General features: G+C 37.0%; 1 protein-coding gene and 3 pseudogenes across 1 annotated transcript; 1 reads left to right on the top strand and 3 right to left on the bottom strand.

Annotated features, from left to right (window-relative positions):
* Positions 1 to 40,428: 40,428 nt before the first annotated feature.
* LOC102535314 (PC4 and SFRS1-interacting protein pseudogene) lies at positions 40,429 to 41,660 on the bottom strand (annotated as a pseudogene).
* A 49,620-nt stretch (positions 41,661 to 91,280) lies between these two features.
* On the top strand, positions 91,281 to 92,206 carry LOC102535067 (UDP-N-acetylglucosamine transporter-like; annotated as a pseudogene).
* A 98,431-nt stretch (positions 92,207 to 190,637) lies between these two features.
* GUCY1A2 (guanylate cyclase 1 soluble subunit alpha 2) lies at positions 190,638 to 443,248 on the bottom strand. Its single transcript, XM_072953952.1, has 8 exons — positions 442,597 to 443,248; positions 414,426 to 414,487; positions 405,027 to 405,148; positions 367,898 to 368,616; positions 309,108 to 309,593; positions 276,606 to 276,749; positions 219,552 to 219,706; positions 190,638 to 194,012 (listed from the first exon to the last, which is right to left on the bottom strand). The coding sequence occupies exons 1-8, from the start codon at positions 442,888 to 442,890 to the stop codon at positions 193,805 to 193,807; spliced, it is 2,190 nt and encodes a 729-aa protein (XP_072810053.1). The 5' UTR covers positions 442,891 to 443,248; the 3' UTR covers positions 190,638 to 193,804.
* LOC102535567 (HIG1 domain family member 1A, mitochondrial pseudogene) lies at positions 203,973 to 217,431 on the bottom strand (annotated as a pseudogene).
* Positions 443,249 to 576,716: the final 133,468 nt, after the last annotated feature.

Below are 576,716 nucleotides of genomic sequence, written 5' to 3'. Positions count from 1 at the left end.
ATTTGCACATAATTTCTCCCATTTTGTAGGCTGTCTTTTCATTTTGTTTACAGTTTCCTTTGCTGTGCAAAAGCTTATGAGTTTAGTTAGGTACGATTTGTTCACTTTTGCTTTTATTTCTATTGCCTTGGTAGACTGACTTAGGAGAACATTGCTAAGATTTATGTCAGAGGATGTTTTGTCTGTTTTCTTCTAGGAGGTTTATGCTGTCTTGTCTTATGTCTTTAAGCCATTTTGAGTTTATTTTTGTGTAGATGTGAGGGAGTGTGCTCACTTCGTTGATTTACATGCAGCTGTCCAGTTTTCCAAACACCACTTGCTGAATAGACTGTCTTTTCTCCATTGTATGTTCTTTCCTTCTATGTTCAAGATTGACTGCAGGTGTGTGAGTTTATTTCTGGGCCCTTTATTCTGTTCCATTGATGTATATGTCTTTTCTGCACCAATACCATGCAGTTTTGATTATTGTAGCTTTGTAATATTGTCTGATTCCTGGGAGGGTTATTCCTCCATCTACACTCTTTTCCTGTATTACTGATTTGGCAATTCTGGGTCTTTTGTGATTCCATATAAATTTTAGGATTATGTTCTAGTTCTGTGAAAAATGTCCTGGGTAATTTGCTAGAGATCACATTAAATCTGTAGACTGGTTTGGGTAGTATGGTCATATTAACCATATTATTACTTCCAATCCAACAGCATAGGATATTTTTTCATTTTTTAAACATTTTTTTATTGAGTTCTAGTCAGTTTACAATGTTGTGTGAAATTCCAGTGTAGAGCACAGTTTTACAATTATACATAAACATCCATATATTCATTGTCATGTTTTTTTCACTGTGAGCTACCACAAGATATTGTATATATTTCTCTGTGCTATACAGTATAATCTTGTTTATCTATTCTTTATATACCTGTCAGTATCTACAAATTTTGAAATCCCAGTCTGTCTCTTCCCACCTCCCACCCCCTTGGCAACCATAAGTTTGTATTCTATATCTATGAGTCTGCTTCTGTCTTGTATTTATGTTCATTTAAATTTTTTTTTTTAGATTCCACATATGAGAGATCTCATATGGTATTTTTCTTTCTCTTTCTGGCTTACTTAACTTAGAATGACATTCTCCAGGGACATCCATGTTGCTGCAAATGGCATTATGTTGTCATTTTTTATGGCTGAATAGTATTTCATTGTATAAATATACCACAAATTCTTTATCCATTCATCTATTGATGGACACTTAGGCTGTTTCCATGTCCTGGCTATTGTAAACAGTGCTGCTATGAACATTGGGGTGCAGGTGTCTTTTTGACGTAGGGTTCCTCCTGGATATATGCCCAGGAGCAGGATTCCTTGGTCTTATGGTAAGTCTATTCCTAGTCTTTTGAGGAATCTCCATACTATTTTCCACAGTGGCTGCACCACACTGCATTCCCACCAGCAGTGTAGGAGGGTTCCCTTTTCTCCACAGCCTCTCCAGCATTTGTCATCTGTGGGCCTTTGAATGATGGCCATTCTGGCTGATGTGAGATGATACCTCATCATAGTTTTGAATTGCATTTCTCTGATAATTAGTGGTATGGAGCATTTTTTTCATGTGCCTATTGATCATTTGTATTTTTTCCTTGGAGAATTGCTTGTTTAGGTCTTCTGCCCATTTTTGGATTGGCTTGTTTGTTTTTTTTCTTGTTATGCCATATGAGCTGCTTAAATCATCTTTAATTTTCTTTATCAATGTTTTATAATTCCCCTTGCCAAAGCCTATGTAATTTTTATTCACTACATCCTATTCCTTCCCAGAAAGACAATTTAGATGAATTATATCTATAGAATATGTTGCTGCATCCTCCTGAGCTATCTACTACTAAATAGGTTTTTTCAGAGATGGCTGAGCTGCTTCATGAGTAGTGTTCATACTTCCTATGTCAGGAGGAAAAGAAGTGCTCAAAAAGATGGAATAATCTCTACTGGGGTGAGCTTTCTGTTGGTAAACCTTAGGGATTAGTTGTCCTCTCTCTGAGAGCAAAACACAGCAAGCAGCCCTGCTAAGCATTTTAGGACCTTACTGATGGGAGTGAGGAGTAGCAACACAGCAGCCCAGTGTTTCAGACCAAGAACACTCAGAGTAACAGCAAGGATGAGGTAGAAGTACCGAGACATGGCAGAGGCCAAGACACATTTGAGAAAGAGAAGGAATGGTTGTGGGAAAACAAATTTAGCTAGGCTCAGCTGAATTTCAGAGGCAAATGCCCAGAGGCAAGGGGCGTCTTTGATACCAACATGTGATTAGCTGGATTTATCATTTTTTTAATTCAATTTACTTACACAAAAAACCAAAATAACAAAAGTAGTTCACAGATTTCCAGTCAATATGTCAGAGTAGTAAGACCATGAGCTTGCCTCCCCTCTCCCTAGCACAACAAAACCACAACTCACTGCTAAACAACCATTGATAAAACAAGATTGGAACCTACCAAAAAAGATCTTCTTCAACTGGAAACATAAAGAGGGAACCACAGTGGGACAGTAGGAGACACACACTTGTAATATCAGGTCCCATATGCCCCAGGTAGATGACCCACAAGCTGAAGGAAAATTATATTGCAGAAGCCCCCCCACAGGAGTGAGAGTTCTGAGCTGCCATCAGGCTCCCCAGCCTGGGGTTCCAGCATCATGAGGAGCGGGCCTGAGAACATTTGATTTTGAAGACCAGCAGGGCTTAATTGCAGGAGTGCCAAGGGACTGGAGGAAACAGATTTGATTCTCTTGGGAAGTGCACACAGAATCTTGCATACACCAGGGCCAAGAGCAGAGGCAATGATTTCATAGGAATCCAGGCCAGACCTGCCTGCTGGTTTTGGAAGGTCTCCTGGGGAAGGGGGGAGGCACAGCTGTGGTTCACACTGGGGGCATAAAATCTGGTGGCAGACTTTTGGGTAGTATTCATCTACATGAGATTTACTGAAGGTGACAACTGGCTTGGGTCATTAGCACCAAGACCTGGGCCTATCAAAGAGCCTGTAGACTTAAGTGCCGTGAGGCCTCAGGCCAAAAAAATTCTAAGTGGGAACACAGTCCACACGTCCGCAGACTCCTTGAGCACACAGCCACCTCTAGACATGCCTCTGGACACGGTCCTGCCCACTGAAGGGCCAGGACCCAGGTCCACCCACCAGTGGGCAGGCACTGACTCCTCCTGCCAGGAAACCTGCACAAACCTTTAGTCAGGCCTCACCCACCAGGTGGCAGACACCGGAAGTAAGAAAACAACAATCCCACAGCCTGTGAAAGGAGTCCACAAACAAGCCAGACACGACCCTAGGATCAGCTGGGCCTTGGTCCTTGGGAGATGAGAGGGGTTGCACTGTTGGGACACATAGGACATCCCATACAGATGGCCACTCTGCAAGGTTGAGAAAGGTATGTTACCTACATAAAAATACAAATATAAATTTAGACAAAATGAGGTGGCAGAGGAATATGTTCCACATAAAATCCCAGAAGAAGAAGTAAGTGATGAGGAGATAGACAAACTACTCAAGAACAAGTTCAGAGTAATGATTGTAAAGATGATCAGAGAACTTGGGAGAGTAGATACATAGAGCAAATTTTTTTTTATCAAAGAGAAAATATAAAGAATTACCAAACAGAGCTGAAGAACACAATTATTGAAATCAAAATACACTAGAAGAAATCAGGATTACACCAAATGAGGCAGAAAAACGGATCAGTGAGCTAGAAGAGAGTGTAGTGGAAACCACTACTGAAGAACAGAAAAAAGAAAAAAAAATGAGGATAGTTTAAGAAACCTCTAGGACAACATAAAATAACTAATATTTGCATTATAGTGGTCCCAGAAAGAGAAAAAGGAGAAAGGACCTGAGAAAATATTTGAAGGGTTAATAGCTGAAAGTTTCCTTCACTTGGGAAAGGAAACGGTCAACGCAAGTCCAGGAAGCACAGAGAGTTTCATACAGTATTAACACAAAGAGGAACATGCCAAGGCACAGAGTAGTCAAATTGACAAAAATTAAAGATAAGGAGAACATATTAAAGGCAGTAAGAGAAAAGCAACAAATAATATACAAGGAAACTCCCATAAGGTTGTCAGCTGATTTTTCAGCAGAAATTCTGCACATCTGAAGGGAGTGACATGATATATTTAAAGTGATGAAAGGGAAGATTCTGCAACCAAGAATACTCTACCCAGCTAAGCAATCCCTTAGATTTGATGGACAAATCACAAGATTTTTGATAAGCAAAAGTAAAATAATTCAGCACTGCCAAATCAGCTTTACAACAAATGTAAAAGAATTTCTCTAGGTAGAACAGGAAAGGACACAACTAGAAGCAATAAAATTACAAAATGGGAAATTTCTACAGTAAAGGCAAACATATAGTAAAGGTAGGAGATCATGCACACAAAACTAATAGGGACGTTAAAAGACAAAAGTAATAAAATCATTTGTATCCTCTATAAGCAGTTAAAGGACAGACAGAAAAATTAGATGTACAGTATGATTTCAAAATGAGTAATCATGAGGGGAGGAGACTACAAATACAGAGACTTCAAAATGCATTTGATATTAAGAGATCAGCAACTTAAAACAGTCATGTATATATACAGACTTCTATACTAAAACCTGATGGTGACCACTTGTTATTACAATGCCACAACAAGTAACAAGAAAATCATGAAAGGAAAAAATCTCATTGGTAAAGGCAAACATACAGTAAAGGTAGTGGATCAACCACTTATAAAACTAGTAAGAAGGTTATATGACAAAATTAGTGAAGTCATCTTTACCTACAATGAGGAATTAAGTAATGCATAAAACAGAAAGATGTAAAATACGACATCAAAAACATAAAATGTAGGCAGAGGTAGTAAAAATGTAAAACTGTAGAGTTGTTAGAATGAAATCAAACTTAAGTGATCATAAGCTTAAAATAGTCACCTGTAAGTTGTTACGTATATGAGCCTCATGGATGATGGTTACCAAACCAAAAATCTGTAATGAACACACAGTGGAGGAGAGGGAGAGAGCGGAATCCAAACATAACATGAAAAATAGTCATTAAATAACAAGGGAAATGAGCAAAAGAAGAAAAAAGGAACAAAAAGAACTAGAAAACAATTAGAAAACAATTAAAAAGTGGTATTAAGTTCATATCTATCAACAATTACTTTAAATGTAAATGGACTAAATGGTTTAATCAAAAGACACAGAGTGGTTGAATGAATAAAAAAACAAATCTCATACATATGGTGCCCACAGAAGACTTGCTTCAGAGCTAAAAATTCCCTGACTGAAGCTGAGGGAATGGAAATAGGTATTCCATGCAAATGAAAAAAAAAAAAAAGAAAGGAGAGAAATTTGGGTTAGCAATGCTCGTATCAGTCAAAACAGACTTTAAAATAGACTGTAACAAGAGACAAATATGGACATCACATAATGAGAAAGGAATCAATCCAACAAGAAAATGTAGTAATTATAAATACATATGGACCCAACATAGGAACACCTAAATACATAAAGCAAACATTAAGAAAAATAAAGGGAAATATTGACAGCAATACAATAATAGTAGGGGACTTTAACATCCTCCTTATATCAATGGATACTTTATCCAGACAAAAAATCAGTAAGGAAACATTGGCCTTAAATGACACATTATACCAGATTGACTTAATAGATATACACAAAACATTCAATCCCCAAACAGCAGGATATATGTACTTTTCGGGGCACATCAAACATTCTCTAGAATATATCACATGCTAGGCCACAAAACAAATCTCAATAGATATAAGAAAATTGGAACCATATCAAACACATTTTCCAACCACAATGCTATGAAACTAAATATCAACTACAAGAAAAATACTGCAAAAAAGCATAAACATGCAGAGTCTGAACAATGTGCTACTAAACAGTCAATGTGTCTCTTAAAAAACCAAAAAAGAAATCATGAATTACCCCATAAACAAATGAAAATGAAAACAAAAATTTAAATCTATGGGACACAGGAAAGGCAATTCTAAAGAGAAAAGTTTGTAGCAATGTAAGCCTACTTCAGGAAACAAACAAAAAAAGCAATCTGACCTTACATCTAATGGAACTAGAAAAAGAACAAAAAACAGAACCCAAAGCTAGCATAAGGAAGGGAATCATAAAGATCAGAGTGAAAATAAATGAAGCAGAGACAAAAAATCAATGAAACTAACAGCTGCTTTTTTGAAACAATAAATAAAGTTGATAAACCAGTAGCCACACTCATTAGGAGAGAAAGGGAAAGAGCCCAAATAAACAAAATCAGAAATGAAAGAGAAGTTATAACTAAGACCACAGAAATATGAAAATCATAAGATTACTATGAACAATTATACACCAATAAAACGGATAACCTGGAAGAAATGGACAAACTCTAAAAATGTACAGTCTCCCAAGCCTGAACCAGGAAAAATAATTTAATATATGAACAGATAAATAAACTGTAATGAAACTGAATCAGTAACTTAAAAATTCCCACAGAAACCACTAAAAAAATAAATAAATGAAAACTATAGTACAGTATCACTAATGAACACAGATGCAAACACACTCAACAAAATATTAGCAAATCAAATTTAACAAGACATTTAAAAAATCATACAACACCATTATCCCAGCGATGCAAGGACTATCCAGTATCTGGAAATCAATCCATGTGATATGCAACATTAACAAATTAAAGACTAAAAATGATGTGAGCATCTCAGTAGATGCAGAAAAGGCTTGTGACAAAATTCAATATTCACTTATGATAAAACTCTAAACAAAGTGATTATAAAGGGGACATACCTCAACATAATAAAAGCCATATATGACAAACCCACAGCCAACATCATACTCAATGATTAAACAATGAAAACGTTTTCTCTAAGATCAGGAACAGGGCAAGGATGCCGACTCTTGCCACTTTTATTTAACACAGTATTGGAAGTCTCAGTTACAGCAATCAGACAAAAAAAAAAAAAAAGAACGAATCCAAATTTGAAATGAAGAAGTACAACTGTTATTGTTTGCAGACAGCATGGTCTTACTTACAGAAAACTCTAAAGACACCACCAAAAAACTACCAGAAGTAATAAATTCAGTAAAGTTGCAGGATACAAAAGTAATATATAGATATCAGTTGCATTTTTATACACTAGGAACAAACTATCAGAAAGAGAAATTTTAGAATAATTTATAATTGCATCAAAAAGAATAAAATATCTAGGAATAAATCCAATCAAGGAGGTAAAAACCCATACTCTGAAAATTATAAAAACACTGATGAAAGAAATCGAAGACAACACAAACAAATGGAAAGGTATACCATGCTCACTGATTAGAAAAATTAATATTGCTAAAATAACTATACAACCCAAAGGAATCTATAGGTTCAATTCAATCCCTATCAAAATGCCAATATTCTTTACAGAACTGAAACAAATTATTCTAAAATTTGTATGGAAACATGAAAGACCCTGAATAGCCAAAGTAATCTTGAGGGGAAAAAAATCAAAGCTGGAGGTGTCATACGTTCTGATTTCAAACTATACTACAAAGTTACAGTAATCAAAACAGTATCATACTGGCCCCCAAACAGAAACATATCAGTGGAACATAATAGCCCAGAAATAAATGTATGCCTATTGGTCAATTAAGCTATGGAGCAGCCAAGAATATACAATGAGGAAAAGACAGGCTCACCAATAAGTTTTGAGAACTGTACAGCTATATGCAAAAGAATGAAACTGGACTGCTTTCTCATACCGTATACAAAATGAAATAAAACGAAATCAAATACTTAATGTGGGAACTAAAATTATAAAACTCCTAAAGGAAAAGCAGGCAGTAAGTTATTTGACATCAATCTTAACAGTATATTTTTGAATATTTAGCTTGAGGCAAGAGAGACAAAAGCAAAAATAAACACATGTGACTACATCAAACTGAAATGCTTTTGGACAGCACGGGAAATCATCAGCAAAATGAAAAGGCATCCTACTGAATGGGAGAAGATACTTGAAAACAATAAATAAGATACGGAGTTAAAGAATTTATATAATTCAACATTACAAAAAAAACCCTCCAAACCCACAAAACCCTGATTTAAAAAAGGGCAGAGGACTGAATAGATACTTTTCAGAGAAAACATACAGATGGCCAACAGACATGTGAAAAGATGCTCAACATCACTAATCATCAGGGAAATGCAAACCAAAACCACAATGAGATATTGCCTCACACCTGTCAGAATGGCCATCGTGAAAAACTCAGCAAAAAGTGTTGGAGAGGATGTGGAGAAAAGGGAACTTTTGGGCACTGTAGGTGAGAAGGTAAACTGATACAGCCACACAGGAAACAGTATAAAGGTTCCTCAAAAAATCAAAGATAAAACTACTACACTGTCCAGCAGTTCTGCATTTTGGTATTTTTCTGAAGTAAATGAAAATACTAATTTGAAAAGATTTATGTACCCCTATGTTCACTGCAGTATTAGTTACAATAGTCAAGATACGGTAGCAAACTAAATATCCATTGATGGATGGATGAGGAAAATATTTTATATATATATATACACATATATACTCTATATGCATTATATATATATTATATATATATATACTCTATATGCATTATATATATTATATATATGCATTATATATATATATGCATTATATATATTATATATATATACTCTATATGCATTATATATATATATATATATATATATATAATGGAATATTACTCAGCTTTCTTTTCCTTGTTCAGTTTTATTAGGTAGGATTACAGTTTGACTGCACATACATATTGTATTGCATGTAAATATATATATATACACAGTATACTGCACATTTTTTGTTAGTTTACATATGTGTACTGATCATTTCTAAGAACAGATTAGAGCTTTAGCTTTTAAACTTACATAGTTATCAAAGGAATAAAGCCAACCACAAAATAAGAATCAACAGAATGCGGTAATCCAATCATAAAGGACAGTCAAATACACTTACACGTACTTAAGAACTCAGTCATCTTAGTTATAAATAGTAAGTAGTTCATTAGTATTATTATTATTGTTATTATTTTTTAGATTCCTCATATAAGTGATGCCATATGGCATTTTTTTTCTTTTTCTGGCCCACTTCACTTAGAATGACAATCTTCAGGTCCATCCATATTGCTGCAAATGGCATTATTTTATTATTTTTTATGGCTCTCAGCCTTAAAATCAAATTAAATCTTGCCCTTTCCAACAACATGGATGGTATCTTGTTAAGTGAAATGTCAGAGAAAGACAAATACCATATAATCTCACTTATATGTGAAATCTGAAAAACAGACACAGACACACAACAAAACAAGAACTGATAGATTCAGAAATCAAATCGGTAGTCACCAGAGGGGAGGAGCTTTGTGGGTTGGGCAAAATAGGAGCTCAAGAGTTACAAACTTCCAGTTATAAAATAAATAAGCCATGGGGTTGTAATATGCAACATAAGGAAGACGTTCAATAATATTGTAATAACTGCATGAGGACAGATGGTTACTAGACTTACTGGGGTGATCACTTTGTAATGTATGTAAATGTTGAATTACTATGTAGTTCACCTGAAACTAACATAATATTTTATATCAACTATATTTCAATTTTTTAAAAAAAGAACTTATTGATATGCAACTCAAGTATCAGGAGATGCTTAAGCTATAATAAGGCAATGTTTTGATATTTTTTCTCATTTTTTAGAGCCCTAGTATAAATATAAACTAATATAAATATCTGAAACTTATCTATTGGGAAAATAAGAAAGCGTAAGAGAATAGAAGTTACAAATGACATTTCTATTTGATAATCAGTTTTAATCAGCAACCTAGTATAGAAAATAAGACTTCTAAGGTTTTTTAAATTCTCTAAAGTCTGGTACTGAATCCTATCTAAATAGGTACCCCATGGCCTATAAGACGAATTGATAAATAATTTAGACTTAAGGAGAAAAATGAGGAAATATTTAGACTTTAGCTTCCAGTAGACTGGAGATGTATTTATTTTTACATTGGTTAACCTTTAATAAACATTAAATTAGAAAATTAGATATACATTGTTAGACAACAAAAGAAAATCAACAAGACACCAAGAATGTAAATATGTAGAATTCAAGCAAAACTGTATCTAACTTTTATGCTGAAAAGTTAGTCACATGTTGATTAATTGTTTTATAAGAAATTGAAGAAACTTGTAATTTACTCAATATGCAGCATTGTTCAAAATGTCAAGCATTAAAAATTACTGTTGTAGTCTCTGTTTTGTTCCAAGAGAAGACAATTAAACAAGAGTGATGAAGTTTATAAATAGAACATTTTGAGGACAAATATTTTATAGTAAAATTAGTAAATGAAGTGAAGTGAAATACATCCCAGACTAGAAATTAAGAATAGAAGGATCTAAATACTAGCTGTTGTTTTTGGATCTCTAAGTTTACTCCAACAGACATTAAAAATGGAGATAATTATGTCTGTATACCCCCTGTTGCACCAAGGACAAGTTCTTCATGGTCCTCAGTGGAAAGGCAATGTAAGTTCACAGCATGCCTTTAAGCCCTAAGTCCAGGGTAAATGGAAACCCACCATATTTGGTTAACTAGGAGGCCTGGTATGGTGTTCTCTTGGAATTTCATTCAGGATTAAGAAAAATCACAGGCTTTGGACAAAAACGTGAAAATATTTATCATGAAAATGTTAGAAAAGCTTTTGCAAGGCTTGGAAATTTTCTCCAAGTTATGTAGCTACATGGGCAGCTAAAAGTAGGAAGTTATCTTTGTAACTGCCTCCTATCATTTGGTTACCATTTTGTGCCTGCAGCATTGTGACCCGGCATGGGTTCATTTCCTTACTATCTCTTATGAGCTCTCAGACTTCTAGCAGCCAGCAAGCAGGTCTGCAGGTAGTTAAGTAAATAAAGGTCGTATCTTAGGTATGATTTTCTCAACCCTGATGTGGGTCCATTATCAATAACCACGTGGAGAATGAAAATAGATGTTTATCTTCATTTCTTGAGGTCATTGAGAAGACATGAAGGCTGGAGAAAGAAAACAGTCTAACGAGTTATGAATGCTATGGGTGAAAGAACTTCCTCTCACGTCATTAGTCAGTTAAATTGTTACAATGCTTTCTGAAAGGAATTGTTTGCTCTGAATCAGAGACCACAGAAATGTTTCAATCCATTGATTTAGTCATCTCATTTACTCTAAAGAAACAGTTCAAAAGAAGGAAAATTCATATGGAAAAAGATGCTAAATTATATGCCTATTATAAATTTTTGTATGATAATAAACAAAGGGGAAATAAATTAGATGTCTAGAAATAGCAGTACCTTCACCCCATTCACCTGAGAAGAACCATAGCAGTCATTTAAATGTATCATTCTAAAGGGTTTGTGGTGATATGTGCTTATAATATTTAGTACAAAAATATAAAAATTATGTATTAGATAATTACAAATATATATAAAAACATATACGTAGAAGGAAAAAATAGAAAAGAAACATACACACAATGTACTGAATTTTGGCTTTGTTCCAGGTCCTGTTGTGGAAATTCGGAAAAAGTAGTAAAAAATACAGACAAGGACACTGTTCCCTTGACATTTACATCTAGTGGAAAGGAATAACAAGCAAACAAATAAATAAAAACATAGCAATAGTGACAAGTGAATGAAGAAAATTAATTGGATAGTGTCTAGGGAGGGAGTTGTTCAGATTAAAAAGTTGGGGGGATACTTCCCAGCTTGGCCTGTGCCCACGCCCAAGCTCAGGTGCAGGTGCAAAGCTGGATGCCTGTCCTGGAAGAGCCTCCCCCTGGAAAGGCGCCAGCGCCGCTCAGTGTCTGCACACAGGTGCCCCGAGGGTCCAGGGGGACCGGTGGTCTGCGGCGCTGGCCAAGCCAGGGCAGCAAGCAGAGGCCACCCGCTCGCAGCAGGCCTGTGTGAGCGCGCGCAGCCGGCCCAGGGCAAGCAGGGCTGGGTGGTGAGGAGGACAGCGCCGCAGCCCTGCAAACAGCCTTGCAGGCCTCCTTGGCCTCAGTCCCAGCCCTTAGAGGTGCTGGGGGCCAGTGAGGAGCTGCACTTGGTCATCAGGGATCCTGAGGCTCTGAGGTCTGGTCTTGGCTCTCTGAGTAGTAAGTCTTGTTACCTCTCACTCTTTCGTGGCCTCCTCAAGTTGTAAAATGGGAACAATTATCTAACCTACCTCTGAGAGGATATTTCTGAGAGCGATATCATTCTTGTGGTTCAGGGGATAAGGTTCTTGTGGGAACAGAGTGGCTAAAACTTTGGTTTGTTTGCTGGAGGTTCTGCCATTCCATGTTGTATTCCTTGGGAGCAGTTAACTGCCCGGTTAGATTTTGGAGGCCCATCCAAAGGGGGCTGTTGACCTGAATGCAAGTTCTTGTCTCCAGTTCCAATTAAAATCAGAACTAAATGCTAACCCTATATGGTGAACCCTCAACCTTGTACTGCATTTGGGATCACCTCCTTTCCCGCCTCTCTCTCTCCTGTTCTCTTAATGTTTCTCTCTCTGTCTTGTTTCTTCCAGTGGAGAGCTGGGGAATTCACACTTGAGGAATCCCTCACAGAGAATTCAAATGCTAAAACTAGCTGCCAGTCTCCCTTACTGGAAGACTGTGCAGTGCCTGGGGTGGGAGGTGGAGATTTGATGTAGTTTGCCTTGCTGAACCATCCTAGCAGGAAAAATAGAAAGTTTGTACAGTTTGGTTTGGTTTGGTTTTTAGTTTTTCCTAAGTTAAGCCTGGATCCCCCCGGCCTCACTTCCCCATAAACAGCAAATTTAGAGGCTACTGATCATAAAACTGTTGTAACTGCTAAAGTCAGGGAGTGAGACGGCCTTGATTTGGGCTCTTGTCCACAGTGTGGATGTGACAGCAGCCTAGATGTCTGTCTCTTATCAAACTCACAAACATTTCTGTCTTTATGACTGTAATGAGCCTGAAATTCTGCAAAAAGGGTGCTGATGAAGCAGTGGCTTCACAACCACCAACCAGACTGGGAATTCGCACAGAGCTGTGGGCTGAGTGGGTGGTGACTGGACTGTATTGCTGACTGCAGGCTCGATCCCTCATTTGCCTTGAGACACATATTACATTTAAAGAACATCTAACTTATGTTGGGGATGAGATATGGCACACCTGAGAAACCTGCAGTATTAAAATAAGGCTATTCTCCCCAACTGTCCCTGTCACACACAGGCTCTCTGTAGCCAAACCACGGGGTGTCTTAGCCACAGAGACAAACTGTTCTCAGTTTGCACAGAACTTGGGGTATGAGGGAATATGTGGGTAAGGACTGGAGTAGGGGAGGAATCATGGAAGCGTTGTCATTTGGTGGTCTTATGTTCTGGAGGAGGCGGATGGTCCTTACCAGTGAGGTCTGGAAGGATGGCTTGTGTAGGACTTTTCTGTTGATAAATTACTGATGCTCCAACTCCCCTCCCGGGTGTGTAATGTCTGAATGAATGTGTAATCAACTACATTCCATTGAAAGCCATAAAGCTAATTAGGTGCCCCTCCCACCCAATAGCATTTGTCACTCTCTAATCCTACCTCATCTTTAATAAAATAGTAACACTTTTACCAATAATCTCCATTTTTCTGGACTTTTTAATAGCTGTTTTTTAAAAGCTAATTTACTGTGGTAAATGAATAATTAGAAATGCCTTACACTTTCTGTGTGCAAAGAATCTGGCTCTTAAATTAGATTTGAGATGGGATCTGCTTGAATATATCCACCATTGGTAATTTCATTCATTATCTTGTTTTTTTCCCCTCCTTTTTCTTTGCTCTGGTATCTAGCTGTTTCCAAGACCATGCTTGTTTGTCTCACACCTGCTTGGTATTCCAGACCTGTCCTATCTTATCAGAATGTTAAAGCTGTGCTCACTGCAGCCTCAGGCCATGACTTTTAAATAACCTTATGGAATCGCTATAAGGAAAAATGCTATACTGTATTGTCCAAAAAAGTTCCCCATAGAAAATTCCCTTTTGGCATCTGGAGAGCCCTTTTAGTTTTAGTTTACTATGACTATAATGTAGTTTATAAATCCATAAGTCATTTCAGTCATTAGACAAGCTGTGTTTTTTAAAGTTATTGGCAAGGACCCTACATAATACATATTCAGTTATCTGGTCCACCATCTGTCACAAATATGTTATTTGGTTACCATTAAAGCTTTGATCCAGATTGACTCATAGGGTATTATAAGAATCACCTTGGAACAGAAGCTTAACATTAAAACTCTGTCTGATTTGTTCCAGCTTGTCTACAATAAAACTCAAGATACACAGATATGCTGCTTTTTTTCTAGGCTAAAAACATCAGCTTGGGAAAATACCACTATCATGGATTGTAATCTGGGTTGCTTGCATTGTATAAACCTAAACTGAGTAGTATCTCATTGAACTTGTTTAATCTATGTATGTACCGTCTCAGTCAGATTAGGTTTAATACCTCACCTCTTCCAAAAAAGTCTTCCATATACTTTACCTACTTCTAGTAATTTTTGGCTTTATATCAACAAGGTACTTTGTACATTGAATGCATATGATATTCACCAGACATCCCCTAACGGGAAGATTTGGGGGTTGGGCATTCTTAAATGGTCATATCTATAGCTTTTCTACCTACTAAAAGTGCGACCTTTTATGGGAATTTGAATCCAAACATGACCTCTTACAATTTTTTTCTGTATGTTCATGCTGATAATCATATTAAGAGGTAGAACCTATTTTCCTTCTTCCTAAATCTGGACTAGCCAACAGAAAGCAGGGGAAGTGGTGTGTGGGGACTAAACCTGGGCAGTAGAGGGCTGGGAGCTTCCTTTTGAAATGCTTGCTATCAGGACGATCCCTCTTAGAACCCAGCTTCCATGTTGTGAGAATCTCAAGCCACATGAATAAGCCACGTTACTCCAGATGACATCCCCAGGTGAACTCCTGCTGACAGTCAGCATCTATTGTCAGTCCACTTAACATGACAGCTGAATGAAGCCCCCAGAGGAGTATGCCATTGCCAAAAATCACAGGGACCACCTAGCTGAGTCTAGTCAACCCAAAGAACCATGAGAAATAACAAAATGGTTATTCTTTTGTTACTGAATTAGATGTGAGGCCCCCTATCGTGGGGCCCTAGATTAACAGAGGTCCCCCTGGCTCTGTCAGGAAGTTCTTTCCCGTTCAGGTTCATGCTGCTAATAATGAAACTGAGTTGGGCTTTTATTCAATGGCCAGAGAGTGGAGAAGGGGAGCTCATGCTCTAAAGATACCTTCTCCTTGAAAGGAGGGGAAATAGAGGAACTTTAAGGATTAGGAGGCAGACAGGTCATCAGGGCTCTAGGAGAGAGGCAGAGATTATCAAGGGTAGCTGGGGGCAGCTGGGACATGCACAGTTTTCCACACTCCTTTGCACATGGCACAAATTGTGGCTAGCAGAGTACAAATAGCCTCTTTGGGCAGAGATCTTAACATGGTAATGGAACAAAGGTAACTTTTGGACAACTCCAGGTTTCATCTGAGCAGGTGCATCCCTCTGGTCAAGTCAGAGCTGGTTTGGGGTGGTTGACCACAGTACACCTCTCAAAGCGTATGTCTCCCAAAGTACAGTTGCAAGGAATCTATGCCAAACACCAAGTACTTTTGAAACAAACTCAGAAAAATCAGATCAAGTGTCCTTCAGCTCTCAGCTCTCAAGGGCTGGTATGCAAACACAGAGATAAATCAAGGCAAGGGAAGTGGTGAGCTTTAAGCCTGTGTTGCCAGCTAGCTTGCATTTAGCCTGTTCAGTCAGGTTTTGTTGCAGGGCTTTGTGGCATCCTGTTGATAAAATACAACTAGCCTGCATAGTGAAAACAATGTCTGTGCCCCCGTCTTTGTATCCTGCTCCTCACTCTTGAGGGATGCTGAGGCAGGAAGCTCTATCTTCTGTGCCTTCTTCAAGCTGAGTCTGGGCATTGACATGGGGCCTATTACACGAGCATAACCATTCTCTAGCTAACATAAGGTATGTTTGATGGTCACCTGGCTGTAACCCAAGCTGTTCATAGCCCTGGAAAACCACCCTTTGGAGCTTAGGAGCCTCAGTTCTCAGATAGGTTGATGGTGAGGTGTCACAGTGGTGTCACTGATGTCCCTGGGGTTAACATTCGTCAATCCTCAGGTTCCAGCTGGTCTGGGGGCTACATACTCATAGTCATCATGCAGTTAGTTTCCTCCACCTGGCAGGGGCTTTAGTATCTGCATAACAACTCAGGAATGTGTATCTGACACTGTTATCCATGTCCTTCAGGGAGGAAATAAAGATTCTGTGACTCTACTGTATGGCTGATCCATTGTTTAAATTGTTACCAGTTCTCCTGGTCCAACTGCTGTCTTTGGTTACTACATGTTCACATTCTTCCAATCAATTCTCCAGCCAGCCTTCTGTGACTCAGAAAACACCTGGGAGACTAAAGTTTTTCTACAAACAAGAGGCAGGCAGAAGATGTTGGTGAGGGGAAGGTCTGTCCCAGGAAGGCCCACCCATAGGGTACTGTTCAGTTACACTTTTACACTATTAAGTTGGATGCTGAATAGCATTGGGTAAATAAAATGTCTTGTAAAGACCCTATGCCCCTCAAAAGACAGGGTCTCCAGTGGGCAGGTATCTTTTGAGGGGGAAAAATAATATTACAAGTCTTGAGAATAAACTTTACCAAGGGACTTCCCTAAGTTCCTCACTCTGAGATAGGGAAAAGCAAATGGAGATTTTATGAATATTGTGCTCTTATCAATATTATTCCTATATTTGTTGATATTTTTATGTTTGATTTGTAGCTTTTTGCATTTTCTTCCCTATTTGCATTATAAGCTATTAAGAGTAATGTGAACAAGTGGAGGCTTTTTCGCAGAGTATCATCTTGGCACTGTAGTTGGATCTCCCATAGCCTGTTTCTCTTCCTCTAAGATGGGGATAACTTGTGGGATACTTGTGGGATTATTATAAGAAATAAGTTTTTAAAAATTAAGTGTTTTCTGTAATATTTAAATACAATTCCAGGTTTATGTCTTATAGCGAAGGTTTTGCTATATTTGTTTTTTCTTTTTATCTGTCTTGTATATTACAGAGACTTGATGTGTTTAAATGATGAAAATGTTGATTTGGTTTGGAAACAATGTAATATTTATCTCCTTTTTTCCCCCCTGGAGTGTATTTTCTGGCAGTGAGTGTATAAATAGATACTTTGCTCATATGATAAATTGTAACACCACAACAAACTGAACAGTCCCAAGGCAAATCATTCCCTGAAGTAAATATGATTAAGCTCAGGGGGAGGGTGACAGATCACTGACTCTCATGAAAGCTGGGACACAACACTGCTGTTAGAAAGGCCTTCCTAGTCAGGCAAGGCTAAAGGGTTGCAAATCGTTCCAATATATAATTAATGAAACTAACCAGAGTGAGTCTCTTGAGGAAGCAGGTGTTTGAAATGGTACCTTTTTGTAACCAAGTACAGCACGGAGATATGAAGTTTGTAGTTGTCTCCTATTTTCTTATGATTTAGAAATGAAATCTATTTGAGTAAATAATTCAGATAATGGCATCTTGTGAACCTGAGTGTCGCACCTTTAAAACTAAATTTTGAGATACTAGTATTCTTTTGACTTACCATAGGATGCAGGACATCTGAGCTCTTTATTGTCCAAAATTACCTGTGAGGAGCTTATATTTTTGAACTTCTCAATTCCTTTAATGCTTCATGTCCCAGGAAACTGACTCTTCTGTAAGGAAAACTCTCTCCCAGAATGTTTTGACTTGCATGTCAATAAAAAATAAGACAGTCGTGCTCCTAAAGAATTTCACGACGCTTAAAGAAGCCTAATGCATGCAAATTTAACTAAACAGATACAGTACAGAGTTGTTTTAATATAGAAGAATTATTTGCTTTTTCTTTTATTCCTCTAAATGGCAAATTTCCTTGATCTGTTTGAAACTGAATTTAATTTGTGAAACATACAGGGGTCACCCAAGTTTTTCAGGCATGCCTGTGTATTTTATAGCTCAATTTGTGTGTACCTGCAAATAGCTGTATGCTATGTTGGTATTTTGAAAAGTGGATGAGCACTTGGTACTTTCTCAAGGAATACAATCTGGAGGCACAAAGGAAAATGAATTAGGGAGTAAGTCACTAGACTCACCCAGACTCACTATTCATCTCCAAAGTCTCAGAAACAACTTGCTTCCAAATTGCAAGGAGGAAAGATGCTTCTCTCTTGTCCTTCCCTGCAACCTGGACCAACACCGAGATGTGGAAAAAATTAAGATGCCCTTTTCTGCTTCAGGGCTCTTCCCTTGCTCTTCCATCTGTCTGGAATGATTTTTTTCTCTCTCATTTTTCTCATTCAGGTTCCTTTTCTAACATTTCAGCCTAAATGTCACCCTGTTACCAAGTCCAAATTCGTTCTGCTTGCCACATGACAGGCCAATAAACTGGGAGACAAGATGTTGGGGCAAGGAATAGTGACTTTATTCAGAAAGCCAGCAGACCGAGAGGATGGCAGACTAATGTCTTGGAGAACCATCTTACTCAAGTCAAAATTCAGGCTCCTTTTATACTAAAAGTGGAGGGTGTGTGGTTGGTTTGTGCAAACTTCTTGGTGGAGAAATTATTTGTTCTTGTAGCTGTCCACATGGTCAGGTCATGGTGCCCCCTGTAAAACCTCTAACAAAACAAATGTTATCCTGTAACTTGTTATCTTTATATAGGTACAAAAATGTTGATATCCTTAAAGGTCAAAGTCTTGAGAATAGGGTCTCCTGTATATTTCAGGCTAAAGACAACATTTTTTACAAAAGATGCAGAGCCAGCAAGACTAAGCCTAGAAAACAGGGCAAAGGGTTAAAGCCAAAAAAGCAGATCTAATATGGAGTCAGATTTGTTCTTTTCTGTTACAACCCTTTCAGAGAGTCCTTCCATCTGAAGAATATCCCTAACCCTATTCCGTATTGCAGCCTCTTTAGTTACCTCACAGCAGCTACTGCCATCTATAATTATTTATCGATAGCCCATCTTCCCCACTTGAATATGACCTTCCCAAGGCAAAAATTACCTCATTTATATATTTATGTCACCAGTTCAAACACAAGAGTATTTACATAAATATTTGTCAAATAAATCAGCGAATAATCCTTAGTTAGATTTATAAGTATGTAACTTCAGGATGTGTTAATAAAACTGTATTGTCTACAAAACCATGGGGAAAAGGAAGTTTGTGAATACACAGAGACCCTTTAGGGAGATGCGATTCATTTCTTAACTTTCACATGTGACTCCCAACTATGTAGATTTACCTGGGCTAGCTTTAGATTCCAGAACACCTCCTGTTGGAACATACAGCATCTCTTGATTGCTTTGCTTGGCTCTGATTTGATATGTGCTCTCTAAACACTCATCTTAATATCCGTTAAGCCAGTCATAATTGAGAAGGGAGATGAGCTGGTACTGGAGCAGATGCATGTATCCCCCAGATAAGCAAACAAGCAACATAATGAGCGGGGGAAACTTCGTGTATTACCATGGGGGGAAAATTAGGTCTTAGAAATGGAAGATAAGAGTTTCAGGACCTGCTCCACAACTCGTATTCCCTTAATTAAGTCATATGGCCTCACTGAGCCACAGTTTCCCAACTAGTATATGGGGATAGGAGAAACTGCTCCGTCTTGCTCTCAGAGTTTCTGTGAGAAATGCATGGCATGGAAAGCACTTGGGCAACTGTAAAGCCCACTATCCATAAAAGGAATTGTTTTTAGAATATAATTTATATATTAAGCTTTATAATATGTAAACAAAAGCCTATAAAGTGAGGACATAGCATCACACAAGTTCCATATTCTCAGATGGTCCTGGCCACTGGAGAAAGTCAATAGTATATGTATTAATATGTATTAAATATTTCTATGCTCCAGAATCTAAGGTTGGCACTAAGAGAATATGATAGACATAATATAATGTCTGTGCAGCTTGCAATCCAGTGGAGAAGATATGCTGGGAATAGCACAGCATGCAATAAGTGCTATGTCAAGGGCAGTGCCAGGGGAGGTACCAGCTACTTCAGGAGGGGCATGGGATTTTTTTTTTCTGAAGGAAATATGTATACTCCAAGACCTTTGACAGAAATAGGATAATGAAGTTAAAGGATTGAAAAAATAATGTTTTAAGAAGAGATGGCATTTAAAAGAAGTGAATTCCAGGACTGAATACAAGAGAAATCTTAGATATTTTGAGGAAAATAGGAATTGTAGGTATGGATGAAGCTCAGTGTGTGTGGAGTGGTAGGAAATGAGGTGGGGAAACTAGATTGGAGCCAAGAACTGAAGTTTAAACTTTATTGTGAGGTTTTGATAAAGGGATCTTGAAGGATTTCAAAGCACAGAGGTGACATGAGATTTTATTTTAAAAAGCTTACTGTGACTGTAGCATAGCAAATAACTGGGAAGAATGGGACCAGGAATATAAGTCAAGAGTTGATATAAACCACAATTTCTTTACCAGTCATCTGTCAATGGACATTTCGGTTGTTTCTATGCCTTGGCTATTGTAAACAGTGCTGCTATGAACACTGTCTTCAAAAAATACATGTGTCTTTTCAAATTACAGTTTTCTCTGGATATATGCCCAGGAGTGGGATTGCTGGGTCATACTGTAGGTCTATGTTTTATTTTGAAGGAATCTCCATGCTGCCCTGCACAGTGGCTGCACCAAATTACATTCCCACCAGCAGTGTAGAAGGGTTCCCTTGGCATTTATCATTTGTGGACTTTTAATGATGGCCACTCTGACCAATGTGAGGTGATACCTCATTGTAGTTTTGATTTGCACGTCTCTAATAACTAGTGATACTGAGCATTTTTTCATGTGCCTATTGGCCATTTGTATGTCCTCATTGAAGAATTGCTTGTTTAGATCTTCTGCCCATTTTTGAATTGGATTATTTTCTCATTATAAAATTATATGAGCTCTTTATGTATTCTAGAAATTAAGCCTTTGTCTGTTGCATCATTTGCAAGTATTTTTCTCCCATTTTCTAGGTTGTCTTTTTGTTTTGTTTATAATTTCCTTTGCTGTGCAAAAGCTTATAAGTTTGATTAGGTCCCATTTGTTGTTTTGCTTTTATTTCTATTGCCTGGGTAAACTGCCCTAGGAGAGCATTGCTGACAATTACATCAGAGAATGTTTTGCCTATTATTTCTTCTAGGAGGTTTATGCTGTCCTGTCTTACGTTTAAGTCTTCAAGCCATTTTGAATTTATTTTTGTGTAGGTGTGAGGGAGTGTGCTCACTTCATTGATTTACATATGATTGTTCAACACCACTTGCTAAAGAGACTGTCTTTTCTCTATTGAATATTCTTGCCTATTTTGTCAAAGATTAATTGACATAAGTGTGTGTGTTTATTTCTGGACTCTCTATTTCTGTATGTCTGTTTTTGTGCCAGTACCAAGCTGTTTTGATTACTGTAGCTTTGTAGTATTGTCTGAAGTCTGGGAGGGTTATGCCTCCAGCTTTGGCCTTTTCCTCAGGATTGCTCTGGCAATTCTGGGTCTTTTGTAATTCCATACAAATTTTAGGATTATTTGTTCTGATTCCATGAAAAATTTCCTGGCTAACTTGATAGGTATCACATTAAATATGTAGATTCCTCTGGGTAGCATGGCCATTTTTAACAGTATTAATTCTTCTAATCCAAGAGCATGGGATATATTTTTATTTCTTTAAATCATCTTTAGTTTCCTTAATCAGTGTTTTATAATTTGCTAAGTCTCTCACCTCCTTGGTCAGGTTTATTTCTAAGTATTTAATTTTTTGATGTGATTTTAGAAGGTTTTTTTTTAAATTTTCTGATATTTTATTGTTAGTGTAAGGAAATGCAATAGATTTTGGTATGTTACTCTTGTATCCTGCTACCTTGCTGAATTCTATTCAGCCATAAAAAAGAATGAAATAATGCTATTTGTAGCAACATGGATGGACCTGGGGATTGTCATACTAAGTAAAGTAAGCCAGAAAGAGAAAGAAAAATACCACGTGATATCACTTATGTATGGAATCTAAAAAATAAAGTTACAAATGAACTTATTTACAAAACAGAAACAGATTCACAGACATAGAAAACAAACGTATGGCTACCAGAGAGAAATAGGGTGGGAAGGGATAAATTGGGAGTTAGGGATTTGTAGAGACCAACTACTATATATAAACTAGATTAGCTACAAGGTCCTACTGTATAGCACAGGGACCTGTGAACAAAAAATACTGCAAACCGTATCAGTAAACAAAGAAAGCTGAAGCCATCAATTCATCAGCGGCTGCCGCCACCCCCAGTGAAGAGCAGCCTGCAGCCCAGCCTCTGCAGCCACTCACAATGGTGCACTGTGAGGGGACTCAGAATTAGAAAGGACAGGATACTGGCCCTAGACAGCTAGGTGCTTGTCAAAGGAATGAATTCAGTGAACCCAAATGTTTGCTTCCTCCCATACATAGAAAAGTACTAAATTCTTTAACTTGAGATACCTGGTTTTCTTCAGTTAACAAGTAAGCTTTTAATGTTCTGACTACCTGGTCTTTGTTGTAAAACTCTTATATATCCTAGCTCTTCCTCTACTTCTTTGGAGCAGTCCCTCAGAGTGATCCGAGAGGCTGTCAGCCCAGGTGCAAGTCCTCAGAAATGTCCACCAAATAAACATAACTCTCAACTTTTAGGCTCTGCATTTATTTCAGCTGACAGAACTATATTACAATCTTATAATGAAAAAATATACATATATAATATATATATCTGAATTACTATGCTGTACACCAGAAGCCACACAACATTGTAAACTGACTATTCTTCAGTTAAAATTTTTAAAAAAGAAAACTAAAAAATGAACTTGATTAAGGAGCCTAGGGAAGAGATGAAAAAGAGTGATGTCAGTGAGGGTAGAGGGAAATTTCGGTGCTTGGCTTACTGAGGGGAGTGAGTGAGACCACACAGTCTGAGTCTCCCTTGTTCCATCTTTGCGCTTATCTCTTTAATTCTAAGATTCGGCATCTTTAAATGCTGATTGCTCCTATGTCTTCAGACTTCCAACTGTTCCAAACTCTTAACCAGGAAATAGAAGAAAGCTTCAGAGTGATTTGACTACTTTCCTTGGATCGGTTCTTAAATATCCCTTTTGGCTTAAGAAGGAAAGAAATCTAATGCAGAAGAAATTTTGTACTGTGGCTTTTTCTTCGGAGAAACCTATGTAGAAAAACTGCTCTTTGTTATTAGAAATTAAATGTGTAAGTTTCTCTTTATAAGTTTTGGTGGCTGGGGAGCTCCACACACAGTTAATCAAATATTTAGCAATAGAGAAATATTAATTATTTTTCAAACCATTAGAACACAATAAATACATTTAATATTAAAATACTTAACATTATTTACTTTTATGGACTGATAGTCTAAAATATATTAAGACTTACAGAAGTAACAGTCATTATATAAACATTACTTCTTAAGATTGTGGACATCAAAAGAATTAAAGTTTGGAATGAGAGATTGGTAGTTACAATAATACCCACTTTGCAAGAAGCTTGCTTGAATAAATCCTTGCTATTACTCATCTTTTTTCATGAAAAAAATTTGTGAAATATGTAATGTTTAAAGACGTATCTCATTCTTTTCACTTTCTGGTTACTTAGATTCCAGCTAAGTATTTAGAAAATCCTAAAATGAAAAAAATTAAGATAGGGACTTAGATTATTACAGATGGTATAATAACAACAACAACATAGAATAATAATAATAGTTACTTTTTTTTGAGTGTTTACTACTTTTCAGGCATTGACCAGTAAGTGGTAAAACTGGGATTTGAACCCAGTTGTTACCTTAAAAGTCTCTCATAGTTTCCCTGAGTTTTCTTTTTTTCTTTAAATTCTTTTTAATGTTTTGAACAGTGACATTTATTTACTTAGGTTTTTTTTAGGGGGGTAACTAGGTTAACTGATTTATTTAATCTTAGAGGAAGTACTGGGGATTGAACCCAGGACCTCATAGATACTATGCATGTGCTCTACCATTTGAGCTATACCCTCCCCCTCTTTCCGGAGTTTTCAAATTGGCCTCCTGCAACTCTTATTTTGCTGGCCTAATGTGGGCCCACATAATGGTTTAAGTTTTTCAATTAGTTGCCAATATTTTAAAATCAAGTTACTTCACACACAGTCTTAAACTTCTAGCTTCTTTTAGACACTTGTGTGATCTGACCTAAGCTCCTTGCAGAAAAACAATTAGTTGAAGCTCAGCTTCATTATGGTATATTACGGTACACTATGGCAGACCACAGCACAGCACAGGGTGATATAAATCTTATACTCCGTTCTCTTAACTGTAGCTCTCACCACTGCTGTCACTGAAGCCAGTGTCAGGTGCCATTGGTGATGAACACTTGCCTTATAGTTATGCTTAGGATAGAAGTTATAAAATTATTAATTACTTATATATTCATATTTCTCTAATGTTAAAAAAACTAAATGGTAACCCAAGAGGCTGCATGTTTAAAGAAAAATGAGAGAAAATATACTTCTTTGGGGCTTTGAAAAATTCTGCTTATTGACATGAACTTCCTGGCCCATTGAATTTGATACCTGCCCAGTCTTCTTATTTTATTTATTACAAGTTCAAAACAGACGCCCTGAGAGTCCCAGAATGGATGCCTGAGTATCTTTAAAGCCTCCTAGGAACCTCAAAATAGGTTGAGAATCACTGGGTTACAACACAGCTGGTTAATGCTAGAGACTTATGGAATAAATGTGTGGGTGATTCATATCAGAGCAGAGACGCCTGCTGCCTACAAAGCCCGTCACAAAGCCCTCTGCTGAAGTGAAAAGAAAGGCTTTTTGTGTTTCCATTTCCTAAGTTTTACTTGTTTCTGTTTCTCTTTTTTGACAAATATTTTTTAAAAATCTTTCCAATTGAACATAGCCATTAGCCTACAACAAGACTGCAATTGGAAATAGCTGTGTCTAATACTGCGAAGTTATCATCCCCCTCCAGCAGGAAAGGCATAATTCACATAATTCACAGTGATGGAAAAGGGAGCAATTTTCTACTCAACCAGAAGTTCAGAAAGTTCCTGGGTCATTTCTTTTCCTGAAAATCAAATGGAAGTATACTAGAATAAATCTTCCAGGGCCCAGACAGTTGACAGCCAGGGGAAGCAAGAGCAAGAATATGTAAATTCTGAAACTGAGTGAAAAGCCCAACTTTCCTATAGGCAGCAAGTGCACAGGGCATAGCAGAGCCTTATGCTTCCTCAAGAATTTCACACATCAGTTTGGGAGACATACTGACAGCAAAGGGAATTAAGTGAGGAATCTGTCTTAAGGGTGTCTTATCTCAACAGACTTCTGATCTAACATTTCTCTATAAAACTGATCCCTTTGGGTTACTGACTGAGTGTATACAAGAGCTGAGAATTTATGTTCTAAAAAAAAGAGGCATATCAAATTAATACCTGTTTGAGTAAAATATTTAACAACTTGGAGGTAAAACCCTTGAACTTAGTTTCTAATTATCAGTTCACTTATGAGCAAATTATTAATCATTTCAGTGTCTTTTAGTATTGATTGATCACTCAATTTGGAGAAAAAACAGAATTAGGCACTCTGGGTTAGCTTCTGCTGGTAAATGCTTGAGCTGATGTCTGAAGATCCTTGAAATCTCAGAACGGTTTCCATTTTAGTGAAGTCTTAACTTGCTGGAGGGAGTGAGTAGAATTTGTGAACACACAGAGTAGAGATCATTATAACGTTAGTGAACTTATAACACTAAATCCCTGTTGTATGGTATACCTCGTATCTCCTGTGCTTTAAGGAGGGAGACAAGGTTTAGCAAGTGAAATGACTGCATCTTTCATTTTACTGGTTGTTACAAGGGGCTCTACTTAATTTATGTTTAATTTGTGGATTTAATTGATCCATATATAAGTAGTGATTTATTTGAGTATTCTTCTCTACATTTGTACCCATGCCAATTATATAATGATTAAGAGTCTGTTAAATTTGATCTGAATCTCTGCCCAAGTACATACAAGTTATATGACCCAGGACAGCTTGCTTGGTGTTTTGGTTTTCTCCTATGTAAAACTGAAATAATGGTAGTCTTCACTCCATAAAGCTATTGTGAACATTAAATGACATAATGTATGTTTAAAACAAACAAATGGATCACAATCAGCACTTAATGTCAGACATCATCATCATCATCATCATCAAATTTTCACCTACAAATACTATTTATGGATAAAAGTATAGCTTTTACAATTCTCCTCTTTGAACTTTCCAATCTTTGCAGTTAGAATTTGTGTTTCCTCAACTTTCCTTAGCACTTTGTTTAAATCTTCATTATTCTAAAACTAAATTAAAGTCTGGCTTGTAGCATAGAATTTATTTCTCTAATATACAGATTTCTTAAAAGCAGTTTCTATATCAGATTTATTTTTATTTCCCCAGGAGATATTAAAATGACTGATATCCAGAACATGTTTGTTGTATCAAGTACTTCTAGGTGACTAGTTACTGTTTCTAAATTGGTCTTGTAATAGAAAAGAACAAATCTGACTCCGTTTTAGATCTGTCCTTTTGGCTTTAACCCTGTGCCCTGTTTTCTAGGCTTAGTCTTGCTAGCTCTTCACCTTTTATAAAAGAAAGTTGTCTTTAGCCTGTCTGGTAAACAAGAGAGCCTATTCTCAAGGCCCTGACCTTTAAGAATAGTAACACTTTTGCACTCCTATAAAGATAACAAGTTGCAGAATAGAAAATAACATTTGTTTTGTTAGAGGTTTTACAGGGGCACCAAGACTTGACCCACTGGACAGCTACAAGAACCAAGAATTCCTGCACCAAAAAGTTTGCAACAACCAACCACACCCCTTCCCATATAAAACGAGCCTTAATTCTGACTTGGGTAAAATGGTTCTCCAAGACATTAGTCTGCCATCTTCTCGGTCTGCTGACTGTCCAAATAAAGTTGCTATTCTTTGCCCCAACATCTCATCTCCTGATTTATTGGCCTGTGGTTGGGTGAGCAGAATGAGTCTGGACTCAGTAACAGTCTCATTCTTTTAGTGCTTAGCAACAGTGTGATAAAGATAGCCATAATTTGATGAGGACACAGAATAAAACAAAATTAGGGAAAAGATAGAAAGGAACAACTAGAATATTTATGCATTTTAATAATTTTTCCTTGTTTTAAAAATATAGGAAGTCCCAGAAAATGTCAAGGAGTAGGAAAAATATTTACCAATGATTTCTTCAGTACAAGCCAATTACAACATATTTTGACATCTACATTTTTATTGTTTTAATATATTTTTAACAAAGGTAAAGTCTGTGTGCATACACACATAAGAAAATTATATTCTTCCCATTTCACTCAATGTTGTATTATTAAACCCTTCCAATAAAATTTAAAAACTCTTTGCAAACATTTATTTTTGTTTCCATAGACAATCATGTCATCTGTGCATAGGAACTGTTTTGTATCTTCTTTTCCGGTCTGTGTGTTTATTTCTTTTTTCTACCTCATTGTGCTGGCTAGAACTTCCAGTATTATGTGGAAAGTAGTAATAAGGGATATATCCTTTCTGGTTTTGATTTTAGGGTAAAAGCTTTGCATCTTCCCACCTTTAAGTATAATAGATGTTAGCTATAAGATATTTTAAAAAATCAGTTTGATGATGTTCTATTCCTAGTTTTCTGAGAGATTTTATCATGAACATATATTGAATTTTTTCAATGCTTTGTGTATGTGTGTTTGCATCTGTTGATATAATCATGATTTTCTTCTTTAGAAAGACTGAATTGATTTATTTTTAAATATTGAATAAGACTTGCATCTCTAGAATAAATCTAATTTGGTTATATACTGTGATTATGTTTATATATTAAGAAATTTCATTTGTCAATATTTTGTTAAGAATCGTTACATCTACATCCATGAGGATTATTGGTCTATAGCTTTGTGTGTGTGTATTGTCTTGTCTAGTTTTTAGTACCAGGGTAGTTCTAGCTTCATAAAATGAACTGGAAATTGTTGTCTCTTATTCAGTTTTCTTGTGATGATTGTATAGAACTGATGTTAATTCTTCTTTGAATGTTTGGTAGAATTCTACAGGGAAACCATCTCAGCCTGGAGATTTCGTTTGGAGATTTGGAGTTCTTAAATTGTGAATTCAATGTACTTAATAGTTATAAAGTTATTCAAAATATTTTTTTCATATTCTGTATTTTGTGCTTTTCAAAAAAATATGTGCATTTAATCTAAGTTGTCAGATTTAGTGTAGAGTTGTTTGTAATATTTCCATAACATCATTTGGATGTCTGCAAGGACTGTATTGATTTCCTTTGTCTTATTCCTAATGTTGCTAATATGTGTCTTTTCTCTTTTTTTTAATTGTTGGTCTTGCAAGAGGTTTGTCAATCTTACTGATCTTTTCAAAGCAGCAAATTTTTTATTCTCTGATTGTCCTCTATTATTTTTTCAGTTCTCTTTATTTTTGATTTTATATTTATTGTTTATTCTTCTGCTTCCTTCACATCAATTTACTCTTATTTTTCTATATTGTGAGTTGAGACTTTTCCCCCTTTTCTAGTGTCAAAATTAAGTGCTATTAATTTCTTTCTTAACATTGCTTAAGTTGGCCATATCAAACAAATTTTGATATGTTGTTTTTTAATTTTTATTTAATTAAATATTTTTCATAGTTCTCTTGAAAATTCTTCCTTCACCCATGGAGTAATTGGAATTGTGTTCACTATATTCCAAGTGTTTCATGATTTTCTTGTTATCTTTCTATTATTATATGTAATTTGATTCCACTGAGTCTGGAGAATGCACTCTATGATTTTTAAATTATTTTATATTTATTGAAGTTTGTTTTGTGGCCCAGGATACTACCTTTCTTAGTATGTGTCTGATACTTGAAAACAAAGTGTCTTCTTCCCTTGTTGTGTAAAGTTCTATAAATAATAATTAGACCCCATTTGGTTAATAGTGATGTTGCAGTATATATACTTGCTGATTGTCATACAAATTGTTGAGCTGTAGTACTGACGTCGTCACTCAAAACGTGGATTTATCTATTTCCCCATTCAGTTCCGTCAGTTTTTGTTTTACATATTTTACAGCTCTACTATTTGGTTTATATACACATAGCATGGCTTTGTCTTCTTAGTGGGTTGACCCTTTCATCATTATATAATGTCCCTCTCTATGTTTCTGGTAATTTTCTTCACTCTAAAGCTTACTTTACTTGGTATTAATATTGCTACTCCAGTTTTTCATTTTACTTTCTCTTTGTTTTCTTTTTCTCAACTTTCTGTGGATTATTACACATTTTAAAATTCCATTTGATTTGTCTATACTGATTTTGAGTTGTCTTTCTATAAAGCTTTTAGTGATTACTCTAGGTATTACAATGTTTATATATAATTTATTGCACACGGCTTGTGTCAACATTTACTACTTCAAATAAAGTGCAGAGATCTTACATCTCTGAGTGCCTTTACTCTCCAGTATTTATAAAATAATTGAACTAAATATTTCTTCTACATACATTTAGAGTTATATCAAATAATATTATAACTTTTGCTTCAACCGTCAACCATAATTTGAAAAACTCAAAAGGAGAAGGAAAATGTATATATGCCCATATTGTTATTGCATACCACATACTGGTTTTTCTCCCTTCCTGATGTGTATAGAACTTTCTGTGTAGAGCTTTGAGTAGAAGACTCTTTTATATAGAGAGCTTGCTTTAGCTATTACTTTATTGTAGATCTGCTGGCAGGAGAGCTGGGGGTACCTCTTTGCAGCCTGGTGAGTGTGAAAGTCTAAGCTTCAAACTTGGCTTCTATGGCATGGCTGGAAGTGAGACCAGTTTCCTACCACCCACTGTGGTGTTTAGTTGTAGCATAGCAGTTAGTATCTAAAAGTTTCCTGTCTTACCATGCTGCTTTTTTCCTGGTCCTTTAACTAGAGATAGCAAAGTTTATTTGTGCTTTTTTTTTTTTTTTTCCCTGAGCCCATTAGTGTTTCTGGTTTGCCAGCATCTTCAGCTTCAAGTCTAGATATATAAGGCAAAAAGAAAATCCAAGGAAGTCACCACTGTGTTGTTCTTTGGGTCCCAAATTGCCTAGCTTATCCACATTTTTCTCTCAACTTTGTGGAGTCTTTTTATGTTTATTTTATTCATAAAGCCCAAAGGTTTTAGTTGTGCTTAATGAGATAAATAGGAAAGGGCATATCAATCCACCTTCCCAGAAATGGACATCTTAACAAAATTATTTATAAGTGCAAAATCTATGCATTAACAACTACAAAACTTGAGTGAAAAAAGACTAATATCTTGTAAATGGATAAATATGGTGTTCATGGATTGGAAGACTTATTATTGCTAAAATCAATTCTCTACAACCAGATCTACAGATTCAGTGCAACCGCATTCAAAATCTTAGCAGAATTTTTAATATAAATAAATCATTTTCTGTAATTTATATAAAGAAGGATCTAGAATAGCCAAATACATTTAGTAAAAGAACAAATTTGAGGAATTTACACTAATGATTTCAGGTCTTGAGATAAAGCTATGATAATCAGGACAGTGTTGGCAAAAGGAAAGATACATACATAAATGGGAAATAATATGAAGTCTAGAAATAGAGTCACACATATATGGCCAATTGATTTTCATAATGGTTTACAAGAAAATTAATGCAGGAAGAATAATCTTTTCAACAACTAATGTTAAATCATATATATAAAAAAGTTAACCTCAATCCATACATCACATCATATACAAAAATTAATTCAGAATGTATCATATATCCAAATGCAAAAATCTAAAACTATAAAATGTATTAAAGAAAATATTGAGGGGAAAATGTGTCACCTTGGGTTAAGCAAAGTTATCCTAGGTAAAATACAAAATGCACAATAAAAATTGATAAAATTTAGATTTTTTCAAAATTAAAAACTTTTGCTTCTCAAAACATACTTAAGAGAATGGAAGAAAAATAACAAGCTGAGAGAAAATATTTGCAAAGCATATATCCAGTAAAGGTCTTATATCAAAAATATATGAAGAACTGTAAAAGCTCAATAACTAGAAATCAAATAAACCCACAAAATAGGCAAAAGATTTGAATGAACATTTCACCCAAAGAAGATATAAAGTTGACAACCAACCAAATAAACATAATCTTGGTATCATTAGACATTAAAAAATGCACATTAAAACCATAATGAAATACCATTAATAACTTAGATAACCTTAGAATGGTTTAAAACAGTTAGGTTATGGAGCAACTTGAACTCTCATACATTGGTTTGGAAATCAGTGTGACAGTTTATTATAAAGTAAAATATACATATACATATTACCCAGAGATCCCACCCCTGGGTATTTGCTCAAGTGTTCCATACAAAGGAACAAGATAAAATACCAGAAGAAGAACTAACTGAAGTGGAGATAGGCAATATACCTGAGAAAGAGTTCAGGGTGGTGATTGTAAAGATGACCAAAGAACTTGGGAGAAAAACGGAAGCACATAGTGAGAAGTTAGAAGTTTTTAACACAGAGAAAATATAAAGAGCAACCAAACAGAGATAAAGAATGCAGTAACTGAAATGAAAAACACACTAGATGGAATCAGCAGTAGACTGTGAAACAGAGGAATAGGTCAGCAAGCTGAAAGACGAAGTAGTGGAAATCACTGATGCTAAACAGAAAATGAAATATAAAGAAATGAAGACATTTAAGAGATCACTAGCACAACATCACTTGCACTAAAATTTATAATTCAGGGGCTACAGAAGGAGGAAAGAGAAAGGGGCTCATAATATATTTGAAGACATAATAGCTAGAAACTTCCCTACCCTGGGAAAGGAAACAGTCATCCAAATCCAGAAAGCATTTATGCAGAGAATTAACTCAAAGAGGAACTCTCTAAGTGAAAAAGAAAAAGCCACAGCTAGAAACAGAAAAATTACAGTATGAAAAAGCTCGTCAGTAAAAAGCAAGCATATAATAAAGACAGGAAATCATCCACACAAAACTGATAGAAATGTTAAAAGATGATTCACTTCAGATCTAAAGACACACACAGAATTAAAGTGAGGAAATGGAAAAAGGTATTCCCCATAAATGAACATCAAAAGAAAGGCAAGGAAGCAAAACTTTGACAAAATAGAGTTTGAAATAAAAATTATGACCAGAGACATAGAAAGACATTGCTTAAAGATAAAGGGATGAATCCAAGCAGAAAATATAACTCTTGTAAATATATACGCACCCAACATATAAGCACCTAAATACATAAAACAAGTATTAATGAATATGAAGGGAGAAATAGAAATAAATTGTAACACAATAAAGGTAGGGAAATTTAACACTCAACTTACATCAGTAGATCATCCCAACAACAACAACAACAACAACAAATCAATAAAGAAACACTGGCCTTAAATGATACATTATACAAAATGGCCTTTATATATAAAAATAACATTTATATATTAATTACATATATAATGTAAGTATACATTTGTAACTATTTAGATAGTTCCATCCAAAGCAGAAGTATGCACATTCTTCTCAAGTGCACATGAAACATTCTCTAGGATAGATCACATGCTAGGCCACAAAATATGTCTTGGTAAATTTGAGAAAAGTGAAATCATATCAAATGTCTCTTCTGACCACAGTGTTATGAGACTAGAAATCAACTACAAGAAAAAAAAAAACTACAAAAAAAAAAAGAAATACAAACACATGGAGGCTAAACAATATGCTGCTAAACAACTAGTGGATCATGGATAAAAATCAAAGAGGAAACTAGAAAAAGAATACCCAGGGAAAATGAAAAATAAAACACTACAGTATAAAATCTACAAGACACAGCAAAAGCAGTCCTAAGAGGGAAGTTATAGTGATACAAGCTTACCTCAGGAAACAAGAAAAGTCTCCAGTAAGCAATCTAATCTTACACCTAAAGCAACTAGACAAAGGAAAAATAAAAACAAAACCCCATGGTAGTAGAAGAAAATAAATCATGAATATTAGAGCAGAAATAAATGAAATAGACAGTTAAAAATAGAAAAGATAGATGAAACAAAGAGCTGGTTCTTTGAAAAGATAAACAAAATTGATGAACTCTTAGCCAGACTCATCAAGGGAAAAAGGAGAAGTTACAACTGACACCACAGAAATACAGGGGATCATAAAAGACTACTACAAACAACTATATGCCAATAAAATGGATAGCCTAGAAGAAATGGACAAAATCTTAGAAATGTACAATCTCCCAAGACTTAACCAGGAAAAAAATAGGAAACATGGGCACAGCAAATACTAGTAATGAAATTGAATCAGTAATTTTAAAACTCCAAACAAACAGAAGTCCTGGACCAGTTGGATTAGAAGTGAATTCTCCCAAACATTTAGAGAAGAGTTAACACCTGTCCTTCTGGCAACTATTCCAAATTTTGCAAAGGAAGAAAGACTTCCAAACTCAGTCTATGAGGCCAGGATCGCCCTAATACCAAAAACAGTCAAAGGTAATACAAAAAGAAATGAAGGTAGGAGGGAGGGAAGGAAGAAAAAAAAGAGAGAAAATTATAGGCCTGTATCACTGATGAAGATAGATGCAAAAATCTTCAATAAAATATTAGCAAACTGAACACAATAGTATAGTAAAAGGATCATACACTGTGGTCAAGTGGGATTGATCTCAGGGATGCAAGGATTTTTCAATATCTGAAAATCAATCAATGTAATACGCCATATTTACAAACTGAAGAATAATCATACGATCATCTCAATAGATACAGATAAAGCTTTTGATAAAGTTCATCCATTTAAAACTTTAAAAAGACAAAGTGAGTATAGAGGGAACATATCTCAACATGATATTTGACAAACCCACAGCTAACATCATACTCAACAGTGAAAAGCTTAAAAATTTTCCTCTAAGATCAGGAACAAGACATGGATGCCCACTCTTGCCACTTTTATTTATATGGTATTGGAAGTCATGGCCACAGCAATCAGATAAGAAAAAGAAAAATTTCAAGTTGAAAGGAAGTACAAGTCACTGTTTTCAGATAACATAATACTATCCATAAAAAAAATCCTAAAGTCACCACCAGAAAACTACTAGAACTCATCAATGAATTTGGTAAAGTTACAACATACAAAATTAATATACATGTTGCCTTTCTATACACTAACAACAAACTATCAGAAAGAAATTAAGGAAACAATCACATTTACAGTCACATCATAAAGAATAAAATACCTAGGATGATACTTACTTAAGGAGGTAGAAGACCCATACTTAGAAAACTAAAACCATGATGAAAAAAATTGAAAATGACACAAACAGATGGAAAGATATACAGTATTCTTGGACTGGATAAGTTAATATTATTAAAATTATCTTACTATGCAAGGCAAGTTACAGAGTCAATACAACCCCTATCAATATGCCAATGGCATTTACCAAGAAAATAAAATAAATAATTTTAGAATTTGTCTGGCAACACAAAAGATCCCAAATATCCAATGCAATCCTGAGAAAGAACAGAGCCAAAGAATCATGCTCCCTGACATCGGACAATACTACAAAGTTACAGTATGGTACTGGCATGAAAACAGACACATAGATCAATGGAACAGGATAAAAAGCCCGGAAGTAAAGCAATGAACTTATGGTCAATTAATCTATGGCAAGAATATAGAATAAAGAAAACATAGACTCTTCAATAAGTGGTGCTGGAAAAATTGGACAGCTAAGGGTAAAAGAATAAAATTAGGATATTCTCTAGCACTATAGACAAAAATAAAGTCAAATTGAATCACTGTATTTTACTCCTGTAATTTATATAATATGATACACAAACTACATACTTCAGTAAAGAAAAAACTGATGATGTTATTAAGCAATGTGACCTCTCATACATTAATTTGGAAGTGCAAAATGGTACAGCAACATTGAAAAATCAGTGTGACAGTTTCTTATAAATATGTACTTAGATATGACTGAGCAATCTCACCACTGGGTATACGCTCAAGTGAAATGAAACTGTGTGTTCATACAAAGGCCTAGGCACAAATGTTCATAGAAGCTTTATTCATGATGCCAAAAACTGAAAATAATCCAAATGTTTATCAACTAGTGAACAGATGATAAAACAATAGTACAACAGAATACTGCTTGGCAAGAAAAGAACTGAATTACTGACACACACAATGCAGATGAATTTTGAAAGCTTATTGCCAGGTCAAATGGACCCAACTCAAAACTTTATACACTATGTGATTCCATTCATGTTACATTGTGGAATAGACATATTTATAGAAAGAAAAAAAGAAACTGAGGGGTGGTTTCCAGGTGCTTGGATAGGGACAATAAAGAATTTTTTCTCAGTGGAAATGTTGAGTATCTTGATTGTGGTGGTAGTTCTTATGAGGCTGTATGTGACTATCAAAACTGTAATTGTTCACTTTTAAAAGACTGAATATCAAACATTAATAAAAATATCCTTTAGTAGACACCTGGATCTCAGTATTATTATAGGAAAACTGGATTTTACTGAATTAAAAAGAAATACGAAATCACAGAGTTGAAGCATGGTATGTGTAACCTGTAGGGTTCAATGCCTTGTAAATCTCTCCATAACTGTTTGTTGAAGTTTTAATTGCGACACAATTCCTGATTTTTTCATTTCAGAGCAGCATCTTATAAGCGAAAAATTGTGGTGTTGGGGCCCAGCACAGGTTCCCCAAAATGTGCCTCTATGTCATGCTGATTATTTTGAATTAAAGTTACATAAAAAACAGCCAAAGCAATAGGGGCACTCTGACACTCCTCTCTCTCTCCCTGAAGGCAGGAAATAAGCCCCTCATGTGAAATGTGCACTCCCTGAGTCTGGAGACAGAAGGACACCCTCACTGCAGGAGGGAGTGAAATCGGGCCAAGAAGCCTGTATGTGCAAACGTTTTATTTTTTAAATTCACTACCCCAAGCTCAAAGTCTGTTCAGATTCTTTACTAATTGAGCACCCAGAACCTAAGTTTCTTTGTCCTGTTAATTCCTCACACACATACTGTTTCTTTGTCTGAAAAATATCAAAGCTGCCTGCTTTGACCACTTCTTAGGTCTCATTTTTATGAGACCTCTGTGCACACTAATTAGAGCTTATTTATTTTTCTCCTGTTAATCTGCCTTGTGTTAAGACAAAAGAACTCAAGAGGAGTAGCGAGGGAAAATCCGCTCCCCCCAATAATGGTTAAACTGAACATGCAGATGCCTACTGGCAAAAATATTGTACCAAGTGGGAATTATTTTCAAAATGAAGCACTCTAAGACAGCATTATCATTATAAATTATGAATTTCTATTCATTGTTCACATTTTTTATTGATTGGGCATCTATATTAATTTCTTTTTTAATTACATATGTCAGAAATAATTTAAAAGTACAGAAGTAAATTTACCAATTGTCTTAAACAGTATCACCATCTATTAATAGGTAGCTTTTTAAACCCAAGATATTTTTAGTTCCACTGTAATTTTCATGAGTCATTTGGCATCGCTGAGCTGTATTTTATTTTATCATAGTGCCTTAGCACAAAAAAAATTAACACTGATAATGTAGAATATTGTATTAGGGTCTCCTTAGTTCGAGGAGACTTGAATAAATTTCGGATAGGCGAGTGCCCCTTTGCTATCCTTGGGACTGTCAATGAAGTGTCATATACATAACTATGGAACAGACAGTGATAGCTGTTAATAGGTTATTCAGTAGTTATTTAACAAATATTTACTGAGTTTGTTTGTAAATTCTGCAACATGGGCCCCTAAAGACATTGTCCCCATAGGCATAAATGTCTTCTTGAGCGGTCTACTGGAGTTGCACACTACCGTGTGTGACTCATCTGCCACTGCTTCTGCAAAGTCTGTTTCATTTTATGCCCTAGGAATGAAAAAGGATTAAAATATCAATTTCATCCCCACCAACATAAAAACCATTTGAATGTCCAGGAAATCCTGGAACCTGATCAAGGGAAGTATAATAATATCGTAAAAAGAAAGGGCTCTGGAATGAAATAAAATTGGACAAATTCCAAGCTATGTGACTCTTATTTTGCTTCTATAATTTTAGATTGCCTCATTTAGAGGGAGAGAGGAAATGATTATATTCTCTTTATAGTATTGTAAATGTCGTATGTAATTTTTGAAATGCATGGAAGTACAAAGCATAAGCAATACATTATAGTTCCACTTCCTGTTCTCCAGGCCTGATTCGTGAGTTGAGTAGATGCAGTTCCTATCTTTGTGGACCTTATGACTTGGGATCTAGAATAATCACGTGGTTATTGAAGAAGTCAGTATAGCCTATAGGAGCCTGTCTATAAGTTACCTCTTAAATTCTGGCACTTGCTTTAATCTTGCTTATGCATTTGATAAAATAAAATTTATTTTCATCTACCATCCTATATTTGTGAAGAGGAAGAGGGGACTTCCTTTCTCAACTCAGGCCACAGTAGTAAAATTCTCTGTGATAGACTCCGTAGATTCCCCACTGATGTCTCTAATTCTCTAGAGAAAAGTACAAATTAACTAAACTTTTGCTCAACTTTTTATTGAATAAAACTAACGTTGCTTAGTGCTACATAGTAAAGATGAACTGGGACAACTAAGACAACGTACATTGATGAAATATATGTTGCTTTTAGTATGGTAATCTGTTTAGACAGGAGGACATAACTTTCACTATGGCCTGATACACAAGATGGTCAGTTGAGTTCTGGCAGTAGATTGATTTCTGAATGGTCAAATGAATCAGTATTAGCAGCTAAATGTACAGGAATTTATGTGTTGCATTTGTTGTTAAGATAGTTTAATGAAATTCATATTGTGTGGCATGTTTTTTAACCTTAAGCTCAACATTAATTAATGGTGAAAAATAGTCTGGATGGATGCTAGGTAAGTTACTCATGACATGAAATGGATATGACCTATGAATAATAATGCTTAGTATAATCATTAAGATTGTAACTATTTTTATTGGGTTTTCTGTATTTTTCAACAAGTTCGTTATTGGTTGATCTATTCCTATGGAAATAATTTTTGTAGAAAACAATTACCATGAAATATCTCTTACACCTTACAAACAGTACACTCACTATGCTTTTCTGAAAAGGTTACCAAAGTGCTTCATAATCAGATATGCTATTATTAGCTCTCTAGTGCATGGGAGGAGTTAAGATTTAGTAACTAAATATGATTTTCAATTATGCATAGCAAATCAGTAGCCAAGAGAGAAAATGAATCCTTTTGGGGCCTCATTCTGGGCTCTGGCCTGACCACAACATGTCATCAGCGTAAATCTACTCAGGGCATTCAGGGCATTTATTAACGAGGTCACGTGGATGTGCCAGGAATAGAGTGATTTTACTGAGTACTGTAGAATCACAAACAGCAGCCCTGAGTTAAACAGACATGAAATTTCAAACCTTCACACTGATAAACACATGTTGCAAAAGTGAAAGAAGATGAAATGGGAAGGGCATTTTCTCCTCCTTCAAAACCCTTTATTCTGATTATTTTTAATTTCAGTTTGATCATAATGAAGGGAGCAAAAATACTGAAGTCATCACATACACTAAAGATATCAATTAGCAGATATTTTTACTATGTTCAACAAATGACTTTGGTAAAGTAGTGCTTTCGTTTGCAATTATGTTTGTCATCTTGATCCTAGGTTATTATCAATTGTTCTTTTATTAAACTATCAGATAACCTGGAAGAACATGAAGTTGGTATTTGAAATCTTATGTTTGATTCTTGGCTTTTCTCACCAGCTTTATATACTTTTGTGTAAGCCTTTGGACTAGAAATATGATATATTTTCATTTGGTCAAGTGTGTGCACCTGTAAAGAAGTTTAAAACCAAATATAGATTTGAGATTTGTGCATTTATCTATATGTATGGTATATTTTTTTGAAATATAAATTTCTCTGTACACATACAGAGAAAGTTGTAGAACAGATACCAAACTGAGGATTTGTGTGTTCTCTAGAGGAGTAGGTAGAAAAAAATGAGAATTTAAAGAAAATGTTTTATCACATATTAATCTATGTATATGTGCATGTGTGTACATCTATATGCAGATATATAAACATATATGTATATATGCAATGTGTGTATACATATAAACACATATATACATGTGTATGTAATATTTTTATAGATTGTCCCATATATTCCTGCAACTACTACTTGCTTCTATATTAAACATATGTGTTTGAGATGTCCTCATGTTAATGCATATAGATTTACCTCTTTTTTTGAGACTACTACAAAATGTCTATTAGAAGGAAGAATCATACTTTGACAAATCATTCATTGATGGATTTTGAAATTTTTCTAGGGTAGGTTTGAAAAATAGAGTTGATTATTAATAGGATATGAATATACTCCCCAAAGTGGCTGTACCAAATTACATGTGTACAAAAAATACATAACAATGTTTTTTCTCACTTCCTTGCAATAGTGATTTTATTACTTTTAATTTTTTTTGTCTGGAAGTTTTAAAATAATTTCAATTTCAATTTGCTTCTTTCTAAAACATCATTGCCTGTTTCTCCATCATACTTATTGAGGTTTGTCCACTTTTATAAATTACATCTTCATATTATTTTCACCTTTTTGTTGGACTGTTTATATTTTTCTTATTTGCCTAATATATTTATTTGCAAATAAATAATTTTCTATTATGTTCATTTGCAAATAAGTAATTTTCTGCTATCTTGGTGCCTGTGTTTCAACTCTGGTAATGTTTTTCCATCCTACAGAGGTTTTAAAATGTAATATAATCAAATAGCAATTTTCTTTTTTAAAGTTTACTTTACAATTTTGGTTACAGTTTCATTATTGTTTTCTTAACAAGTCTACTGTTTAATCTCTCAGGACTGAAAAAACCAGTTATTAATATGATAAAGAATTAACAACAAAGGAATATCAAGGGAAGGGCACCACTGCCCCATTCGCTAGGGTATAATAGCTATTCCAGTTTTATCACCGTGCTTCAAAACAAAATGAATTTTTATATTTTCTAAATGAAATCATGTACAACCACCATCTTCAGCTGAGCTTATCACTTTCAAACACAAAGTTTCATTTTAAGCTTGGTAAAAACTTTTAACAGGAATGATGGCTGACCTTAGTATGTAGTGTGTACCTTACAGGCAATGTTTTTAACAATCACAACACAGTTATAATGCCATTAATGAAGTCCTCAATTTAGAATCTGGAACATTCTTCCATGAAGGGGGGGAGGGGGAAATTCAGTCCAATGAGTCTGTCTCAAGATCTTCATCTCTTTTTTTTTTTTTTAATGTGCTTTCTAACTGCATTTTTTTTTTTTTTTAAGATCTTCATCTCTTGTTTGCTCCACTTGTATTCTCTTTTCAGTAACTGGATTAATGCTTTGAGCCCAAAATGAGATTTACTTTTTATTACTGTAGATTACATGTTGTTTGGTGCTCAGTTTCCATTTGTTCCTCTTGCCTGCGTGTTTTATCTGCTGCGTCTTTCTCATGTTGGCCTTTCACCATCTTCCTTCTATGAGTAGTCTGAAAGTTTCTTCCACCTTTTCTCTTTTCACCTTGATCATCGCCCTCCTCTTCAGAATCAGAGGTTGAAGTAACCCCTGTTTTAGCTAAATTCTTCCTTTTTGATTCAACTTCTTTCTTCCCCTCTTTCTTATCTGGCTCTTTTCTTGGCTTATCTTCTTCCTTCTGGCCCTCTTCATCCTTTTTAGGCTGCTTTTTAGGTTGTTTTTCCTCTTGCCCCTTTTTCTTACTTCTGTCGTCTTCAGTAACCATGTCACTCTCTGAAGGACAGGGCTGTTTTACCATTTTGGGTCGGTCTCTTGTTCTGGAATCTTGACTTCTGTAGCTGTTTTAGGACTCACTTTCAGATTAACAGATGCTGCTGTCGCCACTACTCTGGCCTCCTCGGTTTCTACCTATTTTTCTGCCTTTCTCTCTCTCCCTCTTCTGGCAGCTTTTGGAGTGGTTATGTCAATTGCTTTAGTCACGTCCTCTCGCTGGCTTTTCTTTATGATCGGTATCTTCCTTTGAAACACTAGTTTCCTTTTCTTCAATGTCAACATCACATGATGCATTTGATTGTTTAGTTGATGTCTGTTGACTTGAAAATTTCACTTTCAGATTGTTACCTATCTCCCATAAACCTTCATTAAAGCCTTTTCGTTTATTTGGTTTGCCGTACTTTTCTTTATTTTCTGAGTAAGGAAATATATCCTTTGGGCCTAAAAAAGCAGTCTCATGAGTTCCAAAAAAGAAAATTGTTTGTTTGTTGGTGGTTTTACAGCCCCCTCAGGAACTTAATCTACTTGAGCTTGCCAACGAGGATAACCTTTCATCTTGGCGAAAATTAGGTCCCCAGGTTTGAAATCGCGAGTCATGTTTTGGGGGCGAGGCCGGGGGTCCGAAGCCCAGGAAGGAGATGCGGGGGGCGGACGGCGAGGGGATGCAGGAGGGCGGACGGGAGCCCAGACGGGAGCCCAGACGGGAGCCCAGGTCCCCCGAGGGGCGGGAGGGGAAGGATGCCTTGCGGTGTCCCAACGCCCCTGCCGGGGCCGCGGGCGCGGAGGCTGCGGTGGCGGGCCAGCCGCCTCCGCCCGCGTCCACGCAAGCCACCTGTGCCACCAGCTGCCGCAGAGGCGTCTCAACGGCCCCTATTACAAGCGCCGCCGCCGCCGCCGCCGCCGCCGCCGCCGCCGCCGCCGCCGCCGCCGCCGCCGCCGCCGCCGCCGCCGCCGCCGCCGCCGCCGCCGCCGCCGCCGCCGCCGCCGCCGCCGCGCTCACAATTTGCTTTTTTCTAAATTAGTATTGTGCACATCAGTTAACAAGGTCTTTTAACCAATAAAATTTATTAAATTATTATTATATTTTCTTCTAATAGATCAATAACTTTATCTTTAATTTTGTATTAATTTGGTTTTTTTTTTACTTTCATGAATGATGTTAGACAGGTATCTAACATTTTATGCATTTATTTTTTTTCTGGACCTTAATTGACCAGAATTACATTAATTATAGTCCTTGGTTCATCACATCTTTAAACATTGGCCCAAGCATTTTATGTGTACGTTTATTGTCTTTTAGTAATACAGTTGACCCTAGAAAAACGTAGGTTTGAACTGCACAGGCCCACTTAGGCACAGGTCCACTTCTTTGCAGATTTTTTTTCAGTAAGTGGTACTACAGTCTGTAAGATCCAGGGTTTGTTGAACCTGTGGATGCAGAACTCCAGATACAGAGGGTCGGCTCTAAAGTTATATACAGATTTTTAGTAGCATGAGGGTCAGGCCGCTGACCCTCTCCGTGTTCAAACATGAGCACTTTCTGAATCAACTCCCTCAACAAAAAGGGGATCTTGAAAATAACCTGTATCTTACTGCATGCCTTCTCCCACCATCGTTTGCCATAAGACAAACATTATTCCGAATTCTGAGTTCATCATTCTTTTTTATTCTAGTATATTTTTAAAATTAATAAAGTATAAATTATAAACAATACAATCACACTTTTAAATGCACAAGCCAATGATTTTTGATAACTCATGTACTCAAATACTCATCTCCTCAATTAATCCAATTATAGACCATTTACAACTCTTCAGAGTTCCATAATGCCCTTTTGCAATTACACTCCCTCCTCACTGTCTGCTATAAGCAACCACTGATTTAATTGCTGTCAGATTATATTAGATGTGCATGCCCCCAAATATCACATAAATGGCTTCTTTCTCTCAGAGAACGTGAGATTCATCCATATTGTATGTAGCAGAAGTTTGTTCACTTATAATGCTGAATAATATTTTACTATATAAATATATATTTGAATAAATATTTTATTTAATATATATAGTATATGTTGTATAAATATATTATTTGTTGGACTTTTTTCCCATTTCAGGACTATTATGAATAAAACTGTTCTGAATAGTCACATACCAGTGTATTTGTGGATGTATGTTTTCATTTCTCTTATGTAAATTTCAAGATGTAGCATTGCAGGATTACACACCAAGGGTATTATTTAACTTCATAAGGAACTGTCAAATAGTTTTCCAAGGTTATTATACTGTTTACTCTTATTAGTAATATGTGAGAGTTCTAGTTATTCTAAATCCCTGCCAACTCCTGGAATTGTTCTTCTTTTAAATTTTAGTCGTTCTTGTGGGTCAAAAGTGGTGTCTCACAGCAATTTTGCTTTCATTTTCAGATTGCTAATGATATTGAGCAATTTTTGTGTATGAACTCATTAACCATTTGTATACTTTCATTGGTGAAATGTTCATTATCTTTTGCATTCTGAATATTGGGGTTGTGTGTGTTCTTATTGACTTACGAGAACTTTTTATATATATTTAGGTAAATGTGCAATGTCAGATTTTTAGGTTTCTATTTCCTCCTAGTCTTCAAGTTACGTTTTCACTTTCTTGAGAATGTCCTAAAAAGAGTATATGATTTGAATTTGATAAAGTACAGTTAATCAATTTTATCTTTTCTGTTTGATGCTTCAGGGAGGCTAGGAAATCTTTGCTTATCCCAAGCTATTGATTTTCTTCTTTGTTTTCTGTAAGTCTTCTATTTAGCTTTCATGTTTAGGTCAATAATTCATTTAAAATTTATTTTGCTTATTGTGAGGTAAATTATTTACAATAAGTATATCCAGTTGCTCCAACTCCACTTGAAAAAACTGAACTACATTTTTCTCCTATTGAATTACATTGTCTCCAATGTTGAAAATCAATCGGTCGTGTATTTGTGGACTCTATACTTTTCATGACTATTATTATTACAGTAATTTTTTTGATAACTGGGGCCTTTAAAATATGTCTTGGAAAAAAGTTAGTTTATGCTTTTCAACATTATTAATTTTTTTGAAAATTGTTTCAATCATTTGGGTACTTTGAATTTTTATACAAATTTTAGAATCCGCATACAGATTACACATAAATATTGCTGAGACATGTAACTGAGATAGCATTTTATTTATAGTTCAAGTGGATATTCATCTTAATCGTGGATATTCAAATCTATTAATTAATTATAAATTTCCACTTATTTGGATTTTTTAAAAATTACTTTCAGCAATGTTTTGTATTTTTCAGTATACAGGTCTTCCACATGGTTTGTGAGCTTCGTCCCTAAGTATTTTATGTTCTTAATTCTGTGTGTATGTAATTTTGCTTCAATGTCTGGTTCTTCAATGCATCTATATAGAAATATAATTGATTTTTATATATTGATCTCATTCCCTGTAGTCTTGTTAAACTCACTTATTATTTTGAAGTTTATTGATTTTCTACATATATGGTCATGTCATCTGCAAATAGAGTTTAATTCTTTCCAATCTGTATGCATTTAATTTCTTCTTGCCTTATTTTACTGGCTAGAACTGCTAGTTAAAGGCAGTGGTTGGGGGAAACATACTCTCATTCTTAATCTTAGGAGGAAAACATTCAGTAGTTCAAATTTAATTATATCATTAACTGAAGATTTTTTTATGAATGCCCTTTATCTGTTTTAGGAAATTGCTTTCTATTCCCAGTTTGTTGAATTTTTGTTTTATTCTCGGAAGAGGACTTGCATCTTGTTAAATGCATTCAGCTTCCACAGAAGATTATCACCAACTTTTTCTTTTTTAGTTTGTTATGATGAATTGCTTTGATTGATTTTTAAATTTTAAATTAACCTTGTACTAGCAAGAAAAAAACCTACTTAATCATGGTGTATAAACCTTTCTATATATTATATTGTTTAAACTTTTGCTTGAATTTTTGCATGTATGTTCATGAGGATTATTGGTCTGTAGATTTCTGTTCTTGTAATGCTTTTGGTCAGGTTTTGGTATCAGGGTAATGCTGGTTTTCTCAATTTTCTGGATGAGTTTCTTTAGAATTAGAATTTTTTAATGTCTACTAGAATTGACCAGAAAAACCATCACAGCCTGATGTCTTCTTTGTGGAAAAAAATTTAACTACAAATTCAATTCCTTTAGTAGATAATAAGATCATCTACTTCAGCAGGAACTCCAGTTTTTTTGTTTTTTTCTCTTCAAGAATTTATCCATTGCACCTAAATTTGTTTAAATTACCAACACGAAATTATTAATGACATTCCCTTCATATCTTGTTTGCATTTATAATAATGTCATTATGTTTTCCTGATGTTGGTAACATGCCTTCTCTCTCTTTTTTTTTTATCTATGTGGACAAAGTTTACCACATATTAATCTTCTTAAAGACATTGCATTTGTTGTCATTATTTTTTCTATTGTTTTTCTGTTTCATTGATTTCCAATTTGATCTTTACTGTTTTTTATCTTCTCCTTATTTTGTGTTTCATTTGCTCTGTCTTTTCTGGTTTCTTGAGTTACAAGCTAAGGTCCTTGATTTAGACTTTCTTTCCCAATATAAGCACTTAGTGCTCTAAATTTTCCACCAGTTTCTACTTTAAGTGCATTACAAAAATCTGGTTAAGTTGTGTTCTCATTTTTGCTCGAGTAAAATTAGTTTTTAATCTTATTTTAGATTAATTTGTTGACCTATGAGGCTTTAAAAAAAAAGTGTATTATTTAGTTCCTAGCTCTCTGGAAATTTTCCAAAGATCTTCCTATTATAGTTTTCTAATTTAATTCCCTTATAGTCAGAATATATTTTGTTTGATGTGAATCCTTTTTAACCCAGAATGTGGTTTATGTTGATAAATGTTCTGAATTAGGTGGATGAAATGTTCTATAAACATCATTTAGGTCGATTTTGTCATTTGTATTTTTCAAGTCCTCTATATTCTTATGATTTTCTGTCTACTTGATCTGTCAATTTTTGAGAAAAGGATATTGAAATCTCTGACTTATTATGGAGTTACCTGTTATTTCTTGTAGTTCTATTAGTTTCTGTTTAATGTATTTTGAAGCTTTGTTATTAGGTACACAGGTTTATAGGATTCTTTGTTCTCCTGATGAGCTGACCACTTTATTTTTATAAAATAGATTTCTTTATCCCTGCTAATATTCTTGTTTCTGAAATTCACTTTATCTACTAATATGTATAGCCACACCAGGTTTTTCCTAATGTGTTTTAATGTGGTGTGTTGGTTTCCTAAAAACTCTCTTACAAATTATTGCAAATGGTTTTAAACAACAGAAATTTTCTCCTTAACTGTTCTAGAGGTCAGAAGTCCAAAATCAAGGCATCAGCAGGCTTTGTTCATCTGGAAGCGCTGAGGGGGAATCCATTCCACATCTTTGTCCTTGCTTCTACTAGCTGTTGACAATTTTTAGCATTCCTTGGCTTGTAAACAAATCACTCTAATTTCTAAATCCCATCTTCACATGGTTTTTCCCTCTGTGTCTCTGTTTCTATGCTTATCTCTTATATTGGACTTATCGGATTTTAGTCTAAACTCAATCAAAGATGTTCTCATCTCAATATGCTTACCTTAATTTATCTTCAAAGACCCTTATTCCAAATAAGGTCACATTCTGAAGCTCCAGATGGACGTAGCTTTTGGGTGCCACAGTTCACCTCACTACACTTGATACATCTTTTGCCTTCCTCTGACTTGTAACCTATTTGTAGGCTGCCTTATATTTATAGTGGGTCTTTGGTAAGCATCATATAATTGGGTCTTTTTGTCTAGTTTCACAATATCTGTCTTTTATGTAGAGATTTAGCACATTTATATTTTATGTAATTATTGATATTGTTAGTTTTAAATCCGTCCTCTTGCTAGTTGTTTTCTATTTCCCCCATCTATTCTAGCTTCCCCTTTCTCTCATTTGCTTCCTTCTTTTGGAGTAATAAAATAAATTATTATTATATTTTTATCCTTTGATTTTGTTTGTAAGTTTAGTTTTGCTTTTTTACTGTGAGAATTCTAAGTGAATTGATTTTAAGTTTCTGATTATATATATATATATGATAATATATAGAACTGAATATAGAACTGAATAATACACCAGAATGGATTTCCTCAAAACCAAATAGTACTACACTAATTCTTAACATCTACCATGAGCAATGCACTGTTTTAGGTATTTTACTCATAACAACTCATTTAATAGAACAACTCTATTAAGCATATGCTATTTTATAGATAAGAACATTCAGATAAAAGACGTTTAACTACTCTTCTTAAAGTAGCAAGTAAATAGTAGTATCTGGGACACAGAACTAAATACTCAGTATCAAGAGATCATATTCTTAACCAGAATGCTAGTAAAGCTTCCCAGTGTTTGACTTTGTTGTTCTGTTGACTTCTACATGGGCCTTGCGTGACAGTGAGGGGTTTTTCTTTGTCTTCTCTTTCACTTTCTCTTTCCTTTCTTTTCCTTAATTTTCTCTCACATCTGTTGACTTCATGGATGCCTTTATTTAGATGCTGACCCTAGTCCAAAATTAGGTACGACATTGTTGTTTAGGAAGCTTTCCTCTTTTGGAATATTATAAATCCAAGTTCTCATTCTGCATCAGCTTGATGCAAGTCCTGGCTGAACAGCTGTCTTTCTTCCTTCTCGTAACTCGTACAGAATCTTGATTAGAGGTCGTAGCACCAAGAAAAAAAATTATACGCCAAACTAGGCACAAAATTCATGACCCTGTGAGGCTGGCTCTGTTTATTTGTTATCTGCAGGTCACTTGGGGTCCTGGTTCCCTGATTCCCTGCAGGAATTGAACTCTTGACAACTTCTCCTGAATTCTGGTTCAGAAGTCATGCATGTATTTGTTTCAGCACCTTTTTACCACTCTTTTTATTTGAAGGTTAGTTATTATCATATCCAATTTGGCAAATGTAGACACTGGGCCTCAAAATAGCTAAGCAGCTTTCCCAAGGTCTCCTCATTAGTGCTAGTCAGAACTAGGCATTAAATTCATAACAGAACAACTCAAGAGTCTGTGTTCTCTCACTCCACCATACATCCTTCTAAGACACAGATAATACACATTTATCCTGTGGGCCAGTCCTCTGGAATACCATGACTTAATCTAACCCTTCAAGTTCAAGCATAACCTCATGTACTACCTGTGGAAAGATTGCTTTCTTCATTTGCTTTCATCCACAAGGAGAGCAGCGGTAGGTAGGTCTTTCAAATGAGAAGTATCTTGACATGATATGATTCAAATCAGGGTCAAAAACTGACAGTGTTGTGTACACATACATTTAGTGAAGGCAATGTGAATTTATTAAGCATCTGCCTGTAGAACAAGTTAGAAAAGTTTCATTATATTGGTGGGATCATCTTAGCAATAATATATGAAAAATATGACCCAGCCTTGTTAGTCTCCATACTAGCCCAGCAGGGATGTATTAAGAAAAAAATGAACCATATGGAGCATCTGTTTGGCCAGGCATCTTTTAAAGACTTTAACATTTGTTAATTTGCCTTGTTTTCTTTTAAAAAATTATGAGTTGGGTATTCTACTACATAATAGTTATCATTGAGAGAATATAGGCTCAAAGAGATTAAGTAATTTGTTCACTAACACCTGTCAACTAAGTAGAAAGCCAGGTATCTGGTCCCATATTAGATGCGTCCTCTTTTCTAGCAGCTAGATTGCCTTTGTCTGACGTCTTACCAGCACTTGGTGAAAGACGTCCACTTCAGGAGCAAGTATTTTTAGACTTACAAGTGTTTCTTTTATCTTTAAAAAGGCCTACATTATTTACATTCGTATTAATATTCATTCTTCATTCTCGGACTAGGCACAAATAGAAGTTGCTCTGTAGCTGATAAGGTTTCTCTCAGTGACCTTTCCCATGTGACACTTCTGTGGCCAACTGACCTATGACTACCATCACAAAAATGGAACATGACCTAAGCTGGGCCAATTACAGGTCTCTTCCCCCTGGACACAGTGAGTGGCTCAAGGGATAGGTGGATATACAGGCCACAAGCTCCTCCTTAGATATAAGATAGAGAGAAGACCTGTATCTCCTGAACTCAGAGCAAATTAATATCATCTTATCAAGTGATGAAGAAAATTCACTTACAGTTGAAGAGAGCAAAGCTAGTAAGCTGAGAGGGGTATAAGTGTGTGATAAACAGTTTCCTAGTCTCTGGATCCAGACATTTCTAAAAACAAGCCTCCTCCTGCCTGTCCATTGTTGGGTTATACAAGTCAATAAAGTTTGCTAAAGCTCTTCTAAGTTGAATTTATGCTCTTTGCTACCTGCAGTATCTTGCCTGATACAGCTTCTTCCCAAAGAGAACAACTTACAAATGAGAAATCATGGATCTTTTGCCCATGGAATTTTATGGTATTGTTCCCCCTGCCACGATCACAACATCCCCCAAAGAGTAGCAATGATAGAAGACATGGAAGTACTGTTTCTACTATGACTGTCATAACTTCTACAGATTACATCAGAAAATACAAACTTCATACACTTGTCCTCTCTCCTCAAATTATACAAAGACTGAACTGCTTTGGAGTATGTGGGCATTTTCTAGATGGCACTGACAAAGACTGGGCAGAAATGAGAAGGAATAATGGATTTTCCCAGAATTAGCCATAGTGCCCTCACCAACATTTCTGGCTTAGGATGCTGGCATGGTTGGCAGGGGGACTTTTATCTGACTATTAAGAAATTCCATACATTAAAGTGCCAGAGACTGCTGATTGTGTTTTCCTTTTCCCCTTTAAAGAGAGATGCTTTTGATTTTATCTGCAAAAACTCATGAGGAACAACCCTAAGAGTGGAAGAGTTCTGCTTATGCCAAGACAGAAAACACCAAGTGCCTCTGTGGGGAAGACACCAGTGGTGAGCCTGAGGATGCGACAGTATCTCAGAGGTCATCCAAGGACTACCTTAAAGTGAGTAAAGGGGAAAATTCAGAATATAAAAAACCCAGAAGTGGCCTATATCAATCAAGTTGCCTTGTTTCTCAAAGAGAAGTGGCCTGTTTATTTTTATGGCACCTCTTTCTCCCTTGAGATACATCTACTTCATGTCTCATTCCTATCAAAGCTTTCTCTTTGAAATAGAAAGATTTTTCTTTTTGACATTTATTCAGTCTTAAATAATGTATTTATTATCAGCTTCCTCTCTGTCATGTACTGGCTATGCTTGGAATTGTCCATTCTTCCCTAGATTGGACAGGGAAGTTCACTCTTTAGCTCATTCTGTTCCCTGGACTCTTTCCCTTGCACTCCTGTAACCATCCTCACCGTCGTGGCCAAAGACTAGTTAATTGTCAAAGACAATGGACATTACTTACTATATCTTACTTAACATCACAGAGGAGATTAATCCCTCCCAAGAAATCTCTTTCTTGGCATCTGTGAATCTTCCTTGCTGTTGTATTTTGTAGTCATTCTTCAGACTTACCCCTTGGATTCTTAATTCTTTTCTAAACATTAATACTTTTCAAAAGTTTTTTTAGACTTTTTTCACATTAGTCTGTCCCTGAACTATTCTGTTCAGCTTAACTAAAAGCTGATGATTCCAAAATACTCATATGAGTACCAGATCCATGTATCCAGCTGCCTAATGAGTATTCTTAATTTAAGGTTTCCAGCAGGAAAAAAAAAAAACTCAGCTTGTTCAAATGTAAACTAAACATTTCTTGCACTACTACAAATTTCTTCTTTGTTCTATATTTCTTACTTAAATTAATTACTGTACAAAATAATGCAAGATTTTTAATTCTATTTTATTGAAGTATAATCGATTTGCAATGTTTTGTTAGTCTCAGGTATACAGCAAATCAATTTAGTTATACATATACATATATATTCTTTTTCAGATTATTTTTCATTATAGGTTATTACAAGATATTGAATATAGTTCCCTGTGCTGTACAGTAGGACCTTGTTGTTTATCTATTTTATATATAGAAATGTATATATGTTAATCCCAAACTCAGAATTTGTTCCTCTCTCCCCGTTTCCCTTTTGGTAACCATAAGTTTGTTTTCTATGTCTGTGACTCTATTTCTGGTTTGTAAGTAAGATAATTTATATCATTTTTTCAGATTCTACATATGAGATATTATATTTGTCTTTCTCTGTTTGACTTGCTTTACTTAATATGTAATGTCTGGGTTCATCTGTGTTGCTACAAAAGGCATTATTATATTCTTTTTTGTGGCTGGGTAATATCCTATTGTATATATATGTGTGTCTCTGTGTGTGTGTATGTGTATGTGTGTGTGCCACATTTTCTTTACCCATTCCTCTGTTGATGGACATTTAGCTGCTTCCATGCTTCTATGTCTTGGCTATTGTAAATAGTGATGGTATAAATGTTGGGGTGCATGTATCTTTTCAAATTAGAGTTTTCCCCAGATATATGCCCAGGAGTGGGATGCTGGATAAAGGATAACTCTATTTTTCATTTTTTAAGGAACCCCCATCTCATTGTGATTCCTTCTTTATATCTTTAGTTGTAGAAGATCTTTTCTGTAGGTTCCAGTCTTTTCCATCAATGGTTGTTCTGCAGTTAATTGTGACTTACGTCTTAGTGAGGGAAGGTGAGCTCTGGCTCCTTCTACTCTGCCATCTTGGCTGCTCTCCTTTTCATTCTCTATTATTTCCAACCTATTTATTCCTTTCAAGCTACTTTGTAAATAATCCTTGAATTGGTGCCCTCCTTTAAACTCCTGCTACTTTCCAGAACATATCTTCATTTCCATGCTTAATTACTGTTGTAGCTTAATCATTTCCTGCCTCTAAACTGTCTTCTATTTTACTGCCAAGGTAAGCTTTCAAAAATGGAAACTGAGTCAGATTCCATTCCTTCTGGAAGTCTTCAGTGGTTGCCATTGTCTTTGGTATAATTCAAACCCTATAGTGTACTATTGAACATGCTTTATTGTTCAGTCCCCATCCAACTAGCCAGCTCCACCTCCCATTCTATCACTGTACCTTACACTTTGACAGTTGATGTTCTGGGACATTTTCAGGATTCTGTCCTTGAAGAAGGGAAAGAACAGCTGTTGCTTCTCACTACACACAATTTTGTTTTAAAGTGAAGAGCTCGGTTTATTTTCTAGGTGTGTTTTTTTATGAATCAAAATATCTTCCAAAATGTAATGGGTATTGATTCTCAGAAATTCTCTGATTATCCAAATAGGTCTAGAAAAGTAATATCATAAACCAATACTATGTTATTCCAATTCTGTTGAAATGCATTAACAGGAAGTTAATGTGTATACTTTTAACAACATTTAGGCTATTTTAGTTGTATAAATTTACAAAATGTATTCTTCATCATCAACATCATCATGCACTTTAATAAAAGACAGAGATGAAATGCAATAGTTGGAGTAATAGGTCATGCTTATGGACACGTCTTGGTTAAATGTGTGTTGGGTTCATGGAAAAACTTACATGCAGAAGGGAACAATATGAAAACACATAGAGGTGCATATTTTATTTACAATTGTATAATTTTGAACTTAATAGTATAGTGTTTATATTTGAGAGTATCCTGAACTGGCTATTAGCAGCTAAAAATAAAGGCAAAGTACATTCATTATGTCATAAAAGCAAGTGAATTACACAAGATTTAAATGTTAAAAAATGATTTCTTGAATTTTAAACAAATGAGAATAACAGAATAAACAATATTATTATTAATAACAATACTCAAAATTAGGGAGCATTTCTCATATCCTAAGTACCTATATCCATTTAAATCTCAAAATTTTCATAGATTAGGAAATGGACTTTTAGATAAGTGAAATTATATTCCAAAGATCCATGTAACTATAAGTTGCAAACCCAGGTTTTCCTTGGCTTCCCTATCACTATTTATAAGATAACTTAATTTTTTATTATTCACCTCCTGATGAATGTTGGAAAACCTCTATGGGTAAGAACAGAACAGATAAATGTGAGAAGTGAAAGTCAAGAAAAACGTTCCCAGTAGTGAGTGTTGAACTGCATATGCTGAATCGGTATGTGATCATTTCTGATAAGCCACTTTGAAACAAGGACTATATCATCTGTAAGCAGAACCTATGTCATTTGCTTCTGTAGTTGTAAAGAAGTTTTAGCTGTGATGCAAATTATGTGTTAGAAGATAGAATACCTCAGTAACTAGATAAAAGCAGTTGTGCTAAAAAATACCCTTTTTTATAGCACAAATAATTGGTAGAGAAGTAGAAACTGATGAGAGATGGATCTCTGTTTCCCATGTCTTTAGGAAGAGAATACTGGTTTTCAATTTCACAACATTGGATTCAATTCCACAACATTGGATTCAATTCCTCCTTTCATATCTTCCCTGTATAAGCTCTGAATTCACTTAAGTAATTTTATCATAAACATTTTTTTCTGTGACTTTAAAAAACAAGATCAGTAATGAAGGTAAAAAGAGAAATTATCCTTTGCTTCCTTCTGAATCGAGGACAAAGAATTATTCTTGAAAATGCTACCATAGAATTGAATTCATTGTGCTGTGTGAATTGCACTTTTTAAGGTTGTAAAAGGTGTGACATTTTTATTTAGCAACAATTCAAAAGTGACCACAAAATAAATGAGCTTCCTGGTTTTGCAGCATTATGTCATTCCAATATAAAAGTTCTCAGAATTACTTCTAACTGAAGAGTTAGAAAGTAAATAAATGGGGCTTCATCTCTGGGTATTGAAGTTTTTTATTCATGCAACTCTCTTTTCAAACTCTTTTTTACACCTGCCCCCCCTCCCCGATTCTTCCAGAGGCAATACAAAGCAACACAGAAAGCAATTAAGACCTGTGCTCCCCTGACTGAACTGAAAGTGCCAGGTGTGAGTAAAAGAATACATTTTTCCCATTTGCAGTCCTCTAGCCCTTGTAGTGGTTTCCGAAGGAATTCAGCAGAACTCCTGGGTATCAAAGAGCACAGGTTACAAGACATTGGGCCTCAGAAACTAAGATAGAAGAGAATCTATAAGGCCGTCTAGCTAGTTTCTTCAAAGATCTATCATACTTTCTATAGCTTTCTTGATATGTGGTCAGCTAAATAACTGAGCATTTCCAGAGCCATCATGTTTTTCACCTAAGTTAACCTATGTGTTAACTCTGCTAGTGTATTATGATTATACTGAGCAGAAGCTGTTAGATGTATCTCATGGTACACGCTAATGTTACCAAGTCCAAACTCATTCTGCTCACCACACAACAGGCCAGTAAATTGGGAGACAAGGTGTCGGGGCAAGGAGTAGCAACTTTATTTGGAAAGCTGACAGACCAAAAAGATGATAGGCTAATGTCTTGGAAAATCATCTTACTCAAGTCAGAACTTACCAAAAAGGGGAGAGGGTGTGGTTGGTTGTTGCATACTTCTTTGTGCAGGAATTCTTGTAGCTGTCCACATGGATTAGAAAACAAATGCTATTTTCTGTTCTGCAACTTGTTATCTTTATAGGAGGGCAGAAGTGTTACTATCCTTAAAGGTCAGAGCCTTGAGAATAGGCTCTCCTGTATATTTCAGGCCAAAGGCAACATTCCTTTTAAAAAGGTGCAGAGCGAGCAAGACAGCCTAGAAAGTAAGACACAGGGTTAAAGCCAAAGAGATCTACAATGGAGTCACATTTGTTTTTTTCTTTTTCACTAAGTCTATTCCTTTTTCCATCATCTTTCTTGATATTATATTTCTCTTACATCATATTTATCAAAAACAAATGTCATTAATTATTTCAGTTGTTCCATAAAGATACTTAGTTTTGTAAACTTCTATTTTAGCAATTCTTCCCCAGAACTGCTTCTGTTGTCAATGCTATTTTTGAAACTATGCTTCCTAGAATAGAATATAAGACTCCAGATATGAACTGGCTAGGGTAAAATATACTAAGACATTTTTCTTGGTTTTAATGCTATATATTTATAAATTATGTCTAAGATTGGATTATTCTTTTAGGGAAAAAAAGTAAAATGTGAATTGGGAATAAGAAATTCTTGAGGAATTACTAAAGATTACTTAAAATTATTGTTTTTAGTCTGTGTGAATTTTTTATACTTCTGAGCCTTAAATTTTTACTGTAATTTTATTTTACTCATTTTGGCTCATTTAGGAGTTTTTATACTGAGACTTTCATTAGTGGTTTTTTTTTTTTTTTGCAGTTTGCCATCTTCACAAGTGATAATCTGCTCTCTATGTGACCACATAGTTTATTTGATTAAAATAATGAGGATTTCTGCTCTTTATCAAGATGGAGTAAAAGGGAACAGGTTTATCCTCCACCATAAAACTACTAAAAAAACAAACAAAATCTACGAGACAATGGCACTCAAGACATTGGGCATCAAGCAACATAAGATAGTAAACCCGTGAGATGGATGCAAAAAACAGGTGAGCCCTGCAATTGCCTAAGCTTACTTCTTGGTGGAAGTTTCCAGGCCACGAAACAGAGAGAGGAGCAGAGGCAGAGCCTGGGAGGTGTGTCCAGAAAAGCCACAGCAACTAGTTGTTACAATGTGAAGTCCCAGAAAGAAGGCAAAGAGAATTCTGAAGATCTGAAAAGTTTCCCTTCAGTATTCTGCTGAGTACAACTGTATATTGATGCATACACATGAGAAAATCACTCAAGGTGGGGAAAGAAACATTCAAAAAGGATTACAAAGAACAATACCTAGTGCCAACACAGAACCAGGACTAATACATGTTCTAAACAGCCAGAGTAGAGTATTTCATAATCCACAGTACATCAGATAGAGGACAAAGCACGATCACATTAGTACTGAGAAAACATTAACCTTGTTTAAACACAGGTCTGGCTGGTCTCCTCTAATAAAGTCAAAAGCAAGACCTATAAGGATCAAACTGTTTCCCTGTTTTTTTAAATCCTGTCTCAGGTTAAAGTTCAAGAATATGTATAGAAGTAATAAGACAAATCTAGCACCAAATATGGTCGAATTCAGTGTCTGACATTTGATCAAAGATTAACAGATATTCAAAGAATCAGGAAAATACAACCTATACATAAAAAGTTGATCAATTCAAACTGACACAGACATGACTTAGCTGATAAAATGAGTAGGCAATAACATTAAAAGTTTTTATGACTCTATTTTATATGTTTAAGAAGCTAAAGGAATGACTGAACACTTATAATATTGACATGGAGATATAAACATGACCCAACATAACTCTCTATAGAAATGGAAATTAAAATTAGATTAAAAATACACGGGATAGTGTTAATATCAGATTAGACACTGCAGAAAAATATGTAGCAATAGAAATTATCAAATGGAAACACAGAGATAAAATATTTGAGAAGTGATGGTCAGAAATAATTTTAAAAAATCAGTATCTAAAAATAGTCCAAATTTGTTTAAAACAATAAACTTAGAGATCTGAGAAGCTAAATAAAACCCAAGAAACATGGGTAAAAATATATATCAAGGCACAACTCAAATCAAAAACCAATCAATTTAGTACTATTTAAACAAAATTCTTTTTTCAAATGAAGGTGAAACAAAGACAGTTTCAGACATCCAGTAGTTGAAAGAATTCAACCACAAATCTGAATTTCAAGGAATGTTAAAGGAAGTCTTTTAAGCAAAGAAATGATACTAGATGGAAATCATTTTTGTACAAAGAAACATAGACCACCAAGAATGATAATTACTTGGGTAAATATAGACTGATTTTTAATTATTTTAATCTCCTTAAAAGAAAATTAACCTCTTTTTTTTTTAATTGAAGTCTCAGTTACAATGCATCAATTTCTGCTGCACAACATAATGCCCCAGTCAGGCATGTATATACATATATTCATTTTCATATTCTTTTTAATTAAAGGTTATTATATGATATTGAATATACTTCTCTGTTCTATACAGAAGAAACATGTTTTTTTAAATCTATTTTTACATATAACGATTATCATGTTCAAACCTCAAACTCCCAAATTTATCCCTTCTCACCTCCTTTCCCCCTGGTAACCATAAGGTTGTTTACTATGTCTGAGAGTCTGTTTCTGTTTTATAGATTAGTTCATTAGTGTCCCCCCTTTTTTTTCCCCTTAGATTCACATATGAGTGATATCATATGGTATTTTTCTCTTTCTGGCTTACTTCACCTAGAATCACGATTTCCAGATCCATCCATGTTGCTGCAAATGACATTATTTCATTATTTTTTATTGCTGAGTAATATTCCATTGTATGAATATGCAACAACTTCTTTATCCAGTCATCTTTGCATTTCTCTGATAATTAGCAATGTTGAGCACTTTTTTCATGTGCCTGTTGATGGTTTGTATGTCTTCTTTGGAGAATTGCTTGATTACATCCTCTGTCCATTTTTGGATTGAGTTGTTTGTCTGATTTTTGTTCTTAGGTTGCATGAGTTATTTATATATTCTGGAAATTAAGCCCTTGTGAATCATATCATTTGCAAATATTTTGTCCCATTTCGTAGCTTGTCATTTTGTTTTGCTTATGGTTTCCTTTGCTGTGCAAAAGCTATAAGTTTAATTGGGTCCCATTTGTTTATTTTTGCTTTTATTTCTTTTGCCTGAGTAGACTGCCTTAGGAGAATGTTGTTGAGATTTATGTCAGAGAATGTTTGCCTATGTTTTCTTCTGTGAGATTTATTGTGTCTTGCCTTATATTTGACCTTTTAAGCCGTTTTGAATTTATTTTTGTACATAGTGTGAGGGAGTATTCTAACTTCATTGATTTACATGCTGCTGTCCAGTTTTCCCAGCATCACTTGCTGAAGAGATTGTCATTTCTCCATTGTATATACTTGCCTCCTTTGTTGAAGATTAATTTACTGGAAGTCTCTGGGTTTATTTCTGGGCTCCCTATTTTGTTCCATTCATCCATATGTCTGTTTTTATGCCAGTATCAAGCTGTTTTGATTATTGTAGCTTTGCAGAGTTGTCTGAAGTCTGGGAAAGTTATTTCTCCAGCTTCATTCTTTTTATTCAGTATTCCTTTGACAATTCTGGGTCTTTTGTGATTCCATTTAAATTTTAGGATTATTAGTTTTAGTTCTGTGAAAAATGTCCTGGATAATTTGATAGAGGTTGCATTAAATCTGTAGATTGCTTTGGGCAGTATGGCCATTTTAACAATTTTGATTCTTCCAACCCAAGAACATGAAATGTTTTTCCATTTCTTTAAGCCATCTTTAATTTCCTTAGTTAATGTTTTGTAGTTCTCTGTGTATAAGTCTTTCACTTCCTTGGTCAAATTTATTCCCAAGTATTTTCTTTTTCTTTTTCTTTTTTTTTTTTTTTTGATGCAATTTTTAAAGGGTTTGTTTCTTTACCTTCCTTTTTTGATATTTCATTGTTAGTGTAAAGAAATGCCACTGATTTCTGTATGTTAATCTTGTATCCTGCTACCTTGCCAAATTCTTTTATCAGCTCTAGTAATTTTTGTGTGGAGCCTTTAGGGTTTTCTATATGTAGTATCACGTCATCCATATATAATGACAATTTTACCTCTTCTCTTCCAGTTTGGATCATTTTTATTTCCTTTTCTTGTCTAATTGCTATGGCTAGGGCTTCCAATACTGTATAGAGTAGAAGTGATGAGAGTGAGCATCCTTGTCTTGTTCCAAATTTTAGTGGGAAGGTTTTCAGCTTTTCACTGTTGAGTATTCTGCTGACTGTAAGTTTGTCATAAATAGCATTTATTATGTTGAGATAAGTCCTCTCTATACCCACTTTGGTAACAGTTCTCATCATAATAGGGTCAAATTTTATCAAATGCTTTTTCTGCATCTACTGAGATGATCATGTGATTTTTGTCCTTTCTCTTGTTGATGTGGTATATCATGTTGATCAATTTGCATATGTTGAAACATCCTTGTTTCTGTGGGATGAATCCAACTTGATCTTAATGTATAATCTTCTTTTTTGTGTGCTGTTGGATTCTTTTTGCTAATATTTTGTTGAGGATTTTTGCACCTATGTTCATCAGTAATATTAGCCTATAGTTTTCTTTTTTTGGGTAGTGTCATCATCTGTCTTTGGTATCAGGGTGATGGTGGTTTCATAGAATGAGTTTGGGAGTATCCCCCCCTTTCAATCTTTTGGTAGAGTTTGAGAAGGATTGGTATGAACTCTTCTTTGTATGTTTGATAGAATTCCCCAGTGAAGCCATCTGGTCCTGAACTTCTGTTTGCAAGTTGTTTTTTCTTTTGTTTTCTTTTGTTTTTTACTGATTCAATTTCACTTCTACTGATTGGTCTGTTCAAATAATCTATTTTTTCTTGAGTCAGTTTTGGTGGACTGTATGTTTCTAGAAACTTGTCAATTTCTTCTGAGTTGTTCAATTTATTGCCTTTTAGTTGTTCATATTATTTTCTCATGATTGTTTTATTTTGTGGTGTTGGTTATAATTTCTCCATTTTCATTTCTTATTTTATTCATTTATGTGCTCTCTCTTCTCTTCCTGGTGAGCCTGGCCAGAGGTTTGTCAGTTTTGTTTACTCTTTCAAAGAACCAGCTCTTGATTTGATTGATTTTTCTATTGTTTTTTTAATCTCTGTTTTATGTATTTCTTCCCTGATCTTTATTCTTTCTTTCTTTTTGCTGACTTTTGGTTTTATTTGTTTTTCTTTTTCTAATTCTTTTAGGTGGTAGGTTAGGTTGTTTTTGACATTGACATTTGACAAAAAAAAATTGACATTGTTTTTGCTTTTTGAGGAAGGCCTGTATTGCTCTGAACTTCCCTCTTAAGACTGCTTTTGCTGCATCACATAGATTTTGTGTGGTGGTGTTTTCATTGTCATTTGTCTCAAAGTATTTTTTAATTTCTTCTTTGATTTCATCATTGACCCACTTGTTTTTTAGTAGCATGTTGTTTAGTCTCCATGCTGTCGCTTTTTTCTCATTTTTTTTTTCTGTGATTGATTTCTAGTTTCATGTCTTTGTGATCAGAGTAGATGCTTGAAATAATTTCTGTTCTCTTAAATTTGTTGAGACTTTTTCTGTGCCTGAGTATGTGGTCTGTCCTAGAGAATGTTCCATGAGCACTTGGCAAGAATGTATATTCTGCTTTTTGGGGGAAAATACCAACCAGTTTCAACTGTTCTATTGTGTCATTTAGTATCTCTTTTGTCGCACTTATTTTCTGTCTGGAAGACATGTCCAATGATGTTAGTGGGGTTTTATAGTCTGCTACATTATTGTATTCCCATCAGTTTCTTTCTTTATGTTTGTTAGTACTTGTTTTATATATTTAGGTGCTCCTATATTGGGTGCACATATGGTAATGAGTGTACTATCCTTATCTTGTGTTGCTCCTTTGATCATTATATAGTGTCCCTCTTTATCTTTCTTTATGGCCTTTGTTTTAAAGTTTATTTTGTCTGATATGAGTATTGCTACTCCTGCTTTATTTTCATTCCATTTGCATGAGATAGCTTTTTCCATCCTCTCACTTTCAATCTATGTGTGTCCTTCACTCTAAAGTGGATATCTTGTAGGCAGCATATTGTAGGCTTTTGTTTTATTATCCAATCTGCCACTCTGTGTCTTTCGATTGGAGCATTTAGTCCATTGACACTTACAGTAATTATTGATAGATATGTGTTTGTTGCCATTTTGAACTTTGTTTTCCAGTAGATTTTGTATTTCTTTTTTATTCCTTTCTTTTCCTTTTTGTTTTTCTTTTTGTGGCTTGATAATTTTCTTTTGTATTGGCTTGGTTTCTTCTTGGTTTTTGTGATTCTATTGTATGCTTTTGAAGTGTGGTTGCCCTGTTTTTCAAATATGTTAATCCCTTTCTATAGACTGGTAGACCCTTGCTGTAGACTGGTAGTCATGTAGGTTCAAATACACTGAAGGAGGTTCAGTTTGAATGAACTACATTTAGTGAATTCATATTTAATCTTATTATCTTACATGGTTATTTTAGAACTTATTAGGCATCAATGAACATCAAATTCACTGGTGAAGAATAACCCATCTCTAGTCTCTGACTACTGTGTCATTTTTGGTGATTTCTCTAAGATGACTAAAATTGTTCTGCAATAGCAGTTCCAAAAATTTACAGTACCCTGGTGAAGGGTGACATGAAGAAATGAAGAGACTCTAGGGATCAGGCTTAGCAAGTTTCTTTATTATCCATAGTTTTGGTTTCCTAATTTGTAGGATTTTGGACCAGATAATCTCTAGATTCCTTTCTAATTTCAGATCTTATATTTTTGGTTAAAAAAGAGTGCTTTTCAATTGTGGTGCTTACATTTACTTATTTTTCCTCCCAGACAACATTAAATGCTGGTTTAAAGTCCCTGAAGACAAGAAGGCCATGTGGGCATAGTGAGTGAAATCAGCCACAGAGATGTAGTACTTTCAACTAACCACTTTTCCTGGGCTCTCTGTGTTGACCCAGTGATCATACTTGAAATTACAGGTAACTGTTAGTTGGTTTATCACCTGTTTATCATCTCCTCTTTCTTATTTCTTAAATTTTCTTTGCCTAATTTTTGCTTTGATAGAGAACATCTCAGTCCATTTACATTGCTAGTACCAAAGTAACTCCTTTTAGCACACCAATCCTTATGCACATACATTAAGCCTGTCAGTATTTATTTGCAGAGTACAATGTTCAAATGCATGTGTATAAACTCATCTGTTATACATTTCCCCTTTTGATTGCCCTGTGCATAAAACCCAGCCTCCTCTCTTCTTTATCACAAGTTCTTTAAGGACAGAGCAATCTGGAAATTCATTTTTCTTAATAGACCAGCTTTAACACAATGTTCACTTGAAAAGCATTTCTTCCTCCTTAGCTGATGATAAAAACATGAAAGTGGAAGCTAGACTTAACCCTCACCTTAGCCACTGCTTTTAACTTGCCAACACATGCAACCTCTGCAAGAACAGTTAACAAATGACAGGACTGAATTAGGTGTTCTCTCCTTTATGGAAATTTTAATGAGGTGAATAATAAACCAAAGGTAGAGAGAATCAGTCAAAAAGAGACTGTAAGTGGATGAATAGTTTGGAAAACATGTAATTCAGCAGAATAATGCCTGGACTAAATCATGAGTGTTCGTTGTATCTATAGGCAATGAATATTTTTAGTGGGGTCATTCTGACTCTTTTTAAAAGAAGGAACTCAGAGAAATAGTACCTCAAAATTTCATAAAACTGGTCTTTATTTAGGTCCTTATCTCTGTCAATACTTAATTTCCTTGAATCTTTGAATCTAATATTTTCCAAATGTTAGAATCCAGTGGCTATTAGGGTAAGCAGAAACTTAAAATTTTCAAGGATATCATTTTTGCTGCATTTAGATCCATTCATAATTTATCTGGATTGTTAACACAAACAAGAACCATATCAGTTTAGCAAATATAATCCTGATGTTGTGTGACAATAATTAAATTGTGGGTGACTAAAGGTAGAGGGAATATCAAAATAACAGCCTATTAGGGATTTTTTATTAACAGATTTTGTTTGTATTCTGCTCTTTTTAAATTGCTCCTTTTTTTGTTTTAGCTGGAAGAGTCAACTGAATTTATTCCTAGGGATCATGAAATTTTTATAGCATATAAAATTTTAACATATACACACATTAAAATTTCCATGATAACTATATAAATATTTATTAAATATATGTATATATATTTAAAATCATCTTGTTAACAAAGGAGGGAATTCAAATGTAATTTCAGTTTAACCTGATTTAGCATGTAGGCAATATGGTATGATAGAAAGATCACAGTCTTTTGCAATAAAACAGGCCTTAGTTTAAACCTAGTTCTGCTACTTATAAATTGTGTAACATTGAGCAAGTAACTAACAATCTTTCTAGAGTTGGTGTTCTCATTTACAAAGTGGGGTTAATCTCCCTTTACTTCTTTATATATTTTCAGAGATTAAATAACTAATATGGTAAAAATCTTGAATTTTTTTGAAAACCCATAAACTAGAGAGTAGAGACAGTAGGAAAAAAAATTGTTTTTAATTTCTGTAGAGGATAGTCCAAAGCCTTACTGGAAAGACAATGTGGGTAAATGATTTTCTAGTGGGAAAAAAAGTAACATTTCACAGAAACTAGATAGAACAATGAGGGAACACATTGATCATCTACATGTTTACTAGAAACACTATTCTGTCAAAAGTGGAGTTTCTAATCTTGTTTTATTTAGCTCTCAGAAGTGAGGTTTGTGAAATATAAGAGCAAGCTTTTCTGGTTTTCTTTCTGGTAAACAAGAAAGAACGAGTTAGTCAAGTGGAAGTGAAGGCAATACTGGGGGAAAAGTGGTCATCTAGTCTTTAATTTTAATAGCCAAAAAAAAGAAACCTGGGTCAGTCTGCTAAAAAAAAAAATTGCTGTACAAGAATCCTTTCAAGAGAAATTTTCAAAGAAGGGATTCCCTGATCCCATTCCTAGAAAGCCAGTGGGCTTGGATGGCCCAAGAGTCTGATAGTGAAAATTCTTCCAGGCCAATCTTGTGTTAGCTAGGATTTGAAAAAAATGTCCAAGACAACAGACTAACAAGTATTATGTTATATAAAAGCATACACCTTGAAAGAGAAAATAGATATAGAGAAATGGGGGATTCTTAAATTGGGTTCTGATAAGGAAGAAGATTTGTAAAGAAAATGTAAGTGGCACTCACACTTTCAAACGGCTTGTACATAATGTAGAAGAAAGCATATTTAACCTAGGGCACAGGGACAAAACTTTGAGGATAGCTAAAGATTGCATCAAGCAAATATACAGTGCTTGGGATAGATACAATAATGTTAAAGATCCAATTAAGTTAAAAAAAAAACAACCCTCTCAGCACCTGTTTTTCTCTCAGTTTCTATAATAGAGAATGATCTTTTTAATTGGACAGAGCAGGTTATTAGTAAATGTTACTGCATAACAGAAACTTAAAAATCTCAGTGGCATACACCAGTAAGCATATATTTCTTTTTCACATGTTAGCAGCTCATTTTCCTCTTGGAATCAGCAAAGTAGCCAGGACATGTTCTGGTGACAATAGCAGGTGCACAAAAAACCATGTCCAATTGTGCAAGCCAATGTCAATGCTTTGTTTGTATCACCTCTACTTACATTCAATTGGCCAAAGCTAGTCAGATGTCTGAGCCCAATGTCAAAGAATATTTGGAGGGGGAGAAGGGGAGAATTACAAAATTAAATAACAAAAGGAATAGATATAGGGAAGGGTGAAGAATTAGGGGCAATAATTTAATCTACCACAAATACTGATGAAATCCTATGATACTCTTGGGGCCCAAGGCAGCCTGGCCTAGATATGCCTTCATGGCCTATTGATTATTTTGAATAAAATTTACCTAAAAATGATCAGTGCAAGAGAAACATTTTGACTCTCCTTTCTGTCACCCCAAAGGCAGGAAATAAATCTCCCATGTGAAAGATTTACTCCCTGCCTTGGGAGGTAGAAAGATACCCTTATTGCCAGACACAGGCCAAGAAACCTATGTAAACAAATCTTGTAACTTCTTTACTACCCCAAGCCCAAACTCTGCTTAGCTTCTCCACTAAGTGAGCATCTAAACCCTAATTTTCTTTGTCCTGTCATTTTCTCACAAATGTGTTGTTTCTTCTTCTTTCTCTAAAAAGTATAAAAGCTACTTGCTTTGGCTACTTCTTAAGTCCCATTTCTATGAGACCTCTGTGTGCGTGATTAAAACGATACTTTTTCTCCAGTTAATCTATTTTGTGTCAATTTTATTAATAGTCCAGCCATAAAATCTCAAGAGGGATACAAGGAGAAACTTCCCTCTTCCTAAGAATACCTATTTTATTTTGTTATACCATATAATTTAACACTAAAGATTCTGCTTTGCACATGAGGAAGCTGATAAAAAAATGTGAAAACTATATCCTGAATATAAGCTTAATGCTCTGTCCAATGCAAAAATATTGCCTAAAGTACTCCAAAGGCATATTTACCATTGCTAAATATTGAAGTTTTTTTAATACTTTGAAATATATGTCTTCATTCAATATTAGCTAAACTCCTGCTATGAGAAGGTACAAGACACAACCCTGGAAATTTAATAGTAAACAAAATTGGGTTTTTGATATGAAGGACTATGGGGGGAAGGGTATAGCTCAGTAGTAGAGTGCATGCCTAGCATGCACAGGGTCCTGGGTTCAACCCCCAGTACCTCCATCAAACAAATAAATAACTAAATAAACTTAATTACCTCCCCCTATAAATACATAAATAAATAAATAATTTTAAAAGGACTTACAGGAACTAGTGATATTCATTTAAAAATGAAAGTCATATAAACATTTCCAAATGTTTTATTGAAATTTGTTTTACTTTTTTTTTTTTCATGAAAAAGAAGAACTAATAAAGATAGTAAATAAACACTTAAAAGACAGATATCTGAAAGTCAGCTGTAATGAGGGATTCAATGGTGTTATGGGGAGAAAACACTGGGTTAAAATCAGAGACTGTGCATTCCAGATCTGAATCTGTCCCTTACTAGCTGTGCTGATATTTAAAAAAAAAATTAATTCCTTTTAGCTTCAGTACTCATTTTAGTAAAATTGGGGTAATAGTATCTATTCTCCCTACCTCATATAATTGTTACATCTCAAACCCATTAAAACCATAAAGTGCTTTAAAATTCGGGCACTTTAAAAAGTAATTAAACAAGACTCAGAAAACAGATAAAATAATAGCTGAACATGCTGGCATAAATTTAATCTGACACTATTTTCTGCAACTCTGGGTTCCTTTTTCAAGCTCCAAGGCAGAAAGTTAAAGGAAGAACTATTTTAAAGGGCCTTTTAACTGCTATGACTCTACTGCTATAAACAATCATCAAAAACATCTTATTTTCTCTGGACCACTAGCGCTTGAATTTGTCACCATGTTGCAAAAGGCTGATTGAATATCAAACACCAACATATGCTCCTGTTTGAACATCACATATGGAGAAAAACAGCTGCCTTCACTGCTAGTTTTGATGATCATTTACTCTGGTGAAAGTAAATACTGTCCGCTCCTTTGAAAGCTGACTGAAGTTACTTTAAAACAGGATTCATTTTTGCCTATGGGTGAATTTTAATTTAGAATTAGCATTCCATTCAGGGTCAAGAACAAATATATGTATGTATGTGTATGGCTGAAACATTATACTGTACACCAGAAATTGACACATTGTAGACTGGCCATACAAAAAAAACAAAACAAAACAAAAAAAAAAAAAACAACTCACCTTAATAGAATTTTGTGTGCTTAAGACAGAGCTTCTCTGAGATTATTTTGCAGTGAAACAGAATGTCCCACAGCCTTCTCCACCATTACTTTTGATACCATTATTGACAGCTTTAATTCCATGCGCATTTAAAATTTTTTACTAGCCCCCTAGTTTTTCACTTTTCTTGTCTTCTGTCAGCTCCATGTAAGGCACCCCTCCCTGGTTCATATTCTTGATATTGTCATCCATAAACAAAATACCACCTCTGAAATACTGACTTCTCTGAATACCACTGCCTGTCCCTCAGCTTATCTAGTTTGGTGGTGCCATTTCAGCAGCTGTTCACTCTCAGGGTCTTTTTTCTTTCTGTATTTGTTTTACCATAAACATTTAACTTTTAAAATAGTTTAGATTTACAGAAAAATTGTGAAGAGAGTACAGCGTTCTTATATACCCCACACTTGGTTTTTTTCTAACTAACCTCTAATGTTAGTATAGTACACTTGTCACAATTAATGAACCAATACTGACACATTATTATTAAAAAAGTCTATACTTTATTCATATTTCCTTAGTTTTTCCCCTAATTTTTCCTCTGTTCCAGGATTCTATACAGGGATATTATATTTAGTCACCATGTCTCCTTAGGCTACTCTTACATCTGCTATGTAGGTAGTCTTGGCTGTGACAGTTTCTCAAACTTTCCTTGATAATTTTGAGTACTGATCTAGCATTTTTGTAGAATGTAATTTGTTTGATGTTTCCATCATGATTGAACTGAGGTTATGGGTTTTGTGGAGGAAGAGCACAGAGGTAAAATGCTATTCTTGTCACATCATATCAGTTCATATATATGTAACACGTATATATTATTAATATGACTTTGCTTAACCTTCTGGATAAAATAGTGTTTTTGAGTTTTCTTCAGTGTAAAATTACTTTTTCCCCTTTCCCATACTGTACATTTTGGAAGAGTGTTAGCTATGCCCGGCCCTTGCTTAAGGAGTAAGGAGTTATACTGTATCTCCTTGAATACGAAGTATCTGTATAAATTACGTGGAATTCTTTTGCACTGGAGATTGTCTCTTTTTCTTATTAATTAATTAATTTATTTATTTTTGTTTATTCAATCAATCATTTGTTTACATCAGTATAAAATCAGGGATACTTATTTTATACTTCACTATATAATTCAAAGCTATTATTTTATTTTGTTGCTCAAATCATTCCAGCTTTGGCCATTAAAATCTCTTTCATTTGGCTTATGTGTCCCTTTGACATGTCTCTCATCATTCTATTTTCTCTTCAAGCCCTTCCTCACTTTCTGATACTACAAGATGCTCCAGCCTCATCTTGTCTATTTCCTGCCCCAGTCCTAGAATTAACTATTTATCCAAGGTGGCCTGGTTCCTTTCATTGAAGAATGGAATTAGAAACCAAGGTCTAGGATCTGTCACAGAGACTTTTGATTTATTGATCCATTACTTTCTCAGCTTCTGTCTTTTACTCCTTTGTTCTAATTTCCATTCTTCAAATTTCACACTTATTTTTCTTCAAACTTTATCAACCTTAATCCTTCACTTTCACTTGATTGTCTTGCCTCACTTTATATTTTGTTGAGAAAATATATGCAAAAAGGAAATCCCTCATATTTTCACCACCAAAACTGCCAATCTGTTTATCTTTGCTCAGACTATTTCAACCCATCCAATACAGAGACTGAAATGTCTGCATTCTGGAATCTTAAGGAGTGAGGGAAACGTAAATTTATTGTTACTCTGTTTGTGAAATTTCACATAATCTTGTTTTCAAAATTATTTACAGCTATTTCCATGTTCAGTTTCCTGGAGTCAATTATTTCCCTGATTCACCTTCTCTAAGTAGTAAAAGTTGATCTTCTGCCAGGGTGGAGGTGAAGAATGATTGGTAGAAGGAAAAAAACAGACTTCCAACTGTTTCAGTCCACTTCAAACTCTAATCTTGAGAGAAACCTAAAGACAGTGCTTTCTGGGCCTTTCTAGGTTCTCTGGTTTGAATAAATCCCTTCAGGTTCCATTCTATCACCTTATCCCACTTTCCCCACCACAGTTTTCACCCTATCTCCAATAATTTAGGTTTTACTTTATTCGCCAAAATCAGTTACCATTCATAAATATGCTCCAAAAATTTTTACCCATTATTTTCTCCTGTCATTGATCTGTAGGATTTATAATTTTTATATTTATTTACTACCATTTCAGTGATTTTGGGGAAAATAAAATAACATACATGCTCAATCTGTTCTCTTACATCAAAATTCTCAAAAGGCAGAGATTTCAAAAATCCTGCCTTCTTAGATCAAGTTTTTAAATTACCCATTTTTTCCCCAAACTTCCAGATTTCATCATCATTGCTAGACATGAAAAACTAAAATCTGAAGTGAAAAGAACATTTGTCTTTGGAGCCAAAGACAGTTCGATTTGGATCTTAGTCATTCTGTGTACAGTTATATATCAAAATTAAAAGTTTAAGTTAAAAAAATAGAAATTCTTTATTTTACAGTTCTATAGGTGACAAATTCAATATCAACATAGTGGTAGGGTAACACTTCCAAAAGATCTATGGGATATTCCTTTCTTGACCTCTTTTAGCTTCATTTTTACTTGGCTGCATCATTCCAATCTCTGCCTCTGTCTTCACACGGTCAACTCTCCCATGTGTCACTTCCTTTGCCTTTCTCTTACAAGGACACTTCTTATCGCCTCATCTCAAAATCCTTAATTAATTGCATTGCAAAAAGCTTTTTTTTCCAAATAAGATAATATTTGCAAGTTTCAGGAATTAGAACTTGATCTTTGACTAGCCATTATTCAACCTACTACAATGTGTGTCAGTCAGGGCATTTGCTTGCAAGCAACAGGAATTGATCTTGTTGTCTTAGAAGAGCAGAAATCTATTGTAAGATGACATTGAAGACTCATAGTTGATGGAGACCTGAAGGTCAGTTTGGGTGATGGAAAAGAACAAAGAGGTGGGTGTCCAAAGGCCAATAAGTAGGTACATTCTTCCCCAGGACGATGTCATTGTGAATAAACTGTAACCAAATATTTTCCTTTGGGTTCCTTCATCAAGATGCGAAGTTTTTCTCCAAGGTGGCTGGTTAGCTTAAGCCTAAACCATACATTATCTCTGGTTCTCAAGGGCTGGGAGATGGGGCACTTCCTGCCACAAACAAGTATCCCCAAGTAGGAGAGCAGCTAGATGTTAAACAGTTTTAAAAAAGGAAAATATCCATTATAAAGAACTATTCCTCACGTTAGGAAGATGAAGAAACAGACACTGAAACCAGTAAGTGGGAAAACAGCCATAAAACCCCAGGGCTGTTAACTCCATAGTTTATACTCTTTTCAGGCAGTGATGTTGCCTTCTGCTATATTAAGATTCATGCTATTTACAGAATTTTGCATTGATGAAGTAATTAATTATAAGTAACCTATAGTGAAAAAGAATATGAAAACAAATATATGTATGACTGAAACATTATGCTGTACACCAGAAACTGACACACTGTAGACTGACTATACTTCAATAAAAATAATATAATTTAAATAAAGTAATTAATTATATATATTCTCCCTAATTCACAGGATAAATGAATGTCAAAAACTTTAGAAACTGATTTGAATGACATTTAAGCTCTCCACTTTATGGAACATTAAAACATTCAAACTTCAGTACCCTTTCAAATCTAATTCTGAAAATTCTATTTTTAAAATAATGCTATCATTACTCAAAGCAATTTTGGAACTCCTATTTTTAAAATTAGAACTGAAGTCCCTACATTGCAAGTTTGTATCTTAAAGACCAGTCCATGCATGTTTATATTATTGCTCCTACTAAAATATCTGTTTTAAATGAAATCGGAGGGGGGGAATATCCTTTTAAGAAACACTTTTGGCATAAATTTTAATGTAGTAAGCAACTGGTCAAAAATGCTGGTTGCTATAGAAACCACTAAATTTGGATTTTAAGTTCTATAAGAAGAAGACACCAATCTTTATAAAGATACTCATGACTTGTCAGCATTGAAAGAGAAAAGAAAAACTCTGTGGTTAAGGAAACTAAGAGTTCATATACCTATTTTAAGATCTTAGAGTTAGTACATAGAATTTTTATCCTGTACTAACACAAAACCCATGCAAATTTTAAACTTAAAAAAAATAAAGTGGAGTTATAGCTGTTTTCTTTTCAAAAAAGATGAGAGCTTTGGAAATAAGCTAAGAAGAAATATAGACTTTATTTTCCTTCTTTGTTTCTCTTGATGTAGAGTTGACAGCATTTCTAAGAAAGGGTGCTTGGAAAGAAGGACACAGATTTCAAGAGTAAGTAATTTCTTCCTTATTTACCAAGAAAAAACTAAGCAAGATTATGATTTAAACAAATACCAAGTAGAAGTACTGAATTGGGCAAGTTCATTCTTTCTATAACAAATATATCTTAGTAATTCTGTTTAGTTGTTTTACTAAATATTTCACATTGATTTATAGGAAAGAGAAAACACCCTTTTCTCTCTCTCTTATTCAGTTAACCATTAAATGACTTTTTAAAGACCAAATCAGAACATGTGTTTTAGGTTTCTCAGCATACAGTTTCAAATATTTGAAATTAAGGGTTTCTAAAACATTAAAAAATGTACTTAATGGCTTGTTACATAAATAACTCAGTATTTGCTACTCTTGCTGCCTAAATGTTCAGCTCATTTTTATCTGCTGGAACTACTCATTCCTCACATGTAGCTCACAAAGTACAGCTCTACGAAGCCTTGCTCAGCATTCCTAAACAGAGCATTCACATTATACTTTATAACATTGATGCTATCTGAGTCATGCTATAATTTTGTATAAGCCTGTCTCACACACATCTATGAGTACTTCAAGGATAGGAACCATGTATTATGAAGCTTTCTATTATGAATGCAAAGTAGAGCACCTGCTGCAACATACTAAAGTTATAAATATTTTTAAGTGGACATGGGATATGAAAGTGAATGAATGAGGGAGAAAACTGAGCAAAATTATATCTGATTTGGGATGAGTGACTAAATACACTGATTCAAGAAGTCAATTGTATTTTTTCTATTATTAACTCCAGCTTTTATTTTTTTACGTGACTTGTGTTAGTTTTTACAGCCAACTAAATACTTGAGTTTTAAAAAGACCTTACCTCTAGCTGGGGAGTCCAGGGCTTAGAGTCTGATATTCAAGTGGCAAACATAAGAGCATGTTTCAACTGTTAACAAACTGAAGCCATTCTTTTCTACTGGGAAGATTTTTCCCACCGTAACACAAGGGCTTTGGAAGCTGCAAAGGCCTAGGTCATTAGGACTAAAGATTTACTAGGGAAAGAATATTTTCTTGTTTTTCTAAATATTAAAAATCAATCACTCCTGAGAATTTTTATCTGAGGTTTTGGGCTTACTCTCAGAACTCCCGCTGAGACAGGTGGATTAAATTCCTGTCACTGTAATGATCATCAGAAGTGAAAAGCAGTTGTTTATTTTTCTAAGTAGATTGAGACCTCTGGCATGTGAACTGTCCATGTGAACTGGTAACTTCTTTGTAAATATTTATAAGTATTATAAAAATCATAAAGGAGGGGGTGAATATATACATTTTCTCACTGGATTAAAGAGAAGACTTTGTTACCTAGAAAAGGGCCTGCTGCCCAATACACAGGTGCCAACACCATGACAAGTGTTTTTGAGAAAAGAAAAATCTTTATTATGTGGTCAACCAGCAAGAAGACAGGTGGCAAGTTGACTCTTTCTCCCCAGTCTGGGTTTTGTAAAACTTTTACAGGTTAAGGGAAATGAGCTCATACACACAAGTACTGGCAGGGCAGGTTTGGAGGGCTTCGTAACTTGGCTCTATGGTAGGATATAGTAAAGGAACCCAGATCTTCCTGGACAATGGGTCCTTTGCTTCTGAAATTGTTCTGGCATTCAGGTTACAGTCATGTCCCAGTGTTTTGGTTTCACGTAAGGGAAAAACTTTGGTTCTGGGTATTATCTGAGGTCAAAATTTTCTCCTTTCTGTATGTTTTGGCTGCATGACTTGCAGTTTTGTTCTGCTGTCTTTGCAGAACAACTTACTACCGTGTTAGGAACAGGATCGGGCCAGTCTGGTCTGGCATGCAGTGCAAACCTTCCCTTTTCATGCCTTATTCTTGAGAGATATGGGGTAATGACCACTCTAGCTACTTCCTACTGATAAGGGGTGCAGGTCTGGGTTTGTGGGATGAAATTTTTTTTACATTTAACCATAAATATGCACAAAGATGAGGCCAAGGCTTTGGGTCTGGGCCTTTATGTTCAAAGACTGTCATGCAGGTTGGAGTTTTAGGACTTAAAAAATAAGATAAACAGTAAATATGGAGTTTGACAAGTAGGAATATAAATCTTAGCAAGCACAAATCAGTGACACCTAGTTTAGGTGATCCCTCAAATATAGACATTGTCCCCAGTGGGATCCATGAGAAGATATTTCCTAAGTGATCAAATCCAGGCTCTTGTGGTGACACTTCTTTGGAGCCAACTTACATGCTTTCTGATTTTATCTAAGTGGGTTTCAGCTTCTGATGAGCTATTAGTATATACACAACATGAGCTATGGATGACTACACATATGCCTCCTTTTCCTGCTAAAATATAATCTAAAGCAAGTCTATTGTCTAGCATTGTTTTGGCTAAAAAATCTGCAGCCCTCTTTTGGGAGGCTATGTCTTGCACTGAATCATTAGCTACCATTCCTAAAATAAGAGAAGATTTCACAGTCACAAGGGGGGAACTTGAGATCATAAGGTTGCAGCTGGCAGCTGTTAGCAGATATTGTTTTGTGAACTGCTGGTCCTTGGCCTGATACAGTTCAGAAAATTCAAGTTCTCCATATACAGAACATGTCTGAAACTACATTCACAATGGCAACCCAGCTCTGTTTTTAATGTCTGAATCACAGTTACTCCACTTTGATTTTTAAATGCATTCTTATTCTTCTCTTTAATGGTTAAAGCAGATGCACAGTGTATGTTTGACAGGCTGTTTTGGTTAGCATAACATGTAAAGTAAGTCAAGTAAATCATGTATAAGCCAGAATGGCTTCCCCATACCTCAGTATGTAAAAATTTCCCCTGTCACTTCCTACTTTTAATTGCAAATCTTTTGAGAGAAAGCACTGATGTTGAAAATATTTGTTCCTCAATACCAGAGTGTTGCTGACTTCCCTGTGTCCATGATGCCCCTAGGTGCTACACCTTTTTTTCTATTGGATAGATAGATAGATAGATAGATAGATAGATAGATAGATAGATTTGCCTAGTTTTCCACTTGGGGGAAAACTAATCAGACATAGTAAACAAGCACAGAGATAGACTGATGAAAAATACACTTCATAGATTATACATTTTATCAACTATAACAAATTGCCACACAAACATTCTATGTGTGTTTTTAGCAGTAGACTTAAAACAAGCAGTGATACAGGTCATAGTAGTTATGCTCAGTGACAATTTCACTAGAGAAATTTCTTTCTCTCCTGAACATTAGGGCAAAGTATAATTAGAAGTAATACAATGACTTTAAATTTTGATAGAGAGACAAATGTTTCACAAGTAGTTAAATTGAGTTAGTAGGCTGGCTTTTATAGGCTTGGTCCAGATTCTTGGGTGAGTGATCTACCAGTGATGCTGTCTTCTTCTTTTCCTGATTTGGGTATCATTTCTCTTCTATTTGTGTATTATTTTAAGATGAGTTTGAAGTCAACAGTCCTTTCTATATACCAGAGCAGGGGAGAGGCCCTTTTTAAGTGAAATATAACTTAAAGGGTAAATTCCCTTTAGTTCTCCTGTGCCTGACCTACTTAAGAATACCTGATAAAGATCTTTCAATCTATGTTGGAAAGACAGTCATTTGACTGATGTCTTTGACAGTACACATAATTTCCTTGATGCAAGTCATGGAGCATGTGACCTTTGTCCAAAGTTAGATTACTGTGGTAAGCTTCAGAGACTAACTTGGAATATTCTTTTAATAATTTAATGTAATTCTACAATAATGTAATATAGCAATGAGGAGATACATTGAAAATGAGCCTTAAATAGTAAAAAAAAAAAAAAAAAAACTTCAAATACAATTAATAACATGGGAACATAATATCCACAAAGAAATACTATTGAAACATGATTATTTTCTAAAATCATCCTCATTTCTGTCAAATTAATACTAATTTGCTTAAAAATAGGTCTGGTTTCTATAAATTTGGTTTAATTATTTACATAAGTGTAATTGAACATATAGGCTCTTCTAAATTTGGCTTTGCTGGATCTTATCAAAAGGGACCTCATATTGAGCTTATAAAATGGCTCTTAAGACCAGGAAAGCCATGTAAAGGGCCTGCTATCATATTCCACCCTCAATAGCTATAGATTTGGGTAAATTACCTTCTTTACAAGGTACCAAAATATCTTGAGATTCCTGCACCTGTCAAGAGGTGGTGTTCCTTATTCACCTGATAAGGCTACTGTGAACCTAACAGTTCCTAATTTCTGAAGGAATCAAGTAGAGAGAAAAGGTAAATGTTTCAATTCTACCTACAAAGGTATAATTTACCAAGCAGCTGTAAGTCAAAATTAGCTTAAGGGGAAGGTTTCCTTATATCCAGTTCAGCAGTATAATCTGAAAGTTATCAAAAACCTATACTTGTCAAAAAAATTGTTTTTAAGAATCTTTCTGAATATGAAGCAATTTTACAATAGCATCAGAGTACAACAATAGCTGTCTATAAATAACAAAAGACAAAAAGACACAAAGACCTGATACAATTTAATTGACAAAGAAATCAGGTTATTTTGTGACATATAATATTAAAATAATATAATATTATACCAGGACCTTATTCAAATTTTTGAAATGTTATATAATTTCTAGAACTTTTGTATTAATGACATTTATCCACAGAGGGTCCCCAAAAGAAGAACCCAATTAGACCTATACCAAGACATTATAATTAAGATGGCCAAGGCTAAAGATAAAGAAATGATTCTAAAGGTAGAAAAACCAAAGGGTTAGTTATAAGGGGATCCTCATAAAGCTTTCAGCTGATTTCTCTACACAATCATTTCAGGTCAGAAGGGAGTGGCAAGATATAAAGCTGCAACCTAGGACATACAATTCAGCAAGACTATCCTTTAGAATAGAAAGAAAGATAAAGAATTTCATGGACAAGCAAAAACTAAAAAAATTCAGCAATACTAAACCCATGCTAAAAGAAAAATTGAATGGTCTACTCTAAATAGAAAAGAAGCAGAATGCTATAGAAAGGAGAAAACCATAATTGGAAAGATGATAACTACAATGAGATGCAACAGAATAAACATGAAGATGTAAAAGAGGACATCAAAAATATTAAAGGTGGGAAAGGGGAGCAAAACTACAAACTTCTTTCTTTTGGTTCTTTTTAAGATGTGTTTGAGCTCATATGACTTTAAGTTTAAAGCAAACAGATATAGTATTGGGTTAATATACTTGAAAAACAGGCTAACCACAAATCAAAAGCATGCAACAGAGTCACAAGAACCAAAAGACACCAAGATAATACAAAAGAAAATTATCAAACCACAAAAGGAAAAACAAAAAGAAAGAAACAAAGGGGAAACACTAAAACAACTGGAAAACAAAGTTCAAAATGTCAATAAACACACATCTATCAATAATAACCATAAATGCCAATGGGCTAAATGCTCCAATCAAAAGACATAGAGTGCAGATTGGATATTAAAACAAAAACATACAATACGCTGCATACAAGAGATCCACATTAGGGTGAAGGTCACACATAGATTGAAAGTGAGAGGATGGAAAAGATATTTCATTTAAAAGGAAATGACAAGAAATCAGGAGTAGCAATACTCATATCAGACAAAATAGACTTTAAAACAAAGGCCATAAAGAAGGACACTATATAATGATCAAAGGAGCAATACAAGATGAGGATATTACACTCATTAACATATATGCACCCAATATAGGAGCACCTAAATACATAAAGCAAATACTAACAAGCATAAAGGGAGAAATCAATGGGAACACAATCATAGTAGGAGACTTTAACAACACATTAACATCATTGGACAGATCTTCCTGACAGAAAGTCAACAAGACAATGGACATACAAAATGCCACAAAAGAACAGTTGGATGTGGTTGATATTTTTATGACATTACATACCCAACAAACAGAATATATATTCTTTTCAAGCGTGCATGGAACATTCTCTAGGATAGACCACATACTCGGGCACAAATGAAGCCTCAACAAATTTGATAGAAATTATTTCAAGCATCTTTTCTGACTACAATGCCACAAAACTAGAAATCAACCATAGAAAAAAAAGGAGAAAAAAATGACAGCATGGAGATTAAATATGTTACCAAAAAAAAACAATTGGTCAACAATGAAGTCAAAGAAGAAATTAAAAAATATTTTGAGACAAATGACAATGAAAACACAATCACACAAAATCTATGCAATGCAGCAAAAGCAGTCCTAAAAGGGAAGTTCCTAGCAATACAGGCCTTCCACAAAAAATAAGAAAAATCTCAGATAAACAACCTAATTTACCACCTAAAGAATTAGAAAAACAAGAGCAAACAAAACCTAATGCCAGCAGAAGGAAATAAATAATAAAGATCAAGGAGGAAATAAAGTAGAGGTTTTAAAAAGTAGAAAAAATCAATCAAAGAGCTGGTTTTTTGAAGGGTAAACTAAATTGACAAATTTCTGGCCAGGATCACAAAAAATAAAAGAGAGAGAACACAAATAAACAAAATGAGAAAGGAAAATGGAGAAATTACAACCAATATACAGAAATACAAAAACAAAAACAAAAACCCCATAGGAGAATACTATGAACAGCTATATTGAAACAAATTGGACAACCTAGAAGAAATGGACAAATTTCTGGAAACACGCAGTCCACCAAAACTGAATCAAGAAGAAACAGATTACTCGAAGAGTCCAATCAATAGAGATTACATAGAATCAGAAACAAATCTCCCTACAACAAAATTCTATAGCCAGATGGCTTCACTGGGGAATTCAACCAAACATACAAAAAAGAACTCATACTGATCCTTGTCAAACTCTTCCAAAAGATTTAAAAGGAGAGAAAATTCCCAAACTCATTCTATGAAACCACCATTACTCTGATACTAAAACCAGAGAAAGACACTATCAAAAAAGAGAATTACAGGCCAATATCATTGATGAATATAGATGTAAAAACCCTCAACAATATATTAGCAAACAGAATCCAACAGCACATAAAAAGAATCATACACCCTGATCAATTTGGTTCCATCCTAGGGACACAAGGATGGTTCAACACGTGCAAAACAATCAGTGTGATACACCACATCAACAAAAGAAGGGACAAACATCACATGATCATCTCAATAGATGAAAAAGCATTTGACAAAATTCAGCACCCATTTATGATAAAAACTGTTACCAAAGTGGGTATAGAGGGAACATATATCAACATAACAAAAGCTATTCATGACAAGCCCACAGACAGCATAATATTCAATAGTGAAAAACTCAAAGCCTTCCCACTAAAATCTGGAGCACGACAAGGATACACCCTCTCACAAATTCTATTCAAGATAGTGTGGGAAGTCCTAGCCACAGCAGTCAGGCAAGAAAAAGAAATAAAAGGAATCCAAATTGGAAGAGAAGAGGTAAAATTGTCACTATGTGCAGATGACATGATACTATGTATAGAAAACCCTTAAAGCTCCACACAAAAACAACTAGAGATAATAAAAAAAATTCAGCAACGTAGCAGGAAAAAAGATTAACATGCAGAAGTCAGTTGCCTTTCTTTACACTAACAATGAAATAGCAGGAAAAGAAAGTAAAGAAACACTCTCCTTAAAAATTGCATCCAAAAAAATAAAATACTTAGGAATAAATCTGACCAAGGAGCTGAAAGATATATATATGGAGAACTACAGAACATTGATAAAGAAAATTAAAGATGACTTAAATAAATGGAAAAATTTACCATACTCTTGAATTAGAAGAATGAATATTGTTAAAATGGCCATACTGCCCTTGGCAATCTACAAATTCAATATGATCCCTAACAAATTACCTGTGACATTTGTCACAGAACTAGAACAAATAATCCTAAAATGTATATAGAATCACAAAGACCCAGAATTGCCAAAGCAATACTGAAGAAAAAGAACACAGCTGGAGGAATAACCCTCCCAGACTTCAGACAATACTACAGAGCTACAGTAATCAAAACAGCCTGGTATTGGAACAATAACAGACATATAGACCAATGAAACAGGATAGAGAGCCCAGAAATAAATCCACAGATCTACAGTCAATTAATCTTTGACAAAGGAGACAAGAATATACAATAGAGAAAAGACAGTTTCTTCAGCAAGTGGTGTTGGGAAAACCAGACAGCAGCATGTAAATCAGTGAAGTTAGAACACTCTCTCACACCATACACAAAAATAAACTCAAAATGGCTTAAAGATTTAAATACAAGACAAGGCACTCTAAACCTCTTAGAAGAAAACCTAGACAAAGTATTATATGACATAAATCTCAGCCTTGTTCTCCTAGGGCAGTCTACCCAGGCAATAGAAATAAAAGCAAAAATAAACAATGGGACCTAATTAAATTGATAAGGTTTTTCACAGCAAGGGAAATCATAAGCAAAACAAAATGACAACTTACAGAATGGGAGAAAGTATTGGCAAATTATGTGACTGACAAAGGCTTAATTCCCAGAATATATAAAGAGCTCATACAACTTAACAACAACAACCAGCAACCCAATCCAAAAATGGGCCGAAGACCTAAAAGAGCAATTCTCCAGTGAAGACGTAAATATAAATATATAAGTTGATCACACTTTTAGAGCCTCCATGTTTTTAAAATTTCCTTTCTCATGAGTACAGAAATTTAACTAGCTATTTTATCTAAAGTTGAAATGGGGCTTAGTTCGTGACTCCAAGTTTCCATTTTTCTCTCCATAAACTAAGGAGCTTTTTACTTAAACTCTTTTCTCCTGGGCTTCCATTTGAAAGAAGAATATTTTCAAATGGAGCGTGATGCTGATGGGACACAGAAACCATTCTGTTTTGTGAACTGGGACTTTAGCCTGGTCCTTTAAATAGCTTTACTTAAGAGTGAGTGGGTATGTATTTATATGCCTAAAACATTATGCTGTATACCAGAAATTTACACGACATTGTAAACTGACTATACTGCAATACAAAAGAACACAAGAAAAAAAAAGAGTAGCTGAAAAAGGACTGTTAATCTCATTTGTGATCAGTGGCACTACTTTATACAGTGGCTTGTTCTATCCCACTGCCATTCATTTGTTCATTCGTTTCCATCCATTCAGCATCGATTTACTTATTTATTTTAAAAGTGTTCATTGAATTCCTACTATATGCTAAGCAATGTGTTAGCAGTGGAGATACGAGGATAAACAAGAACAGGTCTGACCTCAAATTGCTTTGACTGTGGTGGAACAGAAAACAACAGAATTATAACAGTTGTTGTAAGAGCACATGGAAGGAATGATTTACTGTTCTGTGTGGTGTTGGAAAGTAGTTTCAGAAGGCTTACAAGAGCAACTGATACTAGGACAAAAGGAAAAGAGGAATGGAAAAAATGGACAAAAGGAAAAAGGAATTTAATATTTTAGGGCTATTCACTATGAGCCAAGCCCTATACAGGGCACCTTATGATCTTTTTCTTATTTATCTGATTAACCTTGCATGGTGCATTATCCCTATTTTATATATGAGAAAACAGAAGCTCAGATATATTGGTCAAGGTTATTATGGAAATAAGTAACAGAACTGAGATGGCTCTACATCAGGTTCTTCATAACCATGTTCCTTCCAATAAGCCTAAAAGAGGAAACAGGTTTAAATACTGAATGTGCAGTGTACTCACATTTTGCCAAGTATGCCAGACTTTTCTCTCATTTAGCCTGCTTTGCCTATAGCTCCTGAAACATTTGATTACTTCTCCAATGCCAACTATAACTAATCTGACCAACAGCAAACCTATCAACAGCCAGAGCTGACCTAATGAGATTATCTCTTAAGAATGTGAACAAAAAACTATGATCATGATGGTGTACATGGTTTGCTGGCCTGGTGGGTCACTTCATGGTGAGGCTGAAGCAGACTGGAGGTAATGAAGCAAACCAGTGTCATATGTGAGCCAACATACTGCAGGATCAGAAACCATGAGTAAGCAAAGAAAACTGTCAGAGGAAGAAGAGAGAAGCAGAAAGAGGCTTCTGGAAATTGGGAGACACTAAGACATGGCAGCTATAATTATTGAAAGAAAATTTCTGTTTCTTATTAAGACAGTCTGGCTGTATTTCTCAACTTTCCTATTACCCTTCTCCCCACTACCATTGTATATACAAACCTTTAACTGGAGCTAAATATTATTAGACTTATTTTGATAAAAATATTTTGAACGGGGCCAACACTAAGAGCATAAGAGACAACAGCTTAGAATCACTGGAGCAGAATGGCACCTTGTTTACACCAATGAGCTTTGAAGAGGAACGGGGTCAGGGTGAGAATATGAAGTGATTTTTATGTCAGGCCAAAGATTTGGACCCTAATATAAAAGGATAGGGGAGGATGTAAGAGCCTTTGAATGCTTTAAAGCACTTCTTTGAACTATCATAACTGGTTTATCTTTGTACCAGCAGTACCTGACTGAGAAGCTTGTGCACAATTTATGTTTGAAAAATATTTTTTGTAACAATTAAACAAATGAGAGAAAAAATAATCAGAGAATTCAGTTCTACAGCACAATTATAATAAGTAAAATTATGATTGAAATCTAATTATAAAGAGCTTTGAGGATGGATTGAGCATTAAAGGATCATGGGATGATGCCAACAGTGAAACATGGACATAATCCCACCAGCGATGACGTGGAAGCATAAGACAGCATTGTCTATGCTGAAGGTGATGAGTAGTGTGATATAATTTTGAAGAGAAAAGAAGGGATGGCAGAGGATGAAGTGTGAGAGATCAGTAGGGATTTGTTCAAGAAAGACTTTGTAATACCTACTAACAATCTGGAACATTCATGTTCTACAAGTTCACAAAGAATCACTGAAGGATTTTCTGTAGAGGAATTAATTCATTCACTCCCACAACAAATATTTATTGATTAAAAAAACTATGTTCCAGCTATCATTCTTTGTACTGTGAATGTACTGGTGAGCAAAATAGTAAAGAAAAAAAAACTTACATAATTTACATTTTATTGGAAACAGACTGACAATAAAATAATATAATCAAATGTACAAAGTTTACTAGAAGTAATATGTGATATGAAAAAGTAATTACATTGGGTAAGGAGAATTAGAAGTGACAGGCAGGAGGCTGCTGTTTTAACTGGGTGGTTGGTGGAGGCATCACTGAAAAGATGGTTTGAGCAAAGGTGTGAAGAAGATGAACGAATAAACCTTAGTGATGCCTGGTGGAAGGACATTGCAGGAACAGATTTTCTCCCACCACCATAAGTGGCCTGAGACAAAAGACTGGTCAGCCAGGGAAAGTCAGAACTATAGGGACCAGGTAGAATGTGTGAAATGGAGAGTAGGAGATAGGATCAGAGTAGGAATGTGAGGCCAGATTATGTAGTGCCTCATGAGCAGACATCATTTTGGTGTGGATATTCTGGCAGCTAAGCAGAGATATTTTTCTTTTCTTTTTTTTCTCACCTGATTGCTACTATTTATTGATTGATTGAAGTATAGTTGATTTACAAAGCTGTGTTAGTTTCTGGTGTACAGTACAGTGATTCAGTCCTATTTATGTATACATATTCTTTTTCATCATAGGTTATTACAAGGTAATGAATATAGTTCCCTGTGCTGTACCGTAAGACCTTGCTGTTTATCTATTTTATATGTCATAGTTTGTATCTGCTAATCCCAAACTCTTAATTTATCCCTCCCCCCTTTCCCCTTGGGTAATCATAAATTTGTTTTCCATGTACGTGAGTCTGTTTCTGTTTTGTAAATAAGTATACTTGTACCATTTTTTTTTTTAGATTCCACACATAAGTGATATTATGTGACATTGGCATTTCTCTGTTTGACTTACTTCACTTAGTGTGATAATCTCTAGGTCCACCCATGTTGCTGTAAATGACATTATATCATTCTTTTTATGGCTGAATAATATTCCATTATATATATATATATATATATATAACCACTTCTTTATTCAATCATCTGTCAATGGATATTTAGGTCACTTCCATGTCTTAGCTATTGTAAATAGTGCTGCTATGAACATTAGGAACCATGTATCTTTTTGAATTGGAGTTTTCTCCGATATATACCCAGGATGAGATTGCTGGATCATATAGTAGCTTTATTTTTAGTTTTTAAGGAATCTCCATACTGTTTTCTATAGTGGATGCACAAAAGTACATTATTACCAGCAGCATAGGAGGGTTCCCTTTTCTCTACATCTTCTCCAGCATTTATTATCTGTGGACTTTTTAATGATGACCATTCTGAGTGCTATGAGGTGATACTTCATTGTAGTTTTGATTTGCATTTCTCTGATAGTTAGTGATACTGAGCATCTTTTCATATGCCTATTGGTGATCTGCATGTCTTCACTGGAGAAATGTCTGTTTAGGTCCAGAAGATATATATTTAGGACAGTAAGACACTTAGGATAATTTTGGTTCTAAATAATGGAAATTACAATAAGGAAACTTATTTGGTCATATTATAGGATCTGAAGATAAGGAATTTACAATAGATTAGAGACTGCAGAAGAAAAAGATCAGTGAACTTGAGTATGTACTTACATTCTATCCAAAAAAAAGCACAAAGAGAAGAGAAAAAAAACCTGAAAAAAATTACCAGAGCAGCATTGACCTGTTACGTCTAAAATACGTGTAATTTGAATCCAAAAAATGTAGAACAGAAAGTAATTGAGAAAAAAAGACAAATTTTTTCTAAATTCAATAAAAACTAAATTCAAGACTCAAGAATTTCAGCTAACCTCTAGCCTTATAAAGAAAACCACACCAAAGTACACCAAAATCAAATGCTGAAAACCAAGGATAAAGGGAAAATCATGAAGGAGCCAGGAAAAAAGGACAGAATATGCATAAAGGAACAAAGTTAAAAATTACTGCAGCATTACTGTTAGAACCTATTTAAGCCTGAAAACAATGAAGGGATCTTAAAATGATAAAGGAGAAAAATAAAGTCAACCTAGATTTTTATCCTGTGCAAGAAATGCCTGTTACAAAAGAATATGAAATACTTTTTAAACAAGTGAGAGCTGAAAGAATTCATCTCTAGCAGACTGTAATTACAAACAAGTATAATGGAAGTTCCACAGGCAGAAAGACAATTCTACCAGAGAGAATTTCATAAATACACAAAGGAATTAAGATTGCCAAATGTGGTAAATTTGTGGATGAATATAAAAATCATCTCCCATCAAATATCAATCTAACATTACATCCTTACTACCATCCTGATAGGGTTCTGCACCAAGCCAACACCACCTAGTAATCTTTCAACTAGACATGCATTTTAATTGGTCTCCCTGGTTCAGCCCTTATTCCAATACATTGTATTCGCAACACAACAGACAGACTTTTAAAATATGCCTTGCAGATTATATCACCTTCTTGCTCACAATCCTCCAATAGCTTCTCAGCTTATTTATAGTAAAAGCCAAATCTTCATAATTATTACAAAACTCTATAACATTAGCTCTCCCTGTATCCTCCTCCTCTCTGAAACCTTATCTTAGAGAACCTTTCCCTTCATCCATTCTACTCAGCAACATTGACTTCTTTGCTAGTCTTTGAAGACAACAGGCATTTTCCTATCCCATAATTTTTGCTGTTAATTCTCTTCCCAACTAGAGCATACTTCCCCTGTATATCCCCAAAGCTCACTTCCTCATCTCCTTTTCCTTCTGTACAATGTCAACTCAGAAATGCCTTCTTTGTCACATCCACAGCCCCCAAATTTCCTCTCTTTCTTTCATTATTTTTAAAACTTTTATTATTTATAGCAGTTTTAGATTCTCAGCAAAATTGAGAGGAAGGCAGATTTCCCATATGCCCCCTATTTCCACATGTGCAGAGCCTCCGTCATTATCAACATCTCCCACAAGAGTGGTGCATTTGTTACAAATTTCCCATGCTTTTTTTCTTTTAACATAGTATTTATTACCATTTGACACACTCAGTATTTTTCTTATTTTATTTATGTCTCTTCTACTAAAATTCAAGTTCCAAGGTGACTCAAATGTATTCTGTATGAAATTTTTCTTTGCCTTTCCAGGATAGTCACAGTTTCCTCAGCTTCTCATTCATACCACACTGTATGCGAGTTCCAACTGGTTACGTTCTCATTAACACTTGATATTGTCAGTCTTTTTTTCCTTTGACCGTTCTGCTAAGGGAGGAGAATTTGCTCCCTGAAAGATGGGAGGTGTTGTTTCTGGAAGAAAGAATGTATACTACAAGACAAAAGCATCAAATACATACACAAATACAGGAAAAACATGACTATACTTGTAAAAATAAAAATGTGGAATAAGATCAATCCAATACAGACTTCTGTAGGCTAATTATGACAAGGGGATAAAAAGATAGAAATTTTTAATGGATTGGTGACATGTTCCAAATTATTTCTCTTATTCCTCAGTAGGCACTGACAGAAAATCCTTGTCAGCCATTTGGAGTGTGAGACAGATAGTTGTTAATTTCATGCTTTGGGAAAGTTTGAGAGATTTTCAAGTTCAATTATTTAAATTGCCATTAAATTCCCTACAGTAAATTTTAACCAGCAACCTGGCTGGAGAATCCCTTATGCATTTTTAAAAATATTATTGAAGTAAAATTTAAATATAGGAAATGATACAAATTATAAAGATACAGCTCAATTTTCACAAGTTGAATACACCAACGTAAACATTGCCCAGATCTAAAAACAAAATACTTCAAGCATTTAAAGAGTCTCCTTTATAGTCCCTTCTACTCACCATCTGTTTCAAGAATAACCATTATTCAGGCTTCCTCCTGATAACATTTTCCCATTCTTTACTTTGAAGTGGAATCAAATCACCCGCGATTTTAGTGTCAGACTTTTTTTTTCTTCAGTGTTAAGTCTGTGAGATGCAGCCGTATTGTTGACTGCAGCTGTAAACTGGGTATCCTCACTGCTGGACTTGACCATTCATTTACCTAATCTACTGTCAGTGGACATTTTTTTCAGTTTGGGGCAGTTGTGCTTCTATTAAGGTTCTAATGCATATCTTTTGGCAAATGTTACACACAGATACAGTTCTGTTGGATATGTACCGAAGAGTGGAAGTGCCGTCTTATGGGTTGGCCACATATCTGTTTTTAAACAATATCACCAGTGTTTTCATTTTACTTTGTATGGTAAATAGTGCACTTGATTACAGGCAGCAGAGTACTTTACTGTCTGGTGATTGCAAGCAGACAGGTAAGCTGCTGCTAAGTGTGTAATACATTTTGCAAGCATATACCAGAGCCAGGTCTCTTAGTTTCCTTTCTATCAGAGATTCAGAGATCATAATCTTATTCTACCTGTTGTTCAATATTTGTTTTATATATTGTCCCAAATTTTTCCAACTTTATTAAGAAATTACTGACAAATATAATTGTATATATTTTAAGTGTACAATGTGATTGTCACACACACACACACAGACACACAAATTGTGGAATGATCACCAACATTGAGATAATTAACATAGCCATCACCTCACATAGTTAACTGTGTGTGTGTGTATTGTGTGTGTGTCTGTGTGGTGAGAATGCCTAAGATCTTTTTTTATTTTTTTCTTTTTTTTCGTCGGGGGAGGTAACTAGGTTTATTTATTTTTAGAGAAGGTACTGGTGATTGAACTCAGGCCCTCATGCATGCTAAGCAAGCGCTCTACCACTTGAGCTATACCTTCCCCCCCAGGAATGCCTAATATCTACTCTCAGAACTTTCACGTATACAATACTGTTATAATTAACTATAGTCACCATGTTTTATGTTATATTCTTAGGGCTTATTTTTCATAAAAATGAAGTTTGTGCCTTTTGACCTACATTTCTCCATTTCTCCCTCCCTTAGATCCAGGCAATCCCATTTTATCCTGTTTCTATGAAATTATCTTTTTGGGAAATTTTCACATATATTTCCACTTTTCTGGCTACAGAAGGAGAGCAAATCAGTTAATGTTCACAGCTGGAAAGAAAGTCCTCTTTCTTTTACTTTATTTTTCTCTCAATTCATTTTGAAGTTTTCTATGTAAAGGTCATGCATGAAATGTATTTATTTCTAGATATTTAATACTTTTTAATACTATTATACACTGTAACTTTTATTCTATATTTTTGCTAGTATATAGAAATAACAATTTTTAAAACATTAACATGGTATCTAGCAATCATGCTAAGTTCAATAATTCTAATAACATACCTCTGGATTATTTTTTATTGTCTTAGTATACAATTAGTCTTTTTTTGGCATCTTCAGCTCCAACTATAGGTCAAAGAGAGGATTGGAGAAAGACTTCATACTGGTGGCTACAATCACACTTAACCCTGAGTGATGAGCCATAGTGCACCTGTTAGAAATGAAGTATTAGACATTTTAGGCAGAGGAAACTGTCTAATGACACAGACATGGGAATGATGGAACCTGAGATCATTAAAAGATACACAGGGGTAGATGAAACTAGAGAAATTAGTGGAAACCAAATGGTAAATGTTTCCGTATGTCAAATCAAGGAATTTGGAGGTTTTCCCACTCAACAAGAGTGTAAAGCAGTCAGTTTGAGATTTAAAGACCCCATTCCTGTGGCCAGTGCTGTTATGTATGACCACAGACATTGTATTTGTACAATTCCAGGGGATGCCATTTACCTCTGCTGCCATGTAAGCTGCACCCTTTGAAGTTGTGTAACAAGGCAACCCAGCTTGTGGGAGCATGGCGGAGAGATTGGAGAGGTGTTCTTAGAGACAGGGAAATCACTGTGAAATAAAAACAAATCCAAACTTCAGTAAGGAGAGACTTTACTAAAAGACTATTACAATAAGGAGAACACTGTGTAATATCTGTAAGTGTCTCAAATCTCAGATAGCAAAGGATCTTTCTTGGATAGAGAGGAGTCACAAACCTAGAAAACAAAAAACAAAAAACAAAAAACAAGATCAGCATTGGGACGGAGAATGTTTTTCCTGAGATCAGCAGATGATGCATGGAAGGGGTTCTAAGGAGGAGTAGTTCTGCACTGTAATGCGGGACCAGGCTTCCATCAAAGTTCAGAGTCCTGTGGGGAGGGGAGAAGCTTAAGTAAAGTTTGGTCAAGTCCAGTTAACAATCACTTTGTTCCAGTTGACTGATGGGGACAGACATTTCAGCTAATCACTGATAAGGCAGAAAATGGAAATTTGGAGGGTCTGTGTCTGGCCTTGTCCTCAGGTAAACAAGGGGGTTATTCTTCATGAGTTTTATCTAAGTCATGTAGGAATCTGGGATCTTTGCAGTAAGTCATTTCCTGGAACACAAGAGATGGAGGATTCCTTTAATGATTGATTGTTACCAAACCAAACTTGGGTCTGCTCGCCCATATGCCGTAAAGCCAGTCAACTGAGACTGGGCTGTGAGGAGCTTAGGGAAGTTAGTGCTCAAAACACAAGTCCCTGATGAGCGTCACAGAAGAATTTTTAAAAGGCAAGGTGAGGGAGGGGAATTGGAGGGTATGCAATTGGCAAGTGTGCAATTCTCTGATTGGCTGATGGTGAGGTAATAGGGAGGCATCACAGGGTTAATATTATCAATCCTTAGGTTTCAGTAGGTCTGAGGACTGTGTGCTCATGGTGATCAAGTAGTTAAAGTCTTCCACTTGGTGGGAGTTTCACGTCTGTAAAACACCTTAGGAAATGTGCATCTGATACTGTTATCAGGTCCTTCAGACAGGAGCTAAAGCAGAGGGTGTGGGGAGGAATCTGTCCCAGGAAGGCCCCATAGGGTCCTGCTCTGTTGCAGCTATTTTCTAGGATTATGTGGCTCAAGTAAACTTCAAAATGATCATTACATAGGTGTCTTCTGTAAGTACCCATGTGAAAAATGATTAAAAATTAAAATACCCAAAAATATTACCGGGGTCCACAACCCTACTGGTTTTTGAGCCACAATAAGTGCCAAGAAAGCAAAGTTTCTGTCTGGGAGAAGAAGACAGAAATTGATGTTTCCCTGGAGAAAATAAATGTCTCTACCTTCCACTGTTCCCACTGTGGTTTTATTCTTTTACCCAGGGAGCCTCCGATTCTCTTTACTCTCCACTACCTCATTATGGATTTTATAAGTACTAAAAATCGTAATTAGCATAAAACATTGATACAAAGCCTGGTACACCATGAGCTTTCAATAACTGTTCTCTGTTTTTGCTTTTCCTGATTCTTGTTTTTGCTACGGCTGAACAAGGACTATCTTGTCACTGAGTATACAAGCCAAGCCTATGGCCTTATTTAATTCATGGGTATAGAAGAAAAACTACAGCTAAAGCTAGACAAATTTGATTATTAATTACTGGTCAGATTCTTCAGAAACATACTGCAAATCCTCTGTACATAAATCACAATTCAAAATGCCAAGGATAAAAGACAGATTCCTGTTTGTACGCCACTCCCTCCCCCCACAATTTTCTGCAGTGGGAACTCTCAGGTGCAAATTATTTTCAAATTATACAATACAGCACCATGGATCGTTATAATTCATTGTTTGCAAGTTGCTGGGCAGTAACAGGAAAATTTTTTATTAACGCTATTGTACTACTACTTCCAGTAATCACCTCTAATTATGTCTCCAACTGAGACAATTAATAAATAATTACAAATTTCTTTTCTCATGGTTTCCACTGGTGCTATTTCAATTCTGAGAAGCTGTTAATTTTGGCAGCTTATAAGCAGTTTCTCGCTATTCCTCCCCTAAAAAATAGTTTACTGCTTTCAGAAGCTTGCATATTAATGAACTGTTTGCAACACGCAAGACTAACTTTCTAAAACAAAAATCAAACTTAGTGAAACCACCAACACCACGGGGTGGTAACCAGTTATCCCTGAATAAAGAAAGAAGCCTAAAATATTACATAAATATTTGTTTACATTCACAATAATTAAATTCATTAATTTGACAGGGTTATATTTTAACTATTCACATAGCTGTTGGTATTTTTCTTGAGACAAAATTTAAAAAAGAAAAAAGCAAAAAAGACATTTGCTCAACTGTCTGGCCTTGAGATACAGAATCGTACTGTTATATGTAATTTTAAATAACAATTTAATCTGCGGTCACAACACAATCACATCTTATCTGACAAAATTCCAGGACTGGGGTTTCCTGATTTAAGAGTCTTTACAGACTCAGTGATTTACTTCTGACCTTAATTTGAGAAATCACTGGTCTTCACTTTAGAAAAACAGACTTTGAAACAATAAAAATAATAGATTCCACGGTTCACATAGGCAAAGATTTAAAAGTAGGTTCAAATTTAGCTGTCTAAAGTCAATATTTTATAAATAGTTGCATACTAATCATCTTTTTGGAAGGAGAAGTAAATGAAGGAACCTTTGTTTTCTAAGTAGTGAGCAATCCAATATGCCCAATTTTAATAAACCATGTACAGAAGATGTTGTCTAAGAAAAAGTTCAGCAGAGTGACTCAACATCGTAAGAGTATGCTATGAGTGCTAAAACCTGGAATCCATTCACTTACGTATTCTTTACTTTTTCTCATGTATTTATTCCAACAAATACTGTGTTTTACTGAATGCATCCTAAGTGTGGGCCCCTGCACCAGACACTGAAAAAAGCGCTCATGTGAAAGTGTAAGTGCAGTGTACACACACTTTCTCACAGCTACATTCAGATCCATAAGATAGTCTAGATGCATTGACTGGACAAAGCTATAATTTTAACAAATGTCAGAGTAAACCTAGTGACTCAGTCCTTACCTTCTCTCTTCTCTGCCAGTAAGAACAACATCCTAACAGGAAAGGGTAGATCAAACACTGTATGAAGGGAATTAAATCTGAAAAGGAAGTAAGTTATTGAACGAACACTTAGTTATTGTATAGTGTCATGTCTGCAAAATTACCTGCCAATACATGGCAAAAACTTGCAGGTGTGTTCCCAGAAATATGGGAAGCATGGAGAATGTTACCATCATAGGCAATACTTGTCCTAGGGTTTTGATTTACAATACTTTGCCTTCTCCACTGCATCATACTACTACATTCATTCAGTATTCTTTATTGTCTCAGCAAACTTTTGTCACAAACACCACAAAACCGCTTTCAAACTGGTTGCACCAAAGCCACGATTAATTCAAAATTAAGGGACACCACTTGCGAGGTCTTAAATACGTTATTAATTATGGGTTACATTCAGAGCTATGTTGAAGCTAGCTCCTACTCACTCAAGCTATTGGATAGCTTGAAATGAGCCATGGTGGGAATATTTACACTATAGAAATCAGTAAATTTTACAAATTAGAATGCTTATTTTAAAAGCTGGTTTATCAACACATCATTTGACATCGCTGATGAAAGTGATCAAAACCAGTTTAAAAAAGATGCACTGCAGGGCAGCGACGGCGGTGGAAGCCGGCGGCGCTGCACATCAGGGGTCGCAAGGGACCCGCACGCGCGGCGGCCTGGGGCGCCCGGGGAGCTGAGCCCCGGCCCGAGTGCGCGCAGCTCGCGAGCCGTCCCGGAGGCAAATGAAGGTGAAACGATGTCAGCCAGCCCAGAATACCATTCCTTGGGAATTCTGGTCTTTCAGACCACCAGTTCGGTTCTAACGATGCGTTACTCTCGGGCTTTAAAAGAGGAGGGGCCTTGTTATCTATTCTGCTCCCGCTGTGCTTGTGCCGAACTTTTTAAGATAAGGGCCTGTATTTTGTTAGTCTACAAAGCCAGCAAATGTAGTCCAGGAGGACTGAATCGAATGCTATATCACGAAATTCTTAATAAACCAATGGAAACTCTTACACTTGCTATTCCGTCAGGGATACACACTCTTCAGAATAATTTACCCTATGTGGCACCGTCAGATCTAGATGCAGCTACTTAACCAGGTCACGTATCAGTTGAAAATTCTTACAATGGCATTATTTTCTGTATCTATGCTTAGTAAAAAAAAAAAATTAGGTGTGGACCAGTGGCTTTCCCTAGTAATTTTGATGACAGGATGTGCTTTTGTACAGTGGCCCTCAGATTCTCAAGAGCTTGGTTCTAAGGAACTTCCCGCTGGTGCTCAACTTTGTAGGCCTCACGGCAGTGCTCACAGCATGTTTTTCAAGTGGCTTTGCCGGGGTTTACTTTGAGAAAATCTTAAAAGAAACCAAACAATCAGTATGGATAACAAATATTCAACTTAGTTTCCTTGGGAGTATATTTGGATTAATGAGTGTATATATTCATGATGGAGAACAATATCAAAGAATGGTTTCCTTCAGGTATATAACTGGCTGACCTGAACAGATGTTAGTCTTCAGACACTGGGAGGCCTCGTAATAGCTCCTGTTATTAAGTATGTGGGTAATATTTTAAAAGGATTTGCAACCTCTTTGTCCATAATTTTATCAACACTGATATCCTATTTTGGGCTACAAGATTTTGTGCCAACCAGTGTCTTTTCCCTTGGAGCCATCCTTGTAATAACAGCTACTTTCCTATACGGTTATGATCCCAAACCTGCAGGAAATCCCACTAAAGTGTAATCCCAATACTACCTTTGGTTTTTCGCAATGGTGCCCTGGGAAGCTCAACGTTAATCTTGCGCAGAGGACTGCTACAGGTTCTAAGAAGAAATCATCATGTTGAACCTGATCTTATTGTTCAAATGGTTTGAAAATATCAACATTTAAGGATAAAATATATGTATATGCCTATTGCATCTAGAAATTAGAACTTGAAAGTATTTCCAGGGGTTAGAATAATTATCAGAAGAAATTTGAAATCTGAGTTTTTAAAACATTTTACTTTTTGATTGCTGCCAAAATACCCTATACACTCTTTGCAACAGCACACAATAAATGTCAGATATCAATTTTTGCAAATGTCACATATTTAATCTTATTAAATGTCTTTTCTCTTACTCTTTCTGAACACATGTATCAAATCACATGGAATATTCAACGTTTGAAAATTATAATTACCTATAAAGCTGTGAAGAAATAGAAGTATGATTTGAAAAACATTTTCATGTATCTGAGATTTTTATACTTATACAAAAGATTACTAAACAAAGGATTGCTGTATGTTGGAAAAATTCAACTGCATAAAAATTGGTAAAGTAACATTCTGGGTCTGATCTATCAGATAATAAAATTCATATTTAAATTTAATGTAAAGAAATATACACATTTCTCCATTTACATTTTAAGATGTTTTAGTGCTTCAAAAGTGCTGTAAGGAATCCAGTTGCTCCTCTGCTAGACAGTAGCCAATGACTTTTACACTAATGGAGTTTTGTCCTTAACCCCTTTATTGTGTTTCTTTTCTGTAAATCAGATAAATCCTTAATATTACTTTAAATTAAATTTTAGTGTGTGTTAATTTCCATTGAAGTTTTAAAATGTAATTTGAAGGGATTAAATAATCATTTAATAATTAAAAAAATTATTGTCTAATATCTCCATTTTGAGAATTTTGAATTATCAAAGCATATACTATACACATCTAGAATGTTTTAAAATGAATATTTTTCTCATTGATCTGTAAAAACTTCCTTTAATATACAACTCTTGACAAAACAACTACCAAAAAACTATTAGTACAGATGTCAGGGAATTGAGACCAAAATGACTTTTCTTGGAGGCATTCCAGATTGCCATGATATTACATTATTTTAAATGGAACTATAACTATAAATTCAAGGCTGCTCAGAAGAACTTTCTAGGTGTTTCATAAACTCAACATTCCTGGGAATACTCTGATCACATGTCTTGAAGAGGCAGCTGAATTCTGACCTCCCTTTCTGTGGCCCTACAAAAGCTGCCAGAAAGGAGCTTTAAAATAGTGGTTTCTTTTCCATTTTATCACTGAAATTGAGGTTGCAAATTACATGAGTTATTTAATAAATTCATTCAGGGAGAGAAAAGGTAACAGAAATGATCAAATGAATTGGTGGGCACAAATATTTTCTAAAATTGGTATACAGGTTTAATTATTGATTAGAGACAAAATTACTTACTGTGTATGAAGTATTTTACTTTACTTTTTAAATTCATACTTTATATATTTTTAAGTCTCCTGTTCTAATAATATCAAAACTGTAAAAATAAGTATTTTTATTTAGTTCTAACGGATTTTGTTAAAACAAAATTTGGCTCAAAAATACTATGTTACAAACTGTTGGGAACACTTGGCTAATTAGGCCCGGCTTTGTTACTTTGCTGATGCAAACCTAGTCTGTATGGACAGAGACCTAATCTATTCCACCTAGAGTTTTTAAAAGTGTTTAAAATTATGAAGTATTTTAAATTAATTTGCTGGTGATTCCAAATTGGCACCAAGCAAACTTTCTGCAACCCTGACTTAATAATTTTCAGTGACCACCTTTTAGAGTATGTGTTTAATAACTTTACCACGTTTTGAGAATGGTGTTTTTAGACTGTAACAACATTCAGACTTACATTTTATTACCTGCTGCTAAGTGAAATTGAAATACTGCAAATGCACAGACTTTAAATATAAAGATTTGTGTTCGGTTCACATTGAAGTACTGGTTGGGTATTTACGTATTAATTCCATAAGCATTCATAATTTTTCATTCAGGTTTAGCCTATCCCTATTTAAATACTTCAAAAAATGATATAACAAGATTACACTGTATAGCACAGGGAAATATGCACAAAATGTTATGATAAATCACAGAGAAAAAAATGTGACAATGAGTGTGTATATGTCCATGAATGACTGAAAAATTGTGCTGAACACTGGAATTTGACACAACACTGTAAAATGATTATGAATCAATAAAAAATGTAAAAAAAATTATGCTAAGTAAAAAAAATGATACAAGGAAATTATTGAACATCAGACATGTTAGTTATAATAATAACATTCTCAGCTGCCCAAGATAACAAAATTTTCAAGATTCCCAGTAAGTTTATAAAATGTAATCAAGAGTTCTAAGAAAGGGGGAAATAGTCTAAAGTATATTTTCTAAGTAAACTTTTATTATACAGGCATAATCTACATTTTGCTTTTCTAGTCAGTTTGAAAATGTTAGCGATTTGATTGTGTAGGTTATAATTTTTAATTTATAAGGAAATAATCATATTTGAGAAGGTAGACCTATATCTTAGATCATGTCATATACACAGATAATGCCATTTTCTGTGTTTTGATGACCTCCAGAAGCTTTATTGTATCAGCCTTTTATAACGATGATTCATTAATTATTTAAATTCTTACACTTTTTAAAGTTTACATGTTATCTCTCAACTACTTCGCTCATTATAAAAATGTGCTAACTCATGGGGGAAGAGTACCAACTGATAGTTCTATAAAAATTAAGAATATGGTATTTTGGAAGAAAAGTTCAAAATGCAACATGTAGATGTTTCAATGCAGTAATATCAATTCCTTAATAAGTGATTTTTATAGGTGTTATAGGCTACGTTCATGTGAAAAATGTAGTTTAGAGATGCAAAACTTAAATGTTTACATCAATTTATATTGAATGTCACCATTTCAGAGAAGAAAAGGTAGTTTGATATTTAGTCTATTTCTAAGGAGACAGAATCTGAGAGGAAACTGATTTTGTGCTCAGTAGATTTGGTGTAATACAGACTGTTCTTAAGAATTGATACATTTTTTCCTACATATCAAATTATTAGACTTTTAAAATGTCATATATAGTCATTCACCTGAGTTTTATTTTGTTTTGTTTTGTTTTTAAAAACCAGGTTTAGCATCGCTCATTTTATTTACACTTTCATTGTTACAATATTTAATTACATATAAATATATACTCTATATAAGAAAAAGTTTATAAAAGTTATTTATGCTATATTGAAAATCATCTTAAGAATATCCTGGATATGTTGCATATTTGAGGTAATTATAGGACCAAAGAAAAAACACCTTTATCAAAATTTAGTACTGTGTGCCTTGCTTTACCAAATATCTAACTTTTCTGGAGGATATTACCATAATTGACAACTATTGACACATAGGCAAAATTAGGATGTTTTGAGAATAATTGTAATTCAATTTTGTTGTTTCAACATTTGCTATTTAAATCCATTGGCTAACAGAATATTAAAATAGGTGTATTATTTTAAAAATGCACTGCAGAAAAAACAATTCCTAAAATTGTTTAATTTTCATGAGGTTTTCTTTTTTGTTTTGTTTTGCTTTCAATATCAACAGTCTTTCTTTTCCAACTACTATAATTCTAAAAGATATCTTTATAGATTTCCTGGATATTACAGTAGACCTCTAATTCTTGTAACTCTCTGGATTAATTATAGAATAAAATGTTTCTCAAAAGTTTATAAATGGACTAATTTTATGTCTGGCATCTTTTGTTCAATGCTACGCTATTGAGACTTGCTCATATTGCATTAAACTAAATTTTACTCATTATCATTGTATAACATACTCTATAATATACAACAATCTGGTTTTCAATCTATGTTGACTGACATTTGAACTGTATGCTGTTTGGTGCTATTATAACTGCACAAATACATGCATTTCTGTTGGATATAGCTAGGACTGAAATACATGAGTCAAAGGATATGCCCGCCTCCAACTTTAGCAAATATGCTAAAGAGTTTTCCAAAGTGCTGTAGCATTTTATATTCCCATCAGCAGTGTGTGAGAATTGAGTTACCCCATGTGCTCATAAATATTTGACATGGCAGTCTTTTAAGTTTTATTCATTCTGGTGGATGTGTGGTGGATTCGAATTGTGACTCTAATTTGCATTTCTTGATGAGCAACGAGCACCTTTTCAATGTTCATTGATCATGTGGATTTGCTAATTTTTGAAGTTCCTTTTCAAGGTTTCTGGGGTTTCTTTGCCAGTTTTTCATCTGATTGACTGTCTTTGTTATTGATTTATAGGAGTTCTTTGTATTTTTTAGAAATGAGTCCTTAATCAGATGTAAGTATTGAGTATGTATTCTAGCTTGTGGATTTGCCTTTTCGATCTCTTAGTGGAATCTTTTTACTAATGCAAATATATTAATTCCAATAATAGGCAGATTAATGCTTTTCATGTCAAGTTTAAAAGTAACAAATATAAAAGTTATATTGTATGTTTACATGTAATTTCATCTGGAGTTTATATTTAAGTATGAGCTAGAAGTCAGATTTCCACCACCCTCTTTCACTATAGATATTTAATTGCTCCAGCACTATTGTTTGAATTAACAATCTTTTCCTATAACCCTAAAGTATTTACATTTTCATGGTTCAGGTTTCCATATATATGGATCTGTTTCTAAAATCTTTATTCTAAATCATTGGTCTATTTTTCTATCCTTATACAAAAAGCATATGACTTAATATAGTTCATAACAAGTCTTGATATATGAAATAGTGTTTCTTCCATGTGTAGTCATCTTCATCAAGATTGTCTTTGTTACTATTAAACTTTTAGTTTATATATATATGTTATATATATTATATATATATATATATATATATTAGAAATAGCTTGCCAATTTACACACACATACAAACACCCCTGGGATTTTGAAAGAGATCACACTGACTCTATTATGTGTCCTTTTTTAATAATGTATTTGTAAGGTTTTGATATCGAGATTACAAACAGCTCAGAAAACATCTTTGTAAGTATTCATTCCTATTTATTCTCTAGAAAACTTTTTGTAAGATTAATGGCATCATTTCTTTAACCGTTAGCAATGACCGAACATTTGGTGTAAAACATCTGGGCATGGAATTTTCTTTTGAGGAAGGTTTTGAATAAGGAGTAGAACTTACTTCATAGATATAAGACGAATCTGATTTTCTCTTTCTTTTGTGGACAGACATGGTAAGTTGTATTTTTCTAGAATTTTGTTCTTTCCATCCATATATTTCTGTAAAATTTTTCACTTTACCCTGATAGTCTTATTTTAACTTGTATATTCCTATTTTCTTCTCTTCATTATTTTCTTCCTCCTATTTTGGGGGGTTAATTTTCTCTTCTGTTTCTAACTTCTTGATATGGATGCTTAGATAATTGATTGTAATTTATAATATACATATTTAAGTGTATAAATTTCTCTCTAGGCATGGATTTAGCTGTATCAGAAGTTTTCAGATGTGTTATTTTCATTATTATTCAGTTTAAAAATATTTTCTAATCTTCATTGTGGTTTATTGAACTATTTAAAAGTGTATTTCCTCAGAGGAAAAAATGTGACAATGAGTGTGTATATGTCCATGAATGACTGAAAAATTGTGCTGAACACTGGAATTTGACACAACACTGTAAAATGATTATGAATCAATAAAAAATGTAAAAATAAATAAATAAATAAAAGTGTATTTCCTAATTTCCAAATATAAGAGAATTTTCTAGGTAACTTTTTAATTATTTCTAACATCATTCTGCTCTAAATATCAGCAAACATGTTTGGTATGATTTGAATCCTCAATCTGTTGACTGCCTTATGAGCTTTCATACTTCAGTATATGTCCCATGTGCACTTAAAAAGAAAGTGTTGGAGAGCTTCATATACAGTCTTATATATACTTAGGTAGGTCAAATTTGTAAATATGGTGTTCAGGTGTTCTACAGTCTTGGTGAATTTTTTTGTCTTCTTGGTCTATTAGTTACTGAGAAAAAAATTACTGAAGTCTTCCAGTACGAATGTGGAGTGGTATATTTCTCCTTGTATCACTTAATTTTTCCTTGTATTACTAATTTATTTTATTATTATAAACCTCATGAAAGAATGGCAACTGGAATATAATATGTGAACATCAAATAGGTTTAAAGTGTATCTCTTCATTTCAATCTCTTATCAATAAAGCATATTTATATACTTACTTATAACTTGAATGATATAGTGTGATGGACAGAAGTGACCGGTTCTCTCCTCCTACTTACTGGAGGCTCAAAATTGTATTTAACAGACATTAAGTCAGAGATCTGTAAGCTAGAAGAGACTGAATTCAGGACCATTGCAGAGGGCTGGCACTGGTGAAGAGCAGGCAAGAGCTCAGACTGTTGTAACTCAGTTCACATACAGAAATTGTCATGGTACTGCCACTGACCCGTTGGCCATGTGTCAACTACGAGTAAAGTATCCAAGTGAAAATAATCAATTTCCTTAAGCTCCCGCTGCAATACTGAAAATATAGATTGACAACAAAACTTTCACAATTCTTGGTCATGAAGGAATGCTCACACATCAAGTACAATTAATTAAGCTCCTCAAAGACAGGGACTATGCCTTATGGATTATTTTAGTCTTACCACTGAGTCTTTTAACTTGGACTTTGGTGACAGTTGATAAATATTTGTTGAAGGAAACCCTTGAACCTGCTTGAACAGAGAGTAAATAATAGTAAGTAACATTTCAGTGAGCCTAGAAACTCCTCACAACACAGGTAGGTATTCAAGGTTTCGGTAATCTTAAAAAATATCACATTTGCCCTAACAGAATACAAAAGCCACAAGACAGGAAATGCTACCTACACCAGGATTACCTCTACTATGACTATTAACGTCCTATGTCATAGATCATAGCAAGAAAATATTATATTTTTCAGCCCTGGAAATGGGACCACCCAGCCTGAGCTAAATCTGGGAACCTTAATGATGCTTGCTTTCTCCTCCTCTTCTCCTAGTGTGCAAGCCTATCATGGCTCCCTGCTGCTGCTCTTCAGAGGCAGCCTCCATGTTACTGAGTCCAAACTTCTTCTGCTCGCTGCATGGCAGGCCAATAAATTGGGAGATGAGGTGTTGGGGCAAGAAAAAGCGACTTTATTTGAAAAGCCAGCAGACAGAGAATGGCCGACTAATGTCTTGGAGAACCATCCTGCTCCAGTCAGAATACAGGCTCCTTTTATACAAAAAAAAAACCCCAAAAAACCCCCCAAAAAACCCAAAACCAAAACCAAAACAAAAAACAAAAAACCAAGGGAGGAGGTGTGTTTCATTGTTGCAAACTTTTTCCTGCAGGAATTCTTTGTTCCTGCAGCTGTCCATGTGGGTCAGGCCACTCCATGGTGTCCCTGTAAACCTCCAACAAAACAAAGGTTATTTTCTATTTGGCAACTTGCCCTCTCTACAGAAGTGCTGACATTCTTAAAGGTCAGAGCCCTGAGAACAGGCTCTCCTGTACATTTCAGGCAAAAGGCAACACTGTTTCACACAAGGTGCAGAGCTAACAAGGCTAAGCCTGGAAAACTGCACCGTGGTTAAAGCCACAGGAACAGATTCAATACAGAGTCAGATTTGTTCTCCTGTATTACTTCTATTCTCAATAGTGACTAATGAAGTTTCAAAGAAATAGAGATATATTTAACTTAGAGCCCCGTGGATTAGTTTCCATTGCAGTGTATTTTCAGAGAGAATAATTTTTAAAGTAATATGCCCTTTAAACAGCATGGTTGGTTGGTCATGTAACATCAATCCTCAAAAAGAGAGTACAGTCTAAACACAAATGAGTTCCAGAATTCAGTTGCAGTGTACTTGTGCACTAGGCTGTTCACGTGAAATGTGTGAGATAGGCACATCTTATACTCCCATCTTCTGCTTCTGTCCTTTCCTCTTCCCTTCCTCTACTTTCCTCCTTCCCCTCTCTCTTCCCCTGTACCACTCTCCCTCCTCTCTGCATACTAAATTCTGAAACACCTGCTTTTCCACCCATCCCAACTCCTAATCCCCAATATAAACTACCCTCTGCTTCTTGACCTTGCTCCTTCCTTTGTAAAGGTAATTTGAAATAAAAATTTAAAACTACCTATTGCATTCTTTTCTTCCCTTTTTCAAGTCACATTTATGTTTTAACAATGATTTCTATTTGAATAAATCCAGAGTGGAAAATGCCTTTAATCTGGTAAGATATAGTTTTAAAAAAAAAACCCAAACCAAAAAAAAACCCTGCAGATAATGCTATAGTGACACGATTGAGCTTTTGTATGCGAGAGAGGGGAGAAATATATTTATCCAATTGCTATACACTAAGGAAATGAGTGGAGATAATAAATCCAAGTTGTTCTGTTTATATCATCTCAACTGTCTGTGTGACGGACCTCTATGGTATGATTTCCTCAGAAAGGCATAAAATCTCATGAAGTCAGCTTTCAATCAGATAATATTTTACTGTGTGCATGGAGCCAACAGATGCTTTTGAATCTTTGGCCACCATATATTTATGGCTTTGGACAAACTTCCAGTGCTGCCCAACTACAGAGACATGGAATCTGACAATGACTTACACTGGAAAACTTGCTTTCGAAGCTGAGTTGTTGCAAAGTAATATTCAGGTCCCTCTTAACTCTCTGCTGTGAGTCAAGAGCAATACAAAGCTAGTAGAGCCTTAGGACTCCACTGATTGGCAAGGTTCTCAAGGGTGAAACATCGTTCTTGCCTTCTTTCGCTCAAATCCCTTGTAATAATACACCCATTATTTGCATCTTCACTATCTCTGTACCAAGCATCATTTTTTTTCTCCTTTGGTCTATTTTATTGTCACCAACTGACCACCTGCTGTTTGCCCTTACCTCTTCAAGTCGTCTCCAGCACATAGTAACAAGAGTGATCTCTTAACACAAAAAAGGGATTGTATCTCGGTTTAACTTAATACCCTTTAATGACTGCTTTCATTTTAAGTCCATCCTTATTTTTATGTCTCACATCTTCTCCTTCACTGGAATCTAAGTTCCATGAGGGCAAAGACTATATCTATCCTGGCTCACAAATGAATTATAGAACCTCAAATGAATTAACGGGGTCAATCTAAATGGAATCCAGCCTTCTGTCAGCAGACTCACCACAGCATCAGTGGAGGAGACTCCTAACCCAATTCAGAAAAACCCTTTTTAGATAAGACCCTGAGGGCTGAGCGCAGAACAGTGATAGAATTGCCCCTGCCCCATTTTTACAGCGTGGAAGGAAATGAAAACAATGTCCAGAGGGAGCTCCAAAATGGCCCCAGCCTAATGAACTAACAGAGTAGGCAGCAAACTAAGCAAGCACAGGAAAAGAGCAGAAAGGAAGGGAGGAATTAAAACGAAGGACAAAGGAGAGCTGAACAACAACAACAAAAACTTTGAGTCAGATTCTGGAGAACAGAGACTTGAGAAATTCCTAGTTAACACTCACGGCATGACCCTGCTGGGAGTGAGAAGTGTCGGGAGCAGAGCGCACACAAGTTTCCAACCCTCACCATAATTTTAAAATGTACACAATTCGCTTCAAACTGTACCTACTCATTCCTTCACCCGCTTATTCATTCATTCATTTGTAACAGTCTTTATTGAGAATCTGTGACTATCTCTGGAAACATTAGAATACATTAAATGCAGCTTGTGGCTTCTGGAGCTTCTGGCTGTCCATCTGTCACGAGGCGGACTGATTTTCCCCCTGGAAATACTTTTCCTTCTCTCATTCATCAGTCAAGACTCAACCAAAATCCTTTTTGTTATCGTGGGTTTTTCACAATCCCCCTGGTTTTCCCTTATGTAAATTCCCTTTGCATGTTTAATTGCCTCGCATCTTTTAAGCCTTGAAGATTGCCTTTCTGTATTACTTAAGGATTGTATACTCCTTAAGAACTGACATACTTTATTTTATTTGTAGTATTTCTCCCATGGACTTACTTAGCCCAGCCCAGATACGGGCACTCAGTGCATGATGAGTGCTTGGTAAATACTTTAACTCTGTTGGCTGGTTAGTAGGGTCATTATCTCCAGATGGGAATTTTAGTTGAGTTATTTCTCTTATTTTCTTGTTAATTTGGATATATAAGAAGGCCTTTCCTAGCACTTTCAGACTGTTACTGATTCATGTCTGCTAACCAGAACCCATCCCCTGGTTCTCTTAACTGATTTCTATAATATCCTTTTGACACATTAAGTCGCTGTGGATTCTACTTAGACCACTTGGTTACTGGATGCCTTGAATCCTTTAATGTGGCCAATCTAAGAATTTGCAAACTTTAAAAGTAAATACATTTAAAATATACACTCATATATTCATTTACAGAACACTGATAAAGTAGCATTTTTTGAGTTTATGATACTTTGTTTTTATTTTAAAATTAAAAAGTTTTGACAGAGAAAATAAAATCCTTAAAATCTCAGCTTCACAATAAACTTTGCATCTGGAAATATGTTTGCATTTCTTTACATCTTTATCCATTCATTTTGCTGCCTGCCTTTTTCTTTTTTCACTTCACACTGAAATCCATCATGACACACTTACCAGTTGCTCCACATTCTTTGTTATCCTCTGTTTTGAGTCTGTGAAATTCCCTTCAGGGGACTAAATGAAAGAAAAGGGAAATGTAGTTTACTAAATATTTTATCAGAAACATTTTCCTGTGTTGTTGTATATCCTTCAAACAATTTTTTTAGTATTTATTTATAGTGTTTAATATTTATTTGGTATGTGAACTATATGTATACTTTAGCTGTAACCAATATTGTAGCCAGTAATTCATGTACAGAGACAGTGATGCAAACACTGGTTTATTTTATTTTGGCTTGTGTAAAGGGCCTCCTACCCCCAGATACACACAAACACCTGCAGGATGTGGCTCTGGAAGAGGTGTATCAATCCCAGGAAGCTAAAGTGAGGGAGGCTAGACAAAGCAGGATAAAAGAAATTCTCAAGTGGGGCCCTCTTTGAATTCAATTGCTATGGCAGCTTTTCTCACTCTGTGCAGAGTTGGAAGTGTGACATTTTGAAGTTAGTTTTTATAGAAACAAATGTCAGGAGGGGTGAGTCATACTAATATCTCCAAAAATAAATCCATCTTGTCAAAGAAATCAAAACTTTGCCCTCAAGCTTAGCCAGTGAGAAAGCAGGAGTCTTCCCACCCGTGGGCTGTGCGCTGCTTGAGGTAATCCCAGAATTTAAGGGAAGCATGGGGCTGAAAAGGCAGAAAATAAGAAGCAAAAAGAACTTGGGATTTTGATTTGATTTAACTGAAAACTGATCCTCGGGAAATGCACTATATTGAGAAGAGAAATGACTATTTCAAGTGAGAGTCAAGATAGGCCTCCTAAAGGAAGACCCTCCACTGTTCAGATTTGAGATGTAGCTTCAGCAGCAGCCTAGAGAGTTAGCATTTAATAATGAGCATCCATAGTGGTCAGAGCACAGAGGGAGAAAAACCTCCAGAGCCCTCAGTAGGATGTTTGGGATCCCAGGCTGTGCCCAAAAGCATGTCCTAATGTGGACACATCAATGTCCAGAGGGAATAAAGCTGAGTTCCAGCGTTAGAGATGATAAAGTCGTCTATATTTGGTTTCCCCCCACATTCCTTCTGATAGCTCTCTCTGATTTCAGTACTCATCCAGATAGCCAATAGCATTAAGCTTCCCTGCCCAGACCTGGACACCACTTCCCCCTGACTGCTCTCTTGCGAATACCAAATGGTCAAGTTTTGGCGAGGTCTGATTTGTCTGTTTGTTTGTTTTGATTGAAAACCTCCTTTCTTGTGCTAGAGACTGATGACACAATGGTGAGCCAGACGAAGTTCCTGCCATCATAGAATTTACATTATATTCTGAAAAACAGACAGTAAACATATTAACAAATAAATGTGTGTGTGTGTGTGTGTGTGTGTATACAGTATAACTTCATGCATCATAAAAATAGAGTAAGATAGAGTAACTGTGATTTATTGAGTATGAGTTAGGGTGGGGAAGTCTTAATTACAGATGTCCTTTCTTCCATTTTACATATATCAAATATGCATGTGGTATTTATTCAGAAATACAGGAAGCCTCTCTGTGCCACCCTTGTTTTCAGCCATACGTTACACCTCTAGAAGCCAACTGCAATTACTAGCTTCTAGGATATCCTTCTAAAAATATTTTATGCAAGTATAAGCATACATGCATATGCAAGTATAAATTAATTTATATAAACATACATATAGCATATTTCATTATGAAAACTTTCAAATATATAGTATTATTGAATAAATTTTATAGTAAACACTTATATATCCTCCACTTAGGTTCTACCATTACCACTTAATAGTACTTTTTTGGTCATTTATCTAACCATCTTATATTTCATGCATTTCAAAGCAAGGCAGATATTACTATACAACTCCTAAATGCTTCGGTGTGTATATCATTAACTAGAGCTCAGTAATTGTTTAGATTTTCTTTTGATGTAAGCCTGCAGTGCAAAGATTTATATCTTTCAATCCATAACCATTCTATAGCTCCACATTTATTTAGGACTTTTTTTTTCTCTCTCTCTCAGTAATGTTTTGTATCTTTTCATATAGAGATCTTACATATATTTCGTTAAATTGGTTTATGTGTTTTATGTTTTCTGATGCTGTTTATCTAATATCATACTCAATGGTGAAAGCCAGGAACAAGACAGTTCTGGAAATTACTAGTGTTGATAGCTGTACTTAATGTCACTGAATTGTACACATAAAAATAGTCAATTATGTGTTATATTTATTTTACCACAATTTAAAAAATAAATAAAATGTCTTAGTACAGGGCAGGGAAGGATATAGGATATCTCTGTATCTTTCTTCTAATTTTGCTGTGCAATTGAAACTGCTATAAAAAAAATCTTTAAAAAACATCATACTGGTTGGGTTTCTTCTAGGTTTCCCCTTATAAAGTACAAGGATTTGAGATGAATTACATAGAACATTTTGACCAGAGCCAACAATAGAAGAAAAGGCTTCAGTCCATGATATCCCCCTCATTCCCCTTGGAGGTGTGTGCTGGGGCCATTTTGCATTGACCGTACCATTTAGCATTCCCACCAGCAATGAATGAAAGTTCCTGTTGCTCCACAACCTCTCCAGCAATAAGTGTTGCCAGTGTTCCAGATTTTGGCCATTCTAATAGGTGTGCTGTGGCATCTCGTTGTTTTAATTTGCATTTCCATGATAGTATATGATGTAGAGCATATTTTCATGTGCTTATTTGCCTTCTGTATATCTTCTTTGGTGAGGTCTTTTTTTTTTTTTAAATCTGATTGGTTATTTTCTTGTTGTTGAGTTTTAAGAGTATTTTTTGTATATTTTGTATAACAGTTCTTTATCAGATATTTACAAATATTTTCTCCAGATTTGTGGCTTGTCTTTTCATTTTGATGACATTGTCTTTTGCAGGACAGAAGTTTTTAAATTATAACGAACTGCACTTTATCAATGTTTTCTTTTGTGGATCCTCTTTTGTACTGTATCTAAAAAATCACCCGTATTCTGAAGGCCATCTGGCTTTCTCCTATGTTACCTTCTAGGACTTTTATAGCTTTACATTTTGCATTTAAGACTGTGATTCATTTTGTTATTTTTTTTGCAAACGGTCTAAGTTCTGTGTCTAAATTAATATTTTTCATGCGGATGTCCAGTTGTTTCCACACCGTATGTTGAAGAAACTGTATTTGCTCCATTGTATTGTCTTTGCTCCTTTGTCAATGATGAATTAACTATACTTGTGTGGGTCTGCTTCCAAGCTGTCTACTCTGTTCCATTGATGTATTTTATGATTTCATCAATACCAAACTAATCTTGATTATTGTAGCTTTACAGTAAGTCTTGAAGGTGGGTAGGGCTAGTCCTACAACATTTTTCTTCTCCTTCCATGTCATATTGGTTATTCTAGATTTTTTGCCCCTCTGCATAAACTTTAGAGTCAGTTTTTCAATATCCACAAAATAACTTGCTGGGAGTTTGATCAAGATTGTATTGAATCTATAGATAATTTTGGGAAGAACTGACATCTTGACAATAGTGAGTCTTTCTCTCCATGACCGTGGCATATCTCCTCTTTTATTTAGTTCTTCTTTAGTTTCTTTTATCAAAGTTTTGTAGCTTTCTTTATTATACAAAAATTTTCCTTTTTTTTTTTTAGATTTATACCTAGGTATTTTATTCTTTTTCAGGGTGATAATATAAATAGTATTGTGCTTTTAATTTCAAGTTTCACTTGTTCATTACTGGCATATAGGAAAGTAATTGACTTTTGTATATTGACCTTGTTATCTTGCAAGCTTAATATAATTGCTTATTATGTTCAGCTTTTTCATTAATTCTTTCAGATTTTCTACATAGATAATTATGTCATTTGTGAACAGAGACAGTTTTCTTTCTCTTTTCCAATATGCATATCTTTTATTTCTTTTTTCCCCCCATATTGTGCAGCCCAGGCCCCATGTGCAAAAAAAAAAAAATTAACTATGCAGGCTAGAAATGATTTATCAACAAAATGCCACAAAGGCTGGTGACAAAGCCAGACTGAACCAGCTCTAAGTGGACCACAGGAATGCACCTGCACAAATAAAACCTGAAAGTATCCAAAAGCTACCTTTGCTTTATTACCCTGCTAAGATCTTTCTAAAGGGGAGAGTTGTACTCTGCTAGGCACAATTTGTGCAGTGTGCAAGGGAGCCTGGGGGATTGCACATATACTGGCTATTCCTGGAAATCCCCTCCTTTTCCCCCAGTTTCTGATGATGCACTTTCCTTACCCTTTATAAGTCCCCTATTTTTCTCCCTTCAGAGATAAGGTGCCTTTAGAGCAAAAGGTCCCTTTTTCCATTATCTGGCCATTGAATAAAAGGCTATCTTGCTTAGACCAAATTCACTTTTGTTATTGGCAGCACAAAACTGAGTAGGAAAGAACTCCCTAACTGAGCTGGGGTAGGGGTGAGGGGAATTCAGTTCAGCTAGGACCCAAGAGGGGATCTCATGCCTAATTCAGTAACACATTTTTTGTCTTAATTGCATTAGCTAGAACTTCCAGTATAATGTCAGAAAGGAGTGGTAAGAGGGGGACATTCTTGTCTTGTACCTGATCTTAGTGTATCAATCAAATCTTAGATTTGAATTTCTCACTACTAAATATAATAACTTTAGGTATTTTGGAGATTGTTTTATCAAGATGAGGAAGCTCCTCTCAATTCCAGTTTACTTTACAGAGACTTTTCACTATGAATGGATGCTAGATTTTGTCAAATGCTTTATCTGCATCCATTTGATAGAACCATGTGATTTTTTTATTTGAAGTGTGTTGATGTGTTGGATTACATTAATTGATTTTTAAATGTTGGACCAGTCTTGCATGCCTGGAATAAATCCCACTTAGTCATGGTGTATAACTCTTCACACTTTGTTGTATTCAGTTTGCTAATATTTGGGGCTTCTTGCATTTTGCATCACCAAAGAGAAGGAATCTGGGTCCATGCTAGAGATTTAAATTAGGAGTCAGACAGAAGAAATGTGATCCCGCCTTTGCAGACCAGTCCTCATTAACAAATCACCCCAGAGCTATGAAACACATAATTTCGTTTGAGAATTTTGAATGCTTTATCCTGTAGATGTGTGTTGATTAAATTAGTAGGGCTGTTTAAAAAAAAAGCCCTACATGTAATCTGCTACACATCAAATTGCTGTAAGGTAACAGAACTCACCAAGATCGTTGGGACAAACATGCTCAATATAGAAATCTATATCTTTATCTTGAGATAGAATGTGGATTATGGAGTGATCAGAAATAGGATAAGTTATTTTGAATTTAAGAGCCACCTGAAATAACAGGTTAAATACTAAATAAATACTCGCTTTTCTGAAAATTTGGCCTGATTTTTGGTTGATTTTAATTCTAACTCTTTTTTTAATATAATTACTTAAGATTTAAATGATAGAAGATTGATACTAAGTTGTCCTCTTGAAATACATTTAATTTATATGATATTTTTTCTGCTAAGATGCTTGAAATACTTTATAACATTATCAAAATGTTCCATTATATGCCATTTTGAAAGGAATAGGGAAATCTTGCAATGGGAAATAGATGAATAAAATAAAATCAAATCATCTTTACCAGATTATAAGACAAATTAGAAGTGGACACTTTAAAGGAAAAAAGATTATCACATTCTCAATTGGATTATGCTTTATGTGACTTAAAAACTGCTAAATAGCTCGCTCTGTTTCTAATTATTCTTTATTTCAGTTTTTTTACTCTACCTGAAACTCTGCCAATTAGAGATTCAGTTTTGATAATTAAGTATGAAATAAGAAATCATTCTGGGACTTTGAGGCTATTCATTGTTCACACATTTGTATGATTTAGTTGAATCAAATTTCTTTCTGTTTTTCTCCTGAACTGAACTGTATTAAAGAAAGTGATAGTGGGCGATGTGAGGGGAGTAGAGAGATGAGAGTTGGAAAAGACTGGGGCATTTACAATGTTATCATTCACCACCCTAAGACAGCCATCTGATTCCTGGCTTCATATTAAAACTACCAGGGGAGCTATTTTAAAATGAAACAAAACAAAAACAACAAAACAAAGATCAATGCCTAAGCTCTTTATCCCCCAAGGACAACCATAATATAATTATATAATTATAATCATTGTGGAGAACAGGTTTTTGTTTGTTTGTTTGTTTGCTTTGCTTTGCTTTTGCTTTTGCTTTTTAAGTCTCCCTGATGATTTTAACTTGATAACTGAGACTGAGAACCACTTTTCAGTCCTGATACCCAGATGACATCCCATGCCAACTAAATTAGAATATCTGGAGCAAGAGAATAGGGACTGGTATTTTTTTAAGATCCCAAAGTAATTCCAATGTGCAGCAAAATTTATGAACTACTGCACTTGAACTTACAGCTGAATAACCTAGAGGAGTAGTTAAAACAAAACTTGCTGGGCTCCATCTTCAGAGCTTCGGATTCAGCTGGCCTGCAGAAGAGCCTGAGAAGTTGAATTTCTACAAGTTCTCCAGTAGTGCTGATAATAGTATGAGGATATAGGAGCACTTTGGAAAACTGTTTAGTATTAACCACTAACTACTAATTTAACTAAAGGTAAAGTTATGCATAACTTACCCAGCAATTCCTTTTCTCAGTGTGTCCCCTACAGAAATTCATATTTTCATGCACCAGGGGACATCTACAAGAATTTTTCCTAGTACTGTTATTTTCAGTGACTAAAAACTAAACATAACTCAAATGTCTAGTGGTAATAGAATGAAAAAGCAATCAGTGGCATGGACAGACAATGAAATAACACACAGCAATGATAATGAACAAGCACATCTGCATACAACAATATGAATGATTCTTTAAAACAAAATATCTAACAGAAGAAGCCAAACCCATACACACATAGAACACAATTTCATTTATATAAATTTCAAACAAAATGGAGAAGAGTAAAAGGAATTCATAGGAATTCATACTTCAGGATTAAAATTATTTTAAAAATTAAGTAATTCTCTTAGTATGGATGGTGACTCCCTTTGGGGGTGTCAAAGTATTTTGGTCAGCAAGTGCCTTCTCAGGGTCTTCAGGACAATGGTACTTTTCCATCTCTTTAACTGGGAGATTGTTATATAGGTGTTTTCTTTATAATCATTTTAATACACTTTTGTTAATATACTTTTGTTAATATACTTCTGTTTTATGTGCTTTTCTATATATCTATGTATATATATATATAACATGTCACAATAAAAAGTCAAATATCAAATAATACAATTATGAAGCCAAGTAACCAGTAGAAGATAATTGCAGAGGCAACACTAACTTCAAAGCTGAAAGACAATAAATCTGAAATTGTGTGTAGCACGGATATCTTATCTTTAAAGTCAATTCTGTGAACTAAGTAAAGAATGTTTCAATTACTTTGGAAAGTTGGAAAAACTTATTTTCAATGATTTTGAACTTTTAGGAAAAAATGGTGACAACCTGGGTCTTTTTTTTGTGAGATACTCTAGTTTATGCCTGCTGTCCCAGTGTAATTATTCATAGTACATTTTTATTTGGACAATAAATTATGAGTATATGTCTATTTTTACCATTCTTTAGCTAGACACCTGAAATATTAAAAAAGAAATATGTCTTTCTAATGATGAATTTTAGTCTATGCAGTAAGAAATTTCAACTGGGTAAATATGGAATTGCTCATTCATATGTATATGGTTTTGAAAAAACATGCATTTCCAAAGCCAAAGCATTTCTTTTTGTTGCAAGTCTTTTCTTTCTCCACATCTAATAGGTTTTGCTTACTTTAATGGTTCCACTGAAATTAATCACTCTGAGTGCTTACACCCACCCTGCCAAAACATAAAAATAAAAAGCTGATTTCTTAAGGAAAACAATGGGGAAAAGGGCAAGATCCCAAAACTTAGTGAATAAATATTCAACATCTGCAAAGTCATGTGCTTTTAAATTTAAATGCCATTTTCAGAAGTTTTTCTGACAATCAGTGAAAATTTAAATCCTGCAAGGTAAGTGCGAGAAAGCTAAAATGGGGTTAGGCAGGGAGATGCAAGTCAAAGCACAAAAAGGAATAAAAATTTGTGCTAAGCTTTTTGTAACTTGAACTTCCAAAGTAACATCTTCAAGTAAAACACTGGGAACAACAAAGTGTTCCCACACAGTCACATCCTCCTCTTCTCCAACCCACCCTCAGGAAGGATAAAGCTAAAGTTTTTAGATCAGATTGAAATAACTCAGCAAAATTTATTAATACTTGACTAATTCTTAGGCCCTCAGGATAAACTCCCATTGACGTCAGCAGATTTCTTTTGCAGACAGTCTCAAAAGGTTTCCACTGTGTTATTTAGAGCACTGCCATTTTAGGACAGAGCTTCAAAGGCCTTACCTTCCACTGCTAGGAGATTGGCATTTAGAGCCCAAACCCCAGATGCAGTGATTCCCTCCTGGCCGTTTCTGAAGAATGCTGCCTGAACTTTATATCTGCATCTGAGAAGTAGGGCAGGAGACTGTATCGCCCCTAGAAGCTTCTTTTTTGTGGCCATTGTCAATTTGAAAGTGTAAGGACTGACCAATAGACATGATGTTGCTGACTAAGGAGTCGAGTCTAATTACACACATTCAAGCTGTGTCTACCCATGCAGACTAATCTGAGGAAGGGGACCTGGTTAACTAGAGTCATAAAGCTTTATGTAAAATAATATATCAGCCTAGGATCACTGGTTGTTCATTTAAGCCAGCTAAAGTTAAAAGAAATGTATTTTTAGGCTAAAACAGACAATCTCATATGCATTTAAGGCTAAGAAATGACATAGAGCCAAAGTATATGGGACAGACATTAGAACAGAAAAATTGGTTACATGATTATTCTGTTTCTAGAGCAAAGATTCCCCCTTATCTCTGATTTTTTTTTCTTCTGAGTTCCTATTCTTCTACTTGCCCTGACATTTCAACTCAATTATGCACTATCAGCTAAATAATAGTCCCTGTGTCTCCAAGTACAACTTCTCAAGAGAAAGAATCTAATTAGTTCAACCCACTCTATGCAGTGGTTTTTCTGGTGTTGGCCTCCAACCCTAGCCAAGTCAGGTGGTGGTGAGTCGTCCCTTCCTACAAAGGGAGCTGTGAATGGGGTACATTCTAGAAACAATAGAGTGGACTGGGCAGGCGTTCCCCAAATTTCTACTATGAGGAATTTATACAAATCATTTAAACTTATTATATCCTGGATGGACCTGTGTTTAGATGGACAAAATGCTGCCTCTTCTTCCTTTGCCTCCCAGATCTATATGAAATTCAGAAAATATATAACCAATGTTCAGATGACAATGTTGAAACCACAAGAGGGGTTTTCAGTCTTCTGCAATGGAAATGCATTAGTGAAAGTAGAATGGTGTCCCCAACATGTATGCCTTTCTTTATGCAAAAAACCTCTGTGGTTGGATTTCTCCCAATTCCCTAATGAGGTTTATACATTTCCAGCATGTTTCTGTTTAATACTCTTCCCCCAAATCTGAAGTGAAGAGTATTTTACATTAATAACAAAAATGCATTTGAATTTTGCCAGAAAATGCCAAAATTTTCAAAATATGATGCATTTTTGTCCAACTAAACCGCTTAGAATACATATTTTATGAGCCAGTGGAGTAATGGAAATTTTAATATTGCCCTGTTTCTTCTATATCTTTGATCACACCTCTTGGCTAACTTTTCCTCCAGAGTTAGAATATTCAGTTTATTTTCTTTTACTTGGGATAAAAATAAGTATTAGGGGTATTTTTTGAATCCCTTCAAAGTTAGTTTTTGCAAAAATTATATTCTAACCTGCATTTACTACTAGAAATTTACTAAGGGCATAGCTGATTCATTTCCAGGAAGAACAACCACTTTTCTTAATGAAGTCAAGGAAGATGAAGTCAACAATTCAATGGAAAAAAAGAATAGACTTCCTTCTTTTCATATGACATTGATTTTTTTTTTAATATTCAGGAGCTGAAATTTTTATCTTAATTTCTTAATATCTTACATTTTCTTAATGTGCACAATTCTCATTTTAAGATTTTCAGTTTTTCAAGGTTGAATGAACACCATTTAAAAATGCAGTGAAACTTTATTTACTGACTTACTTATTTTAAACCAGCCTGGCTTGTTCCTCAAAAACTCACGATCTGAGATGAGATGGGGAAAGTGGCAAGATCCCTCAGTTGCGTACTATCCAGTAAGGAGATGGTACCGGTGGTCACTGTTTGCTACCTCAACTCTGGGCACGGAAATAGCTTGCTCTCACAGGGGGGGTTCACCCACTGAGTGTCTCCCAGCCGTGTACTTCTATACCTGTCACTTGAGTATTTGTGACAGTTAATGCTGAACGAGATGTCAACTTCTAAACACAGGCTTGTTTGTTTGTTTGTTTGTTCATGTAAAGTGAGCTCGGGTTGATAGATGCAGCTTTATTCATTAACATTTATTCAGTCATTCATTCAATTAGGCAACAAATGCTTTTTTAACAAATATTAAAAAACACTTGGCAAGTGTTTATTGAACTCCTACTATGTACCAAGCACGGGTCTTGGATTGGGGTTACAGAAGTAAATAAAAATAATAAGGTTTCTACTCAGCTCAAGTGGGAAAGACTGTCACAAAGATCATTTTCCTGTGAAGAGTTTTGTGGAGCTGTGAGGGAGAAAGGAGGAAGGCATAACTGAGTTTGGGGATGAAATATGCATTTATGGGGAAATAACATGTAGGCAAATAATAAGGAAGATAAGTAGGAGTAAGTCAGGCAGGATGGTTATGAACTGGGAAGGAAAATTTTATGTTTGGGAAACTGAAAAGTCAGAGTAACTGGTCCATAGAAAGTACTGGGTAAAGTGGCTCAAAATGAGACTAGGACTATAGACAAGGGTCATGGTAACGTGGACTCATAATCCACTTTAACAGTTTGGGGCTTGGCCCTAAGTACAATGGAAAACAATTCATGTGTCTTAAGCCATAGATGACATGACCTCATTTATTTTAAAAATAACACTGGCTGGAATGGAATGACAAGGGCCGAAGTGCAAGTGCAGTAAAGTGAGTTTGAATTAGGTGGAGGCAGTGGGAATCAGGGAAGTCTATTGATTCAAGACATCCTGAGAAGACATATCCAATATGTCAGCAAATTCTGTTGTTTATAAGTATTGAGGTAACAGGAACAAACTCCATGATTTGGGTTTATGCAGTTGGGTGCATCGTAGTGCCATTTGCTGAGATGGGAAAGACTGAAGAAAGAAGGTGCTACGGTCTGGGTTGTGGCCCCTAATTTATATGTTGAAGCCCTACTCCCTCAATGTAAGTGTATTTGGAGATAGGGCTTTGTGAGCATAGGGGAATAAAATGTGCCACCCCAAAATGTCTCTTTGGCAAGCATGTTATTTCAAGCTGAAAAATGTCTAGGCCCAAAGGACTCAGGAAGAGACATTGACCCTCCTCCTCACTGCCTAAAAATTTTATAGTGGGCCCATTTCCAGAACAGAGCTGTCCCCAGAGATGTCTGTAAAAAGTGTGGGCTAATTGTGGGAGAAACTCAGCAGGACCTAGAGATCAGAGTCTATTCTGTATTCATTGCTTCTGCCTGGCCCAGCAAACATTTATTTACCAAATATTTGCTTTTTCAACTTCATGTGAATTGCTTTCCTTCCCTTTGAAATCCCAAGGCACTATCCACTTGTTTTTTTGCCTTGAGCTGAAGATGATATTTAAGGTGAAAGCTTTAGCCATTTTGGTGAGTCACTCAGCTTTTCTAGGTCTCTTCTGTGTATACCTGTAATTAAACTTTTGTTTGATTTTTTTCTCCTGTTAATCTGTCTTATGTCAACTTGATTCTTAGATCAGCCAGAAGAACCTGGAAGAGTGGAGGAAAATTCCTTCCTCCCCAACATGAGGATGTGGTAAAAGTTAAATGAGGTCATAAAGGAGGACCTTAATCTAAAGGACTAGTTTCCTTATAAGAAGAGAAAGAGACACCAAAATTCTGTCTTTCTCTGCCATCTGAGGACACAGAGGGGAGGTGGTCACTTGTAAGTCAGGAAGAGCAGTCTCATCAGAAATTGAATTGGCTGGAACTTGATCTTGGACTTCTAGCCTCCAGAACTGTGAGAAATAAATTTCTGTTGTGTAAGCCAGTCAGCTTGTGGTATTTTGTTATGGCATCCCAAGCTTACTAAGATGTGGGGACTTTGGAGGATGCTTGTAGATTGACATGGATGTAAGCTAATTCATACAAATGGTTTGGAGCTCAAAGTGAGGTCTAGGCCACAGATCAAAATCTAGACAGCGTTAGCATTTTAAAAATATTTGAAATAACAGATATGAACGAGATCCTCTAAAAGAAGTATATACATGAGAAAAGACAAAGAACTAAATTCTGAGTACTTCCTACATATAGAATTTGATTCAAGAAGACTACTCAGATAAATGTGTTGAGGAGTGGCCAGAAAAGGTGAGAGATTTGTCATCAGGACTTTGTGATGATGTTAGAGAAGCCAAGAGAAGAAAGTATTAAAGCAAAAGAGTGCAAGCCAGTAATACCAAATATTGCTGAAAGATTAAGAAGAGGAGGATGAAGGAGCTTCCATTAGATCTGGCAATATGAAAGTCATCGGTGGCCATTAGGAGGACAATTTTTGTGTGACGGTGTGGTAGAATCCATGTATGAGTAAATCAAAGACAAAGGAGTGGGAGCATCTTTCATACACTTCGTGTGTGTGTGTGTGTGTGTGTGTGTGATACTCGACTGTGACAGGAAGCACAGTACCAGGAGGGAAATTGAATCTAACGTGTGTTTATCACTCCCCTGGGGTGGATAAAGTCTAGGATGAGTCACACAGCTGCTTCTTAGGCAGTGAGTGTGCCTCTATACCTAGTATCCTAGAAATTATATAACACAATCTTTCACTATCATCTCTTATGAAAAAATTACTTTCGACATGGTTATTTTGGGTTAGGTTTTCAAGAATGCACCTCACTGCTGTGGCAAGGATTGCCTACCCTTACATCTCTTTGAAACTGGAACCCTTCTGTGCTGTCACCATAGTCCTTTCATAAAGTAGCTTTGTGTCCCTGAATTCCTGACTATTTTGGTTGGGGCTTTGTGACTGACTTCCAGGTCCTTAGAGCAGGCTACCTGTGTCTCTAGTCCTCTGCCTGTTTTCTGAAATCAGGATTCTTTACATGGATTTTGGCCCACCTTCAGTGAATTCTTTCTACGTTCTTCTAGACCTCCATGATGACAACTTGATTTCCTGGCTCATGTTTCATCACCTGGTGTTTGGACCTCCTTTGGTCACCTGTTCTGATTTCCCATTGTCAGTGCATCCAGGCTGCCTATGGGCTACACCCAGAATGGGTGGACATATTTATTCTCTAAGCCTAGGACCTTTCCCTGTAAAGACTGCTGTGAGTGCTAAATGAAATACTGTCTATAATGTCTGCCTAGAACAAAGAAAGATTTGAATTAATGGTGGCTATAATTATCATACCCAATATCCAATAGTAACCTAAATAAATCATTTAACTGCTTCATTTTTCTTCTCAGGTTTATGATTAAGCTTGTGATATTAAGCCTGCTGAAGTACAGATAATAAAGTGATTTAAATCTGTTTCACTTTATTTTACAAATTTTAATTTTAGGCAGTTTATGACAGTATTTAAAATGGTAGTCTGCTCTTATGATTATTTTGTGATTTAATTTTTTTTGGCTGATAGGAGGAAAAGTCATAAATGGCTCATTGTCCATTTAATGACATCTTAATTCTTGTGGAATTTCTGGACTCTAAGGGGGTCACTCTCTCTAAAGTATAAGGAGGAGCACTGGTAAGAGTAAGTGATGTGATCAAGGCCTCTCAGAAAGTCAGAAGCAAATGTCAAACCACTGCATTCTTCTCCCTATTCCTAGAGTGTACTTCACTCAGTACCAGTTAAATGTTAAGACAATCTAAGTCCAATAGAAAAATAATATAAGCCATATATGTAAATACATTTATTTTTAATTTCTTTTCACAAATGTAATTTTAATTTTTTAGCAGGCACATTTATCTTAATAATTCATTTTATTCATTTTATTAATTTATTTTATCATGTTTATCATATATAATTGACATATACAATTCACCTATTTAAAAATGTACAGTTCAATGAATTTTAGTATAATTCATAGAATTATGCAACAACTACCACAATCAACCTTAGAACATTTTCATCATCTCCAAAAGAAGCCTCATACCAATTAGAAGTTACTACCCATTCATTTACCCCCAAGCCCAGACCAGTATAAGTCAATTTTTTATCTCCATAAATGTGCTTACTCTGAACATTCTCTTTTGCTGTAAGTCACACTATGCAGCCTTTTGAATATGGCAGCTTTCATTTAGCACAATGCATTCATGATTCATAAGTATTGTAATGAGTATCAGTAGTTTATTTCTTTTTATTCCCTTATATGAATGCAATGTAGTTACTCATTTATCTATTGGTAAACATTTGCATTGTTTTCAGCTTGTGTGTGTAAGGGAGCAAAACTTGCCACCCCCAAATTTCTCTTTGACATGTGAATTATTTTAAGCTGAAAACAATAAAGGCTGAAAAGAGTCAGGGAGAAATTTTTTCCACCTGAACAGGTAATTATGAATAAATGCTACAGATTCTCATACAGGTTTTGATGTGAATTTGAACTTTAATTGTTCTGAGATAAATATCTAGAGGCAAGATTGGTGTCTCATAAGGAAAGTGTTCTTATTTAACTTCGCAAGAAATTGTCAAGCTTCTTATTTTCCCAAAATGGCTGCACAATATTACATTCTCACCAGAAGTGTATGCAAGTTTTGTTTGTTCTGCATTGTTTTTAGTGTTATTGGACCAAACCGGGCTCTGCTCCTTTGCACAGTAAATTCAATCTATTGACGCCAGATTGTGGTGAAGGAAAGTGCAATGTTTACTGTAGAGTGCCAAGCAAGGAGTCCAGGATAACTAATGCTCAAAACACCGAAACTCCTTACTTGGCACCTGCAATGACACTGTGCTTTGCTTCACGACAGCAGTGAAGTCAGTAGATTGGCTTTACCGTGAGTGGGTGAGCAGACCCACGTTTGGGTCAGTAACATATTCACAGCTAAAGTAGAGCTCGATCAAAACAAAGTTGTGTTTAACTGAAAATATTTTGTACTGCTTCATTTTTTTAATTTAAGTTGAAATATATTAAAACTAAATAAAATTAAAATTCAATTCCTCAGGTGTAGTAATCAGATTCCAAGTGCCCAACAGTTATATGTGACTAGTGACTACTGTACAGGAGAGCAGAAATGTTCCCACCCACAATGCTTCATGGTCTTCCCGATTTCTAAGCCATGGGGCGCTAAAGGAGTACAGGCTTACTCAAGACTAAACCATATTTAATACCTCCATGTGAAATGAAGTGCCCCTTTTTGGTGATCCTGTAGTAGTTAGTTCTTATATTTTTTGAAACATTTATCTCATTATACTCTTAATACTGGATTTAAATTTTACTCTCTTTGAGTCATTCCAGGTTCCTTTAAGGCACAAACTGTATGTCTTTACTTTGTCTATCAACAAATCCACTGTACCTAGAGTAGAGCCTGGCACACTATAGTAGGTATGTGAATAAAAGCACAAATTAATGTTAAAATATTATTGTACCGTTGAGATCACACTTGGCCAAAACAAGTGGCTCCTGTGTATATATAGCACTTAGTTTGACAGGACTCAGTTTGGGATGGCCTTATCTACACTCAACGGTGAAAGAAGCATCTAGATGGATTTTTCACTTTCTACTGAATTTTGTCAGTGTTAGGAAAATCCTATGTGTAGCAGCTACTTCCAGCCTATAGAATCCAGATAAGGATATGTTCTGAGGAGCCTTCTTGAAGGTGTTCCATCCTATCGTCTGAGAGCAGGGGTTGCATTTGTGCTGTAGGGTAGCAGAATTTGCCATCCCAAATTATCTCTTCGATATGTGGATTTTTCAAGCTAATGATAATCCAGGCCCAAAAGACTCAGAAACTTTGACCTTCTCTCAACTGCTTAATAGAACGTATACAGAGAATCTGTTTCAGGAAGGGAACTATTACCATAGGTAACTGTTGCATAAGTTAGGTGTGGTAGACGGGGAGAAAGCTATCATAGTCTGTTTGGTAAAATTTCTCTCTGTGTCCTGTTGTCTCTGCGTGGCCCAGCAAACATTTGTTTCCCAAACATTTGCTTTTCTATCTTTATGTCAATTACCTTTCTCCCCTTTGAGGTTCCAAACCAGTGCTCCCAACATCCTCTTTTGTGTTTAGCTAAAGATGGTGTTTCAGGTGAAGGTTTCAGCCATTTTGGTGAGCCCCTCCATTTTCCTGGGTTTCTCCTATGTATACAAGTTATTAAAATTTTATTTGATTTTCTTCTGTTAATCCGTCTCATGTCAATTGAATTCTTAGGTCAAGCAGAAGAACCTAGGAGGGTGAAGCAAGATTTCTTCCTCTAGGCTCAGTTTTACTGGTGAAAATAGGGAAAAAAGAAAGAAAGAAAGAAATCTTCAATGCAAAGGTCTAAGGTGGGCCCAGCATTCAGAGAAGAGAAAAATGGGCTGAGAGAGGAGAGCTGGGGTGGGAGACGTGGAAAGCTTCACTCAAAATTACAAAACAAGCTCCCAAAGAAAAAAAGGAGAAGGAGGTGGGAGAGAAGAAGGGATAAAAAGAAGAGGGAGAAGGAGAGAGGAGAAGAAGTCAGGGGGAGAGGAGGAGAGGAAAGAAAGAGAGGAAGAAAAAGAAAAACTCTCAGGTGACAAATTCAGCGGATGTATACTGCAAGCCAGAAGCACACATTTTAAAGAGATGTTGGGGATTATATGTTGAAAGAATCTGGAAAGAAGGCAGATTTCTTATCCCTCTCTTGGCTCTCAAAGACCCTCGTCACACGTTATTATAGCCAAGGTCTCTTACTGAGAAAGGCTTGAGAAAGAGAGAAAAGCCACATGAAGTCTCAAAACCAAAGTGCATAAGGGGTAAATATTGATTGGCAGTTTGACTGAAATCAACAGAACAGTCCATGCGTAGACAGCAGCATTAAATCTGCTTTAAAAGGCAATTTTTATAGACTTGAATGGTACACTTCATATTAAAGAGGCAGCTGTGTAGGGGTCACAATAATATTTCTGCTGTGGTTCAATTTAAAACTAGGGCAACCAAGGAGAGAGAGATATAGAGAAAGGCTTTTTGGAGAGAGAGGATGTTCAGAGTGACCATATTTATTGAGAATGCAAGGGGGTGCTAACAGAATGGGACACCAAATAATACAGATAATGGGGGACTAAGTCAACCAGGACATACCATTACCCTAGATGTGCCATCACTGTTGTAGGCTGAATTTGTTCCCTCAAAATGTGCACATTAAGGCCCAAACCTCTGAAATGACTATATTTGAAAAAAGAGACTTTAAGGAAGTAATTAAGGTTAAATGAGGATGTGAAGATGGGGTCCTGACGTAATAGGACTGGTGTTTTTATAAGAAGAGGAAGAGAAGCCAGATCTCGTTCTCTCTCTATGTGCACACAGAGGAAAGGCCTTGGGGAGACACAGGGAAAAGTCATCTGCCTAGCAGTCAGAAAGAGAGGCCTTACCAGAAACCAGCCCTGTTGACACCCTGATGCTCAACTTCTGGTCCCCAGAACTGTGAGAAAATAAATGTCCATTGTTTAAGCCACCCAGTCTATGGTATTTTGTTGTGGCAACCTGAGCTGATTAAAACAGTCAGTAAATTAAATTTTTATTTCCTTGACTAGAAACACAAATTGAGTAGAAAAAAAAAAAGTGGGTCAGGGCAACGTTGCTGGCTGCAGCCTGGCACATCCTAATTTCAAGGGGATAACGCTAACATGGTCCAAGGCGTGGAATCAAGGCATCCTGGAGTTCAGTTTCTGAATCAGGCATCCTGTTCTTGTCCAGATGGTGCTCTTCTTAAAGGAAAAAAGGGGGAAAAAAAAGTCTTAATTAGACATTCTAAGGATAAAGTCATATTTATTCAGTCCAAAATTATGTTCCAAAAAAAGTCAGAAATTGGAAGGCAGAGTAGAGAAAGCATGAGTGGCAAATTTCTGTGACTTTGTTTAAGCAAAAGGCCACCTCTTTTGGAAGGGGAAAATGCGTGTGTTTCTCTTTACATAATGGCATTTAATAGTTCTTTTAAGATTCATTATGTTTCCTTTGTATACCAAATACCAGACTAAGTGGAAGGGACACAAAATGAGTAAGATATATATGTTTTGTTCAAATAAATTAAGGTATGTATATGTAATAGAATATCACAGAGTTATTTAAAATAATATATTTATATGGGAAATGCTAATGATGGTGTTAAATATATTAAAAAGAAGGCCTCAGATGAATTTGTATACTATTTTAAACATATAAATACATACAGAAATCTAAATATTATAAATATAAATGCAGAATCATAAAAAATTTGGGGTGGAATATACATGAACTGTTATTGATTACATCTGGAGAGTAGAACTGAGGCTAGAGGTAGGGAAGAAAAAGATTTAATTTTACTAAATATGCTTTATAGTTGGTCCATGATAAGTTAATTAAATCCACAATCTATTTACAGAAGAAATGAGCAAGAATACAGGTAATAAAGCTTTCTAAGTGCTAAAGTAGAATTATGCGTAGGATAAGGCAAAGATGTAAAAAGTGACTGTTTAATTTTATATGAGATGGTCAGAAATGACTTTTTAAGGGGAAGTGATACATGAGGAAAGTTTTGAACACTGGAAGATTAAAAAAAAAAAGAAGAGCAGAACTCCCAGTCTATCCCTTCCCGCCCCCCACCCCCTTGGCAACCACAAGTTTGTATTCTATGTCTATGAGTCTGTTTCTGTTTTGTATTTATGTTCCTTCCTTCCTTCCTTCCTTCCTTTCTTCCTTTCTTCCTTTCTTTCTTTCTCTCTCACTCTCTCTTTCTTTCTCTCTCTCTTCCTTCCTTCCTTCCTCCATTTCTTTCTTTCTTTCTTTCTTTCTTTCTTTCTTTCTTTCTTTCTTTCTTTCTTTCTTTCTTTCTTTCTTTCTTTCTTTTTCTCTTTCTTTCTTTCTTTCTTTCTTTCTTTCTTTCTTTCTTTCTTTCTTTCTTTCTCTTTCTTTCTTTCTTTCTTTCTTTCTTTCTTTCTTTCTTTCTTTCTTTCTTTCTTTCTCTTTCACTCTCTCTTTCTTTCTTTCTCTCTCTCTTCCTTCCTTCCTTCCTCCATTTTTTTCTTTCTTTCTCTCTCACTCTCTCTTTCTCTCTCTCTTCCTTCCTTCCTCCATTTCTTTCTTTTTTTTTCTTTCTTTCTTTCTTTCTTTTTTCTTTCTTTCTTTCTTTCTTTCTTTCTTTCTTTCTTTCTTTCTTTCTTTCTTTCTTTCTTTCTTTCTTTCTCTCTTTCTTTCTCTCTTTCTTTCTTTCTTTCCTTCTTTCCTTCTTTCCTTTCTTTTCTTTCCTCTTTCTTCTTCCACATATGAAAAACCAAATGTCAGGGAGAGAGGACCAGAGCCATGAAATGGCATGCAATGTTTGAGAGTCTGCAAGTGGTCCTCTATACTCACTCCAGTTAGCCCAGTACACAGAGGCGAGGAGGAAAACATGAGCATGGATAAAATTAATGAGGAGGTAATGATAAGCAAATCTAAAAGTTAATGAACTATGTTAAGTGTTAAATGTTTACCATTACAGAGGGTGATGAGGAAATTGAGACAAGTTTTCAGGAAATGTTGAGTGGGCAACAATATCAAATAGTCCATAAAGGATCAGCCATGATAAGCCTGGAAAGTGTTCTTGACTATTATGAGGCCTTGACTTGACTATTATGAGGTCTTTCGCTACCTCTAGTACAGTGTTTAGTGAATTGAAGAATGACAGGCATTTTGGCCAGTGGTGGTACATGACAGGGCTGTGAGGTGGTTGACTACCCTGGGAGCTCAGGTCTCAGGTAGCTTGAGACACTAGGTGAAATAATTTGATTGCCTTTGCTCCACATGTTGACTGGAACTTGCTTAGTCATCATTTTCAGCCAGTGAAGAGAATGCTTCACAGAAGTTGCAGATAGAACTTCAGTTGAACATCTAAAGCGCAAGGTGACTAGGCATTTTACAGATTTATGATGTGTAGCCAAAGAGGCTTGGGGCAACTTAGGGAAAGGGCACATGGTTGGAAGTCCATAAGCAGCTTGGGTAAAATATTCCTGGAATAAAGTAGAGAGTTTTATAGGTAATTTAGAACTTCTCTCCTCTGAGGAGATTTCTATGGATGGACACCTAAATATATTCACGTCTGGTTCTATCCAGGTTACTGATATCCATAAATGGCTCTGTTTGCTTTAGTTCAAATGTTCCATTGAATTTACTTTCGCTTTAAAGGTTAAAAATGAGATTTTGATTGTTTCTTACCCTGACTTAACAACTTGAAAAACAATTTCTTAGCTAAACCTGTTAAAAGGACATTGTGATGAATATTAAAATATGTGAGCAGAATAAAAATTGTATGGAGAGTTTAAAAAAGAACTGCTATCAGACATTAGGCCCACTTGGACTCAAGTCCACTCAGACTTTGACACTTAGCTAATTTACTTGACGTCTTTAAGGCTCTACTGCTCTGCCCCAAATTGGAAAAAGTATGTGAACTACATCTTGAGTTTTGTTTGAAGGTTTAATTGAAATGGTGTATTTAATGCTTTAGCATAATATCACACAGAAAATAAGAACCTTAAAAATTTTTCTATTATTATTTTAAGAATTTATCACTTCATAATTTTATCTGATAACTTTTGCATTCAAATGAATGCACTATAATTTTTTCAAGTGCCCAGTTAAAGGTAATCCTAGGCTTTAATACACATTACTAATGGTAAACCATCTGAAATCCTTTTGACTTTAAGACATATTATGTTATTTTTTTAAAGATCTCATACCAAAGGTCTAACTGTATATAGAAAATCTACTTTCTGTGACTTTATACTCAAAATGTAGTGAATTTATGTATTACTTATTGCACCCCTAAATGTATTTAAAACATCAATTTGTGAAGATTTGCTAATATGATTAGAAAATATGATTTTCATTTTGAAATTAAATAGGACCACGTTTGATTCTTGAAACTGCTACTTATAATTCTATGGCCTTAATCAATAAACTTTAAAGTAATACAAGTTAAAACAGATTGAGCACTTGTTATATGTCAGTGCATTTCTAATTTTATTCTTATAATACATCCCTGAAATAAGTACAAATAATTCCACTTTCTGAATGAAGAAGGCGAGAGTGGCATTATATCATTTGCCTAACATCACAGGTAGAGAGAAGAGCTAAAATCTGAATGCAGGTCTATGAGATTAACAAACCCCACATTCTTTACCCAAACTATGTACTGTCCATAAAATGAGGCTAAAGAAACTTACTTTGCAGAGTTCTTATGAAGACTGATGATAATGTATGTCATTTCCTATAAACTCTGTAAATGTTACTGATTTTTAAATTCGCGTTTCTGTGAATCATAGTAATTTAAAATGAAAAAAGCTTGACATTTTGGGATTTATAATATACTCATAGATTTTTAAATATACCTGCAATGAAATGCATAATGTGAACAGAATCAGTACTAAGAATGTTATATGTACTGAAGCATTAGATTTTTAATAAAAGGAAAGAGGTGGGAGACCCATTTAGTTATTAACAAATAACAGTCAGAACCTAATGTTTAAACTCCTACCTGATGGCACATTTTACCCAATGCTCACTTTGTATAGAATGGAAAAGACCTCAACCTTCTATTAGAAATTTTAAACAGCTTAACAAGTAATTTCTGTATGTCCTTTTACAAATGCCCCTCTTATTCAAGAAAATCAAAGTACATTTACAATATTTTGTTAAACTTTTTGGTGGGAGGAAGAAATTTTCCTCTACCTTTCTAGATTCTTCTGGCTGGCCTATGAATTAAATTGGTATGAGACAGATTAACAGGAGAAAGTTAAATAAAAGTTTAATATTATGTATACGTGTGACAGATCTAGAAAAACTGAGTGACTTTCCAAAATGGCCAAAGTCCTCACCTTAAATACTACCCTCAGCTAAAGTCAAAAGAGCATGTTAAGGGTGGGGAGTCAGTTATGGGAGGTTATCAGCAAAAGCAGAGTATGCAAGGGTAAGGTGGTTTTGAAGATTTAAGTTGTTACCTTCTCCATTAATAAGTTTCTAGAGATCTGGTCTTCCTCCTCTTCCTGGTACAGTGAGGGAGATTCCCTTACAACTAGAAATTTCCCTTTAAGAAAATGTAAATATTTCTTACCAGTAGGTAACTCCAACTTGGTTTTCAGAGTTTTTTTCCAGGGCTGCTGTTTCTTAGAAAATAATCAACTTAAAACAATATGTCAAAGAGATCTACTTCAGGGTGGCAAATTCTAATTCCTTTCAAATCCTGTATACTCCCTGCATGGCCTCCCTTCATACTGTACATTTTATTCTTCATGTTTTCTGCTTTATCTTTATCTGTTCTGTTTTGGATAAACTTTATGAGCACTTTACATGAAAGCAAAAAAACAAAAACAAAACAAAAAACTGATAACACTTTAAAATATATCATATTATGTCAAATGAGATGTAATTTGCCATAAATATTTGAAATGTCAAGTGATGGAGCTAAGAGCAGGCAATCTTAAAATGTGCCACTCTGGCATGTGGATTATTGTGAGCTGAAAACAATCAAGTCCAAAATACTCAAGAAGAAACTATGACCTTCTCCCTTACTGCATAAAAATTTTTAAGATAGGAGGTTTCCACTTGGAAAACAAAAAGCACAATGTAACAGCTGTGAGTGGAGTTTATTCAGTGTCTTACTGAGGACTATAGCCCAGAAAACAGCCTCTCAATAGCTCTGAGAAACTGTTACAGAGACGTTAGGGAGGAGGTCAGCATATATGTGATTTTGGAGAATAATTTTGTGCAATCAAGTTGACAGTACCACCAAGAAAACCCAGAAGTACTGAGCATAGATAATTAGCCATAAAACCAATATTAGATTAATTTTTCAACTCTATGTAGGATTTGTGCCTATAATAGAAGAATATTTGATTTATGCAAAAGTCCAAAAAACCAGTAGAACACTCTACATAATCATTCAAGTCAGGTCTGGCATCTTGGGATAGCCGTCTACTTCTGATGTCATTTTCTTCTCATGCTAGTGTGAGTGTTATTTCTCCTCTGTTTGCACATTATTTTAAGCTGATTTTGAGGTCAGTAACCCTCTCTATAGACCAGCCAGGTACAGGGGCACCTTCTAAGTTGGAAATATGAATCCAAGATTCAATTGCCTTCAGTTTCACTATGCATAAGCTAGTTAAGAATACCCGGTAAGGGTTCTTTTATATAGGTTGGATGGTCTTTTAAATGGTGTCTTTTCCAGTATACATAATTTCCCAGTTGTAGGTCCTGGGCCATCAGCTCTTCATTCCAAAGTAGATTATTATAATAAACTTCAGAAGCAAACTTAGAATGTTCTTTTAATAATTCAATTAAACTTTACAATAATGTAACATAGCAACAAGGAGCCATCTTGGAAGTGAGTCTTGGCACAGAACCCTGAAGACAATTAACAACATGAGAACTTAATATCCACTGAAACAATTTTTCACTCTAAAATTACCTAATATATCCAAATTAAGAATAATTTGCTTGAAAAATAAGTCTTGGTTAAATGAACTTGGCCTGAATTTTTATATAAGTGTGATGGATCAGACAGGTTCTCTTAAATTGGCTTTGTTGGAATTCGTCATCAGAAATCTCATACTGAATTTTTAAAAGATCTCTAACTGCCAGGAAAGTCACATCAAAAATTTGCCATCAGATTCTGCCTACAATATAGATTTGGGTGAATCCCCCTTTTCTCAAGGTCCTCAAAATATCTTAAGATTCCTGCACTTGTCAGGAAGTGGTTGTCCTCATTTGCCTGATAGGTCTGCTGGGAACCTAAGAGCTTCCAATTTCTGGAGGGATCAGGTAGAGGTAAAAGCTTCAATTCTGCTTGCAAAGGTATAATTGACAAAATTGCTGTAATAATTAGCTTCAGAGGAAATGTTTCTGTATATCTGAAAAACAAAAATTAAACAGCCCCATATACCTAATTGTTGTGATATTTTTGTTAGCAGTTTATGAAGTCACTCCATCAGTGGGCCTAAGGATCTCTAGGAAGCATGTGATATGGAAACACAAATGAGATGGTTATTGGGAAATTTAAGCATTATGTTATAATGAAAGGTAACATTTGATCTGGGTTTGGAAGGATCAGTAGGGATCCTTCATAGACTGTCCTTAAAATATTGATATGCTCTGAAACTGTTGAAGTTCTACATGGCTAATGCACAATGTTATGTGAGGTAGAGTAAGGACAGATAAACCTAGGAGTTAGAAAGGAGTTAGATTTTGAAGAACCTCTTATGTCAATATAAAATTAAAGTTATGATTATATTTTCTTTTCAGTTATAAGACTCTGGCACCAATATGAACATGGATAGATAGAAAGTAGATGTCAGGGACAAGGATAGCAGATAAAAGCTTGGTGCAAAAGTCAAAATAAATGATAAAAGGGACCTTAACTATGGGTGACTAATAATTTTTCTAACATTTTACTATGAAAATTTTCAATCAAACAGAAAAGTTGAAAGAATTTTTAAGTCAGTACCCTTATATCTGGTGGCAGCTAGACATTACCATTAACATTTTACTAAACTTGCTTTGTTATATATCCATCCACTCATCCATTCATTCTCTATTCAACCATCACTCCACTTTAGTTTTTGATTTATTTCAAAGTAAATTTCAAACATTTACCTTCTCACTACATATATGAGCATGCATATTATTCATCAGAGTTCAATAATTGTTACATTTTTACCTTTTGAGGTAACTGTATGTACAATAAAATGCACAACTTAAATGTCCATCACCAGGTGAATGGATAGAGAAAATGTGATATATATAAACATATATACAGTGGAATATTACTCAGCCATTAAAAAGAATGAAATAATGCCATTTGCAGCAATATGCATGTGTCTAGAGATTATGACATTAAGTGAAGTAAGTCAAAGAAAGACAAATGTCATATGACATCATATATGTGGAATCTAAAAAAGATTAAAATTTTATTTGCAAACCAGAAATAGACTCACAGACATAGCAAACAAACTATGGTTACTTCAGGGGGAAGTGGGAAGAGGGATAAATTAAGAGTTTAGGATTAACAGATACACAGTACTAAATATAAAATAGATAAACAAGACCTTAGATACACAGTACTAAATATAAAATACATAAACAACAAGGACCTTACTGTATAGCTCAACGAACTATATTCAATTCCTTGTTATAAGCTATAATGCAAAAGAATCAGAAAATGTGTGTGTGTGTGTGTGTATATTCAGTTTTGTATATATACATATGTATGTGTATATGATATATATATCTGAATTGCTTTGCTGTATACCTGAAACTAATATAATAAATCAAATACATTTCAGTAAAAAATAAAATTTAAAAAGCATAAATCTTAAGTGTATGTTTGCTGAATTTTGACAAATGCCTATACTTATTTAACCTCTATCAAGATACAAATCACTACCCTCCCTGCAGAAAAATTATCTCATACCACTTCCCAGTCAATTTCTAGGCCCACTCCTAGAGGCAAACCCTGTGCTGATTTTCTTTTGACCACAGATTTGTTTTGGCACTTCTAGAATTTTATATAAATAAAATTATGCAAAATGTACTATTTTAAGTAAGGTTTGTTCCTCTCAGCATAATTTTTTGAGATTCATCCATGCTGTTGAGTGTATCATTAGCATATTCTTTTTTATTGCACAGTAATATTCCTCTATATGCATAGACATACCACAGTTTGTTTATTCTCCTAGAAGAAGAATTGATGGACACCTGAGTTATTTCCATAAGTTGGTTAATAATAATAAAACTGCTATGAACACTCTTGTACAAGTCTTTTTTTCTTTTGAGTAAATACCTAGTAGTGGAATTTTAGGACCATGAGGTGGATGCCTGTATAATTTTATGAAAAAGTGCAAAAATTGTTTTTTCAAACTGGTTGTGCTTCATTCATACTCCCACCAAACAATGTCTCAGTTACTCCATGTTCTCATTAGTTGTGCAGTTACCAGACTTTTACATTTTAAACATTCTGATGGATCTATAATCATATATATTTATGGGGTTTAGTTTGCATATTCCTGATAAGTAATGAGGTTGAACAGTTTTTTCATGTGCTTATTGGTCATTTGTATATTTGCCTTTGTGAAGTGTCTTTCAAAACCTTAACCCATTTTGATTGTCTTTTATCCTTAGCAGTAGGAGTTCTTTATATATACTGGACACTGGTCATTTTTCAAATATATGTTTTGTAATGCCCAATAATTTGAGAATCAGCATGTATAATAAAACTTTGTATTGGCTGCCTAAAGTATATTGAGATAAATTCTGAAATTGCAGACAGATTGAGCACAAAAGCACATATTGTCACTGTCATTTCCCAAAACCTGCCATGTGCACAGGAGAGAAAATTAATATTTTTTATATTATTTTCCTTGACTAACACAGCATCAGTGCGGATGGAATGTATTTTAGCCAGTTGAGACTGCTACCACAGAATATCATGGAGTAGGTGGTTTAAACAACAAACATTTATTTCTTACAATTCTGGAGACAGGAAGCCCAAGGTAAAATGCCAGCATCTGTATCTGGTGAGGGTTCACCTTCAGGTTCATAGATGGCCTCCTCCAGTTTTAACTTCATATAGTGAAAGGAGAAAGCCCGCTATCTTGGGTCTCTTTTATGTAAGCACCAATCCCACTTAGGAAGGCTTCATCCTCATGACCTAATCACCTCCCACAGGCCCCATCTCCTAATACCATCATATTAGGCACTAGGTTTCAAGACATGAATTTGAGGCACAAACATTCAGACTATAACAGGAGGATAACAGAATGAAAAATTTTTTCTGAGGTAAAATACAGAGAATATGATCACAGTATAGGTGATGGCACTGAAGAAGTTGGGATAGTTGCATATAATTCTAGATTGCTAGCTTATACTGTCAATTACAAGAACACAGAAGGCTGCAAATAAGCAGAGAGTTATTTAGAGTCTTAAGAATTGCAGTTCAGAAGACAGAGATTCAGGTAAATTCAAAACAGTGTTTCTGGGAAAAGAAAGAGTCAGGACTTACAAAGGCAAAAGCCATGAGGCTGTGCTGTGAAACAAACAAGGAAATATTTTTCCTTAAGTGATAGCTGTCACGAATTATTTTAGGGCAAGGGTTCGATGTGTATCTTAAGTTTCTGGCAGATGTTTTACTAGATGTCTTTGTTAGGAGAGTAAGTGGTCAAAAGGTCAGATTCCATTCAGGCTGAGATGTATATAAGCCACACTTCTCCAGGGAGCACCTAGCTCCATTTTAGGGAGCTCTCTTAGCAATATCGACTTTATTTTAATTTTTTCTCCACAATACAGCTGGGTGGGCTTAGTTATAACCATAAGAAATAAAGAGGAGGAGGGGAATATGAGTTTGATTTGGGGATTGTTATATTTTGAGATCAATTTGGACGTGAAAGTGTTGATGTCTAAGGGGGAGTTAGACATATGGGTCTAGAACTCTTTATGAATGAGTTATTTCATTCCTCATTTGACAGATGAAGAAACTAATGTCTTGAAGAGGAATAGTGACTTGATCAAAATCATATTGGCAGATCCAGGTCAAGAATTCAGGGCTCTGGCGATGTTTTTAAAATTGAGAAAACAATTATTTGGGTCATGAAAATATTTTTTTTAGCAACTGTATGGTTGAACAACAACAGTAAAACTTCAGAGCATACTATTAAAAACAGGTTTATGTTTAACATACAGAAAATTTATATTAGGTATATTTAATACATATTTTTGGCATAGTGTATTATGTTAAAAACTCTTAGATTTCACCTGTCTCACCACATTTTCAAAATAATGACACTCATTCAACATCCTGCCAGTTGAATTTATAGTCACAATTTCATTAAAAAAAAAAAGAGAGAGAGAGAATTCAGGGCTCTTGCTTCTCTGTTTTGCATTCTCCTTGTGGGCACTCAGTGATGGCATTCCCATGGAATATTAGTGCAGAAATAAAACTTTGTTTTATAAACATTTAAGTCTTTTCTCCAAACAGCTGCACACCAAAGGGAACTACCAGTTGCACTCCAGAGTTCACTGCTACCTTAATGCCAGTTGCTGATTTTGCTCACCTGTGGAGATTAGTGGTACAGATTGTTTCAGATGATGTCAAGTGTTGTTCAAAGTCTTCAGCTCTTCAATCTTTTGCTCTTTAAAAGGATTAAGTTTTGAATGCCAGTGTGGTCTAGCTTAATTGACTACCCAATATTAAACCAACTTGCCCAAAATGGCTGTCTGCTAAAACATGCAAAAGTGGAATAAACAGAATTATGGCTGTGCTCCTTTGTTGAAGCGTGTTGGCTCCCCACATGGAGACAGAGGAGACAAGTGAAGCACCATTCTATTCTATTTAAATGCCAACAGTTCTATACCTACTATTCTTATGGAACTCTTGAACTTCACCCTTCAATTCCTAAACAAATGACTTCTTAGTAGACAGACCAGAAATACAGACTCAGTTGACCAGTTTTACCAACCTGCAGATTCCAAGTGTTATTAAATGGATTTATTTCCATGAATCACTTTGTGAATTCTGAGGTTCAAAAAGAAAGTTTATGATTATGACTTTGTTTTAGGAAATACTATAAATTCCACCTAGATGATATCTCATATTTACAAATAAATCCAAAGTATAAGCATGGGAACTGGGGAAGGGTTGATGTTACGTGTGTGACAGGAGAAAATTAAACACTATGTCTATTTGCTTATTAATAAGATATCCCACCAGTGAATAGAAGAGTAGAGAACTCCCTTAAATTGAGATTTCAAATGAGAATTAAATAAGAATCTTAACCAAATCCTCTACAATCTCAGACCCTCTTCTGAATTCAGGCATTTCCCAGTTCAACCTATGGCTCACCAGGTCAGAAATGCCATCTCGGACATGACTCTTCTCCCTTCGCTTTTCCTCACCTCTAACTCAGATAGAAACAAATGCTCAAGTAGAAACAAACAATTTTACTTTTAAAATGATAACAACATATTTAGGAATTATTTCCCCTCATCACCTTATATCACCAAATGTCTGGATTTCATCACCTTGGCTGAGGGCTCACAGTCTTTAAGGTATTAGCCTGCCATGACTCCCTTCGCCTGGCAAAGCAATAAAAGTGTCCTTTTCTAATTCTCAAAAATAAAAATAAATAAATCTAGGTCCAAAGATTCATTTAACAAATACTTAAGTGCCAGCTATGGACCATACAATGTGCTAGGTGCTGGAGACACAGCAATTAACAAAATGGAAAGAAAAATCCCTGGTACCATGGGATTTGCATTCTACTGGATAAGAAATAATGTTCATATAGTGCCTTTTCTGTGCTAGTCATGTCCTGAGTGCTGAAATACACTGTATCAACTCATCTACTCTTGACCACACCCTAATGCCTCATTGTACTGACAAGGAAACTGAGACACAGAGAGGTTAAATAACACGTCCAGGACCAGAGAGCTAGTAAATAGTAGAGCTGGCACACAACTCAGAGCCTTGTTTTCCTTTTTACTCTACCCATGCTTATTTCCATGGGAATTTCATCCAGTCTTATATCTTTAAATAACATTTATACTGCAATGGCCCCCAAATTTATATATCACACTTTTTTTTCCCCCTGAATACTAAGCTATTTTAATAGGCAATATCCCATTGCCTAGCCAGTATCCTCTTTGGATTTCTAACAGATTTCAGTGTAAAGTACACCAGACTGTTCTCCTGATCTCCCCTGGACCCCAAGCTGTTCCACTTGTAGTTTTCTCCATCTCAGTTGATGATGACTTTATCTTTCTAGTTTCTCAGCCCCCAAATCTCTCGTTTTACCATATGCCACATACATCTTGGCTCTCCATTCAAAACATAAATTGGAAATGGAGTACTGATATAATAAAAACCTAAAATTGTGGCTTTGGCTTTAGGAATGAGCAGCATATTGAGGCCAGAAGGCTTCAAATTTACTGTCAGAAGAGGCAATAAGGAAGGCATTTTCAAGGGAGGCCACACTAATGGTGACCCACGTAATATAGTTTATCAGCACTGTCATCTGTAGAAACATGGAAAATGAAAAATACACCTAATAAAATTTGTACATTTGGCTAAGGAGATTTCCAGGCATAATGATGAGAGTGCCAATTATTCTTCTTTAGCTGCACCTAATGACATGTTTATGGAAAAAGATGAAATAAAGTAGGAAATGTTTAGTTTTCAAGCAGATCGAGGAAGATTTTCAAGTCAAGGCCTTCTGGGTTCCTGGCAAAAAGAAAAAAAAAAACTCTAAAAATAAGAAATGACCATAGAGAAAATATCAAATCTAGAGTTTTTGAGTTAAAAATGTGATCTTAGGGACAGATCTTGTTACTGAAAAATCAGCCTCTGTACCCCAAAAGATGAATTCAAAGACAGAGTTCTTGGGAGCAAAAGGGAAGCTTTATTGCTTTGCCAGGCAAAGGGGATCACAGTAGGTTAAGCTCAAAGACTGTGAACCCATGTTGGGTTGGGGCTTGGGGATTATATAGACAAATGGGTTGGAGCATAAAGATGATAACAACAAGGGTCTCTGATGAAACTTTCTCCTAAATCTTTGTGAGTCTCTCTGGCATCATGGGACCTTCTGCTGGTCTGGAGGGTCATCAGCTTGTGACCTTCTTTATCTGGCAAACTCATCTGGCACCATGGAGAAACTCTGGGGTGTCTGTGCCTTCTCCTGAGGTTATCGTTCATGACCCTTTCCCTGAAACATAGCTCCTGGGTTAAGGGACGAGTTATTAAGGGCAAGATGCCATGGGGTTGCTAAGCACAGAGGCAGTTAAGTAGATAAAAGAGTGACAGGACTATAGTGTAGCAAAAGGAAAAACAAGTTAGAACAAATCATGCAGACGGAACTGTTACGCAGTTTTAGCATTAGGGAGGCCATTTTGTCAGGTTTTTCACTCTTTCAGTTTCAAAGCCCTTTGCTAAGATATCAGAAAGAACTCAAGTGTTTTCTCATAGGCATTCTCAGCTAGATTTAAGGGCTTTTAAAATCTTTAAAATATTGTTTCATAGCACTCTAATGCTCAATCCAACATAGAGACAGACCTGTCTTAAAGAGATATATGGGTATGGCTTTTGCCTAACACAGCAAATTATAATTTGATCACAAGAAAACTGACGTTTTAAAATAAATTTTCCATTTTTGACTGAAAAGGTGAAAGGCCATTCAAAATTAAAAAAAAAAAAAGATACTTTGGGCCCCTAAATCCTTGTAGACAGAAAGCAGATTGAGAAAGCTATAAAATGGGTATTTCTTATGGGAAATGAAAAGTGATTTAGAGTCTGGGCCCAAAAGCTTTGTGGGATGAGCAGAGGGCATGGAGAAGGACTTCCGGGGAACAAGAAGGGACCTTTATCAGGGACTAGAAACACGTGCCTGCCTGTAGTTCAAATTTGTTAGGAATGACACGTGCCTCCCATTTTTTCCTTCTTCCTTTTGAGTGGAAATGGCCATTGTGGCCCTCTTGTCCCTGTCTCATCACAGTATGTGGGGCAATGGTTGGAAAAGGGGACAGATAACATCTCTTTAGTTCACAAGTTTTGGGATTGAGAAGACTCATAACCAAAGAGCTTTATCCATACCTCGATCGAAATTAGAAGACAAACTCCTAAAAGTTGAGCCTTAGCCCCATAGTGTATTAGAATTAAATTTTGAAACATGGGAAAGGGGGTTAGATTTTACATGTGAGAGGGACATGGCGCATTGGGAGTCCTATGGCAGGCTGGTAGCTAAACTCCAAAGACGGCTTCCAGGTGAGTGCTTTCTGGCATCCCCACTCTTGTGTACTACTTCTAAAAATCTCTTTCTCTGACTGTTCCTTTACTAGCAACCTGTTCTTGGTTTGTAGATGCAGTATCACCTTTAGTCTGTCTGAAGGTACTCATTTGAGGTCTGCTTAATTAAAGTGAAATCTCCCTTCCCCTCCCCTGAATTAAATCTTATTTTACTCATGATCATTTCTTTCTGTGTGTGTTATTTTTCTTTCATGTTGCAGTCTTTCCTCAAATAACATCTGATGTTAAGTGATTTTTAAGGATTAGAAAAAGACTGACTGGAAACAGATGGATCTTGGTAACTAGCAAGCCTTCCATCTTAAGATCAAAAGTTGTTCCCACCTCAAGACTTTTGTTCTTATTGCCCTTTGGGGGATATTTTCACACTTAGTTTCTTCTGGTCATACAGGTGTTCCTTCAAATGTCCCGTATTTGGTCATCCATTCCTTGGCAAAAGTAGTTAACGTCACCAACTACAATCAGTGCACATATACACAGTCTCTCCACATTTCATTCTTATTAAGTTTGGTTATTATTTTAAATGATCCTTTGGTTTGCTTATTTCTTTGGTTTTGTCTATTTCACAGGCTTATTTGTTTGACTGTCTCTGGCTCTGAAATGTCAAGCTGTGAGGACAGTGACCTCTCCCACCTTCCCCACCACCACACCCCCAGTACACAGGACAAGGCAACGCACAGTGTATGTCAGTCGTAAATATTTGTTGAGAGAATTAATAACCAAAGCTCCAGTCAGCCATATTGATCTCGAAGTCTCACATGAGTATCTTAACTCCTGTCCTATATTAATCCCTCTCAGCGTTGCTGGGGCCCAGGTGGCCACTCAAAAATGTGCCTCAATCACATATTGATTATTTTGAATTAAAATTAAGGAATGGCCGATGCAAGAGGGTCATTCTTGTTGCCAAAAGTTTGGCCCCCATCCCTGATGAGCCAAATAACTCTGAGACAAGGTCTTGGAGCTTAGCAGGAAAGAGGCAGCTTGATTGCTTTGCCAGGCAAAGGGGACTCACAGCAGGCTCGTGCCTTCAAAACTGTGAGCCCGTCTTAGGGTTGGGGCTTAGTGGTTATACAGTGAACAAGTTGACGTGTAAAAGGGGATAATAGTTAACAAAAGGCTCTGGTAAATCTTCCTCCGAAATCTTGGCATGTCCATCCAGTGACATGGGGCTGTCCAGTGGTCTGGAGGGTCATGAGCCTGTGACCTTCTCAATCTGATCAGACTCATCAGGCACCAGGAGGAACTTCAGAGGGTCTGGTTGTTCCCCTGAGGTTATCATCCCATGACTCCCTTCCTGGGGGAATGACTCAAAATCCAAACACGATTGTGAATTTCAGTTATCAGCGTAAGGTGAAGCAAACAGGAAATCAGTAGCTCCGACTCCAACAGTGGGCCTGGGGCTGGGAGCAGCATCCGGCCAGCCAGATCTGCTGATCATTCTAAAGCAACAGTATGTACAAGGCCAGGAATTAGTTAGCCTAAGTGTGGTCATTTTATTATTTCTCCTTCACTCTCACCCTCCTTTCCATCTTCTGATAGCAGCGAGTCAATCTCTCATGTGAAAGGCATACTCCATGCATCTAGGGGTAGAAAGACACCTTTATCACAGAGACAGGATGTTTGGGCCAAGAAGCCCGTATAAGCAAACTTCCTTACTTTAATTTACTACCCCAAGCTCAAACCCTGTTTAGATTTTTTTCACTAATTTAGCACCCAAAACCTGTTTCTTTGTTCTGTCAATTCCTCACAAATTTATTTTTCCCTTTGTCTAAAATGTATAAAAGCTGCCTGCTTTGACCACTTCTGAGGCCTCATTTCTATGATAGCTCTGTGCTCATGATTTAAAATTTTCTTTTTCTTCTGTCAATCTGTCTTGTGTCAATTTTATTATTAGTCTAGTGACAAGAACTCGTGGATGGTAGAAGGGGAAATTTTACCCTCCCAACAATGTCTTTACATAACTTTAAGAAAATGGCTATTAAATGTTATAATAAATACTGTTGACATCTGCTGGAAAATTGTCTCCTTATGGCACTACGTCTGGATCACAAAAATCCAGGCTGAGGAGACTATTTTCAGCAGCTTTTTTTTTTTTAAGGTGATTTTATGCTGTGATTGTTTCTCAGATAAAGCAGAAGGAGGCACGGAAGAGAAGGGCACTAAAATTAGGTCAGAACAGCTGGGTTTGAGTCGGGGCTCTGTCCGTTACTGGTTGTCTGACCTTATTCAAGTAGCTTAAATTCATGGAGCCGACATCTTTATGTGTAATTTGAGAACGATGCCCACACAGACAGTTGAAGTTCTGTATGAAAATACTCGCTTAGTGCCTGTCATGAAGTAGTGACTATAAATAATCACTTTCTGCTTATACTATATTTTACAATTGAAAGCACTTTTTTATGCATAATTTAAATCTCTTCTCTTCTTTATTCTCCATTGTGAATGTGGTAACAGAAACTAATCCATCAAATAAAATGCTTTTAATGTTTTACATTAGTTTTCTAATTGAGGGACCTTACCCTATTTTGTAAATAAAATCTTAGAGAAATACAGCCATGCCCACTCTTTTGTATGTTATCTATGGTGTGGCTGCTTTTATATTACAGCAGTAGAATTGAATAGTTGGGGGAGAGGTTGCTTGAAAGCTTAAAATGCTTCATTCTGGCTTTTTAGAGAAAAAATTAACTGATCCTGGTTTTATCCATCATTAAGACAGGAAGGGGGCAGGGCACAGCCATTCAAGGACTGCTACAGCAATTAACATCAAAATGGAGGAAGATTCAGCCCCCAGGAGGCCTTGAGGCTCAAGATGGAGGGGGATTTAACTTCTAGTAGACCTTGAGCTTCGTTAGACACCTATTGTAATATATTAGCATGATAAATAACATGCCCACAGGCACCATGGCAGTCCCAAGGCTGGCCACAAAAGGCCAAAGAGTGGGAAATGGCCAACTTCCCGGGAATCCCAGCCCCTTCCCCAGGCTACTTAGGCAGGTCCTTCCAATTATTAGCATATGAAGCCACCAAGCCCCCAAAAAACAACAAAACAGGATACCTCTCGACCTCCCCTCTCTCTCCCTCTTCGGAGATGGCCCGCACTCTGTCTGTGGAGTCCGTGCCTACTTTGAATCTGAGTGCCCAACCCCCACACCTGGTGGCCTTTCTCTTGTCTTTCAATGTATCTCTCTGAATAAGTCTACCTTTACTCAACTGTGGCTCATTCTTTTTTTTTTTTTTAAACATTTTTTATTGATTTATAATCATTTTACAATGTGTCAAATTCCAGTGTTCAGCATAATTTTTCAGTCATTCATGGACATATACACACTCATTGTCACATTTTTTTTTCTGTGAGTTATCATAACATTTTGTGTATATTTCCCTGTGCTATACAGTGTAATCTTGTTTATCTATTCTACAATTTTGAAATCCCAGTCTATCCCTTCCCACCCTCCACCCCACTGGCAACCACAAGTCTGTATTCTCTGTCTGTGAGTCTATTTCTGTCCTGTATTTATGCTTTGTTTTTGTTTGTTTGTTTTTGTTTTTGTTTTTTAGATTCCACATATGAGCGATCTCATATGGTATTTTTCTTTCTCTTTCTGGCTTACTTCACTTAGAATGACATTATCTAGGAGCATCCATGTTGCTGCAAATGGCATTATGTTGTCGGTTTTTATGGCTGAGTAGTATTCCATTGTATAAATATACCACTTCTTCTTTATCCAGTCACCTGTTGACGGACATTTAGGCTGTTTCCATGTTTTGGCTATTGTAAATAGTGCTTCTATGAACATTGGGGTGCACGTGTCATCCTGAAGTAGATTTCCTTCTGGATACAAGCCGAGGAGTGGGATTCCTGGGTCATATGGTAAGTCTATTCCTAGTCTTTTGAGGAATCTCCACACTGTTTTCCACAGTGGCTGCACCAAACTGCATTCCCACCAGCAGTGTAGGAGGGTTCCCCTTTCTCCACAGCCTCTCCAGCATTTGTCATTTGTGGATTTTTGAATGACGGCCATTCTGACTGGTGTGAGGTGATACCTCATTGTAGTTTTGATTTGCATTTCTCTGATAATTAGTGATATTGAGCATTTTTTTCATGTGCTTTTTGATCATTTGTATGTCTTCCTTGGAGAATTGCTTGTTTAGGTCTTCTGCCCATTTTTGGATTGGGTTGTTTATTTTTTTCTTATTGAGTCGTATGAGCTACTTATATATTCTGGAGATCAAGCCTTTGTCGGTTTCACTTGCAAAAATTTTCTCCCATTCCGTAGGTTTTCTTCTTGTTTTACTTCTGGTTTCCTTTGCTGTGCAGAAGCTTGTAAGTTTCATTAGGTCCCATTTGTTTATTGGCTCATTCTTGAATTCTTTCCTGTGCAAAACCAAGGACCCACACTTGGCGGGGCACATCCCAGGGGCTCAACTAAAGCCTGGGACACAGCCCCTTACGGCCCTTCTCAGGCCCACATCTGTTTTCCTGCATCATTATCAAATTAACTATTAAAATATATATAAAATGTAAAGCAATTTTTAAAAATGTAACTCATTATTAGAATAAAAAAGACAAAAATATGAAGTCTTAGGCCACTGGCATGCAGATAAAAAATTCTCATTAAAAAGTCAATTAAAAAAAATTCTTAAAACATTGTAGTTCTTCAGGGGAAGAAACCTTTTCTGTGTAGAGCAGTGATTCACGACTGGGAATAATTCTCTCCCATGGTGGGTATTTGGAAGTGTCTGCACACATTTTTGTTGTTGTCATAACTGGGGGTCAAGAGCTACTCAACACCTTACAATGCACAGAACATCCCTCCTATAATGAAGACTCATTCAGTCCCAAATGTTAAGTTGAGAAACTCTGATGCAAAATGAGCCATTTACACGATTAAACAGCTCCGTTCAAGTCTGTCATTGTTTCTAGCGTAAGTTCCAAAACTTGCTACATCCTGACTGGTTCTCCGAGGAGAATCCAGGACATTCATCCAAATAAGGCTGCCTTCTATTTATAACTTACTAGCATGTAAAAGCCATATAACTATTTTTTTCCACAGGGACACAAATGTTTTTATTTTTATTATATGCACATTTCCTTCCCAGTGTTACCCCAAAAGGTAAAGACCCAGGTTCTTGTCATACCCGAAAGGTAAGTGTACAGTTAGGAGATGATGCAGTGTGTAGCAAAAGATTTTAAAACATTTATTTAAAAAAAGGAAAAGTGCACCTCCAAGAACGGGAGGTGGGCTGATCCAAGGGAGGAAAAGCAGTAGTTTTTTTGTCTCCCCTTTCTCTTATCCCCTTGCTTAGAAGTGGCCTTTTGATTGACTGATGGCTCTCATCCCTGAAAGGCTTAGTCATGTTTGGCCCCATTTGCCCATGTCCTTTCCCATGGTGTACCCAGAAAAACCCATGGGGGAGCTCAGCCTCACTGTTAATTATAATACAATGAACACTGGGTCGTGTTGGGTTAAGTCCTTTCTGCTACTGTGCAGTTGGGGCTGTTTGGTTTCTGATTTCTTGCTTCCACTCATTTAGAAGAAATACAGTCCCTTTATGTTGGAAGTGGGCATACCATCATTTTCCAGACCTTCCTCCCTCTCCTCCACCTGCCTGCCTGGTGCCCCCACTTATCTAAGTTCCTAACACCAGGGTGCAGATGGTTGCACCTTCCCAGACACTCAGATGTCTGCCTGCACCTGAGCCCGGGAACAAACTTCTTCAGGTGATTAGCTTCTATCTGCTGTCCACTGGAAATGTCCAGATAAGATTTAGGTGCTGCTGCCCACTATTGGTAGCCATCATTTCCCTTACACTCCTCATTACAGGATGATTTTAAATATGGCCTAAAATCTTTGTTTCTTCTTCTAATGAGGCAGTAGAAGAAATAAGAATCAGTCAACATTCTCTATGGAAATCCACAACAGCATCTTGTCCCCAAAATAGCATTCAGACACCCAAAAACTTCTTCTGAGAGGACATAATAGTTATAATAAACATTCATTATATATCATTTTCTACCCACAGAAGAGCAAATTGACAAATGGACAGTTGGGGGCATTCTCAATAATTTTGCCATTAAAAAATGTTTTTATGCAAAGACCATGATAACAAAGGGTCTCTGAAACATGTCAGGTACACAGCATGCCTAAATCCCCTTCTTACACTGCCTGTGGCTGCATTTGGATTTGTGTGCTTCAGTATCAATCTTGATTCATTTCTAGATGAAACCTTCTATGGTTGTGGTAAAAAATAATATCTGAGTCTGTTGTCATCTTTAATGTCACAGATACTAATCAAAGAGAATGTTTAACAGCCCAAAGTTATATAAGCTCTTATGGCTGACTCTATACCTTCCTCCCTCTACCCAATCACATGCACAGACGAGAAATGCACTGGCACTTCTGGGTTTTATAAAGATCTGGGGCTGGTCTATTGTATTAGGGTTCGTCAGAGAAATAGAACTAATAATATAGGTTGATCTATGATAGGTGGGTAGATCTAAGTTAGGTATACAGATTGACAGATAGATCTATCTATGGAGAGAAAGACAGAAATGTTAATTATGGGGAGTTGACACACATGATTACGAAGGCTGAGAAGTCCCAAGATCTACAGTACAAAGGCTTGAGAATCAGGAGAGCTGACGGTATCTGTTCTAAATCGAGTGTGAAGACAAGAGGAGAGAGAGCTATGTCCTAGCTCAAGACTATCACGCAGAGAGACTGGATTCTTTCTTGTTCAGCCTTCTGTTCTATTCAGGTCTTTAATAGATAGAAGGAGTGCTACGCATATAGATAAGGGCAATCTGTTTGCTCAGTCTACCGATTCAAGTGTTAATCTCATGCCAAAACAGTCACAGACACACCCAGAATAATGTTTAACTAAACATAGGGGTACCCCGTGACCCAGTCAAGTTTATGCAGAAATTAACCATCATATTTATACTTCAGGATTAAAGTTAATGCTATTAAAAAACTATAGAATAGGTTTAATAAAATATAAATACAAATGTGTGTGTGTATGTGTGTGTGTACAAAATTTTAGCTGACTCTCATGTCGAAAAGTTAGGTGGGACAATAATCCTCTTAGAACAAGCACTGGAGAAAATGTCCAAAAATCTAATACAGGTGGTGAAGATTCTTGAGAATGACTTCTTTTCATTCACTGATGTTTTAGTTTTTCTTGGCTAAAACTTTTATAAACTGATTTAACCTAAAGAAATGATAATCTGAAAAATAATCAATGTTAGAATTTTGGATTATAAAATAATTGAGCTGAGGTTATCTGTTGGTTGTCTGCCCTGGCTGCTGATCAGGTCAGCATTAAGCTCTGACTTCTGTCTCTGTTTTTTTGTATCTCACATATCTTCTTAGTAATAAATGGAGCAGATAGAAATGAGGTTAGTTTGAAAAGCCACAGCTCTGGAGTGCCACATTCCATTAATTACTCAATTGTCCCCAATCCAAGGACTGGGTTTGACAGTTATTTCAGAAGGCAGAATGGAGAGAACATCAAGTTACTCAATACTTTATTTGTGAGCTGAGATTACAAAGAGCTACGGAAGTTCCAGTTCATTTTATTATGCAGGGACAGCAGCAGTAGTGCATAGTGAAGTCTAGAAAGCCTATTTAAACACAAATATTTGCCAAGAATATAAGAAAAATACCTTAGAGAGAGTTCAGTAAATATCAAAAAGACATGCCATTTAATACCCAAGTCAACTTCTGTGCATTAGGTAACAAAGCCTTTAACTCCACGGGGTCAGATGCCTCTAGTGGATGTTCAAATTGAAAGAACAGCTCACTGCAAATTCTTTTGGAAGAAAAATCTCTTATTTAATCCAATATGATTAAAATTTATTTTGGAAAAATTTGAAATGTGTCTAGTTGTAGCCAGTCACAAACACCTACTGTTTCCCCTTACAAAATGAGATTTGTGCAAATATCCCAAATCATGATGAAGGAGGGGCTAGGGTCCTCAAAGTGATGCCAATCTCATGGTTCAGACTGAGTCACCAAACATCTTCCTTAGCCCAGACAGGGTCAAGAATGGAGCTTGAGTTCACAGAGGTGTCTGCAGGGACCAGGCAGTAACATTCATGAAAGAAACAGTGTTGGTATCATACAATAGGAAGTGGGAAGTTCTGATGAATACACTGAACTGAACTTCACCATTTAAATACATTATGTGATTCAAAGAATGCGCTTTGGGCCAGTGAGTGAGGCATGAACATGCTAGTTGAAAGAAGTGTGTAGGGAATTTGTAAATACACTAACAACCATGTGGAAGTTAATCATCTTTACAATGAAAATCTTTAGGAATTATCCATAGAGCTGGTGGTCTGTTATTTCTTTTCTTCAAAAATCATTTCAAGAGAAGCAAATCTTTATAAGATTTTTTTTAATTTGAGCTCTATCTATTAAATAAGTAAAAATTATTAATATAAAATATACTCCCTTAGACACAGTGGTAAACTTTATAATGCAGAGATACAGACAGAAAAAAAACAGACAAATCTATCACTGATGACTTTAATAAACTTTTCTCAATCTTAAAACATTCAAGTGTGTAGCCAAATAGTAAACTGTATAGAAAGCTATAAAAGATTCATAAGGTTGCTCTTCTAGTTAAATACAAAATATGAAACAAATGTAATGGAGAATATGCTTTTTAATAGACATGAAATAGTTTTGAAAACTCACCATGTTTAGATACATGCACACCCACACATATACACCCACCTCACTAAGATCCAAGAACAAAGAAGAAATGCATAAAACATCCCCCACCCAATGTTATAAAATGAGAAATTTACAACAAATAAATGACAACAATAATGAAATAGTTTCTCCAACTGGAAATTTTAAACTCCTCTATGTGCAAGAAGAAATGTTTAATTACTAGAATTTTTAGAAATCTACTCAAAAAGCAAATGAGCCAATCCAAAAACGGGCAGAAGAATAATATGTCAGACTCTCAGTCTCAGCTCTGAAGTGTAAAGAACTTGAAGTTACCGTTCTCATCGTCACAGCAAGAATGAAATAACTGAACTGGAAGCTAACACATTTCTTGGATCCAGCAGAGAACTGAAGTTGTAGGCCAAGCCACCACCCCAAAATTTAGAGAGGCAGGTAAATACAGAGAATCACAGCCAAGATCAGCTCACCTGGAACAGAAGCCACTATAGACATAAACTATTGGAAACAACTGAATGATAATGTTTGACAAATTGTTGGGAAGTGAGCACCCAAAGAGATGAATTCTATCTCTAAGTCCCTGTGGAAGTACTGTCCAGGTACCCACTGGGTACCAACTGACAGGCAAATGAGTACTGGGACTGGGGACTAAGGGGTAGACAGAAGGAAGCACCTTTTAGATCTAAGGTAGTGTGCCACCGGGGTCCTGGAGGTGTGTCTCCCAGTAGCACATAGGGGTTTGAATCCTCTGGATGAAGAGGCACGAAGCCTCATTTATGATTTTCAAATCTTGGATGAGTCGATAGGGCTCATCCTTCTTAATGACTGTAAGGATAGGTGTGTTGTAAGATCTAGAGGAGAAGGGTCTAGAGAAGGAAGTTGGAAAAGAATAGGTGGCCCCAGCACCCGAAGGGAAAGTTGCTTGCCTACCGGCCACACCTATCTGTACCTGTGTCTGCAGCCCAGCAGTGAAGACCTCTTGCACTGGGGTCGACTGGATGGGCTTTTCTACTTGCAGACAACCATCTGTAGGTGGAGGGGCAGTTCTCCCCTGCAGGCTGTTCGGTTTGACGCACAGAGGGCCACCCAGTTTCCTTGCTTGTTGCACCAAAAGCAGGCAGAGATTTTTCCTCATGGGGACATTCCTTGGCCTGGTGACCAGGTTGGCAGCAGACTTTTCTATCAGCAGGCTTGCCTTGGGCTGCTGGGGGCAGGGGACTTAGGGAGAGTGGCTGCCCATGAGGGGCTGTAATGATTTGTGCAGCCTTGTCCTCCTGCACCTGATCTTAGTTACAAAAAATCAGGGCAGCAGTGGTCAGTGTTTTATCAAGGTTTACCCCGGGTTCCTGAACCACCTTTTGGAGTCTCCACCTAATATCAGGGGTGAATTGGGTGAGAAATCTATCCTTTAAGATGATTTGTCCCTCATGTGAACTAAGGTCCAAATTAGTATACTTTAGTGATTGCCTCGCCTCCTGGAGTTGCCCTGAAAAGGCGGTGGGGTTTCCCTGGGCTCCTGACTAACAGCCAGTACCTTAGAATAACTGATAGCCTGTTGCTGGGCTGTCGTGATGCTTGTCTTAACACAGATCCAAAAATGATCCCTTTCCCACTTTTGATTAGGGGCATTATAGTCCCATCCAGGGTCCACTGGAGGAATGGCTTTTTCTCCTGTAGGAAACTTGTCATTTGACAGATGTAGACTGTATATTTTTTGGCTTCTCTGAAGATCCTCTCCTCTTCTATGTCAGATGAGGTCTGGCCAAGGATAATATTAACATCCTTCCGGGTGAGATTGTGTGCCAGAGTGAAGTGCTGGTATGCCTCTCTACATTTATCTGGGTTGTCTGAATAGTTTTTCAAATCAGCCTTAATTTTCTTTAGTTCTACCAGAGAGAATGGATTATGTATGGGTTGCCAACCAAATTTTCCACCCATTTTCACCAGCGGGCAGGTCTTAGTTATTGAAGGTAATGGAGAACCTGAGGGCAGTGTCTTTCCTGGGTATGAGGGGAGGGAGGGGCATATGGTAAAGAGAGCAGAGGAGGGCATGGGTTTAAGGGAGTCCCCCTCTCTAAGAGGTGTTAGGGACAACAGGTTGCTGGTAGTAACCACAGCCAGGGTGGTTATTTTGCATTTCTTTAGGAGATTGTGACTGTCCCTCAACAAATATAAGATCTGGATATATGGTATTTTAGATCATTTGCCTTGTCTCTTGTAGAAGAGATTAAGCTGTAGCAAGGTGGTTGAATTGATGCTCCAATTTATGGGCCATGCTTTTGGCTAAGACATAGCCCAGGGAAGTCCCAGCAGGGATCAACTGTTGGCTTTCCATCTGAAGGGTAGGATATTGGGGGTGGGACGGGCTTTCAGAGCTCAGCATCCTGAGATGAAGCCCACAGGCTATAGCCTGATATCTCAATCTTCTGCCTGTAACTAGAAGTATCTCAAAACCATGGCCAAAGACGGCTTGGCATCTCAGGGTCATTGGTCTGGGAAGGAAGAGCCAGCTCCTACTCGCCTCCCTGGAAGGGAAAAGTAGGTGCTGTCTTACTATGAGAAGGAAATTTCTGCAGTCCAAAGAAACAGTTAGTTTTAACCCTGTGGGTGGTCGGTGATCCAGGAGCAGTGGAACTGCTCAACCAGGATAGCCAGAGAGAGGGGGAGAAAACAGAGGAGTGAGTTAGGGTGAGAGGGTCCGTATGGAAGCTCCCAAATGGGGACGATGGCAGAAGAGGACAACTTGTACTAGAACTCCAGCAGCTACATTTTCTAGGGCAGGGATGTTTCCTTGCACGAGCAAGCATCCCTGGAGAGCTATGAAGTCTGTAAGGAGTCAGAGACATTGCAGCCTGTGACTGTCATCCAAAGTGGTGCTTTCTTTAAAAGGTCTCCAGGGATGATGTCACCCGAGCTGTGTACAAAGGAGGTGGCCACACACTTGCAGGCCAGTGAGCGAGGCAAACAAGATATGGTCAGAGGAGCTCCTGGGACACCACGGGTTGAAATGCTGGCAGCAAAGGCATGGCCCCAGCTACATTACGAAACTGAGGGGAGCTTCCCAGGTTGACGATTCAGTTAAAAACAGCCCAGCAGAGGGGAACCCTTGTTGTCAGAACCATAAGACTTCATGGTGACCAGTAGGGAGAAGGCAGGTTAGGCTCTGAAGGCGAGCGTTTTTCCAGAGAGCTCTATATCAGAGGTCAGAAAGCCGAAGCAAGGATCCCCAGCAGGGGACACAGACCAGTAGGTAAAAGCCACAGAGTCTTGAGGCTGGGCCACTTGTTGCTCTGATTGAGTTTGAGCAACTTTAGAAGAAAATTTGTATTTATGGCCAGGTGAGGGGGTCCCACCTAGAATATTACAAGGGGCTTGAACAGAGCTATCATTTCTTTTTGGGGGAATAAACTTCCTGAAGGCCCACCAACTAGACCCTTAGAGTGGAGAAATCCACCAAGGTAACATAGAAGTACCAGACTCAGGTAGTTGACTATAAACCTAACAATTGGATTAAGCTTCACTCTGCGTAAGATTGTGAAATACATTTAGATCGTAAGCAAAGGTGTGAGTGATGATCAAAGTAATCGGTATACAGGTGTGGTCCAGTGTCTTGGGTCAGCTGTCTACCTCAGATGTCGTCTACTTCTCATCCTGGTCTGGTAGCTTTTCCTTTGTTTGAGCATTTTTTTTTTTAAGGTGGCCAGCAGTCTTCCCTATAGGCCAGTCAAGCGTAAGGGTGCTTTTTGAATTAAATTAATCCAAGAGTCAATTTCCTTCGATTTTACTCTGTATGAGGTAGTTAAGAGTACCTGATAAATGGTCCTTCCATCTAGGTTGGAGGTAGTCTTCTAAATCATGCTGTTTCCGCTAGGTATAATCTCCTGGGTGCAGGTCATGGGGCATCAGATCTTTATCCACAGACAGATTTCTGAGCTTTAGAAGCTAACCTAGAGATCTTTTAGTAATTTAATTAAACATTGTAACGTGTAACGTAACAGCATGGAATGGTCTGAGAAGTGAGTTTAGTAATTAATTAATCAATTTGCAAAACTAGAATTTAATATCCACTGAAACAGTCTTTTTCTTTAGAATTACCCTCATTTTTAATCAAATATAGCCAAATCAAGATTAATTTATCTGTAAAGCAAGTCTGATTAATTGATCATATAGACATTTTTAAATTGGCTGTTAGAATGTCTCAGATTGAGTCTCAGAATGAATTCCCCAAAGGCCTCTCTCCAGGTCAGGAAAGCCATGCTTTATAGATTTAGGTGAATTTTAAAACTGTGGGGAACCTAAAAGTTTTCAGTGTCTGGAGGGGTCAGATAGAGAGAAAAGATAAATGTTTTAATTTTGTTTTTGAAAGTATAGTTTACCAAGTTGCTGTAAGTCATAATTAGCTTGAGAAGGGTTTTTCTTAATATCTGGAAAACATAGATTAAAAGCCAGTAATATTTTAGACACAACCAAAATTATATTATTTATTAGTTTACTCAGTCCCATGTAACTAATCAGCTTTATGTAAGCAGAGTTTTTATTAGACTCTTGAATTGTTTACCTAGTTTAGCAGTATGATTTAAAAGTTACGAGAAACTTGTATTTGTCAAAAGTCCTTTCTTATAAGTCTTTCTAAAAAGAAAGCATTTTTAAAGGCATCAGAGTAAACCATAACTGTTTTTGAATGACAGAAGACATAAGAAGCGTGGTTAAACACCGGCCATTCTACAATCAACAAAGAAACCTGGTCACACCAACCAGAACCACACTGGCAACATTTTGGACACATCAGACTCCCAGAAATTCCACACAATCCCAAGGCTACCCATATGAACAATAATATCCTTCTCCGTGCAACACAACCCAAGAAGACTCACTGCTCAGTTGGCAATACTTCCCACGCAATCCAGCACATCAGATGCACACCACCAGCTTAACACCTCTCCTTGGGGTGCCTCAGGGGCCTTCTGAAGCATCTCAAACCAGAGAGTGGTCAAAAGAAATGCAATTAAAATTTGATATTTAGGAAGCCTGTATTATGTTTGTTTAACATTGATGACTCTAAAGGCACGTTTATATTAATCAAATTAGCGAACTTTAACTTTAATTCCAGGTATAAATCCAATACTGAACATTTCCCAGTTCACATGAACCTGAAAGTTACTTTGTTTAGCTTTTTTAGAGAAATATTTAGTTTGTAAGCTCTTGCTTTCAAGTCAGTTAAGTAGAGCTCTTTTAATAAATTTAATTTTGATAACATTTTTAAAGGTAGAGATATCTCAAATGTATAATGTGCACACATACACACATTTAGACACAGAGACCTTATAGTTTTCCTGCTTGAGTTTTTAAAACGCTCCATTAATACTTTTTCTTTGTTTGTTTGTGTCTTTGTTAATTAACCCAAGGCTGAAGTCTCCTGCATTTGTATTTCAAAGACATGATAAAGGTTAATATTTAGCTTTTTTTACCCCCCCAGGAATTTCTTGTTCTCTCAGGGTCAGGATTTTTTAAAAGTATTAAATTAGTTTTTTTTTTTTTCTTAACCAATTTTTGGAGTCTAGAGAATACTGTGGCCAAACAATGTTATAATACTTTACTTACTATCTTTTGTTAGTAGGCTCATAATTAAGATCTCTCCAGTTAGAACTTGCCCAAGGGGGCTCCATGGGGGATCTGAACAAGAATCTCCTATTTCCCAAGAGAGAATGATAATTACAAATCGTGAGACAGAAAATAAAGTTCAAAATACAAACATGCACATCCCTCACAGACTGACCAATATGAACACTAAGTTTTGAGAGACAGCCATAAAGGCAGAGTTCCATTAAAGGGCCAAGCTTCTTGATCTGGGAGTTGGTATTGTGGCAGGCAGTGTTACAGAAAAAAATAAAGCACTGTCTCTTTAAGGCGTGGGAATCGAACTTATGCCAGTTTTTCAGTGCAACCTAAGGGTGGCTCCCCAGGGGGAGGAAAAGAGGAAGAAAGTGCCCTTTGGGTCAGTTACACACAATCTATGAAGGGGAAAAGCATGGCCTACTGGGGGAGCGATCAGAAAATGTCCACGAAGGGACAGTCAGACTCTACTCCGGGGCTGTCCTCGGAAAGAGAAAGACCGGAATCCCAGCATTTCCTTACTCAGGGTGTCCCCAGAGAAAGGGGATGGTCACAGCACAAGGGTTGAAAAGGCAGCACAAGGGGCCAAGAGGCAAAGCACAGAAAGAGGGGACTCAGGGAACTTACTCGAAAAGGGGGGACACAGACCAAATGGCAGGAATAGGGCAGAGAGGAGGGGCAGAGGCCCAATGCAGGGAGCCACACACCATGTGAGCACCAGGGGTCCCTGGGTAGAGAAGGAAAAGTAGGCTGATAAGGGGTCACACTTCTTGGGGTGATGAGTGGCCTGGAGATCCACAAAGAAAGGTGAGAAAAGGCAGGGTTTTCCAGGGTCAGAATGTAACCTTTTGCTCATTATGCCCTCACTTCAATAAAATTAGCCTTGCCCATCAGAAGTGCCCATCAGAAGTACCCATCATGCACCGATGCCATGACATTTCCGACCCAGACTAAATAAGGACAAAAATCCCTCCTCCCTTTGGGAAGGTGGAGTTGGGATGATAATCAGGGAAAATGACCCCAAACCCTTCCCTCCCCAGTGAATACTCCACCCATTCATTTTCACACCCAGTGTAACTAACTTACAAAGAAACACAGGGCAGCTGCTCATCTGAGCCTGCCCGCTCTCCCCTTGAGAGTGTGCTATCCATCCTTTATTAAAGTCTCACTTTACTTTTTTTAACCACTACATCTTGTCTCTGAATTCTTTCTGGGATGGGACAAGAGCCTGGAACACTGGTTACATCCACTGGCAACAGCCCTACTTGCTCCACTTGGAGCTCCAGGGTGGTGGTCAGGGCTTGCTCAGTGCAACACCACTGGTGGCAGGCTCACAGGCCCCGCTGCTGTGGCACAGCTGGCACGGGGTAGGGGAGGAGGGGCAACTGCGCGCTCAGCTTAGGTTGGGGGAGTCCACATTATGGCCTCGGTATCCTCACTGGGGCATGGGGTCTCAGCTTAGCTACTTGTTGCCCACCTGGCCCAGGGGCAAGATACACTTACTGCAGCCTTGCATCCTCAAGGCAGCCAGCTGCAAGCTGAGGCAGATTACCAGCCTCAGGGACGGAGAGGGAGACAGGGAGGAGAGACTAGGTTAGAGTATGAAAAAGCAAGCTGAGAGAGATAATGGGGACCAGATCCAAGTCACAGCACCAAAACATGTTACCCCAAAAGGTAAAGACCCCAGTTCTTGTCATACCCAAAGACAAGTTTACAGTCCAGAGATGTTACAGTCCTGCGTTGCGTAGTGAAAGATTTTTAAAATTTTGTTTAAAAAAGGAGAAGTACACCTCCAGGAACGGAAGGCGGGCGGGTTCAAGAGAGGAAAAGCTCCAGGTTTTGTCTCCTCTTTCTCTTACATCCTCGCTTAGAGGTGGGCTTTTGATTGATGGATGGCTCTTGTCCCTGGAGTGCTTAGTCCCTCTGGCCCCTTTGTGCCTGTCCTTACTCATGGTGAATACAAAAAACCCATTGTGGGGGAGAGGGGTCCTAAACCTCAATGTTCATTATGGTACAACGAACACTGGATCATGTCCAGTCACGTTCTTTCTGCTGCCGCACAGTCATGGCTGTTGGATTCTAACTGGCTTCTTGCTGGTGCTCATTTAGAAGAAATGAAGTCTTTTTATACTGGAGATGGCATGACATCATCTTCTGGACCATCCTCCCTCTCCTTCACATATCTGCTAGGTGCCCCCACTTATCTAACCACCTAACATTTTCAATCCCCTTTTTTCTTTATTCCCCTGCCAGGACCCCTATTATATGTAGATTGACATGCTTTATATCATCTTCTAGATCCATTATATTGTTTTCATTTGCTTTTCTGTCTGCTGTTCTGATCGGGTGGTTTTCATCATCCTATCTTTAAAGCACTTGCTTGTTCTGCATTTTTCAGTCTGCTACTGGCTGCCTTTAGATCAGCTGTTACATCAGCAATTGAGTTTTCTGATTTTAATTTGCTCCTCTTTATATTTTTGATTCCTTTTTATAGTAGTCTGCATTTCTCTCAATAATCTCTCTTGTTGTCTTCAGTGCTTTTATCACCTCCTTTTTGAAGTCAGGATCTGGTAGTCTGTCAAGGTCTGTTTCACTGCCAAGGTCTGTTTCATTGTTTGCACTTTCAGGGGACTTCTCTCATTCATTTAATTGGGAGTGGTTCCTCAGTTTATTTATTTCACTTATATTTCTCTGATTTTATGAATTTAAAAGCAATAGTTATCTACTCTGGTCTTGAAGGACTGTTTTAATGTGGGAGGGTCCTCATGAAGACTTGGGTATCTAATATTTTTCTTGTGAGGGCTTTTATTTTTTTATTTTATTTTTGACAGGGAGAGAGAGGTAATTCAATTTATTTCCTTCCTTATTTATTTTTAGAGGAGGGACTGGGGATTGAGCCCAGGACCTTGTGCATGCTAAGTATGCGCTCTACCATTTGAGCTGTACGCTCCCCACTCATGATGGCTGTTTTCAGTATGGATGGTTGCCACGTCTTCCTCCACGTGTGCTGGCTGTTTTCCCCTTGACTGGGAACGTGATTCATCTTGAGCTGACTGGAGTCTGCCCTGGTTGTTGGAATAGGGGCTTCCAGACCCATCTGAGCTGAGCTGAGCTTTGCGGTAGGTGGGACTGGAGTGTTTCCACTGGAAGAGGAGCCACTGAGCATTCCTCCTGAGGAGATGCCCACTGGGAGGTGCCCTCTGGTGTCATCTGGCACTCACTGTGCAGATTCACAAAGTGAACTTTGTTCATGCTGTTCTCGTCCTCACCTCAGCTGTAGGAATGTCAGCAACATGCCCGGGTGTCCCCAGGTTCTGTGCCCACAGGGCCACCAGTTCTGATCCGCTGATGCTGAGCACGATGACCTGCTGTAGTATGCGTGAAATCACATACTTGGATTGACCGTGAGCCACAGTGTCAACCCAGACCCCAGCCTCACCCCCACATTTGCAGGGCCGCTGTTAACAGCAGACCCACCCCCTCCACACTCCAGAACTCTACTTGGTGATCACAGATGTGCTGGTACACAGAGGCTCCAGTAGAGCAAATCCACCATACCCACCTGGGGCTTGACTCAACCTCAGTTTCATCTGAAAAGTTACATGACATTTGTGAGTAGATTCAGATTTCAGGCCCATCCCCACCCAGGAGTTGCCCTCCAGAGCAAGCTGAGAGCACTATTATGTATGGACTCCACCCTTCTGCTCATGAGCCCACAGCAACAGCAATTATGCTGAGCAATGCCCTCAGCTAGTGGAGATGGTTGCTGTGGCTGGGCTGCACTGCACCCCTCCTGTGTGCACTAGCAGAGCAGATTTTTTATGGTGAACCCAGGTTGTTCTGCACACTCTCCCAGTCTCAGCCTGCACCACACTCCAGCCCCCTAAGGCTGCCTGTATGCATTCGGCCCCAGTCCTCTCCTTAGGTGCACCTCCAGCACTCAGTCCTGGCCAGCACCCAATCCTGGCCCGCACTTGCCAGCTCTCATCTCAAGCTAAGGACTGCATGGGCCCTCTGCTCTGGTTTCTCTCTATTTTGCCAAATATCTGATGCTTTCTTCTCCAAGCCTCTGAAGATCACCTTATGTCCCCCCTGGCCTCCCTGCTGGAGAGGGGTCTTCCTAGGGTGAGAACAATGTTCCTCCTCTTCTGCTCCCTCCTGGGGAACAAGTCCCTCCCTGCTTGCTTTTCCTTTTCTTTTATCTCACACCCAGTTTTGTGAGGATTTCCCTGTAGTTCCAATTGTAAGAGCTATTCTGGCAAAGTTCAGCTGGTATTCTGTGAGAACTGTTCCATGTGTAGATGTAGTTTTTGATGTATTTATGGGAGAGGGTGATCTCTGTGTCTTTCTCCTCTGTTATCTTGAAGCCCCACCAAATATGGTCTTAATAACACTTTGATTTCAAAATTCTTGCCATCATAACTGTGAGAGACTAAATTTCTGTTGTGTTAAGTCACTAAATTTATTGTAATTTTTTCAGCAGCCACAGGAAACTAATACAGCATGTTAAAAAAAAAAACAAGAAAAACTCTGAAGTAAAAAAATAAGCATCACAACTGACAAAGGTTTAATTTCCAGAGTATATAAACAGCTCATACAACTTCAACAACAACAACAATCCAAAAATGGGCAAAAGACCTAAACCAGCAATTCTCCAGTGAAGACATGCAAACGGTTAATAGACACATGAATAAATGCTCAGTATCGCTAATTATCAGAGAAATGCAAATCAAAACTGATTTGAAATATCACCTCACGACCCTGAGAATGGCCATAATTAAAAAGTCCACAAATGATAAATGCTGGAGAGGATGTGGAGAAGAGGGAACCCTCTTACACTGCTGGTGGGAATGTAGTTTGGCAAAGCTATTATAGAAAACAGTATGGACATTCCTCAAAAGACTACATATAGACTTACCATATGATCCAGCAATCCCACTCCTGGGCATATACCTGGAGGGAACTCTAAATCGAAAAGATACATGCACCCCAATGTTCATAGCAGCACCATTTACAATAGCCAAGACATGGAAGCAACCTAAATGTCCATTGACAGATGACTGGATCAAGAAGCTGTGATATATTCATACAATGGAATACTACTCAGCCATAGAAAAGAATAAAATAATGCCATTTGCAGCAACATGGATGGACCTGAAGACCATCATTCTAAGTGAAGTAAGCCAGAAAGGGAAAGAAAAATACTATATTATATCATTCATATGTGGAATCTAAAAAAGAAAAAGAGGACACTAATGAACTTATCTACAAAACAGAAACAGACTTGCAGACATAGTAAACAATCTTATAGTTACCTGGGGAAAGGGAGTGGGAAGGGATAAACATCAGAGTTTGAGATTTGCAAATGTTAACACTATATATAAAAATAGATCAAAAAAACAAATTTCTGTATAGCACAGGGAACTATATTCAATATCTTATAATAACCTTTAATGAAAAAGAATATGAAAATGAATATATGTATATATATGCATGACTGAGACATTGTGCTCTACACCAGAAATCAACACATTGTAACTGACTATATACTTCAATTTTTTAAAAAAAAGCATCAGAACCAGGATCAGATATGATACAGTCTTTGAAATTGTCATATAGGGAATAATTATAACTATGGTCAGTATGCTAAGGTATCTAATGGAAAAAGTAGACAACATGCAAAAATGGTTGGGCAATGTAAGCAGAGATAAATTCTAAGAAAAAAGCATATTAGAATGTTAGAAATTGAAATTATTGTAAGAAAATAAAGAATGCTTTTAATGGGCACATCAGTAGATTTGGACATAAGGAAAGATTCAGTAGGGCTGAGGATCTGTCAATAGACATTCCCTAACTAAAACTCAAAAAGAAAAGAGTAAAAAAAATTCAAGAACTGTGGGAAAATTTCAAAATAGAACACCAGAATGAAAGAAAAAAGAAAAAAACAGGAGAAATAATTGAATTAACAATGGATAAGAATTTTCCAGAATTAGGAAGACTGAAAAGACACCCTACCCTTAGAGCAGGGATAAAAATTTCACTGGACTTTGGAAATTTGGAAATCATGCCAGCAAGAAGAAAATGGAGTGAAATATTTAAAGTGATAAATGAAAAAAGTATTTCACCAATTCTATATCTAGTGAAACTGTCCTTCAAAAGTGGAGGAGATATAAAGGTTTTCTCAGGAAAAAAAAAAAAAGTTAAAGAAATTAATTGACAAAAGATCTATCCTACAAAAAAAATTAAAAGAAATTCTTCAGGCAGAAGGAAAATATAAAGACCTGACATTGAAATCTACATAAAGAAAAAAAGACCATTGGAAAAGGAATAATTGGAAAAGGAAAAGGAATAATTAATTGGAAAGGAAAAGGAATAATTGGAAAAGGAATTGGAAAAAGAATAATCTAATAGATAACTCTTTGTTCAAAGTAATAGTTAACAATGAATTGGGTGACTATTGTATACAGATTAATGAATGTAAGCAATGCTAGAAGGGATGAGAGGATGAGATTGGGAATACTCTTATAAGGTATCTGCCCTACCTGTGAAATAGTAGAGTGTTATATAAAAGTTGATGTTTATTAATTACGAATATATATTGTAAATGCTAGTATAACTAAGAAAAATATTAAGGAAATCATTATGTTTATAAAAAAGTAAACCATGAAAGGAAATAAATATAAAAATTGGCCCTCTGGGAAAAGGAACAATCTTATACAGAAAATGAAAAAGAAAAAATATTCCAAAAGGGGGAAATTATCAGGGGAAAATTTTTAAACATGGAAAAAGACCCTTAATTTTATAAGAAACTACTAAACTCAAAACTATTAGTAATTTATTTATCCAAATAGAAAACTAGGCATATACAGGGCAAGACTCCATGAGGCATGACTATGAAAAACTATCTGGGGTCTATAGAATAAATGGAAATTCTAGAGGTTTTAAAAGGGTTGGAAGACAATGGAGCCCCAATTATCCCACGTGGAGAAACCTTGGTGATAACAGGCATTTACTTGAAGCTACAGAAAGGCCAAACCTTAGAAAGAGGGCTATTTTAGCCCTAGAGTAAAGTTCATTCTAAGAAATCCAAATATCAAGGCTGGAAAATATGTGGACTAGAAAGTAAAATGAACTAGACTGTCAGGATAAAATACAACATTCTTTATAGAAAATTGAATTGACTTTCAACAGCAAGCATCTACAATGTCCAGCTTACAGTAGATAATTTTCAGGCAAAAACAAAAAGCAGTAAAATGTGAAGATGAAGATAATCAATAGAAACACTGTAGAGGTGATCATGACATTGATGTAGTAGACAAGGAGTGTTAAACTGCCCTCAAAACTATGTTCAAGGTTTAAAGAAAAAAAAGGTAGTTACCTTCCACAGAGGAATAAAAACTGTTAAAAAAAAATGCTAAATATAAATTATAGAATTTCAAAATAAATTTGGGTGAGTTTGACCTGTACGAACTACTGGATAAAGAAAAATACTAAGTACAATTAGAAAAATAAACAAAGTCACATTGGAAAATACAAATATAACTAACATACATGGACTTGGAGTTCCAAGAGGAAAAATGAGAGAATGTCTCAATTTTATGAAAAATATAAAGCCACAGACCAGTAAGAAAAATGAAGGCTAAGAGAGAATAATTCAAAGAAAAACTACAATAAAGCACATCATAGTTAAATTGTTAAAACCATGCCCCAACGAAACAAACAAACAAACAAAAAACAATTCACTGCACCTGGGGACCGACATACGCGTATCACTGACTTCTCATTAAAGAATGATGCAAAGCGAGAAGACGTAACATGGCATCTTTAAAATGCTGAAATAAAAATAAAACCTGCGAACCTAGATTCATTATCCAGGAAAGATATTCTTTAAAAATAAAGGTAAGATAATCTAAAAAATAAAAAAACTCACATAAATAATGCATTTCATTTACAAATTTATTTAAAAGATAATTGGCTACTTAAAGCAAAATAGGAACTACGTCTTGACAAGTTTATAACTAAAAGATTTCTAGACCCCATTGCAATGTGTGTGTGTGTGTGTGTGTGTGTGTGTGTTTGTGTGTGTGTAGGGGTGAGGGTGTTTCCTACACCATCAAGCACCAGGTAGGTGTCTGAGAATTTAACCCAATTCTGACACTATTTACCCAAAGGTAGCATTAGATTCCACAGATTAAGGGCGCAGTTTCACAAGGCTGCCCACCACTTCAGATACCAGTCAAAAGCCTGCGCTTCTGACTGGCCAGATGAACACTGGGGATTCCCACAGCTGACTCCTTGGGGTGCCTAATTTGTTAGAGTGGCTCACAGAACTTGGAAAACATACTTAGTCACACGATTACCAGTTTATTACAATGGTATTAAAGGGTACAAATCCTCTATCCAGACACTAATCCAGACATTAAAGGATACAGATCAACAGTCAGACGATGAGTTCTACGGGGTGAGCCCTCCACAGAAAGCTTCTCTCCCCGTGGAGTTCGAGCCCAGCACAGAGGGCTCCTGGAAGCGTTCTGATTCCCCAACCCGGAAGCTCTCTTGGGGTTTTATGGAGGCTCCTTAGGCATGATTGGCTTATTCACTGGTTATTGGTGATTAATTCAACCTCCATTCCCTCCACCCTCCCCAGAAATCAAAGGGTGGGACTGAAAGTATTCACAGTTGGCTCCCCTGGCAATCAGATCCCCACCTCAAGTACATTCCCAAAGTCATCTCATTAACATAAACCCAGTTATGGTGGAAAGAGGCTTATTATGCATAGCACTAAGACACACACTTTCACCTTTATGGCTCTGAAGCATTTTTAGGAAGTGAGGACCAGACACCAGACATAAACTATGCTCCCATTGCTATTTTTGCTCAGGAAGTTCTAAGGGTTTTGGAAGCTATAAACCAGGAACTGTGGATGAAGATCAAATATCTATGAGAAATATACATTGGTCATCTGAATGATCAAATATATATTTCCTATAAACCACAATGTTAGCATATATAAAAATAGAATGCATGATGACAAAAGCACAAAGGATGGATGAAAAGTAAGTAAAAATACGTTGTTATAAATCTCTTACATTTTGTGTGAAATGATGTGGTAGGCAAGTTACACTCCCCAAAGATATTCATGTCCTGATCCTCAGAACCTGCAGATATTTTACCATATGTGACAAAAAGGATTTTTCTGGTGTCTTAAGGGCCTTAAGATAGAGAGATTACTCTGGTGGTACAATCAGTTACATGAGCTCTTAAAACTGGAGAACTTTTTTGGCAGTTGTCAAAAAGAGGTCTGACCTTGAAAGAATCATCAGAGGAACACAATATTGCTGGCTCTGAAGATGGAGGAAGGTGACCATGAGCTAAAGAATTTGGGCAGCTTCTAAAAGTTGAAAAAGGCAAGGAAACGGATTCTTCTCTAGAGTTTTCAGAATTAAATACCGTTTTGCTGAAACCATGGTATTGGTTCAATTAGAGACCTGTGTCAGACTTCTAACCTACAGAACTGTAACATAATAAATCTGTGTTGTTTTAAACCACTAAATTTGTTATAATTTGTCACAGCAGCCATAGAAAACAAATACAAGTGGTATCAATTTATGACTGCTTGAAAATTAAAGATGCATAATATTATCTCCAGAGCAACCACTTAAAAAAAACTGTGCCTAATAAGCCATATAGAATACGTATTATTTAATTAGAACTTAATGTAGATAAAGAAAAGATGCAAAAAGAAACAGAGCAAATGCCAAAAACAGAAAATAGGTATAACTCATTTTTTGAGGTCACCATAATCCTGATATAAAATCCAGACAAAATGATTACAAGAAAACTACTTAGCCTTGGAAACATAGGCAAGAAAGCCTCTAACATAATATTACTAAATAACATATAGAATAACTATAAAAAGATAATTTAACATGGCCAGATGAGTTTTTCCCAGAAATGCAAGATTGGTTTAATAATTAAAAAGACATTTGACAAAGAATTTATATTCACCATATATAAAGAACTCTCACAACTCAATAAAAATTTTAAAAATTAAAAATTAAAAACACTTTCCAAATGTGTAGCAATACATGAAATAGCTTCTAACACCATTAGTTATCAAGAATATGCATATTGAAACCATAGTAAGATACCACTACACACCCACTAAAGTGGCTAATATTATAAAATTGACAACACTAAGTTCAGGGCAATCAGGACACTTATACACAGTCAGTGGGATGTAACATTGTAAAACCAACCTGGAAAACTTTTTAAATTTAAACATACATCCAACCTATAACGTGGGAATGACCCTTGTAGGTATTTACTCTAGAGATCTGAAAATATATGCATACAGAATGTTTATAGCCAAAAACAAAACAAACAAAAAAAGCTTTAACAGGAGAATGGATAAACTGATATGTACATTTAATGAATTTTTATTGAGTAATTAATACAAAGAAATGAATTAGTGATACATACTACACTACTGATAAATCTCAAAAACATTATTTTGAGCTAAAGAAGCCAGATAAATAAGGACAATTCCTGAATGTCTCAATTATATAAAATTCTAGAAGAGGTAAAATTAGTCTGTTGCAATGGAAATCAAAGAAGTGGTTGCCCATAGACTGTAAGAATTGATTAGAAGTGGACATAAGGGAGTTTCTGGGGTGATAGAAATCTATGTATTAATAAGTCTATGAATTCTATGGGTTAAGAATTCATCAAATTTCTTGGAATTTCACACTTAAGATCTATACATTTCAGGGGGGAGGGTATAGCTCAAGTGGTAGAGCACATGCTTAGCATGCAGGAAGTCCTGGACTCAATCCCCAGTACCTCCATTAAAAAATAAAATAGTAAATAAGTAAATAAACCTAATTACCTCCCCCACTTAAAAAAAAAAGATCTATACATTTCACTGTATATCAAATATATATATTTTAAAAATCAAATACCAATGCAAAATTATAGATGAAGCCAGTCTGGCAAAAACTTGTTGAATTTGGTTATCATATGGGTTTTCATTTTCCTATGTGGTTTGTTTTATATGATTGAAATGTTAAAAGAAGCATTTATAAAAGACCCAATCTCACTGTCACCTATTGTTACCTCATATATGCATAAAACACTTCTGAAGCAAAGTTTCAAAATAGAATATCATGTTATTCCTCATCTGCACTGAAAGAAGTTGAGCACCCTATATTCAAATGTCTGGACACCCAGGATTTAACTCCCCTCCACTTGTCTCCTGAGAATGCTAAGCTCTCAGACACTAATTCAACTTTTTGGGTTCTCTGATCATGGCAATGCCAGTAGACGGTTCATATTTATCAACATCACAATTTCCTCAAATAATGATATTGATAGTAAAAATGAAGATAAGAATAATGTTAAAAGAAGATACAGATTTCTACCTACGATGAAAGCAATGCATAAAAATGTGTACTTGCATACAAATGTTTCTTCAAAACAAATTTGTTAGCCCCTCCTTTCCAGATATTGCCAGTTCTGACCTCTCCTATTTGGTTCCAGAGCTGCTATGGAAGATAAAATATTCTGATTTATCTTTAGCCCTTGCCATCACTCAAATGCACAGTTCCAGTGCTGGATGGGGAAAAATGTGAAAAGAAATCATCCTTTCTGGCCAACTTGAGATATTTGATATATTCCAGTTGCTCTTTGTAATATCAGCATTTTACTGAAGTCAATAAAGCCTAGAAAATGTGATTTTGATGCATTTCTGTACTTAAATGATGTTTAGAGTCTGTACCCACGCTTCCTAAAAATATGTTTCTCTTTGCACACAGTGTCCTGGTGTGAGGGTGTTGAGATCTGGATTCATAAGGGAGTCATTTACACCAGAGTACAGAACATTTGCTTTGAACGGAAAAACCTCAGAGATCCCTTTGTCACAAAATATTTTTCAAACACTTTTCTCAGCAGAAGTGTTCCCAGTCTTCTGTATATAAAACTTTGGACATTTCCAGCCTCTTCCTTTAATCTCTCTCTGGAAAACTCTTGATCCTTTTGGTTCTTTGGAGACCTACAGATTAACCTGGTTGTAGGAATGTCAGATCCGTGTCTCAAACTAAGCTTTGTAGGGAAAGCTTTGTTTTTCTAGATTTCAGAGGAAAACTTACACTTCAGTTCAACTTTCTATCATTTAATTGAACAGACCTGACCCATTTTACTTTCCTTCACATATCAATATGTGGGCTTACCAAGAAGTTGTGAAAATTTAAATTAAAACACTTATGAGTTCAAGCAAAACTAGCAAGTTAAATCTTACTATTATTTTTATTTCTACTTCCATTTGTTTATATATACATACAGGATAAGATGTAGACAGTAAAAATTTAATGTCTCCAACAATGAACTCATCTTGCAATTAACTGAGACTCTTGTCAGTTAATACATTTCTGTTCAACCACGACACAGTGCTGTTGGAATTTCATTAAGCAACCCTGAAAGCACTTAAAAAAAATGGACTCACCAAAAAATTTCAAAAGTAAAATTTTCATTAATTTGGATAAAGTTTTAGTATGGAATATATTTCATTTGACCTATTTATAACCTGGCAATTGTTGAGTGGTATGCATAGAAATTTACTAACATGTTTGATTAAATCACACTACATCAAAACAGGAGTTGATAGCTAAAATATTGTAAAACAAGATAATTCAGTCTTAAGCAACCACATTGTGCCACACCGAGTTTCTGTGATACCAATTATTGGATTTTGACCTTAAACTTCTTTTAGCTTCATTAGTAGGCCACCTCTCTCATCACTATGCTTCTCATATTAAGCTCTACATATATTGCTTAATGACACTATGTTGACACATTTTGATGAAACCACTTCAGGATACTTCAAGACATTTTAGATCACAGAATTAATTATGTTCTGTGTACAACTACACCATCTGATCAACAAAATATATGTATGATTTATTAAATGACCTTTAAGTTTTGCTCTACCACTAATTTCCTGATTGAAAAAATGAATCCAAAGAAATTAATCAATGTGTCTAATATACTTGATATAGATCTAGGATCTTAAGGTGAACTTGGGTCTTAAAGTTCTATCATTTTTTTCATTATATTATGGAGAAGCCCCAGCATTTTCAACTTTATCAGCAATTGTTTATTGACTGTCTGCTTTGTGCCAGACACGAGGTGTTTGCCACTAGAAAAATTAAAATGAGGACAGAGCGCCCTCTGGAAGCTACTGTGCATTTTGCAAACAAATTATGCAATCATAGCGCAGTGTAATAAATACTATGTAGGTGCAGTTAAGATGTTTAATATTTCTAATGTGAGGCTGGGAGATAGGTCAAAGTGGGTGCGATACTTCAGGTGAATTTTGAGTATAAGTCAGGTTTCTCAAGTCAGGGAAATAAGGAAGCCAGGATGCCAGAATGGTATATGCTGCTCCCCACACCTAGAAATGGTATCCTACTCTTTCTATTCTCATTTTATTCTTACCCTTAATACATAATTATTATCACTATGTATTTTATATATATATATTAAGCAAAAAAGAATAATGTAATAAATATCATGTGTCCTCCCATTATTCAGCTTTATCAAATCTTCCCGTTTTTGCCATATTTGCTTCAAGATCACTCTTTTAAGAAATTGTATCTATGTATATTAATTATATATATATATATATTTTTTCCCTTAACAGAGGCACTGGGGATTAAACCCAGGATCTCATGCATGCCAAGCACATGTTCTACCACTAAGCCATACCCTCCACATCCTAAGAAATAAAATATTAAACCATATAGATAAAGTGACACCATCTGGGCACCTGTGCCTGACCATTTTCTTCACCAGACAGCCACTAGTCTAAATGTCAGGTTTAACCATATTGCTATGTGTAATTCTACTTCTAGAATGATGTTGTATAGAAATATTAAACTTTTTTTGTACATGTCTTGTTTTGCCTATATATGTGAATTTCTCCTGGATATAAACCTAGATTTGAATTTGCTGGACTTATGGAATGTGGGTGTCTGAAATTTAAAGTTACTTTTATATCCCTGTCAAATCTTAGTTGTGTGATACTTTTACAATTTTGCCACCGTCTGGATTTGAAATGGGATATCATTGCTGTCTTAATATGCATTTCATGATTAGTGGTGAACAGGGCATCCTCCATGTGCTTACAGACTATATTTCCATGCTTTTCCTTTGCTGTTTCAGTACCTAACTTCATATCTCTCTATCCATAAACATAATGTTTTTAGATTTATCTACTTTTGAACTTTATGTAACTAAAATCATACTATATGCTTTTTAAAAACCATGTCTCAGGTCAGCATTATGTTTTAGAGATTTATCAGTGTTGCACCACGTTTATTTCATTAATTTTACATACTTTGCTGTAGGTCACTTTAGGAATATACAATAACTGACAATCTTTCCATTGCTGATGAGCATTTGGATAGTTATAGTTTTTTGCTTTACGACAAGGCCTCAGTAAATAATCTTGAACCTGATTTCTAGTGCATATGGAAAAAGAATTTGTCTCAAGTATACACACAAGAGTGGAATTAGCAGGTCATAAGTTGTAAGCATGTTGTATATATTCAGCTTAATAAGTAATGCCAAACTAGTTTTCAAAATAATTGTACTGTTTTACATTCCCGTCAGAAGTAGAAGAGCATTTCCCTTCCTCCACACACTCTGCCCATCACTTCATATTGTTTGATTTTTAAACTTTGTCCATTTGAAGGGTGGAAATGGTGTTGCATTGGAGCTTTGATTTGCATATCTCTAATTACTCATGAGATTTAACATTCTTCATATGTTTAGGTGAACTGTACTCTCTTCTGTGAAATTTATTTTCCTTTTGTTTATTTACCTATTAATTACTACATTATTTCTCACTTATTTGTAAGAGTATTTTTAATATATTCCAGATATAATGCTTTATTGATTATGCAATGCAAATATGTTCTTTCAGTTTGAGCTAGCTTTTCTACTTTCTTTGTGGTTCTTAAAATGAACAGAATTTCATGTAGATAAACTTTTTTCCTGTATGACTTATACTTGTTGTGTATCATTAAAAAAGTCTTCCCTGGCTAAATGTCATAAAATTGCTCTATTTTTCTCTGAAAGTTTTATACTTTTATCTTGTACATTTAAATCTTTAAACCATCTAGGATGTATGCTGTATATTATGTAACAGAGGTTTGATTTAATTTTCCCAAAAGAATGTTATAAGGATCATTAGAAAAGGTTTAACAGTTTTGAAATCATGAAATTCAATGATCTATGGGTCAAACAACAAACCATAAGGGAACTTAACTAATGTTTGAAACTAGAAGATGATAATCCTTTAGAATTTGTTGAGACATGTTTTATGGCCCCACATGGTACAATTTCAAACTTATTTTGTGTACTTGAAAATGAAGCATACGCTACATCAATTTGGTAAAGTGTCACATGGTGTTAAATGTGTTGTTCAAAGGTTCCACGTCCTTAAGGATATTTTATCTTCTTGATCCATCAATTACTGAGTGAACTGTCTAAAACATATCTTTCCCTATGATTGTTGATTTTTATGATTTACTTCCTAGTTTTCCCAATTATATTAACATATATATATAATATAAAACTTCACATTTATTTTTGATTATATAATTATGTACAGTTGACCCTTGAACAGTGCAAGGGTTAGGGACACCAATCTCTTGTGCAATTGAAGATCTTCATAAGTTTACAGTTGGTCCTTTGCATCTGTAGTTCCACATCCACAGATTCAATCAACTACAGAACATGAAGTGCTGTAGTATTAGGTGGAAAAAGTCCATGTGCAAGTGAATCCATGCCATTCAGACCTGTGTTGTTCAAGGATCGTGTGTGTGTGTGTGTGTGTATACACATACCACATACAACATACATCCAAGGTGGTTTAAAGATTTAAATGTAGAAGATAAAACTATAAAACTTTTAGAGAAAAAAATAGAGAGGGAGAGACAAAAAAGCCACTACATAAGGATCAAGAGATCAACTCAAGAATAAGATATAACAATTGTAAATATATATCCACCCAATGTAGGAGTACTAAATATATAAAGGAAATATTAACAGACATAAAAGGAGAAATCAAAAGCCATACAATAAAAGTAGGGGATTTTAACACCTCATTTACCTAAATGGACAAAGATGTACCATGATCTTGGATTGGAAGAATCAGTATTGTTAAAATGATCATACTGAATGCAAGTTTACAATTTTATAATCACAAAGTGAGCTGAACATTTTATAATTATGAAAATGACTTTTCAACATCAAGTAATGCTTTTGCCTATATACTATTTTCCATAATATGAATATAGTTAAATTTCTGAGTGTAGCATTTATTCAATGTCTTTTTACCCATTTTTCTATCTTTCTGTATTTTTATATAATAAACATATTTCATGTAAATAATGTATAGATGGACATTTTCCCAGTCTTTTCTTTTCTTTTAACTTAAATTTAAATTCTTATCCCTTTATTGTAACTACTAACATATTTAGATTTATTTCTGACATTGTTTTGTGCTTTCTTTTGCCCACTTGTTTCTGTTTCTTTTTCTTTATTTTCTTGTCTTGTTCTGAATTAAGAGACTATTTCATCACATTTTTCTTTACTAATTTGTTTCTTTTATAATCCATTTCTATTATTTAAATGTTAACTTGTGCATTTAAAATATGCACACAAAACTTACAGAACCTCAGGTTAATCAATACCTTTATTTAACCTCTAGCTAGTAATACAAGGGTCTGTTCTTAGAACACATAAAGATATATAACTAAGAATAATAAGGATGTGCTCTATATTATCTCCAATCAACCTGTACCAATTTATATGCTATTGTTGTCAGATATTCTGGTTTTATCTTATGTTTAATAACCCCCCAAAATTGTTATGATTGCTTTATGTGGTAAATGTTAGTATTGATTTTTTTTGCTTTCTATTTTTTTCATTTTTTGTACAGTCTCAGATACTTTTTCTGGGTTTATTTTCCTTCCACCTGAAGTAGATCTTTTACATTTTTCTTTAATATATTTCTACCAGAGACAAATTTGGCCCATTTTTGTTGCCTTATAAAAAGCTTATTTTGGGAGAGGGATTCAAGATGATTGCATAGGAAGACCCTGAGCTCATCTCCCAAGGGACCCACAAAGTCTACACCTACATATAGAGAAATTCCTCTTGAAGGAGACCAGAGGGCTGATTGAAGAGCTGCTGTACATATAAGGGTAACGTAGAAATAAGTAGGAAGGATGGAGACACAGTATCCACAGGAACCCCACCGTAACGCAGTGACTTGCAGTAGAAGGGCCAGAGTGCAGACTCACCCACACACAGGTAGTAAAAACATCAACAACAAAAACCATTAGTTTAAAGGGTACTTAGACTATCTGGGAAGGAAATCTGTTTGCTAACCATAGAAATTCTGCCAAATGAGTCGGGAAATTTTGGAGCCCACTCCAGGGTTGGAAGCACCAGCAGACACCACTGCTTGGGTCCCCACAGCTCTGCACCTGGTGGGGGCCTGCTCCAACCCAAGCATCCCTGCGAAGTTGATCTCAGGTGCAACATTCCCCAGGAACTACCCCCCTCCTGGACCTGATCCAGGTTAAGTCACTAAAGAATAAAATTAAATGATCATCTCATAGATGCAGAAAACGCTTTTGACAAAATTCAGCATCCATTCGTGATTTAAAACACTCAGCAAAATACATATAGAAAGAAAATATCTCAACATAATAATAACAAACCCACAGCTGACATCATACTCAGTGGTGAAAATCTGAAAGCTTTTCCTCTAAGATCAGGAAGACAAGGATGCCTGCTCTTGCCACTTTCATTCAACATAGGAATTCCAGTTAGACCTACGTGAGCTCTTCTAACTATCATCCATGCTCTTTGATCTTTGTTTTATATTTTAATCTCTTTGTTTCTCTGATCTGCTTTCCCTTAATGTCTTTATTCTATCTTCCATTTTGCTGTTCTTTTTTTAGTTGTAACTACTCTGCTGGTAAACCTAAAGATTTTTTATGTTGCATTATTTTATTAGAAATTTCCATAAATTTTTCTTAGCTTTGTTCAAATTTTGCTTGCCATTTATTCTTATTGTAAAGCTTCTTTACATTTGTTGAAATATACTAAATATTCTCTTTTCATACTCTGCATTGTATTAATTCCTACATCTGAAAGGTTTTACTGTATTAGCTGTGCCACTTTTTCAGCTGCCTCTATCTCATAATGCCTTATTTCCTTGTGCATTTAGTTATTATTATTTGTTAAACATATATTTTCCTTGCAACATATGTGCTCAAATGTTTTTGTGGCCAAGGCAAAGATAAATTCCCCTAGAAAGGTTTTCTGTTGGCTTCTCAAGTGCTTGGGATGCAGGCAGACTGAGATGACTCGAAAAGAATTCTTACTTTAAGGTCATTTATCCAACCCAGGTAGTGTCAGTTTGGCTTGCATATCTGCTTTGGAATCATAATATAGTTATAATTGCTCAAGGGAGATTTTATTTCCTCCTCCAATCAAAACAAATGAATGAGATCGATTTTTTTTTGTTGTTATTTTCTAGGTAGTAGGATCCAACAGGGAGAAGAAACTATATTTAATTTACCCTTACATTAAAAGGTATGACTCTTTGTGGTTTGAGTTCCTGGAGCAAATCATAAGAATATGATTTTATTTCACGTATATGTATATATATAATAAAAATAATAAAGTACTATTTTTAAGTTTTCCAAAGAGGGCCCAGGTACCTAAACTATCATATTTCCAGACATTAAACAAAGCATTTTTCTTTAATATATAAAGTAAAAATTCTCAGTATTTGAGCTGGTAATATTGATTTGCATTATTGTCATTACTCCAATATTTAGATTTATATATACTCTACACTGTACTTTTTTTCTTGACTATGCTTTTTCATTCTATCTTCCTATTTCTTTGTATTGATTGATGTTTCTTTACTCCTGATCTCCTCTTTTTAATCTTTCTCTTTACAACTTATTTTAGTTTCTGTTGAGTTTACTCTTAAATTTTAACAGCCATACCTAATGTAGAAAGTCTAATGTCCATCAACACTTTATATTTTCCTCTCAAACAATATAGGGCTATTTACTCCCATCTTATGCCATTACTTTTTATATTACTTCCACCTTGATTTTTAAAAATCTCAGATTAGCTTTCTAGTTATTTATTTTCTTAGCCAAACTTGTTTAGATTTATCAATATATACATTGATGTCTTGGTTCTTTAGTCTTCTTGTATTGCAGAAAGTCTTTCCATTTCTTCTTACAGTATATTCTGAAGTAGCTCTTTTGATGCGTTCATCCTTAAACAAAAATGTCTTTATCTGCCCTAATTCTTGAATTCCAAATTTACCGTCTTCTCTCAGCACACTAAAGCATGCTAACTGCTTTCTGGCTTATATCATGATTACTGAGAAATGTGATGTTTGCCTATTATTCCACTGTAGGAAATCTATCTTTTTCCTTGGGTTGCTTTTAAGTTCTGCTCTTGTGTAACATTGTTCTATTATGTTTACTGAGATCAATAACCCCTCCGCTTTCCATGTTTTCCCCCTATTGTTTGTTTGTTTTTGCCTGGTGACAATTTCCCCCTCCTTTGATGGTTTAAAACTTTAGATTTGAGAATGTTTTATTGACAAGCATTAATTTATTCTGGATTTGTTATTGGATAGAGGGACCACTAACTTAGGAAGTCCACCAAAGCATGGGTGCTTGATGCCAGCTGTGAAAGAATCTGCAGCAGAGGCAGAGGGACAAAGGGAACAGCTCCTTTATTGCTCAGAAGAAGAGAAGGAAAGAAGGTGCGGGAGAAACGGCACTTGAGCAGGGAGCCCTCAGCCAAAATGGCCAGTGGAGACAGATCCAGCTACAGCTTGGGCCACATGGACTTTTACGGGGGGCTTCCCCCATCATATCCTCGTTCCAGGGTGTGCTGGAGCTAATCACCTTTCTTTTCTGTCCTTGTAGAGGCTTTTCTGGTTGTTGCCATGGCAATCATTGACTGTTATAACACTGATGAGTGTGTCACTTAGCATGCTAATGCATTACAGTGACTGTATAATGCGGCTCCAGGTCCACTGCAAGTCAAGTCCTCCACCATCTTGGGCTTCGTTGGTTCTAACCACTTCTTGTTCTATTTTCAGCTGCCTCCTGAGACTTAGATAAGAGAAGCTGGTTTCTACTTGAGGGAGGAGCAGGGTTATGATCCTGGGGGCAACAGCCTTTGTAACAAAAAGGAAAGTTGCTTTTAATTAGAATACCTTCAATCTGATGAACCTGGTGAACCCCATGTTCCCCCCAAAAAACCATCTCTGAAGATTCTACTGAGCCATAAACAAGAGGCAGTTGCTGAGGGGCCTTAGTTCCCTGCAGAAAAACTTACAGATATTGTTCTGTATATTCTTTGAGGAGGAACCTGATCCCTGCCCCAAGGCTCCTATGAACAAGAAACAGGGAACAAGGAAAGATTTGTACCAGGGAGGACCCCACAGCGTCCTGCTTGGCATCAGGTTGAAGTAGTGTCACTCCAGGGATGTTTTGCATTCTGTTTTGACAGGCATGCAAGGAATCTCACCAGTGCAGGAGTACAGGAAAAAATTTATAGTAGTTTAATTTTAAAATCCTGTGATCTGTGTTTATCAATTGTTGGGAAACATTTTTGTCCTGCCTGAACAGTACTTCCTCCAGAAGAAACAGAAAACCTCCTCCATGCAAATTTCAAGCAGAGGGTGGATTTCTTTTCCTAGTTCTTTTTTACTGACAGTGCAATCCCATGTGAGTTTGGCTTTATGCTTAGGTTATCCAGTTCCCTGAGACCTATCCTGTCAAAGTCCCTTGTTTAGTGAGACCCTCCTTGTTTAACCACATCCTTACTCCTCTTCCCCACACCACCATAAGGCTTCTGCAGCATGGTAGGCAGACGGGAGAGTGGTCTCCAGAGAAGAAGAACCAGATTTGGCTTCTCTTTTTTTGACTTAAAAGAAGCTAAAGCCTAAGCCATTTTGTGACCCAGGTGCAGGGCTAACTGGTGTCTGCTGAGGCCCTGCGACACCTCCTGATGCAAGAAAACAGATGTGGGGCATGAGCAGGGTGGTGTCTCAAGTCTCAGTTGAGCCCCTGGGACGCGCCCTGCCAGGTGTGGATTCTTGGCTTCATGCAGGAAGGAATTCAAGTTGAGCAAAGGTAGGCTTATTTAGAGAGATACATACTGCAGAGTGTAAGGCACGAGAAAGGCAAGGAAACAGGTGTGGGGACTGGGTGCTCAGGTTAAAGTAAAAGTAGGCACACACTCCACAGGCAGAGTGGGGGCTGTCTCCAAAGAAGAGGGAGCAAAAAAGGCCACTAGACGTGGTGTTGCCAGTTTTTATGGGCTCAGTAGCTTCACATGCTTACAGGTAGGACCATTCCAACTGCCCTGAGGAAGGGGCTGAGGATACCAGGAATTGGGCCACTGCTCATTCTTTGGCTTTTTACGGTTAGCCTTGGGACTGTCATGGCACCTGCAGGCATGTTATTTATCATGCTGTTACAATGAGCATATAATGAAGCTCAAGGTCTACTAGAAGTCAAACCTCTTAGTCCTCAAGGCCAACTAAGAGTTGAATCTTCTACCATTTTGGTGTTTAATTAGTCATTCCTTGAGTGGCTGTGCCCTGCCCCCTTCCCTCCTGTCTCACCCCCACCTAAACTTACAGCCCTTGGGCATCCACCTGTGTCCACCTGCTCCTCTTCAGAAGATAAACTCCTGATGGATGTTTGCCTTAGCAAAATTAACATCCTTGGGAAATGACCAGATTCACTGTAGCTCAGGCCAACTTGTCTCAACCCATGTTTCACCCTTATTGGAGTTATAAACTCCACTACCCTCCCATATCCCTTACCTCACTTATGGCCGATTGATACTTTGTTCCCCTATCCCTTTGTGTTCACAGTCCCTTCTTGAATAAAAGACCCTGCAGGTTCACACTCTGGGCTCACACAGGCACCTCTTGTTGGGGTGGTCCTCTGTTTCCTGTAGCAGCATATCTTTTAAAACCTTTCCTTTGTTCTTAAATTTATCTTGGTTTCTGGTAAATTCTTTTTACCAGCCCAGGTCACTGGCCCACCATGTGTCCCCCAGCACTAAGCTTGCCTCTGTGCTTGCCCTTGAACAGTTCTCAGTAATTAAAAATCTTAATGGAACAAAGGAATACAGGAACAGAGAAAAGGCAGTCAGTAATAGCGCAGTGAGAAAGCAGATTCCTAGTTCCTCTTGGAGGGGTACACACAATAATGTATGTTTGAGTTCTGTACGAAGTAGGGCCCCAACTCAGATGGAGGATGGAACGATGATGACCCCTCTGATGTCAACCAACTAAGACTTGGCCTCTGTTGATCTTTGCCCTAATTCTATGCTGAATTCTCTTCTGCTCAAGCCTCTTTATGAATATTCATGTACCTTTAGCTTAAAAGTTCCGCCATTTTGCTGTTTTTGGAAACACTGCTTTGGGAGTGATCCCTAGTGTGCTCCTTACTTGATGCAAGTAATACCAACGCCGTCCTTCTCCCAGTCTGTGGCTTGGTTATGTCTGTTGGCTCAACACCCACCAAGAGCTTAACTCAGCTTTCGGGTAACAGCATCAGCTCACATGTTCCTTTTCCTTCCTAGTTCATCTCAGTTTCTTCACTAAGCTATCAATTTTACTCTTCCTTTCTATTTTTTCAAAAAGGATATTTTCAGGTTTTCTCCTCTATCACAGTGCTGGAGATAGAGGTCTTCCCTTAATATTTTCTGTATAATTCCTAATCACCCTTCAGGTATCAGCTCCAAAGTTACATCCTCAGTGATGTATTTCTTTATTCCTACTTACACTATCACAGTAGCTTGTGAATTTTCCACTTCATGTTATTTGCAATTTGTTATTTTATATTATTGTGCAACTCTGATTAATTTCTCTTCCCTTACATTTATTCATCTCCACTGAGTGATGAGACATGTATATTTTGCTTACTCATGATGGTCCCAGAACCTAGCACAAATCCAGGCACAATGTTTATGCTCAGCACTTATTTGATAAATGAATGAACATGGAGAACCTAGAAAACGATGAAGAAGAATTAACATATAGCATTCAAGTGTTGGAATGTAGGCTCTGCAACGTAAGATGAAAAAAATTGACCAGATTTTTAAGATGAAGAAAAGTTCCAAAAGGAAAGACAATGCCCCTCTGCAGGCATTGGAGAAATACAAGGAAGAGCACTAATTTTATCATTAGCTCCCCAATTTACCAGGTGGTTTTGGAAATGTTACTCATTCTCTATGTTTTCTTAATGACAGATAGTAATGCTCAGCTGATAAGGTTGTTATGAGGACTGAGTAAAATAAAGACTATTAAAAATGAGACTGAGTACATAGTGTGGATTTACTAATAACCAAAGCCATTCTCCCCCTGAAAACTTTAAAAGATAATTCACTCAGATGCAAAAAATTAATAGACTCAACTTTAAGAAATTCCTCATATAAATATATGCAAAAATGGAGGCAGCAAGATTGAGGGTAATTTGTAGGCTTGTGCTGGACATCTGTGTATGGGGCCACTGTATTTATATGCAGTGGATTTGAGTCACCCTGTCTTGAGGTGGGGAGGGGGTGGATTAAGTAGCCATTGAGAGCTTTCCTACATACAAGTCTTGACCAATTGCACATAATCAGGGAGAATAGCAAAGGTTCTTTGAAGATTTATTTCTCTCTAAACTGCTGAATAGCTTGTTCTACATTTAAAAGTGTTACTCAATCAGTGTCAAGTATTTAAATCACTTCTCACTCTCTCATATTATCACTAATAGGTCCAGAGTTATATTATCTTAATGAAGCATCTTGATAATGAAGTGTTTACCTGTGACACTAGAAAAGAAAAATCAGCCTTCTGGCCACATAGGGACAGCTGTTTCCACAAGCTCAGAATTCCTATTGAACATAAACTTCCTTACAGAGGGAGCACAAAGGATTCCTTTCGTCTAAACGATGAAGAGGAGAAGGAAGGAAGAGAGGTGGTCCACAAGGAGGCTAATAATCCTGAAATATTTTGCACCATTATGGCTACCTCCTTAAATCCACTCCAACCATTCCTTACTGGATGATACCCTATCAAAAATTACATAGATGTTTCTGAGGACCACAAACTTACCACTCTTCATGACTACAACAAAACCACAGAGACATACCCAGAAAGATATTGCTAAGAGTATATATACTCTGATTCCTTCTAGTAGTTTTTTAGTTGCAGGTCTCACATTCAAGCCTTTAATCCACTTTGAGTTGATCTTTGTGTATTGCGTGACATAGTAGTTTAGTTTTATTTTATTTGCTTATGGCTGTCCAGTTTTCCCAACACCATTTATTAAAGAGACTATCATTTCTCCACACACACAGAAAGAATTACATAGATATTCTTGATTGCCGTGAGCTAACAATAAAATTTATTCCCTCTTTAAACCATGGTGGGTTTAAAAGCACAATGAGAGCCTAGTATTCCTTAAGTCAAATAATTACTTCAGATTTGTTTCAGGATTTACATCTGTAAAGAAAAACAATGTTGCTTGTCATTCCAGGTCTACCATCAAACCATTAGCCACTGAAATCACTGACTGACAGTGTGCCATTAGGGGAATTCAGGATGGAGAAAAGCAAGAAGCATTCTGTGCCTTGGATATACTGGCCCTGAGATGGTTAAGATACATATCTAAGGGAAAATTTCAATGACCCCAGATTCTTGCATCTTCCCATACATAGAAAAGCAGTAAAATAATTAATTGGAGATCTCTGTTTTTTGTGATTAGCAGTAATCTTCTTTGTTGTTGTTGTTTGACTTTTTTTCCAGTTTAGATATAGCTATAGATCTCTCTCTCTTTATATATATATATACATATATATATATATCTGTATATCTCCTGACTCCTCCTTTCCCTCTTCAGAACAGTTCCTCACAGTTATCTGAGAGGCTGTCCCCCAGCCTATCATCCTCAGTTAGGTCCCTGAATAAAACTTAACTCGCAACTTTTATGCTGTACATTTTTCTTTCTGGCAACACATTACACAGACCATTATCTAGAGGAAGAGAGCCTTCTCTAACTTCAGTGACTGAACAAAAGTACAACAAAGCCATTGGTTTCCACAAGGGAAGTCAACACACAAGGGTGAAATCACAGATAAATGCAGCTTGTGTTTACCACACCTGAAGCCTGAATTCTTAGTTTCATGAGCCAATATGGTTTCTTTACCTTTAAAGAAAACCCACTCAAGCTGAATTTTCTGTTATTTGCCCATCTAAAAACCAGAGCTTGTGTTTTAATGATTGGTTATCAATGAATAATGATTCTGTTCTCTTTTACATTCCGAAGGCTGGCATAACCTTATTCAATAGTACTCCACAGTGGCGGAAAAGTGTGTGGGTTAGCAGGGAGAAATTTTCATAAAGGAAGTAATTAGAGTGGTCACTCAGAAGAAAGAATAATATTCTCAAGGCAAGGGACAAGTATACTTGAAAATTTTTTAAGTTTAAAACTGAATAAAAGCCACCTACTGTCATTTCAGCACTACCCCTCAATACAGCTAAATCAGATTTTCTGTTAACCTGCAAATTTAAAAGTTTTTTTCAAATTGAATTGATTTAGCTTCATGGATTTTTTTCCCCTTTAAAAAAAAAGTTTTTATGAACGAAGAAAGGTTTTTACAGACAAGAGTTATACCAGGATCAGTTCTTATGAAGCTTTTGTCTAGATAAGAGATCACTGCGTGGGCAATATGCATAAGGGCAAGAACTAAGATGCTTCTGGTGAGGTTGGAGAAGTATCTAAAGCAGATAATTCAGGATCTGGACACATGTTATATGTTATATTAACTTATGTCACAGATTTATCTTATGTGACCTCATCCCTATAAACTCAGTGACATTTTAAAAATTTAAATCCTCTTTATAGGCCTTTAAGGGTAAAATGTGAGGTCATCCCTTCCCCCAATTCTGTGTCCAATTCATCAGCTGGGCCTGGGAGCAGCACTCCTTGTGGCCCAGCTATCACATGGGTCCTTAGTACAATAGCTCTTTCAGTTTTGGCTTTGGGGCTTCTTTATACAACCCCATACATATTCCCTGGGGCCAGACTGGGGAGTATATACCATATTGTTTTCTCATTTTCCAGTTTTCATCAGTCTTTCCGCTTGGAACCCATTTACATCTGCTCCTTCTCTTTAGCATATGAATTTTTTTTCATATAAATCAGCTCATGCAAATAGGCAGGCTCATTCATTCAAAGTCTTTTAAGCTTAGTTAAAACAATCTCTGGTGTATTTAATATAATTGAGGAACTAGACATTTAGCATTTATCCAGCAGAAATGCACTGATATAGTTGTGCATAGACTATAGTGAGATGATGTGCAGAATAATCCATTTAGTTACATTTTTATGAAGGTAGATCCAAACACCTGTGGGATAGACTAGTTAGGAGCCCTGACCTGCAGGTTTAATTGCATAGAGGTCACCATATAAATAAATCTTAGAGATTATAATTTACAGACAGCCAATACTGTAAACTTAGCCTCTGGAAGGAAGGCCTCGTAGTGCACAGTTCACTTTTTGTCATAGTAACTACAAGGAACTTAACGAGAAATCCTGAGATTGTGACCACCTGAATCACTAATGCTGTCAAAAGAGATTTACACAGAATTCACTTAAAATCAGCAAGTTCCTTCCTACCCATTTGTAATTTAAAACCTGAACATGTGATTTTAGGTTGACCTCTCAAGGATTCTGCGTTGAGACACAAAGGCTTATTAGTGATGGACAGATCATCAAAGAACATTTGAAAATATGAGCCATAACCTTCTTTGAAGCGAGAGCATCAGATAAATTGCATGCTAAGATAAGGAAATGTGTAATTTCTAAAAGAGCTTCATCTTGTCTTAAATGAGACTCATGCTTGTCTCCTCATGTTGGGGTTTAGCAAGAGGAACGGGAAATTTTTTTTTTCCTTCAGTGGAAATCTAGGCTTTTGTCAAATTGGATAGGAATATTTTCTTATTGTTTCCTAGCTAATAAATCACAGAGATGGGATTGGTGCAAGGTTTGTATAATTCCAAATACCACACACTGATAATAATAAAATAATAACTTTGTAATTTCTTCTTTGCACATGTTTCTGTAATCATAACCTTCAAATAAAAGGCGTACATTTAGATAAAAAATTAGTGAAGTGCTTCTATGTGGCTTCTGTATTTTGAAAGCTGGAATCTCATGGGCATTGCCTCTTCATAATGGAAAATGTCCCAGGCTTGAAGTCCAAGACTGAAAATCCCAAATTGTGGATAATGTGTACAGTACTGGGATGATTAGGGTTTTCTTACTACCATTGTTCTGTTTAGTGTAACTCTATTTAAATTAATGTGGGAACCCCTCCTTTGGCATTTTGCATATGCCAGTTCTTCCTTTCAACTAGATCATGAGTCCCTTGTTACATGCCTGGCACACGTACATTCCTCCTGAGGAATTTATGTCACCTTCCATCTTTTTATTAGATCATAATGAAGATGACACATTGCAGTGGAGTCCCTTCTTGATTACCAGAGCTCACTCAACAGGAACCTAGGAAACTTGTGAGAATCTGTGTTCTGGTCAGTATATTTTATTGAAGGATTTGTTTGCAGGTACTAATCATTAATTTGTTTAGGGCATCTCTGTCTGTGAGAATTAGAGAATCAAGACAATCTCACAGTTAATTACCAAAAGCATGGTTTCTAAGACTCCAGCTGTTTTAAATAGGGAAACACAGTCGTAAGCCTGAGACAGTTTTGTTTTCTTGAGAATAAAGTAATAGGTAATGTCAAGCTAAAAATATAACTGTAGCAGAAATGATTATCTATTCATCAAAACTTCCCTTTTTTGTGGATACACAGTTGGAGTGCATTTTCCATCCTGTCTTGCAGATGGGTGTAGCTGTGGGATTGAGTCTCCAGGCAGCACATGTGAATTAAATTGGTCTACTGTGTTACCAGGGCTAGCCTATAAGACCCTCCCAGGCAGAGTCACCAACAAACTAGGTCCCTGTGTAGCAACATGAAGCAGATTTACTATAACCTAGAACCCTTCTGTCCTGATATATGCAATATGCATTTATTGCTTGAGGTCTCTGGATTTTTTATAAGTGCAGCTTATCCTATCCTAACCAATGTGCAGAATATTAACATCTAAGATGATGTAACTGAAGCTTAACTTCTGTGGCTCTGACTTAAAGGCAGGGTGGGAGTTTGTGAAGTCAAAAAGAGGAGAATATATGCCAGGTGGTAGCAAAACACTGTAAAATTTTCAACCTTGGTTAACTTGGAAGGCAGAGTACCCTAAGAGCCTGCAGTTCTACAGGAAGTCATGGTGGGGAGCCAGAATGTAAGAGTGAGTTGGATTCCTCCTGTTGTATTTGGCAACATATCAAGAGAAGCAGCTGAGTTTAGGACAGAGCTGGGTGATTTGCACACAAAATCTGGAGAATGCTAATGATGAATGACTTCTGTATTCAAAAAAGGGGGGCGGATGGGCAGATAAGATTGAAAAAGAGTAAGAAAAAGACACGCTGAAGTGAGCTACAGAGATGACCCCAGAAGACTTCTCAATTTAACAAAGGGACTCAGCCCTGCGGGAAAGATCTGATTAAGCCTTTCCTCCAGTACTGTGTGGCAATGAGGTTACTGCTATTAAATTAACAGACAATCGTGGGGGAAAAGAAATAAGGCAAGAACAAGAAATTTATGTAGAAGAGAACCTTGGTTAGGATGTTGGTACATGGAACTGACTGGAAGCAAATCAATCAGAAACTTTCTAAGTTTTTAAGGGAATTATTCTGCCCAACAGCAAAGACAAGTATGCATCTATCCTGAAAAAGCCTGTGAGTCTAAATCAATGCTAATGTTAGGCAGTTAGAAATGAGCAGCAGGCAAAGGGAGAGGAAGGGGGAGGGAGCAATCCAGAAGGTAACAGTACACCTACACTCAGGATAAGGCGCTTCAAAGAGTTTTACTTTCTCAAAATGAGTGTCGACAAAAGGGCCAGTTAGAATTAAACGCTGCGGCTGTGCAGTAAAGAGAAAGACCTGGCTTAAGGTGCCCCAGTGCTCATTACAATGTAATGAGCACTGCGGTTTGGCCTCCCTCCCATAGGTTTTTCTGTGTGCATCATGGATAAGAGCATGTGCAGAAGAGACGGCATGCCTCAAGGAATGTAAGCTGTCAATCAACCATGAGAACACCCCTAAGCCAGGATGTGAGACAGGAGAAGCAAAGAAGCCCTGCCATTTTTCCCTCTCTTGGGTTTCCTGCCCTCAGTTCTCAGAGGTGTATTATATTTTACTAACTTTTGCTCTACGAATAAAATTTTCTATTTATATCATGCTTTGTTTCCCATTTAAATTATTTTTCTTGGGTAAGACAGAGAACTGAGGTCTCTCTTTCCCCTCCTGGCAGTAACGCTTCAACCTATAAACATGTAGAGCAGGGACCGGGCTGTGAAAGCTGTGAAGCTCCCAAGAAGGGTAGCGTTCCCAATGCTCGCTTCAGACGTAGCCAGAGCAAGGACTTCCTAGTATCTGCCACCATGCTGTGAGCCTGTGAACTGTAATGTGTCTTCTCTTTTTTCTATTTTCTGAATGAGAGATTTAATTGCAATTATGCAGTTATCTTGCCTCTGAGTATGTGAGAGAGAGAGAGAGTGTGTGTGTGTGTGTGTGTGTGTATACACATTTCCTCTCTTTTGCCTACTCAGCATCACTTCTTTTACGGTTAGGAAACCGGTACTTAGGAATGGCATCAATAGGAAGACAAAGGGGAAGGGTATGTTCAGTGGTGGAAGGTATGTTCAGCATGCAGGAGGTCCTGGGTTCAATCCCCAGTACCTCCTTTAGAAAATAAATAAATCTAATTTCCCTACTCCCTTCCCCTGCCCCCCCAAAAGAAGACAAGGGCACATGATGAGAACGCTGTTTGTGAACACAGAGTGGAAACTCCCTTGGAAACTTCTAGAAATAGCTAGAAATAGATCTGGCTGAGATCAAGTGGTTATAGAGAAGAGGACCAAGAAACTAAAAAGGATGGCTCAGTACTGTATGTATACACTGCTGACATATAGGAACCCTGGATCAGGTTGGTCTCCTTACAGGTATGTGCTGAATCTAATCTAACTGGTGGATGGGGCGCTGACAGGCACCCAGTGGGTATTCAATTGACATTTAATAGTAACAGTAAAATGATCCCTCATCTCTGTCTATCTTTTCAGGGGAGGAGCTGTCTGGCCATAAGACAGGCAAATCACGCCTTTCCTGTGTGACATATATTCAGAGAGCATACAACTACAGAAATTGTGATTCATGCTGTTTGGTTTTGTAAGCAAATTAAGGAGAGATTTCCAGCTATAAAAATAATTCAAAATTGGCCAGGCCTGGTGTTGTGTTAGTAGCATCATCTTCAGCCATAATAATAATGCACCGTGAGCACTCCATTCATTCATTTACTGGTTCCGCATTCTTTCATTTACGATTCATTCATACTCTAAGCCACGGTCATACATGCTGTGAAAAAATACACTAAAAGGAATCTATAGATTTGTCCTTTTTGGTATCATTTATTGATTTAAATATTTTATAAGTGACAGTTTGTCTTATAAGGTAAATAAATGTGTGGCTTAAACAGATAGTTTTGTAATGAATTATATAAATATAACACACAACTGTTATTTCCACTTTGTTTTATAAGAATCCCAAGTGTTTATCACTCATTTTTCATATACAAATTTACCATGTTCTGCAGTCTGTAAATACAAAGACATTTTGCGTAATGAAACATGCTATTTATATCATGCGTGATTTAGAATCATTACAAATAAGCACAATCAAATGAGCAAAAAGTGGTATTACATGAAAAGCAAAGAACATACAGTGGATGTTTATAAGCCTATAAATGCTTACATACTTTTACACATAATAGTATTCTTAAAATTCTAGTGAAATGAGGCATATTTTATCTTTTCAATCAGAAAAAAGTTTCTCTAAGCTTCTACTACAGGGTAAAGAAAAAAAATCTTAGAATATAATATGAAACACCCAATTAAACTTTTAAAATTAATGGTACAGGTTTAAGAGATGCATTCATCTTTAAAAAATGAAAAACAGCCTGACGTATCAAAATATATGCAATTTAACCATGCCCTACAGATGTATTAGTATATATCCTGGTGTTAATTGTTGACATTGTAATTTAACTTTGTGATAGCTGGATTTGGAAAACTAATGATCCACAAAGTATAATCGGAGCACAAAGTAGCAGGTGCACAATATATACACTGCAAGCCAAATCAAAAATTTGGACCCATGAAATTACAGCAAATGAATTAGACAAAACATTAAAATAATCCAGGCATCTGGTCAAGTAAAACCTATCCCATGCAGAGGAAGTGAATGAAGGCCTAGCACATTGTAACCATGTGTTTTTATTAAGTGGGTTGGGAAACCTGTTTATTACTACATACTGCGAGAGTGTTTGATGAAAATGCATTGGCTGTTTATCTTGTGCATTGAAATAAGCAGGCAAAGTTTTGTTGGTTTTTGTTTTTATCTAAAGTACTGTTAGGGAAATGAGGACCTTTGGTTTTGGAAAATGGCTAGTCACAGTTGAAAAGTCAGAATTCAGGTAGGTTGATTTTGAAATGAAGAGTGATATGTATTATTTCCGGAATGCACTTAATTGGTACATTTTAAAAGCATAATGAGACAACTTTGTCACTTGATTATCAAAGTTATAATGTAGTTACAGGCAGCTGTTATAAAATTTTATAGTTTTTCCAAGGCAAAATTTTCAGGAAGTTTTGTTTGTTTGTTTGTTTGTTTAAAGCTGTTAGTCCAACCTTAAATCAGAAAGTCTTCTTTCCAAGGACCATCTTTCTATTTGAACCTAACATGACTTCCCTACTAGCCATAAACTGCCATTATTATAGGAACCAATTTTCACATAGTTGGAGTAATTTTGCTTCCCTCCAAATTCTTAAAGGAGACAATGATTAGTAGTCTGTTATTTTTGCCAATCTGGGCCTTAGATATCAATTCAGTAAGAAGCCACAAAACAGAGGGAGAAAATGGGACTCTGGTTCACAGTTGCTCAAATTTCTCCTTAATTTCTTTTCTTTTCCTCAACTATCTTTCTTCTATTTTTACATTCTTTATCATTTCTCTCAACAAGCAAAAATGGTATAGGTATTGAAGGTCATATTTCTTTATTTGAATGAGTATCAGATTGTCTATCATTTCAAGACAAAGGCTTACTGAACACTGAAAATCACAGGAAGAAAGTAATTTATATTTTCATAGGTGCCAATTAAAGTGGGAGCTGCCTTTTTTCCCCCAACAATTTCAGAGTAAATGTCAGTGTGGAATAAAGATTGATTAGCATAGAAATTCTTCTCTTTTGAAATTTTAATTTTTCTGAATTTTCCATATCCCTTCCTTTGACTGACTACCTAATCTCGGTAGAAGACCCATCAGGGGTATAACAAAGATGTCCAAATGAGAAATGAGAACCAAAATTCAAAGGTACTCAACTTATTGAAGCAAATCATCTTTCCAGAGAGAAAAAAAGCTGTATTATTTCTACATAATTTTCTGTTAATGAGCACAAAGTTACATCATGACAACTTGTTAAGTAGTTTTAATGTAGCATTAATACACTAACATAAAAACATGAAAAGAGTACAATTTTCAGTTTTAGAGATAAAGATTCTCTAAATCTTATTTAAGACTTCTTTAAATTATTGTAATGTTAGGGGTAAAGGAAGAACATATTCTTTCATCTTCCTATTACTCGTTCAAATAATGGATTTCACTTCTTTTCCCTAATAAATCAAATACTCTGCCAGAAATGACTAAATTTTCCCTGAAAAAAAAATGGTTTTGAGTTGAGATTTGTAAATGATTGATTCCTCAGTACAGCTATCATAAAATGATACAGCCTGTGTTTTTGTACTTAAGAATGTGGTAATTTGCTAATTCTGGTGAATAAACCAAAACTGCGGTTATAAACAGCTATCTGAATATACGTTAAAATCTAAAGGCATAGAGGTAAGAAATATGGAATGCATTACATATTGCTTTTTCAATACAGTGGCCATAAAATTGACAGTAAATATTCTCAAACCCTGAAAAAAGAACCCAAATCACCACGCTATGACAAACTGAGTTACAGAAGGATATACAGGAAGCAAGACAGTGCATCGGTCATCTCTAGATAAAGAGCCAGTAAAATCAGGTAGCATTTAGTGTATTTGCCTTATTAGTAAGTAGTTTCTAGAAAACAGTTTTCCTACAAATGGTTTATTTTCCATTTCAATCTTTAGCTGTGTGGTACCTAAGGAAAACTTTACTATTTGAAAATAAGATGTCTTTTTGCAAATTAAGATGTTTGTAGGGGCAAAAAATAGGAGACTGTCCAAAAAAGCTGACCCTGATACTTCCTGAAAACATGTTTAAATTCAGTAAAAAAGAACAACATATTTTTTTTTAGACTAATGTTTCTCTTCACTGATGAAACCTTTATAGAAGCCAAAGTATTGATTGTCTCAGTCAGTCCTATCCCCAAATGATCTGTATCTGAAAGAAGAGAGGGAAGGAGAGATGGAGAGATAGAAAAAAGCTGAGGATGCTGACAAACCTAAGGGCCTAATTAGTTCACTGCACATAATACCCATACAGGTAGCCCATCCATTTAACATTCATCAATAATCTTACTCAGAAATAACATCAAACTCTGTTGATATTCAGATTACAGCCACCCTTGATATCTGGACTCTTGCATGGTTTCTCATCAGCATAAAGACTACGCTCATATTTAATCAGATCATAAAGCAAATATTGATTCAAGACATAGTACCAAATTTTCCCAACAGAAAGGAAAATCTGCACGGATGGACGTATGTAATGCAAGAAGTTCTTTTTGTCCCTTTAAATTTTTTTAATTCTGATTAGCATATTTCTTAAGCTTCTTGTTTGCTTTATCAAAGTTTTGACATTGAATTTTATGATATCATGTTACATATGAATACTTTTTCTTTGTTGCAGTCCAGCTGAATCTAGCTGAAGTAGTCCACATATGTTTATAAAATGAGATACTTCCTCTGGTCAGGTATCCATTTGCATCTTGTAGGAGAATTTTTTTTTACATAGAAAAAAGGTATTTTTAAGGATTAAAAGTGCCTTGTGACACACTTGAAGCAAATTTTAAAGATAAGAATAATAATTTTGGCTGCCATTCATTAATAATTATATTTGCACAGCAAAAGCAAAACTAAAGAATTTTTTTTAATTCCCTGAATTATTATAGCTAATTATACAGTTGTCTAGTTTATCTAGACCTTCTTGGCTAGAATGAGATCTAACAAAAGAATTTCTTCTTCTTAATAATATTTTCTAGTCAAATAATATAAAAACAATTCATCTGAGACTCCAAGCCAAGGTTAGGCTTGGATTTTAACCTGGTAATTTACACCAGTAAGATTCAGAGGGGAAGTTTCACGTTGTTGATAAACAACCTGGCCACTCTATCACGAAGTTTGTTTCACTTTAGCTATGGAGATATGAACTCAAAAAAAAGCTTTAAAAAAGGGGGAGTACTTCTAAGAGGTTATACACAAATATATTTATACAGATCATCCCAGTCTCAGAAGAGAGCCATGCTCTCCTGCCAGCCTTGGAAGTTAGTGATACTGACCGTAAAGGAATGCTTCTTGGGGGTCAATAAAAGTAGAATTGTCCCAGGAATTGAGGTGTCATTAAGTATGGAAACACATAATATCTTATTAGTCAGAAATTTATATTCATTTTTCAAAGAATTTGAACACAAATTGGCTTTCACTTAGATTTTATTCTGGTCAGTTTGAGATATTTGCTCTATATCCTAATCTAGACAAGTATGAATACAGGATATTTGAATGTTATCCTTAACCCTTATATTATTAAAAACAATAGTTTATTATTTTAAATAAAATAATACTGCCAATTTTGTAAACCATGGCATAAAGCCTAAAATTCATAACTTTGTCTTATTTATGACATCTTCTACATCTTTTCTGCAACAAAGGAGAAACATAGAGAAAAATAATTGAAATGTAATTCATAATTCTTTGCTGTCTTCACAAGATAAAACCTTTAGGAATCCATTAACAAAATTATTCTCCCTTCTCAGTGCTGAAGAACTTGATACATTTAGAAAACTTTCAAGTCTTCAGCAATCTGAATTTTGAATATAAGTAAATTGGCTTTCCAGACAGCAAATCTTTGTCCTAAATTATTTTTCTAACTGATAATTCTGATTAAAAATTGCATGCTAAATGCAATAAGCCACAAAGACAGAAAATACTGATATCACTTATATGTGGCATCTAAAAAAAAAAAGAAGAAGAAGAAGAAGAAACAAATGAACTTACTTACAAAACAGAAACAGAGTCACAGATGTAAGAAAGAGACTTGTGATTACCAGGGAGCAAAGGGGGTGGAAAGGGATAAATTGGGAGTTTAAGATTTGCAGATACTAACTATTATATATAAAATAAACAGCAAGTTTATACTGTACAGCACAGGGAAATATATTCAATATCCTCTAGTAACCTATAATGAAAAAGAATATGGAAAGGAATATACGTCTGATTGTGTATGACTAAAATATTATGTTATACACCAGAAATTGACACAACATTGTAAACTGACTAAACTTCCATTAAAAAAAAAAACTCTTAAAAAATTGTTCAGGTTTGTTGCCTCTTTAAAAATTTCTGTTCTAAACAAACTTTGTTTGAATTAACTAGCTACATGTACATGAGACATCTTTGAATGATGATTAGAGACGACTTAACCACTTAATTTTAAAAGACTGGGAGCGTATCTTCACCAACCCTACCATCAGATGCTGTGGGATGCCTCCCCAGCTCCGACTGTGGAGCAGCCCTGAGTAAGACGCATGGGCCTGGGCTCATAGGGCTTTTGTCTGCTCTAAAGTTGAGCGCTTGTTTTGCCAGCAATTTGGGAGCAATGTGAAGAATATGGAATACAGTGTAGTCCAAGGAATGAGTTTACAGATTTTAGGGCACAGGGCATTTTTTCATTCTTTGTGATTAATTTCCCAACTCAGGAAAGATGATTTTATAATGTCAGAACAAAAAAGAATATGTAAAATCAAACTGTATTCTTCTCATTGAATATTAGCTCAGCCAGGCATGTTATAAAAGGAAAAAAATGTTTTGTTTTAATATCACTTGAACAGCCATGGTCTGTTGGTGTGTGCTAATTTTAGCAGGCTTTTCTGTGACATATGGCAGAGCTGGTATTTGGCTTTCTTTGTTCCTTCAGTCCAGATGTTCTAACACTTGCATTTACTTTCATCACTGTAACCAAGACTAGTTTTATCTGCCACCTTCAGAGAGTTTCTATATATAGCTCTGTGGGTTTCTAATCCCAGTGTCACTGATGTGTGCCCCTGCTGAGAGGCTGCCCGCTGCTTCCCAAGAAAACTGAAAATAGCTTGTGAGGGATTTTTTTCTCTTTTCTTTTTCAAATACGAATGACCAAATAAATCATTTCTCTTTCACTAAACCACACGTGTGTATTATGAAGACTGCCTCCCCTTTAGGAGTATGTAAACCTTGATGAAGAAAAAACATCAAATCTCTTTGCTCAATCTCATCTAAAGCCCCTGTCCATCCCACCCCCTGCATCTGTCCCCCGTGCCCTGAGTCTGATGTGTAACTGCCAGGCAGCAGAATGGGAAGAACTGTCTTTAAAAAAGTGAGGTGGTGTGAAGAAGCAATTTTGCACATTTCTGATTTTACTCCAGTTAATACATTACTTACTGTTCTACTTACATTTAATTACACTTAATAGCCCACAGTAAAAATACATTTAGTAGAATCTCTTCTTCATCTCCAACTAGTAAAAAGGCCACAGAGGAAGATTAAATATAAACCAATTCCTTTATTTTTAAAAATATGTATCAGAAGAACTAGAAACCAGCCATTACTTAGGCTCGCCATTTAGTTTTTCTTGTCTCTTCTGCTTTCAAATAATAGACAGTATTACTTTCTAATATTAAGAATGGTCTGATCAGTGACTAGATGAATTAATGGAGAAAATAAGTTCACTGTAATTTAATGGATTCAAATTAATTGTTTTTATCATTTCATGTTTCATCAAAATCATGTTTATTAAGGGTTGAGCATCCAATGATATACAAAAAGATGATTGTCAAATGCCTTCTTGGCGGGGGAAAAAAACGTTCTCAGTGACTCAACAACCGTGTTTGACTTTCATAAGGGAATTGTATAAATTGGGAGTAGGAGGATGCTAACTTAAGGTTTGCTATTGGTAATAGGAGGTAAAGTGCTAGCAAACCCACTCATAACTTCAACTGCATTCAGATTCATGATTAGGAGGGAGTTTATCGAACGAGGCAGTAATAGGAGCTGTAATCTTATTTAGAGGCTTAGAAATGGATCCTTAGCTATATATGATTTTGCTAAATAATAATTGGGTGATTAGAAGTTCCTCAGTGTATCATAAATTTATCAATAACTTTTAACTGTAATTCTAATACATAATTCTAGATGGAGGAGTAACTTAATTATTTTAAAGGACTGATTATTATTGGCTGTGTCACATTTGATTAAAATTATGTTTTCGGAAAACTAAAAATCTGAATTACTCATTTTGAAACCTGGCTTCAGTGCAATCATCAAAATAGCTGAGGACAGGTTATTTTAAATATGACTGCATAATCATTTTCAGACCTTTATTAATTATACTACACATGAATTTCAACCAATCACATTCTGAAAGCCAAAATATTATTGTACATTCTAAAAATCTGTCGTCACAGAAAAACTGATAATGGCTCTTTTTTATCTTTAATCTTTCATCTCCTCAGACCTTATCAAAAGTAAAATTAACTTCTCCTACGTTGCATCTATATTTTTGCAAAGCCTACATTCCCAGTCAACACATCCAACCTATACTATACTTTTACTCATTTATCCATCCTTAAACACTCTTATTTACTATATTCTACAAAGATCTGAAAATCAGGGCAATATTACATACACATACAAATCTTTTGAGAGGAATGGAAATCATATCATGATAGGTATTATTAATTATACAACGGAAACAATCTGTTCAGAGTATGTTAATTATAGCATGGGTGCAAATGAAGAACTTGTAAGAGAGATTACGTATGTTACTTATATAATTTTTATCTAAGTCATCACTTGCTGCTTAGTTTGCTGTAGCAGAATGGTGAATATATTTTAAAAGTCCACATCAGCTATATTATTGCTTATACAGAACATGTCTCTAGTTCCCTAAGGGTTCTATGAAGTGCACAGAAGTGCAAGTTTCGTATGGCATCATCACGTGACATGGCTTAGATTATTGCTTGAAAAGTTGTTATAAGATATTGCTAGGAAATCATTTCTAGATGAATGTACAATTCGATGTGAAAAGTACACAGTGAGACTAAGTATCAAGTTGGTGAATTTTTATAAAGTAAAAACCAAAGCATTCAGAAATAATGCTGTCACTTGCTTCTCTGTCCAAAAGTTCATAGTTTCTGTCTCGGTGGTGAGGACCAGTACCGCCCAGCTCTGGCAGTAACTGAGAAAATTACACTGTACCTAGTATACCTAACAGCCCTATAGTGAGCAATATTCATCCCTCATGCTTATCAGTGTTGACTTTTGTCTCTAAAGAGTTTGAAGACTTACGCTCAAAATACAGACCACAAATTTGAAACCAAAGCTAAAATTCAAATTTGTGAACAAAATAATGCTACAAGGCTTGGAGTATTTAGCTTTCTAAAATAACTACCAACAAAGCAATATATTTCTGTCTCAGTCAATTTATGTTTATTCCCACTAGCTGGGATTACTTGAACATTATCCAATGATTCCCAAATCTGGCTGTATATCAGCATTTACCTAGAGTGACTTTCAAAATATAGATTCCCAGGCTCCTGCCTGAGACCTCATGAATCCCACCCTCTGAAGGTAAAGCCCAATAATTTGCATCCCTAAACGCTGCCTAGGTAATTCTTGTCCGGGCAGCCAGACACCGCCATGCTGATGAGTTGAACCCTTGAACAGGATCGTTTCTTAGTAAGGATGGGATTGGCACTGGGACACTTGACTGAAGCTGCGGTCTGGTCACAACACAATAGAATTAAAGACACAAACTTGACTTCTTTACATCTGAAGCCCTTCTAAAATGTCACCCCTTTTGATCATGTAATATGTACATTCAACACACACAGAGAACATTCACTGCTTAATAAAACTAAAACTATTCTACAACGTATGTAATCATTACGTATTACATGCTGATTACACTGTGATTCCTTCTGTGTGATGTCTGTCAATGACTTTTTTATGAAAGGAAGAAATAAGGAAAGAAGAAATGAAGGAAGGAAGGAAACAGAAAGGTGGCAAGAAAATAATATTTAGGTTTCAATTGTTTGAATCAAGTGTGAGGAAGGAATTTTGCACACTATCTTAAAATGCTTTGACAAGATTTATGCTAATTTATGGATAAAATCAGTGTCTTCCTCATTCACCACCATGAGGCTTCTGAAGTTGAGTCCACAGCTGGGGCCAATTTATCTATTTAACAATAAAATCCCTTCCATCATGTTAACACAATTTATGTGTATGCTACAGCAGCTGGTTGCAAATTACGTGTATTCATATCAAGAGCTACCCATAAGGAATCACCATTTGGACCATAATACGTTAAACTTTAATAACTCAGTCTCTTGTGCATTGTGTTTTTTAGGCTGTATCTAATAAGATACACTTGTGGAAGCCTCTAAAATGACTTAATTTTTATAGCTGAAGATCTATAAGCTAATGATAGAAATACCCAGGCTACAATATGGGGCTTGGTTCTTGGACTTGAGTTGCTAGGTATTGTTGGCTGAAAGTCATCTGGTGCCACCCAGAGCCCGTTCAGAGCCATGTGTGACGCCTTCTGAAGAACATTTAGGGAATTTGCTCCAAGTGCTTGGAGTCAGATCGTATCTTGAAGAGAGGAGGCGGAAAAGCTGCAGGTGTAAGCAGTGCCCCAGCACAACTGAGGATGGTGAGTTCATTTCGGAAGCGGATTGTCACTTGGGTCTGCAGTTGTGTGGGTCTTTCAGTCTGCTTGAAATTGGCATCAGCAACTCTTTCTATGGTCATGTTAGGCTCAGAGGTCCAGAAAGGAGAATGCTCGATGGAGCCAAGCTTGACAGGGTGAGATGGTTTCCAGTGAGAGAGGGTCTGGGTGTGGGTTAAGTTGTGCTTAAAATGCATGGCAGGACAGAAACCTACATGTAGAAGTTTTACCCTCTGCTCTGATGATCCACAAACCTGCCCTCAGCAAGTAAGGAACCCAAGGAGCCTTCAATAAATACATTTAATGATGGTCATAATCTTGAGCTCCCTTTTCATGCCTCAAAACCTCACATATACCATTTCAACTGGTAGCAGTATGATTCTGCAGGAAAACACAGCCTGGCATTTTCCAAATTCTCTGTGACTCTGCCTTCTCTATCTCTCAATTTAATTTTGCTTTATTGCTGTAACTCTTTGAAGGAATTTGCCAAATTAAAAGGCTTCCTGCACTTGGGAATGAGATTTTTTTGAGCTGTTGTCCTGTTTTGCTGTTTTTCCTGGAGAGACGCACAGTTTTGCACTTCCACAACAAAATATCATGCTTCTGAGACTATTGTCACTGGACAAGAACTTTGAGATGACAAAGTTCACATCTGAAGTGATGAGTCAACAGGCCCAATCTCCATGTCTCAGGCATCAGTGCCTGTCTTGGACTCACAATGGGTCATACGTAGCTGACTGGATTCCACACATATTCAAATATTAAAAGGGAAACCAAAAATAATGAAATATAAGAGAAGAGATGAATATTTTGAGGCAGATTTTAGACAGTTGAACCAAACTGTTACCCAAAAGCTGTCTCTTCTTTCCCTTCTCCAGCCAACACTACGCAGCCGAGAGACTCAATTACGTGCGTTCCTCAGGCATTCAGTATTATTCTTTTTGTTATGGCTAATGTTACGCATTTATTAAGGTTCACAAAGCACATACTGTGCGCTATGGTTTGGGTTACATGGGGGGGTTCTGATTTTGTTAGATAACAGATTTATTTGTAAACAATGACATTCTCTCCATCAAAATGATACTAATGCCAGTAGGAAGCTTTGGTACTGACGGCTAGTCATAAGGTAGCTTCTTGAAATCAGCTGCTTGAAGGAATACTTAAACACAGGAGATCCAGGTGCCAACTTGCGTCTTAAAGTATCCCTTTTAGAGTAGGTTAAAGCCATTTCCCCGACTTAGCACTGCTCAGTTTCTACAGGGATATCCATTTAAATTCCTTTTAATCTGCCACACAGAAATGCATGCTGTATATACCAGTTTGTGAGAATAGTGTACAGACAAAGTCAAATGAAAACTGCCGCACATGATGACAATCACAGTTCCTACTGGGGGATACATGTACTGTATTCTATCGGACAAATAAAAGTGCAATATTTTTCACAGCTTCTAAACTCTATGACTGCAGCCAGAATGAACTGACATTTTATATAATATCTTGCAAATACATATAGGAATAGCGTAGCTGTAATAGTCAACTGTACCAGGTTTGCAAAAATGGTAATAGATCAGACCATTGCCTCAGACTATAGCTTCAAAGATACATTTAGATTACATTGTATGAAAAATGCAGTTTACATCCCGTCTATGATATTTTGTAGATTTCTGGCATATTCTTCATGGTGACATTTGTGACAATGTAAATGGCTACTCTTCTCTAAGTAAAATCATATAAACTAAGACAGAGCTTGTCATTCTTCTGACAAAGTGAATGTATATACAGTGCTTATCCCAGGCCCTACCACCATACTAGAAAATGAAGTGGATTTTCAAGGATGCTTTTAAAAATATGCTTCCCACAGATATTTTTAGTATAGAGAGAATAACCATATGTTTAGAATAGTTGCTTAGACAAATCTTTACAAAAAGCAGAGTAATAGATTGGATTGGTTCCTGGAAGCCCCTTTCAGACTTATGGTTACAAGACACATTGTTGACCAACAAAACATTCATGATTTACTGTATCATAATATGCTTTACGGTGCTTTGCAGAATAAGCATAAATGACTTCAGTGAGTTGGGTCCTGTCTTCATGCTCCCACGCTCTAAGAAGGCCATCAGCATAGGGAGGCTATTTCCTGTTCTCAGCAGGAAGACTGAATTGCTCCCACGTCCTGTTCTATCCACACTGACTGTAAACTTGCCCTTTATTCCCTGTGAAGGAAGTAAATTAACCTCTCAATCCCTTAAAGAAATTCTTTTGTGAGTAATTATTCCTATGAGAGCATCTTGTCCTCAGCCTACCTCGCCTTGTGTAAACACCCTGGCCTTCTTGCCCACAGGTGGTTAAACACAAAGACTTGGACCCAGGGAAGGGAGGGACGGGCAAGGATTCAGAGAGCTCAGAGTCTAGGTCCCGTCTCCACATGAGATGTTGCATTAGTGTCTTCTTAAGCCCCAGAGAGAGAACATAGTTCAGTAATTGTAAAACTGATCACTTTTAGAACATAATTTGCATATCTAAAAATATTTTCTAGCTACACACTTCAGAGAACTTAAAAACACTAATCCTCACAGACTACATTGGACAACAGTCAGTATGCACCCTAGCCAAGTTATATCATGACCGAAAAATAATGCGGCCAAAGCCCCCAAGCAGAAAAGGAAATGCACTGAGTAGATAGATGCTACCAAGGAGCATGGCTGCTGGAGCAGGAAAATGGCCACCCCCAGGTTTCAAGGAAACAAATGCTTCTAGCTCATTAACCTCAAGAGAAACTTAGGTTTTATATTTGATGCAAAATAGGAAAACTCGGGATATACTGTGTTCCTAATTTCAGAGTGAGTCTGTAATAATATTTCATGCACTGTTAATTAATGCGAACAGGTCTTCCTTTTAGCAGAACGCGGGATAGATGTCTGTCTGTGACTATGCTGACCACTCGGTCTGAAGATCAGACATAATTCAGGGTTGTCGAAGGTGATTCACTGAATTTAGAAGTCACACCAAACAAACTGCAGAAGAACTTTTTTTAAATCTCAGAGCCATAATATACACTTTCCCCCCCTTGTTTTTATTATGTGAGAGGAAACAACATTCTTGGCAAAATACCCTACACCTTTTTCTCACTAACGCCAGGATCTAGGAATTTGCCCCCAAGAGTGGCAGTCAGCCCCTAGGAGGCATCCACTGAGGAAGGTGGGGGGGGTGGATGAATGTGTCATTTAGTAAGATGTCGCTTATTAGAATGCAGTTTAGTATGTTGTAAAAACTACCTGTATTTAGAAGCGTTAAGTTGAAAAGGGTCCAACGTAGCAAAGCATTTTATTTTCACGGATACTTGTTAGAAGATGGCAAAAAGACCTTTCTTTGATCTCGGTTACAGATACACACATTTGCTATTAGGAAATTCCATTTCCTCTGGATTCTATGCTACATTAATCAAATCTAAAAGATATATCTACGAAACAGATATATGATGCTTTCTCAGCATCTGAAATCCTAGGTTATATGTATTTTCAGTCCAAGCACTAATCTCTCTAAATAAGTGAAACTATATTCAACTAATAGGTTAGAGTCATATAATACATCAACTATACAGTATCAGATTCTGAAAATCTAACAATGCTGTGTGAGATGTAATTATCTAGAAGAAGAGATATGTATAAAAATAGCAATATCCCTAAAATATTCTGCTGAGTTACAGCTTTTCTTGCTGGAAAGGTGACCACACTGCCGTGAGATGTGTATGAAATGTCTGCTCGAAAAACAAAATTAGAAAATACTCTCTCATACCAACTCGCTAAATGTAGGACTACGTCATGAAAACTGCTCTCAGAAGGATACAAATATAGAGAGAAAGATATCTGTGTGTGTGACCAACAAGAAAACATGGAGTCTATTTATTGGTTAGTTTTGAAAGGGGGCCCACACTTGTAATTAATTAATAGATACGTATATATATGATCAAAAACACTCACGAGAACCGACACATCTTATTTCCCCACTGCCCTCCAGTTTTTTAATTGACAGTCATCACCCACCATTTTCTAAGATTATTGCCTGACAGAACAGAAATTCCACTGCGTGCTCTCGACAACGCAGCGAGAAAGAAACAGTCTCGTTAATTCTCCTGTCGTGACTCATGTGCTGGGCTTGTGCTTTTTGGAGGAGTCTTTGATCTGCCGCCGGTCTCAGAGGCTCGTCTCCCGGAGGAACATGGTACCGATGTTGTAGGAAACCTTTTTTATTCGCGATGAAGAAAGAGAAGGCTTTAGCTGCTTAGGACCAGTTCTTACCTCCAGGAAATAGCAGATCCCAGGGATTTCCTTTGGAAAGTTCTCTGGAAGCTCCTCACGGGACCGAGGAATAAATGCAAAACTTTCTTCTCTTTTTAATAATCTAAGAAGAAAACATATAATGTGAATCACATGGGCAGGAGAAATGAGAAACAGTGGACAGAAGTTTTAGAGCTAGGGGGCCTAGCAATGACTGAGCTCATGTTAAATGCCCTATTTCTTTGTATGGATATGGTTTTCATTAGATTCCAAATACTAGGAAATATTATTTCTCAGGGAAAAAAATATCTTCATGTTACAATAATAATTTTAAAAAGCAAAGTTGCCCCTGGTACTAACTGAAAATATTTGTTCAAATTTGATTTTTTTTTTCCCCTAAACAAAAGACTAAAGAAACTGCCTGCAAGTTTTTATTCTCACATGCAGCATTTATCCTTTCTGTTTTTAAAATCTGCTTAGATTCTGGAGCACTCCTGTAATGTTTCATAGACTCTCAATAAGCTTTAAATACTGTGTGTGATACACGTAAATCAAGGATTTCACTTTTGGAATGACATTCATAATTCCACGGATCTGTCATGTTTGCTTACTGATCTCTAGCAATACGCAGCTTCTAAACTCACAAGCATTTATTGGTCAAACAGTTTGACTCTTTCCTTCCAGTCATACTTAAAGACTCTTTAGTGCACTAATACTGCAGATTTATTCTTGTCCAGTTCCACGAAATGTTCCGTTAGATACTTAAACCGAAAAATGTGGCCCAGCAATTCAATTTAATTCAACCATTCTTATTCTGTAACTAACTTTGTGCCTCTTAATCTCCCTCACCTCTTTCTCCTCTGCCCAACACCCTCCTTCCTGGCAGCCACCTGTTTGTTTGCAGCATCTATAATGCTCTTACTTTTTGTTATGTTCAGTCATTTGTTTTTTAGATTCCACATAAAAATGAAATCACAAAGAATTTGTCTTTCTCTGTCCATCATACCCTCTAGGTCCATCCATGTTGTCCCAATGGCAAGATTTCATTATTTTTTATGGATGAGTACTATTCCATTGTATGCATATGCTGTATCTTCTTGCTGCTGCCATATTTTGACTATTATAATAATGCCACAATGAACATTCTATGCATATATCTTTTTTTTTCAAATTTTGTAATTTATTTTTTACTTCCCACATACATCTTTCCAAATCTGTATCTAGACGGTTAGATTAACAGTTCACCACTCTTTCTAAAGAACATCCAAAACACGTTATGTTTCGCTTCTGAGATGATTTTTAGTTTAAATCCCTATGTGAATTGAAATCACTCACATGTGGGTTCCTTTTTTGTTGCTGTTCTCATTATCATGATTATTATCAGCAATCATACTGTTATTTTTAATCAAATATAGATTAATTCTTTGCTTTCCAACTTCTTAAAGGAGTCCACAGCAACGTGTAGTTTGTCTCATAGTAGGGAGGGAAATGTTCGCTGTTTGAAGACCTGCACAGGCATCTGTCCATTCATCCAGGAAAAGGCATGTTATTGTTGCTCAATGTGCTTGCGTCAGAGAGATGGTCACTTCTCAAGGAAACCACTGATGACCTGAAGACCTCTCAAAGGTATATACACCGACTCCTGAGGTAGGTATTTTGGTGGGGGAGGGGGAAGGAACTATTTCAGCATTTCTGTACCCTATAAGATAACAGGATGCTTTTCACATCATAAATGCTCAATAAAAGCATTTTAAATTTTGCAAGACAATCTTAGAATACTGTCTTGAAGAAGATCTTAGGAGTCACGTAGTGGGAGAGCTCCTCACTCTATAGGTGACAAAAGTGAAGGGAAGTGAGGTCAGATTTCTCCTCTAGGTCTTGCGGCTAAGAACTGATAGAGTCCAGAGCGCAATCCGGAGGTCTTTTTTCTCAGTCACGTAACCTATTAAATTTGAGTTCTTTCCATGTGCTCAAAGGCACTCAGGAAAACACAAATGAAGTCTTTCCTCCGGTCAGTGCTTTTCATTAGTATTAACAATAAGCTCTGCAGCCTCTTGATCTGTATGTATGTAGCAGGACCTCTTTTTTTCTGAGTGACTCTATCTGATAATAAACCTTGAACATCCCTCTCTCTTCCAATAAATCACATCTACCCTCCAAAAAAAAGCCAAAAAATTTAACTCATATTAGCAGTGATCCCTCTAAAAGTTAGGAAATACTTAGCTTAATTTCGAATACTTTTTTCATCTTTATTCTGTATTTATCATTGTTTAGCATGGTGGCCAGACACATGCTAAAGTCCCTATTCATCAAATAAAAACACAGTTATAGTCACCACCCTGTCCTTAACTGAGCTGGGAATTTTGGTGCTAATACATTTTTAAAGAAAACTTTGAAACAAAGCTTTCCTACCTAATCAGAAATTCAATTTATCAAAATTCTCTATGTTTTGCTAGTTCAAGTTAAATATCTTTTCTTATTAGTATTTTGTTTTCCTCAGATAAATATCCGGGAGTGGAATTGCTGGGCGATACGGCAGTTCTACTTTTAATATATCTGAGGAATTTCTATACTGTTTTCCCGAATGGCTGAACTAATTTACACGCCCCCCCCAACAATGAATGAAGGTTCCATTTTCTCCACATCCTTGCAAGCACTTGTTATTTGTTGTCATTTGGATGATAGCCATTCTGACAGGTGTGAGGTGATATCTCATTGTGACTTTGTTTTTTATTTCCTTGATGATTAGTGATGTTGAGCATCTTTTCTTGTGCCTGTTGGTCATATGTGTATCTTCTTTAAAAAATATGTCTGTTTAGGTCCTCTCCCAGATTTTAAATTTGTCTGTCTGTTTTGTTGATGTTGAGTTGTAAGTGCTCTTTGTATATTTTGGATATTAACCCATTGTTGGATAAATAGTTTGCAAATATCTTCTCCCATTCCCAATATTTTTATTTTGTTGATAGTTTCCTGATAGTTTACTTTGCTGTGCAAAAAGTTTTTAGCTTGATGTAATCCCATTTGTTTATTTATTTGCTTTTGTTTCCCTCGCCTAAGGAGACATATTAAAAAAAGATATATATACAGCTAAGATTGATGACAAAGATCATACTGGCTATGTCCCCTCCTAAAACATTTATTACAATTTCAGGTCTTATACCTATGTCTTTAATCCACTTTGAATCTATTTTTTTATGGTGTGAAAATTAGTCTAATTTGATTCTTCTGCATGTAGCTGTCCAGTTTACCCAACACCGTTTATGTAAGGTGTTGTCGTTCCCACATTGCATGTTCATGCCTCCTTGCTGCAGATTAATTGACTATATGAGTGTGGGCTTAGTTCTGGGCTCTTTATTCTGTTCTATTGACCTTTTGGTCTGTTTTTGTGCCAGTACTATACTGTTTTGGTTATTGTTGCTTCATAGTATAATTTGAAATCAGAGAGTATGATACCGCCTTAAGATGATTTTGGCTACTCTGGGTCTTTTGTGTTTCCATACAAACTTTAGAATTACTTGTTCTAGTTCTGTGAAAAATGACATTGGTGTTTGACAGAAATTGCACTGAATCTGTAGATTGTCTAGAGTAGTATGATCATTTTAATAATATGAGTTCTTCCAACTCATAAGCATGGTGTATCTTTTCATTTGTTTCTTATAGTATTCTGAGTATGAGTCTTTTAGCTCCCTAGTTAGATTTATTCTTAGGTATTTTATTCTTTTTGATGCAATTGTAAAAATAAATTTCTTAATTTTTCTTTCTGACAGTTTGTTAGTGGTATAGAAATTCAACAGAATTCTGTATATTGATTTTGTGCCTTTCAACATCACCAAATTCATAGATAAGTTCTAATAGTTTTCTTTTGTGGCATCTCTAGTATTTCCTATGTTTATTATCATGTAAACAGCTCATACAACTTAATAACAAAGAAACAAGCAACCCAATCCAAATATGGGCAGAAGACCTAAACAAGCAATCCTCCACTGAAGAAATACAAATGGCCAACAGGCACATGAAAAAAGTGTTCAATGTTGCTAATTATCAGAGAAATGCAAATCAAAACTACAATGAGATATCACCTCACACCCCTCAGAATGGCCATCATTAGAAAGTCCACAAACAATAAATGCTGGAGAGGGTGTGGAGAAAAGGGAACCCTCCTAAACTGTTGATGGGAATGTAGCTTGATTCAGCCATTATGGAAAACAGTATGGACATTCCTTAAAAAACTAAAAATAGACTTACCCTGTGATCCAGCAATTCCACATCTGGGCATATATCCAGAGGCAACTTTAATTTGAAAAGATACATGCACCCCAATGTTCATAGTAACACCATATACAATAGCCAGGACATGGAAACAACCTAAATGTCCATTGACAGATCACTGGATCAAGAAGTTATGGTATATTTATACAATGGAATACTACTCAGCCATAAAAAAGAATAAAATAATGCCATTTGCAGCAACATGGATGAACCTAGAGATCGTCATTCTAAGTGAAGTAAGTCAGAAAGAGAAAGAAAAATACCATATGATGTCACTCATACACAGAATCTAAAAATAAAAGCAAAAAGAAAAGAAAAAGAAAGAGCACTATTGAACTCATCCACAAAACAGAAACAGACTTGCAGACATAGTAAACAATCTAATGATTACCAAGTAAAAGGAGGTGGGAATTTGGGAGTCTAGATTTTCAAATGTTAACCACTATATATAAAAATAGATAAAAAACAAAATTTTTTCTGTATAGCACAGGGAACTATATTCAATATCTTGAAACAACCTTTAATGAAAAAGAATATGAAGACAAATATATATGTGTGTGTGTTTATTTATATATATGCATGACTAGGACATTATGTTGTACACCAGAAATTGATACACTGTAACTGACTATACTTTAATAAAAATACATACATTTTAAAATTTAAAGTCATTTTGTCTGATATAAGTATCACTACCCTGGCTTTCTTTTCATTTCCATTTGCATGGAATACTTTTTCCCATGCCCTCACTTTCAGTCTGTTGTGTGTCTTCAGATCTGACAGTCTCTTATAGGCCACAAATAAAAGGATGGTGATTGTCTATACTTTCAGCCACTGTATGTCTTTTCATTGGAGCATTTAGTGCATTTACATTTAAAGTAATTATTGATAAGTGTATACTTATTGCTATTTCATTAAATATTTAGGGGTTGTTTTTGTAGTTCTTTTTCTTCCTTTTTTCCTCTTTGCTCTCTTTCCTTGTGTTTTGATGACTATAGTGTTACGTTTGGAATTTTTTCCCTTTTTTTGGTGTGCATCTGTATAGATTTTTGGTTTGTGATTCCCATGAGGCTAATATATAGCAAGCTATATATACATGATTATATTAGATCATTGATCTCTTAAGTTCAAACACACTTAACAACCCTGAATTTTTCTCCTCCCACCCACTATTTCGAGTATCATATTTTACATCATTTTGTCTTGTGTATCCTTTAACTACTTAGTAGGTATAGTTGGTTTTACTGCTTCTATTTTAACTTTCCTACTTACTTTATGTGTGACTGATTTACTAATTGACTATAAATTTCCCTTTCCAATGACATTTTTCTCTTTGTAATTTTCATATTTCTAGTTTTGACCCTTTCTTTTCTGTTTAGACAAGGCCCTTGAGCATTTCTTGTAAAATTGGTTTTGTGGTATTGAGCTCTTTCAGCCTTTTATTGTCCGTAAACCATTTTGTCTCTTCTACAGATCTGAACAAGACCTATGTAGCGTGTTCTTGGTTGCAGGTTTTTTCCTTTCATCACTTTGACTAGATCATGACACTCCTCTGAAAAGTCAGCTGGTAGCCCTATGGGAGTTCCCTTGTACATAACATGTTGCTTTTCCTTTTCTGCTCTTAATATCATTTCTTTAATTTTTGCCATTTTAATTACAATGTGTCTTGGTGTGATCCTCTTTGGGTTTATCTTGTTTGTGACTTTCTGTGTTGTCTGGACCTGGATGTATGTCACTCTTCCCAGGTTAGGGAAGTTTTCAGGCATTAGTTCTCCAAATATGTTCTCTGCCTCTTTCTCTCTCTTCCGCTACTTGGACTCCTATAATGCAAGTATCAGTATGCTTTATGTTGTCACTGAGGTCTCTAAAGCTCTCTTCTTTTTTTTAAAAAAAAATTATTTTTCTGTTGAGTGGGACTGATTTCCACAACTTTAAGTTTCCTTAAAGGCCCATTATCAACAAACAGGATTCCACATAAGCTACATTCCTCCCTCCCTATATAGTAAGCCCCCTAATTTCTCTGTCTTTACAGTTTGTCTACCTTACGAAGGTCTTTATATTTTGCTATAATTGAGGTTTTTCTGGCAGAGAAAAATGAAATTGGGGTTGTATCTATGAATGTGCATGTAACTGTCTGAAAGAAGGGTGCAGTAGCTGCTTTGGAAGCCAGGACATAAATAATTCACTGGACTTTGGCTGGGAGGAAACTTTTCAAAATGAATCAACTTCTTGACATTTTAAATACATCTAATATATACTAAAAAAAAAAAATCACACAGACAGCAGCTTTTATGGGGTTTTATTCTTTTATAAGTAATTGTTTTGGTACCAATAAATTTAATACAGTTTTAAATTTCAATTATAAAAATGAGAGCACATAAGGATAAATTGATCCAAACTCCTGTAATATCCAGGATTTAGCAGCTTTTGTATATGTGAACACTAACATGCAATATTCAGATGATTTCCAATAGGAAAATCTGAATGAGTTACTGACGGTCTGTGCAGGAGGCCAGGGGAACTATTTCACACAGCATGCCTGGTGATGATGAGTCACAGTGCTGAATAAATGATCAAATGTGTACAAAGGGATTAGGAATTTATACACTGATCACTCCAGACCTTCTGATCCCCTCGGAAATGCTTTAAGTCCAAGTGCCTGTGCTGGCTCTAAAGTTCTGCCTAATAATCCATTTTTCAGCAACTCAGGACTGATTATAAAATCTACATAAATCTAAATTAATCTCCAAGTGTAACCCTCAACTAGTTAATTACAACCTGGGAGTTTCAACATGTTTAATGAGTGTTTGGAAGCCAACAAATCCTAGTTTACTCGCTTGTCACCATTCCTCCTCTCAACAGAGTTTTTTTTCTACAAACTGATTTTCAAGATTCACCACTGCTTTGGATCATTGGATGGCCCTCAAGCACGTCCATGGAGGTCCATGGAGCTGCTCCCTCGCTGCTTTGTCATGAAGCTGGTCTCTGATTCCCTTGGCTCTTGTTTGAATGACCCTCTGTTTTTGCTAAGCTTTGTGCTATGCTATATTCTGTCTTAGAAAAGGACATGAAACTTAATCATACTGAGGTACAAAGAACCTAAATTTAATTTCCAATTGTAACACAAGACCCAGAGTTTTAAAAGAGTAATGGAATTGTAACAGTGATAGTTCAGACATCCCATTCTAGAATTTATTGTCTCTCCAGCTTATATTTCAACTGTCATACATAAGTACAGCTGGCATAAGTGTGGTCATGTACAAAGTCAAGGTCAAAATTTGACCTTTTACCCCTCTATGCCCTTTCCTCCAATTCTGTACTTTGATTTGATTGTTAATTATGGAGGTCTTTAGGGCTGATTGCTATGTATATTTCTTATACTTCTTCAAGACTGTAGAATTAGGAAAGACATTCAGTCATGCAATTCACAAGGCTTTACCTTCATGCAGTTTTCTGGTCAGTGAGTTCAGCAGTCAACCAGTCAACAGTTAGTTCCTAAATGCCTTCTAGCAGCTAAGTGCTGAGCCAATTCATTCCTAGTTTTGATCATAATAGTTATGGGGCAGGAGAGGACTGAGATGGAAAAAAGAAGAAATTTTGACTTGCTGAAAGTGTCTTTCTATAAAGTGTTTTTTCTTTGTTTTTTGCTTTTAGCTGAGCTGATGCCATGGGTAACTCTCTAGAACTAACCTTGCTGAAATTAATCGATCTAAGTTCCAGCCCTAAATAGTGACCAACCAGTATGTACAGTCCTCTAACACCTGCATGTTTAAAATCATCATGCAAGATTGGAAAATCTTTTGTTTGTGTCCACAAATGAAAAGGTCTATACAATATGCAAAGTTATGAGAGAGCAGCAACTCAGAATGCTATCCACCAGAGTAATCACAAATCACAAATCACAAATCTCCTCGTTACCATGCTACTGCTCACTAAAGAATGCATTAAGACCAAGGCAAGAGACAGTAATATATCATGCATGTTGCATGGCTGAGGTTTAGAAAGCATATGTGGATAGTGACCTTTTGAAGACTGAATATCTGAAACATCTTTACTTCACTCTCCTCTCAACTCGATTGGTTTGATCCATCATTAAATTCTTATTTGGAAATTAAAGTCAGATATTGGTTTCCTATTCCATCATCTTTCTGTCTTTGGTTTTATAAAAATTAGTGATAATGATGCTTCAATGCATCTTTTTTATTCATTAAAATAACCACTAGTGGAATCTTTTGATATAGAAAGTTTTATCTTTCAGTTCTGAGAATTTTTTTGTTATTTCTTTGATAATTTTTTATGTTTATTCTGTATTTTCTTCTGGATTTTTGCTTAGTTAGATATTGCACTTAGTAAATTGAGCCTCCAATTTGTTGCCTTTTCTCCCTGATTTACTTGCTCATTTTTCTATTCTATTTTCTGCAAGATTGCCTCCAATATTAACTTCTAATTCTTACATAGAATTTTGAAGCTTCAGATATCACGTTTTTAATTGTCAAGAGCTCATTCTTAATATATGATTGTTTCTTTTTTTAATGTGCTTTCTTGTTACTTACTATCTTAAATCTATGACACTATTAATCATCCTTTTAATGAGTTTTCTTTTGTTCTTTCTATTGCCTCTGTGTCCTCCAAATGCTCACTGACTAGTTGCTGTTGTTGGGGGCTGTTTTTGGCTGTGATTGTTTGCTTGTTTATTCTGGTCTTTCTCTCTCATGTTAAAGTCCTTCCCTTGGGCTAATTTGTCCAAGTAATAATGTTCCAGTTATATCCATGGCATTACACCTGGCTTCCAGCATTCTGGAAGCTGAATGGAGGAAATGAACTGGGAATCTCACTGTTCAGTATAAACTTTTACTTAATTGTCTGCCCAAATTTAGAGCCATTTTGATTCAATATCTCAAGAAAAATAAACATATACCTCTAGAGGTTTTTGTCTCCCCAAATCTACTCTTTCTAAATAATATAGTTTTAGATAGGCACATGGCTTAAATAAGCACCCAGCTAGAAAACACATTTTTCAAAATTCCTTGGAACTGAGTTTCTGAATGACTATTAGTTTCCTACAATGATTCACTTGCAAGCAAGTGCTCAAGATTTGAATGTCAGAAGTGAAGTAGATTCCATTTTCCTTTGGCAACTATTAACACTGGCTATCAAGATTATAATTTTTCAGAAGAAGGTTCCAGTTTGTAGCTTCCTGAGTGTCAGTAAAATGACCCTGTATTGGTGACTTTTTCAGCCAACCTCCTAATCACTGGACTACATATTTAGGCATCCCCTTCTCAGCTTCCTGACATTCAAAGTTAGTAGGGCTGTGGCCATGGCTCCAGACTTAAATCATTACAGCTCAGAGGTCTGACCGGCCATTTTATATTTTACAGAAATCATCTCAAGATACCCAGTTTAAGTCAACAGTGTCTGTGCTAGCATTGTAAAGTTTCAGCTAATCCTTACCTTCATAATTGTACTATTATGAATTGGTTTTTTATGCAATGATCATGTCTTTAAAACTAACATTTATTCTTATTTTTAAACTAAAGCACAAATCAAGAAAATAAAAAAAATTATCAATGATAATTTTTTAAAAAGATACCCAGTTTAGAATCTGCTCTTTTTAACCCTTTCATGATCCTGTAAGTATATCATTCATTGTATTAAATATCTTCCTTCTTAAAATACTTGGGATGGCTCTACTTCCTGTACTTCTTCTGGAGTTTCTCTCAGTTATATGTTGGGCTTTGTAAATTAATTCTCTGATTAGTTTTTCTCCCCCAACCCCCCTCTCTCTCTCTCTGTGACAGGCTGACATTTAGATTTAGAGTGCATATGCTTGACTCTTATCTGTGCCTTCCTCTGTAGGACCTGACACTTCAGCTTCTTCCTCTGTATTAAGCAAAATGCCATTCATGTGTTTACTTCCCATCTTGCTCTCTTCCACTGTTAAGTCTTTTTCCCTTTGTAAGTACATCTTAGGAGAGGGCTGTACTTCTTTTACATCTTTACTATCATTTAACTATTATTTCAGAAAAGATGAATGATAAACTGAGGTATTTAATCTGCTATATTAAATCTGAGCTTTCTGTTAATTGCCAATTATTTATCTGAATATGTTTTTGCTAGGGAATGCATTTGGACTATTATGAAGGCATGAGGCACTATGTCTTTGAGTGCTGGACAAGGATGACAGTTACAAGAAAGGAAAATGAAAAAAGATTTAAATTCTTTGTGGTTTTCTAAGTGTTTTGTAGTTTCCAGTTTTTTCCTGGTCCCCTTCTTCTGCCCATCTGAGTGGGAGAAAAGGGGTTCTGCTCTGTATTTCTGCTTTATGTGCCACTGCTCCAAAATCTGAAGCAGTTTGAAGCTAGGCCCAATGAAAGTACAGTTACTGAATCAGACAGTCTAAAAATCCCCTGAAATTCAATGATTCATTCCTTGGAAATAACAATCCCATCCAAATAAGGAAAGTCAGACTATGGCTCACTATGAAATGAAACAAAAGGATTTCACCACATCTGTATGCATTTTAAGATTACAACCATTTTAAGTTGCAGATTTGGGGGGCAATTTTATAGAGTTGTCAGTTTGTGGGTTTTAAAATTCAAGTAAATGGATAATTCTCATAAAAAGAGCGTATCCCTGTATGTTCCTGAAAAGTACAAGGTAGCCACAGAGGCTCTCGGGGACACCTGGGTGCATTTCTTTCTGTACCCATCTTGAGTTAACTACTGATAACACAGTTTGCTCACTATGGATTCTATGGTTTTGTGCCTGGTGCTTTCCAGAGAGCACATTTTGGCATGCGTTTCCTTTGTAGATGGCAAAACAAATGCTTCTTAAATTCTTAATTCCAGGATGCTAAATAGCGAAAGATGATTCTGCTCTATTGGTTCCTGTGAACATCGTCAGCTTTCACTTTGAGCAATCTAAAAGTCCCATTCAACTGACTAAATACCAAAGAGAGCTGAAATTCAAAGCACTCACTCAAAACTTTTACATGTCGGCAGGCAAAACCTTAAAAAGAGGTGGCAAATGAGTGATTAGAAAAGATAACTGTAATCTGTTCTTGTAAATTAAATAATTTCCTCACTTTATTTTTTTTTTTACTCCTCGACCGAACTGATTTCTTAGACAAATCCAACATCACATTAGTCTTTCTGTGTAAAAGACAAGGAAATGAGTGGAAAGAAAAACTATGCACATTTTTTTAAAGGACAATTTTCGTTGATTTCATTATTTAAAAATTAGAAGCAGAAACAATTTTAAAGAATTCTATGCTCTCTATTTTATATATTCCTGAACCAATCAGTAGAATTAGCCTAGATACATTGTAAGGAAAACATACAGAGTTATAATGATTACAGTCCCAAATAAAGCAAATTAGCCTGAAGAAAATATTTAGGAGCTAGAAAACAAAAAGCAAACATTTTTCTTTTCTTCAACAGTTTAACCTCCTCCTCTTCCTCCTTCTTCTTCCCTTTTTTAAAAAAAATACGTTCACTTACTTCAATTACAACTACTATCTTATCACCATGGAATACAATTTCAGGTTAGACCAGAGGATTTCACAAATGTGACAAAGCATTCTGCAGTATACCAAAGTTTGTATATAATGTCTGACCAAACCAGTTTGCTCATAAATCATTAACGACTTCCATTATAAGTAATTTATTTAGTTTAACATGTATGATTCTTAGAAAATAAACATACTACATACATTTAAAAAGTGTTTCTCGTTTACCTTTGCATTAGCACTTAACATACATATTTCTTTTTCAAGATAATGTTTAAAAATTATTCTAAAACAGCAGCAGCAAAATAGAATTCTGCAATAATAAAAGAGCAAAATCGGAGCCCATAATTAAGTTATTCTCATATTTACAAGTATAATTCTGATATAAATGCTACTTCTAAGTAGCTCTGTTATCAGCTTTTCAGGTTTGGTTTAAACACATATACACTGTCAGTTGCAGTGATGCTTATAATATTATATTCCATTTGTTGTTCTGGAAGGGTTTGTCAAGAACCAACCAGGCCTAAAAACTGAATGCCACAAGGCAAATAGAATTCCTACATAACATCGAAAGTATGTGATATTCTGCTGCAACTGGGGGTACTTCAAGATTGACTTGTATTCTTCTTTAGAATAATTTCATGAGAAGTGCTTAAGAAGGTGGGCATTCTACCATTACCATGTGCATTTAAAAGTGACATGTTTACAGTAGTTAATGATAGATGCATGTTTATTGCCATTTTGAACTTAGTTTTGCAGTTGATTTGGTATTTCCTCTTTGTTCCTTTCTGTTTCCTTTTGTGGTTTGATAATTTTCCTTTATATTATCTTGGATTTTTTTTTTTTTTTTTAGTTTTTGTGACTCTATTGTAAGTTTTTGACTTGTGGTTACCCTTTTTTGTACATATATTAACCCATTACTACAACTGTTTGTATTAAACATAGTAATATAAGCTCAAACTCATCCTATTGAGAACAAAAAATTTAAAAAAGAAAAAAAAACTATGTTTTCTTGCTCCCCTCTCCCACTTTTAATGATTTAGATGTCTTCCTTTACAATTTCATTTTTATTCTGTTATAATTCTGCCAGGGGGAGGATGGTGAAGGGACAGACTGGGAGTTCAAAATTTGTAGATACTGACAGGTATATAGATAAACAAGTTTATGCTGTATAGCACAGGCAAATATATATAAGATCTTGTGGTAGCTCATGGTGGAAAAGAATGTGAAAATGAATATATGTGTATTCATGTACGACTGAAAAATTGTGCTCTATACCAGAAATTGACACAGCATTGTACTGACTATAACTCAATAAAAAAATAAAAATAAAAAATAAAAGTGACATGTTTCTTACGTGCTAATTTGACTCCCTGAACGACCTGGTTAGTGAACTAGTCACCAGTAATTTAGTGACCGAGCAAATCAAGCCTGCAAGAAAGGAAGCCAGTTCCAAATTACCATGTTATTTTCTGTGAAATTCAATCTATTTTCAACATAAATATATAACCTCAGTATGAGATGTCTGACTAAAGCAAGCACCACCAACAAAACAAGACAGCATCTCCTCTAAGGTTTACATTTGCCCAGGATTCCTGATACATGGAATAGCCCATATCAAGTGTCACTGTTCCTACAACAAAGCCTTGGGCTGCCTTGCACATGTGAGTCAGGTGAATGGATACTTTAGTATTTCCCCTGCTCTTCCATTTATATAATCCATATACAACAATTGCTCTAAAACCTGCCATTCCAATGGGGACAAATGGTGTCCCTCTAGCTTTTCAGATACACTTAGATCCCTGGTCCTCACCATATGAAGGAAGAGAAACACCTGTGTTGGCTGACACAGTGTGTGAAGACCCTTCTGAGAGCTACACAACTTCTCACACTTCAATCCATTTCTTTCACCTACCTCTTCTTGAACAATATTTTACAGCAAACCTTCCTTGCAAATTCTGCTAAAGGGATGCTTTTCAGAAATAATAATTTTTGTGTAGAGAAACTATGGTAAGGTAGTAACTAGGAATGAGACAGGAGAAGTTGGCATAAACTCTGTAAATCTGATCCCTTACATTTTAGGTTTCCTCCCCTACAGGCAACATAGGAATAAATTAGCTAATAACACTGGTTAAGTCATTTAAATTCTCTGGATCTCAATTCCTTGTGGGAAAAGATTTTTATCTAATTTATTCCAAAGATTATTTATTACTCTAACATCTAGTGGAGGCTGAGAATTTATACACTACTCTAATTAGAGAGGGTCGTGGAAAGCAACATAACCGATGAGTTTTAGACTTGCAAATCTGAGGAAGCCTCAAGATCTCCAGAGAAAACATTGCTGTGTTGGCCAACACCATAAAAGCTGATTATGGAGCAATTTTTATTTAGTAATGGGTGACTAATGCATGAGAATCTTTGCACTTTAACCAGAGCCATGAAAATAATTCTTAGCATAGCATTTAGAGAAGAGACTTCTCACATTTCACAAAGTGTTACACAAAAAAGAACAGTGAGACTGATTACTGAAACACTGAGTCCTAATTAAGAACTATTTCAATTTTCTAGTTTAAAAACAACTTCTCTTAACACATTTCATTTTCTTTTTTTATTGAAGTATACTTGATTTATACTATTGTGTTAGTCACAGGTGTAAAGCAAAGCAGTTCAGATATATATATATTCTTTTTCAGTTTCTTTTCCATTATAGATTATTATAAGATATTGAATACAGTTCCCTGTGCTATATAGTAAGTCCTTGTTCTTTATGTGTTTTATACATTGTAGTGTGTATATGTTGATCCCAAACTCCTAATTTATCCCAACCCCCTACTTTTCTCTTTGACCATCAGCTTGTTTTCTATGTCTGTGAGTCTTTTTCTGCTTTGTTAATAAGTTCATTTGTATCATTTTTTTTAGATTCCACATATAAGTGATATTATATATTTGCCTTTTGCTACCACAACGTACTCTATTTTATTACATCTTAAAATGTATTCTCACAATATAATTCATGACTATATTTTTTTGAAAGTGGACTGCTTAGTTTTGAGGGAAATTGAAACATATCTATTTACTTAATATAACAATCTAACATACAAACAATCCAATATAGTACAATATAAAATTTTGCAGATTCCTTTAAAGAACAATGTGCATAAATGAGGAAAAAGGAGGAAGAGAAATCAATTTAGAAAAAGTTTGATTACAGGCTAAATCTTAAAGACTTTTTAAAGTAAAGTTCATCAGGCACTATTATTTTTGAAAGTGAGTGAAAAATGGCTTTCCAGTTCCAAGGCCCATGTTGACCACACAATACACAGAATAGTTGTTTGATTTTGCCTAGTCAGTCCTGTAATTATTTCCTTAAAGATGTTCATACCTTACATGCTTTCCTTCTATTTCCACAACCTTAGTCCTGGTTGGCATAGAAGTCCACTATTATCTAACTTCAAAATTAGACTTAATTTAGAATTAAATTCTCAGTCTCACTAGATGTTAGAACTATAATAATTTTTTAAATAAACATTTTATTTTGGAATAATTTTAGATTTATAGAAGTGTGGCAAAGACAGTACAGTGAGTTCCCCTATATTCTTTACTCAGTTTCCCCAATGTTAACATTCTACATAACTCTGGTATATTTGCCATAACTAAGAAATTAATAGTACTATGTTATGAACTAAATACTTTATTTAGATTTCACTACTTTTCTACTAGTGTCCTTTTTCTTTTCCAGGAGTTAGTGTGAAACTTTTGGAAATAATATAGACCTATTTGTTTTTCCCTGACTTGTAAGGAAACAGAAGAGAAGATTATTCATGTGACTAATAACTAGGATCATACACTAACTAGTGGCAGAACAGTAATGTGAATTTCAGTCTCCTGACATCTTTTATTTGGTCATTAATTTATTTAATCAGCCAGAAACAATTTTTTAAAATTTCCAAATTATGGGCCATTTTGGAAATCTAACGATTAGAAAAAACATCTTTCCAGGAAAGTGCACATGTGAGTATGCACAGAAAATATGCCAGGAAACTCATAAACACACTAACCTTGAGACTGACTTAAATGCTATCCCATCCCCCAATACCTCAATAATACTACATTTATCCATGTTCTACTTTGGATTTTAAAACCAGATTTTACCTAAATTGGTTAGCCAAAAAGATGTTTAAAAATTACATTTCTACTTGACTTCTTTAGTTGAAATGTAAACATCTAAAAAATTCAAAAAGTATCTTCTACCCTGTGCTAATTGTGAAATAAACATTGACCTCCCAGTCTCCTGTAATGGTGACATTTTTTAGGAAAGGAAAAGGACAATATGTGTTGGTTTCCCCTCTTGCCTCAGATTATGCTCAATTATTTTAGTAATTTCATTTTCACTTTACAGCGATCTAAATAATATAAATAATTCAGCTAAACTTGGTATTATTTGTATACATATTATTTATGGCCAATAAAATAGCTATTTTTTGTACTTCATAGAAATTCCTTTTAGTGTGTGTGAAATGAGTAGATGTCTGCCATATAAGAACTATTGACACAAACTAGATTAGTGTCTAATTTTTGAACCCTAAGTAGGTAATTAACTTGCAGCATTACTGCCACGGGAAAAGAGAAACACTCTTCATACAGAGTAAGGACCAGCAACAGATCTACATTCAAACTAGAGTTTAATCATATAGACCAAATCTATGCTGAACAGTGAATAAAACCACACACACAAAAAATCAAAATTGCCAGTCCCAGTCTTTCATTTCATAGCTAGGAAATAATAACTAGTATTACATAGTACTTCTGTATTTTTGCATTGATTCTGATAGTTCATTTAAGCAATTAGACCTATAGAAGTGAGCCAATAGTTAGTTATATACAACGTTTACTATAAAAATAACTGCAGCATTATACTCTGACCCTCAAAGACCTCACTATTATGATCGTAAATGTGATGGTAATTATATGGAATCTTGAGTGGGATATTCTAAATTGTCAAAAATCAGACCAGACTTATTTTTAAAAATTAGGAAGGCTTATGATTTCCAGTCCTCAGAATCATACTTTCTGGGAAAAAATGCTATTTTGATACAGGAGGGAGACAAGGGAAGAAAGAGCAAAATAAAAATATCTAAATAAGTAGAATATCTTATTCAGTTTTGCCATATGTGACTTTTATTGACCTTTTTAATAGGATAACATTAATATTGTTGTAACTAAAAAATATATAGAAATATAATTCTTGATGCACAGCTTAATTTTTTCCTTCTGTAAACACTATGAAGTCATTTGTCTTTATTAATTATTTTTCTTGAAATTATATAGTGAGTATCATTTTTGCTGCTTCTACAAAGAATAAGATGATCAAAAAAATCACTTAAAAAATTAATAGGACAGTAAAATGCCAGCCCAAATACTGAAAAATACATAAATAAAGTCACTAATGCAGATAAACATTTTGATTTTTTTAAAAACACGAGGCTACAAGGAAACTACTAGGCAGAGTTTCTTGAAGCTCTTTGGCTATATTTCCCCACATTAAGTACTATAGGAAGAAGAATAAATATTTACAATATAGTATTTTACTCTTGTAATAATAGTAATATTGAAAGATTTTCTAGCTAGTGTTTTTAGCTAGGTTAATAACTATTCACTTTTTCATGCAAAGAGAACTGTACCCAAGTAGCCACCTTTCTTCAATTATTCCATGCATCTCTCAATATGCTAGAAAGATGCATTCCTCTAAATTGTCTATGAAGTAAAATTCTAAACATTATGACTCTATTCATACTGTGACTTTGATTGTGTGCATTAGACACAAAATGTTTTAGCATCACAGACACAAAAGACGCTTTTCTGCTCAACATGGTGGGGAGGACTCTATTTGCCACAGCTTTGTCATATATATTCATGTTCAGATCCAGAGTAAGAGATACTGATATGGTTAGAAATACGGAGATGCCAAATGAATATTTTAGGAAGAACGCTCCTCTTCTTTATCACCTTGAGTATGAAAAGAACTCCAAGAAAGCAAAAGTATTAACATGGGCATATTAATATGTACATAATAGGAAAGGAACAGAATCTCCCTTGCTCTGATTACAGCTTGCTCCATATGGCTGTCTTTACCACTGTCTTGCAGAAGAAATTCTCTCATCCAGACAGAGCATAGTCAGAAATTATTGTTCCTTATCATTAGTAATTGACCAACAGAGACAGTTGAGCTGTGGATAAGAACTCAGGCTCTAGAGTAAGGCAGCTATGGATTTGGATGCTGACTCCCACAATTATTTAGCTACGTGTTCTTGGTGATTTATTTAAACTTTCAAAGGCTCAGTTCCTTCTCATCTGAAAAGTGAAGATAATAACAATGCTTAACTCACAAGCTCACTGTGAAGATCAAACGAGGTAACGTGGAAAAAGTGATTATGGAGAAAAAGTAATTCAATATATGTTTGTTGTTACCATCGTAACATTTTAGAGCTAAAAGATATTTTAGAGTTCATCTAGGTAACTTCCCTCATTGTAGCGATGAGGGACCAAGCCCAGAACCATTACCAGGCTTGTCAAAAGCTACACAAAAAGTTAATCTCTGAACCAAGGTGAGATTTCAGTTCTCCTAATTCTTAGGCTAGAAACCTATTATACTAAACTCTAACGTGAACAATGTGGCTTGTGGAGTTTTAAGTTTGATGTTAGTGGTCTAAAGAAGCCTGCAAGTTAAATACTACAACTTTTTGAGTTTCCAGCTTTTTTAGAGATTATATAGGCCTAGCTATATCTAAGGGAAGATTGAGAAGTAAGGATACTGCAGCCATCATAAAAATTCTGTGTTTCTCAAGACTACTCCTTAATTTCCTCCTCAAGCCAAACATTCTACCGCTTCTTAAATAACAACAACAACAAAAAAAAAACAGTCCTTGTTATGGACTTAATGTTGGTGTCCCCCCAGAATTAATTTCTTGAAACCCTACCCCTCAATGTGATGGTATTAGGAGGTGGGGCCTTTAAGAACAAGTTAGAATTAGATGAAGTTATGAAGTTAAGAATAAGTTAGAATTAGATAGAGGTCATGGAATTGAACAGGATTAATGCCCTTATAAGGGTCATCAGAGCTTGCTCCTCTCTTTTTCTGCTACATGAGGATAAAAGGAGAAGTCAGCCATCTGCAAGCCACAAGAGAGTTCTCACCAGAACCCAACCATGCTGGCACCATGATTTCTGACTTCCAGCCTCCACAACTGTGAGAAATATATTGCTATATTTTTGGTAGAACTTCTTTAGCACTCAAAGAACTCATCTTGCAAAAGTCCTTTTCTTTCCCAGATTTTTAACATAGTGATATATGTATATATTTAAAGTTCTAAAAGATGAGACAGTATAAGTAGAATTGGGGGTACAGTTCTAGGCAGGTTTTAGACTTTAGATTTTCCCCTTGTTGTAAACAAAAAAGTCCATGTCCTAATCCCTAGAACCTATGAATATGTTAAGTTACATGGCAAAGATGAATTAAGGTTACAGGTGGAATTAAGGCTGCTAATTCTCTGACTTTAAAATGGGGAAATTATCCTGGATTATCCAATGGATTCAATGTAACCACAAAGTTCCTTAAAAGTAGAAGAGGGAGGAAGAAGAGTCAGAAAGAGTTGCAACAGTGGGAGCAGCATCAGAAAGATGCAAGATCAAAAGAGTAAGAAACTAACAGAATGGCTTTCCCTGATGCTAGAGCTATTTGCTGATTCAATCTGACTTAAAATTCTTGCAACTTTTCCCTTTTCTCTGACAAATCCCCATCTCTGCTTCACTTGCTCAATTGCATTTGTGCTAAACAACCCCCAAACTTTTCATTATATTCTCCACTCCCTATACATTCTTTACCCAGAATAGCTTATCCTTTAACCCAAAAGCTGTATTCCAGGAGGATGGTCACAGGCTGATAGCCTCAGAAGAATGAAGAGACCCTCCAGAGTTTCTCCATGACACCAGGTGGATTCACCAAGATTAAGAATACAGCACCCCAGAAAATGCCCTGATTGTTGCTGCCTCTCTATTCTGTTTTTTCTATAAAACCTCAGGACCCCAGCCCCTAGATGGATTCACTGTCTCTAAGGCATTAGCCTGCCTGGTAAAGCAATAAAGCTGTGCTTTTCTAATTCTCCCAGAACTCTGCCTCTGAGTCTCAATTTGCCTACAGAGTCCAGTTTTTCAGCAACAATATTATTTGCTTTATGATGGAGGAAGGGAGCCATGAACCAAGGAATGCAGGTGGACTTTTGAAGCTGGAAAAAGTCACAAAAACAGATTTTCTCCTAGAGATTCCAGAGAGAATGCAGTTCTGATGACACCTTGATTTTAGACCAGTGAGACCCATATCAGGCTTCTATTCTACAGAACTGTAACATAATACATTTGTGTCATTTAAGCCACCTTTGTTGTAATTTAATCAACATATATGTAATTATGCACTATAAGGGAGAAAAACTCAACACCCCAAAATGTTTCTTTGGTGTTTGAATTATTTTGAGCTGGAAACAACCAAGGCTGCAACAGACTCAGGAAGAAACTTTCATCTTCCCCCTAACTGCTTAAAGGAATATAGATAGGAGGCATGTTTCAGGAAAGGAGCTGTCACCATACATAACTATAGTACGAACTAGGTGTGGTAGACAGGGAGGAACCCAGCAAAATCTAGTTGTTAAAATTCCTTTCTATGTTCCATTGTCTCTGCATGGCCTAGTAAACATTTGTTAACCAAATACCTGCTTTTCCATCTCCATATCAGTTGCCTCCCGGCCTTGAATTCCCAAACCATTATCCTCAACATGGTCTTTTGTCTTTAGCTAAAGATGGTATTTAAGGTGAGGGTTTTGGCCATTTTGGAGAGATACTTAGTTTTCCTGAATCTTTCTCATGTATACATGTTATTAGACTTTTGTTTAATTTTTTCCTGTTAATCTGCCCCATTTCAATTTAATTCTTAGAGCATCCAGAAGACCCTGGAAGGATAGAGGAAAATATTTCTCCCCAACAGCATCTCTGCTGAAATTTGTGGATTTGCCATCAAAATAGCCAGTTTTAATCACATGATTAAGACTTAGTCATCAATAATACACCTTTGCTAATAAAAACTTGTAGGAATAAGCTGATTACTAACTAGCTCAGTTCTGAGTCAGCTCAAAATGCCTTTGGCCAAATTACTGAACTGAGTATTTCTTTGGAATTGTCAGATGAGGCCTGTAATCCAACTATCACATATCACTCAACATGGATAAACATAAAATGTGAGAATCAAGTACAGAAATAAGATAGTCTATTCCTTTATGGAACAAACATGTTGAAACAGTAAATGAATGTCTATTATGTTTCAAGGATCAAGAGCTTTATAAACTTCATCTTTAATCCTAACAATAATTTTCTGAAATAGGTACCAATATAAAGATGAGAAATATGGGCCCAAAGAAATTAAGTTCCTAAATTTCACATAGACAATACATTTTAGAGTCTGGATTTCAGCCTAGGAACTCTGATTCTGGTTCACTTAATCACCTATCCTGCTCCACTGTACATCGCCTGATGTGATGAGCTGTTTATACAAACTGGTCAGAAGGCAACTTGGTTTTAACCAAAGAAGAGGCCTCTCATAGTGAATGAAAAATAGGCATCCTGAAAAGTCTAGAATAGATCAATTTTTAAATGAGAAAAGCAAAAATACTTAAAGGTTAAGGATAATTTTATTTATCAAAGTAGTCAGACTCTACATTTTTAGTTTGCACGTAGCAAGGAAATACAATTAATTCTGCTCAAGCAAGTCACTTGGTTATCCATGCCATTTCAAAATCTGCTGAAACTGTCCTTAATATAAGCAGTTATTTCAACTTCACAGATTAGTAGCATGATGTTAAAACACAGTTGTTTGTAACATGTGCATTATTTTAAAATTCGGATGAGTGGGAACAAAGATGGGTGCAAACATAACATTTATTAGAGAAAAGTAAAAACATCAAACATGAAAAATAAAAAATTCAATGAAAATTTTATTTTTGTCCAGAAATAAAACAAAATAAAGTGCTCTAGGTGAAGAGGAAATGGTCCTTTGGCATTATCACATGCAACAAGAAGACTAACATGATGTCCAAAAAAATGAAGATTATTATATAAAAGTTATGAAGTGGATTTGAATTGTATTCCTTACGTACAAAATGAATTTTGATATAAACAACATCTGATTATTCCAATTCTAGTAACCTTTAGGAAACTCAATTATTTAGTCACATGAAATGTAAAGTAGCTTAACTTATGTAATGACTGGTAAGTAATGTTCATAGAAACACACTTTGAAATAATTAAAAATTAGAAAAACAAAACTTCAGAGTTCATCAATAGAGGAACAGATGCACAAAAATTAGAATATGACCTAATCATGTACTGGAATGTGTACAGTAATTAAAATGGTGAGCTAGAGCTAAATGTTTCAACAGGATAGATCTTAAAACATGACATTTTTTAAAAGTTAAAGAAAAGCTCATACAATAAATGTCACTTAGGCAAATTAAAACAAGTAAAATTCTATTGTTTATGGATACATAGGAGATAGTTAATGGATAAAACACTGGACTTTGAAACACACCAAATTCTTTAGGGCATTTGTCCCAATGAAAGAAAGGAAAAATCCCAAAGGAAATGTCTTAGTTATTTTGATTAAATAATACCTGAAGCGAATATAAAGTCTTAAACCAGTGGTGGGATCATGGGTTTTACATTATTCCTTTTAAATTTTAGTATTTCAAGATATTTATCAAAAATTTTTTAAATCAAGTACTTAAATATTTCAGGCAAAATGCATTTGGAATGAATTATTCAAAAAATTTATTTCACTTTCTCATAACATCTAAATAATCCACTCTCACAAAGTTTGTGGTATTTATACAATCTTACTAAAAATGAATTGAATATAAAACTCTGAAGATTTCAAAATAACCAGACAATATTGGACATTCTACAGCATTTAATTCAGGAAAGAAAACTGGAAATTTCAAGCTCCCATGAGCTTAATATTCAGTTTTATTTCACAAATTCCTATTTAATCTAAGAAATTTCAAGTCTGTCTCCTTATAGATCATATCCCTGAGAAGTCAGCCTGGCGTTCCACTTTGAACATCCTGGCAAAGGGAAGCGTGCTCTACCCTTGTGGGTTCATAAATCGCCTGTGCTGTGTGGAATAGAACAATTATACACAGCGGAAGCCTATAGGTTGGGGTATAAAAAACCAACAGAAAGTACTTAGGCACAAACAGATACAGAATCTGAAAACCCAGTCACACTGAGATCACGTCCCTAAATTTAATTTCCTGGAAACTTATCAGGAACCAAGGTGCATTGTTTTTAAAGGTATATCTCAAGTAGAAATGAATATCAAAGGTCACTGAATGCAGTCACTCTTCTGAAGCACGGGAAGACAAGCTGAAATAGCCAAGGCGTGGGGTTCCGGGGTCTGAGTAATTAGCCACATTTCCATCAAGGTAATGGGAATAGGACCACCTGCCTTCAGTCACTGGGGGTAATCAATTGCTGCCCTTCCCACCTGCTAATCTGTTCTTCTTTCTACAATCTTGGAGACCTTTTTAAAGTACAAATCTGGTCAAGTTGCTCCTCTGCAGAAACCTCCTCAACATCTCTGATTGCCCTTAGGGTTAAGCGGACTTACATTACCTTAACATGACTTACCAGCTTCAGCTGTTCTGACCTCAGTTTCTCTCTTCATCCTCGTTTCAGCCCACTCTTCCGCTTGCTCTAACACTCTAACCAGATTTTCTTGACCTCAGCACTAGTCTATCGCAATAAATTGTTTGCTTGGTTACATCCACTATCTGGTCTGTGGTTTCCTCCATGAAGGCAGAGGTCGTATTTATGCTGTTTATTGTTGTAATTTAGTTAGTATCTATCAGAGTGCTTGGAACATAGTAGGTACTTGGCAAGTATTTGTTGAGAGAAGAGAAGGAAGGAGGAACAGACAAAGGAAAGGGGTTATTTTGAGAACAGAATATTTATAATAGTGTTTTTATAAAATATTAGTAGGAATTACATGATTTGGGAACAGTCACATAAAGTACCTTTTGCAGTCTACCCAGATAGCAGCTCAGTGTACCCATCTATTACTCCTTCTGTTTGTTTTTTTTTTTTGTGGGGCAGCGGGGAGTGGGGCAAATCATAACAGAACAAAATGTTTCAATGTTGTGGTGGTTGAAATGATTCAGTTTTTCAGAACTTCTTGATCACCAAGGTCATTACAAACTCAACTAATGTGAAGAAGGAAAGCTCAGACAGCGCCCAAATGCACAGACGCTGTGTGGCTTGGGGGGTATCCTTCATTGGTCACTTGTAAACAAAGCTAGCGATGGCCATGACCTTCAAGCCCAGCGTGTGAACTCCTCACACAGTTGATCATTCTTTACACGTCATTTTTTTTAAAAATGAAGTTTCTGAAAAACTGCACTTACTTACACAAATATTAAACATAAGTATTAGCACCATGATGGAGAAAGTCATCACCATTGTAAAAGGATATAAAAGAGATGGTTGACTTTTTAGGAGATTTTCCTTACCCTGTGATCTAGAGCACAAATTACACTGATCTAGAGACACTTCCAAAATTCCATTTAGTGTGGGAATCATGATCAGATCATCTGCACTATGCCCTGAATTGTGTTAGAAAAATTGGGAGAAATTTAAAAGAGGCAAAACCCTTACATAAAAACTCTAAAAATGACACGTAGCTCTTAAGCAACTTTCTCTTGATTTGATAATTGTAATTTCTTCCCCTTTCTCATGTGCTCCTCAGGAATCTGGAAACTTGTCCTTTATCTAAAAGACTTTAACTTCCCTCTATATAGATGTGGTATCAAAAGCTTCAAAAGTATCACCATTTTTGTTTTTATAAATCAATATTTATTATCTGTGTATTTAAATTGTCTATTTCAGGGTTTTTTTTTTTTGGTAACCATATTAAAAAACATCAATGGTTGATATTTCTATTTCTACTGAAGTTTTGCAATGTGATTTCTAAGTCATTTAAGTCATGGAACTAATGAAATAGCTTGTACACCAAAGCCTAGCATTAAGCCAAAGTCTACCAAGTAGGAGATACTCATACTGTTTTCTCAGTCTAGAGATGCTTATCTCACCAATACATTTATTCACTAATTCAACAAATATTTATAGCATGCTTATTATGTGCTAAACATTGTAAGTTCTGGGGCTGTAACAATGAACAAGAACAGACATGATCTCTGCCCACATGCAGCTTAATATCTAGTGGGTGAGAAGATATCTACCAGACACAAAGTAAGGATGACTTCAGCCATCAAAAATGTGTAGAGTTGTCAAATATGACCTTTAAGATAGTTTGAAGTTTTAGTCTGTACCCAGCATACATTTAACTTCAGAGAGTCCCAATTTATATTCATTATTCAAAAGAATAAAAACAAACACCTTTTCTATCTTATTCCTCTGATTTTTATAAGCATCGAGGAACATTCTGAAAATGTCAGGGCTTCTAGTGTGACACAGATCCTTAACATTTGCTCTCCTGTATTTTTTAAATAGGGATGCCTGAGAGGGGCAGAGGCTGTGGGAAATGACGCACCTATATTTACCTCTCAATCAAATCAGGTTTTCTGTGTGCTCTCTGAGGGTGCAAATTACATTTTGTGTCATAATTGCTGTCTTTCAAACTGGATGGATCTACTCATATGATCTAAGAGAATGACAGAATGAAGAAGAAGGATAGAGCCTCACTTTGACACTCTCTATACTATCTCAGGATATTAGCACAAGGTGATGCCAAAGACTGGGGAGGGGGGAGGGGAGCCAAAGAACACTTACTGGTAAGTTGTTGGGCTGACATTGATGCGCCGAGGGTGACTTCCTGATTCAAATTTGCTTGCCAGAGTGACGTTATTTCCAAACAGGCAATATCGTGGCATTCTTACTCCAACAACTCCAGCCAGCACAGAGCCTGAATGAATGCCTATCCTCATCTAAAAAGGAAAAGGAAAAAGAAAAGGATATATTTATGTTTTCATTTGGTATGCAATTATTTTCATGAGAGGTACTGCTGACTTCGGAAACCATTAAACTACTAGCTCCTCAAAGACAGTAACTGGGGTCCTGGTCATTTTTGTGAGCCCAATATATGGACTATTATAGTATCAGTGAACATGGATGATGTGGAATAAATGCATAAATAGATAAATTATAGGGAAAAAAACTATGTTTAACTTTCTATATAAATTCAGTTATGTTGCAAGCTAAATCAGGTTTTATTTGTACCTAATATGCTCTAATAAATGGAAAATATATTATTCCTCCACAAGTTATTCTCACATAAAATCCTATCTTTTTCTTCATAACATTAAACACAATTATAAATTAAATATTCATCTTTCTGTGTATTTTGTTTAAATATTGGATTTTCCCACACGAGAAGTATTTGTACCTATTTCCTTACTGTTGAATATTCAGCACTCAGTATTCTACCTGGAGCAAAGGAGGCACTCAGTCAGTGATAAATATTGAATTGCCTAAATTTCCCAACATAGTATTAAAATGGAGTTATGGAGAATTCAGCCTGTGAGTCAGTCAAGATTGAAAACCTTAAAGAGTAAGTTAAATGCTCTATATTTTACCTTCTGAGAATCTGGTAAATAGTCTGGTTCATGCCTTGAAGGAGCCCTCATTGTGCAGTTGATGTACACTTAAACGTGATTACAGTAATGAAGCTGTATCCACATCGTCTACACCAAAGTAACTAAAGCTAATGACCGAGTGAGAGATTAGTTCTAGGGGAATGTGGGTGCCTTTGGGAGAGGAGAAGGAGATCTGACCTCTAGATGTCCACTAGGCAGGCAAAGTGTCACCCCTTTGCTACCATGTCTGCTATTGCCACTATAGTTGCTAAGACAAAGAGCCACTTTGAGATTAATCTTTGTCACAAGACTGGAGATCTTTGCCTGTATCAACCCATAGTAAGACAGGTTAAAACTATTGTGATCTAGCTAAAGCTCCTAATAATCTCTTCACTTACTTTTAAAAACTGATTCTAAAGTTTATTTGGAAATTCAGTACGCTAGGAAGAGCCAAGATACATTTGAGGAAAAAGAAAAAAGTCGGAATATTTGTCCTATATGATTTTAAGCCTTAGTATAAACATAGCTAATTAGCTCATGGTACTTAGACAGGGAAACAGACTAAACAAGGAGATAGCCCAGAAAGACTTCTGTGCATCAATGGGTGACGATATGTGATAGAGTTGGCGTTTGAGATTAGTGAGAAAAAGATGGTATTTCCATTAGGATGCTCTGGGTCAACTGTTTTATGTGGGAAAAAAAAATTCCAAATAGACTGAAGACCTTAAAGTAGAAGACACAACTTTAACAGCTTTAAAAATAATGGTTTTAATTAAGGTAAAGGTCAATCTTCAGGGCCAGTAAAACCCTTAAATACAGACACTTAAGAAGTATAGACTTTTATTAACCTCTCCGTTACACTTTCTACATAAGTGGTCCAGCTTATCAGGCAGCTCTGTTCCCCTCCGTCAGTCAGGGACCAGGTCCTTATCATTGTGTTCCTCCTCATGCCTTGTCACATAGCCCTTGTTAGAAAACATGAGGTTGGATCAAGAGCATCCTCAAGTTTCAACTTATGATATGGCAAGACAGACACAGAAGTCCAAGGTAAGGATCACAAAGTCACCGAGGAAGTTACTCCTCTCTGTAGACCCAGGTTTACATCTGGTCTCATTTCCCTTCTACCTAAAGACTTCCTTGAACGTGTGTTTGTGTGTTTGTGTGTGTGTGTGTGTGTGTGTGTGTGTGTGTGTGTGTGACTTAGGTACACCGGTGATAAACTCTTTGTTTTGTATTTCTGGAAAGTCTTTCCGTGACTTCATGTGATATACCTTTCACTAGGTATGAAGTCCTAGTTTGATAGGTTTTGTTTCAGTGCTTTAGACAATGCTTCACTGTCTTCTCCTTTGCACCATTACCTTCTGCCCTCATGCTTATATTAATTCCTCTGTGTCGGCTATCTGTGTCTGACTTCTAGCTTCCTTGGTCTGCACGGACTCTAAGCTTCATCTCTTGTGAAGTTTGTTGGGTTCTTCCTGACCTGTCCTTCCCTGCACTACAACCCGAATGTCTCCCAGAGAGATGCCGGGGAACTCGTATATTTCAATTTGTTCCTTGTCTCTCAGGCATCACTGCCTTCCATTGCCTAATGTCCACGGAACTGTTCTTTTTTGCATATTTTGTCCATATTTTTAATTGTTGAAGATGGGAGTGTAACTCCAGTTCATATTTTCTTCATATTGACTGGCAGCAAAAATGGGATATACTGCTTTTTTTTTTAACAAAGCAAACTATTTGAAAATTTTAAGTCTATTTCTGAGGAGAGACTGTCTACTTGGATTTAAAGACAAAGAATGTAATGAATGGTAATATTCCTTTTAAACAAGCATAAAGCAACTTTCTCTAAAATTAGTGAAGCATTTTGCAAAATATTATTATATTTATTTGGGTTTCTGTTTGCTTTCAGAAGGCCTATTTACATTAAATTACCTTGTGCGATACCAGAGTGCCTAAAAACACCAAGACCTTAGATACTAAGATTGTCAGGCTGGACTTGTGAACCTTTTTAAGTAGGAAGAGAGACATGAACATCAAATTGACACATTTTACAGTCTCTATAGCCTGTAACTTTAGTTTGAGAAGGAGCATCCATACACCAACTATATAAAAGGCTTCTATGTTTCTGTCTCTGTCTCCTTTCAAAAGATCTGAGACGGTTTCCTTTTTTTAAACTAAATTTTCAGAATGAGAGTTATTATAACCTAAAATTGTTGAAGATAAAAACTCTCATTCTTGAGAGGGTTGATGGAGAAATAGTCTTAAAAAAAACCAAAACTTATCTCTTAGAAGACTACCTGAAGGCATGCACAAGAATATCGAAAAAAAAAAAAAAACCAACATAAAAATAGCAGAGTTGCTTTTACTGTCACTACTGTGCAATGGACCAGGACTCAGAAAATTATTTACTCTCGGATGTAAACAGACACCATTGAGAACTTACAAGGTGAATCATCAGACTTCAGTTTTATTTAATTTTTTTTTTATATTCCTTTTGACAACTTATTGAGATTTCCCAGGAATTGTTGCCTATATGAGGAAGTCACTGATTGCCACATTCGGAATCTTCCAAGAGTATCTAGCAGTTAGACAAAATAGAGAGATACTTTAAAGTGTCCATGAGGAATTTAGATTTCTTTTGGCAAGATTTAAACTATTTAATTGGTTAACCAAGCAGTCATGTTTGCATCCATCTGTTCAGCATACCCTAGTTAAGAGGATTGTTTTGTACTAAAATCAGTGGCTGTCAACTAGGGCCATTTGTGTCACTCAGTGGACATTTAGCAATGCCTTGAGACATCTTTAAAATTTTTTTACAACTCAGATGGAGAGCTGCTATTGGCATCGATTCAGCAGAACTAGAGGTTCCCAGGACAACATCCCCACAAAGAAGAATTTTCCAGTCCAAAATAGCAATAATGCAGAGGTTGAGAAACCCCGCACTAAACAGACCTCTGGCAACCTGTAAACACTTAGTAGAGCAACACACACACACACACACACATACACACAGAGTAAATGCTTTAATAAGATCAAATCTTTGATGAGTAACACTAGACTTCACTTTTTGGAGACAGTTCATGGAAAGAATGTGCTTGTCCTCGGGGTACATTGAAAACCACAGCAACTTTAGGATCTGGCTGGATGTTAGGACATCCATTACTCAGTCTGCCCTATCTATATGAAATGCCTAAAATAATGCAAATCTCTGAGACACACCAAATCCCCAATAATCAAAGGATTCAGTTATTCTTGTAATACTCAACTGATTATTTATTTGGCAAGGCACATAAAAAACTGCCTTTTTAGATAACATTCCTCTTACAACTCTTAAAAATAGAAGCCTTATATGGTTTGGCCTCAGATAGCCAAAACTCCTCTGATTTAGTTAAGGAGGAATGTGAGAGTTGGGAGGGTAGCACAGATCCATTCATCCAGCTCTCTCATTTTACAAATAAACTGGAGTCAAGAGGAGTACAATGAAAAGAACAAATTAGTGTTAGGGCCAGCTCTAGACCACAGGTCAGCTGGCTCTGGGTTCAGTGCTTTATGAAAAAAAACCCACCCAAATTAAAATGATCCTCAGGCTGTTTCTATAAGGTCCATCGGACTAAGGAAGACAGTAAGAAAAAAATCAGATTTAATCTGGTTTGCCTACCCTTATAGACACAGAAAGGCGGGCACTTTCCAGTGGAAACTCAGGGGAAAAAATGTTCTACATTTATTAAGCCCAACATTAGAAGTTTTCCATACCTCTTCCTTCTTATTGTTCATGCTTCTCCACACCAAATCTTTCTGACTTGCATATTCATTACACCCCCAGTGCCTAGTATATCTATGCCTCTGAGCTTTTTCTTGTTTTTTATTGAGGTACAGTTTACAATGTTGTGTCAATTTCTGGCGTACAGCACAATTCCTCCGTCACATATGAACACACATATATTCATTTTCTTATTCTTTTTCACCATGAGCTACTACAAGGTATGGAATATATTTCCCTGTGCTGCATAGTATAAACATGTTTATCTATTTTTCACATACGAGTCACCACTTAGTTTTCACTCGTGTTAACTGCCTCACCTAAAATACTGTCCATCCTCTCTTGCAGATGCTCAAGGTATAAAAGGAAACCAAAGATGTGTGTTCCCTGTCTTCTCGGAGTTTTCATTTGAAGTTGAAGATAAAATAGCTAATTGATTTTAGAATAAATGCTTAAAAATTAAAGTGTAAAAGAGAGCAGAATATAGGCAACGGGGGTGGGGACGCTGAGCAAGTTGGGACGTGAAGTCTCCCCTGAGAAAGTATCCTCTGAGCTCAGTGCTGAAGGAAGAATGACTTTGGCTACGTGGGGCACAGCTGTAGTTGGAGGAGTGGGACATAGAGTGACAATAACATGCAAAGATCCTAAAACCTAAAGTGCTTCGGTACATTTCAGCCCTGAAGGCAGGCAAGAGCAGGTGGCTTTTGCTTAAAGAAAAAGGAGAGAGGCAGGCCATGAAGCTGGAGTACGCCCGGCAGATCACACAGAAAAAGATTTTTCAATCTCAGTGCTTTTGATACTTGAAGTCAGGTAACTACTTTCTGGGAGAAGCTGTATTGTGCATTGTGGGATGTTTAGCATCCCTGGCCTCTATCAAATGCCACTTGCAGATTCAAAGCAGAGATTATGTTTGGGTAGTTTTGTTGCATAACTCAAGAGGTACAGACTTCATATGCCATCCTGGTTCTGCTGTCTACTTAATAGTGGTAGGCATTCTCCAGCCAACAGCACTGTGGTTTTCTTTAGGCAACTCACTTTCTCCTACTCTCAGGCTTGCAAGTTTTGTGGGACTGACTCCACCTCCAGGTCCAGGAGGAGGCCCAAAATGGTAAGGGTATGTCAGTCCTCCAGTGGTAGCAAGTAATTTAAAACTTCAAGTGATCAAATGTAGGCCAATGAGAGAGAAAATCTCAGAAATGATGTGAGAGCTACAAGAAAAGACTTTCTTTTTCCCAAGCTGGTGTGGTGCATGTTTGTGAACAGTGTACAGTGTTCCAGTGAACACCTGGTGCCATACTGGCACCATGACATGGAGGCTTGGAGCTGCAGGGAACCACTTTATGGAGCCTGAGGATGAAGCCAATGCTGGGTAGGCAAACCACAGAGAATAAACGTGAAGCCAAGGTCATGGTAACATCAATTATGTGGCTGTCTCTAACCTCATGTGAAGCTAGCCCTCCCTCTTGGCTTTTCAGTTATGTGAGTCAATGCATGCCGTAATTGTTTATGTCATCATGTTTATTCTGTCACTTGCAAGAAAAGGAATCTTAAGTATCTCTTTTCACTAGCTATGTGAATTTATTCAAGTTAACTAACCTCTCAAAAGTTATTTGTAAAATAATCATCATAATACCCTTTCAGAGGGGTCGAAGGCAAAATCAGATGAAATAACCTACAGGCCCACAGTAGGCACTGAAAACCCTTAGTTCCCTTCTCACACCCCATGGCGGCCATGGCGTTGCTTATGGTGTAAAGGACGATGCCACACACCCATTTATAATTCAGTACATAGATTTACTAATTACAGAAGGTTCAAATCAAGCTGAAACTGTGATTAGCATTCTGAGCCAACAAGTTAATACACAAATACCAATTTCTTTTGAAATACTCCTGTTTGAGCAAGGCAAAGAGCCCAAAGTAAGACAGAAAGCCTGTAGTCATTAAATGCTACAGGAGTGAACAGTGAACTGGCTTTTTCTGCTAGAAGTCTTTTTGCTTTTAAGTATTGCCCTTAGATTTATGTGCTTAAGCTCTGAAGAGTGGCCAAGATGGTAGAGCAGGAAGGCCCTGAGCTCACCTGTTCCCATGGGCACTCCAAAACTACAACTATTTACAGAGCAGCTATTGATGAGAAAGACCAGAAGTCTAGCAGAAAAGATCTTGTACAGCTAAAGTATAAAGAAGAAAACACAACAAGACAGGGAGGAAGGGTGGACACACAGTGCAGTCAAGGTGGATACCCCAAGAGAACAGCCCACGAATGGGAGGGTCGTCACACCTGGCTACCTGGCTACAAGTCTCCCCGAAGTGACAAGACTTCCTGAGACGTTATGGTGACACAGAGAGATGAAAGGGACGATGGCAATAAATAAAGGGGGCCCAGGGTTCCTGGCGGTCTTAGAGACCCCAGTAACTATAGCTTCTCAGGAGCCCTGGGTACAACTAACAGTGGGGTCTCAATCAGTGGATTTCTTAGTGGGCACTGGAGACACCTCCTCTATTGTGAGTTGTGAATTAACCTCTTCAATCGAGGCCATCATTCCTACAGCAGGGGTAACGGAGCAATCCCAGCACCAAGGACTCTTTAATGTGCACGACTTTGGCACCAGTGGGGCCTGGCTCTGCTGAATCCTGAGGCCCCTCTGATGAGGAAGGCAGAATCACAAAACCGAACGGCCTTAGATATTTTATCTGCCTCACAGGGGGAACTTGTGCTGTGATCCACACTCCCTGTTGTAGCTCTTATACCTGATGAATCTGGAAATGTAACCTCACTTTTAAATGATATGAGATCTCAAATTCAGGACTAAGGAAATGCAGAGCCCTGTGCATCAGAAGTGAATACCAAAGCCTCCAAATGGCTTTCAGGACTGTTTTCTTGGTCCCTCAAGGCCTCCAATCTAACTTTTTAGGAATCTTTCCATCCCTGATATATGTGTGTGTATATATATATGATATATACATATATATATATAGACACATACACACACACACACACACACACATATATATATATATATATATTTCAGGCTTATAATTTGTTACACACTTCACATCTCTGCAAAAGATCCATTAAAACTCTTTCAAACCTCCCCCCAGTAATTGACATGATCATGTCTGTTCCTTCCATTTAGAGGTGTCCCAGACAATGCCCCAGTTCAGCACGAAGCAGCCAGGGGACAATGACGCCCGCTTCCCAGCTTCCACAGAACTGCAGGAAATGAGCTAAGAGTGGGGATTTGAAGGAGTAGGAGACAAACTACCTGCGCTGATGCTAAAGCTGTGTGCCGGCTCTTTCTGACTGAGAAATCCTATCATTTGCTTTCTCTCCCTTACTCCTTTTGTGTTAAGAACCCTGAAACTTTTCCTTTACATTCTTTGCAGGAGGTAATGGGCCAACAATCTCAGAAGAATGGACAGACCCTCCAAAGTTCTTCCCCAACACCAGGAAGATCTCGGGGTTAAAAGGCATGTAGGACCCTGTAAACCATTCTGATTGTTACCACCTTTTCTGTTCCATCCAGTTTTTCTATAAAACTTCAAGACCCCAACCTGAACCCCAAGACGGATTCACAGTCTCTAAGGGACTAGCCTCCCCTTTGTCTGGCAAAACAATAAAGCTGCTCTTCACTAATTCTTCCAAAACTGCTTCCGAATCTCAATCTGTCTTTCAGGGTACAGAGGCCAGTTTTGTGGCAACAGAACTGCCCCCCCAAAAGACCATGGTTCAATGGAATAGAACAGAGAGACCAGACATGAACCCACACTTATATATTCAAGAGTATACAAAGAGAAAAAGACAGTCTTTCAATAATTGGTGTTGAAAAACTGGGCAGCTACACGAACAAGAAACAGACTGGAGTATCCTCCCACACCATGCAGATAAATCAACTCAAAACAGATTAAAGACTGAAATTTAAAAACTGAAACCATAAAACTTCTAGAAGAAGACAGGCAGTAAGCTCTTTAACATTAGTCTCAGTAATTTCCTTTTTGATATGTCTTCTCGGACAAGGCATAAATAAGCAAACTGTATCACATCAAACTGAAAAATATTTGCGCTGGGAAGGAAACTATCAACAAAAGGAAAAGGCCACCTACTCAATGGGTGAAGCTATTTGCTATATTCAGTGAGGTTAATATCCAAAATTTACAAAGAACTCATAAAACTCAACATTAAAACAACAACCACCACCTAATTAAAAAATGGGCAGAGGATCTGGATAGACAGTGATCAAGAAAGATATACAGATTTCCAAGAGACACACAAAAAAGATGCTAATCACCAGAGAAGTTCAAATTAAAACCACCGTGATGTATCACATCATACTTGTCAGAATAATTTTTATCAAAAAGACAACAAGTAATAATTATTGGCACAAATGTGGAGAAAAGCGAACTTCCATGCACTGTTTTTGGGAACGTATATTGGGACAGCTACTATGGAAAACAGAATGAAGATTTCACAAAAAATTAGAAACAGAACTACTACATGAAATTCCAGAAATTCAGAAATTCCACTCCTAGGTATTTATCTGGAGAACATGAAAACACTAATTAGAAAAAAAAATACGTATCCCATATGTTAATTGCAACATTATTTACAATAGCCAAGATATGGAAGCAACCCAAGGGTCCATCACCAGATGAATGGATAAAGAAGATGTGGAACAGATATGCAATGGAGTATTACTTAGCCATAAATAAAGTCTTGCCATTTGTAACAACATGGATGGACCTAGAGGGTATTATGCTAAGTGAAATAAATCCAACAGAGAAAGACAAATACTGTATGATTTCATTTATATGTGAAATCTAAAAATCGAAATACATGAACAAACAAAACAGAAACAGAGTTACAGATTCAGAGAGGAAGACAAATAAGAACTAGGGATATAATGAACCACATGATCAATAAAATTAACACTGCTGTATGTTATATGCAACGTTGTTAAGAGATTAAATCCTAAGTGTTCTCATCACAGGGAGAAAACTTTTTTTCTATTTTAAAAAATTTTGTATATATATATATGAGATTTCACCAAACAAAGAGAAACCTTTTCATCTTGGAATGTTGGTTATTGGAGTAGCCTTAGCAACGATGTGGCAGCTTGGGTGAAGAGCATTTTAGGCGTACAGATGCTGAAAGGGGTCATACGCTTCAGAATCTGACCCACCACTTATCTGCTGTATCATCCTGGGCAAATAAATTACTTCTCTAAAACTCATTATCTATAATATAGAGATAATAACAATGTGTATCAGCTTAGTCTGGTACATAATAAGCATTTATCCATATCTAATATAAAACATTATGATTATTAACTTTAACTGGAAAAAATAGCAGTCAATTTTGTTTATTTTCTTGTAGCATAAAGACCAGGCAATTTTCTAGTTCACATACTCCATTCCACGGATGTGGAAACTGAGAAACCAAGGGTAAATGGCCTGAGAAAGGACACAACCGTGAGGATTAAAGTATAAATGGAAACATTCTTATGGCTTCTACTGAATTCATCTTTTTATCATAACATTTTGTCAATTTTCTTTTTTAATCCCCTTTTTCTCATTGTTGAAGGTGAAAAATGCATAATGATAACTTATGTTTATACAAAGCTCCCTAAAATCTGTTTAAATGGGTAATTATATAGCATTAGTCAAATGACCAGAATTAAGAGAAAGTATTTTCGGAAAAGTTTTTTGAAAGATTTTGAAAAATAACAGAAAGCTAAAATTTGAAGACACACAATATCAAATGTAAAACCAAACTGTCTTAACCCACCTGAAGACAAGTGACTACTAGAAGCAATATGGTGTCCTAGATAGGCTACTGGAGCAAAAAAAAGGAAATTATGGGAAAATTGAGGAAGTCTGAATAAATTGTAAACTTTAATTAATAATAATATATCCATATTAGTTCATTAATTATACCAATAGTTTGGGGAAAGCTATTGTTTGGGGAAAATTGAACACAGGATATTCAAGGACTCTCTGCGCTGTCTCCTCAATGATTCTGAAAATATAAAACTGTTATAAAATAAAAAGTTACTTTAAAAAAATGTAAATCCCATTCCTCCACCCATAAAAAGACAAATTCCCAAATGCTTCTTTATCTGAAATGTTTATTTTAAAATTCAGGCAGTAACAGCAAAATTAAGGTATGGATTGGATATGCAATAAAAGAACTGAATGAGATAATGTAAAAAAATAATAATTTACAAATCTTAGAAAGAAATAAACCAATCAACCAACCAACCAAAAGGCATTAACAACCCTCAGTCCTTTGATATATACCCTAATCCTGTTCTAGGCCACTCTTGTCACCTACATTTATTCCATTTGGGCATTAGATGGCGCTCATGTTTGTTTTACTGAGCAGACTGGCTCATTTTTCTGCAATAGATCTTTCAACTGGAGATGTGTCTGGAAGATCTGGCCCAACATTAATTTTAGGAGTTAACTGTAAAAACAAAGTTAACTCCATAATAAGGTTTAAATAAACCTTGGGTTGAGTGAAAAATCTGAACAATGGGCAAAACTGAAAAGTAAGAGATCATTAAGCAAGATCCGTAAATCCCAAGGAGTCCAATGGTAAACTTGAAAGTATCCACAGACCCCCAGAAATTGTGCATTCCATCCATGGTAGTTACCATCTTTAAAAGGAGTCCATGGATTCCCCAATATTAGAGAACCATTATTTTCATCCTTTTCAGTTTCAAATGATTTCCGTATCTTTAACACCTACCCCTAAATTTTGCATTTAGTACACAATATTTAAAATTTTGTTTAATAAATAAGTAAATTGATCAGAAGGATAAATGAAAGGAAATTCTATGCTGGGCACAAATGTCACCTTTTTCTTCCTCTAAATATTTGCAGGAATAAATTTTTACCTCTCAAGTCATTCGTTCATTCATTTTTGTATCCCTCATCAATACTTGCAAACTAAGGTTGAAAATCACCTTTTAAACAAGGGACCTTGAAATAATGTTTCATATCCAATCTTACCTCTGCTTGTCACATTACCAGTAATTGATAAAGTAATGTCATCCAGAACTTACAAAATTGTATCTTTAGATCCCCCCAAAATCTGGCTAAAAATTAGAAGAATCTAGCTAATGGCTGCAGAAAGAAAATAAAAAGCTTAGCAACGGAGGCTGCAATCACTCAAAGCTCAGAACTGTTCTTTTGCTACTGCTTTAGCTCTGCTGTCACTTTTATGTTGATGGCCTCCTCCAGCATAAAACAAAGAATAATGGTTTCCTCACTAATCAGTGAGTCCATGGACTAGAGTAAGTCATCTGATTTTACTAGGGCTCCGCTTTTAACCTGGACTTTCATTTGTTTACTTTTTTGGGGCGGGGGTAGGTAATACGTTTACTTATCATTTATTTTTTAGAGGAGGTATGCTGGGGATTGAACCCCGGACCTTGTGCATGCTAGGCATGTGCTCTACCACTAGAGTTATGCCCTCCACCTTTAACCTGGACTTTGAGAAAGAAGTTCTAAAGTTTAAAACGAAAAGCACTGTATTGTTTACCTGTAATTAGTATGCCACTGATCTCTTCCAAGCAAATGTAAGAAAAAGGAGTAGTAAACTTTCTTCTTCAAAAAGTGAACTTGATAAATAAAACTACGCAAAATCATCATCAAAGACGAATTCAGGGGGTGGGGGAGGGTACAGCTCAAGTGGTAGAGCGCATGCTTAGCATGCACAAGGCCCTGGGTTCAATCCCCAGTACCGCCTCTAAAATTAAATAAATAAGTAAACCAACTTGCCTTCCCCCACCAAAACCATGACTAACTCTGTGTATGTTGAGTGTGTGTGATGCACACAATACCAGTTGTAAGAAATCTGTTTACACATAAACTTCTCCTAGTTAAGTGTGTACTGTTTTCTTTTGACCCCATTCCCCCGACACATGAAATTCAGAGTGAGAAATCTGTCATTTAACCAAACCAGTCTCTTTATTAAAAATGAATTTATTATTACTTTGTTTATTAACATATTTACAAGACTATTAAAAGATACACAGTTATTTTGATATGTTTCATTATGGTTTCAAGTCACCTGCAAATTCCTAAACACACAAGCCGCCTTTCCTTCCCTGGGCCTTTAATGTTGCTGTTTATCTGCTTAGACTCACTTCTACCACTTCTCTGGGATAACTTTCTGGTGGACGGAAAAATGATTCAGTTATATATGTATCTTTTTTCAGATTTTTCCCATTATAGGTTATTATAGTACATTGGATATAATTCCCTGTGCTATATAGTAAATTCTTGCTGCTTATCTATTTTATGTATAGTGGTTTGTATCTGTTAATCCTGTAATGGAGGAGAACAAATTTTACTCTATAGTGGTCTGTTCCTTTAGTTTTGACCACTGAGCCCTGTTTTCCAGGCTCAGGCTTGCTCAGGGTTGCTCGCTCTGCACCTTTTGTGAAACAATGTTGCCTTTAGCCTGAAATGCACAGCAGAGCCTATTCTCTGGGCCCTGACCTTTAAGGATGTCAGCACTTCTGCACTTCTGCAGAGATGGCCAGTTGCAAAATAGAGAATAACCTTTGTTTTGTTGGAGGTTTACAGGGACACCATGGCCTGACCCACATGGACAGCTGCAGGAACAAAGAATTCCTGCAGCAAGAAGTTTGCAACAACCCACCACACCCCCTCCCCTGTTTTTTTGTTTTCTTTTTTTTTTCCCTTGTATAAAAGGAGCCTGTATCCTGACTGGAGCAGGATGGTTCTCCAAGATGTTAGTCTGCCATCCTCTTGGTTGGTCAGCTTTCTGAATAAAGTCGCTATTCCTTGCCCCAACACCTCGTCTCCCGATTTATTGTCCTGTCATGCAGCGAGCAGAATGAGTTTGGACTCGGTAACAATCCCATACTCCTAATTTATCTCCCCACTTCCTTTTTCTCTTTGGAAACCATACATTTGTTTTCTGTCTGAGTCTGTTTCTGTTTTGTATATAAATTCATTTGCATTAGTTTTAGATTCCACATATAAGTGATATTATATAATATTTGTTTTTTTCTGTCTGACTTACTTTACTAAAAATAATAGTCTAGGTCCACCCATGTTGCTACAAAAGGCAATATTTCATTCTTTTTTAAATTGCTGAGTAATATTTCATTGTATATATACACCATATCATCTTAAGCTAATCATCTGTGGATGGGCTCTTGGGATGTTACTATGACTTGGCCATTGTAAATAGTGCTGCTATGAACACTGGGGTGTGTGTATCTTTTTGAATTACAGATTTTGTCTTTTCTGGATATGTCCAGGAGTGGGACTGCTAGATCACATAGTAGCTCTATTTTTAGTTTTTAAAGAAAACTCCATTCTGTTTTCCATAGTGATTATGACAGTTTACATTCCCATCAACAGTGTAGATTGCTTTCCTCAGTTCTTGACCTACCTGGATGGCTTTTTACCTTTCAGACCAGTTTATAAGTCACTTCCTGCAGGCAGTGTTTCATCAGGAAGTTAGGTATCCCCGCTATGAATTGTATTCACTGAAATTCCCCTTTCCTAACAGTTACTACACTTTATTTTAACTGTTTTTCATTATCTGTCTCCTTCGCAAGGTGCTAAGCTCTGGGAAAACAGGAATAGCATGTCTTACTCATTGTTATGTTCCCAGCACCTAGCAGAACTTTCTTACACATTATAGTGGTAACATAAATGTTGAAGTAAAAAAATAAATTTAACCACTTCTTTTAAAACCTCAGAATATAAATTAATATGCCTTTTGAATTAGATATTTGAAATGTACTTTTTTTTAACTGTTCCTCTTCATAAAAGGAATATCCTAAAAAGTAAACTTAAGCAAAGAATGATTTTCCAGAAACTTGCCTAAGGTATTCCTACATTCCTTTTTGCTCTACTTTTTCTGTTATGTTAAAAAAAAACCACATAAACAAACAAAACAAGCTAATTCAGGTTAAATGAGTGTGTCCAAGCAATGGTACCTGCCACATGGGACAACCTAAGGGTTGTCTGTGGGCGCTGTACACCAGGAGCCAGGGACACAGCAAAATGTGGCCAATACTTACGTTCTTACTGACACTACCCACTAAAGTATATATGATATCTATGTAACAGGTAAGTAGGGGGACACGTGTATCCCACAATTGCCAAAATCATAGCAAATGCTTCAAGTTTAAAAGTTATTTTGGTTAGGCGAAGGTATTATTAGAATAAAAATCAAGTCTTGGTAGAATATCATTTTTTATATAAAGCAACTTATTTCAGTATGTAATTACTTTCTGTCACAATATTAATAAAGAGTATTTTCTTATTGAAAAGAGTTAGACATGTTTCAGAGTACTCGGAATCAAATTTTGAAAATGGTAAGATAACAATTTAGTTTATGATTTTAAAAGGTAGTTGGTAAAAGACATTTAATCTCCAGTGACCATCACAATGGCAGCTGTGGACCCCAACTTCTTATATGATATTGTTTCAGTCTACCTTTTATATATAGCCAAGCATGGACTGTGGAGTACCTTCAGGGGGAAAAGCCAAATAAAAGCAAATTTTTGCCTGTATGCTTCCCATTTTCCCAATATGTAGGCAAGAGCAGACTGTGGATTTCAAGAATTATAAGGCCTTTTGATGTGATTCTGAAAGCCATCAAGAATATGAGACTTGATCATGTCTGTCTTGTTTATTGTGATAACCCTGTATCTTTTCACAGTCGCTGGCATGGAAATAGATGATCAATAAATACACACATACTAGGTAAACAAACAGAACTTCAGTAGTACATTGGCAGATTATATTTCTGATTTAGAATATTAACATGGGCTACAGGATGATGAATGACTTTGGAGTTATGACTGAGCAAGAAAGACTACAGGCGAGTTCTTAGTGAAATTGGAGTGGTTAATTCTGATGGAAAGAAGGAAACTTGTTAAGAGAGATAAGTAGGTGGCAAATTGAGAGGACTTGGTGACTGGCTGGATGGAAAGGGTAAAAGAAAGAATCTTATAAAGGCGGATGCCCTAAATTCTGGATTAGTGTGCTGAGTGTCATGGATTGAAATAAGGACTAAAGGAGGAAGAATAAGTTCCTTTTGGATGACACTAAGATGGTAGGATATTATGAGTTAATTTTGGATGGGAAATGTAAAAGTGAGTTGAATTTGAATTGAGAGACATCAGCTTTGAAGTTGTTCTAGAAATCATGGCTGTGGTAGATTTACAGAGTGTGTAGCACGGGAGGAAAAAGAGCTGGGTGGATAATTTTGAAGATCATGAGCACTTAAAGGTTTCATAATCAAAGTAAAACCAAGGATCTGAAGCTAGGTCAGGAGTCTGAAATTTTAGAGCAGACAGGTTCAGATTGTAGATGAAGCAAAAGGGAAGGACAAATCCAGGAAACAGGTGCGTGAGAAGTCAAGTGATGAAGTTTGAAGCAATGATAAAAGGAGATATTGATAGTAAACCAAACCTGTTAGGACAACAGTCAATCCCTTAGCAGAACCTGAGGGTCTGGAGAAAGAAGAAAGCAGGTAAGAAGGACATGCATATTGTAGTGAGCAAGGTCAGGGGCCCATCCTGACAATACTAGACCAAATTCAAGAGACGGCCCAAAAGAGGCAGCCCATCTTGAGAGCTTCTCTGGCCCATCTATCTTGAGAGCTTCTCTGTTTAGTGCTCCCTAAACCAGGCTCATGGAGTCTGGCAAACATAATCTGGCATTTTTCCCCATCAGCAAGATGAGAACGCGCAATAAACTTCACGAGCCTCTCAGTTAGATGACCTTAGTTTCTTGATCTTGGAAAGAAACTATAGATATTCTCAATTCCTTAAGCCTCTGAAGAATCTTCAATCTACTAAACACATTACTAAGGTCACATTTTTGTGTTGTTCCTTTTGCTCATCATTTAAAAAGAATTCAACATGAAGAAAAAAACACATAACACATAAGAAAAAAATCACAGATTTCTTAAAAAGATAAAGAAAAGCAACTCATATTCAGAAACTGGACTTTGAACACTGAAATCACTTGGGAAGTGCACCTCCCTGTGACTGACTTCCCTTCTCCATTCCTACTGTTCCCACCTGAGCTGGGAATCTCGTTCTCTTACTTGGACTATCACTCTGATTTCCTAATTTGTCTGTCTCTAGCCTATTTCCTCTTGAATCTTCCAATATGTAGCTGCCAGATGGTACTTTCTAAAACACTCTAAGGCATTCATCTGAGTAAGTTTTTCTCCAATTAGAATCTCTCAATGTTTCCTAGCTTCCCACTGAATAATATCCAGACCTCTGTGAGAAATTCACAATTCCTAATAGCCTGGCTCTTTGCCAATGTCCATTTAATCTCACAGTTCTCCTCCCTTTATAATTTTTTGCTTTTAAAACCCCAGATGCCTGTTTTCTAAATGCACTGAATAATTTCACACCTCTGGGCTTTTGTACGTGCTGTTTCTTCTGTTTGTACTGTCCTCCTTACCTTAATCACCTGACAATTTACTACTCAATCTATTAATCTTCAATATTCACTTAATACTCCCTCTTAATACAGATCCCTGACTTCTTGCCCTTCCTTCTCCCAGCCTTCACCAGCCACAGTTTATCATCCCATCTTCTCTGCTACCTTGGTTTCTTGGTACATTTCTGTATTTTAGCATGTAATCATAGACTTCTGGAATTCTACTGAAGAGATGAAGATGACATATCTTTAGAAATCTAAACAAATCTTTGGAAATCCCTAAATGCACAATGCCACAGCATCAAATAATCTGCCCCCAAAATGTTTATATAATGGGACAGAATGCAGCCATGTGGATGTGCAGATGGCAAACAGCAGTCTAAGGTCACTGACTAGCTCCCTGCATTGCAGCATGGGTGATTTAAATGAATCTGTAGGCAAATGTATTTTTTCATTACATACAACTACACTAAGCTCGCTTGTGAATAGTTGAAACTGGGAATGCAAATTTTATAAATACCAAGTATCAATATTACAGCACTTACTTGTTTATGTATGTCTCACCCCATTTAATCTACAGTTCATGAAGAGAAGGACTATGTCTATTTTTCTGTAAGAAATAGATATTTTTTGTATTGAAGTATAGTCAGTTTACAATGTTACCGATGTGCAGCATAATAATTCAGTTATGTATACACGTACATGTATTCATTTTTATATTCTTTTTCATTATGGGTTAATGCAAGATACTGAATATTGTTCCCTGTGCTATATAGTATAAACTTCTTGTTTATCTATTTTATATGTAGTAGTTAGTACTTTCAATAAATGTTAAATGAATGAACCATACACCTGAAATTCAGCTGAAATATTTGAAATCACAAAATGTTCATTCTCTTCTTCCCTGCTTTTGAGAAGAATAACAGTGTGACATCTTCCAATTTTAAGAGTATGATTGCTAGAGGAAAAGATTTACTTCATTCAGTACTGGATTATTTCACTTATTCATTCATTCACACACCACGTATTTGTTGATTTCTTAATATAAGCTATGTATTATTCTAGGTTTTGAGGATATAGGACCATCTGTTTTTATGGTGTTTTAATTCTTATGGAGACACACAATAAGCAAATGAATAAAAATCCCATACCACCATAAATTCACGTTTTTAAAAATGTCTCTTTGTTCCTTTGAAAACCTGGGCACAATTTAGATACGGGGGCCGAAGTTAGGAAGGAAGCACTGATGTGTCCTGCTTTCCACTGCTGCCACTACACAGCACAGACCTGGAGCTCTGCAATTCAGGTTTTGAAGATTTTTCAAATTTTTGCAGTGTCCTTAACCTGTCTGTATAAAAAGCATTTCCAAATGAATGACTATAAAATTTTTTCATTTCTGTGGATGAGGTGTGTGACTTTGCAAATAAACAACTTTGCCAGGAAACTGAGTGTATTTTAAAAGGCCTGACTTTTGTAACAGGGACCATGTCGTAGCTGAGAAAACTGAAAGGAAGCAAATACACAGCCACATCGTGGAAGCTGCTCTTCAGAAGTCAGCAAAATGCAATCTGAGACAGTCTTCTGCAATGACACGAGTCAGCCTGCTATTGTAAAGTGAGCAGGGAGAAAAATGACTCCCTCAATGACAAAATATCTCCTTTTATAAATTTAGAAAATGTCATACCTGCCAGAGTTGTCACAATTAATTATGTGAGTTTAGGGAAGATTGAAAACATCTCGCTAGTTTCTCACAACTCTTCTCTCTTCTGGAGTAATCTCCCCTGTGCACATCCTCCGAGCTCAGCTTAGGGAACAGCTCAGCTTAGAGCTCTTTTTTGAGCTCTTTTGTGAACCTTCCTCTCAAAACATTTAGTCCTTCCTTCCTCAGTAACCACTGTACTCTCTACATAGTTCAATTAATTCACAGATCACATTGCACTTTAATTTTTTTAATAAACCTGCCTCCTATTCTAGATTGCAATCTTCTTGTGTCCACGTATCTTTAATCCCAGAAGTTATCTTCCTGAAGTCAATGGAATAATGAATAATTGTAGTCTGTTTTCTACATCTGTGTAACCAACAATATTATTCTAAAGTGATTTCTAAAAACTCACATCTTAAATGGCTAAACAACTTTAAGGTGATAATATTTTTATATTCACATTCTTCAATTTTATGTAGATAAAGTTACCTTCATAGGGCACTTACTCACCTTTATTGAATTTGTTCACTATGATGAAATGGAATGTTCAATAAATTTTTAACCTATTATAAGCTATTTTAATATCAAATATTATAATTGCCTTTCCAAACTGCCAGCAAAATATTTAGGCAATGGTGATGGTGCTGATGGAGAATCTCCTTGAAGGAAAACAAAAATACGTTACCCCTAACAATGAAATATTTAATGGGATTAGACTTAGTGGAAAACCAATGTTTGGAGCAGGAAATTCTTTAAGCTCTGTCTTTAGAATGGATGGTTTGCCTCACTACAAAAAGTAAGAAATGAGAGACAATTGACTTATTTGTGAACAAGGCAAATGGATACAGAAGTCATTTTTAACCAAAGCTAGATGATAAGGAAGTCCAAGATGGCTTAAAAAGATAATAGATAATACCCTGGAGAATGTCATTCTGAGTGAAATAAGCCAGAAAGAGAAAGAAAAATACATGATATCACTCATACGTGGAATCTTAAAAAAAAAAAAAGACAAATGAACTTGCATATGAAACAGAAACAGACTCTCAGACATAGAATACAGACTTGTGGTTGCCAGGGAGGAGGGGGGAAGGAAGGGATAAACTGGGAGTTTGAGATTTGTAGATACTGACTGGTATATATAAAATAGATAAATAAGTTTATACTGTAGAGCACAGGGAAATACATTCAAGATCTTGTAGTAGCTTATGGTAAAAAAGAATATGAAAATGAATATATGTATATTCATGTATGACTGAAGCGTTACGCTGTGCACCAAAAACTGATGCAACATTGTAAACTGACTATACTTCAATTAAAAAAAAAATAGAAACAAAGCTGGAAGAAAATATGCACTAGGTTTTACGAAAACAATATCCTTACTTTACCTGCTTCTTTCATTTGCCACAAAATTACATGTAGAAATTTGGTCCTTGAGAGAAAAATAACAGAAGAATAAAAAATTCAGATCCGGAAAAATCAAGACAAGTACAGTCTAAGATTTGTTACACTTTCTTTTAACACTGTAATGCTTTCTGAAATACTTGTTTTCCAGCAAACTAATTTACAGGCTACCAAACATATTTGTGATCAATCTTGCCAAAAGGATTTATTTTCTAAATCAGTAGTTTTTAAACTTCTGGTTGTAATATTTTAGTGAGCTGTTAAGGTTAAGCATTGCTTTATTACTCTTTTGTTTTAATTTTATGTACCTTACACATACAAATAAAAATGAATGTGTGCTCTGTGTCAAATGTATTTATTATGAGTTGTAATAAAAAATATTGAAAGCTATCATGCTAAGGAATATGGATAAGTTAACTGTGTTTAATGGAAACATTTCAATTTCCTTAGGCAAGATTAACTGAAGGATATAAGCAATGTTTCTTCAGGAGTTAACTCCTCAAACAGTGGCCAAGGCACCATTCTCATTCTACCTTAAAGTCTCATCATTAGCACTTCTTTTTTCAGTTTTATTGAGATACAATTGACACATTGTATAAGTTTCCGGTGTACAATGCATTGATTTGACACATTTATAAATTGCAAAATTATTAACATCATGGTATTAACTACCACCTCCATCCCATCACACAATTACCACTTCTTTTCTCGTGATAAGAGTTAAGATCTATGGTTGGCCCTTGGTATCCACTGATTCAACCAACTATGGATGAAAAATATTTGGAAAAAAATTTCAGGAAGTTCCAAAAAACAAAACTTGAATTTGCTGTGTGCCTGCAATAATTTAAATAGCAATACATTGTATTTACAACCATGTATATAGTGTTTACACTGTATTAGGTAATACAAGTAATCTAGAGATGATTTAAAGTATATGGGAGATGTGCATAGGTTATACGCAAGTAGCACATCATTTAAATAGGAGACTTGCGCATCCGTGGATTTTGTATTTTAGGGGATCCTGGAACCAATCCCCTGCAGATACCGAGGGATGACTCTACTGTCTGAGCAATATCCAAGTACATAATAGAGAATTATCAGCTACAATCACAGTGCTGTACTTTAGATCCTCAACTCGTTAATTTTATAACTGGAAGGCTGTACCCTTTGTGTAGTATCTGCCCATTTCCACTGGTGCTTCTTTAAGGCTAGGATCATTTTTAAAGTAATGATTTTATTAAAATAAGATGAATTTTGAGTCTAGTTTAAGATATTAGCCATTTATAGACTGAAGCCACAGAAAGACTGGCTCTGAAGGAGTAAGAAGAGGTACAGAGCATACCTACCATGTCTTCCTAATGAGAGACCCAATTGAGTGATGGGGGACTAGCAATGGGCACTAACTGGGAAAGAAGGAGGAGGTTGGACAGGGGACCTGGTCCTTAACAGCCAGGAAGAAACAGTAAGGATGCTGGGCCAGGAGAAGGAAGAACTTGGCACTGTGATACCCAAGCTTGAATACTGGAGGAAATCAGGAAGTATATCTTAGAAATATTATTACCAGTCCTCTCCTGAGAATGCATTCACCAATTTCTGCTATGGGAGTCTTCCTCTAACTCCTAGACAGGAATATTTGGCTACATGTAGCCTGTAGACTATTTCTGCTCAGCGATAGGGAATAATTATGGGCATGAACAGATGATAATAAATTAATCTCTCTCAACCCTATCTCCTCTAGACAAATAAGTCTGAGCTCCTTTTTCATCTGAGAAACAACAATCAAAAAGAAGGAACAATATTGGTTTAACAGTAACCAATATTGTCTAGAGCTTTTCTAGCTACCACCTTCTGAAGAATATAACACAGGCACATTCTATTATCCCCAGGGGAAACTCTGAGGGGATACGACCCACAATTACAAGCAATTCTCAAACCTACCGATTACTGGAGGAAGAACTAAAACCTGAGTCTTTGCACTCCAAATCCTTTGCCCTTTGATTACACTAACCTATTTTTCCACTGGAGAGAGAACAAAAGGAGCCAAAGTCAAAGATACACTTTGCTTACCCTGGGCCTTGGGGTTTACCCTTGGCCTGCCATGACCTTAGGACACATGAAGAATATCCTATAAACCTGAGAATATTATTCATTTATTCATTCTCTTTCACGATTGGTTAAAAAATACTGTATTTCATAAAAATCTAAGATTCCACAAATTATAAAATGCATGGTTAACTTCATGTACCATTAATAAAGGAAAAAAACATAAACAATTAAACTATAATATAAATGCCCTCATCTCTCTTTGAATCTCCTTTAACAATTACTAAAATATTATTTAGACTTATTTAGATACATATTTTATCATATTTACTCTGTGTAAATATGAGCAATAAAATTTGAATTTATTCAGAAAAGTTTCGAATTTTCAGACTCTAACCCTTCTGAGTCATTTGTCAAAGTGGAGTTTACTGCTGTCCATGTGTTCCCATCTCTGTCATTCTCTGTGACATCTGAAGGGGTTTCACTCTTCAACAAGCTTTGATGTTGAAACTTCTGGGTTTTACCAGAAGAAGAGCAAAATAATGTTTGTGATCACTAGGGCTTGTAGTCTTTCTTTAAATAATCCTTAAGTGGTTTGTAGATCAAAACCTCTAGGGTGCATTTGTATACAGGTGCCACTAGAAACAGTAACAACTTTACACGTGCACAGAGAATAACAACTCCCTCAGCCCGACCGAATTTTGTGTGACACCATCGACTGACTATAAGACATGTTCTAAGTTCACCAATGTTAAATAAGAGGGGGGAAATGTGTGCTTTAGGACTGATTAAATAAAATATTCTGCTTGTATTGTCTTTTTACTTTCCCTTAGAAAATAACAGGTGAGAGATTTGGATTAAGACACTTAACCAGTCCAATTCCTTCCAGAGAATCAGCCCAAATAAGATAAATATCCAAAACTAGTTAACCAGAGTGGTCAAATGCAATAGCTAACATTTATCAAACGCTGTAAGTCTCAGACACCATGTTAACATTGTTTCTAATTTTTCCAATTCTGCCTGAAAGATTTTGTTCCACATTTTACAGATCAGGAAACTGAAACAAGAAAAATGAAGCATCTTGCCCACAAAGCAGCAGATGCCAAAGCCTTAACTGAAATCCCCGTAAGACATTCCACAGCCTCATCTATCGCCCTCTCTTCTTGTTTTACTTTCCCACCCCTCAACTCCCCAAACTTCTTTCCTCGCTTTTTATTTTGTTCACTTTTCTTCACTCTTCAAATGCTTTATGAGGAACAATAAGACATCCTAATTCTCAAGAGACAAACTCCTAGGAATTCTGTTCTTCTCTTTCCATTCCCCGTTGGAGTTACCCATACATGTCAGGTGAGTTACACCTCACCTTTCCATTTCAGTAGCCACACCGAGGCTAGCTCCTCAAAGCCCCCCTATCAGACCACCTGGAGTAGCACCTCTCTGGTCTGTCACATAGCAGCATTGCCTCTCCATCCTCACTGAGAGGCGCCTTCCTTGCTGAAAGTAAGCATGAAAGTAGAAGATGCTGCTAAGAAGAATCGGTAAGGGAATGAAGTACTTTCCTGACAGAGTTTTAGTTTCTGTGGTTAGCCGTGGGGAATCGACACACTTCCCTGTTGACAGGTCTTATGCCGTTTTCCTTACTTGAAATGCTAATACCGCTGTCCTCCTATATTGCACCAATGTCACTTTTTCTATGCATCCTCCCTCAGATGCTCCATCAGAAATGCTTACTTACTGCTCTCTTTACATCCGTCTGTGGATTTTATGATCATATTAGGACACTGTAGTACCTTCATGTCTAGCTGCGTAACCTCAGAGCAGAAAGCATGCCTTCTTTAATTATAGGATCCTTTACTGAAGTGCTGTCTAACGAACAAACCACAAGCCACAAATGTGAGCCTCATATAAAATTTAAAAATTTCTAGTAGTCATAGTAAAAATAAGAAATATGTGAAATTGATTTAATTATATTTTTATTTAACCTACTATATCCAGAATATTGTCGTTTCAGACTGTCATCAAATTTAAAATGTACTGACATTTTTATATTCCTTTTTTTTTAGAAAGTTTTTGAAACCTGGTGTATATGTTTCATTTACAATAGCTCAGTTTGGACTAGCCGTATCTAAGGTGTCCACTAGCAACATGTGACTTGGGGCTGCCATACGGAACAGTGCAGCTCAACAGCTTGAACGTGAGAAGGGAGAACTCATTATATTTTCATTGAATGAAAAAGCCGAGCAATGGAAAGATTGGGAGGGCATAAAAGCATTGTATATCACGGAGAATAAAAACAATAAGAAAATAATCATAGAAATTGAGCTTCAGAGAACCAGATATGGTGTTCTGTTATTGGAAATAGGATCTGAGGAACCAAAACCAAAGATAGCTTTTGTACCATTGTCAAAGTACTCTGAAGGAAAGAAATGTAACACTTACAACAAAACAAAAAGATGCTTCCAGCACCACTTACAAATAGGCGTTTAGAAAAAAAAAATATGATGATGATAACGCTACCCTCAGAAAAGGAAAAGACCCCAGTCCTTGTCTTAACCGAAAGACACGATTACAGACAGGAGGCAGAGTGCACTGTGCAGTGAAAGATTCTGAAGGATTTAGTTAGGAAAAGCAAAGCACACCTCCAAGCAAAGGGGGCAGGCTGATCCAAGGGTGGAAAAGCACTGGCCTTTGTTTTGCCCTTTCTCTTACACCCTCGCTGAGAGGTGGTCTTTTGATTGATTGGCAGCTCTTGCCCTGGAATGCCTAGTTATGTTTGTTTTCTTTGTGCACGTCCTTACCCATGGTGTACACAGGAGAGCCCATGGGGGCGTGGCCTAATCCACAATGTTAATTATGATGCAATGAACCTTGGGTCGTGTCCGGTTAAGTCCTTTCCGTTACCGAGCAGTCATGGCTTTCGGATCTTAATCAGTTTCTTGCTGGCACTCGTTTAGGAGACGTGAAGTCCCTTTGTGCTGAAGGCAGGCATAATACCATCTTCTGGCCTGTCCTCCCTCTCCTCCACCTGTCTGCCTGGGGTCCCCGACTCATCTAACTACCTAACAATAAGACAACAAATATATATAACCTCTCCTCATTTTGCAGACACAAGCAATTACCTCAAACATGATAACATGATAAAATGGCACAGTCAAGTGCACTGAATCCTTTTAGTTCATAATCTAGACAACTGTTTCATGAATTTGAATAATATTTACTTCTACATAGTGCATATGGCTAAATGAACAAGTATGAATAAAATTAGGATATTTGAATATGTAACAAGGCTGCTCATTTTTCTTCTCTCAGACTGACAGATTTATCATTTGACACAGAGATGACTCCTCTATACCTACTTAGTGTTACTCAGCAATTACTGCCTTTCTATGGCATGTCTTTTGTGTTGTTTTATCACGTTTCATGTTGTTATCAAAATACATTCAACCAAATTAAATAATTAATGGAGGAAAAAAAACCAGGCACACGGAATTTCAAAATGCAAGATTTCTAAATAGGTAGGGATAATTAAGATGGTCTGAATTTCAGAAGTGCTTTTTTCATGAAGATACAATATTGGTTTTGTTTGCTATTTGTTAACCTAAGAGTTTTTCTTAGGTTTTAATAATAAGGGACAGTAAATAAAGGTACAAATATATTCTTTTGAACTTTGAAAGATTCCTGTTCATGTCATAGTATCATGTTGCTAAAGTGCTCCCATCCAAGCTAAGATCCTGGAAGCAATTTCTTGTTCCTTCATGTACCTCATCTAATCAAGTAATTTCTGTCAATTCAGAGTCACATGTATTTTTGACCCTTCTCCATCTCCTCTGATACTACTGTCTTACATCAGGCTAGCATCCTCTCTTACAGGACTCCCACAATAACCTCCAAATTGATCTTTCTGTTCCTGAGGTTGTCCCTTCAAATTCATTAGCCACAAATCTACCAGAGTGGCCTTTTCCCTGCTTGAAGTAAGTCATACTTTTTAACCTGACCACAGAGCCATCCATGATGTGGTTTCTGTCTGATATGTCTCACTTTGTGTCCTTGATTATTCTGCATTTATTCTTTATTAATAATCAACTGGTGTTTTCCATGATTACTGGTTGTGTTGGGTCTTCCATCTTTCGTATGTTACCAATATACTAGTTTTTTACTTACAAATAATCATATGTCTACATGTCTGTTTCTCCTACTAGTTTGCGAGTCATTGAAGTCAGGGGCAGTCATTATTATTATACTTTTAGTCTTTAATTCTTCACATAATACTGCATATGCTAGAATCTTGAATGGAGAACCTAATTCCTATAATAGTGTATTTCACTCTTCTAGGCACTCAGTAAATGTTTGTCAAAATGAATTAAATTTAGGAACATGCCCAGGGTTAGATGCAAAGATCCAGAGTTTAATACAACATTCTGAAAATGAAAGTTTACCTATTTTGTTAGTCTCTAGTTTAAGAATCTACCTCAATCTTAGATAAATCATGTTCTAATTTAGAAACTAAGTTGAAATAAACTACCAAGAAAACCATAGATGTACAATATACAACATTATTAAATTATGAGTGTACCTATCTGCCATCTATTACTGCATTAAGTGGGGGAAATATTTTGCTGTCACTCAGAATTGAAAAGGGTACTGACAACAAGGAAGTTGAGGAGTGCATGAGAGCCCTTGAAAATTTCCATATGGTGACTATCTTCCTGTGTGCTCATGAAAATAAATGTGTTTTTTTTTAAATGAGCAGAACTGTTGATTTGAATAATTTAACTTTATCTTATACACTTTCCCCATCCTTATCCTTTGACTTCACATTTTCTTAGATATTTTGAAGACATGTTTGTAAAAGGCAATGAGCAAGGTTTCTTCGTCATGTCATATAATGAGCTTGTTTTAGGAGACGTTTAAAGAGCAACTGAGAACCCATACTACTGAGTGAAAATAGAGCCTGCTAAGACTTCCCTAACATTTGAAAATCGTAATTTGCCTTCACAGAATAATGAGGTGAAGCGAAGGGGCAGAACTCATTTTATGTTCATGGAAAAGCAGCTAATTACATACTTCTTCACAAATCATATTTCAATGGGCACTTACAGCGTCAAAAGTGGATAATGATTGACTTCTCTTCATCCTTAAACAGTTATATTTTAAGTTATGCTTCCACTTTAGCATTTTCAAAAAGGTCATCTAATCAAATGTATTTTTTAAAATCTCCTGAGTGTAAAGTGCTGTACATAAAATTATTCAAGGCACTAAAGCACTGTTAATCATGATGGAAAAGAATTTAAAAATCACTAGATTTCGGAGAGAGAAAAACAAGTCAAATTCACCATGAGTTAATGGAATATATAGAAAAGGAAAGGAAGAAATGAATTATTTGGCATATATTTACCCCTTCTAAATAGCTCACAGGAAGTGTAACTAGCAGTGACTAGAATATAATATTTAGACGGAAAATAATTTAGCACTTGTGTCTTTATTTAATGGTACCTCTACTTAAAAGTGTCCTACTAAACCCCACAACAATTCTTGGAGAATGTGTGTACACGTTCTCTCTCAAAAAATACATGAGAAGTGCTTTGTCTAATTGGTTTTCCGCTTCTAGAATAATAGTTATTTATTAGCCATTTTAATACACATCACCATGTATTATACCCCTCATTAAATTGTATCCCATTTTTAAACAATAAAATCTTATCAAATATTTATTGTAATTACCATTTGCTGCTACATACCACTGTTTCAGTGGATTGAGGTTTTAATATTCAAATTCTTTTTATGGCATGGCATAAACATTAATCAGTGCTTACTCCATAGCTAACGGATGCTTCCTTCTTAACGACTCACCCGTCTGTACACAACGGACACCCACTAAATGATGGCTAACCGTATGTAATGACTGTTACAATACACAACACAGCTACTCTCACAATAAACTGTATTTGCAGCCATGGTCCTTCATGGCCACTGTGATGTCTTGCATCTCATTAACACATTCTATCTCTTACCAATAAATTCTTCACGCATCCCTGAAACCCTACCGTGTTTTTGCACTAATAAAATAAAACCGTCATAGCGATATATTTTGGACCCAGCAAATATGTTTACTATCTAATGTAACTTCAGTTTTTACACTTTTTATTAGCACTCTGTTTTCAAGTTGTGTATCTTCAATTATTTTGGTGGTCATTATCAATATCTGTTAGAGAAACACATGATGAGTTTCCATCAATAGCCTCACTATTAAGATTCAAGAATAAAAGTGTTTTCTCTCTGGCAAAAGGTTCAGGCACAGGGCTGGTAAAGTAGAAGCCATGAAAGAAAGGTATTGAAACCTGGGATTACCTGGCACCTAGAAGATGATCAGTATTGAGAGCAGCAGGTCATAATGGGGGGGAAAAAGCTAAAATGATTTCCAGCTCTAGGTTTGATTTCTGGCTCTGCCATGTATTGACACGTGACCGGGCAAATCACTTCATTTAACTAAGCCTATTTTATTTGTAAAATGAAGAAGGAAAGGCATATTTTCTAGTGTTGCTATGAGGACAAAATTAGCTGATTTATGCTCTAACGTAATGCTTGGCATGAAGTAGACACTCAGCAAACTGCTAGTACTCCTGCTGATAAGGTGATAATGGTGATAATGATGTTGGAATAAATGAATGAAGATTATAATCAGGGACATAAGATCACAGCCAGACTGCATCTCTATGTTCTATGTTCTCTGTTCTCCTTCTCCTCATAAGTGAAACTATTAGGCAGTCAGAAATGAGCACTGGGCAGGGGGAGAGAAGGGGTAGGAGCAACCCAGAAAATAACAGTAGGCCTGCACTCTGGATAAGGGGCTCCCAGAATTTTTACTTTCTCTAAATGAGGGCCAGCAAAGAAGCCGGCTAGACTCAAACGCTGCAGCTGCACAGTATAGAGAAGGACTCAGCTTAACTTGACCCAGTGCTCATTGTAATGTAATCAACACTGCAGTTTGAGCACCCCCTGTAGGTTTCACTGTGTGCATTCTGGGTAAGAACATGCACAAAAGAGATGGGTGTGCCTGAGCATAAGGAACCTATCAATCAATCACGAAAACACCCCCTAAGCCAGAATATAAGGCCGGAGAAACAAAGGAGCGCGCCAGTTTTCCTCTTGGGTTGGCCCACCTCCACCTAACTCTTGCGAGTGTACTACATCTTACAACCTTTTCACTTTACTAATAAAATCATCTGTTTATATCATGCTTTCTGTCTCTCGTTAAGATTTTTTATTTTTTGAGTGACTAAGAACTGAGGTATCTTTCCCCCTCTCCTCCTGGTAACAGAACTCCTCACCCTTCCAGTAACCAACTCCATTCAGCTGTAACAATGCTGGATGGAGGTGGGAAAGAAGAGAGGAAGTTCACTCCTCTGGGGCTTGAAAAGTCACATCAGACAAGAATCAAGAATCAATATTGTGACATTTTAAAATTTACACTTACAAACAGCCATCACTATCTGATTTATAGCTAGTATCACTGATGTTGATGTTGATGTTGGTAGCACAATAAAGAAGTTGTTACTGAGTACAAGCTCATACTGCTTGCCAAACAGCAGGCCAATAACACGGGAGACAAGCTGCCGAGGCAAGGAATACCAACTTTATTTGGAGCTTGGTGTCCGAGAAGAAAGAGGAATATTGTACTAGAGAACCATCTCACCAGGGTCTGCATGCTAGTTTCTTTTATAGAACATAGAGGGGGAGGTGAGGTGGTAAAGTAAAAAGGCCATAAGTTGTTACAAATATTTCCTGGTTTAGGCCAGACTCCCAGTAGGTGGTGTGTTAATTTCTTCTTTCCTGCAGCCTTTGACAGGTGGCCTGGGTCGGGATGTGTCCTGTGAGCTGAACAAAGGCATTTCAGTTCAACATTTGGGCATGAGGGGCAGGGTTCCTGGAGCTGGGCCATGGATACTTGAAGCTACAGGCTCATTCCTTTACTGATTAATTTGTAGCAAAAGCACGAGAATACAAAGGAAAAAGGAAAAGAAACAACTAATGTGGAGCTAGACTTGTTATTCCCTATTATGAAATTACCCAGAAAAGAAAGATTTGTTGTTTGAAGGGACAAGAGGCTTTTCCAACGGAACTTGGATAGGAAAGCATCATAGAAAAAAGAAGGTGAAGGGTACCCAGGAAGAAGCAAAATGCCACTGTGATTAGCATCTTGTTTTTATACTGAGTTCTGCAAATAATCACTGTCTTTCAAGGTGTCAGAAAGATGTTTTATGAAATAATATACGGGGAAATGCTGGGTTTAAAAAGATAAATGAATTTCTTAATCTTAAGACTTTTCATAATCTTTAAAGTGCTTTACAAATCCTCACTTCATAGGCAGTGCTCCCCAAAGTCACTTCATCACCAAACTTTCATTCCTTACGACACCAGGTAACATCACAGGAGGTAAGTTTTAGGATGGCTATTCTAGAAGATCCACAATATGGAGAAGCCAGCAACTGCCTAAAGGTTAATACTAAGGTGCTTATTGGAAAGAGCTGCGAATCCAATCGTAGCAGACACAGCAAGAGACGGCAAAAGGAAAAGCTATGATTTCCTGGGTTTTTGATTCCCACCCCCAACACCAATCCCTTTGGTTTTTGTTTGGTTGTGTTGTGTTTTGTTTTGTTTTTCTCCAGCAATTGGAAGATCATCAGTTATAACCGGGCTTTTGTGAGGTCTTAATATATTGATCGGTAACCTGTAGGTTTAGTGGTGTGTGCATGTCTGTGTGTGTGCATGTGCGCACATGGGTTATTTTTCCCATGAGACAAATTTACAGGAGTGCTGGGGTGTGGTGGGTGGTGTTCTTATACATGAAAGACCTTATGGAAAGGTTTTGACTGATGTGAGAGCTACTATCCCCTTGTTCACTCACCCTTAACCTGTAAGTACCCTTATTAGAATGTGTCAAAACAGCAGTGCTGTGGATTCCTGTGACAGTGATATCCTTTTTTCCCCCCAGTTTGTTGGGGGAAGGTGATTAAATTTATTTATTTTTTTAATGGAGGTACTGGGATTTGAACCCAGGAAGTTGTGCATGCTAGGCACGCACTCTACCACTGAGCTATACCCTCCCCTTGCCTCCTATAGTGATATCCTTAAACACAACAGCTGATGGTGGGAAGAGACAGCCCAAGATCAGAGAGGCTTGATAGAATTTCCCAGATTCTCAAGGTCTCATTGCCTCCAAAGAAAATGAAAAAAATAGAAAATAATTAAGTAGTTTAATTTTTTTTTAATTTTAAGGGTTAGGTGGGTGGTTAAATTATTATGATACAACTTCAGAGAACAAAAATTACAGGCAATTTTCTCTTTTCTAAAAGGTGATTATGATAATAAGAGCTCTGCTCTTTGGAGACTGAAAGCTTTTTTCCTGTGAAAGTAGGAAAAAGCCTACCTAGAAGTGACAGCTGTCAAAACAATAAACCTGAAACATAAAACTCAGAAGCATCCCAAGATGACAGTAGTCAACTCTTCAGAGCAATATATAGCTGGCTGTGTACCAATGCAGAGGGTATACACTGAGTCTCCTCTCTGTGCACACATGAATTGGGACAGCAAGAAAGAAAGTAGCTGAGAGGATAAAAAAAAGGAGACTCAGCACCTCATTATTCAGCCCTTCTGTGTCTCCACCCTGCTTGTTCTCTTAGGGAGCTGGATGTTCTTTACCCATTTATAGATTCCAAAAAACAGACAGATGAAATTCAGAACCATGAAACGTGAACCCAAGCAACCTTATTTTGTCATTAAAAAATTCAGTCTTCTCTCTTTTAACTAACCTTGATATTATAACCTTTATTTTTAAAGATTTCATTGTATGTGGCTCCAGGTCACAGGGTTTTAATTATATTAATATGCTTTCTTTTGACTTCTCTGTAAATTAGTTTAATTATCTTTTCAGCCAGTGTTCTCCAAATTGAGTTTTGAAATTAATTTTGGGAGTTATAAGCATCATTTTTTAATTGAAAAGAACAAAACAGAACAACACAGCACAGTATAAAATGGAAAAATACCAGATTGCTTTGTACACAATAAAGGTAAATATTGTTTCTTAAATTTTTGTCCCTGTATGCCCTGTGGGATTATAATATACATATTTTTCTTACTGCTGTTCACAAGAAAACATATTTGAAATCTAATGTTTTAGGTGATATTTGAGAGTCAAGTTTTTAGCTGTGCCGTGGAATTGATCATGTTCCATGTTCCATGCCTGTCAGATCCTTGTGCTGCTCAGCTCTGTGGCTCCCAGGCCCACCTGTGAGTTCAGTCATAGGTGTAGTAGACAGTTCTAGAAGCTCTTAGACTCATTCTACACTGATAACCTTTCGCCTCAAGGACATCCATGGTTTTGTTTGTTTTGTTTTGTTTTTTTACTTTTTACTCTGGAGTTTTTCTAATGTTTTGGAGTCCACTGGGGGTGAGTTAGTGCAGCCTGGAGGTGAGAGGGGTTTAATGCCCTTGAGGCAACCTTCAACCCTTATGGGTCAGAGCAAGTGAATACATGTCTTCCTTGCCCTAGACAGAAAAGTTAAGAGGCATTCCCTATGCTTCCTGTGAAGATCCCCAGCAGACTCAAGTCCACACTGCTCAAAGGAGTGTGATTTTAAGAATATGAATGAATATATGTATATTCATGTATGACTGAAGACTTGTGCTGTACACCAGAAATTGGCACAACATTGTAAACTGACTATAACTCAATTAAAAAAAAAAGGAGTGTGACTTTGAAAGGGTAACCTTACATTGTCCTTTGCTTTTTCTCTGCCTCACTCTTCCTTTTCACTCCTGACCCTAGCGTCACCTTTCAAATAAACTACCTACACCCAAGACCTGATCTCAGACTTTCCTTTCAAGGAATTCATGCCATAATATCTACATTTAAACCAGAATTATCAAGGATTAAATCTGAGAGATTCCTTGTAAGTCATCTGTTCTTATCATGCAACTTGCACAAGTTTTCTGTCGATGGGTCTTCTATTTGCCTTTGTAATAGCTGTGTTTCCAATGAATATACAAACTTCTAACTGTTGTACTGATATTAAGTAGTAAATATCTCTAAAATTCCTGAAAGGATTATGTACAGTATTCATCAAACATTTATCATGTAATTTAATATTTATGATGTAACTTAATATTTATGGAAATATTCCAGGAAACTTTACCTGTAATTGCCACTAATAAGTAGAAATAAGAAAAATATATAGGAGGCCTGAAGATTTCTATTTGGTTTGTTTGTTTGTTTGTTTGGAAATGATGTGTTTCCTTCAATCCATTTTTATAAGTGCAGGAGAGTGAAGTTTGGGACACTGAAATGACATAGTTGATGGCCCTTATTAGCAGGGCAGGTGGGAGGAGTTCAAGTATCTGGATGTGATGAAATGTACTCATCAATTTCACCTGCAACTCAACAGAACCTTCAGGATACTGATCTTAAATAATACACAATATACCCTTCTTCAAAAAATTTTATAGATGGGATTTTGTGTCACATTGTTTTCTGAGTGACATTATATTCCAAAAGGATTGAAAAAAATACCTACCAATAAAATAAATTCTCTACATAACATTAGGAATTCCTCAAAATCCACATGCAAAAATGTCACGCAAGCTATAAATAAAATTTTCTTTTAAAAATATGGTATTTAAGATAGACAGTAATAACAAGTGTTGGTGAGGATGTATACATGTTGGAACCCTCAAACATTGCTGGTCAGAAGGTAAAACGGTGCAGCTGCTTTGGAAAATATTTTGGCAGTTCTTCAAAAACTTAAACATAGAGTTACCATATGAGCCAGCACTTGTATTCCTAGGAATGTACCCAAGAGAACTGAAAACACATGTTCAAACGAAAGCTTATATGTGAATGTTCATAGCAGCAGGATTTACAGTAGCCCAAAAAAGTGGAAACTGAAAAGTCAAATCAATTGAATAGATAAACAAAATGTGCTATAGCCACACAATGGAATTTTATTCAGCCATAAAAATGAATGGAAGACTGATACATGCTACAACATGAATGAACCTTGAACACATTATGCTAAGTGAAAGAAGCCAATCACACAAGGCCACATGCTGTGTTGATTCCATTTATATGAAATGTCCAGAAGAGACAAATCCACAAAGATGGAAATCCTATAGTTTTAAGAGGCTAAGGAGAGAGAAGGCAAATGAGACATGACTGCTAATGCAGACAGTGTTTCTTTTTGAAGTATGAAAGTGTTCTGGAAAGACAGCAGTGATGGTTAAACAACTCTAAGTATACTAATTAAATATCCTAAAAACCACAGAGTTGTACACTTTAAAAAGGTGAATTTTATGGTATGGTCATTAAATATCACTTTAAAAACATGATTCTAAGGTTTTAGTCTTTCTTTTACCATCACAGAAGGATATGAACAGTGAAATGCCACCGTGGAACACAGATCCCAAAGGTGCAGTCCTGTCAGTAGGTCTGTCTCACTAGGGAAGTAGGCGATGAAAACCACATCTACTCACATGACTCAGATGACATCCAATACAGCACAGCCACATGGAATTACCCAGTGCTAAATGTCCCAGTAATGAGACAGGAAGGGAGGCGGCAGGCCACAACCATTATTAGAATAACGCAGCAATTAGAACCAAGATGATGGAAGATTCAACTCCCAGAAGACCTGGAGCTTCATTATGCCCTTACTGTAATATATTAGCATGCTAAATGGTCCTACAGGTGCCATAACAGTTCCAAGTCTGGCCATAAAAAGTCAGCGTGAGCGGTGGCCCAGTTCCTGGGAATACCAGCCTCTTCCTCAAAGTAGTTGTGATAACCCTCTCACTTGTAAGCATATGAAGTTACTGAGCCCATAAAAACTAACCACACCTCGTGGTCACCCTCTCTTGCCTTCGGAGATGGCCTGCACTCTGTCTATGGAGTGTGTATCTACTTTTACTTTAAACTAAATGCCTATGTCCTCCACCCCCATGCCTTGTGGCCTCTCTGGCCTTCTGAGATGGCCCACACTCTGCCTGTGGAGTATGCATCTCTCTGCATGAATCTACTTTCACTTTACTGTGGCTGGCTCTTGAATTCTTTCTTGCATGAAGACAAGGACCCTCACTTGGCAGGATGCATTCCAGGGACTCCCTTGACCTGGGCACAACTATCCTCTCACACCCTATTTTCCTGTATCAGTAATAACAACATAATAAAATATTTCAATAAGCTATTAAAAAGCTAAAATTTTAAATTCTGATATAGGAAAAATAAGCCCTCACTCCAATTAGAAAATACAGTACCAATTCAAATTGCATAGAAATACTTCACTTAGAATGACATTCTCCAGGGACATCCATGTTGCTGCAAATGGCATTAAATTGTTGTTTTTATGGCTGAGTAGTATTCCATTGCATAAATATACCACATCTTCTTAATCCAGTCATCTGTTGATGGACATTTAGGCTGTTTCCATGTCTTGGCCTTCAGAATGAAGAATGTCATTCTAAGTGAAGTAAGCCAGAAAGAGAAAGAAAAATACCATATGAGATCACTCATATGTGGAATCTAAAAAAAAGAGAACATAAATACAAAACAGAAACAGACTCATAGACATAGAATACAAACTTGTGGTTGCCAAGGGGGTCGGGGGTGGGAAGGGATAGACTGGGAGTTCAACATTTGTAGATACTGACAGGCATATGCAGAATAGATAAACAAGATTATACTGTATAGCACAGGGAAATATACACAAGATCTTGTGGTAGCTCACAGCAAAAAAAAAATGTGACAATGAATATATGTATGTTCATGCATAACTGAAAAATTGTGCTCTACACTGGAATTTGACACAACACTGTAAAATGACTATAACTCAATAAAAAATGTTTTAAAAAATTTCATACAAATACAAAATGACACTACTAAAAATAAAACAAATCACGCAACATGATAAATGGTTGCCAAATAAGAATGAAATATTGAATTTATACCAATCACTCCACTACCACAACGTTTTCCAGTCAAGTAGTTTTAGCACCATAGTGGATGAAGAAAAATTTCAATGTTTTATCTTAAAAGTACCCTTAATCTGAAAGGCAGTTTCTTTTTTTTTTTTTCTCCATATATTTCTTTCTTTTCCCTTGGGAAATATTTTCAAGGTATCCCTGAATTACAAGAATAGAAACATACTTGACAGGTCTTACTTGTCAATCAAGTTGACAGGTATAAAATAAAATAAGTTATTCTGCTAAAGTTTAACTTTTAAGAATAAATTTAGCTCTGGAATTTAATTATGTGACTGTTTCTTAAATGAAAAGATGATCCTTGGTTAATTCTCTTTATGTGCCATTGCATAGCAATTAATGTTTCCTCTTTAAGGATACGATCCTGAAAGACAGGAGAATGTTGCTATGTGAAATATTTGAATAGATCAACTATTGGTACATTTTATACTTTTCACTGAGAAGATTGATATTGATAATTCTAAAAATAGTTAATGGACAGAAAGGGCTAATTCTTCAATCTTTGGTAACTTTAGTGAGATTTGGAAGTAGTTTCTAGATTCAAGATATTAAGATGTACACATATCAAAAGAAAAAGTCCACCCTATTTCTAGAAGTCTGTCAGCTTAGGCAGTAAAGAATGTCCAGGAGAACTGGACATGTTCAGTTTAATCAAACCCAGTTTATGAAGACTCTCTTCTGAGGTTTTATTCTCCTTTGGTTAATCTCATTCCCCTAGTCACTAGATTAAATCATGCCTCTATTCCCCTAAGGGTTTCCTTCCTGGGACTGAACCCAAGGACCTGGTTTCCCCTGTGTCTGGCTACTGACATGAATAATATGATACAGCCCAGTATCCTGAGCTCTGGTTATTAATAGACCATATGCAGGCACACATGAGAATTTTGATTTATTTAAAAAAAATCTTTCTTTTTCATTTAAAATACAAAGTCAGTATTATGTTCCCCAAATGTTCCCCAAATGCTATCATAATGGGTTTATTTATAGACTAAAATTATACAGTAAGTTGCACTTTTCTACATCTATTGAGTATCTGGTATCAAGCATAGAGTACTGCTGTAATAGACATTTTTAGATGGAAGAGCAGCATATGAAAGTGAATAAAGAATGAATAAGTAAACAGGTAAACAAGTTCATACTGTATAGCACAGGGAAATATATTCAATACCTTGTAGTTCATGGTAAAAAAGAAAAGAAAATGAATATATGTATATTCATGTATGACTGAAGCCAGAAATTGATACAACATTGTAAACTGACTATAATTCAATTAAAAAAGAAGTTAAAAAAGAAGTTATAAAAGAAAGAATGTGTATATATATATATGTGTGTGTGTGTGTATCAGGATATCATTTCCCCTATTTATTAGAATGAATATTTTGCATTAGTGTATCATTATAGTTTAATTTAAAATATTAATAAATTGCTGGTACAGTAGTGTACAAAGATAAACAAGATGTGCTCCCAGACATGTTCTTACAGTCTAGTTCATACTACACAGGGCTATACATAAACTACTTATGTGAAAGGTATGTGTTAAATATCAACAAGTAAGTGTGACAAAAGTTATTAAATTTCCTAAGGAAGAAGTAAATAATCTATTAAAGAGAATGTAAGTGTTAGCAGTTGAGCTGTGCCAAGAAGGATGGTTAGAACAGAAAAACAAATAAACCAAAACAAATGCTAGACAAATACCACAAAGGAAACAAATGTAACAGACAAGACAAATACAAGACAAATATAACGAACAAAACAAATATAACAAACAAAGCAAAACAGCAACAGCATGGCTAGAGTAGAGAGGCAGCAGTGTATAGAATAGCCACTATTCTGGTATGTTTAGTTGGATGTAGGTTTGAAAAGGTAATTTAGGGAAAGATTAAGGATTCGGATTAGGATTTAGTCCTTTTTTTATAGGCAATGGAGAGCCAACAGAATGGCTTTCGTGTTTTTTGGTCATAAACAGAAAGGCAGAATATGACATAGAGGGAAAAGCTTTCGAAGAAAATGACAATTTTGGAGGAAATTTTGTTAACAACAGCAAGTAATACTGTATCATATACTTGGATGTTGCTAAGAGAGTACCGTCACCCCTTGGTGTCTTCAGGGGACTATTTCCAGTACCCTCCCCTCTTTGAAAATAAAATCTGCACATGCTCAATTCCCTCGTTAATATGATGTACTATTTCTATACAACCTACGCATATCCCCCCATATACTTTAGATCATTGCTAGATTACTTATATTACCTAATACAACATAAATACTGTATATATAGTTATAAATACAATGTAAATGCTACTTAAATTATTGCTGGTGCACAGCAAATTCAAGTTTTGGTTTTTGGAGCTTTCGGAAAATTTTTTTTCAAATATTTTTCTCCCATAGTTGGTTGAATCCATAGATACTGAGAGCCAACTGTAGATCTTAAGTGTTCTTATCACAAAAAAGAAATGGTAACTATCTGATGGGATGGAGGTGATAGCTAATACTATGGTGTTAATCATTTTGCAATTTTAAAAATGTATCAAATCAACACATTGTACACCTGGAATTTACATAATGTGTCAATTATATTTCAATAAAACTGAAAAAAAGAAGTGCTAATGGTGAAACTTTAAGGTAAGGTGGAAACAGAATGGTGCCTTGGCCACTGTTTGATGAGTTAACTTCCTGAGGAAATATTGCTTACAGCCCACAGTCAGCATATTATAGGCATTCATTTAGTTCATGTATACCTTGAGTTAATCTTGCCTAAGGGAATTTAAACAGTTCCGTTAAACATAGTTCCCTAAAATGATAGCTTTCAAAAAATTTTTAATACTCCTCATAAAAAAAAACAAGAGGCAAAGGAGAAAACATTTGAATAAAGAACCACGTTGGAGAGGGGTGTTGAAGAAAAGTTGAGATCATTCATCTTGATGTCTTCTATCATTTCATTTAATTAGGAAAGTAAGACTCTAATGAAAATAAAAGTAGCAAGATTAAGAGACAGACTTAAAGACAGTGAAAAATATTTGCAATAGTCACAGCTAAGGATAGTAAAATGACATCCCTGAAGATTTTAGGAACCAGTTGAGTTCAAAAGGCATGCATTTTTAGTGAATATTTAATTCCTACAATAATGTAATTTTCTCAGATAATGCTCACTAATCCCAAACTGAGAATTTTCTACTTAAGTAGAGAAGTACGATGGAAAATAAAGATAGAGGGCTGTTAGGAGCATTGTTGAGTGAGACAGAAGACAATGGATCCCTGCTAGTTAAGGTGTTATGGGTTGGATTGTGTTCCCCCAACCCGACTCCCAAATTCCTATTTTTAAATCCTCATCTCCAGTACCTCAGAATGTAACTTTACGTGGGAACAGGGTCATTGCAATTGGAATTGGTTAAGTTAAGATGAGGTCACACTGGAGTAGGGGATCCTAATAAAAGGAGAAATTAGGACACAGAGACAGACATGCATGCAGGGAGAACGCCACGTGAAGACTGCAGTTACGCTGCCACAGCAAGGAACTACTAGAAGCTAAGAAAGAGATCCTTCCCTAGCGCTTTCAGAGGGACTTCGTGGCTTGGTCAAGGCCTTGATCTCATATTTCTTAGCTTCCAGAACTATGAGACAAATTTCTGTTGTCTTAAGCCACCCAGTTTGTGGCAATTTGTTACGGTGGCATGCTAGTACAGAAGGCAAACACAGCCAAAAGATAAATCATGGACTGAAAACCTAAAAATGGGTAAGGCTTGAAGGTCGCAGTGGTCAGAGGGAATGGTAAAACAGGAAATGTCAGAAGAACAAGAGGTGGTGGGTTAGGATTAGGATTTAGGATATCCAGAAGTCATCTTGACAGGATATTTGGAGTCGGGACCCTTGAGTTAGAACAGTTCTATGCTATGATGAGTTCTAAGGCATGGCTGTGTGTGAATTTCTGATGTGGGTTGAACAACATGCTAACACAGAGCTATCATTTACATGACCATAAATTTTTATAATGGGTATAATTATTATTTAGAATAGCTTCTTAATAAGTTAATAGCATTTATAATGATATTTGGGCAAGGCATGTAGAAATAATCTAACTCTAATTTCTTTGACATATCGAAGAGGAAACAAACATAAGGAATAATGAACAATGTTCCTACCTGGAGACACATCACTACACCCTACTATTTTCAAAAACAAATACATTGTTAGAGATGATGTGGAAGAGGTGGAGAGATTCAAAAGAGTGCCCATTTATTGGTGTTTTCCCTTTTACAAGCTAACAACTGACCCAGCATAACCATAAAAAATGCTGAAGGAGAATTTGTCAACTTTGACCAAATTCTATAAGGTGCCCCAAAATCATAATGAGAGGCTCTAGCAGAAGGAAGACTCGGGATATAGGGGAAAAAATGAATAGCTTTTAAAAGAATTAAAATGAAACAGTAAAAATGGTAATACTCTGTTAAGGACAAATGACACTCTAGAGGTCAAAATAATTGGACTTTCTGCTACAGATTTGTGCAAATTTTTCCACTTGTTTTATATAACTTCAAAAACATCCTTTTCAAAGATACTCCTCCATCACAATGAACAGTTGCTGTTCAAAAACCTTCAAACACCTTCAAAATTATTTCTCCATCTTCTAGTTGGCCTTAACTTCTTCATTAGTGTCCTTAGTAAATTTCAAATGTTCAGATTCCATTGCTAACTACATAGTTACATATTTTTTATACTTGTTTCATGGCATGTGGAATAACAGAGTTGTCCTCCAAATTTTCTAACTTTTGAAATCTTACAATTACCAATTACTATTCAAGACTGAATTTCCCAAGCTCCTATATGATTATCATTTTGTAAATTGTCTCTGGTAAGTTCTGGCTAAACTAGCCAATAAAAAAAAAGAAAGAAAAACATTTTAGCCTTAGTTCAGTAAAGCCAATAAAATAAACTTAAAGTCATAGTTGTATTGCTTTACCAAACAGCAGCAGCAAATCAGAGACCATCTGGAGTCTTCTCACAAATACATTTGGCTCTAGAATATGACATTCATTGGCCATTCAAACAAATGTCATAGAACTAGATAGAAACATGTTTGCCTGAGATAGTTCTTCAAATCAAAATACTGATCTACTTGAATACACTAATAACCTTTCCAGCCTAAAATCAGGATTAGTCATTTAGGACCAGATATTTCAAGGCATAAGCAACCCATGAAGAACCAACCTTCAAAGGGAAGCTTTGACCTAATTGTTTACGGCAGATACAGTGTGCTTGGATTTCTGATAGAATGTATATTTAGAAAAATATGGCATGATTCTGCTTCCATGGGCATGCTTTTTTAATCATAAGATGAGCACTTTCACAAACTAGAATTGAGAAAACCCCCTCAAAATTATAAACAATAATGTTTGGATATCGCTTGCTATAATAACATAGGTAAGTACTATAAAGTGATTTCAATATAGCACCAAATGCTCCATTGCACAGAGTAGAACATTATCCTGTATCATAACTTCATAATATATATTCTCAATACTGGCTTAATGAAGCATTTCCTCTGTATTCATTATACTTTTGATAGCAAAATTAATTTCTGTCTGGAGTTGTAAAGGTGAAATATGAGCATGGGATACATTCAGTGTTTTTCAAAAGGACATGATTCAAAATATGCAAATTTGGGGGAAAAAAGAACATGAGAAAATAAAATAAGAGAAAAGGAATGGAGACTACTACAAATTTATTTCAAGCACCAGAAGTCAGTGCATCTACTTATACACCTGGTAAATGACATAGCAGAAAAACTGGAAATATAAGAATATTGACTTGCACAGCAAAGGATTAGAGAGAAGAAATTATACACGTGCAAACAACAATACAAGAACTACCAATGTCAGAACCAATAAAATTATCTACTTTCTCCTACCATTTGGTTAAGTTTAATTGAATTTACTGTAAATGCATGTCTAGAACATCAAATACTTCTTCTGACTAATAAAACAGCTAGAGTTTGAGACATTTGGACTTGAATGCAGAAATTTACCAATGCTGAAGAATGATCATGAAGAAATGAACACATAAAGTAATTCATGTGCGTATTTGGAAAATTTAAACACATATAAAACTTCAAGCTTAAAAGTAGAAAAAGCACCTTCTAAATTAACCAGTATCAATAGGTTTATGTGCATCAGTCATAATAATATTATTCTGTGTAAGTAATTCTTAGAAGCCCATGGGACAATGACAAGCACTTGTTTGAAACGGAGAGAAAAGGAAGCCTGATGACCGGCAGGGCTCGGGGCGGGGGGGGGGCAAGGACGGGGGAAGCCAACTCACAAAGGAAGGGGAGCAGAACCAGAGGCAGAGAATGGGTCTGTGGACACGCCTGAATGAAGTAAGAAACGGGCCTCGTGTTTTCTCTTTTCATGTCTGTGCCTTTTCTTAGGTAAGATTCCTGCCAAACATGTTGAAGTAACAAACAGAGGCTACCGACTGCTTGAAATAGCTTTCAGATAAACTAACAGTTCACACAAACAAGTTGAATGATTTCCTGATGTCTGAAAATCTGGGTGGCTGATTGAATTTCTGACAGACTGGATTAAAGTAACCAGATGTTTTGGTATTGTGCAGACAGGATTTTGACTTAATGAAAGCCGGAAAAAAAAAGCACATTCGTGTTTGGCATTCCTGTTCGGCATTCCTGTTCAGCCTGCAACTCAATCATGTAGTTTTTGCACATGATAGAAATTCAGTAGATGCTTGCTGGCTGAATGATCAGTTTTACTACATTTTTCACTCCCAGTCCATGCTTTGCTTATTGTAAATGCAAAAGTGATCTTGGATAACTTAATATACAAAGGACCAACCGATACCAACTGGAAATATTATGTTCTAAAGAGCAGTATTTCTTTGGATTCTCTCTCTCTCTTTTTTTTTTTTTAGATTCCACATATAAGTGATATGATATTTCTCTTTTTCTTTTTAAAACTTATTTATTTATTTATTTATTTATTTATTTATTTATTTATTTATTTATTTATTTATTTATTTATTTTTGTGGTGGGGGAGGTAATTGGGTTTATTTATTTATTTATAGAGGAGGTACTGAGGATTGAACACAGGACCTCATGCATGCTAAGCATGCACTCTACCACTTAAGTTATACCCTTTCCTCTCTTTTATGGTTTTAAATCTCTGTTTTCCTAGTTTTGGATTATTATATTGCCTCAAAGCGGATACCATATCATCTATTTCTTATGAACAATAAATATCACAAAAGTTTGTATTTTAGTATTAGTCTCAACTTAACTTTTTCTTCAAAGATTTTAAAATTTTATAGAACAATTTTAGTTCTTAATATTAAATGCAGGCATAAATATCTTCATTACTTCAACATCTCCCTGTATAGTTATAGTCAAAACAGTTTGTGTAAAATTAGAATGCCTTCAAGTCATTGCAGTGCTATTACTTCTGAACATTACTTTCTTGTTTTCTAAAAATATAGTTGAGACACAACATTATGTTAGTTTCAGGTATACCACAGAGTGATTTGACATTTGCATACGTTATGAAATGACCACCATGATAAGTCTAGTAACCATGTGTCCCAATACAGTTATTACATTGTTATTAACCATTTTATTTATGCTGTATATTACATCCCCTTAGCTCATTTATTTTATAAGTGGATGTTTTCACCTATTAATCCCCTTCACCTGTTTTGCTCATCTCTTCCCCCTGGCAACCACCTGTTTGTTCTCTGTGTCTATGAGTCTGTTTTCATTTTGTTTTGTTAGTTTATTTTGTTTCTTAGATTACAAATATAAAGGAGATCAAATGGCATTTGTCTTTCTCTGTGTTACTTTTTTCACTTAGCATAATACATTCTAGATCCATCCATGTTGTCACAAATGGCAAGATTTCATTTTTATGGCTGAGCGGTATTCCATTATGTGTGTATGTATGTATGTATGTGTGTTTATCTTCCCTATCCATTAATCTATCAATGAACAGTTAATTCCCTTCCGTATCTTGGCTATTGTAAATAATGTTGCAATGAACATTGGTGTGCACATATCTTTTCAAAGTAATATTTTTGTTTTCTTTGGGTAAATACCCAGAAGTGCATTCTCTGGATAGTATGGTAATTCCTTTTTAATTTTTTGAGGAACTTTCATACTGTTTCCATAGTGGTTACACTAATCCCACCAACAGTGCACAAGAGTTCCCCTTTCTTCCACTTTTAATTTAACACTTGTTATTTTCTATCTTTCTGATGGGTGTAAAGTGATTATGTCATCATGGTTTTGATTTGCATTTTCCTAGTGATTAGTGATGTTGAACATATTTTCATGTGTCGGCTTGCCATCTGTTGAACATTTCTTTCTTAAGGAAGTGAGAAGAGTAATCATTTTTTCAAGGAAGATTAAATGTACTATTTTAGTCATAAGATTAGAAACCACAGGTTGTAATTGCATTGTGGGAGGCACAGTAGGGTAATGGTTAAGAGCATGGACTTTGAAGTCAAACAGATATGAATTCCAATTCTGAACCTATTCTTAGTTAGTCTTATTTACTTATTTACTCTTATTTGACAATAAGGCCCTTAACATCTCTGAGTCTTGGTTTTCTCGTTAGTAAATAAGGATAGTGACATCTGAGTCATGGTCCATGATTGTTGTAAGACTTGCGTGACAATAGGCAACACTACATATTTCACAAATATGAAAATATGCTTAAAACGCACACATATAAATGTAAATAGATTAACTATACACATACATGGGTGCGTGTATTTACATATTATATATAAAGAGAGAGAGACAGAGAGAGAGGTTGAGCATGCACACACCCTAGCTTAGCATGATGCCTGGCACACGGCAGTCACTTGGTGAGAAGCAGCTCCTATTAAGCATTCAGGCAACAGAATTCTACGTGGCCATTCTAGTGAGGTATTGGCCAGTTTGGTACAAGGAAAGATCAAAGGTTTTTTTTTTCTTTTTCAAGCAGGTATATCCATGTTCAAATTTAGTTTTGCAACTGACTACCTGCATAATCTTGGTCAAATTATGTAAAATTCTGAATCTCAACTTATTTCAATGTAAAATAAGATTAATGAAACCTACTATGCAGGGGCTTGGGGGTGGGGAGAATTGGAAGAGAGGTTAAATCTGTAATAAACCACTGGCCCAAGTCTCACAGATAGAAGGTGTTCTATATTATTTTTTTTCAAGATTTGACACCTGTTCTTTAACCCCTTGATGTCTTTTAGATCTCAAAAATATTTAAAAACTGCACATGTGCCCTTCACTGAGTCGTACAGATGAAATTAAATGATATATAAACTGCCCAATAAGCCAACAACTAGCTTATGGTTGGTTTTCATTATTTTCAATTCCACTTCCCTAGGTATATACAAAATCTACAAAGATACCAAAATAATGTAGGTCTTAATGTGCAACAAAAATATCTCTTGAATACTCTCTCTAAGGAGAATTTAAAGTCTTTGCCAAATCTTTACAAAAATTAAAAAAAAAATTTTCAGTGTTAAGACAGAAACAGTATTGACAGAAATCCAAGTGCCTGTTTCTACTTGCTGACCGAATCAGTCATTTAAAGATGTAGAATGTAATCTCTGGGAGAATCAGAGCTATATTCGTTTTCTTGCCCTTTCATTCCCAGTACCTAATCAATTGTCTAGAAAACAGCAAGCCTTCAAAAATCCTTTGCTGAACAAATGAGTAGAAGTCACTCCTAGAAAGATTCCAGCTGGGATCATGCAGAATCAGGCTTCATCCGAGTTGAAGCAGCAAACTGCCTCCAAAGTAAAAAGCCTTTTTGTCCTCTGGGACATTCAGTGCACACTCAAGGCCTATGTTCCTATGAACCTACTGATTACATGGTCATTTGACCATCAAAATTACTCTGTTTCTTCGACTTCAACAGGTGTCCCGCTAGGAAATATTTCCATGTATTTTGGATATTGTTGTCAGAATTACCATATTTCCCTAAAGAGTGAAGTCTGAATTAATGAGATTTTAATAAATCTATTCTTTATGGTTGGTTTAACCTTTGAACAAAAACATTAAAGGCAAATGATAAAGCAGAATAATTTCTTAGAATTAAATCTACATGTAAATTTGATCTTCTGACTTTCATACACGAGGTGCCCATTTCTGATGCAGTAATAGGAAGCATTACAAATGTGCAGAAATCAATTCGGCCATTAGGATAACACAAGAGTTGCTAGGAAACCACATTCCAAATAAGAAATACTATAGAGGTGACCCAGACAATTACAATATGCCTGACATGACATTAACACAAAGCTTAACAGATTTTTAAAAGCACCTGTGATACTGAATTTGCAACTCAGGTGATTAAACAGGTACCTTTAATGACTCAAAAATTCAGTTACAGAAATAGGAAAATACAAAATCAAAGTGTACTATTTAGGAGCTCTAAATTAAATAATTTTTTTTCTTCACCTATAAAGTGTAAATAATAGCAATGCCTCCTTCATAGAATTATTGTGAAATTGAAAAGTAATTGCATAGAAAGCACTTGGTACAGTTGACCCAGAAAGGAAGGGGGCATGGCATAGCCATTGAAAGCAACCACAGCAATGAACACAAAGGTGGCGGGAAATTCAATTCCCAGCAGACCTTGAGACCCAACATGGTGGGAGATTGGACTTCCAGTAGACCTTAAGCTTCATTACATACGTATTGTAGTATGTTAGCATGGTGAATAGCACTCCCACAAGCACCATGACAGTTCCGAGGCTCACTATAAAAGGTCAAAAAGTGGGCAGTGGCCCAATTCCTGAGAATCCCAGCCCCTTCCCCAAAAAGCTGTTGGAATAATCTTCCCATTTGCTAGCAAATGAAGGTTCGGAGCCATTAAGAACTAAGGACTCCCACATCTCATGGCCACTCTCTCTTCTGAGTGAGATGGACTGCACTCTGTCTATGGAGTGTGTGTCTACTGAGCACCCAAACCCCACGCCTTGTGGCCTTTCTCTTGCCTCCTGAAACAATCTGCACTCTATGCACTATGTATCTGTCAAATAAATCCCTACCTTTACTCAGCTGTGGCTCACTCTTGAGTTCTTTCCTGCATGAAGCCAAGGACTCACGCTTGGCGGGGCATGTCTCAGGGACTCAATCGAGACCTGGGACATGGCCATCCTCTCTCCCCACATTCATTTTCCCGTATCATAGTGACTGCCTGGCATACAGTTAAATGCTTCAATAGATATTATTTATCAATATTCTGCAGTAGCTAGTTTAAATACAGTTAGATGTTTTTGTCTTTTCTGTTTGAAGATAATTTCATCTGTGACAGGTTAAAAACAGGCATAAATGTACATTAGTGAGAATGAATCTACTTATTAAGATAAAACTCATAAAAAAAATACACATCACTCTGAACATCCGTTTCTGGTAACGTTACCAAACCAAACTTGGATCCATTCACCCAACTAGTAGCAAAGCCAATCTACTGGCATTGGGTTGTAGTAAAGGAAAGTACAGCATTTATTGCAAGGTGCCAGGCAAAGAGAGCATGTGGCTATAGCTCAAAAGACCCAAACTCCTTGGTGGCTTTTGGGGCAGGGTTTTTAAAGGCATTGTGAGGACCTTGGGATGAGTGATCAGCTTGTGCCCGATTCTCTGTTGAGGGAACAAGGTGATGCTTTGGGAATCTCAACTGTCAGTTTTCTAGCTCCAGCAGGTCTGGGGTCTGCATATTGGTGGTCAACATGCAATTAACTTCTTCCACCTGGTGGGGGTTTTAGTATCTGCGGAACAACTCAAGGATAGGTCTCAAGATGTTATCTACAGCCCTCGAGGAGGAAAGTCTTTGACTTTGACAGCTAAGCTATTATTATTTTGTCTCACTTGATTATTTTCCTTTGTTTCTGAATTTTTTTCACTTCTGTGATTAAATTTGCTCTTTGAAACTTGGGGAAGGCCTAGGAGGCTAAAGCTATTCTTAAATAAGAGGCAGGGGACATAGGAGTCTGTCCTGGGAAAGCCTTGCAGGGGTTGCCAAAGCAAACGTGGATCCTGTGGCCTGTACACACTAAAGCCAACCTCCTGACATGGGGCCGTGGTGAGCCCAAGTGCAGAACTTATTGCATATGGCACCATCATGCAAGGAGTCCAGGGTAGCTTGTGCTCAAAACACCTGAACTCGCTGATGGTTTTCAGGGAAGCATTTTTAAGGGCCAGGTCAGGGAGGAGAATGACACACACAATTGTTCACGCACAGTTCTCTGATTGGTTGATAGTGTCACAGGGGTTAAATTATCAGTCCTTAGGCTCCAGTAGGCCTGGGGGCTGTGAGCTCATGGTCATCAGGTAATTAAGTCTTCTGTTTCATGGGGGTTTTAGCATCTGTAAAACAACTCAGGAAATGTATATCAGATGCTGGTCTCCAGGTCCTTCAGAGAGGAGCTAAAGCAGAGGATATGGGGGAGGGGGCTGTCTCAGGAAGGCCCACAGGGCCCTGCTCGGTTTTAGTAAGAGCAGAGTATATCATTTGAACAAATACCTCTGCAAGTCAGCTCACAAGGCAGTGAAAACTACACGGGGGAAGATGAATCTGAGAAGGGGTGGGCACTAAATTTGAGGGTGCTTTTCCAATGTGGGCATCTTCTGACCTCAGAAGTGACTGAGAGGTTGAGAAACTGAGCAGTGCTTCTGACCACAGGGACAAAAATTGGAGTCCGAGGATCGCTAAGGGGGCAGCCTTAGTCTAAATGTCCACACTCTGAGACGAGAGCCTGACTGGCAACCCCACGTGTAGGAGCAGGAAACAAACTTCCTTGATGCTGAAACTGTGCTGATTCTTTCAGAGTAAGAAATCCTGCAATCTCCTTCCTCTCCCTCACTGCTTTTGTGCTAAGTAACCCCCAGACTTCTCCTTTACATTCTTTATAATCGTTTTAACCCAGAGGCTATGCTCGAGGAAGAAGGTAATGGGCCAATAATCCCAGAAGAATGGACAGACGCTGCAGTTCCCCCGGGCTGCCAGAAAGATGCTGCCAGAAAGATGCGTCGTTGAGGTTAAGAGGAATGTGGCAGCACTCTGTAAAGCACCCTGATTATCACCTTTTCCGTTCCATCCAGTTTTTATATAAAACTTCAAGACCCCAACTCCAAGATGGATTCACAGTCTCTAAGGCACTGGCCTGCCGTGACTCCCCTTTGCCTGGCAAAGCAACAAACCTGTTCTTTTCGAATCCTTCCAAAACTCTGCCTCCGAATCTCACTCTGTTTTCAAGGTACGGAGGCCAACGTTGCAGGAACACACAGGTAGAAGTAATTCCAAAAACACAAGATGAATCGAAAGTAAATTGGCCCTCAGAGAGACTTAAACCCAGTGTTAGAACATCTGATCCCTGACTGCTAGAGCTCCCAGCAATGCTTTCCACCAGAAACACACATAAAATTTGCCTACAGGAAGGTAACATTACTTGAAGTCTAAAATTACTTCTATAGTTTTTTAATATACAATCTCCAGCACTCAAACAAAAAATAATAAGTAGGCACCCAGGAGACAAGTAGCATGACCAAATATTAAGTGAAAGATGATCAGACAGTGTAGCAGACCACAGAAGCTCTAGAGAACACATTTATCAGAGAGTTTAAGTTAATTATGGCTAATGTAGTCAAGGATACAAATATAAAGATAAATATACAAATTTTGTCAGATAAATGAAAATGTGAAAAAACTGTAAACTGCTATAACCAACATTATGTGTTAAGCGGATGGGCCTCACAAATGATTTTCATCACCAGTTGAGGTATTAGTGACTTAGAAGACAGGTCTGAAGAGACCAGGTAAGACTCAAGCTCTGACAATTAAACAAAACCAGAGTGCAGAAGAGAACCTGCCGTCATCTTATCTACCGTCAAACTCTTAGTGAAAAAGCACTTAAAGCGTATTCTTCTTAAAAAACATAAACACATTTCTGGTACCAAATAAATTCACTATACTGAACAGATCTATATTTAGCAGTAAATTTAGCAGGTAGTATTATGTAGTATTTTTGTGCATTACTGCTACAATAAAACAATGATTTACTGAAACTGCCACTGCGTGCATTCTGTAGGAGACTATAAGTAAATTCAAATGTCTATTGGATCTATGTGAGAAATGAGGGTACTGGGATTCAGCATCTTAATAGTGAGTTTCTATAATGTCTATGGAGTTCCTTCTGATCCCTTAAGCTTTTCTCCTTGGATAATAGATTTTAGAGGTAGAATATTTCAAATGAGTATACACACTTCAAGATGAAATGTACTAATTATAATTTTATAAATAAATTATTATCAAAGAATCAGAGAATTAACCAGGTTATCAAATAATTAGTTTTCCTTTTTTCTAAACACAATCCTGTGCTGTTATCTCGTGGGGTTAAATGTTGCCATATTCGCAAAAAGCAGATCCCTCCAAATAGTGAAATAAAAACATCAGGTTTTCCTTCTAAGTAATAACAATTATCTAAAAATTAATTAGAGAATTTTATTTCATCCTCTCAGAAAATCCTGTAAGCTCATTAGGATACTAAATTGAAGCTTAAGAAGCTAGAATTTAATGTATTACAGTACATGCAAATTGCAAATTAATATTCCTGCCTTGGGACTACACAGTTAGAAGAAACTCATAGCATTTCTCTGATTTGCAGTTGTGATTGCTAACCATTAGTATTACAACATGATTATACATTTTTTTTAACTCTATTTTACATTCCCTCTATAATTGCTTCATTATATAAAATGCACTGTTCTTGGAACTAATAAAGGGATTTTGTATGCCTATGTGATATTTAGTCAATAAAAATATTTTTTAAAAACTGAAGTCCAAAAGCAAAACTTAGATATTTAGACACAGTAACTCAGTCATCTTCAAAACCCTTAAATCATGAAAATGCTATTTATCTTTCCAATATACGTTTAATCACATTCTCTAGTCAGGCCTCAATCCAGCTGCTCTTTCCCTACCAACAGTTTTTCTTTTTTAAATAAAGCACAGGCACTAATAAACATTTTGTTATTTTACTCAAAGAGTAGTTAAACTATTAGTAAAATTTAAGACTTTCAGCTCTAAAAACTATTCAAAATACTTTGGTAATAAGATTAGGTTCACAAGATCAAAGAGCAGCATAAAATTATGCAATTTTCTAGTGAAATCACAATTTAAGCACCTCAACCAAAGAAGAGAGAATATGAGTCTGATTTTACTTTTCTTCAATTGTCTATTTAAGATATAAGACAATAAGATAACTTCTAGGGATGGGAAAAGCAGGCATAATGCTGGCATTTCCATATATTCAGCCAGTAGAATAAATTGATAAAATATTTCAAATCTAATCATTATTTTTTAAAATAGGTTATTTTTTAATGGCAGTACTGAGGGTGGAATCCAGGACCACATGCATACTAGACACGCACTCTGCCACTAAGCCATACCCTCCCCACAAAAAAAGCCTTAATTAAAGTCACTTTGGGCTGATTTTTCAGAATTTATTGTATAAACAGGCCATATTTGTGTATGCCTTTTAGATACAGTCTAGGACTAAGCCTCTGAGTTTCAGTAGAGTACCTACAGAAAAATAATTAGCCTGAGAATTATAAACTGAACAAGTGAAATGCTGTGTCCTCTGGTGACTTTTAAAATTCAAAATTTAACCTCGTCAATTTTACAGTTAATAATTCAAGGACATTACCAATCATTTGTAAGCAATTATAATTGATAATTCAGATTCCTATTTCATCATGACAGGTGTCTCAAAGGTTTAACGATTGTAAAAATTAGTATTTTATTTTTCAAAATTTGAGAGGTTTGGGGAATTTTCCTTTGTTTTGGGCAGTTGTTGGAACTCAGCTTAAGTTTCAAATAGATTAAAAACTTAGCTTGAAGTAAACCATCAACTTGATCACGTATCAATGCTGCTACAACAACCACGCATGTTCAATGAAAGATTCAGTAAGTTTAGAAACATTCTCATGATACCAAGTTAGAAGCCAATTTAAAATTGAATTAAGATGCCGAAAAGCAACCCCAAACTTTGCAAACAGTATAAATTAGTAATGATTATTATTATGGTGATTTTATTATTTTGAATGCTCTTTCTGCATCTTATTAAATCTTCATGGACATTTCCTCCTCTGATTTAATAAGATAATTTAATTCAGAAGACAGAGCTAATATTATGTCAAACAAATAAAAATATGGATGAGCACACTATAAAACACAAGTCCTTGGTTTTGCTCTGCGGTGATTTAAGTTTGCTCTGACAATGCTGAATCAATGCTAACATTATATCTCCTACTAAAAAGTCCAATGTAGAAAAACAGTCCCAAATGGTAAGTCTGCTCATTTGGTCACCTTGAAATTTTAAGACTTAATATGAACTCAGTCTGGAATGTGCATTTTTGAGTTTGTTTCAGATCGGAGGCAGGATCCCTTTTGTTTGTTTTTCCTGGCCGTGATAGAAGTGTCCTTCACACACTTGTAAAACTCAGTAATTATGTCCTGAGGGAGCTTACACTTAGATTTAAAAAAATTTTTATTGCACCATGCTTTCCGGGTTTCACCACTGGTGGGAGTGATTCGAAAACTCTAGCTCCCCTTTTTTAAACTGTCAATTGTAAACATGTACGTGCACATTAAAGAATAGTAATAAAATTAATAACTTTGCACTATAATCCCTAGGCTCACCATCCTATTGTTTCCTCCCCCTTTGCATCATCTCCTTCCTTTCCCTTGGAGATAAGCACTACCTTGAATTTTGTATTAATCATTCCCTTACTCTACACTTTTTCCATCAACGTAGTATTTCTAAATAAATATGTTTTCAATTTTCCTAGTTTTGAAATTCAGTTAAATGGAATAATTCCATAGCATCGTTTCATGACTTGCTTCTTTTGCACAATATTATGTTTTTGATATTCATCCACGTTGATGTCAGTAGCTGAAGTCATTCACTTTTCCAGCTGTATGGTACCCGAGGTATAAACACAACACAGTTTATCCATTTTATTTTCAGATGGCTATTTGAGTTATCGCCAGTTTGAAGCTATTATGAAAATTTTGCTGTGAATAATCTTGTGTGTGACTTCTGCTACACAAGACAACTACTTCCTGGGGCAAACATTTAAGGGAGGAATTACTGGGTTGTAGGAAAGGCATCAGTTAAATTTTACTAGTTAATGCCAAATAAACTGCACCATTTACAGTCCCACCAGCTCAGTGTCATATGTTCTGCTGCTCCTAATCCTCCCAAAGGTGGCATTGTCAGACTTTCAAGGTTGTGCCAAACTAGGAGGTAGAAAAGCTGTATCACGGTGTTATCAACACATATTCATCTGAATACTGATGACATGAACCAAGGCATTTTGTACTGATTGTATCTGTTGCAAAATATTCTCCTAGTTTGTGGCTGTATTTTTATCCTCTTTAGGCGTTGATACACAGAAAGGTTTTAATTTGAATGTAGCAAAATTTATACACACTTTCCTTTGTAATTTGAAAAATTTTGACCCGATTAGTCTAAAAAAAAATTTCTTCCCTACTGTAAGTCAAGCTTCTAATTATATCATATTACATGCAAATGACAAATCATTATGTAGGACACCTGAAACTGACGTATTGTATGTCAACTATATTTCAATAAAAGTAAGTCAATAAAAACCACTGAATTGTTTTTTAAATTCCTAATAATAAATTTATAATTCTATACTATGTTCTGTAATATTTAACCCACCTAGAATTGATTTACATGCAGACTCATGAAGTAGAGATGCAATTTTATTTTTTTCCCCATGGATAACCAATTGGCCCCCAAACATCTACTGAATAGCCCATCTGTCCTCCCTGATGAATGTTGCCTTTGTCATTTATCAAGTCCTCTTTTTCTCTGATGTACTGCAGACTCATTCAGATATGTTTAGTTTTGTTGAAAGCCTTTGCATAGCAAAGTAAACCATGGACAAAAGGAAAAGACAATCTACTGAGGGGGAGAAAACGTTTGCAAATGATATGACTGGTAAGTGGTTAACAGCCAAAAAACATAAACAGTGCATACAACTGAATCTGTAAAAAATAAACAACCCAATTAAAAAATGGGCAGATCTGAACACTTTTCCAAAGACGTACAGATGACTGACAGGCACATGAAAAGATGCTCAACATCGCTAAGCATCAGAAAAATGCAAATCAAAACAACGAGGTATCACCTCACAGCTGTCAGGATGGCTATCATCAAAAAGACCACATAAAACAAATGATGGTGAGGATGTGGAGAAAAGGGGACCCTTTACACTGTTGATGTAAGTGTGAATTTGTGTAGCCACTGTGGAAAACAGTTCGTAGTTTCCTCAAAACAACTGGAAATGGAACTACCATATGATCCAGCAATCCCACTCCTGGGGATACACCTGAAGAAAACAAAAACACTTTTCAAAAAGATACATGCACCCTGATGTTAATAGCAGCATTGTTTATAATAGCCATGATATGGAAGCAACCTAGGTATCCATCACCAGATCAATGGATAAAGACGATCTGGTATATATATTTATGTATATAGATAGTATAATATATATAATGGAATACCTTTCAGCCATAAAAAGAATAAACTGTGCCATTTGCAACAACATGGATGGACCTGGAGGGTATTATGCTTCGTGAAGTATGTCAGACACAGGAAGATGAATACTGTATGTTATCACTTATATATGGAATCTAAATGATCAAACTAATGAATATAACAAACATGAAGCCGACTAACAGATATAGAAAATAAACTACTGGTCCCAGTGGGGAGAGGAAAGAAGAAAAGCACAGGATAGGGTTAGGGAATTAAGAAGTACGAACTACTATGTATAAAGTAAATAAGCTACAAGGATGTATTGTACGGCCCAGGAACATAGGCAATATTTTACAATAACTATAAATGGAGTGTAGTCTATAAAAATTTTGAATCACTATGTGGTACACTTGAAACTAATAATATAATAAATCAACTATATCTCAATAAAAATATATGTATATATCTCATTAGACATAAATTGCAGATGTATTATAGAATTAAATACAAATGAATGCAACATAAAAAAATAAATAAAATGGAATTGATTATTCAAGAATTAAAAAATACACTTAATGTAAAAATTAATATAATTTTGGATCCTATGGTTTCTCTTTTGTAGAATGCTTTAGGATTACTGTGTCTGAGAACTGATTAGTGTCTTAATCATTCCAGAAAAAAAAAAATCCCTTTTTTACATTCATTCTATTGTCCTCATTTGAAATCCCAACTGACCATATAATGTCTCTTACGTATTTTACATTTTACATTCTTTTATTCATATTTCCCCATTTCAAATTCTCTAGACTTATTTTTGGATACTTTCTTCAGCTCTATCTAATCTGCTTTTAAAGTCATCCACTGAGGGTTTTTCTGTTTTGGTTTGTTTGGTTTTGCTTTTTGGTTTTTTTTTAGTGTTTTGTTGATTGCTTAGAAGTTCTTTGGTCCTTTTCCAAATCTAGTTGTTTCAGTCTTGGGGTTAAAGCTTCTCTTTTGTTTCTTTAATTATATTAAGCATTGTCATTTTGATCTTGTGTCTGATTCTTTTGATATCTGACAATACTCCAAATCTGTTTTTCTTATCTCCTATTTTTACTAATTCTTACTTACAGTACTTTGTTTTCCTGTGTGTGTGTATGTGTGTGTTTTCCTTGTTTTGTTTTGTTTTGTTTTTAGTATTAGCCACTCATTTTCTAGAGAACTTTATGGAAGTTCTTTAAGGAGGTGATTGAAGTTGACTTTCTTCATGAAGGGACAGCATTTCCTAGTTTTCTATTATCACTGCTAATGACAGAGCACTTAGATTCACCAATTAAGTTTTATTTGATCGATCTATCTATCTATCTATCTATCTATCTATCTATCTATCTATCTATCTATCATCTACCTATAATGTGCTTGATACCTTCCTCCCTTTCCTGAGTTTAGTGATATTAGTAGCTTTCAAAAATATTCAACACTATATTTTAATAATTTTAATCAGAAAGGTCACTCGGAGTATCTACTTTGCCAAACTAGAAATATACTCACATTTTGAGGCTGTTTTTCTGTATTTTTTAACCCATAGTTGATGAACTAATATAAAAAGGCTGCCTTAATCAAGATTACTTTGCCAAATACAAGATTTGGGGGTTTATGAGGATGCATAGTAAAAACAGTCCTGGGATCTATCAGGTACTGGCAGAAATATAGCCAGGTGACCTCATTCACTCCCAGAGGTAGATCACAGATCGCAGAAAGCTCTCAGTACCAAAAAGAGTACAAAACACCAAGAGCTACATTTCCCACAATTTTTGATGTCTCCTCAGTCTTGGGCTCCAACCTTCTAGCTCTGCCACATAAAAAAAAAAATCAGAAGTAACCCTGAGGTCTGAGGGTGTTCATAAGGAACACCTGTGCACTTCCCACAGGAAGTGGTCCAGGTCCTCCAATTTCTAGCTTCTTATTTCTTGCTCTTTGGGTTTTCTCTCAAACTGATTCTCATCATCACCCTTGGTTGACCCTGGTGGATCCAGGTCATTGACAGCAGGTTCTTTCCTTGGTTTAACCCTTTAGCTTTTTCTTTTCTTCCTGATAATTTGTCTTCCACACACCTTTTCCTATTTGGGGGTCATATTCTGTGGGTTCTTTTCCTGGGTCTGTGAGTTATTTCTAGTTAAGTTTCCTTCCTCTTTGAGCCACTGGCTTAGCTACATCTCTAAGTTATAGTAAGTAGAATTCAAAAGGGAATTTCTTGCCCTCTCCAGTTAAAGATGCATTACTACTCAAACAAGACTACTGATAGGGTTACCTGAATTGGTTTTCCATCAGGTGTCAGCACCTCTTCTGAAAGTTCCATCATCTTCAGGGCCATCAGAGCAATGGGTTTAGCATGGCAGAGGCTTTTTCTGTGGAGCCCTGCAGCAACACAGTACGCATCACCTATTGTTTCCACCTGCAGGAATCAGACAAATCAAATGCAAATGTATGATAATGAGCCAGAATATAAATGGAGTTATCTGCAATCACAAATGTGGCTGGAAAGCAAGTCAGCAAACCATCAATAAATTAAGCAATCAGACAACTGAGTGTAATCATAGCAGAGTTTGCAAACAGCCACAGTCAAATACTAACATTTCACTCCAGAGCTGTTTGTTCATTGGCATTATCACCATAGACAATCACTGGAACCAGAAACAACTAGAATATAAAATAATTATCCTGCACAAAAGTAAAGTTGTCACTATTTTGCCTAGAAGTTTTCCAAATAATGACTTTTTACAAAGCCACTCTCCTGTCCTTTAAACCTTCACTGGGTTGTAGACCTTCACTGGAAGGTAATTTTCTCCAATTTTTCCCAATTATTCCACACCTTTTTTTAGTTTTTTTTTAATTTTTATTTTCTAATTCAAGTATAGTTGATTTATAACATGCTAATTTCAGGTGTCACACTTTTTGATGTATCTGTAATTTGTTGTCTGTTTTTTTGTTTACTCTTAGTAGTTATGATACCTAACACTTCTTTAATTCATACTCTCTACCACTAAATGCATCAACTGCTTTACATAAATTATCTCATTTAATCCTCACACATACCCTAAATGGAAGAAACTAGTATTTGAGAGATGAGATATTGACACGCAGAGACCCAGCCATAATCCTACAATTAAAAGAGTTAGCAGGCACTTTCAGAGTCTTTCCAGACCCTGTTATAATTCTGCTGTCAGCATCCATTCTGAGTGGCCATTGCTATTGTTAGATATTTTAAACATTTGCCCAGGGTTAAAACTCCCAGGATTCCAAAGCACAGAATTTGGTATAAAAGTTAGGCACATGAGTCTGTTTCTGTTTTGTATTTATGTTTTATTGGTTGTTTGTTTTTAGATTCCACATAGGAGCGATCTCATATGGTATTTTTCTTTCTCTTTCTGGCTTACTTCACTTAGAATGACATTCTCCAGGGACATCCATGTTGCTGCAAATGGCGTTATGTTGTCGGTTTTTATGGGGAAATACATACAAGATCGTATGGTAGCTCACGGAGAAAATAATGTGACAATGAATATATATATGTTCATGTATAACTGAAAAATTGTGCTTTACACTGGAATTTGACACAACATTGTAAAGTTATTATAAATCAATAAAAAATGTTTAACAAAAAATTAAAAGTTAGGCACAACTCAAATACCTATTCACAACAGATCTGTTTTTAGGAATTAAGTAAAATTAAAAGACTCTATTTAACACTAAAGATATTTAAGACATAGGTCACTCTTACTAACGGAATGGTTGTTATGTAACCAATCAGAGAAATGATAACCTCTAATCAATAGTAAGGTTTAAGTTCAAGATTAAGTTTAAGGAATAGGTGATTATTTCCACATTCCTTTCCACTTGGCTTAAAAATTCAGATGTGTCTTTAACCATCAATTCTTATCTACTTCTTTTTCGTCTCCTTTAAAATGTCAGTAATTAATGTAAATTTTGAAAAGCAAAGAAAGGAAAATAGCACACATATACAGGTGATTCCTTATAAAACTGACCTGTTGTGTTAGCGTGAACTCACAACTTAAATTTTAAAAGCATATAATCAAATGTTATCACTTATGTTCTTCCATTAGGAATTTATTCCTTTGGGTTAATAAACCATTGTTTTCAGAAAAGAAAAAAAGTTAGGTACAACTCATTTCTAGAAGAAATTTCTTTAATTATTCAAAGTAGATATAGTGATAAAATTCTCAATAGTTCTAATATTTTAATTAGAAGAAAATAGTTAAATATGGCATTAAATACCCAATTCCAATATCACCTTTTCTGTCAATCCCTCCATGGTCCTTCCATTAGTTCTTAGCAGAAAAACTAATCCTTCTTTTACTCTGTTTCAACAGCACTTTCCACACCTCTCTTCTATAGCTTTCATCATAGGTTATAATCAATATGTATCAGTGTATAATCAATATGTCTCCCTGCTACAGGGCGATCTCTTTAAGAATGAGATCATCTCTTTTTAATCTCTGCATTCATAGTGCTTATGTTAGTGTCTTAAATATAGCTATGTAATAAATATCCACCAAATGACTAAAGTAATCAGCCGTGTATAACTATCACAGTTATTCTAATCGTTTGTTCACTTGCCCCATTTATTTTATGAGTGCCATGTAGACCTGTGTGCCATGTAGATCTGAGTAGGAAAACAAATTGCCTCTAAATGACTGGAGATACTTCTATCATAAATATAACAAGAATTACAAAATATTCTATTAGTTAAGATTTAACAGCAATAATTAAATCTCATGTGAATGCATTCTAACACTTTAATATTAAAAAGCTGTACTGCATTAAATTCTGTGAGCACTAACTTAGGGAATATGGTGGCAACACTTCCAAATCTCATGGAACTAGCAATGCCAAAATTATCATTTGATTATCAGAATCTTATCAGCAAACATGCATCAAAAATGACTCAAATACTCTCAGACCTAGGATGAAGTTCCAAATTTTCACTTGAAGACCTGCTAGCTGATGCCAGAAAACAGAAATTAAAACCATGCATTAAGAACAGAAAGATGACGCAATGTGAGTCGACAAAAGTTTTATTCTAAGGACTAATAACATACTTCCAAAGAATTCCCATTGAATAAGACACTCAACAAATAATAAACATCCAAAATGTGGCCACTGACCACGTCCCCCTAAAAGCACAATGTCCTGTGCTCATCCTCATATTTATCTCATCCTTTTGTGCCTCTATACAATTCAAAGATGTAGAATGCTGTTAGCTATGCAATTTTAAACTAACTTCTGATTTTCAAATATTAGAACACACAGGCAGTAAATCATTTGTGTGAACTGAATTATTTTTCAGTCACTCTGAACATGCGCATTCCTGGAGCATAACCTCTTCCTGGAGTCTCCATCCTTACGAAACTTCTCATTAGCATTATCTCCATTATTTTTTCAATAAAAATTTATTGAGTTCCACTAAATGTGTATTTCTAGAATTTGTACCACGAGAATACATAAAGATTAGTTATATGTTATACTCACTCCTTTGGTGTATACTATGTAATAGTACAGAGAAGATGAACAAATGTTACCAACTGATGTAACAAATGAATCTAATGAAATGCACCACATAAATACAAGAAATTCACATTAAAATCCATACAGTATCATGTAAGATTTCATAGCAATTACTTTCCAAATAGCTGAAGACAGACTAGCTATCAGAAACAACAGGATCAAGAACTAGGTAAGAAACAGACATCGGAAAACAATGATGTGAAATTCTCATAACTATTCGTAAACACCCAACATAAAGAAAAAAATCTAAAAGATGTTGTTGTCATCGTATCAGACTAGATCATGCTGCAGTTACAATATAACCTTCAAATAGTAATGCTCTAAAATAACAAAGGTGGGTTTTGTTTTTGTTTTTAATGTGGCTAATTCATGCAGGTTAAGGGACTGGGGTAGAGGAGAGAAACACTGAGCCAAATCTCTTCACTCCAAGAACAATACTAACTGAACCTCTTCATCTGAAGCTAATTGCCAGGGCAGGAGGAGAGAGGCTGTGATTGCACACTAGCTCTTAGAGCCTTCTCCCAGATACGACATACATAGCTTTTCCTCGTGAGTCATTCACCAAAGCGAGTCACATGACCATGCTTAACATAAAGGAGATGGGGAAATGCAACAAACCTTGTGCCCAGAGAAGGACCAGAAATATTTGGTGAATAGTAGTTAATGAGCACATGAATGAATACGTAATCGCTTAGAAATTTTCAAATAACTAGATGTCTGTAAAGTGCAAGTAATATATGTCTGTGATGTTCTTCTTTCCTTGCAGGTTTATTCAGCATCTTAACCTGAAAATCTTGGCAGAAACACTACCACCCTGGTAATGCAGCTTTCCATTGAAGCTCCATGCTTCACTCTTCTCCCTTCATTTAAGTCACTTGTATACACGTTCAGCAGAATCAAATGCTTATGGAAATTTTAGTGGATTCTCTTCAAAATAGTGTCAACTATGCTTCATGAGGAACAAAGAAAGTGAAAGTTTAATACATCAACTACAGTAGCTCTTCAGATTGTTTCCTTGAGTTAAACCAAAGTTAAATGAGTGGACAATATAAACATACTACAGAAATGCTGTCCAAAAAGTTGACTATGATCTGAATTCTTTTATAATTGCCTCAGTGTGTTTTTTTTTTCCTTAAAAAGACACCATCTAAAATAGTGCATCTCATTTATTTTCAGCATCTCCAACCTGTTCTTAAATGACATTAGATAAGAATAAAGATGACTAAATTAGGCTTGGAGATGGAAAAGACAGTGCTTATGCAAATGTCTGAAAAATCATACATCCTTTTCTGAACATAAAAGAGGAGCCTTAAATACCAAAAATATTACATAACAACTGTTGTCTCACAGAATATTGTCGCTTTTAATCAAACTTGAAAGAATTTATCTATCTCAGTATATCTTCTCAACACTTCATAATCAAACTCCACACGTTATTCCAGAAATAAAGGTGGTATAAATAAACTTCTTAGAGTTATGCATTCACCCTTTTTTATTCATTTTAACTTTACTTTTTATTTTTTTACCTTTTTTTGAGTTACAGTCAGTTTACAATGTTGTATCAATTTCTGGTGTACAGCACAATTTTTCAGTCATAGATAAATATACATATATTCATTTTCACTTTTTTTCCGCTGTGAGCTACCACAATATCTTGTATATGTTTCCCTGTGCTATACAGTATAAACTTGTTTATCTATTTAGCTTTAGATTAAGTATTTTAAATAATTTATTTTAGTTCCTAATAGAATCTCATTCCCATCCGTCTCCCTCCCCTCCAGGCGAATGTTCAAGAAATATCTGGAAGGTTTCTTTGAACTCTGGGCACAGTGGGGAGGAAAGAGCGTGTGTGTCGTGGGGGAGGGTGGCGGTGGTGCTGGGGCTAGGATGAGCTGACAGGAACACTGCACACAATTTGGCAACCAATATTCTCCGTCCCACAGTACTCACGACCACCTCAGTCCTTCCATCCCATGGTCCTGGGCCCATCTTCTCTTGGGCTTTCCAGAACTTTGAAAGGGAGTTTGGAGGGAGCGCATAAGAGCAGAGTCAGAGAACTCTGGCAGTCTACCTTCCTGGACAACCTCCCTCTCTTCATCTGGACACGGTCAAGAGGACAAGCAAATCAGGAAGTGTGCTTTTCTACTTGCTTTTCTTCTTGTTTTTGGCCTCTAATGTCTTTAAAAACAAAAAAATGAGGTGGGAAGGAGAGTGTCTTCTTTTTCCCTCTCAGCATTTCGCAGAACACTTGGTCACCTGGGCATGATGAGGTGGGGGAAAGGGAGCTGCTGAATGCGCCACGTTCTTCATGGGCTCACTGGTTGTGGCTACGAGCACCTGATTCTCAGAAAGGATGCCACATTCAGGCTTGCTGTGAGGACTGGGCCACACCTGCCAGCCCAGCCACCTGTGTTACGTGAGGCACGGCTCCTGAGTGACAGGGAGAGGGGCGTAGCAGGGGTGTTTTCTAACGGTTGGCAGGAACCCTGAGTCCACCAGGCAGTTCTGAAGGTCTCTGTGGACAAAAACCAAACAATAGGATTGCTGGTGGTCTGGACAGAGATTATCCAAAAGGCTGGCCAGAAAAGGCAGAGAGAGCATGGCACAGGCCTTCATGAAAACTTGTAAGTAGCAGAAGACCAGGAAAAACCGTGAACTTGGTTAGGTTTAGAGGCCACTTACATTTCCCCTTTCACTTCACACATGCTCAGAAGGGCTCCCCTGTTTATACTCCTGATTTTCCAGATACTCAGCACGGTGGGTGAAATGCCTCCTGGCCAAATGTGAAAATCCAGGTGGCAGTGGCCAAGCAGAGGTGACAGGGCCACGGAACGTCCACGAGACCTACTTGAAGTGAACCACTTGCCACAGACAGCAGGCAAGAACCCAGCTTTTCGTATGTTCACTGATACATTCACTCTCTTCAAATATGACCTGTAAGTCAAGTACATACATCGAAAGCAAATAGGAAGAGCCTGACAAAAACAAAGGTTCGAGCAACGTAGACAAAAGCAATGCCGTCTTTAGCATCATTTTCTTCGCTTAAACAAAGTGATGGCCATGGCCATAAAAGCTACATTCTTGAAGCTGAGAGGACTGGCAGTCCAGAGGAGCCAAGGGGCAAAGACGCCAGCACGTACACATCGCTGCCGGTCAAGCACAGACCTAACATCCGGATCAGGGACAGTTTTCAGAGGGAAACCCAAATATCCCTGAGTATATCCATGAGCTGCCCTTCTGAAAGTAGTCTGATCGCCCTTCACATAGCAAGTAGCATTATAAGAGCTGGGCCACGGTTCGCCTTTAATAAGAACATTCCTGTCAGGTCCTAGGAAGCTATGGTCTGAGAACCAGGTGACAAAGATACAGGTGATGCCCTGCTCCTGCAGATGAAGGAGTTGGGGCACGAGGTCCTGCCCATATGTTTGGAATGGAAAGAAATGCCATTTGTCCAGAAGACCTGACCTCATATTCTTTAATGATCAACTTGTTTCTGCAGTAGAAGTTTGTTCAAAAGAAGACCTTGAGGTTGTATCTGTCCTGGGTTATCTGAACTCTTTCATTCCTAATTAATATGAACCACCAAGCAAATCTACAATGTGGCCCTTAACCCAACAGTGACTGTTGGGTGTAGGACAAAGGGCGATGTCCCTTCTGGAATGAGATGTAAGTCTGATGGGTATATTTTGCTCGATGAATCTTGTACCTTCACCCAAGGGCCACTGCATTTGCCCAAACTTGGACTCCAGCTGGAGGAAGGCCCTGTCAGCCTGAACATTCACTATCCCTAACTCCAGACTCGAGAAAGTCCTTGAAGAGATCACATTTAGAGGCCAGGGCCTTGTCCCCTCCTTCATCTCTGACACTTAATTTTCCTTCCCCACTTCCTCCCTCCTGTCCGTCTCCACTTCATCTCCTCCTCTACTTCCTTCACTGTTTCCTTCTCCAATATTCCCATCTGCCCACCTGCTTTTCATTCCATCACTTTCTTTACTTTCCTCACCTATTCTTCTGCCATTAAGAAGATGGCATAGGGCGCCATCAATTGTCATCTTTTTAGCCAACTCCCTTCAACCAGCTGCTAAGTGAGCCCTCTACTCCACTGTGAGCCAGAAGTCTGTAGGATATTCCTGCCAACATGAGCAGTGTGCGGTGGGAGGTCTCCCTCCCGAAAGCAGGCTGCTCACCAGTACCAGACGTGCTAGAGAACACTGAGGCATCACAGATGATGGCTGGGAGGACGGGGTAGCCGGCATGTTGGCACACTCCTGCTACCTGAACTGTAAAGAACGCTGCACCCCTAGTCGTAGTTGCTGAGACTAGACTGAGCAGTAACCAACACCAAGCAAGAAGAGGCTCCACCTCCCCCAGGGAGCCCAGCAGCAGCTTCGGCCCCCTTCACAGCTGGCACGTGCACGTTCATGTTAGTCAGACGCTGTAGCGGGAATCCACCTTCACATTGTCATTCCCCTCCCGTAAAACGTTACTACTAAAAAGCAAAACCATTATTAAGCTATTCTTTTTAGGTTTTGTAAATAATCCCGCAACCATTCAATGCTAGCATCTTCACTATAAGATCCTATTTTTATGTGCTAAAGGTTGGTAATTCTGGAAATAATTTTGAAATAGTAACGATATTAACGTTGCGAAGGACAGAGCTTTGTATTTGTGCTCCTTGTAAAGTTCTGTGGAGTAAGAACCACGGTGTGATGAGTCACGAAAGTAACCTCACAGTACTTGTAACTTCCTATGGGTGTTACCCCTTGTCCTTTAAGGGACTGAAAGTCCTCGATTGGCATTGTTATTAAACTAGACAGACACTTCAGAGGGAGGAGCCCCTGAAAACAAAAGCTCATTTGCTCTGAAAGCCCAGGGTTATTTTCACACGTGGGCAGAGCCGTTTTCCCCAGTGTAGCTTTGAATTCACAGCTGATCATTCACAGAGACCCTCACTCAGAGGATGTGTTATCTACTCTTCTTAAAGGCCCTGAAAAACCTCATGGATGCGCTCAGTATTTTGAAAGGGGAAGTCTCAAAAAGAGAAGAACTATTTCCACTTCACCGAGTGCACAGCTCTTTTAGGGCCCAGGTCAAACAACACTGGAAACCAAGCAAAGTCTCTCTCAGGACTGAGCCCTCACTTTTCCAAGTTTGCTTTCCCTACTTCTGGGCTTCTGACTTTCTTATACATATATTTGATGAAAACAATTTTATTTCTATCATGGTATGTATCATGCTGGGGGCGGGGTATGTGTTTGTATATATTTATACTCTCCCCCTAGTAAGTATTTCTTTAACTTTGTGTCCCTGGACCCTAGCACAGGACCAGAATGCCCAATAAGATTTTATTAAATGCTTTCAATTTGTCCAGTATATGTAGGGGTTGAAACGTTCCCTAAGCAAGTTTTTTTGAATGCAAAATTCAGGACCACCGGCATAAGAATCACCTAGATTAGTACTAAATTAGTACTAAAAATTAGATCTAAATTAGTACTAAAAATTAGATTTCCAGGCCCCACCTAGATCTACTAAATCAAAATCTAGCTACATACACCCTGCTGTTGATAGCAGCAGCATTGATCGGTCTAAAAAATGTGAAGATTCCTCATGTCAGGACTGCTTAAACGAGGAGACAGATAAGTGGAGCAAATGAAAGCACGTGTTTTGCTTGTATTGTTTTGCTTTGCTGAGTCAACGTTTCTTCATTGACTTCCGCTTGGAGGAGGCAGTGGGGATTGAACCCGGGACCTAGGTATAAGGCCCACCTATTGGCATTCTCACATGCTTCCAGGTAAATTTTATGATTCTCAAAGTTTGAAGACTTCTGGTGTATGCTGTGAGTTACAAATGTATAAAATTCACCCAGACATTCACTTGTTTAAAGAGCCAATAAGCCTTCAGAATGGAGAAAAGCACTTGTAGCCTGAACTCCAGCCGTTCCCACATAACCCTTGTCTGGCCTCCTCCTTCACCATGGGGACAATAAACTGTCCTTATTTGTCAGAACTTTAGATTAAAATTCCTAGCCACCCTCTCCCCGTCCCTGCACACATACCCCAAATGCTGAGAATCACCTGGCACAGTAGGTAATCAATGATGCAAAGTTTGTTGAGTACAATTAAATACATCCAAGTGCATGGTGCATACATGTTTTACTAATTCACATGGAAACAAGTTTAACTAAGGACTTACCGATAAAGCTACTTCAAAAAAAATCCCTTCATTCTTGAAAAAAAAAATCTGTCTAATTACACTCACTTAACTGATATTTCTGACCCAAATACTACTTCTTTCAAGGATGTCTCTACAGCGCTCAGCTGATTCAGCACTGGAAAAGAGGTCGCGGATATAAATAGAACAGTGATTTGGCCTGGGAACTAATCCCAAATGAGGAACAGTGGATTCCAAATAACTGCCTGACAAAGAAAACTCTTCTTCTGATAAAACTCTCGGCAGATCTGTTAACGTAAATTCTAGTTCCTGCCCGAGAATCTCAATCATGTGGAAAACACTATTGCCAGGCCCTAGGTTGTTTATCATACGGGTACTGAATACTGAGGCACATTAGCAAGTACACCTGTGTAAGTTCCCATTCAAAATTTTGTTGTAAATCCTCAAGTTAGACGTGGAAACTGAAAATTTATTTCTTCTATGAGTAGATTGTCCTGTAACACCTTTAAAAATAGGGTCCTAATATCCACATTCATCCATCACTATCATTGTAATTTACTCCATGTTTCAATCAACATGAACAACTCAATGTTCTCCTCAAATTTTCTGTACCTTCCACTACCTGTGTTTATACTCAGAGTTACTGCTCTACTTGGAATCCATCCATCACTGTTTATAAAATAATTATTGAGTCTATTATTTTTAAAGAAAAGTTTTCCAGAGATTCCTGATTTACTAGAACTTTAAATGTGTCCCCAGAGTATGGTGAATGTTTGCTATATTTTCAGTGAACACATAATGAATTCTAAATCGTGTTAGTTGATGTCACAAAAGTGAATAGTTTCAAGATTACTATGCTACAGTAATGAGGACAGTGTGCTATCAGTTTGGTATTTAGGCAAATAGATTAGTGAAACAGAATAGAGAGCCCCAAAATAGACCCCATAAATACAGTCAACTATCAGCTGATATTGGGGCAAAAGCAACACAATGAAGCACAGATAGTCTCTTCAACAAATCATGCTGGAGTATCTGGGCATCTACGTACAAAGAAATGACCCTAGACACAGCTCTTCTACCCTTCACAAAAGTGAACTCACAAAGGAGCAAAGACCTAAATGTAAAATAGAAAACTATAAAACTCCTAGAAGATAATGTAAGAGAATGCCCAGGTGACCTTGGGTATGATGATGCATTTTTGGATAACACCACCAAAGACACACTCTATGAAAGAAAGAATTGATAAACTGGACTTCGTTAAAATAAAAACTGCTGCTCTGAGAAAGACACTGTCAAGAGAATTACAAGACAAGTCACAGACTGCAAGGAAATATTGCAAAAGACACATCTGATAAAGGACTATTATCTAAAATATTTAAAGAACTCAATGATGAGGAGAGGAACAATCCAATTTAAAACTGTCCTAAGACATTAATATGTACCTCACAAAGAAGATATACAGATGGAAAATAAACATATGAAAAGATGGTGCACATCATATGTCATCAGGGAAATGCAAATTAAAACACAATGAGGTACTACTACAAACCTATCAGAATGGCAAAAATCCAGAACACTGACAACACTAAATACTGGCGAGGATGTGGAGCAGCAGGAACTCTCAATCATTGGTGGTGGAAATAAAAATGGTACAGCATATTTGGAAGATAGTATGGCTGTTCTTTTTTTTTCCATGGAATCTTGTATTTTATGTTTAGTATGGCTGTTCTTATACAACTAAATAAACTCTTACCATACAATCTATTCAGCGATCACACTTGCTTGGTAGTTACCCAAAGGAGCTGAAAACATACATCCATGCAAAAATTTGCTCATGGATGTTTATAGCAGCATTATTCTTAATTGCCAAAACATAGAAGCAACAAAGATGTCCTTCAGTAGGTAAATGAATAAACACACTGGTACACTCAGACAATGGAATATTATTTAGCACTAAAAAATGAGCTATCAGGCCATGCAAGACATGGAGGAATCTTAGCTACATGTCACTAAATGAAATGAGCCAATCTACGTATGCTATACAATCCCAACTGTATGGCATTCTGGAAAAGGTAAAACGATGGCAACAATAAAAAGATCAGGTGTTGCTGGGGTAGGGGGAGATGCATAGGTGGAGCATAAAGGACTTTTAGGGCAGTGAAAATACTCTGTATGATACTATAATGATGGATATAGGTGATTACACATTTGCCCAAGTCCATATAATGTATAATACCGAAAGTGAGCCTAAGGGAAACTATGGACTTTGGGTGATTATGAAGTGTCCATGTATGTTCATCCTTGGTCACTCATCATTCTAGCGAGTGATGTTGATAATGTGGAAGGGCATTGGATGTGTGCGGACAGTGGTACATGAGACACTTCTGCATCTTCCTCTCAATTTGATTATAAAGCTAAAACTACTCTTAGAAAATAAAGTCTTTTTTAAAAAAGTGAATAATGTGGCCCAATTAGAAAATCAAGTGGCATACTTTATTAAGAACTTGTTTGCTAAAGACAGATAATCTAACCTACATAAATCCTACGATATCCAGATATCTATGTAAATACTATCTTTTTATCCCTCCAGATTAAGTATAGCTTTAGAAAACAGGTCTCCCTCAGTCTTTCTTCCATGAGTCAAACTTGTCACATGTTTCCAAGTTGATCTTCACACCACATCTTTTATGAAAGTGTTCCCAGTCCTTCAGTGGGATGTCATCTTTGCTTCTGTTAGACCCCAATAAAGTTTGGTTTCTATATCTCATACTGCAGTCATTTGTGTCCATACTTTATCCACTATCATCCTGTATAGAGTGCTAACTCATTTAACTTTGAAGGCAAGAACAATATTTTAATTATCTTTGTAAGTCAAGCAGGGGCTAGCATCTTGCTAGCATAGTAGACATTTAGACAGTTAGAGAATTATGACTGAGTCAAATTGAGTTATAAACATTTGTAGGAAGAACCAGCTCAATATAGACAATGAGTGAATCACCTTTCGAAATCATAGTCATTGTTACGTGACTCCAAAATACTCAATCCAGGTTAAGCCTACATAATTCCAAACCAAGAACATATTCAGGTGACCAGGTGATTTGTATGAATAATGATATACAAGCATCTCCATTATTATGTAGATAAAACTGACAACTTCCTTCAGGGTTCCAACATTGACTCAAGCCTCTTGTACATGTCTTGCCAGCCCAAGTAATAGTACTACCATTTCTCAACTAAATTATGGCAATCACATCCTAGGTTCTACTTTTTTCCACCCATCCCTCCCAAATCTAAATCCCACACTCCTGTTGAAGTGATTTTTATAAAGCAAATCTACTTGTGTCATTCCTGTATTCAAAATTCTTCAATGTCTTCACCTTGCTCCTGTGATTAAGACCAAAATCATTGAAATAGATGAAATATCTATAGGTTCTACCTTCTACCAACTACTGTACATCTAGCTTGTCCTACTCTTCTCTATTCTTTAAGTTCCACCAATTTGATTTTCATTTAGTTGTTCCAAATTTCATCATGTTCTTTTCTGACTCAAAGCCTTTATATATCCTGACTCCACTGCTTACAATCCTCTCCTTTCATATCTCTTCTACCTGGTTAACTCCTACTCATCATTTAGATCTCAATTTAAAGGTCTTCTCCTTGGGGTGCCTTCCAACTCCTAGACTATACCAGGTGTGTCTATTATATGTTCTCATAACACCAAGTAATTTTCCTTAGTCATTCTTATTGCAGTTTAAAATTACAGATTTTTGTGAGTGTTCACTAAATGCTGTTTTCCTCTTTAGACTACAAACTCTATGAAGGCAGGGTTAATTTCTACTTTTCTCACTACTTGGTGCCTGATACGGTAAGTGCTCAGGTAACTCTTTTTTAAAAAATATAAACAGGTGAAAGTGGTTGGTAAAGTTTTGGACTTCCTTAAGGTCTTGCAGTCTGGAGACCATCCAGAGTAGCCTTCTGGAATGGAAAGCCTGAACAACGCTAAACCTACCACCTCTTAGCTTTATGATCTCAAACAAGTTGTTTCACTTTTGTTTAAAAGAAATAACAAGCCCAAATGAAGTCATTTGCCTCCATGACAGCAAACTAAGACTTAATTGCAATTTCAACTTCTTCTGGAATTTGAACAATCTGAAATTTCCCGACCAGCAATGTGAAGCAATCTGTCTAATGAGACCTCTGCCACTCCCTACCTCACAAAAGAAAACGACCTGACCTTAAACGATTCATTCACTTATTTTGCTAAAAACATCTTGTCTCACCCTCCTTCTGCCTATAAAACCCCTCTGTTTTGTACAACTCCTTGGAGTGCCCATCTAGTCACTAGATTTGATGCTGCCTAATTCATGAATCATCAAATAAAGCCAATTAGATCTTCAAATTTACTTGTTGAATTTTGTCTGTTAAGTCTCACTTTCTTCTGTGAAAAGGAGATAATATCCTTTTTACAAGCTTGCTGAAAAGATTAAATAAGATAACTTTATACCTGTCTAGTGATAACTATAATTTTAATTAATTATTAACTGACTGTATGATTTTTGTTTAATATCTATATCCAGCGCTCAATTATAAGCACCTTGGAATATGAATCATGCCTGTGATGGAGGCTATAGTTAAAGATGTAAGAGTTGATGGAATTGAGATAAAAGAAGTTTATTTTAAAAATAATGTATTTGAACAGGCTTTATGTAAGAAGGTTGTGTCCATCTTGCCCGATTGTGTTGTGGGAATGGACATTGTGTCTCACTGGGGGGTGGTTCCCCCTATGTGGTATTGTAAGACAGGGCATGTAAAATCGCTCTTCAGGTAATGTTAATTGAAGATGCGAAGAGAGCCAATAGGGTTACCTAAACCCACACAACATGAAGTGGAAACTGGAACCTGATAGTTGGGGGCTGACAGAAGCAATAGTGAAAGCTTTTTGCCCCTAAGGTGAATTAGTCTGAAATTAACTTCTGTGTTCAGAAAGAGGGCCTTTATTAAATTCCTTGTACAGGGTTTTTGAAGGTATGATACATTGAACCGTGAAATTCTACAACATAAAAAAATTTTTATTTCTATTTTAGTTGGAAAAGATTCTCACTGACAGAAGCAAAACTGTCAAAATGTAATTGGATGGGTGGATTAGCCTTTGACATAATTTAGGCAGCAACCCAGTTCTTTGGGGAATTAAAAGTAACCGTCTTCTTGCAAATCTCTACAAAATAGGAAATGTAAACACAGCCCACATCACCTAGACTGATGCCAGTTAAACTCAACCACACAGACCTGAAACCAGAATAAAGGGGGGGGGGATGAGGACTTGAGCTGGTAAATTTAACTTATTCTAACTTATTTATCAACTACTGAGTTTTATATTATTACATCAGATTCATAACTAAAATTTTAAATAAAAGCTATTAAATCTCTGGTTATGCTTGTCTATACATGTGTATGTACATTAAAATATATTTTTCTACCTTTTGATATTATTACTAAAATTAATTTGTAAAACAACTCTATTTAAATTGGCTTAAAAGTGAGCACTTATGAATTAAATATTTCTAAATCTCAAAAGTATTATGTAAACTAACCCTAATGTTTTTCAAATTCATGTGATCTAGGATAAAGAGCAAATTTCAATTTTTTATTTTAGTTAAAATAGGCATGTCTTTACAGTTATCAGCATTAAATGTAAAACTTATTCTACCTAGGTTTACTAGAAGTCACGTAAGTTATGTTTTAGCTCTGTTACAAAATTTGTAAGCAAGAAGAATGAACAAAATGCTTAGGAATAAAACTAACCATAGAGGTGAAAGAATTATATGCTGAGAACTATAAAACACTGATAAAGGAAACTGAAGATGATTGAAAAAAATGGAAAATTACCCCATGCTCTTGGATTGAGGGAATTAGTACTATTAAAATGGTCATACTACCCAGAGCAATCTACTGATTTAATGCAATCTCTATCAAGTTAACTATGATATTTTTCATAGAACTAGAACAAATAATCTCAAAATTTATATGAAACCACAGATGACCCAGAATTGTCAAAACAACACTGAGGAAAAAGAACAAAGCTGGAGGAATAACCCACCCAGACTTCAGACGATACTACAGAGCTACAGTAATCAAAAGAGGGTGGTATTGGCACAAAAACAGACACGTGCATCAATGGAACAGAACAGAGAGCCCAGAAATAAATCCACACACCCATGGTCAATTAATCTTTGACAAAAGAGGCAAGAATATATGGAGAAAAGACAGTCTCTGACAAGTGGTGTTGGGAAGGTTGGATAAGTCACATATAAATCAGTGGTTAGAACATTCTCTCACATCATACATAAAAATAAACTCAAAACTTGTTTAAAGACCTAAATATAAGATATGACACCATAGAAATCTGAGAAGAGAACATAGGTAAAACATTCTCTGACAAATGTGTTTTCTTAGTTCAGTCTACCAAGACAAAAGAAATAAAAGGAAAAACCATAGAACTCAAACCTAATCAAACTTATAAGCTTTCGTGCAGCAAAGAAAACTATAAACAAAACAAAAAGACAACTTACAGACTTGGAGAAAACATCTGTAAATGATATGACCAACAAGTGCTTAGTTTTCAAAATATACAAATAGCTCATATAGCTCAGTATCAGAAATGGGCAGAACTAAACAGACATTTCTCCAAAGAAGACATACAGATGGCCACCACGCACATGAAAAGATGCTCAACTTCACTACTTATTAGAGAAATGCAAACCAAAACTATGAGGTATCACCTCACACTGATTAGAATGACCATTATCAAAAAGTCCATGAACAATAAATGCTGGAGAGTGTGTGCAGAAAAGGCAACTCTCCTATACTACTGGTGGGAATGTAAATTGGTGCAACCACTATGGAAAACATTCTGGAGGGTCCTCAAAAAACTGAAAATAGAGTTACCATATGATCCAGCAATCCCCTTGCTAAGCATATATCTAGAAAAGATGAAAATTCTAATTGAAAAGATACTTGCGCCCCAGTGTTCACAGCAGCACTATTTACAATAGTCAAGACATGGAATCAACCTAGGTGTCCTCTGACAGATGAATGGATAAAGATGTGGGATATTTATACAATGAAATATTATTCAGCCATAGAAAAGAATGAAATACTACCACTTACCACGACATGGATGGACCTAGAGATTATCTTACTGAGTGAAGTCAGACAGAGAAAGACAAATATTATACCATATCACTTATATGTGGAATCTAAAATAAGAATAGAAATAAACTTATTTACAAAACAGAAATAGACTCATAGACACAGAAAATAACCTATGGTTACTAACAAGGAAAGGGGGTAGGTGAGATAAATTAAGAGTATGGGATTAACAGATACACACTACTATATATAAAATAGATAAACAAAAAGGACTTACTGTATAGCACAGGAAACTATATTCAATATCTTATAATAACCTATAATGGAAAAGAATCTGAAAAAGAATATATATGTTCTTTTATATGTATATTTTTATATATAGTGACACATATATGTATGGATAAATAAATCATTGCTGTACACAATATTGTAAATCAACTACACTTCAATTAAAAAATAAAGAAAAAATAAAAAAGATTCATTAAAAGTACTTTTTGACAAATACAGGTTTCTGATAACTTTCATAGACCACTGAACTGCATAAAAATGTAGAGAGCTCTATGGAAAAGCTAATGGCTTCATAAAACCACTAACAAAACATCATGATCAATAAGAATTAATTATAGACTGAATGAACTGTTGAGTAGGATTATAATTTTATGACACTTTATCTGAAACATTATTGGCTTTTTAAATCTTTGTTTTCCAGATATAAAGAAATCTTTTCTCTCATACCATGACTTACAGCAATTTGGTAAATTATACCTTTATAAGCAGAATTGAAATATCTATCTTTGTTTCTCGCTACCTGATCCCTCCAGAATTTGGAATCTCTTAGTGAGCATTCTTATTTTTATGGCAATTTGTTAATTACATAAATTCACCAAAATCGGTTCCCCTTGTAACAGGAGACAACTGGAAACACTGGTCATGTTACCAAGTCTTTGACTGGAGTGTCATAACTGAGTGAAACATGCCTAGACTCAAATATGATCAGACAGCTTTAAGGAACTAAGACTGACTTTGTGGAGCCATAAAGCTCCTTGGAAAAACAGCCTGATTTCCTACAGGATCCCCAGCAGCCTTACCAGGTGAATAAGGAAGACCACTTCTTGGCAGGAGCAAGAACCTCGCGATATTTGGGGATCTTCAAGAAGAGAGGAATTCACCCAAATCTATAGGACTTACACAGAAGTATGATGACAAGGCCTGGGCATGGCCTCCTGGCTTCAAGGGGCATTTAAAAGTTCAATCTGGACATTCCTTATGAAAAGTCCAGCAAAGCATATTTAAATGATCCTAAATGGATAATTGCTATTCTTTTGGACTTATGTAAATAATCAGGACAATTTTAATGAAACTAAACTGATTTTGAAAACCAGTTAGTCTTAATTGGACTATCTTTGGTAGAAATGAGAGTAGTCTTAGGGAGAAAAAAAATGTGTTTCAGCAGAAACTATTATACACAGTTATGAATGTTTGATTGTAGTTCCATTAATTATCTTTGAGGATTTATTTTTCCAAATATAAACCACAGTGGAGCCTAAATTCTGCCAGTTTCCTCAAATATTTGGCTACAACTGTTCAATCTATTTTTTTTAATTTTTTATTGAAGTACGGTCAGTTTACAGCGCTGTGTCAGTTTCTGGTGTACGCACAATGCTTCAGTCATATGTGAATATACATATATTCATTTTCTTATTCTTTTTCACCATGAGCTACTATAAGGTATTGAATATATTTCCCTGTGCTATACAGGATAAACTTGTTTATCTGTTTTACACATGCCAGTCAGTATCTGCAAATCTTGAACTCCCAGTCAACTGTTCAATCTAATGTTTCCAGTTTTTCTCCCAATTTTGACTTGAAATCATTGAGAACTAAATCTGCCCTTTCCCTGAAGCCCTGAAAACCAAAGCTGAATAGCTTGAAATAAACTTAAAAGAGATCACCACAATAGCCCATGTGTAGACAGTCTTTGTTTCTGTTACTGTATAAGCCACTCAGAAAGTTTAACTGGAACACCAGATGACATCACCAGAGACATTTCAAACTAGAAATGATACCTTGAGGCTGACATTTTAAAAATCTTCTTGACTGGCGGCTCTCAGGATTCAGACACTGGGTTTATAATTTTCTCCAGCCATTATCCTTTGTTCCTCTTTTGTATCCATAGAAATGCTGTTTATTAGATACCTGACTGCTTGTACTCTATAGGCCTAACTTTGAGAGCCCACTTGCTTTATCACCTGCAGAAATGAGTAACAGAACTGACCTGCTATCAGGACTAAGAGAGCGGCTCAGCGAGTTATAAAGTGATCGATCAACTCAATTTCTGGACTCTGACACTTCTTAGAGGAAATTTCAAAGGAAGAACTGTAGAGGAACAAAACATGCCACCCCAAAATGTTGCTGTGGCATTTGACATTTTGAGGGGTAAACAATCAAGGCCCAAAAGTGTCAGGAGGACAGCTGGACCTTCCCTCTAACTGCCAGAAGAACCTATATAGAGAACTTGTTTCAGGAAGGGAGCTATCAACCTAGGTAAGTGTAATATTAACTAGGTGTGGCAGGTATGAGGAAGTTGACAAAATCTGTTAAAATTCCTCTCTGTGTCCCATTGTCTCTGTATGGCCTGGTAAACATTTGTGTACCAAACATTTTCTTTTCCTTCTCCATGTTAATTGCGTACCTCCTCTTCGAGGTACCAAACCACTACCCCTAAATCTTTTTTTGTCTTTAGCTGAAGATAGTATTTAAGGTAAAGACTTCAGCCATTTTGGTAAGTTACTGTTTTCCCCGGTTTCTCCCGTGTGTGTGTGTGTGTGTGTGTGTGTGTGTGTGTGTGTGTATAAAATTTTTGTTTGATTTTCTCCTGTTCATCTGTCTCACACTAATTTAATTTTTAGACCAGCAAGAAGAACCAGGAAGGGTAGAGAAACATTTCTTTCTCCCAGATACGTCTTACTTACCACTATGCCCCAATATCTAGATTAATACTTAAAACACAGTACGTGACCAATAATTATTTGTTGAAGATAAATCAATAAATATATACACAGAATTTAGCATTGTACTTGCAAATATTAGTCATTCAACAATTACCAGTCCTTCCCATAGACTCAATTTTTTGTGTCCCCTCTAAAGTTCCTATGTAGAAATCTAATCCCCGGTGTGATGGTATTTGGATGTGGGACCTTTGGGAGATGACTCAGTCATGAGGGTGGAGCCCTTATGAATCAGATTAGTGCCCTTATAAAAGAGACCCCAGAGGGCTCCCTTGCCCCTTCTACCATGTGAGCAAGAAGACAGCCATCTATGAACCAGGAACTGGGCCTTCACTAGACACTCAATCTGCTTATGCCTTGATGTTAGATTTCCCAGCCTTCAGAGCTGTGAGAAATAAGTTTTTGTTGTTTATAAGCGACCAAGTCCATGGTATTTTTGTTATAGGCGACTGAATGGGCTGATACAATCCCCGTCCCTTCCCCACAGCAAATTCCCAAGACACTGTCTAACCTTTGTTTTCTTTCACATGAATGACTCCAGACGGAGCCAACTGCTTGCATTTTTCATTAGTTCACTGCTATTTTCCATAGATATTGTTATTATTTTGAATTATGAATAGAAAAAATTCCCACAATAATTTTCTGAGCACATTTTATGTGTAATTGTAACAAAAATGTGAGACCAATACTATTGCTCCTGTTTTATAGAAGCAGAAGTAGGTCTCAGATACGTAATGTGACTTCAGTGATGAGAAGAGAAAATAAGGTTTTCAAGTTTGATAGCCAATACATTTTCCCCTGCACTTAACTATCACTGCACAGTCATAAATGTACAAGGACCTCAACAATCCTCACCTGGCCTCTCCCTATGGTCAGAGGACCTTTTATCAGAGTTGAAATATGTCCTATGGTTTATAAGGCAGTGACAACAGTAATGGAACATGGTGAGTGGAAAAGAGAAAAATGCAAAGTTTTCCTTTTATGACACAAGAAAAAAATCTACACAATAGCAAAGGAAAATATGAAATTAAAAAATATTGCCTTGAACTATCTTAAGAACAGCATTATCTTAACAGGTGGCTTTCATAGACTACGTACATGCACATACACACACACAAACACCTGGATCAACCGTCTAACAAGAATTTTGCTTCAGCTGATTTTTTGCTGCTTTCCAGCTTGTTCAAAACCATGTTAACCATTTCAAAACTTGAAAAATGCATCAAAATGTATGCACATTTGCAATCAAATACTTGAATTTAAGAAATCAAAGTCTCATTTTTCCACCTTAAATATGTCTACAAAAATAAATAAACCCATATTATTTTAAACTCGCCATATATGAATAATCTTTTAATAGGGTGCTTTGATAGGGTTGATTTGTGCTTTGGGAACAGTTTCCTAGCCAGCTACATAATTCCAACATAGAGTATTTAGAATTTTACAGTCCTGTAGAATGAAGTGAACTTTGAGAATTTAGTCTACCTGTCCCATCAAAAGATTATAGCTTGTGTTTGAATTACTCCAGTGACCAGACCATACGGCTCCAGACAACAATTTCATTGTTGGAAACACTGACTTTCATAAGGATGTTCTACTGTGCTGAAATTACTTTTTAAATTTCTGCCTACAGATCCTCTTTGGCCTCCTGAAGCCAAAACAGGCAAGACTCTATGAAGTCTAACAAATACTCAAAAAATAGTGCAGACATGTTGAATGCCTTATAAAAAGAGAGATAGTTATAAACTTCTATATATAAAATAAATATATAAGGATATATTGTACAACATAGCAAACATAGCCAATACTTTATAGCAACTATAAATGAAGCATACCCTTTAAAAATGAGTCATTGTGTTGCACACTGGAAACATATAATATTGTAAATAAATGATATCTTAATTTTTTTTAAGAAAAAAGGAAAAAGTTTTAAAAAGAAAACTGTATAAAGTAATGCAGAAATTTCAAGGTTAAAAAAGTTTACACCAGGCTTCATTTCAAAAGTAAAACACTAGGCATTACTAACCAGTGTGTAAAATATTTAATAAAATCTCTACAAATCAAAAAAGAATATTGAAGTCAATAGAAATGAAAAACGACAACCTCAAAACACTTTGATAAATTCAAAACGAAACCTCACCAAGTGTGATTTCTGCTTGGCAATGCAAGTTGCTTTAGCTCTCTGTCTTCAGAATTTGCCACAACACTAAAAGAAAGTGTTCTCTGAATACAGAGGGATATCGTAGTAGAGTATAAAGAGATAAACATTTTAAGTTCAGTTTCATAGTGTTGGTCACAGACATCACACAAGCCAATATTACTTTAAGAAACACTGCCATCCTTATAGATTGCATATTGTAACTCAGGTTACTCAAATTAAAATGATCTATGAAGGCAGACGATAGATTCATTTTCAAGAATGAGGATCCATGAAGATGATATAAATAATGCATTTCAGGGAGCTATCTCTCATGCCTCCTACTTTCGTCTTTCTCCCTACACTTCCTTCACAGAGTCCTGTGGCATAAAATGCAATTCTAATAACTAGAAAGAACGAACCTAAGCAAATGAGCATTTTATCTATTTCTAATAAGCACTGGTTATGCAATGTTTATGTACATAAACTACACAGACATAGGTGGTGTAACTGAAGCAGAGAGGTAAAATAAGTGGTTAAAGGTAGACAGATGAGAAGTCCAAACAGTGTACTTAAGGCAGCACTGGGAGCCCTCAGATTTAGCTAAATGGAATGGGAGTCATGTGGGAAAGGATCCATTCTCCTCACATTTTCTTTCTTACCGCCAGCCTAAGAACTTGCCAAAGGCAAAAATACAAATGAGTCAAAACCCTTGTTAGGTAATTTTTAGGGCATTATAGTATTTTGAAACTGACAATATAATCCCCCCAGTAGAAAAGTTACCAGAACAGAACGCTTATCTGTGACTTTCACCTTCCCTTTAAAGCATATAAATTAGTTTTCTCCTCATTAATAGTGTGCTAACAACATATACTAATTTCCAAAACGTTCTGTAGGCTTTGATGAGAGTCGTACCCTGCTGTCAAGTGAGTGAGTAAAAACTGTTTATGAAATGAGTGAATAAATTGGTTTTTTTTTACTTCAAAAATTCCTTTTTGCTAGACTTACTAGAAGACACTATTATTTTATTTCCAATAATACAGCAGCAAAAGTAAATGGCATTGACATTGATGGAAACTACTGAAAAGAACTAGATAAATATTTAGTAGTTTTCAATTTCAAAAGCGTGTGCACTGATCAATGAAGCAGAAAATACGTAAATTTTAGGGGAAAATGAACCAGTCACTCTTTACTACATGTAACTGGTGTGCAGTGCTCAGAAATGCAGTAAAATGATATACACATATTTATAAAATTCCAAGAATAGCCTAAGCATCTAAGTACTTGAAAGGGAAATTTTATCATAAGACAATAACAGGGAGAAACGTAGCATTTCATTTTTTTCCCCACAAAATCCAATTCACACTTAGAATGGTGAAAATTCATTTTCTGAAGCCTGTCTGACATCCAGTGAACCGTAGTTTTATTAGTTATCAAATGTCAAGACAAACTGAATTTGAGTCAGAGTCCTGCAGCCTTGTAACTTTATGTGAGAAACAGCTGCTTTCAGCTCTTACCAAGGAGGGTAAAGATGGGGATTCAAGTCTGAGAGAGCTCATTATCAAATTTACAAACTATTAACATACTAGTTGTGCAAAGACGAAGCGGTCTTCACCAAGACGTCTGCATCCAAAGGGTTTGCTTGATTTTCAGTTTCCCTGGGATATTAACATGCCCACTCAACACTGAACTCTGATCACCTTACACATATACCTTTCCCTCATGGATATTTACCATCTACTTAAAAAATTAAGCAAATACATCATCTTAACGGCCTTTATAGTCCTTTTTATTGATATTGTATTGATGGAGGTTTGGAGCTTATGATGTCAACAAAGTGTTTCCATTGGTCTTTGGATATTTTCAAAACTCAAGGTATCCAGCAATTTTCAAACTGTGTTAATTGCAAGAGTGCCCCCATATATCGTGACTCATTTTCAAGAATGGATAGAATGAACCTGCTAACTCTAGTATCTCTGTGGGTTTAATTCCTGTTTTAGAATTTAAAAGTTCAGTAGACATCTCTATATTCTTTTGAAGTTTCCACATTTGGTTCCTCCTTGACTCCATGGTGGGAGTCCTGTGCATCGTCTGGCTGTAAGTCTGGTCCTGCCCAGGGTAAAGATTCGGGTTCCCATTAAAGTTTGTCCTGATGCCTATCTTCCATACTTGCTGCCTGGTTTCTGTGATACTTGTGTCTTGCATCCTCTAAGACTGAGCCTGGATTTCTGTTCCTTCTTTCTTTGCTGGATTCAGCTGTTTCACCTGGACTTAGAGTACTTGTGTTCCCTTGCCAGTATGAACTTAGTTTTGCTTTTCAGATGTCAACATTGGATTCCCTGAGCTGCCAGAATTCTGGTCCTAGTGTTTCCTGGTTGCCCAGTCTTGTCTTTCTACCTGTTCTTCCCAACCCAAACCTGACACTGATACTCGGTGTTTAATTCTACCAACATTTGCAACCCAAGTTTTGGGTTTATGATGGGAATGCCTCTCTACTCCCACCGCAATAGAGGAAGGTATTTTGTTACTAACATGTTTAGAGTTCCCTAGGCAAGGTGATTAAAATAAACATATCAACTTTTATTTAGTTTTGTTATTTTTTAATTGTACTCCTTATTTCCTGAACTTGAGATCATTGATCTCACTGTCTCCTTGGTATACTATCTCTCCATAAGAGAATTTAAGGGGGAAGATGCTGGCTACTTTCTGACAAAAAGGGAGGATGGCAGATGGAAGAGTCACTAACTTTTAAAGGCACAGCTTCTCATAACTCTGAACTATTTACTACTGAAGATATGGGGATGGAAGTGGGTAAGGTTGTCATAATGTTTTCCTTATAAAATAGTTTTGAAATAGTTTTCACTGTTTTTAATTATCTGATCTTTGTTTAGATCACAGACTGGGCTTGTGGAAAAACTCTAAGTTTTAGAATCAGACAAGTCTTGATTCAAATTCTGATTTATTCACAATGTTATCTGGATTATTTAACTTTACTGAACCAGTTTCTTTTTCTGAAAATGGAGATAATGTAAAAAGATCCCCTGTTAGTCATGCAGGATTAAATGAGATCACATTTTATCCTTTTCTAATAATCACTGCATACACTTTTAGTTAGGTACAGACAAAAACATACAAAATAATCACATAATACACCCACTCCCACATATAAATGTACCTGTCTGAGAAATAATGTGGCAACTAACATGCACTTTTACTACTATATACCAGGTGCTATTCTAAGCACTTTGCACATTTCAACTAATTGAAATGCTCACACTATAACTATGCAGCATATACACTTAGTATCTTAACTTTATAGGTTATGAAACTGGATGAAAGTGGTTAAGGGTGAAAAGTCGAAAGCTCTAAGGAGTGTATTGAAGATAGCACTGGGGAACTGCAGCCTTGGCTGAATGCAATAAGAGGAGCATGGAGAAAGATTCTCCTTTTTGCTTCATCTTTATTTCAAACTAAAGGGCTTTTCAAAGACAAAAATATAAAATGAAGCAAAACTCACATTAGATTGCTTCAATATTCAGTGCTATTGTTATTACCTTAGTTAATAGATAATAACTACTCTAAATGCCATTGACTTAAAAAGTTAGAATTACTGGATATTTCCAGTCAAGATGGTGGACTAGCAGGACCATGAGCTCGTCTCTCCTTGTGACCACAATGAAACCACAACTGACTGCCAAACAACCATCAGAAGAAAGAGTGGAACCTCGCAAAAGAGATCTTCTTCAACTGGCAACATAAAGAGGGAATCACAGTGGGATGGTAAGAAACACGTGCTCGTGATACAATCAGGCCCCACCCTCCCCAAGTGGGCCACCAACAAGCTAAAGGATAATTAAGTCGCAGAGGCCCTCCCTCAGGACTGAGAGTTCTAATCCCCGCATTAGGCTCCCCAGCCCAGGATTCCGGCACTGGGAGGAGGAGGAAACCCCAGGACATCTGGTTTTGAAGGCCAGCGGGCTTAGCTCCAGGAGCCCCACAGGACTCAGAGACTTCATTTGCTTGGGAAGCATACACAGAATCTCGTGTGCACCAGGTCAAAGGACAGAGGCAGTGAATTCACAGGAACCTGGGCCAGACCTGCCTGCTGGTTTTAGAAGGTCTCCTGGGGATGTAGGGAACATAAAAGCTGGTGTTGGACATTCCAGGAGTATTCATCTACATGAGCTTTCCTGGAGGCTGACATCTGGATTGGATCATAGGCACCAAGACCCAGCCCCACCCAGCAGCCTATAGGGAAGCCTCAGATCAAACAACATACTGGGTAGGAATACAGCCCCACCCATCAGCAGACTTCCTGAGCCCCAAATGCCTTCAGACATGGCTCTACCCACCAGAGGTCCAGGACCAAGCTTCACTCAGCAGTGAGCAAGCACTGACTCTTCCTGCCAGGAAAACTGCGTAAGCCTTTAGCCCAGCCTCATCCACCAGGGGCCAGATACCAGAAATAAGAAAACAACAAACCCAAAGCCTGGTATCCACAAACACAGGCCAGACTACACTGGGACAGGCTGAACCCTGGCTCTTAGGTCACAAGAGATGAGGGTACCGCTGGAACACATAAGACGTCTGCCACAGAGGCCCACCTCTCCAAGGTCGAGAAATGTAACTAACCTACCTAAAAATACAAGTAGAAAGATAGACAATATGAAGTGACAGAGGAATATCTCCCAGGCCAAGGCACAAGATAAAATCCCAGAAGTATAAATTAAGTGTTGAGGGGATAGGCAATTTATCTGAGAGTTTAAAGTAATGATGGTGAAGAAGTTCAGAGAACTCAATAGGAGTATAGATGCACAGAGTGAAGTTTTTAGCAAAGAGTTGGAAAATATAAAGAATACCCAAACAGAGTTGAAGAATAAAATCACTGAAATGAATAACAAACTAGAAGGAACCAAGAATAGATTAAATGAGGCAGAAGAAAAGATCAATGAGATAGTGGATTAGTGGAAATAACTACTGCAGAACAGAAAAAAGAAAAAAAGATTGAAAACGAATGAGGATAGTTCAAGAGAACTCTGGGACAACAGGAAGTGCACTAATATTCACATTATAGAGGTCCCAAAAAGAGAAGAGAGAGAGAAGGGACCTGAGAAAATTTTTGGAGAGATAATCACCAAAAACTCCCCCAATTTGGGAAAGGAAACAGTCACCCAAGTCCAGAAAGTGCAGAGAGTTCCACACAGGATCAACCCAAAACGGAAAATACATAGTAATCAAAGTGACAAAAATTAAGGATAAGGAGAAGATATTAAAGCTAGCAAGAGAAAAGCAACAAATAACACAGAAGAGAACTACCATTAAGTTTATCAGCTGATTTATCAGCAGAAACTCTACAGGCCAGAAGGGAGTGGCACGATATATTTAAAGTGATGAAAGGGAAAAACTTACAACCAAGAATACTCTATCCAGCAAGGCTCTCATTCAGATTTGATGAAGAAATAAAAACCTTTACAGATAAACAAAAGCTAAAAGAATTCAGCAGCACCAAACCAACTTTACAACAAATGTTTAAGGAACTTGTCAGTCATCAAACCATAAGAAAAGAGAACAAAAGAAGAAAGAGAAAAAAAGATTGCTTTTGCAGTTTGGGGTCTGTTAGGGTCCCATATAAATTTTGGAATTGTTTGTTCTAGTTCTGTGAAAAATGTCGTATTTTGACAGGGGTTGTATTAGATATGTAGACTGCTTTGGATAGTACAGCCATTTTGATAATGTTGATTCCTCCAATCCAAGGGCACAACGTATCTTTCCATTTCTTTGTATCATCTTCAGTTTCCTTCATCAATGTTTTACAGTTTTCAGAACATACATAACCTCCTTGGTTAAGTTTATTTCTAGGTACTTTGTTGTTTTTTGATGCAATGAAAATGTTTATGCCAATAAACATAAAATTCTGGATTTTGAAGTGAAAAGAAAAAAAAGTGAATGAAGGGCTACAAATGGCAAAATACTCTTCTTTCTTATGGCTGAGTTGAATTCCATTACATATATATGCTGCATCTTCTTTATCCATTCATCTATTGATGTGCACTTAGGATGCTTCCGTATCTTGGCAATTATAAATAATGTGCTATTAATAGTGGGATGTATGTATCTTTTTGAATTAATTCTTATTTTGTGGTTGGCTTTATTCCTTTGATAACTAGTAAGTTTAAAAAGCTAAAGCTCTAAACGTTCTTAGAAACAATGAACAGTATATGTATGTAAATTAATAATATGTGCAGTATATTGTGTCTATGTATTTATGTGCAATATAGTGTATATGTGCAGTCACATTGTAACAATTCTACCTAATAAAACTGAAAAAACAAAAAAAATGACTTCAGGAAAAAAATGTAAAGATGCAGGCATCAGCCCTCAGATTTCTTGGTTCTTGCTGTTCACAGAAACTCAAAATGGAACAGACTCATAGACAATGCATCATGGATGCAGCACATGGAGGGAAAAAAATTGAAGTCCAATATAAATCCATGCTCAAATGTCAAGACGGATGAAAAACAAGTATTTGTTTTCAAGTTAACTTTTATCATTACAGATTTGTGTGTGTGTGTGAGAGAAAAAGGTAAAAAAAAAAAAAAGAATTACTCGTTCTTGATTGTTTATCTTCTACCCCCTAAAAATCTGAAGAGAAAAATACATTATTTATGTTAACATGTACTGAATATTTGCTTTTCTAGTTATGAGAGGATCAAAATTATAATCCATGCTTCCTTCAGTTTATCTAGTTCTTAGTATTCATCATACACCTGTAATATTCCAGCAGTCAAGCATCATAAAGGCTTGCAATAGGCACAGGAAGGTCTATAGCATCTTCCTAAAACTTCTACTTTATAGGTTTGGTTATCTTAGCAGAAACTTCCTATTATAGCTTAATTTAACTGAATTCTACCACTGGAATTATAATTCCTCACTGCGTCATCTCCATATGATAGGAAAACATGGAATAATAAGATGATCAAGAGAGGGACAATATGTACATTAAAAGACTGGGCTATTATTGTGTGTAACAGACTTCAAATGCCCCCGTGGGGTACTCCCTCTAGTTTGCTAGTTCTTTATTCTTGGCATTCAACTTTACCTGGTTTCCTTTCACATTTCTAACATAAAACAAAAGTGGTCTATACAGTATTTTTCTCCGTGGTATGATTATTCCACCAAAAATCCTACACAGACATTAAATCCAGCAGAACTCATTAATTTTATTAAATCAACAGATTTATGGCCCTTAAAAATGCTACCATTGAGATTTTTTTCAATAGCAATTAAATTTTAGCAAATACTTCTTGGCTTAAAATAGTACTTTGCAAATGTTCTAGAAATTAAGCTGGAAAGATTGTAATAAGTAGAAAACTTAAGTTAGGCAGATAGAGGATTTCTAATTTATATCCCTCTGAATGTATTTCTTATAATGTACTTATTTTTACTCTGTACAAGGGTAATATTCTCCCTTACTTGCATTTTCCTCCCTCTGGCCATACCGTCCTTACTCTGGCTTCAGCACATGTGTGTTGCCTAGTCTGGACCACCAGACTCAACCCCCTTAAGCCTTTTAAACAGCAAAGCCACCTGCACACCTATTTTAGATACATATGTACACAATGCCATTAAAGATACATTAAGAACACCTGGTTTTGTTGATGGTTTCCTTTGCTGTGCAAAAGCTTTTAAGTTTAATTAGGTCCCATTTGTTTATTTTTGTTTTTGTTTCCATTATTTTAGGGGAAGGATCCAAAAAAAAATATTGCTGTGATTTATGTCAAAGAGTGTATTTTTCCTTTAGGAGTTTTAAAGCATCTGGTCTTACATGGAGGTCTTTAATCCATTTTGAGTTTATTTTTTGTATATGGTGTTAGAGAATGTTCTAATTTCATTCTTTTACAAGTAACTGTCTGGTTTTCCCAGCACCACTTATTGAAGAGATTGTCTTTTTCCCATTGTCTATTATTGCCTCGCTTGTCATAGATGAACTGACCATAAGTTTTTAGGTTTATTTCTGGGGTGTCTGTTCTGTTCCAATTATCCATGTGTCTGTTTTTGTTCCAGTATCATACAATTTTGATTACTGTAGCTTGGTAACAGTCTGAAGTCAGGGTGCATGATACCTCCAGTTCTGTTCTTCTTTCTCAAGATTGTTTTGGCAATTTGGGGTCTTTTGTGTTTCCATACAAATTTTAAAATTATTTGTTCTAGTTCTGTGAAAAATGTCATTGGTATTTTTGATGGGATTGCACTGAATCTGTGGATTGCATTGAATTTGCAGATTGCCTTGGGTAGTATGATCATTTTAATAATATTGATTCTTCCAATCCAAGAACATGGTATATCTTTTCATCTATTTGTGTAATCTTCAGTTTCTTTTATCAGTGTCTTAGAGTTTTCTGAATAAAGAAAAAAGCCTTTTACCTTCTTAAGTAGGTTTATTCGTAGGTATTTTATTCTCTTTGATATGATGGTAAATGGGACTGTTTCCTTAATTTTTCTTTCTGATAGTTCATTGTTAGTGTATAGAAATGCAACCGATTTCTGTATATTCATTTTGTATCTTGTAATCTTACAAAATTGATTGATAAGCTCAGTAGTTTTCTGGTGGTATCTTAAGGATTTGCTACGTATAGTATCATATCATCTGCAAACAGTGACATTTTACTTCTTTCCAATTTGTATTACTTTTATTTCTTTTCCTTCTCTGTTTGTTGTGGCTAAGATCTACAGAATTATGTTGAATAAAAGTGGCAAGAGTGGACACCCTTGTCTTGTTCCTGATCTTAGAAGAAATGTTTTCAGCTTTTCACCTTTCAGTATGATGTTAGCTATGGGTCTTTTATATATGGCCTTTATTATGTGGAGGCATGTTCTGTCTATGCCAACCTACTGAATGGGAGAAGATAGTTGCAAATGATACGACTGATAAGGGGTTAAGATCCAATACATGTAAATAGCTCATAAAATTCAACATAAAAAAAAGGAAACCACACACCATAATAGAAATGGGCAGAAGAACTGAGTAGACATTTTTCCAAAGAGGAAATGCAGATGACCAACAGGTACATGAAAAGATGCTCAACATTGCTAATCATCCAGGAAATACAAATCAAAACCACAATAAAATGTCACCTCATACCTGTCAGAATGGCTACCATCAAAAAGAACACAAATCACAAATGTTGGCAAGGATGTGGAGAAAGGGAACCCTCATACACTATTGGTGGGAATGTAAATTGGTTCGGCCACTGTGGAAAACAGTATGGAGATTTCTCAAAAAGCTAAAGATAGAAATACCATATGACCCAGCAATTCCACTCCTCGGTACATACCCAAAAAAGCCCCAAAAGACTAATTCAAAAAGATACACGCACCCCAATGTTCACAGCAGTGTTACTTACAATTGCCAAGGTATGGAAGCACCAAAAGTGTCCCTCCACAGATGAATAGGTAAAGAAGATGTGGTATATAGATACACAGTGAAATACTACTCAGTTGTAAAAAAAATTTGCCATTTCAGCAACATGGATGTACTTAGTGGGCATTATGCTGAGTGAAATAAGTCAGACAGAGAAAGACAAATACTATACATCACTTATATGTGGAATCTAAAAAATTTTTAAAAACTTATTTTTTGAATACAACAACAACAAAAAAGTAGACTCACAGAGGTAGAGAATAAACTAGCAATTACCAGCGGGGAGACTGAAGGGGGACGTGGCAATATAGGGGTAGAGGATTAAAACATGGGTTATTATGGGATTATATGAAATCATGTATGTGAAATTTTTGAAAATTATAAAACTACTATGGAATTTGAAAAATCTTTCATTCAGTAAAAAAAGAAAAATTAAAATACCAGCTGGCTCTGGAATCATATTACTTTATAATTTATTGCTAAAATTTCATAAGAAAGTTCAGTTTAAGAAGAAAATAAAAATCTAAAGTTCACCACTGTTTATCTATACTAAAAGTAATTGCTGTCCTCAAAAAAAAAAAAAAAGTCGTATGCCCTGACATTATGCAACCCATATGATATTCTATGTATCGTTACAGAATTATTCATTAGGTAGACATGCATCTGAATCACTCAAAATATTGCTATAATTTTAATAAGAAATTAACAAGGAGTTCATCAGATCACGCTAACAAATGGTGATTTGTATACATTTGCAAAACCCTTCCATTATGTAGTTTGGAAAATAAAGGTGCTTCCACTAAAAACCATTGATAATTTGGACAATAGCTGAATTATTTACATGTATTCTTCAGGATTAGTGGGATCTCACTTAATTGACAATGAAGTGCAAAATACCAGTTAACCATGATTTAACTGATAATGCAATGCATGTTTTAACATAACTTGTTGTTTGTTTTTAACTGCCAAGGTAAGATTTTTAGTTCATATTGGAATCCTACTCTTTAAGAAAAACGAATTATGTGGTAAAAGTTGCCTAGATTTCAGCAAGCATTTTTTTTATAATAATGAATTTAGGGGACTAACTCTACAGAATCTTTCTTCATTGAGGAATATCATGATTCACAGTTACCTATGTCTATAATATAAATCAATTCATAATGAAAGCTTACTTATAAAGCAGACCTACCTGGATTCCATATAAATATTTCTAAATTAAAGAGGTGTCCATCATTTATTCTCAAGTTTAAATAGAAAAAGAAAATTGTATACTTGCAATTTAATTAAGATGACCATTTACGACTAAAAAGTCTTTATATATAAGTAACTAAATTCCATTACCTTATAAATATCCAAAAATCCACACTGGTGGTCAAATCTTGTGTACAGTTCATTCAGCATGCTGATCACTTGCATAGGGGTACACTGGGCACATATGGCTGTGAAGCCAACAATGTCTGAAAAGAGCATGGTGACATCATCAAACTTTCTGGCCTGCACTTGCTGCCCTTGCCACAACTGCTGGGCTACATCACCAGGGAAGATAGAATATAGAAGATCCACTGTTTTTTTTTTCTCTTCTTCCAGGGCCTGGTGAGTTCTTTCTAAAGTTGCTTTTAATTTATCCATCCTCTTCTTCAAGCCATCTTGGGCCTTTGCCTGCTCGCCAACCAAAATGACATCTCGGGTAGCGTCATGGATTGGAATGTCTGAGAGGTGCAGCCCTCGTCCCATAAGTTCATCCAGCTTGTCCACACATGGAGAGCCCAAGAATAAAATGGAATTTGATTCTGGGACATGGATCATTTGTCCTTTGACTTCCATCACCTGCAAAATTAACATGTAATTTTGATCAGCGCTCTTCACATAGTAGGTTCACAAAAATTTATCATCTGATGTAGAGGAAGAACAAAAAATGTTTTATTAGCTCTACTGACTTTCTGCACTCATAGAAGCGGATTCAAATGTGATTTACAGCCAATGTAAAAGTTATGTTCAAGATAGAAACATTCATTGCTTTTTTCCCACTTGGCCACTGTCTTAAGATAATGAACAAATTTGGAAAGTGAGATAAATGAGAAATGAAACAGGAAAACGTTTTCATTCAAAATGAAGTTGCACCCTTGTACATCATGAAACTGTCTCATGAGCCAGTTCAAAAACTTTCAACTTGCTTAATAATAATAGAAGTAGGATAAATCCATCTGTTGAAATAGCTACATTCAACTGTCATTAAAATAACACTCAGAAAACAAGTCTAGGAGATTAAATAAATCAAAATAATTGTTTAGTCTTATGTAATTCATTTTTCCTCCAGTTGTAGTCCTGTGAAAATACAGTAGTTTTTACACTGACTAGATTAGTTTGCAATTCATTTGGCCTTAAAAATAAAAATTTAAAATTAGTTATCATTAAGCCAACATTACCAGAAAATAATTATTAATCAACGAGCACATTCAATATAAGCTGAAAAGAGCCCCCCAAATCGGGATAGTATTAAAGGAATTGAGTTAGTAAGATAAAGAATCTGAAGGTGTAGTAATTTAAACCTATCTCTCCTTGCTGTGCTCTTTGACTGGAGAATTTGGAGACTCGATGTTTAAGGGAGAACTTCAGGAACACTGGCTTACACTATATTAGCCTGGTGCCCTGAGGACCGCTCAGAAGGGATGAGCACCAGTAAGTAGGAAAGGAAGGGAGACATAGGATGTGGTTATCCCAATCCAGTTATTTGGGTTGGAATAACAATTTCAGCTCATCTGGAGGGGACGCTAGTTGTAATTACCTGGAGAGAACAGCTTGCATGCTGACCAACCAAGACTCCACATCAGTTTTACTTTTATCACTTTCCCCTAATACATGGGATGTGCTCAATAAGTTTACTTTCTTTTGTTCTTCATAACATGAAGTAGTTAGTCTAGTTGATAACACTGGAGACGTAGAACAAATATGGGGTAAAACTACAGAGATCTGGATTTTTAAGCCTGCAGATGTTTTATTTTGTTCCCCTGCACCATTAACCAAGATCTATTCTTTCTAAGGAAATAAAATTGAATCCTTGCTTGATGATATAATTTTTATGAAATTAAATGTTCTCTTTTTATATACAGAATCTGCTAGGGTTCAGTATTTCATCATTTTATGCATAATACTCTCATTTATTTATTGAAGTGTTTACTGAGTGTTTTTTAATTACCTAGTCATGCTCTGGATAAACAGCATAAAAAATAAGGTTCCCCTTTTCAAGATATCACAATATGGGAGGGAGAAGCACAACTACATAGCCCAGAGAATAAAATGAAGAAGACCCTTCAATTCCTCACTCAAGGTGGGCTCTTAAAAGACTGCAGGCTACAGTTTGGATACAAAGAAAAGAGTTGTCCTGAAAAGTATTTCCACGTTATTTCATACATGCCTGGTACGCTTTTTGAGGAAAAGGGTTTGTTAACAACATATACTTGTTAGACTATTAAAAGTGTAATAAGGAAGATACACATAATGTACAACCTCATAGTTTCAAAATTAGTATGTTAATTTTTTCTTAAGTTTTAAGGTAAAAGCAATCCTCTGATTCTCATAGATTTAGACCTCCAACTGGTCTCTTTCTCTTTCTTCTTCCATTTCTTTTTAATTATTTTCTTTTTCTTCTACATCTTACTTCTGCTTTCTCCCCTTTGTTCTTTGGAAATATTCCTTTTTTTTTTCCAACATTCTATCTTAGTCTTTATCTTGCCTGCTTCCCTGTCTTTCTTTCTCATCACTGGTTTTCCTTCATTTTCCTCATTGATTCTTCCTTTTCCTTTTTCTCTTTTTCCTGTATATTAACCTCCACATTTCCCATCACAAATGGACCTTTTTCTTCTCTGCCTTTGTTTCCATCTCTCTCTTTATTTTTTAAAAAAGAAATCAGTATATTTATAATAGGCATAAATATTATATATTGTGTGCTATATGTAATAAATAAGAGTGCTTTTCTTTAACTTCCAAAGAAGTTGAATGGAGTATGTTGTATCCCATCTATATTCTTGATTTGAATGTGGCCATTAGTTGATTTTTTTGAAATCTCTGAATCAACAGAGCCTGAGAGAAAAGATAATCACTTACCTCTTGCAGTACAGGAAAAAACTCATGAAAGAGAAGCCCCAATATACACAGCAAATAACTTCATTCTAAAAATGTTTTTCATCAGTGAATTTTTTCCTTATAATTGGGCAAATTTAACTGGCACATCTCTGTCATAAATGCAGTTTTATCTTCTTTGGAAAATAACATTATTTTTCTTGAATTATGTTTGCTTTTTTATAATTATAAATATAGAAATTCACATGATCTGCATTTATTAATTTAGGAATATGCATAACTATTATAAGAACTACATATCTTTATGTAGAAGAAATAGATTTGTGAAAAACTGCATTAAATTGAAACATCCCTCTAATGTTTTACTGCCTCCTAAAATATATTAAAGTTTTGATGAAATAGCTTAAGGGATAATACAAAATCAACTACCATTAAATCTATCAGATTTCATAAACCGGTAAGCATAATATTAAGGGGAGTGAGCTCAAAAATAGAGTGGAGATGACGGGGATAGAATCAGTTAGGACAGTTAAAGAAAGTTTACTTAATCTGAACAAAGAAGATATTCTGAAAAAAATAAAGTTTTAGGGACCTATAGGACAACTACAAAAAAATCCGACATTCATATCATGGGAGTCCTAGAAGTATTTGAAGAAACAATAACTGAAAATGTCTGAAATTTGATTGAAGACATAAACACACAGAATCAACAGTCTATGTAAATCTCTAGTAGGATAAACCCAAAGAAATTCACTTTAAGAAACATCATAATTAAATTTCTGAAAACTGAATTCAAAGAAAACATCTTGAAAGGATCCAGAGAAGATGTTACTCACAGGGAACACTAATTCTAATGGCAGTTGATTTCTCATCTGAAACTATGGAAATCAGAAGAAAGGAGAATTTTTTTCAAATATTGAAAGAAAAGAAGTGTCAGCTATGAATTCTATGTCTGGGGAAGCTATTCTTTAAGAATGAAGGGGAAATTAAAGATATCTGCAGATGAAGGAAAATTAATAGTGATTGTCCTAACAGAATAGCTAAAGAAAGATCATCAAACAGAAAGAAAATAAGAGAAATAATACTCTAAGGGGCATCAGGAAGGAAAAGAGAACACAAAGACCAAAAATACTGGGGCATACAATAGATTATCCTCTCCTCATGAGTTGACTATATTATATGTGATAATTGAAACAAAAATTGTAACACCATTTGATACTCATCACAAGTGTTTCTCCTTATAAGAGGAAAGCAGACGGAGATTACACACACACACACACAGACACACACAGGAAGAAATGTGAAAATAGAGACAGAGACTGGAGTGATGCAGTCACCAGCCAAGAAATACCAAGGCATGCCAGGAGCCACCAGAAGCTAGAAGAGTTACGGAATCTATTTTCCCCTAGATTCTCTGGAGTGAGCAAGGAGCTATCCACACTTCGATTTCAGATTCTGACTTTCAGGGCTGTGAAAGAATAAATTTCTGTTGCCTTATACTACCAAGTTTGCGGTAATTTGTTACAGAAGCCACAGGAAACTAATACAGATCAAAACAACGAAATCAACAAATAGGAGCCAGTTGACAGATACAGGATGGTCCACCTAACAACAGAATACACATTCTTCAAAGACCCCACAGAACATACATTAAGATAGACCATATCCTGGGTCACACACAAACACACACACAAAATCTCCACATTTTTAAAATCAAAATTATATGGCTATGTTCTCTGACTACATGGAATAAAACTAGAAATAAAGAACCATAAGACATATGTACAATAGTCAAAACTAGAAACAATCCCAATGTATTTCAACCAAATATGAGTTACTATTCAGCAAAATAAAGAAATATTCTATTGATACAGGCAAAATATTAGATGAATTTGTAAAGAATTATGCTGAGTGAAAAACTACTCAGTAATAAAGAAAATGAGTTTTTGTTTTCCTTGCTTGCTTATTTATTTTTATCATTAAATTATTGTATTTTGATTCTTAGAATATAATTATCAAATAAATAAGGTGTTTAGCAACAATTTCTCCCAGAGGGCTACTGATCTTTTTAAATTTCAACCTACTATATGCCTTTATAGTAGCTACAAGTTAAAAACATTTTTAAAATGTTTTCATTTTCTAACATGAACTCTTCATTAAATACTCTCATTTAAAGAAGACAATTTTAAGTTCTTAAGTACACTAAATATAATTTAAAAGAAATTAAAAGCATTTATTTATTTATTCATCTATTTCACAAATATTTATTATCTATGACCTGCCAGTACTATGCTAAGCACTTTCAATAAGCAGGAATTCAGGCAGAATATCTACTAAGTTGAACAGTAAATTCAATAGCAAAGTGCGTACGTATCTAGAGGGATATTAACACCTCAGGCTAATTATGCTATTATTTACTCTGCAGATTGAAATGTAGTCTTTGTTGAGATGAGATACAATAAAATTCATATTGTTTATTGATGACATCAAAACAAAACATAACCTTTCAGACACTTTAATTTCTGTGCGTGCTTTATTTTCCCATATGTTAGTAATCTAGTTTCATTGCTGTTTTTTAAATCTCAGAAATGCATTCTAGAGATAGATTTGAATCCTGTTTTGATAGATAAGACAGTAAAGCGCATGACAAAGTTGATTTAATATTCCAAGATTAGATGCCACTTTTCTTGTTAAATCGCAGCAGGATTCATACAATATTTAAAGGAAACAGGTTTATGCTTAGTAGTTGAAAAATATATCAGCAAATTTTCTGTCATTGTGCAAATTTTCTAATTGTGAAATGTTTTTGTTTTGCTTAGATACCTCGTTCATTTTGTATTTAACATCATGTGGGGAATATGAAATTGATATGCAGTTTTTAATACCTCACCTACATACACTATCTTTTTTCCCAAAGGGTGCAAATGATTTCATTTTTTATCACAATCTCACGATCGGTAAATTACACACATTAAAGGAATAGCGTCTGGGATGCTTTGTCACCACACTGCCAATCACACATACCATGGGGCATTTTGTTATATTTTAATATATCCAATTTATAAAATTACACTTCAAAAGCTATAATAAATTTTTGGAGCTACCACTAAATATTCTGTAAAATCAGGAAATTCTACACTTTCTTCAAAGAAATACTACAAAAATGATTCTACACAAAGCATTAACATGTTGTTACATAAGGATGAGTGCAGCCTCCTCATAGTAATAGAAAGCCATTTGGATGTGTCAAAAATATTGACATTTCTAGCTTAGCCAATTTAACATGAGAAAATTCTGAAAAGGTCTTAAAATCCAACAAATTTCCAAATATTCAATTATATATTATGTAAGTGCTGTGTGTGGATTTACATTCTCCCATACCTAATCAGGGGGAGGGTGGGAGATTGAGAGTGGGTATTTGATATATTGCTTAGTAATAAAAATAGTGTTTTGCATTTTGACTGAATTGTGTCAAATATTAGAGTTTGTGCTTAGACTTAGGTTGGCAAAACCCGGTTATATACTAAGCATCCTGGCTGCTGGATAAGCAGAATTAAGGACACTAGAGTACACGAGAACCTTCTAATGGAATAATATGGTAGTTGCATATTCTCGGGCACATACCATGGCTAAAGAAATATGAAGAGATGAGGAATCCAGTCTTCGTATAGTGGGTTGAAATTTTTATATAGAGGATTTTTCCCATAGATCTTTCTATAATAATGGAAAATATGGTTAGTGTAACTGAAGAACTAAATTTTAAATTTTATTTGATTTCCATTAATTTAAATTAAAATGCATATAGTCACATGTGCCCACCAGATAATGTACCAGACAGCATAGCTCTGAAGTAAAGTTTGTGGCTCCAATATTCAATCAATTCATCATTTTGTCTAGGTATTAGCTTTCATTTGTTTGTGGGTAAGAAATGAGTTAATATTTGGGTCACACAGATTTTTTTTTTCTTTTTAACAATGTTACACAGAAGGTTTAAGAAAATATGTGTAGGAACTTTACTCAGTACCAAGGGTACAGCTGAGCTTAAGAGGGCTGTGATCTCTGCCCTGATGGAGCTTATATTCTAACAGAGGAGATATATATAGATGTCTATATATATATTACATATTATTATTATATATTATAGATATAGCTATCTGTATATATTTTTTAAAAAGAATAGATAGGTTATGGAAGGCTGAGTGACCCTCTTGCTGCAAAACAAATAGATCCAGGTTTAAAAAAAAACATACTTTTGAGCCATCTCTTAAGATGTAGGAGAGGTTTTCGAGTACACGCCACATACACGCACCAGAAAAAGGAACAACCGAATAAAAACAAAGCAAACTAATAAACAAAAAATGAAACCTTGATCTAGACCCCTGATGGAGCAGAGCGAAGCCAGCTTGTCCTGAGCGCCATGTGGAGAGAATGCTGCTATGGGGACTCTGAGACTTGAGACATGTGTAAGGACCGTCCTCAGAGAAGACTAGACAGTCTTCAGTCACTGGCATATGAAACTTCCCCAACTTAGGCTCTCAAGACTCCCAATACAATTAAGCTCAAGCAATGGAGGAAAGCAAGCAATGAACACAAGATTTAGATCACAAAAAACTGTTAGTATTGCAATGTCAGGTTCAGAATATAGAGCAACTACATATTTACAAGTAAGGGTACAATTATAAAGAAAGACAAGCACCAAGAGACGATAAGGAAGGAGTAGACAGTTAAAAACTTGGAGTAGATCGTAACAGAAATAATAATACTGTTTACCTCAAACACTGGCAATGAAATAAATACACACAGGCTGGTAGAGTGTGTTGAGTGCAATTCTAGCACAAATTAGCCGTAACTAAATTCCTCTGTGGATTCTGAACCACCTCAAATCTCCTGACTCAGAACCCTCTGTGGTTGGGCTCAGAACTTCATTTTTTTATAAGGACGACATACGATTTTGAAAATCGGCTAGACTCGGTAACTTTTGTCTCAAATATCACCTTGTCCAATCTACTCATCTCGTAAGTGTAAATGAGACAAGGAGGCCTGGGGAGGAAAGACAAATTGTAGGGGATCACAAGGCAGGTTGGTAAAGGGCAAGGACTTGAGACAGATTTCTTGACATACACAGCTACATCGTGGATGGTTCATTGTCAGAAAGCGTATTTTGAGTAAAACAAAGAGTGAAATCTGAAGTTCAGTAATGGCTCAGGGCTAGGAGCAAATAATCTGTAAACAGATTAATCAAAGGTGGATCACAAAACTGTTTCAACAAACCTATAGACAGTTTTGTTTTAACAACTTTATAAATGACTTTCTCTCATATTTGTGGAAACATTAAAGATGTCCGAGGGCCCCTTATGTGTTTTCATTGGCACACTACTGAATTTCATGAGAGGAATTCTGCTTATTTTGTATCCAATTTGGGGATTTGAGATTTGGGGCATAACCAAAACATGTTTGTCAGAGTCTTCTTGATGAATTCTATTTGTGACCCAATAATACCTCTTTCAAAAAGTTTTATTTATTTTTTTAAATTTTTGGTGGGGAGGCAATTAGGTCTGTTTGATTGTTTGTTTGTTTTTTATAGTGGAGGCACCGGGGATTGAACCTTGCACATGCTAAGCATGCATTCTACCGCTGAGCTACCCCCTCCTCCCACCTGGTAATATCTTAATAATCCCTTAGACTTATACAGAATGTGGACTTTTTTAACTGTTTCCACAGACCCTGCTGCATTTGTCTCCCTGACGTTGTAAAGTGCACCCAGTCAAGGTTACTGTAATTGAGGAAGCTAAGACCAGGGAGGGTTGAGTGAGTTTGCCAGAAATCCCACAGTTAAGTTAGGGAGCCTTGAACTGCCTGACCCAGTGTTCTTTCCACACTTAGTTTGGTGAGATAAAAGGAAGGAGAGCTTTGAACCTAAAAATGATCTGAATTTAAAACCCAGTTTCACTATTTGCTGGCTAAGTAACCATATGGTTATACATGTGGCAGATGACACGGTTTCTCAGGGTTCTAACAATGCCATCTCTAATATCTGAATAAACACAATTTTAATAGAACAACATTAGAATAAAGTTTAAATGAGATAACACATATTAAAAGTCTAGCCTAGTGCACACATAAGCATTCACTCAATAATTACTATCAATTATTATTGTTATTGTTATTAAGCATTATGACAAAGATAATGATGATTTAACTGATGCCAGAGATTATTACAAATACAAAATTATAATAAGTAATTATGTTGAAGAAATAATAATGATAATACATTTTATTAAGTTGTATTAAATAGGCATGTTGTATTTATTATTTTCAGGAACTGAAAAGCTAGAACCAAGTTAAATGTGTATAAATGGATTTCTACTTCAATGACTTATGTTCTGTCAGTTAAGAAAAAAAAGTTTCACAAACCATACAAAATGGTATAGTAATTAAAATGTCGTGATGAAGGTTGACTGCACTGGCAAAATGTCTCAGACACACATCAACAGAATCTGTCTTTGTAAACATCCCCCTGATCATGAACAATGTGTAAGAATTCCTTGTCAGGAAAACAGATTTCAACTGAAGAAATATGCCTTGGAGGCTGTCTATGATAGTGACAAGCATAGAAATTATTGGAATACGGCAAAGGAAGTATTCCAAGATGAGTGAAGGAAAGGTCAAAACCCCAGAGAGAAAGAAGAGCGCAGTGCATTTGGGTCCAGTATGATTATAGTAAGAAGGTCCGGTATGATTACAAAAGAGAGGAAACGGGGAATCATTAGGTCTAATCAGATTAAGGCCGTGCAACTGAGTTACGATCGCTGGAATGTGAACCTAGCCCTTGTGATTCTCCAGTCCTCTTTCTATTCTTTCCTCTGCAGCTATGGAGCCCCCATGTCAACGATGGTGAAATCAGAAGGAGGAGCCTGGGTTCCAAAGTCTCCTCTGCAACAGGGCTGCCCACAGGACACCTAACCTGCCCCAGGTCTGTGATGCGAGCAGAAATAAATTTTTATACAGTTAATGGACTTGGATTTGAAGATTATTAAAGCAGCTGGCACTACTAACCTTGACTAACTAGCCAGATTATGGTAAAAGATCACTTTTGGCCATCTCCATCACACACTTACAATGTGGCCTAGGAGTACATCTACTCCATGCTAGGACCTCGGTGAAGAGAATCCAGCATGATTCTTTCCTATCCAGCTCGGTTATATTCTAATTAAAATAATTCCCATTTAAAAGTTCTATGCTATCAGTAAATTAAGGAGGAGTCCTAAGGTCAATACACAGCTCCATCTGTAAGTGTGAATCTAAAGCTTTGCTTAAAGGACTGGTTGGTTTTATGCTGATGTAACATGAATCATCATGAATTACGATGTCATATCAATTTTCATGCCACTGAAACTAGATTACATGTGTATCCTGCATTCCAGGAAGAGGATGCCGAAGCCTTTCAAGTACACTATAAATAACTAAAATGGTTTCTTAGATATAAATGTTCACAAACAGTGTAGAAATCAGCTACAATAAAGAAACTGCAAAAAAATACAAACACAGGGAGGCTAAACAACATGCTATTAAACAACAAATGGATCACTGAAGAAATCAAAGAGGAAATTTAAAAAATGGCTAGAGACAAATGAAAACAAAAACACGGCAATCCAAAACTTGTGGGACACAGCAAAAGCAGTTCTAAGAGGGAAGTTTATAGCGATACTAGCTAACTTCAGGAAACAAGAAAAATCTCAAATAAACAACCTAAAGAAAGTAGAGAATGAAGAACAAACAAAACCCAAAGTTAGTAGAAGGAAAGAAATCAACATCAGAGCAGAAATAAACAAAATAGAGACTGAAAAAAAGAAAAAAAAATCACTGAAACTAAAAGCTGGTTCTTTGAAAAAATAAACAAAACTGATAAACTTTTAACCAGACTCATCAAGAAAAACAGGGGGAGGACCCAAATCAATAAAATCAGAAATGAAAAAGAAAAGGTACAGCAGACACCAAAGAAATACAAAGAATCAGAAGAGGCTACTACAAACGACTATACCTCAATAAAACAGACAAACTAAACTATACAGTTTCCACCCATTTTTCTTCTGACTTCACTGAGTCCCTTTATGATCATTACCTTGAATTCTTTATTCTTCTGGGTTTTGTCTTGTTCCTTTATTAGATACCCCTTTGTGGCATCATTTTGCCTAATTCCCTCTGCTTGTTTGCATGCATAGGATGGTTCTGTCATGGTTAGAGAAGCAGCCTCATGCAGGAGATGTCCTGTGGAGCGCAGACGCACTCTCCCCGCTGCTCACCAGAGCTGTCCGATCTAGGAGGACCCCCTATGTAGGCTGAGAACGCCCTTCTGCTGCGGTGGTCTGACTACCACGGGTTTGCTACCATAGGCAGGGCTGGTCCCTGGCTAAGCTGGCTGCCAGGCCTTGCCTTATATGGTGGCTTCTGGCCCCTGGTGGGCAGAGGCAGATCCTGGCACAGCTGGCTGCACAGCCCGGCAGTCCCAGGGGCAGGGGTGGGTCTTGACTGTACTGCATCTCCGCCCCTCCTACCCATCTTGTTGTGGTTCCCTCTTTATGTCTTAGCTGGGGAAAATCTTTTCTGCTAGCCTTCAGGTCATTCTCACAGATGGCTGCTTTGTAAACAGTTGTAATTTTCGTGTGCCTGTGGGAAGAGGCCTTTCTGCTTACCCATCAGGCATCTCCATGGTCTTCATTTCTAACAGTTTCTCTGAGATATTTATATATCATAAAATTCACCCATTTAAAATGTACAATTCATTCAATTTTACAATGAATTTCACAGGTTGTATAATCATCGCCTCAAATGAATTTTAGAACATTTCATCATTCTCCCCACATCCTCTGTATTCCTTAGCACTCAATCCTTATCCCTCACTCCTCTTCCTCCTCAGCCCTCGGCAACTAGTAATCAACTTCTGTCTCCAAAGACTTGCCTCTTCTGGCATTTCATATGAATGAAATCAAATACCATGTTTTGTACAAGGGTTTTATTATTTGAGCTCTTACATTTAGGTCCAAGATCCATTTTGAGATACTTTTTTTATATGGTGTGAGGTGGGGGGTCCAAACTCAATCTTTTGCATCTGTTCCAACACTATATGGACTATGTGTTCAAAAAAAACTATTCTTTCCCTATTGTACTGGCATCTTTGTGAAAAATCAATTGACGATAAATGTAAGCAGTATTTCTGGACTCTCAGTTTTGTTTCATTGGTCTGTACGTCTATCCTTAAGCCAGAATCATACTGTCCTAATTATTGTAGCTTTGTAATAAGTATTTTGAATCAGGAAGTGTGAGTCCTTCACATTTCAAGAGTGTTTTGGCTCTTTGGGTCCTTGGCACATTCATATGAATTTTAAGATCAACTTGTCTATGTCTCCAAAAAAAGCAGCTAAAATCTTGATAAGGATTGCCTTGGATCTGTAGATCACTCTGGGTAGTTATTGCCTTATAACAGTATTAAGTGTTGCAATCCACGAAGGTGGACGTCTTTCGATTATTGAGGTCTTTATTTTCTTTCAACAATGCTTTGTAGTTTTCTGTGTACAAGTCCTCCTCTCCATTGGTTACATTTTTTTCCCTAAGTACTTTATTTTGATGCTATTGTTAAGTGGAATTATTTCCCTCATTTCATTTTTGGATTGTTCACTGATGTGTAGAAATGCAACTGATTTTTGCATGGTGATCTTAGATCTTGCAACTTTGATAAAGTTGTTTATGAAAAATAACTTTTGTGGATTCCTTAGAATTCTTCCATATAGATTATCATATAATCTGAGGAAAGAGACAGTTACACTTCTTCTTTTCTAATTTAAATGGCTTTTGCCACCTTTTCCTTTGATAATTTCCCTGGTACAACTTCCAGTAAAATGTTGAACAAAAGCAAGAGCAGATATGTTTGTCTTGTTCCCGCAATTAAGGGGAAGCCTGGCACTCTTTCAGCATTAGTTATAATGTTAGCTGTTGGTTTTTGCAAGATTCCTTTTAGCAGACTGAGGAAGCTGCCTTTCAGTTGCTAGTTCACAGAATATGTTTATCATGAATGAATATTGGCTTGTCAAATGTTTTTTCTGTGTTTATAAAGACGATTATAAAGTTTTTGTCTTTAATTTCATTAATAGGATTATTACACTGATTTTCAAATATTAAACCACCTTGTACTCCTGGGATGAATTTTGTCTGGTCATGGTGGATAATAATTTTTATATGCTGCTGCATTCATGTACTAGTATTTTGTTAAGAATTGTGCATCTATATTCATAAGGAATATTGGTCTATGGTTTTATTTTCCTGTGTTGTCTTTATCTGGTTTTGGTATCAAGGTAATAATATCAGCCTCCATAGAACATGTAATAAGTTATCCCTCCTCTTCCATTTTTCAGAATAGCTTGCAAGAGTTGATATTAATTCTTCTCTAAATATTTTGACAGACTCGTTCAGTGAAATCTGGGCATTGCTTTGTTTCATGGTATTTTTATAAAACTAATATGGCAACAGAAAGAACCACAGAAAAGACCTGTATTTTCTTGATTCTGCTACTAAGAAGATAAAAGACTTTTGAAATTCTCATTTTCCAAGTCTGTAATTTAGAGGTAAAACTGTCCATTCTGTCTATTTTCAAGGATTACTTTTGAAGCTTAAGTGAAAAGATGGGCATAAAAGCTTTCTGTAACCAGAAGTGCCATTCCACTTACCTTATTATGTTTAGAATATCTTGCGTCTACTATGGAAAATTCCATCTGCAGACAGTCGGAATTTCCATTAAGTATCTGAGAAGCAAGCCTGGCACTCTAATCTAGGTCCCTGGAGCAGGTATTCCAGCATCTGCAGTGTACACTGTACTGAAATGAGTACCCGTGACAATGTGTTACCCAGTTCCTTTTTCTTCCCATTATTCTTGCTTCTAAACCACATACTGACAACAGTAGAAGTTAGAGCTCTGCCAGTTTCCCTACTTGCCAACTGAATTGTCTTTATGAGAAAATCAACCATCACTTGGATGTTCTTTTCACATAAATTGAACTGGGAAGACTAAATCTCATGGTGCTTTTTCACTGTTAAGAAACAGTGTTAGGAAAACAAAGTCAATCTCCGAATAACTGGTGTGTTTCTCCTAAAATAGACTATTTTCTACCAAGAGAATTACCTCAATGAGCAACCTGTGTCTATCTATATGTCTAAACCTAGTAGTAAGTAAATTAATGTATTTATTTCTCTAACCTTGAGAATAAAGTTAGCCCCCTATTTAGAAGTAACTACATAAAATCAGCCACCACTACTCATATCCTACTCTCCTAACACCAACCAACCTCATCCTTTCCCTATGCCTTCCTCTAATGTAGGTCTCATTGTCTCATCCAAAGAGTTCACAGTTTTTGGAGAATGCATGCTTTAAGAAGAGAAAGAAAGAAAATAAAAACCATGACAGAAGGGTGAAACTTCTGGTTGCTGAAGTCAAGATGAGCAATGCCAATCAACCTGAATGGCATTGTGCCACAAAAGTGCCTTTTCCTTTTATTGTCTATAACATTTAGCTCAATGTATTTCCTTGTCTACATCTTCAACAATTAGAGATTAGATTGAAGAAAATTAGAAATATCTTCTTTTTTTATTGAAGTATAGTCAGTTTATAATTTGTATGTCAATATCGGGTGTACAGCATAATATTTCTGCCACACAAACATACACATATTTGTTTTCATATTATTTTTCCTTATAGGTTACTACAAGATACTGAATATAGTTCCCTGTGCTGTACAGTATAAACTTGTTGTTTATCTATTTTATATTCAGTACTTAGTATCTGCAAATCTCGAACTCCCAATGTATGCCTTCCCACCCTCTTCGCCTACTTGGTAACAATAAGCTTGTTTTCTATATCTGTGAGTCTGTCTTTTTTTTAGATTCCACATATAACTGATATCATACGGTATTTTAGATATCTCATCATAAAATACAAATAATTCTTGAAGGGTATGGCTACCACTGACTCACATCTCAGATAAAAAATTATAAAATTAAATGGCTTTCCTTCTAAGATCTACCTGAATTCTATCATTTATGTTAAAGAAATGTATAATTTTATTTAGCAAGAAACAAAAAGTAGATTAAGGTGGTTTTAAATGAGAAGCAATCTGTAAAGTTGAAAAGATTTGGCAGAATACAATAGTCAAGGACTTAAGGTACAGTAATGGTAACAATTATCACACAGCATGTTCTAAGCACAATTCCAAGTGAGTTATTCCATTTAATCTTCTTGGCAATCCTATGAAATAGGTGTCATTATTACCTTTATTTTATACATGAGAAAATTGAGGCTAGGAGGATAAAGAAACTTGTCTGAGGACATATCAATAAGAGGTAGAGCCAAAATTTAAACTCAGGTCTATCTGGCCCAGAGGGTATATAGCTCAGTGGTAGAGTGCATGCTTAGCATGCATGATGTCCTGGGTTAAATCCCCAGTACCTCCACTAAAATAAATAGACAAATAAACCTTATTTACTCCCCCCCCAAAACAAAACAAAATAAAATCAGGTATATTTGAACTTAGAATCAGAGTTTTAAACCTCTAGGATGCCTGGCCACCTAAAGGCTAAAGATCACAGCACAAGGACTTGCAAGGTAGGTAAAGATGAAGTGCTGGTAAGTGGGACCATTCCTCAAACAAGCTTCATTGACATCAAACAACTAGAAAAATGATTATGCTGGCCCTACTCCCACACACATTTCTTGAGGTCAAAATTTCAGATGGGTACAATCCCAGGCTACCTTATGTAGCTGACAGGCTTTTATAAAATAATCTAGGGATTTAATAATTTACCACGTCATCTGACTAAGCAACTGCTGTCTAAATTGCAAAGAGCTGATTTAAAAATTATCTATTGGAACAACAACTACTTAACAGTTGAGGATTCCCTGACCACATATTAGAATAGAAAGATTATAAAATACTAAAAACCTGAATTTTTAAAAATATATTTTTATTGAAGTATAGTCAGTTTACAATATTGTGCCAATTTCTGGTGCGCAGCACAGTGCTTCAGTCATATAGGAACACACATATATTTGCTTTCATATTCTTTTTCACCATAAGTTACTACAAGATATTGAATACAATATACAGTATAAACTTGTTCCTTATCTGTTTTATATATATTAGTTTGTATATGTAAATCTCAAACTCCAAATTTATCCGTTTCCACCTCCTTCCCTCCTTGGTAACCATGATTGTTTTCTGTTTGTGAGTCTGTTTCTGTTCATTTGTCTTTTTTGTTTTTTTAGATTCCACATATGCATATGGTATTTTTCTTTCTCTTTCTGAGTTACTTCACTTAGAATGACATTCTCCAGGTCCATCCATGTTGCTGCAAATGGCGTTATTTTATTCTGTTCTATGGCTGAATAGAATTCCGTTGTATAAATATACTACAGCTTCTTTATCCAGTCATCTGTTGATGGACATTTAGGTTGTTTCTGTGTCTTGGCTATAGTAAACAGTGCTGCTGTGAACATTGGGGTGCAGGTGTCTTTTTGTATTAAGGTTTTCTCTGGATATATGTCCAGCAGTGGGATTGCTGGGTCATATGGTGAGTCTATTTTTAGTCTTTTGAGGAATCTCCATACTGTTTTCCTTAATGGCTACACCAAACTACATTCCCAACAGTGCAGGAAGGTGCCACTTTTGCCATACCCTCTCCAGCATTTATCGTTTGTGGATTTTGAATGACGGCCATTCTGACTGGTGTGAACTGACACCGCATTATAGTTTTGATTTGCATTTCTCTGATAATTAGAAACATGAGCATTTTTTCATGTTCCTATTGGGCATTTGTATGTCTTCATTGGAGAATTGCTTGTTTAGGTCTTCTGACCATTTTTGGATTGGGATGTTTGGTTTTTTTCTTATTAAGTTATATGAATGAGCATTTATATATTCTGGAATTAAGCCCTTGTCAGTCTCATCTTTTGCAAATATTTTCTCCCATTCCGTAGGTTGTCTTTTCCTTTTGCTTATGGTTTCCTTTCCCATGCAAAAGCTTCTAAGTTTAATTAGGTCCCATTTGTTTACTTTTGCTTTTATTTCTATTGCTTGGGTAGACTTCCCTAGGAGAACATTGCTGAGATTTTGTCAGATAATGTTTTGCCTATGTTTTCTTCTAAGAGGTTGATAGTGTCTTGTCTTACATTTAAGTCTTTAAGCCATTTTGAGTTTATTTTTGTGTATGGTGTGAGAGAGTGTTCTAACTTCACTGATTTACATGCAGCTGTCCAGTTTTCCCAGCATCATTTGCGGAGGAGACTGTCTTGACTCCATTGTATGTTCTTGCCTCCTTTGTCAAAGATTAATTGAACAAAAGTTTATGGGTTTATTTCTGGGCTCTCTATTTTGTTTCATTGGTCCATATGTGTGTTTTTGTGCCAATACCATGCTGTTTTGATTACTGTAGCTCTGTAGTATTGTCTGAAGTCTGGGAAGGTTATTCCTCCAGCTTCATTCTTTTTCTTCAGTATTGCTTTGGCAATTCTGGGTCTTTTGTGATTCCATATAAATTTTAGGATTATTTGTTCTAGTTCTGTGAAAAATGTCCTGGATAATTTGATAGGGATTGCATTAAATCTCTAGATTGTCTTGGGCAGTATGGTCATTTTAATAATATTGATTCTTCCTATCCAAGAGCATGGGATGGAAGATACAGAGATTTTCTACATATCTCCAGCCCCACATATGCACAGCATCCCTCATTATTAACATCCCCCACCAAAGGTACATTTGTTATAACTGATGGACCTACACTGACACGTCAAAATGACCTGAAGTCCATAGTTTACCTTACCATTCACTTTTGGTGTTGCATATGCTATAGGTTTTGACAAATGCATAATACATGTATTCACCATTATAGTATTATACAGAGTGGTTTCGCTGCCTTAAAATTTTCTGTGCTCTACCTAGTCATCACTCCCTCTTCCATTAGTGTCTCCATAATTGTGACTTTTCCAGAATATCATACAGTTGGAATCCTTCAGTATGCAATCTTTTCAGATAAGCTTCTTTCACTTAGTAATATGCCTTTAAGGTTTCACCATATCTTGTCATGACTTGATAGCTCATCTCTTTTTAGTGCTGAATAATAGTTCATTGTCTGGATGCACTTCAGCTTATTTATCCATTCACCTGTTGATGAATATATTGGTTGCTTCTACACTTTACCAATTATGAATGATGTTGGTTTAAAAATTTATGTGCAGCCTTTTGTGTGAACCTGTTTTCAGCTCCTTTGGATAAATATCAAGTAGCGTGATTGTTGGATCAATGGTGTGTAAGATTATGTTTACTTTTTGTAAGAAATCACCAAAGTGTCTTCCAAAGACTGTACCATTTTGCATTCCCAGCAGCAATAAATGAGATTAGAATTTTTTAATAAAACTTCTGAGTTATCTATTGTCATCTAAATAGCAAAGGAGACAATAAAATTGCCAAGGGCAGGGAATATGCCAGAAAATGACAAAGGGCTTTCTGTGAAGCGTATTACATCTCTTCTAAATTACCATCAAACTCTAGCAGGGTGACAATCAGGTAAAATTGTAATTTCTTGCAGTCCTTCTTGTAAGGATATTCACAGATAACAGTATAAAGATGGCATAGCTAATGTGGAATGTTATCTTAGGGGAAAACAAGCATTTTTCTAATCCAGCTTCTAAGCTCTTCTTTACATGACAAACTGTGGTTAATCAATGGAATCTGAAGTAACCAGAATTATTTTCTTCTTCACTAGATAGAAAACCATCAAGGTACTCACAGCTATCATAGTTTAACCTAAGAGTCTGTCTAAGCAACCAAACTTGGTTGATAGTGAACACAAAGCAAGGACTACATTTAGAAAACAAAACAAAATATTCTCTACTTGATCTACACCATCCTCAGAGCAAAGCAGAAGTCGGTTTTTCACAATGCAGAGAGGAACTCTGCAAGACTTTACCTGCATCTCATCCAAAATGAAGATGAGTAACATCCTAAAAGTGTTTCTCACAAAAAGTTTTCACTGCTTCCCTCACTTCCAATGACAATGGTAGTGTTTAAATTCCTGTAATGTTGCCTCAATATTCCATCATGTTGACTAAATAAATGTTTAAAATGTGTAATCACTGATTATTTTGTTAGTAAACATCTCTATCCCAGTAACTCAGTTTTCCTAAACTCCTTTGAGGAAGTTTGTCATAATTACTGTTTAAGAAACACTTTTAAAAATCAATTCCAGAATGTTTCAAGATCTTACATAAATTAATTTTGATTTGAAGGATTTTTTAGTTGTTTTATAATGTATTACAAATATCTACTCATATATTGACTTAATACGTTTCAAGCACTGAATTAAGTGTTAAAGAAAACTGAATAAAGATAAAATTTCTTTTCTATACTTATCACCAAGCCCATGATTTATATAAGTTCAAAATTACTACAGATTTAATCTATTCAGTCTGAGAATGAAGTCTCAAATATAGATATGAGAAAACATCAGATTGCTATGACATATCCCCTTGAACAAAAAAAAAATGTATGATGCCCATTGATACTGAAAATAAACTCAATTGTCTAATTTTCTAGGTGGCTGGCTCCTGAAATGGCCCCTACTCTAAAAAAATAAAACATGTTAAGATGTGTGAGCAACTCTATTTTGGATTTCAGAAGCCTAGTTTACTAAGTGTGTCAGGTGACCTAACTGAAATAGACAGTGAAATAACTTCATACCCTGAATGTCAGACAAGACAGGAAATGATACATAAAGACTAACCATGATATAACACATTGAGATGCCTAGAAAAAGAGCTGCCGTTACTTCAAAAAGTAGTTCATTAGGAGTCAGAAAACATGGAAAGATATAACCAATGGCCCATTCACTTTCTTCAATGGCTAAACACCCTATAAGAAAAACAGACTGTTACAAAATGATTTCTAATGGTAAGCTGGCTCATAACTCTAGCTGCCAGAGCATTAATTAATATGGCAATCACTCTGATGTCGGACGCAGTGCCTCAGTCAGCTCAAGCAGCTGTAACAAAATGCCGCAGACTGAGGGGGTTAACAACAGAAATTTATTTTCTTATCGTTCTGGAAGCCATGATCTGAAGTTCAAGATCAGGGCGCCACCACAGTCAGATGTTGGTGAAGGCTCTCTTTATGTCTTATGGACAGCTGCATACTTGCTGTGTTCTCACATGGTGGAGAGAGAACCCTGGTGTCTGGCGTCTGGTTCTTGTACGGGTTGCACTAATTCCGTAACTCTGAACTCTATTCTTATTACTTCATGTAACTTTATTCACCTCCCTAAAGACCCTATCTCTAATACATGACGGGTTAGGTCTTCAATATATGAATTTGGGGGATGGGACATAATTCAGTCCATAGCACTTAGAGAACTGAGGTCAAGGACACATCACTGGCAAAATAAAGTTCCAGTGAGCCAAGACCCATTTGCCTGGGACTGCTCTAGCTACAGCTAAGACATAGCAATGGTCATCTCTATGCAAATAGTCTACCCACACAATTTCAAGAAGGTAAAAACTGAGTTTTAAATCCTTCTCACAGACTGCTATAATTGAAAATTACACCACACAATAATAAGGGGACATTTACAAGCATTATAACATAAACCGATGTGTTAGTATTATAACAACCACCTTAGTTCATTTACTATAGTCTGCACCCGAAATGCAATAAAAATAATTCAAGCATGCATACTAAAAGCATCATCAAAGAGACATTAAGACATTAAGCAAATGACACTAGGGCTCCCTTGTTAAAAATCTCAGGAGAGGAAGAATATGCTATTAAGTATATTCTGTATCATTTAGACCTTTCTTTACAAGGCATGCACTCAACATAGTAAAGAGCTCAATTTTCTCTCAAATTAATCTAAAAGTTCAGTGTAACTCTAACCAAAATTCAAGTTAAATAATTTAAAGAATGCAACAAACTCACACTCAAACTTACATGGAATAACAGAGATCCACAAATAACTATTTTATTTAAACAGATATAAGATATAAATAGCACAATCATGTTCATGTAACTGTGAAAAACACACAAAATGCTACACATTTTACAAGGATACATCCATACAGATAACAGAAAATCAACCATGGAATGTGGAGTAGGGGAGTGCGAGCCAGTGATAAAGAACCAAATGAAGAAAGAATGAAAAGCAGGTCCTAGCACAGAGTGATGATGATGAAGTGTTAGAAACAGAAGATGCAAGGAATCTCATCAACTCAATCCTCCCGCTTAGAGCAACTTTAAAAATAAAAGAGTGAATACAATCAGTTTCTCTCTCTTTTTTTTTTGATAAACTAAGAGAACACTTTTAACAGCATTATTTATTTACCCCCAGCCTGTAAATCAGTTCATTATGCACTAAGACAACCAGTGCTGTACCAGAAGTCCTTCGGCAATTACTCTACATCTAAAGAAAACAAAAACAAAAATTTAAAAATCAGGCTTAGGTGAGAGCTACCCTAAAAATACACCAGTGAAAAAAATATGTGGTTATATGTTCAAACTAAAGGGCTAGAGGATAAAGAAGTATTTTTTGTAATTGTTATATTTACTACATTGCAAAAATCACTACCAGATAAAGGAAGAAAATTGGGGCAGGGAAACAAGGAACAATCTCAGCTCTATTTTGAATGTGTAACTATTAGCTAGGAATCGTAGAGAAAGAGTCAGAAAGGGACGGGGGACAGGTTCCTAATTACATGGCAGAAAAGCTTACAGTCATCAAATAGCACAACCTTTATTATATGGGAAGTACTAAAGCTACATGGTAAATTTCATGCAGCATTGTTTTCAATAAAACTTTATTTTGAGATGACTGTAGGTTAATATTCAGCTGTAAAAAGTAAGAGAGATCTCATATGCCTTTTACCCAGTTTCCCCAATGATAACATCTTGCAAAACTGGAGTACAGTATCACAAACTGAATACTGACGTTGATACAGTCCACCAACGATCTTGTTCTGATTTCCCCCAACTTGTGTTCAATTACGTGTGTATTTTCTTCTATGCAATTTTATCACATGTGTAGATTTGTGCATCCACCACCAGCCAAGATGCAGAATCGTTCCATCCTCACAAGGATTCCTTGTGTTGTCCCTTTACAACCCCTGCTTGCCCCTCCCTTATCCTTAACCCAAGACAACTACTAACCTAGTCTTAATGTTTTTCTCCTTTCAAAAATTTACATAAGTGGAATTATGCAGCCTTTTATCTTTTGGGGTTGCCTTTTTTTTCACTCAGCATAATTCTCTGGAGATTCATCCAAGCTTTACATCTAGCAATAGTGCCGTCCTTTTCATTGCTGAGTAATATTCCAAGATATGTACAAACCACAGGTGGTTTAACCTTTTGCCCATTAAAGGACACCTAGCTTGTTTCCAGTTTGGGGCTAGTATGAATAAAGTTCTTATGACAATTCCCGCATAGATTTTTATATGAGGATAAGTCCTTGTTTCTCTGAGATAATATTCAAGAGTGCAAATGCTGGGTCATCAGTTAACTGTATGAATCATGCAGGAGCATTTTTTGGGGGGAGGGAGGTAATTAGGTTTATTTATTTATTTATTCTCAGAGGAGGTACTGGGTATTGAACCCAGGACCTTGTACATGCTAAGCATGTGCTCTACCACTTGAGCTATACCCTCCCCCCATATTTTTGATATTGGGAAGGTAAATTGGTGAAAGTTTTTTGAAAATAACATTAACAATATGTATTAAGAACCTTAAATATATCCATAGCCTTGAGTCACCAAATTGATTAAGGTAATAATTAGAAAAGTAGGCATGAATTTGTGTATAAAATATATTCACCAAAAACATACTTATAATAAAAATTAAATAAAATGTTTACCCAGAGCTAACCTCAATATATACACTAAAGTATTAAAAATGTTCTAAGTTCTTGCAATGCCCAATTCTACTGAAGGCTGCTAGAAGACTAAGCCCAAAGTAGAAACAAATTCTTGACTATCTGGGAAAATGAGGAATATGTGCTATCTGAGAACCACACATCATGTTAAACCCTATTTTAACTACTTTGTTTAAATTCTTTCTCCAAACACCAGTCATAAAATTAACTATTTTGTATTGTAAATGCAGTAACTTTGACTTCTTTCTCTTGCTCTTCTGAGAAGACACCGATTAGCAACAAAATAAACAATAAACAGAAGCAGCAGAAATTTAAGCATGGGATTTAGATAATCCTTATATTTGATAATCACCCCTTAAACGCCCAAATGTTGGTTCTGCACATAAATTACAATTTGAAAATTCCAAGGGCTATAAAGCCTAAGGGTTTCATAAAATGATACCAAGTTGTGTGCACAGAATCTAATATTTTTGTTTACCATCAAGAAGAGAAGACCTTGTTTTTTTGGCACAAATATGAACTAAACTTCAAAAATGTTTTTATATGTTCATTTTAAAGCAAACTATTAAAAGCCATGCATAATTAAATACATAGAATTAGCTTGAGAATTTAGGGATTTCTAAAATAATATTTTAAGTTACACTATATAATCTTCTAGATTTTATTTTGGATGATGAAATAACCAAACATTCTAATATTCCTAGTACGTCAGTTAATCATTTGCATCGAACTGGTTGCTCTTAATCCATATAGAGTATTTAAAATGGCTGACATGTCTGTTGTTAGGAATTAGTCAAAACAGAAATCCAAGACTGTAGGAAGTTTGTATTCCACAGCCTTGGGCCTACTCTTGTTTCTTTACTGCTGCAGCAAACTAGCCACTGAAAAAAATAAAAATGAATACAGGTTTTATTTTGTAAGTTACCTGGACACTTTATATATACCCTATAGCTCACATTAACAGGTTCTTATTAATTCATGAATTCCACATCAACTCTCATCTTTTTCCTTAATCAGCTCTCAAGGCAAAGCCACTCAAAAACACTAAGATTTAATTTTCACAGAAACCGCTCTCATCACAGCTTGGAATACTGTCCTCCACTTAAAAAAAAATATTTTAAAATACTTGTTGGGCCATACACTGGCTCATGAATTTCCCCACCATGTTGAAAACACGTCTGTGGAGAGAAGGTCAACATTCCATTTAAACCCAGATCTTTCCCTCTGACCCAGATATTCCCTGTGTTTAAAGAATATTCTCTTTTGAACCACATACATAGCTATGAAGGACAGAGAACGGTGTTAAGTCTCTATTCTAGGGTATTTTTCCACCTACACACACTCATGGACTAAATTTTCCTGTTCAATTTGAAATAACTGCAAATAGCTGAAATCCGATTCTGTGATTCTCTCTACTCAATCATAATGAAGGCTCGGGAAGTACGTTAGTAAAACCTTGTCAGTGGCATACATGAAATGATTTCTCTAGACCCTCACAGCACTTAGGTACTAAAGTAATGTAGATGAAATATCAACCTATGAAGAGAAAAAGCACACATTATACAAAAAGAAAATCATTAATTCTGCTCTTTGATGATAACTGTTGTTTCTGTTTGACTACAGTTATACCCACACAGCATACAGCTGAGCAGTTGTTCACATCAACTAGGATTTTGATCCACTTGCTTCCAAACAACCTACCCTGACTCCTACCACTGAATTACTCATAAAGATAAAATATTTTTGCATCATAAAGACATAATCTATTTGCATTCAGCAAACACACTCTAGAAATGTTTGCCAAACCTAGGGAACCATGTTGGCTTTCGATAGCATTCTACACACAGTCACAAATGTAAACTGACTTTCTGCTTATGTCATGGGATAGGTTTTTAATAGAAATATATTTAAAAGCTCTCAAATATCTCAGTGCAATTTGTCTGATCTGTAAAACACACACACAAAGTATAGTTTTTCAAAATACAAATCCAGTAGACAAGTGAAGCTAGACAGGTATAAACTTAACGTGCTATGCAAATTTATTACAGGCATGACTTGCTCCCTCTCTTTTAATTATTTAAATTAAAATAATGAAGCTTATTCCACTAAATTATTCCTAAATTCCAACTTCCTGAAGGGGAAAATACCCTATACTTGAGGGGAAAATATTCCTTAGTGACAACATAGAAAGAATACTAAAGCTGATTCAGTATGGCCCATCACACATAACTGGAGTAAAGACCAAAAGAGCACCGATGTTTGTCAAATAGTTGATTTGCATCAGATAAAGATATAGAGCAAAAATCTATTAGTAGGGAAGACAGGAGAGTAAAACAAGAAATTACAGTGTAGTAAGTACAATTCACCAAGTGCTATGGAAGCAGAGATCAGGGGCTCTTCATTTACCCTGAGGGCACCAGGGCTACACAGGTTTCTTCCAGAGACATGCCCGTGAACTTATTAAATCCCATCACCTTGTTATCTAATCCCATTAAATATCCAACCACAGCTCTATTATGATTCACATAATTAATGAGAAAAAGACTACATAAAATTTTTACAGAGATACACAAAGTTCAGCTGCAGAATTATTCTGGTGCCATCAGCAAATGGAGATGACAGCCAAATGGGCTCACATTTAGTTGCTTTATCATGTAGTAAACGTTCTTCAGTTAGCATGTCATTTCTTCGTTAATTTTGAGATATTTTAAGAATATTACTAGCCATGCCATGTCCAGTAAGTATAAATACAGCGACAATATTAAAAGTGCTAATAAAAAGAGAAATAAGCACAAGAGCAATTAAAGAAAGATAATACATTTTAAAAATTGGAAAATCTAAGAAAACTAAGAATGTTGTGCAGATGTTTGGAAGTTTGCAACAGTAAAAAGAATTCTGAAGGACAGAGTAGGTCACAATGCAACCAAGCAGGACCCTACAGGGGCTTCCGGGGACAGAACCCTTTCCGTCTTTCCCATCATCATGTTCTCCACCTGCCTCTTGTCTGTAGGAAAACTTTAGCCTCCAAGGCCTTCCGCAAGTTCCAAAGAACAAATTTAGCCAAAGTGAGAAAATGCAGAAACAATGAAAAACATTCAAGCAAGACAAAATAATAATAGTTAATCATTAAACAAAGTCAAGGACCTTTAGTTCCCCCTTAAGGGCCAAAGATAATAGTTGAGCCATATCCTTGAGCTATTTTGCAGATACTGAAATCCTCACCAGATGGAAGAAGCTAACTACACGTTCATCACCACCATCACGAGACCCCAGACCAGCTGGAACCAGAGGGTGGATGATGCTGACTCATCACAACCAGTCAGAAGAAGGTCCATGAGCTGATCACGCACCCTGCGACCCTCTCTCTTACCCTGTTTTTAAAGCCCTTTCCCTGAAATCCATCAGGGAGTCTGAGCCTTTTGAGCATTAGCCGCCTGTACTCCCAGCTTGGTACCTGGCAATAAACGCTGCACTTTCCTTCATTACCATCTAGTGTCAATACATTGGTTTTACTGGCCAGTGGACAAAAGTTTGGTTGAGTAACCACAAGAGGACTTTCAGTTTCAGCACTGAATGTAAAGAGCTTGGAAGTTGTCACTCCGTCCTCCAAAAAAAAAAATTCCTGAACAAATTGAAAATCAACAATTTATCTTAGATCAAATAATGCAAACAAGAGGCGCAGGGGTGAAATATTTGGTGTTGAGGTATAAAAAAAAGTCAACCTAGAATTCTATTTAATGCAATCCATCAAAAGTAAAGAAGAAATGAAAACTTTCTCAAACAAAAAATGAGAGAATTCACTGCCAGCAAACCTGCCCTGCAGGGAAATGTTAAAAGAAGTTCTTCAGGGAGAAGGAAAATGAAACTTGTATCTATATGAAGAAAGAGCAATGGAAAAAGAATAAATAAAGCTAAAACAAAGTCTTCTCTTTTTCTTATCCTTAACTGACCTGCTACATAACTTTGTCCAAAGTAATAGCAGTAATAACGTATTGTGTGATCACAGCATGTGGATAAGTGAGATGAATGACAGCAATGTACGACGACTAGGGAGAAGAGTATTGAGCGTACTCTGCTATAATTTTATGTATATTTATAGACTATCCATATATATTATAATATTATATACTAGTCATGAAGCAGAGTAGTGTCATTTGAAAGTGGACTTGAATTAGTTTCTTTAAAAAAAGAAAAAAACTAAATGAACTTTTTAAAGGAGGGATGGAGTGAGAATCCTAGTAACACACAAGTCACAGGCAAGAACAGAAACTCTCAAGGGCTTGCAACATGCAGTCTTAGCCACCTGCGAGTGCTCTGTGACACCCGTCACTCCACACGGGGTGCCCAGGCGCTGGAGAACCATTTGGCCTTCAGCCCGCTCTCTTGTTTTCCTCCTGCACAATTCTGTACTGTTCCTTCCAAACAGTGATTTTGGAAGCTTCATCTTTTCTCAGGTCTCGTTCTTTCTTCAGCTCTGGGCTCCAGAAGGTCATGATGCTATATTCAGCCCTTAATTTGCTCTCCTTCACTTTCACATCCTTCCTCAAGAGGTTTCCCTTAATACTCCCTTCAGCTGTGTCCACAGATCCATCACTGCAAAATCTAAGGTAACTACTAAAATTAAGTTGCAACACACATGAAAAATGCCATGTTTATGCAGTCTGCAGCTTACCAGTGAGAGATGAAAAAAAAAAAACTTTCGAATGTGTGACTAGAACATTGCATATTTGGGGGCTTAATGTTAATCCTGCGTAAGGTGAATGCTCATTCAAGAACATGAAGGGAACACAGAGACTGTCTTGCTGGGGCCTCAGGAGCTACTGAAGCTCTTCTCAGCCACTTCTGGAGATCATCAAAAAGAGAGACATCTTGTTTCAACCTAATTTCAATATAGATAAAGCAGACAGACCAAGTGAAAAAGGATTATGCCTGATTTAAGATTTCATAATATTTGTATAGTTTAAATCTCAGAGCTATTAGTTGGAAATTCATCTGGGCTTTACGAGATGAATTCCCTTCAGCCACTTTGAACTTATCAACAGTGGGAAACAAAATCTTCTGGAACCTAATCTAAAATAGAGGAGCTTCTAAACACAGAACATTTTTTATCTATCATAGTTAGCACCACCCTCACTGAAAAAATACATGAAGGGAAGTGACAGCACTCAGGGGAGTAAGATAAAGGATGTGGTCAATATGTACCAGGATCAACAGGTGTGACTACATTTGTGAGCACAGCTTTCTAAACACTGGTCACAAGAAGCATTTCTTTGATTAAAGCTTATGAGATAAAAGATTGATCTGACAGTTTAGTCAAAAGCATAAAGGGCTTTTTAGGTTAAATATTGAATTTAGACTACTTCACAAATCATAAATGACAGTAGCTGTTATGTTAATCCTGTTTATTATCTATTGGAGTTATGCGGGGGAAAATATTTAGTAAAAACTAAATATTAAAAAGTTCATTGTTGCAAAACTATCAGCCTGTGTATGTGAAATAAATATTATATTTTTACTGACTCTCTGTAATCTACCAGTGGTAAAATGGAGATGGTAACACCCCCTCATTCTGCTGTTGTATTAAATGTAACAAAGCAACGCAGGGAGCCCTGGGTTTGGATCATAGTGTAAGCTCTCAATTACCCACAGTTATTTTTAAAGAAGTGATTTGGGGTTTGTTTTTTATTTTTAGCTTTGGAAAGAAGCGACAACATCTATGCTTCTGCTTAGAAAATCCTGTAGTTTATTTTTATACTTTATAATATGCATTTATAGATATACAGTATATATTCAAAAGAATATATAGAATATTACTTACTACAAAATTACTTGATAGAACTATGAAAAGAAAACTTCCAATTGTGTTTAATTGTATTCAGGGAAAATCTATTCCCCACATGGAAGGTCTTGATCAATCTGGCTCAAATTTAACACTGAAAAAAATACGAAGTATTTCAAAGTTGGGAGGAATTTTACCAAATTAATCCAGTGATTCCCATTTCTAGACAGAGGGCAAATTCTCACAAAACTGAAGACAATAAAAATGAAAATTCTAAAATAATTATTCAGTTAAGGACAACATGTTAATCATTGTTAAGATCTACCAAATTTTAATATGTTTTTAAATTTGACTCTTCAAATTCCAAATTAACAACAGTTTGGGGAAGCTGAAAGGAATAGGTTGTAAGTGATTCATAATCTATTATTTTACAAATACTTTTAAAAGACCAACATCTAAATTTTTATATGCTTGGCATGTAATAGGTGCTCTATAACTTATTAAGGAACAAATTTATGGACGAAAATTCAGTTACTGTAAGAGAATGTACATAGACTTTTCAAATGATTTTTTATCATTTCTTTTTATTCACTATTTAATATTTCCTTTAAATGAAGCTAAAGACTAAAAGCAGGGTGTGTGTGTGTGAGTGAGAGAGAGAGAGAGAGAGAGAGAGAAAGAGAGAGAGATACTGGATATTGTCTTCCATTAAATAGTATTTTGAATCTTATTCCATGAAATTATATTTAATCTTTTCAAGAACTTCCAGTTTCTACTTTTCTGAAGATCAGGAAGGTTATCTCTCTCTACCCAGTGTTTCTTTCCTTGGCTCTTACGAACTCTAGGATAATATATATGATCACAGTCTCCTGAGATTACTATCATTTCATTTTCACAACCAACCATCCTTGCTAGAAAGAAATATATTCAGAGGATTAATCCATTAATTTCTACAGTTTCTTAAGAAGGAATTTTCACCAAAGCAAGTGAAACAGTTCTATCATGGGCTCTGCTCTCTACATGTACCTTCATTTTGTGTTAGTTTAACAACTTCTATTAATAAGGCTTCAGTCACATCTTGTAGCCAACTTCTGTTTAGAATAAACAGAAACTGTCACTGTAAACTTACCTGACTTGTTAACTGTGCCTGTACTGCTTTCATGTTTTGACTGACTGGTTTACACAGAGACCTACTTGTTCACTAATCTTGTTTCACTCAGACCTGTTTTCTAACACAAAGTTTCCTCTTCCATTGAGTCACAGAGCTGTCAGTATTAGTGATTAGTACTCACAGGACTGGGATGTATTAAATTCCTATTTCAACTTATTACTCGTGAAATACATGTCAGTATCTAGCTATCAGAAGCCACAACAATCGTTCCTTCCTCCCCGCTGCTTTTTACTATCAATTATTGCGCAAAGAAAGGTATTTTCTTTCTCTGCCTTCTGACATCCAGTTGTCCAAACATGTCCAAGCTTCATTTTTAACGGCCACCTTAAATTGCAATTAAAAGACCTCTTGCTTAGGTCATTAAGCTGCCTTCTAAACACAGTCCTGGGAGTCTTTGTGAGCTGTCCTCTATTCCTTTCTTGAATAGCATCCCCTGACGTCATGAGCCGTAGTGCGCAGAACACAATCCCGGCCTTCAGCACCATCTTTATACCTGAATCTTCTCCACACACTTCGTCGATTTCTTTTTACAGGGATTGACATTTGACTGGCACAAGAATAAGAACCAATTTTAATATATTTAAGGTATTTTCCTTTATAAAAAACACTTGAATTATTAGAAATGATCAGCAGTCAGTAGCGCTAATGAATCTTAAGAGGAGCGTGCACTTCGCAGTCTTCCATGTCAGGGCTATACTTGGCTGCCTCCACGGCTCACAAAGACATCATACACCGTTATTAGGGCCTCTTCCTTCCAGAGTTGAGAAAATGATCCCTTACAAATGTCAGTGCCCATAAAGACTTCCGTAACACTCCTGTGAGTGAGGACAGCCAGCCCCACAGCCGCAAGACATGGTATTACAGCTTACTGCCTTCAGAGGCGTACGGAAATTCCTTTAGTTCATTGAGCTCCGATTTCACTACTTGCTAAGTTAAAAAAATTTTTGAATTTCATAGCATTGCTGTAAGAATTAAATTAGTCACAATCTGTGTAGCTACCATTTCCTGGCCCATGGATATGCTTAGTACACGTTGAATGAATTAAGGGCCTGACAGGGGGCAGTCCTTTAACAAGATTTTACTCACTCCATTCCTTTCCTTTTAATTGGTGTCACATCCTTCCACTTACATAACTCTTGTTACAAAGTTGATTGCAACACATGGCTAGTGATTGTTTTGGGCAAGAAGTGATGGCGTACACTTTGGCTGGTCACTCACAAAATTCCCTTGCTGACCATTCCCACAGTGCCCCAGGTTAAATTCAGTTTTTAGGGTTCCCTGAAAATTGCCTGTTTGCTTGTTCACCACAGGGCTGCTGAACGCGTGCAAACACCAGCTTTATATCAAGGTCACAGCTGCCATATGCTAAACTCTGCTGCACGTTAAGGATCATTTCTTCCAGTCAAGTGCAAGTGCAGCCTACTTAGGCAAATGCGCATCTTAGAGAGTCGCTCACGAAAATCCTCATCACATGTGTTCTGCCCGCTGCGTGGGCTCGTCCTCTGTTGACCCCCAAATTAAAAGTTGCCATTTCCTTTTCTTTTTATTGAAGTATAGTAGATTTATAATATTATATTCGTTTCAGGGGGATAACATAATTGCAAATGTTTTTATAGATTATATTCCATTTAAAATTATTGTACAATAATGGCTATATTTTCCTGGAGTGTACAATATATCCTTGCTGCTTATTTATTTTATACATACAGCTGGTACCTCTTGATCCCCTCCCCCTCCCCCACCCCTTCTCCTGAATGGTAACCACTAGTTGGTTCTCTATGTCTGTGAGTCTGTTTCTCTTTTGTTATATATATCTTCGTTTTCTTTTTGAGATTTCACATATAAGTGATACACAGTATTTGTCTTTACTTCACTTAGCATATGAGCCACTAGCTGGTAAACAAGCTGCTGGGAAACAAGCCACTGGAAATCAAGAAACTAGAAAACAAGCCACGTCTAAATTTCCATGAGTTTAAAATATTGTATTCACACTTACTTGCTGAAAATGCACACGCGTGCTTTGTTTTAATGCTTTACACAGTAGATGAAATTTGTGAGGCGAAATCCTGACATTGACCATAAGGGCACGAAGGAGGGCAGATATTTCCTCAGGGTGAAACAATGGATGGTCCTGGAAAGCCAGATCATCCATTAACAGAACTTTGTTCTGGCGTGAAAGCATGCTGTTTAACCAAAGGAAGTATTTGCTCTCTCGAGATGTCCCGGAGGCAGTGACAGGATGGACTTAGAAAATGTGCATACCCCGAGGAGGGTGACTGCTCCTGGAAGGGATGGGCCTGAAATTAATCAGTTAGCCAGCAGGCAGAACTCAGTGCTGATCGCATGGAATATCTAAAGCCCCACCTCTTTGATCGCATTTTTTTCTGAGCTGTATACTCCTAATAAATAGGATGTCGACCAGGCTTTTGACGCTCTAGATCCACGAGATCTTGAGTCCCCTGGTCCCATCTTTGCTCTTTACTTTGTCTCTGTTTCTTAAGTCTTGCATCGCCCATCCTCAGACACGGTCCCAAGCTGCGCTGGACGCAGCAAGCCACCAAGTCCTCTGTTGTTGCAAATGGCAAGATTTCATTCTTTTTTTATGGCCGAGTAATATTTTACTGTATCTATTTTCTCTTGAAAATCATAAAAACCTTCCTAAGATTTTACAACAAATGTGCAGCATGTTTATTTTTAAAACTTTAAGAAGTTTAAATAGTTATCTTAAAGGTGAAAAATATCTTTATATTAAAAAATTAATAAAGATGAGACAAAGGAGAAATTTCCCTCATGCCAGCTTGAGGGCAATAGCTCATAAGAATAAATTAATAGCTGTAAACACTAATCCAAAAATATCTTTTAGCCCGCTTTCTTGACACAGTCATATTTTAAAACAAAGGTAAGCCTTTAAGGAAAAAGAAACCTTTTCTTGAATAAAAAATTAATAGCAGCCCAATACTTATTTTAGCCACTCATACCTTTAATCACATTTACCAAGAAAAGGCAAAGAATAATTTTTTCTATGGGGAATCCAGGTAAAATTAACTTAAAAGACAGCAAAACCTGGGGAAATTGTAAGACCAGAAGCAAGTTAATGTCACCAGTGCTCTAGACCAGAGACCTGAGAGCAAAGACCAGAGGTAGATTTCATTCACTCATTCATGTTTTCATTTGATGACACATACTAAGTGCTTATTCCACACTTGACACTGTGCTTTGTGTTGGCATAAACAGAGGACTGTGACGTGGCTCAACACTTGTGAAATGACAGTGGACAAAGTATACAAAAAATAGATGCAATAATGTTTATACTCTTCTGTATAAGCAGAAAATTTAAGGAGTAACATCAAGTGATATATATACTTTATTAGCAATATGGGCAGAGCAATGAGAAGATTTAAAGACGGAGTGGTTTTTCGGTTTTAATTGAGTTATGAAAAGCTTCACAGTGAGTCAGCACTACTTCACACTGAAGGATAGCTAGCAATCCACTATTATATGGGGAGGTGAGGCTGAGCATAATCCAGTGCAGTTTCTGTGTGTGTGTTTTTAACTTTTTCGGCGGGGTTGGGGGTAATTAGGTTTATTTATTTTCAGAGGAGGTACTGGGGATTAAACCCAGGACCTTGAGGTAGAGCACAATCCAATGCAGTTTCCTTGTTTACATCTTTTCCTGAAACTCAAGAGACCACAGAAACAGACATCAAAGCCCTAAGGACTAAATTGTAGAAAATTTTAAAATAATATTAATCAAAGAGTATGTAACTAAAAAATATAGAGGAAAAAGAAACTGATTTATTGTTAAGCCTGACAATTGTATGGGTATTTTCAGAAGAGAACTAAAAACACTGTGAATTTCACAGCAAACAGCTTTAAATTGTCACTCATGGTAACAATCACATGAATGCATTCATTAAACTCACTTTAAAATATTGAGAAATAATTAAAATGGGGAAAACAGGTTGTCACTGAAGAAGTAAAAATATTTAGTAAAGATACTCTAGATCATTTGAACAGATGTATCATGCTATTATGAACGCATTACTGTTAGCAATTACCTCCGAGAATATATGTAAATATGAGTGAAGATTTTTACCATATTGAAAGTGGGGAGTATATACTATAAAAATACCAACAATTATTGCTAAAACATTTAAAACAGCGTCATTTTTTTTTATTGACATATAGTTGATCTACAATATTGTGTTAGTTTCAGGTGCACAGCATAGTGATTCAGTTATTTTTTTCCTGATTGTATTCCATTATAGGTTATTACAAGATATTAAATATAATTCCTTGTGCTGCAGAGTAAGTCACTGTTGTTTACCTATTTTATACATAATATTTTGTATCTGTTAACCCCACACCCCTAATTTGCACCTCCTCCCCGCTTCCATTTGCTAACCATAAATTTCAATGTCTCCGAGTCTACTTCTGTTTTGTATAAAAATTCATTTGTATTAGTTTTTAAATTCCACATGTAAGTGATACCATATAGTATTTGTCTTTCTCTGTCTGACTTACCTCACTAAGAATAATATTCTCTAGGTCCATCTATGTTGCCACAAATGGCAATATTTCATTCCTTTTTATAACTGAGTAATACTCCATTGTATACATACACGACATCTTCTTAGGCCAAGTGCTGTTGATGGGTAGTTGAGTTATTTCCATGTCTTGGCTATTGTAAATAGCGCTGCTATGAACATTAGAGTACATGAATCTTCTTGAATTAGAGTTTTCATTTTTCTTGGATATAGACCCAGAAGTGGGATTTGCTGGACCATATGGTAGCTCTATTTTTAGTTTCTCAGGGAACCAGTACACTGTTTTCCATTGCGGCTGCACCAATTTACATTCCCACCAACAGTGTAGGAGAGGTTCCTTCTCTTCTCCACACCCTCTCCAGCATTTATTATTTGTAGACTACTTGATGATGCCCCTTCTGACTGATGTGAGGTGACTCCTCGTTGTAGTTTTAATTTGGATTTCTCTAATAATTAGCAATGTTGAGCATGTTGTCATGTGCCTGTTGGCCATCTGCATACCTTCTTTGTGAAATGTCTATTTAGGTCTTCTACCTGGTTTTTGTTCAGATTGTTTATTTGATATTGAGTTGTATGAGCTGTTTGTACATTTTGGATATTAACCCCTTGTTGATCACATCATTTACAAGTATTTTCTTCCACTCCATAAGTTTTCTTTTTGTTTTCTTGATAGTTGCCTTTGCTGTGCAAGAGCTTTTAAGTTTGAGTCTCTCTCTCTCTCTCTCTTTTTTTTTTTTGCATTTATTTCTTCTCCTTTAGGAGAATGACCCAAAAAAATTTCTGTGATTTATGTCAGAGAATGTTTTGCCTACATTCTCTTCTAGGATCTTTATGGTGTCCTATACTTAGATTTTTGAACCATTTTGAGTTTATTTTTGTATGTGGTATGAAGGAGTATTATAATTTCATTGATTTACATGTAGCTATCCAGGTTTCCCAACAACTCTTGTTAAAGAGAAATGTATTTACTCCGTTCAATATTCTTGGCTCCCTTCTTGTAGATTAACTGACTATAGGTGTATGCATTAACTTCCAAGCTTTCTACTCTGTTCCATTATTCTATATACATCTGTTTTTGTGCCAATATGACACTGTTTTGATTATTGTAGGATTGTAATATAGGAAGGGTTATACCTCCAGCTTTGTTCTTTTCCCTCAGAACAGCTTTGGCAATTCTGGGACTTTTGTGGTTCCACATAAATTTTAGAATTATTTGTTCCAGTTCTGTGAAAATGTCATGGGTATTTGATAGGAATTGCATTAAATCTATATATTGCTTTAGGCAATATTGTTAATATGCTCACCATTGAGTACTAGCTTTTATTATGTTGAGATATGTTCCCTCTAGACCCACTTTGGTGAGAGTTTTTATCATGAATAGACATTGAATTTTGTCAAGTGCTTTTTCTGTGTCAATTGAGAAGATCAGATAGTGTTTGTCTTTCCCTTTCTTAGTGTGGTGTATCATATTGATTGATTTGCATACAGCGAACCATCCTTGTGACCCTGGAATGAATCCAACTTCATCACTGTGTGTGATCCTTTTTATGTATCATTGGATTCAGCTTGTTAATATTTTGTTGAGGATTTTTTGCATCTATATTCATCAATGATATTGGCCAGTAATTTTCTTTTTTGGTAGTGTCTTTGTCTAGTTTCAGTATCAGAGTGATGGTGGCTTCATAGGATGAATCTGAGAGTATCCCTTCTCTTCAGTCTTCTGGAACAGTCTGAGAAGGACAGGGGTAAGTGCTTCTTCATAGGTTTGGTAGAATTCCCCAGTGAAATCATCTGGTCCCGGACTTTTGTTTTCAGGGAGTATTTTTTTTCTTTTAACTACAAATTCTATTTCACTTCTAGCAATCAGTCTGTTCAAATTACCTGTTTCTTGTTGACTCAGTTTTGGTATACTGTATGTTCCTAAAAACTTGTCCATTTCTTCCAGGTTGTCCAATTTGTTGGCATGTAACTATTCATAGTATTCGTTTATGATTTTTCTTGTATTTCTATGGCATCAGTTGTTATTTCTCCTTACTCATTTCTTATTTTGTTTATTTGGGCCCTCTCTCTTCTTCTTGGTGACCTGGCTAAGGGTTCGTTGATTTTTTTTACCTTTTAAAAAAACTGTTCTTGGTTTTATTGATCTTTTCTATGGTGTTTTAATCTCCATTTTATTTATTTCCTCTCTGATCTTTAATATTTCCTTCCTTCTCCTGACTATGGGCAATAAAGCCTCCCCCTGCCCCCAGATCCTTCTCTTTCTAATTCTTTTAGGTGGTAGGTTAGGTTGTTTATCTGAGGTTTTCTTATTTCTTGAGGAAGCCTATGTTGCTATGAACTTCCCTCTTAGAACTGCTTTTGCTGTATCCTGTAGATTTTTGTAAGGTTGTGTTTTCACTTCCCATTGTCTCAAGGTATTATCTGATGTCTCTGATTTCATCAATGGACCCACTGGTTTTTAATAGCATGTTGTTTAGTCTCCATGTGCTTGTTCTTTTCCCCTTTTATCTTTCTGTGGTTGATTCCTAGCTTCACACCATTGTGCTCAGAAAAGATGTTTGAAATAATTTCTATTCTGTTAATTTTTTGAGGCTTTTTGGTAACCTAGTATGTAATCTATCCTATTGTTCCTTGCACACTTGAAAAGAATATGTATTCTGGTTTTTACGCTTGTAGTGTCCTGTAGATATCAATTAAGTCCAACTGGCCTATTGTGCCTTTAGGACCTCTGTTGACTCATGGATTTTTCTCTCTGGATAATCTGTCCATTAATGTCAGTGGGCTGTTAAAGTCTCCTACTATTATGCTCTTATAGCTCCTTTCTCCTTTAATGTTTGTTAGTATTTGTTTTATATATTTAGGTGCTCCTATATTGGATGTGTATTTTTTAATGAATATATCCTTCTTTCATTGACCCATATAATGCTTCTTTGTCTTTATGACCTTTGTTTTAAAATCCATTTTGTCTGATATGAATATTGCTACCCTCACTTTCTTGTCATCTCCATTTACATGAAATATATTTTTCCATCCCCTCACTTTCAGTCTGTATGTGTCTTTTGCCCTGAAGTGAGTCTCTTGTGGGGAGTATACTGTAGGTTCTTATTTTTTTTAATCCTCTCTGCCACTCTGTATCTTTGATTAGAGCATTTAGTCCATTGATTGTTTAAAGATTGTTGATAGGTATGTACTGGGAGTATTTCTTCTGCCTTTTCATTTTACTTAACTCTCCCTGTCTGTATGCATTTAGGAGAAACAGTTATCCACTGTTGTCTTGAAGAGATGGTTATGTCAGAGTGTCCCTGTGTAGACTGTGCTCATCCAGTGTTTATGGTGTGAGGGTTCCTTTTGGTATGGATGTCAGCCATATCTTTCCTCAGGATATACTGGCCATTATACCCTTGATAGGGAATGTGGTTGATGTTGGAGTGTCTACAGCTTGTGCAGGATGAGAGGCAGTACTTCCTCTCTGCTCCGTAGCTGTCACTGCCCTGCCATAGACAGGGTGTGCTCCCTAGTTGTTGGATTAGAAGTCCTAAGGGTCAAGTTCAATCAGGCTCTGTTTCCGTTGAATATCTGCCCTGCCCCAAAGGAAGCAATTGCTGAAGCAAAGCTTGTCTGCCTGAGATTCAGCACTTAGCTGCAGTGTGCTCGTATGGTACTGTTTCATCTGTGTATGCACTGACATTTGCCACTGCGGGCCCAACTGCCACCCTATGTGAGCACTGACAATTACCTTTGCAGCCCCACCCAGATCACACCTCAGGCACTCTGGTCTGTCTGTCTCTGTGTGGCCTGGCCAAGTCTCTGCTCAGATCTCATAACAGGCTGTAGTGTAGAGTGAGCTGGACCAGCGTGTTCATCACTTTGGATTGACAAAGTGGTAAGGCAGCAGCCGCCAGTGCAGGGCTCTCTCTGCCCTCATTGTTGGCAAGCCAGCATGTGTGCACACCTCACAAGGAGAGTCTAGGCTTCCCCAGTCCTTCTGTCTATCTCAGTGGGTTTCCCAGCAGGCAAAGGGGCTCATCTATTTCACACAGACCCCAAGACTGAGTTGCCCATGTTGTGGCTTGACCTGCTCACTCCCCAAAGTGAAATTCTGCCTCTGAGGATCTTCTCTTCCTTACACATCCCCGTTGGGGTGCAGGATCAGACCTGATGCCTTTTTTACAGTTTACCCAGTTTTGTGGCGGTCTCTCTTGGAGCTTTGGTTGTATAGGAGTTCTCCTGCTACTTTCCAGTTAGTTTTCCATGAGAACTGCTCCACATGCAGATGTATTTCTGATGTGTTTATGGGGGGAGGTGAGCTCCACATCCTTCTACTCTGTCATCCTGAGGTATTCTCATGTGTTTTAATCGGATTTCCCAATTATGTTTTCCACCTTTTCCCTTACATTCTTGAAGACATGCTAAAACATGTGTTCCGGAAGGAATATATAATACAGTAACAGAATAAGTCTTCAAAAATATTTCTAAAACTAGAGAAATATACTAAAACTAAGAAGAGATTTAACAGTGATAATAATTTACAAAGACAAAATTCAAAGGCAGAAGAACTTATTTAAAGCAGTTTACTTCGAAATTGTCTGGAGTATGGTAACTGACAACCACTTCAACATGAATCCAAAGCATAATGTGTTTCCTGGGGGAAAAAAGCACCAGTTTACATTAATGGAACCCTGGTTTCTGCATCAATCACTTCCAATCCTTCTTGGCCAGACCATATCTAGATTATGGCATTCAGTTCAGGATATAGTGACAAATGAGAGCCTGTCTATTAGAGGGCAAACAGGATGATACAATCTCTGAAAAACATATGTGAGCAGGAGCTTAACAAACTAATAATTCTTAGTCTCAGAAAGAAATACTTTAGAGTTACAAACAATTACTTTCATGATCTTTTGCCAGATAACCTGAGAAAAGGTCAGGCTGTCCATACTTATTGAGGATTAGAGGAGAAATTCAAGACAGACAGATCAACCCAGAATTAGGCTGGACCTGAATTAATTAGCTTGCAGAAATGTGAAATAATTGTTTTACTTCTATCTGTGGAAGTAAGTAAGTGATTAAATCACATTGCACAATTTCCAACTTTTTAATACATCAATGTGGATGAATGTAAATTAACCATCATTAAAACTGTAAACAAGATTGCTATTTCAGGGCAATTTTAATCTATTAAAATAAACTACACCAAATTAGATAGTTTAAACATTTCCATTTGTTTGCCATTTGGATCATATAATTACTTTGACTCTTATATAGACATTAAAGCAAGTTCTATGAGTTGCTTTTTATTAACACTTTATTAACAGCTCAAGTGAGTAGCAGAACATTAACATACGGGTCCCCTTCACAATGCTGAATCAAGTTGACTATAACAAAATTGTATTTCTTTTTAAAAAAAAAACCTGTATTTTATGAGTTCCCCTTACTCAGACAGTCCTTATTGTTTTTACTTTCAAATATTGGAATTTCAGTACTTCATTAATGAAACATTGAAAGCAGTGACATTCTAGTAATGAAAGACAATGGAGCCTCTGCTTTCTCTGACATTTTAATTATATTCAGAATTTGAGTTTTAACTTTTCTTCTCATATTTCTTCTCAAGTCAATACACATAGTATGTCCTAAAACCAGTGAAAGGTATCCGGTTATAAGGTTAACTGTTACACACGCTGACTTATTCAACAGCCCATGTGCAAAATAATGTAAGTATGTGACACCATGGGAAAATCCAGGAACAGGGCATGGAAATCACCAATTTTTAAATCTTGTTTCTGGATTTCTCATCATTATTTCCAAGTTCATTGAACTCAACTTCCTGAATCCTGAAACACTCCAAGACTAAAAATTGCAGCATAATTTCTGCTCTTACTGGGCCTAACCAGAAAAATCCCTCAGAAATTTCCACACTTCCAGCCAATGGGAACATTCTAAGATGTCCTTTCCTCATGTATCCAGGGACCCATGCCAGAAATGAAATCCTCAAGACAAAATGTGATCCAGAAAAGTCTTCACAGATGATTAAAAGACTAAAAATTTCTGGTGAAAATTGTCGCTCGTCTATTAAGACTATGCTTTAAATAAATATTTTAGGAGTCCTATTTAACTAACAGGATCATGGCATTCTCCTATTTCTAATTTCCTTCTCCAATTTTTCTATAAAGAACCAATTATAGGGCCTCACAACACAATATTCGTATCCTTATTTTAGGGTCTGTAACATGAGAATAACAATTTGAACTTATAGGGCTGTTGTCACGATTAAATGAGACTGTGCATATAACGTGCATGGTCTAAGGCCTTGCTCATAGTAAGTACTTCATAGACAGTAACTAAACAAACAAGCAGAAGCAAACCTTTTCTATTTTAGCAGTTAATACAACATATTGGATGTTTATCACAATGGATTGGGTTTCCCTTCACCAGGATGGGAACTCATTAAAAATAGATGGCTTCCTGGGCATATATCCAGAGGGAACACTAATTCAGAAAGATGCATGCACCCCAATGTTCACTGCAGCACTTTTTACAATAGCCAAGACATGGAAACAACTTAAATGTACATAAACAGATGGCTGGATAAATAAATTGTGATGTATACACATACAATGGAATACTACTCAGCCATAAAAAAGAATAAAATAATGCCACTTGCAGCAACATGGATGGACCTAGAGATCATCACTCTAAGTGAAGTAAGCCAGAAAGAGAAAGAAAAATACCATATGGTATCACTTACATGTGGGATCTAAAAAAAAAAAAATGACACAAATGAATTCATTTACAAAACAGAAACAGACTTATAGACATAGAAAACAAACTTACGGTTACCAGAGGGAAAGGGAGTGGGAAGGGATAAATTGGGAGTTTGAGATTTGCAGATACTAACTACAATATATAAAATAGATAAATAACAAGTTTATACTGTATAACACAGGAAACTATATTCAATATCTTATCATAACCTATAATGAAAAGGAATATGAAAAGAAATATATGTATGTAAATGTATGACTGAAACATTATGCTATGCACCAGAAACTGACACATTGCAAACTGACTATACTTCAATTCAAAAAAATATGGCTTATTCATCGCTTTGTCCTTGACATCTACCATAAAATGGTGACTAGTACAAAATAGATTCTCAAGAATTAATGAAGCTATTAAGATTAAGAAAAAAGCTTATTTCTTTTTCCCAGTAGAAACTTGTCATCAGGGGCACATTGACTCAACCCTGAAAAAAAGTATCTACTCTATAATAAAGTTGGAAAATTGCTGGACTCTTGACACTCCTACAATTAGCTTTTTGCATAGGTTGCTTTCCTCAATAAAATAATTCTGAGACAGGTATCAGCAGACACGGTGTTAGCACCACAGTGTATGGTAAATCATTTCTATGATTTGCTTCTGTTTCCTCAGTTATAAAATGGCAATAACAAATACCTGCCATCTTACTTTAAAAAGTTAAGGTGAAAGAAGAATTTGAATTTATATGCACACTTGTAATGAAGGCTAAAATCTTAGTGAGTCTGTTCATTTAAACATCAACTGAATACCTGTTTTATTCTAGCAACTATACTGGGTGCTAAAGAAGTATAGGTGGATAAGATATTGTGTGTATGTTCTTTTTTTTATGATTATTCTTTTTTATTGAGATATAATTGATTTACAATATTATAGTAGTTTCAGGTGTACAACATAGTTATTCAAAATTTTCATAGATTATACTCCATTTATAGCTATTATAAAATATTGGCTATATTCCCTGTGCTGTACAATATATCCTTGTACCACATTTATTTTACACATAATAGTTTGCTCCCCTTAATCCCCTACCCTATCTTGACCCTCCCTCCCCCCTCCCCCGGTAACCACTAGTTTCTTCCCTATATCTGTGAATCTGTTTCTTTTTAGTTATATTCTCTTGTTTGTTGTATTTTTTAGATTTCACATATAAGTGATAACATATAGTATTTGTCTTTCTGAGTCTGACTTATTTCACTAAGCATACTACTCTCCAGGTCCATCACTGTTGCTACAAATGGCAAACTTTCATTCTTTTTTATGGCTGAGTAGTACAGATATTGTACTACTATTATTATGTTGTACTATACATTGTACATACATACCACATGCCTTTTGTGCATTTGTCTGTTAATGTACACTTAGGTTGTTTCCATATCTTGGCTGTGATAAATAATGTTGCTAATGATGAAACGTTCTAATTTCATTCTTTTCTATGTAGCTGTCCAATTTTCCCAGCACCATTAATTGAAGAGATTGCTCTTTCTCCATTGTATATTCTTGTCTCATTTGTTGTAGACTAATTGACCATACTGCATAGTTTTATTTCTGAGCTCTGTATTCTGTTCCATTGATCTATGTGCCTGCTTTTGTGCCAGTACCATACTGTTTTGATTACTGTAGCTTTGTAGTAATAGTCTGAAGACAGGGAATGTGATACCACCAGTTCTGTCCTTTTTTCTCAAGATTGTTTTGGTGATTTGGGTTTTTTTGTGTTTCCATACAAATTTAAACTTTTTTTGTTTTAATTCTGTGAAAAATGCCATTGATATTTTTATAGGGATTACATTGAATCTGTAGATTGCCTTGGTTAGTATGGTCATTTTAACAATATTAATTCTTCCAATCCATGAACAAAGTATATCTTTTCATCTGTCTGTGTTGTCCTCAATTTCTTTCATCAGAGTCATATATAGTTTTCTGAGTACAAGTGTTTTATCTCCTTAGGAAGGTTTATTTCTAGATATTTATTCTTTTGATGTGATTATAAATGGGATTGATTCCCTTAATTTCTCTTTCTGATAGTTCATTGTTAGTGTATGGAAATGTAACAGATTTCTTTATATAAATTTTGTCCCCTGCAACTTAACCAAATTCATTCATGAGCTTTAGTAGTGTCTGGTGGTGTCTTTAGGGTTTTCTATGTATAGTATCATGTCATCTGCAAACAGTGATAGTTTTACTTCTTCCTCTCCAATTTGGATTCTTTTTACTTCTTTTTCTTGTCTGATTGCTTTGGCTAGGACGTTCAATACTATGTTGACTAAAAGTTTTTAGAGTGTGCATCCTTGTCTTGTTTAGTTTGTATTCCTAGGGAACTCATAGTTTAATGACATAGAAAGAAAAAAACAAGCACATTATGGTAGCAACTGATGAGGGATTCCTCAAGTACTGAAAATGTACCATATTCATATGGGTACCCCCAATATGCTTATTGCTTAACAAATGCTTAACAGTAATGCTTAACAAATGGTCTTAAACTGAACCATGACTGAATATAATTAAGCAGTAATGGGAAAAGAAGACAAACAAAGATGACTAGGGACTTGAGGTCAAAATTTGGAATACCCATTGTAAAATTATGATAGAATATGAAAGATAATTATAGTAAGATTAAAATTTTTATGTTACAGGCAATGACTGAAGTTGTACTAATAATCACAAATAGAGACCCATTATCAGAAAATTTCTTCATTATGATTTTATTTCTAATCCTTCTTTTGTCTTTTGATTTTATACCAGGCAAGCCATAACAACAAGTAAATTAGAGAAATATTGTTTAAATAATCAAATGATTTTATGTTAATAGTGAACGTTTAAATATGACCATTACTTACTGAAAGAATTAATTTTATCTAATAATATTTTACAATTAAAACACTACTTTACAACATGCTTTCACGTGTTCTCACACTTTGGCCTTAACAACAAAACAGAATGAATTACAAAATCATTTAATGACTCACTCAGCAAACATTTCCTGAGTGCCTGCTATATGCCAGACAATGGTTAAATGTTGGGGATAGAATAAAGAACAGAACTTAACATGTATGACTCAAAAATGAAGGGAAAGGACAAGACATAGATACTAGGTTATGAATGTGACTGTCTCAGATAAACTCCCAGGACTTCTTTTGAAAGCCCAGAGCTACCCCTCCCTAAAAATGTCATTGTCAACAGGACATTACAGACAGGCTAAATACAGAATTGCAGAAACTAAAATTATGACAAAAAGATGCATTGGAAGCAATATCTTTTTAAATTTTGATTTTAGCAAATATTGAAATATCAAAATCCTACTGATTAAAAATAAGAGAATGATAGATGTAAGTCTTTAGAATTTTATATAAAACAATCAGTATAGCATTAGAGTTTCCTATATGATTCTATAACAGATGAAAAAGAAAATGTATTTCAATTTTCTGGAAAAAGCACACATAGCTTTCCTCACACCATAAAAAAAATCAGTTGTCAATAGCATATTTTGTTATCATTTACACCTATGCTCATAGGACAATCAAAAGATTTACCTAAATACGATATTTTAAAAGAAATTTACTTTCTCTCAAAGAAAATGCATTATAAGTTCAGACTGACATTGAATTAATGTCAAATTTCTTTATGCCTTCTGTACAAATTTTTATGACCTTTATAGGATTTATATCTTGTTTCCCAAATTGATCTTAGACAAATAGGAAGTCACTAATTTTAAGAAATTCATATTAGTTTTAACTTCAATTAACTTTATTAATCTTTCACAGTAACTGACATACAAAACATGTTTTACATCTCTTCCATCACTGGTAGAATTTTAGAGCACATTTTCTTCTCTCCTACTGCTGGTCAATTCTGTATGTCAAGAGGCATAAAATGTGTTTTAAATCGTTCTTAATTGTCCTAATTTCTGAAAGGCTAAATGGTGTCAGGTATTCTGAGCTTCATTTTAAGTTAAATAATAATGGATTTTTAAACATTTTGAATACTCCCACTAAAATGTGGGAAAAAAATGGAATAAATAAGATAATAATTTTCAACTCTAACTTTTGACAAGATGAAGAAAATGACTTCTGACGTTTTAAGGTAAAAATAAAAAACACCTTCTACACTATAATATATAGTATAAAAAAACTCAATGGGTGATCTGATAAGCAACCTTCAGAATCCATGCTATCAACACTAGAAGGCTTCTTCTCAATCATAAAGTGTGGTTTTGAAAATATACTTAAATTATAAATACTAAAACTAGTGTGTTAGTCAATCTAGCTGTTTCAAACCAAGAAAACCAACCCAAATGCTAAATACAATGATAAAGGAGACAGATAAAATCAGGGAACGCACTATCCCAAAATAAATTTAAAAGTTTGAGATATACCATAAGCTTTGGTGATAGCAATTACTGATTGGAGTCAGGAATGATGGGAATATAATCAAAGTTAACCCAATAAATCCTCACACCTATGATAGTATGGCGAGTGAGAGTAAATGTAATTTATATATAATGAGTCAAGAGTTACTAAGGGTTAAAAACAGGAAAATAATAAAGTATTTAAGTAATTTTTTGTACACATAACAAAAGCATTACAACATGATAAAAATTTCCCCCAGGAAACATAAGATCAGCCCCTTGTTCAGATTACAAAGAACATTTCATACCAGACCCACTTAATCATTTCTCCCCCTTGAATTATGAAATTAGTGGTTAACTGAATCAAAGCAGATGTACATATACTATATTTAGACTTAAGAAGACTCCCAAACACATTTTTAAAATAAAATTATTTTAAATTGTGATATGATAGTGGCAAGAAGCAGCCTTATAAATTAAATATTGGCTGCACTCAGATGGCCACACTATCGAACATCATTTCCTTCAAAGAAATGTCTAGGGAAAGCTAAAGAGACCAAACTATATGTGAAGTTTCCAAGACAATGTTCTCTGAGAAAATCAAACACATCTTTATAGTGTCTAAGGACCTCTATCAGGGACAGACAACTGGAATTCTTTTTCTTTATATAGAGACAAAATTACTCCTTCTCTTCTGTAATTCTGCAGTGTGTATTCAAGTTTACAAAGTCCTGTCTGTGGGAATAAAGATCCAGTAATGTAAGAAGTTCTACAGATCTGCTGCACAGCATTGTCCTCTGGTTAACAACAGTGTATCGTACAGTTAAAAACCTGTTAGTAGATTTTATGCTGTGTTCTTACCACAATGAAACCAATTTTTTAAAAGTACCTACTTACAGAAAAAACTGAAACTTACAAACTGCAATGTAAAATCTATGAAATATATAGCCCTGTAAAATCAAAAGGATTACAGAGAAACATAACATAAAACTTATAAATGATTTATTAGATGTTACTTCTTTCTGTAAATTGGTGTGGGATAAGTAAGGACTCTAAGTTCATAAAATGTTCTAAAATTTCCTTTAGTTTATACAGAACGTAAATATTATTCTTAAACTAGCATGTATATTTCACAGAATAATAAATTCATAATATGGTAAAGTCTCTAAAACCACAGAACAGAGTTTAATAGTAATTAAACCATTGAAAATAGTTGTCATAATTAGTTTAAAAAATATTTTAGAATTAGAATTATAACCTACCTACGAAACACATCAGAGTAGCACAGAATCCTTTTAACATAAAATGTTTATAAGAATTTCTAACACTTGTTTACTAAAATTCTAACATTAAGTTCTACTTATTCTTGCATTTCCAATAACATCTAAATTAGAAAATATGGAAATGCAAGGTACTATAGATCACAGTATAAATTCCCCAAATACGTGCATGGAGATAGAGATCCCCTCACACCCTTCCTAAAGCAGAAGGATTTCTGAAGCTAGTATTGAATGGTCAACAGTCATTCATTCACTCATAATTTTGAGACATATAGACTTGAAATCTCAGTCCTTTTAAGGAGCCGTACACACTATCATAAGCATTCTTTGTGCTGACATCACAGATTAGTCTGTCCTGACAAAGAACACAGTTGCTGACCTTTCCTCCAAAGGGGAAGAGTCCAGGTCAACTTTCTTCCTCTGCTTATTTCCTACAATAAGATCAGGTTTTTACTCTTGAGTCTCCAAGAAAAATGCACACACTGTCTTAAGTTAAGGGAAAAGTGGAAACAAACTAAGACCATCATGTGATTCAAACATAAATACTTTTATTCTTTTTAGGGGGAAAAACAGTGAAAATTTCATTCATTCTCTCACAAAAAAAGGAAGTGATCTTAAATATGGCCAAGGGTTCTGGATCATATTTCTCAAGTAAGACAGATACAGATCTAACAATAATAAATGAGTCTTTAACCACCAATATACTAGAAGTGTGAAAACTGCCTTTGTATTTTCTAGTAAGTCTAAATAAAACGTACCCAAGATTCATATCCTCAAACAATAAATGAGTCCAATTTCATAGATGCTGAAAAGTATAAAAATAAATAGCTTTTTAATAAAGCACTCCTGTAAGTTGAAAATATTCTAAAAATAGCTTTTACAATGTTTAACTATTCACAGTAGGTCAAAGAAATCAAGTTTTCACTGAATTTTGAGAAATGGAAATTGACTGCTAAACTTGGAACCCAAATATAGGTGGCATTTCAAAGATACTTTATTGAGCTGGATTTTGAAGGGCACCATATTCTAAGTTTTGAAAGAGCAGAGATTGCTAAATAGAGCTACAGCTTTTACAAATCTGTCTATTCCATAAATTCATTAGCTTTTTTTTTCAGTTTAAACCATATCTATTATGAAAATGAAATGATATGGAAGGTTTTTTTTCATAATAGCATAGGAAGTCTACAATATGGGTATGACTCTTATTCCCTGAAAATAGCATTACAAAAATAAGGTGACCATGTTGTTTACCTTTGAAGACGTCTGGCTTCCTCTATGAATCTTCAATAAAATGTCTCTAAGAGGGTGTCATCCAGTATCTTTTTGAACTCCTAAGTATTGTGTAACTCACTACCCCACAAGGCAACTCAGTCCATTTTTAGTAGCTCTAATGTTGGAAAGTTCCTCCTAATTCTAAACCAAATCTATTTCCTTATAAATCTGCTCTTTGATCCTGGTTTTGCTTTCTGAAATAAAATAGAATAAATAGTATTCCTCTTCTATTTCATAACAATTCAAATATTTGAAAGGAGTTTCCACTTCTTTCTTATAAATATTTCCATTCCAGGGCTTAATATCCTTTAAAATTCCAGGTACCATCTTAAGTACTTTCATGAAAATATGTATATTTTTAAAATATTAAACCCTATTAAGAATTAGTGATACTAAAATTTAACCAAATGTTAAGTATGCAGTAGAGCTTAACCAAAACTAGGAATTAAAATAAGGTAACCAACCAAAGAAATGTTAAATAAGTTTGGTAGTAAAAATGAAGCAAGCACTAAACGTACTAGTGGAAGTCAGAACAGTGTGACAGCTGTGCAAGAAGAAGATGAGAGGGTCACTGGCCATGAGGATGGCAAGAAAAATACGTTTTTAAAAGTTAAATTGCTCAAGGTCATTCATTCAGTAAATGACAAAGTCTGAACTTGAACCAGAAGACTATATTCTTAATTATACACAATATTTCTTTTTAACACCACTTCTATGTTTGTTCAAGGAAGATGCCCAACCAAGATACATGCTAAGCTAATTGTTTCAGTCAGAATCATAATAAACATTATCATAAAACCCACTTGAAAAAGGACGGACGTGATTTAAAAGTTGCTACAGCAATCAAGAATTAAGTTGTGATCTGAGTTCTGGAACCCAATTATCAAGTCTCAGATTCCCTGATGAGAAAAACATAGTATGACAAAAGAAGAAAACAAAATCTAGTCTATTATGTTGCTATGCCTCTGATTTTTTTTTTCTGTCATTAATATACTTCAGGAAGACAGAAGGCAGTTACTCTGGCCACCTGAGTTATCTTCACAACACACTGATAACAGAGTAACAGCCAGACTCTGGAATCCTCCTTTGATGAACACAAGGTGAAGGCTGCTGTGTGTTCTCTGAGGTGACGCATCCTGTGGTGTTGTCATAACAACACTGACATGTTAATAATTTTTTTCTAATGATCTTGGAATGCTTGACTGGCCCATAGAGGTTAGTTGCTGCTCAGAGAAAAAAAGGAAGTCTAAATGTACACACTGGCTTTGTGGTCCCAGTGCAGATGCTGGTTACCATTCAGGCACATAGAAAGAATATACCCAGAGATTCATCTGTCATTTCAACCTCAGCCATGCATAAGAAGCATAAAGTGAAGTGAAAGTAAAAGAGATACTGAAAATGTAAATGGTGCTGACTGTTAAAGACTAGACTTACATTTCCACAAAAGTTTCTGGACAGAAGACTCTCCATAAATATTTTTTACATGCAAGTAAATGGAAGATTATATAATACAACTACATGGGAAGTAACAAAAATTAGGGTAGTAGATGTGCCAAAATATGTTAGACTGTTTTTGAGTATTCAGAGAAAATATGACACACTCAAAAAAATAGCTAACCAAACTACTACAATCTGAAAAAAAAAATAAAGACTAAATTGGAACATATTTTTTATAAGAAAAATAGATTTTTAATCTAATTATAACTATACCTAATGATATTTATAGAAAAAAATTAAAACTAGGTGTACCACAATGTTATCAGCAGATTTCAGGGTATTAATAAAAAATAGATTTTTTAATGTTCTGCATTTTCCAAATTTTGTACAAAGTATAAATTATTTCATGATAAAAATTGGGAAAATAAAGGGCTAAGAATCTGCAGTAGCAAAAAAAGAAAAAACCAAAACCAAACAAACAAACAAAAAACAGATGTAAGTCTATTAAAAAAAAAAGGGAAGAAATTAAATTGGATATCCCAGAAATGAATGTTAAGCAAAGTCACAAAGTGTGTTAATGGTGCAATAATATAACAAATTCAGGAATCCTATCTGTACCAGGTTATGAAAGAAATGCATGAGCCTTATATATTCCTTTTAAAAAAATCACATGCTACCTTCTCAATGAGGTCTTCTCTGCCCAATCAATCTGTTTAACCCGTAAGACCAATCACCCTCTATTTCTCTGCCATGTTCTGTGTCCTTCATAGAATTAGAGAGAAAAAATACATTTAACAACTAACTTCTCACTGGAAACAAGAGAGGCCAAAAGACAGTGAATTGCATATTCAAATAGCTGGCAAAAAGACTATCAACCAAGAATTCTATAGCCAAAAAAATATGAAAAATGAAGGTGAAATAAAGACACACCCAGATAAAGAAAGAGTAATAGAATTTGTTGCTACCAGACATAGTGTCAAGGTATACTAAAAGAACTCATTGAAAAAGAATATATGAACACAGAATATCCAAAACAATCTTGAGGAAGAAAAATAGAGCCGGAGGAATCATGAACCCTGACGTCAGACTATACTGCAGAGATACAGTAATCAGAACAGTATGGTACTGGCACAAAAACAGATGTAGATCAATGTAACAAGAAAGAAAGTCCAGAAATAAACCCATGCATTTATAATCAATTAATCTATGATAAAGAAGGCAAAAATATACAATGGAGAAACAGTCTATTCAATAGGTGGTGCTGGAAAAACTGTACAGCTGCATGTAAAAGAACAAAATTAGAGCATTCTCTAACACCATATCCCAAAATAAACTCAAAATGGATTAAAGACCTAAACGTAAGACTGGATACTATAAAACTCCTAGAGGAAAACATAGACAGAAGACTCTTTGACATAAATTTCAGTAATATTTTTTTCAAACCAGCCCCTGAAGTAATGGAAGTAAAAGCAAAAATAAACAAATGGGACCTAATTAAACTTAAAATCTTTTGCACAGCAAAGGAAACCATAAACAAAACAAAAAGATAATCTTCAGAATGGGAGAAAATATTTCCAAATAACATGACCAACAAGAGACTAATTTCCAAAATATACAAACAGCTCATACAGTTTCTATCAAAAAAACCAAACAACCCAATACAAAATGGGTAGAAAATCTAAAGAGATATTTCTTCAAAGACATCCAGATGGCCAACAGACACATGAAAAGATGCTCAATATTGCTAAATATTAACAGAGATGCAAATCAAAACTACAATGAGGTATCACTTCAAACCAGTCAGAATGGCCATCATTAAAAAGTACAAATAAAAATGCTAGAGAGGTTGTGGAGAAAAAGGACCCCTCCTACACTGTTGATGGGAATGTAAATTGGGGCAGCCACTAAGGAGAACAGTATAGAGGTTCCTTAAAAAACTAAAAATATGATCATATTTACCATATGATCTAGCAATCCCACTCCTGGGCATATATCTAGAGAAAACTATAATTCAAAAAGACACCTGCACCCCAATATTCATAGCAGCACTATTCACAATAGCCAAGACATGGAAACAACCTAAATGTCCACTGACAGATGAATGGATAAAGAAGATGCAGTATGGGTATACACACACACACACACACACACACACACACACTCAGCCATAAAAAAGAATGAAATAATGCCATTTGCAGCAAGATGGATGGATCTAGAGATTATCATATTAGTGGAATAAGTCAGACAAAGAAAGATAAATATCATGTGATTATCACTTATATGTGGAATCTAAAAAAAAAAATACAAATTTTATTTACAAACGAAAAATGAACTCACAGAAAGAAAACACACTATGATTAGCAAAGGGGAATCTGGGCAGCGGAGGAATAAATTAGGAGTTTAGGATTAACAGATACACATTGCTATATACAAAATAGATAAACAACAAGACCTACTGTATATAGCACAGGGAACTATATTCAATTTCTTATAATAACATATAATGAAAAAAGCTGAAAAAATATATATATTTATGTATATGTAAAACGGAATCACTTTGTTGTACACCTGAAACTAACAGTGTGAACAACTACACTTCAATAAAAAATAAAATTTAAAAAAAGAATATATGAATGCATGGGTATGAATGAAGAACACTGGTAAGGGTAAATATGTGGGTAAATATAAGAAAATATATGAATATACTTGAACATATTTTTCCTTTCTTTTCCTAATTTCTTTTATAAAACATATACAATACATTTATTTACAATTATTATATATATAACTTCTACATTATATATAGCAATAATAGTAATTATTATGTATAATTGGGTTTATAATATGAAAAATAATTATCACAAAGTGGGGGAGGAAAGTGATATGGAGGTATATAAGAACAAAACTGTTACACTGTACCAGTGCTAGGTCAGAACTAATCTGAAGGAGATTGTGATAAATTAAGTTATACATTGTAATCTCTAAAGTAACCACTAATAAAAATAACTCAAAAATATATTTGTAAAACCAATAAGGAAGTAAAATGGCATGCTAAAAACATTTAATACAAAATAATTATTAAAGAAGGAATATAGAAACAAAAATATTAAATATAAACAAATAGCAAAATGTTAGATGTAAATCCAACCAAATCAATAATTATATTAAATGTGAATATACTACAATCCAGTCAAAAGGCAGAGATTATCAGACTGTATAAAAAAGTGAAAGGCAATTATAGCTGTCAGTAAGAGACACCTTCAGATTCTAAGATAAACATAGGTTAAAAGCAAAAGGGTAGAAGACAACAAACCATGCAAACATTATTTATCAGATATTAAAAGAAGAAATGGTACCAATCCAAAGTCTTTCAGAAAAGAGTAAAAATAAACAATACTTCCCAACTCATTTTCTGAGACCAAAGACATCACAAGAAAAAGGAAGGGGAAAAGAAAGGAAAGAAGGAAGGAAGGAAAGAAGGAAGGAAGGAAAGAAGGAAGGAAAGAAAGGTTGATGTATAGGTTGAAGAGGAAGAAGGAAACTGTCTGAATTCTCAGATTACATGACCCTGTATGTAAAAAGTCCCAAGTAATCTATCCTCCCCAAATAGGACTTTCTCTTCTATTAAACTATTCTAATCTGAGTTTAGCAAAATTGTTGGACTCAAGATTGTTGGACACAACAGAAATAATGTATATATTCCTGAATATTAACAAAAATAAAATTTAAAAACATTATTTTTATTCTTTCTTGATGTTAATGGAATGTTTTTAAACAACAATATGGAATGTTTTTAAACTACAAAAATGTGCAAGACCTGTACACTGAAAACTACAAAATATTTCTTGACAAAAATTAAAGAAGATCTAAATGAATTAAGAGATACTCTCATGGAATGGAAGAAAATATTGTTAATATGGCTATTCTTTCTAAGTTGAGACATAGATTCACTGCAATCCCTCATAAGGCTATCACAGCTGATTTCTCTGCAGAAATTTTGCAGGCTATAAGGGTGTAGCATGATATAGTCAGTCCTGAAAGGGAAAAATCTGCAACCTAGGATACTCTACTCAGCAAGATTATGATTTAGAATAGGAGAGATTAAAAAAAAAACTTCAAAAGAAAGCAAAAACTAAAAGAATTAATCAATACTAAACTTATCCTAAAATAAGCTAAAGGATCTTCTCTAAATAGAAAAAAAGTAAGAATCTATAGGAAAGGGAAAATTCCACCAGGAAAGACAATATATCATAAGAATTGAAGATCAATCACTAAAATAAGCCTGTATTTAGATTAAAAGAAAACAAAAGTAAAGGCAACTATAACTACAATAAGCAGTTAAGGGATAAGCAAGAAGATGTAAAATTTGGTATTAAAAATGTGGGGAGGGGAATAAACAATGCAGATCTTTTAGAATGTGTTTGAACTAAATGACTACCAGTTTAAAAGAAGTAGATATGATTATTGGTCAACATAAATGAATCTCATGGTAACAACAAATCAAAAACCTACAATGCATACACCAAGATCAAAAAGAAAGGGACACAAGCATACTGCTAAAGCATATCAAACCACAAGGGAAGAAACAAAAAGGAGAAATAAACAGGGAAGAACTACAAAAACAACCAAAAAACAAGTAATAAATAGCAATAGTACATACCTATTAATAATTACTTTAAATGTCAATGGACTGAATGCTTCAATCTAAAGACATAAGGTGGCTGACTGGATGAAAAAATACCCTTCAATATGCTGCTTACAAGAGACAGTTCACCGCAAAAGACACACACAGACTGAAAGTTAGGAGATGGAAAAACATATTCCATGCAAAATGGAAATGACAAAACAGCAGGTGTAACAGTACTCATATTAGCCAAATAGTCTTAAAATGGAGGCTATAACAAAAGACAAAGAATGGCATTATAATGATAAAGGGATTGATAGAAGAAGATATTACATCCATTAATATATATGCACCCAATACAGGAACACCTAAATATACAAAGCAAATATTACCAGACATAAAAGGAGAAATTGACAATAATACAGTAATAGTAGGTGACCTTAACACCCACGGACATCAATGGACAGATCACCTAGATAGAAAATCAGTAACAAAAAAGTGTTCTTAAACGACACAACAGACCATTTGAACTTAATACAGTATCTACAGGACATTACATTTGAAACCAACAGAATACGCACTCTTTTCAAGTGTACATGGAATGTTCTCCATGACAGATCACATGCTATCCCATAAAACAAGTCTCACCAAATTTAAGAACAGAAATTATACCAAGCATTTTTTCCCAGCCACACACATATGACACCAGAAATCAACTACAGGGAGAAAATGGGAAAAACACAAAAATATGTGGAGATTAAACAACATGCTACCAAAAAGCCACTGGGTCAAAGAAGAAATCAAAAAAGACATTTTTTTTTAAATGCTCAAGAGAAAGGACAATGGAAATACAATACTCCAAAACCCATGGAAACAATTCAGGAACAATATCAGGATGCCCACTCTCATCACGTCTATTTATCATAATATTGGAGTCCTAGTTACAAAATCAGACAGGGAAAAGAAATGAAAGGAATCCAAATTGGAAGGGAAAAGATAAAACTGCCACTATATGCATATAATGTGATATTTTACATAGAAAACCCTTATCTCCACCTAAAAACTGTTAGAACTAATAAGTTGCAGGATACAAGTTTAATACACTATTGCATTTCTATATACTAACAATGAATGATCAGAAAGAGAAAGTTTAAAAAAAAATCCTGTTTAAAATCCCATCAAAAAGAATAAAATACCTAGGAATAAATTTAACCAAGGAGGTAAAAGACCCATATTATGAAAACTATAAAACATTGATGTAAGAAACTGAAGCTGATATAGAAATGGAAATATATCCCATATTCTTGGATTGGAAAAATTAATATTGCTAAAAATGGTCGTATTACCCAAAGGAATCTACAAACTGAATGCAATCTCTATCAAAATACCTATGACATTTTCACACAACTAGGACAAATAATTCTTAAATTCATATGCAACAACGAAAGACCCCAAATTGCTAAGGTGATCCTGAGAAAAAAATAACAATGGCGGAGGTATCACCCTTCCCGGCTTCAGATTATACTACAAAGCTACAGTAGTCAAAATAGCATGGTACTGGCACAGAAACAGATATATAGATCAACTGAATGGAATAGAGAGCCCAGAAATAAACCCACACTACCCCATAGTCAATTATTCTATGACAAGGAGGCAAGAATACACAACATTCTAATAGAATCTTATGATCAGAACAGAGAAGGAATGCTCACATTTTCCCAAATTAAATTTATTTTAAGTTGAAGTCAAATAATGTATTCTTGACAGCCAGAGGAAATTTATCTTTCAACAGTGTCATTATGGTATGGTAAGACTTACTAAATATGTTTAAAATTTTTCAATCACCATGTCAGAAGAATGATGGGCACGTGTCTACAAAAGGTAAAGGTGTATTTTGGAAACTGATCTGACCACAGAAAATCACTGGTTAATTCTGCCTTTATTCTTGGAAAATTATTTCCCAGCATTTGTTTTGCAATTTCTAATTAATAAGGCAAATGTGATGATATTTCTGGGAACTGAAAAAGAAACGTGTTGTTATGCTTTTCTTCAGTTCCAACCTTGAGAACAAAAGTGAAGATGAAGGGGGGACATGATATAGCTCAGTGGTACAGTGCTTGCCTAGCATGCACGAGGTTCTGGGTTCAGTCCCCAGGACAGCCATTAAAATAAATAAATAAATAATAAACCTAATTACCTCTCCCTCCATCAAATAAAAAAAAAAAGAATGTTGGAATGAAAGATACTTTAAAAACCCCAATAAAAACAGAAGTGAAGATGAATGACAAGGTCATTGCTCTATCATAGAGATAATGTATTTCGGGTGCTGGACTCCTTCTACAATGTTATTAAAGTTCTTCGAAGCATTGCTACTAAGGAAAAAAAAATCAACTCATATTATTTATTGTACCTTTCCTCAAAATTCACTGCTGTTTCAGGCTTTCCCTCAGCTAACCAGTCCATTTTATTTTGGAAGCCACTGGTACAACAAAGTGCTGTAACAAGTCAACATAAAAGATCAACAGAGACAGGTAATAAAAATTTGATTGCAAACTTTAGTGAATCTGAGGAGACTAGGGATTTTGAAACAATGATAGCCTACAAATAAAAAAGCAGATCCAAATAAAGCGCCTACAGAATTTGTGACAAGCGGTCTTCTAGTCACTACTGAGTAGACAAGCCCTAGTCAGACTGTGTGAAGACGTTAGGCGGCCTTGATACTTTTCTAAAATTATTCAACCTACTGATCTCCAGTGGTTCCTCCCATAGGCACAAAGAGAGCAGGAGAATGGACAGGAGGAATCTTACAAGTGGAAAAGAACAATATAATAATTGTAACAGAAGTAATAATAAAAAAACATTTATTTAACACTTAACCCTGAAGCTAAAGATATAATAAGAATTTTACATGGACTGTGTCATTTAATCTCCACAAATAACTTTCTGAGGCAGGCAGCCTAAGTGGTCAGAGAATTATTTTAACTTAGTCTTGACAACAGGGTGAGCTCTTTATGGTTGAAAAATCAGATTCCCTTCTGCCTCTCTTTGAAAATATATCAGATGCCGCTCAGGGACATTCTCGCTTCTGATAACCAACCCTAATGTCTTTATAACTCATTACTGCAGAATCAAGACGTAACTTCTCTGAAACTAGGATGATGGCTGTCTCACCAAATTGCTCACAAGCGTGTCTACCTCTACTCTATAGTTAACCACTGACGGACAATACAAAATGACAAGAATTGTGGTTTAGCAAAAGCATTACAGCTCATTCTGCAGACGATTTACCATCACTCAGCTGTATGATTGGCCCATGTTTTTTGCTGTTTTTCTTTTTGATGGCTGGGGTGGTGGTTCATTGATCTTAAGTGCATAGCCAACATTGTTAAATTATCACGAAAGCCTTCACTGTTAGACTAAAGAACAAACATCTTACATTATTGAAAAATAGCAGTTTCTTATCAAAGCCTAACATAAAATTAGAAATTTCAGGTAACATGGAGTTACTAACAACACCAACAGTTATGGGGAAAATAATGACTATCAAGGCCAAATTTAGCAACAGAATCATTATTTTTAACCCTGATTGTTTTCCTCTCATGTTTTAAGCAACTGTAAACTTGGAATCTGGCAAGATAATAATGCAAAAATGTTACTATCTGGTTAAGACTCCATGCCATGACTTCACTGACTATAATTTTGTTTGGGCCAATGCAGCCTCCCAAATGGCCCATTCTGGCAAACCCAGGTGAATAAGCAGACATGTAAACAGGATGAGAGGATTGCTATCCTTACGCTAACTAAAAATCCTGCTTATTGCTTTATTTTTAAACCGCCACTAACTTGTTTAAATTATAATTGCATCTTCTCAATGAGTACAGTTCCTTATTATTGGAACTGGCAGGGGGCCTTGACATTTGAGTCATCATTTCATTGTGTCTATTTCTTACCGTGGTATACAAATTAAGTAGACATACAAGCCAGATAAAATGTAGGGGGGAAAAATCTGAAGCAGTAACTTTATACTGAATTAATTTTTCTCAAATCTACAAAATATATAAACCAATTAATATCGGTAATAATATATTCTACTTCAGGCACATTTTCCAAAATATTAACTTCTATTCTACAGCCAAAGATGCTTCAAACGCTCCTAGCCAAATATCATACTTCCGTAAGAGAAAACCAACAGCTTTAATATTCTCTAAATTGAAAAGATAGAGTAATTCCAGTGTATTCGGTATTCTCAAGAAGTGAACATATTATAAAGAAATGCATCTTTCTCAATACTAAAATTTAATTAGAAGTCTTGAGATAGTTGCTTAATTTCCAACTTTTAGAAAATGAATTATTCTGAATATGAAGAAAAAACAGGATATAAATCAGATGTTCCTAAATTATGAAATTTATAACATAACATATTCAAGTGTAGCTAGCTTTTTAACTATATTTATTTAAGGATAAGGCAAGCAAGCCCCACAATGTTGAAATCAGTCTCAGCATTTTTCTCATTTTGACTTCAGTGGAAATATTCATGGGTTTATAGTATCACGTTTCCAGGGAGTCCTGCCATTTTTGTAATTACTATGGCTAGTATTAATAAATGTCTTCTTTTTATGTGATGAAATAAATTAATGAAAGAGGCAGACACTATGCAAAGTGGCTGGGAACAGAGCCAAACCTTTTTATATACATCCAGGGACCAATAATTTTCTAATGGCACTCTAGGCAATCTTGCCCAAATAATTACAAGTGTTGCCAGCATGCAATTTACTGAAATAATTATGCAATCTCCTAACTCCCATTACCCACGTCAAGTCCATGGCCACTTACCTTGTCTTTATTCTCAGTGCTGGAAGCCTCAGGCTTGGTCCTAATCACAAATGGGGTGGACAGCCGCAGCAGGACCCTTTCGAAGGTGGCGTTAACCTTTGGAGAAACAATCTCGAAGCAGTCCTCGAACTTGAGCACTTTGTGAGTGTCACATCGCAGCTGCTTCCTCAGGCCTTCCCCCAGCTGAAGGACTGCCATGTGAGGGTCAACCATCAGGTGGAAAGGGAAGGCTCTGCAGAAGGTGCTGATGCTGATTCTGAGGTCCGCGGGAACCCGGGAGGTTCCCTGTGGAAGGTTCTTCGCGATGTTGGTGTTTTCACATTGCTTGATGAGGAAGGTAAGACAGCTACAGTTGCCTGGGTTTGAACCATCGGAGCACAGTTTCTCATTTGCAACCTGGTCCACTTCTACATCCAGCCGATAGATCTTCTTTCCTGCAGCCTTAATCATCCCAAGCATTGCAAATCCCACGATTCGGTGAGGGTGGAAGTAGTGGAGCATGAGGGTACCTTCAGAGAGCTCTTTGCATAGGAATGATGGTGACTCCAGGGTGGCCTGTTTTCCAAAAGAAGTTCTAATGTGTTCCAACAAAGCATCAAAGCCATTAAAAAAGTCCTGCAACGTGCCACCTACAGCTCGAAGGACTCTCTCATTCTCATCAAAGCATATATTAAAGAATTCCTCACCAAATCTTTCTTGAACTTCCTCAAACTTCAAACCTAGAGGTAAATGGAAGCAAATGTTAATGAAATCTAATAAAAATAATTGAATGTATCGCTTTTTTAATGCTTATCAAATGAGGTTGCTAGTGAGTAAAGTAAGAGAGGTATTTCCCTTGGGTACACATATTTTCCCTAAGAGGTTAATTCATTCATTTTGAGTTAGAGAAACTAAACTTCAGTTCATCTTCTGGATGTTTCTAAGATGTTAACGACCATAAATCTTTTTGTTGTTGTTTGCCTTTAAATAACCTTTATTTTTAAAGCAGTTTTAGATTCATAGCTAAATTGAGCACAATATAAAGATAATTTCCATGTACCCCCTTGTCCCCAACATACACAACCCGCCCCCACAATTACCAATACTGTGAACTACAGCAGTACATTTGTTACAATCGATGAATCTACACTGGCATAACATTATCACCCAAAGTTCAGAGTTTACAGTAGAGTCCATTCACCCTTGGTGCTGCACATCCTTGAGTTTTTTGTTGTTGTTCACTGAAGTCTATCAGTTTACAACATTGTGCCAATTTGTGGTGTACCTCCTTGAGTTCTGACAAATGTATGTTAACATGTGCCCACCGTTATGGTGTCATATAAAGTAGCTTTGCTATCCTAAAAATCCTTTGTGCTCCACCTGTTCATTCCACCCTCCCCTCAACCCCTGGGGCATGAACTTTTTAAACACTGCTAATCTAGCTGTCACTTTCCTTGCCAATACTCTACTCCATTTGCTGTAATTATCATGAGTAACATCTTTTCCTCAATGATTTCCCTCATCACCAAATAATTTTTAAGAGGCAGCTATAAAGCTGTCTCTATATTACGTCCATTCAATATTACTATTTTATTTCTCAAAATTCGTTCAAGTGGAAAATAGTACCCCCCCCCTCGCCGGAGAGGGACTCTGTGGTCCACGAGCAGGAAAAGGCATGAGGTTATCTCACGCAAACAGAAGCATTTCATTAGTAAGCGCAGAGAAAAATCATGCAGGTCAGCTAGACCACAGGAAGAGAGACAAAACAAGGAATTAAAACTGTGGAATGATTTTCATTCATTCTTTCACTCACAAAAATGAGAGCAGACAAAAGAAGAGTAGGAATCTGACCAGACAGAGATAAAGGTCTTTGTTAAGTTTTCTCAGTTCATACTCATTTCCAGATGCTGCAGCAAAAGGAAATCTACCTTATAACAATGGAATTATTACAAAAAATTTAAAAATACACACACAATGCATTATATGGTAATTGGAAGCAGGATCATACGTGATCTAGTTAGATCCACCCTTGAGGATAATCTGAGGGAAAATAAGGAGCAAAGAGGCAGAATAGGACGCAGATAAAAGAGCTGAGTCTGTGTCCTGAGGCAAGCTTCTGCATAGAGTCACCTAATCGCTTCTCCTTTGCCTTTGGCTGAAATCAATACATGCAGTTTATATATTTGTACCTTATTGTCTTATCTATCCCATCTTACAAGGAGGTCCTGAGAATCAGACAGGACTTTGCTGCTGCCCTGTTAGAATGCAAAGCAGTCGAGGCTGTCTGTGGCTTAGTTTGCTGTTCCTACCTTTATTACTCCCTATGAGTTCTCCCCATAAAGGAAGGGAAAAAACAGAATCAATAATGTTATTTTAAAAACAGAGTCCAAACACATCAAATACTTTCGGAAAACTTACTACAGGGTCTAAATTAGTTTGGCAAAGAAGTTCCTGAAATCAATGTGAAATGAAAATAAGTAGAAAATTTAAGTGAAAAACATTCCCTTTATTAGGAAACATTTCACATTAACTTTAGTTGCATAACTTTGGTATTCAAGGCAAGCTGAGAGAGTCAGCTATGAGAATAAATCACCACCCATCTCTCATTGTCTAACATGTTGTAAGATTGAACTTCAACATATGTTGCAGTCACTAATAATAATGCCAGCCGGAATTGGAAATAATAGCAGTGATCTGCCAGTTTTCTCTTGTGAGAAAACAAGATAAATGGTATTCACTGCAGTTTGGCTCCTACTCCAACTGCTCCACTGAAACTGCTTTTATAATTATTTAAACCAATATATCCTGTTTTGTCCTTACCTTACTTAACCTTGTTTATTATTTTTTCCCCTTTTACTTTGACAGTGTTCACCATCCCTTCCTCTTAAATCTCTCTTCTCTCTTGGATTATAACCCACACTCTCCTGGTTTGATTACAGTTGCCTGAAAAGCCCTTCACTAACACATCTTCCTAAACCAAATCCCTACATCACGGTCTCTAAATTACGACTAAACAATTCTAATACATACAAATTAAACTTACGTCCCTTCCATGACAATGTTCTTTGTTGCTAATCATTTTAAATGACAAAATCCTTATTAAAAACTAAATTCAGAATAAACAAAAATTCCTATAATCTGACGATATTTGATGAGCAACAAAACTCCCTAAGTCACTGAGAACATTCCATGGATTGCTTCCCTACTTTGAAGAGTTGTGTTTTAAAAGTACTTAGGGTCTTTACGCACAGAAGAGAAGAGAATTTTTTCAGACTTGCATTTTTCACAGCATTAAAAACGCCCTCACAGTTGTTAAGAACACAGATATAACACAGGAAGCTTATGTTCTATTTCCAATGGCAGAATTGCAAAGAGTCATCTGGAAAATAACAAGTAAGTAAATTCACTAGAGGCAGCAAAATAAAAACTACTCTATGGAACTGCAGTCTGTCAACTAGAAATCCTTACTGCTTTAAAAAGCACTTTTGTACTTAAGAGTCAAAGATTAAGTCTCATATGATCATGTTAAGGCCTCCCAGGGCACTAAAGTGATGTATCAATAAAGAAAAGCTAAGTTATTTTGAGTATTATGCACCAACAGTATACGGGGTAATTCTATATACACCACAGTATTCAATTAACCAATAAATATTTTTGGTCTCACAACTGTTACACTGCACAAGATGAGAAAAGAAAAAAAATTCCTAGAGTTTGAAAAATTAAAGGTAGGGAATGATCACTTCAACTTTTGCAAATATGCTATGAATCAGTACCCAAGATTCCCACTTTAAACATGGCAAGATTTAGAAAGCACAGAGAGAGTTGTTCAGTCCACTCGCAAGGTTCCACTTATTATTGATGCAAATCCCCTATTTACAGAAAATCACCTGAAACAATGCTTGTCTACTCATAGCACGAAAAGCTATGACAGCTTGACGTCTGGGTCTATAAAAATACATTTCCTCAAGAGGCAAACCTTACAACAAAACTGCTTTCATCAACAGGTAAGTTTAAAGAATTTGAAATTACTGTTAATTCACCTCTTTTGAAAAAGTGAATAGCCTCAATGCTGACATCCTTTTGCTGTAAATGAAATGGTATGTTCATTGATGACATGAATCGTTGGTCCCTCATTTGCTATCCATCCAGCTTCACACGGTGCACATCTTGAGGGCATCCATGTTTGCGTACCTACAGTAGCATAATGCCTGGCACACGGTGAGTAAGCATTCATTCATAGAAACTAAGCATCCATCTAAGTATTAGTTTGGGTAATATAATCAAGCTTTTAAAGCCAAAGTTGTGCTACATCAAAGGACACCAAGACAACTAGACACATCCTTTTCTCTCGTGGGTCCCTGCAGATAAATAAATTACAATGACGGGGCTAGAACAGAGGCGTACATGGGCCATGGAGGCACTGGGGAAAGCATATCTGACTTTCTCTCAGGGAGACAAAGTTTGAAAGGAGAGCTGAAGAAAAAGTAGGTTTCCAAAAGGCTAACAAGGAAGGGAAAAAGCAAAAAGCATTCTAGCAGATGGGGAGTAATGAAGTATGAACGAAGCAGGGAGGTGGCGAGGCCGGCACAGCCAGGGAAGGGCAAGTCATTAAGTGGATCGAGCTAAGGAGCAGCGGCGGCGGGAAGGAGCCGCTAATTCATCAGCCGTGCAGGGGTTCCACTTAAGGGTGCCGAGACCAGAGTCAAAGATACCAGCCAAAGAGATGCTGCAGCGTCTTCAGAAGAAATTTTATTAATTGAATTAAGTAGTTCCAGTAAGAATGGAGAAATTAGTGCTACGAAACGTGCCAAATATTTTCATAGATTATCTAATACTTTTAAAAATATCAAGTGGATATTTTAACTGCACCCATTTTAAAGGTGAGCAACGTCAATAAATTGCCCGTGTTCACACAATTGTAAGTAGCAGAGCCAGGTCTCAAAGTGACATCTGTCTAAGACTAAATTTTGTGTAATAAATACTGTGTGATAATTGTGCACAATATCAAACAAGTAAAAATCTGCCGGGGTGGAGGGGAAATCCGTATCTTGCTTATTGGTGTATCATCAATACCTAGCATTCTTCCTGACATTTAGCAGGTGCTCAAAAAATAACAGCTGGATGTTGGACGAATTAATGCATCACTAACGAAGCAACAGGAAGGAGCAGTCACTGGTTACCAAATGCCACAGCAGGGTCTAGTAAGAAAACTTGAAACTGGATTGGTCAGAACTTTGGGGACCAGTAACAGAGCAATTTCAGTGCAGAGGTGGAGGCAGAAGACTGAGGGTAAGGGGTTGAGGAGTGTGGGAAAGATGAAGAAACAGATATTAGCTTCAGCTGGATCAGTAATATTATTGGAAGGCTAAAATTACTTGTTTTATAAATTGTTAAAAAACAAAAACTCTGCCCTCCCTGGTTGGAGAGGTGAAAGGTTGCCATTATATGAACCAAGTGACTAGAGAAAGATATGGCATCAAAGATATGGCACTGATGGGGGTCCTGGATGCTCCAAGGGAAGATTTATTAATAAAAGAGGGAAATTAGTATCTTTCTAGTTCCAGAGACCATCCTTATCACCCAGCAGATTATCAGTCCCCACTAACATGGGAAAATACCAAAGCAAAAGGTGTACTTTCAAGTTGCTTAAAACGTCAGTCAGCAAGCTGAATAACTACCAACCACTCATTTCTGTGAACTGTGGACACACCATAATTATTTTTTTGATTAATTACTTAGGGTTCACCAACCCACTATCTAAGTAATGCAACTCAATCACAACTGTATCTCAAGTCCAGGAGATTTCAACATTTTATGGAAATAATTATCCTTTTAGAGAAACAATTGTTTTTCTAGATTTATTGAAAGATAACACTATGAAGTTTTAAGGTATACAGTGTGTTGATTTGCTGTACTATATACTGCAGCATGATTAGCACCTTCCCATTAGTTTACAGTACTCCATCACTTCACATCATTACCACTTCTTTTTTGTAGTGAGAATGTTTAAAATCTCTCTTAACTTTCAAATGTATAATACACAACTGTTAACTATAATCACAACGCAGTGTGTTAGATCTCCAGAACTTAGTCCTCTTCTAGCTGGAAGTTAGGACATCCCATTTCCCCCAGATCCCAGGTAAACACCATTCTATTCTCTCTTTTTAAGTTTGTCTTTTGCAGATACCACATATAAGTCACAACGTACAGTATTTGTCAAGAAAAAAATATTTTATCTATAGCAGGACCATAACACATATGTCAACTATGTTTGAAACACAGATGATGCTTTTATAAAAATGTAATTCTAGCCATGTCAATCTACAAATAAAGTTAGTTTCTGCATCCCAGAAATGTAAGGGTAAGTATTACATATGTCTAAATAACAACAAGGAAGGGAGACAGAAAAGAAATCTCATTGCCCAAATTGTAATTTTAAGGGAAACTGCTTTGAATCTGATACAGTCTCATTTGAATCTTGGTGGCGTGACAAAATCTTTGTAGTTTAAATACTTTAGTCAAATAAGTAAAACTTTTTGGGATAATAGTGAAAAGAAAGATCCTTAACAATTGTGCTCTTTATCTATGAAAGGTTAAGCAGTGATTTTTCTACCATTTTAGAGACATTTAATTCTCCTTTTATTGCATTTGTGGCATCTCTGTCCGTCTTCAAAAGAGAACACAGCATGGGGAGGGTATAGTTCAGAAGTAAGAGTGTGTGCTTAGCATTCACAAAGTCCTGGTTTCAATCCTCAGTACCTCCATTAAAAAATAAAGAAACAAAGAAATGAAGAAACAAACAAACCAATAAATAAACCTAATTACATCCTTCCCCCAACAACAACAACAAAAAGAACACAGTATATGTGATACATTTATTTTTAAGTGTAAGTGAATAAAATTAATTTTCCTTAATATTTTTAAAATTCTTTTATATAAACAGGACACACATTCAGATTTTTTTAAAAAAGGATTTTAACATTTTTGAGCTAACAAAGAATTTGCTAAGATAGCATTAGAAGTGAACTCTCTAACATATTCTAGATTAATTCTTGAATACTAAAAAGGAATAGTATTATTAGAAGTATAGCAATTGCTTCAGGCACAAAAATATTTGTGATGTTTAAGTTTACAGTTTGTGATTTTTGAGTATATGCTAAAGTACGCTTTAAAATATACACAGGGTATAAATTTTAAGTAAGAAACATGGCATATTGGAGATAAAGCCAAACTCTGAGCAGCGTGGAGTATTTTTCACCCAGAAACTAGTACACTCCAACATCATCATTATTACTCCTTGCTTTCAAATAGCAAAGCATATCTTTGTGCCTTTCTTGTAAAATACCAGATATCCTCTTGTATTGTAAATATCTATGATCCTTTTGTTTACTGTAAACTCATAACATGTACAGTCTCTAAACAGTGTGACCTAGAATGAGAAAAAAGAATCAATAGAGAAAGTACTACATAACTAAACCAGTAACAGAATTTCCCCCTGAACTGTAGAAAACCCTGAACCTACTGATGGAAAAGGCACAGTTCCAGCCAAGTATGATAAGAAACCACACACACAAACACACACACAGAAATCTAAATACATCTGGTTAAATTCCTGAAATACAGAGGTAAGAAAATATTTAGTGGAAGGAAAGAACAAGCAACTTTCAAAAAAGTCTTAAAAACTGTACTTATTTGCAATTCTGGAAACTAGATGATAGTGGAACAATGTATGTGGAATACTGAGAGAATTTAAATCTAAGAATTTATACGCAACCAAGAAAGCTGGAAAAGATTCAGAAACAACATCACTCAGTGAAACACCTGAGGAAAAGAACTGAGAAAACACTTTAATCGAACAAGTCGAACAGAGACATCCTGGTAAGAGAATATGGGAGAAGTAAAAACAAGAAGGAACAATGAACTGTGCAACACACACGCACACACACACACTCACATTATATACACATATGTCAATGACACATTATTTGCAAATTTGTAATATACATGTAAATAAAGATTCCTGAAACAGACAGAAAAGGAAACTATTGACAACTGCAAGGAAAGCTGTGTTGATAATCTGGAACTAAATCTCAGCAAAACCCAAAGTTGGGAGAAAAAGCGGGAGGGCGAAAGGACAAAAGTACTAACAGCATTGTAAAGTCTCTTCTAAATGAGATCTGATAACTAGAGAAAAAAATACATTCTTAGTAGGGAAATAAGGGATATTTTGTTTTAAAATAATGAAAAAAACATACAACCTAATTTTAGTAAAAGGAAAGGGACGCTAGCCAATAATAAAGTGGGAAAGTAGAACAGAACTTTCAAGCTACAAAGGTTAAAAATACTTATACATACATATACATATGTATACAATTTCAACATGATCAAAACAGCAAAAATAAGGGAAAGAAAGAGTAATATAAAATAAATAACTATAAATTAAGATGAAAGAAAGAAAATCAGTAAATTATGCATTTCACTAAATGCAAACAAATAAATATCCTCATCAAATGGCAGAAATTCTCATTCATACCATATATAAGAATTGTACATCTATAAACTCATTTACAGAAAGTGTTCAAAACTGACTGCAGTGATATAGCTGCACAACTCTATGATTATTCTAAAAACCCACTAAGGTATACACTTCAAATGGGTGAACTGTATGGTATGTGAATTAAATTTCAATATAGCTGTTATATATTTTAAAAATTAGAATAAAATTATAGAGGGAATTATAGTAGGATTATGGTAAAAAAATTTTAATATACCTCTCTCAAAATCAGATGGATCTGACAGACAAAAAGAAGCAAAACCATAAAGTAAATAAATATAACAAAACAATCAATAAAAGAAAAATGTAATAAAAATAAAATTTTACTGATAAACTCTAATGTGCCCTTTTCAGAACCCAAAAGATCACAGGTGAAAAAATCAGGATCATAGATAAATTAAATAAATATTAACAATAAAATTTGTTTAAAAGTCAGAAGAAAAATGAAATTAAAACAAAATCTGACAACAAAAGCCTGCACATATATGTGTATGTGGGCACGTATGTATATACACATGTAAAGAAATTACAAAAATTGCTCAAATACTTAGCCACAAAATTTCCACAACATATTTTTAAGGAATGATTTTGCAGATCATATTTTCTAATAACAATACAAATAATAATAACAATAAACACATAAGTAAGAAAGATGACTAAAAATCTTACCTATTTGGATATTAAATAATACCCTTTCTTGGATTAAAAATAAAATCAAAGTTGAAATTATAACAACTAGAAATCAATGAAAAAGAGATTAATTCATTCAAAATCCTAAGAGGCACAACAGAAACTATACTTAAAAGTACATGTTATAAGTATTTTCAGTAACAAAAATAAATAAGTAAATAAAAAACTTTCAATTAAGAAAAGATACATGCACCCCAATGTTCATAGCAGCACTATATATACAACTGCCAAGACATAGAAACAACCTAAATGTCCATCAACAGATGACTGGATAAAGAAGTTGTGGTATGTTTATACAATGGAATACTACCCAGCCATAAAAAGAATAACATAATGTCATTTGCAGCAACATGGATGGACCCAGAGATCATCATTCTAAGTGAAGTAAGCCAGAAAGAGAAAGAAAAGTATCCTATGATATAACTCATATATGAAATCTAAAAAAAAGAACGAAAGAAAGAGGGCACTAATGAACTCATCTACAAAACAGAAACAGACTTGTAGACATAATAAGCAATCTTATGGTTACCAGGGGAAAGGAGGTGGGAAGGGATACATTTGGGAGTTTGAGATTTACAAATGTTAGCCACTATATACAACAATAGATTAAAAAAACAAATTTCTTCTGTATAGCACCGGGAACTATATTCAATATCTTATAATAACCTTCAATAGAAAAAGAATATGAAAACGAATGTATGTATATATATGCATGACTGGGACATTGTGTTGTACACCAGTAATTGACACATTGTAACTGACTGTACTTTAATTAAAAAAAAAGAAAAAACTTGTGTTGAGCTTAAACTATCAAGAGATAAAAAGCTGAAACAAGTAGATAAAACCTAAATTAGGAGTGAGAAAGAAGACATAGCACATATTAAGAAGACATAAAGGAATCAAAAAAGAACCACACAGTGTTCTGCCAACAAATGTGTAAATGTAATATAAATAGAGAATTTTCTGACAAAACATAAATGACAAAAATATTCCCAAGGAAAATGGGCAACCTGAGTTCTGGCTGGCCTTTAAAAAAATAGATAACTCCAAAGTTATTTAAATATTTCCAGGCCATAGAAAACAATTAAAACTACTCAATTATTTTCAGTAAGCCCACATAATTTTAATGCCAAAATTTAATACAGTATACTAAGACCATTTTGTCTTATATTTGCAAAAATAATAGCAAACAGAATCCGGCAGTTTATAAAAGAAGAATACATCATCACCAAGTATTGTTCATACCAGGAATGAAAAAGTAGATCAACAGTAGAAAATCTATCAGTATTAACTATGACATTTATAAAATTAAATGAGAAAATAATATTGTCTTATCAGTAGATTCGGAAAAGTCTGAAATTAAACAGTTTTAATAAACATTTTGAGTAAAACAGGAGATATAAAGAAAGTGCTCAAATATAATAAATGCTGTTTTCCAAAAACCAAAAACAAAACTTACTCTAAATAGTGAAATACTGAGAACATTTCAACTAAATTCAGAAATTAGACAAGTAAGTTTGCTATCACCATTGTTGTTCAATATTATCTTGGAGGTTCTAGCAGATGCTATGAGATAGAGAAAATAAAATAATTACTACACATATAAAGAAAAGTAAAATTATCTCTTTTTGCTAATAAATATTGTACATTTAGAAAAACCTAGAAAGTCTTTTAATTTCAAGTCTCTTTCTTGCTTTCCTGCTTTTTTTTTTTTTTTGGTGCTCATAACACTTACAGCATACATTGTATAGAAAAAACCCTATTAGGGTTAATAAGAAAACATTGTCAAAAACTGAATATAAAATAAATATAGAAAGAATCAATAGCTTTTCTTTATATTAGCCGTAAGGATCAAGAAGTAGAAATGGGGAAATATTCTATACAAAGTAGCAATGAAAACTATAAAATCATAGGAGTACATTTAATAAGAAAGCCATAGAACTTGTATTAAGAAAATTATTAAATATTAACACAGAAAACAGAAACTAAACAAATGGAAAAATATTGCACATTTTAGGATGGAAAGATCTTACATTATAAAACATTGATTCTCCCAAAGTTAATATATGGGTTTAATACATTTCCAATCATAATCTCAGTAAGTCTTCTTACTAACATAGTAATTTTAAGATTCATATGGAAGAATAAATGCTAAGAATAGCTCAAAAAATGCATGAATAGGAAGCCTATTGAGGAAGAACCAGACACTGGAATAAATAAAACGCACTATCATTAACATTTTTATTTCTATAGAACAAAAGAAGAGATTACTGGGCCAGAATAGAAAATTCAGAAGCAAATCTGTGTATGAATTTTAATATCTCACAAAACAGTATTTTAATTCAGTGGGGAAAGAATAGCTTATTTTAATAAATGTCACTAGCCATCTGGAAAACAATAAAATTAAATCCCATCTCACACCACAAAAAAATCAAATTCAAGATCAATTAAAAGTTTAAAATATAAAAATTTAAACAATAAATATTGTGGAAGAAAATCTAAGAGACTGTATGTATGCATGCCTTAACTAAAACTGGCAAATAACATACAAAAAGATATAAAAACGTATTTGATTTTGCCTGACAAAAAGCTAAGTTAAAAATGTCAGAATAATGTACAGAATACAATTTTATTTTAGTAAAAAAGTATGTGTGTATGTGTTGTACATCTCCCCTGACATTCTGATAATCTATCTTAAATACCACTTTGCTTCAGATCACCATTATCAACAGTCTAGAATTACTTTAACACCCTCCTAATTTTTCTGCTTTCTAATGTCTCTGCAATCCATTCTGAATACATCCTTTCAAAAATCATAAATCTTATCACGTGATTTCTCTACTTTAAGCCCTCAAGTGATTATCCATTGCCCTCAGAATAAAGTCCAAACTCAGCAGGGCGTGATCCAGCCTGTACTTACAAGTCCATCCTCATCCCTCCCAATTTCCTCACTTCACATTTCTGTACAAGCCACTATGAACCACCTGGCGCTTCCTGAACATGTTCAGCGATGTCTCACTTACAGGTTTCTGCCCATGCTACTTTTGTGTTTTATTTTGTTCTGTTTTGTGTTTTAATAGAAGTCTGTTCTCCTGACTACCCTACTTAGCTACTTATCTGCTTATACTCATCTTGCAGATCCTCACACCTGAATTCCTCCAAAATGCTTTCCTTGACACTCAAAGACTAGGATGGATGCCCTTGCCTTTTCAGTTTCCAAAGCACTTTGCTGTTACCCTCATCCTAGCATTTATCACACAACAGCCACGGGCTGGTCCACCTCCTCAATCAGACTTAACCTCTTCGAAGACAAAGGTTATGTCCTGTTCACCATTTATTCATTTATTTTTTAAAAATGGAAAAACCTGCTTGTGTAAGTCTCAGCGCTGAGCAGTGGGGGAAACTATGGTGATCAGAGTAGGAATGGGTCTTACCGTAACCGAGCCATGTGAAAGATAGAATAATCAAACAACTGTATACACAGAAACCACATGATGACAGATGCGAGGACAATAAGGTGCCGAATGCTACGAGAGCGTGTAACAGGGACGTAAGGTAATCTACTGGGTCAAAGAAAGCTTCCTTTAAAAAGTGACACATCTGAAAGGTAAGTGAAAGTCTACCAGGCAGCCGAGAAGGAGCAGACAGGCGAGGAAACAAAAACTATTTCAGACCGAAGAACATGTATGCAAAGGTCCTGGAAGAGAAACTAAAACACGGCTTTTGAGAAACTAAATGAAGACCACTATTGTAATCCTAGTCCCTGGACAGTGCCCGTTTGTGGTGAATTTTTTGAATGAATAGATAAAAGAATCAATCAACTGAGTGAACAAATAAATATAGCTGTGTGTGACTGACCACGTTTATGTATATCAAATAAAATGTGTATATTACATGGTATCTGTAGTGGAAATACACGTTTGTGTGTCTATGTGTAGTTTTTCCATTGCTGTTTTCACACCCTTCAGTACTCACTGGCAGGCCTTTTTACATAAGTGTAGGCAAGTTATGCTAAATGACTAATTTAATAGGTGTGAATGCTTATTGTTTGATGAATTCTTCTTCCTTTGCCAACAAACAGCCACATGTGAGAACTAAGAAACGAACATGCTCAGGGCAGCACGTGTATAATCAGGCAGCCTTTCAGGGCTCTGCGCTATGCTTGCTATCAGAAGCTGGCCACCTGTCAGGTGACTAAGGGCTCATCACATTTCCCAGCCTTCCTGCCCCAGCACCCTGACACATTGCTCTGGAAGACAGTAAGCCAACAGCCCCACAGCAATGTGCTGCAGATTCAAAGAATGCACAAACAGAGCTAATTAAGAAGAGGAGCTGCAGGAGCACCTGCTTCAGCCTTACACCCACACCTGGTCCCTGCTTCTGAAATGCAATCTGCCACATTGTGAAAAAATGTCAATGTCTCACAGGCTTTGGGATCTTCCTACCGAGACGTGTTCCCATCATTTCTCATGCCTGCACTTTTTAACCAGGTCTTTTACCTGACGGCTAAGAAGGTAAGGAAGAGATTTACTATGGAAATGCATGGATTCTGGCTTCTGCTGATGATAACTGGCCCAGTTCAAATTGAAGGCCACAACAGCAGCGGCAGAAAAGCATTCATTTCCACAAGGACAGATCCTCAGAGGGCTTGCTCAGAGCTGTTAATCACTGCTAATGCCTCCTTAATTGTTATGCTTTTTACAGTTTCTAAATTGTGATTCACTCTCAACTGCTCCACCCTCATCTTGGGAGCGATGCCTCTGTTCAGTTCGTACAGAGAAGATTAACTGCAATAAAAGTTGTGTTGTAAATAAATAAAATTGATGGAAATAGGATTTTTTTACAACTTTCCTATTGAATTAGGGAGTAAACACTTAGCCAAAGTCCTCAATAGGTTTCATTAGCCAAATAGCATCAGATTTTAAATATGACAGAAATTACTGTATCATCATGTATCCATGATGTAGGAATTACAGTAGCTTATAACCTCGTTTACAGGATTTGCAAACAAGCCTAATATTTTTATGCTTCTGGTATACCTCTGAAGGCTGACAACAAGTCATAATGTACTGTGGACTAACAATGCCATATCAGTAACTAAAGGTGTTGCAGTCATCAAGCTCTTGGCCACTGTAGCCGCCCCCAAGGGTGCACCCTGAGGAGACTCAGGGTGGGGAAGATACTACTGGCCCTCGACAGCTGAGGTGTGTATCAGAGGAGTATTTCAATGAGGCCAGACTTTGCATCCTCCCACACACAGAATGCCGAATTCCTTGAGAAATCTGGTTTTCTTTAACACTAATCTTTTGATGTTCTGACTACCTGGTCTTTGTTGCAAAACTCCTTTATGTCTTGGCTCCCCCCTTACCTCTTCAGAGCAGCCCCTTAGAGCTATCTGAGAGGCTGTCTCCCAGACCTGACGTCCTCAGAAAGCCCATGGAACAAAAAACGTAATTCTCAGCTTAGAGGTTGTGCATTTCTTTTTCAGTCAACAGTATGTCCATTTAAAAGAGAATCTGAATTTGCAGACACACCATTTCACACAGTCAATGCATGAAGTTGACGAGTATCCTGGAACTTTACTGGTAACTCAGTCCAAACTCCCTCAAAACACAGCAGTCCTCAGGGGTAACCATCCTTCCGCTACTTAAACGCCACCTGTGATGAGGAGCTCCTGAAGCCTGCTCTCCCAAGACTGACTGTCTCTAGGAATCACAAAGTCCCTTCCTGCTTCCGTCACGGCTCAGTCTATTCCTATGACATTAGTCAACTGGTGCTATTATATCCTCTGGTGATTTGAATAAGTCTACCTTGCTCTCCTCACAGAAATCCTTTAAAGTACCTGAAAGTAGCCCTCATGCCCTCCTTTGTCTTCTCCCTTATGGTTTCCAAGAACTAATTCAAAATGTACTAAAGGCAATTCTAAAGAACTATTTTAAATATATACACAAACAAGGGTACATTAGAAAAAAATTTGGGGTCCACAGACATCTGGCAGAGTCCTGCTCCAAAGCCCCCTAGCATCCAGTTGCTGCCATTTAAAGATAACATTCCTTCCTCAATCCCTGCCTGCCTTAGCTGAACTAACCACTCTAGACAATGATCAGCCTTACAGTGTGCGGAAGCCTGGCCACCAGAACTGGTCACAGCCCCCTGCCACAGTCACGTAGCCCTGTCCTTTCCCGACACCCTCCCTTCCTGGTTACCTTAACATCAACCAGTCAGAAATCTGTGCACGAGCTGATCACGCACCGTGAACCCCGTGTGCCCGATGTCACGTCAGCACCAACAGTAAAAGGCCACCTTCCCTTATAAAAGACCTCAGCAACCGATCCTCAGGGCACACAGACACCGCTCATCTGTGACCCGCTGCTGTCTATAGCAGCATACCCAATAAACGCCTTTTCTATTTTCACCCTTTTGTCTCTGGTATATTCTTTTACCACTTGTGTACCAGCCCATCAAGTCCCACCACAAAAAAGACATAGTATATGTGATTTAGAAGTTATGCTTTTGAAGGAAACAAGGAAGCAGTAGGTAGGAGGTCCACTCCAGATAAGAGGAGCTAACGTGAGGTGCTTTTATGCCAGGATTACAGTTTTTGTGTATGTGCACTCTGACTTGGGAAAATAGACATCTATATTTGTTCCTCTTCACTAGAGTATACACTTCAAACTGGTCTTCAGTAACGTATTTGATTTATTTGCCCTGCCCCATTAACATTTTTCATACCCAATTTCCTTCTGATCACACATATATAAGATGTTGAGCTGGGTAGGGAAGTAACGTAGGGCTGTGGGAAAAAAATGATCAATGGCTCGTGACGGGACTGAACCCATAACCACTGCTGCTTTTGCATACAGGGGAGGACCCCCAGGAATGGTTGAAGTTAGCACCCCAAGCAGACCAGCTGTCCATATGTCTGTTATTATCTCAAAGTGAATTTCACAGGAACACCACGCTGTGTTTGTCACATCACACCTGAAGATATTTCACAAACAGAGCACAAGGGAAATCCTGAGACATGCAATAATTAACAAAAATGGTCATCTTTCAAAATTGGGAGAGAAGACAATATACACCTGAGTTCTTCCAATATTGCAATGGGAACTACAACCTTTTGGTTTCATGGCTTTTTTGGTTAAAAAAAAAAAAAAGGTTATGTTCTTATGAATTCTTTCACTTTTGTAACACAGTTGTGTTCATTTTTCTGCGTCCCCTTCCAACTTTGTACCTGCTCATGTTAGAGCAGGCAGCTAGCTAGAAAATGAACAGAGAAAAGGGGATGCAGGCTAAATGGCAGGAATTGGGCAAAAAGGAGGGGTATGGGTCAAACACGGGAAACAATACATTGTGTAAATAACAGGGGTCCCTGTGCAGACAAAGAAAAGCAGGAACATCTGGGCTGATAAGTGGTCACATACTTTGGGGTGACAAGTAGCCTGGAGGTCGCCAAAGAAAGGTGAGAAAAGGCAGGAATCTCCAGTGTCTGAATGTAACCTTTTGCTCATTATGCCCTCATTTCAATAAAATTAGCCTTGCAGATCAGAAGTACCCAGCATGCACTGACGCCATGACACTTCCGATTCAGTCTAAACAAGGACAAAAATCCCACCTTCCCTCAGGAAGGTGGAGTTGGGATGAAAATCAGGGAATACGATCTCAAACCCTTCCCTCCCCGATGGAATATTCCACCCATTCGTTTTTACACCCTATGTAACTCACTTGCCAGAGAAACTCAGGGCAGCTGCTCACCTGAGCCTGCCCGCGTTCCCCTTGAGAGTGTGCTGTCCATCCCTTAGTGAGTCCCCACTTTACTTTCTTAACCTCCATGTCTCTGAATTCTTTCTGGGACGGGACAAGAACCTAGTCACCAGCAACACCCACGCATATACATAGTTGAATTCATAATGTAATCATGTATACAAAGCAGTTGGTGTTTGGCTTTTTCCTTTTGCATAATAGTTCATGGAGTGTGTGAAGCTGTCAGCTCTGGACTGAGTCTTGCTCTGGGAATGGCCTTCAGTTGAAGGGAACTGCCTGGCCCAAAGTCCTGTCCCCTCCTCAGGGCAGCCTGCATCCACATACGGTTAGTCTGGGAGGTGGTGAGCTGTGACACAAAGGCAAAGCATCCTTGCCTCAGCAGGGGGCAATCCTGAAGACATCGGCTGAGACATCTGTTGTGACTGCAACTATGTGTAACAGTTCAACTTCTCTCTTTCTCTCATTCTGCTTTCTTCACATCCTCACAGGGAAACAGTGTTGTAAACCTATTCAGCAGTAAACACATGCTATCTTTCATGACAAAGGATGACTCAGAGGGTGGAGCTATGAACCACAAAGGACTATTCTCAGGCCTTGAAATCTGCTGTGGTTCGCCTGGCTGGGGCACTGATGGTGTTGCATTCCTGGGTACAAAGCTCCATCTGAGAGTCTGTTTCCTGGGGAAGCAGAGCTATGATAACATTATGAACATTTTTCCCATGCTGTAGCATAATCTTTCCACATAGTTCTCAATGAAACAGCTGTTTAACATTCTTGGAAGCAGATTTATTGTATTTTAATTGGCCATTTCCTTAGAATTGGACTGTTGGTTGTTGTCAACATTTTGTCAGTATAAAGAGCATTCAATGAACAGCACCAAGCTATTTTTCATGTTTTTTTTTCTTGTTTGGAGCTATTTCTTTAAAAAATCAGAAGTATGGGCCATTATTAAGATAAAAATATGAAGGTTTTCAGTCTATTGAAATTAAGGGTTTATAGATTATAGCATTGTAAACGTCAGTCCAATAGTAAGATATTACCACCAGGATACTAAAGAATTGGGACAGATCATTTTATACATTATTGTGTCTTTTACCCACGCCTCAGCATAGGATGCTTGAGAGGCCCAAAGAGAAAAAGAGAACAGAATGGTCTATATTTAACTTCACAGCTACTTCTCCTGTACTTGGCTGAGTAAATCAAAATCTACACAGTGCTAGCACCCAGTGTACAGCAAATATTTGTTGAATACATATATGTATAAATGAATAAATAATATTCAGTTTGCTTTAAATTTTAACTTAAATTCAAGAGGGCTCATTAATATAGAAACATAGAAAATGTAAGTAATGTAGAAAATATAGACTGGATACTGACAAGCCGTTGGCTTTAAGTTCTTAAATTGTTTGCCTTCCAAAGCAAGAGTGATGGTGGTGGTAACTAATAGCACATGTGGGTACACAGAAGCTACCAGAGGGACTAAAATGGAAGAATTAAGGAAGAATAAAATAAAGGAATAATTAATAAAAGTACTCAGAGTCAACCAGAAAACAGTAAGCAAAATTTATTATTGCAACAGGACACGTGCCACAAATTCCTGGAAAGAAGTGCTGGAGACCAGAAGATAGTAGTGAAAATCCAAGTCTTCAAATTTCAGGCAAACGAGGGCATGAGATATCTAGTGAGATGTACTGGCAGATCCTTTGGACATAACATAAGAATTATCCCCTGTTCTTGTCTCTTAAAATGCCTCAACAAGAATCATTTCTCAAAACAGGCTGCCTCTTCGATGATCTGTGAGCACACTTCACTCATTCCAGCATGTACCCTGTCATTCACAGTGACTCTCCGAGAATCCCCCAAAGGGAGCAGCCCCCACTGCACAGGCATGAGCAGAGGGGACAAAGAGGAGGGGAATTCACTTCTCAGAAAGGACAGGGAGGAAAAAATACATCACGTGGGAGGCAGGGAACACCGAAATGAAAAGCAGAAAGGAAACTGCACCAAAGGCTCAGTTTATTCTCATAGATGTATTAATACGTAAACCTAGGGCTACCTTTACCCAAAAGAGATATAAGACAAAAACGTCTGAATTTGGAGCTCTTCCTTTACCCGTAAACTTTTATCACTTCCTCACCACTCTTTAAGTCCTAAAGAAAGCAAAAGGTTATACGGGAGATCTTTCTTAATATTTGAAAACAAACAAAAATGCATAATCCAAAAGGTCAACCACATCCAGTACTTGACAGGGAAAAGATACTACAAAGCTGTAAGATCTTGAAGTCACACACAATGAAAGACCCAATATTCTTTTCAAACCACTTCTTTAGTACACCGCAGAAAAGAGCCAATTAAAAGTCAAAAAACATGCTGGCTTTTTTCTTCCCAGTCATTCCCAAGACTCGTAAGAATATTGCTGCTATTTCCTTTCCAGCTTCCAGAAGAATGTCAAAGGTCAACACAGCTTTTTTTTTTTTTTTTCCTATCCAACTAACAGTGAAATGGTTGGCCTGTTGGCCTAGAAGGCAGAGATATTTGAGAGGGTTTTTTTTTTGTCTTGTAACCATAGCAACCGCGTTCTAAGTGCAAACCTCACAATGTAGGCACAACCTGCTTTTTAAACAACAAGCCAAACTTAAATTCCGCTGTCTGCAGGACCTATACTTCGGCGACACTTACTGCTGGTTTCCCTGTTTCACTCATCAGAACTATTCAAGGACTTGCATCAGCAAGAATGAAGGTTCACGAAGTCAAGCTCCTATGCGGTAATGCCAGGATCTACTCTAGCCCACAGATCCCTCCCGTTTGCCTAAAATTCATACTAAGGTGAAAGCAGGGACGTTGCTTTGTGTATACCACTATTAATGTGGATGTCTGCCTCCTACTAGCAACCAGACGCATCCCATCATGTAATTAAAAATTTTATCCCCCAGAAATCAGGATTGTGAGATCCACTACAGCACGGAAGTGTCTCTGTGAGTGAGCGCAGGGACCGAGGGAGTGGGGGAGGGAAGTTAGGGAAGAACTTAAACTTAAGACCTGAGGTGACGTCCGTCTATCTGCCTCGTATGTTTGCTTACAGGCTAAAGTTTTAAATTTGAGTGTAATTTACTTAAATCCCATTATTTCTATAAAACAATTAACATTGCAAAGAAGTACATAGATATGTATCTAAAATGAACACCATTTTAAAAATACTTTAAAGAAGATGTGGTATATTTATACAATGGAATACTACTCAGCCATAAAAACTGATAACATAATGCCATTTGCAGCAACATGGATGATCCTAGAGAATGTCATTCTAAGTGAAGTAAGCCAGAAAGAGAAAGAAAAATACCATATGAGATCGCTCATATGTGGAATCTAAAAAACAAAAACAAACAAACAAACAAAAACAAAGCATAAATACAGGACAGAAATAGACTCATGGACAGAGAATACAGACTTGTGGTTACCAGGGGGGGTAGAGGGTAGGAAGGGATAGACTGGGACTTCAAAATTGTAGAATAGATAAACAAGATTACACTGTATAGCACAGGGAAATATACACAAAATGTTATGATAAATCACAGAGAAAAAAATGTGACAATGAGTGTGTATATGTCCATGAATGAGTGAAAAATTGTGCTGAACACTGGAATTTGACACAACACTGTAAAATGATTATGAATCAATAAAAAATGTAAAAAAAAATACTTTCTCTATTCCAACAAGAGGGAGAATGAGTATCTAGCATGTGCTGGATGCTCCAACCTGTTACCAGTTTTAAAATCTGAGCAATGGTAATAATTTTAAATATATATAGTCTTTGTCACAGGGTTTTCCATCATTTTCTAAACAGTTTGCTTTAAAGTCCTATTAGCTCAGTTTAAAAACTAAACAGCTACATAGTGTGATGTTTCATTTCAGATGAAGATTCTGTTTAACCAGCTGTACAAGCGGCTATACAGAGACGCAGAAAGCACTGCTATTAAATACAGAAACACTTCCAGAGCACACTTTAATATTATCTGATGGCTAATGATGGACTGTGAAAAATAATTTACCCTGGGCATTTAAAATGTCAGGGAAGCAATTAAAAAATAAAAAAGATCAGAGTCTATAGAAAAGATTATGTCAATGATTGACAAGGATTTGAATTTAGAAAAAGTATTTGGGAGTTCAAAGATGTAATAATAGGAAAAGGATTAGAAGAAGAAAGGAATGTGTCCCAGGATAGATTCTGCTCACTGTAATATCAAGAAAATCAATAACTTAAGCAATAGAAGTAGTCAGTTTTATCGCTAAGTCAGATTATAAGGCCACAAAACTTGAGGAAAATGAACTCCATAAATGGGCTCCCATCTGGACACTGATTATATAGAATTTGATGCTTTCATGGACGATATTAGAAAAAGCAAAATATATGTAAGTATAAAAACAGACTACAAGCTCTTAAACTCATTTGTGTTTCTTAGTTTAGTTTTGAATTTTTTTAAATTGGGGCTACAACCCAAGTAGAAAGGCAAAGTACCTTTGACTTACGATCTATTTTAAGTATAATTTTATTCAATAGTTTTTAGAAATGTTTTATTTTGATATAATTTTAAACTTAGAGGAAAGTTGCAAGATTGGTACAAAAGCTTCTATATTCTTTTATTAAGATTCACCAGCTAATTAAAAATGTACCCCATCTGCTTTCTCTCTCTCTCGCTCTCTCCCTCACACACACACACACCATCTGAGAGTAAGCAGCATGCATCATGTCCCTTTACCACTAAATACTGCAGCATGTATTTCCTGAGAATAAGGATGCTCCCTTACATGAACGCAGTAAAATTATAAAGACGAGGAAATTTAACGTTGGTACAATACTGTTACCTCGCCTCCTCCCTGGGGCTCCTCTGAAGATGTCTCACTTCCCCCCGCCCATGAGGATCCACCTCTGGCTGCAGTCCAGTTGGTACTCAACCATCAAATGCTCAAGCTGGATTTGGTCACATCATCTCTTGACCCCCTTGGCCCCACCTCCCTCACCAATCTCTATTTCCCACGTCTGGGATGCCTTCAATTCAGAAGACCCCTCATTACATCCCTCTTGCTCTTGTGTTATTCATCCACCCATGTGTCAAGACATCCATCCAACTTTGTCCGCATCTGGCCGCCTGGCCTCACTAGCTAGATGGGTACCCCTACCATCAACTTGGCTAACCTGTCATAGTAGCCTGTGCCCGGCCTTCACCTCACTACACACATTCCTACGAAGGGGCCCTGAGCCCACAGTGTGAGGGTCAGCAGGAATCTCCCCCTCCAATCTGTGTATCCCCCCAACACAGTACTGGACCCCCCGTCCCTCCCCTGAGCCACTGTACGTCAGAGCATCACCCCCACACACTCTGCCCATCTCTTTGTGTCTCGCTGTGATAGATAAGTAAGTATTTTATACTTTGCCCTGGATATTTGGGGACTGTTTTTGATTGCTGATGTTTTCTTTTGGTTTAATTTTTGTGGTTTATTGAATAAATACTTTTTTTTTGATCTGGGGAGACACAACCCCAGTAGAAAATTCACTTTAATGACTTTGGTATAACTCTGGATGAAACACACATGTTTTTTAAAGTAAGAGAAGAGAATTAACTGCTTCAGAAAAGAGTAACAAATGAAAACCTTTTAAAGAAAAAATACCACAGTCCTTATTCAAATTTATCTTACTGTCCCAATAATATTCTTTACAGCTCCTTTTTTTTTCTAGTTCAGGATTCAGTACAGGATCATCCATTGCACTTATTCGTCTTGTGTCTTTAGTTTCCCTTCCTCTAAAACAGTTTCCTCAATCTCAGTCTTTCAAACAGTATTTTTCAGATCCCTACCCTTCCAGGCCCTCTGCCTTGCTGGTGTTGTTACAAAGGATTGAACATGGTATGCAACCACTAGGTACTCACAGTCAAATTGAAGAGAAAGATATGTAGACAAACAGGAAAAGTGTAACAAAAGAACAAATCTGACTCCATATTAGATCTGTTCCTTTGGCTTTAACCCTGTGCCCTGTTTTCTAGGCTCAGTCTTGCTCACTCTTCACCTTTTTCAAAGGAACGTTGCCTTTAATCTGAAATATACTGGAGAGCCTGTTCTCAAGGCCCTGACCTTTAAGGATATTAACACTTTTGCACTCTTATAAAAATAACAAGTTGCAGAATAGAAAATAACATTTGTTTTGTTAGAGGTTCATAGGGGCACCATGACCTGACCCACCTGGACAGCTACAAGAACAATTTCTACAGCAAGAAGTTTGCACCAACCAACCACATCCCTTCCCTTTTTTAGTATAAAAGGAACCCGAATTCTGACGAGTTAAGATGGTTCTCCAAGACATTAGTCTGCCACCTTCTCGGTCTGCTGGCTTTCTGAATAAAGTCACTATTCGTTGCCCCAGCACCTCGTCTCCCAAATTATTGACCTGTCCTGCAGCAACCAGAACAAGTTTCAACTTGGTAACAAAAACACATGAAATGTACAATGATAGAAGTATAAGCTAGATTCTACTCATTTTTATCAGCTCAAAACTCTTCCTCTCTGGATTCTTTTTTTTTTTTTCTATTTCCCACTTGGAAATAGGAAAATTCTATTGTCAGAATCATCATTGGTAAAACTGATTTATAAAATAACTTTTAATTCAAGAACTTGAAGTAATACAGTACTACACAAGAGCACACAGTAAACCTGTGTACACACACACAACATGCACACACACAGGTTCTTTTTGTTTGGTTTTGTTTCATTTTTTTTAAGAAACAGATGGTTCTTCTAACTGGAAGATGTGTTACAATTACCGTTTATTTTCAGAAACAGAAAAATTGGTCATGGTGAAAAGAATTGTGCTCTTTTTCAGAAGCTGGAGAAAGTATATTCAAATTCAACCTCAATCATTTATTAGCTAAGTGATCTTGGGTAAGTCACTTACAATCTGGGCCTTAATAATTACTTCATCTATAAAATCTGATAGTAATATTCAACTGTAGAGTTTAATGAGTCACAAAATAATATACGGGAAAAGTTTTTCATACAAAGTAAAGCACTGTGTAATTTACATACATATGTACATGTATTACAAGTGTGTACAGCTACATGTTTGTATCTGTAGACGTGTTTATATATGTGTATACGAGTCTGTATGTACATGTGGGGACAGAGATAGAATGAGATTGAGAAAAAGCTTAAGGATGCATTAGATTTGCTTTTTTTTTTCTGACAGGTCCACCGTCTCACAACTTAGAAGAGTTTTGAATCGCAAATTTTTCAGTCTGTGTGTGTGGGTGGGGCTTCCACTTCTCTTGGGATGGTTGTCATCCAGTGGCCACACGAGGCAGCATTCCACTCTGTCCCCTAAGTAAAGAAGCTATGCCTCATGTCATGTGGCCTTTCCAGGAGCTTCTAAACTGTCAGTGCTAGGAGGGCAGAGGTTAGGAACAGCACAGGCCTGGGTACGTAGAGGATACTCAACAAATATCTGTGGAATGGTGAACACCAGCTGGGACCTTTTTTAACCCAAAATACTATGACACAACATCACTGCCTCCTTGTAGAGGCAGTTGCTACTCAGACAACAGTGGGGAAAACAGAACTTACATCAACCTCAACAGTACAGTAAATGGTGTGTTTTAAAAAAAAATCATTCCTAGAGCTTTGCATCAACATAAACACTACAGTCATGTAGAAATCCTATTAGAATTGCTTAAGTGAATTTTAAAATGATTAACATTTAATTATGTAAGCCCATCCCTACTCTTTTTTACATTCCATTGCCTTATTGTACTTCACAGCCCGTCATTCTGACATTATCGTTTTTTTTATTTGTGGTTTTGGTGTTGGTGGTGGTGTCTGATTCTGCACTCTCTGTTTTTCTCCCCGCTAGTCATCAGCACCTATAAGACGAACTGAAAAAGTAGATACTCAATAAATATTTGTACTGATGGAACAAAATGCTTGAAAACTGTTTCTTTAATAAGACATACATTCTGTATAATATTATACATACATATCACTGGATTAATAAACCTTTTCCTGCAGTTAATACAACAATAAATTTTAGCCCAGCTAAAGACCTGGTGATCATTTAGAACCTTTAAAAAGGTTTTATAGATTTGGAACAAGTTAGAGTCTCCTGCTTACTAATTTTGCCATCTAAAAAATTAAGCTTAAATAAGGCACAAAAGCAAAAAGGTGATGACAAAGTAAGAGGAGCAAACTTTTAAATGCTTGGCAGATTTTCATTGTTCTTTTTTATTGATATAAAGGATTAAGAATCAGAATAATGAAAAAGAAATGGTATATAAACAAACAAAAACAGAGCTAAGTGAAAAACAGTCCTAAGCACCTAGAAGTGAGTAAAGGGGTAAAAGGGTCAGAATGTTGTTGGAAGTACACAGAATCAGGAAAAACAGAATGAAAAGTAGAAAAACAATGGCAATCAGAAGTATTTTCACTCAAAATTTTTCTGCACACTAATCACTCAGTGGAGTAACTCACAAAGATCAGGATCATTTGTCAGTGCTCTGCTTTTTCACTGGCTAAATCCCTCTTGATCTCTCCTTTGAAAAGACCCTAAAATGACTCTATTTTATGAAAGCTCACAGAGCAAAAACTTCCCTTTCCCACAGCAGCTGCACCCTCACTCTGCTGCCCACTCTGTTTCCCCCGTAGGCTAAATTTTTCCTCTGGTGATTAATAGGACTTCTGGTCCTAGGAGTGGTAGAGAGAAAAAATGTTACTAAACCCAGCATTTTACTAAAGCTATGTGTGACCCACTATTCCTGACACTGGTTAAACAACAACCCACCACACATCTGTGCAAAGTTAGTGACTCTGGATGAGAAAGGGAGAGACTGACCCAGAACTAGTATGCCCACTTGTGCAGAGACAGGAGAAAATCAGAGGAAAAAAAATGTGGTATCATAAATGTAGGGTACAGACAGTGGCAGTCTAAGCCAGCAGTCCTCAGCAGTAAGGAGACTTGGCAAAGAGATAAAGAAAAGCCAAAACAAAGGCATGACTAGAGCACACAGCACGCAGCAGGAGTCGTTCAGCCTGTATCCAGAAGACAAGGCAGTGAAGAGAAGCAGGGCTCCAGTTCCCGTTTAGGGTTCAGAAGCAGAACTTAAAGTCCTAAAAAGAAGTGAAGTCAGTGAAAAGAACATGTTGGTGTACAAGGAAGCAACCCTCTCTCAGAAATAAGACAGCGAAACCCAGGTTCTAGAACCTCTAGTATCAGAAAGTATGGCTTGGTACCAAATTCCCTAAGAATTAAACTCGAGCTTCCTAGGCATCCTCGCCGAAGAGCCAGGTTAGCTTTGGAATTAAGGTGTCAAGCCATGCCCTGGTCACCAGAGCTATCTACTCTAGGGTACCCTCTACGTGGGCAGCATAGGTTCTTCTGCTGTGGCAGGCTGTCTGCGATGGGTAGTCTGGGAGGCATGGTTGGCCCTTGGTCAGGGTGTTTTGGCCAGAACAACCACAGATGAAAAACACTTGAACCTACCAGGAAAGATCTCCTACAACTAAAGACATAAAGAACCACAAAAAGACAAGTAGGAAGGGTGGACTCAAGATATAATCAAATCCCATACCTCCTGGGTGAGAGACTCATTTAAACTGGAGAATAATTATACTGCAGAGGTTCTATACAGGAGTGAGAGCTCTGAACCCCACATTGGGCTCCCCGGCCCAGGGGGTCCAACCTGAGGAAGAGGAGCCCCCAGAGCATTTGGTTTTGAAAGCAAGGGAGGAATAACTGTAGGAACTCCACAGGGCTGGGAGAAATAGACTTCCCTCTTGAAGAACACACACAAATTCTCCTGGGACCAGATCTACCTGTGGGTCTTGGAGGGTCTCGGGTGGGTAGCTGTGGCTCACCCTGGGGACACAGACACTGGTGGCAGACCTATTAGGGAGTATTCCTCTGTATGAACTCCCCTGGAGGCTGACATCTTGCTTGGGTCATAGGCACCAAGACCTGGCCCCACCTAACACCTTGTAGGCTCCAGTGCTGGGATGCTTCAGGACAAACAACTAACTGGGAGGAAACACAGCACCCCAAACATACACACACACACAGCAGACAAGCTGCCTAAAGACTTCCTAAGCTCACAGCTGCCTCTTGACATGCCCCTAGATGCAGCCCTTCCCACCAGAGGGCAAAGACACAGCTCAACCCACCACTGGGCAGGCACTGGCCCCTCCCACCAGACAGCCTGCACAATCCCCTAGAACAGTCTCACCCACTAGGGGCAAACAACAAAATCAAGACTACTATGATCCCACAGCCTGCAGAATGACTCCACATATGCAGGCCAGTCCCTATCCTGGGACCAGCTGGAGACTGGCCCAAGGGTGACAAGGAAAGAGTGCACTGCTAGGATGCACAGGACATCTCCTAGAGAGGACCCCTTCTCCAAGGTCAAGAAACAAAACCAAACTACCACATACATGAATATACAAATACAGATTTAGACAAAATGAGGCAGCAGAGGAATATGTTCCAGATAAAGGACCAAGATAAAATCCCAGAAGAAAAACTGACATACAGAGAGACAACCTCATGGAGACAGGCAATCTACCTGAGAAAGAGTTCAGAGTAATGATGGTAAAGATGAACAAAGAAAGAACTTGGGAGGAGAATGGATGCATAGAGTGAGAAGTTAGAAATTTTTAACAAAGAGTTAGGAAATATGAAGAACAACCAAACAGAGCTGAAAATTCAATAACTGAAATAAAAGATACACCAAAATGAATCATACTAGATTAAATGATGCAAAAAAACAGGTCAGGGAGCTGGATGACAAGAGTGGTGGAAATCACTACCATAAACAGAAAAAAAGAATGAAAAGAAATGAGTACCATTTAAGGAACCTCTGGGACAACAACAAAAACCCTAATATTCATATTACAGGGTTCCCAAAAGGAGCAGAGAGAGAGAAAGGGCCTGAGAACATACTCAAAGAGATCATAGCAGAAAACTTCCCTAACTGGGGGAAGGAAACAGTCAACCAAGAACAGGAAGCACAGAGAGTCCCATACAGGATTAACCCAAAGAGGAACACACCAAGATACATTATAATCAAAATCACAAGATTCAAAGATAAAGAGAGAATATTAAAAGCAATAAGGGAAAAGCAACAAATAACATACAAGGGAACTCCCATAAGACTTTCAGCTGATTTTTCAGCAGAAACTCTGCAGGCCAGAAGGGAGTGGCACAATATATTTAAAGTGATGAAAGGGAAAAATCTCTACCCAGCAAATCTCTCATTTCTGATTTGATGGAGAAATAAAAGGCTTCACAGACAAGCAAAAGCTAACAGAATTCAACATCACCAAACCAACTTTGGAACAAATGTTAAAGGAACTTCTACAAGCAGAAAAGAAAAGGCCACAACTAGAAAGAAAAAAATTACAAAATGGAAAAGCTCACCAGTAAAGGCAAACATACAGTGAAGGTACGAAACCATCCACACACAAATCAGTCAGGAGGTTAAAAGACAAAAGTAGTGAAATTATCTGTATCCACAATAAGGGATACACAGAACAATTAGATGTAAAATATGATATCAAAACAGTAATCATAAAAAGAGAGTACAAATGCAGGGTTATTAGAATGCCTTTGAAATTAAGAAATCAGTAACTTAAAGCAATCATATATATCATAGTGTAACTAAAGAAAAAAGAACAAACAAAACCCAAAGTTAGTAGAAGGAAAGAAATCATAAGAAATAAATGAAATAGAGACTAAGAAACAATAGAAGAGATTAATTAAACTAAAAGTTAATTCTTTGAAAAGATAAACAAAATTGATAAAACTTTAGCCAGACTCATTAAGAAAAAAAGGGAGAGGGCTTAAATCAATGAAATCAGAAATGAAAAAGGAGAAGTTGCAACCAGCACCACAGAAACACACAGGATCATAAGAGGTCACTATGAGCAACTGTGTGCCAATAGAATGGACAACCTAGAAGAAATGGACAAATTCTTAGAAAGGCACAACCCACAAGACTGAGCCAGGAAGAATTAGAAAATATGAATAGATCAATAACCAGTACTGAAATTGAATCATAATTTTAAAACTACCAACAATCAAAAGTCCAGGACCAGATGGCTTCACAGGAGAATGCTACCAAACATTTAGAAAAGCATGAATGCCTTTCCTTCTGAAACTATTCCAAAAAACTGCATAGAAGCAAACACTTCTGAACTCAGTGTAAGGCCCAATCACCTTGACAGTGAAAAACAGACAACCATAGCACAAAAATAGAAAATTACAGGTAAACATCATTGATGAACAAACATGAAAAAATTCTCAACAAAATATTGGCAAACTGAATCCAACAACATATTAAAAGATCATAAACTATGATTAATTGGAATTTATCTCAGGAATACAAAGATTTTTCAATAGTCACAAAACAATCAGTGTGATACACCACATTAACAAATTGAAGTATATAAATTATATGATCATCTCAATAGATGCAGAAAAGCTTTCCATAAAATTCAACATCCACTTACAATAAAACTCTCCAGAAAGTGAGTATAGAGGGAACAGACCTCAACATAATAAAGGTCATATATGACAAACCCACAGCTAACATCATACTGAACAGTGAAAACCTGAAAGCATTTCCTCTTAGAACTAGAACAAGACAAGGTTACCTACTCTCGTCACTTTTATTCAACATCGTTTTGGAAATCTTAGCTAGACCAATCAGAGAAGAAAAGGAAATAAAATAGATCTAAATTGGAAAAGAAGTGAAACAGTTACTGTTGGCAGATGACATGAAACTATACACAGAAAATCCTAAAGATGCTACCAGAACACTACCAAAGCCCATCAATGAATTCAGTAGAGCTGAAGGATGTAAAACTAAAACCAAAAAACTGTTGCACTTCTAAACACTATTAATAAAGTATCAGCAATAAGTTAAGTAAACAATCTCATTTATCATCACATCAAAAAGAATAAAATACCTAGGAATAAACCTACCTAAGGAGGCAAAAGACCTGTACTCTGAAAACTGTAAGATGCCAACTGAAGAAAATGAAGAACAGACAAATAGATGGAAAGATATACTGTGTTCTTGGACTGGAAGACTCAATACTGTTAAAATGGCCATACTATCCAAGGCAATCTACAGATTCAATGCAATCCCTATTAAATTTCCAATGATATTTTTCACAGAAGTAGAGCAAGTATTTTTTAAATTTTTATGGAAACACAAAAGATCCAGAATCACCAAAACAATCTTAAGAAGAACAGAGCTAGAGGAATCACACGCCTGACTTCAGACTATATGACAAAGCTACAGTAATCAAAACAGTATGGTGCTGGCACAAAAACAGACACACAGATCAATGGAACAGGATAGACAGTCCAGAAATAAACCCATGCACTTATAGTCAATCTATGACGAAGGAGAGAAGGATGTAAAATAGAGTAAAGACAGTCTCTTCAATAAGTGGTGCTGAGAAGCCTGGACAGAGACACGTTAAAGAATAAAATTAGAACATTCTCTAACACCATATACGAAAATAAACTCAAAATGGATTAAAGACTTAAATGTAAGACCAGAGATTTTAAAACTCTTAGAGGAAAACATACACAGAACTCTTTGACATAAATCACAGAAATTTTTTTATTGGATCCATCTCCTAAAGTAATAGATATAAAAGCAAAAATAAACAAATGGGGCCTAATTAAACTTAAAACCTTTTGCACAGCAAAGGTAACCACAGACAAAACAAAAAGACAACCCAGAGAATGGGAGAAAATATATGCAAACAGTGGGACTGACCAGGGATTAACTTCCAAAATATACAAACAGATCACACAGCTTAATATCAAAAACAAAAATAAAAACAAAAAAAGCAACCAAATCAAAAAACAGGCAAAAAACCTAAGTAGATATTTCTCCAAAGATGGCCAACAGACTACATGAAAAGATGCTCAATATCACGAAGTATTAGAGAAATGCAAATCAAAACCACAATGAGGTATAATCTCACATTGGTCATAATGGCCATCATTAAAAAGTCTATAAATGATAAATGCTGGAGAGGGTGTAGAGAAAAGGGAGCCCTCCCTCCTATACTGTTGGTGGGAATGTAAATTGATGCAGCCAAGATGGAGAGGAGTCAACTCCTGAAATCTTAAAAAAAAAAAAAAAAGCTTCTAACCTGCAAATGATTCAAATTACAAAGAAACTACACTCTCCTCTATGCTGATGAGAAATAGTCAAAACTTTTTTGCTACTACCCATCAGATGCAGGCAAGAATCCCTAGTACACTTTCAAATAGTAATGAGCTGAGTGAAATTCGATATCATAACGATTTTCTTATTTCAGAGAACTGGAGAGACTTGTGTAATTAGCATTAGAGGTGTGATGTAAAGTCAATCTTAGGCCAAAAACCTCTGAATACAGCATGAAGCAGGGAAAGGTTTGGAATCACACTGATTTGGGTTTAAATCCCCCTTTTGCAGCTTGGCATCACTGACAAAGAAACTTAACAAGTTAGTGTCTCAAAATATGTTTCCCCAGCTATAAAAGTGAGCAACGGTGACCTCCCATTTCTGATGCAAACATTATTTTGTGAATATTCAATAATAAGAGCAAACACTTCAGCATTTGTTACAGATCAGGCTGCTGCTCTAAGTACTTATATGAATTATTTCATCTTTCTAACAGCTCTAGGAGGTATTTAATTATATTATCCCCACTTAAAAATGAGAAATACGAAGTATGGAAAGATTAAGGAACTCATTCCAGTTAACACAGCTAGTAAGTATGTTTTCATACCTAAGTAGTCTGGCTCTAGTCTCTGCTCTGCATTACTATATTACAACGTTATTATTGAATCAGTTAATCAATCAGTTCCCTTCCAGCCACCCTAACTCCAACTCATCTCATTAAAACCCTGATACTATTACTTTTAACTTACTTTCAATGAAAGAGAAAACTGATCAGTTACCAAGTTATAGTAATAAGAACTATACTGGCAGAATTTATTTATTGCTATCAATCGTAATTCATCAACAAAAATGGTAAGTGGCTACTGCATCAACTAGTTCTCCAATATGTAAATATGTTAAGCATATGCTAATTCACTAAGCAATTACATGATTCAGAGTTATTCTAAGAAACCTCCCACACACAGGTCTTAATCCAAAGTAAAGTTAACTCTTCACAGTTCTATAGCCAATTAAAAGGCTGTTAAGTGCACATTCTAAATCATAAACCAAGAAGTACATACAAGTTAAAAGAAGAGCAATAAATTACTGCTTATATAAAAACAGGTAACAACAAAAAGCTCCATTCCACATCAACTGATGATTCTGGAGTCGGGTGCACTTTATAGGGAGCTCTGCTTTCACAGAACTTCAGGGTCCCTGATATCAGGGAAATAGCATGAGGACATGCCCCAAAGGTCATCCCCTCCATTCAGCTCATTCGCACTTTTCCAGCAAATAATCCCGTGAAAACACTACTCTGACACTGACTTTAAATGAGCTAAGTTTTTGGAGACAATAAAGCCCCACTCTACAGAAAACCTTTAAAACAAAATTTTAATGAGTATTCTATACATATCATATGATACCACTTTATATGTGGAATCTTTTTAAAAATGACACAAATGAACTTATTTACAAAACAGAAACACACTCACAGACACAGAAAACAAACTTGTAATTAACAGGTGGGAAAGGCAGGGTGTAGGGATAAACTGGGAGTTTGGGATTTGCAGATAGTAACTACAATGTATAAAATAGATAAACAGCAAGGTCTTACTGTATATCACAGGGAACTATATTCACTACTTTTTCATAGCCTATAATGAAAAAGAATATGAAAAGGAATATATATATATAACACAATCACTATGCTGTACACCAGAAATTAACCCACGGTAAACTGACTATACTTCAACAACATTGTTTAACTATATATACTGTGTTAATACTTAGTAAATAATTGATGTTTATTAAAATAGTAAACCTCTGTTTGCTATAATTCATTAGTAGATGAATTACCTTAGATCTTTCATTTCTATTTGATTTGTGCCCTACTGTGGAGTGACTTTATCCTGCACTGTGTATCCATCCTACACATCTATTTCCTATGGCTCTTGACACTACAACGAAACACCCACAACCCCAGTGACAGTGTTAAAGCCTGTTGAAACTGAAATGCTCAAAACCCTTGTTTATTTTCAATTATATTATGGCAAAGGAAGCTACACAATTTTATCATCCTTTTCCCTTAAGGTTCCCTACTCAATCCTCTGTCTTCCTCTCCCCAACGTTACCTAAACCCAAGATACAGGATCAGGTGGCAACACTTAAGCAACACAGTACAGACCTTTCATGCTTCAGCATAGATGCTCCACTGTACCGATCAACTGTTACAATTTCCAAGACGATAGTCGATGCTGTATAAACCTCGTAAGACTATAAACACAATTTAACTACTTAATTGGAGTTACAAATGAGTTTTGCAGATTACGGCTGGGAAAGGTTTACATTTTTCAGACAACTAAAATTGGAAGATCATTTTGGTACGCAAAAGACAAAGTACCAAATAAAGCACTAAAAGTGTCAAGTAGGGAGGGCATTGTTCACAACTCTCTCTCTTTGTGTATCTTTTATGCCATTGCAACAAACTAAGGAGAGGTCTTCCTTAATATCCCTCATTTGTAAATAATGAGACACTATAACAATATCCGGGTTTCTAAGCCAGCAAAAGAAAATGAATGGCAAAAATGTTGATGTCTACAAATAGTCCTTTGCCATTACTAACACAGGGCATAAACTACTCTGTGACACGCACGTGTTTCCAGGGCGTTCTAGAGAAGAGGCCATGGGATGGAGGCATCACTGGTCTTCTGCAAACAAGCTTTCTCCTTCTCTTCAGGTTACCCTTTTCATTCCACGCCAAATACTAAACTCAAACTTCAGCCCGACGAGCCAGTAAATTATTGAACTATCTAGAGGACTTTACACTAAGTCAATAGAGACAGTCATTTTGAAAAGAGACAAATTTGTTACTCTGATCGTATTTTCTGACCTATGACTTTGAATCATTTTTATGACAGATGAAATACAACATACAGATGAGTGAACAAACACAGTTCTAGTCTCTACCACGACCACAACCCTGCAGCAGGTAAAGAAGGTAAGAGGAATACATATTCCCCAATTCCAGTCCACCAATATTCTACCCACACCTCCCAAAGGTGGTAAATATAAATCATAGAGTTGGAAAACTGCCCTCTGGTATTCACAGAGATTTTCAGGCATCTATTTTTTTCTTAAACTGGCTTAAATTCTATTTCTCCACGCTAAACCCCTCCACTCAAAACAGGCTCTCTTTCTCGTATGTTGTTTTTCTGTCCAGTAAGTTAATCAACTCACATAAATGGTTGCACGGGAGACTTTAGGTATAATTTTTTTAAAAGATGAGGTCTAAGCAAACTAAGATTAATTACAATTCAGTGACTTGTTAAAGCAAAGAGCTTTCACTGAATATGACCAGTAAAGCAGTTGTCTGTGTCCTCAGTCTGTATTTCAAGAATTATGGAAGGACATTATTCAAAAGAGAACAGCCATCTCTTAGGCGTACACACCAGCATCTGGGGAATGGTAGCAGTCAGAGTTTTATTCTTCAAAAACTTAAATTTTTACAAGATTGTGCTTTTTTTACATTTTGAGAATAACCCATCATTATTTACAAGGAAAAATCAGATCAGAAAAAATACTGTCTTTTCTAGAAAAATGTAATACTTATGGAAATCCAAACCCTGTTATAGTCACTTTCTAAATTATAAGTATTTATTTAAAAACTAGCCCTTCCCTAATGTCATCAGGCAGCAAACTGCTTGTCCTTTTAACTCATTAACTTAATCTATCACATGACACCTTCTGAAAGGCAGCTAAACTGTGCTGGGCCAACAGTATCACCTGATAGTTACTGTAGCAAATTGTCTGACCTAAAGTTTCTTATGGGAACTGTGCACACTTATTTGCAAGTCAGTTTGGATGTCTTTAGTTTTGCTTGTATCTTCACCGTCTTGAACACCTCTTACTCCCTCTAACTCAGTGATTCTCAAAGTGGCGAGCATAAGGAAAGACGATGTGAGATGCAGGGAATCATTTAGAAAATTGGTAAGTAAAGAGCAATTTTTGAGAAAGAAAAATACCATATGATACTACTCACATGTGGCATCTAAAAAACAAACAAACAAAATAAAACAGAAGACAAATGAACTTAAACATAAAACAGAAACAGACTCAGAGACACAGAATGCAAGCTTGTGGCTGCCGGTGGGGAGGGAGATGGGAAGGGACAGACTGGGAGTTCGAGATTTATAAATACTGACAGGTATGTATAGAATAGATAAACAAGTTTATATGTATTGCACAGGGAAATACAGTCAAGATCTTGTAGTAGCTCATGGTAAAAAAGAATATTAAAACGAATATATGTATACTCATGTACGATTGAAAAACTGTGCTGTACACCAGAAATTGACACAACATTGTAAACTGACCATGACTCAATAAAAACTTAAAAAGAACAAGTTTTCAATATATTAAACATCCCTCCGCCAAAATTCTGATACATCCCTGTTAGTGGCACATCATCTCACCTTACCCTTTCAGACATCACAATGTGTCAAAAGAAATAGATACTGCTTACAGGAGAGTCCTTAGAAACACAAAATCAGAAAACTGTGAACAGTTCTTGGGTAACACCCAACCCCATCCTCCCTTTACTCTCACCCTTATCTTCTGCACTAATAATGTTTACTTACGTAGTATGACCTTTCTGCAGTTGCACTAAGATTTAAGTAAATAGATCTTTGGCCTTCCTCTTCACAGCCCATGATGTCTTGGACAAACCACTGAACATCTATATACCTCCCCTCACAAAAGGTCCCTGTTCTTATTATAAAATTTTACATTTATAAAAGTTACCTAGGAAGAAAATATAGTCATGTGTACCTGAGTCCCAGCTTGAGAGTAGAAGCCAGGTCTGCCTCTGGCAGTCAGATACGTTTAGCAAAATCTGGTAAATTCATGGGTTAAGGTCACCTGGAATCTGTTTGTAAGAGGGACTCAGATGTCCAGGGAAAGTACTCATCCTAAAGGGAAAGAAAGGGAAGCACGTCTTCCCTAGTCCCCAAAACCTGATCCTGAGAGGCAGGTGCCTCTGAGTTTTGTAGGGAGTCAGTCACTAAGGTTTGCTGTTCCCTACCACCACTCTGCAGCACTCAGTGGACTTCTGTCTGAGTCATAAGGAGAAAATAAGACTCAAAACAAAAAAGAAAAATTGAAAGAGGTATTTTTCCCTAAAAAACTCTGTAAGACATTAGAGCAAAAAAGATTCCTGCTATGGTATCGACTCTGCATATAAAGCAGGTAGCTCTCATACCCCAAGGACTTCAGAGCATAAGACAGTACGTCTGAATTACAGTATCTTGTGGCTATGTGATTCAGTGCCGCTTAAAACAGTATCCCTTACCATGCTGAGAGCACCTAAAAACAGCCCTCTGTAATAAATACTAGTATCTTCAAGGTGGACGCCCGCCATGCCCCATAAGAAGGGCACAGACTTCCACAGATGACCTGGCTCACTGCCTTTGAGTTGTAGCGTCTACTGTGAGTATCTGTGAGCCACTCTCCAGGCTCAGCAGGGGCATTCCAGAAACAGTGAGTAAATAATAATAATAATAATAATAATAATAATAATAATAATAATAATAATAATAATAATAATAAAAGTATTGGCTTTGAGAAAAGAGAAAGAGCCCCAGTTTGAGCTGAGAGTAAGAATACAGATTTCAGGAAGCGAGTAACACTAACATATGAATACTTGTAAAAGTCTGCCTGGAATGTAAGCATTTTTAATGTGATGTTTTCTAATTTCCAAGTGAATGGCACACGTGTAATTTCCACTTAAACATCATCACAAGTGTTGAAATTAAATCACTTGAACACAAGGTCTTGCCATAGTCTCCAAATCTCTCCTTAGGAGAAAATGAAACACTTATCCTTTTCCTTTCCCCCCTTTCCCCACATTCATTCTCTCAACCTTTTAAATATGCAGTTACTATACCGAGTACGTTAGCAGTGCACTGCAGAATGCCTGAGACCTCTTCAACGTCTTCTTTGTTGGAATGGTCTGCGTAGGAGCATCGGTTAGAGATATTGTAGAAATTCTTTTCTGCATCCCTGTAACTAAGAAGAAAACAAAATTAGCATACAGGGAAATTTTTAAAGCATCTGCGAATACAGATACACAAAAGCATAATCACATTTTAAAATAACTGAAGCTTTAAGACATAATTTCTGGCATAACCCACCATTAACATCAGCATGAGCAGTGCGGACCTGGAACTGGAAGCAATCACTAATAAGAAGCAACCAGAAAATACATCAGTTTGTAGAGCTAATGTTTCTTTATTTGAATGCTTTATAGCTGCTGGCAATTTGTTTCTATATGGAGTTTGCCTACAAGAAGAAGAATTAACACAGCTAATTTGGTGCACTGGCACTAGCTACATTGAAAGTAAATACATCTTCACCTCTGTCACAGCCAAGGCGACAGCAGTGCGGTGCGTGGGTAACAAACACGCAAATAAAGCGTTTGGGGTCCAATAAACCCGTATCACAGGCCGGCCATTCGCTGTCTGTGAGACTTGGGGCAAGTAATCTAGTCCCTGTTAGTCTAACTTTCCTCCGCGTAATAACACGGAGATGCCCCCCCCCCCGCCCCAGGGCTCTTGTGAGGACTGAAAGACAGGCTGCCTGTGTGGACGGGAACTTTCCAGGCGCCTCTGAACTAGCCAGGGCACCGCAGCTGAAGACCGCGGGGCTCAAACGCGCCCCCGTCCCAGAGGAGCCATCGCTGCCACCGCTGCCTCACCACGGCATACAGCGGCGACGGAACGGGGAAAACCTGGTAAGAAATCATTGGAAGAGTGAATCCACACCCACACACACACACACACACACTCACACACGAAGGCCTCTCTCGCTCCTCGGTGATACCCGCCGACGTGGTGGACCCCCTGCTCACCCTCTACGCCTGACCCGGTGGAGGACTCCAGAGAAAGGTATTAACAGGGAAAAGAGACAGTGCCAGATTGGGAGTGGCCTGCCAAGGCATGGAAATAACAGCAAAAATTAACAAATAGGATCTAATTAAAATTACAAGCTTTTGCACAACAAAGGAAACCATATACAAAAGGAAAAGACAGCCTACAGCCTGGGAGAAAACACTTGCAAACAGTGCAACTGACAAGGGCTTCCCCTCCAGAATATACAAACCGTCCGGCCATTCGGCAAGGCACAAAAAATACGAGCTTCCCGTGGGTTAGGGAGGCGTCACTGAAGAGAGGTGAGCCTGGGCTGTCTCATCCTACTGCTTTCCCAGTCTAGAAGCTGCAGCCAGGGACAGGGACTCCTCGAGAAAGACTGCGGAGTAAAGTCCACGTGACTAGGAGCCGGCGCGCTGCCGCAGTAGAGGCAGAGCCCTGCATATACCTCGCCGGGGGCACCACAGCCAAGAAAGAATTCTCACCACCACCAGTGACCTAAACAAGGCTTCCAATCTTTTACATTTCCTTGCTGCCTGATAAAACACATCAGGAGAGAAAGGGAACCAGAAAGGACTGGACGAGAGGAGAGAAGTAAAAAATCACATGATATCCCCCCTATACTGCATTCCAAGCTCCTCAAGCCAAGGGCTGACCCAGGCGGAGAGGGACAGAAGAATGAGACTGGACATGAGACTGAAGGTCTGAACTGGTCAGAAGTGGACCTTAAACTCCCTGAAGTTTGGAAAGCAGAGCAGTCTAGCCAACCTAGAATCAAAGAGGGCTCATCCCAGCATGTCTGAAGTGACTGGAGAGAGAAAATAAAAGGGTTTCATATTTGTACACCTCACTACGATCAGATTCCAATAAACCGGTTAAGCAAAATGCTTTACTACAGTTTCAAGGATGCAGGAATCACTCAGTAAATGTGGAATGGGAAGCACAGTTGCTAAACACAGACAAAATACAAGTTTATGCAAGTGCTAACATCTTAATCAGAGTGACTTCAAATATTTTTTCTCACAGCCTCAATTTTCTCACCTGTAGAAAGAAACTTAATATAATGATCCTATTAAATAAATTGTTAGTATTAAATAAAATAACAGATATAAAGTACCCAGTATATTACTTCAAAAATAGAGAGCAATCAATAGATAACTAGCTTTCATCTAATTTACTGTTTTTATTCAGTAAAAGACATGGAAACAACCTAAATGTCCATTGACAGATGACTGGATAAAGAAGTTGTGGTATATTTATACAATGGAATACTACACAGCCATAAAATATAATGAAATGCCAGCAACATGGATGGACCTGGAGATTGTCAAACTAAGTGAAGTAAGTCAGGAAGAGAAAGAAAAATACTATATGATATCACTCATATGCAGAATCTAAAAAAAAAAAGACAAAATGAACTTATTTATAAAACAGAAACAGACTCACAGACATAGAAAACAAACTTATGGTTACAAGGGGGGAAGGAGGTAGGAAGGGATAAATTGAGAGTTTGAGATTTGCAGATACTGACTACTATATATATAAAATAGATAAACAACAAGTATACTATATAGCACAGGAAACTATATTCAATATCTTTTAGTAACTTACAGTGAAAAAGAATATGAAAACGAATATATGTATGTTCATATATGACTGAAGCACTGTGCTGTGCACCAGAAATTGACAACATTGTACACTGACTATATGTCAATAAATATATACATACAAAAAAAGAAAAAGTTAAAAAATTGATATTCTATGTAAATGTATCAAAAAGAAGCCAGATCACTTTTTAGGTAAAATAATTTAAAGCCACAAAATCTGACCATGAGACCATGAAGTAATATCATTGAAGTCTGTTTCCCAGAATAATCAGGGCTAACCCACTTCTAATTTCCCTTCTAATGTTCTATGGAAATTATTCTAGCTATTCAATTGTCAAAAAAAAAAAGAGAGAGAGAGAGAGAACAGAAGGTTGGCTGTATAAAACAAACACAGGGCGCACGGTGATAATTGGAGTCATAGTTTAATCTGAGATGACTATAGGAAATGGTGTCCCAGGCCAATATGAGGTTGGCGGCAGTCCTACCTGTGATATTAGCACAAGGATGCTTATTCTGGCAGAAAGTATAAAATGAATGGCATGATTCTGAAAATATATTTATTTATACTGTGGTGGTTAAGATATATAACAAATAAAAATTATATCTCAGAAAGATTTTCATGTGTTATCCAATCCAAGTTTTAAAGAAACCCCTACTTTGTCTTCACTACAATAGTAATCTGGGTTTTTTGACCTAGAGACCAGTAGGAGTCACGTAGTATAAACAGGAGTGAGAGCAGTTGGGTTAGGCATTCTAGAGGAAGAAATTTAGATTTTAAAAAAATCCAAATTCTCTGCAAGAAGAAAACTGTAGCTGGAATGTGAACTGGATATGTTTAGTTTCTGATGCTAAACAACTGATTCCAAACTTTTAAAGGCTCCAGGAAGACAGTTAAAGCACACAGCAAGAGGAAACAGGGAAAGACAACAAAAATTGAGGACAAAAAAGTCAGATACAATAGTGGTAATAATAATTCAACAAACGTATTGATTCCCTTTGTGTACCAAGCACTGCACTGCTTTATGTGATTACATGACTTACCACGTTATTATAATTAATCTTTCATTTGAACTTCACCCCTATTCTGCTATTATTCTCATTTTTTTAAATGAGAGACTCGGGGAGATTAAGGAATCTGTCCACGATCATTCAAAGGTACAACCTGACTTTAAATCTAGTAAATCTGGCATGTCTACTTCCAAAGCACATTTTCTCAGTCCCTTGCTCTGTACTACACAGTAAAGATGCACAGAGAGAAGGGCCCAAGGTAACAGCAGGAATGACATCACAAAAATTGTCCTCATAAACCAGATTTTCCCCAGTTCTGTGTTCCTTTTAATTCCTAAGGCAAACATTGCCCATCTCTTACTTATCCATTTTGCTTCTCACTATTCTTCCCCACTCCCGCACCCCCATACTGCCCCCCAAACTAGTCCATTTCCTAAAACCTTGAGTTAAAGAAAGACTAACATAAAGACATACACTTCAATGCCTCCTTTCCTCATTTTGGGTTGAGGGAAGAAGCCTGTGCTACATAAACAAGAAGCTATCCAAGTGAAATGCATATGTAGAGTTTATATAGCAAACAAAATTTACCACAAACTCAATCTGACATATTGTAGTAGAACATGAAGCATAAATGAAAACAGGACACCATAAATCTCCTAGAACAGAACACAGGCAAAACATTCCCTGGCATAAATCATAGCAATGTTCTCCTAGGTCAGTCTACCAAGGCAATAGAAATAAAAGCAAAAATAAACAAACGGGATCTAATTAAACTTAAAAGCTTTTGCACAACAAAGGAAACCATATACAAAAGGAAAAGACAACCTACAGCCTGGAAGAAAACACTTGCAAACAGTGCAGCTGACAAGGGCTTAACCTCCAGCATATACAAACAGCTCATACAATTCAATAACAAAAAAAAACCGAACAACCCAATCAAAAAATGGGCAGAAGACCTAAACAGACATTTCTCCAGTGAAGACATGCTGATGACCGATAGGCACATAAAAAGATGCTCAATAGAACTAATTGTCAGAGAAACATAAACCAAAATTACAATGAGGTATCACCTCACACCAGTCAGAATGGCCATCACTAAGAAGTCCACAAATAAAAAATGCTGGAGAGGGTGTGGGGAAAAAAGGAACCCTCCTACACTGTTGGTGGGAATGTAATTTAGTGTAGCCATTATGGAAAATAGTAGGGGGATTCCTTAAAAAACTAAAAATAGGCTTACCATATGATCCAGTAATCCTACTCCTGGATATCCAGAGAAAACTCTAATTAGAAAAGAATTATGCACTTCTATGTTCATAGCAACACTGTTTACAATAGCCGAGACATGGAAGCAACCTAAATGTCCATCAACAGATGAATGGATAAAGAAATTATGGTAAAAAAAAAAAAAAGAAATTATGGTATATATACAATGGAATACTACTCAGCTTTAAAAAAAGAATGACATAATGCTATTTGCAGCAACATGTATGGACCGAGAGATGGTCACACTAAGTGAAGTAAGTCAGACAGAGAAAGACAAATACCATATGAAATCATCGACACATAAAATCTAAAAAAATGACACAAACTTATTTACAAAACCGAAACAGACTCACAGACATATAAAACAAACTTATGTTTACCACAGGGAAAAGTGGGAGGAAGGATAAATTAGAAGTTTGGGATTAACAGATACAAACTACTATATACAGAATAGATAAACAAGGTCCTACTGTACAGCACAGGGAACTATATTCAGTAGCTTGTAATAACCTGTAATGAAAAAGAATATGAAAAAAATATACAGATATACATATAACTGAATCACTATGCCATACACCAGAAACTAACTTAACATTGTAAATCAACTATACTTTAGTAAAAAAAGCATAAATGGAAAACTATGCAAATAAATCAGTATAATTTATGCCATAAAGAGGTTTCTGATTATTAGAACTATAGATTTTAGAACTATAATGGACCCTAAAGATCATTATTTTAACCTGTCAATTTATACCCTCCTCTCAAGCATAATTTACGCTTTTATCCACTATCTACATACCTCTGTGTACATTCCTCTAGGTACAACTTACTCATTTATGCACACTCCTTCCCTCCTAAAAAATTGCTAGTCCTTCCTTGCATTTGCAAAGGCACAGTAATATAGAAATAAACAAGATAAAGAACCAAGTAAGAATATAAACAAGATAATATAAGCTAATAATAAGCACCATGAAAAGAGGTAATAGAGACCAATGGAATAGAAAATGATTGGGGTTATAGGAGGTAGAAGATTGAGGGCTGCTTTAGGTTGGGTGTCATTTCTTCCTGAAGATGTAACATTTAAACAGAGACTTAGATGTATAAAAAAAAAATCCATGCAAACACCTGGGGACAGCACTCCGGGAATACGGAACAGCACATGCAAAATCCGGGAGGCTCCGCACGCTTGGTGCAGTTGAGAGACCAAGAAGGCGGGAGCAGCTGGAGTGGAGCGCAAAGGGGAGAGTGGAGCAGGATGAAATCAGAGGTAAGCAGGGGCCAGAGCACAGGAAGAGCTCAGACTTTATTCCATCACAGACAGTTATTATACAGTTTAAAGTGGAGATTTCCAACTGCGATCCCTGGACCAGCAGCATCAGCATCACCTGGGAACTCGTTAGAAATACCAGTTCTCGAGCACCACCTGGACATACTTGATCAGAAACTTTGGGGGACAGGGGCCAGCAATCTGTGTTTTAAGAAGCCTGCCAGGTGATTCTGATACACATTATCATTTGAGAACCATTGGTTTAGAGTAAGAAAGGGCCATGATTTATTTTTTTTAATCACTCTGCTGTGGTGAAACATAATGCTAAGGGACAAGGAGCAGAGGCCAGAAAGCTAGATCAGAATCTCCAGCTGGGAGACAATGGTGACAGTGGAGATGAAGAAGTGAAGATTGATCACATTGCATGAATAAATTACATAAGCACTTATTTTCCCAACTTGAATGATTTCTATTAATAAATAAATGAACAAGTGAATGGAAATGTGAGGAGCAGGACAAATGTTGATAAAGTTGCTGAAGTCCCAAGAGGCTATCTCACTTCCTAACAAGAGGCTCCATCACTGCTCCCTCCCAGTCCTCCATCTGTCTGATCCCTTGAACAGCTGCTCCCTGCATTCAAGTCTAGGTCTTAGATACTAAAAAAGCTTCAGAGAGTTTCTATGGGCTGCTGGTATAAGAATTTACCAAGGAGCAGGACTACACAGCCCTGGAGCTCCGATACATAAGTCAGGTCCAAGGGCGGAGTGACACAACCTAGAAGGGGAGGATGGGAAAGTTAGCGGCTGGAGGCTGAATTAAGAAATTAGAAAGAGAAGGGCTAGCTCCTCCCATCTGTTACCCATCCTGATTCAGCATCCCAACCCAAAGCCCCTAAAGGCTGAATTACCTCCAGACAAGCCTTAGGCAAAACCCAATTTCCAGGATCAGAAAGCATCTCTTTCCCTCCCTCACCTCCCCAGAAATATGTACACTATACTTGCCAGCACTTATCCTCAATTGCCTGGAATCCCTTTAACTGTAAGAAACACATTCCTTTTCACAGTTAGAAATAAAATTGTGTTTTCTTAAGAGGAACAACACATGCAAGTAAAGACAATTTAATCCAAGTGTTAGTGATAATAAATGCTCTCCTTTTTCAGCAGTGAAAAAAGAAACTGAAAGCACAAAGACGGATTCTAAAAGGCAAAAAGGAAGCTGGACAGGGAAACGATGGCCCTTTTGTCTTCATCAGCATGAGCACAAATGAGACACTGAGCAAAGGGACTTCCAAGGCCTCAGAAGGTAGCCAAAACCCAAGCAAAAACATTCTGCTCCTAGGTCGACTTAGAACCAGTAAGGCATTGAGACGCCTCTTTATATGAAAGTCTCATACCCGGTCTGTTTTTTAAATACTGTGTCCACAACAGACAGAACTAGGGAGAGACCACTTAGGCAACGAGCAAAGAATTACCGTGGGCTATGTCCGCACAGGTTGAGAGAAAAGGAGAGCTGAGAAAGTTATTTAGATAAAAGAGAGCTCCATCTTACTAATGAAAAAAACAACATTCTGCTGATTAGAGTAACACAATTCAGTTATCTGTTTTGATCACATTGGTAAGATTCCCACACAGATTTGCCATGAGGACATAGCTTAGTTCACCAACGAGACTATTTAATCAGTTATTATTTGATTTCAAAATGGAGAGGCATTCGTAATTCCAGAGGATGATCTGCATTTGATTACTGGTATTGTCATCAAAATACTAACCACAATGATGATGATAAATGTAAAAGCAGACAAGTATGTCGTGCTTACCACATACCAGGAACTCTTCTAAATACATTGACTAATTTAATCCAAACATATTTTGAAAGCAGCAAATCCACTGAGAGTGAGTTTTATTTTAGAGGATGTAGAGAAAGATTAATTTGACATTATTTATCTCCGTTAAAATAAACTATTTAAAATCATGAATAGCCTCAAATTAAAAGCCATCTCAGGAGTTTAAATAATATTTTTTTCCTAGTCTGTACTCTTGAGGATTAATAGGACAAAGCTGCAAAGCAATTCCCTTTGAAATGACAGTTAAGATGATCATCAAGCAGTTAAAGTATATGGCACTTTACTAGGTACCAAGATTATTCTTCCGCTAAGTTTTCTTCCCTTCTGTTCTGTAAAAACAAAACAAAACAAAAGCATGCTATATCCTAATAGCCAGAAAGACGTTCTCGATCCCCACGTCAGTGACAATCACCCGTACATGTTAAAGGACCCCCCATAGCATTTCAAGAGGTATCAGGGTTTGAATCTTGACTCCTCAGAAGTTCTTAAAAGCTCACAAAGATAAGCAGCTATAGTATAGCGTTGTACGTTTACTTTAACTGTAATGTAGCTAGATTGCATCAGAAAATGAATTTAGGCTTTTGTACTTACCAACTGCTTTCCGTCATAGCCAATTAAAGATAAACCTTACACTTACTGGGAGCTTTCTGTTTACAAGACACTGTCATTAAATGTATCTCATTTAATAATTTTTGATTTAGTTATTACCATCATCATCCATCATCATCAGCCTTTAAAAGAGATAAAGTTCCTTAAAGGTTCTATGTGCTGATGAGGCCTTGAATTCCAGTCTTCTGACCTCAAGTCTTCTTACTTTACACCACACCACAACCACTTCAAGAAATGGGGAAAGGTTTAAAAAAACAGATAGCATACAGGCTCTAACGAAGCCAGCACCTCTCACTGAACTGTGTTAAGCTTGTAGTGATTTTTTCAATATATTTTTATTGAAGTGTAGTCAGCTTACAATGTGGTGTCTATTTCTGGTGTACAGCACAACGCTTCAGTCATACAGGAACATACATATATTCATTTTCATATTCTTTTTAACCAAGCTGCTAGTGATCTTGATTCAGCTTTACTGAAGGATTCTAAAAATCCCATTTAAAGCCTCTCAGTTGGTACCAACAAACCTTACCATCTTATCAAGGCAAAATACGAGATCCCATGGATGAAAATGAGAGGGTGAGAACGAAGGAAAAAAAAAATGGAAAGCAATAGCAAAAGGGATTTTGTTTAAAAGGACTGAACACAAATAAGGCAAAGGAAATCACTGCATGGGCCCCTGTGAGCCCCACTCCACACCAGGAGCTCAGCCCCTACGAAATAAGGTTGACTTGAGTGGCAGAAAACCGTATGCTCAACAGCTATGTTTGAGTAATTATCTTTAATTTGTCCCCAGTACTAACCAAAATCCATTTTTACTTACCCAGTAATTTGGCGCTCATAATACTGCAATGTCCTCTTGAGAGTGTGCTGTATCATCTCGGGCTACAGAAGAAGAAGAAGAAGAAAAATACATTATCAGCAAATCAGTGTCATTCCCGCTCCGAGTATCCTAGACAGATACGAAGCTTCTGATTCAGCTCATAAGTGTTTTCACTTTACAATATTAACCCATTATGCATTTTGCCATGTGTTTTCCCCACGGGAACTGAGCAATTACCCAGAATTTCCCAATTTCCAGTATGATAGCATCTCCTAGCCATATTTTCCCCAATATTAGGTTCAATAAAATACTCCCTGGCTGCCTGCAATAAACCAGTGGAGAGGGGTGTGCTAGAGAAGATGAGTAATGCCAGGTCAGACTTCCTCAAGACTTTTCAAGCAAGGGTTCAAGAGCCTCCTGGAAAGATCACAGGGTTTGGGGCAAGAAACAGGATCTGCAGCAAATACATAAGCAGCTCATAACTGAATTTTATAATCCTCTCCGCTCCATGACAGCTGAAGATAGAGTTTCTTGACCCTAGACCCAGAATTATTCCAGACTTATTTACGCAACAGAGCCTCAATCAGACCTAGGGAGGCATGAAACTGACACCAAGATCTTAGAACACAGATTTTAGTAACAAATTATGATAAGAACTAAATTCTCAGTGGCAAGACTATGCATTTTTAAATAATAAAAACTTCTAGTCGATCAAGCAGAAAAAAAAAAGCTTATCAAAATACTGATTTAGGATAGCCCTGGATGAATTTTAGGGGTTTACAATGACTCTGTTAACACGGACCCTTCCGGATGGGGGGACAGCATGGTAGTCTGGTAATCTCGTGGGCTGCCACTAACCACACAAACCTAGGCAAACCTAAAAAGGTAATCCACAGAAGGGATCTAGCACAGTGCTGGTACCTAAGAAGCAGTTAATATGTATCAGTTTGTTTCCCATCCATAACCTTTCAAAGTGATTGTCTTAAAGGTGTATAATTTAAAGGCGACTACAGAGGTAGTTGTCAGAGCTCACGTGAACCCCTTCCATGTTTACCTCTCCATGAAACCATCCAGGACAGATGTGACGATCTCCCCACCTAGTACTCAAAGTCTCAGCATCCTCCTTGGTAGGAGATGGTTACTTTAAAGCCCGAGGAGCGTAAGCATCAATTAAATCAAGGGCCCCCACTGAGATCCATCCTACACTACCATCCAGGAGACCATCTTCACTGAGCAAAACTAACAGCTCAGACATATCCTTCACTTTAGCCCAGCCATTTCAGAAATTAACTTTAGGAGGAAGCAGCCTCCAGATGTTCAAACAAAGAGGTACATGACAACTTCTTTCAACAGCTGTCTTTCATTTTATAGTAGGTTAAAAAGAAAAACATGAGGCCTCAAACTGGCCCGGACATTTCTGCTCATCAGGATAGAATCAGAAAGCAGAGAAACATACCTAGGAAAGAAAAATCACTCCTGCCCCAAGAAGTAATGAGGCTGTTGAGAAAATCTGAAGAGGGTGAAGCAGACAAAGCAATCCTCATGAACGTGAAAAGTATGCTTTAAAAACCCAACCGATGGCCAACCTAAGCCAAGTCACTATCAGTCACTTGGCTCAGCATCCCTGGGATCTGGGCCTCTTGCAGGGGTTTGGCGGTTTCTGAGCTAAGATAACTTTTTCTCTTTGGCAACGTGCCCTAAAAGCAGTGACTATCCACAGGGGATTATCCTTCCAATGACCTCTGGTCACAAAACATGGAACCGAAAGCAGGAACTAGAGCGCACAGGGCCAGTTAAGCCTAGTGTGACCTCATTTGTACCAAAGGACATTTTTTTTCCTGTCCCAGGAATTTCCCAGTCATTAAAAAGCACATGTTTGTGAAAGGAGTTAAGCCTTTTAAAGAACTGATTTGTGTGTGTGTGTGTGTGTGTGTGTGGAGCAATTGCTTTTAGTCGCCAGTAGGAATTACATTATAGTTTCCAAATACATTAAAAGGAAAATGTTCCCTGGGCACGTTCAACAAAGTTTCAACTTCGTAAAGATTTACACACTTCCCATGGCTTGCCAAAGCCAGCGGGCACACTCTGGTGGTCTGAACTATCAGCACAGAGGTTGACTGCAGAGTATCCCCTGGTCTTCAGAAGGCCAGGGCTGATTTCAACACAGACCTGACGCCTCAGAATATTTTATTGCCACAGATTCACTCCAATCTTCTTCAGAGTTTGCTTAATTCTGACACATCTTCACATAATCTCAGTCTCTCTGACAGTAACAAAAAGCAAAAGGTGAAGACCTGCACGTGGGCTAAAGCCTTTGGAAGGAGTGCCTTCTGCCCTGAAGGTTTGTGGGGTCCATTTAGTAAACGTCCACATATGCCAGTGACGCCAGTCAGTGTGGATCAGTGGGGAAGCAAGGGCTCTGAACACGTGCACATCGTTCTCCTCTTTTGAGGAATGCAGCTCCATATGAGTTCCATCCAGCTTCCCACAGGCCAAAATCTCATTCCTCTTATCTGCATCCACCCTTGCCTTTAACAGGTTTAGAAATATGATTTAGAAACGAGGATTTAAGATCAAACTGAGTTCAAAACCCCACTCTGACTCACCAGTTAGATGACCTTGGGCAGTTTACTTAAGCTATCTGAAATGATTCCTCATGTATGCATTACTTTTATGGGAATTAATGGGAATAAAAAATCTGACTCTCTGGTACACAGCAGGTGCATGATAAATGATAATTCTGACTATGCTCAGCTGACAAACATGGCTCCTGCTTTCCAGAGTCTCAAAACCTAGTGGAGGAGTACACGGTAGACATGAGAACACCCACCCCACAAGTGTAACGTCTAAAGATTCTCATCACCTAAAAATTACCAGCAGACCCACCACTACTAGTGACAATGAGAAGATGGTGCCAGTTCCAGTAGACAGAACGGAAACAGGAAAATGGTAGCTGAATTTATAAATATTTCCAATGAAACCTTCAGATCAGTCCACAAACATGGGAACAAAAGCAGAACTCCCAAAATTAAGACTGAAAACGACCTAAAGCCAGGCCTGTACGTGGGAAGGACGTCGATGCGCCCCAGCTAAGATCAGGACCTCAGGCGTCATGCTTTACAGCTACTGAGAAACAAGCCACGAACTCCCTTTCTAGCATGTGAAGAACGCGCAACAGGAGTGGGGTGCTCTAATTCGTTCATAACCATTCGCTAGGGGATCTGAGAGACAAGGGTTGGGAAGGAGACAAAATCCATGGTTCTTATCACAAAAGAAGAAAATCAAAGAGATCTGTAATTTCTTCTCTGCTTCCCCAATCTAAGATAGAGATAGTGGCTTTCTGTCGTACCTACTCCACACACACAGAAGTAATGGATAGGAAGACAGCCAGAAAGAGAAAGCCATCTGCGTCCGGCACATGTATTGTCTGGGGCTCAAACAGGAAGTGCCCGGAAGCTTCCATCGTGTGGCAACAAGAAGTCATCTTCATCTCCAGTCTCGTTAACAGCTCCACGCCACTGGGTCAGCACTGACTGACCCCCACAGACTAAATGTTATGCTCATGAAAAGTCATGGGATCCAAACAGGCAGCCGTCAGACAGTCCCAGCAGAGCCAGAGAAGTGAGCCCTGGGCAGTGGGAGGACGCAGTCCCCCAGCAACTGGCCCTGCAAGCTGAGGCAGCCCTGCAGCAGCCCCCACACGGTCCCTGCTCTGGTCACCTGCACCAGGTGGCCCGGGGCTCAGGCAGGAGGCGGCGGGTCAGGACGTGCGTGCGTGTGTGTGTTGTGATGAAATGTAGTTGTCATTGAACCAAGTGCGTGTTCATCTCAATTTTACATAAAGAAGTTGCGGCTCAGATGGATTAAGCAAGTACCCCAAGATCACACAGCTAGTAAGTGAACGAGTCACTGCAAGCCAGGCTGGCTTCCAAGTGCGCCCTCTTTTCTACTAGGTGCCGTGAGAGTCCCTCTCACCTTTAACATTTTGTGATTCTACATATGTTTAAAATATATACAGCCTTTATCATGCTCAAAACAAGTAAAAATCCACAGATAATTTAAAAACAAACTTCTCACTTCTGCTTTATGACACATACCCATAAGCTACAGAATTAATGGGAACAATAAGTCTGCCTTTACAGAAACATTCATAAATAGCCATGTCTTTTTATTTACTTAAGTATGAGAAAATTATATTTCAGGGTCAGAAACTAAACGACATGGATATATATTTAATTACTATTGCTCTAGGCCAGTGGTTTACAACTCTGTATACACATTAAAAAGCCCCTGAGGAGCTTTTTAAAAATACAAATGCCTGAGTGCCACTCCCGAATTTGCCAATACAACTAGGGGAAACCCATTTGCTTCTGTTGTTACTCAGGGTTGAAAATCTTTCTTTAAGGTATAAACGTGATTATCAAGACCAATACTCTACTGCAGCTGCCTGAGTAAGTCGTCATGCATGAGAGTAGTTCCTTTATTTTAGATGGTGCTCAGGAGGAGTCCTACCTTGATTTCCTAAATCACTTGATCTTCAATCCTTACTAAGGTACCTGATTGTATAAGTGAGCTTTCCTAATTTATGTAAGATGGTCTGAATCACTAAAGGTAGAATTTGGGTAAATAGGCTTATCGGTGAGAGAGAAATTGGGGAGCACAGAACCTTTTCATCATCCCCCAAATCACAACCCAAAGATCTCCACTTTCCTCATAAGAGCATTTTGCTTGCAAGGACATGATATGCCAAATTTCTTCATTTAAAATGGTCAAATCCTAATGTTAGACACTTATCTTTATGGCTAGGCCTGTGGACACCAGTGGATCAAATTTTATGACTGGTATTTTTAATAAAATGAGTCAAAATAGTGTCACTTCAAATAACCAGCTTAACTACTTCTGAAAGATGTGTAATTGTAGTAATCATCGATCTTGCTAAAGATTCAGGCATAATATTAATTTTCCCAGCCTCTGACTAAACTTACTATATATAAACCAAAACAAAACAAAACAAAAAAACACCCACTGCAAATTAAATATAGAACTTTGAGTCAGGACCTCTGTATTTCAAGCCCAGCTGTGCTACTGACCTTTTTTAAATAAAATTAGCCAAAAATCTCTTCACCTGGGAGTACGAAATCTTGGGGGAAAAAGAAGCCTCCATTTTCCCATCTGAAAAACACATGTAAGAAGTTCACAGTTCTCAAGGTCATTTTGAAGTACAGCATTGCAAAGTTAAGCACTTGTAAACAGAGGGTCAGAATGTACCAGTGATTAAACCACCTTTCAGGAACCTTGGAATACCATCTGTGAATGACCACAGTAATTTGCTAAATGAAACTGGTAGTCCAATCAATTACAAAAGACAAAAATGATAATAAAAGACAAAAAAATAAAAGTTGGAGATGCATTAGAATATGTAGTTCCGTACACACTGGTTGAACATCTACATGATTTAATCTAGTCTCCACTTTATTCTCCTTGGGTGAACACAGGTACACATCTGACCTCATGAAAGCTAGGGCTGAAGGCTGACATTTTGCTAACTGACCCATAAAGGGATTCAAACTGATAATCTTGGTCCTATTAGAAGTATGTTTTAATTGGCAAAGCACGATGTTCATTATCATTTAATTATTGATTTTAACTGAATATACTTAATGGATAATCAATGTGATAATTAAGCCTTTTTACATGAAGTATGTTGGCTTTCCAAGTATTTTCCCCTTTGCTATTTTTAATGCCATTCCAAAATAGCCATTGAATTTCAATTTGACAAGACCTAATACCATCACTACTGATTTAATCTGAAAACATACATTCCTTGAACTGAAGTAGATCCAAGGGTTATTTATTAGTTCTCCTCCTCAGACAAGAGCATGTTTAAGTAATCCAAGAATTTCTGTTTTCAATGAACTCTGGAAAATAACACCACCACCTTCAGCTTGTTAAACACTTCACAGTTTAAAATCACTTTCTTTTTCTTCATCTCATTGTACATTCACAACTACCTCATAAGTCTCAGGTGTAACTATCCACATTTTACAGATGAAAATACTGAGATTAAGAGAGATCAGAACACGTTGCCTCAGCTCCAAGCTGGGAAGAGCCATCAGCTAGACAAGGACCCGGGTCTCTCATCCTTTTTCTCCCATAAGCCACCGCCTCCATTGGAAATTTATCTCACTGGTGACAATTAGGAACTTATTCTATGTAATAATTTATATTTCCTTATTTCCTTTTATTTTTTCTGTAGTGGATATGAAAACAATGTTGAAAATTGTTTTCCCAAATTTGTAAATGTTTTTTGTTATTTGGTGTTATCATTAACTTCTTAATAGGGAAATTTCAGGAGAAACGATCTTTCCTGGTCACCACGTGGGCCAGCGTGGCCGTCTGAATAAACCTCCTGACTGTGACACAAGAGGTAAGGCTTCCGGACATCTCCTCGGGAAAACGGATACTGCTTCATTGCAAACCTTTGGAGAAACATGACTTCGGTCTTAAACCATTAAACCAAACATGACCCCACAGATGGCACAAGGCTGACTCCGTCTACAAAGTGAAGTAAAAGTGAGTTTTCTGGATTCAACACTGTAATAGCAGTTGAGTACCAATGTGTTGAGTGCTAAGTGTCAAACACTTGGCCCAACGTGTTACATGCAACAGCTCATTTAATATTCACAAAAACCCGTAAAGGAGGAAGAAGTATTATCCCAATTTTATAAATGTGAAAACCGAGCCCAGAGAAGTTACAGTCTTGCCCAGAGTCACTCAGGTAGTAAGGATCTAAGTCTGTGTAAGCGTCCTGTCTATATCGGACTGCTTCCAGAAGCCAAGCTTTTAATCTGCTCCTCTAAACTGAAATACAGTGTTCCACACTCACTAAGGCAGGAAACGTTACAGTTGAAAGGGATAATTAAGTCTTAGCTAGATTGTATGATTTTGGATACAGCATTTGTTTTTCTGAACCTCTATTTCCTTTATTATAAAATAGGGGAATTTTCAGCATCACTATTTCTCAGGGTTGGTGCAAGCTCAAAATGAAACAAGATTATAAAGTATTATACATACATGTGCTGTATGTTAATTCTATGCAAAAAAAAAATCTGTTGATGAGGAAGTAGTGAAACAATTGTTAAATGAACTAGACTGACCATGTCGAGCACCTAGGACTGCTGCCAGGCATGCCTCACAGCCCAAAGATGCCAATTACGTGCTGCAAAGCTAATTAGTATCATTTCAACTCATGAGTACAGCAGTGGCCTTCATATTAGGAAGTAATTTCTAGCCTTTTAAAATATCTTTGCACGCTCCACTTGAGCAAGTCCCAAAACTCCCCTATTGTTTCCAGTACCTGGGAATAAGGGAGGAGATATTTCCGCCTGATAAGCCACTGAGCAGCAGGTGAAGCTGGAGAGAACCACCCACAAGAAAGAGAAGAGGGGAACAGTTTAGGAAATACTATGTCTAATCCTGTTCAGGGGCACTTTGGCTCTCCATCATATTGAGAAAAATTATTCCTAAGGTAAGGAAAACTCTTCAACCATCTTAACTAAAATGGGAGCCTTACGAGTAAACGTGGGGCATCAGGTCTCATTGGCAAGCTCTTTCCTACAACCAGATAGATCCCTAAACTGGATAAAAGAATTGGGCATGAAATTCATTTTGCTTTGTCTCTAAATGGACTAAAGGAAATTTCTGATTATGTCTTGGCTCCACATGTGGCCCGAATGGGTAAGAAAGTGCTGACCATGCTGACTTTAAGCAAAAGGCCTCATTTCACAATTACTGCTCACTGTTAAGTGAGTAAACTGTCTTTCAGATGCCAACCACGGGCATTTCGTTTAGCCAGTCAGTGCCTAAGAATCTGATTATTTCAGGATTCTGACAAGATCAAGTCCCTGGAGTGGGAAAGTTTCAGATGCTGAGACATACAGAAACCATCAAATACTACCCAGGGAGGGTCCTGCTCGGCTCTCCTGCTTCAGCCCCTCTTGGAAGATAAACCTCAACAAGGGTCTGAATATAATCAGATCTAGTGTTGACTATAATCTGATGATCTAAATGGATACAAAACTAGCTAGCTTACTAGTCATCAGTGTTTATAATGCACTCCGTCCCTAAGCTAGGGGGACAGAACAATCACAGTTCATTCTGGAAAAAAAAAATGCAGGATGAAGAATTCTAACACTGCATGACATGAAAAATCTTTCTTTTCATTTAACTCTATCTGAGTACGTTTTTTAACCGAGGTATCACTCCATTATATAATATGTATTACATGGCTTCCTCATTCCTTCTAATAAATTATTTCATTGCACCAAGATGTGTATATGCATAGATTTTCACAATCTATGAAGAGAAATTTGTACGCTTACAAATGCAACTATTTCTATGATAATAATGACTGCATACTCAGAAATCAAACGACAAGTAATGTCATTGCTCTTCCCAGACACTGAAGCTGTTGGCAATGAGGGTGGCTTCTTTCACTCTGTTTAGAGCTGCCTCACCCATGGGAGCCTGGAAGCATACAGACATGACAGTGGACAGGCAAACTAGGTCAGCCTAGAGGCAGAGCCCTGACGAGGAAAGAGCCCTTTGTCATTTCTAACACAGATCTGTGTTGGAGGAACTCATAGCACAGTCAAGAACTAAATTCGTGATAGGAGGTAAGGTTCAAGAAAACCAACAGGAAGTTGCTATCAGCCACTCCTTAGCAAGTCACAAAGTAGGCAACCCACAAACAGGGAGTCCATGCTGAACACTATTGCATATTACCAAACTGAAGATGGAGCGATTCATGGACACTTGGAAAGACATGGTGAGAAGAGCTTAGGACCTGAAACAGGAAAAATGGGCACTAAAATAGGTGATTATGAGCTTCTTGACTTTAGGCAAGTAACTGCTCCCCTCTGAGCTTTGGTTTCTTCACCCTTCAATTGAGCCTAATAATAACCCTTGCCCTGGCTGTCTCATACATTTCCCGAGTGAATCAGGGTGAGAAAATGAGCGTTAAAAACAAAGGTTTGTAAGCGCTATGCAGGTATCACATACGAAAAGCATCAGCTCATCACTCCCTCCTGGCCCTGAAGTGGGGAAAACCCAGCGGGAAGAAAACGGTGTCGCTCATACCTCGTGTTCTTCGCTATTTGCTCTCATTAGAACCAAAATGTTATCTGTGTAGATGTCTTAGCCATTTGTTTCATCTCACTACCTAATAGAAAATTAGTAACTGGGAGAAGGAGCCAGAGAGCAAAAACATGTGAGTAAGAGCAGTTTCCTACAGAAGAGGGGAAATGTTTCTGGAACAGTATTGTTTTTTCCAAATTCTTTCTAGAATGCTACATGCATTTTAAATATCTTGCTCTGGCATTCAGCTTTACAAATATCAGTCAAGTGTTGACCCACACAAGTCATGCACACATATTCATACCAGAGAATTTTAAAGATATGATACTCAGGAACTAGGTATTAACTGGATATTATTCACTATTACCCAGTTTAAAAAAAATTTTAATTTCCTTGCACGTATAAGGGCTCTTAATTGGAATCTCCAAGGCAAATTCAGTGCAGGGTCATCCATGATTGGCATAACACATATTAATCCATAAGCTATTCACTCAAGAGGCAACATCTCTGGAATCTCTATGCGTCACAAAATATAATAACATCAGCCCTGTTTAGTCCTATGGGCCTTATTTAACATGAACCTTAAAGTAGCAGTAATAGTTCTTAAACATAACAGAAGTTAGCCATAAGCTTATAAAATTAGAAGTATAATGCCACATAATCAAAGGAGCTATATATTATTATTTTGTTTTTATCTACCAGTATATCTACACCATTCATACAGACCAAGAATGTTACCTAATTTATTGTGCCTACAGAGCTCTTCACACATCTGTGTGAGAGGGACCCAGACATGCCCACTTCTGCATGGTCGTCAGTGTATGTCAGAGCCTTGTGGGGTCAGACACCAGATTTGATTTTAGGAACATGGAAAAGCTATCTCCTCCCCCCCCATTCCCCCAATGTTCCCCACAAAACATACTTTTCACTCCTGCATTAATTAATTAATAATTTAACGTAAGTCATTTAAAATGCACACAGTCTAATCTGTCTGGTGGGAGAGACTAATAGCAGATTTTTTGTGACATGAGGTTTTCATATAGGAATCAAGAAAGATAAGACAGAGATAGAGGGGGGAGAAAGACAGAGACAGAGAGACACCGAGAATAAGGACTATCAAAAAGAAATGCTTCTCTTTACGATTTTTTCTCAAACTTAGCCCACAATATATCAAAGTTTACACTAAAATGCCAAGGCAGAAACTGTGACATGCTCGACTTTGGTTCTATTAGTTACTCTGGAAGAGCAAAATAATAAATTTTGCTATTTTAGGTTTTTAAGATGTTTCCAGGCAGGTACAACTTGATTTGACTATAGATCACATAAAAGTGGCTGAATACCTTATCTTAGGGCCAAGAACTGTTGTTCTGATCTTATTTTTAAATTCATATTTGTAGACTCATATTTTATAGAATTACAATTGTAACATTTTATTGACCTATATGTGAAAGTGATTTATTCATACATATCCTTTGAAAAATTACGCCTCTTGAGAAACTTGTAGTAAAATGCTTTTTCCAACTACATAACCAAAGGAACTGTTAATTTCATTACAGTTATCATTAATGCTATTAAGATGATAGATCCCATCGCTATAATCAAAACAATTGTGTACCGATGTGAATTATGTATTTGGGACTGATGTATTTCTCAGTAGTCAAAAAGCAAAGTTCATGGCGGAAAATTACATCTACTACTTAACGCAGTATTTCATTTCCTCCGTCCTAGTCCACTCCCATCCCAAGAACGTGGCTGAGTAAGGAGAGAGCTATCCGAGTGCTTAGGGAACCAGCAGGCAGCAGCCCCATACGCCCCAATACTGACAGCCAGCCCCTCGCAAGCTGTGGGTGAGCGTCACCCATTCTCCTTCAGCAGGGAAGCTAGGCTGTACTTTGCAAGCACACTTTTGCAGAAAGAATTAATTCAGAACGAAAGGAGAGATTGGTTTTATTTGAAATGTGTTTATAATGGCAATGAGTTAACACAAGAAGGGGGAAAGAAAGAGGCTTGATAGCTTGCAAACACTGTCATGTCCACAAAGTGCTTACTGATCTTTATATCAGGAGGAAACAATAAATCTGTCTTCTCCAGCATCCACACGAGAAACTCCTGATATCTGCCTGAAGCTTCAAATGGAATTACAATAGTTTGTAGCTAAAATTTATTCTTTTCCTCGGTCTTTGTTCCATTACAACACAATCATCTCATCAGTATCACTGCTTACGATAAATGTCTTTGGAGGCAGGTTCTTTTGTTAAGGAGGTAAAAGACATTTTCATTAGTGTGGCAAATTTTTAAAAGACACAATAAAAGTAATTATACTTACTCCAGATTTCTGTTGGATGATATTTTAAAATTCAGAATCACAGAGAGTCATTTCTTTTCTGCCCTATATAATCAATGGTAGATAGATAGATAGATAGATTGCAAAAATGCTATTAAAATAAACTCAGGTTTATATCTGTAAATATATGATAAAAATACAATTTGCAAGAATCGATGCACTTTCCTTTCTGAAAACAAATAAATAAATTTCTTCAGTTAAAAATCAAGTATTTGTAAGACAACATTCAAAAATCAAGTCACCTCTTATACACAAATTAAACCCATCACAGAAGGAAAAAATGAAATTGGAAGACAGACTCAGCAAAGCGAGTATTTGGAGAGAGAGAGAGAACCCAGAAAGAATTTGGTCAGCAGGCATTTCGACAAGGTGTGTTTCTCTTTTGTTGAGACCTACAGAAACTAACTAAATTAAGACAACAGGCTTCTCACTAGTACAGCGACAGGTTCTCCCTAAATTTGCTCTTGGGGTAATATGATTTTTCTTTTCTTCCAAAAGTTCTTGCTTCCCCTTGAGAAAACCTTATACAAGAAAGAGGTTGGGAGAAGGATAAAATCTTTCTGAAATTTCATTCCTGTAACGTTTGCAACAGAATCACGAGAGAAAAATGACGGGGAGGGAGCAGGTGGTGAGCAGGGTGGGTTACACGTATTTTCTGTAACTAAAACACCTCAAATTCCTGGCACAGAAAAGGCCAGCGACAAGTATCGGTTTAATGAACGCATGTTAAATTTTTTAAAAATATGTTCAGATCACGTAGAAAAAATTTATTTTATCTTCTCAATATATAATGTAAATTGACTAACGTAGCAGATTATAAGAGTATTTAAGGAAAATCCAGTACTTTTTATTTTTTAACTTTGCAGATGACTAGAACCATTTTCTGCTCCATAGATCTTCTATTTTGGCTCAGGATACAATAAAGTCAAGCATGCATAGAAAGTATGTAGTAAATATATGATGAAGGAGTAAAAGATAATGGAACATGATATTTACATTTGTACATGTTATTGTTACATTTGTACATGTTATTGTTACATTTGTACATGTTATGTTACTGATTTTATTTTTCTAAAATGCACTCGTATTTATCATCTTACTTGTTCCTTACAATATTTGTGTGATGTATTTAGAATAAATATCTTTATATTCACTCTAAATCTCTTAATTTAGCAAATACTTACTGATCAGCTTCTACATGGCAGGCACTAGCAGACTTGGGAGTTGGCGGTATATAGAAAGAAAAAATCCTCACTTGATGAGGTTGAGTAAAATTCACCCAGAAAAGGCAAGGGAGGGGGTCAAGAAGCTGCACTTGACTGTAGTGTCTTGCATGGCTGTATTTTGGCCTCTGAACTGTGTAAAATAAATTCAATATAACAGCAAAGTAGAGTCCTATTCACTTGGTGTCCAATACCTTGAGAGTTCCTTCCATTAGTGACATTTCCATCAGTATCCAAAAGCACCCCAACACTAAATAAAGTCATATCAGACACAGAGATGGTAAGAATATGGGTTTTATATTTTATATATAGATATAAAAATTACATATCTCCAATCGCATTTAAAAGTAAAAGAGAACAAGCTAATAGAAACACGAATCAAAAAACAGTTCCCTCCACATGATGTTCAATTAATAAAGTACTATTTTTAGATGATTAAGAGAAAATCTGAAGTTTTCAGATTGATAGAACAATCTGAAAGTGATCTCCAGTAGAATATACCAAAAAATATATACAACTTCATACTTTGAGTATAAAATTTCTGAGGAATGAATTACTGACATTTCAGACCTCATCTGACATCCCATGGTCAGTGTAGCTACCATAGCTAGGATATACCTAGAGAGCTGCAAACAGCATAGCAATTTAAATTTGACAGTCACTAGATACACAAAATCACTGACCAATCACTGAGTTACAGTGATAAGTCGAGATACAATGGTAACAAATTAAGTGTAAATAAAACCAAAATCTGATAGCTGTCTTTGCACCATACTCCTCCTATGCCATATTGTACCCGCCTTGATACAGAGAAGTTAAGTGTCCTCACTTTTGGCAAAGAAGCTAAACAATGGCTCTAGATGGAATCTATCCTTTCCCAAACTCTATTTATCTCATCCATCTCCTGCTTCTTCGACTGCGCTATTATCTTCAGACATGAGCTGCTGCTTCTTTAATAAACTTTGATTTGGCCTCATGGGCCCTGCCAACTAGCTCTACTTGTATTGCCAAATGTCTTGGAAGACAAATTCATGCCCACAATATCCATTTACTCATTATGTATTCTCCCTTTAAATCTTGTTAAACAGGTTTCTATCTCAGAGGCAGGACTGAGAGGCAGGACTCACTTTTCTAAGGCCACCAGAAACCTCATTCATCCTGGGTGTGAAAGGACCACCCTTAAATTCACACCGTTTTTCAAATATCACCTCTACAGCTCTTGCTCCAGCTGCTCTCCAGCCACCTCCCACCACACAATCAAACAAACAAAAAAAGCATCCTAGCTGGGAGGAGGGGATAGCTCAGTAGTAGAGCACATGCTTAGCATGTATAAGGTCCTGGGTTTGATCCCCAGTATATCCATTTTAAATAAACAAACAAACAAACAAACCCAATTACCTCCTCCACCCCTCCACCCCAAAAAAGGAAAAAAAAATTCTAAAAAAAGCATCCTAGAACTCCTACACTTTTTTGGTTCCCTTTCACATTTTGCTTCTCAATTCTCTACTGTTCTGATTTTCCCTGCCTTTTCAACCAGAGATGTCAATTTCCAAGATACTTGCTCTTACCTCCGTGAGCTCTTACCTAAACTCCAATCCCAAATCTTAAATGGTCTATTTATTGAGTCATCTGCCTACAGTGTGACAGGCACTGTGCTGAGGCTGGTGATCCAACAATACCAAGCTCACAAAGAACTCAGGGTCCAGAGCCAACCATTTGCACTTGAATTCAAAACACTCAAATCCAAGGTTATCATTATATTCCTTCCAAATACCACCTTCCCTCTGCTGACGTTTGCACTTTTCTCAATGCCATCGCAATTCTCAAACTCACTATTGCAGGTTGGGCTCCCTGGGAAGTAGGCTCTGAGAAGGTCAGAATGCAGACAGCTTACTAGGGGGTACTTTGATGGGATCAATACTCATCAAAGAATGTAGACGGAAGCAGAACTGGGAAGGGGAAGACGTTGGACTGTGATGCAGTCTCAATGGAGGCCACAGCCAACTGTACATGGAGTTCCAACTTCAGAGTTGGCTGAATTAGGGCAAGGAGGGGCAAGTCTTCAGATCCATGTGCAGATTAGTCACTAGAAAGGGGAATGATCTTTGGCAAGGCATCTCTTTCTTCAGTCCAGGCAGTACATACAGGAGACTGACAGCTGAGGGTGACTGTGAGCAGCACTTGTAACAAATAAGGAAGTAAGTCCATGGTTACTAACAAGGCATCTAGACAGTGCGTCACAGCCTCCACCACACCCACAGGGGTGTGAAATGCACCAACATGGTGGAAGAAATAGAGTTTGGAGCTGAATCTTATCTCTATCAGTAAGTAACTAACTCTGATCATAGGCAAGTTACTCAACTTCTCTGAATCTCTCACAAGATTTTGAAAATTCAAGGATACATATTATAAAAACACTTAAATTCTGGGTCCATAGTAGTTGCCTAATAGATGTTAATTCTCCTTCTTCTACACTGTGAGTTGTTTTTTTTTTTAACTATGTTCTTTCTTTTCTAAGTACTGAAACTTCTTTCAAAATGCCGTTTGTTCATTCAATCAATAAAGATGTCCTGAGAACCTGCCTCTAGACAGGACTATTCTAGGCACTGCAAAGACCACCATAAACAGCCCAGGCAAGGTCCCTGCCCTTGCACAGCTTACACTACAGTGAGGGAAGACAAATAACACATAAGTGAGCAAGTAAATACAAAAATAACTTCTGACAGGAGTGTCATGATGGAAATAAGCAATGACGTTGAAGAGAATGGTTGGTAGGGGAGAGCTACCATCGGATGAGGTGACACTGAGCTGAAATTTGAAAGCCAAGGAAAGGTCAGTTATGTAGAGAACTGCAGCAAGGGGGCATTCCTGACACAGGGGATATAGAACAAAAGTCCTAAAGAAGACAAATGAACTTATACATAAAACAGAAACAGACACACAGGCATAGAATACAGACTTGTGGTTGCCAGAGGGAAGGCGGGTGGGAAGGGATAAACTCGGAGTTCGAGATTTGCAGATACTGGCCGCTATATATAAAATAGATAAACAAGTTTATGCTGTACAGCACAGGGAAATATATTTAATGTCTTGTAGTAGCTTATGGTGAAAAAGAATATTAAAATAAATATATGTATATTTTAAAAAGTCCTGAGGCAAGATAATACCTTTCTGAAATGTTTAAGGAGTGTATACAAAACTGTGAGTGTAGGTTAGAGTTCGTGAGGTGAGGTCAGAGAGGTAGTCTCTTGGTATCTTGTAGACCTTAGTAAGGCATCACTCCTGCATTACTGTTGTTAAGTGTTAAATAGAATAAAATGTGTGGTGCACTTATAGTACATGCCCAGTACATGGGAAGGACGTGATAAATCAGCAGTTATTATTACTATAATCATCATCATCATTACAGTTTCAACCCTTCCTTTGTCCATATGGCCTTCCTATCATCCCAAATAAGGAGAGGCTGGGAGAGTATGAAGGGGAGAGACAGGAGGGGCAGAAATAGCTGTTGTGCACATTATTTGGTAATTTTTTATACACAGTTTTACATTTTTTATACCCAAACAGACCATATCAAATTCCTGTCTGAATGGCCCACTTCTTTTGTCTGCTTAATGCATATTGAGTGCATGCTGAGTGAATCAATAAGTGCTCATTTGCTAAATAAATGCTGTCTGAATAAATGAACGTGAGGAGCAAGGGAATGAATGAATGAACAAGTGACCAGTAAGATCACATTTATTGTTAAGATTTCTGGGAGCTTTCATAACCCTGAGATGTTGTGTACCCAAGGTAAAAAAATATTTCCCATAAAAAGCATGAGCATGCTAGGCAAGAACTATAGAGAAGGGAATTTCTACAGGTTTTGGAAAAGATGTGTTCGGAGGTAATAAGTTTTCAGACATGATTAACAATATGCAGATTTATGGTGAAAGAGCTGATAAGAAGCGGTTAAAGAAAGGCACCAAAGTTAACTGATCATCGACTGTATTCCAATTACTGTGCTAGGCATTATACTTTTAATCTTCATAGTCCCATAAATTATTATGTTCATTTTATAAATAATAAACAGCCTTAAGAGAGGCTTATCCAAGAATGCACAATATCACGATTAGTGTCTGATTCCAAAACCTGTTCTTTTCCCGGAATGTAAATAGTGAAGGAATCTGAACCAACACCTTGGTCCTCATGAAATCAGCATTGCAGCATGATGAAATAATTCTTTTTAGTTAGACACACTGTCTTCAACTGACTATTCATCTTTTACTACATATCTACCCTTAAGTGACAGATTAGTGTTATTATATATGGTATCAGAGACAGGAAGCAGACAGAAAATTATTTCCCCAAAGTAAAATTAAAACAAATATCCAGATGCAGCATTAATTGAGTGTGGCCTCTGCCCATCAGTAACCCCCCTTCCCCACCCATCCTGCACACACAGCTACACTAACAGGCATTAAAAAAAAAAAAAAAGACAAGCACATTAACCAAATTATACACGTAACTCTAAACGTTTAAAAAAAAATGTGTGTGCAATCATGCCTAATTTGCCTCCCTTTGCCTAAGAGACTCCCTGGTGGAAAAGCAGAAAACTGAACATGCATCCTAACTCTTTCAGACCAGAAGGACCATTTGTAATAGGAAAGAACAAATCTGACTCCGTATTAGGCTTTAACCCTGTGCCCTGTTTTCTAGGCTCTGCCTTGCCAGGTCTGCACTTTTTTCAAAAGAATGTTGCCTTTAACCTGAAATATACAGGAGAGCCTATTCTCAAGGCTCTGACCTTTAAGGATAATAACACTTTTGCACTATAAAAAGATAAGTTGCAGAATAGAAAATAACATTTGTTTTGTTGGAGATTTACAGGGACACCATGATCTGATCCATGTGGACAGCTACAAGAACAAAGAATTCCTGTAGCAAGAAGTTTGCAACCACCACCACACCCCCTCCCCTTTTAATATAAAAGGAGCCTGAAATCTGACTTGAGTAGGATGGTTCTAGTAGTTGACCATCCTCTTGGTCTGCCCGCTTTCCGAATAAAGTTACTATTCCTTGCCTCGACACCTCGTCTCCTGATTTACTGGCCTGTCGTGCAGCGAGCAGAATGAGTTTGGACTCAGTAACACATTTAGTACCTCAGTGCTCCTATGCAGAGGAAATTTCATGGTATAAAGCATTTGATTATCTAGAACACTCCATTTACATGGTAACTAACCTTATTATGATGATCAAATCACTATATTGTGTAACAATAAGTAACCTAGTGTTACAAGTCAATTATACTTCTAAAACAAACTAACTTGCTGAAGAAAAGATCAGATTTGTGGTTACCAGAGACTGGGGTGGGTAGTTGGAGAAAGGTAGTCAAAAGATACAAACTTCCAGTTATAAAACACGTAAGTATTAGGGATGTAGTACAATATGATAAATATAATTACCACTGCTGTACGTTATATATGAAAGTTGTTAGGAGAGTCAACCCTAAGAGTTCTCATCACAAGGAAATTTTTTTCCATTTCTTTAATTTTGTGTCTATATGAGATGATGGATGGTCACTAAACTGCAGTAATCATTTCATGATGTATATAAGTCAAATCATTATGCCACACACCTTAAACTTACACAGTGCTGTGTCAATTGTATCTCAATAAAACTGGGGACAAATTAAAATCAATCAATCCCTCCACTTACCAGGATATTCACACATCTATAGCACAGTGATAATTAAGACACAATGATGACCTCAAGGCACTGAAACACACAGGGGAGTCTTTGGGATTATCAAAGACTGATCAACAAAATGGAAATTAACTCAAGCATATTTTATTGAGTTTTTGTCTACTCACAAATTGATACTGCGTATGTGATGGTTTATTTAGAATGTCTGATTCACTAGGACTAATTTTTACCTTTTCAGATAAGAAAACATCTGCTGTGTTCTCTGATACATTAAGAAATGGCCACGCATTACTCTAAATCCCATAGGCTCTGAAGCAACCGTCCCAAGTCTGAGCCACAGAAACTGTACTGTGTAACAACTAGGGCCCACAAATAATGCACTGAAGGATGTAACTGAATATCCTTATATTTTTGAAGGATTACTTCTAACCTTTAAAACATAATATAAATAGTAATCAGAAAGCTAGAACTGGGGGGAGGGTATAGCTCAAGTGGCAGAATGCATGCTCAGCATGCACAAGGTCCTAGGTTCAATCCCCAGCACCTCATCCATCTAAAGATAAATAAACCTAATTACCTCCCCCTCCTGGAAAAATAAAACAATTAAATAATACAATTTTAAGTAAATAAAATATTTATTTTAAAATTTTTGATTAAAAAAAAAAGCTAGAATTGAGTTTTTTTCAAAGACTAACTACTTACCAGTCATGAGCCTGGTTTGGCCCTGGGGAACCAAACAGCTATTCTGAGAGCATGAACAGTAAAAGAACAGGACCCAGATACAAATTAACATCAGATCTGTGTCCAATACCAGAAGGCTAGAAACGCCTTTGTGTATTACCGTCTGCCCCATTTGGCATTCACTCTCATCATTTCCCAAAGCATAACCCTCCACCATTAGATTGCCCCCTAACGCCTCACACTCAATCTGACATACAGGCTTTTAACATACAATGAATACTTACACCATTTTATACATCTCTAGGTCATACCCATTCTCTCAGTTTGGGCTACAAATTCATCATCTCCAACCTCAGCTGGGCCCTCAGAAAATACCCGACAATACGTTCCAAGTCACACTAATTCTTTCAGCTTAGACTGCAAGTTCACTATCATCACCCTTAGCTGGGCCCAGCTGAATAGCCAATACATTCACCTGTTCCTGGTCAGTTTTCTCCCCCACTCCTTAAATCAACAATTTCTAACTTTATCACTTTTCCCAAGGACTCTACCCAACCAGTACCATTATTACGTCTATAATGGTTAACTGTAGGATAGATATGCAGATGTGCTGGTTTGCAGAAATTTCTAACACAATGTTTGGTAACACAGCATTTCTTACACACTGAATAATGAACAGAATAGCACAGTATAGATAATGTCTCTGTGTCTTACGGAGATACACGTCTCTTTGAGACAGTGTACAAACACTTGTAAGTATGTGTTACCCCCAAATAGTTAGTGTCTATGGGCATCTTCAGATAATCATGCTAACCAAGTTGAAGATAACTGGCAAAAACTCTGGAGATAATTGTGAAACTTCAATAAAATATCCAATAAGGAAGTGTTCTGAAAATCTTAAAGAATTCTTTAAAAAAACTATATTTACTCTTATTTGTGTCTACAAGCAAAACAGGTAAAACAATCAACTAAAATACAATAGCACAAAAACCCTGTAGCATACAGAGCATTACCACATACACCACAAGCCACACAAGGATTTATGCAATCATTTATTCATTATGGACATGCACAGATCTCTGTCTTAAAGAGGCAGAATAAACCAAAATCACATGTCAATACAATAAGTCTTATTGTACAGACTTGAGTACAGGGAAAATATGCAGTGACTGAAACAGGATGGGCGTGTGTGTGTGTGTGTGTGTGAGTGTGTGCTGTGTTTGTGTGTACACAAAACTAGTAAGAAAAACTATTCTCTCCCAATATTAAGTTGGAGGGTACATGCATGAAGAAGCATAGGTATAAAGCAACAAGGAATGGAAGCATTTTTAGAACATTTTCATTTCCTCGCTGGGCACAGCTAACTCATATATCACAAATATAATACAATAAATGGAAAAAGGAGTCAAGTGGACTCCAAGGGCTTGCAATTAAGTTAACATCAGGACATCCACACAGACAGCCTCCTCTCTTAGTAATAGGTTGGGTCTAGAGTTTTCTGCAAATACAAATTTTTTCAAATGCTGAATCACCATTTCTTTGAAGTGTTTAACTAGACCCCTACCCAACTCAGCCACTGGCTGAGGATGTAGAGTTTAGCAACATTGTATTTGTCATATTTGAGAGCTGGTCCTGTAATCTGGTATCTGAACCTCTTAATGCTACTTATCTAAGGAAAAATTTTTTTCTGGCACCTAGATCTGTTTAATTCTCTCTTCACCTTTTTAAAAATTTTATATTGGCATGTGAACAAGTCATTGCTTCAAAATGAACCAGTCAATGGAACATTTGAGAAATGCCATGCCAATCCTGCTCAGAAAAATACAAACACTGATAATAATGTCAGATTGCCCATTACAACAACCCTTCTTCTCCCTTCTTCTCTGTCGTTCCCAACACTTTTGAATAGCTTTTTCTTTTTTTTTGAGTAATGAGGTCACAGGACACTTACAGCAATGACATATGACCTATTGAACATAAACTGGGGGGGGGGGGTGCTCAGGAAAAATAGGAGGAGAGTCCACAAATAATTGAAACTACAAACGATGAAATCTCATATATCTTCTAACACACAGCCGGTAAAATTATTTTGAACACAAAGGATACAACAGTGGGATGTGGCTCCAAGTCACCACCTCTATTCTATCCTTATTCGGACAACTGCCTGAGATACAATCATCTCAAAGGAGCCAATTCCAGCACCATTCTTTCCAAAAAAACAAGTCTCCAAAGCTCACTGAGCCTGGATCAATGATCCTGAAGGTGTGGCATTCAGTCATCCTTAGGCACAACTTTGGTAAGGCCTAACAATCACCCGAGTTGTGTTTGGAATATAGAGTCCAGGCCTCTCTCCTTAGAGCTATCAAACCAGACCCTCTAAGGATGAGGCCCAGGAACCTGCATTGTAACGATTTTCTTTAGATATTTCTTATGTTCACTGAAGTTTGATAACCACTAGCTCAAACGAAGAACTGTTTAATAAGCCTCAACTAAAGCCTGTACAGGAAGTGATTTCTCACTGCTCTAAGAACGCTCACTGTTTCTCAGCTCCCCACAACAGCCACAAGAAACAAATCTCCAGCCTTCAAAGCTATTTCCAGCTCCCCTACTTCCTGTATCACTCTAAGCTGGAATTTTCAATTTTACGAGGTGCTCTGAGCTTACGGCACATCTCTCTAGATCTTCAGACCCTGTCCTGAAAGCGATGTTTGAGGAGCAAGATTATGTCATCCCATCTCCTAGCAGTGCATTTTTGGCAACAGTAGCCCACTTGCTGACAAACATTTCTCTCTCACTTGAGAGAGAATTGTACAGAAAATACAAGCAGACTTATACTGGAGATGGAGGAGACTGGGGAAGAGTCACTGTCTTTGCCTAACTTCTTAAAATACAAACGAGTTTCTCGAGGAGTTCCAGGGGGAGGATATTGTTTCCATCTGCTCTTTTAACACAACTTCATTTTGAAGTTTTGCTTTAAGTGGCAGGTGTAAATAAAATTCAAACAGGTTCTTTAAAGATCTCTCACAAGCTGGGTATGAAATCTAAACATTCTGTTGGATAGAACCAAATGTAATACAGAAAACATCAAATACAAAAGAAATAATGTAATTGGATAATTAAACAAGAACATCCATTCATTTATTCTGAGCTATTTTATTGAACATCCATTAAGTATCAGGTTCTGTGCCAAATACAAGATAAACCTAAGAGTACTGAGATTAGAGTCAGAATTTAAACAGAGGAACCTTGTAAATGTTCTCCCAGTTTCTGCCACTTAATTTTCTTTCTAAATGTGTGAGAAATTCAGTTAACAATGTATCTTTCTAGAGATACCCCAATTATTTTACTATCATAATCAATAAAATATGTAAATTTTTAAAAAATTTTACCTTCGGCTCCCTATGACAGAAACAAGACAAAACAGAGGCGAATGGAAAGAGTAATGATGATACAGAGGAGAAAAACATAATAGCACTCAGAGTGCTTCACAGTAGATAAATTATATACTAAAAAGGAACATATAATCACGCCACCTCTACCTACAAACTAATCATCACTTATGTCACTTCCCATAGTCAAAATTTATCTTTAAAATGAAGGCCTAACAATTGAGCTGGTCATCAAACAAGAATAGACTGCTGTACACAAGACATAAGAGCCATTAGCTGGGTAATTGTTGCATCTCACAGCCTAAACCTTTGAACACAAACGTACAAATTCATTTAAATGCAATGGATGGGTAACGCTTGAAATTCTCGGGCAAGTGAAAGAAGCCATTCCTCTTTCACCTTTTTTTTCCTAACTGAAAAGTAATTTGTTGTGAATATTCTACCAAATATATATGTTCTAGTATTTTTATAGAATTTATAGCAGTGGTTTTCATACTGCCACATAACATTCAACACTTTGATAGAAATGGTTGTACCTGCAATGATTACACATGCTTGTGTACACACGTGTCATAGCCAGGGAGCCAAAAAAGGACTCCAGTTTTAATTTTTTTAATGATTGGCTGGGCAATGCCAACAAAGTTAACTCCTTCTTATCAGTTTTTTTTAGATACATGGCAACCAGTTAACATATGAACTTTTTCAGTGAGGTAACTAGCAAGTAAATTATTGCGGGAAAAACAAAAAAAATTCAATCATTTGGAGGCATTCAAATCTGATTGAAATTCACGTATCTCAGTTTGAAACTATCATTTATTGAGTTCAAAGAGTTTAGGCTCTGAGAAGGTAGGAATCGGCTTTCCCAGGGTCTTACACTTAGTAAGGGGCTCAGCCAAAAGTTATTCAAACCTATGTCTGTCAAACTTCAAATCCTTGTTCTTTCAACTCTGCTGTGTTGTTTCCCAATGATTAGGGATGAGGTAAAGAAAAGCAATAGGAGGCCATTAAATTTTGATATCATATTGCAGTATCTAATTTCTACAAATGTGAAAATGTTCAACTCCCAGAATACATTTTAACTTTTAATTTTAATAAATCTGTTGCTCTGAAATTTATTAGCCATATTTGAGCCCCAAATTTTTAAAACGTCCATTAAAACACATAAATGTATCAAAAATCCTACCTCACAAATATATTTTCTATTTTTTTCATGATTTACGTGTTAGTTACACTCACAGTTTCTAAGGTTTTCTTTTAAGGTTTTCCACAAGTCAAGAGAGCTTATTTTATTTAATATTAGGAGAGGCTAAATATGTATTTTTTACATCCTTTCACTTATTCATAGGCATGTGTCAATATAATTTCCTTTCCAAAAACAATAAAACAAATTCTGCTTTTTTGCTACTTGAATTCAAGCTTACCTTCCTCTTCCTTTCCTCACTGTTCTGTTTCTTGGGCTACTCTCCATCTCAGTAGCTTTCCTCCCTTATCCGCCATCCTTCTACTACTGTTACTTTAGCTCCCGCCATTCTGCTCAATGTAGCTTCTGAGGTCCTCAAAGCCACCTGTAACAGCCAGTTCTCCAACAAGGAACCTAGGAAAGCCTTGTGCTTGAGTTGGTCTCCTAGAAAATCTTCACTGACAGGCTGACATTAGCAAACCCAAAATCAATGTCAAAGTGATACGGGTCTAAGCAACTCTCATTTATTTCAAAAAAAAATACAATGGAAATAAATGAGTTACTAAATTCACTTTTGATGTAAAATCCCCAGCTGTTTCCCCATTTGTGTTCCCAAGTAAATTATTTCTAAATAACTAACTTAATAAGTGATTTATGCATTCTTTAGCCAGGTCTTTAGGGGTTATTTTTATTTTTATGGCTGCATCCCAGAGATTCACAGTGAACAAAACTAACTGTGGATGATAAATAAAACTTGCCCTAGACATCTCCAAGATAATTGGAGTTCTTATATTTTTGTAACAGAAAAAGAACAAAATGATTCCATATTAGATCTGTTCCTATGGCTTTAACCCTGTGCCCTGTTTTCTAGGCTCTGTCTTGCTAGCTCAGCACCTTTTGTAAAGGAAAGTTGCCTTTAGCCTAAAATATACAGGAGCGCCTATTCTCAAGGCTCTGACCTTTAAGGATATTAACACTTTTACACTTATATAAAGATAACAAGTTGCAGAATAGAAACTAGCATTTGTTTTGTTAGAGGTTTTACAGGAGGACCATGACCTGACCCACGTGGACAGCTACAAGGACAAAGAATTTCTGTAGCGAGAACTTTGCAACAACCCACCACCCGTTCTCCCCTTTTTAGTATAAAACAAGCCTAAATTCTGACTTGAGTAAGATGGTTCTCCAAGACATTAGTCGGCCATGCTCTGGGTCTGCCAGCTTTCCGAATAAAGTCACTATCCCTTGCCCAAAACCTCGTCTCCCGATTTATTGGCCTGCCGTGCGGCGAGCAGAACGAGTTTGGACTCGGTAACATTTTCACTGAATACAGTTTCCTTAAAATAAAGGCTATAGTTAACAGAAGTTCCATGAGGTCAAAGAATGGGAATGTTTTGTTTGGCATTTGTATCACCAATGCTTTGCACAATATTTGCCACACTGCCGATCTTCAAGTGTTTTTTAACTGGGTGGAATAAATAGTACTTTGACGCCCCTGTTTAAGAAAGTATTCTACTTTCCTCAGTTTTAAAACTCATAATATGTCCTTGCTTTTATTTCAAATGCCACTGTGGCAGTTTATCGAAAGCTTGACGATACATTATGTCTTTATAGAATCTCAGAACAAGGGGGAACTCTAAGTATAATACCTTACAGATGAGAAGCACCCTAGACAGTTACAGTAACATGCACAGAGAGGTGCAAGTATTTAGCTGTCCGAGGCACAGTGAATGAGAACCAGGTCTCCTGAATTCTGGAATGTTTTCAATTTCATCAATTCAATTTACTTTTTTTTTTAATGGTATAAAGTGCTATAATCTTTATAGCCAACATCATGCACCTAAAAGTATCAATCAGAATATAAAAAACCTGAGTTTGAATTATCTCACTGATCAAATAATTCGCTGAATTGTTTGGCAATATCCTAGTATTTATTAAATTCATTTCCATTTTCTTACTTGCAGATTATTCTGAATAAAGAACAAATAAATCTCCAAGGATTGAGACAACATTCCACAATGAGATCACTAAGAAAGGATCTTCCTAGCAAGCAGTTTCCCCTGGAGTGTACTGTGGCAGTCTACGAGAAGGTCTGCAACACTCAGAACAACTAGAAATTCCCATCTAAGAATACTCTGGTAATGGCTGTTTCCAGAGGCTTTTTTTTAGGTCGGTTAGCTCTAAGGAAAGGATATTAGACAGGACCTAAGTGTCTTCAGAGAAGTTTAGAATGCTGACAATGTAGAAGAACGAATCTACTGGAATTTTGAAACAGCATTCTAGTTTGCCAAACAAAAGAAAACGGGGGTTGAGAACACAGAAATATGTCACTGCTTTGAAATATACTATTTTCTTTGAATTGACGAGTCTGTTGGTGATACGGTCCACCAATGAGAATTTGCTTTATACATGCCTTATGCATTCACCTGTACGTTCTCAGCATTCCAGCTGTAGCTGTAAGAGCCCTTTTTTCAAAATAGAAAAGAACTGTAGCATAGAATGTGCATATAGCTGTTGCATGTTTTTGATCATCACAATTATTTTCAAATTTCTTACCCTAACCACCATCATCTGGTTATATGCTTTTTATCCAGCAAAGAGCCAGTTATTCAAATTTCACCTTTATAAAAGGTAAAAATCAGACTGTTTCCTTCCTTATTTTGGCAGTAAATACTGGAGTTCAGTTTATCTACTTCTCACATAAGCTACTGAGAAAAGTCTTATGCCAAACTGGCATTAGAGGCACTGCCATGACTTTTTATAACTTTGTGAATTCTGATTCTCAGGCAAAAAGGATTATAAAAACAATTCCTTAAAAAAAACTAATTATTTTCAGTAAAATCATCATGTCAGATACGAATCTGTTATACCGAAGAACTGGTATATTGCACAAATGTTGTTTTAGGTACTGACACAAAACTACAGACGCACGGGAGTAGTGGGCTCCTTTTTAAAAGGCTTATGTTCAACAGTTTGCAACATCAAATAGTTCCTAAGATTATGCTTCCTGGGAGATATCTGTATTAAGAATAGCAAACAGTAGCCAACCCATTCTGAGTTTTGCTTCCTAGGTTATCAATGGAAGAAGTGGCAGAAGGTAAATTGAATGCACAAAAAAAGGAAGATGAACAAAGAGTAATTTCATTGCTAAAAGCAAAGATCATACTCCATTAATGCAACGGCCATAGGGTACTTGTAGGACTGCTCGGTACTAGTGCCCAGTCCCTCAGGATCCCATTCCTTCTCAGGTCACTCCTACCATCAATTGCAAGAGTTCCTTCAAAACGGAGACTCAAGAGGAGTCATACAAGATCACTATTCATGTTCATTTGGGGAACTTTAAAGAAGCAAGTCTCAGAGATGGGTAGGGAAAAGTGCTACCAGGAGTTGAAGTCCTTGAAACCAATCAAGGTGAGAATAAAAGGTGGATGGTGGTTTGACACTGAATGTCTTTAGGATTCTTTCTGCAATGGAGTGGATTCCTTCCAAAGAGAGCTCATTCAGTCAGAGAAAGACTGAAACAGAGGTCTCGTATCCTGCAAAGAGTGAAAGTCAAGGGTGCCTGAAATGGCTGAGCAGGAATGAGGCCGAAGCGTTCTGGACAGATGCCTAGAACCAGGAGAGTCTGGGGTACACCTGGAGCTGCTAATACAGACACTCCTAAATGAGCACAAGTTTCGAGAGGGCCAGGAAGGCATTTATTCACTCAACAGATATTTATGAAAAGCCTACTATAAGGAAGCCATGAAAAAAAATGAGGGAGAAAGTAGTAAGGAATCCAGGGGAAAGAGAATGAAGAGGGGGTGCAAGAAATAGTGGAGAGATTTAGAAAACCAGACAGCAGATTTGCCCAAAGAAGATCGAGCCAATAAATGCCCAGTGACTAAGAAAAAAAGGATATGGGGTGGTGAGAAAACAATAGATTAGAGGTTTCTTCCTCAGAAGGCAACTCAAAAAAGTATCTGACCATCAGTTCCTGAAGATTTGAGAAAAGGAATGCCACACAGAATGCAGTTGGCCTGAGGAATTCAAAGATGTCAGAGAAGGTCACGCTAAGACCAAGAGAGTGTGGGAAAAAAAGACAGGAAAAGTTTCCTCTTAAGAGGGAAGAGTTCCTTTGGGATAGCGGAGAACAGAGATGGAAAGACATGGAAATGGGAACTGCGGAACACAGTGCCTGGGAAAGTTTGGGATGAAGAGAACAGGTGGGTGGTGTGAAGGAGCCCTGGGGCCGTCAAGGTGACCGCGACCAAGGAGGGCGCAAGGCTGGAGGCGGGCGCACAGACCCCTGATGAGGAGACCCCGGGAGAGGGAAGGCGTCCCGCTCTCCCGGGCTCCAGGGCCCCCGTCCACCCGCGCCCGAGGCCCAGGGTCCGGCCCCGGGGCCGTTGGGAGCCCCAGGCCGGGCGACGCGAGGCCGGGCCGCCCCCCAGCGGCCGGGCTCCGCGCACACGCCCGGGCTTGCGTGGCGCCAACTTTCCCGACCCGCGTCCTCCCTCCCCCGGAGCGCGGCCTCTCTGCGCTGCCCGCTCACCGAGGGCGCCGTCAGCCGGCTGATGCTCTCGCCCAGCGAGTCCAGGTTGACCCGCCTCCGGCGCTGCGCCCTCCTGGCTCCCGCCGTGGCGGCGGCGGCGGCGGCGGCGGCGGCGGCAGAGGCGGCGGGGGCGGCGGGGGCCGCCGCGCTGGGCTGAGGATGCCCGGGCGGGCTCCGGCTGCCGTTCCAGCAGAGCCTGGACAAGGGGCACTCCGCCTCCTCCTCCGGGCTGGTCTCCAGGTAGTCGGAGCCCAGGGAGCTGAAGGACTCGGACGAAATCTTCCTTCGAGACATGCTGCTGGTGGCGCTGCGGCGGCCGAGGCGGCGGCTGCCGGGACGCGAGCGGGCGGGCGGCAGCGGCGGCGTTAGAAGCGTCGGGGCCGCTGGGCGCCGCGGTCCTGCTCGGCCGGGAGGGCGTCCCCGGAGCGGCCGAGCCTCCGGAGCCGCCTGCTCATGGCGGGAACTTGGGGCGCCGCGGCTCCTTGGGGCCCGGATTCGGCGGCGGCGGCCGCCTCTGCCGCTGCTGGCGCGACGCCGCCTCGGAGCACCGCCTCGGAGCGGCGGCCGCTCTCCCGGTGGCGGGGAGGCTGCGAGTGTGCGACCGCGGGCGGCGGGGCGGGGAGGCGGCGGCCCGCGCGCTCGGGGAGGCAGAGGCTTCTGCCGCCTGCGCGCCTGTCTCGCCCCCTTCTCCTCGCTGCTCCCGCCCTTCTCCTCCCGCCTCTCTCCCCGTGCTGCCCGCCTCCTTCCTTCTCCCTTTAACCGCCCCCCCCAACCCAGCTTTCCCTCCGCCGGCATCACGTGTCGCCATCATACTCATTGGGAGTCTCTGCCTCGCCTGTCGCCACGTTTCAGGAGCAACAAGGACACTTCGCCGTCGTCCTCTGAGCGCCATCCCGCCTCCCACCGTCCCCCCCTCCGAGGAGGAGCGCACGGTGGCTTAGATCAGACCAAAGGGCCCCGGCCCCAAACGCCCTACCCCTGGTCCGCGGGAGAGGCAGCTGGGAAGCAGACGGGCCCCGCTGGGAACTGGAAGGAGAGGGGCGTGGGGCCAGGGTCGGGAGACCTCCCTCTGAAGCCACCTGGGTTAGTGGGAGTTTAGGGTCCATAACTGTCCTTTCCCTCCGAGTTGATTTAGGATGCTCTGAGGCGAGGGGGAAAGGCCAAGCGGTCGAGCCCGCCCATTGCAGAGGAGACGCTTGCAAGGGAAGGGAAGGGAAGGGGCAACATGTTGGCACCCATCCTGCTGGAGCAGCTCGTGAGGACGAGTGTTCCCGCCGAGGCCGAGGCTGCGTGGGCGCGCGGCGAGCCCAGAGCCGGGAGGCAGGCAGTGCGGACGGCGTGTGCTCAGGCGAGCGCCCTGTTGCTGAGCATCAGCCGGGCTGGGCGCGCGGGGCTCCTGGCTCCCGCGGGCTCTGCACGGATGCTGGACAGCTCCGCTTGACACCTGCAGCGGCGTTTGCGGGCGTTGCAGACCCAGGGACAGCTCCTCTGCAGACTCCACTACCTGGGAATGAAGGCCCAGGGAAGACCGGGGAGTGATCCCCTGTCCTTCATTCTCCCGGCCCTTTGCGCCAAATATTCGATCTGTTTGCACTTGGCTACAAATGCTGCTCGGAAAGCTAAGGGGAGTGGGAGAAAGGCTTTCCAAAGCCCAACAACAGCCGTGCAAATTTGTGGTGGAGCTGCTTCATTCCAAAGCTTGCCTCTTGGCAGACCAACAGCGGCTCTCAGGGCCCGTCCCCACGGCGCTTGCTTTGGCTCCATGAAAGCCTCGGACTTGCTCTGACATTGAGAAGGGGCAAAAAAGGGGGGTCCCTGGCTGTGACGCCCCCTGCAGCAAAGCAGATGAGCACGCTCCCCGCCTTTCCCCTCCCCCAGAAAGAAAAGTTCAGGGGCTCTGGCCTTAGCTCCTCATAAATACAGAAGCAAAAGCAGTTTTCCTTTCAAAGGTCCTTGCAAGGTAAAGACAAATATGTTTCTGGCTTGTGTTTATTTTAAAACATACAAACAGAATGAAACGAAAAAACCTTTACTGTACCACAACCCCAGCTTGCTTTTAACTCTGTCTTCCCAATTTCCGTTTGAGGATTCCATTTACATTTTGGGAAAATCCACTCAAATTGATTCAGCGATAAATATGCTTTAATCTCATGATTTTTAATAGGTGTTAAAGATATGAAAAGTGTATACCATCACACACTCCCCTTCAGATACACATATATATTCTTTCTTAGCCTGCTGAGTGAATTGCTAACTGCAGTTTCTCCTCTTAGCAGAGGAAATTCAGACCACTTTTTAAAAATAACACTAATATTTATTGTTATTATTATTATTTTAATTGTGTAGTTTATCTATTGTTGATTTCCTCATTAGTTCATTTAATTCTGTATGCATTTGTTTCCACTGGAAATTAGCCACAAATTATAGTTTTTATCATAAAGGATAGTCATCAAGTCTGCTAAAAAGTTTCACCGGCCTTTTTTTTTTCCTGAAATACAATGGATTTTTTTTTTTTTTTGGAAATTACATTATTCCAACACTGGGGAAACTGTTCAATATCCTTGCTGTGCAGTATCAATCACAGCATAGTAAGCTGGAGTTCTTACTTCTCTTCTTTAGTAATAATGAGGTAATTGTCAAGTTCTTTAGAGTCATACAATTTTAGAGCTTCTATTAAGGATACTAAATAGCACATGCCCTTAACATTATTTTAATAACTACTGCTGCGCTCGCACACACACGCGCGAATGTTCTTTTGCGGTAATGGCAAAAAACTTTTGCATTGAGCTTATTAAAAACTTTTGCTGGTCATTCCAACTCTTATCTCAAAGTCAAAATGACTGAGTGCAAAGTATGAGTATCATTTGTCTATAAAATTTACGAGAGGCCCGAGAGCCTTCCTGTTTATACTGGAAGTTTATTGCCAGAAAGAACTTTGAACCTATGGGACATTTTTGCTTTGTGTGAACTGTTTGAATGAGACTCTTTTATAGGATCTAGACAGATGACGTGGTCTTAGAATTTTTTTGTATGACTCGATCACGATTTTCCCACTGATTTTTAAACTATAGACAAATGGAGGCTTAGATGTATATAGTAATATAGACGGCATATCATCTGTATTACTTTCAAGGGTTTCCTTTGTCTTCTGTTCAGGAGCAGATTTCAAAAGTTCTCAGTATGAAGAGTGATGTGTTCTGTACCTGAATTAACATCTTTAAAAGAGAGAATAACCTATTCTTCATTTTAAAAAAAAGATTTAAAGTCTTGGACCTAGTAAAAGGAATTCAAACACTTTAGGAAAGAATAGTCCACTGGAAATAAAAAATCTGTGCTCTGGTTTTAGGAAAAGAACCTTGTACAGACTCGTGCCCACAAATCCAGTCCTACTGGATACATTGTGTTTCAGTAAATTCCCCAAAGTGCAGTCTCCTATTGGAAAAGGAAAGTGTAAGAGTGTACTTGGCTTGTTCGTGAAGTCAGAGAGGACACCTTAGGACTCACTTCAGATTGATCAAGCACTGAGAAGGACTCTTTAAGAAAGCAGATTCCTCACCTTCTTGAGATAGTTACCATTCCCCCTTTAAACATAAAAAAAAACAGTTCTGTATGTCTTACCTTAATATGCAGCATTGCTATTTATAAACCCCTTTTACTTGCATCACCTCATTTACTGTGATGTTCATTCTTTCCAGAGAAGTAAAGAAAAATCACCTCCATCAAGTTCTAAAAAGTCCTTACTCCCCAAATTCTTCGCACTTCAGAACTTCAAACTCTTTCCTGATTTCTTTTCATCCAAGTCTTCAGCAAGAAAATCGGCCAACATCTGCATAAGTATTCCATGGAGAAGAGCTCCTGCTTGGTATCAGAAGACTGAGAAATCCCTCCCTGTGGTCCTCCTTTACATCAATCTGGCAGCTCACAGGAACTGTACATGTAATATTAAAGCAAGTTCTTCAAAGACTATAATAGCTGGTGAATTCTTAACTAGGGTAAGATTTTCTGTATCCCTAACTTAGAAAATTACACACGCACATACACCTCACCTGCAGTTTAACCCTGTGTACGTGTTCCCCAAATGAGATGTCTACCCCTCGCACCTTCTCATACTCTTTTTTTTAACAGAGGGCAAACAGTGCTTTCTCGATGAACGATTGTGCACAAAGAAAGAGCAGAGATATCATGCTTTATACTCCTGCATAATTTTGTAAGTAAAACTATTAAGGAAAATATCACAATGAGAAGAGCCATCTGCTGTATTCACATAGAAGGGGATGCACAGCAGACAGCACAACCCGTCGTGCTGTGGTGACATTTCATCACAACACCAACAGAAAGGGAGAAAGGGCACTTGCTGCTCAAAACAGGAAGCAGGGCGGAGGGGAGGAAGTAAAGTCAAAGCAACACTTAGTAGATTTGGACCAAAAGGGACGGCTGCCTTGTTTTGATGCCACCACGTCCAAGAAAGCAAGGAAGAGGGAAAGGGATCGTTGTCCTTCGGTGCCTCAGGCAGACAACACTCTCTTCCCCAAGTGGCTTTAAAAGGCTTTGCCATCTCAGTTATCACTGCAGAAATCGGTCCTCCTCTGAGGAGAGACTCTGTAAGCCAATGTCTTCTACAATTCCAAGCCTTCCTATCTTTAGGGTTATTAACTCTCCACACACCTTGAGCTGGGGTTCTTTTTCAAGTACTAAGTGCAGACTGTATTGGAAGATCATCGTGCCTTTCTCTACATACTTTGTAGATCACTGTATTGTCATTATATATCTAATAAGAGCAATATTTTCTGCTAAGTGATTCAGCTGTAGCCTTTAATCATTTTCCTAAATACTTCTTTCTACCTTGTACCCAACACTTTTGCCTTCCAAATTATTTACAATCCTTTGCCTTCCAAATTTGAGTAAAGATGAGTTAACATTTGTTGAGAACCTACTATGCACCAGGGTCTGTTAACTTGTTGCTTCATTTAATCTTTACAATGCCACAATAGGATGTGTTTTTCCAGTTTTACAAATATGAAAGTTTTACGCAGAGATTGTATTTTCCCCAAGGTCATGGAGCTGATAAATATTAGTTAGAATTCTAGTCCTGGCTTCTAACCCCATTTTTTCCATTGAAACATGTTTCTTGCCTTCCTCTTGTAATTGTCCTCAAATGTCCTAAAATCACAGAGAAAAACAAATCTGATGAATTAAAATCATAATGTGAGTAGTTTATTGTATTACATGTAAATATTACACATTGGAATTATTTCCTGGAACACAACGTCATGGAAAAGCATTGCTCTGTGCAGAAGCTCTACTTTCTAGCGGCTGCTTGGCTAGTAACTAGCCATATGACCAAAAGCAAGTTACTTAAACTCCCTGGGTCACAGACCCCCTCACTTCTAAAAGGGCTGGGTAACATCTCCATTTTATCATTTTTCTGTTTGTGGAGTCATTTTCTTTCCAGACGTGTCTTTTGTCTAGAAAAATTTCCCCTCACAGATTATTAAGGTCAGTCAGTTCCTCTTTCCTTTTCCTATCACATCATCTTTCTGAGAATGCAATTCCTCTGCAAATCCTTTCTTTAACTGCCTACAATCTTCTTCTTATATGAAGCTGCCATGAATATGGTCCACAGAATTAAATGAGTAAAAAAGAAAAATTTCAACTCAATTGTATTTGGTTAGATGTTCACCATCTCTCTGTCTGTTCATAACCTAATTCTTTTGTCTGCTTTATTATATTATAGAAAGGAACTGTATCTTCCTTATAATAAGTCTGCAACTTATTAAGCTTGACAGCTAACAACAATAAGTATGAATTATTACTGACTATCTTTGTATAACCTTGTTAATGTTAATAGACTTTTACTTAAATATGTCCAATTTGTCATGGGTATGCAATCTGTTATGTACTCATTATTTAAAATTAATGAATATATTTTTAAATCCAATTTTAATATAAATACTAGAATTCTTAAAAATATTAGCATTAAGACTGAAATGTTATGCCCATGTCACTTGGTATAAAATAAACACTAGTGAAATGCTACTAATAAGACTAAATGACGATGTACTAGATCCCTTAGAATAATTAATGGGAAAATTGTTCTGCTTAAGGAATAAATCACAATTCATACTCATTTTTGTGATAATAATTTCTGGAACACGTTTTGGAGTGGATATTAAAATGATCAACTTCAGAATAAATAGATTAGTCCAACCCTAAAAACACGAGTTAGTGTTAAAATAATTCTAAAACATTTTTCCACCAAAAGATGATGAAATTTTAAAAATAAAACACGTTTACTCCGTTTCTGACAGTTCTCCTTTCAATGAGCAATGTGAGCATTAATTCCTCTTTCAGTGTACAAAAATGGACAGGCATCTGTACCACCACAGTGAACTAAAGTAAAAATATTCCATATCTCTAATTCACATGGGGTCTAGTGATGGTCACAGAAGTAGGGGAACCCTTGTTTCCACATAAGCAGTGTGTAACTGTGTAGACATACTGCACCAAGACCCCACCAGTGACTCTGCATTTCCCTCCAGGTTATGTAGACATAAGATGAACCTATCTTTGCTCAATCCAATAAGGATTTTGCACTTTTATCTCAGAGAAGACTGAAAGTTTCTTGGTTTTCAGCTTTTCTAAGTAATTTTTAATAGCAACCTAAATGGAAAGGAATGCTTAACAATTCAGTTTTTAAGGTAGTTGTAAATCATTTAATTAGGATTTATGTCTTAACAAGTTGGTAGCATTTAAATGTATAATATATATAAAGTAAACAATTTTTTAAATTTCATTCTTAAATAATTATAATTATTTAATTATTTTAACTAAGTAATTAATGAAGTTGCACAGCTTCTCAGACCTTGAGACGAGATTGAACGTTGCCACTTCGTTTCTGTTCCCCATGGATTTTCCTGTGGTAGGAACTCCAAAAAAACCTTGCTTTGCAAAATGTATGAATTGGCTGAAATAATGTAGCACAATCCACTGTTAAAACTCTAAACTACCTCAAGCTAATAGTTTTCTCAGTTTTCAACATGTTAAATTTTGCTGTGTTTCCCTCAAAATGTTAACATATCCCCCTGCACTCCTGTGCATTCACTGTATTGCCCCAGGCCTTGCTGGTACACAGTTTGGGTACACACCATCATTCCGTCCTTCCAAAGTTCTCAAGTCTTTTATCTTGACCACAGACTCTAACTGAGTAAACAGGCAATAAGAGCTTACAAATGTAAAATGAAAATTATGCATTTTAATGTCATTTTCTATTATAATAAATCTGTGTACAGAATACTACCTAAAATGTGATTTATGTTTAGTGCTTTATTCTATAATTTGAACTGCGTAATGTTTTAAATCATTAATCACCAATAAAGCTTTGAATACATAATAAGAAACAAGATGATTTGAAAAGACACATACAATATTTGCTTTTGATATTTCTCACACATACACTCTTTTTACCAAGGGCTGTATATGCTGAGAGTTTAACAAAACAATATTATCTCATGCAAAAATTTTTTAAGATTTTAAAATAATTCCTTCTTTTAAAAACTGACCCTGAAATCTATAGCTATTCTTTGTTTGAAAAGGACAGGAAAGGCATGGGTAAGGCTCATTATTCCCTATAACTTCCATTGTCAGACAAAGGAAAGAAGGCACTTTGTTGCATTTTGTTGATGGAGAAACAAAGGCTTCCAAAGATTGAAGGACCTGTCCATGGTCCAACGGCACATAGCTAACAGGTAGAGCTCTTAGCATGGCAAAAATCTCATTCCATATATATATAAACAGATTTAAAAAAAAAACAAGTTTCTTCTGTATAGCACAAGGAACCATATTCAGTATCTTGTAATAACCTTTAGAGAAAAAGAATATGAAAATGAATATGCATATGTACATGCATGATGGGACACTGTGGGTCACAGCAGAAATTGACACACTGTAACTGACTCCACTTCAATTTAAAAAAAAGATGTTTTCCAACAGCACAGGGACAAAAATAAAAACAAACTCATTCCATAGTTCTGTTGTAGAAGACTAAGAAAGACTAACCCTTGAGAGGGAAAAAAATTCTAGCTCATTATTTGTAAAGAATATCATTTGAGTTGTTTTCTCAGGTAGTAAGAATGCATTTTTGTTAATCCAATTACACATGCCCATCATGCCTAAGTTAATTCATCCGTATTCATTCATCTCAACACATATATAAGTAACCAAAAGTTTAGCTAGTATTAAACCATGCACAGTGGATATTATAAAGATATGATCCCTACTTTTGGAATACTTACACTCTAATAGGCCTGAGGAAAAGTTAAATAACACCAAAAATTAAATGGCTATATAAAATAGAACCAGACTAAGTGTTATATGGAAGATAAGTTATAATATTTTAAAAGAAAAAGAAAAGTGAACTCCATTTTCTTATGAGTGGAATGGGACTTGAATTGGCCTTTGAAGAATGGGTAAAATTTGAACAGGTGGAAATGAATGAATTGGACATGGAGAAGAGAGAGATTATGTTGTGTTTGGAAGTACTGTCCACGGCATGCAAACTGGGTCAGAGAACAAATACCGAGGGACCGTGAGAAATAGAGTAAGAAACCAAAGACCAGACTGGGGAAGGCCTTACTGTGGACTTTCTCTGGCAGGCATTGAAAAAATCATTTTAACTTTTTGACCTGGCAAGTGACATGAAGAAAGTGTTATACAGGTCAAGAAAATCGACCCATTCATCTATACAGTCCATTATTCCCAAGAACATAAACCAACAGGGTGGATGCCTCAGTTTTGCAGGAAATCTGTTGCACACCATTCAAATTAAGGCACATGGCCCCTTTATGATCTCCTCTCCTCCACATACACACACACACACGTAACCATTTTCTATATCACTCAATGTGGGGCACACTCGCTACATATTATATGCCAGTGATGTTGTCCAAGAACATAATCCAAGTCAGTAAAATATATCATCTCCTTATTTCAGCTTCCTATTGTCTAAAGGGGCCAATTTTCAAAGCATATCAGTCATTAAACCGGCAGGAGTAAAGGTATCTTTTACAGAAACTTTTTAAAATTGAACCCTCAAAAGATCCAATAAAGTACCACTTCTGTGTCTGGGTCAGTGGTGTGTCTTGTACTTAACAAACAGACCAAAACATCCTTCACTGGATGTCCTTAATCACTTGGTTGACTCAGCGAAGAAGATTCTAAACTAAACTGGTTGAGAAAAATCATCCCACCTTGACTCGTACCAAATATATTCTGCTCTTAAATTCAATCAAAACATTTCCCTTTTCTATCAGAGAAAGATTTTAAGCTTGGTACCATTGGTTCCAACAACTGAAAGAGAACGTCATCCTCACAAACTGAAAAGACGGGTTTTCAGGAATTTCTTGTCAGTTAGTGGGTTAGAGCTAATATATACACTGAAAGCGCTGTCAGCCAGGTCCAGGAGGTTAGAACCAGGAAGAATAGAGAAAGAGAGAGAGATGGCTGTAGGATATCAAGGGGGGGGTGTCACGTGATCAGCAGTAAATACAACACTAGAACAAAGGTGGATCAGCAGAAATGAGGAAATGAATAGGCTGGACAGACACTGAAGCACACTAGACACGTTTGCCAACTGCACCCAGCATGAAGAACGGAAATGTTAACTCATGGGATCTTTGCTTAGAGACAGCACAGCGGAAAATGCTCACTACTCATGTATGAGAAAACAGGTGAAAAAATGGTTTTGAAACTGAGTCATCTCCAAAACTTCCCATACACACTATCCCTTTTTATAAGGCGGTAGCCATCATTTTCAACCCCAAAAACCACTTCAAATAATTTGATGGGAGTGTAAATACAAATGCCACATTTAAATCTCACAATTAGTTCCAGTAGTTTTTTAGAAAGACAATTAAAGTATTTTTGAAACCAAGGTAGCGTTAAAGTCACCAACGGAAAGTGCTCTCTATCCATAGGTCTCCCCAGTCCTCCTTCATCACTCTTAGTTTGCATGGTGCTGTGTTTTCAGGAGGTTACGTAATGAACCGCAATAAAATTAATTGTCTCCAGGCTGATGAGGTCATAGCTCCTCAGTGTCCTTGATTTCCAATTATTTTAGCAGAATTTCTTCCTCAGTTTTTCCTGCTCTATTTGTGTCCTATTTCAAAAATGAACACCTTTGCTTTTTTTGCTATTTGATTTTGTTGGTAGTTTTCCATTAGCAAAAAACAATACCTTATCCTTATTATACAAATGACATAATAAAATTTCTGGGCAATCTGGCCAGGCTTTTTTTTAAAGATCAACATTAATCACTAAAAAATAGTCTGAATGTATAAAATAGACTATAATATTGTTTATATGCTTTGGAATTAAGTAAACATGAGCATTGCCAAAGCTAGACTGTTACTCAAATCCATTGGGAAACAATAATTCATAACAAATTGATATTTTATTAACTTGTCACAAATTTCAATGTTCTAAAACAAAGCTATACATTCTTTTCTCACACACGTGCACGCATACACACACACACACACAAAACAATGTTTTCATAAGTTATTGGTACCTGGTTCCTAAGATACAAAACAGACATATTTCTATTGAGTGAATTGACAATTTGGAACAAGTTATTGGTACTTTCATACTTGAATGGATACTTACATAAGCAGAGAAAGATTTTACATCTATCATTAGCTATGAGGAATTTAAATTGTAAGGATGAAAGTTCTTTACATCTTCTCTTTATTATCCCTACATTTATTTATGTGGAGCAGGCAAAAATAGAAAATGCAGAAAATGCTTCCTTAAGGGAATGAAAGCATTCTCCTTTCTATTAAACATTATTTCATTATTTATTTTCCTTCTGTAATTCTGTGTAAAGCAATTTCTTATTAAAACAAGAATCCATATCAAGGATGGAATTGGTTTTCTTTTATTCAACCTCTACTATAATTATTATCTGAAGACTTAAAAATAATGGCTTCTTACTGAAAACACAAAAAAATGTTTCTGGTTTTATTGAGAAAATAATAAAAACCAACTATATACATTAATTCATTCCTTCAACCAACAAGCATTTATTGAGTAATAGTTTGTGTCAGGCACTGTACCAGGTTTTGTGAAGAGAAAGGAGCATAAAACATAGTCTTTTTCTTCCAGGACCCAGCAATAGAGTTTTTTTTTAAAGCAACTTGGGAGAAACAAACACACAAACTAATACAGACTTTTAAATGGCAGGTTCAATAATGGAGATACACTCAGGGTAGAGAGAGGCACTGAACGCAAACTTAGGGAAAAGGAAGTTTTAAATGTCTTCTTGGAGGTAAAGATACCTAACTTGAGATTTTTTTAAATTGAAGTATAATTTTAAAGAATAAATGGAACTTCGAAGACAAGGGAGTTAATGACAGGGTGTTCTAGGCAGTGGATTAGCCAGAGTAAACAGAAAATTGAGAAAGATGCGAACCAGGAAACACAAGGAGTTCAAAATTTTGACTGTGGACTTAAAGCAAGGCTCAGCAGGCAGACAGGTCCCAGATCACAGAGCCATATCACTTAGGGGTCACGTTTGCATATTAGAAAGATCATGTGACTATGTGATGAACAAACTTGGAGAGTCAAAACTGCCAAAAGAGGAAAACTGTTAGGAAGCTGTTTGAGCGACACATAAAGGATATGAAGAATTTAACTAGATCTGTAGAAGAAGCCAGACCCTGTGCTTAAACCCCAACCTTCTTCTATGTATTCTTGCACAAGGCCCTGATTTCCCTATGCCTCAGCTTCTTTATCTGTAAAGTTGGTATAATAATGCTGATGAGAATCATACACTGTCATCTCTTTTGTAAATGAGGAAACTGATAATTGATATAAGGATGAATTCAAGGGGTCAGTTTAAACAAATATATAGAAGGTAAGTTAGCAGGACATGGTGACTGATTTAATATGGGAACTAACAGGGGAGTAAAATTTAAGAATGGCCCTATGTTTCCATTTTGGAGACTATCAACTGATATAGAGAACAGAGGAAGAGGAAGTGGACTGGTGAAGATGATAAGGTCTACTTCTTATAATTAAAGTTGAAATAGATCCGGATGAAAATATCCAGCAAGCAGTTACTGGAGAGAAAGCTAGGTAGGAGATACAGATGAGGACATAATTAGCATTTAGGTTTTAATTAAAACCGTAAGAGGGGAGTGGCAAGATGGCAGAGTAGAAGGATCCTTGGAGCTCACCCTCTCCCACAAATACACCAAGAGATACATCCAGAGACCCACCCATTCACTCAGAACACCTGCTGAACGTTGGCAGAACATCACTTACTTCAAAAGGCAAGAAGATTCCTCACAAAATCTTGTAGGAGAAAATAAAAAAGAAGAAGAAAAAGGAAATTAGTGTGGGACTTGTCCCACAGGGAGGGCGTGGCAAAGGAGGAGTAGCACTTTTATCTGGGATGCCCCCTCTCCGAGCCTCAGAGGAGTGCCCAGCAGCTTCCTGGCCAACAGAACAGAGAGAAACTGGCAGAAGGGGTCCCTGAGATCCCCAGCCCTAGACCCAAGCTGGCGGGGGTGGGCTGGAACTGGCTGCCTGAGCCCAGGCAGAGGGCTGGGGCTGACTGCGCGGAGGCAGCCTCAGGGGGCTGGAGTGTGCTATGGGGTGTGGCTGGGAGTGTATACAGAGCAGAACACCTGGGGCCCCCATAAGAAAAGCAGCACTGTTGGTGCACATGGTGGGCAGGGATGCGACGCAGCTGGGCCATAGCCACTGTCACCACAGGCCCATAGCACCATTGCTGGTGAACTCTTGCAAGAAGAGATGCCGGGCTCAGCCATAACCACCATATTTGCTGGTGCACAGCTCCCAGGTGGAGATGGGGTTGAAACCTAAATCCGTACCCAGGGGCTTCACAACTCATAGTTGGGACTAAAATTTGTTTACAGCCCAAGTAGAGGGAACAGATTTGCTCCTCGGGTGCCTTTATGGACCTGCACATCTGAGACAAATGAGCAAGGAGCAGAGTTCTGGCACACAGCAAGGAGGAGTGCTGGTGCACAGTTTTCAGTGGATCTGTGTACTGTATACAAACACAGTGTTAGGGACAGTGCTAACACGGGAGCGCACCGTGATCCAGGTGTGTGACTGCAGGGTCACTACAGCGGATCCTAGTGGCTGACATTGGCAGATCTGCACTGGGACCTCTGAGGGCACAGAACCTGGGGGACACCAGAGCAAAGTATTGACATTCCCGTGGCTAAAGCAGGGATGAGAGCAGAGTCCAAAGACTACTTGAAGCACTCCAACCCCACCTATCACACACTGCAGCTCAGAAACAGGTCTGAAAGCCTCCATTCCAAAAAGAGGGGAGCAGACCTGGCCTCTGTCAGGGCTGTGACAGCCACAGAACAAAAATGGGGCCCCACTCAACAACCAGGACAGGCTCTGATCGCAACACCAGCCACATCCCCAATCAAAGGGGTAACAGGCATCATACGGAGAAGAGAGATGTGGCAACCTTCCATACTAAAATAGACCTTGCAACAAAATTATTAGTCATGCATAGTCTACACAGGAATGCTGCCTCTTAAATTAAAAAAGCAGCCCCTCAAGACCATAGTAGATTACTGATGCTCCTTAATCCATAGAGCCAAAGAGATATAACTAAAATGAGGAAACAGAGGAACCACTCCCAATTAAAACAATAAGAGAAGCAAGACAAATGAATAAAAGGGATCCAAACTGGAAGAGAAGAGGTAAAATTGTCACTATATGCAGATGACATGATACTATATATAGAAAACCTTAAAAGCGCCACACAAAGACTACTAGAGCTGATAAAAGAATTCAGCAAGGGAGCACAATACAAGATTAACATTCAGAAATCAGTTGCATTTCTTTACACTAACAATGAAATATCAGAAAAAGAAAGTAAAGAAATAATCCCTTTTAAAATCACATCCAAAACAATAAAATATTTAGGAATAAATATGACCAAGGAGGTGAAAGATTTATACATGGAGAACTACAAAACATTGATTAAGGAAATTAAAGATGACTTAAAGGGATAGAAAGATATCCCATGCTCTTGGATTGGAAGAATCAATATTGTTAAAATGGCCATACTGCCCAAGGCAATCTACAGATTTAATGTGATCCCTATCAAATTATCTAGGACATATTTCACAGAACTAGAACAGATGATCTTAAAATTTATATGGAATCACGAAAGACCCAGAATTTCCAAAGAAATACTGAAGAAAAAGAACAAAGCTGGAGGAATAACCCTCCCAGACTTCAGACAATACTACAAAGCTACCGTAATCAAAACAGCATGGTATTGGCACAAAAACAGACACATAGATCAATGGAACAGAACAGAGAGCCCAGAAATAAACCCACAGACCTACCTCAATTAATCTTTGACAAATGAGGCAAGAATATACAATGGAGAAAAGATAGTCTCTTCAGTAAATGGTGTTGGGAAAACTGGACAGCCACATGTAAATCAATGAAGTTAGAACACTCCCTCCCACCAAACACAAAAATAAACTCAAAGTGGCTTAAAGACTTAAATATTAGACACAACACTATAAACCTCCCAGAAGAAAACATAGGCAAAACATTCTTCAACATAAATCTTATTAAAGTTCTCCTAGGGCAGTCTACCCAGGCAATAGAAATAAAAGCAAAAATAAACAAATGGGACCTAGTTAAACTCATAAGCTTTTGCACAGCAAAGGAAACCATAAGCAAAAAAAGACAATTTATGGAATAGGAGAAAATATTTGCAAATGATGCAACTGACAAAGGCTTAATTTCTAAGATATATAAATAACTCATAGAAGTTAGTAACAGACAACCCAATCCAAAAATGCAGAAGACCTAAACAAGAAATTCCCTAATGAATACATATAAAGGGACAATAGGCACATGAATAAACACTCAGTATTGCTAGTTACCAGAGAAACACAAACCAAAGCTACAATGAGGTATCACCTCACACCAGTCAGAATGGCCATCATTCAAAAGTCCACAAATGACAAATGCTGGAGAGGCTGTGGAGAAGAGGGTACCCTCCTACACTGCTGGTGGGAATGTAAATTGGTGCAGCCTTTATGGAAAACAGTATGAAGGGTCCTCAAAAAACTAAAAATAGACTTATTGTATGATCCAGCAATCCCACTTCTGGGTATATATCTGGAGGGAACTCTAATGTGAAAAGACACCTGCACCCCAATGTTCATAGCAGCACCATCTACAACAGCCAAGACATAGAAATAGCCTAAATGTCCATCAACAGATGACTGGATAAAGAAGATGTGGTATATTTATACAATGGACTACTACTCAGCCATAAAAAATAATAAAATAATGCCATTTGCAGCAACATGGATGGACCTGGAGATTGTCATTCTAAGTGAAGTAAGCCAGAAAGAGAAAGAAAAATACCATATGAGATTGCTCATATGTAGAATCTAAAAAAAAGAAAAACGAAAAAGGGGGACATTAATGAACTCACCCACAAAATAGAACAGACTCACAGACACAGTAAACAATCTTATGGTTATGGGGGGAAAGGGGATGGGATAGGATAAATCTGGAAGTTTAAGATTTGCAAATGTTAACAGATATATATAGAAATAGATTAAAAACAAAAACAAAGCAAAAAAAAAACCCATAAGAATGAAGGAGATGAACAAGAGTATAATGAGCTGAGCAATGACCTCCCCCCCAAATCAAAAAGATCTTCACATTTTAATTCTTGAAATTTGTGAATGTGTTACCATATATGACAAAATGGAATCTGCAGATGTGATTAAGATAAGGAATTTGAGATGGAGAGATTATTCTGGATTATCTGGGTAGACCCAATGTAATCACAGGGTCCTTAAAAGAAGAATGCAGGTGGAATCAGAAAGAAGAGATACAGTGATGACAGAATCTGAGATCTGAGTCATATACTTTGAAGTCGGATAAAGAAGCCACAAGCCAAAGAATGCAGGTAGCCACTAGAAGCTGGAAAGACAAGAAATGTTATTCTCCCTTCAGAGTCTCCAGAAGGAAGCAGTCCCTGTGGCACCTCGACTTTACTCCAGTGAAACTGATTTTGCTCTTCTGACCTCCAAAACTGTAAGAGAATAAATTTGTGTTGTCTTAAGCCACTAAGTTTGTGGTAATTTGTTACATCAGCAATAGGATACCGAAGCACAGAGAAACTATAGTGAAAATAAAAGCAAAAAAAATACTTGAGCAGCACCAAATTCTAAGGACAGCTCTCAGAGGAGAAAGAGAAGGAACAGACAAGGACTAGGAAGAAACAGGAGGGTGTCACGTCCAAGAATTTGAAGAATGGAGGACTAAAGAGTTAAACATGGCAGAGAAGTCTACTAATAACTTTTTTAAATGGACAATATTCACTGGATTTAGCAATAAGAAGTCTTCGGAAAACTTGCAGAGAGCAATTTCAGCAAAAACTTAGAAGCCAGTCTGCAGTAAGTTGAGCAGAATGAAAGGGAGGAAATGAAGATTCAAGTACTGACTATGTTTTACCCCAATTTTTATATGGAGATAATATAAATATAAAAAATAAGTATATATTGTGATAATCAACAAATAAAGGCCCAGTCAAATACTATAGAATAGCAGAGAAATTTGAGTATGTGCAGAGTAATTATCTGTAGAAGAGAAAAAAAAAAGAAAAGGAAAGAAAAGAAAAGAACAAGGCCTTACAGTGTAGACAGATGCATAGAAAAAGACATCAAGACAGCTTTAACAACAGCAAAACATAACTGGTAGTGAGTAAGACCCGCGGATGCCCAAAATTAACCATGAAAGGAGTTGAAGAAAGAGGTAAATGTCTTGGAAATTTTAATACTAGTAAACATCACTGGAGTAAAGCACAAAGTACTGGAGAAAGATCAAAGGATTATTATCTGGTTTAACTCACAAGAGTTATAGTTGAAGGAAAGTGGAAAGTAGCTTTGGGTATATAAGTAAGGTTTTGTTTATGGCTTTCTATGGGTTTTCTTAAGTGGTGAAAATATCAGGGCTTATTAGGTAAAGATAAAATATCGTCAAATATAGAAGCTTAAAAAAGCTAAGAGAGGGCAAATAATCATAGGAATAGCATGAAGAATTAGTGGGAAAATCACCAATAGCGTAACTGACAGAGACAGTTTTCAGATTAAAATCTGAGAGGAGGAGAAGTTAAAAGTAACAAAATTTGTCTTGAAAAATAAACGTCAAAATTAATTCAGACATTTGCAAAAATTAGTCCAATGATCTATCAATGATTTGTCAAGCCCCTAGCACCCGTGTCTACCCGAAGAAGGAGGAATATGTACCTCCTTCCTCCATGCCTCCTCCTCCTACAACGAAAGGAGGAGGATCTGGCACAAGCTGTGTATTTCCATCACATTCTTTTGACTTCCATACTATTGGTATTTCCTTCTGTATTTCATGCCACGGTATCTCCCGAGCCATTGTGAAACATTCTACTCTGTGAAAAAAAAAAAACTCTATCATATAACTTAGATTTGACAGAGAATTTTAAATATATGAGTCAGCCATCAAATTCACACCCCACTTTTCTATCCATGAAAACTGTATTTTGCCTACTAAAATCTCTATATACCATTACAACTTACCACACTAATCAAAACCATGGTAACAGAGAGAATAACAAGCATTCTTATACAAAAAGGGACTGGCATAATAAATTTATATGCAATGTAAATGTACGGCATAACCTCACTGAATGTGGTAGGGGAAGAAAGGGGTTTCCTAAGTAACTTAAGAAAATGGTGTTTTGAATGAATCCAGACTAAAGACAAAAATAAAAGCTGTATGTAAACACAGTATGCTAGTTAGTTAATTTCTCATAGAAGTACCAGTTGACAATTCTGAAACTACTTTATATGTTTACTGGGATTGAAAACTAAGAGACTATCTGCTAAGCAAATGAGATCTAGGTTTCGTACTATCAGAGAAATTAGTTACAAACAAGCAAGGGGAAAGTCTAGGATAAACCGTGTGGTACTTGTGTAGAGACATTAGTATGAACTCATGTTTTCTATAGATGGATTAATAGATGGATGGATGGATGGATAGATAGGCAGAGAGATAGGTGTTTATACATTTTTAGGACACATCCACATATATCCTGGCTCTGTCCTCAGAGAAAGCCTAGGGGCAATGACATTCCAGTAGCAACAAGCAAACCTAGCACTCAGATCTTGATGTTCCAAATATGATCTTCCAATAAAGGAACTAATGATCCTTAGAGAAATGTCTGATTCTAGGGCTAGTTCAGGGAAAATAAAAGGTGAGTTTAGAGCATCTTCCAGTGCCAGAAAGTAAAACAAGCACTAAAATAAAAATAAATAAACAAATAGGAGGGATGCATCTCTAAAGAACACCGGAGTCAACCTAAAAGAGCTCTCAATGGTCAAAGCCGGAAGAATTTGAAGAATGAATAATGTATTATTAGACTATAACCCGAAGTATAAAATAAATATCCAAGAGTCCATGCTGACGTAAATACATTATTGAATAAAGAAGTAAATGAAGATATGTTTTCCTTACAAAAAAATTCCAAATAATATATGTAGATACTCCCCTCCCAGAGATGGAGCTTAACCTCCATCCTTTCCCCACTCTCTCCACAGGCACACATGTGTTGAGTATGAACTGAACTTAACGACCAACTTCCAAAGAATAGAGTATGAAAAGGGAAAAATAGTCACCTCAAAATGTAGAAACCTGACAGATAAAATATCATCAGCGACAGGTCATGTCGGTATCATGTATCTCTGACTTGATGTGATGAGAAGGGCCCATATTTGTGTCCTATGTGGTGTTTATCCCCCAAAACCACAACCCTAATCTAATTATGTGAAAAGCATCAGACAACCCAAACTGAGGGATGTTCTACAAAATACTTGACCAAGAATCTTCAAAACTATCAAGATCATGAAAAACAGGAAAAGACTAAGAAATTGTCACAGATCTGGGGAAACTAAGGATACATGACAACTAAATGCAATGTGATATCCTGAATTGGACCCTGAAACAGACAAAGCACATTAGTGGAAAAACTGGTGGAATCCAAATAAAAGCTGAAGTTCAATTAGTAGTAATGTACCAGTGTTAATTTCTTACACCATGGTTATTAATTCATTAACATCGAGAGAATCTGGGTGAAGGGTACATGGGATCTTTGTAATATCTTCATAATTTTTCTATAAATATAAAATTTTTCCACAATAAAATGTTCATTTTTTATAAAGTTGGTTGGCAAGTTTAAAATGCAGAATTTAACATTTGAGATCATGAAATGTAACCACAGTAATAAGTGATTTTTTTAAATGCCAAGGTCTAAATATCCATCATATCTATGACCAATAAAAGTTCACTAAAAATGTTTTGATGACCTATGGTAGTAATAAAATCTATATTCTCTTTTTAGTAGGAATTTTATTCATCCTACTACGAGAGGATCTAAAGAAAGCCCCCTTTTCCCACTATAATTAAAAAGAGGCTTCAAAACAGAATATCTCATCAATAAGTGATTCTGGGTAAAGGACAAAGTATGAAGAATATTTTTAATATTAGGGTACCCTTTAGGATGAAATGTCTTCTATAGATAGGTTTAAATACTCTAACAGAGTATGACCATTATTTTAAGATACCATAAAAATGAGACATAGAAGAGGTTCTGGGCTATGATAGTTCTAACATTCTACTCTTATGTAGACAATTTTTAAAGTTTAAGCTGACTATTAACTGGACTACACAAAGTAAATGCGTCACATGCCAGAGGTCTCTCCTTGTTCCTACCTGCACTTTTAATAACTCTGATCTCTCTTTCTTAGCTACTTAGAATGAAAGGCTCTAATTGCCCTCACTGTCACCACATAGTCTCATCCATATGCTACTTTGTTTTTCCTCTCCAAGATTTCTCTTCTAATCCTTGACCTCCCAAAATGTCCCATCATGTGCTCCAGGGTTTTGATAGCATTAATAATTGAGTTAGGTGCACATCTTCACCATGAAATATTACTTTATATCTACCAGCATGGCTAAAATTAAGACTGGTTATACCAAATGTCCAGTATGTGAAGCAACTGGAAATTTCTTATATTACTGTTGGTACTATAAAATGGTATAACGGCCTTGGAAAACAATTTAGCAATAAAAATACACCTACACTAGAACCCAGCAGTTCCATTTTTAGGTATATATCCAAAAGAAATGAAGGCATATATATGCAAAAAGATGTATACAAGAATGTTCAATAAAAAATGTTTTAAAAAAAAGAATGTTCATAGCATCTTTGTTCATGTGATCAAATATTATAGGTAACTGAAGTGACCATCAATCGTAGAATGGAAAAGCAATTTACGGCACATTTATATACTAGAATATTACCCACAAGAAAAAGAGTCTCAGTATTGATACTTCCAACAACATGGATAAACTTCAAAAATGCTACACTATGTGAAACAAGACATACATAAAAGTATATTCCATTTATATGAAGTTCAAGAAAAGGCCAAAATAATCTACATAGATAGAAATCAGAATGGTCGCTGGGGATGGGAGGGGCTCAGGGAGATTGACTTGGACTGACAGGGCCTGAGGGGACTTTCTAGGGTGATTGAAATGTCTTATATCTTGACATGGACACTGGGGACACAGTTAAACATATTTGTCAGAACTCATCAAACTGAGAACTTATCTGTGCATTTACAAAAACTTGATTAGGAAAGAACTCATGTCTGTCTTATCAACTTAGTATATGCTTAATACTTAGAATTAAGTACTATATATTTAATAAGTAATATATTTAATACATAGTATAATATCTAGCCTAGAGTCCGTAGTCAGCAAATAGATTAATGAATCATCACCAGTATAATTTGAGTTTTCATTGATATTTGGCACGTAAGATCAGATCCCAAATCCTTTGGATACACACTCTTTCCAGCCCAGCAGATTCCTTCAGTTCTGTCTCAGTTCTGTCTCAACCTTACATTCACAGTGCTGGGAGGAGGTAGAGGAAATGCAAAAACAAACTTAGCATATTAGCCATCTGGTAAAAATGGGAGACAGATGGAAAAAGAGACAGAAAAAGAAGGAGAAGGAGGGGGAAGAAAGAGGAGAAGGAAGAGAAGAAGGGATGGGGAAAGAAACAAAGGCTAGAAAGAAGTATTTTATCCAAAGGAATGCTATATAATTTTTAAGTGTTATTTTATGTTGTATATCCAGATCCATAATCAACCAGTACAATAATTCAGCGTACCTATACAGTAAATGCAAAACTTCAGACTCATTTGCAAGAAGTTTATACACATTCACTAAAATTAAGATTACTTGGGTGTATAAATATTTCTTCCAGAGATGTCTTAAAACTGTTTCTATTACTATTTAAAGTTTGTAAGTTTTACATTCTTGCAAACGCATTTCCCTTCAAACAATAGCAAAAATAAAATTAGGTAATTATTTCTGATAGACGGCAAAATTAGCTGTCTACTGTAATTTAGCCCCATCTGGTGGTAGTCTAGGAAACTGTGAGTAAAGCCTCTCACTGTCCTATTGTGTTTTTGAAACTATAGGCACAAATGATACTATTCCTAGCTACATTAAGGCCAAAGGCGACTGGGCTAAAGGAAAGACATGGCCATTGAGTTTTCTGCTCCTTACCTATACCAATAAAGATACTCAAAGGTGTTTGTGAACCATTTTGGATTCCTTATTTGAAAGAAATTTCTTCTCAGTATAATTGTTTTCATAGAAGACCAGGGCTAAATAAAGCAAACCTTCATATAACTTCTGGGTCAGCAAACCAAAAGCAAGAAAGCTCAAAAGACATCTTTGGGAACTAGATAGGGAAGGTTAAGTCATTCAAAAAGGACAGATGGATGTTGCTCTGCCATCTCTATAACCATCACAATTTTGGAGCAAATGATAACTTACAGAGCTATTAAGGAAGACATTTTTTGCAAAGATTCATGCTGATCAGTGACACTCAGCTAAAAGATGAAACTGGAATTTATTTCTTTGATTCCCATTTTTTTTACTTTCAAAAGTATGTGGGAAAATGCATTTTTTTCTGTCATTTGGCAATAAAAGCACTGTAGTTTTTGAAAGCATCATTTAGAAATGTCTTTAGCCTGACCTTTCAATGCTAAATGAAATTTGTTCTATGAAATCCAAAATAGAATTTCTCTCTAATTTACATAGTTAACCTTAGTATAAGTCTGAATATCATGATTACTCATATATAATTATCAAAATGAAAATTACTTAGACATAGAACTGAATTTGATTGAATTAGATACTTCAGTAATTTACAGAAATACTTGCATTTGGATCTGTGTCAAGGTGGCCTGCAAATTTAATCATGAAGATAAATGTGAATTATGAACATACTTCAAGTAATATTGCCCAGTATTTGATTTACTGCATTGTTAATATAATACCGCAGAGTCCAAAAATTCCTTTTACATGCTACTATTTAACTTTAAAAGGAAGAATACATAACTATTGTAAATGACAAAATGGGGGAGAAGCAGAGTCTCTCCCTTGATGTAATCAGTTCTTAAAATATCGCAACCAATTCCTTTGTAGGTCAGATAATATTTTCATATTAAATTTTATATATATATATATACACACACACACACACATATATATATATAGTCATACATTTTATTTTTATTTCTAATTGATGGTAAGTTGACATATAAATGCACCAATATATCCATACTTTAAGAAATGTCCAGAGATAAGATCATGATGATGGAGTAGGAGGATGTGGAGCTCACCTCCCCCACAAACACATCAAAAATACATCTACATGTGGAGCAATTCTCATGAATAACTAAATGGAAATTTGCAGAACTCTTATACAGCAAAAGCTGCAAGAAAGAGCTCCACATAACCCAGAAGAATGGGGAAAAAGGCATGGAATTGGGACCTCGACCCCTGGGAGGGATCTGAAAGGAAGAGACGATCCACACGGGTGGACCCTCTCCCTGGGGAATGAGTGGGTCAAGCCACAGAATAGGTGTCCTGCTCCTGGGTTCCTATGCAGAAGAGACAGACCCCCTTCGCTGCTGGGAGAAATGTTGGGACAGACAGAAGGGCCAAGGAAGCCTAGACCCTAGTCATGAAGAGTGTGAGTGCTGGTTTGCCAACAAACAATGGAGAGATCTCTTCACTGGCAGCCGCCACTTTGCCATGCTCCCTAACCCAAGCAGGGCAAACACTCTGACCCAGCTCATTCCACACCACAGGATCTGAGCCAGCCAGGCCCTGGGAAAACACTTGGCCCAGCTATACAAAGACAGTGCAGGGGTCTGGGTTGTGGTCCAGATGGGGCAGTGGTGGCCATTGTCAGCACTTACTCAAGTGGCACTGTGGGAACCACCCTGACACCTTGTCCCAGCTCTCAGCTCAGTGAACACTCAGGTACCAACCATTCCACACCACAGCTTGGCAATGGATCTGGGGCAGACAAGCCCTGGAGGAAGACTTAATTTAGGAATACAAAGGAGTCTTGGTGGGGTGGGGCAATGGGAGCCAGAGTTGGAACTAGCTCAGTCATTGTCACAGAGGCAGCCCAGCTCTCTGGAGGCAGCATGACCACTTCAATTCCTGTAGTCACAATGCCTGACCCCCAGGCATAGCCTAGCAAGCACTCCAGCCTCACCAACTCCATGCCACAGCCTTGTACTGGTTCTAGAAGGACCACAACAAGGGAAGGGATGCAACTTTGGGCTACCTCTGAATAGATCCACAGATGCCTACACAGGTGGCACATCAGACCTCTGTGAGCATACAGGCCTCACTCCCTTTGGCACTCCCCACCTTTGGAGCAGGGTGTGCACTCAAGGAGAACAGAGCTTGCTCCAGCCTGAAACTCAAGGCTTCTGTTCCATAATGGAGAAGACCACACCTCTGACAGGGCAGAGAGAAAGTCCTGCCTCATACCCTGCACAGGCTTTAGATCTTCCAGCATGCCCTATCAAGGTGACAGCACCCACAACACCCTGAGGAAAGACGTGGCTAATGTTCTCATCAAAACCACTCTCACACCAAAGATACTGTATACACATAGTCTACACGGGGATGCTCTGACATAAAACACCCCTTCAAGACCACAGTAGATAGCTGTTTCTCCTAAATGCATAGAGACAGAGAAAAGTAAGTAAAATGAAAAGGCAGAGAAACCACTCCCAATTAAAAGAACAAGAGCTACCCCTTGAAAGAAAGGATAATGAAACAGAGCTCACCAGTCTACCCGATCCCAAGGTCAAAAAGATAGCAATGAAAATGCTAACTGAATTAAGAAAGCTTATGGATTGAAATGCAGATCACTTTAACAAGGAACAAGAAACTATAAGGATGAATCAATCAAAAATAGACAATTGCTGATAATTAAAGCGATCTAGAAGCAGTCAGTAGCAGAATAAATGACATGGAAGAACGAGTAAGTGGTCTGGAAGATAGAATAATGGAAATCACCCAATCAGAAAAGTGGATAGAAAGACAAACGAAAAAAACAAATGGAAACAACATAGGAGTTCTATGGGATACTATAAAATGTGCTGACCTATGCATAATAGGAGTTCCAAAAGGAGAAAATAGAGAGAAGGGAATCTAAAATGTACTTGAAGAAATATGCCTGAAAACGTCCCAAATCTAAAGAAGGAAACAGATACACAGGTACAGGAAGCACAGAAGGTCACAAATAAGATAAACTCAAACAGATCGACACCAAGACACATCATAACTAAAATGGCAAAAGTTAAAGAGAGAATTCTAAAGGCAGCAAGAGAAAAACAGAGTCATATACAAGGGAACCCTCATAAGACTAATAGTCGATTTTTCTGTGAAAACTTTGCAGTCCAGAAGGGAGTGGCATGGTATCTTTACAGTACTGAAAAGGAAAAAACCAACAACCTAGGATATTCTACCACAAGATTAACATTTAGAATAGGATGAATGAGAACTTATCAGACAAGCAAAACTAAAAGAATTCACCAATACTAAACTTCCCCTAAAAGAAATATTAATGAGTCTTTTCTAAATGTAAAAGAAGTAAAAATCTAAAGGAAAGGGACAATCCCACCAGGAAAGACAAATATATAGGAAGGATTGAAGATCACTTCTAAAAATCAACTACAGGAAGAAAAAAAAAGGGAAAGAACAAACATGTGGAGACTAAACAACATGCTACTAAAACAAAACAAAACGAAAGTGTGGGTCAATAATGAAATCAGGGAGGAAATCAGAAAATATCTCAATAAAAACAAAAATGAAAACACAATTTTACAAAATCTGTGGCATAAAGCAAAAGTAGTTCTAGAAGGAAGTTCATAGCAATATAGGCCTTTGTCAAGAAACAAGGGAAATCCCAAATAAACAACCTAACCTACCACCTTAAAAAATCAGAAGAACAAAGCCCAAAGCCAAAAGAAGGAAGGAAATAAGAAACATCACAGAGAAAATTTAAACATAGAGATAAAAAAAATAGAAAATATCAATGAAACCAAGAATTGGTTTTTTGAAAAGATAAATAAAATTGACAAATCTTCCCCTAGCCAGGCTCACAAAGAGTAAGAGAGAAAGGACCCAGATAAACAAAATAAGAAATGAAAGAGGAGAAATAACAATTAATACAACAGACTTACAAAAGTTGTGCAAGAATACTATGAACAGTCATAGTATTGTCAATAAAATGTCAAAAAATTGGGCAACCTAGAAGAAATGGACAAATTTCTACAAACATACAGTCTGCTAAGACTGAATCAAAAAGGAACAGACAAACTGAACAGAGCCATCACTAGAAGGAAAATTGAATCTATAATTAAAAAAAAAAAAAACTCCCTGAAAACAAAAGTTCAGGACTGGAAGATTTCACAGGGAAATTCTACCAAATATGTACAGAAGAACACATACATACACATCCTTTTCAAACTATTCCCAAAAAATTGAAAAGCAGGGAACACTCTCAAATTCATTCAACAAGGCAACCATTAACCTGATACCAAAATCAGACAAAGACACTACCAAAAAAAAAAATTACAGGCTAATATCTTTGATGAGTATAGATGCAAAAATCCTCAACAAAATGTTAGCATACTGAGTTCAACAATACCTAAAAGGGATCATACACCATAATCAAGTTGAATTTATTCCAGGGTCACAAAGATGTTTCAACATATGCAAATCAATCAATATGATACATCAAATTAACAAAAGGAAAGACAAAATCCACATGATGGTCTCAACAGATGCAGAAAAAGCAATTAACAAAATTCAACATCCAATCATGATAAAAATTTTCATCAAAGTGGGCATAGAGGGAGCATATCTCACCATAATAAAGACCATTTATGATAAATCCACAGCTAACATAATACTCAACAGTGAAAAACTGAAAGCCTTCTCATTAAATTTAGGAATAAGGCAAGGATGCTCATTCTCACCATTTCTATTCAGCATAATATTGGAAGTCCTAGCCACAGCAATCACACAAGAAGAAGAAATAAAAGGCACCGAGATTGGAAGAGAAGAGATAAAACTGTCACTATTTGCAGATGACATGATACTCTATATAGAGAACCCTAAAGTCCCTATCCAAAAACTGCTAGAACTAATAAATGAATTCAGCAAGGTTGCAGGATACAAGATTAATATACAGAAATCTGTTGTGTTTCTTTACACTAATAATGAAAATTCCGAAAGGAAAGTGAAAAAACAATCCCGTTTAAAATCACATCAAAAAAATACTTAGGAGTAAACTTAACCAAAGAGGTGAAAGGCCTGTAATGCTGAAAACTATAGAACACTGATACTGGAAACTGAAGATGATTCAGAGAAATGGGAAGGTATTCCACGCTCTTGGATTAGATTGGAAGAATCGGTATTATTAAAATGGCCAAACTACCTAAAAAAATCTACAGATTTAAGGTAATCTCTATCAAAACATCCAGGACAATTTTCACAGAACTAGAACGAATAATCCTAAAATTTACATGGAACCACAAAAGACCCCAAATTGCCAAAGCAGTCCTAAGAAAAATGAACAAAGCTGGAGGCATAACCCGCCCAGACTTCAGACTACACTACCAAGCTGCAGTAATCAAAACGGTGTGGTATTACCATGAAACACAGACACATAGATCAACAGAACAGAATAGAGAGCTCAGAAATTTACCCACACACCTATGGTCAATTAATCTGCAACGAAAAAAACAAGAATATATAATGGATAAAAGACAGTCTCTTCAAGAAGTGGTGCTGGAAAAGCAGAACAATGTAAAACAATGCAGTTAGAACACTTCCTCATACCACACACAAAAATAAACTCAAAATGTTTTAAAGACCTAAATGTAAGACATGACACCTTAAAAATCCGAGAAGAGAACATAGGCAAAACATTGTTCAACATAAATCATAGCAGTATTTTTTTTTTAGATCAGTCTCCTAAGGCAAAATAAATAAAAGGCAAAAATAAACAAATGGGACCTAATAAAACTTAAAAGCTTTTGCACAGCAAAGGAAAACATCAACCAAATGAAAAGATGACCTATGGAACTGGAGAAAATATTTGCAAATGATGTGACTGATAAGGCGTTAATGTCCAAAATATTTGAACAGCTTGTACAACTCAATATCAAATAAACAAACAACCCAATCTAAAAATGGGCAGAAGACCTGAACAGACATTTTTCTCCAAAAAAGAAATACAGATGGCTAACAGGTACAAGAAAAGATGCTCACCATTGCTTATCACCAGAAAAATGCAAATCAAAACCACAAGGAGGATCACCTCACACCAGTCAAAAGTCCACAAATAATAATGCTGGAGAAAAGGGAACATTCCCACATTGTTGGTGGGAATATAAGTTGATGAAGTACTTTGGAAAACAGTACAGAGCTTCCTTTAAAAACTAAAAATAGAACCACTGTGTGATCCAGCAGTTCCAATCCTGAGGATATATCTGGGGGAGAAAAATGGTTCTCTAAAATGTCAATGAAGACAAATCTGTGGCTCTTTATAGTAAACCATAAATGTGATGTTGATGTCACTAACTAATTTTACAGAGTAATGAGGACATGCGTCTGTCGCTGGACAACACTCTAAGTTAGCTGCTGCTGAAGTCAGGGAAGACCATACCACAACCTTCCATCTGGAACACATCAAATGACCCTCGGCTCCTTGTCCACATTACACGTCCTTACGCTCCTGCAAATGTGACAGATTAACAATGCAGCAAACATCAGCAACACACTGATCTAGCTACTTGCCTACAGAGGGAAACTCACTGGAAAAGACAGGAACAGTGCAGCCGATTACAATGCTTCCCAGTCCCAGGCCTGAGGCTGGTCGAGCTTCTTTGCTTTTGTGTTTTCCTTTTTTTCTGCAAGATCCTTAAACTTGCACCTGTTCCCATCACAAGACTGAAGAACCTACATACCAGTTTACTAGTTAAACAGTCACACGGTGAGTTTACATAGAGCACTTAATTAATGCCACATTTGGGTCAGGTTTATTAAACAAACAGACTAAACAAAAGCTCTGGCACAGAGAGTCTGCAGGCTCTGCCAGGTCCACGGCTTGCATCTCAAGAATAAAATTCCGTATTCACCGTCAGTCACAAGTGATAACTGTACTTCGGCGGACATATTAAATACATCAGTAATCTTGGCATCAAGATGCTCATACAGTGAGCTCTAGGCCTTGTTCTTTCACTGCCAGTCATTCAAGCATGAAGTCAAACTGATAAGACCTAGATGAAAACAGCCCTTTTACACGAGGTTCCAGCAAAAGCTCTGATTAATTTCTTTCTACAGATAAGGAGCTTGTAGTACTAGCGATTAGAAAGAATTTTCCGAGTTTCTACTGATGGTGATTAACAGAACAAAAACTAAGCCTGCCTCAGACACCATTCAATTTTTCCTTCCCATGAGATATTCAGCCTCTTCCCATACTATCACTATATAAAAGGCCCCTAATAAAAGCTTTTTAGAAAAACACTAGAATAAGGAGTCCAATCATACTACCTTTTGACTGTTTCAAATTTCTAAGGCAGAGACTTCAGGAAGTCCACATGCTCTCTCCATGTGGATCCACGCTGAAAATGAGCAACAGCAATGAGAAGTGATATTTGTGGTCAAAAAATAAAAATTGGTGACCAGATCTAGGTCAGCAGAGCTTCACCTGAGTAAGGAAGTAGAAAGTTTTGCACATTTAAAAATTCCTTGTCATTAATGCATGAGAATAAACATCTAAAAATCTAGGTTTTCACATAATACTTCTGTTACCCATTTTACATACATAATAGAAATTCACCTTTCCAGCTAATAATTATGCATTTTATATCTACCAACCTGCTTCCTGCTCTGTTCACAGCAAATTATTCCCATTATTTTTCAGCAACTAATTGTATGATTTGGTTAGTCAATCTTTCTCCAACCTGGATATCCTTTTCCAAATTGTTAATATTTCTTTAAAATTTTGATCTGGTATTTCATAAAATTCTACTTTTCTACTGCACAAAAATGTAATGATAATGATAACTACCATTTTGACTCTCTTTTTGGTTCCTGGCCACAACTCCCACGACACCAACAAGCATTTCTGGGCCACAACAGGGTGTCTGAGAATTCAACTCAGTTCTGACACTCTCTGCCCAGAGATCAAGAGTTCAAGGCTACAGGACTGCCCCCTCTAAATTCAGATGCCAGTTGCATGCCCACGTTTTGACCTGCGTTTCTGACTGACTGCTTATAAACCAGAGGTTCCCATGAACCTCTCCTCAGGTTCAATTAATTTGCTGGAGGAGCTCACAGAAGTCAGAGCAACATTTTACTTACTAGATTATCAATTTCAAAAGGTGTAACTCAGGAACAGCCAGATGAAAGAGACGCATAGGGCAAAGCATGAGGAAAGGGCGCAGAGCTTCCGCACTCCCTCCGGGCATTTCACCCTCCCAGGACCTCCACATGTTCACCAACCTGGAGGCTTTCCAAACCCTATCCTTCTGGGGTTTTCTGGAGGCCTCATTACCTAGGCATGATTGATGAAATCGTTGGCCACTGGCAATTAATTCAACCTCCATCAACTTTCCTGCCCCTGAGGTCAGAGGGGTGGGACAGAAAATTCCAATCCTCTAATCAGAGAGTTCATTCTCCTGGAAACCAGCTCCCATCCTTAGGTGGGGACCCCATAAGCCATCTCATTAACATCCAAAAGACATTTTTATTGATCTTTTCATTTAGAAAATCTCAAGGGTTTTAGGAGCTCTATGCCAGAAATGAGAAATATATATATATATAAAATTATAAACCATAATATCATAAAGCCCTTATTGTGCCTTTCAGTACACAAAGAGCTTTACAAGAACTCTCTTAATGCTCACTTAACCATTATTATCTCATTTTACTAAAGAAGAACGTGAGAAGCAGGGAACCTAAATAATCCTTAAGTAACTTTTAACAGTTGAAGAGCCAAGACACAAACCTGGTCTCTTTGACTCCAAAGCTTTTGCCGGGAAGTGAGAGTTGAGTTGATACTAGTGAAATATGCCACTACATTTGGTGTTCCATATTACAATATATGCCATATTATATACCTTATTTCCTTGGTTCTAAGAAACATTATCACTCTCATTTTGACGTTTCTGAAGTAAGGATGTCTCTTAAAACAGATGTGAACATCTACGTAGCCGTGTTACCTTGCCCCTCCCTAATTCCCAAAAAAGAGTTGCTATTAAGTAAGTGGCTCATCTTGCAAATAACAGCAGAGTAGAACTGAGGAAACATCTGGCTCATGCTTAATTGTTTCAGATCTCACCCACCTGTCTGCCTTCAGATGAAAGCACATCAATAAATTATTACTGTGAATTCTGGCAGCTGTTGCCCCAGCTGACTCGGTCAACACCTCAGCCCTCTGGAAAGTGACTTCAAGGAGCTTACACTTGTCTTCACTAAGTTTTCTAGAGCTAGGCACTCACACTGTCCTCCTGGCTGAAGCATAGCTTGTATTCCCGTATTTCAGATACGTTTGTTAAAAGAGCTTCAGTAGCATCTTCCTGGAACTTTCTTGCCATAGAATCTGACCATGCGGCTAAGCACAGCCAGGAAAGAAATGGATTCCATTCTGGCCTCTCTACCATACCTGTCCCCAGATGCTCCTGTATAAACCTGCTTCCATTTTTAATAAGAAATAAAAATCTAATGTCTTTGCAGCATTTTTCATGGACATTTATGAAAACAACCTAAGTGTCCATCAATGGATAAATGTATAAAGAGATGTGATATATAAACACACACACACACAATGGAATATTATTCAGCCTTGAGAAAGAAAGAAATCATGCCATTTGCAACAACATGGATGAAATTTGAGGGCAATCTACTAAGTGAAATAAGTCACACAGAGAAAAAAATTCCGTATGAATATCATTTACATATGGAATATAAAAAAGTCAAACTCACTGAAAGAGAGAGTAGAATGGTGGTTGCAGAGGCTAGGAGGCGGGGGGAAATGGGGAGATGTTGATCAAAGTGTACACACTTCCAGTTATAAGATGGGTAAGTTTTGGGGATTTATACAGCATGGCGATTATAGCTAACAAGTTGATACTTAATACTTGAAAGGTGCCATGAGAGTAGATCTTAAATGTTCCCACAAGAAAAAAAAAATTACGTGAAGTCATGGAGGTGTTAGCTAACAGCAAAGTGGTAACCGTTTTGCAATATATAGGTATATCAAATCAACATATACACTTTAAACTTGCACAATATTATATCTCAATTTTATCTCAGTAAAGTGGGGGGGCAGGAAATCTAATGTCTTTAAACTTTCTTCTCAGGACTTACTGTTCAATCCTCTAGGCTTATTTCTTTCTTCTAAACTCTCAGAAAACTTTTGGGATTTAATGCTTCCAAATTATTTTAAGGAAGCAGGTTGGGAAAGAGTTTAGCAGCCTCACAGTGATCTAGCAAGGACCCAGTCAGGGCTGCTTGGGGTTTTATGATGAAAACTTTCTTTATTAGAAAATCCCATTGGAAAACAAATAAAACAACATTAATTCTTCTACTTAAAACCCTACCTTGGTTTCCCATTACACTTGAAATAAAACTCAAGCTCTTAATCCACAGGTCAGACAAGTTTTATGTAACTTCTTCTCTTACTTTATCTCCTCCCATCCTCCTTCAATCCCCATTCACGCCACTCAAGCAACTCTGACCTCCTGGCTGGGTCTTAAACTTTGAAAGTTTGTCCAGACTTCAGGTTTTCATCCCCTATACCTGGTGCACTTTTCCCTAAGGTATTTTTATAGCCTGATTTCATAGTTCATTTAGGTCTCACTGAAATTACTATTTTGATATGCACATTAACTACCTAGGGCCAGTATCCTGTTTTCTCCACTCTGAATCCCCTCGGGGTGCAGCGTGGGGGAGGGCAGCTGCAGTGGCTGATGGCTTGATGGCTTGATGGCTCCAACATCCTTTGTTTACTGAGACGGCAGGCTGACATTCTTTGTCTACCTTGCTTAAGTTTTATAACCTTCTTAAGTCAATGAACATCTCTTTACCTTTGTTGACTGAAAAAAAAAAGGCACAACCTGCAAGTTGAGATTTACATTTGATTCAGCAGACATGATGAGAAATTAAGCCCCAGAGACAGCCTCTCAGAGAGCTCTGAGGGACTTTTCCAAAGAGGTAAGGGAGGAGCCAAGACACATAAGAGTTGTCGTAAAACAAACAAACAAAAAACAAGTAGTCAGTCAGAACATCAAAAGATTACTGTTAAAGAAAAACCAGACATCCCAAGTCAATGAATTTAGCACTTTTCTAGATACGGGAAGATGCAAGAGGCTGCGCTCACTGAAATTATTATTTTGATATGCACACTAACTACCTAGGGCCAGTATCCTCTTTTCTCCACCCTGAGTCCCCTCAGGACACAGCGTGGGGGAGAGCAGTTGCAGTGGCTGACGGCTTGATGGCCCCAACATCCTTTGTGTACTGATATGGCAGGCTGACATTCTTTGTCCGTCTTAAATTAAATTTTTAACCTTCATCGCTACCTGAAATCAGATCACGAATTGCATCATATTATATCGAAACATACGTGTTTATTTGTTTATTGTTTGCATTCCCCCCTTCAATCCGATCATGACTGTCATGCCCACAACTGTGTCTCCAGCTAGAACAGGGTCTAGAACATAATAGAATTTTACTAAATATTGGTTGAGTTAATGCATGAGCTCACTGATTTTTTTTTTTTTTTTTTTTTTACTACACAAGCTGCTTTTGGAGGAGCCATGCATACCAATCCTCACCATTTCAGTCACTGAAAATTTCTAACCACTGAATCAGGCAGAGTGGGGCTTGAATCCCGGCTCTTCCAATTACACGGCCTTGCTGGCAGCTACTTAATTTCTCATAGCCTTGGTTTTCCTTTATTAAAAGTACATAGTAATAATAACCTCACAGGTCTGTTATAAGGATTTAATAAAATTACTTACAAAATCCATGAAAACAAGCATGATCCACGAAGGGAGATTTTTGCCTACTCTCCGCAGTCCTAGATCACTGTATAGCAATTGGCTGGCAGAGAATTCTGTTGACTGCTTTTGATGATCAGTTGAATGGATGTGCCAAGGGCCTGGTATGGTGCGCAAAAAATTCTCATCCTTTTCCTTCAGGGACCTTGTGGCTTTCTTTTCCAACATACAGAATATTTTTTGGTACCTAAACAAATAGTAAAGATGATAAAATTAATATGTACTTGGCAGTTCACCATCTGGATTTGCATTACCGTCTAGTCATGTCCTCCGTTAACCCTCCAACCCGAGCTCCATGTCCAGTCAGGCCAGCACACTCATCCTTAAGCTCCATCTCAAAGATCTCTGTGGCACTGATGGCCTGAAGCCAGTACCAGGCACCAAGTGACTGCTTGGTGGGGACAATCATAAATATCATAAACTGCAAGTGGGAAGGAGCTAGAATGGCCATAAAATAAATTTGATGCCCATTTAAATATTATAAATGTCTATAAACTCCAGAATATACTGAGCCACTTAGAAGCACTTAGAACAATTTGTGCATGAGCAGGGAACTTTTTTGCTGTGAAACGCTAATCTAATGTAAAAGTTGACAACTGTCTCTTTAAAAATAAGGTTTATGGTTCTAAATATGGGTTATGTTTTTCAAAGTTTTCTCCTACGTGGTCATTTTCACCATTTTAATCTTCCTTTCTTTCCTTTCAATATAAGTTGTGCTACTGCAGGGAAAAACATGAAAGCTGTACTCTTTAGAGAAAGTACTTCATGAGAATGATTTACAGAAAGTAGAAAAATATATAACCAAATATGAGGTGTGACTCAAACGGATGTCCAGCTCAGACCTCTGATAGACGCATGCCCTCTGGCTCATTAAAGCCGAGGAATCTACAGCCCATGCGAAGATGATAAAGTTCAGGCTACACAGCATGGTAGATATTGACACCTTTGAGGCACTTCTGTCATTAAATAAATATTGATTATTTTAAGCATTATTGTAAAGGCACTTACTAATATAAAATTTCTGTAAAACCAATAGAGTGATCTTGTTGATATGCACATACACTTTTATGATAAGTATAATTATAGAATATGTTTTATATTTTCATATAAAATATATGATAAGCATTTTTCTACCCTATTTGATTATTACATCAGATTCCATGAAGTAGATAAACCATGAATTATGTAACTCCCCTCTTCTGATAGATAATTACGGTGGTTTGCACTGTATTCTTATTTTGAATGATGTGAGAAAAATAAACGTGAATACAACTTTTAAATTTTTTCTATGAATTGTTTTCTTGATAAATGCTCAATATTTATTTTAAATGATTCATTTACGTATTCAAGAACTGTTTATAATATACTATTTTGTTCAATGTGCGGATAGAAACACCTGCTCAAATTCCTCAGAAGACTAGGAATAGACTTACCATATGACCCAGGAATCCCGCTCCTGGGCATAGATCCAGAAGGAACCCTACTCCAAAATGATACCTGCACCCCAATGTTCACAGCAGTACTATTTACAATAGCCCAGACATGGAAACAGCCTAAATGTCCATCAACAGATGACAGGATAAAGAAGCTGTGGTATATTTATACAATGGAATACTATTCGGCCATCAAAACTGACAACATAACGCCATTTGCAGCAACATGGATGCTCCTGGAGAATGTCATTCTAAGTGAAGTAAGCCAGAAAGGGAAAGAAAAATACCATATGAGATCGCTCATAAGTGAAATCTCAAAAACAAAAAGCATAAATACAAAACAGAAATAGACTCATAGACATAGAATACAAACTTGTGGTTGCCAAGCGGGCAGGGGCTGGGAAGGGGTAGACTGGGATTTCAAAATGTAGAATAGATAAACAAGGTTATACTGTATAGCACAGGGAAATATATACAAGATCCTATGGTAGCTCACAGAGAAAAAATGTGACAATGAATATATGTATGTTCATGTATAACTGAAAAATTGTGCTCTACACTGGAATTTGACACAACATTGTCAAATGATTATAAATCAATAAAAAATGTTAAAAAAAAAAAAAAGAAACACCTGCTCAAAAAGGACTTTTTTTTTAACTTTTTTTAATTGATTTACAATCATTTTACAACGTTGTGTCAAATTCCAGTGTAGAGCACAGTTTTTCAGTTATACATGAACATACATATATTCATTGTCACATTTTTTTCTCCGTGAGCTACCATAAGATCTTGTATATATTTCCCTGTGCTATACAGTATAATCTTCTTTATCTATTCTACAATTTTGAAATCCCAGTCTATCTCTTCCCATGCCCCACCCCCTTGGCAACCACAAGTTTATATTCTATGTCTGTGAGTCTATTTCTGTTTTGTATTTATGCTTTGTTTGATTTTTTTTTTCAAATTCCACATATGAGCAATCTCATATGGTATTTTTCTTTCTCTTTCTGGCTTACTTCACTTAGAATGATATTCTCCAGGAGCATCCATGTTGCTGCAAATGGCGTTATGTTGTCAGGTTTTATGGCTGAATAGTATTCCATTGTATAAATATACCACATCTTCTGTATCCAGTCATCTGTTGATGGACATTTAGGCTGTTTCCATGTCTTGGCTATTGTAAAATAATGCTGCTATGAACATTGGGGTGCAGGTGTCATCCTGAAGTAGGGTTCCTTCTGGATCTATGCCCAGGAGCAGGATTCCTGGGTCATATGGTAAGCCTATTCCTAGTCTTTTGAGGAATCTCCATACTGTTTTCCTCCATACAGTGGCTGCACCAAACTGCATTCCCACCAGCAGTGAAGGAGGGTTCAAAAAGGACTTTTCTATTCCTCATTGCTGTTCTTTGATGTCTATTTAATAAGGATTCATGAAACCTGAAATGAACATGTTCTTAAAAAATCTTTGATATTGAGAAGCCTGAAGATTAGATTTTTTTTTTCTGTCCAGAAGTTTCCCTTTGTCTTAGTCTGCTTGGGCTGCCAGAACAAAATGCCATAGACTGAGTGGCTTCAACAACAGGGAAGTATTTTCCCACAGTTCTGGAGGCCAGAAGTCCAAGGTCAATGTTCTGCCCTATTGAATTTCTGGTGAGGGCCACTTCCTGGCTTACGGATGGCTGTCTTCTCACTATGTGCTCACGTGGCTTTTTTTTTGGGGGGGGGTGCATGCAAGCCAAGAGCTGAAGATAATGCTCAAGTGTCTCTTATGAGGACACATCCTATCAGGTCAGTTAGGATGACCTCTTACAATCTCAGTTAACCTTAATTACTTCCTTAGAAGTCCCATCTCCAAATACAGCCACTCTGAGGATCAGGGCTTCAACATATGAATTTGGGGGAGACAAAGCATTCAGTCTATAACATTCCACCCAAGCACAGGATTGTTGTATCATATTAGGCAGAATCACACTCTTGCAATCATTTTAATTCACAGATTAAGTATGGCTTAAGGAGATGTGTCTATGGGTGCTAAATTGACAAGGAGTGGACTTATTATGATGGTTAATTTTATGTGTCAACCTGACTGAGGCCATAGGGTGCCCAGATAGTTGGTTAAATATTATTCTGAGTTTTTCTGTGAGGATGTTTTTGGATGAGTTTAAATTTTAAATCAGTGGACTGAGTAAAATATATTGCTCTCCCTAATGTAGGTGGGCCTCGTCCAATCAGGTGAAGGTCTGAATGGAACAAAAGGCAGACCCTCAACCAACTAAAAGGAAATTCCCCTTGCCTGACTGCCTTTGAGCTGGGACACTAGTTTTTTTCATGACTTGGACTCAAAATGACTACTCTTTCTGTGTCTCAAACCTGCCTAGTTTCAGACTGAAACTATACCATCAGCTCTCCTGAGTCTCCAGCTTGCCAACTGCAGATCCCGGAACATGTCAGTTTCCATAACTGCGTGAGCTAATTCTTATAATAAATCTCTTTATGTATGTAAATATATATACACATCTGACTAGTTCTGTTTCTCTGGAGAATCCTAACACACACTTACTTCAAGATACTTTCTAAAACAGATTTAAACATCTTCAAACTTAACTGAAACCTACCTTATCTAATAAGCAATTATGTTGATTACTAAGACTAAAATAAAATGCCACAGTTCTGGAATCAATCAAATTCTGGCCACATAAATATTCAGTTCTGAATAGAACCATGGTAAATTTTTCAGAATTTTACAGAGCTCTATTCAGGTTCAAGTCTTCTACTCCGTTCTACCCACAGCAGGGCCCTCAAATTATTTCAGATGGAGTGCCAAGACCAGATGCTGTACCATTAGTATTCTAAGGTAAACCTCAGGTTTGACTAAGCCTGGGCTTTTGCTCACTTCAGGCACAAATCCTAAGAATTTATCCTCTCTCTTTAACCTAATGTAAGACCAAAGGTAAAAAAATAAAAAATAAAAAAAAAATTACATATGTATGGTGAGAAAGAAAGAGAACAAAACAACAATAATGTCTATGTTGATAAACATTCATTAGAAGTTTTTGTTTTTCTATATCAAGAAAGGAACAGATGTTAAATTTGTTCTATACTATAGCCTCAAAACACAAAATCACTTTTGGTAAAGCCAAAAAAACACATAATTTCAAAGCTTTAAAACCAAGGGACAAAAGTAGTTTTAAAGTCATCTTCCTTTCCTCTCTATGGCTTGCAAGGAAGTCAACTTAAAATTACTAGGACTAGGTCATCTGTTTTCTTTGACTCACAAGATGGGAAGAAAGAAAAGTTTTTAAATGTTAGAGAGAAATTCTCCCAAAGGGAAAGACAATAGGACAGGTAAAATGGTCTTTGTAGATTTAAGGGTGAAAAACAGATGTAAAACTGCTTCTTTGAAAAATGCTCTACTTTCTCCCAAAATGAGACACTTTGATCACCAGTGTCTAAAATACACACCCATAGACATCCCGCAGAATATGTCAGACAATTTTTAGTATCATCCTCTAGATTCAAAGAAGATTCAATCATTCATTCATTTATTGACACAAAGACTACTTTTTCAACAAATATTTATTAAACATCTCATTTTCTTTCTTTCTCCACCACATCCAACACTCTAGAACTTTCCATCACCAGCATCCCCCCACCACCACCAGCTGATCTCATGATTTTCAAAGATGTCTTTTATAGAGCTCTGTTCAGATTTGCTCTCCCTGAAGTGTTTTAAGATCCAAATATAAGCTTTGACATCTCTTCTCTAACACACACACACACACACATCCTTCCAGCCCTTCAGCTAGACAAATTTCTCATTACAAGCAAATATGCTGTGAATAACTGCAAAAACTTTACTCACAGGAGAGCATATGAATTCTTAAATATTAACTAGTATATTATGGGAAATTTTGGATAAGGGATGGTAGCAAGTATATTCTGTTCTTAACAAATACCACCCACATATGTGCCATGTCCTCCATTACACAAGATATACACACCCACGTTGTTAGAAGAATAGAGATTAGAACCTTAGGAATTCACATGGAAGAGTTTCCTACTTTTAAATGTTGCCAAAATTGTTTCTAAAATAATAAATCATTGCCTAATCCGCAAAGACATTGTGGAAGAAAACACAGCCTTTCTTGGCAATGGGAGAAATACTTAAATATTCCATTTTATCTAGACATCTAACTAAAAGGCAGAACTGAATTATTCCCTCATCACTATTAGTTATGAATGTTGTTATCCTCTTCATTATCATCATGATCCCCTCTTTAAAGGGAAGCAGAAAGGAGTACTGTGTGGTCTACACAAACTTCCAGAACCATTTGGGTTAGTTTAATTATAAACTCACAAGGTTGGATACTATTCATTTTTCTCTCCATTTAATAGAATATTTTTGGTAGAACTCAAATTCACCGATCATACTTAAGCAATCATAGGGATTAAAAATGGGCAGTGAGTCTTCTTTTGGCTTTGCTAGCCTACATCCTTGGCTGTGTCTCAAAAGCACTCAATTTTGTGGCTTGTAGTATTGATTTAATTCTTAAATAATGTGGCTTGTAGTATTGATTTCAGTAAACAGGCCCTAGAGTGCCTAATAGGTTTTAGAGGTTTTATGAATGATAAGTAGGCCCATTTGGTCATGTCTTACAGAGTAATAAAGGTCTGAGACAGCTTCCTTTGCCTCTGTACATACACAGTCTGCTCTTGGTCTAGTAGAGGCTATGGATGGAAGTGGCACTGGCTGATAAAGAGGTCAAGCCATGGCACCTGACCCCCAGGATGGGACCCTGACTCTGCCAGTGACTGGTTGGAACTATTGGAACTATTCACTCGTTCATTAAAAAATACTCATGGAGTGCTAATAATGTGCTTGTGAAAAACCAAAGAACAAAGCTAAGCTTCCTGGCCTTTGGGAGTTTATACTCCAACATGAAGAGAGAGAGAATTAGCAACAGTTACAATAAAGAGGTAGGTACATAGCATGTTATAACGTGTTAAGTGTATGTGGGCAAAATATAGGATGAGAGGGATAGTAAAGTGAAGGGGTTCTCATTTTTAATAGGGTTGTTTGTGGAGGTCTTAATGAGACTCAAAAAGAAAATGTGAAGGCAAGGAATTTAGCCACGTCCAGAAAGTTCAGACAACATCATGGAAGCCACTGTGGCTAGAACAGAACAACTAACTCCAAGTGGTAGGAAAGGAGATGAAAAAGGTAAGGGGGGGTGTTGGGTGTGCAGATCATGTATGATCTTGACACTGTAAGAGTTACACTCCAGATACAATGATGGGGACTGGGAGGCTCACTGCATGGTTTTGAGCAGAGCAGTGGCATAATCTAACTAATATTTAAAATGGTTACTTTGGTTGTTGTATTGAGAATGGACTGGGTCGGGGGAGAATGAACTGGAGAAGAATGGAAACAGGGAAATCTGCTAGGAGGATATTTCAACAATCCAGAGAAGCACATTTATATATAGCAGTAAAGATAGTGAGACATGGTCTGATCCCGAATGTATTTTAAAGAAAGAATCAAAAAGATTTCCTGAGAGATTGAATTTGGGGATTGAGAGGAAGAAGAAAATAGTGAATAACTCCACCTGGGTTAAACAGCTGCATGAAAGAATAGTGTTGCTACCAATTGAAATAAGGACAGTTTCAGGTAGAGCAGGTTTGGGAGGATGATGAGGTCAGTTTTAGACATACTGAATTGGAGGTATCTAAGTGAACATGACAAGTAAGTGGTTGAATACATATGTGGCCAAGAAGAAAACGTGGATTCAGCAAAAAGAGACTATAAAGGAATGATAAGTGAAGTAGGAGGGGCACCAGGATAGTGCAGTGTCCTGGGGACCAGATAAAGAAAGTGGAAGAAGCAGAGAGAGTGAGCAATTCCAAATGTTGACAAAAATTCAATTAAAATGAGGAACAAGAATTGACTGTTACTGTATTCATACAAGAGTAATTTAGGTGAGGTAGTGGAGGTAAAAAGCATAATTGGAATTGGTTTATGGGAGAAAGAGAATAAGTGGAAACTGGAAATAGTGAATTTAAACACCAATGGAGAGGAGCTTCTGGAAAGGGGATGTAAATAAATAGGGCTGTAGAGGACTTTTTGTTTTGTTTCCTTTTCCACGTTTTTTACAAAAGGAGAGATAACACTATGTTTGTATGCTGATAAGAATGTTCCAGTAAAGAGTAAAAATGTATAAAAATGTATAATGTCAGAGAGAAGGGGAGATGCTGGAACAGTATCTTTGAGTAGGTGAGAGGGGTAACAAGATATGCACAGTCAACTTGCAAGGCTGGTGTTTGCAAGACTATGGGAATGCAGTTTGGTACAGCCATTGTGCAAAGCAGTAGGGAGATTCCTCAAAAGACTAAAAGTAAACTTACCATATGATCCAGCAATCTCACTCCTGGGCATAGATCCAGAGGGAACCTTAATTCAAAAAGATACATGCACCCCAATATTCATAGCAGCACTATTTATAATAGCCAAGACATGGAAACAGCCTAAATGTCCAACAGATGACTGGATAAAGAAGAGGTGGTATATTTATACAATGGAATACTATTCAGCCATAAAAAAGAATAAAATAATGCCATTTGCAGCAACATGGATGGCCCTAGAGAATGTCATTCTAACTGAAGTAAGCCAGAAAGAGAAAGAAAAATACCATATGCTATCATTCATATGTGGAATCTGAAAAAAAAAAAGACAAATGAACAGAAACAGGCTCACAGACATAGAAAACACATTTATGGTTACTGGAGGGTAGGGAGTGGGAAGGGATAAATTGGGAGCTCAAGATTTGCAGATACTGACTGGTATACATAAAATAGATAAACAAGTTTATTCCGTATAGCACAGGGAACTATATTTGATATTTTGTAATAGCTTATGATGAAAAATATGAAAACAAATATATACATATATTCATGTATGACTGAAGTGTTGTGCTGTACACCAGAAATGGACACAACATTGTAAACTGACTATACCTCAATTAAAAAAATTTTTTAAAAGACTAGGGATAGGTCATTTATAGTACCACAGGAGAAAGCAGAAAAGGTAGTTGTAAATGTTGGTAGGTCGATAAATGTGGGAATGTAGTTAACATCAGACCTTGGCTGAGTACTTCAATTTTTTAGTGAAGTAGAACATTTTATACGCTGAGGGTAGTTTGGGGAAGGCGATGCTGGATGTTTGAGGGGAGAAAAGGCCTGAAGTCATTGTCGTGAGAGTGTGAGAGTGAACATACTAGGAAAATACAGTAAGAGTGCCAAGCAGCATTAAGGGAACACTTGGTGGTCATGGACATGATTTTAACAAGAGGGTTCAGAGAGTCAAAGAGTATGCAACAGACTGATAATAAGAATCGATCATAAAGTGTAAGCTGGGTAATGAGGGGAAAGAGAACATCAAGGAGGTGGAGATAATGATAAAGAGAAAAAGTCAATCAATGGATTGGCAAGCCTAGTGGGACTAATAATTGGGGTATGTACAGGCGTGAGATGGAAAGAAAGGATGCAGTTCAGACGGTGGAGAGGTTGCACATATTGTTATAACAGGATGCAGGGTGTGCACTGGGAATGAGCTGCCTGGCAGAGCGGAAGGCAAGAGCACCGGAGGAGACAACTTCTAGGAATGACAGTGCAGGTGTTAAAAGGATCAAGTCTATTAAAAAAAAAAGCGCAAGAATTATGATGAGTCTTATTAGTGAGTTCCAGTTAGGCAGGAGCTAAAATGATGGGAACAGAAGGGGAAATGTTTCAGGAGTGTGAAGATGAAAAGAACAATGAGAGGTAACAGGCAATATAATCTAATGTTGTAACAGTCAAAGATGGAAATTGTTAGAAGATGAAGAGCAAGCACTGTCTGAAAACAACAGTGGAGAGCAAAGAGGGCCCCCCGCCCCTAGCTCCGGGCTTGGTAGGGATGCGGGAGGAAATACAGCCACGCTTAAGGATGACTACAGGGTAGGCGGAGCCCTCCAGGACGGGCCAGGCTTCTGTTAGAGCAAGAAGGAGAAAGTGGTGCTCAGAGAAACGATTATGATACAGAAAATTTAGCCAGTAAGGGACTGTGGTTTCTCAGAGGACAGGTAAAGGATTTCAGGAGTCGAGGTGGGGAGAGAGGAGGAAAATAGGAAATGCACAGATGCTAAGGAAAAGTAGAGTAGGAGACAGGAGAAAAACAAGAGGGGAACCAGAGTTCTAATGAAGACGTAACATAGATAATGAACATAGTGAGACTGTTCCTGTAAATTCAAGGTGTATCTGTTGTGATGCTGCTGCAGATGTTAGGGGATGGGGAATAACACAGTAAATACAAATTTAATCCATCAGGTCTGGCTTCCACCCCACAACCCCAAAGGATTTTCCTATGAAGAACACCAATGATGTCCATGGGCCAAGTTCAGTCCTCCTATCATGTGACCTCTCACCAGCATTGCACAGAGTTGACCACCTGGCTCACAGGCTCTCCTCAGTTGGCTTCAGCAGTACCACTCCCTCCATGATTTTCTCCTCACTTTCCAGCCATTGTTTCTCAGCCTCTTTTGTTGGCGCTTTTTCCTTCATCTTGGCTTACGTGTCAGAGTTTCTTGGTTTCTTCCCTGCTTGATCTCAATGGCTGAAATACCATCCAGATTAATATATTCAGTTACCTACCTAACAGTGAACAGCTAAAACTGAATGTCTTTCAGAGATGGCTAAACTAGAACCCTAGATTTTGTCTTGCAAAACACCCCTGCCACCAACCTTGTACACCAACCTTCTTCACCAACCTCCTTCATTTCAGTGAGTAGCGTGACATCTACCCAAAAGCAGAAGTAAAACCCTGGGAGCTGGCCTGGGTTCCTCTCCATTCTGCAGTACCCACATCCAATGCATAAGTCTTGTCAACACAATGTATCCAAAATGTCTTGCAACTGTCCCCTTTCCTAGAGATTCTCTGCTCTATTAAGCCACATTAAGTCAAGCCCCATCATGTCTTTCCACTTAGCTGCCACCTAACTGGTCTCTCCACATTCATGCTTGCTTTCGTCAAATCCATATAACACACAACACCAAAAATGAACTTTTAAAATACAAATCCAACCGTATTATCTCCTTGCTGAAAACGCCTCAAAATAATAGTTGTAGATGAAAATAAAGTTGAATTTATTAATAACTTATTTATAATCTGGGAATGGAAAAGTCCTTTTAATCATGGCTTAAATCTAGGCACCATAAAGAAACAACTTGATAGATTTGACTACTTGAAAATCAAATCTGGATGGCAAAATGCCAAGCTGGAGGAGGGGAGGATATAGCTCAGTGGGAAATCCTGGGTTCAATCCCCAGGACCCCCATGAAAACAAATGAATAAATAGACCTAATCCTCCCCCTCAAAACCCTCAAAACAACAACACAAACACACAAACAAAAAGGAGGCATAACACCTAGGGGACCTCTTGGGAAAAAAGAAAGAGAATTAAAAAAATGAAGATGGAAGAACATTATTTGTTACAACATTACCAGGCATACTTTTCTTAATTACAAATTAATGATTTCACAAAGAACTCACATAAATCAATAATGAAAAGAATGATCCAGTAGAAAAATGATTAAAATGTATGAATGTAGAGTCACAAAGATACAAATATCAAAAACTGATGACATGCGAAAAGAAACTCAATTCTATTCACAATTTAAAGCAATTCACTTCCCAAAAAATTGAGGTAGTATTTTGTGCTTACCAAATAGACAAGAATTCAAATACTCACTGATATCTAATACTCAGTAGCATATAGGAAAGCAGGCTCTCTCGTGCACCTAGAGAGAACAGTTTTAAATTGGTGAAATCATTCTGGAAGGAGAATTCAGCAATATCTTTTAAAGTTTAAATAATAATAATGTTACTCAATAGTGACACTTGCAAAAGTATACCCAGATTTACGAAGATGTTTTTGGCACTATTGTTTGTTATAATAAAACAAAGAAAAGCTACAAAAATACCAATCAATAGGTGATTAATTGGTTAAAAAAGAAAGATCATATATCCATAAAATAGAACATTATGCAGCTTTTGTATAAGAATGAGATATTCTGTGAGTGTTGACATTAAATGAAAAGATAAAATACAGAACATAATATAAACATGTCCCCATTTGTTTTTTATATACAAACATTAAAGTGTTTGAAGGAAACACCAGGAATTATTTAACAGTGACTGTCCTTGGAAAAAGGGCAAGAGAATCAGTGTAAGAAAGAAAAATGTGTGTGTGTACTTAAGTGTGTAAAAACAAAGCTTTTATTTTTAATCAAAATGTCATTGGGTTATTTGGGCAGGAAAATTATGAACCATTTCATTTTGCATTTCTATGTATCAAAATACAAATAACTAAATGCTATACAATTTAAGAAGAGAAAATTTGGGCTTAGAAATGACAATAAAAATTGTTTTTAAATATCTTTATGGAATGGGAAGGGATAAATCGGGAGTTCGAAATTTGCACCTCTTGGGGAGTGATAGAAATGTTAGCTATCTTGATTGTGATGGTGGTTTCGTATGTGTGTACATCTATAAAAATTCATCAAATTGTACATCTGAAATATTTGTAGTTTACTGTACAGGAATTATGCCACAATAAAGACGTTAAAAAAAAAAAAAACCAAACAAAACTCCCACATTATTGTAAAAGAAACTTACATGTATAAGTAAATTTCCTAGATAATTGATAAAAAAATACTTTGTAATGGCCTATAACAAAAAAGAATATGAAAAGGAATATATATATGTATAAATGAATCACTGTGCTGCACACCAGAAATTAACACAACATTGTAAAATGACTATACTTCAATAAAAAATAAAATATCTTTAATGGCTCCCCAACCAATTGAGAACATGATCCAGAGTTCTAATAGCGGTCTGAATCCTAGACCCTGCAGGACATGGCCTTGTCTGCCACCCTCTACCACTTTGTTTGCTATGAAACAGTATCCTTACTCTATTCTTTTAATTTATCAAATATCCCATACAGCCTCCGGACTTTTGCACATGCCTCCCCACTCCCAGAGATACTCTTCCTCTGACTTTGTATGGCTAGCGCCTCATCCCTTAGGTCTTGGTCTAAACGTCAGCTTTCAAAGGTCTTTTACTACTTATTCTAACTAAAGATGATCCCTCATTCGCAATTATTAGCTCAGGTCCTGGCTTGATTCCTTCGTATTACCCTGTAATTCTTTTGTTTATTTTTCCCCATGAATTTTTTGGGAGGAGGGGGCTGGACCTTCCATTAAGACATAAATTCCTTGAGGTTAGGGAACCGTGTTTGTTCTGTTCACATTTGCGTCCATCCCCAGTGCCTAGCACACAGTAGGTGTTCAAAAAATAGAGTGACCATATACTTGATCATCCAAACAAGGACACCTTCAAGAAAGTAAGGGTGGGGTGAATAATTCTTCCAGGGTCACATGTATAAACAGCAGAGTCCCAGATAAACTTAGAAATATATTTGCCCCATCAAAAAGCACTTGCAAAGTGCATGAGTGACCATTGATAATGTGAGGCTTAAAGATTTCATTAGGAAAAAGAGACAACTCAAAACAGATGAGTATTAAGAATTTGCTATTAAAAGTTATTTTCTAATCTCCCCCTCCCCTTCCTTTTTGCAGTTTCTTGTTTCCACTATGCATAAACGAGGATGGCAAGGCTTCCAATTTTCCTTTTGATTTGACCTTCAGAGGTAATTCAGCCAGCTAATCCGTAGGCTCTGCCCAGACCAGCACCCTTCTTCTCCATCCCAGTCACTGTCCCTTCATCGCACTTACCTGGAAAACAGAACTGCGCGAAGCGTCCTCAAGAAAATATTTCTAACTTAGACTGGGGTTTTCTCGAGGCAGAATTCAAAACCCCAATTAAACATGTTGCACATTTTTCTCTAAATCGTGACAACTATACATGAATGAGAATCAATTTTATTTCCCACTGCTTGGCCAGATTAGATTACAAATTAGTAAGGATTTATTCACATATACGCCATGATCATTCTTATTAAATACCTCAGCCTTGCACAACACTCTGGAGCGCCATTCATTTATTAAAGCTCTTGCACACACATATGCATGTAAACACGCACATACACACACACACTCATACACTGAAGCAAAGGCAGCCTACAAGCATGTAATTCCTGAAATTCCAGGATGTGCAAACATTTAAGGGGACAGGCACAATCTTTTGCAATTTTTTGAGAAAATAGTAAGAATTGAACCAAAGTTCAAGCCAGGCTCAACCAAGAACTATAGAATTAGCCTTTTCCCCCTCAGTTTCTCATCTTTCCTAATTAGATCAATATTATCTAACTTGTGGGATTTTGTGGGGATTAGGTGGGAATCAAATAGCAATGAGCACAGTACCTAGCATAAATTAAATGTTCAGCAAATGTTAGTTTCTTTGTACTTTATCTCCTCACTTCAAGGCTCTAGAAGAGACCCTCGGCGTCATTTCCATGGCATCGACTGAACATGGTGCTTTGGGGTGGGGAGGATAAGGAGCTGGCGTGGGGGGGTAAAGAGCCACACTGACTCTCACTCTCCGGATGGAACTGTTTTGCTTTCTTGAAACTGCTGCCTGTCCACCCTCCTCTCTGACTCATGAGAGCCTTTTTTTAGTAGCTGCAGCTTCCAGATACATGATGTTCTAACAAGCCAACTTGATAATACAAGTCCGCTTTTACACTTTTAACTTGACTCTAAGAAATAAGCAATGATACTTTTAAGTTTTGGGTTTTTTTTTAATATAAAATGCTCTATGTAAAAGAAGCATCTCCTTCATCCTGGGAAAGCCTGAGTAACTGCCTTGAGAGTCTGGGATGAGGCAAAAATCAAAAGCGTCAATCAGCAGTGGATAAGGGCCAAAGGTTTATTGAGGCTCTGGATTGAATGAGAGTGCGTGTGTCTGGGTGGCACTGCTTGGTGACACCACAAGCTAGACCCTGAAGGTTGTTTTTGAGATGATAAAATATCCATGGTATCAAATCAGACACATCCCAAGGTCCTGTTGCAGCAACTCCCATGAAGATTGCAAATACTGGCTTTGCTGCAGTCCCCAAGCTCTCCATCACCATTACCACTGACCTCTCCACGTCAACCACTTTGCTCAGATCTCCGACAGAAGAGGAAGAATTGTCTCTTTTTACCAGGTTTCCAAAAGAGTAGCTCGGCCCTTCAATTTTACAGCACTCTGGGCTAAACAGAAGTCACTACTGCTCAAAGGACACAACATCAAGTCCTGTTCAAGTCCAGGATCCCAGGAGGAAGCTGGCGAACTACAACCAGCTGGTAGCAGCACTGAGCCTTCCTTCCTCCACGAGGGAACTCATGCCAAAGTCTAAATCTTGGCAAATGTGTTTGCAACTCCCCCTAATTTCTGTGGTTCAAAATAGGAATATAATTAGCAATCAGTATCTGAAGTTTCTCTTTGTCTATATAAGGCTCCATCCAGCTCAAAATATTTTAGTATCTTTTCTTTCCTTCAGCAATGTTAAATGAAGCATTGCAAATTCTGCCTTACACAAAACACTTAAAAAAAAAACAAATCCCAGAAATGTATGATTATTTAAATTCAATTTCATAAGGACTGTTTACTGCTTGAAAAAAGAAAAGTAATTTTAAAAATGGTTACTAATATCTTTGGCTAACAAATACAACAAAATAAAGTAGACTAAAGGCTGAACGTAAGTGTATTTAGTGTAAATGAATGATATGTTATAAATATGACGCATATTTAGATTCGTAACAACCTCCTACTCCAGGCCCCTCCTTACTGACAATGGATTAGAAATGGTGAGAGGCCAAATGAGGTGTAGGTGATGGTTCCTTTTATCTTAGAATTGGCAGAGCGATGTCAGACCTCATGAGCATTTGGTTGATTTTTAAAACTGTTGGCTGCATTGATGCATTTCCACTTTGTCTCTTTTGAAGAGCACCCTTCCCTTCTCACAGGCTTGGGTTCCCTGCGAAAGACGCAAGCTCAGATCTGAACACCTCTCTGAGGTCCCCTGCACCTGCAGTAGTCACCTCAACCTCTCACCTTGCTCACCTGGTGTTTCAACCTAACACGCGAAGTTGGCCTGCCTGCTTTGGAGCCAGGCAGACCTGAATTTTAATTCTCTCTACAGTTTTTTCCACCTTTGATTTCCTTTTTCTTCTGTTCCAGCCATGATTTCTTGATCAAAGTATTATCATTTCTGAATTTACTTCCACAGCTTTAAAATAATGATGATAATATTGTTTCATAGTTCTCCTGGGAAGATTAAATAGGCTAGGGTATCAAACATCCCTAGTGTGGCGCTACGAACCTCTAAAATGTAAACTAGAACACTTACAGTCCCTAGACTTCCTCCTGAGGCCCTAGTGTTGAATAATTACCCCTAAGGGCAATGTCAGTTACACACTATTTACTTCAGCCTAGCCCAAGATGCAGTAAAATTAGTGGTGATGATGGCTGTACTGAAATGCAGGTGACAATCACATTGACCAAGTGAATTGCCCCTGTGTTGAATGAGTTATCATCAAAGATAAGGTTCCTGGAATGTAACTAACAGAGAGCCACTTAGAATAAAACTTTCTTCACCTTTATTCTGTTCATGATGTTATAATAAGGACATGTATTTTAAAAACAGTCTGTATTGTTTATCCATTGCTGTGTAAAAAATTTAACCTCAAAATTCAGCAGCTGTAACATAAGCAAAAAAGGCAGTTTCTTTGAGTCAGAACTCAGGAACGGTTTGGTTGGAAGCCTCTGTCCCACAGTCTCTCATGAAATTGCATTCAAGCTATTAGCTGGGGCTGTGGTCTCATCCAAAGGCTTGATGGCTGGAGGATAGAGGGGGACCCACTTTCAACCCTATTCACAAGGTTGTTGGGAAGCCCTGGTCTCTCCCCATGAGGGCCTTTCAACAGGACAAGTGGTCTAAGAGAACGAGAGAAGGTCCAAGACACAAGAAAGTCTTTTTATAACCTAATCTGACAGACAGTATCTCATTACTTCTGCCATATTCTGTTCATTAGCAGTAAGTGACTCAGTTTATTCCACACTCATTGGGAAAGAATGACACATGGGTTTGAATACCCAGAGGTGGGGAATTACTGGGGACTACCAACCACATAGTCACTGACACAAATATTTCTGTCTGAAAACAAGGCTCATTAACCACTCTGTGATGGTGTCCACGTCACTGAGTTCCTGAATTGGCAGGTCACTGCTGCTCTCTCCTCCACTTTTCGAAGTTGAGAGGACCTAGAAAACTTTCATTAGAGTTCATCTCTAGTAAGTACATCACAGTGCTTCCAACCATGTTCACAGTCAATGAGGACTTACTGCAATTTCAGGATGGGCCTTCATGGAAAAGGTAAGTGGAGAGCATGGGCCGAAAGATCCATTGTCCCTGGTACATTTGTCCAGATGCTACCTGTGCAAGCCAAGGTAATGCAAGGTAGAACTCTGTGCATTCCCTGGATGGTCTTTGTACTTACAAGTCTTCCATCCAAAGCACAGATGTTTCCATAAACCTTAGTTCAGTTCTTTGGAAAGCCTTTGAAGCCACAGTGAAATACACTGATGTATTACATTTAAAGATGTTACCCTTGGAGTTTGCTAAATATTTCTCTTGTGACATGAACAAGTTTACATGACATATATGACCTAATTTCTAGTGAGGGTGGCATTTGAGCACTAAAGATAATAAGGTTCTTTATATTGGTATCCTACTGAGAATTTGGTTAGAAGGTTTTGAAAATAATGCATAAGCATATAATGACTTTTAATTTTGTGCCTGGAGGAAGAGAAATAATGTTTAAACACTACTGCAACTTAGAGATTACCAACAATACAAACTGTTCATTTGAAAGCTAAGCATTTTAAAGAAAGAGAAAAAAAAGATTTCTACGAGATCATAAAAGAATTATATTATATCTATGACAGTAGCAACTTCAAAAGTATTTTTATTGTCACGAGGGCAAGAACTATTTCTCTGACAACTTCAGAAAGTGAAAAAATAGGTACAGCTAGTTTTATATCGTCAGTTAGAAATTTTCACCAAAATTATGATTCTACTCAATTCTTGAAGTGATGGCCTAGAGGAGAGTTTGCCTGATCTGAAATATAATTTCCTTTGACACACTCTTTGTCACTCCATAAATATTTTCATACTTAATTTCCATTTTAAAAAATACAGAAAATGGCTTTTATCACATTCCCAGAGGAATCAAAATCTATACTACAATGTATCTACATTGCACTTCTACCAAGAAATGACACATAGGTTTAATGCCCCAAATCTTATCTCGAGAAAGGCAGTTAATATATATTTTATATTCAGTAGCTAGTAAGGCACTTGGCACACAGTAGATGTCAACAAATACTGGTTGTTGAATCACGCCCCAGTATTCACCAGGCACACTCCACCGGTATCATTGTCTTTTGTTCTCCACCCGCACCAAACAGCTTTATTCAGGCATAATTTACATACCATAGAATTCATTCAGGGAGTAGAACTTATGTCCTTTGCTGGAAGGGCCAAATCTCACCTATTACTTGCAAAGCTCCTTCTAAGGGGCTCCTGCCTAGAGTCTCCTTCTTAACTACACTCGCATAAGTCACCATGTTATTGCCACATCACACCCTCAAACTACCAAGTAGCCGATTCAATGAGGAATGACTTCAGAGCCAAAGGCCACAGGTATCCCTTAACCCGCCAGGTAGATAATAGGAAAATTCTGCCCAGGAGGGAAGATGGTGATCACCTGTACTGATCACTTTTTCTGAGAGAATTTAAACTTGAGACACAGAGAACTGAAGACCCAGAAGCTAAACCACAACCCCCAGGGCATAACAGAGACTGCATGAGAAGCTGTTATCACACTAACGGAGAGAACACAGCATCTCTACTGGGAGGAGTTAACGAGAGATTCCTCTCCCTGGACCTGAGGGACCATTCCAACCCAACTCCACGGAGGAGTGAACGAGCCTGAACTAGTGACTGACGCACAAGGTTTGCCAGCGTTCACGGCAGCCAGTGCTGCGACCGGTCTCCTAAGACAGCCTAACAGTTTATCTTGACCCTTCCTGTGACTATTTCAGCAACTCTGTACCCAGTCCTTGCTCACAAAACTTCTTTGATCATGTCATGCAAGCATCAGAGGCATGTTTATTGCCTTGAGCTGCTAGAGAGATTGGGGAGCTCAGTAATTATTTTCCCCTAAGTCATTGCCAAAGCAAGTTTGCTTCTAATAAAAATGATAGTAGCATTACCTTACATTTGCTGAGCACTTACACTTTACCTAGCCCAACTTTGTCTCTTTTTCGAAATTTGAAATACAGGAATTGTAATGAAATAGACCAGACATAAAATGTATGGGAGACTTTGGAAAACTGTGCAAGGAAATGGGAACATTTTTAGACTAACACTGAATTATACACACTCATGCATGCATACACACAAGTATATGAGGCTGTCCACATACACACATACACACACACATACACATACACATACACACAGTTCACTTATCCAGAGGTCATGTATTTGGCATTTACAACCAACCTGATCACAGTTGAAAGGTGGGATTTAGAACTGGCTTCTGAGATATCCAAATGGATGTAGCATGACATACTTCAATACTCATGGAAACACTTTGGTCCCTTCAGGAGGTACCCACTTGATTTTGTTATAATTATTCAAACAAACTTTAGCCCACCTTTTGCTGATTGAAAGTCAAGAGTCAAGCCAGGGCTGCCAGATGCTAAATCCAGAACACCGAGCCACTGAGAACACAGCCCTGGATTTACTGGCTTCAAGGGGTACGGGTCTAACCCTTGGACCTCCCAGGGAGAGATGAGGTCAGAAGAGGACCTAGGGAAATATGTATAGAACCTGATGCTCTGCAGGAGTGTGGAAAGGGATTGTGCCTTAAAAAGATACTGGACGGCTTTCCAGGTCCCTTGAGATCTAGCTTTGTGCAATTTCAGTTCTTCCGTAAAGACTGATTTTGTGGGAGAAATTACTGTCTTGTTTATTTCTGTTGACGCCCTCACAATAAACTCCTATTACTTAAGGTAGTTATAAGTATATCTCAGCTTCTCGAAATGTAAAAACAAAACAAACAAAAAAAATCTCTGGCTAAAACATATGCTGTTGTGGAAGCAGGCCAGGATGGCAGAGGACAGACACCCACAGCTCGCCTTGTCCCACAAACACACCAAGAATTACATCTACAGGACCACTGGCTCGCACAGAGCACCTACTGAACTCTGGCAGAGTGCATCTTGATTTGAAATACAGGAGAATTCTCACAAATTCTGGTAGGAGAAAAAAAGAAAAGAAAAATAGTGTGGGACTGGTCTTGCAGGGAGGGAGTGGCAAAGGCACCCTCATGCTGCGATGCCCCCTCTCCAGCCGGGAGGTCAGTGGGGAAAGAAGCGGGGCTTCCGATGCTCAGAGGAGAAAGCGACAGCCACTTGGTGGATAGAACTGACAGAAACTGGCATAGAGGGTCCCTGTGATCCCCAGCCCTAGACACGAGCTGGCAGGGACAAGCTGGGACTGGCTGCTGGAGAGCGGTGACAAGCCTGGGGAGAGGGCTGGGGCCCACCACACAGAGGCAGCCTCAGGGGACGGAAGGCTGGTGTGATCTCTGCATGGGGGTCTTGGGGAGGGACGTAACACAGCCACACCATAGCCCTTGTCTCCCCTTGGCGCCGCTGTTGGTGTGTTCTCATGAGAAGAGCGGTGGGGCTCAGTCACAGCCAATCTGCTGTGTGGAGGCAGGGCTGAAAGCTGAATCCATACTCGGGCCCTAGAACTTCACAAGCGCGTCTGATATTTGTTTACAGCCCCAGGCAGAGAAGATGGATTTGGTCTGTGGGTGTCTTTGTGAACCTGCATCTCTAGGATAAATAGGCAGTGAGTGGAATTCTGGCATATGGTGGAGGCAAGTACAGGCATTTACAACAGGCCGGTGTACCATACCATACATGGAGGTGGGGCTGGGGTCTGCGCTGACCCGTGGCACACCATGGATTCAGGTGAGCGACTGCACACTCAGTGTGGTGGGTCCTAGTCCCTGACATTGGTGGATCTGTGCTGGTGGTTTTGGGAGCCCAGAACCTGGGGAACACCAGAGCAGGTAGCTGACATTTCCATAGCTAATGCAGGGACAAAGACAGCATCCAATAATAAAGCTGGAGGAAAACCCATCCCGGACTTCAGACAATACTGCAGGGCTACAGTAATCAAAACTGCATGGTATTGGTACAAAGACATATGGACCAATGGAACAGAACAGAGAGCCCAGAAATAAAACCACAAACTTTTGGTCAATTCATCTTTGACAAAGGAGGCAAGAACATGCAATGGAATAAAGACGGTCTCTTCAGCAAATGGTGTTGGGAAAACTAGACAGCAGCATGCAAATCAGTGAAGTTAGAACACCATATGTAAAAATAAACTCAAAACGGCTTAAAGACTTAAACGTAAGACAAGACACTTCTCCTAGAAGAAAACATAGGCAAAAAAATTATGTGACGTAAATTTTAGCAATGCTCTCCTAGGGCAGTCTACCCAGGCAATAGAAATAAAAGCAAAAATAAATAAATGGGACCTAATTAAACTTATAAGCTTTTGCACAGCAAAGGAAATCATAAGCAAAACAAAAAGACAACCTACAGAATGGAGAAAATATTTGCAAAAGATGAGACTGACAAGGGCTTAATTTCCAGGATATATAAGCAACTCATACAACTTAATAAAATAAAAAAAACCCAATCCCAAAATGGGCAGAAGACCTAAACAAGCAATTCTCTGATGAAGACATAGGCACATGAAAAAACTATTTTTTTAAGCATTATCTACTTTGAAATGTTCTCCTTATACAGGCATACCTCATTTTATTGTGCTTTGCTTTACTATGCTTCAAAAATAATGCATTTTTAACAGTTAAATACTTGTGGTAACCCTGCAGTGGGCAAGTCCATCAGCTCTGTTTTTCCAACAACATTTGCTCACTTCCTATCTAGGTCACATTTTGACAATTCTCCCAATATTTCAGGCTTTTTCATTATTATCATACTTGTTATTATGAAATAAAACTCAGACTTTATGGCAAGACAAGAAAAATTTAAACAAAAATGTCCTCTGCCCTTTGGTCTCCCCCCCCCCACCCCACTGCATCTTGTATCTGCATTACGCATTGACCAGCTTGCCCCCATTGGCAGAAATACCTGCTTGGCCATAAAAAGCATAAGACAGCTCCTTCAAGACAATGTTCCTTCTTGGTTTTGTCGGGGGGTCACATGGCACTTAGATCTGGATTATGTAAACTGTCAATAATATGCAATTTGATGCACAGCCCTCTGTCTCAAGAAACTTATGTAACTGTGCCTTGACTTCTAACGGGTGGAACAGTTCTCAGAGCTGTCTGAGGTGCTCTTCCCAGGTTATAATCCTCGAATTTGGCTTGAATAACATTTTCCACTTCTTCCTTAGATTGACTGATTAATTTTGCATCAACATTATGATCATCTGTGATCGGTGATCTTTGGTGTTACTATTATGGCTCATTGAAGGTTCAGGTGATACTTAGCTTTTTTTAGCAATAAACTATTTTTAAGTACAGTATGTCCTTTTTTTTTTTAGAGATAATGCTATTGTACATTTATAGACTATAATACAGTGTAAACATACCTTTATATGCACTGAGAAACCAAAAACTTCATGTGACATTTCTAACACTTACGGTGATACTTGATTTACTGTGGCGGTCCTAGAACTGGAACCCCAGCAGTATCTTTGAGGTGCGCCTTTGTGAAAAATCAGACAAATGATCATTTCAAGTATATGAGAAATATTTTTGGGTAATAAAGTCTTATGTAAGATTCCTAGAAGAACAGCAAATAATATATACTTATATAGTCAAACACGCACACACACATGCATGCACTAAACTTTTTATCTGCATATGAAAAACTTTATAATTTATTTAATCCTTAAATACATTTTCCTATGTGTAGGATATGAACATCAATCAGAATTTTAAAGAGTAAAAACACCTTAACAAGAGGAAATAAAGGATAATAATAGCAGAATGTAAATAACATGTCTGACAGAAAGTATCATTGCAAGTCTGTTTGGATTTGCTAATGCAGCAATAGCATTCTAATTTTCCCTACATCATTTTTTCCATTTGATTTCAGAATTCTGCTAAAAACTTGAACATCCAAAACTAAAGGGCAAGAACAAAAATAGAAGTGTAATTCCTTTGCATTCCTAAGCAGTAAGCTCCCCCATCCTTTTGCAACATTTTGACTTCATTCAACACACAATGGGCTACCCTACTCCATCTTAGTTACAAATGCAAGAGAGCCAGGCATACCGAATAGAGTAAGTTTTCCACTGAGTAAGTAATGGGGATTATATCATCCCTTTTATGTTTCCTTCATTTCTCCTTCCCAGTACTTATTTTAAGTATTTGAATTGCTACTTTACAGTGATATCTATTGTCTGAACAGTGGGCTTTTAAAGAACGACACTTTTTTTTCTACACCATGAATCTGAAATTTTGAATTTCTGCTAATCACTTTCTTACAGACCTGATCTAGGAGGGTATTCAAGCATCTTTATTTTCCCAGTCTTCAGCTCCACTGAGAGTTTCTATTTTATAAAAACAAACCTATGTAGATATTTTGTTAATATCTCGGTGAAGTTAACTTTAAAATTCCACTCCACTGAATTCAATTACCCAAACTTACTCTGATGGCACACACTGAAATAGAGGAAAGATACTAATATTCTAACATTTTGACTGCTTATTATTGTCATCATAATCAAGGAGAATGAAAAGGCAATACACCTGCTGTATTCACTCACTCAACAGCGTGGTGTAACATCATTTTATACTTTGGCATATACAAAATAAAGTTAAGGCAAAATCTATGCCCTGAATATAGGCAATTTATAATATTGAAGTGACACAACATATATATAATTTCTGCTATTTGTGAGGTCAATTTTTTAAATTTGAGCAAAATGTCATGTTGTATGTGGAACTACCCAGTATGATTAATCGCTATTATTTACTTAGAACCATTAAGAACATTTATCAGCCATAATAAACTATAATTGTAAAAAAATTTTAATGAATCCTTTGTCTTCTTGTCTTAGCCTATAAACAATTTTGTTCTTGAAAAGGGAAAAATTCCTCTTGGTTCGTTTAACAGTTATTCAGCCCCTAGTGTTTACTAAACATAGTTTAAAGCCCCAGGAATACAAAGATAGTGAAAAGATAATCTCTTCTTATAGGCACTCAGGTTCTAATCTTGAAGACACACACACACACATATAGGTAACTACCAAGCACAAAGTAAGTGTTAAAGACGTAACCAAGCAGGGCCCTATTGTCATTGGTGACCATATGCTATTTATAACTGCTTAATTGTATAATAGTTTAAGTGGCTTTTCTCATGCGCCTGCCCACCAGGGTTAGGCTGAAGAGACAGGGGGCTTGGGCAGTCCACCTAACCCCCTCGTGGTGCTTCATGCAGGGATCATGCTCAGTGCCCTGCTCTTGCCCCCAGTACCCTGCTTTTAATCCTGATGCTTCAGAAATGGCAGTTGGGTGTGTTGTGCATCTTGTTCATAACTTGCCCTAACTATGCATGTCTGCAGTTATTTTTAGCCCCTTATACTTTCTTTGCATTTTGTTGCTTGAGGTGCAGGTCTCACCCTGCAGCAAGAGGTCCTTAGCCTCAGCCTGCCTGAAATGCTAGAGGCATTTACCAACCTCACTTTAAACTGCACAAGATTTTCTCTAGAGCATTTTCCCACAGATCTCCTTTCTAAGCACCCTCTGTTCTGGGCACAAGAATATTAGAAGAGGCCCAAAGCCAGAGGTGAACTTCATACACAGCAGAAGGAAGGGGATCATTGCTTTTGCAAAAACAAGAACAACTTTGCAAAAATGTGTTACCCTGTATGCGATCTCTATGGAAACGAGCTACATCCCTTAAGCTCTTGAACTTTTACTATAAACCCTCCTGCCTTCTCTTTCCAGGAGGCTCATGGTCTTAGAGGCATTAGCCCACTGTGACCTCCTTGCCTGGCAAAGAAATAAAGCTGCCTTTTCTACTTCATCCAAGACTCTGCCCCTCAAGTCTCAATTCAGTAAGTGGGGTAGGGAGGCTGAGTTTCAGCAACAAAGAGATGATCAAATAGGGTTCTGGACCTGGTATAAAATACATACTTCCAGTGAGGAATAAAAAGTGTATATTTAAAGGCCCTGGAATAAACACTGTTCTTGAAACTAGATATGTTATACTCTGCTTTCTGACAAAGTTGGAGTATTCTTATTTATCAGTCATCCGTAGAATGCTAAGTTAAATTCTGTTTTGCATACACTATTCATTAAAAAAATAGAATACGGTATAATAGAATTAATACTAAATCTCTGTAAAATACTGTTGTTTTCCCTTTGTGATTCAGAAGGATTCAGAGTAACTCAGCATTATTTAAGTCATAATTATATCATAGATGACTTTTTCATAATTCCTCCTTCTCTGGGGCCAGCTCCCAGTGAAACCTGTTTTAACTACCTGACCCTTTTCCATTTCCCAAAGCCGATTAATCCAAAAGTAGACCCCTGACACATATCAGTCGATCTATCCTGAACATTTGAAAAAATAAAACTTAGGGCCAGAAAGTTTCGTTGCTCTGAGTAACTGTGATGGCTCTGCTCGAGATTTTAAAAAGATACATCCATAATCTCCTGCTACTGAATCCCTGCCATCAGTCAGTATTCAATCATGAGACAAAATTCACACTAGTCATTTCAACAGAGAGAATTTTATATACAGCATTACCAAATAGGCACTAAAGAACTGAAAAGGCAAAAAAAGAACATGACGATATCACGGAGCTATCAAATTTAGAAAGCAGTTCCTGTAAGACTGGGAAAATGAAGAGGAGATGCTGGAATCATTACCGTTTAGAGAACAATTCTGTTTCTTTTCACATTCCTGAGATGGCAGTGGTGGATAGGAGACTGTGTAAGGAACATCGGTGCTTGAAGTCAGCTGTGGATGAAGGGAATTCAATTTGAAAATGCTGGGATTAGGTGGCCAAACTCTTAGAGATGGGGTAGAAAACAGCTGTAGGGGTTTGGAACAGCCCCCTCGAAGATGCGCTACGTTGGCATGAGGATTATTTTGAGCTAATGGCAATGGAAACCTTGTGGGCTCAAGAGGAAATATTTCTCTTCCTTTAACTACCTAGAAGAATTTAAACTGGGGATTTTTCCCAGACAAAAAAAAGTTATTATAATAGAAAAGAACAAATCTGACTGCGTATTAGATCTGTTCCTTTGGCTTTAACCCTGTGCTATGTATGTTTCCGAGGCTCAGTCTTGCCGGCTCTGTACCTTTTGTGAAAGAATGTTGCCTTTTGCCTAAAATATACAGGAGAGCCTATTGTCAAGGCTCTGACCTTTAAGTGTATTAACACTTTTGCATTCACATAAAGATAACAAGTTGTACAATAGAAAATACATTTGTTTTGTTGGAGGTTTATAGGAACACCATGACCTGACCCAGGTGGACAGCTGCAAGAACAAAGAATTCCTACACGAAGAAGTTGGCAACAAGCACACCCCCTCCCCTTTTTGGTATAGAAGGAGACTGAATTCTAACTGGGGGAAAGATGATTCTCCAGGATATTAGTCTGCCATCTTCTTGGTCTCCCAGCTTTCCAAATAAAGTCATTATTCCTTGACCTAACACCTTGTCTCCCGATTTATTGGCCTGTTGTGCAGTGAGCAGAATGAATTTGGACTCGCTAACAGTATTACCAGAGAGAAATTTTATCTAAGTGGCCCCATCTATTTGGCAGGACAGACATCTAATTAGCAGGCATCTGTTTTTCCTCTTAATGTCCTGTGAATGACCCTCCCGTCCTTGGAAGCCCCAGGTCCCTGTCTCATTTCTTAGCTCAGGATGGCATTTTACCCTTCTGTCTTTGAGCCTCTTATGTCTGTGGGATCTCTGATCCCCTCATGTATGTGAGAGTCACATATCAATGAAATTAAATTTGATTTTCTCCTGTTAACCTATCTTATGTCAATTTAATTCTTAGAACAACCAGAAGAATTTAGAAGGATAGAGAAAGTTTTCTTCCTCCTCGACACAGCCAATGATATTTTGAGAGACAGGAGCTGAGGGAGATGGCAAAAGCAACGCAGTTCTGAAAAACAAATTCTGAATCCAACAAAGTAATTGCTGGAGTAACCTCTTTTGCAAAGAGAACTCTGCAGAGAATGCCAGAAAGAACTTGCAGCTGTATCAAAGGCTGATAGAAACGAAGCATCTTTGAGAGGAGCTATGTTCCCTGAGGGCAGTAAAGTTCCCAACGACCTTAGTGGAGTTTATCACTGCGCAGAACACAAGCAACGCTGCCCACTCCCACACACCCCACCCCCAGGCTGTAACACAGTTCCTTGAGAGAGACTCTGTGGACTGAAAGCTCAAAAAGCCAGATAATAAAGTGGAAGAGCTCCTGGGAATTAAATGTAGGCGAGCAGTCTGGGAGGACTTTGCAGTCAGGCAGATCTGGGTATTGAATCCGGCTCAGTCACTTACTAATGACTGAGCTACTGTAGGAAAATTCCTTTATCCTTTGGTGCTTCAGTTTCATTGCCTACAAAAGAGGGATGGTAATAACCATCTCATACGTTGCAATGGTGATAAAGGATATTTAGTAGAGTATCTGGTTTTCTTTAACAGTCGAACCAAATACCTGTTGGAGGAGGAATTGCTACCTACCCTTTGTTCCCTCATTTCCCTACTCTGTTGTTCTCAACAAGAGAAAATTACTTTTTCTTTTTCTTTTCCTTTTCTTTCTTTTGTGTGTATGTGTATGTGTGTTCCTAGCCATGTTGCCCACCTTGAAGGGCTCTGTGTTGGGGGGGTAGGTAGGGGTCCTGACTTTGCCCCCTGCTGCACCCCGCCTTCCCCCACATGTGTACCCCATGATGTCCAGGAGATAACAGCACCCAGGAGCCCAGAGGCAGGGCTGGTAAGGGGTCGCCCAAGGAGCCAGGTCTCTTTGACACAAACTGTGGAGGGGGAGAGAGGACCCCTGCCCAGGGGCCACCAAGCCCCACTCTGAGGTCCCCACAAGGCATCTCTTCCCTGAGAAGTCGCTGCCTTGGCCTGGTTCTGATGTCATCCTTGATGGTCTTGATGGTCATCTCAGTTTAGGTCTCTGTCCCCCCCAGACCAGGAGATCCTTGTGGGTTGGGACAGAGGACAGAGCCTGGTTCATTTGGGACCCAAGCCTCCCCCACCCCAGTCCTCCGCCCCGCCCCCCACTCCCCCCTGGGCCATACAAGCTCTGTCTGATTCAAAGCCCAGTGTGCTCCCCCCACCTCACTGAGGCTCAGCTGGTCCTTGTGGTGACCTTGTGGTGCAGGAGAAACAGATGCGGGGCATGAGGAGGGCTGTGTCCCAGGTCTCAGTAAAGGGAAAATCACTTTTTGTAGCAGCAGACTTTACTCATTGACCAGGAACGGAGAAGGGGCGCTCATGCTGTAGTAGTACTTTCCCCCTAGTGCAGGTGAGGACAAGTTTTTATAGGAAAGGGGGCTCAGGGAGGGATGTGGGTAGGGACTGCTGTCACCCAGTTCATGGAAATGGGTGGTGATTTCCTGGGACCTGGTCTGTGCCTCTTTCCTGCCCTTTTACGGTCCTCCTGAGTCTGGGTCAGAAGCGTGTTGAACCAACATGGTGCCACTGGGCAGGGATTTTAGCATTAAAATGAGATGATAATGAGTTCAGGGTGATCTTTACCCTAATTATGTCTCCAAACCTGGGCCAGGCTGGTTTGGGCTGGTTGTTTTGTGGTTAAGCCACCAAACTCCTGTTATTCAAGCACAACTAAAAGTACAGTTAGGTTCAGTTGCTTTTGCAAATTTGCCAAAAGGGAGATTTTCATTGGAAATGGGGGAGCTTCCTCACCTCCCTGCCTAAGGCAGTTGTACTTGTGTTTTATGGAGACAGTTTAGATATAAGTTAAGGACCCTGGGGTTGCTCCCCTGGGTAACAGAATTGTTACTGAGTCCAAACTAATTTTGCTCGCCCCGTGACAGGCCAGTAAACTGGGAGACAAGGTGTTGGGGCAAGAAATAGTGATTTTATTTGGAAAGCCGGCAGACAGAAAAGATGGCAGACTGACGTTTTGGAGAACCATCTCGCTCAGGTCAGAATTTAGACTCCTTTTATACTAAAAAGGGGAGGGGGTCTGATTGGTTATTGCAAACTTTTTGTTGTAGGAATTCTTTGTTCTTCTAGCTGTCCATGTCGGTCAGGTCATGGTGCCCCCTGTAAAACCTCTAACAAAACAAGTGCTATTTTCTATTCTGCAACTTATCTTTATAAAAGTGCAAGAGTGTTAATATCCTTAAAGGTGAGGGCCTTGAGAACAGGCTCTCCTGTATATTTCAGGCTAAGGGCAACACTGGTTCACAAAAGGTGCAGAGGGAGCAAGACTGAGCCTAGGAAACGAGGCTCAGGGTTAAAGCCAAGGGAACAGATCTAATATGGAGTCTGATTTGTCCTTTTCTGTTACAGAATGCATAATTCTACAAGTCGATAATATCCTAACTAGCTGGGACACCTCAGTCCTTAAGGCAACCTGACTACTTTCCTGCTTGTTTGACTGCTCAACATGCATTTACTAAGTTATTTGTGACAGATAAGTCTGCAAAACTCTTGATACTACAATGAAAATAGGTCATGGCCTTGACCTTGAAAGAACTAACAGTGTAGCAGAGGAGACAAGCAAGTAAATGGATCATTGATGGTTACCAGAAAGTCAAGCTTTGTGAAGACAAGATTTCATTAGAGCAGCTAAGTCAAAATTGCCACCTCTCATTATAGGGAAAACAAGGAACTTGTATGTTAAATGTGACAGAATATATAAGGTGCCTGATACATAGCAAGCAACCAACCAATGTAAGCTTCCTGTTCCCTTTCCTAGAGATGTGTCTAAAATTCTTAGGAACCCATGACACTTTTTCCCACGTGTTTGGTAAACAAAAGTTTTGCTCGGTGATTTCACTCTCTTTATATTCCTATGAAATAAGACCCCTCTGAGGAAACGCTCCGTGTTACGCCGAGTTGTTCCTGTGTACTGACCCGTCTGTCTCCGATCTTCATCTTGTGGGGTTTCCCTAAGTGCTTTTTGCTGATGAAGGGGCAAGGAGGGGACTCTGTGAATATGTGTAAGCCATGTTTACTTATGGCTTCCGTGAGAAGACAGCGTTTGACGTCTTTCCAAAGCAACCCGGTCTGCAGAGAGCGTCAAAGGTTAGTGGGTCGCTTTGTTGTGCTTCAACTATTTCTGGCTATCTTGTTGGGAAAAAGAAAACACTCCTCTGAAACTGAAGCTGCTCTGGAATGGGCCCTTTGATATATTAAGTTGTAATGTTCCTGTAGGTTATCTCCAATCTAAGTTCACAAAGGGAAAAGATGGACGTATGTCCTTTTTAATAATTGCTTTTCGCTTTCCTGTCCTGATAATCGTACTTCACTCTCTCTAAAATCCCTTCCATATCAAACTGGACATAATATATTCATTCATTGTTATAAACGGCAATGTTTTATTATCTCGTGATGTTTTAAGTTCATCTTTCTTCTGCCCTTGGCCATTTTACACATGAATGCAGTTAATTTAACATCCGCTAATTCATAGCACTGTTACACACAAAAATGCCTTTGGATTCAAGTCCATTAGCCTTCAGTTTAAACTCTAATCTTTAATTTTAAATAAATTTAGCACTTCCTCAACTCACTAGAATGATGACTGATTTACTTACTGGTCTACTGGATAAAAGCAAAATTCTGAACTGAATGAGGCAAGGAAAAAGAAATCAGAAAGAAAATAAAAGTTGAGAATACGGCATGCCTCATCACAAAATGATGACTTTAAGATTGGTTTAATCATTAATCTGTGTTAAATCGGCTCTATTTCATTGCCAAAATTAGTCACCCTTAAGTAATGACAATACTGGAACAGAAAAGGGTGAGCGCTGAGGGTTCAGCTGAATTGTGTCACTTTGCTGTCTCAGCATCCACTTTGTGTGGCCAGCCCGGGGGTCTTGAACTAACATTAGCACATGCCCTGGGTAAAAGCCCACAGTGTCACAGTGAATGTAATTTCTTGATATTTCCCCAACTAGCTTTGTGATAAGCATTCTCCCTTTCTCCCAGGGCCTTCCCCTTGTGCACTCCTATGAAGATAAGACCCCTGTGAAGCTTACTAAAACCCAGCTCTTTATGGTTTGAACTGAACAACCTGGTCTTAGCCTGGGAATCCTAAAGCACTTCACCCACAGATCACAGCAAAAAAAAAAGAAAAAAAAAAGTGCTCCACATCCTTCAGGTCTCCCACGGCTGGCTCCCAATCTTGACTGCCCCACATGGAGCCTGGAGGCATGCTCTATACCTTCCCTAGGACCTGTGACCAGTAAACTTTTCTGTTTTAATTCCCCTGTGGTGTACTGTTGAATCCATCCGACACCCTGGGGCTCTACTTAGCAAACATTAATTGAACAAAATAACAACAGTGAGTAAGGCAGAAATCATCTCAGAGTCATGCTCCAGGACTGTGATTCTGTCCAATTAGCATGTCATTTCTCAAAAACAAGTTCTCTTACTTTCCCATGTCCTAGTGTCTCTGCCATGTCTGTCATAGTATATCCTTTTCTCTGTACACTTTCCCTTCTACTGTCCAATTTCCCTGCATCTAACATTTCTTATTGCCTTCCCTCTTCATGGATTTTCATCTCCCCCAAAGAAAGAATTTATTGAGTAAGAATGTCTCATTGATTATCACTACACCCTGTTGGGCATGGTTCTTCCATGAAGCCATCTTCTAGACCTTTAATTCAGTCTTTAGTTGAGTGGGTCTTAATCTCTCAGAAGTCACAAGAAACTTAGAAGTTGTTTCTCAAAATTTTAGTATCTTTAAATCATTAAATGGACATTTGCACACATGCCTCCAATAACAATCTTAGGTAGAAATTTTATGAGAACAATAAACATTGAAATAAAAGTATATCCTTTAGATACTAATAAAATTTTAAAAACAGTATTAATTATTTCAGCAACAGCGGAGAGAATATATTTTTAAGCAGACCATTGAAAGCTTGAACCATGGGTTGTTTCTTATCCAGGAAGTTTTACTTCTTAATTTTCACTTCTGCAGAATTAAAAATCTAAACTCAAAATAATATAATATTGGAAATAGAAGTAAGTGTTTAGTGTCTTTTTTTTCAGATAATTTTGTATTGTAAAATAAAATGTGGACTCAGAAACTATGGAGAAACTTTTTACTGCTGACTATCTTCAGGAATCCATAATATATTAAATAGATAATAATATGATGTTCATATGCCTGAATACTCCAACTTTCGAGGTGGAAGTAACTGGATTCTTTGGTTGCATTCAGTTCTTTTTTTTTTTAACCCTCTTTTTTTTTTAATTGAAGTATAGTTAGTAACAGTGTATCAATTTCTGATGTACAGCATCATGTCCCAGTCATGCATATACATACATATATTCATTCTCAAATTCTTTTTCATTAAAGGTTATTACAAGAATATATTGAACATAGTTTCCTGTACTATACAGAAGAAATTCATTTTTTATCTATTTTATATATAGTGGTTAACATTTGTAAATCTCAAACTCCCAAATTCATCCCTTCCCACTCCCCTTCCCTTGGTAACCATAAGACTGTTTACTATGTCTGTGAGTCTGTTTCTGTTTTGTAGATGAGTTCATTAGTGTGTATTCTTCTTTTTTCTCTTTTTTTTTTAGATTCCACACATGAGTGATACCATATGTTTTTTTCCTCCTCTTTCTGGCTTACTTCGCTTAGAATGATGATCTCCAGGTCCATCCATGTTGCTGCAAATGGCATTATTTCATTTTTATGGCTGAGTAGTATTCCATTGTATAAATATACATCTTCTTTATCCAGTCGTCTGTTGATGGACATTTAGGTTGCTTCCATGTCTTGGCTATTGTAAGTAGTGCTTCTGTGAACATTGGGGTGCATGAATCTTTTTGAATTACAGTTCACTGCAGATGTATGCCCAGGAGTGGGACTGCTAGATCACTGGGTAAGTCTATTTTTAGTCTTTTGAGGAATCTCCATAATGTTTTCCACAGTGGCTGAACCAAACTGCACTCCCACCAGAAGTGAAGGAGAGTTCTGAAAAGCGTTTCTTCATGCTCTGTCATAGCATGTGAGTGATTTTATTTTAAAATATGTCCAATAATATTATCAGTGTCTATCTGTAGGCAGGCAAAAACTTCAAAATGTCATAAATTCTTTTACTTAATTTTAAATAAAAGTTAAAACCTCTGATGGTCAAAATCATGAAGCTCAGGAAAAGAACAAATTTAGATAATGAATATGAAAACAGAGGAGCTAAATCTTAAGTTTAGTTTCTAATTTTGCATTTGTAATTTCATATTATTTTTCTTCAACATAGTACCCAAAATAATATAAACTACAGGCCCCACAATACCTGGATCAGTCATTGCATAAGATAATGAAAAGTCAGGCTCAGTGGCCTTCATTTTATCACATTTGCTAGCCATCAATAAGAGATAAAATACAGACACCAATTATTCTCCGAATGAAGAAGCTATGTATATGCACATATTCAGTTACAATCTCTTATTTGTGTAGCAAATCCAATCTTGCTTCAATACAGAGCTCTTGTTTCTTTAGTTTTAATTATGGATCACAAAATATTTGTTCATCTCAACCAAAAATCTCTTCCCCTGTAGCATAAGTTTTCATAATGAACAGAATAACAACCAAAATCATTGCATACTTCTTACAGGCGCTCCCTCTATGCATCCATACCTAATTTATAATCTGAATCCCATGGGATTCAATCAACTCTCAACTGGAATAGATTCTAGGTTGCAAACATACTAGTTATGGCTCTTCCATATTTGTGCCAATGTGAAGGAATTTTGTCAGTAGCTCATCTGGCTTTCTATCCAAATATAATATTGGTAATTAATGTTGGGGTCTGTTGGTTTTGTTTCTATATTTTATTTTATTTTATTTTATTAATTAGCTAATTAATTTATTTATTGAGGTATAGTCAGTTCACAATGTTGTGTCAATTCTGGTGTACAGCACAATGCTTCAGTCATACATGAATATACATATATTCATTTTCATATTCTTTTTCACCATGAGCTACTACAAGATACTGAATATACTTCCCTGTGCTATACAGTATAAACTTGTTTATCTATTGTTTTTATATTTTCAACACATAAAATAATATGACAAACATTTCTCATATTTAATGAGCAGGAACACTGATACTAACAATAACACTAGAGTTAAAATGCTAGACTATTTCCTGCTAACATGGCTTGTCTGTGAGATTCTTTATGTAGCTCTGCCTTCTCTGCTTTTCTGAACCAAATCAGGTCCAGGAAGGCTTTTGCCATCTTCTACTTACCCAGTTCCTGAACTTATTACTATAGACTAGAAAGACAGACTCATTTCATTTGCTTCCTCCTGCACAGACTCTGCCCTTACCTTCAGTTTAAAGTGCAAAGATACACCTCTCCAGGAGCCGTCTTTCATATACAGAACCAAGTTCCAATAAATATGTGGGCCTGTTTCTGAGCTCTCTATTCTGTCTATCTGTTTTTGGATTGAAGTTTGAATACAGTATTTTGTTTTTCCCAAGTACCTTACAGTTTTTTTTGTCATTGTAGGTAGCCTTTTAAAATAGCTTTTAATTTTTCCAATGTATAAGAATGTAATATTGATATCACTCATAGGTGGAATCTAAAAAAACAAAGACAAATGAACTTATATATAAAACAGAAACAGACTCACAGACATAGAATACAGACTTGTGGTTGCCAGCAGGGAGGGGGGTCGGTAGGAACGGACTGAGAGTTTGAGATTTGCAGATACTGACTGGTATATATAAAATAGATCAACAAGTTTATCCTGTATAGCACAGGGAAATATATTCAATACCTTGCAGTAGCTCACAGTGAAAAAGAGTATGAAAATGAATATATGTATATTCATGTATGACTGAAGAATTGTGCTGTACACCAGAAGTTGATGTAACACTGTAAACTGACTATAACTCAATAAAAAAATTAAAAATAAAAAAGAATGCAATATTATTTTATATAAGGATCTATCAAGAAATTTTGCTGTATTCTCTTAATTTTGTGTCAATTATCTTGGATGTTTTACGTAGATGTTCATATCGTCTGCAAATAATGACAGTTTTGTTTCATTGTCTTTAATCATAAATTTTACTTACTTTTCATATCTTGCTGCAGTGTCTAGGACCAGTATTAGGAATAATATTAATAAGTATTCTTGTTTTGTTGTGGACCTACTTTAAGGAGAGCACTCAAACAAAATTCATCATTACATGTGATGTTTACTGCTGGCTTTGTACAGATTTCTCATTATCAAACAGAAGACATCACCTTCTACCCAGTTTGCAATTGCCATTGCCATCAGTTTTCTACATAAATGGCTGTTAGATTTTTATGAAATGCTTTATCTATAGCCACTGAAATGTCATATTTTTTCCTCTTCTGTATGTTTAAATTTAGTGAATTAAATAAGCAGATTTTTCTGACACTGAAATCCTTGCTTGTTTCACTGTTCCACAACTTTCATGTTATATTTTTATCTAGATATTTGTTTCTTTTTTATGCTGAAATTAATCAGTATTAAAGACGCTGTTTTCCATAGCCAGTGTTAATTTAGATTTAACTCTATGTTGAGTAATTTCTTTCCTCACCTTGGTACTTTTGCATTCTTTCTTTGATTCAGTTTTCATTTTCCTGAAGTATACTTTTAATAGATTTTTCCAGTGAGGATTAATCCTTGGTTAGTAAGTTCTCCGTCTTTGTTTTTTTTTTTTCACTCGAATTCTTGAAAAAAAATTGTTTAAATATGTATACAGTCCTCAGTTAACAGTTACTTGTTGCCCAGCATTTTGAATACGTTATTCCATTATGCCTTGCTACTGCTGTTTTTAACAAGAACTCTGGTGTGAATAACTTCTCTTTTTTTTTCTGCTGGCTTTTTTAGTGGCATCTTTTTCTTCGAGATACTTCAAGTTCAACAGAATATATCCAAGTTTCCCTTTATTTTTATTAATCAAATTATTAATTCTTAATTTATGGAAAATTCTTAGCCATTACTTCTTTCCATATTATCTTTCTTGTACTCATTCTAAAATGTTTTCTGTGTCTCTTAATCACTAATATTTTAGTCACTTTATTTTGTGCTCTGAATGATTTTTTTCGTAGTACCATTTTTGGCTCATTAATCCTGTTTAGTTACATCTAATTTATTACTTAATACAGTTACTGTTGTTCACATGGTGATTTATGATATTTTTGACATTGTAAGCTATCTTTCTAGGGGTGTTTTTTCCTGGACAATCACACACATACTCTGCATTGTTGAAGTTTCTCTTCTGGAAAGTGCTGATTCTCTACCTCAAAACCAGTCATTTTTAAGCAGCTTTATTAAGGTATAATTTACATAAAAATAAAATCTCACATTATTAAACTATAGAATTCAGTAAATTCTGACATATTTACATACCCATGAAACTATTACTGTAATCAAAGTAATTAACATATTCATCACACAAACAATTTCTTGTGCCAATTTGTAACCCTTTCCTCTGACCCACATCTCACCCTCTTCCCCAGGCAATCATCGATCTGCTTTTCATCACGTTAGAGTAGTGTGCATTCTCTAGATCCTTGTATAAACGGAATCACAGATTTTATACTTTTAGTTGACTCATTCATTGAACTATAATTATATAAAAATTCACCTATGCTGTTATTTTTTAATCAATAATTTTTTTAAAATTTCTGAGTAGTTTAACATTGTGTGACTGTAGTACAGTTTATCAATTTATCTGCTGTGGATAGTTGAATTGTTTACAGTTTGGGGCTATTATAAATAAAGCTGCTATGAACATTCTTATACAAGTCTTTATAGAGACATAAGCTTTCATTTTTCTTGGGAAAACATCTAGGAATGGAATGCTGGAGTAATAGAGAAGATGTATATTCACATTTAAAAATTTTTCCAAATTGTTTTCTCAGTGGCAAAAAAACCCCACTTTGGTTGTATGAGTTCACATTCTATAATTCTAACAGAATGTAAGAGTTTCAGTCCCTCCATATGCTAATGGATACTTGATGTGGACAGCCTTTTAAATTTTAGCTGGTCTGATAACTGTACAGTGGTATTTCATTGTGTTTAATTTGCATTTCCCTAATAATTAATTATAAGTGTGGGGAGCCCCTGAAAGACTGTGGTCCCAGGAATTTCTCACTGTTAGTAAATCCACACACAGCCTCTAGCAAGTCATCAAAATTAAAATTTAAGTGGTGCTAACAAAGTTTATGGCTCTAGTGGTTTCTGCTCCAGGCAAGCAGATTTCTGTATCTCTCTGGATGTATCTCTGATTTGGGGGTGACAGTTTGCCCTGAAACTTCAGTTCACCACCAGGTCCAAAAGTCATTGATTTTCAATTTGTCCATGTTTATCTTTATGTAAAAATGAGAATGGTGACGTCCAAGCTTTTTACACGTCGAGAGTAAAAACCGGATGGTTAGGAAAGGATTTAACTAAGGGTTTTAAATAAAATTTAAGTTATTCAATAGATATAAAACTATTCTGGTTATTTTTTTCTTTTTCCTTTTTGTGAAGTTTGAAGGTTTGTGTTTTCAGAAAACTTGTCCATTTAATTTGTTGTATTTATTGGCATAAAGTTTTTCATAATATTCCCTTAATATCATTTAATATCTGTAGAATCTGTAATTATGTCACTTATTTCTTATATTAATAATCTGTGCCTTCTCTTTTTTTCTGATTACTGTCTAAAGGTTTATTAATTTTATTATTGTCTCAATCAACATTTACTTTTATGATTTTCTCTATTTGGTTTTTAATGTTACCAAGTCCAAACTCATTCTGCTCACCGTATGACAGGCCAATAAATCAGAAGACAAGGAGTTGGGGCAAGGAATAGCGACTTTATTCAGAAAGCAAATAGACCAAGAAGATGGCAAACTAACATCTTGGAGAACCATCCTGCTCCAGTCAGGATACAGGCTCCTTTTATTAAAAAACAAACAAACAAACAAACAGGGGAGGGGGTGTGGTTGGTTGTTGCAAACTTCTTGCTGCAGGAATTCTTTGTTCCTGCAGCTGTCCATGTGGCTCAGGCATGGCATCCCTGTAAACTTCCAACAAAACAAAGGTTATTCTCTATTTTGCAACTTGCCATCTCTATGTAAGTGCAGAAATGCTGACATCCTTAAAGGTCAGAGCCCCAAGAATAGGCTCTCCTGTTTACCAGACAGGCTAAAGGCAACATTATTTTATAAAAGGTGCAGAGCCAGCATCCTAAGCCTAGAAAACAGGGTACAGTGGTTAAAACTAAAGGAATAGATCCAATATAGAGTCATATCTGTTCTCCTCTACTACATTAATATTATTGATTTCTGTTTTGATCTTTATCATTTGGTTCCTTTTGCTTAATTTAGGTTTCATTTGCTTTTCTTTATCTAGCTTCCTAATAAGGTAAAAGTTAAGATCTTTTGTTTGAGAAATCTTTATCTTTTCTAGCAAAGTTGTTGAGTTCTGTAAATTTCCCTTGATATACTATTTTAGCTGCATCCCACACATTTTGATACATTGACTTAATTCTCACTGAGTTAACAAATTGTTTAATTTTTATTGCTTCTTTGAATCTTGGGTTACTTAGAAGTATGTTATTTAGGTTTTGTTATTGAGATATATTGATATAACTTTATATTAGTTTCAGGTGTAAAACATAATGATTTGATATTTGTATAATCACTACAGTAAGTCTAGTTAACATTCATCATCATTCATAACTACAGTTTTTTTCTCTTTGTGATGAGAACTTTCAAGATTCACTTAGCTACTTTCAAATATGCAATACAGTATTATTAATTATAGTCACCATGTTGTACATTCATCTCCATGACTTTACTCATTTTATAACAGGAAATTTGTACCTTTTGACCCCCTTCACACATTTTTCTCACCCCTCTATCCCCTACCTCAGGCAAACACCAATTTGTTGTCTATATGCATGAACTCAGGTTTATTTGTTTGTTTTTTTGGGGTTTTTTTTTTTAAGATTTTAAATATTTTTTTTAGATTTTTAAATACTGTGGCTTTTTCCTGATATCCTTCTGATGTTGATTGCTTATTTAATTTACTTTAACTTTGTTCCTAGAACATCCCTGGAGTGACTTGACTCCCTTAAAATGTATTCAGACTTCTTTTATGTCCCCAAATATTGTCTATCTTAGTAAGTGCTTTGTGTGCACTTGAGAAGTATCCGTTGGTTGGTGGAGCATTTTATAAATGACACAGGTCAAGTTGGTCAATAATATTGTTCAAATCTTTATATACTTACTGATTTTCTGTCCATTTGCTTTATTAATTATTGAGATAGTGTGTTAGAGTATCTAACTATAATTGACTTGTCAATTACTTTCAATTCTATCAGCTTTTGCTCTATTTATTTTAGAACTCTGTTACTAGATACACATTTAGGGATCTTACATCCTCTTGATAAATTGACTTTTTGTAATGTTATGATATTATTCTTTTTATGCTAGGTTATATTCTTTGTTCTGAAATCTAATTTGTCTAAAACAAAAATAACCACTCCAGCCTTCTTTTGATTAAGCTTATTGTAGCATATATGTTGGAGCCATTCTTTTATTTTTAATCGAGCTGTGTTTGAAATTTCTTATAGGTTTCCTATAGGCAGTATATAGTGTCTATTTTATTTAATCTGACTAAGGATGTTTAGACCACTAATATTTAATGTGATTTTAAAATATCTTCTAGTTTATACAGATCATCTTGATAGTTGTGTTCTACATTTTCCATCTGTAATTTGATCAACTTTTTTCTATTTTCTGCCTTCTTTGAGACTAATTGAATAGTTTAAAAATTATTTCAGCTCCTTTTTGGCTTAAAACTTATAAATTTTTGCTATAATATTTTACTTGTTGCTTTAGTTTATGCGTTATGTCACATCTCTTTAATTTATCACAGTTTACTTATATGTGACGTTGTAATAGAAAAGAACAAATCTGACTCCATATTAGATCTGTTCCTTTGGCTTTAACCCTGTGCCCTGTTTTCTAGGCTTAGTCTTGCTCGCTTTGCACCTTTTGCAAAAGAATGTTGCCTTTAGCCTGAAATATACAGGAGAGCCTGTTCTCAAGGCTCTGATCTTTAAGAATATTAAGGCTTTTGCACTCTTTATAAAGATAACAAGTTGCAGAATAGAAAATAAGATTTGTTCTGTTAGAGGTTTTACAGGGGCACCATGACCTGACCCACCTGGACAGCTACAAGAACCAAGAATTCCTGCACTAAGAAGTCTGCAACAACCAACCACACCCCCTCCCCTTTTTAGTATAAAAGAAGCCTGTATCCTGACTGGAGCAGGATGGTTCTCCAAAACGGTAGTCTGCCATCCTGTCAGTCTGCCGGCTTTCCAAATAAAGTCTCTGTTCCTTGCCCCAACACCTAGTCTCCCAATTTATTGGCCTGTTGTGCGGCAAGCGGAATGAGTTTGGACTTGGTAGCAATATTTCATCATTTCTTTTATAAGAACTTTACAGAAGTTCTTTACAAAAGTTCCAATTATCTCTCAGCCTTTGTGCCTTTGCTTTCACACATTTTACTTACACTTATGTTATCATCCCAATACATTACTTGCTACTTAAAGAGGCAATTATTTTTCAGAGAAAAATTAAAGTAAGAAAGAGAAGTCTCTATACTTACCCATGCAGGTGCTGCTTCTGCTGTCTTTTTCATTGTTGTGTGGACCCAGGTTTCCACCTGCTATAACGTACCTCTGCTGGAAGGGCTTTCTTAGGTCTCTGTGTGCAGAATAATTTCAACTTGTGTATGTGTGAAAAAAAAGTCATGGTTTAACCTTCTTTTTTGAAGAATATTTTCTATAGATACATAAATCTAAGCTTTCTTCTTTCAGTTCTTTAAAGATGCTACCGCTCCATATTTTTGCCCCTGTTGTTTCCAGTAAGAAATCTATCATCCCTATCTTTGTTCTTCTGAATATAATGCATACACTTTGTGAGCGATTTTGAGATTTTTTTTCTTATTATCATTGATTTTAAGTAATTTGATTTGGATATAATTTGCTATAGTTTTCTTTGGGTTTCTTGTACTTGGGGCTCACTGAACTTTTGAATCTGCATGTTTGTAATTTTCACTAACTAGAGGGAAGTCTAATTATATATTTAGTTCCCTTGAATTCGTCTCATATTTCACTGATGCTTTTTCACATTTAAAAGCAAAAACTGTAAGTTTAAAAAGCTAAAGATCTAATCTGATCTTAGACATAATTAGTACATAGATGTAAACTAAAAAAATGTGCAGTATCCTGTATATATGTATTTATATGCAATATAATGTGTATGTGCAGTCGAACTGTAATAGTTCTATGTAATAAAACTAAAAAAAGAAAAAAACTGTTTTCTCTCTGTTTCATTATGGATAGTTTCTATTGCTATGTCTTTAAGGTCACTAAGATTTTGTTCTCCATTGTCTATTCTTCTGTTAATGCCACCCAGTGTGTTTTTGATCTCAGAAATTGTAATTTTCATCTCTTGAACTTTGATTTGCTTAATCTAAAAAACCAGCTGTTTGAAGATATGGAATACAGTCATAATTAATCTTTTAATGTTCTCTAAACTAAATTTACCATCTGTGTCATTTCGGAGTCCATTGTCATTAATTGCTTTTTTTCCTCACCATTGCATTTTCCTATTTCTTTGCATGCTTGGTAGTTTTACTTGAATGTCAGACATTGTGTTTTATATCTTGCTCGGGGCTGGATACTTTTGTATTCCTATAAATATTTTTGAAGCTTTGTTCTGGGACATAATTATTTGGAAACTCTTTGATCTTCTGGGTCTAACTTTTAAACATTGTTACATGGAAACAGAACATTTAATCTGGAGTTAATTTTTCCCACTACTGATTTCCCATGAGTTACTAAGTTTTTCACTTTGATTTCTGGCAATAAAACACCACTCCTGTTCATATATGACCTCTAGGCCTTGTTATCTCACCTCTAGAGTATTGTTTCCTCACGCTTTGGGTAATCTCACATGAATGTACCAATGAGAGCTCTATTGCAAATTTGAAAGGGTGTCTCTGCTGATTTCTAGAATTTTCTCTATGCACAGCTCTCCTCTCAGTTATTCTTTCCTACAAACTCCAGCTACCCTAGCTTCTCCCAACTTCCAAATCTATCTCCTGCCTGAGCCTTTTTCTGGAAACTTTTTCCAGGCAATGAACTAGGGCAATCATAGTGTTCGCTCACTTCATCCTGTCCTGTATCTAAGGATCAATATCCTTCATTGCCTAAAGTCTAGTCCCTTGAGAGTCTTTGATGCATATATTTTGTCTGTTTTTGTTTTTGTTTTTGTTTTTTGATGTTGCAGGTAGGAGGGTAAATCTTATCCCATCTTGGCCTAATAAGGAAGCCTTCTCAGAGTGGTTTTATGTTATTTCTTAATTTGGTATACGTGCACCGTGTGTAATTAAATTTCAATTTATACCTGAACCTGCCATGGGCTAAGGTACAAGGGGTGGTGTTGAACTTGTAAGGGTGAATTTTTTATACTCCCATTAAATTCTTGATCAGGTGAATAAAAACAAATCTACACTTCAACTCCCAAAGATGGTATGCAGAGATTTTTTCCTCAATTACTTTTCAAAAATAAAGAAGTTCTTGGACAATCCCATCAAATGGGATATGGCTTTAGTCTGTTGTGTTGGGAAAATCATTTTCCTTAAGTTTGCAGCTTATTTCATAAGTTTCTTGAATGTACCATAGCACGTATATTTTTTAGGTATATAGAGTATAACTTTTTTATGATCTGTTGTTTTGTTTTGCTTTTTGCTTTATTGTTTCACTTTAACATCCAAATGTATCAATTTCATACTGGAAGCAATATGTTATGCTTATTTTGGAAATTATTCATTTTATTGGCATGGTCATTGTGCTTTGTGATACATAATGTGATAAATAACATAAAAACTTCTAACAGTCCATGTCATGTTTTTCAAAATGTTACAAGATAGATCTCGGGTCAGATACTTTCAGATATCTTTACTGTAGTCTTCTTTTTTTTTTTTTACCCTTAAGAAAGTTATCACATTGTATATTCTGTTATTCAAGCTCAAAACCTTCACATTCCATATTGGTAATGGAGCCTTGTTCACTATGTACATTCTTTGGAATGTAGTATTTAACTCACTTCATTTTGAGATATAGTTACCTTCTTTGAATTGTTTATGTAATGTAATTCAGTTAGTAACAGCAAGAAGGTAAAATTCATCAGGCACAACAATAGCATATAAATGATGTGAAAATAGATTAGCCATTTAAAACTTCACCTTGACCACTGGATGTTAAATAAGACTGATGGCCGTATTCTCTGAAAATGTAAGCAATCTTACATTTCAAGTGTGTAATATATTTCATCATCTTTTCTAAAATTGCCAAGAGGCTGCTGAGTGCTCTACAAACTTTTAGGGTTTCTGAGTGATACATTAACCACATTTTAAGAAATACTGCCTTGGAAAATTCAATAAAACTACAGACCATTTCAAAGAAATTTGCACAAATGTTCCTGAATCCATTTTCAGACCTCAGGCTAGGAATCACTCTTACAGTTGCTTCTTTTGATAAGGGCACACAGATCCTTCAATAAATGTGCTACGGCCAAGGTAACTGCATCTTTTGTCCCAAAGCCTACAAATTTCTAAAGAAGAAACTACCTTGGGTTATTTTTTTCAAAAGGGGATTGTGACAGGGCGAACAATTGCAGTCCATGTGTTGTCCAGCATGAAAACCAAAATGAAAAATTCTGTGGCAGTCAGCCAACGTGACAGTCAAGTGTCATTCACAGGCAATAGATCATTATTTGCCATCAGTTTTAGAGAGATAGCCAAAGATCCTTAGACATTACTAGAGTAGAAATCACTAGAAAGGCTGCATGATAAATCTACAATACGAGAAAGGCCAGAAATACATGTCTAAGGAGTGAAGCGATGATGCTTGATAAAACAAAAACACAAAACCTAGTATGAGTCTTAGTGTTTTGGCTTTGGCAGGCCCTGTTGGACACGAGTCTTGTTTTCAAGAAGACAAAGAACACATTTACCCAAATTGCATCTACCATTAAGATGTTACAGGTTTTAAACTCACTAATTACTCTGCACATCCATGTGCCTTTTAAAAGCAGAGAGAGAGAGATTAAGATGATGCAGTTGGAGGACACCGACTTCACCCTCCCCCTCCCCACCATGAATGCATTAAATCTGTACGGAGCAGTTGTCACTGAAAACAACCTGGGACTTGGCAGAAGGACTCATACAACCAAGGCTGCGGAGAAAGACCTCTATGGAGTTGGCTATGAGGGGAAGACAAGCAATCAAGCAGGGACCGATGCCCCTAGGACACAGAAGGGGCAGGATCACACAGGCTTGGATATGCTCCCTGGAGCGTCAGCAATTCTAACCACATACTGGGAACCTCAGCCCCGGGGTCTGACACTGGGGAGATGAATCCCTTAGGTGGTTTGAAAACCAGTGGGACTAACAGGAGGGCTGTATGAAACCTGGACTCCATTGGTAAAGAGCACACATATGCTTGCTTACTCTGGGGAACAAGGTGGAGGAGGAGGCAGATTGAAACCGCCAAGGACTCTGGCTGGTTTCCCACAACCTTCCCCAGCACGTGCCTTGACACGCTCAGATCACCCACTCTGGACCCTCTGGCTGTGGGGTTTTGCCATACTAGGTAGAAGGCTGACAGTGGGGAGCAGAGTGCACAGTTGGGGGAATGGAGTTGGCTCAGAATCCAAACAGGGAGGGGGGCCATTACTGGCATTTGCAGAGGTGACAGATTGGGAGCAGCCTGGAGCTCTGACCGGGGTGCCAAGACTGCCCCATTGAAAGCCCTGGCCCACGTGTGTGCCCACTCTGGCCCCTCCTGCCCTGGTCCCGCTCCACACTAGGAATAAAGTTGCTATGACCGAGGAGGGTACACCATTGGCGGGTGGGGACAGAGCCCGCTCAGACCCAGGACAGCAACTAAACAGGGGGAGGACAGCCATTAATGGCAACAGATCAGGAGCGATCTGGAGCTCTGGCCTGTGTGCCAAGACCACACTAGTGCGTGCTCTAGCCTCTCTTGCTGCAGCTCTGCTCCCTTCTTGGGCAAAGCTGCCATTGCTGGGAGTGGGAAGACTGCACACTTAGAGGAGACAGAACCAGCTCAGACCCAACTTTTAGGGCTTCTGCTCCAGCAACTTGGGACCGAACCCCACCCACGATAGAGGAGTGACAGATACTGAGAATAAGAGAAGCCTTGACTCACACGTGGCTCTGGCTCTACCCCTCCGTCTACAAGCTCACCTTCCACCAAGGTAACAGCTGCCAGCACACCTGGGGGACGGGATGACCCGCTCTCCCACCATAGCCCCTGGGCACACACAGACTACACAAGCACTCACACGCAGGGACACTGAAGACTGGGACAGGTCGCTGTTTCACCTAATTTCACAGAGACAGAGAAAGTTAAGCAAAATGAGAAGACAGAGCTAAAAATGTAACAACAAGGGGGAAAAATGTGGAAAAACAACTCATTAAACAGAGATCAATGACTTACATACACCTAGAAACAGCCTCACCCACCAGACGGCCAGGGCCCACTCCACCTCTTACTGGGAAGGCACTTGTCCAGCCCTCCAGGAAGCCTGCTTTAACCCAGGGCCAATCTAACCCACCACGGGGTGGGCACCAGACAGAAGAAACCACAATCCTGCAGACTGCAGAGTCTGCCCACAGCAGGCCAGACCCTACCCTGGGACCAGCTGAGCCCTGGCCATGCCCACTAGCAGGCCAACATGACCACTAGTCGGTTACTTCGTGACCAGGCCTCACCAACCAGCAGTCAGCAGCCACCACACAAGGCAGGACCTCACCAAGCCCACCAGACCACCACACAGTCAGCCCACCAAAACAGAAGGACCCGCACAGCCCTCATAGTGGGAACCCCGGGAGCACATAGCTTGGGTGAGGAGAGGGGAGTGCACTGCTGGGATGCAGAGGACATCTCCTACAGAAGACCACGTCTCTGCATCAGACAGAGAAGGACAACTACTGTATGTTATCACTTACATGTGGAATCTGAAAAATAAAACAAATGAATGTAACAAAACAGAAATAGACTCAGAGAGAACAAATGAGTCATTACCAGTGGGGAGAGGTAAAGGGTGAGGGGCAAGATAGGGGATTAAGAATTACAAACTACTATGTGTAAAATAAATAACCTACAAAGATATATTGTACGAAACAGAAATATAGCCATTGTTTAATAATTCAAAAGTCCACAAATGACAAATGCTGGAGAGGCTGTGGAGAAAAGGGAGCCCTCCTACACTGCTGGTGGGAATGCAGTTTGGTGCAGCCACTGTGGAAAACAGGATGGAGATTCCTCAAAAAACTAGGAGTAGACTTACCATATGACCCAGGAATCCCGCTCCTGGGCATATATCCAGAAGGAACCCTACTTCAAAATGACACCTGCACCTCAATGTTCATAGCAGCACTATTTACAACAGCCAAGACATGGAAACAGCCTAAATATCCATCAACAAATGACTGGATAAAGAAGAAGTGGTATATTTATACAATGGAATACTATTCAGCCAAAAAACCCGACAATATAATGCCATTTGTAGCAACATGGATGTTCGTGGAGAATGTCATTCTAAGTGAAGTAAGCCAGGAAGAGAAAGAAAAATACCATATGAGATCTCTCATATGTGGAATCAAAAACAAAACATTAATACAAAACAGAAATAGACTCATAGACATAGAATACAAACTTGTGGTTGCCAAGGGGGTTGGTGGGAAGGGACAGACTGGGATTTCAAAATGTAGAATAGATAAAGAAGATTATACTGTATAGCACAGGGACATATGCAAGATCTTATGGTACCTCACAGCAAAAAAAAAATGTGACAATGAATATATATATATGTTCATATATAACTGAAAAATTGTGCTCTTATGCAAGATCTTATGGTACCTCACAATGAAAAAAAATGTGACAATGAATATATATATATGTTCATGTATAACTGAAAAATTGTGCTCTACACTGGAATTTGACACAACATTGTAAAATGACTATAACTCAATAAAAAAAGGTTAAAAAAAAAAAGACCAAATTAAAACCCCCTCCTCCCTAAAAAAAAACTTTACATGGAGTTTAATCTATAAAAGTATTGAATCACTATGTTGTAAACCTGAAACTAATATAATATTGTAAAACAACTATACTTCCACTAAAATACAAAATAAAATCCAAAAGAGAGTATTCTTTTCAAATGACATTGCAGTCATATAACTAAGTAGAAAAAGATCATTTTCTTTAAGGTTGAAATACATCTAAGTGTGAAATAGCAGACTAAACAAAGATTCTTTGGATAGGAATGATTCAAGTGTTACTTAACTACATATGTTAGAATGTGATTAAAGATATTTGCTTAAACCCCTCAGTCCCATTATTTCCCAGTAACCCTAAAGTTTAAGGCCTGCCTCATGCATTGACATCAAATCAGATGACTTTCAGGAAATGGTAAAATCCCTTATTAACATCTCCAAATTCAGGTGGACATCTTTCAAAGATACCTTTGTGAGAGTTCAAAAAAATAATTTTTCTACCTCTCAGTCACAGCATAATACATTTGATAATTCATAGAATTTCTGCCTCCTGGGCAGTGAAGCAGCCTGGTCTTTTTTAAGGTAGGATAAAAACTGAAAAAAGATAGAATATTAAACTCAGCCCTGCAATCTTTACAGCAGAAGGCTATTAACTTCTAGAACCTCTAACTCAGTATCCCACACCTGGATAATGAACATATCCTGGTTATAGTAGGAACTATCCAAATCCTTATTCCTTTGTGACTGTTTAGAGCAGTATCAACAAAAGGTTTATAATTAAGTATGAATTTTCCCTACTGGCTTCATTCAAAGTCTGACACTGTCTTGGTATGAGCAAAAAGGACTGAGAAGTGGCCACAGTGTACAGACTTGGGGACATAATAGAGAAAACCTAAATTGTTTCTTTTTGACCAACTCAAGAAAGTAGCAGAGGAATACATATAGCAAATACAAGGCTTAAAAGTACAGTAACATAGCCAAGGAAGTGTGACTGGAGCTGCTGGGTTGAGGGAGGAGAAAAGCACTGGTTACTCGGCAGACAGGTTGCAGTCGTTTGCATTGGAAAGTGCCCTGGATTTAGGTCAGAAGATCTGAGTCCTAGCTCAGCTCTGCCATTATCATCTATATGACCTGAGGCAAGTGACATATTCTTTGATTCAGTTCCTGCAGAAATAATTTCCTCTTAGGACACTTACTGGAGTTAATATTTTCAAAAATAAAAGTACATGCGTTCTAAGAAGATGGATTTAAGTTTGGGCTCTGAAGTGCCTGAATTAATGTCTTTGAATACATCACTTAACCTCTGTGGACTTCAGTTTCTTCACACTGTAGATACAAAATTGCTGGTGCTCAGGCAGGCTACTGGAGGACCAACACACATTAGATCAATAACGAGATCGAGACTTCAAGAATAAGAGTCAGAAATGATCTAAATGGACACTGGTATATATCTGCAATAAGGTAGGTTCCTGGAAACTGGTAAGTCACTTGTAACTCGGTGAACTCATCTGTTCTGGGAATTTGCAGCCCCTTTTATCTCAGTTGCTGGGAGACAAGCTATTCGATAAATCTGATGGATAAAGCAGAATGTTTGGTGATCTTTGCAGGGCACAGAGGGGATCCATGTTGAGAAAGTCCCGACCAGGTGGATTTGGGGCCTGCTTTGTAAAACAGAGATTTCTGCAAAATTCTTTATAGCAAGGTCTTTTCCCCATCTTCTGTGCCCTCCTGTCACTCCTCAGCCAAACACTGACCCAGGCGCGAAGAGAGAAAGATGGTTTAACATCTTAAAGTTAACTAAGATGGAATAATAACGTTTTTGTTTAGTTTGTGTTTTCTGTTTTCTGTCCTTTTCAAAACCAAAACTAGTAAAAAGAATGAGAAGCAAAAAATAAATAAATAAACAAAACAAAACTGCTCTGTCTCTGAAAACTAGGAAACATTATAAATCACAATCTATGAAGGACATTGTTCAAATACAGTACAATTTGGACCAAATCCAGAGGAGATATCAAGAACAGAAATATATCTCTGTAAAACTCTGGTGGCGAGTGCCCAGATCCGCCTGAAGTAGGTGACAAAATTGATGTAGCAAATCAGTGATCCACTGCGTGAACTGGCAAGATCTAAGAGCCTGGCTGAAGCCACTGAGTCATGGGGTAGAAGAAACAAGGCATGAAGAGGATTTCTGTTACGGTGATCCATGATCAGTGATCTCTGGCGTTACTATTGCACAGGCATGCCTTAAAGATATTGTGGGCTTGGCTCCCAACCACCAAAATATAGCAAGTATAACAATAAAGAGAGTCATATGAATTTTTTAGTTTCCCAGTGCATGTAAAAATTACGTTTATACTACACTGTAGTCTATTAAGTGGGCAATAGCCTTATGTGTTTTAAAAAAAACCCAAATGTACATACCTTAATTTAAAAATATTGCCAAGAAATGCTAACCATCATCTGACAATGCAGTGCTGCCACAAACCTCCAATTTGTAAAAACTGAAGCATCTACAAGTGCAGCAAAGTGAAGTAGAGCAAAGCAAGGCGTGCCTGTAATTGGAGGCATCAAAACCATGCCCAAATAACGTGGTGAACTTAACTGATACATGTGTGTGTTCTGACCGTTCCACTGACTGGCTGTTCCCTTGTCTCTCTTCCTGTCTGCAGGCCTCCTGTTCCCTGGGACACACAGTATGGAAATTATGCCAATTATTAACCCTATAATGACTTCTAAGTATTCAACTGAAAGGAAGAGTCACACATGCACTCCTGTGTTCATTGCAGAATTATTTACTACAGCCAAGAATGGAAACAACCTAACTCCCCATTAACAGATGAATTGATAAAGAAGATGTGGTATATATACACAATGGAATACTACTCAGCCATACGAAAGATAAGATCTTGCCATTTGTGACAACATGGATGGAACTTGAAGGTATTATGCTAACAAGTAAGTCATACAGAGAAAGGTAAATATATAATTTCAGTCATAAACTATTAAATCAATCAATTAAAAAGTCAATAAATCAAACAAACCAAACAAAATGAAAACAAACACATAGATACAGAAAACAGAACAGTGGTTACCAGAGGGAGAGGGGATGATGGGAGGGTGAAATGGGTAAGAAGGGGGCCAAATGTATAGTGACAGGTGGAGACTAAACTTTGTGGTGAGCACACTGTAGCATATACAAAAATAAAACGTACAGATGAAACTTACATTATAATCCAGTTATCTCAGCAAAAAATAAACTGAAAGAATTATTATAAAGTTATTATAATTTATTGAATAAGACCAAAAAGGGACTAAGAATGTGAGAACGACTGATAAAATTAGTAACTTTAAAACCAAGAGTGTATAAAAGAACACCACAAAGAAAATGAGAAGACAGCAGGCATTTAGGTGGTAGTGAAATAGGAAAGAGAGGTGCGGTTTCCAAGGGCATATTGACAATTGAAACCGATACTTGTACGTCCCTGTTCGCCGGATGTTTTCTCCCCTTTATTATCCAGAAAGTTCAATGGCTGATAAAATTCAGTTCCTGTTTCTGAGTTCACTGATCACAAAATGGAAATACCAAAAGCCACAGGAGAGGAAGCCTGTCTTCAAGGAGAAAAGAAAGGATTGAGCATTTCCTACAAGCCTTCTACATGGCACTAAACCTTGAGTTTAGGCATTATTCCTCTTTCCATAAAGTTAAAAAAAAAATGACCTCTCTGAGGGTAAGTATTTCCTGGAGGCAGCATTAAAAATGATGTTTTGTTTACTCCAAAATGCATGTTCTTTCTATTTGAATATGTTGCTTTGATTTAAATTCCTTGTGATTCAAGACAAGAAAAATCCAGATGAAATATTAAAACAAAAAAAGGGGAAAATGATATTGATAGGATTTTACTTTTATGGATCAGTTTGGTGTGAATTTATATATCTTTACAATATTAAGACGTATAAATCGCAGCAATATTTTTTGAACCAGTTCTTAGAGTAATGGAAACAAAAGCAAAAATAAGCAAATGGGACCTAATTAAACTTATAAGATTTTGCACAGCAAAGAAAACTGTAAACAAAACGAAAAGTCAACCTACAGAATGGGAGAAAATATTTACAAATGATGCGACCGATAAGGGACTAATTTCCAAAATATACAACACTTCATACAGCTTAATAAAAAAAAAAAAGCAGCAGCTCAATCAAAGAGTGGGGAGAAGCCCAAATAGACATTTCTCCAAGGAAGACATCCAGATGGCCAACAGGCACATGAAACAATGATCAGTATCTCTAATCATTAGAGAAATGCAAACCCAAACTACAATGAGGTATCACCTCACACCAGTCAGAATGGCCATGAATAAAAAGTCTACAAATAATAAATGCTAGAGAGGGTGTGGAAAAAAAGAAACCCTCCTACACTGTTGGTGGGAATGTAAATTGGTGCAGCCACTGTGGAGGACAGTATGGAGGTTCCTTAAAAAACTAAAAATAGACTTACCATGTGATCCAACAATCCTATTCCTGGGCATATATCTGGGGAAAACTCTAATTCGAAAAGACACCTGCACCACAGTGTTTACAGTAGCAATAGCTGAGACAAGGAAACAACATAAGTTTCCATCAACAGATGACTGGATAAAGAAGTTTATATATATATAATGGAATATTACTCAGCCATAAAAAATGAAATAATGCCATTTGCAGCAACATGAATGGACCTAGAGTTTATCATATTAATTGAGGTAAGTCAGACAGAAAGAAAATATCATGTAATATCACTTATATGTGGAATCTAAAAAAACAAATTTTATTTGCAAATCAGAAATAGACTCATGGATATAGAAAAAAACTATGATTATCAAAGAGGAAAGTGGAGGAAGAATAAATTAGAAATTTGGGATTAATAGATACAATTTCTATGTATAAAATAGATAAACAACAAGGACCTACTATATAGCACAGGGAACTATATTCAATTTCTTGTAATAACATATAATGGAAAATAATCCGAAAAAGAAAAATATATATATGTACATGTATAACTGAATCGCTTTGTTGTACACCTGGAACTAACACTGTAAAATCAACTACAGTTCAATAAAAAAAATTTTTTAAGTAAATAAAATTTTTTTAAAAGAATGCCTTTGAGTAATTACTTTTTATGCAGTTTGCATAATTGGCATATTCTAAAGCTTTGACTGCTTTTAAAAAAATCTGTTACCTTAATATATGATCATCAATTGCAGCTCCACTGGGCACTTTCTGTGTATGTTTCCTCAGTTTTTAATGACATGTAGTATTTTGAAAGTATAAAATCAGCCTGCTTCATACTCTTTTGAACAAAAACTAGATTTTATTTTCCACCTTGATAGTCATGGATGTTTTTCATTATTCTTGAAATTTAAAATTCCTTTTATGATGCCTAGTTAGAGATGTATAACCATTAATGTTACCTAGAAAACAACTGGAAACTCTTTATTTTAGCATATATTAATGCTGGTGATCTATATATCTTGATCTTATTTAGAATCACTTAAAATTTTTAGACTTTCCATTTATCAACTTTTTTTGTTGTTTTCTGTCTTTTTATATCTCCTTTTCTACTTTAGTCTATGAAACTTTGAGATTTTTCTTCATCTCGGTGATTACATTTTCTAATGTCAATTCTGCTTCTTATAGATAATTTGGTTCTGCTCATATATATTGAAAGTCCTTGCATCCTTCTCCTCGTAACAATTCATTTCATGTTGTCCTTTATTCCTGACCATTTTCTTTTCATTAGTTACTCATGCTTCGTGAGGGTCATACCTTCAGAACTTTCATTGAGAATACTAAATAGATCATCTAGATATTCTTCTATTTTTTATCATAATTCACTTTTAGAAGTGTCCTCTCCCTTTGAGCCAACACCACTTTTTCTTGTGCTGTAGACTATTGCACAGACCTAACTATTTTGCTTTTTTTTTGCTGATCTTTATTATTTTTTTTTATATCCATGGTTGACTTGAGTTGGGATCTGTTCAACCCTAGAGCTGCCAACAGACTTAGCAAACTGTGTGTCTTCAGGCATCTCTTCCTTGGGCATTTGGGGCATGATGTAAACTTAGAAACATAATAACAAGTTTATTCCTAGTCCAATTTATGGTGTATAACAAACATTTATCCCTTGTGGCTCTGCTGCAGTATTCTCCTTCACTGTTAAATGCTCCGTGCAAGGTAATATAATACATATCCCCTGGTGCAAAGCATTAATGCATGCCTTCCTCTGCCCTGGTGGTGTGTTCTGGAAGCTGCAGCATAGGATGATGTTGAATGTTCGGGTTAGAGTAGGAGGTGGAATACTGGGACTAAGACCTTTACTGCTTCAGAAAATACTTCCTGTGCAACATGGGGATGACCTGCCTGATCGGTGTATACCCCCTTTTGTTCCTGAGCTAGACGAAGACAAAGAACATGAGTCAAAACCTCATGAAAAGGGTCAGCATGCATAGCCTAGGGAACTATTTCTCTCTGCTGAATCTCATAAAATTTTCAATTTGTAGAAATTCACCTCAAATGCTAGCACACAATACTCCCATCACTCATTCCAAATGCTGTTGAAAAATTCGTGTTATCTTCAAGGATTTTTAAAGAAAAGTCTTGAGAAGACAGCATCCCACCACATTGCCTTAGAATTTCCAGTGACCACTTGTAGTAGAATTGGTCTGTGTTCGCACGTTTTTAACTTCCTCCTACTGACAGTCACTAAATACAAATTTCCCATCTGTTTTGCCTTTAAGTTTAGATACGTAGCACCAGGAATTCGAGAAGATTCGTGAAGAGAGACATGTATTTGTGGACCTGACATCCTGATTGTCACTGATGGAGGACAACCTGTGAGAAGCAAAAACTGTTACAGCTTATGCAGAAATCAGCCATTTTGCACAGAATCCTCTGCCCATCTGCAGATGGGTCAGTGATGAGGAGCAAAGAAGTAGACAATTACAGACTTCTTTTGTAAAGTTAAAATGTCATTTAAGAAGCATTAAATTTGTCTTTTTTTTAATCTTTCAAGGACTAACTTGAAAATCATCTCCAAGAAATATCCCCTTCTGAACTCCTCATGTGCTTAGCAACAAAGTCAGGCCGTTTAGCTCTAAAAAGCAAAATCACTGGCTAGAAATAGAGACATTTTATTCTAATTTTTCACAAAGTTCTGAAATACAATTGTATTATTTTGTTAGTTAAAATGATTAAAATAAGTCAGTTAAATGGTGTTCTTAGGAATACTCTGTCGTCACATCTGTAACGTGGGGATAATGTGATGTATCTGCCTCACAGTGTTATTGTGAAAACTGAGTAAGATCAGATATATAATGCACTTACACAAAAATGGACAAAACACATTAATAAGGTCGCTGACAAGAAATGCTAACTATAATCATTATTGTCATCACAAAATCATTTTTGTATAAATCAATGAACTTAAAAGAAAAAAAGTAAAACAATGGATGCATGGTTTTTTCAACTTAATATTTCTTAACATTGTGGTTATGCCCCTTTTTTTCTTTCTCTAGTCCACAAAAATGTCAAACATGGTACTCAATGGGGAGCAAACCTGTTCTTAGTTTACAGGCAGCACGTGATGGCAGCTTCACATCTGGCTCCCTAAACTACACATTCTTCATAGATAGAGATTATGCCTAATTATTGCTCCATCTAAGCCCAGGACCACGCATATGGGCAACGTACTGAGCCAGCTCCTGACACGGACACTTTGCATGTACAGTCATCTCTCTGAAAGAAGCGTGTCTACCCCTTGCGTATATTTTCAGCTCCTACTTATAAGTGGAACTTTGCAATTTGTGGAACGGATATGTTCCCCATACCTGCTAATTAAACATTCACCTACCACTGATGGAGCACTTACTGTGAGTCAGGCCATATAGGGTTGCCAGGGAGCCAAGCACAAGACAAATCCCTCAGGATCTCACAGTTTAAGACCAGGAATAGCCTTTTTTTTAAAAAAATTTCACAACTCAGTGTGACAAGTGCTTCAGATACTGTGAACTAAATTTGGGGACCCCGTGGCTGAATCAGTGGGATCATGGTTAGCTTGATGAGCACAAATAGCAGTTCGCCATAGAACAGGTTGCCCCACTTGTAGCCTGAAGCACACTGCAGGGTGGTTGACATCTGGACCTTGGGTTTGGATCCCAGCTCTGCCATCATTAGTTGGGTGAGCTTTGCCAAATCATTTGACCCCTTGAGGCTTCATCAATAAAATGAGAATGATAATAATTTCTAATCAATGAAGTTGTGGGGACCAAACTGGTTAAGTAAAGCTTTAGCAGGCTCTGGTACACAGCAAGCCCTAGTCCAGTGCTAACTCGTATCATCATTGTTACTATATGAATACTATACTGTACTATATAATACTATAATAATTTTTCAGTGGTCTTCAGTCCCCCAATGTCCCTCCATGAAGTTTCCAGTCAAATTATAACCTTCCTTGCATGTCCTTATGTCTCAGGCACTTTGGGGGCAGCCGATGCTATGGGCGTTCAGTGAAGTTTCCGGTCCGAGGCTGTAGGAATTCACCTAAGCCTTGGGCCAGCTAGTGAACCTAAGGTTGAAAAGGGCAGAGCTTACTTCTTCAAGTGCCTCTAAATAATGAGGCAAAATGTGCTGCTGATTAGAACATGAGTGTTTGGCGGAGGTGGGGGTGTTTGTTTAAAATGACATTAAAGCCGAAGTTTCACCTATGACTTTTTTATTACACAAGAAATCTATGTAACCAGAAGTACAGACAATCATTAATTTATAAAAGTCAAAATCAGTTGTAATCTCACCGCCGAAAACAAAAGCACTATGGCATTTCAGTGTAAATTCTTCTAGCCTTTCTTCTATATATGCATGTTCTGGTTAAAAAAAAAAATGCATCTATCTTTCTGCTCATCTTACTAACTCCATGTATATCTCCACTTAACATCTGCTAGGCAGGGACAGTTTGTCATTTGATTGGCCAGAGTTCAGAAGGCCACTGTACCGTATTTAACCAGTGGACCAACTTATTCCTATGCCTGAAAGATGCTAAGCTCTCCCACTTGGTTTACTTCGTTCTATGACTCTGTGATAGGAAAACCAGGGCTGCAAAGGTCGTGTGTGTGTGTGTGTGTGTGTGTGTGTGTGTGTGTGTGTGTGTGTGTGTGTGTGTGTGTGTCCCATCTACTCTGTATCTATAACCAAATAGGTAAGTTAGGCTGGGACAGGCGCTACACACCTCATCATCTTTGATCCTGGAAGCCTCACTTAAAGGTCCCTAGATTTAAGCATGTTTTCCTAGTGAACATTTAACATAGAGTTCCCAGCGTGAACTAGTTTGCTTATCCAGTTATTAGTAAACAGTACCGTCTCCTGCTTTCCCTCGGGCATCTCTTTCCTGGGGACAACACCTGAGAAAGACACATCTCTGACCAGCATGGGAGAAACCGGGCATCCGGGCATCTGTGACCATAAAGCTAGGACAGCAGTACCAAATTCTCACCTCCTACCTCTCACAGTTTATACAAATAAACCCATTTATTTTTTATAAAAACGAAGCTGTATTATGCATGTCACCTTATTAACTGTTTATGTTAATGAATGATCAATAACTCAGTTATCTGTTTCTGTACTGATATGTATTTAAACACATATCCACTCCTTCATTTTAATTTTTTACTTAACTATTTTAATGATTTTGTCACATGAATACCACCACAATTTATCGAGCCAATACTCTGTCACTGGAAATTTAAATTGTTCCCAATTGTTGACTGTTAAAAGCAACGTCTCACTGAAAATCCCTGTACCTGTTATCTTTATGATTGTGCCTGATTACACGCAATGAATACACTCTTCCACTTACCATGGCAAATATACATCGCATCCTGCCATCCTTTCTACCAAGGCTTGATTTTCCCAGGTCCGTGTCCAAGCAGCTGAAAGAAGGTCATCACCACTCTGCTTTAGATCAAGCTGAATGTAAATGGCCTGAGCGTCTCGGCGCCCCAAACTGAAGTAACTGGCCCCTCGGGTAACTAATCCTGAATTTCTAATGGGCCCTCGAAGCAGAGAGGATCGCAGAGCTGAATTTAGTCGTCAGAGTCAGGCCTGACAATATGAAGCTCAGTAAGCAGGGAGGTGGAAACCTAACGGGGGCTAATTTCACACACCTGCTGAAGCTCCCGCTGCTCCCGCGGCAGGATTTGGGGCAGGTGTGAGGAGTAGTAGTCACTGGGCCTCAGAGCCACACTGGGCCTGGTTGGGAGGCCTTAGGAGATGATTTGGAAAGTTTTTCAGGATGTGACTAGAGCCCCAAACCAAAGGTACCCTCCTTTCCAAATCTGTAATATCTCTCATAAGTGCAGATGACTTAAGAGAGAATTTTTCATACTAAAATATTTTTAGAGATAGGCACCATTCAACCACGGTTTCCCAAGTCAAAGAAACATTGCCATGGATACTACGTGTGAAGTAAAAAATACTCAAATTTGTAAGAAATAATATTGTAATCATCATCATCATCTTCTGAAGTATTACGATCTTTCAAAATTTATCATGTGGGAGGAAAAAAATCCAAAGCCAAACAGGCCTGGATGAACTCCACGAAGCAAACTGGGGAGTGCATGAGTGTAATGGGCACTTAAGCAGAATTTCCAGGCGTTGGGGTGACTGTCGCATCCTCTACAACCCTCAGAATGACTCAAAATAAAAAAGCCTTAGAGGTTACATACGCTGCTTCTGCCTGTGCATTATTACCTCTTTCCTCTTTTTATTCCTTTTCATTTAAGAAACTGCTTAGTCTCCCCAACAGGCTGGTCAGTCAGCCTGCCTCCCTCACTATAATCAAAGGCATGTTACCCAGGCTGTCCAGGCAAAGGGCCCCACTCCCCTGGAGACAGCGACTGGCCCAGGGGCAGGCTCTTCACACAAGCGCAGCCTTTACAGAATAGTAACAAGGACTGAATTTCTCTCCGTCAGAGAGCATGAGTCCATGGACCACAGAAAGCATATCGCTGCTAGAGGGCATCTGATTTATTTCATGGGGGAAAAAGACTGTCAAGATACCCAAACTCGCTTTTTTAATTAAGAGACTTTGTGGGTGGGGGGATCTTCTGTCTCTTGCAACTAAAAGAATTCTCATTCAGAAATCCTGGGGTTGTTCAATTTCTGCAAGAGGTTATCTGCCTCTGAAGAAAAGAGTACTGTGGAGCCGACAGATTCTATCAGAATTCACTGATAAGTTGGATGTAGCATGGAAATTCGGTCCTGCTTTGCTTTAGTGTTCCGGGATTACTTGTGTGAGGAATATTTCAGCATTCACTGACCAAGCTGAGAATAAGCAAATGTTTCCTTCACTATGCACTCACTCGTTCATTCCAGTTACGACCTGGCAACTTTGTCCATCTTCGTCAGATTCATTTAACAAACCTGCTTGTCTCCATCATCTTTACTTAAATAGAGAATCCAAGTGTTACTCTGGTCCGAAAATGTTTTTTTAAATCACTGTAGTGGAAGCAGAGGAAAGGAGAGTTGCAGCTTCGTGTTTCGGTGCTACAAGAGGAAAAGTCCTGGAGATCTGTTTCACATTGATGGGAATATACTCAGTGTTACTGTAACCATACTGCCGCAAATGGTGAAGACAGTAAATTTTATGTTTTGTGCTTTTTACCACAATAAAAAAAACTGTAATAGATTAAGACACCAAAATGTGTTTTAATACTTCATAGTGTTACAGGCTGAATTTATCTGAGGCAGAAAGATACATTGCCGGGAAAAACACACATGTTGTTCTGAAAAGCATGTGGGAGGGAAGCTGAAACCCCAAGACCTTAGTGCTCACTTGGCACCAATGCTTCCCCAAAATGAAGGAAGTTATTTTGTATAATAGAAGGCAAAGGGGTTGGAGCTCCTGGAATAAATCCAGGGCAGAGGGATGAAAAACGGTGTAACAGTTGGTTAAGGCATGATTTGACCTTGTCCATGATCATATGAAATGCTGGTGCTGGTAAACTCTTTGGGGAGGAATTCACAAAGACATTTCATTACACATCTGAGTGATTGCTACAGCCTGGAGGAGCACTTGGAGGAGCCACTGAGAAACAAGGTTGAAAAGGTCCCAACTGACGTCTAGGTTAAAATGGTTTACAAGGCACTTTCCTATTCATAATCTGGTTAGTCTCCACAGCAACGTAAAAAAAAAAAAGATGATATTAGCATTAGTTCCATTTTATAGGCAAGGAAACTGAGGCTCAGAGATGCCAGGCATGCTGTCCAAAGTCGTGGGATCAATAAGGGATGAGCACGGTCCTCTGATGGAAGATCCTATGCCCTCCAATTTACATACATTTCCGCATTCCACATACACACACAGCTCCACATTCTCCTCCACTAGCACCACGCAAGTCCACAAGCACATTCTCCTCAAACCTGTGCCTGCCCCCCTAGGGTCAGCTCCAGCCACACGTCCTCATCTAATGTCCAGTGCTCTTGGGGATTAGCACAGGTATTATGGGAGACTGTGCTCTCCGAGTGCAGGACCATGATTCTATTCATCTTTAAATCTCCAGTGTTAAGGTCTTGGTAGATATTTTTAATATGTTTGTTGAATAAATGCCATTTCAGTTTTACACATTTATGTGGCTTCCCATACCAACTGTGTAGGACATGAAATCATTCATTTCTTGGCATCATTTGAATGAACCCCAATTTATTGGATTGAGTTTATATTGCTTCCTGATATTGGAGTTTTACAACATGGGGCTTAATTTCATCCCTTATTACATTTTTCTTTAAAAATATTGTCTATCTTCGCTCTCTAACAGTAGTGACGCCAAGGAGAGCCAGTTGGTGGGAAGTACAACTTTTAGTGTTAGACCACTAAAAGCCTGAGCTGCATCAGCCACCTTCCTTATTATTTCTACCAGCTTAAGCTTAAACTCTTGAAGAGCAGGAAGTCATTTAAATGGAAATTTTTCATTCAACTATTCATTTTATTCTTTTTCTTTTCATGTAATCATTCAAATGAAAAACTTTTAAAACTTTGTCACCTTTGAAAACTTTTACATTGGTAATTCACTGCTTCCAAACAATTCAAAGCACTTGGCTTCTGACATGTGTGGGTGTTTGCATCTGTATTCTTTTACTGGGATAGGAGAAAGAGAATTATTTTTCCCCCATGCCCACATCTCCTACCACCATCAGCTTGTATGTGGGAGGTTGTCACTGGGGGCAGCACTGGTTGCTGCGTTGCTGGTAGGTCAGATCGCACACTCCAGCCTCGGGTTACCTCCTCCATGCACGCGCTGGGGAGAAGGCAGGCGAGAGAGGGAACTTGTTCTCTGTTATGCCAATTATCAGAAGTGGCCCCAAGAACCTAGACAAGGAAAAGGAGAAGAGGTGACCACACATCTCCTTGAGGCAGAATGGCAGAGTGGAGAGAATAAGGTCCTTGAGTTTGTGATCTTGGACCAATGACTTCACCTCTCCCAGTCCCTTTTAGCTCCCAGTGAAAAATAAAGAGTAGGATTGTGCCTTGAAACCATCTAAGGCTCTGAAGAGATGCTTCAAGGGATGAGGGAAGGTAGCCCCCAGAGATAACATGATCCCAACTAGAAAAACTTCACCTTGGCTTATTTTATTATTGATTGGACTTAGGGGAAAGATTTAATATGACCAAAAATAAAATTCCATGACTAAAAATATTTGAAAACCACTGATCTACCATCCCTTTATAATTCAACATTCCTGGCCTCTGTTCTCACTCCAAAAACTATGAAATTTTCCCATTGTGCTATTCATAACTTAACAAGCCTGGCTACCTCGGCAAGTTCATAGTGCTTCTGTGGCCTTTCCCTTCAGGGGCATTTAATAGTACCTAATAGAATAAGTTTTAAGCACTTTGCCAGATGCTTTCACATTCATGACCTCATTTAACTGACATGTATTTGCTGAACTTTATCAATTTGCAACCACTAAGCTAGCTGTTCTAGGTAGTACAAAAAAAAAATGGAAGGAAGGAAGTGATACAGCGTAGGCAATTCTGTATCAGTTTAAAGTGAAGCCATGTAGTTAGGAAGAAGAGTTCAAACCCTGGGAGAAGTGCTAAGTGCTTGGCAATGCTGACTCTACCACTGATGAATGTAAATTCCGGCAATTTCTTTAACCCATCAGCCTCCGATTTTTCAGCTGCAAGAGACTGTCTACATCAGAGGGTGACAGAGGGTGATTCTTTGGGTTAATAATAATATTTAACATGTATCGAGGGCTTAAAATAGGCCCGGTACTCTAAGTCTTTTACATGTATAATCTAATGTAATCCTTACAACAACCAAACAAGGTTATTATTAGCTCTAGTTTACATATGAAATAATAACTGAAGCACAGAGAAGCTTTTCCAAACAAACACAGCTAGTAGGCAAATGAGCTCGCTTTCAAACTCAGAGCCTCTAACTCCAGAGCACACCAGTGCAGCCACGGCACCAGGCGATGATGCACGGTGAGCATCAGACACGGCTGACAGCAAAGGAGTTACTCACTGATGACTAAGTCCTTTCTCTCTGAGACTGATTCCACTCCCTTTTAAATAACAACTCAGCACACTGGAAGCCACAAATAAGAGTTAAAGTGCACATACGTGCTACCCGTTCTGCAACGGGAAAGAAGAGAACAAATTGTCTGCCAGTGGGAGAAATTCATTAAGGAGTGGACTTCTAGCTGGATCTTGCCGAAAGGGTGGGTGTGGGAAGACAGAGGAGGCAGGCCAGCATTTCAGAAACGCAGACAAACATAAGCAAAGGCATGAAGCTGCTGACAAACATGGGGATGAGGGGACGGGAAGAAAGTTGGAGACGATGCTCTGTGGCATCTTTACAGACATATCTTGCTTTAGGCCAATTTAATGTCTAGAGAAAGACCTGGATCTTTAGGGAAAACAATTAGCAATCATCGTAAGCTTAAAAAATTACTCTGCTTCTCAGGAGAGTAAACTAAAGAAGTTATCTTGAAATAAGGACTTCGTTCCAGAACTGAAAAGTGTTTGACTTTCAGAAAACAAATGAACTTACACACTATTTAGAATATATATGTTCATTCTGAAAGCAGTGGGATACATGCTTCTGTGAGGAATAGAAGCTTTTCCTTCAAACCAAATATTTTATAGTCTCTCAATATATAAAACGGACAGAAAAAGATAACTGCTCTGGCTGAAGCTAAAATGTGAAAAATAAAAATCTTGCTTCCAGTGTAACCCTGTGGAGCCTAGAGCAGTAAGCAGGGGCTCTTCAAGAACGGACAGCACGTCTCTAAGCCCAAGTGGTTGTGCAATTCTCTCTGTATTCAAAAAATATAAATTTCCAGATTATATAAACAGCTTATACAACTTAATAACACAAGCAACCTAATCCAAAAATGGGCAGAAGATCTAAACAAGCAGCTCTTCAGTGAAGACATGCGAATGACCAAGAGCCACATGAAAAAATGCTCAATATCACTAATTATCAAAGAAACGCAAGACAAAACTACAGTGAGGTATCACCTCACACCAACCAGAATGGCCATCATTCGAAAGTCCACAAAGGTTAAATGCTGGAGAGGGTGGGGAGAAAACTGAGCCCTCCTACAGTGTTGATGGGAATGTAGTTTGATGAAGACATTATGGAAAACAGTATGGAGATTCCTCAAAAAACAAAAAACACACTTACCATGTGATCCAGCAATCCCGCTTCTGGGTATATATCCAGAGGGAACTCTAATTTGAAAAGATACATGCACCCCAATGTTCATAGCAGCACTATTTACAATAGCCAAGAGAGAAGCAACCTAAATGTCCATCAACAGATGACTGGATAAAGAAACTGTGGTATATTTATACAATGGAATACTACTCTGCCATAAAAAAGAATAAAATAATTCCATTTGCAGCAATATGGATGGACCTGGAGAATGCCATTCTAAGTGAAGAAAACCAGAAAGATAAAGAAAAATACCACATGATATCACTCATATGTGGAATCTAAAAAAAAGGACACCGTGAACTCATCTACAAAACAAAAACAGACTCGCAGACATAGTAAACAATCTTATGGTTCCTGGGGAAAGGGGGTGGGAAGGGATAAATTTGGGAGTTTGAGATTTACAAATGTTAGCCACTATATATAAAAATAGATTTTTTAAGTTTCTTTTGTGTAGCACAGGGAACTATGTTCAATATCTTGTAATAATCTCTAATGGAAAAAATATGAAAACAAATATATGTATGTATATGCATGACTGGGATATTGTGTTGTACACCAGAAATTGACACATTGTAACTAACTGTACTTCAATAAAAAACATATATAAGAACTGAGCAGCCTGCCTGGCTAATGTTGGTTGTGTAATGTTACCGCTGGCCAGGGTTTGAACTCAAACAGCAATAACAGGTGGCAGAAGTAGAGCTGATGGTCACTGCCAACCTGAAGCCAGGTAAAGGTCACATCAACCTGTGTAGTATCTTTTGTTAAGTAATATTTTCCTTGGCTTTTTAATTTCTACTTTTGTGTGTGTAATTGTTACTTTTCCATACCATTTCTTGTAAGTTGAAAAAAATGATACCCAGAGAGACAATGTCAGTTTTCTTCATGAATATGGGACAAAACCAACTTGAGTTTTTTTTCTCCTCTGCTCTTTTACTGGTGAACAGGACTTTCTGTTCTATGCTGAGAAGCATACCCAAGTTCTCTCACTGACTCTCATTTTGTGGAGAATCACGCACCACATCAAAAGAACTGGAAGACTGGTATTTCTGCAATGTACAAGGAAATCAGGCACTTGAGAAATTCAGGTCTGCCCAATTGCTAGATTATTAAAAACCATTAACAGAAGAGAAGCAATTTCCTTTCTCTAAAAGCAGGTTCCGTAGGGCCCTGTAGAATCATTTCACTCACTAATAATCAGAACTCTAGTCCCACCGGGATGCCTGCACAAAATGAAATGAAATGTGCAGTCTCATCCATCCCCAAAAGGAGTCTGAGCCCATCCGCCAGGAGTTCTTAAATTATCCGCACGTTGCTTTCACTATGGTAGAAATTGGTGAGGGAATCGCCCTCTTGCATGCTCCCTCAGAGTAGTCACGTTTTGCTCTTCCATTACAAAGGGCTATTAACATTTTACAAGCAAGAGAAGATCCAAGGTGTATATGTAGAGACAAAGTTGGGAGCACAAAGGACATCTTATTCCAGACAGTGCAAGTCCTGGAAAGCTGTTCTGAAGGTGGCAGGACAGGCACATCCCAGAGGAAGCTGGGGGGAGGAAAGAAATTAATTGTGGAGTCAGCTTACTATACTCTACACACTGTGCCAGGCAGTGCACGTGCGGGAGGAGCTCATCACTGAGACCTTCACAACCCCCTTGGCAGCCACCTTCCACTGCCTTCCATGTCCCCCTTGCCTCCAATAGTCAGGGCCCTCGGGTAGGTTCCTGTGAGTTCCACCTGCTCTTCCCAGAAAAGTTTACCTATGGACCTTTCCTGAGCTCTTCCTCTGTTCTCATCCAAAGCCCTTTCCCCAAGGTCTGCCTAGGTAACAGCTAATCTGTTCAAGCTAATCTATTTAATATATTATTGAGTTTCCTCTCCCAGACTGTACCTCAAGAACATGGTGGCCTGGCAGACAAATCCAAGATCTTTACTTCCAAGGGAATTTGGGGCCCGATGAGAAATCAGGAGATAGAAGAATATAGCTGCTCAAATCAAGGTCAAAATCTTGAACTATTGGGAGGCCTTGAGTTTTTTAAAAACATGAGTCATTAAAAACTTTGGCCTCACTTGAAGTTGTGGTATATTTATACAATGGAATACTACTTAGCCATAAAAATGATAAAATAATGCCATTTGCAGCAACATGGATGGCCCTGGAGATCGTCATTCTAAGTGAAGTAAGTCAGAAAGAGAAAGAAAAATACCATATGATATCACTCATATCTGAACTCTAAAGAAAAAAGACAATTGAACTTATATATAAAACAGAAAGAGACTCACAGACTTGTTGGGGGGGTGGGAAGGAATAGACTGGGAGTTCGAGATTTGCAGATACCGACAGGTATATATAGAATAGATAAACAAGTTTATCCTGTATAGCACAGGGAAATATATTCAATATCTAGTAGTAGCTCATGGTGAAAAAGAATATGAAAATGTATGAAATGAATATGTTCATGTATGACTAAAGAATTGTGCTGTACACCAGAAATTGACACATTGTAAATTGACTATAATGCAATAAAAATATTTTTTAATTAAAAAAAAATTGGAATTCTTAGAACACACACACACGCACACACACACAAAAGAGGAAGAAGAAAAAAGAAACTTTAGCCTCACTTAAGACTGGATTCCCCGTGGTCTTCAGGAACCCTGTGCCCTCCTTTCCCTCTTTTCATTCTCATCATACTCTCATCTCCAGAGTGCTGATTTTGTTTTTGTTTAAGCTTTTGCCCTTGTTTTGGCAAAAACAAAACAAAAACCACCACGAATATTCACAAGAACATGTTTGTTTGACAATGTTCACCTTCTTGTAAAAATGAAAGGACAAAAGAGTCAACCAGACATCATAACAAGATCAGTTAAGAGTCTGTCCTCATGCAGGTAGAGGTGTAGTTTAGGATTTTAATCCCTGATGCAAGCAGGATATGCCCAGCCCTCTTCTTGTTACAATTATAATGCTCTAAAATATAACAAGCTTATTGAAACTATTACATAATGAGGAGTAAATTAGAACATAGCTGTTTATCAATCCAAATTTTCCTCCACGCAAAACATATGAGATGCCTTGGGGGAAATGCAGCAAAACAGAGGGGCTATAAATTGAAGCTAAGGCTGACTTTTTCAGAATGAGAATGGTTTCTGAAATACTCCAGTAGGATAAGAATTAGAATCCTGAAATCACTGGCTATAAACTTTTATGTTCACACAGCACCAAAGTTTCTGGCTCCAAAGAGAAGTTAGCCTCGAAAGCAAAGAAACAAGCTTGCATTTGCTCTCCAGGGCAAGTTGAGAGTAGGCTGATGAAACCAGCCTGGGAGTTGTCACAGATCAATTATATGTTCAACTTTCTTACCCACATAATCCCCGTGCGTTCTCTCCTGAAATTTCGGAGGATTTCAGGAGAGAAAATGAAAAGAGTCCGAAGTATCAGGAAACATAATCAGAAGGGGGAGAAAGATCCGTAAGTATGAGGAAATATGACTAATCTTACTTATTTTTACTTGCCTCTAGAATGAGTGGCCCAGGCTGGAAGGTGTGATCTTCCTTTTATCTGAAATTATCCGGCATCCTACTGCCAGATTCAGCTTCCTCAGAAAAGATCTGATCATGTCAGACACAGAGCAAAGGAGTTTCGAGGCTGTCGATCTGCCTCCTCCAACTGCGTTTAGAAAACTCCGTCCTCCTCGAATGCTTTCACATTTCGCACTCCGTGGGGAAAGAGGACAGGAAAACAATGGATTCAGTAATTCTCTTCAGATGTATCAAGCATCTCACCCTACTAAATTTTACCTGGAATCCGGTTTCTAGGGATAAATGAAAGCCTGTGATCACCCAGAACACTTTTACTGTCAAGGCGTAGGGTGTGGTTCTTTAAGACCCAATGCTGTCCTTCTAAAACATTCTTTAAATCCCCATTAGCTCTCCAGACATACATTCAAAGACAACCTATCTATACATATCGTTCAAAGGTAAATAAAAGAAAGGCCATTTATAATAAAAAATTATATATATTTTTAATATTTAAAGTGGGACGCAGGGCAAATCTCTGTGATAACAGCTCCCCATATAATACAGTCTGTCTAGCTTCCCTTGCAATGCCAGTAAGTAACCCCCCATCGTATGACAACCAAATCCTCCCACAAACTTCTTAAAGGCTCCTACAAGCTCTGCGAAGAAGCACTGATCCAGCTGGCCTGCAAAAGACTTGCCGTAACAACAGCTGACACAGAAAGGGTCACTCTGTCATCCTTGGATGGAGGCCCCGTTCCTCAAGGAAAGGCAATACCAATCCAGCAGCCGAGGCTATTGCTTTTGCTCCAGCCCTAATTTCTAAATGGATCTTGTCACTCAGTTAACCCCAAATAAATGTTTTAAAATTGTGTTAATTGTGAATGAAAATCTCAGGATGAAAAGTTAAACTTCATGCAGTAAAAATTGGGTTGTTATGACACGAAACATCTGAGTATTTACAAATATAGACTTTTTGCCATGTATCTAGATCATGGATATCCACGTAACATGCAGGTGACTGAACAAAGTTTCATCTGAATTATTTCATGTTTTATAGACCAGAGAGGATATATATGTCTGATGTTGGTCAACGCCCATCCAATCCTGGAATAGAGATGCCTCTTACACATGGAAAAGAATTGCTTTTGTAGGAAGCAGTTTGCATTTTCATTACATTTTCTGTATTCCCCAACACAACCCTACCCTCTTTTGAGACGTTACATTTCCAAGGTAGCATTCATTCATTCACTCATTCTTCAGAATTTACTGGATAGCTCTTACTAACCAGTAAGCTCAGACTTACACTTAGAAGTCAGACATGAAAAATAATTACAACACGTAACAATGCTTCAATAATGCAGTTACATAATAAGTTCAGTGTCACCATGAGTAAGGCTGAGTAAGGGTTCTGAAGTCAGGCTGCCAGGTCCAAATGCCAGTTTTTCTATTCATTTACTCTGTAATCTTGGGCAACTCACTGTGCCTCCTTTTCCTCAGCTATAAAATGGGGATAATAATGCAATCAAAACTTTATGGATTTCATAGAGTTGTAAAGATTAAAATGCATATGGAATGCATTTAGATTATGCTCATTAAGTGTTATTATTATTGCTAAATGGATGCAGACAGAAAGGATTTTATTTTAATGTACTAAAAGGAGCAAAGGCTCTTCTGGAGATTTTGATTAATATCCTAAATATTGGAAGTTTTCCAAAATAATGTTATCCTCCTCCCAACTTCCTTGCCAGTTCTCCAGTGTTCTGGGCAGGACCAAAAATCAGTTTAAAGATGGTAAAACAATCTGACTGGCCATTGATAAGAGAAGAGTTAAATGAGTTAGAGATCTTTTACCTCTGTTCACCATCGTGTCTCAGGACTAGCCCAGGAACTCAATGACTATTTGCTAAATAAATGACAAGAGGAATGGAACCTTATTTAGCCACCAAAATATTCATATAAGTACTTCATTATTGGTATAAAACCCATTTAGATATTAAATAAAAAATAGCTACAAAAAAGAATTTGATCCTTGGTTTTGTCTTTAAAAAGTTTATTTATATGAATACAAATGCATAAATTCTGAGAAAATGCATACCACAGCGGCAACAACAGCCTCTTAGTAATCAGATTAGGATTGGCCTTTGCTTTCCTCTTACTGAATTTCACTGTATCTTTTTGCAGAAAAAAAAAAAAAAGGGAATGATGCTTATTTAATGGGACACTAATGAGCAGCTGAATGGCCAGAGGTAAAGAGGAAAAACAGTAATAAAGGGTAAAAATTATTCACAAACAGGTTACTGGCCTAGTCCAGCATTGGCTATGATACACACAAACCTTTGAAAATTATACTGAAATTATGTATTGCTAGCATTTCTGCTTTCCATAGATAATTATCTTTCTACCTGCCTTAGATACCCACTTTGGTTGACAGTTGGTCTTACCACTACAAGCACACCATTGAGAATTTATTATTGCTAGTCCATTGTAATTGGCCATTTCCAATGGATTACCCATTCCATCTTGGTTTAAAAACAGAATACTGAAGTCTGAATTTTTTAATCCCTTTCAGTTACTTCAGAGCTACCCTGTCGCATGGATCAACCAATTAATAGCCTTATCCTTGTTTACAATGAAAGAATTGTGAATTAACTGAGTCCAAGGGCTTTCTGGCAACGTAATGGTTAAAATTCCTAAGGGTTTGCTGCCTCTTTCTGGCAAATGAAAACTGAATTACGTAACCTAGCTCATACATTGAGGACAAAGTATAATTACTATGAAATGACAAGTCAACTATGAAGGAACCATAGCGGGAGAATTTGCATTTGAACACTTCTATTAGAAGTTGCATGCACAGTGTACAAAGGAGGTCTGAATTCAACTCTCTGGGTTATCAGCCTGTTTAACACTGCAGTGAAAGGGTGAAATAGACATTTGAGGAAGACGCATTTTCTTTGATAAAAATCAGAATCTTCACTGAAATTTCTGATGCATCATGCCACATAAGGACAGCTTGATAGAGCAAATGCTGCTCCCCGTATGTCAGCAGAAGCAGTGTTTTGACAGTTCATGGCATATTTTTCAGGTCTCCTGAGACCTCCGGGATTGCATTAAAGGACGGATTTAGTCTTGTTCCTATGGAAACCGTAACTACTCGGTAAGCCTGTTAAACAAGACAGTTTACAACATGGTATCTTTTTCGGGATGAACTGTCTTTGCAATATATCACTGATAAATTTTTCAATCTGGATTTCGACATCTGTCCAAGAAGACTCCAAATCTGTGATGACTCTGCCAGAAAGGGGTCAGCTGGCCACAGCTTAAACACGCTCCACCGCACTCAGGTTCCTGCGCCAGAACTCAGAAAGGCCTCTCGCTTTAAGGGAAAAGGATTCTGCTCAGAACCCAGGAATAACATTCTTACTCCGAACACCTCATAAGACATCAGCATTTTCTTAACTACCTTTTATTCGCATTCCTGTGAATTTCCCCACTTTTCCTCCTTATAAAAAGATGAAAGCATTTAAAGTTAAACTGACTTAAGGCTTAAGAAACATGAAACATGTAACATGTGTCGTCTCTTCTCCTTTCTAGCTGTGACTATTTACACGGGTGTACGAAACTACACCTTCTACTCTTACACCGCTAGCCTCCATCACAATGCCCAGCACACAGGAGAAAAAGCAGTAATAGTAATATGGTAACACTATCAAACATCACTTTTATCGAGCAACAGCTGTGTTCCAAACAGTATGCTTAATGTTTTGCATGAATTATTTAATTCTCACTACAGCCCTACGAGTAGATACTTTGATTAGCTCCAAAGCACAGATAAGAAAACTAAATTTTAGTAGGGCCTGGAAACTTGGCCAGCATCCTACAGCTAGTAAAATGTCTGGAAATGGAATTAAAAGTTTGGCCTATCTGATTACAAACCCTGTGATCCTGATGAGGTGGGAAGCTCCATAAAAAGACTGGCAGGACCCCAAGGCAAGACCACTACTCTCCCGCCCAGATCCAGGTTGCTGTCACAATTGAGCTGTAACACCGAGCTATAACACCGGGCTGTAACACTGGGCTATAACACATTTTTCTGCAACACTGACACTGTGCTCTTCTGCATACTGGTAAATGAATAAATACTTAATGATTCAACTTCTCTGAATCTTTGTTTTCCAATCTCTAAAATAATAGGAATGGTTCTTACTTTACAGGGGACTTGTGATGATTCTGTGGTTTACTTTATAAGCCATAAGAACTATACAGATTTCCACAGTAATATTATTATTGGCTTCCTGAATTTGCAAACCTGTACCATCTGGGTACAACAAAAGAACAGTGCTTGAACGTCTTGTGTTTTGCATGTGGGTAAGTTGCTTTTAATAATAAAGTATTGAAAGCATCACATAAACAGTGAATTTCAAAGAAATAAGAGTATGAGTAAGTTGGACATTAACTCTAATGACAAAGTATCTCTGTTTCACGTTTTTCATCTTGCTCTATACCAAGTGCATAGAGATCTGAGGGCTAGAAAAAGTCTCCGTAAAACTGACAGCATCCTTTTAGCCAGAGCTGGTTACCGCTCCAAAGCAAAGGGTGAACAAATGTTGCAGTATTCATTGTAGAGGAACTGGGTTACAGATCAGCACAGAGCAGAGCAAAGCTGTGAGCAGCCCACAGGCACCATTTGTTGTTTAATTGATGACATGGCTGATGATGGTGTGTATCTTTGTGCACACAGGTGCTTGAGTATCAGAGACTACCCTTTGTTTCTAGTTGGTACTTGAAAGAGCTGTCACTCTTTGCAAGTCATTGTCCTAAGAGGATGAACACCCAGATGCTGAGTGAAACCAGAGGACCAAAGACCTCAACAGTTCCACCCGAACATTCCACTGAGCCACATGGGACTGCAACCAGCAGAAATTTGGGGACAGGCCCCAAGCCGGTGTGGCAGGCAGTAAAACAGATTCCACTTCAAGTCCCAGCTCTGACCTCTAACTAGTCGTGTGGTCCTGGACAAACTACTTCACTTTTATATATTTTGGTTCCCTAATTTGTAAAGTAGAAATAATAACAGTACCGGTGTTGAAAATAAAAAGGCAAGCCAGTGTAACAGAAAAGAACAAATCTGACTCCACATTAGATCTGTTCCTTCGGCTTTAACCCTGAGCCCTGTTTTCTAGGCTCAGTCTTACTGGCTCTGCACCTTTTGTAAAAGAAAGTTGCCTTTAGCCTGAAATATACAGGAGAGCCTGTTCTCAAGGCTCTGACCTTTAAGGATATTAACACTTTTGCACTTACATAAAGATGACAAGTTGCAGAATAGAAAATAGCATTTGTTTTGTTAGAGGTTTTACAGGGGTACCATGAACTGACCCATGTGGACAGCTGCAAGAACAAAGAATTTCTCCACCAAGAAGTTTGCACAAACCAACCACACACCCTCCCCTTTTAGTATAAAAGGAGCCTGAACTCTGACTTGAGTAAGATGGTTCTCCAAGACATTAGTCTGCCATCCTCTTGGTCTGCTGGCTTTCTGAATAAAGTCGCTATTTCTTGCCCTAGAACCTCATCTCCCGATTTACTGGCCTGTAGTGTGAGCAGAACGAGTTGGGACTTGGTAACAGCAGGCATGATATGGAGGAAGGGCTCACTGAATGCTAGTTCTCACTGTTGTGTGAAATGCCATATTTAAAATTCTCAAATAAATATTTTATTGTTTTAATTGGCTGTTTGCTTTTGTAAACCAGACACCCTCTGAGTTGGGCGGACTACTATGTTTTTTGATAATAAGATGTTTTTAGACATCCTTGAAAGGATGCTTGAGTTTCCTATGTCTTGCTTATCACACATCCCCTATATTTCTAGGTGCTCTGGAGATGACAAAAAGACTCGGTCTGTTCAGAAAATTCCCAGCAATACCCAGAACATAGCAGATGTTTACTCGTTGATTAAATTCATTAATGAAGGGAAAGTGTCATTAAACCTGGCTTCTTGGATTCACTGGAATACATATATACTTTGAAACTTAAAACCAAAATTTTAATACAAGGTCTCCTTATCATTTGCTGGTGTCAAAATAAATTGCTCTTGAGGGAGAGGAGCTCCTTCTTTTGAATCCAAGGACTTATGGGCAGTATTTCTTATTCGTGACTAGAAGAGGGAGCTGGACCCAGGGTCACAGGAATTACAAAGCAATGCAGAACTGAGTGTTTTGACACTATGGCCAGTTGACCACAACTCATGACTTTGTTTTCCAGCTTGCAGAGGATGAAAAAGCAATATATTTGTCACCCCAAGGAGTTCAAGTTAATGCCCTTCGTACATAACCTTTGGAAAACTGATGGTGTAGACATCAGTGTCGCTGCATCTTAACATTATTAAGTCACAAAATTTTAGTGTTGAACAATTCTTAAGGATCAATTTTTACCTACGATCCTCATTATAGGTGAACAGTTGGAAGTCCAAAGAGCTGAGAGGCTTTCTATGAATACTTGGCTAGCCCAGCAACACAGCAGGGTAGAGTCTAAACAAATCAGTAATAGTAAAACTACCTTGTTGTGAGTGCTTACTGTGTGCTAGGCAGTGCCCCCTGGGACAGCTCTTTCTGCCAGAAGATTCTTGAAAAAGAACAAAGCATAGGCATGGCAAAAGATTTTGCTTCCATTCGTGGAAAAATAAATTATTTTAGACTGACATGAAAATGTCATGGGTTTCCTGCTGTGGGTTCTTTGTCCATTAGTCAGGAACTCAAGGTCCTCATATACTGGAAACTGTTTTCCCTTAAGTATTTGCATGCCCCTTAGCAAACAAAAGAATTGAGACAGTTTTTATACAGCACAAGCTAATTTAAAGAGGATGCAGTCTTGAAAAAATGATCCCATTGTTTCTACAACAGGGAAAGGCAACGAGGAGTGTGACCACACAACCAAGTGAGAACAAATAAATAAGACAAAGTCAGGAAGTGAAAAATCACTCCCTCGCATTCCCTGTCCTGACTTCTGCCTACCCTCCTAAATCTTCTCCTAAAAAGGGTGAGTGCCCAGGAAGATATGGCTTCAAAAAAGTTCAGATGCATGTGGCGAGTTAGGTTTCTTCCAAACCACATCTCAGCTGCCCTGTCTTGTTTGAGATACTTTAGAAGGTGCTAAATCACCTCAGGTCACCTTGAAGCCTTATTCTATGTGGCCATCTTAGGGAGGCTGTTTCAGGGTGATGCTGTTGGAACTTCTAGGAACTAAACTCCCCTGAAAAGGGTTAGAGCAGACCATGCTACAGCAGAATGCCACCGGGTTGAATCAATTTTAGTCTGGTGTCACTACTTTACAGCAGTAAGGAAAGATGGAACTAGAGATGTGTTAAATTTGGGAAGACTTTTCATCAGTTCAGATGCTTTATCACGTCCATTTTCAAAAGTCCAGAACTCACAGTTGTTTTTGCCTTCATTTTGGCCGCCTAATTTTACTACTTACCCTTTCCTGTGCCTTCCAGTTGTCCCTCTCCCTCCTGTCAGGTTTGTCTACATTTGCCAGATGAGTGGGGATCATTCTGGTCTTCCCACCTTTGCTGGCAAAGTTTCCACGGCCTGAATGCATCGTCCACATCCTTATTCTATCAAAGTAATAATGAAGGTAAATTCACAGAGCCCCAAAGGCATTGAGAGAATACAGCAGTAGCGCCATTTCTGCACCCTACCTCGTCTCACTCCGCAGGGGCACTCTACCTCTTACCTGCTTATATACTAGAATTACCTCCACATTTCTAGGGATTTTATACATACCATTATCTCTTGAATTTTATTTTTTTCTTTTTCAGTTTTATTAGGTAGAATTATTACAGTTCGACTGCACATACACATTATATTGCATGTAAATACAGTACACTGCACATTTTTTTAGTTTTCATGTATGTCCTGATTATTGTTTCTAAGAACAGATTAGAGCTTTAGCTTTTTAAATTTACACAGTTATCAAAAGAATAAAGCCAACCACAAAATAAGAATCAACAGAATGCAGTAATCCAATCATAAAGGACAAATGTGCTTGCACATATTCAAGAACTCCATCATCTTAGTTATAAATAGTAAGTACTTCGTTTGTGTCCTTATTATTATTGTTATTATTTTTTAGATTCCTCATATAAATAATGTCATATGGCATTATTCTTTCTCTTTCCAGCCCACCTGACTTAGAATGACAATCTTCAGGTCCATCCATGTTGCTGCAAATGGCATTATTTTATTCTTTTTTATGGCCGAGTATTGTTCCATTGTCTATATGTATCTCATGAATATTAAACATTATCTACAGAGTTGCTCATACAGTAAAAGAAAACTTTAGTTCTCTTATTATATCTTCAATATTTTTAATCACAAATTTGAGTTATTATTTGTCTATGTTCAAATGGTTTATGCTGAGCCAAGTAGCAAACAATGATGATCATTTCTTACACAACATTTTCTCCTCTGGAGTTAATAATTATTTGGTCATTAATTCCATCTTAATGTATTGATTTTCTTTCCACATCCACTGAAAGCTCTGTAAAATGCTACTTAATACAATTTTCCTCTTGGCCAAACTTGTCAGATAACCTACTAAGTCCATTTCTCTCTTGGAGGCACCCTTCCTGGAGTTCTCCCTTTTCCCAGTCTCATCTGGACTGGCGGCCCCCCAGCTCTGGTGTCACCTCGGATTCCCCTTCATCTCTCTGTGGTGTGGGATTCTCTGTCTCCAGAGCTCCTCGTCTTCCTCTTCCATGCTTTAGCCTTCAATTTAATAGAGAACTTCTTCCAGGATCTTCTTGGAAATAGAGCCCTTCACAGATACATTTTTGAGATCTTGAATGCCTGAGATATTTTTATTCTACCTACTAGATTGATTATTTTGCTTAGTATATTTATTTTTTAAGTGAAGTGTAGTCAGTTACAATGTGACAATTTCTGGTGTACAGCATAACGTCCCAGTCGTGCATATATATGTAGATTAATTTTCATATTTTTTTCATTAAAGGTTATTACAAGGTATTGAATATAGTTCCCTGTGCTACACAGAAGAAATTTGTTTTTTGTCTATTATTTTGCTTAGCACAGAATTCTATGTTGAAAATCATTTTCCATTAGGATTTTGAAAGTCTATTTCGTTGTCTTCCAATAGCCAGATGGCAATGCCATTCTGATTCCCAGTTCTTTGTATGTGATCCTTTTTTCTTCTTTCCAGAAGCTTTTGGCATCTCCTTTTGACCCTTGCATTGTGAAATTTCATGATGCTGCATCTCGGCATGGATATCTTGTCATTCATTATGCTGGGTGCTCGACAGGAATTTTCAGTGAACAAATTCTTACCTCTTAGTTATAAAGAAATGTTTCGTATTACTCTTACTGCCTCTCTTCCCTCCTGCTTATCTTCTGGAACCCTTCAGTTTGATGCTGGAGCTGCTGGACTCATCTTCTAGCTTTGTTATCACCTCTTCTATTGACTTCTTTTATTTCATTTTCAGGGAAATTTCCCATCTTTGATATCCTCTTGACTGTTACTCTTTTTGTTTTTTCTGTTTCTGTAATTCCTCTCAGTCCAATGTTGAGCCTCTGATTTTCTTAACTCTTCTTCCTTATTGTTCATTCTTTGATTCTTTCTTAACTTCATTTCTGGGAGATCTGTTCAACTTTTACATGTTTCTTTTTTGTAATTCTTTTTTAATTTCTAAGAGTTCTTTACTGTTTTCTGATCATCTTTTATCCTGAATCTTGCTAACAAATAATTTTAAAAAAAGTCTCATTTCTCTGAAGCTATAGCCTCTCTATGGTTTCCTTTATTCTCTGGTTTTTTACTATTGTTTATTTTGGACTTTGTCTTTCGTGTTCTGGAGCTGTCTGGGGGAAACAGGCTGGAGCCTCATATTCCCATTCTCTGACTTCCACAAAATCTCTCAATTTCAGACGACACTTCATCCTTGCCTTGCTCCAATTCCGGTGTTCCAGAGCTTGGCTAAGTGAGGGCAAGAAAAGGTAGTCACCGTGCAGAGTAAGGATCCTTGCTCCATATACAAACTTCCCAATAACCCCATTTTTCAGGCTCTGGACTCACTCATCTTCCTCTAGCCTCATGCTTTCTTGGCACCTGGTGCCTCCAATTACTGAAACGCTCTGGAGATCAGCTGAGTGAGCTGGCCCGCTTCTCACTGGTACCCTCTCCTCTGTGTGCCTGGACTTGACCTCCTCCCTGGAGCCAAGTCACATACCATTCCTTTATCCGCCTTCCACCCTTACCTGCTGATTTGGAGTTATAGATGCCCCCATTCCTTGTTGCCCTGGATTTGTCTTAAAATTTGTGTTTGTTAAGCTGTAAGGATGTGCTGTACAACACAGGGAATATAGCTGATGTTTTACAATAGCTATAAATGAAGTATAACCTTTAAAAATTGTGAATCACTATATTGTACTCCTGTAACATGTAACATTGTACATTAACTATACTTTGAAAAAAAAAGAAAAAAAGAAATAGTTAAATGTCTTAGGAAACTAACTGTTGGCATTCCCTAAGCACTGAGGAATGAGGAAAGTAGTAATGACTGTAGAAATCTATTCTATCAGAATGTAAAACGTTGTTTAAATGTCAAGTCGAATTTTCCAGTTTAAAAAATTCGTTTGTTTTTGTTTTTTTCTAAGAGGAGAAGGGATGGAAATACCTTTATACCACTTTAAAACTGTTGCTCTCCTTCGTAACCTTTTACATGACACTCTGTCTCATACTTTTCCCCCTCCTCCCAAATCTTAAAGTCAGAGCGTAAGTAACCACTGTCATTTCCCTGGTTGCAGATCTTACCTGTGCTGTTTCACTGTGGTCTGGCCAACTTCTAACTGCTTCCATCTACCTCTCTTTGCTGGAAGGACTTTTCTAGAACTGCAGAAGTCTGCCCTGCCTGTGTATTACCCCGGGAACATCTCCCCAGCTCCCTTCTCCCTTTGGTGAGATCATACTGAGCTGTGTGTTGTCTTTTTTTTTAATAGTTTTTCTGTGGAATTAAGCTTCAGCTGCTAAGGTCCTAGTGGAAAGCCAGAAATCCTTTTTAACAGTGAGTGTTAAAAGGGACTTTCAATTTCTGCCCAAATTCCCAGGCTCTTGTCCCCAAGCCGAGAATCAGTGCATGCTATGAGGGTAGAATTGGTGTGCGGAGCATCAGCATCACTTTATCTGGGATAAAGTCTTTGAATTCTGACTTTCTTGGCAATTTTTCGATGCCTGCAAACATGTATTTTTCTTTATTTTCCCTGAATCTTTTGGCTGTTCTCTGTAAAAGTATTTGTCTGCCACAAGCTGCGCCATCATAACTGTTCTTTACTTCATTTAAATCTTCTCTATCCATAAAAACCTATTCTTTCATATTTCAACTAATTTTACTAAAAATTATTCATCATATGTATTAAAAATACCACCAATAGTTACAGTAGACTTATGTCTCAGGACATTCGAAATCACTTGGGATAAGAGATAATTTCCACTGAAATTGCCCTGGACTCATTTAATATTTATCATCTTTTGTCATTTTCCCACTAAATGCCAAAATGTCCCAATCATATGGCAACCAAAAGACTTCACTACAAATTTCCAAATTCTCCTGAACAGTGTCTTTTCCATGAGAATGACTATTCTGTGCCAACCACGGTAACCCTTGTCAGTGATTACTTCAGACACGCAGACATAGGCAGTCAGCCCACGGCATCTCTCTAGCACAAGTTAATGGTCCAGCCATAGGCATGTGATCTAAACTGGTCCACAGGAATGAATGACTCACTCCTTCATTGTGGCACTCTTTGTTTCTTCTCTCTCTCTGAAAAAGGAAGCATGTAGCTTTATGACACTATTAATAGTGGAGCCAAATGATTACTGCAATGAGGGTTGTGCTCACAGTGACCGCAGGGCTATAGATGGTCAACTAAAGAGGCAGAAAACATCCTGGGTCCTTGATGCCACAGTTGTGCTGGTAAACCCGCCAACCGGCAAGCCCCCGCTACTTCTAGCTATGTGATGCGGTTACATTGTTGCTTAAGATGGTTTGGGAAAGGCTTTCTCTCATTTACGTTTAAAACAGCCAAGCTGACACAAGTGGAGACAGAAGCTCAGTCTCTCGTCTGTTATACCAAGCAATCCAGATCTGGCCCCAACCAAACAGAATTGCTGCCTTCTAGCCTTAGAAGACAGTCTAGCAGTTACTTGTGGCCTGTTCAGCATTGTATTAGACTTCTTCAGGGGCAGAGAAATATCTGTAACAGAAATATTACTTGTTTGTAAAACGGACATATGGATTTATTAGAAGAAATTACCATGCGTGACCATGGGGGCGGGCAAGTCCCAGGACCCGCAGGAAAGGCAGCGAGCCGGACGCCCGGGAGAGCTGGTGCTTTAGCTCCGGGCCAAATCCAAAGGCCTGAGAATCAGAAGAGCCAACGGCATGGTTCCCATCACAGGGCCAGCAGACTTGAGACCCAGGATGATTCAGTGTTTCTGTTTAAGTCCAAAGGCAGGGAAAAAAAAAAGCCAGTGTTCTAGTTTGAAAGCAGTCTGGCAGGACAGAATTCTCTCTTACTCAGGAAAGGGTTAGTCGGTTTGCTCTATTCAGGCCCTCAGCTGACCTGAGGGCAGTCGGCTTTAGCCAGTGCTGGAGGAGGCCATCGAGGATGTGACTGCCATTGACCTGTGAGCTGACCCCAGGCAACAGAAGGCCCCCCACTCCCTCCCCTGTCCTTGGAATGTCATTCCCACCCTCAGAATTGTCCCAAGGATATAAGCTTGAAAGAGTAGAGTGTTGTTGCACTACTGAACATGTGACTGAATGAGTTAAGGCCTCTGCGTAAACTTTTAAGATGCTGGCAGGCAGTTGTACAAACCCACTCATCTAGCACCTGCCCAGGACAAGCCTTGTATGAAGTTCCCCTTGCTTGTTAAAACTGCCACCGACTGGTCTGGAGTGGTCTGCCTTTTTCTTCCACTTTCCTTGGCCCCCCATATACGGAGACCAGTTTGCAAACCAACAGTCACTCTCTTGATTTAAATGCTAACCTCATCCTACAACCCCTTCACAGAAACATGCAGAATAACGTTTGACCAAATAGTTGGGCGCCCCGCTGTCCGGTCAAGTTGACGCATGAAACTAACCGTCACAAGCCAGCACTTTTAGAAGCTTTATTCTACCTCATCCAAGGAGCTGACAAAGAATCACTGCCAACTGCATGCCACACTCACCTGAGAAACGTTCTAAATAAACGTTCATACTGTGTCCTATGACCTTACACTGCTAGAGGTACTTCAGTAGCCTGTATAAACTGATGGCCAGCCAATTGCCACCTTGACCGGCTCCTTACTTGGCTCTGCTTAAAATACTTTGAATAAAACTAGTTACAATCATGACCGTTTGTTAAATAAATAAAAGAACAAACAAGCAACCAAGGAATAAACTATGACAAATTTTGGTTCTAGCTCTTAAAAACCCACCCTGGAATTACTGAGAACTGCTCTGAAGCTAATCAGACCGCTAAATTAATGAATAAGCTATTGTGTACAAATTACACCAATCTGCTACATGGCAGAAGAGAGCAGATGGGAGGCAGGAAATGATGTAAATTCTCTTTAAGCAGAAAAATACCTCCCTTTAATCGTAAGGCGATAGAAATAGGGGTCCATAAGTAAGGGCAAGCGGTGTCTTGTTCGAGGTGGAGAGAGCTCAAGAGGTTGAGAGAGGAATGAATCAAGGCCCTTCTTTCCCTGCCCTAGTCCTCGAATCATGCCATTTCTCTCCGTCTCTTCTGCCATTCTGTACCTCGGGCCACCAGCACCGTTCCCTGGAATTCCTGCGTGAGCCTTCCAACTGCTCCCTTGGCGTCCTAAACTGTATCTGCTCACCACACTGCAGTCAGGTCATCCTTCCAAATGATGACCATGGTCAGCTTATTCCCCTGCTTCCAACTCTTCAATAATGCCTTTTATTCTCAGAATAAAGTCTTCACTCCTTATCAAGGCAGACAAGGCCTTCTCAGTCTGGACCTTGCCAACACCTACACCTGCAGGCAGCTCGGCACTGCTCACACATCATACTTTAGCCTTCGCAAATATTTTCAGTTCTAGGAGAGCACGATGCTCTTGCTCACTTCAGATTTTGTCTGTGTTTTTCTTTTCCACCTGTATTTTGTTAGAATTAAGTTGTGATGCAAGTCGCAGTGACTTATACACGAGATAGTTTATTTCTTGCTCATATATTCAAATCACCATCTAGAGCCATTGTGGAAACTCAGCTGCAAGGGGTCAGGGCTGAGCATGATCAGATCTGTTGCTCTGCTATGCATGGCCTTCATGCCTGAATCTACTCTAAGGTCTAATGTGGTTGCTCTGACTCCAGTCATCACAGCTGCATTGCATTGAGAGGGAAAGAAAAATTATGATGAGAAATGCACGTCCCTTCCTTTAAGAATACATATGGGAGAAAAAAGAAGACACTAATGAACTCACCCACAAAACAGAAACAGACTCACAGTAATAGTAAACAATCTTATAGTTACTGGGGGAAAGGGGTAAGTTTGGAAGATTAAAAAAAAAAAGAACGCATCCTGGAGGTAGCGCCCACCATTTGTGCTTAGATCTCATTGGCCAGAATATCATTACATTGCGCAACCTAACACAAGGGAGGCTGAGAAAGACGTTTTCTGTTTTGGTTAGCCATGAGCCTAGCTAAAATTCTGTAATTCTGTGATTGAAGAAGAAAGGGGAAAGAAATGTTCAGAGATAATTAGCTGAGTCTGACACAGCCTGCCCCCTCTCTTTACCACCACTCAGCCTGGCCACCTGGAGGGAAAATGGAATCACTCATGCTCTCTCGCTGGACATCCGGTGCCCAGGGACCCAGCTCTATTGCCCTGCATGCGCAGTACCCACATATCAGCGTATAAGCGTGCCGTGCACTGTGCAAGCACAAGGTTGGCCCACGGGTCACAGTTGGGTAGATGCCAGCTTTGTTAGCCTTGATGCATAAGGCAGACAGGGCTTCCCGCCACCACTGCCAGCGAAGCCTGTGTACTCCTCCCCACGGTAAAGGCATATCAGAGACACCTATGGCTTCTTGAGTGTTCTTCAGTCTGCCTGGATCCCCGGTGAATCTGCCAGGCCTTGAGCACCTGAGATACACTATCTCTTGGTCATTTTAGGTCCCAGCCTAGCTGTCACCTTTTACAGAAAGCCCTCCTTCTCTTACGCTCCCCCAACCTCTGACCCTCCCTCCCTAGTCAATCCACTAATCGCTCCCTTCACTTACACTGTGAGGGACTGAATATCTGTCTCCCCAAAATTCATATGTTGAAATCCCAGCCTCCAAAGTGATGGTATTAGGAGGTGAGGTTCAGGGGGGATGATCAGGTCATGAGGGTGAAACCTTCATGAATGGGATTAGTGTCCTTATAAAACAAAACTCGGACAGCGCTCTTTTTCCTTCTACTTTTTGAGGACACAGAAAGAAGACAGCCACCCATGAAGCAGGAAGGTGTCCTCACCAGACCCCGAGGCTGCTGGCACCCTGATCTTGGACTCCCAGCCTCCAGAGCTGCGGGAAGTAAACTTCTGCTGCTTGTAATTCCCTGTGTCTGTGGTATTCCGCTGCAGCGATCTGAATGGTCTAAAACACACACAGACTAAGCGATTTAACCAGGTCACAAAGTAGTAGGGGTGGGATTGGTGTAGGAACCCAGACAGTCTGCCTCTAGGGTCAAGGTGCTGCCCTGAACCACTTCACTGAGTTCACCTCTTAAAATTTCTCTGCTCGTCTCCAGAAGGGCAATAAATTGCCAGTGTCTGTTATTGTTGTTTTCTCGTTTTCTAGCCCAAAGCCTAGCACTTAGTGAGGTCCAAAAAATATTTGTTAAATCAGTGAAAAAGCAAATAATAATGTTTCTCACTGTGGTCTGCGGCTGGCCTGCATTATCTCCAGGGCCCAGGCAAATTACACAAGATACAAGATAGCTTCATTCATAATGAGGTCATCTGTTCTAGCTTCTCACTCAACAGAAGAAAGTAAAGAAGAAAACAGATACAATCAAAAATTTCCATTCGTTTTGGTAGACCTAGGGCCTCAATCTTCCAGGTCCTTGTCCAAGGTACCATATCGGTGCCTGGATGAGAGGCGCAGCTCTGTGACTGAAAGATGATTTTAAGCCCTGGGGAAGAAGTACCCACTTTAAACAGAGTCATTCACAGGAAAGTACGGGGGAGAAGCAGTCGCCATGAATTTAATCTCCTACAGGGCTTTTATGTTTTTGATAGTCTGGATGTAGAACTTCTAGTTTTAATACAACATCAAGGGATAAAACATTTCTTAACTAAATCTTCTCGGCACACAGTCACATGCCTCACAGCTCTGCCTTCCATGTGTGCCCATCTACTTTCCTCTGGAAAACCACAGTGCTTTATGTTCCCTGCTCCTCCACATACTAAGCTGAGAAGCCAAGATTGTACCCTCTCCTTTGGGAATAAAGCTTCAAGTTGTCCCAGGTGAGATTTTATTGCTTTTGGTCAAAGATCACTGTGAGACTCACACCACTGATGTGATCATTTTTAAAACCTCAGCACGTTGTCCAGTTGTGTAAACGTGAATACATATTTGATGAATTTCTACATCATTCAGAGCAAGGAAGAAAAATCGAAGCATGATTTAATAACAGCCTCTAAGACATCCAGTCATCATGCTGGAGACATGGCCTAAGGGCTGGGCACAATCAGAGTACGGGACACGGCAGGGGTCAGAAGGGGTGAACCTGGATCAGGAAGAATTTAAACTAGCTGGAAATTAACTCCTCTGCTTCACCGCCACCCTCAACTTCCCTTTCCTTCCCAGCCCCCCAGTTTCACACTTCTGCTCACAGGCTTACGTTAATAGGTAAGGTACAATAACATCTTGTACATCTTTTTCCTGAGATCCCACATTTCAGCATTCCGTTTTATTGTCCAAGCTACCAGAGTGTAAGTCTCAAAATATTAAAAACATAAGTTGCATACAAATAGACAACGAGCCTTAATGTGGGTACCAAAAGGAAAAGCTGATTCAAAGAGATTTGAAAATACTAAGATATTTATTTATTGTAGGTGGAAAAGAAGAAATGCTGAAATTAGAATGCTGTCTAAACTACAAAACTGGTTCATATCCCTTAGGGCAATAAAACAAGGTTATCTTCTCTACAGAAAAGGGAAAAAAATCACACTTTTCTTATCTTAAGTTTGTAAAATTGTTTAATCAATTGTACAAGGTTTAATCAGTTGTACAAGGCTTATTCCCCCCAAAGAGTCGAAGAATATTTTTAAGACACGTAATCATCTTTGGGTCTCAATTCTATCAAAGTCCTTCAGCCAGAGTCTACCAAGAGTACACCAACAGTTGAACAAGTTGAGTTTATTACTCTCTGCAGCATGGAAGAATGCTTACCATGGGGAACTGTGAGGGTGTCTCAGAAAGAGGATATGATGAGAAAGAAACTATTACAGGATTTGAGTTTTGATTGAGTATTTGACGTAGGGGTTCTTAGAAAGCCGGATTAGGTGCTATCGGACAGCGGGACAAGCAATTGTGTAATTGGGTGTCTCCTAAAGTCTTATCTTTAGGGAGGGAAACCCCCTAAGGAAACAAAGGTAGAGTTATGTTTGGTAAAGAAGCAGCAGACACTAACATCCACCAGAAAAAAATATTTGGTGTTTTGTGAGTGGCACAGTGACTTTGTCTGTTTGTCTGTGCCTTAAAAAAAATGGCGGGGGGTCTTGTTTTGCCTCATTTTATCAGAATAACCTTGATCTCATTTATCTCTGAGTGACCTTGTCTGAAGTTGAAATTCTGTGAGATGAACACGGTCTACCTGTGAATGACAAGCTATCTTATGAAAGTTAAGAGCTGACTTTTTTTTTCTTTCTCGTTTTGAACTTTTTGGACAATTTTTCTCAGCACCACAAATGCATGAAGAAATGAATGGCTTGCAGGAATAAATTTAATTTAGGAAAATAACATTCATCACACTCAGGAATTATGAAGTAAAATTCAAATCTGCTCACACTGTCATGTCATCACCATGAAGAATAGTTCATTCTCAACGTTCCACCACGTCGGGGAACACCTTCTCTGGCAGCAGCAAGGGTAGTGAGTGCTGAAGGTTGAGCTGATGAAAATTGCTAAAATCTCCAGCCAATTGATACAACATCTAGAGAAGCAGGGCAGCGTGGGTCAAGGAGACACCAGGTGTATTTTCACTGGCTCAGCCCCAGCCAGCACAAGGGGGAATGCTCGATGCCCAGTAAGTTCTCATGTACTCAGTCTCAACACTGTTCTCTTACTGACCATTCATGTTGGCACCCTGGCGAGGGTGCGCACTATTCAAACCCTTCCCAAACACCTCCCTGCTCCTTCCCCCCAGAGGGAGCTCCCTGCACCACTTTTTGCTCCTCCCAGATTATGGTAAACTTCCTTCTGTATGACTTTCTCATGATGACGTCATTAACATGAGGTGGGCAATGGGGAACACTTCATCACAGCATAACTTTTGGCATCTTCTTTGAGACTTTTGTGATGGTCAGCTGGCTTTGAACTAAGTGCTTGCTTTATGGCATTGTCCTTATTTTGTTTCTGTTAGTCAGCTATTGCCTGCTCTTTATCTTGCAGAGAGTTTTAAAAACTTACTCCAAAATATACGAAGATAATATATAGAGAGTCAGGAGTCAAATAAATGTCTGACCCCAACATTTCTCTACCTTTATAGAAAAATCCTGCTTGACTGAAAAAGGAGGGGAGGGTATAGCTCAGTGGTAGAGTGCATGCTTAGCATGCACCTCCATTAGACGTATATAAACAAACAAACTGACTTACCTCCCCACCAACAAAATTTTAAAAAATTTTTAAATGAGTATGTCACTACATTTCTCCTTTTCAGACAAGGGCTTAATAACAAAACTGAAAAATTATTCTATGCATGGTGGTTAGAAAGCGTGTGACACTCTCTGATTGTGCACTGCCAAGAGAAACTAAAAATGAAGCAGACTATTAGATCTATCCCACATTTGTGAGTTTTTTTGACTCGTTCCTATTCTCTCAGATGTGCCAAATTTAGAGCCTCTCTTGAGCGCTAATCCAGTTGGGCATCACTCGTGTCCCTTAAATAGCAGATCAAGTGACAAAGAACGTATTAGCAGGGATCTGGGGAGGCATCTTTTAAATTGTCTGCATTTAGTTTAAAGATAAATAGCTTTATTGGCCACTGAAGTGCTTTATTCTTTGCTGAGTGCATTTTCCCTTGGGTTGCACACTATCTTTCGTACATTCCTATTGCTGCTAAAGCTCAGAGTTTGAGGGGCACAGTCCCTCCCATCACTTCAGTTGCTGAGCCATTGGTGGGACCACTGGTAGGACCCTGAGCCTGAGTGGCGATTCTGAGTACCTTGGCTCCTGTCCCTGAATGGACACTTGTCCCTGAACTTCATTGTACTAATGCTGGAGATCTTAGCCGTTCAGCCACTCTGTTCTAGGACAGACCGTGAAATCAGACGGAGCGTGAGGAGAATTTTGTGGGACCTCACAAAAAAGCTTACTGCAAACTTGGGGTGGGAGATTTTATTTTCCAAAGAAGACTACACACACACACACACACCCCATTCCAGGTACTCATCTTACACTATGACATTGACACCCCTCTATTGAGAGGTAGGGCTCATGCCCCCCCCCACCTTGAATCTAGGCCAATCTTTGCAATTACTCTGACTAATCAAAGTCAGAGAAGTGACGCTGCTTGACTTCTAAGGTTAGGTTATAACAAGCAATATGATTTCCACTTGTCTCTCTTCCTCTCTCTCTGGTGTGTGCTTGCCCTTGGAACGCAGCCACCATGTTTGGAGGAAACACAGGCCACATAGAAAGGTCACAAGTGAGTATTCTGGCTGACAAGGACTCCATCAAACCTCTGCTGCTAGGCATGTGAATGCTTGGGACTGCAGGCGCTTCCAGTCTCTCAGCTTTAAGTACTCCAGCCAAGTCCTCAGACGTGTGAAGCAGAGGCAGGTCGTCCACTCGGTGCCCCACCTAAATTACTGATCCACAGAAACCATGAGAGATAATGAAAGATTGATTGTTATTTTAAGTTACTAGGATATGGGGTGATTATACAGCAATAGATAATATAGATGAATTTAGCAATCAAGTCCTCTGAAAAATACGGCGATCTTTAAACATGGCCCCAGATATACATACTTCTCCCATCTCCTCTCTCACTGCTTGCTCACACATGAGAGCATCTGCAGGAATTCCCAACACAGAGTTTTCTTCAGGTTAATTATGGAAGCACTAAGTGTAAAGTTGAAAAACACCACCACATTTGTTACAACCAGACTCCCAGAAAATACACTAACTCCTATATGACTAGTGTATAGGTATTGATTTAAATTATGCAATTATCATACCATGTTCTTAATTCATCCATCACACAATGGGAAATATGACCAATGTACGAATTTCAGTCTCTAAGGTACAAAAGGGAAAGTCTGATTTAAGATTTAGGGAAGTAAATTGATCTCTTCAGTCCTTTAAAAAAAATCTTTTCGTATCACTCGTTTATTTTTCTTCCACGGGAGCCTGGTGAGTGGTGGGGGCAGCCAGGCAGACCTTGAGAGCATCCAAAGAATCCTTTGCTCTGAATTAAGCAAGTGTCAGACACTCTTCTTACAACCTCTCGTTTAACACCACGTAAACCCCGTGCAGCTGGTTTAATTCCCATGTTACATGAGGAAGTCCACGCACAGAGGTGTAGGACGGAGACTCTTCCTAAACACAGTTAATTTAAATGATCAAATATGTACACATTCAGTCAAAATGTGAAACAAAATACATATTTTTAACGGTGCCCCTGGCCCCAGAAATCTCACTCATTGACCATTTCCTTCAGATGTTAACAGTATCTCAAAGAGAAAAGATGTAACCTTAAGGAGTGTATGGCCACACCAGACACTTGACGTTGTGCTGAAAGACTGTGAAGGCATTTCAGAGGTAACTTTGACTATATGCTCTGACTTGAGAACTTGACCCTCACCACCACTGGTCCCCACTTGGTGGTAACTTGTTGAAGGTCGCAAAAGCTTGTAAAGGTTGTAAAGCTGAGGTTCAAACCCAGGTCCACCTAACTCAAAATCCCACGCCTGATCCACTCCACTGCATACGTTTTCTGTGCAAATCCACTATGGCTGCAGTTTTGCATGCCTACCTGCTTGGGGACAACACATCTGTAGTCACCGTTATCAGGACCATAACAACAAAAAGCCCTGGAGGATCAGTGCAGAATACTGGCTGAGAACAAGAGGTCTGCACACGACCTGCCTGGATTTTTTTTTTTAATTTCAAAAAAATTTTTGTATAAGTAACATTCACATTACAGAAATATTTTATTTTATTTTATTTTTTTAACATTTTTTATTGATTTATAATCATTTTACAATGTTGTGTCAAGTTCCAGTGTTCAGCACAATTTTTCATTTATGGACATATACACACTCATTGTAACATTTTTTTCTCTGTGAGTTATCATAATATTTTGTGTATATTTCCCTGTGCTATACAGTGTAATCTTGTTTATCTATTCTACAATTTTGAAATCCCAGTCTATCCCTTCCCACCCTACACCCCACTGGCAACCACAAGTCTGTATTCTCTGTCTATGAGTCTATTATTGTCCTGTATTTATGCTTTGTTTTTGTTTGTTTGTTTGTTTTTGTTTTTGTTTTTTAGATTCCACATATGAGCGATCTCATATGGTATTTTTCTTTCTCTTTCTGGCTTACTTCACTTAGAATGACATTCTCCAGGAGCATCCATGTTGCTGCAAATGGCATTATGTTGTCAGTTTTTATGGCTGAGTAGTATTCCATTGTATAAATATACCACATCTTCTGTATCCAGTCACCTGTTGATGGACATTTAGGCTGTTTCCATGTTTTGGCTATTGTAAATAGTGCTGCTATGAACATTGGGGTGCAGGTGTCATCCTGAAGTAGGGTTCCTTCTGGATACAAGCCCAGGAGTGGGATTCCTGGGTCACACGGTAAGTCTATTCCTAGTCTTTTGAGGAATCTTACACTGTTTTCCACAGTGGCTGCACCAAACTGCATTCCCACCAGCACTGTAGGAGGGTTCCCCTTTCTCCACAGCCTCTCCAGCATTTGTCATTTGTGGATTTTTGAATGATGGCCATTCTGACTGGTGTGAGGTGATACCTCATTGTAGTTTTGATTTGCATTTCTCTGATAATTAGTGATATTGAGCATTTTTTCATGAGCCTTTTGATCATTTGTATGCCTTCCTTGGAGAATTGCCTGGATTTTGATCCCAGCTCTTCCATTTACCTGCCGTGTGAAAGTTCTGGGTATCTATATTCCACCCTAAAACTCTGTGATTTAAAATAATAATTTATTATTAGCTTTCATGGTTCTGCAGGTTGACTGAGTTTATCTGGATGATTTTTAGAGTCCCTCTTGCAGTTGTAGTCAGATGTTGACACAGGCTACAGTCATCTGAAAGCTCAGCAGATTAAACATCCAAAGAGGATGCTATGGCTGGTAGACCAGCTGGAGCTGTCAACCAGAGCAATTCACAGGGGCCTCTTGTTGAATCCTCGGGCTTTTTACAAGTGACTGGGTTCCAAGACAGAGATTCTAGGAGCAAGCGTTCCAAGGAAAACTGGGTAGAATCTGCAGGGTTACTAATGAACTAGCCCTAGAACTTATGTGACATCATTTGTGCCATATTTTGTTGGTCTAAAGTGAGTCACAGTGGCCAGGAGAGCTTCCAGGCATCACGAGGTATGGCTCATTGGGAGACTGACTTTTGGAGATAAGCTACCACAGTAACCTTGATCGATTCATTTCAATTCTCTGTGCTTTGTTTTCTCCAAGGGGTGCCTACTTGATGGGATTGTTGTGAGAATTAAATGAAGTAATACATGTAAAATGGTTAGAAGAGCTCCTGGCACATAGCAAGTACTCGACGAAAGTTACGTTGCTGTCACTATTAAGAACACCGTGCTAGACACTGGGACACTGTCACTTTACACCCACCGAGTGTCATATCTCACATACTATGCTGCTCCCTGGAGACCATCACCAGGGCCATGATCATTCTTGGACAGAGAGCTTCACAAGGGCTTCCTGAAGCCTCTATGTTATGCTCCACGAGGCTCTTTCCCATGAACAAATTCAGAAATGCTGTCACTTGTCAACATAGACTCTTGACAAGGATATTTCAAAGCTACACTCAGGCTTTCTGGCAGGAAGATCAAGGGGCATAATCCCTAACGCTCATCACAGTTTTAAACACAGCTCCAAGTGGATCCATCCTGCAACAACTGTCTTCCACCCACTCAAGGACCCAAGCCGAGAACTTCTGATCTTCTAAGAGGTCAGCTTCAAAGACTCAGGGGCCAAAAGGGGCTATGTGGTTCTCAGGAACCTTGGCCTCAAGCTTGAGAACTTTCTGTACAACGGACCAGCTGAGGTTCCTTTTGCAAACAGAAGACAACTTACCCCAGGCTCTGCTCAGCTGAAAAGCTGTGTGGCTCTGAGGAAATCTCCGGCAGAGCTGGCCCACTGTCAAACTCACCATGACAGTGCAAATATTTCCCCCGGGCTCCCGCCACATGGAGTTGCAGCATCAGAATAGCATAATTATTGCAGTCATGATCTCTAAGAAGACAATAATTAGATGAGGGAGCAGCAACTGTCAGCATGAGAATGTTGTAGATACTGACTGGTATATATAAAATAGATGAACAAGTTTATACTGGGAAATATATTCAAGATCTTGTAGAAGCTCACGGTCAAAAAGAATATGAAAACGAATATACGTATGTTCATGTATGACTGAAGCATTGTGCTGTACACCAGAAACTGACTACAATTCAATAAACTTAATTAATTAATTAATTTAAAAAAAGAATGTTAGAGGTGAAGGGTGAGCTGGAGTGGGGTGGGACCAGCAAGGAAAAAGGAAAACAAGGCAAACTAAGAGACACCCCAAAATTAAACGGCATCAGAGTTTTGCCTTTAACAAACAGTTTAAATTTTTTTTTTTTTGGATCTATCGGCTTTTGTATGCTTTTCCCATTCAGTAGCTTCAGTTTTCCTCCAGGAAAAAAAAAAATCTAGGCACATTCTTTTATGCTTCAGATGGAATCACCACACCCATCACACGGCTGGATTTGTAAATCTAGTGCATCCAGCTTCCATTCCCAGCCTGAAAACAGCGCACAGCTCCAGGAGTTCCCAGCACATCCAAGTGCGTATAAGCACTGCGTGCCTTACAGGTGTGAATGAAGTGTATGTGTTTTCTTCTCCAGCTTCTGCAGAGACGTTTCATTGAACGAGAAGAATGAGGACTGAAAATAGTCACAGTTCACTAGCTACACTTTGCCAGATGAGACTGTAAACTCTTTTTAAAATTTCTTAAAACTCTAACTTCCCACATGAAGTAAAACCATGTAAATCTCAATGTTTACCTCTTGGGCGAAGGCGAAAATAGTTCTACTTGCTTGATGTTCACCTGCACAATAACACGTCCAAGCCGATGCTCCAAGTTCCACTCTCCTTGCCTGTAAATGGCAGTAATGACAGTCATGGAGTAACAGCAGCAGATGCAGTGGTCCTGTGGTCACCACAGAGGAGGCTCTCGCGCAATGGCGTGATAGTTGAGGGTTTCTCAAAATGTCTTCCAGTTTTGTAAACATCACTGTCTCATTGGCCATGTCAAATGGCCGGGTCAACATCTATCCTTTTAACTGGTTACCTCATCTCAAAGGGAAACCTGCCCCTTCCCCTTTCCACCTGTGCTTTAGACACCACTTCTTCCATTCCCTCAGCATCCTCTCCCTTCTCCTTCACCTCCTTGAAGTCCTTTTTCCACCAATATCTTCCTCTTTTCTCCTTTCAGCCTCTCCTTTCTTCAGGCTCCTGCCTCTCACTTCCAATACACACTTAGGTCTCTAACTAAACTCCCTTTGAAAGGACCTTGTGTTTCCCTGAGCAGAGACAAGTGCCTGCTGCTCAGTAAAGCCAACTTCTGGGGTAGAGGGGAGAGTGGAGGAGGGAAAAGGAAGAGTAAGTGAGATGGTGAGAATGTAATTCAGTGCAGCCACTGTGGAGGACAGTATGGAAGTTCCTTAAAAAACTAAAAAAAGGCTTATAATATGATCCAGCAATCCCACTCCTAGGCATATACCTGAAGAAAACTCTGATTCAAAAAGATACATGTACCCCAACGTTCACAGCAGCCCTGTTTACAATAGCCAAGACACAGAAGCAACCTAAGTGTCCATCGAGAGATGAATAGATAAAGATGGTGTGTGTGTACACACACACATATATAATGGAATATTACATAGCCATAAAAAGAATGAAATGACATTTGCAGCAACATGGTTGGACCTAAAGAGTATCATATTAAGTAAAGTAAATCAGACAAAGAAAGACAAATATCATATGATAGCACTTATATGTGGAATCTAAATAAAGATAAAAATTGTATTTACAAACCAAAAATAGACTCATAGACAGAAAACAAACTACGGTTACCAAAGGGGAAAGAGCAGAGGAGGGATAAATTAGGAGTTTAGGATTAACAGACACACATTACTGTGTATAAAATAAACAAAAAGAACCTACTGTAAAGCACAGGGAATGATATTCCATCAGTAATATATAATGGAAAAAAATCTGAAATATATACATATATATATATATATATCTGAATTGCTTTGCTATACACCTGAAACTAACACTGTATATCAACTACATTTCAATTAAAAAAAAAAAGAGTGGGCATAGCTGCTGTGTTTCGTCTAGGGCAGAATGATGTTTCACTTTCTCAGAACTCTAATTTAGCACAAGTTGCATCTTGCTCAGGACAGTGTTGACACAGAGGAAATGATGTAATACATGGGATGAGAACCACACAAATGAAGACAGAAGTAAAACCGAAGACACTGACAAGCTCCAGGCTGCAGAAATATTACTGAAATCCAATGGGAAGATATTGATTATGACAAATATCATCCCTGTATAACTGCATACTTTCCATACTGATACCAACAGAGGTGTAGGTGCAAAGTGATAACTGTGTGGCAAGTCAGGGAGATGGTACCAGATTCCTGGGCTACCATAATAGAGAGGTTGTCCTACATTTTTGGATGAAATGTCAAAACAAGAAATATGTGATATTACTAACATGTCACCTTCCTCTCATTCTCCAACAGATGAATTTAAACTGATAACTTTGTACATTGAATTATATTTTCCCAAGGAAGGCAATTATCAAGAGGCTCTCTCCCATTTATGACTGAGCTTCAATTAGCTGTTTGTCTTCAGTGCTTTAACCCAATCTCTCCTGTCAAGTGGCTAATGATTCATAAACAAGAACTTAGGAAAAGAATTGCTTTTCTAATTCAAATTATTTTCAAATTCAAACAGTGAAACTTCTTCTTTTGTTCCTATTAGCATTGGAATTTTTTCTTTTTTCTTTACTTTTTTCTTTCTTCTTCCTTTTTTTTTTTTTTAGTGTAATAGGTTTTCTTAAAGACAGGTAAACACAATAGATATCTGGGGAAAACATTTTCCTACATCAAGTTTCTAAATCGTAGAAAAAAGTGTTTTCTTTATCTTTTTCCAAAGCCTCAGGATAAAGAAAAGCCAAATTCTGCCTTAATCTTGGCATTCAGTGTGAACAAGTAGCCTGACCTAATTCCCTCATTTAGTGTCACGAAGTTCTCTGAGCACCTGCAGAAAAAAGACAAGACCAAAACCCATTTATTGGATACTCAACATCAGACCTGCGTAAAGAGGCATATTTTAAAGGGAACGTTTTATAGAATATAAATTTTAAACTAATCTTGGACTCTGATTTGCAAAAATATAACTTACTTTTCTTATCATTGGACTTTGCTTAGTTTTCAAGACCATACTTTGACTGAATGGCAGAAAACCAAATCTTGCAGTTCAGTGTAAATGTAACCGTTTCTGCTTTAACATTCAAAATGACTCTTTCTGGGTTAAATAGTCAGTTAAATTTAAGATTCTCAAATTACTTACCTTCTCTTTCCCAAGAATTGAGCTAAGTTACGGCAGTGGGCCAGGGACTTGGTATCATCCTGGTATCGTGGGAGAGGTGCCTGAGGCGTGACGTTTATGCTGGCCTCTGCTCAGATGGCCTTGGTTTTCAGCTTCTGTTCCCACTGTACCTGCCACCCATTGTCCTCCCCTTCAGACATCCCACAGGTTCCTCTGTGGCCACCTCCTCCCTACCATGCTGGTGCGTTCTGTCTCTCTGTCTCTCTTTTCCCTGGTTTACCAGACCTTTCTCAACCTTCCTCTTCACTCACACCACACGGGACGACGAGACATCACTAAGGCTCAAAGTGAAGTGGATAGTGGTGGCTGCCTTCTCTCTGCTCGGTCTAACTGGTCATCATTTTTCACTCAACTACAGACACCTCACTTTGGGTGTGGCCTACCATGAGCCTATCTCCTCTCAGAGTCTTAGGCAAGAAATGGGACATCAGCCCTCCAACCCCAAGCTTACTGGGAATTTCTAAGACACTCATGTCCATTACTCAGGTTTCAATTGCCCTCTGCTAGCCTTCCTCTCTCCTCTCCTCAGTTTGTCTCTCAATTGATCAAGGAGAGAAAGACTTAAATTTTTCTCCGTCTTGCATCCTTTTAAATCTGTTGTTCCAGCATAATCCCTACACTTTGTTTTTCTCAAGGTTTTGGCTTTTTTTTGGTGGAGGCGGACGTAATTAGGTTTATTTGTTTGTTTGTTAACAGAGGTAATGGGGATTGAACCGAGGACCTCGCGTGTGCTAAGCATGCGCTCTACCACTGAGCTATATACCCTCCCCTCAAGGCTTTGGCTCTTGATAAATAAAGTCAAGTTTGGGGAGATTCAAAACCATTTTCCTTCTTCCTCCTCCTACCTTTAAAAGAGTTTTCTGCACTAATAATTGTAAAGCCTCAATGAAGCATTCAAATGACTTACTCTGTCTTGGTTTCTACTTGCCCCACTCCTAGCCCGACTGCTACAGCAGTGGGTGCAGAAAACTACCACTACCAGTAGCTATGGAAACGGAGGATGGGAACCTAAGATTATGTTCTACAATGCCAATATTTTTACATTGAAGCCTGAGATTAATTCCATCAACAAGGAATTTTGAGGCATGCACTCTTCCAGCTTCTGTGAGTTCCCTACGTTCATGAAACTTGCATTCTAACTGAGTGAGGGAGATAACAAACAAGCAAAAGAATGAATAAACAAGATAGTTTCCAATTACTGGAAGTCCTATGAAGTAAAGAAACAGAGTGATATAATAAAGGAGGAAAGAAAGGAGGTCACGGAAGCTCTACTAAGTTGGTGACATTTGAGCTAAGATCTAAATGATACAGGGAGCCTGGCACGTGAACAGCCAGAAAAAGATCTTTCTAGTAAGAGAAAGCAGCAAGTGTAAAGGCTCAGAGGTGGGAAAGAGTTCAGCGTGGTCAAGGAACAGAGAGGAGACCAGTGTGACGAGAACATCATGGACACAAGGGACAGATCAGAAAAGGAAGCGGACCCAGATCACGCGGTTCCCAGCAGCCCACGGCAAACAGCTTGAATTTTTTTCTAAGTAAACTGAACAGTCATTCATGAGTTTGATCAGAGAAACTACATTTGTTTTACGTTTTTAAAAGATTCCTCTGTCTGTAGAATGGCTTATAAAGGGATCAAGAGTGATTATGGTAGCTTTCACCAAACTGTATTATGAAGATTTGAAGAAGTAGATAGATTCGAGATACGTTTAAGAAATATACTCAAGGAGGATTCCTCAGCTCTCTGTGAAGGAGGGTTGAAATGTCAGATTCCCAAATTATATAATTGTATCTTTTATTCCACCATTAACACCAAGATTGCAAAAAGTAACTTACAAACACTCTCAACGTCACACCTGGTTGAACGTTAAAGGCTTTTGACCTGGAGAGGATGTGGAAAAAAGGGAACCCTCCTGCACTGTTGGTGGGAATGTAGTTTGGTGCAGCCACTATGGAAGACAGTATGGAGATTCCTCAAAAAATGAAAAAGAAACTTACCATATGACCCAGTAATCCCACTGCTGGGCATATATCCAGAGAGAACTCTAATTTGAAAAGATACATGCACCCTAGTGTGCATAGCAGCACTATATACAATAGGCAAGACATGGAAACAGCCTAAATGTCCATCAACAGATGACTGGATAAAGAAGATGTGGCATATTTATATAACGGGATACTACTCAGTGATTAAAAAAATAATAAAATAATACCACTTGCAGCAACATGGATGGACCTGGAGATTGTCATTCTAAGTGAAGAAAGCCAAAAAGAGAAAGAAAGATACTGTATGATACCACTCATATGTGGAATCTGAAAAAAGGAAAAAAGGAAAAAGGGGCACTAATGAACTCACCTACAAAACAGAAGCAGACTCACAGCCCTGGTAAACAATCTGATTACTAGGGGAAAGGGGCTGGGAAGGGATAATCTTGGGAGTTCAAGATTCACAAATATTAACTACTATATAAAAATAGATTAAAAACACAAATTTCTTCCGTATAGCACAGGAAACTATATTCTATGTCTTGTAATAACCTTTAATGAAAAAGAATATGAAAATGAATATGTGTATATATAGGTATGACTGGGACATTGTGCTGTACACACCAGAAATTAACAGATTGCAACTGAATATATTCCAGTAAACCAAAAAAATGAAAAAATTTTAAAAATTAAAAGAAAATTTTAAGGGCTCTTGACCAGGTGCCTAAATAAAAATCAGGACCATTGACGCAAAGATAAGGCCACGCATCTCACTGGCACACTCTTTGTCTCTAACCCTTTGTGATACAAAGAATGCTTATTAGTGCTCATATCCAAGCTGCATGAGAGTACGTGGAGTGTAAGTGTTGTGTAAAAATAATCTGATGATTATGTTCCACCTTGAACACAAATGTTAGGATTTGGAGGGTAAAATTCAGACTTATTTTCCCTTTAGCATTTGGTCACCAGGTAGGTCACCCACCTAGAGTTTCAGACTCATACATGCTTGGCTCAGTTCTGCCGAGTGTGCTGAGCAGATCATCCTGCATCGGAAACTGCAGCTCCATTGGAAGGAGAGAGCAAACAGACTCTTTCAAAGATCAAAGCAAACAGTGTATAATGTCAGTGAGTTTTAAGTTCCTAAACCACTCAAGGATTAAGGATGTTGCTAGAGGAGTTAGGGATCTCCTGCTGGCAAGTGGAGTAGAGTCCACATATTCTCAGGTTTCTAGCCATTAGAGAGCACACATAAGAAACCAATAGTCAAACGTTCATCCACAGCACTTAGCTGCATTAACTGGCCAAGCAAGTGCTCAAGAACTTCACAGGATAGGATTGAGCTGGCCTGGAAAATGAAGCTTAGACATGAGAACTAATTAGAGGTCTTCCTGGGAGACACCTTTGCAGAGAGCTTGGCTTGTCCAGTGAATTCAAAATACCTCCACATCTAGCTGCACAAACCTAGTTGCCAGCAGAATAAAGAAAGAGGGAAAAGACTGAGAGATGAGTCCATATTGGGTTTTTTTTTAAGCACCTCTCTCCCTTTTCCCCAGTAAAAATAGTATCCAATGAACTCTCCCCAAACGCTGCCCAGTTGTGTTAGCTCCTCCTCCTCCCTTCATAAGGCATAAGCAGGTGATTTAAGCAGGAAAGTGCTCACTTCAATATAATCCTTTCAGGTGCAGAGGAAAAGGAACTGTTGGTGGGACTGTAAGTTGGGTGCAGCCACTGTGGAGGACAGTATGGAGTTTCCTTTAAAAACTAAAAATAGACTTACCATGTGATCCTGCAACCCCCCCCCCCCGGGCATATATCTGGAGAAAACTCCAATTCAAAAAGATAAATGCACCCTAGTGTTCATAGCAGCACTATTTACAAGAGCCAAGACATGGAACCAACCTAAGTGTCCACTGACAAATGACTGGATAAAGAAGATGTGCCATATATATATATATGAATATTACTCAGCCATAAAAAGAATGAAATAATGCCACTTGCAGCAACATGGATGGACCTAGAGATTATCATATTAAGTTAGGTAAGTAAGACAGAGAAAGACAAATATTGATGTTATCACTTATATGTGGAATCTAAAAAGAATCATATACATGAACTTATTTACAAAACAGAAATAGACTCACAGGCATAGAAAACAAACTTACGGTTACCAAAGGGGAAAGTGAAGTAGGAGGGAAGGATAAATTAAGAGTTTGGGATTAACAGATACACACAACTATATATAAAATAGATAAGCAACAGGGGCCTACTTTTTAGCACAGGGAACTGTATTCAATATCTTGTAATAAACCCTATAAGGCAAAAAGAATCTGAATCACTTTGCTGTATACCTGAAACTAACACAAGACTGTAAATTAACTATGCTTCAATAAAAATGGTTAAAAATGTACAATCCTTCATATGAAAAGGAGTAAAAGCCTCTTTTTCTGTTGAATAATGAGGATGGGGAGCTGCAGGTCTCCCCTTATCATCTGTCCCTGAATTATTAGGATTCTAGTGCAGCAGTGACTTGAACAAGAAATTTACTTAATCTTTGATCTTGTTTATAAACAACTTCTTTAGTGTTTGGCTCAGAGAACAGAAGAGAGATCTTTCAGAAGTTTAGTGTTTGCCATTCCTGTGCTTTTCTTTCCCACCAAAACTCAAGGTTTGTTCTTGACATACTGTTCTCTCTTCCATACATTTTCTGTAAAACATCTCATACTCTGCATTACTGTTTTTGGGCTGATGGCTTCCAAATCTGTATCATCTCCAGCCCTAATCACTCCATGAACTTCAGGCTCTTTCATTCAACTGCCGGCTAGACATGCATGAGAAGTCCATCAAACATTTCAAAATCAATATAATCCGAATTGAATCTAAACTTCCTTACCTATTCCCATCCCAAGCTGTTCCTCTGCCTGTATTTCCAATTACTGTTAATGGTACTTCTATCATCTGCCTAGTCACCAATCCAGCAGACTCAGAGTGACTCTCAGACACCCCTCCTCCCTTACACATTCCATCACTTGCCAAGTTCTGCTGACTTAACATTCTACATATTCTTGAATCTGAGCTTACTCTTGTTGAGGTCCTCCTCAATTTTTAACTAAACTAAAAAGGCAATCTTCCAGCAAGTCTCCCTGCCCCTAATGTTGTTCCCTTAAATCCATCCTCAACAATGTTATCTAAAGGGCACACCTGACCTCTCCTGCTTTAAGCCCTTCAGCAACTTCTGATTGCCCACAGTGTGCAATACGAGTTCCTTAGCATGACACATATGCCTGTCAATACCAATTGCCCACCTACCTTTTAAACTTTATCTTTCTACATCACCTTTTTTTAAGTTCTAGTCATCAAACCGCTTGTTCCCTCCACACTCCATGACCATTTAAATCTCTGTGATCTTGTAAATGTTCCTTTGCTTGGAATAACTTTCCACTTTCTTTCTCCTAACTTTTCCCATCGATCATGTGTCAGCCCAAGTGTCATTTCTTTCTAAGAGTTTCTTTTGAAACTCCAGTGCCTGCCAAGTGCCCCTTCCCTGCACTTCTATGACACCTGAGTCTATGTCTCTTACTAAACACACTCATTCCATCCTCTCAAAGCACCACCAGCAGAAACGAATGCATAGATTTCTTTCAATGAACTGGCTCACTGATTGTGGGGACTGCTGTGAAGTCCAGAATTTCCAGAGCAGGCCAGCCAACCCAGGGAAGAGTTGATGTTATAGGTCAACTCTGAAGGCAGTCTGGGGAAAATTCCTTCCTCCTCAAGGGACCTTGGTCTTTTCTTGTGAAGTCTTCAACTGATTGGATGAGGCCCACCCACATTATGGAGCATAATCTGCTTTACTCCAAGTCTATTAATTTAAGTATGAATCCCATCAAAAAATATAAGTATAGTACTGAAATGATCAATGTACATTCTGGGGCTTTAGGAGAGTCAATCAGTAACAGCCCTCCTTCTTGCACCCAGGTTAGAAACCAATTGAAAAATAAAAGAGCTAGGAGAATGAAAATTAAAAATTGCCTTTGCTATTGATAAGGTGAGAATGTGGCAGAAGTCTCTGAGCCAAGTGAGCTGACTTAGATTTACCCTGAATAATCCCTGGGGGGTTGTGCACCAGCCCTCACCTACATGAGAGGGTACCTGCCCTGAAAATGCAGGGTGGGGCAGGAAGCCATGAGTGTCACTCCAGTGGGGCCTCCTCCTCATGAAAACATGAAGCCAAGGAAGTGAGGTTTACTCCAAAGATCTCTCTTTCATTAGATGGTAAGCTCCTTGAAGGCAAGACCACATCTTACTCCTTTTTGCATCCCCAAAGCTGGCCTCTGTGAATGCTGATTGAATTTAAATGTTCCATCAGCTGTAATGATTAAAATCATTTTGGGGTGACAGTAACTGACAACAGCACAGGAAGAGTCAAAGTAAAGGCAAAAAAAGATTAGTATCTAGAATGGTGACACTTTTCAAAATGTCTATGATGTAATTCCAGAAGGAAAAGGGAAAATGTAACGGAAAGTTAAAATCATTACTTTGCCGTTGTAGAATTATGGGTAATATTTTAATAATATTTCTTTAACTTAACCTTTTTTGGAGAAAAATGTTTTAATACATATGGGAGTTTAGTAGACATGTATTGTTTTGTCTACTCAGGGCAACACCCTCCTTTTGTGGAACTGTTCCGTCTCCTCTCCAACCATGTGATTTTGGTGGGAGCTGCAGGACACCGTGCTTTACTCCCCTGGTCACAGTGATGGGCACCTGACCACAGCCAGACCAGAGCCCTAGCGAGTAAGAGCAGGGGCAGGGAGAATTGGAATTTCCTGTTGTAGAAAGGTTTGATGTGCCTTGCAAATGGTCGGAGACCTACAGAACCCTCTGATTAGAAGTAAAGGTAGTTGAAGACAGATCCTTCCCCAGAAAAGCAGCCCCTGTCTCATTTCCCTCTTCTTTCTCGTTACCGTTTTCCTGCTGGTGTTTATGGGAACAGTTGCTCAGACCCGGTGGATCTGTGGTGTCTCCTTGTTTAACATCAGCAGGGAGCCCTGCTGAAGTGCTACCACCACACCCCAGTGCCCTCTTTCCAATCACTTCTGGGAGTCCCGGCAGGTGTCCCTCCGTGTTGAGGTAAACTTCCAGCCAGCCAGCAAATGGCCTCTCACACTTTGTCCCTCTCCCTCATGGGTCACCCTATGGCTCAGC

The sequence above is a fragment of the Vicugna pacos genome, chromosome 33 (assembly GCF_048564905.1).
Source record: "Vicugna pacos chromosome 33, VicPac4, whole genome shotgun sequence".
Taxonomy (NCBI): Eukaryota; Metazoa; Chordata; class Mammalia; order Artiodactyla; family Camelidae; genus Vicugna; species Vicugna pacos.
The sequence above is the reverse complement of the archived record's forward strand: the minus strand, read 5'-3'. Positions and strand labels throughout refer to the sequence as shown.

Excerpts from the sequence above, each read along its gene's own strand:
- GUCY1A2 (XM_072953952.1), bottom strand. The coding sequence starts at position 442,890 with ATGTCTCGAAGGAAGATTTCGTCCGAGTCCTTCAGCTCCCTGGGCTCC. Across the intron at positions 368,617-405,026 it reads GTGCACTGCTAACGTACTCG|GTTTGAAGTTTGAGGAAGTT; the intron begins GTATAGTAACTG and ends ATTTACCTCTAG. Across the intron at positions 276,750-309,107 it reads GATTTTTGGATATTTATAAG|GTGGAAACAATAGGTGATGC; the intron begins GTAATGGAATTT and ends TGATTCCTGCAG.